This window comes from Salvelinus alpinus, chromosome 13 (assembly GCF_045679555.1).
Source record: "Salvelinus alpinus chromosome 13, SLU_Salpinus.1, whole genome shotgun sequence".
In the NCBI taxonomy this organism is placed as follows: domain Eukaryota; kingdom Metazoa; phylum Chordata; class Actinopteri; order Salmoniformes; family Salmonidae; genus Salvelinus; species Salvelinus alpinus.
The window spans coordinates 15,981,732-16,498,397 of record NC_092098.1 but is presented as its reverse complement, the minus strand read 5'-3'; the positions used below and the strand labels follow the sequence as shown (position 1 = coordinate 16,498,397).

The 516,666-nt window shown below is 42.5% G+C and overlaps 6 protein-coding genes, 4 long non-coding RNA genes and 1 pseudogene across 24 annotated transcripts; 8 read left to right on the top strand and 3 right to left on the bottom strand.

Moving 5' to 3' along the window:
- Nucleotides 1–11,533: 11,533 nt before the first annotated feature.
- LOC139536666 (gap junction delta-2 protein-like) lies at nt 11,534–12,712 on the top strand. Its single transcript, XM_071337290.1, has one exon. The coding sequence runs from the start codon at nt 11,534–11,536 to the stop codon at nt 12,710–12,712; it is 1,179 nt and encodes a 392-aa protein (XP_071193391.1).
- Nucleotides 12,713–21,282: 8,570 nt separating this feature from the next.
- LOC139537199 (unconventional myosin-XVIIIa-like) lies at nt 21,283–131,402 on the top strand. Of its 9 annotated transcripts, none has more exons than XM_071338241.1 (44): nt 67,611–67,779; nt 68,543–69,424; nt 71,400–71,489; nt 71,799–71,870; nt 73,495–73,560; nt 74,465–74,552; nt 74,806–74,912; nt 75,049–75,225; nt 75,392–75,629; nt 75,767–76,010; nt 76,219–76,282; nt 76,420–76,564; nt 78,795–78,965; nt 79,554–79,644; nt 79,789–79,981; nt 82,492–82,578; nt 84,409–84,547; nt 87,018–87,177; nt 87,270–87,456; nt 88,189–88,396; nt 88,608–88,717; nt 89,863–89,928; nt 95,273–95,401; nt 99,982–100,125; nt 100,420–100,509; nt 100,812–100,931; nt 101,075–101,192; nt 104,201–104,328; nt 105,086–105,240; nt 106,042–106,165; nt 106,316–106,516; nt 106,603–106,713; nt 109,696–109,800; nt 110,840–110,986; nt 111,236–111,349; nt 115,393–115,509; nt 117,101–117,184; nt 118,065–118,202; nt 118,959–119,144; nt 119,299–119,441; nt 119,976–120,020; nt 123,637–123,759; nt 124,501–125,983; nt 128,939–131,402. In XM_071338241.1, the coding sequence occupies exons 2-43, from the start codon at nt 68,633–68,635 to the stop codon at nt 125,966–125,968; spliced, it is 7,485 nt and encodes a 2,494-aa protein (XP_071194342.1). In that variant the 5' UTR covers nt 67,611–67,779; nt 68,543–68,632; the 3' UTR covers nt 125,969–125,983; nt 128,939–131,402. The 9 variants fall into 9 exon arrangements, with proteins under 9 accessions (XP_071194340.1, XP_071194339.1, XP_071194345.1 ...); XM_071338247.1 differs by having other exon boundaries at nt 67,612–67,779; nt 75,392–75,602; XM_071338239.1 differs by lacking the exons at nt 67,611–67,779; nt 68,543–69,424; nt 71,400–71,489; nt 71,799–71,870 and adding exons at nt 21,283–21,437; nt 29,902–31,034 and having other exon boundaries at nt 75,392–75,602.
- LOC139537200 (uncharacterized) lies at nt 44,710–51,280 on the top strand. The gene is made up of 2 exons (XR_011667480.1): nt 44,710–45,385; nt 50,610–51,280. It is a non-coding gene; the product is annotated as an uncharacterized lncRNA (long non-coding RNA).
- Nucleotides 131,403–138,884: 7,482 nt separating the features above from the next.
- Nucleotides 138,885–165,891, bottom strand: LOC139536703 (peroxisomal sarcosine oxidase-like). Its single transcript, XM_071337310.1, has 6 exons — nt 165,796–165,891; nt 159,797–159,979; nt 143,644–143,796; nt 143,114–143,263; nt 140,809–140,884; nt 138,885–139,371 (listed from the first exon to the last, which is right to left on the bottom strand). The coding sequence occupies exons 1-6, from the start codon at nt 165,889–165,891 to the stop codon at nt 139,241–139,243; spliced, it is 789 nt and encodes a 262-aa protein (XP_071193411.1). The 3' UTR covers nt 138,885–139,240.
- A 24,685-nt stretch (nt 165,892–190,576) lies between these two features.
- LOC139537196 (seizure protein 6-like) lies at nt 190,577–432,660 on the top strand. Of its 6 annotated transcripts, none has more exons than XM_071338233.1 (18): nt 190,577–190,921; nt 296,265–297,053; nt 301,760–301,899; nt 348,182–348,377; nt 391,146–391,331; nt 400,063–400,231; nt 401,023–401,189; nt 401,309–401,503; nt 402,496–402,634; nt 417,859–418,055; nt 419,003–419,197; nt 424,149–424,340; nt 425,319–425,513; nt 425,632–425,670; nt 425,792–425,900; nt 426,021–426,120; nt 427,813–427,824; nt 428,449–432,660. In XM_071338233.1, the coding sequence occupies exons 1-18, from the start codon at nt 190,837–190,839 to the stop codon at nt 428,476–428,478; spliced, it is 3,135 nt and encodes a 1,044-aa protein (XP_071194334.1). In that variant the 5' UTR covers nt 190,577–190,836; the 3' UTR covers nt 428,479–432,660. The 6 variants fall into 6 exon arrangements, with proteins under 6 accessions (XP_071194334.1, XP_071194337.1, XP_071194332.1 ...); XM_071338236.1 differs by having other exon boundaries at nt 427,749–427,824; XM_071338231.1 differs by lacking the exon at nt 428,449–432,660 and adding an exon at nt 427,918–428,256.
- On the bottom strand, nt 346,786–350,618 carry LOC139537198 (uncharacterized). Its single transcript, XR_011667479.1, has 3 exons — nt 350,228–350,618; nt 348,159–348,364; nt 346,786–347,411 (listed from the first exon to the last, which is right to left on the bottom strand). It is a non-coding gene; the product is annotated as an uncharacterized lncRNA (long non-coding RNA).
- LOC139537197 (uncharacterized) lies at nt 366,656–373,229 on the bottom strand. Its single transcript, XR_011667478.1, has 2 exons — nt 372,359–373,229; nt 366,656–369,794 (listed from the first exon to the last, which is right to left on the bottom strand). It is a non-coding gene; the product is annotated as an uncharacterized lncRNA (long non-coding RNA).
- A 7,087-nt stretch (nt 432,661–439,747) lies between the features above and the next one.
- On the top strand, nt 439,748–455,594 carry LOC139537192 (PHD finger protein 12-like). Of its 2 annotated transcripts, XM_071338229.1 has the most exons (14): nt 439,748–439,919; nt 440,364–440,543; nt 440,902–441,083; nt 442,279–442,351; nt 445,350–445,900; nt 451,017–451,149; nt 451,251–451,415; nt 451,564–451,722; nt 451,836–452,637; nt 452,746–452,892; nt 453,131–453,229; nt 453,355–453,437; nt 453,625–453,763; nt 453,930–455,594. In XM_071338229.1, the coding sequence occupies exons 2-14, from the start codon at nt 440,478–440,480 to the stop codon at nt 454,316–454,318; spliced, it is 2,988 nt and encodes a 995-aa protein (XP_071194330.1). In that variant the 5' UTR covers nt 439,748–439,919; nt 440,364–440,477; the 3' UTR covers nt 454,319–455,594. The 2 variants fall into 2 exon arrangements, with proteins under 2 accessions (XP_071194330.1, XP_071194329.1); XM_071338228.1 differs by having other exon boundaries at nt 439,748–440,543.
- A 14,241-nt stretch (nt 455,595–469,835) lies between these two features.
- On the top strand, nt 469,836–472,218 carry LOC139537193 (dehydrogenase/reductase SDR family member 13-like). The gene is made up of 5 exons (XM_071338230.1): nt 469,836–470,258; nt 470,498–470,616; nt 470,961–471,084; nt 471,174–471,500; nt 471,678–472,218. The coding sequence occupies exons 1-5, from the start codon at nt 470,132–470,134 to the stop codon at nt 471,935–471,937; spliced, it is 957 nt and encodes a 318-aa protein (XP_071194331.1). The 5' UTR covers nt 469,836–470,131; the 3' UTR covers nt 471,938–472,218.
- A 1,811-nt stretch (nt 472,219–474,029) lies between these two features.
- Nucleotides 474,030–482,744, top strand: LOC139537195 (uncharacterized). The gene is made up of 2 exons (XR_011667477.1): nt 474,030–474,130; nt 482,439–482,744. It is a non-coding gene; the product is annotated as an uncharacterized lncRNA (long non-coding RNA).
- On the top strand, nt 474,700–477,685 carry LOC139537990 (rRNA methyltransferase 1, mitochondrial-like; annotated as a pseudogene).
- Nucleotides 482,745–516,666: the final 33,922 nt, after the last annotated feature.

Genomic DNA, 516,666 nt, shown 5'->3' with positions numbered 1-516,666 from the left:
CGGCAAAGCAGCGGAATAATTTAAGCGTGAGTCGTCAGACTACGGGTTGCATTAGTTTTTGAACCGGGCTACCTCCCGGGCATGAGCCAGATGCCCCGTTCAAAGCCCATGGCGAAGTCTGCTCAAAACAAAAGTGACGTAGCCTAGGCCATATTAAGCATGCAATGAGTATGATTCTATGTTCTCACATGCACAAGTAATTGCTTTTGATAAAAACACTTTAAATATTTTAACCAGGCAAGTCAGTTAAGAACAAATTCTTATTTACAATGACGGCCTACCAGGGAACCGTGGGCAGAACGACAGATGTTTGCCTCGTCATCTCCGGGATTCGATCCAGTAACCTGGCCCAACGCTCTAACCACTAAGCTAGCTACCGCTGATCGCATCATGTCGCATGTTGGGATACAGGGAGCTAACGTTAGCTGATCATTAAGTTTGACTGATCATTGAGGAAAATGTTCACCTCCAATTCAATTACACTATAAATAAAAGCACCATGATAATACTTTTTGCTGAAACTCGTTATATCTATGGAAGCACTAGACTATTTATTGAAAGAATACAGTTTCATAATTAGGGAAATCTTATTCTAGTTTGTTGTTTGCAGATAGCATTAATAGAGCATTTTTCTAGTCTTATTGCAACTCACATTTCCATCTCAACCAAAAATCGAAGTAAAATAATACGACTAAATAATTTCAAACTTTAAATGCACTTTAAATTAAGTTTGATTTGATTTAGTCCCATTCTTTAACTTTGATTTATGGTTGAGATGGAGACATAAATCCAATATAAATTATTAATTTGTAGACAAACTGGAATTAAACCCTGAGTGGTAGCAGCTTTTAGCAACGCAGGTGTATTTACAGTGCCTTCAGAAAGTATTCACACCCTGTGACTTTTTCCACTTTTTCGTGGTATTACAAAGTGGGATTAGAATGGAGTAAATAGTCATTTTTTTGGGTCAACGATTTACACAAAATTCTCTGTAATGTCAAAGTGGAAGAAACATTCTAACATTAGTACAACAGTTGTGAAAAATTTAACATTAATATATCTTGATTATATAAGTATTCAACCCTCTGAGTTGACACATGTTAGAATCACCATTTGGCTGTGATTACAGCTGTGAGTCTTTCTGGGCACGTCTGAAGAGCTTTCCACACCTGGATTGTGCAACATTTGCCCATTATTCTTTTCAAAATTCTTCAACCACTGTCAAATTGTTTGTTGATAATTGCTAGACAATAATTTTCAGGTCTTGCCTTAGATTTCCAAGCAGATTTAAGTCAAAACTGTAACTCGGCCACTCAGGAACATTCACTGTCTTCTTGGCAAGCAATTCCAGTGCAGATTTGGCCTTGTGTTTTAGATTATTGTCCTGCTGAAAGTTGAATTCATCTCCCAGTGTCTGGTGGAGAGCAGACTGAAACCGTTTTTTTTCTAGGATTTTGCCTGTGCTTCGCTCCATTTTGTTAATTTTTGTATCCTGAAAATCTTCCCAATCCTGAACAATTACAAGCATACCCATAATATGATGCAGCCACCACTATGCTTGAAAATATGGAGAGTTGTCCTCAGTAATGTGTTGTATTGGATTTGCCCAAAAGATAACACTTTGTATTCAGGACAAAACGTTAATTGCTTTGACACATTTGTTGTAGCATTACTTTAGTGCCTTGTTGCAAACAGGATGCATGTTTTGTACAGGCTTCCTTCTTTTCACTCTGTCAATTAGGCTAGTATTGTGGAGTAACTATGTTGTTGATCCAGCCTCAGTTTTCTCCTATCACAGCCATTAAACTCTGTAACTGTTTTAAAGTCACGTGGGCCTCATGGTGAAATCCCTGAGCGGTTTCCTCCCTCTCCAGCAACTCAGTTAAAATGAAATAAAATAAAATGTAAGAGATGTGATGTGTCACTGGCTGCCTTGTTCCTGACAGAAAGGCTTTGTGACACTGGCTTCTGCATCCATATAACTCACGCTAAACACCTCTCCCTTCTGGAGCCCTCATTCACTCATGGATCCCAATGATGTTGGCAGCAGGGTAGTATGGCAATGAGCTAGAGAATGGCAACAATGACCTTCTCCTATATGACCCAATCTCCCCTAGAGTATTTTAAAAGGCTACCCCAAGTATTCATTTCATATAGGTTAGCCTCAGGAGTTTTTTCTTTCTCCACCTATGCCCTGTAAGTACCAGCTGTGAAATGCCTCTAGTTATAGCCTATACCATAGCATAATTTTGGAGCTGCCCGAGCAGTGACTCTTTCACATTTAGATGGTCTACTAGAATACATCCCTGCCTGGAGGTTATGTTCCAGAAATAATTGTTAATTTCTGTTTTCAGCACAGACTTGTTAACTAATCTGACATTGAACATTGTCAGAGCAATACATTTGTGCTCAATGGATATTCAAATTAAATACAATTTTATTTTGTGCCGAATACAACAAGTGTAGACTTACCGTGAAATGCTTACTTACAAGCCCTTAACCAAACGTGTAGTTTTAAGAAAAATAAGAGTTACGAAAATATGAACTAAATTAACTAAAGTAAAAAAATAAAGGTAACACAATAAAATAACAATAACGAGACTATACACAGGGTTACCGGTATCGAGTCAATGTATGAGGGTACAGGTTAGTCAAGGAAATTGAGGTAATATGTACATGCAGGTAGGGGTAAAGTGACTATGTATAGATAATAAACTGAGTAGCAGCAGCTTAAAAAAAGAGGTGGGGTCAATGGAAAATAGTCCAGGTAGCCATTTGATTAACTGTTCAGCAGTCTTATGGCTTGGGGTATAAGTTGTTAAAGGAGCCTTTTGGACCTTGACATGGCGCTCTGGTACCACTGGCCGTGCGGTAGCAGAGATAAGTCTATGACTAGGGTGACTGGAGTCTTTGACACCGCCTGATATAGAGGTCCTGGATGGCAGGAAGCTTGGCCCCAGTGATGTACTGGGCCGTACGCACTACCCTCTGTAGCGCCTTGCTGTTGAATGCTGAGCAGTTGCCATACCAGGCGATGATGCAACCAGCCAGGATGCTCTCGATGGTGCAGCTGTAGAACTTTGAGGATCTGAGGACCCATGCCAAATCTTTTCAGTCTCCTGAGGGGAAATAGGCCCTCTTGCCCTCTTCATGACTGTGTTGGTGTGTTTGGACCATGATAGTTTGTTGGTGATGTGGACACCAATGAGCTTGAAGCTCTCGACCTGCTCCACTACAGCCCTGTCGATGTGAATGGGGGCGTGCTCGGCCCTCCTTTTCCTGTAGTCCACGATCAGATCATTTGTCTTGATCACGTTGAAGAAGAGGTTGTTGTCCTGGCACCACACCGCCAGGTCTCTGACCTCCTCCCTATAGGCTATCTCATCGTTGTCGGTGATCAGACCTACCACCATTGTGTTGTCAGCAAACTTAATGATGGTGTTGGAGTCGTGGTTGGCTACGTAGTAGTGGGTGAACAGGGAATACAGGAGGGGACTAAGCACACACCCCTGAGGGGCCCCTTTGTTGAGGATCAGCGTGGCAGATGTGTTTTTGCCTACCCTTACCACCTGGGGGCGGCCCATCAGGAAGTCCAGGATCCAGTTGCAGAGGGAGGTGTTTAGTCTCAGGGTCCTTAGCTTAGTGATGAGCTTTGTGGGCACTATGGTGTTGAACGCTGAGCTGTAGTCAATGAATAGCATTCTCACGTAGGTGTTCCTTTTGTTCAGGTGGGATGATGCAATAGAGATTGCGTCATCTGTGGATCTGTTGTTATGCAAATTGGAGTGGGTCTAGGGTTTCTGGGATGATGGTGTTGATGTGAGCCATGACCAGCCTTTCAAAGCACTTAATGGCTACAGATGTGAGTTCTACGGGTCAGGAGTCATTTAGGCAGGTTACCTTAGCGTTCTTGGTCACAGGGACTATGGTGGTCTGCTTGAAACATGTAGGTATTACATACTCGGTCAGGGACAGGTTAAAAATGTCAGTGAAGACTCTTGCCAGTTGGTCAGCGCATGCTCTGAGTACACGTTCTGGTAATCCGTCTGGCCCTACGGCTTTGTGAATGTTGACCTGTTTAAAGGTCTTACTCACATCGGCTACGGAGAGCGTGATCACACAGTTGTCCGGAACAGCTGGTGCTCTCGTGCATGCTTCAGTGTTGCTTGCCTCAAAGCGCGCATAGAAGTCATTTAGCTTGTCTGCAAGGAAGGACACCTGTATCTTTGTAGTGACTGAGTGTATTGATACACTATCCAATGTGTAATTAATAACTTCACCATGCTCAAAGGGATATTGAATGTCAGATTTTTTATTTTACCCATCTACCAATAGGTGCCCTTCTTTGCAAAGCATTGGAAAACTTCCTTGGTCTTTGTGGTTGAATCTGTGTTTGAAATTCACTGCTCGATTGAAGGACCTTACAGATAATTGTATGCGTGGGGTACAGAGATAAGGTAGTCATTCAAAAATCATGTTAAACAGTGGGAGTCCATGCAACTTATTATGTTACTTGATAAGCAAAGTTTTACTCCTGAACTTATTTAGACTTGCCATAAAAGGGGTTGAATACTTATTGATTCAAGACATTTCAGCTTTTCATTTTTAATTAATTTTAATTAACCCACTTCCTCTCTGCTTACCTCATGTCAAAATAAACTTCCCCTACAAGTCTGTTTAATAATACGATTCTTAACAGATTTGGTCTCAAAGTCCCCCTGCAATAACAACCAAATGTCCTGCCCACCAGCACTGTAGGTAGAAATGGAATTGTATTTATCGTCTGCCTTCCCGCGCACTGTTTTTGTGCAACCCAAACAATTGAAAGTAACACTAGAGTATGTAAATACACCCACGTTGCTAAGAGCAGCTATAGTACCTGGATGAAAGACCAAAAGGTAGCTTTACATAGATACATTCTCCAGTAGGAGATGATGCCCAGCCTATTGTTTTTTTTTCTGATAGTGGTTATACAGTAACTTTGAAAATCTGCTGTTGTTTTAAAGGTACAAATTCATATTTTTATACAGGGTTTGTCATGTAGTTACCATGATGACAATCCTGTGGTTGAAATGTCATGCTCAAAACAACAGTTGATTACTTTTTTCAAATCAAATGTATTTTCAATGTAGATTCGAATTCAGAATACATTGGCAAATTACGTCGAGACTTGGTTGATTCAACCAGTTTGTGCACGTTGTGTTATAATGTTTTGAAGCTTCCTGAAATTAAATCCATAGAAAGGTTATTTGGGGAATGACGTTTGGCATACAGTTGAAGTCGGAAGTTTACATACACCTTAGCCAAATACTTTTAAAACGATTTTTTTCACAATTCATGACATTTAATCCTAGTAAACATTCCCTGTTTTAGGTCAGTTAGGATCACCACTTCATTTTAAGAATGTGAAATGTCAGAAAAATTGTAGAGAGAATTATTTATTTCAGCTTTTATTTCTTTCATCGCATTCCCAGTGGGTCAGAGGTTTACATACACTCAATTAGTATTTGGTAGCATTACCTTTCAATTGTTTAACTTGGGTCAAACGTTTCGGGTAGTCCTCCACAAGCTTCCCACAATCAATTGGGTGAATTTTGGCCCATTCCTCCTGACAGAGCCTGTGTAACTGAGTCAGGTTTGTAGGCCTCCTTGCTTGCACACACTTTTACAGTTCTGCCCACATATTTTCTATAGGATTGAGGTCAGGGCTTTGTGATGGCCACTCCAATACCTTGACTTTGTTGTCCTTAAGCCATTTTGCCACAACTTTGGAAGTATGCTTGGGGTGATTGTCCATTTGGAAGACCCATTTGCGACCAAGCTTTAACTTCCTGACGGATGTCTTGAGATGTTGCTTCAATGTATCCACATAATTTTCCATCCTCACGATGCCATCTATTTTGTGAAGGGCACCAGTCCCTCCTGCAGCAAAGCACCCCCACAACATGATGCTGCCACCCCGTGCTTCACAGTTGGGATGGTGTTCTTCGGCTTGCAAGCCTCCCCCTTTTTCCTCCAAACATAACGCTGGACATTATGGTCAAACAGTTCTATTTTTCTTTTATCAGACCAGAGGACATTTCTCCAGAAATTACGATATTTGTCCCCATGTGCAGTTGCAAACCGTAGTCTGGCTTTTTTATGGCGGTTTTGGAGCAGTGGCTTCTTCCATGCTGAGCGGCCTTTCAGGTTATGTCGATATAGGACTGTTTTACGGTGGATATAGATACTTTTGTACCTGTTTCCTCCAGCATCTTCACAAGGTCCTTTGCTGTTGTTCTGGGATTGATTTGCACTTTTTGCACCAAAGTACGTTCATCTCTAGGAGACAGAACGCGTCTCCTTCCTGAGCGGTATGACGGCTGCGTGGTCCCATGGTGTTTATACTTGCATACTATTGTTTGTACAGATGAACGTGGTACCTTCAGGCGTTTGGAAATTGCTCCCAAGGATGAACCAGACTTATGGAGGTCTACTTTGATTTGGAGGTTTATTTCGATTTTCCCATGATGTCAAGCAAAGAGGCACTGAGTTTGAAGGTAGGCCTTGAAATATATCAACAGGTACACCTCCAATTGACTCAAATGATGTCCATTTGCCTATCAGAAGCTTCTAAAGCCATGACATAATTTTCTGGAATTTTCCAAGCTGTTTAAAGGCACAGTCAACTTAGTGTATGTAAACTTCCGACTTCAACTGTACCTTTGAAGTCTGCATCCAAAAGTATTATTAAAAAATTATTTAATAAAGTTGGGGAATTTAAAACATTTTGGTCTTACCCAGGCCTTCTTTAAGACACTACAATGTTGAGTCCAATATACTCTACAAGTACATCACATTTCCAGTGTGGGCTCTCTGCTACTTCTGAAGTTATGATAAATGTTTTGAGCACCACCAACACAGTGAATGGGAAAATGGATTCAAATGGAACTCCCTCTGCTGGTAATTTGCTGAATATGTAATCCAATTTATATGTATAAAATGGCAGTGGAGGAAAAAGTACTCAATTCTCATACTTGAGTTAAAGTAAAGATACCTTAATAAAAAATGACTCATGTAAAAGTGAAAGGCACCCAGTAAAATACTACTTGAGTAAAATTCTAAATGTATTTGGTTTTAAATATACCTAAGTATCAAAAGTAGAAGTATGAATAATTTAAAAATCCTTATATTAAGCAAACCAGATGGTACAATTCTCTTGTTTTTTTTAAATTTACAGATAGCCACGGTCACTCTCCAACACTTTGTGTTTAGTGAGTCTGCCAGATCAGAGGCAGTAGGGATGACGAGGAATGTTCTCTTGATAAGTGTGTGAATTGGACCATTTTCTGTACTGCTAAGCATTCAAAATGTAACGAGCACTTTTGGGTGTCAGGGAGGGGGTTTATTGCATAGAGATATCAACTTGGATATGACCCATTTTTGCATGGATATAGCCATGCAGCACAGTAGTCAACTGGGTGGGGACTACAATGGGTTGGGATTACAGTGGGTTGGGATTACAATGGGTGGGGACTACAATGGGTTGGGATTACAATGGGTTGGGATTACAATGGGTTGAGATTACAATGGGTTGGGATTACAATGGGTTGGGAGGAGGGGAGAACGACTGCCCCCTCTCAAGAGATAAAGACGTTTTTGAAGACAATCATGGTACTAATAATAGTTTCTAATACTCCAGATCTATGTCTTTGAACTGATTAAAAAAAAAATCTCATAAAGAAGAAGTGAGAGGGGGCAGCACTGAGCTAGCCTGCAACGTCACTTTCTGGTGTAGTTCAAACTGTGCATGTTGTCTCTATGAGACGCCATCATAACCGACTTAATTTGGCTTCAATGCGCTATTGAGTCTTCATATAGGAATGAATGGTGTCACGTGATCAATGGCTTTGTCCATTCACATATACAGTAATTAGTTGGGAGCAATCAGACAATGATCAGAGCAATGTCTTGCTATGATTTGTAAATGGCTTTAAGCTATATCACCGCCATCTAGTGGCCACAATAAATGAATGACACGTATGATCTGGTTCAGGACTCCAGCACTGCACCAATATTAGCTTTAAACTTCTTTCAAACACAAAAGAAGAAGAATCGGACTACTTTAAAATGGTTGTCACTCGTTACCAAAGCCACAAAGTCTATATCGTAAAAATGAATCAAGACTAAAATGAGCTTTTTGGTCTTAATTTAAGGTTGGGGTTAGGCATAAGGTTAGTTGTGTGGTTACGGTTAAGGTTAGGGTTTGGTTTAAAATCAGATTTTAAAAAGATACATTTTAGAAAGAGGGTTTAGACATAATTTGTGGCTGTGGTAACTAGTGAAGACCCTGGAGATAGCTCCAATGGCGCTTCCCATGCTGTCACAGTCGCCATGGCACAGATACAAAGTTGAGACCTCTTTCCATCTCTATGTTGGTTATAGGTCATTGGTCACATGTCTACAGGTGACCAGGAAGTGTTATCACAGGTGAGAGGAGAGAGCGTGCTTCTTACCGTCAGACTAAGCCATATGGAATGCACCTCTCTTCAAGAACAAGCAAAATCAGATGTTTAGACATTTTTACAAATGTATACAAACAGAAACAGAAATACCTTATTTAAATAAGTATTCAGACCCTTTGCTATGAGACTCGAAATGAGCTCACATGGATAATGTTTCCATTGATCATTTTTAAATGGTAGAAGTTTGGAACCACCAAGACTCTTCCTAGAGCTGGTCACCCAGCCAAACTAAGCAATCGTGGAAAAGGGCCTTGGTCAGGGATTTGACCAAAAACCTGATGGTCACTCTGACAGAGCTCCAGAGTTCCTCTGTGGAGATGGGAGAACCTTCCAGAAGGACAACCATCTCTGCAGCACTCCACCAATCAGGATTTTATAGTAGAGTGGCCACTCCTCAGTAAAAGGCACATGACAGCTCACTTGAAGTTTGCCACGGCACTTAAAAGGACTCAGACCATGAGAAACAAGATTCTCTGGCCTGATGAAAACAAGATGGAACTGGCCTAAATGCCTAAATGCTATGCGTCACGTCTGGAGGAAACCTGGCACCATCCCTACAGTGCAGCATGGTGGTGGCAGCATCATGCTGTGGGGATGTTTTTCATCGGCATGGACTGGGAGACTAGTCAGGATTGAGGGAAAGATGAACAGAGCAAAGTACAGAGAGATCCTTGATGAAAACCTGCTCCAGAGCACTCCAGAGGACCTGACTGGGGTGAAGGTTCACCTTCCAACAGGACAATGACCCCAAGCACACAGTGACTTCGGGACAAATCTCTGAATGTCCTTGAGTGGCACAGCCAGAGCCCGGACTTGAACACGATCGAACATCTCTGGAGAGACCCGAAAAGAGCTATGCAGCGACGCTCCCCATCCAACCTGACAGAGCTTTATTGGATCTGCAGAGAAGAATGGGAGAAACTCCCCAAATACAGGTGTGTCTAGCTGTTAGCTTCATACCCAAGAAGAATCGAGGCTCTAGTCGCTGCCAAAGGTGCTTCAACAAAGTACTGAGTAAAGGGTCTGAATACTTATGTAAATGTGATATTTAACTTTTTATGAAAACCAGTTTTTGCTTTGTTATTATCTGGTATTGTGTGTAGATTGACGAGGGGAAAAACTATTTAATCCATTTTAGAATAAGGCTATAACGTAGCAAAACGGGTCAAAAATCAAGGGGTATGTATACTTTCCGAATGCACTGTACACCAAATTGGCCCTAACCCAGCCTCATTAATAGCAGGATTGAAAATGAGAACATTATTTCTTTTTAGTTAAAGGATTTCTAATAATTCAGCTGGTATCTAGGTTTCAGGACATTGGGATGAATTAGTAAAAGCAACAGTTATGAGCGGCACTGACAAGTGTATCTGTGGAATAACGATACATCCAATAGTAGACCTACTAGTACTGCCACCTGGAGTTGTCATTGCAAATTTAGCTGGTTATATTGAAATAAAGAGGTTGATATGAAGATGCTTTAAAATGTTATTTTTCCAATTACTTTCAATTACTTTTGTCTTCTGCAATTATCCAGCAAATTCTTAGTTTTATTGGTTAATTTGTGATTATTGCATTTATGATAGATGAGGTAAATATTATACTGTTACAATATTACATAACCTTTTAAAGTAAATAAGAGTAAAAGTAGGTATGGGTGTATAAGCAGTCGCACATGATTTATTTTTATTCCAATTCCTCAGCTCTACCTTTTAAAGGCAAACAAATATCCATTTACGAATTAGTATTGTTGACAATTCTTCCAGCACGTTCTTTGAACTCTGTGCTTGACTGAACGGCTGTTTAGAAAAGGTGCCCCCCATTGTGCATTTAAATCTTTGTCCCACTGTACATTGAAAGCCTTTGTTCACATACAGTACAATGAGTGTTTCAGATGGAGTTAGGGAATATGTGTGGTCAGCCCATTCTCTCCTCATCCAGCTCCATAGACTCCATAATGTCCAACGACCAGCTCCCACTTCAAAGATAGTTATGCAGATTGCTTGCTTTGGCATTTTTCCAGATTTGGATCGGAAAGAAAGACATTTTCCCAAGGTAAGTTCCTCCAGAAATCAATCATTAGGATTTTCTTTTTGGACAATGACAGTCTGCAGTCAGTGTTTTCCTTTTCACTATGGACTGTTGTTGAATAGGTTGAGTGGAGGGGTAGGCTACATTTACAAAGTGTACATTTATACAATTATTGAGGTATTGTTATTATTAGTTCATGATGTACTGTAGTTTGTGTGTCTGTCAGGAATAATGTAGAGCTGTGTCTGTCAGGGATAATGTAGAGTGGTGCCTGTCAGGGATAATGTAGAGCGGTGCCTGTCAGGGATAATGTAGAGCGGTGTCTGTCAGGGATAATGAAGAGCGGTGTCTGTCAGGGATAATGAAGAGATGTGTCTGTCAGGGATAATGAAGAGCGGTGTCTGTCAGGGATAATGAAGAGTTGTGTCTGTCTGTATTATGGAGAGTAACCAATATTTAATTTTCTCTTTCTACATAATCATTTCATGTATCAAATTAAGCATTTTCTCATGTTATTTAGAATATCCCAGATCCCTAATTTAAACAACACATACTGTATATTAAACAAAGTACATCTACATAACACATAGCGACCTGTTCCAACATAGCCTACAGTATACTGTGTCTTAAGTATGTTGTGTGACATTGTGAAAGTATTTTGCTGGCCCTCTTATGGATGTTGGATGACATATTATGTGTTGACCTGTTTTATGGCTTCATGGTTCTGCTGACTTAGCATGTGCCCCTCCCGCAATAGACACTTCATTTTCAGTAGTGAGACTAAACTGTGCTGATGGCTCACTCATTAAAGACCTTGATAGATTACAAGGAAATACATCAGTGCTGCAGATGCGCAGGTTCCATCCATGTTTCACTCCTTCAAAGACTGTAGCACTAATGTTGATTTGTCTGTGGGGCATAATATTGTAGTGTGGTGGGATCAACACACCATAGGCCTCTGCTGTTTGTTTTTCATCTGTGTTCCCCCAGGTTAAGAAATGGGAGACTGGTCCATTCTTGGTCGCTTCTTAACGGAGGTTCAGAACCACTCCACGGTGATCGGCAAGATCTGGCTGACCATGCTCCTCATCTTCCGCATCCTGCTGGTGACCCTGGTGGGGGACGCAGTGTACAGCGATGAGCAGTCCAAGTTCACCTGCAACACCCTGCAGCCTGGTTGCAACAACGTCTGCTACGACACCTTCGCCCCCGTCTCACACCTGCGCTTCTGGGTCTTCCAGATAGTGCTCGTCTCCACACCGTCTATCTTCTACATTGTCTACGTGTTGCACAAGATAGCCAAGGATGAGAAGTTAGAGACTGAGAAGATCCAGGAGGTTGCTAAGCCTCCTCCTGCAAGCGAAAGTCTCAAACATGTAGGGGTGGAGGATGGGGAAGCCCTGGAGGCCAGAAACCGCTCCTTCAACCCCTGCTATGAGAAGGAGTGGAGCGCCCGGGAGGCCAGCAACCGCTCCTTCAACCCCTGCTATGAGAAGGAGTGGGGCGCCCGGGAGGGGGAGTGTGTGGAGCAGAGCCTGCTGGAGGAGGACTTGAAGGAGGTGGGGAAGGATCCCACCGAGCTGTCCAGCCAAGTGCTGCTGACCTACATCATCCACGTGGTGCTGCGCTCCGTCATGGAGATAGCCTTCCTACTGGGCCAGTACTACCTGTTTGGCTTTGAAGTGCCTCAACTGTTCCGCTGTGAGACCTACCCCTGTCCTAACCGGACTGACTGTTTTGTGTCTCGTGCCACGGAGAAGACCATCTTCCTCAACTTCATGTTCAGCATCAGCCTGGGATGCTTCATCCTGAACATTGTGGAGCTGCACTACCTGGGCTGGGTCTATATTTTCCGTGTGCTGTGCTCTGCCTGCTCTACATGCTGCGAGCCAGAGCGGGACCCTGTGGAACTTGTGGACCTGTATCACAACCACAACAACCCTCTGCTGCTGCAGCTCAAACACTCCCTACGAGGCAGGGTGGTCCTGCAGACCTCCCCTCCCATGTCCCAGGAGAAGAGCAGTGGTGTGTTGCCCACCCACACCCCAGCCATCTCCTTCGAGACGGACTCCACAGTAGAGTGCACCTCCAAGAGAAGCCCAGATGAGAAAGAACGCACTAAGGCCAAACTAGCCAACATAACTAAAATAGGCAGAGGCAAGAAATCCTGGCTGTGAACTGTCAAACTGTGTATTTTTTCTTTCCGTTGAATATTCTTCTTTTGCTTCCTCCAATCAACTGAAGATGGATTACAGTTGTTTACAGTAAGACTACAAAAGTAACAGTCCTTTGAGTCTTTTGCAGTGAATCTTTAGAAATTCCATAGGAGTACCCATAGCCCGCAAAAGCATTGAAAACTGTATGTGCGGACATTTCTGTGTGTACATGGGTAGAAATTATCAACTTTAATGTGCAACCACTTTGGTAACTTGGTCGTTCCACCAATTAGGTGCCGTTTGAGTATTGAATTTTTTTTATATCACCTAATTTTAACATTCTATCATAAAGAGCACATATTCAACTTACTGAAAAACATATTTGCCCATTTCAATAGGTTACATAAAACAAACGACTATAGTATGTGCCTAATAAGTGCCAAATAAAGTAACATGGTTGACCGTAACAGGGTTGATAATTTAATCTTGAATCAGCCATAAATCCCCTTGTGACAGGGGGAATGGAAGCTTGTTGTGTGCAACAGGGAGGGGCAATTGAATGCAAGCTTCACCAAAAATGTTTAATTGTTAAATCATTTCTGGCCTATCTATGGGTAATAGGATTGATGTGTTATGCTGGACCTGCTTTGGTTTTCCACCACAAAACACCAGAAAATGGTCATAAAGAGTAGAACTGGCATTTACACAATGATTTGACTATGAGATCATGTTCAATGTCTCTTTTGAATAGTTTAACCATACTCAAACAGTCCAGTTGACATAACAGGGTTGACCTAAAAAAAAGAATCTTAAAATGAATCACTAATAACATAAAATAAATAATACTCTTCAGAAATGACTTTACAACATAACTAGGGCTTTATAATGATGGTGAAAACTTGGAGAAATGTTGTGGTTAAGTGGGTTAAAAATCTTCCTAAAAGTCACAGAGGATGCACAGAGGCACTTTAGCAAGTCTTTAATTCATATAAATTGAGATTGATTGAATTTTCCATGTGGTCTATATTACAGGGCACTTCATTAAATATAACAGGCTTTTATTTGTGCAAAACTTTTACTTAGAATGTCAAAGTGATGCAGAAAGCACTAATATTGTTGAACGACCCAACTATTCATATCACATCTGTAATATAACCAATTAAATGGTTTCAAAAGGAAATAATACTTGCCACAATTTCAACATATATAATATACAAATACATTTGTACAATTTATTAAGTTATTATTACAAAAGAGGTTTGTTGGCAATTTTTGTCATAAAATGTTCTTCTTAGTACAATACCAGTTTTACCTCATGCTAATATCTAGAAAATCTAAGAGAAAACATCCCCTTTCTCTTGATTAGAAGATTACTTTAGTAACTTTAACAAGGTATCTTGAGAGCAGGTGAGTGAGAGAACACCAGGAGTGTGCAAAGCTGTAATCAAGGCAAAGGGTGGCTACTTTGAAGAATGTGTTATTTAATCGTTTTGATATCTTCACTATTATTCTACAATGTAGAAAATAGTAAAAATAAAGAAAAACCCTTGAATGAGTAGGTGTGTCCAAACTTTTGACTGGTACTGTATATAAAAACATTTTAAAGTTAAAGTATATTTTTTAGAGTAGTTACTGTCCCCTTGACAACAACAACATTCTTAAATACATGTAATTTTGTCCTTGAAATATTTAATTGAAATACTGTAAAACTCCATTCATTCTTATGGAGGACTGCTCCAACTGGGGGGTTCTGGGTGGGGAGGGAGGATGTGGGTGGGCAGGTGGATGGGAACTGGGGGGGATGGGTTGGGGAGGGGAGCCTTTTTTGTTTATTTTCTTTGCATACAGAATAATACAAACATGTTGATACTGTTTATCTTTGTCTGCATTTGTCTGTTTTTGTTGTGTTGTTTTTCTTTGAGTGGCAGCCTACAGGTACAAGAAAATATAAAATGCAAATATGATAACTGAATATATATATATATATTTGCATTTTATACACACACTACCGGCCAAAAGTTTTAGAACACCTACTCATTCAAGGGTTTTTCTTTATTTTTACTATTTTCTACATTGTAGAATAATACTGAAGACATCAAAACTATGAAATAACATATATGGAATCATGTAGTAACCAAAAAAAGTGTTAAACAAATCTGAATATATTTTATATTTGAGATTCTTCAAATAGTTGCCTTGATGACAGCTTTGCACACTCTTGGCATTCTCTCAACGAGCTTCATGAGGTAGTCACCTGGAATGCATTTCAATTAACAGATGTGCCTTCTTAAAAGTTAATTTGTGGAATTTCTATCCTTCTTAATGCTGTCGAGTCAATCAGTTTTGTTGTGACAAGGTAGGGGGGATGTATACAGAATATAGCCCTATTTGGTAAAAGACGAAGTCCATATTATGGCAAGAACAGTTCAAATAAGAAAATAAAAACAGTGTATCATTTTTTATTTATTTTACCGTTATTTTACCAGGTAAGTTGACTGAGAACACGTTCTCATTTGCAGCAACGACCTGGGGAATAGTTACAGGGGAGAGGAGGGGGATGAATGAGCCAATCATTACTTTAAGACATGAAGGTCAGTCAAGATGGAACATTTCAAGAACTTTGAAAGTTTCTTCAAATTCAGTCGCATAAACCATCAAGCGCTATGATGAAACTGGCTCTCACGAGGACCGCCACAAGAATGGAAGACCCAGAGTTACCTCTGATGCAGAGGATACGTTTATTAGAGTTAAATGCACCTCAGATTGCATCCCAAATAAATGCTTCACAGAGTTCAAGTAACAGGCACATCTCAACATCAACTGTTCAGAGGAGACTGCGTGAATCAGGCCTTCATGGTCAAATTGTTGCAAATAACAACTACTGAAAGGACACCAATAATAAGAAGAGACTTGTTGGGGCCAAGAAACATGAGCAATGGACATTAGACCGGTGGAAATTTGTCCTTTGGTCTGGAGTCTGTTCTGGAGTCCAAATTGGAGATTTTTGGTTCCAACCGCCGTGTCTTTGTGAGACGTGGTGTGGGTGAACGGATGATCTCTGCATGTGTATTTCCCACCATAAAGCATGGAGGGGGAGGAGGTGTTATGGTGTGGGCTGCTTTGCTGTGGACACTGTCTGTGATTTATTTAGAATTCAAGGCACACTTAACCAGCATGGCTACCACAGCATTCTGCAGCGATACACCATCCCATCTGGTTTGCGCTTAGTGGGACTATCATTTGTTTTTCAACAGGACAATGACCCATCACACCTCCAGGCTGTGTAAGGGCTATTTTACCAAGAAGGAGAGTGATGGAGTGCTGCATCCGATGACCTGGCCTCCACAATCACCCAACCTCAACTAAATTGAGATCGTTTTGGATGAGTTGGACCGCAGAGTGAAGGAAAAGCAGCCAACAAGTGCTCAGCATATCTGGGAACTCCTTCAAGACTGTTGGAAAAGCATTCCAGGTGAAGCTGGTTGAGAGAATGCCAAGTGTGCAAAGTTGTCATCAAGGCAAAGGGTGGCTATTTGAAGAATGTCAAATATAAAATATATTTAGATTTGTTTAACACTTCTTTGGTTACTACATGATTCCATATGTGTTATTTCATAGTTTTGATGTCTTCATTATTATTCTACAATGTAGAAAATAGTAAAAATAAAGAAAAACCCTTGAATGAGTAGGTGTTCAAATTTTTTGGACCGGTAGTCTATATGACTTGTTATACCTGTACTGTACCTGTAACCCCCCCTTCTGAAAAAACGAAATAAAAAGTTGGTCACAAAAAAAAAACAATGCCTTGTAGAACTGGGAGCTCATTTCATAATCAAACACTTTGGTTTGGTAAATTCGATCTACAGGATTTTTTTTGTCATACATTTTTTGGGGGTGTCATGAAGATGTTTTGTTTGGTTTTAATTGATGTGATTGACTTTTAAATACTGTGTATCAGACATCTTTCATCCCTGCCATTAATCAATGCTGTATAAAATTGCTACTGAGCTGATTTGAGCTGTGTTTTCTGCTTATCTAACTGACTTTCACAACAGATTCAGCCCTACTGACTGAGCTGAAACAATGCAATGTTATCATGATTGAGTAGATTATTGAATAAAATAATTCCAGGATAAACAGTAGATACCATTGTGTTTTGTTCCATGTATGAAAATACAAATATAATCAAAACAGGCAAAGAACAAAGAAAGATATAGGCTACACCTACATATGAACATAATAATGGTCATTTGGATATGAGGAACCAAATGCCATTCAACTTCAGTCCAGATGAGGATGCTATTGTGTTAAAAAAGCTGTTTTGTTTTCCAAATGGTCATCATGTGAGATATATAGCTTGCCAAACGTGTGTTAATTGTTAATATGAATCGACATTAAAAAAATTAAATGATAAATTGGCCTATTACATTGAAAAACAAATTGATAAAGTTTGGAAGGATGGCTAAAGTAGCCTAGGCCTATATTAACACATTACATTATCACTTTAGTATACTGCTCATTAAGTCTCCTCAGGTCCCCGTGGTATTGGGATTCTCCTGGCTCCAGCGACACAATCCCCTCATTGACTGGTCTGCTGGTGCCATCATGGGCTGGAGCCAGTTCTGCCACGCCCATTGCCTGAAGTCAGCGCAGACTGCCCCGGGACGTCTTCCTGTTGGCTCGGAAGTTGCCCCAGACCTCTCCCCCATTCCCGCGGAGTACCAGGACCTCCGGGAGGTGTTCAGTAAGGCTCGGGCCACTTCGCTTCCGTAGCACTGACCATATGACTGCGGAATTGACCTTCTCCCAGGCACCACTCCGCCCGTGGACGACTGTACTCTATTGGGTCCGGAGACCAAGGCTACGGAGACCTACATCGAGGACTCCCTAGCTGCAGGGTTCATCCGTCCTTCTGCCTTCCCCGCCGGCGCAGGGTTCTTCTTTGCGGAGAAGAAGGACAAAACTCTGCGCCCGTGCATTGACTACCAGGGTCTAAATGACATCACGGTGAAGAACCGCTACCCGCCATCTCCTCTGCCTTCGAGCCGCTCCAGGGGGCCACCGTGTTCTCCAAGCTGGACCTACGGAACGCCTAACACCTGGTGCGGATACGGGAAGGGGACAAGTGGAAGACTGCCTTCAACACGGCCAGCGGTCACTACGAGTATCTGGTCATGCCATTTGGGCTTACCAACACCCTTGCTGTGTTCCAGGCTCTGGTTAATGATGTTCTCTGTGACATGTTGAACCGGTTTGTCTTTGTCTACCTCGATGACATCCTCATCTTCTCCCACTCCGCCCATGAACACATGCTCCACGTCCGACAGGTTCTCCAACGCCTCCTGGAGAACCAGCTTTTTTTTAAAGCAGAGAAGTGGGAATTCCATCGCTCCACCATCCCCTTTCTGGGTTACATCATCGCTGCAGGGATTGTACAGATGGATCCCGGAAAGGTGAGAGCGGTGGTTTATTTGCCCCAGCCTACGTCCAGGGTGCAGCTGTAACGTTTTCTGGGATTCTCCAACTTTTATCGCCACTTTATCCGAGGTTACAGCACCCTGGCTTCCCCACTGTCTGCACTCACCTCTCCCAAGCCTCTGTTCACGTGGTCCCCAGCTGTTGACCGGGCGTTCCGGGATCTCAAACCCCGCGTCACCACAGCTCCCATCTTGGTTCATCCTGACCTGTCCCGACAGTTCGTGGTGGAGGCCGATGCTTCGGATGTCGGAGTGGGGGCTGTCCTGTCCCAGCGTTCTGCCCTTGACCTCAATTTACATCCCTGCTCCTTCTTCTCCCACCGCCTCAACGCCACGGAGAGGAACTACGATGTGGGGAATCGTGACCTTCTCGCGGTGAAGATGATGCTGGAGGATTGGAGGCACTGGCTGGAGGGGGCAGAACATCCGTTCATTGTGTGGACTGACCACAAGAACCTGGAATATCTCCGCACCGCCAAGCGCCTCAATTCCAGGCAAGCTAGGTGGGGCCTGCTGTTCACCCGGTTCAACTTCTCTCTCTCATACCGGGCAGGATCCAAGAATGTCAAGCCGGATGCGATGTCACGCCGCTATAGCCCCACTGCTTCAACCTCGGAACCCGAGTCCATCCTTCCCACCTCATGCCTGGTGACGGCACTCAGCTGGGGAATAGGGAAGCACGTTCGTGAGGCACAGCGTTCCCAGCCGGGGGGGGCCCAGATAACCGGATGTTCATTCCTGACGCGGTCCGCTCCTCGGTCCTGGAGTGGGCACACTCCTCCAGGCTTGCCTGCCATCCGTGCTCCCAGCGGACCCTGGCCTTTGTGCGACAACACATTTGGTGGCCTACCATGGTTCCTGACATCTCTGCGTTTGTCACCGGATCTGTGCACAGAACAAGACTCCTCTGCAAGCTCCGGCTGGTCTCCTTCAACCTCTGTCTGTCCCTCACCGTCCCTGGGGTCACATATCCCTGATGGCCCAGGTCATGGTGCAGCACGTCTTCTGGATCCATGGACTGCCAGTGTACACTGTCTCCGACCGGGGTCCTCAGTTCTCGTCCCGGTTCTGGAAAACATTCTGCACACTCATTGGGTCATCGGCCAGCCTCCGTGTTCCACCCCCAGTCCAACGGCCAGTCGGAGCGAGCCAACCAAAACCTGCAGACAACTCTGCGCTGCCTGGTCTCCGCCAACCCCACCTCCTGGAGCCAACAACTAGTGTGGGTCGAATACGCCCGTAACACCCTTCCTTGCTCTGCCATTGGTCTATCGCCCTTTGAGTGTTTCCTGGGGTATCAGTCCCCGCTCTTCCCTGAGCAGGAGGAAGAGGTTGGCATACCTTCGGCCCAGATGTTTGTCCGTCACTGTCGTCATACCTGGAAGAGAGCCCGGTCGGACACCTGGACCCAGGCGTCGCAGATGTCCAACGCCGGCACCCCGGTCAACCTGGTATGCGACCAGGTAGGACACCAGGGCTGGAGGGGGGGGGGGGGTATTCTACCTGCCCTGTTCACCGGACGTGCTACCTTGTCCCGGACCTGCTGTTTTCGACTCTCTCTCTCTACCACACCTGCTGTCTCGAACTCTGAATGCTCGGCTATGAAAAGACAACTGACATTTACTCCTGAGGTGCTGACCTGTTGCACCCTCTACAACCACTGTGATTATTATTATTTGACCCTTCTGGTTATCTATGAACGTTTTAACATCTTGAAGAACAATCTGGCCTTAATGGCCGTGTACTCTTTTAATCTCCACCTGGCACAGCCAGAAGAGGACTGGCCACCCCTCAGAGCCTGGTTCCTCTCTGGGTTTCTTCCTAGGTTCCTGCCTTTCTAGGGAGTTTTTCCTAGCCACGTGCTTCTACATCTGCATTGCTTGCTGTTTGGGGTTTTAGGTTGGGTTTCTGTATAGCACTTTGTGACATCGGCTGATGTAAAAAGTGCTTTACAAATACATTTGATTGATTGATTGATCTCGTTAATGTGAGCTAACCAACATGTATTGCTTCTGACATGCCACAATCCTGCTTGCTTTACATCTGACAGATATTTAGGTACCGTAGCTAGCTAGATAATAATGGTTTATGATAATTGCAATTTAGTTAATTATCTAGCTAGCTACCTAAGTGTAAAACTGAGAGTCTGGCTGTAAAAAGCAGCTCGCTAGCCAACTCGACTTTATCAGTTGTAGCCAAAATAGCTAGCTTGATACTCAGTAATGTGACCTTACCATGCTTTTCTGGACAACTGGACATTCCTCTCGCCCATCTCGGTTGACTCCTTCTTGTCTCTTGGTCTTCTTCTAGGTTCAAAACTATATGGCTGTAGTCCGATGCCTTATTGTCAAAAGCAACCCACCCGTAACACAGCCACCTCAGTGCAGGCAGGGAGTCAATGGCTCAGTGTTCCAAAACTGTTCATCTGTTTCTATGTCAAGCATGTTTCTTTGTGTTTTTATGGTGCACGTGCAGCACAGCAGCATATAATAGATTTTACCTCCAATTTCCCCTCAAAAAAGTTACATATCATATTGATACATAGCTATATGCGCTACATATTATTGTTTGGGGAGTGCTATTGTGGAACATGGCCTTTTAACATGTTCTGTCATTTTGAATGCAGCCCAGGCAAATGCAATTGATCAATGTGCCTTGGCATTGATCATCCAAAGTTGTTTCAGATACCAACCACATATGTTTGCTTGACACCCCCTCATTGTCATATTGGAGGAAGAAATACATAAATAAATGAAATAATATAAATGAATAAAATGAAAGAAAATGGGATGAATTATTTAAATATTTATTTATGTGTGCAATCATTCATTCATTCATTCATTTATCTATTTATATGTGCAATCAGTCATTCATTTATCTATTTGTATGTGCAATCATTCATTCATTCATTTATTTATCTATTTATATGTGCAATCATTCATTCATTAATTTATGTATCTATTTATATGTGCAATTATTTATTTATTCATATATTTATCTATTTATGTGTGCATTTATTTATTTATTCATTTAATTCTAATTATGGCAGGTTTGGTCCTCCATATGATCCCTCTGTCCCTATAGTCTATAGTCTAATCCCCAAACAAGCCAGTAGGGATCACTGCAAACCAGCTGACAGTAAGTCATGCCTTAATAGACTGGACTGCCCTGCAACGGCAGACTGCAATAAAACTGCTGAAGCTACTTACAATCTTACTCAACCATTCATCGGACTGCTCACCAACACTAAACCAGCATATCACTGAGCGGTGAGTAACCTAATATTCGTTTTTATTTTTTAATTAGACCACGGTGTGTATGCTACATCTTTCTGCTCTCGATTAAACTGTTGGTCATGTGAAGCCACCAGTGTGGTAAAGAATGAGGGCAAAGCAGCTTAAAGGGAGCGCATTATGACCAAGCTGTGACTACAGCGACAATAACCTCTCCACAGTGTTGGATACGAGTAGGCAATAATTCAGCAACAATGTATACATTCTGTCAGGAATATGTTGTTGCAGGTGTAACCGAACAGCCCAATGGCACAGACGTCCGTTCAACGTCTAAATTTGATTTACATTGGTTGAGTTCTCAATTTAACATGAATTCAACGTGATCTCAACAAAACGTGTCACCATGTCATTGGATGTAGGTTAAAAGTTAGGTAAAAAAAAAACGAAATGCCCTTTCGTTGACTTTTTGCAAATCCAATCAGTTTTTCGCGTTGATTCAACATCACAGATTTTGGGGGGGTTGAAATTACGTGGAAATAACATTGATTCAACCAGTTTTTTTACTCTGGGTGGTTACGTTTATGTTAATTTGTTTGTAATTCCCACCAGATATATGGCTCGCATAGGCTATAGGCAATCATATCGCACATATTATATGCTACTGTTCATATTCAGTTTATAGGCTATCCTTTTGTTTTTAGATAGTGGTCACATTTGTCCATGCATGACTGCTTCTCATAGCAGTGCTGTGCGGCACGAGACGCATGGGGAGGGTCAGTAGCCTAGTTTGTGTAACTTTATTGATATGCCCATGTAAATTGGAGAATGGCTGTGTCTTATTTATTTTTGTCAAGTGTGGTTTATCAATGTGTTGCAATAGTAGAGATAACGCTGTCACCACTGTAATTCACTGACAGCTTTCAGCTGCAGGGCGTGGTTAGGGTGGAGTGAGGTGGTCAGGAAGTGAATGGCTTCTGATTCAGCAACTTGATTGGAAGATGAAGATCCGTACATGATCCAATATATGATGTTTTCAAGACAAATGGGAACTCTGTATAAAGGAAGGTCAAATCATGACATCTGTGATCTTTCAGGTCGGAAAGTCAGAGCTTTAGAAAGATGCCCGAGTTGGATGACCGTTCAAAATTATTTTCACAGACGGAAGTCGGAGATATCTGAGTTCCCAGTTGTTTTGCGACTATAATTGATTAAGATTAGATAAAAGCCAGAACACTCTTTGGCCCCTCAGGACTGGGACTGTACCGGTCGGTGTAAAGGGAGTCTGCTTCGGAAACCTTGGTTCCTTTTTCTTCGGGCACATTAGGTTTCAATGAAGGGTCAACAGGACACACTCTCTTTTGCCCTATCCCTCTCACTTACAACTTGGAAAGAACATTACTTGTGTCACGTCAATGGAAACTTACAAAAGTCATATCAGCATACCAACTTCTTTTGGAAACCCCACAGTAATCTGCCTGAAATTGTGGAACATCACTTGTAAGTGTAGTGGTTTTGAACAGTTTACTGACAGAAAAGAAGCAACATTGTTATTTAATGAAAGGCAGCCTCCAACACATCTGATACCTTCACTACGACAATGGTGTCTGGTTGCTTCTACCTAGCCCTTGGTGATTTAAGTTAATTGACACATTGAAATGCATTGCTGTGTAAAGCTGACCCCTGACAGTTTAAAGGCCAAGTCCAGTCAAAATTCTGTTTTCCTATGTTTGGTATCATATTGTACAACAGCTGACGAACAAAAATTGATTAGTGTTATTTCCTGATAGTTGCTGGTTGAAAATAGAATCTACACAGGACCTTCTAATCAGCAGGTTTGCATGGGCGGGAGTTTCGGCTTTCCATGGTGACATCACCATGCGGTAAATTGGTTAGTAGACCAAAAAGAAAGAGTTTCAACCAACCCCCTCTGCCAATAAACAGCTTGTTTTCAGGTTTCTCCTCCCCACGCAGACCACTCCCAGACTGTCCTAGCAAAATTATTGCCTGAGAAAGAGTTTTTTTGCTAAAAAGCAATTTTTGCCAATTTGAGTGGAAATATATTAGTTAGGCACTAAATTGTTACTGAGAAATGATTTGATATTAGTTTTAAAACAGCTGCATTGGGTCTTTAAAAATGTTACTTGCATGTTCATGAGAGTACTTTTCTATATTCCAGCATAATATACTGTATCTTTAAATTGAAAGTAACTGCAAAAATGATCTGTTATTGGAAAAGAGGTTTGGAACTCTCTTTTATTATTGGCCTATTAAGCCACTTAAATATTAAGTCCCTTGTTTAGGGGACCTGGGTGATTCTGGTACCGGTTCCGACTGACATTTTCGCTTATAAATTGATCTGTGGACACCGTAGATCACATTTGCTTGCATTGAGCGGTAGTTATGGTTCCCACGGATACAGATGTATATCCAAAGATTTTTACCACTAATCCAAGATAGACCACAACCTGTTGTTTCCAATGGGAGCAAATTAATCATATCGGGCAGAACAATCAAGGAGGTGGGCAGAGCCAAGCACGAGCTAACGAGAGCCTATTAGCGTGTTCAAGCATCTATTTCCATTAGGGAACACATAGTCTGTGAAGTGCGTGTGTGCAATAACTCAATTAGCCCTTGCACTTCTAAACAGCACCATTTACATTTTTTGGGGGGGAAAGCGTAAAGTGTACAAAACTTAGTCCATTCTGTTCGTAACAGATAGTAGTTTTGGGAACAGAACTGTATTGAGATCAAATGTTCAATCGATGAGAAAATGAGCAGAAAGTCGACCAAAATCCATCTCGCTCCATCTTCTCCCACTGCCGGTCACTGGGCTTCCTCTCATCACCATAATTGGTGCTGTGTGGAAATGCCAACCGGATGCTTCAGATTTAGACATCCGGTGAAACATCTGGCTCATTGCAACGATTATGGATATACTGATAAGATACTTGTCTCTCCTCCCTAACAATGGGAGTTGTTGTTCTCATAGCAGCACTGTGGGCTGTCAAGCTCCTGCCTATTACTCTATTTGGATTGGTGGATACATCTCATTATTTTAACATTTTAAATTCAATGAGGGCTGTTGACGTCAACTCTCTGTATTCAATGGAGAGGGAGATGCTATACTACTAGCCTCGTGTCATGAATATGCATAGCCCTCTCGAGACAACTCATATATGAAGTGTTTTTTTCACAAAGTTGCCGGGATGTCACGTGTGCTACTTATATCAGTACACTTGTAACAACCTTAGCCTTATTAAACTTCTATTCAGTCAAATAAACCTCACGTAGCAAATAAGACATTTAGATTTTTTGTTGACCAAATTTGACTCTCTCATTGACCTCCATACAAAAACTCCTCACTTGGGTACCGAAAGAAACCTAACAATGCCACCTGCTATAGAAGACCGATTTTTGGGCAGAGTTGGGCCTCTCATGGCTAGAAGGGATCCAGCTTGTATCAAAATAACGTCAAAAGTTAATTTTATTGTTTTCGTTTTAGCTAACCCTGAACCTTTTCCTAACATTAACCTAATTATTCTAACCTGCATTGTTAATTATCCTAACCTGCTACGAAAAGTAAAATCTGATGATAAATTCACAAAAGCTGGATTCATTCTAGCCATGAACCTTTTGGTCCTTTCTTTCACTTAGCCTCTTCCTCTCTGCTCATTGTCTGTCTGTCTGGTAAAAAAAATTCTGACTGAAGTATGACATGTACTCTGACACCACTTGAAGCTGGGTGTCTCTCCTACAATTTCATTCTCTCTTCCGACTGTCCATTAACCTCTTAAATGTAAAGCCCCCATATTTGGGGACCCTATTCAATTTAGTCTAGTATGAGAACGGTAGCCCCTATCTGCAAAAGCAGGGTGTCTGCGGAAAGCTAAGTATCTTGCCTATTGATCTGTACCTTCAAATCTTTGTGACTTACTATCATATATGGGCATACTAATTTCTAAGGGAAGGCCGAGCCGATGACCTCATTTAAAGTGGGCTGCGACCTACATTCCGGTTAGTGTTGTGAGCATAAACAAAATAAACACGGAATACGGTCATACAGCACCAAAACAGCACCATTTAAAGACGGGACTCCACAGATCATGAGGATATCTTATTTGTCTGCCTGTGACCTACCGTTATTGATCACCAGCCCCGAGAGTCAAAATGTTTATTTCACACAACGTTTTCACCAAACAGTAAACATCTTACAAGGTGAGCTTCAATTTGGTCTGTGTTTGAGCTATAGCTACATGGGGGTATGAAATTAATCCTTAGGTTGGTAGAAACAAATATAGCATATTGACAATGTTATCTGATGATGTATGACTTAATGGCAACATCGAATGTCCACCTGTAGGCACATCTGCACATCTGTAGGCATCCATTACACAGGGGATTGGCTACTATGGCACCTCGACAGTCTTGTAGCGAATGAGAAAAGCTTTCCAGGGATATACAGTTGACCTGGGTGGGAAAAAGCAAGGCTTAGAACCTTTTATGCGTAATGCAAACTATTGCTACCTGGCTCAGAGATGAGACGCACCGAGCACACTACATTACATTGTAAACAGATTTCATCGCTTTAATTTCATCACTTTAGCATAAAAGATGGCTTCTCACGGGGGAATAAAAAGGTAAAAACTAAGAATATTGAATAGGAAGATAAAAAGAAGGTAGCTATGAATAAGTACACATGCATAGAAGCTTTGAATAAAATACTGTCTGGACTCGGATCAGGGGAGTGACTTGGACAACAACGAGGTTATGGACTTGCTTTCTAGAAGGATCCACTTTTAGATTTGTAAGCAAATTATTTTCATGACTTTGTATAGCTAATTTACTATATGTATTTCATTTTTTATAAGTTGTCTACTTTTTGTGCTTTGAATTTAGTTTACATAGGCCAATGTAACAAGCAATTTCAATGTTATATAATTCCAAAGTAGTTATTGTCTATGTTTCATATTAGTTCACTGTTTGATGTTCTAAGTTTCATCCTTGTAACTTTGGAGAGACTACTAAACTCTCATGGCCATTGTTTATTTGTGGTTCTCACCTTTGCATTGGTCTCCAAAGTGTTACTGTTTGCATTGTGTGTGTTCTTCAGACCCTCTTTGTGTCACTGTCAGATAACGTTTAGGCCCCCCCTGGGTCAAGGTCTTCACCCCCCACTGCAGTTTCAATCACCCCGTCTGATGGTTCTACATCCGCTACTCCGCGAAGACCCCTTTCCTCTTCAACCATCCCAATGCAGGCCTTGGCACCACTCCCCTCCCTGCAAGTTCATCTGGAGCTGCGGTTGGCTGGGTGGAGATCTAGGCCTCAACAGAGAAGAGGGAGAGGCAGTGGAAGCAGCACAACAGAGGGATTTGATTTGATTTGGATCTCTTTTAGTCCCCATTTGGACTAATCTTCCAAGAGTCCTTAAACATTTAAAATGCAATTTATAATACGAACACATTTCCACATATAACACACTATTACAAACATACATAATGACCCAATAAATACTCAATCTAAAAAAAGATGAAACTAAGGACAGGTGGCATTGAAGATGAGGAGCCAGAACAATTTAGGTTTAAACCCAAATGAACAGAAGGCCCACAGATGGTTAGTGATGAAACATACACCCCTTACAGATGTTTCAGCTCTACTTTACCACCTCTGCACTGGGGATGCTAATTAGTAATAACAACAAGTATGGGGCCATGAAGTAGCAGGGGGAAGGAAGATGTCCTGGAAACCTGTCACCATGGGTGACATGCTCAACTACATTTCCTTGGTGATTTACATGGGACTGGTAAATGTATCAAGACTAGTTGACAACTGGAGTCCCCACTCTATCGGTTCGAGTTCCCCACCTCCATCATAAGTGAAAACCGATTCTTGACCATCAACCGTACTCTTCACATGAGTGACCCACAAAAGGATCAGGGAATGTCCAGAAGAAGGGGGCTGCAGGGTATGATCGTCTTGCAAGAGTCAAGCCCCTTTATCATGACATGGTGGAGGCATGCAAAACTTACTTCCAGGCTGCTCAAAATCTATCTATAGATGAGCGCATGGTTGCCTCAAAGGTTCCAATTGGCTTGAAGCAATATATGACAAATACGTCAACCAAATGGGGCTACAAGCTCTTTGTGCTAGCCGATTCAGCCTCTGCCTACACATGGAACTTTTTCATTTATGAAGGCAAGGCGATCACACCCACAGGGAAGGGCCTTAGTTATGACTCTGTCATGCAGCTGATGGACTTCCCCTTACTTGGCAGTGGGTACAAGCTCTTTGTGGATAATTTGTATACTAGTCCCATGCTTTTCATAGACCTCCTGAACAAGAAAATAAGAGCTTGTGGCACCATTCGTCCGAACAGAATCTTTTCCCCCAAGACCAAGGTAAACGACATGACAAAGACAGTGGAGAGGGGGACCCTACGTCGGATCAGGACTAACAAGCTGCTTTTTGTGAAATGGAAGGACACTAGAAGAGTAACCATGCTCACCACACAGCATAAGGTATTCAATAACAACCATGTCTCAAGGAGGGTGAAAAATGCCAATGGGGCATGGGTGAGGAAGAATGTCCCCATTTCTGTGAAGGACTACAATGCCATCATTGGGTGTGTCGACCTATCTGATGCTCTGATAGGCTACTACCAGGTCCTCCACAAGACCAGGAAGTGGTAAGACTTTTTTTGACCACTTTGTGGACATTGCTACAGTAAATGTTTTCATTCTCTACAAGCAGATGGCCAAAGCAAAAAGTCAAACCCTTCTCTCCCAGTTGGCCTTCTGAGAGCAGCTGGTGTTGGAAATGGCTGAATTTGAGGCCCAAAGCAACCTCACAACCATCACAAGACCCCCCACTCAAGGTGAGCGCCACTATCCAACACACATGCCAAAAGACAAAAGGAAGAACTGCAAGCATTGAACAAAACACAGGGGGGAAAAAGGGGGAAATGCCAGATCTTCTGTGCGAAATGCCAGTTTGCTTTTTGTTTCCTGGCAGAGAGGGACTGCTTCAAAGACTACCAGGACATGCACAAGAATGGTGAAAGTGAAATCTAATAATTTACACCTGTGATGTAAAACAAATGCCATTTTGTAAAACAAATGCCATTTTGTAAATAGTTCAGCTTATTTCTATTTTGCACCTTCTTTAATAAAGGACAATTGTGTAACCAAGTTTGTTTGATAAGACATTTTTATATATGTTTTATGTATACTTGATCTTGTGTATTCTGAACTATGTAACTCCTATCTTCTGATCATTTCCTCATCTCCCAGATGTCTTTCCAAGTTTTGGCATGTCCGAATCATGTAATTACACATGAATAGCAGTTATTTTTGGGTATGTCTATTTAGGTGGAAATCTACATTTTGCCATTACATTTAAGAGGTTAACTCCTGGCTGAACCCTACTTCACAGCGACTGACAAAGCACATGTCTGCAATCCTTACATGGTAGCACAGCAGGTTTCATCACTAGCAGGTCGATTTTATAGCCAACTTGATCAAAGTAATCTAAAATAATTCATAGATTTTAAACCAAAAACACTTTCTGTTTGTCATAGACAGACAAGATTAATATGAGATAGAAGGAGAGTTCCTAACAAGTTCAGGAAGCCAAGCCAGAGCTCGGTGTGATGTTCACAACAGTGGGGGCAGACATTTTGATCAAGAGAGACCTTTAGAAAATGTGCAAATATGTATTTTACAGTTATAAGAAAGGTGAAATCTTATACTTAGCCATTTTATAATTTTATTATATTTAGAAAGCTTAAGTCATTTCAAGCCTTATTCATTACAGTTTTGTTCAATAGGAAATACATTTTTGCATCATATTTGTACTGTGTAGCTAATGTCCTCAAAAGTGACTACACCTCAGCAAATTATACACATTTTTACAAGAAAGATTTTTACCTTGGTGTATGCAGCATTACTAGTTATTGTTTATAGCCCTGTTATGCAAAAAAAAATACTTATGGGGATTACTTAGATTACAATTTAGATTTACATGATGTCATCTTGTAGACCAAAATCGCAATCCTACAAAAACTGGCGGAAATTTAATGTGGTCTTTTCAAACAGCTCTTACACTAAAAGGGCATGATCATCATTTTCACATGTTCACTGTAACATTCCAACCTCATAGTGTGGATATACTGTATATAAAACACATGACAATCGTGATTTTGTCTTCACTAGGCCTTTAACATTCTTAATAAAGAAATTGGAAATAACTATTTCACTCGTATTGTAATTATAGGTCATATTTCATAGAAATCTGGAAACACTGAACAGCTACTTTAAATGAGCCTAGACATTCCCGGGTAACAAACACTCTCTCTGTCATGAGTCATCGTCTCTAGCCATGGGTATGATCTGTAAGGATATCTCATTGCCATTGTATTGGATGATTGTTGGATTATGGCCTGGCCAAATACTTACTTGACTGTCTCTTCTCTCCTCATGGCCCCTCTGATTACATTTCAAAGTGTCACCCAGATGTTCCCATGACCTGGGTCAAAAGCGTGAACTGATACTTCACTTGTGTATGGAACCTCCCCTGGTGTAAACTGACACAAACCAACCTTGAGGGGGTTGCTATTTGGAGCCAAATATGTTCCATCTGATTAAGAAAGACAAGGATGAGAGGAAGAAGGAGAAAAAAGACAGGAAGGACAAAAAGGAGAGGATGTCCCAGGCAGAGCTGACGAGTCTGGACGAGATGAGCCAGAGGCGGGGCTTCTTCAATCTCCACCGAGGAGGCTCTAAGAGGGACTCCAAGGTCAAGCTGGAGATCTCCAGCCCCATCCCTATCAAGGTGGCTAGCAACACAGAGCTCAGCCTTACTGATCTAGATGCTGATCGCTTCAGTAACCGTGGCAGCATGGTCCTGGACCTGGGCCAGGTGAGTGCAGCCAGCTCCAGTGATGACATCAAGGGGGAGGGGGGACAGGATCCCCATCGCATCTCTGTGAAGGAGCGGGCGGCCAAGTTCGGTGGTCTGGCCAAGCAGAACTCCCAGGTGGGCCAGATCATGAAGTCCTTCTCCCAGATGAACAAAGAGGAGAGTGCCTCTGAGGCTTCCACACCAAGCTCAACTCAACCGTCTCCCCAGTTAGAGAACAAGGTGAACACCTACCACAGACAGGCTTCCCAGCAGCATCTCCAGGTCCACAGCAGGGCTGGGAAGAGGGTTCACATCCCAGAAGTGGTGGAGAAGACCTTCCCTGCAGACCTGCGACTGCCTGGCGTCATGGCTCCACCTATGCCTGAGCCCAGGGAACTGGAGCTGCAGCGCCGCAACACAGGAGACTTTGGTTTCTCCTTGCGCCGCACCACCATGTTGGACCGGAGGTCTGACGGTGGGGTCTACCGGAGGGTGGTCCACTTTGCTGAGCCTGGAGCCGGGACCAAGGACCTGGCGCTGGGTCTGGTGCCTGGAGACAGGTTAGTGGAGATCAACGGGCACAACGTGGAGAATAAGAGCCGGGACGAGATCGTGGAGAAGATCCGTCAGTCTGGGGACTCTGTGAGGTTAAAGGTTCAGCCCATCGTGGAGCTGAGTGAGCTGAGCCGCTGCTGGCTGAGGAGCAGTGAGGGGCTGCGCAGGGAGGCCTACGATGTAAGTACTTAATTTATCTTGCCTTTTTAACCTTTTCAACCAAGGTGCTGCCAGTAATAGATTCCACATATCAGTGGACTCTGCTGAATGCTGATGACTGTGAGTCTGTACTTGAGGGAATTTGTGAAGGGCCTGTTGGAAAAGGCCAGTTCCTAATGAGGAAGTGTGGGTATCTTATTATCTTTCACTGCACATGCTCTGTGCTGCTTTTATCATTTTAAGTTTCTAAACACAATTTTTCAGCAATCTATCAAACTCAATCACTACCTTCCATTGAACTGAACTGTGTGTGTCAGGAAGAGTTGACTCTGTTTCTGGACCTGTATATCCAGTTGATGACTAAATACTGTTGAAGTATTTCGTCATCATTAAGAGAAGTAGTGTTTACCTTCCACACTTGTCTCACCTGGGAATGTGAAGCATGGCTGTACTGCCCCATACTGAGTGGGTTTTCTCATGTTTGGCATTCACAGCAGGGATGCCTGCCTCTCAGTTAGGAAACCAGTAAGCACAGTACTGCAGTGCCTTCGGAAATGATTCATCCCTTTGACTTATTCCACATTTTTTGTTCTCATCCATTTACACACACTACCCCATAATGACAAAGTGAAAACATGTTTTTAGAAATTTTGCAAATGTATTGAAATGAAATGCACATGTGTCATTTACATAAGTATTCACACCCCTGAGTCCTACTTTGTAGAAGCACCCTTGGTGGCGATTACAGTCTTTTGGGGTAAGTCTCTAAGAGCTTTGCATACCTGGATTGTACAATATTTTCAGTATTACTTAAGTGCCTTGTTGCAAACAGGATGCATATTTTAGAATATTTTTATTCTGTACAGGCTTCCTTCTATTGACTCTGTCATTTGGGTTAGTATTGTCGAGGAATTACAATGTTGTTGATCCATCCTCATTTTTCGCATATCACAACCATTAAACTCTGTAACTGTTTTAATCTCTGAGCAGTTTCCTTCCTCTCCGGCAACTGAGTTATGAAGGACGGCTGTATCTTTGTAGTAACTGGGTGTTTTGATACACCATCCAAAGTGTAATGAATAATTTCGCCATGCTCAAAGGGATATTCAGCGTCTGTTCACACATCTACCAAACGGTGCCCTTCTTTGCAAGGCATTGAAAAACCTCCCTGGTTTTTGTGGTTGAATTATGCGATTTGTTAAGCACATTTTTACTCCTGAACTTATTTAGGCTTGCCATAACAAAGGGGTTGAATACTTATTGACTCAAGACATTTCAGCTTTACATTTTTTATAAATTAAAACAAAATTCTACAAGCAGAATTCCACTTTGACATGAGGTATTGTGTGTAGATCAGTGTCAATGTGATACATTTTAAATTCAGGCTGTAACACAACAAAATGTGGAAAAAGTCAAGTGGTGTGAATCATTTCTGAAGTCACTGTACGTTGTTCCACAGTCACCTCACAGAGAGGGGGACACGTTTCTCTCTGTATGCCGGGTGTCTATCACAGTGACATCTTTTTTTTTTTTTTTTACCAAAGCCCCATATACTACCCACCACTGCGACCTGTATGCGCTCGTTGGCTGGCCCTCGCTACATATTCGTCGCCAAACCCACTGCCCCCAGGTCATCTATAAGTCTATGCTAGGTAAAGCTCCGCCTTATCTCAGCTCACTGGTCACCATAGCAACACCCACCCGTAGCACGCGCTCCAGCAGGTATATTTCACTGGTCATCCCAAAAGCCAAAACCTCCTTTGGCGCCTTTCCTTCCAGTTCTCTGCTGCCAATGACTGGAACGAATTGCAAAAATCACTGAAGTTGGAGACTTATATCTCCCTCACTAACTTTAAGCATCAGCTGTCAGAGCAGCTTACCGATCGCTGCAGCTGTACACAGCCCATCTGTAAATAGCCCAACCAACTACCTAGCTCATCCCGTTTTAGTTTTTCTGCTCTTTTGCACACCAGTATTTCTACTTGCACATCCTCATCTGCACATCTATCACTCCAGTGTTAATTGCTAAATTGTAATTACTTTGCCACTATGGCCTATTTATTGCCTTACCTCCTTACTTCATTTGCACACACTGTATACATATTTTTCTATTGTGTTATTGACTGTACGTTTGTTTATCCGATGTGTAACTCTGTGTTGTTTTTTGTCGCACTGCTTTGCTTTATCCTGGCCAAGTTGCAGTTGTAAATGAGAACTTGTTCTCAACTGCCTACCTGGTTAAATAAATGTGAATTAAAGTGTGAGGAGCTGCCTTCAGTGGAGAGGCTTGATGACGCTGTCCTGTGTGTGTCTGGTGTATGTAATCCCATACTCCCCTTCCTACCTCCCCCTTTGACTCCAAACAAAGGCGAGCTGGGGGGGGGGGAGAGGGGTTGTAGGACAATAGCACAAAGATTACAACAGCCCCATGGCCATATGTTGTTGCAATAACAAGTGAAGGCCCGGTTTGCAGTTGTCTACAATCTCATGGCATGAGTTTTTGGTTCAAGTTGCACTGCAGTAATTACAAGAGAAGCATATTGTTATGGTTTTTATAAGGATTTGATGGACTTTTGGTCAATACTCTATGCTCTGTTCATATAGGGAGTCAGTGTGTCAGTTGAAAGTGTGGCTAAAAGCTCTGTCCTGCCCCTCCCTCTTCTAACCTTTTAAACCCCACACACTTGTCCCATGTTCCTGTGTAGCAGGTCTTTCTACTGTTATCTCTCTGGTAGGCTACCAGAGTAGGACTCCTGTCATTCCTACTCTTTTCCTCCTCTCCAACAGTTACTGTATATGACAAGATTCCCCAACATTTTACTATCCACTTTTTATTACTCATGATTAGGTCCTAATCAGGTCCGTTTGTTGTGTAGAGATACAGGGACATCATCACTAATTCAAGGATCCTGCTGACTCATAATACATGGTCTAAAATGGAACGGGAGGTTTTTTGCTTCCTCGTGTGAAGAGGAAGTGAAGATCACAGCTCCTTTTTATTTTTTATTAGACTGGTGGTACGTATCCATGTCAGTCACCAGAGGGTTTGTTATTCTGGTGCCCAATGCCTGCTGCACACAGGGCTTCAGCAAGAGTCTGAATACAAGCCTGGGGGAAATCACTCAAATCTACAGACTAAATGTGAGAAGGGTGTCCAGTCCGAGCCTTTGCCCCTCCCTGGACAGAGTATGCATTAGTCTGTATCCTGGTTCACTACTATGGCAATTCTGAGGTTCTACCCAGATGTGTGCCCTATCTTTCACACCCCCTGCTGGGTCAGGGCAGTGGGTATGTTAGCTAAGAAGCTTATTCCCAACCACCCAGCAGGCCCATGCTCTCTACAGACAGATGCCACACTGACTCAGGCTCCAGATAGACCACTGACTGGGGTATTGTTGTCAGGTTTAGTAGACCTAGCAGAGCAGCATCAGACAGGTCTGGACTGGTCTTCTGATTTACATAATGTGCTGTACTTGATCATATCCTCTTTTCATACCCTTGTATTTTGGCCATTGTCCTCTTGGTCCTGTACAGCAAGCTGTGGGTTGGTATTGAGTTGTGCTGGGAATGTGTGACTTTCTGCAGATGGTTAAAGGAGCTGGAGGGGGAATTTACAATCACGTTGTGTTAATCAGAGAGTTTAGAATGGATTGGGGAGATGGATCTCTAGCTAAGTGCTAAAGAGAGGATCTTTTCTCTGGTTGCTGTACCACTAGATGTCATTTTGAGAATATTTATAGTATCAAAGTCCATTTCCTTCTCTTTTGGCAAGGTGTGTGGAATGTTGACTTTCTTCCTGCATTGCCCAGGAATGTGGACATTGCTCTGTACTGCTGTCTACCTAGAGTCTACATTTAAAAATAGAACTGCACAGAATACGGCACTGTCCATTTGATTTCACAATTCCTCAAAAGTATGTGTTCATACATGTATCCATATTGCCAGTGTGACCACGTCACCACCGCTAGTTAAATGGATGGGGTTGGTTGGGAATGTACTTTGTGTGCCTCTGGACTGCACATAAACAAGCAGTGTGAAGGTGTTGTGTTTCTCGTTACTCTCCCATAGCCACCACCAGTACGCAGGCTTGACAGGCAGGATCCACACACCTGGCAACCAGATGCTCAGAGGCTTACACATAAAGGCACTGTGAACATTGTAATATACTTAGCATCATATTTGTTTTTATTTTTGGCCCCTTTTCTATTGTTATATATGTTATATTTTTTATTTTTTACTGAGTGTGAACGTAACTAGAGTTGTTTCATGCCAAAGCTCACCGAACTACCAACAGTCTCTGGGCTTTTCTTCCCAAACTTTAAAAAAACATTTTTTTTAAGTACAGAGGTTCAAACTGATATATCATACACTGTAGTTGGGCGAAGTTATGCTACTTTAAAAGTTGATAAACTTGTAACCCAACTTTTGAGAAAAAGCACCTGAAAGATTTTGTAGAGAATTTCACACTAGCTAGAGAGCTCTTCTTTGTGTACGCCCATTCAGCATTGTTCACACCCTCTTAAGCCTTAGCCCTGCCCATCTCTTTAAGATTTCACATTTATTTTTGTGAATGGGTCTCCTTTGTTTAGCTCCAGCTAAATTCAGGGCAGCAATGTTTAACGCTGTAGCATCACTTTAGCAGTTGTCCATAGCTGTGTCTATAAAAATCTATGGCAGCAAATATCAATACTGACCAGGGAAGGCCACATTCTTTTTAAATGTTTTATAAAAAATAGTGTTATTTCTTATTTTGTAATTTTTTTAGCCCATTTTTCTCCCCAATTTCATGATTTACGATCTCATCTCAACGCTGCAACTCCCCAACGGGCTTGGGAGAGGCGAAGGTCGAGTCATGCGTCCTCTGAAACATGACCCGCCAAACCGTGCTTCTTAATACCCGCTCGCTTAACCCGGAAGCCAGCCGCACCAATGTGTCGGAGGAAACACCGTTCAACTGATGACCGAAGTCAGCCTGCAGGCGCCCGGCCCGCCACAAGGAGTTGCTAGAGCACGACGAGCCCGGCCAAACCCTCCCCTAACCCGGACGACGCTGGGCCAATTGTGCGCCGCCCTATTGGACACCCGGTCACGGCCGGTTGTGATACAGGATCGAACCCCAGGCTGTAGTGATGCTGCAACACTGTGATGCAGTGCCTTATACCGCAGTGCCACTCAGGAGGCAGTCAGATGTATGTTAACAAAAGAAAAGAAAAGAGAATCTTATCGAAAACATTGTGAGCACTGCATTGTGAAATACAATGACTTTATACATATATTGCAATGAGAAACATGTATTTGTAGATGAAACACTGATTTAAGTTTGGTAAAAATGTGACTGATTTTTGTGTTGTACTTAGTCAATTGAAACTGTGCTTAGGGTTTTGAAACTGCCTTTTTGATGATCTGTTTTGAGTTTTGTAGTGAAAATGTAACACATACACTACATGACCAAAGGAAAGTGGACACCTGTTTGTCGAACATCTCATTCCAGAATCATAGGCATGAATATGAAGTTAGTCCTCCTTTTGCTGCTATAATAGCCTCCACTCTTCTGGGAAGGATTGCCACTAGATGTTGGAACATTGCTGTGGGGACTTGCTTCCCTTCAGCCACGAGCATTAGTGAGGTCTGGCACTGATGTTGGGCGATTAGGCCTGGCTTGCAGTCGGCATTCCAATTCATCCCAAAGGTGTTCGATGGGGTTGAGGTCAGGGCTTTGTTCAGGCCAGTCAAGCACAGAATCTTCTAGAATATCATTGTATGCTGTAGCATTAAGAGTTCCATTCACTGGAACTAAGAGGCCTAGCCTGAACTATGAAAAACAGCCCCAGACCATTATTCCTCCTCCACCAAACGTTACAGTTAGCTCTATGCATTTGGGCAGATAGCATTCTCCTGGCATCCCCCAAACCCAGATTCGACTTTCGGACTGCCAGATGGTGAAGCGTGATTCATCAGTCTAGATAATACATTTCCAGAGTCCAATGGCGGTGAGCTTTACACCACTCCAGCCGACGCTTGGCATTGTGCATTGAAACCCATTTCATGAAGCTCCGGACGAACAGTTCTTGTGCTGACGTTGCATCCAGAGGCACTCGGTAGTGAGTGTTGCAACAGAGTACAGACCATTTTTACGTGCTTCAGCACTCGGCGGTCACATTCTGTAAGCTTTTATGGCCTACCACTTCGTGGCTGAGCCGTTGTTGCTCCTAGATTTTTCCACTTCACAATAACAGCACTTGCAGATGACTCGGGGAGCTCTAGCAGGGCAGAAATTTGACTAACTGACTTGTTGGAAAGGTTGCATCAAATCAGAATCAAATTTATTTATAAAGCCCTTCTTACATCAGCTGAACAGAAACCCAGCCTAAAACTCCAAACAGCAAGCAATGCGGGTGTAGAAGCACGGTGGCTAGGAAAAACTCCCTACAAAGGCCAGAACCTAGGAAGAAACCTAGAGGAACCAGGCTATGAGGGGTGGCCAGTCCTCTTCTGGCTGTGCCGGGTGGAGATTATAACAGAACATGGCCAAGATGTTCATAGATGACCAGCAGGGTCAAATAATAATAATCACAGTGGTTGTAGAGGGTGCAACAGGTCAGCACCTTAGGAGTAAATGTCAGTTGGCTTTTCATAGCCGATCATTCAGAGTATCTCTACCGCTCCTGCTGTCTCTAGAGAGTTGAAAACAGCAGGTCTGGGACAGGTAGCACGTCGGGTGAACAGGTCAGGATTCCATAGCCGCAGGCAGAACAGTTGAAACTGGAGCAGCAGCACGGCCAGGTGGACTGGGGACAGCAAGGAGTCATCAGGCCAGGTAGTCCTGAGGCATGGTCCTAGGGCTCAGGTCCTCCGAAAGAAAGAAAGAGAGAGAGTTAGAGAGAGCATACTTAAATTCACACAGGACACAGGATATCTTCAACCACCAACTTACCATCCTGAACCCCTCCCAGGGACGGCATGGAGAGCACCAGTAAGCCAGTGACTCAGCCCCTGTAATAGGGCATTCTATGACGGTGCCACGTTGAAAGTCACTGAGCTCTTCAGTAAGACCATTCTACTGCCAATGTTTGTGTATGGAGATTGCATGGCTGTGTGCTCGATTTCATACAACTCAGCAACAGGTGTTGCTGAAATAACCACTTGTGTATAAACTCAACAAAAGAAACATCCTTTTTTCAGGACCCTGTCTTTCAAAGATAATTCGTAAAAATCCAAATAACTAAACGGATCTTCACTGTAAAAGGTTTAAACACGGTTTCCCATGCTTGTTCAATGAACCATAAACAATTAATAAACATGCATCTGTGTAACGGTCGTTAAGACACTAACAGCTTACAGACGGTAGACAATTAAGGTCACAGTTATGAAAAGTTAGGACACTAAAGAGACCTTTCTACTGACTCTGAAAAACACCAAAAGAAAGATGCCCAGGGTCCCTTCTCATCTGTGTGAACGTGCCTAGGTATGCTGCAAGGAGGCATGAGGACTGCAGATGGGGCCAGGGCAATAAATTGCAATGTCTGTACTGTGAGACGCCTAAGACAGCGCTACAGGGAGACAGGACGGACAGCTGATCGTCCTCGTAGTGGCAGACCACGTGTAACAACACCTGCACAGGATCGGTACATTCGAACATCACACCTGCGGGACAGGTACAGGATGGTAACAACTGCCCGAGTTACACAAGGAACGCACAATCCCTCCATCAGTGCTTAGACTGTCCACAATAGGCTGAGAGAGGCTAGACTGAGGGCTTGTAGGCCTGTTGTAAGGCAGGTCCTCACCACACATCACCGGCAACAACGTCGCCTATGGGAACAAACTCACCGTCGCTGGACCAGACAGGACTGGCAAAAAGTGCTCTTCACTGACGAGTCGCGGTTTTGTCTCACCAGGGGTGATGGTCGGATTCGTGTTAATCGTCGAAGGAATGAGTGTTACACCGAGGCCTGTACTCTGGAGCGGGATTGAGGTGGAGGGTCCGTCATGGTCTGGGGCGTTGTGTCACAGCATCATCGGACTGAGCTTGTTGTCATTGCAGGCAATCTCAACACTGTGCGTTACAGGAAAGACATCCTCCTCCCTCATGTGATACCCTTCCTGCAGGCTCATCCTGACATGACCTTCCAACATGACAATGCCACCAGCCATACTGCTCGTTCTGTGTGTGATTTCCTGCAAGACAGGAATGTCAGTGTTCTGCCATGGCCAGCGAAGAGCCCGGATCTCAATCCCATTGAGCACGTCTGGGACCTGTTGGATCGGAGGGTGAGGGCTAGGGCCATTCCCCCCAGAATTGTCCGGGAACTTGCAGATGCCTTGGGGGAAGAGTGGGGTAACATCTCATAGCAAGAACTGGCAAATCCTGGTGCAGTCCATGAGGAGATGCACTGCAGTACTTAATGCATCTGGTGGCCACACCAGATACTGACTGTTACTCTTGATTTTGACCCTTTCCCCCCTTTGTTCAGGGACACATTATTCCATTTATGTTAGTCACATGTCTCTGGAACTTGTTCAGTTTGTCTCAGCTGTTGAATCTTATGTTCATACAAATATTTACACGCGTTAAGTTTGCTGAAAATGAACGCAGTTGACAGTGAGGACTTTTTTTTGTTGTTGCTGAGTTTATTATATAGTATACTTGTGAAAATTGAACAAAATAAATTACTCAGAATAATGGCAGAAAATCAAGAGAACTTAAGGTACCTCTCCTTGATAACCCCGCACACCAACTTCAGGAAATACTTGACATTTCCTCCCCACAAAGAAAAGAGAGTGGGATAGAATAAATGGCAGATTGAAATCGCAGACATTTCTCCCACTATATCAGAGAGGATATTTCAGAAAAGGAGAAATGTAACCAGTTTCAGGAAGGTGGGCGTTTGACGCTGTTACCTACTTCAGTATTTATTTTTTGTTGCACAAATCCCTTCATGAACATGTGTAGTTTCATTTGCTTTAAAAACAAACTGGAATGTGACCTGGAAATATGAATAAAATGTTATTTTATGAGCCTAGTTTAGTCAAGGAGAAAGCCTACCCGTTGCCTACCATTAAAAAACAATGGAGAAAATTCATCCCATAACATTTTCACTTGGAAATAGCTGTTTTAACATTCAGCCTAAAGTAGCAGCGAATGTGTGGTGTTTGTGAGGGTGTTGGTGAATGGAAAAATGCAGAGTCAGGCACAGGACACAGATGAGTAATAGTCCAAATTTTCTCAAAATAAAAGTAAAGTTCCAAACAAGGAACAAACGCAATATTCCAGAGCACTATACACGAACCCACATGACAAACAATAACGCACAAAACAGAGAGGGAAGTCCGAAGGTTAAATAAGGAACATAATTAATGGAATGGAAACCAGGTGTGTATGATCAAGACAAAATGAAAATGAAACATGGATCGGTGGTGACTAGAAAGCTGGTGACGCCGACCGCCGCCCGAACAAGGAGAGGGACCAACTTCGGCCAAAGTCGTGACAGTGTTCAATGTAGGCCTACATTCCATGAGGCCTACAGGGCTTGACATTAACCTGTTTATCCACTTGTCCTTCATACAAGGAGGGGATTGAAAATGTGATGGTGGTGTTTGATGCAAGAAACCACTTTACAAAATAAAATGCATTATTAGTCACATACCAGTATTATGAGAATCAGACATTATGCTACCCTCTGCCTATTGGCTACTTAGCTTATTCAAGCCTGTCTCAAAATACATTGCCCCTTTTAAGACAAAAAATGCTCCTTACCTGACATGGTTTTCAAAGATGTCTCAATGTATACGTTTTTGTTCTATTGTAGGAAGCTATCACTCCCCTATTGCTGACTACAAATGATCTATAACTGGGCTAATTACTCACTAACTAGCAAAAGATATGAACAAGATGTACACACGTGGCTACATGCAGCTCTCACTTTGATCTCAAAACAAGCGCATCTACGCACGAACTGTCACGTTCGTCGTAGTGAGGAGACCAAGGTGCAGTGTGATGTGAATACATACTTCTTTTAATAAAGAAATAATACTGAACAAACTAAACAAAACAAACGTGACCGCTATATACAACGAGTGCAGACATGCAACTTCACATAGACAGTAACCCACAAACCAAACTGGAAAATGGCAACCTAAATAGGATCCCCAATCAGAAACAACGATACACAGCTGCCTCTGATTGGGAACCAATTCAGGCCACCATAGACCTACATATGCCTAGACTACACACACACACCTAGACATACAAAAAACCTAGACAATACAAAACAATCATACCCACCCTCGTCACACCCTGACCTGACCAAAATAATACAGAAAACATAGAATACTAAAGTCAGGGCGTGACACGAACGCTCATTTGTATTTTATTTGGGATCCCCATTAGCTGCTGTTTTTTAAAATCTGATTCTACTGCTTGCATCAGTTACCTGATGTGGAATAGAGTTCCATGTAGTCATGGCCCTATTTAGAACTGTGCCCTTCCCACAGTCTGTTTTGGACTTATGGATTGTGAAGAGACCTCTGGCATGTCTTGTGGGTATGCATGGGTGTCTGAGCTGTGTGCTAGTGTAGTAGTGTAAACAGACCGCTCTGTACATTTAGCTTGTCAACACCTCTTACAAAAACAAGTGGTGATGAAGTCAATCTCTCCTCCACTTTGAGCCAGGAGAGATTGACATGCATATCATTGTTAGCTCTCCATGTACATTTAAGGGACAGCTGTGCTACCCTGTTCTGAGCCAATTGCAATTTTCCTAAGTCCCTCTTTGTGGCACCTGACCCCATGATTGAACAGTAGTCCAGGTGCGACAAAACTAGGGCCTGTCGGACCTGCCTTGTTGAGTGTTTTCAAGAAGGCAGAGCAATGCTTTATTATGGACAAACTTCTCCCCATCTTGGCTACTGTCGTATCGACATGTTTTGACCATGGTAGTTTGCAATCCAGGTTTACTCCAAGTAGTTTAGTCACCTCAACTTGCCCAATTTCCACATTATTCATTACAAGATGTAGTTGAAGTTTATGGTTTAGTGAATGATTTGTACCAAATACAATGCTTTTCGTTTTGAAATATTTAGGACTAACTTATTCTTTGCCACCCATTCTGAAACTAACTTCAGTCCTTTAAGTGTTGCAGTCATTTCAGTTACTGTAGTAGCTGATGTGTATAGTGTTGAGTCATCCACATACATAGACACATTGGCTTTACTCAAAGCCAGTAGCATGTTGTTAGTAAAGATTGAAAAAAGTAAGGGGCTCATGCTGTAAACACAGTCCAGTTCAAAGTAAATGGCACAGGTCCATATATGGCAATGGTCTATTTGCATATAGGCCTACTACAGCTCTGATTGTTTATGCCGCACCGGTCTATTTAGAGTACGGGCTGAGTAGTGTGTGTCAATGCAATAGAATCCTACTCCGATGCTTTCTGTCTTCAACAGAATCTCTTGCATAGTTAGTTTCGGTATGTTGCATTGAAAGTTGCTAATTTTACGTTGATTCGATCACAATTGCCACAGTAAAGGGAAAGGTTGAAAGTCTCAACAGGGAAGACTCTAGAACAGTGGTCACCAACCTTTTCTGAGTCAAGATCACTGAGTCAAAATGCAAGCCGAGATCTACCGCTCTGATTTTTTTTTAACATAACTTAAGAAAACGTAAGCCTATGTAACATTAACCAATTAAAACAGTACTGTAGCAGTAAGCTATAGGGCCAATACATTATCACCACATATTGGCTTTGCTTGAAGTGCCCTGCCATTGTATTGTTGTTCTGGCCATTAAATATTTTTTTTTGAGGTAGGCTATATGATCACACCGGTAATAGATCCGTTGTTGTATTACTTGTGAAGCACAGCTGAGTGAGCATACATTTTATAAAATTTGCTAATTATTTTTATTTTACTGGGCTGATGGTGCCTGCATCTGATGGTCAGCTCTCCCTTTCCTCCACTGACCAAAAAAGGACACTGTCTTCCAGATGATTGCGGAACTCGAGTCGCACCGTATTATTTCTGTCTCATGCACAAATTCATGTTGTTACTCCTATGAACAGAGAAAGTGAAATATTCCTCGACGTTAAAGACCCAAGCCGCAAATAAAACAACGCAAGCCTATAGATACACTTTCCTACTCATTCATTACCTCTGCAGTGCTTGTTGTAGCGCTGAGTGTAAATAGTAAGAAGGCAAATTTTCTGGCTTATAAAATCTTATTTTATTTGTCACATGCCCCGAATACTACAGGTGTAGACCTTACAGTGAAATGCTTACTTACAAGCCCTTAACCAACAATGCAGTTTTAATAAAGAAAAAAAGTGTTAAAGTATTTACTAAAATAAACTGAAGTAAAAAAATAAATCAAAGGGAAAAAAAAGTTTAAATGACAATTAATTAAGGAGCATCAATAAAATAACAGTAGCGAGGCTACATACAGGGGGTTCTGGTACAGAGTCAATGTGTGGGGGCAGCGGTTAGTCGAGTTATATTTACATGTAGGCGACTATGCATGGATAATAAACAAGAGAGTAGCAGCAGCATAAAAATGTGTGTGGGGGGGGGGGTGTTGGAATGCAAATAGTCCGGGTAGCCATTTGATTAGCTGTTCAGGAGTCTTATGGCTTAGGGGTAGAAGCTGTTAAGAAGCCTTTTGGATCTAGACTTGGCGGTCTGGTACCGCTTGCCGTGTGGTAGCAGAGAGAACAGTCTATGACTAGAGTGGCTGGGGACTTTGGCAATTTTTTAGGGCCTTCCTCTGACACCCCCTGGTATAGAGGTCCTGGATGGCAGGAAGCTTGGCCCCAGTGATGTACTGGGACGTACGCAATACCCTCTGTAGTGCCTTGCGGTCAGAGGCCGAGCAGTTGCCATAAGTGTTGAATACAAAGTGCTGACAGTGCTAAGTAAGAACTTAAACATGAACTCACTCGTAAAAACAGCATCTCTTTTCTGTATTTGTTGACAGTCTCTCTCTAGTCTTGTTTTTTTGAATGGTTTGTTATGGTTTGTTTTTGTTGTTGTACTTTTTACCCCTTCTCCCCAATTTCGTGATATCCAATTGGTAGTTACAGTCTTGTTCCATTGCTGCAACTCCCATTGCTGCAACGGACTAGGGAGAGGCGAAGGTCGAGTGCAAAACCACGCTGATTCTTGATACACTGCTTGCTTAACCCGGAAGCCAGCCGCACCAATGTGTCGGAGGAAACACCGTACACCTGGCGACCGAAGTCAGCGTGCATGCACAAGGATGCACAAGGAGTCACTAGAGCGCGATGGGACAAGGACATCCCAGCTGGGCAACCCTCCCCTAACCCAGACAACGCTGGGCCAATTGTGCACCGCCTCATGGGTCTCCTGGACGTGGCCGGGATCAAACCCGGGTCAGTAGTGACGCCTCTAACACTGCGATGCAGTGCCTTAGACCGCTGCGCCTCTCGGGAGGCCCTCTAGTCATGGTTTAAAATGTTTTGAAATCTCACAGTATCAACTTTTCTGTAGCTTGCTTTTATGTCTGCTACGTTACTGCAGACACGGTCATCTAAGCCATCCGATTGGCCAGCGTAGGCTTATAGTGCACTTGATTTTCTCTCTGGGCCCGCCGGGAAGGCAGAGTTTGTACCTCCAGATCCATTAAATGGTTCAAAATGGCAACAGTTCTCCTACGGCGGTCAGGGCAGCTGAATCAGGTGCTTTCCCAAAAACCTTCCCAATTAAATGTGCCTGTGCAGTTAAATTTAAAAGGCAACTACACAAAAACATAAACATTTCGCAATTTATGTAGCAGACCCTTTCATCCAAAGTGACAGCAGTCCAAACATTTTGGTATGTGACCGCAGTGGGAATCGATGTAAAACTTTTACAAGTGTTACCGGTTGAGTTTTATACTAAGAATTTTGAAAAGTCACCATATACTTGTGAAAATGACTCCAAAGCGATAAAAAAGCAACTGTAATGAGCCATCCCAGACCTGCAAGAGACAGACAGACCAGTCAGATCTGTGAAGATATTTATATCTGTTTTAACCTGACCGACAATGGAGTTGTTAACTTGATTGAGTTCTACTGGCTGCCTTTCAGGTTTCACCACTTCCAGTCAACTCCAAGAGGAGGAAGAGAGCTCTACGTTGACCATACAAACAATGTGTCTCCATTCTAAACCTCTTATCTCCTCCATAGAAGACTTTGGTCTGAACCAACACGTCACATCAGAGCTCCTCCTTCAGGATCTGTAACTCTGCGTCACATTGGCTCTTTGCGATTTCAACCCATAGGGATAAAGTGTAAAAGTGTTTGACTCCTGGAGTGTGGAACTCACTTTGTCACAGGAACAAGACTGTCAGGGACAGTTGTGTGGAATGCACCATGAAACAGGTGTGTATACTCAACATGGTGCAGTCTGTTTGTTCTGAGTGTTCAAACTTCCCATCCCACCACACAACTTAGCAACCAGAGAACTTTAGGAGCCTATTGATGCCGGGGTCTAATTGGTCTATGGAGTGTGTTGGTTGTAACCAGCTGAGGGACCCCCGTCCCTGGTACTATGTCCCAGATACCACTGATCATGACCATGATCGTCAGAGACAGGCCATTTGAAACAGTAAGAAATGATAGCATGAGTGTGACCTAGAACCAACCAGCAGCTCTATTAATAGGATGTTATAATAAGATCTAGATCAAGTCAGTGCTGTGGAAGTAGAACTTTATTTTGTTGAATATGGGCTGGCAACTTCAATTTGTGCAAGGATGATCAGGCTTTAATTGCCGCTTTAAAAAATGTATCTATTGGCATGGATACAATGGATAGGATTTGATTGAAGAGGAAATTAGATCCAGTAGACTATCTAGTACCCACTGGGCACCACGTCCTTTCAACGTGGAAATGTGGGTAACATTTGGTGAAGACATCGATCAATGAAATTATCACAATGCAAAAAGCACAACCAAATTCCAATGGAAAAACAATGTATGATTTTTGGTTTAGTTGTCACCTAAATGTTTTATCACTGCGCTTTCAACCATTTTAAAAGCACATCAAAGTTCAAATGGGAATACGATGTCAGAAATGTTGTTTATTTATATAACAACTTAATGTGTTATCACTGTGCACAACCAAATGACCTGGATTGCAGTTGAGATTACATTTAAAGTACATGGTGCAAGTGAGATTCGTTTGAGATTTTGCACAGATTATTATAGCAATTGTGAATATATCTACAGACCTGCGACATTTGCATGCTATCTTGAACAGGCACGCTTTCTATGAGTACATAAGTTGACATTTATAGTTACTGTAGGCTAACCTCAATGTGACCATGGATGTGTAACTCATTTTAAAGTTGAATAAATGCTGTTACATTTGTTTGTAAGATAGCCTAAAGTTAAGGCTATTTACTATATTACAAAAGTAATATTGTGTTTGGTTGACAACGCAGCCAACATTTGAAGGAGATGTATCTTTTGTGTCACTGACTTAGTCTCAAATCACAGTTTATTTGTCACATGCGCTGAATACAACAGGTGTAGACCTTACAGTGAAATGCTTACTTACAGGCTCTAACCAATAGTGCAAAAAGGTATTAGGTGAACAACAGGTAAGTAAAGAAATAAAACAACAGTAAAAAGACAGGCTATATAGAGTAGCGAGGCTATAAAAGTAGCGAGACTACATTCAGACACCGGTTAGTCAGGCTGATTGAGGTAGTATGTACATGTAGATATGGTTAAAGTGACTATGCATATACAGTGGGGAGAACAAGTATTTGATACACTGCCGATTTTGCAGGTTTTCCTACTTACAAAGCATGTAGAGGTCTGTAATTTTTGTAAAAATCCAGAAAATCACATTGTATGATTTTTAAGTAATTAATTTGCATTTTATTGCATGACATAAGTATTTGATCACCTACCAACCAGTAAGAATTCCGGCTCTCACAGACCTGTTAGTTTTTCTTTAAGAAGCCCTCCTCTTCTCCACTCATTACCTGTATTAACTGCACCTGTTTGAACTCGTTACCTGTATAAAAGACACCTGTCCACACACTCAATCAAACAGACTCCAACCTCTCCACAATGGCCAAGACCAGAGAGCTGTGTAAGGACATCAGGGATAAAATTGTAGACCTGCACAAGGCTGGGATGGGCTACAGGACAATAGGCAAGCAGCTTGGTGAGAAGGCAACAACTGTTGGCGCAATTATTAGAAAATGGAAGAAGTTCAAGATGATGGTCAATCACCCTCGGTCTGGGGCTCCATGCAAGATCTCACCTCGTGGGGCATCAATGATCATGAGGAAGGTGAGGGATCAGCCCAGAACTACATGGCAGGACCTGGTCAATGACCTGAAGAGAGCTGGGACCACAGTCTCAAAGAAAACCATTAGTAACACACTACGCCGTCATGGATTAAAATCCTGCAGCGCACGCAAGGTCCCCCTGCTCAAGCCAGCGCATGTCCAGGCAAGTCTGAAGTTTGCCAATGACCATCTGGATGATCCAGAGGAGGATTGGGAGAAGATCATGTGGTCTGATGAGACAAAAATAGAGCTTTTTGGTCTAAACTGTCTTGTCGTTGTCGGTGATCAGGCCTACCACTGTTGCGTCTTCTGCAAACTTAATGATGATGTTGGAGTCGTGCCTGGCCATGCAGTCGTGAGTGAACAGGGAGCACAGGAGGGGACTGAGCACGCACACCTGGGGAGCTCCAGTGTTGAGGATCAGCGTGGCAGATGTGTTGCTCCCTACCCTCACCACCTGGGGGCGCCCCGTCAGGAAGTCTAGGATCCAGTTGCAGAGGGAGGTGTTTAGTCCCAGGATCCTTAGCTTAGTGATGAGCTTTGAGGGTACTATGGTGTTGAACGCTGAGCTGTGAATAGCATTCTCACATAAGTCTTCCTTTTGTCCAGGTGGGAAAAGGCAGTGTGGAGTGCAATAGAGATTGCATCATCTGTTTGGGCGGTATGCAAATTGGAGTGGGTCTAGGGTTTCTGGGATAAGGGTGTTGATGTGAGCCATTACCAACCTTTCTAAGCACTTCATGGCTACGGATGTGAGTGCTACGGGTCTGTAGTCATTTTGGCAGGTTGCCTTTGTGTTCTTGGGCACAGGGACTATGGTGGTCTGCTTGAAGCATGTTGGTATTACAAACTCAATCAGGGACATGTTGAAAATGTCAGTGAAGACACCTGCTACTTGGTCAGCACATGCCCGGAGCACACGTCCTGGTAATCCGTCTGGCCCTGCAGCCTTGGGTATGTTGACCTGTTTAAAGGTCTTACTCACATCGGCTACAGAGAGCGTTATCACGCTGTCGTCCGGAACAGCTGATGCTCTCATGCATGCCTCAGTGTTGCTTGCCTCGAAGCGAGCATAGACGTGATTTAGCTCATCTGGTAGGCTCGTGTCACTGGGCAGCTCGCGGCTGTGCTTCCCTTTGTAGTCTGTAATAGTTTGCAAGCCCTGCCACATAAGACGAGCGTCGGAGCCGGTGTAGTATGATTCAATCTTAGCCCTGTATTGACGCTTTACCTGTTTGATGGTTCGTCGCAGGGCATTGCAGGATTTCTTGTAAGCCTCCGGGTTAGAGTCCTGCACCTTGAAAGCGGCAGCTCTACCCTTTAGCTCAGTGCGAATGTTGCCTGTAATCCATGGCTTCTGGTTGGGGTATGTACGTACAGTCACTGTGGGGACGACGTCCTCGATGCACTTATTGATAAAGCCAGTGACTGATGTGGTGTACTCCTCAATGCCATCAGAAGAATCCCGGAACATGTTCCAGTCTGTGATTGCAAAATAGTCCTGTAGTTTAGCATCTGCTTCATCTGGCTTAGTCTGTCTTTAATTCCAGTTCGTCTACAAATTGATATGTTGGATTCATGTTTCCATCTCAACCAAGAATCAATGTTAATGAATTAGCTAAATCAAATCAAACGTTATGTAAAGTGCAATTAAAGTTGATTTTAATATAGTCCTATTCTTTAACTTCAGTTTTTGGTTGAAGTGGAGACGTGAATCCAACATACAGTATCAATTATGAGTTTGTAGACAAACTGGAATTAAAGCCAGACTAAATCAGTGGCACAGATGGAACTTTCCAAGCAGAAGATACATCTCCTTCAAATGTTGATATTTGGTTACGTTGACAACCAAACACAATTCAATATCCAGTTTGTCTATAAATGTATATTTGATATGTTGGATTCACGTCTCCATCTCAACCAAAAATCTAAGTTAACGAATAGGACTAAATCTAATCAATGCAATTTAAATAAAGTTTGATTTAACTTTGATTTTGGATTGACAAGGGAATCCAACATATTAATGATTGATTAACGTGACGATTAAATTGGAAATCAACCAAAGATTGAAACGCATGGCCTATATGTATTTTTGGTTTTTAGTTGAACCCTGGGTTGAATTGAAACAATAGCTGATGATTACATTGCAAATGCTATATAGGCCTAAATAGTATCATTGATGATATATGACATAAAGTATGGTTACTTTAAACCTACCCTTTGGAATGACTTCGACAGCAACACTGAATATATATTTAGTTATTAAGAGATTTCTCTAATCATTCTAACGCATTTGTAGTAGTTAGTGACAAATATCAAAGCTGGGCTTGGTTAAAACCCTGGTTGGGAGAGCAAATGAATAGCTGTAAATTGACTCTCCAGTAGGAGGTGCTGCTGAGCCTATTGCTTTTTTCTGTTAGTGGTTGTAACTTTTAAGATCTGAAGTTGTTTCAAAGGTACAAATTCAATTTATTTTATACAAGGTTTGTGTCTATGTTAAAAATTGGTTACAATGATAACATAATCCTGTGGTTGAAATTCCACCCTCAAAACAACAGTGATTTTTTTCAAATCAAAAGTATTTCCCACTTAGATTCCAAGTCACAATACATTTACAAATGATGTTGAAACAATGTTAATTCAATCAGTTTGTGCCCAGTGGGTAGCTACCCCATGTACTTCCACATTATACACCTGCATTGATCTTTGAACAGTAAACCTGCTTATGGCTCTCGCTCACTATCAACAGATTACATTTTATGTGACGTCTGCTTGGGACATGGAAGCCAATATGCAGCGCCATATACTGTACAGTCAGTGATTGAGGACTCAACAAGTGAGCCTGTTTTGTGAAAACCAGCCAGGCAGGTTTCAGAAGGTCACCTCTTTGTGTGTGTGTGTGTGTGTGTGTGTGTGTGTGTGTGTGTGTGTGTGTGTGTGTGTGTGTGTGCAAGCGCATTCACGCCTTACCACTCTCTGATGGTTTGCATTTAGCTTGCATACCAAAACCTTCCTCACAGGCTGTTAGCAAATACTACACAATTCCTCCAACACAGTTGTCATTGCTGGGTTTAAGATATTGAGATGTTTAATGCACACTGATGTCCAGTGCTCACAGCTTGTTGTGTAGCACAAACTGTTTCTGAATGGACTCAACAATGAATGTTTGGACCAAATTAGATTATGTAATGGATAATCAGGGGCCGGGACCAGTTGCTGAATCAATGGAAACAAGGGTCTGTCTGTTGGACCTCAGCCACTGTCTACACTACAGGGTGCTAAATATGTATTCTTCTGCACAGGCCTTTCTGTTTTCCTATCTTCCTCAGAGCTGTCAGTGTGCTTCCTGGCCTGTTTTGGAGCTGTGTATCCATAGCTGTGTCTCTAGCTGTGGCTGTTGAGCGCTGGCCTCTCCTCTCTCCATGGTGTGCAGGAAGACACTCTGTCCCGTGCTACCGGCCTGCTATGCTGCACTCTGACCACTGCCAGGAGTCCTCCATTAAATTCTTTGTGTAAAGATGATGGTTCAAGACGTGCTCCCGACAGACTCTGGAAGTCGATGATGTGCTAAAATAGAGACTATTGTACATTGTTCACTTGAGGCTGTCACTGAATAAAAAATGTACTGAATGTCTGTCATGGCCTAACTCCCCATGTACTTGGCGCCTAGTTAAGCATTTGTATTTATGTAAGAGTGAAGGCAATTCAAATTAGCGTACAGCCTCTTCTTCAGCGGCTTGAGCAAGATGGATCAGTTGTCCACATCAGACTACTGTAACGCTACTCACCGAGAGTCAACTGAAGCATCAAATTACAGTTGAGTGCTAGCTCTTATCCTGTGCAACCTTATAGTTTGATTTAAATTGAAGGAGATGTTGGTGGAAGAGCTGGAACAATGCTCTTAAAGGTCTTATGTAAGAATCAGAGCTCATGAGTGTGTTCGGTGTGGAAGGATTAAAAAAAGAAGATGATAGACATTTGTTTCTTTATGGCAGATAGACCTAGTTTGCGTTAGACAGATTTGTGTATATTCTGGGCATGGCTTTGCAATGGGCTGCTGCTAGGTGTACCTCCTTCACAGTGTACATTGTCTGGGGAGAGGGTAGACCTCTTTACAGTCACTATGTCCCCTGCCGTGGAGATCACCCTCTCACTAGGAACTGAAGTGCCAGGCACAGCCAGGTAGCATCTTGCCTTCATGGCAATGTGAGGGTATTTACACTCATTGCTTTTCCACCATGCCAGTGGATCACCATCCACCGGAATGCCACTTGCTGCCTTGTAGGATGCCACCTCCTCTTCGATGGTGTTGCCTTTGTCCTTGCTCGCAAAGGTCTCCCCAAAAAGCTCCTTCATGACCAAATTATTTTGTGGAGGAGATGCCTCTGAGTCTGCTCCTGTTGGCTCTGTGGCTTGACCCTGCAGAAAAAATGGCTTGACCTATTCAACTAAATATTTATTTTCATATGAAATATGAACTATAATTGTGGCAATAACATTTAATAAAAGCCATTATTACCGTACGGATCACGGATCAACTCCGGTCCGTTACACCACTAATAGATACAGAACAAAAAGACTGAACGACTGGGTCGCGTCTCTGGCAACCGAACCGATAGAACGACCAGCCGGCTTGGATAGAAACCCTAGATTTGTGTCGGGACTATATCTTGTGGAATGATCAAATAGTATGAATAAATTCAACAAAATAAAGTTTTTAATGAGAATATGACAATCAGTATTTGTATGTTGGTAACCAGTTGAATAAAAGTGATAATGCCCTTGAAGCCGGTGTTTGTAGGACATGGTTTGCCGGCCCTCAACTTCTTCTCGGGCCTAACAACACCCGTGCAAATATATCCTACAAACACCGGCTTCTTGGACATTATCACTTAAATGTATATTTGATAATGACCTGGGCCCAGTTTCCCCAAAAGCATCTTAAGGCTAAGTTCATCGTTAGAACCTTCATAGGAGCATTGTTAAATTTCTGAGCGGTTTCCCAAAACCGTTGTTATTAACATTGCACTTGAAAACACTTGTAATCAAACACCTGCCTCAGACCACTTGTAGAACAGCTAAGTGAGTTGTTAGATGCTTTTTTGCACTCCTGCATCACTTTATACACAGGAGATCTCCACTAAACATAGATCTCCACCTTCAAAACAAAAGTTGACTACAAATACAAAGTTGCCAATGTCTTTGCAGGTCATACAAACAAACGACATACAGTGAATTCGGAAAGTATTCAGACCCCTTGACTTTTTCCTCATTTTGTTACGTTACAGCCTTATTCTAAAATTGATTAAATAAAAAATGTTCCCCATAAATCTCCACACAATACCCCATAATGACAAAGCGAAAACAGGTTTTGAAAAATGTTTGCAATTTTATAAAAAATATAAAACAGATGACTTATTTACATAAGTATTCAGACCGTTTGCTATGAGTCTCGAAATTGAGCTCAGGTCTGGGTAAGGTTAACAAAACATTTCTGCAGAATTGAAGGTCCCCAAGAATATAGTGGCCTCCATCATTCTTAAGTGGAAGAAGTTTAGAACCACCAAGACTCTTCCTAGAGCTGGCCGCCCGGCCAAACTGAGAAATCGTGAGAGAATGGCCTAGGTCAGGGAGTTGACCAAGAACCCGATGGTCACTCTGACAGAGTTCTAGAGTTCCTCTGTGGACATGGGAGAACCTTCCAGAAGGACAACCATCTCTGCAGCACTCCACCAATCAGGCCTTTATGGTAGTGGCCAGACAGAAGCCACTCCTTAGTAAAAGGCAAATGACAGCCCGCTAAGAGTTTGCCAAAAGGCAAGCCTACGAGCCTAAAAGGCAAGCCTACGAGTGACTGAGCCTACGAGTGACTAGAGAAGGCCAGCCAACCCTGGTATGTAAAGTGCAGTGGTGCGTAAGGGTTTTGCAGTTTAAAATACATCTCAATGCTCGTTGGTAAAGGGTGTCAATTGATCTCTAACACTGAGCAGAAACATTCATATATAAATGCTGTGGGGATGTTTTTCAGTGGCAGGGACTGGGAGACTAGTCCGGATCGAGGGAAAAATGAACAGAGCAAAGTACAGAGAGATCCTTGATGAAAACCTGCTCCAGAGTGCTCAGGACCTCAGACTGGGGCAAATGTTCACCTATCAACAGGACAACGACCCTAAGCACACAGCCAAGACAACACAGGAGTGGCTTCGGGACAAGTTTCAATGTCATTGAGTGGCCCAGCCGGAACCCGGACTTGAACTAGATTGAACATCTCTGGAGAGACCTGAAAATAGCTGTGCAGCAACACTCGCCATTCAACCTGACAGAGCTTGAGAGGATCTGCAGAGAAGAATGGAAGAAACTCCCCAAATACAGATGTACCAAGCTTGTAGCATCATACCCAAGAAGACTCGAGGCTGTAATCGCTGCCAAAGGTGCTTCAACAAAGTACTGATTAAAGGGTCTGAATACTTATGTAAATGTGATATTTGCAAAAAATGTCATAACCTGTTTTTGCTTCGTCATTATGGGGAATTGTGTGTAGAATAAGACTGTAACTTAACAAAATGTGGAAAAAGTCAAGGGGTCTGAATACTTTCCGAACGCACTGTATAAAAATATTTTTGAAATGGAAACTGAGATGACTGCATTAAAGTATAAATAAAGTAGGCTATAGGCCTATATCAATCATATTGTAATATACTGAGTGTACAAAACATTAGGAACACCTTCCTAATATTCATTTTCATAATCTTTTGCCCTCAGAACAGCCTCAATATAAAAAAAAAAAAAATAGAACATCCAATGTTGTTGTTTTTCTATCTCCACAACCATGCTTAAACCACATTAGGGGACCATTTGTTTAGGTCTGAGAACCATTTTAATTCAGGTGCGCACCAGCCAGGCAGTTTGGCCAGCTGTGTTAATGTAGTGCAAAACAAATGGCCACTCTTTGATGCAAATAATCATGCAGCATTTTACCCACAACTCACAGTAGTAAATGGCTTCTGTTTTCCTTATTATACGTTGGTTAGCATAAATTAGCTAGCTTTGACCAAGTTGGCAGATGTCCGATGATAGTGTCAATTAATCTCTGATTAGTTGTGATGGCTGGCTACCTGTGACCTTGTTTTGTAAACGATTCTCACGCAAATGTTAAAATATATATTTTAGGGGGTAGATCAGCTTTAGTATTTTCATGCAGGAGTTGGCATTTATACAACTGAATTTGATGTGAGTGTGCTTATCCTGCTGCAAACTTTAGACCATGCGTACGCACAGTTTCTAGTGGTTGAACTATTGCATTGCAAGAAAGCAGAAGTAGCCTTGTGCTACTTGGGGAATATATGATGATACTCTTATTCATATCAAAAACACTGGTAGCCTAGATAAATATAATAACAAGATGCAATAATTTGGCATTAGTGAGAAAAAGACAATCTGTTTGCATTTTAAAATAGAAATAGGCATATATTTCCATGATCATTGCAGAATAAATTCCTTACCTTTTCTGACTGTTATGGTTTCATAGGCTAATTGCGAAATAGCCTATAGTGATACAAGAAGTTAGGATAGACTACCAGTTGTCCGATCTCTCATTTAATTGGACCCCCTTCACAATAGTAAATAGATAAGCTATTTCAAGTTGTCTATTTTGCTCTATGCGATCCGAAGCATAGTTTAACGGTGTAGACAATATTTAATTTATCAACATAATACATATCACATAACCATTGCAGAATATATTCCGCACCTTTTCTGGCCGTGAGTTTAGATTCCCGTAGTAGCCATAAAAAAATGGCCATGCACATCTCTCATTTAATTGTAACGTTTTTTTCCGAGTAGACAATGTTTCAGAATTCGCAGGCAGGGCAGCATATTCAGGTTAGGGAAAAAGTGAATGTAAAACATTATTGCATTCAAACGATCTGTTTACAGTTCCACAACAATTTTTTTCAGAAACGGTCAGATACCACAAATGTCACTGCAAAAGAAAACAACATTCTGCCAATACCTCCAAAGACATTTGATCAAGTTCACCATTGCTATTTCCTTTAGATACTGTCTTGGTCTAATTCCAATACTTCCAAACTATACAGCAAATAAGGGTGTTATTGTCACCATAAAAGGTGAATGATGGGCCTTTTCAGGCAGAGTAAATGATCGCTCACACATGCACAGTTTTACGACAGGTCTGATTTACACCGGGAAACGTGTATGTATGGCGTGCGTCAAGTTGATAAATGTCAATTTTTTTGTGCGTTCGCAGTCTTTTCAGAAATGGCGTACGCAGATATTTACTGTTACATTTATGCAACGCTTATAAATGAGTCCCCTGATCCTTCAGATAGTTACTCAGTAGCAGTGGCGGTCGGTGACGTTTAGGATGAGGGAGGACGATAATTTTTTTTAATGAGCATGACCTTATTTCTATTACAGCATATTGGATGACTGTCATTCATATTTCATTCACCCAGCTCAATGTAACATCAATAGGTTTAGGCTACTACATGATACTCAAAATTTAACTATAATGAGGTTGCTACAAACTAGCCTATGAGTGAACGTTTACAATACACGCTAGGTGCGCAGGTCGAGAAATTTGAGTAATCAAGGTGACAGACATTGACATATTCAATACCGTCTTGCACACTCTTGCCTGCATCTAGCTGATCTAGAGTGTAATCATTTGTCCAACAGCTGCAAGCAAGAGTTTCTATTGGACAAATTCTGGTATGTTTATCTCCGTTTTGTTGCCTTTGCTTCCGTTTAAGATTTTTTTTTTCAACAGAATTGGCTGAATGAATCCACCCCTGATGACACGCAAATACAGTTCACTTTCATTGCAGCCCCATAAAAACAGCATGATAATTTTTCCCTTGGCTTGTGGACTTCAGTGCACAGCACATCAACTGTCTGTGACCTGGTGAAAAAACCTTTCCAAGCCAAACCTTCATATTATAACCGCTAACCGCTACACATGGCCTACATCGTTGTCACCATATTATCTAACGTCATAGTCAACATAGCTACTAGAACTAACGCGTTACTAAATACGCTACAATCATGCAGTACAGTGTACAGTCAGCAAGCAGTTTAGCAGTTACACCTACAGGCCCTGGTTGCAATCAATTAATAAAACCAAAAGCTTACTTTGACTTGGAAGAATTCCAGTGTTGGATAGCCATAGCCAGCTAGCTAACATAGCATCCCTTTCTGTTTGAGCTGGGTGTTTTTGTAGGCTAAAATGGCTAGCTGCATTTGCTAGCTAAGTGAAAGTGAAAAAATATAACGAAATATAGCTAGCTCTCTTTCTCTCTCTTGCTTCTTCATTTTTAAAGAAATGAATTTGTTCAAAACTGTTAACTATTGTCTTTCTCTCTCTTTGATTCAACTACCCACTACATTTTCTCTCCCTTTGAGTCCACTAGTCACCTCAGAAATGAGACAGTTCGGCCTCCAACACGGTGTCCTTACCAGGTTCCGACTGGCCCTTTTTTATGGATTAAAATTTAATTTTACAAGCGGAGGCGTATCACGTTATTTACACTACCTACTACAGAGATGAGAAGTGTTTTTCCCCGTAAAAAATAAAGGAAAACCAAAGGAGTCATACCTAACTGCCCAGTGGCTTTCCATAGCCCCCCTACACACCGCGGCGTTCTCTGTCCATTATGCTGACACAGTGCAGCGGAGATAGACTTTTCTCCCGCCAATCTGTCATCCAATCATTTGAACTTTTTTGCTATTTTTATATCGTGACATAAAACTAAAACTGAGGGGGCACAAGTTTGAACTGAGGGGCTAAGCCCCTTTTTCCCCCTCGTGAAGACTGGTATGCCTGTCTATACCACTAGGACCAACATGCTCTTCAGACTGACATTCCTATCTCACTCTGTGGCACAACAAGACACACCTGGTTATTTTGTGTGTGTGTGCGTTTGTGTTTCATTCCGGACAACTCACTCATTCTGACTCACTGATTCGCTGATTACTGACTCAGCCAAACGGAGACATTAAATTACACTCTTTTGCTGTCAACACCTATTTCTGTGTGCACAGGTCAAATTCCAGTTTGCCACACATCCCTCCCCTTATTCTGGCCTCGACATTTTAAATGATGCTCGAGGCACGTACCTCACACAAAAGGAATAACCTCATAAACATTGTCAGGATGTAGCAGTGGTCATTTTCCCTTCAACTGAAGTCGTTACGGTTCACTATTTTTGACCACCCCCCTTAGACACATACACTACCCAAACTAATGGGCATGTGACCGCAAGACAGAACGGCACATTCCAAATGAGTACACGGTACATATTGACAAACATATGTCCATGTAGATTGGTAGAGAAAATAAAGGATCATAGCAGTTGCCTCAAGGTAGATGAACACTTTGCCCAGTCCCTAAACACTATCCAGTAACCTTTTGGCGATGCAGGGGCACAAACTTCCCTGCATGGGCCTTAGCTGATGCAGGTAATGGAGCATTCTCTCCCGAACGATGCACAGTGGACACTGGGGTTGTCTCTAGACCTCCCCAGCATTGACACAACTTCCGTGCCACACCCAGGAACATTTTGCGATGCAGTCATTTTCTCTCCAAGCCTGGGGAAAGGGTCGGAGAACACCCTCTCTTCTTCAGGCTCCGGAGAGAGCTCGGTCATAATTAATTCAGTGTCAGTCAATGTCGGTATGAAATCCTCACACACCCCATCATAGGGCAGACACTTCTGTAGAAGTGAGACAGTTAGGCCTCCCAACACAGTGTCCTCACCAGGGCCCGACTGGTAAATTTAACCCCGCCCTTATAAATCAAATATTACAGGCAGAGGCGTATCATGTTATTTACTTGACCTACTACAGAGATGAGAAGTGTTTTTTTCTCCCCGTTTTTTTTATGGAAACCCGAAGAAGTCATACCTAACTGCCCAGTGGTTTTCCATAGCCCCCCTACACACACCACGGTGTGCTCTGACCATTATGCTGACTGAGGGGCTAAGCCCCTTTAGCCCCCCCGTGGAGACTGGTATGCCTGTCTATACCACTAGGACCAACATGCTCCTCAGACTGACATTCCTATCTCACTCTGTGGCACAGCAAGACACACCTGGTTATTGTGTACATGTGTGTTTGTGTACGTGCGTTTGTAACTCCAGACAACTCACTCATTCTGACTCACCGATTCGCTGTTTACTGACTCAGCCACACAGAAACATGAAATGATCCTGTTTTACTGTCAACCCCTATTTCTGTGTGCACAGGTCAAATTCCAGTTTGCTCAAGAGTTTTCTTGTGAGGTAATTGACTGAAAAGGGAACCAGTCTTAACTTCCTGTACTTCAACTTGGCTCCTGAGATATATATGCATAGTCACTTTAACTTTAACTATACATTCATGTACGTACTACCTCAATTGGACCGACCAACCAGTGCTCCCGCACATTGGCTAACTGGGCTATCTGCATTGTGTCCCGCCACCCACCACCTGCCAACCCCTACTGCTACTCTCTGTTCATCATATATGCATAGTCACTTTAACCATATCTACATGTACATACTACCTCAATCAGCCTGACTAACTGGTGTCTGTATGTAGCCTCGCTGCTGTATATAGCCTGTCTTTTTACAGTTGTCTTATTTCTTTACTTACCTATTGTTCACCTAATACCTTTTTTGCACTATTCGACAAGATGTGCACCTCGATAGGTCTACATTCGATCTACGAAGTGCGTTGATGGTGCACTTTAAAAAGAAACAATGTAGCCTGCCACTGGGACTGGGTCGTGATTCATGCATTTACACCTCCGCCCTACAAGGAGCCCATTGACATGGGATTTGCCAATTCGATATAGGTACGACCGGAAGTTACTTTTCGTAGCAGGTTAGGATGGACAGTGGTATCCAACATTCTTCTGTTACTTTACCCAGCCAGGGATGGATGTGGAGGGGATGACTAAATGCTAAACAAAAATGTATAGAAAATAAACCATAATACTTTTATTACCTAATTTATTTAAATAAAATGCACGTATTTTGTCTTTTAAAAACCTAACTACGTTTGCAAGTGGTCTCCGTAACGGTTACAAACGTGACTGATACAAGTCTGAGGTAGAGCTTCTTAATTTTTTCAACAACATTATTTGGTTGTGAGTTAACGGAATATGAACATTTAAGTGAGATTTTCACTGGACAGGTACTTTAACAGAAGGATACTGAGGGGATTTGATATAATGCCCAGGGTGAACCGGGCTAGTGTTGATTGCATTAGTTTTGGAATCAGTTTGCCTTCTGGATGTGAGCAAAGTGCCCGTTTTTGCCGATGGAAAAGTCTGTTCAAAACGAAAGTGATGTAATTATTAAGCACTTGTAGTAATGAGTTTGATTCTGTGTTTTCACATGCAAAAGTAATTCATTTTGATAAACGCTTTACCTGCCTCCCCAACGAAAACTAGAACATTCTAATATTTATTTTGTGGAAAATAGGTGCACCATGCTGCCTATTTGACAACATCACCGTTACTGTTTGATTTGAGAAGGGCGCTCCTCCTGCCACGCGTTGGCCCGATGACGTGATGGGCCATTGCCCGGTTCAACCTGGGTTAGCGTAATAGAATTCCCTCACAAAAGGCAGCTGTAGGAGCAATGGATTGTGGTCATTGGCGTTAATTGCCATATTTTCTGCGCTTAATCGATATAACGAATGGCCTGTTAACTACACCTTCCTACAATGTTCCACAGTTCATGCTTGTAGAGAAATTATGTGTTGAGCTCACGGGGGAAAAAACTAACTAAATGGAATTACAATAATTGAACTTGTTGGTCAATTAGTTATTTAAAAAAGCAAAAATAAACCCGAAGTTCAGCATATCTACATATCTACATAGATATGCATATCTAGCATATCTATATCATACCTAGGATAGGATAAAGTAATCCTTCTAACCCCCCCCCCCCCTTAAAAGCGTTAGATGCACTATTGTAAAGTGGTTGTTCCACTGGATATCATAAGGTGAATGCACCAATTTGTAAGTCGCTCTGGATAAGAGCGTCTGCTAAATGACTTAAATGTAAATGTAAATGTAAGCATTTCACTGTAAGGTCTACCTACGCCTGTTGTATTCAGCGCACGTGACAAATAAACTGTGATTTGATTTGAGATGCACAGTGTAGTAGTGGAGCCCCCCGTCTAACCTGCCAACAAAATGTACTGTAGACTAAAAATGATATTTGAAAGGCTGCTGTGGCAGCTGTATGTGGCTATGAGCAGCACACAGAAACAGTCTGGTTCTTTTCAAGTGCCAGGTCCTCAAATTATCCCATGATGTTCTCACTACAGAGAGTCAGTTGTTTCAACAGGGGTTGATTAGTTTAGCCAGTGATCCATTACACTGGTCCACCTTGGACATATGCAGGAGCTCTGACATCACCGCCTGGCTTCCCCACTCCTCTCCTCTCAGACCAGCTCCCAGGGTCATTCCATATCATTTCAGCAAGCCATGACACCCACCATCTCAGACCAGCTCCCAGGGTCATTCCATATCATTTCAGCAAGCCATGACACCCACCATCTCAGACCAGCTCCCAGGGTCATTCCATATAATTTCAGCAACCCATGACACCCACCATCTCAGACCAGCTCCCAGGGTCATTCCATATAATTTCAGCAACCCATGACACCCACCATCTCAGACCAGCTCCCAGGGTCATTCCATATAATTTCAGCAACCCATGACACCCACCATCTCAGACCAGCTCCCAGGGTCATTCCATATCATTTCAACAAGCCATGACACCCACCATCTCAGATTGTTCTGAAATAATTTCTGTAGTTAAAGACAGATAAGATTAGGATTCCTGAAACATTATTTTGTTTAAATGTTATTTGATCTCTGAGAATAAAGCTAATTGATTTGCTTGAAATTGGCCCTTTTCATTTACAGCATTCACATTATATTCCACAAATTATTGTACCCAACATCCTGATTTGGACCAAACTTCTTCCTACCACTGAGTAAGCCATGAGGAATCCAATAATATGGTCAAAAGGCAACCATGGACCTCCCACATCACATGCCAATCCCACCTCCACAACCAGTAGAAAGTATCAGTTCTCTGTTTTACAAGTAGTATGGAGCTGCGGCTTCGAGTATGACTTGTTCACCATTTTGTAATGTGTTCCCTGTGAATCTGGTGATGCCCCCCCCCCCTGTTTAGAGAAATTAGCCATTTGAAGTTGCTTGCATTATTTACCATAAATTAGTGTGAAAGTACCAGGTTTTGCCCACTAGATGCCGCGGTTCCTTCTACTTTCACCACACCCTTTTGTCAATTTTGCTGGTTTATTAAATGAATCACATCATTTTCTTTGCAACTTTGGGTAGAAAACCTTGAGCTTTTGCTCATGATGAAAATACATTATGTGTGGGGTCCGGGGCTGGCTTTTGATCATTTTATTGGATTCCTCATGTCTTACTCACTGTTAGGAAGAATTAAGTTCCAAATGGGATGTACTATATTTACTGAATATTATATTAATCATATAAATTAAAATAGCCAATTTGGGTGCAACCAATCAGCTTAATTTCTCAGAGATCAAATACTATTTCAGCAAAAGAATGCTTCAGTAATGCAAATTGGATCTGTTCCTACATCAATCGGAGATTGGTTAGTGTCAAAATCCTCTTGTGCTTTTTTTGAGGTGGAATGACTCCCAAAAGCTTTTTAGCCCCAGTTAGTACCGTTACCCCAGCCCCACTTATAAGTAGTGGAAAATGAGTGGACTTAATAACTTTATCTCAGGCATATGTCCTGCCTAGCTGCAGACAAGCTTTTGTCATTAGGAAATGAGTAAATCGTCTTAATCTCCCGCCCAAGCAGCAGCCCAGTTCAATGACATCCTCCCCAGTCACAGTGAGGCAGTGAGGCAATGCTCTCACAGTAAACACTCAGCATTAGTCCACTACAGACACTGGGATTAGATGGGCTGGGCTACTGTGGCTACTAATAAAGCTGTCAGGTTTACAGGGGGGGGCGAATTGTTTGTTCTCAGGGCGCCTTTGAGAATGAGACCATGGTCTCAATTGGGCTCCCCGGAATAAATAAAAGTTAACAAAATATATATATATATAATCATGACTCCTACCACTGTAGCCAGTCAAGCTCTCACATAGGCAAGCCAGTTTAGACCAGGAAGGGAATGCTTTTTTTGTAGTTTAATATCTCTGATAGGAAATCATTCTGAATGAACATTCTGAATGTGGTTGCATCTGCAAAGTGGGTGTGTTGAGGAATTTCATTGACATAGTCTTCCTCCTCCTGCTGTGTTTGGACATCAGCACTTAAACAGACACACCCTCAGCTTTTCAGGTTTCTAATAGCAGCTGCCATTGCGCTTAATCATCACTGTGTGTTTTATGTCTGGAATGGGCTTAACCTATTGTTATTGCCCCGAAACGCTTTTATCGGTGTAGAGTGATATGTGGTGTTTTGATTGACTTTATCAGCCAGTCACACCCCTAGTGGAGTTCACATTGGAACGAATCTGTTCTGTTTCCTGACTCCCTGTGTGTGGGTCTCTCTGCCCCCTCTCCCTCTCTTCTCTACTCCATGCTCACCCCTCTATTCAACCCAGTGAATGGCTCCATGCTGCTATTTGTGCCCATGCCGTCAGTCTCTCTGTCTGGGGGCTGAATGGTGCCCACAGTGTGGCGGAAATAATAAGCCTGGCCTTGCCCCTCTGCCTGCCTGTGACTTTTCAGAGTTGGTGTGTGTGTTTGTGTTAGTATGCGTGTGGACTGCGGAGTGTGTGTGTTTGTGTTAGTATGCGTGTGGACTGCGGAGTGTGTGTGTGTGTTAGTATGCGTGTGGACTGCGGAGTTTGTTAGTATGCGTGTGGACTGCGGCGTGTGTGTGTTTGTTAGTATGCGTGTGGACTGCGGCGTGTGTGTGTGTGTTTGTTAGTATGCGTGTGGACTGCGGCGTGTGTGTGTTTGTTAGTATGCGTGTGGACTGCGGCGTGTGTGTGTTTGTTAGTATGCGTGTGGACTGCGGCGTGTGTGTGTTTGTTAGTATGCGTGTGGACTGCGGCGTGTGTGTGTTTGTTAGTATGTGTGTGGACTGCGGAGTGTGTGTGTTTGTTAGTATGTGTGTGGACTGCGGAGTGTGTGTGTTTGTTAGTATGCGTGTGGACTGCGGAGTGTGTGTGTGTGTTAGTATGCGTGTGGACTGTGGCGTGTGTGTGTTTGTTAGTATGCGTGTGGACTGCGGAGTGTGTGTGTTTGTTAGTATGCGTGTGGACTGCGGAGTGTGTGTGTGTGTTTGTTAGTATGCGTGTGGACTGCGGCGTGTGTGTGTGTGTTTGTTAGTATGTGTGTGGACTGCGGAGTGTGTGTGTGTGTTAGTATGCGTGTGGACTGCGGAGTGTGTGTGTTTGTTAGTATGTGTGTGGACTGCGGAGTGTGTGTGTTTGTGATGGGTGTTGTGCAGTGCCCTGAGAGGCAGGCTGAAGGGGACACAATGGGGTCATTAGGGACAGTGTGGTGGTGTGCCTCTTGTATCCTCACATGTCTCAGACCATAGCCTGATAGCCTGTTGGCAGTGTTCTTCACTCTCCTCACAGTCTGTGTCATCCTACATAGACCTGCTCTCTGTCTGCTGCCATTTCCCTTCAGCTTCCACACACACTTTTCTCTCCCAAATGATGATGAGGCAGTTTCCACGTGTTGAAGTGTAATTCACCTCCTGTCCACCTTCACCTCCTCCTGTAAATTACTCTATTTTCCCCAGCTGAATACAATAGCAATTTGCCATGTTATTGTCTTACCTCTAAAAGCTCATTTTCACCTCGCTAATTGAGCTTGATAATCACTTCCTCTTAAATCATTTGTCAGCCTTTCTAACAGAGCTGTAGCAGGTTGTTTATAAGCTACTCCCCATCGGTACGTTTTTTGATGCTAACTCTTGGCCTACTTTCTATAAGTGTGCCGTAATCAGGTCTGTATTTAGTGTATTTACTGTGATTCTGGATAATCTAGGTCATGTTCATGACAGAATCACATAAATCCTATAGGTCCAGCCGCAGTTTGAACTGGGTCAGAATCAGAGCTGTGTGTGGAGTTGGAGGCCAGTAATCTTTGATCAGTGTTTAACATGTATAGACAGACACTCAGCCACACATACATATATACATACACACACACACACACACACACACACACACACACACACACACACACACACACACACACACACACACACACACACACACACACACACACACACACACACACACACACACACACACACACACACACACACTGTGGGGAAGGAAGGATTAACCGGCTGGGCTGTGTTAGATGGAGCAGATAAATTGGATTCCACCAGCCTGGTCTAGCACAGGCCGGCTGCACCGCCTGCAGTTTCATGTTGTCCTCCTGCAGCCACTCCCCCTGCTCACCACACCCAATCAGCAGCTGAATGCTGTGCTCTCCCTCCAGGCCAGGCCCAGACCACATGTTATGTCACACCGGTTTTCCCACAATGGATTTTTTTTCTCAGCTACAGGCTAAATACGTACTGTTATCAATGTGTCTTGTTGTATTTTTTCTTCTCCAATTCTGGTAAAAGGACAATTCATATGAATGTTGAATATAGGGCAGTAGAATGATTAATTGATACCTTCCTAGAATTGAAAAGCAGAACTAAATGTTGTAAGGCTTATAGCTCCCTCTTGTGGTGTAGGACACAAAGTGAAACTCGGTGAACAAAGAGAAAAGTAATGTCCCTCTAGTGGTAGTCTGTGCACTCTCTGAGCCTAAAAGATACTGATCAGCATGCCTACTTTTCTGATGCCTTTATATGCTGTAAACATCATTTGGAGAAAATAACCGGTGATTCTAAATCTAGATGCGCTTTACATCTTTTCAGTCATTGGCATTAATGATTTGTGCTTGTACCTGTGTTTATGGCCTTAACGCATGAAGGTCCTGTGTTGTTATGGCCTTAACGCATGAAGGTCCTGTGTTGTTATGGCCTTAACGCATGAAGGTCCTGTGTTGGTTTGACACATCATGAATGTAGTTCAAAGTCTTTAACCTACTTCTGTGTGTGGCTCTAAAGGACGGAGGGATTAGACTTTCCCATGCCCCTCCAGGTTTACTCTGGCATGCCTACACAGGCTTAGCTAAGACTGGACAAGGAGAGGTAGGGAGGGTCAGTGATTTGGGCCTGAGAGGGACAGAGAAGACCTAAACTCTCTGTCCCTTTCATTCTGCTGGGTGGGGCACACACTACAGGAGATGAGAGAGGGGGTTGGCATGGTAGTGGTATGGTGCTTGTTGTGTGCTGCTATTTATAGCCTCCTCTGTATCACAGCAGCTGTCCTCCTTCCGTCTGTCCCCCTCCCCGCCCTCCCAGCGTTCCACCCAGGGTCCTATCGCGTTACGACAGATCCCTAACCCAGCCCTGCCTGCAGTGCTAGCTGTGACGATTTCAACTCCTGTGGTTCTACTCAACCTCCTCCTCTACCAGGGCTAGCAACCGCGTTCTCCTCAAACCCATGTCCAATTCTTCCCTGATCCGGTGAGGGAGACAAAACTGATCGGGCCTCCAGACGACACAAGGTAACAGAAGAGTGGTCCAGACTCTGTATGGGCCTGGTAGTGTGTTCCTTTCGGAGTGTGTCTGTCTGCTGTACCATGAGCAGTAGGGCTCTAGTTGCGTCTCAGAATGGCCTCCTCTGCTGCTGGTAACTATTAATAGGAGTGGAAGCTGTCTGATGAAAGCTAGGTCAGGATAGTGAAACACGTTGCTGCGCCACTCATTTCAGCCCTGCTGCTTATAGAGAATGCCCAGCGTGCCTACCTTCTGTACTGCACAGTCCGTGGCTGTCATGTACCACAGTTTTGAGCTTGTTTTGGGCTGAGATGACAGTTGGCAGTGTTCTTGCCTATAACTGAAAGGTAAATCTGAATGGAACAATATTGGAGATGGAGACACAATATTGGAGACTATGTAATACTCCTAATGTATTTAGCCTTGAGAGGTTGACCTGGTAGCTTGTTTACGAAGGATAGCCAGGACCACAGATCTGTTTAGTGCCTCCTAGGTGCGGTGTCCATGTCAGTTACACTTCTATGTTGTCATTTGTTTGCTTCTTGTGATGTCATCAACATGAGACAAATCCATATGTTTGTGGTTTTGATTAGATGGTATACAGCGACGGACAGAATTTACTTTTGTAGCAGGTTAGGAGAACTTACGAACCTGCGATTTATGCCGCACTTCCATCCGTAGGTATATAAATTCTAGCCACAACTGTTGTTTGTGTGTGTGTATGACTATTTGCTTGGTTCTATTTTGGCCTGTACCCTTTTTTCCCCAATATGGAACCAAGCTTTTTAATGCATGCAAATCCTAAATTATTTACATTAGGGGCAGTTACTACTGACGCAGAAATCTGAGGTCTGGTGACAATTGATTCTCCTGTGATCACCTTTCGCTGACATGTTAACTCTTAACTCTCCTAACAACATAGAGAAACCACAGGATTTCACCTGATAAACTGAGTCTGATATGGCAGTGATAAAGTCAGTGACCCTCTTAGCCTGCAGATTAAACCACCGGTATGTCCGACATTTACACTCTAATAACAGGCAGACCTAATGCAGCATTCACAACATTGCACTACTCCCGTATGTCAAATATATGATATACTGTAGTCAAATAAAAGCGGAGGAGAATATATAATGATGAATGTAGTTGTCATTCTATTGATATTGAAATACTTTTTAGAAGAAATAAGAACATTTGCAAAAGATTGATCTATTTCCATAGAAATAGATCCAGTGTGATTGTGAACTGATGTCCTGTCTCCCTGAGGTAAATTGTCTCTACTGTCTGCACGTAATGTATGTAAACATTTCATCCTGTTCTTCATGTCTTCTGTCCTCAGTGCTGCCTCAGCCTACATGGTCCTACTGCCCTGTTGGTAGTAGCTAGTGTGAAGAAAGACACCAGTCCTCGTCCCCCTACCTACCGTCCACCCCGAAACACACTCACTCACTCTCATCAGCCCATCCTCATATCCTCTCTTTCTACTCTCTGTCTGTCTATCTCTACCTTACACTCTTCATCTCCCTCCCTCCTTCCCCTCACCTCCACTCTCCCGGTTCAGCCCATGACTTCTGGGCTGCTACCATGGCTTACAGTTCACGCTTTTCATTCTGGCGGCAAAAGGGAAGTCTTGTTTTACCTTTATGTGTTTGCACCTTTAGCAGATTCCTGCACATTTACTGTTGTCATCTGAGCTTTAGGCTGGAGAGGAAGATTGTCTTCTCTGTGGACAGAGGAAGGATGTTCGTGGTAGAGATGTGCATGTTGTTCTTGTATGAGTGAGCTTTAGTTCCGGGTTTGATCGGCCTCTCTTGACCCTCCTCTCTTGTAGGTTGAAGTTGAAACCAAGCCAGCCTCAGATGTAAGTGTAACGTCCCTGTGTGCTTTTTAATAGTAGCATCTAACAATCTAGAAGTAGGACCCTTGAAGATCTCTTCTCTCAGCCAAGTGGCAGTCTCTCTTCACCCATGTCATTGACTCTCATGGTTTTCAGGGTGTTAGATGGGTTTTTCACAAGGCTGTCATCTCTTCAGCCGTTAGTTGGTTATTCAATATAGCACCATATTGCCATGCAGTAGAGGTGTCATCTGTAGGCCTTGATGTAGTCACAGAGTAATGAACAGTACAGGAAGATTAATCCTGGGCAATCAGTGAGACAGTCCTCCACAGATTCCATCTGAAAGAGGTCTTTGCAATGGGGGACCTGTATAAGCCAAAGCAAACCACATTTAATCTGATGTTGACAGTCTGTGAGAAAGAAATTCTTCCAGTCATGGTTTGTGATCTGAGGTATTATAGCTCTGTGTAGCGAAAGGAAATATGAAAAAGTAGAAACATTGATGTGTATATTACTCACATCCAACAAGTTGAACATGTAGTTTGTGTGCTGGTGGATGTTTGACACAGCTGTCCTTCCTGTAGACTAGACAGATGCTTGGTAAAGAAGACTACGGGATGGCAAACAGCCACTCTAAATAACATAACAATGGCATGGGCATTGGCCAGTGAAAAATTATGGTGTTTAGTTTATGAAACACAACTCTACAGCTTTGGGTCTTCTATACAGCATCTCTGATATTGGCTCCTCCTTACCTATACCTGTGTGTGTGTGTGTGTGTGTGTAGTCTGATGGTGAGGAAGCTGAAACAGAAACAAGTGGTGACCCACAGCCGTTAACATCATCAACCAGCGACACAACCAGGAGTGACAGTGTCATGGGAGGCCCTGACCCACCAGCTGCCTCCTCCTCCAGGCAGGAGAGCACAGAGGACCAGGGTCCCAATCGGAAGAAGGTGGTGAAGGTTATTAGGAGGGTGGTGAGGAGGGTAGTGCCTGGGGTGGAGGAGCAGCCTCAGGCCCCCAGCACAGAGCCTCCTAAAGCTGCCCCTATAGCCACATCTGTACCCAAGACTGCTCCCCTCTCCGGCAAAAAGGATGAGAAGGATGACATCTCCATGGGTCTGGCCAGCCTGATGGGCCGAGGGAGGACCAAGGATCACCGGCCTCGCACCCGTACTCAAGACCGCAAGGAGGATAAAGAGGAGGAGAAGGAACAGGAGGAAGAGAAGGAGGTAGAGAGCCAGGAGCCTCCAGCAGTTAAAGAAGATGAGGCCCCGTCCACCTCCGTGTCCACTCCTGCTCCCCCCACCCCAGCTCCCCCCACCCCAGCTCCCCCCACCCCAGCTCCCCCCAAATCAAACCCCACCATTCCTCCAACAGGGTTCATACCCACACCCGCACCGAAAGCCAACCCCCTCGCCCCTCCTCCAGGCTTCATCCCTGCACCCAAAACCAAAGCCAACCCCCTTGCCCCCCCTCCAGGTTTCATCCCTGCCCCTGTGCCAAAAAACAACCTTTTTGCCCCTCCTCCAGGCTTCATTCCTGCCCCAAGACAAAATCCCCTTGCCCGGCCCCCAGGTTTTATCCCTGCCCCGAAATCCGACCCTCTTGCCCCTCCTCCAGGGTTCGTCCCTGCCCCTCGCTCATGGGCTTTAAAGAAACCAGAGGTACAGAGTGCGTGCCCTCAAAATGCCTGCCTAAAGAGAGTATTACATAATTCAATGGCGCATGCGGTTCTGATGTGTGCACTGAACACCTATTAACCCATTCTGTGTGTGAAATTAACACAATTAATAATTATGCCTATGGATTTGACTTTTCACAATATGCTGAGTGGATAAGGATCATAGACTATATATAGAAAAGTTTGTGGACACCCCTTCAAATGAGTGGATTCGGCTATTTCAGCCACACCTGTTTTCTGACAGGAGTATAAAATCGAGCACACCGCCATGCAATCTCCATAGACAAACATTGGCTGCCCCTGTCAACTGTGAAGTGGAAACGTCTAGGAGCAACAACGGCTCAGCCGCGAAGTGGTAGGCCATACAAGCTCACAGAACGGGACCGCCGAGTGCTGAAGTGTGTAGCGCGTAAAAACCACCTGTCCTCAATTGCAATACTCACTACCGAGTTCCAAACTGTCTCTGGAAGTAACTTCAGTACAATAATTGTTCGTCTGGAGCTTCAAGAAATGGGGTTCCATGGCCGAGCAGCAGCACACAAGCCTTAGATCACCATGCGTAATGCCAAGCGTTGGCTAGAGTGGTGTAAAGCTCGCGGTCATTGGACTCTGGAGCAGTGGAAACGCGTTCTCTTGAGTGATGCATCACACTTTACCATTTGTCAGCCAGACGGACGAGTCTGGGTTTGGTGGATGCCAGGAGAACGCTACCTGCTCCAATGCCTGGTGCCAACTGTACAGTTTGGTGGAGGAAGATTAATGGTGCGGGGCTGTTTTTCATGGTTCGGGTTAGGCCCTTTAGTTCGAGTGAATGGAAATCTTATGTCTACAGCATACAACGACATTCGAGACAATTCTGTGCTTCCAACTTTGTGGCAACAATTTGGTGAAGGCCCTTTCCTGTTTCAGCATGACAATGCCCCCATGCACAAAGCGAGGTCCATACAGAAATGGTGTGCTGAGATCGGTGTGGAAGAACTTAACTGGCCTGCACAGAGCCCTGACCTTAACCCCATCGAACACCTATGGGATGAATTGGAGCACCGACTGTGAGCCAGGCCTAATCGCCCAACATCAGTGCCTGACCTCACTAATGCTCTTGTGCCTGAATGGAAGCAAGTCCCCACAGCAATGTTCCAACATCTAGTGGAAAACCTTCCCAGAACAGCGGAAAATGTTATAGCAGCAAAGGCGGGACTAACTCCACATTAATGCACATGATTTTGGAATGAGATGTTCGACGAGCAGCTGTCCACAAACTTTTGGTCATGTAGTGTATGTCTCTCCACAGGATCTCTCTTGTCTTGCTGCAATGGTAGAAACTGCTGCTTCATTCATTTGCATCAGCAAAGTGCTAACTGGCTACTAACTGGCTCATTTACTTCAAACCGTAGTCTTCCTGCAGTGAGAAAAGGTAAAAAAATTCAATAAAAGGTAGTATTTCCTACCTCAGCCTCATCAGTAGGTATAAGGGTCTGGTCATGGCTGGTCCACAGAGAGCCAGGCTGGTCTGAGGCACTGAGCCATTACTCATTTTCACCAGGCTCTGGGGAACTCCCTGGGAACACTATCCAGACTGGCCTAACACTAGACCACGGAGGACAACTGATGGCAGCCTTATTAATGAAGAATAACCATTGAACATTGTAGAGAATAATGTACCAAAATGTTGGGAAGATCCTTGTCCAAAATATGAGGATTTTGTTTAAACTGGAATGGGCTTGAGGAACGCTGTGTGTTTTATAGGATTTGAGCATGACGGGATTGAGTGTGTTGTACTTATCAGGAGCATGGTGTGTGGAAGACCTTATGTTAGAGGTCACTGACTCTCCTGTGTGTGTGTGTGTGTGTGTGTGTGTGTGTGTGTGTGTGTGTGTGTGTGTGTGTGTGTGTGTGTGTGTGTGTGTGTGTGTGTGTGTGTGTGTGTGTGTGTGTGTGTGTGTGTGTGTTATATAAAGGTGAAGGCAGCTTCTGGTCCCTCTGCCGCCCCTGCTGGGGAGCCCTCCTCTGTGAGTGCTCAGTCCCAGCCTCAGGGCACCAGAGAACAGGTGTGTGTCCTGCAGCTGGTATGCTTCTGATTGCCTGGGTGTTGTAGATTTTAGAATATGCTGTGCAATGGTAAATTACAGTATTTAAAAAATATTTTTAATGTAGGCTTGGTTGACTTAGCCTACATTATGATTCAAAATTGACATTAGATGGATCACAGTACAGTAAATGACCTAGGATTGGCCAAAGGAAATTACATATACAAGGGGTCCCCAACATGCATAACAAACCTTTAGTACCATGGCAACAATAGACTCTGGAGTGGCTGGGTGAGGATTCACCGGTGTTGGTGGTGTGACCTCCTGTAGGTTCCAGAGCTGGTCCCTACAGACGAGAACCACAGGCGTCTGAGAAAGATCCTCACCGGAGCTGGCTCTACTGTAACTTCACCTCTCTCTTTCAGCCTGTGTGTCTGCCTGCTCTGCTGTGCTATTACCCAATCTTACCCTGCCATGGGTCCATGCCACCCTGCTGTGCTATTACCCAATCTTACCCTGCCATGGGTCCGTGCCACCCTGCTGTACTATTACCAAATTTTACCCTGCCATGGGTCCGTGCCACCCTGCTGTGCTCCCGCATGGGGACAGGTGCACTGTCGCATGTGGACCCAATCTGGTGTTGACCACTAGCAGCAGGGTTTGAATTATGCAGTGCCCTGTGGCGCTGTAATGTGAACCCCGACTAGCAGCATCCATTTTATGTCTCATCAGCTTAGAGATCAGAGTCTGTCAGTTTTAGTCATATGGTCTCCTATCATCATGGCTAAGTCATATGGATAAGGGTTCATGGAATGGAGGTCCCGTGTGGTACTATCTCTCTGTCTGGGAGGAGGCTTTGGTGTGACTTCACAGCTGGGTTTTCACACTCAAACTTAATATAATGTAGTGCTATAACTAACTAATTACAACATGTTTGTACAGTTACAATATAGATTTTAGTCAAGTGAGAAAATTTTCATTATTTTGATATGACATGGCACACACAGCTTTCCAGTGGCTGACTTTTGAACCCTGCTTCACATATGTACAGAGACTATTCCTCTCCTCTCTCTCTCTCTCTCCCTTTCTTTGTCCCTTCTGTTTTCTCAACAGGCAATATCATTACTCAGTCATGTCCTCATTTGCCGGATTCACACATCTATGTCCTTACATTTGTATTCTGTCCTTTTGACATTCACTTTCTGACAAAGGGGTGTTCATTTCCCTTGAAGTCCAAGTCTGTTTTTATCCACTTGGTGAGGATATTGTGTTCTTTGATGTTGGATTGAGACTGAACCGTTGATCCCAGATCACAGCTGTCACATCCACTCTAAAAACCCCTCTGTGATCTGTTTTTAATATCACCCTTTCCTCTCATCTCCTGGCTCCTCCTTCCCATCTTCTGCTGTCTCGTCTCTTCATCCCTCCCCTCTGTGTGTTGCTACGCTGTTTGCTGCGGTCCTCGTGGCCGTGGCTATCCGGTGGTCTCCTCATAGGTACTGTCTGTCCCCTGTCACACCGCTCCCCAGGCTGGCCACTCACCCACCGCCCTCACACAAGGCCTGGCTGGACTGTGTGCTTGTGTCTCGTGTTGGGGTGTAAGCCTGCTCTCCTTAACTGACCCCGCCATCCCTACCTCTGTCTCACCCACCTGGGGTTCTGCCTGCACCCCTTACTCATTCCCCCACCATGTTGTTACAGACTGAATTATTTCCCTATGTCCGTGCAGCAGTGCTGGAAGTCCCAGTAATATGACCTAAGCAGTCCCACACAGACGGGCTCTGCTGGACTTAGTCACTTAGACTGGTAAAGCTAGAAGGATTAGAATTTTTCCCCCCATTTTTTTTTCTCACAGCAAACGTGTGGGTGTCAGTTGTTTTCTTCATCTGCATGTGTTATGCTACACTCTAGCCAAATTCACAGAAGATACTTGTTACATGGCTGTTGGCATGTTTCAGCATGCAGTATGAACTTCGAAGTTGACCTCTGACCTTGATTAAACCCAACTCTTCCTGCCCTCTTCCAGACACAGTTGGATCAGGACCCCGTGGCCCTCCTGCAGGCGGCCCACACGGCCGCCTCTCAACCCAAGGTCTGGCCACTGCTATGCCTGATTGCAATACCCCATGCATCTCCCTCAGTCCCTTCCCTGGAGTGTGCTGTTGTGTGTAAATCACAGAACCAACATCCTCATCTGGGATTTTGTATCTGTGATGATAAACCAGTAGAATAGTGAGAAACTCATGAAATACATGACTTATTAAACCTTTTTTAACTGCCGGTGAAGTGAGTTCCTCAGTATTCTACCCTTTGTAGTAGGTTTGCACTGAGTGTCTATGCTTTACCAGTGATGTGTCTTGCTTTTCACTATGATTTTCAGGTCGTGTTTGAGGAAAACCCGAGTTACTCAAATTGCATGATGTGTCCACATATAAATTGTCATAGGATATGTGTCTTTAGTTTGCTCATATTATACTGCAGATCTACCACAGTCTTCATAAACATTGTGGTGAAGTATGTGGTACTGATGTGCAGCCAGTCAAGTCATGTGTTGTTGTATTGGGTTATGTACCATCTGTCCTGTTATCATTAGTGAGAGTGGGTTCTCAGTAGTTTGTGTTTACCATCAGATCCCTCTCTGTAACCAGAGTGGGGACCAGGGGCCTGCCTAGTGGGCCATGAGTGGATGCTAGGTGTGGAGTTGGGGGTTTGGGGTGGGTGGACTACTGGGCGGTTGGGTCAAATGTTGCGAGGGGGAGAACTAGACCTGGAACCCAAAACTCCTCCCTTAAGGAGATGAAGAAACCAGACCTCAATCCACACCTGTTCCTGTCCTCCTGTTCCACTTTGTCCGGTTACTGTGGTGACAATACCCCCTCCACTGGTGTTATTCATTCATCTAGCTAATTATTCTCTCTGGGTATTCACCTCTGCTCCTGCCTTTGAGCTTTATAGCAGTGAACTAACCCTGTCTGTCTGTCCTGTCTCTCTCCTAGGTGAAGACCGAGGAGCAAATAGCTGCTGAGAAGGCCTGGTACGGCACAGAGAAAGTATGGCTGGTTCACAAGGATGGATTCTCCTTGGGTTAGTAGACCTGAATCACTAGGCCATTCACCACAATAGGGGCCACATTAAAACATATTAAATGTACATCACAGATTCCATTTGTTGATTTATCTGACAGAAATAGTGAACCAAATTTGTATTGAATGTGCACTATTTCACACTTGTATTGAATATAACACATGCAGCCTAGACAAACACAACATATTTAGATGACTAAATATGTGGCTAATGAGTAGCTGTAGATCCTATTGACCCTGTTCTGTCAACACAGCGACCCTGTTGAAGACGGAGCCAGGCAGTCTGCCAGAGGGGAAAGTCAAGATCAGACTGGAGAGCGACGGCTCGTTGCTGGATGTGGATGAAGATGATGTGGAGAAGGTTAGCCTAAACTCACCAAAATGTACATGCTGTTTAGCCCCAGCAGGGCACCAAACATTTTCACCTATTGAATTTTTGTCTCATTATCTGAAGTTTGGGATGTATGATCTCTTTGACCTCTGACCCCTGTGTGTAGGCCAACCCTCCATTGTTTGACCGCGTGGAGGACCTGTCCTCGCTGCAGTACCTCAATGAGTCCAGTGTGATGCACTCTCTGCGCCAGCGCTACGGGGGTAACCTCATACACACCCACGCTGGGCCCAACATGGTGGTCATCAACCCCATCAGCGCCCCCTCCATGTACTCTGAGAAGGTACAGTCCTGGGTGGAGCCTGGGGTTAGTAGGATAGGGGAGGGGATATCTTCTATTAGAGTAGCAAGTAAACCAGGAAGGGCAAGTAGGACTGGATTTGTTTAATTTGTGGGGCTTTATATGGTGAGAATGACATCTCTCTCTCTCTCCCCCTCCCCCCCCCCAGGTGATGCACATGTTTAAGGGGTGCAGGAGGGAGGACACGGCACCTCACATCTATGGTGTTGCCCAGTCAGCCTATAGGAACCTGTTGACCACGCGTCAGGACCAGTCTATTGTGCTGCTGGGCAAGAGCGGCAGCGGCAAGACTATCAACTGTCAACACCTGGTCCAGTACCTGGTCACCATCGCTGGCAGCACTGGCAAGACCTTCTCTGGTAGGTTTCGAGGGGAAAGAACATGCAGTAAGTTAGAACACCGTTTAGAGAACAACTTGTTTTTCTTCCTCATTTCACAGTTCACTGTATGTCTGATATTTACTTGCAACATCTATGTAGCATGTATGTATGTACTATTTGTCTTGTTTCTGTGTGTCTCCCAGCGGAGAAGTGGCAGGCGGTCTACACCATCCTGGAGGCTTTTGGGAACAGCTCCACCTCCATGAACGGGAACGCCAGTCGCTTTTCCCACATCGTGTCCCTGGACTTTGACCAGGCTGGCCAGGTGGCCTCGGCCTCCATTCAGACCATGCTGCTGGAGAAGCTAAGGGTGACCAGGCGGCCAGAGGGAGAGTCCACCTTCAATGTCTTCTACTACATGATGGCTGGAGCTGACAGTTCTCTAAAGTAAGCTGTCATCTTCCTCAGACCTCTGTGTAGAGTGAACCTTTACCTATTCTCTCCTCTCTCTCTGTCTCTCTCCTCTCTATCTTTCTCCTCTCTCTCTGTCCTTTATTTACTTGTGAGTGTCTGTTGGTCAGAAACTCTGAGTAGCTCTGTCAGGGGTAGTCTTTTCATGGTGACTGACTGACAGCTTGTTTGATTGCCATTCCAGGACTGAGTTGCACTTTAACCACTTTGCTGAAAACAGCGCCTTCGGAATCATGCCTCAACCCAAGGTAACTCTTGCCAGGGCCCCAAAGACCTTGTTAGGAATGTTTTATTTGGTTTAGAGTGAATAGATTCACACTATGGTTTTTATAATAAAGACAGTCCATACAGATTCCTGTTGTTTCTCCCCCCCGTGCTCGCCCAGTCTGAAGAGAAGCAGCGGGCCTCCCAGCAGTTCACCAAGCTGCAGGCAGCTATGAAGGTCCTGGGGATCAGTGGGGAGGAGCAGAGGGCCTTCTGGCTGGTCCTGGGGGCCATCTATCATCTAGGAGCTGCAGGGGCCACCAAGGGTAAGAATTACAGTACAGTACACACCAGGAGCCCACTCAGTCACTATGTCAGATGTTAATTCAGAGGCTTATAGTGTTAATGCAGCTGCATTCTGTATTTAAATTACAGATCATGTACTACTAACAATGACAGATTCAACTAAATATTCAGAATTTACATAGTGTAGTTGCAAGAGTAAAGTCAAGCAAAGAGATATTGGGTCTATTCCAAAAGAACAGAATTCATGATGCTGCCATCTATCCAGGGCCTTTGTTTGTTTGTTTCAAGGAGCTTCTCGGGCAGAGAACATTTGTGACGAAGACAGTTGTGAAGTCTAGAGGCCCTGTCAATAATGACAAGTTTTACTGTCTGCAGGGGAGATGTTAATTGCATTCCTTTACCGTTCAGCCGTGCGCAACACAGAACCAAACTGGTTGATGTCAGTTTGACACAGTCGGGCAACAACTGAAGAGTTTTAAGTATTCCAGCTTACGAGGCGACAACGTCCCAGCCCAACATCAGCCTTACGCTGTCTAAATACCTTGCCTTGTTCCCAGTGTCTGCTTGCTGCTGTACCTCAGCAGGGAACAACCCAGTATGTTTGATTGCTATTTGCCTGACAGCCCAGAACAAGACAGATTGTTTACACTGTAGTAATGAAAATGGGTGTGAGTGCAGTTGGAATGTTTATTCACATTGTCTAACGTTGCCTTCTCTGCAGTGTCAGTCATCGAGGAAATTGGTAATGAACCCGAACAAACACCCTTCTGGGTGTTTCTGTGTCTTCTACTGTGTTGATCTCCTTTTCCTCTCTTCCTCTGAAGGGTTCATTCATCAACTACAATCTAAATATACACATTTTGTTGGGTTACAATCTGTCAGATAATTGACACAAAAATGTGTTGTTTGCCACTTGGTGGAAATCAGTTACCACTTGTTGCCCTCTTGTAATATTAAAACATCTTAGTAGTATTATAGAGAGTTTAGAAATGGGTGAGTTCATTGCAGGTTTGAAGAAACACGTCCGAATGATAAGCAGTGCAGTTTGACTAGGTAACACCAGAGGGCACTATAGACCTTTATTCATGAGTTGCAGTGTCGATAGACTAAAGAATTGCATGACTTTATGCACCTCCTTCCAGTAGAGCTGACAATGAATGGGAGGTTGATTGGGTGTGCTGATAAGTGTGGGCTGTTTCATTCCTCAACTCTGAAGAGGTTTTTCAATAAAGCTCCTGAATGCAGTGTGTTAGTCAGAACCTGCATGCTCGTTCTCCCCCCACATCTCAATGTGGTCTTGCTGCTGTTTGAGGGTTAGTGCTGTGCGTGTATGTTGTGTTTGTGTGAGAGAAGGCTTATCAGATCAACTTATCAGATCAAAGTTTGTCTGCTCATCCACTGTATACAGGACTTCTGTACCAACTGTTTTAACTACCTGTTCTTACTTGCATGTTGCATGCCGCTCCCCTTGCATCGCAGACGAAGAGAAAGGTAAAAACACCCCTCTCCATATTGTTATGTTCTGCCTCTGTGCTTTTATCACTGTGAGCAGACATGGTGTCATTAGCATTTTAATTAAGTTCTCAGTGTTTCACTTTGATCGTCTTCACAACTCTCTTGTTTGTCACAACACAGCGGCATGTGACGCTCTCATAGGCCGATGAAACAGGGAGATTACAGCATGCCTCAGTCAGAAGACCAACTGTTCTATGTTCCCTAGTCAGTCACCCTCTTAAGTGTCTGAGGAGGGTTCCTCTCCAATAACGCACTGAAATGAAAACCCACTCCTATCCACTCACATCTCATCACCCATCCACCAGATTAAAGTCAAACTTGGTTTGCAGACCGAGGCTTGTGTTAATGCAAAGTCATTGTACTTTGGAATGATAGTCCCTGTAATAATTTACTGTGGATGAAGGACTTGTAGCTGTGAGAAAAACAACATTTGAAAAAGTAGCAGCAAAAAGGCTTTTAGCTAATGGGACTGTGGACAAATGAGAAAATGTTGGGTTTGTACCATTTGGATGCCCAGTACCGTGCATGTTCTTTGTAGGCTACATTTCACTGTCCTGATGAGGGGATTATTATTAGCTTTTATAGCATCGCAGCGGTGTTAGCCTAGGGCACGGTCGATCAAACCCTTAAATACACCTCCTACTCCAGTAACTGTAGTCTCCTGTCGTGGATAGACGCTGTATGACCCATGGTTGTTGGCAGAGGAGATAATGGTGCTATTTTTGTGCGTCTCAGCCGGTAGGAAACAGTTTGCACGTCATGAGTGGGCGCAGAAGGCTGCCTACCTGCTGGGCTGCACCTTGGAAGAGCTCTCCTCCTCCATCTTCAAGCACCAGGCCAAAGGCACCCTGCCCAGAGCCAGCTCTATACGCCAGGGGACAGACGATGCAGCAGGAGAAGCCTCAGGTACACGTGGGACTATGCACGCACACCAGCTCATCACCTAGGGGAGATGACACACGTCTCTGAACGTTAAAGCTTATCTTAGTAATGACTACCACAGAAACAGAGTGGTTATTGATAGGTAGGTATAACGAAAATATATCAGGACAATTTTAGAAGTCCTCCATGCATTGCCCTTGAAATGATAATTGCATTCCATTGATTTTTTCCCACATGTACAGTACCTCTGGGAGTTTTATCAGAGGTTGACGCGCACAGTTCGAAGGACATATAGGCAGAACCGTATCACAGTAAAAATTGACAGTTAGTCTTTATTTTACCTTGCCCTCCTTCCCACCTTGCCCTCCCTCCCACGTTGTCACACATAAGACATGGTTGTGATTCACCGGTCTTCCTCTCACACCATCTCTGAGATTCAAGGGCAATAGCACTAGGCTTAGCTGGTTCCCTGCAGTTCTCCCATTTTCAAATCAAACACTCACTGGAGTGAGCAGAGTATTCTGTGCCTCTGCTGTGATATATGCTGTCTGATCTGATGACAGGCATATTGTTGTAAATTTGTTTGTCTCTTCTCGCCTGTTTTCCCACCAGGTTCCAAGACCACAGCCATGGAGTGTTTAGAAGCCATGGCATCTGGGCTGTACTCGGAGCTCTTCACCCTCCTCGTCTCCCTCATCAACAGGTTAGTCACTACTTTACCAGAGATGGAGGGAGATGACGCACGGACACCACTACAGCTGGCCTCTCTGTTTAGGGTCTGCTGCCTTGTACTTGTTGTCTTGCTGAGTTTTTTGGGGGGGGTTGTCTTCCTGTGTGTGTGTGTCAGGGCTCTGAAATCCAGCCAGCACTCTCTGTGCTCCCTGCTCATCGTGGACACCCCGGGCTTTCAGAACCCTCGCCTGGCCAAGCGGGAGCGCGGAGCCACCTTTGAAGAGCTCTGCCACAACTACACCCAGGAGCGTCTGCAGACACTGTTCTATCAGCGCACCTTTGTACAGGAGCTAGAGAGATACAAAGAGGTATATTAATATGCACAGTACACACACACACACACACACACACACACACACACACACACACACACACACACACACACACACACACCATCACACATCCACTAACACGCGCACACACACTAATGCACAAAAACACTAACGCACACTAACGCATACACACACACACACACACACACACTAACATACACACACTAACATACACACACTAACATAACATACACACACACACACACACACACGCACACTAACATACACACACACACACACGCACACTCACACACACGCACACACACGCACACTAAAACACATGCACTAACACACACTAACATACACTAACACACACAAACACTAACGCACACGCACACTAACGCACACGCACACGCACACTAACGCATACGCACACTAACGCATACACACACACACACACACACACACACACACACACACACACACACACACACACACACACACACACACACACACACACCAACATACACACACACACACACTAACATACACACACACGCACACTAACATACACACACACGCACACTAACATACACACACACGCACACTAACATTCACACACACACACACACACACACACACACACACACACACACACACACACACACACACACACACACACACACTAACATACACACACACTAGCACACTAAGACACACACTAACACACTAAGACACACATTAACACACGCACACACACACACACACATACACACACACACACACACACACACACACTAAAACACATGCACTAACACACACTAACATACACACACACTAAAACACATGCATTAACGCACACTAACATACACACACACTAAAACACATACACTAACACACACATACTAAAACACATACACTAACACACACACACTAAAACACATACACTAACACACACACACTAAAACACATACACTAACACACACATGCTTTAAAGCGTCAATCAGCAGTTAAAACAATAACAAAGTGTTTTCCCCACCCCTGTTTCGGTAAAAAGCTGAGGGATGGGACTGGAGAAATGTAACCACTCTCAAATTCATAGACAGAGCTATGGATGCAAGGACAGACCATTCATGATGTTTTAACCATGTTTTGAGGCTATATAGTGTTTGTTTACATTTACTTTGTTTACAAACCTTGGAGTATAACAAGCTTATATTTTGGGTTCTGAATGGGTACAACAGTTGAACTAAGCTCATGAGGCATTTATAAGTTATGTGCTACATAAATCATTGGGTGCATATCATAAATAAGTAAGAAAATTGAACTCGGTCCTGGGGACCCTAAGGGGTGCACGTTTTGGTTATTAGCCTAGCCTGACACAACTGATTCAAATAATGAAAGCTTGCCGATTAGTTGATTTATAGGAATCAGCTGTGTAGTGTTAGGTGAAAAAACAAAACGTGTTCCCCTTGGGGTCTCCAGGACTGAGTTTGGGAAACCCTGATGTAGAAACTGCTGATTCAAACTTTAAGGCAGGGATCATCAACTAGATTAAGATGCGGGGCAATTTTTTCTTGAGTGGATGGTCAGGGGGCGGAGCATACTTACAAAACATGTGCATATTGCAAATTGACTACAAGTAGCCCAAACAGATATAGTGTTTGATTAAAACATAATCATTTCAAACCTTGCTTACGTTTGTATATGATCACACATATATCTCTCTATTATGCGTGGGAATACTTTGGGACATATTTTCAAAACGTTAATTATTTGGAGTTGATTTGCTAGTGTTTTTACAGTCCTTTATGTCCAGCAATAAAAAAGATATAATAGTTTTTTTTCTCAGAGAACTTGGGGGGCCAAATAAAATCACCAGCGGGCCAAATTCGGACCGCGGGCCGCTAGTTGTGGTACCCTGCTTTAAGGATTCAAATATATATACTCCCATACAATCCATACATCAGGACAAAAAATCTGCACTATTCCTGCCTGTAAGCCATGGCAAGTTAGAGCTACATAGAGCTCATGGTTTCCTCCCTCTCATCAATAGTGTCACACAGTGAGCCTATATAATGGCCATATGATTGCCATTTCTCCTCCCCTGCCGAGCCCAAAGCGAGGTCACTCATCACTGGCTGTGTGAACTGGGCTGAGCTGCACAGCAGTGGAGCTGCTCGCTCGACGAGGATGAATAACTCTCCACTCTCTAACTCCCTCTCTTCTCATAGCAGAATACTAGACTATACACCCATCATAATAGGGCTGAATTATCCCTGCCAACACTCTGTACTAACCGATGTATGTCTAATCACTCCCATTGTAAAAAACACAATGCTTTGACTTTCATAGCCTGTAGCCGTTTAACAGCAGTTTATGAGCAGTTTACAACATTCTACTACTATTTATTATGTTATTATGTCTATACTGTAGGTGATAATGAACTAATTCCTATAGTAGAAAACTTCAAACTTGGCACCATGTCTTCAGACCTATGTTGTTGTCATTGGTTACTAATCCCCCCCCCCCTGTCAACCCTCTAGGAGAACATAGAGCTTCCATTAGATGACATGGAACCTAACACCTCTCTGTCTGTAGCTGCAGTAGACCAAGCGTCAAGTCAAGCACTGGTAAGGACACTCCTTTAATACCCATATTCACACGAGTTTGCCTGGTTACAGAGTTTATGGCCATGGCAGCATCACGCTGTACAGCAGTACTCCGTCTCTCCACCTTTCTGTGCGATTTCTCTTTAGTAATGGCACATTCCAGAGCATCATTATCTAAACTCCCTTCTGAAGCTCTTGCCACTTTGTTCTGTAGTCCTGACACCCTGCCTCTCTCACTGCCCACACCGTTTTTACCGTGCACTGTTACGCACATATAATTACATTCATGAGTCCTTTGTGACTCACAAATGAGTCAGTTGTATGCATTTTTGCGGATTTTAGAATTTTCGGTTTATTGTAAACGTTTTCAGTGTGCATAATATACGAATGCTTCTGTAGAGGAATCAACAGGGAGGGTTGAAGGAAAAGGCAGACATTTCATCCAGTAAACAAAGACTAGAAAACCCACTCAGCTGGAAGAAAAAAAATCTGTGTTTTGCTTCTCCTCCAGTGTGTGTGCCATGGAAACAAAAATGACAAGGTGTTGAGAGTGTCATGGTCGGCGGTGTAATAAGTTGGTTTGAGTGCTCTGCCTTTTAAGGGGTCCTGGCCCTGCTGGAGCTGTCATCAAAAGCACTGAACCAGGCTATAGCAGATGGCTGCAGAAGGCCAAAGCCTTTGAAGGCTGACAAAAACAAAAGAATGGGACAGCACAGCCCACGCTCTTAGAGATCACTCTCTGTTGATGTCGAGACACTAGGATGAAAGCTGACAGTTGGATTTACACTGACACTTCAAATGTGGTCCCCTGACATAAAAAAACTCAGTGCCCATGGGTTCACTGGGGTCTGTTTGCTTGCCATGAAGGCTTTTAGCGAGGCCCAGGAACAGGTTTTACTGTGTACTTATGTGTCTAACAGAGAGCCTTTATATGGCTTTGCTGAGCTTTTTATAGGTCTAAAAGGCCATTGCACTCAACACTACTACAGTAGTTATCATTCTCTATTGATAATAACAATGTGCTAACACTGATAAAAAAGCATTTTCTTCAGATTCTACCAGTAGGTGTGTATACACTGTTTATTCTGTAATTCAGAAAGAGCCATTTGAAGACAAAAAGGGGTTAGAGTTCAATTATACCAAAAAGCTCAATTGCGGCCAGCATTCTTGTGGTAATTTCTGAAGTGGCCTGTTTAGAGCAGGCTTCCTGAACGCTCCAGTGCTCTCTGAGCTATTACTCTGATATTAGGCCTAATGAGAGTCATGGCTAATGGCCTGTCCCTCTCTGCCATCTGGACCTTAAAAAAACCCGACTGCAATTGCTTTATGAAAAAAAAAGATTGTATTTTTTTGTGGTTGTTATTTAATAAAAAGCATGAATCTGAAAGCAGTGTTTCACTGTGTTGTCAGCGGGGTATTTTGGTGCTAAATATGATCAGCTGACTCCTTTACACTATTTTGTGTCAGTGTTTGTTGTGGAAATAGTCAGGAGAGTTGGGAGGTGTTGTGGTATTCCAGGTGAAAGCCTTACAACAAATGTTGATGAAATTTCCTCAGGCTCCCGGAATGATTCCCACAAAGTAGATGGTTAGATGATCAGAGCTGGCTTCGCTTCAGGCCTTGGGAGTTTGAGTAGGAGTGGGCTGGCTGAGTGTGTTTTCTAAAGTGAGTCAGTATGTATGTGTAGGCTGAAAAGCAAACTGATGCCCAGTTAGTCTGTTTGTGTGTATTTTGGTGAGACTGTTGATTCTACAACCATCCGAAGGACTGAAAATGTGTCAGAGTACAGTAGATGTTATCTATTCAGTGAGGTGAGGGGTTGGAAGCGAGTCTGACCTGTGTGTGTGCCAGGTGCGGACGCTGAGGACTGATGAGGCGCGGGGCCTGTTGTGGCTGATGGAGGAGGAGGCTCTGCAGCCTGGGGGTTCTGAGGACACTCTACTGGGACGTCTCTTCAGCTACTACGGCCCTGCCGAGGGCGAGAGCAAAGGTACAGAGACACACACGCCTCACAAAAAAAAATCCATCACTATTGTTATACTTCAAATATTATTTATTTTTACTGAATATTTATTTTGATTAAAATAGACACTAACCTACACTTATCACACCTACTATGCCTACCAATCTCGTTTTATATTATCCAATCTTATCTTAATACTACTTCTCCAAAATAAATCAATAGTAATTCAACAGAGGGGCAGAGATTCACAGGAAGCCCATCTCTGCAGCCAACTCTAGCACCCCTGGAATGGCTTCCAGTTTCTCTCTTCATCAGAAAATAGCAACTTGTTGCCTGAGGTCACACGCCGATCATAGAACTCCCTCCTCACTTTTCTGTAAAACTCAACCTTGCACCTCACCGCCATGTGCTTGTGGAACAGCCTGTGTTTCTCCTGTTCAGGCCGGTGCTGGTTGTGGAAGCGGAAGCTGGTTATGTTTAGGAACTGGGACTTCCAGTAGCACTCACAATGCCAGATATCTGAGAAATTCACTCATAAAACCAGTTCTATATGTACCTAAGTGCATTCTAAACATACACTGAACAAAAATGTAAACGCAGCATGTAAAGTGTTAGTCCCATGTTTCATGAGCTGAAATAAAAGATCCCAGAAATGTTCCATATTCACAAAAATATGCACAAATTTGCACAAATTTGTTTACATCCCTGTTAGTGAGCATTTCTCCTTCGCCAAGATAATCCATCCACCTGATAGGTGTGGCATATCATGGAGCTGATTAAACAGCATGATCATTACACAGGTGCATCTTGTGCTGGGGACAATAAAAGGCCACTCTAAAATGTGCAGTTTTGTCACACAACACAATGCCACAGATCTCAAGTTTTGAGGGACCGTGCAATTGGCATGCTGACTGCAGGAATGTCCACCAGAGCTGTTGCCAGATAATTAAATGTTAATTTCTCTACCATAAGCCGCCTCCAACGTCGTTTTAGAGAATTTGGCAGTACGTTAAACTGGCCTCACAATCGCAGACCACGTGTAACCCCGCCAGCCCAGGATCTCCACATCCGGCTTCTTCACCTGCAGGATCGTCTGAGACCAGCCACCTGGCCAGCTGATGAAATTCTGAGTATTTCTGTCTGTAATAAAGCCATTTTGTGTCAAAAAACTAATTTTGGTTGGCTGGGCCTGGCTCCCCAGTGGGTGGGCCTATGTCCTCCCAGGCCCACCCATGGCTGCGCCCCTGCTTAGTCGTATGAAATCCATAGATTAGGGCCTAATTTATTAATTTCAATTGACTGATTTCCTTATATGAACTGTAACTCAGTAAAATTGTTGCATGTTTTTTTTTTTTTTGTTCAGTATAGAATGTCGATAATACACAAAAATAAGCAATTAACCAAATACTGATAAGAAAAAACAATTTGATAGGAAGATATCGATGCTCCTGTGCCATCCATGGTACAGACTGGTTAAATTGCTGGGTGTAGAAGCTCATTTTGTAAAATGATATGCCATTTAGCAAATGCTTTTATCCAAAGCGACATACATCATGCGTGCGTACATTTTATGTATGGCTGGTCCCGGAAATGGAACCCACTACCCTGGCATTACAAGTGTCATGCTCTACCGAGTTAACAATTGAAAATCTTGGGTAGCAGAAACAAGTCGCACGTCTAGTTTTGAGGTTGTTGGATTTTCCAAATCAGCATTAGTGCCTATCAACCAACCGTTCTAACGTTCTTAATTCTTCAAACATTTTGATATCATCATTTTCAAATGTAATTGCATTCTAATGAATAGAATCACCATGGCAAAGCAATAAAATGGGTTTCAAATCAACGCTGTCACTCTTATCGACCAGACATTCTACATTCAAACATTCTACCAACTTTCCTTTGGATGATTTTTATGATTCAGAATTGTCATGACAATGCAAAGGAGTGAATGGATGTGCATCATCAGGTAAAGTCAGTTTTACGTTGAACCCACCAATACACTACCCTGGTCCCAGATCAGTTTGTGCTTTTGCCTACTGCGTCGTGATTGTCAAGCCAAACAATTGCATGGCAATTCCATAAGGAGTTGGGAAGAGAGCATAAACAGACTGGCAGTCAGGCTACCAATACAGTGGCAGAGTTGACAGATTACTTTAACAGAACTAATCACCCAGATATGTTGTGGTATGCAATGTGCCACTCTGTTTTACAGTGAAGAATAATAGAAACAATGGGGGAAAAACTATAGCAGCAAACAGTATTTATGTTCAAAGAATTCTCTGTTTTCTAAACTACCATATTCTAAAATAATTTTACTGCAAAAACACCAAAAATACAGGTTTATAGAAAGTATATTGTCTGCTCAAAGGTGACAATGATTTGTTGTTTTTCTTCTTTTTCACATTATGTTCATTACCACACATACTGTAGACATCCATACACGTAAACATTGGCATACATAATTGTTATCAACTCCTTTATCCTCTCTACTGGTCAGGTCACACCTTGCTGTTGAAGAGTGAGAGACTACATCACTTCCTGCTGGGCCACAGCCATGGTACAGACTGGGTGGAGTATGACGCCCGTGGTTGGCTGAGCCATGCTAAACAGAATCCTGTCTCGACCAATGCAGCGAGTCTCCTGCAGGACTCCCAAAAGTAACACCCGTCCCACATAATGTTTTAGCTTGATTGGCAACACTTGCAACAGACATTTCTGACCGTGTCGGATTTTTCGCTCTCCTCTCTAGGAAGAACATCAGTGGTCTGTTTATGAGTCGAGGGGGTGGGGCCACCATCCTGTCAGGCTCCATTGCTGGCCTTGAGGGCGTTTCCCAGCTGACCTTGCGGCGTGCCACCAGCATGAGGAAGACCTTCACCACCGGGGTGGCAGCCGTCAAGAAGAAGTCCTTCTGCATCCAGATCAAACTACAAGTGGTGAGAGGCTAGGGGCCATCTGCAGGGGCCAGGTCTGGTCGAGGGACTATATATAACTTATTATATTTCCACTTCTGTTCATGTTTCATTATGTGTATATCCACGTTGTGTTGGGCCACAAGACCCTCATATAAATCCTATACACGAGCTGATTCAGTAAATGGAGTCTTTTAATTAGCATTGCCTAATGTATGCCCTCCCTCTGAGAGAGGTGTTCACACAGCGTTTGGGGCGGTAGGTAGCCTAGCGGTTAATAACGTTGGGCCAGTAACCTAAAGGTTGCTGGCCCGAATCCCCAAGGCGACTAGGTGAAACATCTGCCTATGTACCCTTGAGTAAGTCACTTAGTCCTAATTGCTCCTGTAAGTCACTCTAGATAAGAGCGTCTGCTAAATGTATAATCTTTCTTACTATGTTTTTGCTGTGTTATAACAGCTTTAAAGGGTAGGAGCTAGAAGCCATCCCAGTGCAGGGTCTAGGCATTAGATTTCCTGGTCCAGAGTACATTTCTTAACTACACCATTTATTTCAACTCAAGCTGATTATTTTATGAGATTGCTTAATGTATGAAATGTGTGAGAGCCACTGTGTGGCGCCTTTGCATACGATTAACGACGTTTGATCTGTGATTAAATTGGGCTACTCTCTCAGTGCACGGTGAGGCCTTGCCCTATCCTCTAGTCCTCTATCACTGTTATCATTTGAGTCCCAGTTAACCCTTCTCTCCTTCAGGACGCTCTGCTGGACACGGTAAGGAGGTCCAGGGTTCACTTTGTCCACTGCTTGCTGCCCAATGCTGATGCCCTGCGGGCGGGCAGAGGGGAATTGGAGGCCCAGGGGGAAAGTGGAGACTCTGGCCTGATGCAGCTGGATGTGGCCCTGCTCCGGTCCCAGCTCCGCGGCTCCAAGCTGCTGGACGCCCTCAGAATCTACAGACAAGGTGAGAAGGCTGACAGAACTAGAGGCTGTGGTTGTTAGATGAAGGTCCTGAAGGGTCTGACCTGCCTAGACTGGAGTCTGGTTTCCTTCACAAACAAACCAAACGACCAACACTGCTCTACTGTATGTCACGTAGACTATGTGGTTAGAATAAATAGTTCTGTAAAACATTGTAGCTCCATAACCTTGCCCCCATGTCGTTGTCTTTACAGGATACCCTGATCACATGGTCTTCTCAGAATTCCGCCGCCGCTTCGATGTGCTGGCACCACACCTGACCAAGAAACTTGGCCGCAACTACATAGTGAAGGATGAGAAGAGGGTCAGTCTATTTTTCTTTGTGTGTGTGTGTGGAGCATAGATGAGGTCTGTAGTGTTACATTAATAAACTGAAGAGGCCATCTCCTTCCTGGCTGTCAGTAGCCCACTGACAGAGGAATAAACCTCTGTTAATCAGAGCCATTGTGATGACCTAATCAACATAGCAGAAGCAGAGACAGAAACGAAAGGCCTTCTAATTGCACTGGGGTTTAGGGCTAAACGTATCAACTTTGTGAAATATATTGTCTACCCTGGAGGCTGTCTGCCTGGTGGTTTTACCCTAATGATTTTCTTAGGATAGGAACTCTCCACTGCAATGGTTTATGTGCGATGTAAATGGTGAGAGGGCCTAAAAGTATTTTAGTGTGACCCAACCTGTGAAGGGAGGATTGCTAATGAGGGTTCCACTCTGAGGTTAACTATCAATGAGGGTCAATTGTGTATTGGTCCCCTGAAAGAGGAGCCAGGCTGAAGTGAAATGGTGGGGAAAAGAACACAAAAGCTACTCTTTACAGAAGAGTGTGAGAGACTGAGCGAAGGTGGTACAGAGAGAGAAAAGCAGTTTTCCCCTGCGTCAGTGTCTCGTAGCGGGGTTTCTGTGGAAACGTCGTCAGACAAAAGGCCCTCAGTGCTCGGTGCTGCAGCTCCTCTCACAGTGTAATCTAGATGGGGCCTTTCAGGCTGGAGGCTCAAGTGGACCTGTCCACACCACCCAGGGAAAGGGACGGCAGAGAGACACACAGAGACAGACCGTAACACAGAGAGGGAGAGCTGCAGGCGGTGCCCCTCTGCAGAGGCTGTATGTGTTCAAGGCTGCTATGGGGCCGAGACCACCACGGGGCCAGGAGGAACAAGCTTGGAGAAGGTGGATTCTGGAGGACGAGCTGTCTGGTCAGTTTTTGCCTCTCTCCCTGCACATGCTCTGTGTCCTTGAGAATAGGAGAGGAGAGGGTGGGGATCGGGCCGGATGTGTGAGGTAGAATGTGAAAGGACTACAGATCAGGGTTCTGTCAATCTGTCTGATTAGAGGAGTGGTTGTTGGGATGCTGGGATTGTGTCAGTTGGCAGCTCGACGGGACTGCTGTAGAGGGATAATCCGGGGTTGGAGGGGCAGGGAATGATCTGTGTGTCTGTGTGTGTTTCCAGGCGGTAGAGGAGCTGCTGGAGTCCCTGGACCTGGAGAAGAGCAGCTATCACATGGGACTGAGTAGGGTGAGTACCACTACTACCACTACTACCACAACATTAAAACACTTCACGCTTTGATTTAGTCACTGGTTAAACTACCTCTGTTCATATTATATTGAATGAAAAGGGGTTATAGAAACCCAGAAAACAGATGCTGTCCCATGCATACAGTAGGTTTCTTCAACTTGTAGCTAAAGATTCCTCCTTCCACGTGTTTTTCCTTGTGGAATCCCAGTAACAATTCTAAGGAGAGAGAACGTTTTCATAATGTTCCCCGTAATTTCCCCCTAATGTTTGGGGGTCTAGTTTTCTGTTAGTTAGGGGAACATTCTATCTTTGTTAGCAAAAATGTTCTGAGAACCTTTTTAGCATGTGTTTGTGTTAGGAGAACATTCCCTTAATGTCAAACAGAACTTATCTAACTAAGAACACGGTTACAATGTTAATGTTTTAGATGTGTTTTATTGAACGTTGCAAGAACATTCAAGTCCAGTTTTCTGAGGGTTATGAGAATATTCCATCAACGTTCTACCAAACATACACTGAACATGGTTGCCATGTTCTTAGAAAAATGTGTTTTTATTACACATTACACCTTGTAACTGTTGCCAAGCCCATCAAGGCCCTGATTGGTGAACCACTGATCCATTCACAGCTCTTTTTTTGTCTGTTGGCAAGGTTAGGGATACACACACAGTGCTTTCAACGTACGTATTTGACACCACATAAATTATTACATTGCATGTTCATTTATACAGTAATTATTATATGTTCTCACCTGGGATTTGAACTCACAACCTTATGGTTCACGACATTCATATATTTCTGCTACGTCACCATGTCTGTGTACATTATCAGTTATTTTTTACTATTCCAGGGGTGAAAGCAAGCTGGAATGGTCCGGTATAAACTACTGGCAAAATAAATAGTGGTGGTACGCCGTACCGGTAAAACATGAGCCTATCACAATAATGAAAAGAGATTCCATGAAAACTGTATGCGATCACAGTATTTATCATTACCTCATGTCAGTCGCATGAACAATTTGTGAATATTCTTGAAAACTTATGGAATACGCTCAAAATGCGGTGTGTTTCAACGATAACACATTTTTGCCAAGGCGAAGATAAGTGGCCGAGACCAAGACGCACATGGACAGCAGTGTATGCATCAATTGGAGTTACAAGACTTGTGCTGGAGGCTTAATGAATGACATTCACTGAATATGAAAGCAAGCATCAAGTAATGACAGAAGAGAAGCTGCATGTATCTAATTATAGACAAGTTGACTAACAAATAGCCTACCAAATGTCGGAAATTCTAAGCAGAAAAATACATATTTTAATGAGGCTTAAAACATGTATTTTGCCCATTTTAAAATGCTTATGGAGGATCAATATGATGTTGTCTGTATGATGTTGTCTGTGATTGTTTCTGTTGAATTGTGTATGTTTTGAAATGTTCTTGTCTGTATGTCTAAAACTGTACATGTCAACATGTTTACACAGGGCACAGCCGTAAAAGAGATCCAGGTCTCAGTCTGTTTTCCCTGTTAAAATAAAGATTTAATAATAAAAAAAATTAAAAAAATCATTAATTTAGAAGTGATGCCAGAATTATTTTAGTCCAGTAGCCTAATAGTTGGAATATAAGTCTGGACACTGACTATAGGCCTCACATTGAGCCTATTACAATATTCACTTCAGCAGAATTAAGTGTTCCTGGCCTACGTGCAATTTCTTTCAGCAGCATAAAAGCTGACAGTATTTTATTTTCAACCACATAAAATATGCGTCCAAGACTAACTAAAATATCAGAAACATGCGGGATTGTTTTCACAGTTTTTAATTTCCTTAAAACCGGTCAAAATTATGTCATTTGGAATTATCCCTGGTTTCTTAACGTCCTCGCTCCGTGACAGAAGCAGAAATTAAAGAGAACTTTACCGATGTCAACTAGATTGTTGATGGTACATTGATCATTCTATCGATTTATGACATTCTGGTGAGCAGGGCTTTATTTAATATTCTAGACGAGCATCAAGTAATGACAGAAGAGAAGCTGCATGTATCTAATTATAGACAAGTTGACTAACAAAAAGCCTACCAAATGTCGGAAATTCTAAGCAGAAAAATACATATTTTAATGAGGCTTAAAACATGTATTTTTTCCGCACCTCCTGTCATTACGCCATCCATGAGTAACGTGCGCAGGTAGCCTACATTAAGTAATAGTTTGACAATCAGTTAACATCATGACTAGTTGTGTTTATGACACATTACAAAGGGAGGCTAATACATTTTAAGTTAAAAGACATCTTTACTGTTAGGTCCATAGAGATCCTATTAAATGAATATGGATACTGTATGTAATTACTGTATATGATCAAATAGATAAGTACATGCACACAAAGCCCTTCATTTGATGAAATAATATTTTTTTGTGTAAAAAAAAGTAATTTCACATCACGTCTTGTTACTTTTGCCAAGCCAATCAAAGCCCTGATTGGTGAACCACTCATCCATTCATCTCTTTGTTTGGCAAGGTAAGGGAAACTCACGCACACAGTGCTTTTAACATAGTGTTTTCAACTTACATATTTGACACACAATTACATTTTTGCATGTTCATTTATACAGCAATTATTATTCAACATGTCCTCTCCTGGGATTTGAACTCACAACCTCTTGGTTCATGGTACATTGCATGGGACGTTGTACTCCGATCTTCCTGCGCTGCCACCATGTCCATGTCAGGTATCAGTTAATCTGACTAGTCTCTCATCATTGATTTGATTTACTTATTTCAGTAAATGAAGGGCTTTCTGTATATGAGACCTCCCATGTGTGCATGCACTTATCTATTTGATCATATACAGTAATTACATACAGTATCCATATTCATTTAATAGGATCTCTATGGACCTAACAGTAAAGATGTCTTTTAACTTAAAATGTATTAGCCTCCCTTTGTAATGTGTCATAAACACAACTAGTCATGATGTTAACTGATTGTCAAACTATTACTTAATGTAGGCTACCTGCGCACGTTACTCATGGATGGCATCATTTTATTTAACCTTTATTTAACTAGGCAAGTCAGTTAAGAACAAATTCTTATTTACAATGACGGCCAAACCCGGACGACGCTGGGCCAATTAGGCGCCGCCCTATGGGACTCCGAATCACAGCCAGATGTGATGCAGCCTGTAATGACAGGAGGTGCGGAATAAATAAATGTTCTTGCAACGTTCCCATAAAAACATCTTTAGAATATTAATATGTTTTGTTCTGAGAACATAGCAACCATGTTCTGTGTTTGTTTGGTGGAACGTTCATGGAATATTCTCCTAACCCTCGGAAACCCTCAGAAAACTGGACACAGGAATGTTCTTGTAACATTCTCATGAAACGTGTCTAGAATATTAATATCTTATGTTCTGAGAACATGGCAACCATGTTCTGTGTATGTTTGGTTGGAGGTTTATGGAATGTTTTGCTAACTCTCAGAAAACTGGACACATGAATGTTCTTGCAACATTCCCATGAAACGTGTCTAGAACATTATCTTAAGTTCTGGGTAAGTTCTATTTGACATTAAGGGAATGGTCATTTGGAAACATTCCTATGAAAACGTTATTTAATGACCTAATGAGACTGTAAAGTTGTAGGATTGTTTGTTGTTAGCTGGGATGTGTTTGTGACCCTGGGTGAACTGTCTTGACAAGTGTTGCCTGCCCTGGAAGTCTCTTGGCTGGGGAGGATGGGTCTGAGAGGCATGCCTGCCTTCCAGCCTCACCGCGAGACGCACAATCATGTCTCCTTTGTATTCATGTCGGTATAGAGTAATTTCTGGCAGGTGATGGTCTTCGATGTTGTCTTTCGCCCTGGCACTTGTAGACTAATCACAGTAAACACTGCTTGGCACACTTCTGTTTAATCCCATCAGCTGAGAAGTGGCCCATAGCCAACAAGAAAGTATTGTAATTAAAAATGGTAATTTCTTGGGAGACAGCTGTTGTTGCCTTCGGGGTTTGGAGATTGAAATGGCCTTTGGAGTAGATTAGCACCAAGATGGTGGTTCACAAAGCATTCCAACGGTGTCCTAGCAACAGCAGTGGCCTCAGCAGAATGCCAATTAACAGCAGCACCAAATCTTCTCATGACACTGGGTCCACCACACAACTCTCACTGTGGTAAACACTGCCACAACAGGAAGTCACGTCTCATGTCCACTTTGATTTACCCATTCTGATCATAATATGACGCCGACACCCAGAGATCTCCTAACTTGTGGTTTTCTGATATAGAGTTACATTATGGACAAAATGCATATGACAAACATGACTTTACTGTTTTATTTTGAAGCCAAAATTCATGACATTCTCCCTCTAACATTGCAGTACAGTGTGTTTTCTGAACCCCTCTTCGTATTGGTAATACAGTATATCCTGCTTAAATGTGTGTCTGTTCCACCTAATGGTTCTTTCATGTATGCCAGGGAGGTTTGATCTTTTATAAAGCACTGGAGCCTGTCAACTCTCCCATCACCATCCATCCTTCGCCTTTAAGCTGACTGACTGGCACCAGTCTTCACACTGTGCCTGACCCTGGCCTGATGATGTCTCTCAGAGTGTATGTGAATGATAGGAGATTGTCATGTGACGGCACTTCTACTGGCCCTTTAACTCTGTTTCATCTTTGACCCGGCCAATATGGACACAATGCTGACACTCTCTGGCAGAGATAACGGGCGCGTTTAAGCGGATCACTTTTGTCAAGTCGGTGACCGTCGTTTTTCACCGCCTTTCAAAGTCTGTTGCATTATGGGGAAGAATGACTGAAACAGGAGCTTTTGCGTGATTCATGTATACGGTGGAGTGATACAAATGAATGTGATATTTGAGGCTCTCTCACTGATTGATTGTACAATGTAGCCTACACGCATATGATGTCAGTTTGTGAGTGTGTGGTATGGGAGTTGGAGACATGTATATTTTGACATTATAAATAAAAACTTTCATAAACAACTTTAGTTTCCGACTTTCAGCTGTCACAGATATACCTCCCCAACTTCCCTCCTCGACTTTCGTCTACAGTCGGTTGCTTTCACCTTACCACTCAAACACGCTCAATTACTTTATACCCAATCTTCTTGGATTAAAGGGCTGTTGTCTTTAGACTACAGTGGATGGATCTACCGCTTTCTTGTTAATGTAATTTATTTGTGTAATAGGTGCTAAAAAGGCATACTTTCTTGAAGTCAATTTCAAGTCAATTTTTATTTAAATCAGCTTCAGACTTGAACAAACCTGACTATATCTATTTTGTTTGATGATGAACTAAAAGGTGTGTACTTTCCTCCCCAGTTGTTCTTCAGAGCAGGGACCTTGGCTAAACTGGAGGAGCAGAGGGATGAGCAGACCAGACACAACATCACCCTGTTCCAAGCAGCCTGCAGTGGGTACCTGGCCAGACAGGCCTTCAAGAAGAGGAAGGTAGGCATGACTCCACCACGGCTTCACGTCATCCAGATAGCTGTCAGAGAAGAAAGGCAGGATTTAAAGATAGAAGCAGGGAAGGAGACAAAGATGTACTGTGTATGTCAAGGCTATGACTGTGACTGTCCAATATGATCAGAATCTGTTTTATAGTTTGAAATCCAGGATTTATTTTCCATGATTTACATTGATAGTTTTTTTGTAGAGAACAGTTCAGTCTTCCTACTGTATATTCCCCCTGTTCCTGAAGTCTTTTTTTAGACTACGGCAAGCTCTACAGTAAACTCTACAGAACAATATTTTACTATTGATTTAGAGACAGAGAATAAAACTTAGAGAGATGTGGTTGCCTAGGAGTCTGGAGTGAAGGAGCCTGTTCCAGGTCCCATTTTAAAGGTTGTTTGCTCCGCCATAGGACTACAGCTAGCTCTGCTGTAAATCTCAAACTAATCACAACAGGACCTAGTAAATCTATTGGCCTAACCCCACCCCATCCCACCTGAATTCACTGATTCACTGTCACTATCTGCACCAGGGACAGGGGGGTGGCATGTCCCCCTTAATCACACTCTTATTGATCAGCTCGTTTTAAAAGCAGCCCTATTATACGTGCCAGCATCTCCTTCTCCTCAGTTCTATCTCTCCATTAATCTCTCTCCACATGATATGGGGCCATCTCTGGCGCTGATAGCATTTTTGCAGTTGATGTATGGAATCCAGCACTCCTCTCCTTCACTGTGTGATTACGCTCTGAGTGAGCAGGCTGCCTTCATCTGGCCTGGCTAGAACTGAGTTCACTGGCTGGTTCACCACCACCCACAGGACATCACTACACTCACTGGCTGGTACACAACCACCCACAGGACATCACTACACTCACTGGCTGGTTCACCACCACCCACAGGACATCACTACACTCACTGGCTGGTACACAACCACCCACAGGACATCACTACACTCACTGGCTGGTTCACCACCACCCACAGGACATCACTACACTCACTGGCTGGTACACAACCACCCACAGGACATCACCACACTCACTGGCTGGTACAGCACCACCCACAGGACATCACTACACTCACTGGCTGGTACACAACCACCCACAGGACATCACTACACTCACTGGCTGGTACAGCACCACCCACAGGACATCACTACACTCACTGGCTGGTACAGCACCACCCACAGGACATCACTACACTCACTGGCTGGAACTTTCCTTCACCTCCACACACGCTCTACACTACCTCCATTTCAGCCATGTCTTTGTACTCTCTTTGTTTCCAGGAAGCATCCATGTGGCTTTAAGCTTTCTGAGAAACGGACATACGCTGCAGTATCTTCCCAAGGTGGCCTATGGGAATCGTTTTTTAGCTAGTTGAGCAAAAAGCTGAAGTTTTTAGCCTTTAGACATTTTTGTTATCTCTGCTTCTATTAAAGATTTGTGCTTCTCTTTTTGCCCTCATGACAAAATAAGCAGCTTTTGAGTAATGGGCATGTGGTGGAAATAGGAACCCGGGAAAGGCCAAGGTTTTCTCTTATTAAGTTCAAAGGCCATCGTTCAGAGACTGAGGGTGAGGAGCGCTTTATAATCCACTGGAAAGGGCAGGAAATCACCACTGAGGAACTGTATGAAGACTGTACCATTACTAAATCCATTATTCGGGTCGCCTATTTTTTTTCTGAATGCTTTCTCCTCTGTTTCTTCCCGTACGTTTATCTTTAATAGAAAGATAAGATTCAATTGATTTTTTTATTGTAAAATCTTTGCCTCTGAACTGAAGTTCAGGTTTTTGTGAGGTAAGATGTAGTACTCAATTATGGGTGACGGCTAAGGTTCTGTGGTTTTTATCTGGTTAGCAGTGGTTGTTTCATATCAGTGTATGGAAACGGTTGTTTCTGTTCCAGTAGAAAAATAGAAGTCTAAGTCTGTTTGTGTATTTCTTGGTTTGGTGGTTCATTGTTCGCTGGAAATAATATCAGGTTTTTGACTTGATTTAACATTATATGAACTTTTTAGATAATGTGTTTGTCTGTAATTTCATATAAAGTCATAAACATATGAAGTCATGACTTGATGACTATGAAATTACAGACAAACACATTATCTAAAAAGTTCATATAATGTTCAATCAGGTCAAGAACCGGATATTATTTCCAGCGAACAATGAACCACCAAACCAAGAAATACACAAACAGACTTAGACTTCTATTTTTCTACTGGAACAGAAACAACCGTTTCCATACACTGATATGAAACAACCACTCCTAACCAGATAAAAGTCACAGAACCTTAGCTGCCCTAGATTGACTATAAAACAATGAGTTTTTCATTGCAAACCTCTTGAGTTTGTCTGGTTTAGTCAGTATAATAATGATGATAGACCAGGCCATGTGCGTTTCTCTGTCTGCCCTGAAAATATATAACATTTCACAGATATATGCAGTAGGTACAAAAGTAGTTATTCCAAATGCACCAGCCCAAGAAATAGAAAAGTGTAATTGGAGGAATGCGGTGAAGTGGTATATTACTGTGCGAATCGAGTTCCCTCCTCCCTCTTTCCTCCCGCCCTCTCTAGCAGGAAGATTAACGGAGTGTGTCTCTATCCAGAGGCCTGTCTTATAATAATGATTGTATAATGAAACCCACTAGGGCTCTCACTCGGTCTTCCCCGTTCATGAAATTTGATTAGGCTTCCATAATGTCACTGTATGATGTATCCGTTCTCAACAGATGTGCCGTGGTTAGATGGAAATACACTCTGAGAGTGTTAGGAATGTGTTCTATGGCAGCGGCAAACATACTAAAAGCCCATGGTGCTTGATAAGCGGCTGGCTGTGTCATAGAATGTCCTGTAACTTTTGATTGATTCATCATGGTTTCCAGAGCTTTTTGAAGTCATCCCAGCATGACTTCATCAGGAATATATATCTCCCTTTCGAGAAGAAACAATTTCCCTTTTGAAAGTGTGCCTGTGTCTCTCTCTCTCTCGTACAGTAGTGGAGGGAGGGCATATGGAAGACAGGATGTTTTCTTTTGAAACACAGCCCAGTGTTCCGCTGTGTGTTTTCTTTCCTCATGTATACCTCTGGGAGCCGGGGGGAATTGAACAGAGCAGCCGATGGGCTTCCTAATTAAGCGCTTGTTTTAAGTCAGGGAGTGCGGTGCTGAGTGGAAGCAGGTGGTGTGGGCGGGTGCTTCTGCTGCACCGTCAAGTAGAGCTCAGTCTTCACAAACACAGCGCACGCACGCACACATGCATGCGGACCACACACACATTCACGCACAGGTAGGAGAGAGACACACCGAACCAAAGCTATTACCCAGGCAATGACATCCACTCCTACCTAGCCCTATACTCTTACAAAAAAGGGTTCCAAAAGGGTTCTTCGGGGTCCCCTAGATAACACCGTTTTGTCTAAGAGTGTAGATGATTATGTCAGAATCTTGGCCCACGATTCACATCCTCTCCACAGACTGACATACAGTAGACAGACAGACACCCTCTCAATATGAATAGCCCTTTGTTTAGATATCTTCTGTTTGCCTCATTCATTAAGGTCTAAACATCACAAATGAGTCCTGTTGAATATGTCTGTCTGAGATTTGCTGAATGTAGCACTGTGTTACGGCTTTCATGGCGTAACAAATCCTAATTGGCCATAGAGGCTGACTTCGGGGCGGAATCTACTTGACGCTGGGAATATTGTGTTGTCTAATTGGGTTTTGCCATAATCTGCCGCCACTACAGATGCTCATGCACAAGCAGCATGGAAATCGTGTAACACTTGGAATCGGCTTCCAAGATGTATTGATGTTTGATATAATACATCAAAAGAGCTTCCAGCCTTGGAAAATAGTCTGCAGCAACCCTCCAGAGAAGGCTGACTGATGAGGCCTGGCTGGTTAGTCGATGCTGCAACACATGATTATTGGATGTGTACATGTCCAGCCATCCTGTACGTCAATAACATGGAGACTAGGGCTAGGGTTTCTCAAGATCAAAAATGGCACGTTATTCAATAGTAAAGAGTAAATCACAGTGAAGTTTAGGCTGATAATACTAATCTGATGAGATATTCATTCTCTGTAGTTAGTGCGTTGAGTGGCTCTCTGTACTCTATTTCTGTAGTAGAGCTCTGCTGCACTGTACCTCCTCTGCACTGTACTGCACTGTGCTTCCACTCTCTCCTCTGCACTGTACTGCAATGTGCTTCCACTCTCTCCTCTGCACTGTACTGCACTGTGCTTCCACTCTCTCCTCTGCACTGTACTGCACTGTGCTTCCACTCTCTCCTCTGCACTGTACTGCAATGTGCTTCCACTCTCTCCTCTGCACTGTACTGCACTGTGCTTCCACTCTCTCCTCTGCACTGTACTGCACTGTGCTTCCACTCTCTCCTCTGCACTGTACTGCACTGTGCTTCCACTCTCTCCTCTGCACTGTACTGCACTGTGCTTCCACTCTCTCCTCTGCATTCACACTCTCTCAGCCCCATACAGTACAGTCCACTACCGTCCCACCCACTCTCTTTCTCTGTGGGCTGTGTTTCTCTCTCTGTGTGCTGAGCAGACCCACGACCTGGCCATCCGCTGCATCCAGAAGAACATCAAGAAGAACAAGGGAGTGAAGGGCTGGCCCTGGTGGAAGCTGTTCACCACCGTACGGCCGCTCATCGAGGTGCAGCTCACAGAGGAACAGATTCGAGGAAAAGATGTGAGTATCTCTGTCTCTCTTTCTGACTGTAATCGCCTGTTTAGCCATCCAACCTCACCCACTGCAAATCTGCTCCACATGACTAAAGTAAGGGTTTGCATACTTGGAAATGTGTGATTGCACACCCACGACCATGAGTCAAGTCTCCAGAGTTGCTATATGATGTCAGGTGGGAGTGGTGAATATCTCCATAGTGTTGGACAGGATTCCAATATGGCTACCTCTGCTGTAGCTATTTTCTACTGTCTCTTTCCCGTTCTTATATTTGTCCTTGTACTGTATGTTCTCTTCCAGGAGGAGATCCAGCATCTGAAGGGCAAGCTGGAGAAGACTGAGAAAGAGAGAAACGAAGTGAGATTGAACAGTGATCGACTGGAGAGCAGGGTGAGTCTCCTGGGGCCTTTCTTCTATGCACTGCATTCTGGGAGACAGCGTTTGCTGCAGGAGTAGTATAAAGTAACTCAGTCATACTGTCTTCATTCACCAGAAGCTGTGTCAGGTTATCAACTCAAACAGTCCACCTTTGTTCAATGTTTGACTCCGTCTGTGATAAGAAAAGTAGGCTGAGGATATGACTCTCGGGCTTCATAGGTAGCCTTTTGATGGTGTGTTTGTAGTGCACTGTGACCGAAGATAGGCCAGGCCATGGGGCATACACATTAAATACTGTGTGTGTGTTCCTCCAGATCACAGAGTTGTCAGCGGAGCTTGCGGATGAGAGGAACACTGGAGAGTCGGCCTCCCAGCTGCTGGAGACAGAGACGTCTGAGAGACTGAGACTGGAGAAAGACATGAAGGACCTACAGGTACAGACAGACTCACTCACTCTCGAGTGTCTGTACTTACACTACTGTTGTGCGCCTAAGTAATAGGACAGGGAAGATGGAGCACGAACGTAACATTTAGTAGGGGGAATATTAAATTTTCTGTCTACCTCTGTCTACCTCAGGCTAAGTTTGACTTGATGAAGAAGCAGATGGAGTGTATGGAGATGGAGGTGATGGAGGCTCGTCTCATCAGAATGGCAGAGATCAACGGGGACATGGACGACGACGATGATGATGCAGGTGAGTTCTTCTGCTGCCTAAAGTCTCTTATCCACACAAACCCACTGAATGCCTGGTGACTATACTGTTGTCATTATGGCTGAGTGAAGGAAAGGCATTAAACATATAATAAATATTTAAAAAACGAATTAAATTCTATTTGTCACGTGCCGAATACAACGGGTGTAGACTTTAAAACCTCTACAGGATCGGTGGGTCCCCCGCGGGACGGTTGAGCTAACATAGGCTAATGTGATTAGCATAAGGTTGTAAGTAACAAGAACATTTCCCAGGACATAGACATATCTGATATTGGCAGAAAACTTACATTCGTGTTAATCTAACTGCACTGTCCAATTTACAGTAGCTATTACAGTGAAATAATACCATGTTATTGTTTGAGGAGAGTGCACAGTTATGAACTTGAAAATGTATTAATAAACCAAGTAGGCACATTTCGGCAGTCTTGTTTCAATTTTTTTTACAGAAATGCAATGGTTCATTTGATCAGTCTAAAACTTTGCACATACACTGCTGCCATCCAGTGGCCAAAATCTAAATTGCCTGGGCTGGAATAATACATTATGGCCTTTCTCTTGCATTTCAAAGATGATGGTCCAAAAAATACAATGGTTTTTTTCTTTGTACTATCTTTTACCAGATCTAATGTGTTATATTATCCTACATTAATTTCACATTTACACAAACTTCAAAGTGTTTCCTTTCAAAAGGTATCAAGAATATGCATATGAATGCTTCAGGTCCTGAGCTACAGGCAGTTAGATTTGGGTATGTCATTTTAGGTGAAAAATTGAAAAAAAGGGGCTTGATACTCATGAAATGCTTGCCTAACATGAGGAATAAAATACACGAGAATGGAGCTACTGTATATACAGGGAATACTAGTACCAGATCAATGTGCAGTGGTATGAGGTACTTAAGGTAGATATGTACATGAAGGCAGGGTAAAGTGACTAGGCATCAGAATAGATAATAATAAGAGGTGTAACCATTTAATTAACTATTTAGCAGTCTTATGGCTATTTAGCAGTCTTATGGCTTGGGGGTAGAAGCTGTCTCAGAGCATGTTGGTCTTAGAGCCGATGCTCCGGTACCGTTAGCCGGACGATAACAGAGTAAACTCCGACATCGCCTGATATAGAGGTCCTGGATGGCAGGGAGTTCGGCCCCAGTGATGTACTGGGCTGTCTGCACCACCCTCCGTAGCACTTTGCGGTCGAGGGCAGTGCATTATCATACCAAGCGGTGATGCAGCCAGCCAAGATCCTCTCGATGGTGCAGCTGTAGAACTTTTTGAGTACCCATGCCAAATCTTTTCAGCCTCCTGAGGGGGAAGAGGCGATGTCTTGCCCTCTTCACGACTGTGTGGGTGTGTGTGGACCATGTTAAGTCCTTAGTGACGTGGACGCCAAAGAACTTGAAGCTCTCAACCCGCTCCATAGCACTGTCTACTGGTATAAGACTACTGGTATAAGAGGATACTCACAAATGACATTGGAAAGAGTGGGTTGTAAGTTGTATTATGATCACCTTTGTTTTTCAGAGGCCAACAGACACAGCTTAGAAAGGGGCCAATGGTATGTAACTTTTTGAGCGACCCGACCAAATTCACTAGAAATGCGCGTTATAGATCTATCATTCTCATTGAAAGCAAGCCTAAGAAGCGGTAGATCTGTTCTATGTGCACTATTTCTATGCTTTTCCTTAAGTTTCGTACAATATTTGTGGTTATGGAAACTATATTTCACAGCGGTTTAGATGGTACAATGAATCTCTACACTATACTTGTTTTGTCAAATAAACTGAAATTAGGCGAACTATTCGAATTTTTGCAACCTGGGGCGATTTCTGCATAGAGTATTGTGTGACTCATCCTTAGTACAATATTTGAGACTCCATACAGTAGGAAATTGGGTCAAAAGTTGCATTATAATATAACTGGACCATGAATTTACCTATCTTCTGTGGAATTAAGATGCCCATTGTCAGGCCTTAGCCCTCTCTCTCCTCTGATCTTCTGCATTGAGGGAGGTGTCATGCTGTGAGTGTATTGTCCTTGAGTCTCTCTGTGCCAGTGAGTCAAGGAGCTCGAATACCCGGCCTCCATAAAGCCAGAGTGGGGAGGTTTCAGATAAATTAGAAAATAATCTTGTGGATCAGAGCCGGTGGCCCCTGGAAGCTGTCATTATACTATATATATGCAAATGTCTGTTCATAATGGAAAGCCCCAGTGTTTCTGTGTGAAGGGGGAATGGACAGCCTCTCAAACGATAAGTCTGAGAAATGAACCTGGACCCGCCTCTACTCTCTGCTGTTTTGGTGTAGATAGTCTCTGACAGCCACAGCTCTGGGCTAAATTAAAGCTCTAGATTAGATTAGATCGATTAGATTAGTTTATTAGTTACATGCACAGGGTCACAGATGTAATCGCAGGGTACAGTGAAATTCGTATTCTCCGAGCTCCAACAGTACAAGTCAAAAAAAGAGAAGTGAATGATATTATAATGTTATTATTTTTATTATTATTATTATTAATAATAATAATACATGCACATTTACAACTGTAGCTACGCTGTTAGGTTCTGCCCTTCCACCATAAACCCTTATAGATTCCATACTCTGTGTTTTCAATGGTGTCAAGTCCATTTTTAAATTAATCTCCTTGCAGTTGATGAACTTTCGATGTCATCTTCCCTCAGTAGAGACGATGTCTTGAGGGACACTCTTGTTCCCTTGAGTTTCTTGAAGGTTTTTCTTTGTATTATCAAGTTATGATGAAAAGTTTACTAGAAGTTTCCGTGTCTGTTGTTGGCAACGCTTGAATGTGAGACACAGAAAATCTTCTCTGACCTAATGATCCTCAGCAGCATCCACTGGCTCAGTCACATTGAGCCTCCATCCTCGTTCAGTCAGCCAATCTAGCATTAAAGGATTGGTCACTCCAAATGTCCCATGGTCTGTCTCCATCACTCCCTGACCATATGTACTGTCCTTGGTCTGTCTCACAGGAGGAGAGTGGCGGTCGAAGTACGACCGAGCCATCCGGGAGACTGAGTTCACCAAGAAGAGACTTCAGCAGGAGTTTGAAGACAAGCTGGAGACCGAGCAGCAGAATAAAAGACACCTGGAGAGAAGGGTACAGCACATCATTTATGTCCAAATACCTCCTTTTTGTTTGCGCGTTTAGCCCAGTAATCCAAATTCATGAGGCGCGAGCAGACGAAAAGTCCAAAAGTTCCGTTACAGTCCGTAGAAACATGTCAAACAATGTATAGAATCAATCTTTAGGATGTTTTAATCATAAATCTTCAATAATGTTTCAACCGGAGAATTCCTTTGTCTTCAGAAATGCAATGGAACGCAAGCTAACTCTCACGTGAACGCGCATGGTCAGCTCATGGCCAGCTCATGGCACTCTGCCAGACCCCTGACTCAAAGAGCCCTCATTCCCCCCTCCTTCACAGTAGAAGCATCAAACAAGGTTATAAAGACTGTTGACATCTAGTGGAAGCCTTAGGAAGTGCAATATGACCAATATCCCACTGTATATTCGATAGGCGATGAGTTGAAAAACTACAAACCTCAGATTTCCAACTTCCTGGTTGGATCTTTTCTCAGGTTTTCGCCTGCCATATGAGTTCTGTTTTACTCACAGACATCATTCAAACAGTTTTAGAAACGTCAGAGTGTTTTCCATCCTAATATACTAATAATATGCATATCTTAGCTTCTGGAACTGAGTAGCAGGCAGTTTACTCTGGGCACCTTATTCATCCAAGCTACTCAATACTGCCCCCAGCCATAAGAAGTTAATTCCATATTGCCCCCTTGTGTACTGTAGTGATATCTCATACTGTATGATAGTAGAGTACTCATACTGTGTGGGTGTGTAGCTGACTGACTTGCAGGCGGACAGTGATGAGGTGCAGCGCTCTGTGCAGCAGCTGAAGAAGAAGTGTAGCAGATTGACAGCTGAGCTGCAGGACACCAAGCTGCACCTGGAGGGCCAGCAGAGCCGCAACCACGACCTGGAGAAGAAACAGAGGAAGTATGTACACGTACGCACACTCGCAGGCACACACACCAATACACAATGGTAAAGTCTTCATTCACCAGCTCTGGTTATTTAACACTGACTATAGATATAAGAAACCTCCGTTCGGTCACATATACTGTAGCACTAGATGACTGACCATCCAAAGAGGGAGAAGTGATGAACCTGTTTCTTTGTCTGCTGAAATGTCCTCACTCTCACTAGCTGACCTACCTAGGATACTACTACACATTTCTTCATTTGAACAGAGAATAGAGACTGGCTGTAATCTGTGGAATTGCATTAGCCAAGGGAATGAGTCAGACTTTTAGAACTTGAGAGGTTTGTGCTGTGACAGAATGTGATCTCTCCCCTGGGGCTAATTGAAGATGCTCTGTGAGAGTAATCATTTTCAGCTGTGCAAAGCCGAGGACGGCTCCTCTTAGAGAAGAAAAAGAGAATTAAGAGACCTGACAGTTCAGAACACTTCACAATTCAGCTGAACACTCCTAAGTATAGCTGGCCCAGACAATTGAATAGAACATTATGCTCATGATGAGAATGTTATTGTAAATTAACAGCCCACTCTTAACATTTAAAGGTGAGTGCTGATAATGAGGTTAAAATTGAGGCTATACTGCTAGCAATAGTCCTCAGTGGGATGAGAGGAAGTGAAATAGTTTTTTATTTCAATAAATTCAGTTGTAAATGATTTAACTCAACAAATGGTTCTGGTTAAATATTTGATCTTAGGAGAGGTCTTGAGGCCTGTATGACGGCCTGTCAGTAGTGTAACATGAGTGTTGTGTGTTGCAGGTTTGACTTGGAGCAGAACCAGGCCCAGGACGAGGTGCTGAGGGAGAAGAACCTGAGAGAGAAGCTGGGCCGGGAGAGAGACATGATGACTGGGGAGCTGTTCAGTCTGCGACAGCAGCTGCAGGTACCAGCTGGACATGGATGATAGATCATAATGTTATCGTTGCCCCTGGGAAGACCATGTTCTCCATGTCCTCTGTATGTCTTCTGGGCTGGTCCAGGAGTCCTCTGAGTATCCCTGTCTCTTTACTGCTCCCTGCCTGCCTGCCTGCAGGACAAAGACATGGAGCTGTGTGCCGTCCAGCTGAAGGTGGAGCAGCTGGATGCGGAGCTACAGGACCTGTCCTCCCAGGAGTCCAAGGACGAGGCGTCGCTGTCCAAGACCAAGAAGACCCTCCGCGACCTGGAGGCCAAGGTCAAAGACCAGGAAGAGGAGCTGGACGAGCAAGCCGGGACCATCCAGATGCTGGAGCAGGTAGAGGAGGTGGTGAAGAGGGGAACGATACAGAGCCCTTATAGGAGTTGCCGGTCTATAACAGTCTATTTGTGTGTGTCCTTCAGGCCAAGCTGCGTCTGGAGATGGAGATGGTGAGTCTGCGGCAGACCCACTCCAAAGACATCGAGAGCAAGGATGAGGAGGTGGAGGAGATCAGGCAGTCCTGCAGTAAGAAGGTATGGAGGCCTGCTCACACTCAGCACACGACTGTATTTTCCACAGCAGTACTATTTGTGATTTTATCAGCTATGCATAACCTCCCTACTTTAGAAAAACAAAATGCCGACCCATGTCAAGTATACAACAGCTCTGACAGGCACTTCAACTAACACACACAATAATGTGTAGGCAATCGTGTCAAATTACGCTGCACTCTGAATTCCTATCTTGACTGCCTTAATTTCCCCAATAGCAACAAGTCATGGCAACCATATCTGGAAATGACTGTTGACGTGATTTGTCGTCATTTGTAATGTTTTGATTACGTACTTGTATAATTTTTTATACATTTTTACCCACAGTAATTTCACATTGACAGTCAGGCATATAGTGCCGCATAGAGTTGATCTGCCCTCAACCTTTATCCCTATGGGGATGACATGTGGCGAGATAGATGATACTGACACTGCAGTGATGGTCATCTGTCAGCCTGTCCCAATGACTGTGTAGTTAATGTTATCAATCAATCAATCACATGTATTTGTAAAGCCCTTTTTACATCAGCTGATGTCACAAAGTGCTATACAGAAACCCAGCCTAAAACCCCAAACAGCAAGCAATGCAGGTGTAGAAGCACGGTGGCTAGGAAAAACTCCCTAGAAAGGCCAAAACCTAGGAAGAAACCTAGAGAGGAACCAGGCTATGAGGGGTGGCCAGTCCTCTTCTGGCTGTGCCAGGTGGAGATTATAACAGAACATGGCCAACATGTTCAAATGTTCATAGATGACCAGCAGAGTCAAATAATAATAATCACAGTGGTTGTACAGGGTGCAACAGGTCAGCACCTCAGGAGTAAATGTCAGTTGGCTTTTCATAGCCGATCATTCAGAGTATCTCTACCACTCCTGCTGTCTCTAGAGAGTTGAAAACAGCGGGTCTGGGACAGGTAGCACGTCCGGTGAATTGGTCAGGGTTCCATAGCCGCAGGCAGAACAGTTGAAACTGGAGCAGCAGCACGACCAGGTGGACTGGGGACAGCAAGGAGTCATCAGGCCAGGTAGTCCTGTGGCATGGTCCTAGGGCTCAGGTCCTCTGAGAGAGAGAAAGAAAGAGAGAAAAAGAGAGAGAATTAGAGAGAGCATACTTAAATTCACACAGGACACCGGATAGACAGGAGAAATACTCCAGATATAACAGACTGACCCTAGCCCCCGACACATAAACTATTGCAGCATAAATACTGGAGGCTGAGACAGGAGGGGTCGGGAGACACTGTGGCCCTGTCCGACGATACACCCGGACAGGGCCAAACAGGCAGGATATAACCCTACCCACTTTGCCAAAGCACAGCCCCCACACCACTAGAGGGATATCTTCAACCACCAACTTACCATCCCGAGACAAGGCAGAGTATAGCTCACAAAGATCTCCCCCACGGCACAACCCAAGGGGGGGCGCCAACCCGGACAGGAAGACCACGTCAGAGACTCCACCCACTCAAGTGACTCACCCATCCTAGGGATTGCATGGAAGAGCACCAGTAAGCCAGTGACTCATCCCCAGTAATAGGGTTTCCCACTGGAGAGAGGGGAACCGGCCAGCCAGAGACAGCAAGGGCGGTTCGTTGCTCCAGTGCCTTTCCATTCACCTTCACACTCCTGGGCCAGACTACACTCAATTGAAGGACCTACTGAAGAGATGAGTCTTCAATAAAGACTTGAAGGTTGAGACCAAGTCTGCGTCTTTCACATGGATAAGCAGACCATTCCATAAAAATCTATCTCTATAGGAAAAAGCCCTGCCTCCAGCTGTTTGCTTAGAAATTCTAGGGACAGTAAGGAGGCCTGCGTCTTGTGACCGTAGCGTACGTGTAGGTATGTATGGCAGGACCAAATCGGAAAGATAGTTAGGAGCAAGCCCATGTAATGCTTTGTTGGTTAGCAGTAAAACCTTGAAATCAGCACTTGCCTTAACAGGAAGCCAGTGTAGAGAGGCTAGCACTGATCAAATTATTTGGTTCTAGTCAAGATTCTAGCAGCTGTGTTTAGCACTAACTGAAGTTTATATAGTGCTTTATCCAGGTAGCCGGAAAGTAGAGCATTGCAGTAGTCTAACCTAGAAGTGACAAAAGCATGGATTCATTTTTCTGCATAATCTTTGGACAGAAAGTTTCAGATTTTTGCAATGTTACGTAGATGGAAAAAGCGGTCCTTGAAACAGTCTCGATATGTTCGTCAAAAGAGTGTCTCCCGGGTGGCGCAGTGGTCTAGGGCACTGCATCGCAGTGCTAGCTGCGCCACCAGAGTCTCTGGGTTCACTCTGGGTTCACGCCAAGGCTCTGTCGCAGCCGGCCGCAACCGGGAGGTCCGTGGGGCGACGCACAATTGGCATAGCGTCGTCCAGGTTAGGGAGGGTTTGGCCGGTAGGGATATCCTTGTCTCAGTATGTAAAATGTAATAAAATGTATGCACTCTACTGTAAGTCGCTCTGGATAAGAGCGTCTGCTAAATGACTAAAATGTAAAATGAAAATGTAAGAGAGATCCGGGTCCAGAGTAACGCCGAGGTCCTTCACAGTTTCATTTGAGACGACTGTACAACCATCAAGATTAATTGTCAGATTCAACAGAAGATCTCTTTGTTTCTTGGGACCTAGAACTAGCATCTCTGTTTTGAGTTTAAATGTAGAAAATTTGCCGCCATACACTTTTTTATGTCTGAAACACAGACTTCCAGGGAGGGCTTTACCATGTTTCATCGAAATGTACAGTTGTGTGTTGTCCGCATAGCAGTGAAAGTTAACATTATGTTTCCGAATGACATCCCCAAGAGGTAAAATATATAGTGAAAACAATAGCGTTCCTAAAACGGAGCCTTGAGGAACACCGAAATTTACAGTTGATTTGTCAGAGGACAAACCATCCACAGAGACAAAGTCTACTGAGTCTACTGATCTTCCTCCTGTATGTCTCTGTCTCTGTCTGTCTGTCCATTCTACAGCTGAAGCAGATGGAGGTACAGCTGGAGGAGGAGTATGATGACAAGCAGAAAGTCCTGCGTGAGAGGAGAGAGCTGGAGACCAAATTGCTGTCTGCCCAGGACCAGGTACTCCATCACACTGTTACTGATGTGTGTGTGTGTGCATGCGTGTGAGCACATCTGGGTGCTCATCACCCCGTCATTGTAAATAAGAATTTGTTCTTAACTGACTTTCCTAGTTAAATAAATAAAAATAAATATTTTTAAATCACTCTGACAGGCTGTCTACACTGCTTGCCTCGCGTGCGCGAGCTTTGCAAAATAAATTTTGAAATCTATATTATTCAATTATTGCACCCACACTGCTTGCACGCGCCAACGAGCGTCTGCGTTGCCAAGGGCTATCACGGAACTCAAACCAGCTGCGCACGTGCACCATCATGCATAAATGTATTTTGTCCCCCCACACCAAACGCGATCACGACACGCAGGTTAAAATATCAAAACAAACTCTGAACCAATTATATTAATTTTGGGACAGGTCGAAAAGCATTAAACATGTATGGCAATTTAGCTAGCTAGCTAGCTTGCACTTGCTAGCTAATTTGTCCTATTTAGCTAGCTTGCTGTTGCTAGCTAATTTGTCCTGGGATATAAACATTGAGTTGTTATTTTACCTGAAATGCACAAGGTCCTCTACTCCGCCAATTAATCGACACATAAAATGGTCAACCGAATCGTTTCTAGTCATCTCTCCTCCTTCCAGGCTTTTTCTTCTCTTGACTTTATATTGCGATTGGCAGCTTTCATAAATTAGGTGCATTACCGCCACCAACCTCGTTCGTCTTTCAGTCACCCACGTGGGTATAACCAATGAGGAGATGGCACGTGGGTATCTGCTTCTATAAACCAATGAGGAGATGGGAGAGGCAGGACTTGTAGCGCGATCTGCGTCACAAATAGAACTGAATTCTATTTAGCCCTTGGCAATGCAGACGCTCGTTGGCGCGCGAGAGCGGTGTGGGTGCAATAATTGAGTAATATAGATTTCAAAATGTATTTTGCAACTCACGCGACGCGAGCGGTGTAGTCAGCCTGTAAAATCGAAGTCAGTTCTACCGAATTGGTGGAATGACCCAGAGACTGTTTGCGTTTTCACTTCTAGGTGGGCTGCAGGGACGTGGAAACAGAGAAGAGGCTGAGGAAGGACCTGAAACGCACCAAAGTGCTGCTGGCTGACGCCCAGATTATGCTGGACCACATGAAGAACAACGCCCCCAGCAAGCGAGAGACCGCCCAGCTCAAAAACCAGGTACACCACCCTACATTACACTACATGGCCCGTCTAATTAACATCAGGTCAATCAGGTGCTTCAGTGACATTCTCAGCTCTTCTACTACAAATAGTCCTGTCAAAATGTATTGTACTTGCTCTTCCGATCAAGGACAGGGTGTTACATTTTGTGATTTCTGAAGATTTCTTATTTTCCCTGACCTTGACCTTCTAATCCTCTCTCCCCCTCTCTTCCTCCACCTCCTCTTCCTCCTCCTCCATTAACAGCTGGAGGAGTCAGAGTTCACGTGTGCTGCGGCGGTGAAGTCTCGTAAGGGCATGGAGATAGAGATCGAGGACCTGCACATCCAGATGGAGGATGTGGTCAAAGTCAAGATGTCGGTGAGTGAGAGCTCCCTCAGCTGTCCCGTCTCAATATGAGAGGATTCCCTACCATTTTAGCTGCCTAGTGTGAACTGCACACAGAGTACGGAGTACGTCCACATCAGTGTGCTGTATTTCAATTTCCTTTTAAAAGGGCTTACAGCCCAGTTAAATCAGTCATGATAGCCATTTATCTAGGTAAAACATGCACTGAGTATGCCAAACATTAGGAACACCTTCCTAATATTGAGTTGCACCCCCCCATTTTTCCCTCAGGACAGCCTCAATTAGTCGGGGCATGGACTCTACAAGGTGTCAAAAGTGTTCCATAGGGATGCTGCCCCATGTTGACTCCAATTCTTCCCACAGTTGTGTCAAGTTGTCAGGATGTCCTTTGGGTGGTGGACCATTCTTGATACACACGGAAAACTGTTGAGCATGAAAAACACAGCAGCGTTGCAGTTTGATACAAACCGGTTTGCCTGGCACCTACTGCTATAACCCGTTCAAAGGCACTTTTATCTTGCCCATTGACCCTCTGAATGGCACACATACACAATCCTTGTATTTGTATTTATTATGGATCCCCATTAGTTCCTGCCAAAGCGTCCACATTGCATATACAACAACAGATACAACAGTGAACTATGTTTGTACTGAATGAGCTAAAGATAACAGTACATCATATAACATCCCTATACTACCACATATCCACAACACAACATGTTCAATATCACAATGTGTACGTATGCATGTGTCTGTACTTTTGTGTGTGTCTCAGTTGTCTCGAGGCTTTAACATCCTTCTTTAACCTGTCTCCTCCCCTTCATCTATACCAGTGGTTCCCAAACTTTTTATAGTCCCGTACCCCTTCAAACATTCAACCTCCAGCTGCGTACCCCCTCCAGGATCAGGGTCAGCGCACTCTCAAATGTTGTTTTTTGCCGTCATTGTGAGCCTGCCTCACACACATACTATACGATACATTTATTAAACATAAGAATGAGTGTCCGTTTTTATCACAACCCGGCTCGTGGGAAGTGACAAAGAGCTGTTACAGGACCAGGACAAAAATTATAATATAATAATAATCAATCATTTTGTTCTTTATTTAGCCATCTTACATATAAAACCTTATTTGTTCATCAAAAATGATGAATAACTCACCACAGGTTAATGAGAAGGGCGTGCTTGAAAGGATGCACATAACTCTGCAATGTTGGGTTGTAATGGAGAGAGTCTTAAATAATTTCCCACGCACAGTCTGTGCCTGTATTTAGTTTTCATGCTAGTGAGGGCCGAGAATCCATTCTCACATAGGTATGTGGTTGCAAAGGGAATCAGTGTCTTAACAGTACGATTTGCCAATGCAGGAAACTCTGAGGGCAGTCCTATCCAGAAATCTGGCAGTGGCTTCGGATTTAATAAAAAATTTCACAGAACCGCTTGTTGCACTTTCGATGAGGCTCTCTTGTTCAGATATCGATAAATGGACTGGAGGCGGGGTATGAAAGGGATAACGAATCCAGTTGTTTGTGTCATCCATTTTTTGGGAAAGTGCCTGTGTAATTGCGCACCCAGCTCACTCAGGTGCTTTGGTATATTGTCCTTAACCTTGAGTTCATTTGCACACAAAAAAATCATACAATGATGGAAAGACCTGTGTGTTGTCCTTGTTAATGTTGACAGAAAAGAGCTCCAACTTCTTAATCATAGCCTCAATGTTGTTCTGCACATTGAATATAGTTGTGGAGAGTCCCTGTAATCCCAGATCATTCAAGAGAGAAAAAACATCACCCAGATAGGCCAGTCGTGTGAGAAATTCGTCATCATGCAAGTGGTCAGACAAGTGAAAATTATGGTCAGTAAAGAAAACTTTAAGCTCGTCTCTCAATTAAGAAAAACGTGTCAATACTTTGCCCCTTGATAACCAGCGCACCTGTGTATGTTGTAAAAGTGTTACATGGTCGCTGCCCATATCATTGCATAGCGGAGAAAATACACGAGAGTTCAGGGGCCTTGCTTTAACAAAGTTAATCATTTTCACTATGGTGTCCAAAACGTCTTTCAAGCTGTCAGGCATTTCCTTGGCAGCAAGAGCGTCTCGGTGGATGCTGAAATGTACCCAAATGGCTTCGGGAGCAACTGCTTGCACGAGCGTTACCACTCCACTATGTCTCCCTGTCATGGCTTTTGCGGCATCAGTACAGATACCAACACATCTTGACCACCAAAGTCCATTTGATGTCACAAAGCTGTCCAGTACTTTAAAAATATCCTCTCATGTTGTCCTGGTTTTCAGTGGTTTGCATAAATGTAACGGACATATACCAGGAACTGTGCCAGGCCCGCCACGTCTGTTGACTCATCCAGCTGTAATGCCAATAATTCCCTGGCTTGTATACGAAGCAGTAATTGTTTCAAAACACCTCCTGCCATGTCACTGATGCGTCGTGAAACAGTGTTGTTTGATGAAGTCATTGTCTGTATTGTTTTTTGGGTCTTTCCCCCAGCATTGTCCCAGCCATATTCACGGCAGCAGGAAGAATTAAGTCCTCCACAATAGTATGGGTCTTGCATGTCCTAGCCACTCGGTAGCTCACCATATAAGACGCTTCTATCCCCTTCTTATTAATGCTATTTTATACATGTCTTACTACTCGAAGTCATCTTTATTCTCGCTCAAAAAACTCCCGTGGCTTATTTTTCTAAATGTCATGTTTCGTTTCTAAATGTCTGCGCACGAGTGAAGGTTTCCCGCGGGAGAGGGACGTTTAATATGATTGGATGTTAATTACTTGACTAGGCTACCTGTATTTGACATTGTGTTGTTATTTCGTTGAACACTAGATGGTTTCATTTTATTTTTGGCAGTGAAATTAGTCTACTCAGGGGAGAAAAAAACCTCACCCAAATGTATAGCTCCGTTGGAAATATAAATGTACTGTTTAAATAAAAAAGGTAAATCACATTTTTATTTGGCGTATCCCCGACGGCATTGCGCGTACCCTTGTACCCCAGTTTGGGAATAACTGATCTACACTGATTGAAGTGGATTTAACAAGTGACATTAATAAGGGATCATAGCTTTCACCTGAATTCACCTGGTCAGTCTATGTCATGGAAAGAGCGGGTGTTCTTAATGTTTTTTATACTCCGTGTAGATGTGACATGAACAATTTCTGTCCATGCAATTTTAATTTAATTGAACAGAAATGCAGATTGGTATATTCTAATGAGATTGCTTGCTTAATGACCATGTTTATTGTTGTGATACACAATCGACACATCTTTTTGTTAAGGAAATAATTCCGTATTTGTGTAATTGCAGCGCTTTACCACATTTTTTACGACACAACAAAACCAAACAGTGTTATTAAAACAGTAGGAGAGCCTGTCGTTTCTTTTACTCTCCCTTTCACACAGGGTAGACTATTTTAGTGTGTGTTAAAACACTGCCACGAATTTGCACAAATCCCCCCCATCATCATTGACATTTTTGTTTTTTCTGTAAATGGCCCATTTCTCGATTATGTGCTAATGGATTAATTAGCATTGTTGATATTTTTTATGTCCTCATTAATGCGTTCCATAATCACTTCCCATGAGAGTGCTTTCTGTGTTTTAGAGGAAATTGCGGGAAGAGAGTGACACTTGTGGTCCTCTGGGGACAGAGAGAGGACAGAGAGTGACCCTGTAGAGCTGCTAATTGCTGTGTTTATGGTTATGAAAGGTATTTTAAATGTCTCCAGTTTGGGTTGGCATACTAAGAGGCTGGGTGTCTTTCCCTCCAGAGTAGATCTGATGATCTGCCTTAGGACACTAGTTCCAAGCTATTACATGGTGCATTGGCCACAAAGGTCTGTCTGCAGGCCTAAATGACCCAATCAGGTGTGATTATAGTAAATCACACTAATCCACCACCAGGATCAGGCCTGGTAGATATCCATTAGATGACTGGCCAGCTGTTGACAATTGATTACTTTCACTGGCTCTGGTTTTAAAACAGCTCAGCTGTTAAAGTTTGTCTTTCTCTTTCTTCCCCTCTTCCTCTCTCTCAGCTTGAGGAGCAGGTGTCCCGTCTGCAAAGGGAGAAGAATGACCTACAGTCTCGTATGGAGGAGGACCAGGAGGACATGAACGAGCTGATGAAGAAACACAAGGCTGCCGTCTCCCAGGTAAACCCTGCCCCTGAACAGCTTCTGGTCTGTAGACCTGCACTATAACTATGACACATACTGTACATTCCTCTCAGCTACACAGCTTCTGGTCTGTAGACCTGCACTGGGAACCAGTATCCGTATGCTTTCAAAATCTGTTAATGTAGGAACATTTGAGACGCTAGAGATAAACAAACCAAATTTTGCATTCAGAGATGTGCAATCTGTTACACAGGAGGTTACATGAATTATAATATATTGTCCTGAATACTTGACTGTTGGATATTAATCCACCTCCTAAGTTAAAATACCTATGTTAAATGGAAGCATCCCACATAAGACTATCCAGAGTTTCATTCCAAAACGCTATACAGTATATCCATTTTCAGAAATGTTGGTAATAGCTTTTATTGTTTAATGAAATTATGAACGAGATTAGCGTGTTTTTCACTATCTAATCATGGCATTGGGTTGTTCAATGACAGACATGTATTTGTGTCACGACTTCCGCCGAAGTCAGCCTTTCTCCTTGTTCGGGTGGTGTTCGGCGGTCGACGTCACCGGCTTTCTAGTCACCACCGATCCATGTTTCAGTTTCGTTTTGTTTTGTCTGTATTACACACACCTGGTTTCAATTCCCATATCATGTTCCTTATTTAATCCTCTGGCATACATTTCTGTTCTGTCCGTGATTGTTGGTGTCTTTAGTGGTTGTTGTATGTGCTAGTGTGTATGTATGTTCCTATTTGGAATTTTGCTTGACTTTTTTGAGTAAACTCCGTTGTGTTGCTCAAAACCTGTGTCCTGCGCCTGACTCCGCTACATCTCTGCACCCAATCGCTGACAATTTGTTTAAAATCTATTGATGGTTATCTTTTCAGAGAGACAAATAATCATGTTTTTTTTTTCAAAATGCTACATATCCGCCTCACTTTCAGAGAAACAAGTAGTGCAGCTAGGTTTTACATAGTCAAATGTAACAAATAACAATTTTTTAAAGAAATGTACAAATTATACGTGACATCAATATTTAATAAAAAAATAACTCAATACATTAATATGAAATCTGTATGTAAAACATTTACATTGGACATTTTTGCTGTTATTCAGAGTGACTTACAGTAAGGGCATTCGTCTTAAGATGGCTAGGTGAAACAACCACATATCACAGTCAAATATACAGGATATGAGCAGCAGGTAGCCTAGCGATTAAGAGCGTTGGGCAAATCCCCAAGCCGAGTAGGTGAAAAATCTGTTTGTGCCCTTGAGCAATTAAGCTCCTGTAAGTCGCTCTGGATAAGAGTGTCTGCTAAATGACAAATAAAATGGTAAAAAATAGGAACATTCCATTTGAGCTAAACGATGTGTGTGTGTGTGTGTGTGTGTGTGTGTGTGTGTATATATATAGCATTTTGCAAAAAATAAATAAAACATCTAAAATGTAGGAATTCAAAATGTGATAACAGTAATATTTTACACACACCTGAAGGTACCCATAACCAATAACTGCTGACGAAAAAACACAAATGTAAAAAATTGGTGGATATAGTGTTTTGGAAGTAAACTCTTCAAAAACTGTAATTATCTCTGTGTGTTTGTGATGTGACAGTCTGCCAGAGACCTGGCCCAGATCAGTGACCTGCAGGCCCAGCTGGAGGAAGCCATGAAGGAGAAGCAGGAGATCCAGGACAAGGTAACTACACACTGCCATGGCTGCCTGCCAATCCCCCTGCCTGCCTGCCCCCCACCCATCCCCACCCATCCCCATCTACTCACACCTTCACCAGCCACTCAGAGGACATCATGCCCTCAGCACAATCATACAGGTTGTCCTAGACCTACACCGTTACCTTCACCTGGAGAGGATCAGAGCTCTGTCTGTCTGCTTACAGCCTGATCTTACCGCTCACTCTGCTTGCTGTAAGGTAGTTTTAAGAGCTGCCACCAAAGGCAGCGATAGATGGCTATCTATCTATCTATTTTATCTATCTAAATCCTGTAGCCCTGCAGTGATTAACAGATCCACAATGAGAGGAACACTGTGTTCTTAATGACATGAAAGGCCAGCTCTAAATCCTCCTTCTCTCAGATGCAAAGCTCCTCATTAGGAGCCCTGGTGCATTTTGGGTACTTTTAGTTAGTGTATGTCTTTCATCCTCTTATCAGATATGAGAAAAGTCTTAAGACGAAACAAGTTTGCAAAGCATTGATCTTCTTCCCCTCCACAAAGCTGTGCAATGGGATCTGTGATTGTTATTTAGGTCTGTAGAGGCTACTGGGGTTATCCTATCCTCGGCTTATTGGCTATTCACATCAGATAATACTAGCATTAGAGGCAACAAAAATGTGGCTAGATTCCCAACATTTCAGCCAGGGGGGATGCTATTCACAATGCAGATGAAGGGAAGAGGTGAATGTATTTATTTTGGGTATAAACACATATCTGTTGAATGCAGACCTAGTATTGATTATAGAAGAAGTAGAGGGAGGGTTGCATAGGGCAGAGTGGAGGTGTTCAGTGTGGTGTAATCAGTACTTCAGTATGTCACTGTGTGTGTGTTGCCCCCCTCCAGTTGCAGTCCCTGCAGAGCCAGCTGGAGTTCCAGGAGCAGTCCATGGTGGAGAAGTCCCTGGTCAGCAGGCAGGAGGCCAAGATCCGTGAGCTCGAGACCAAGCTGGAGTACGAGAGGACCCAGATCAAACGCCTGGAGGTGAGACGGGGGTGGGAGAGGGAGGGAGGGAGGGAGGGGGAGAAGGAGGGGAAGAAGGAGGGAGTGAGGGAGGGGGAGAGAGTGGAAATGAGGGAGGGAGAGGGGGAGAAGGAGGGAGGGGGAGAGGGAGGGATGGAGGTGGAGAGAGTGGGAGGGAGGGAGGGAGAGGGGGAGAAGGAGGGAGGGGGAGAGGGAGGGAGGGAGTGGGAGGGGGGAGGAGGGAGGGGAAGGAGGGAGGGAGTGAAGGAGTGAGTGAGTGGGAGGGAGAGGGAGAGAGGGAGGGAGGGGGGTGGAAGAGGGAGGGAGTGAAGGAGTGAGTGAGTGGGAGGGAGTGGGAGAGAGGGAGGGAGAGGGAGGGAGTGAAGGAGTGAGTGAGTGGGAGAGAGGGAGGGATGAAGGGGGAGAAAGGAAGGAGGGGGAGAGAGTGGGAGGGAGGGAGTGTGTGAGAGCAAGAGAGATGGGCTTGTATGTGGGAGGTAGAGGGCAAGCTGTGAGGCTACATTTTGGGTCATTGAACAAATGCTGTGAGAGAAATATATTTTACGACAGCCATACTATCTTTCTCTGGCCAGCTGTGATTTCTGCACACCTGAGCTCAATTGGAAAGTCTTAGTGACCTCAATTTGACCCTTCTCCAACTACATTAACCACACCACAAACCTCAAAGTGAAATGTGCTCACTGCTCAGGCACCTATGCTGGATGTCTCAGCTGTGTTCTATGCGGTTCTGACCCAGTTCCATCTCCTCGTCCCCAGAGCTTGACAGGTCGTCTGAAGGAGAACCTGGAGAAGATGACGGAGGAGAGAGACCACCGCGGTAATGGAGAGAACAGGGAGAAGGAGCAGAACAAACGCATACAGAGACAGATGAGGGACATCAAAGAGGAGATGGCTGAGCTGTCCAAGAAGGAGGCCGAGGCCAGCCGCAAGAAGCACGAGCTGGTAAGGAAGAGGGCCCGGTCAGCAGAGTATTAAAGTATGGACTGGACTCTCCTTGTTAGGTCGTACAGGGGTAATATCCTCATCTAGGGTGGGGATGTCTTGGTTTACAGGGGTTTGGGGTGACAGTCACTTACTCTGCATCATGATCCTTCAGGAAATGGACATAGAGAGTCTGGAGGCAGCCAATCAGAGTCTGCAGGCAGACCTCAAGCTGGCCTTCAAGAGGATTGGAGACTTGCAGGCTGCCATAGAGGATGAGATGGTCGACAGTGACGGCGATGATGACCTCGTAAACAAGTAGGTGCCCCCCTTCTCTTCTTCAGCCGGAGGACAGATTCTCTTTGTAATGAAGTTGTAATAAAGTTGTCAGAAACATCTGCCCATTATTTAATGTCTGTCCTGCTTTAATCCCCTGTTCCTGATTCTTTGTTGGTTTGTCCTCTTGTTTAGCTGCCTGCTGAGGTCTCTTTTATTGGCATGTTCAGGGTTACACTACCTCTGAGGCCCACTGAAGTAAACACTGTTGCCATACAGGGCCTCTGAGAGTGAGTTTAGACTCCCTTTTAAACAATGAGGTCAGAGAGAGGATGAGTGAGCTGGTATTCTGAATCACTGCCCAAAACCGTGCAGTATGGAGAGATGTTCATCAGATTTTCTGCAGCAATTATTTTGAGCCGCCTTGTCTTCTTTTCACACACAATGAAGCTCTATCTATCCTGAGGCACACTACATCCCCGGTTGGGTTGGTCTCAAACTGTTAACTGTATTTCTCCTTTTCTGTTCCTCTCTTTTTCTCTTTCTCTTTTGTTTCCTCTCCCACTCATCGCCCAGTTTACAAGACATGGTGACAAAGTATCAGAAACGAAAGAACAAAACGTAAGAACAGACAATGCATCCTTTCTTTTCCCATTATTGCTTGGTTTCAAGGTTTTAAAATCATCGTCCCACGAGAGAATGATGCTGTATTAGGGAGACATTGCACTTCTGCTGTTTATGATGACATTTTGAGCAGAAGGAACTTAGTTCAAACTACTTTAAGATTAGCATCTCTACAAACCTACTGTTTGAGACGTGCTCACCGCTGTGGAAAAATTCTATATAATTTCAAAAAATAAAACACGGTCATGGAATACCTGTAGATACTGCATCACTCTCCCATTAAATATCATGAACCATTGTCCCATTTTAGGCAACAACCATGGACCTTCACTCTCTGTTATGTGACATGCCATTCTACATTCATGCTTTTGAGGACCCACTAACTCATTTCATTGTGTTCAAGAGCATTGATAGATTTCTATACAGTATAACCTATTAATCACAAAAGGTTGAGTCTTTGTTTACTTGTTTTTACATCTCTCTGTGATGGAAGGTAGGTTTGCTCTCTGTAGAGTGTGGTTGAGCTGCTTGTTTCGCAGCGCCTAGCTTGCTCTACTCAGGTCACCGTGCTGTCTTAATCACTTTGGACTTAGACATAAAATCATTTATTCTAAAGCCCCATAATTAAAGTTAACATTCCAATTCCAGTGTAGCTCGTCATGTCTTGATGGAAGAATGCAAACGTGCGTCACAATTTTGAATGAAAGAGGGTGCTTTGTATGTGATTTGTAGTTAGTGTCTGCAGTTCATTTTCGCAGCATGTTTTATTTGTGTCAGTATTAACCTCTAATTGCTTGTTCCAAGAGAGAACACTTCGCTGCCCTGTGAGTCAATTTCTCTCATTGTTATTCATTCATTTGCCATCAGACAGGCATCTCATGTGAATCAGCACAGTGCACGGTGTCTGTCTGTACATCAGCATCAAGCTTGTGGGTTCCTCACTTAGCTGTGCTCAAGAGAAAAGAAAGTGAATCACCATGGTTACTTAGGAGCAAATTTGTTCTCCCTTTTGATCTGTATGTAATAGCAGCGAGCTAAACATTAATGGAAGAATTGATTTGCCATCGAATTGTGAAGGGAATGTTCAGCAGGATTAGGACTTATTTTTGATCTGGATTTGAGTAATTGCACCAATAAAAGGTGACAATGGTAGGAATGGTTTTTGTGTGAGTGTGAAGGGGATAACGAATAATGAATCGGTATGAAACCTTTGGACATCTCTTTCCTGGTTTCTGAGATGTACTTTGAAACATTAAGAGGGAAGGAAGGTGTCACCTTTCCAGTGCACTCTTCATTTTCAGGCAGTTCTTTATCCAATGTACCCTTTCATGGTCGTAAGAAGATCACACAAAACATATTCTGAACAGTACAGGTCTTTGAAGACTGTGGAGTATGTGAGTCTGACTGTGTGTACACAGTGTACTGCAAAACACTGCTCAAATAACATGGATTTAATGGACCTGTCTCTGCCGTAATCAGTGAACAGTTTGACCATGATAGGAAATGCTGGGACCAAGAGGATGCAAGTGTAGAATACTGTAAACAGGACCCATCCATATGGAGCTTCATGAGGATGTACTGTAGGTATGTGGGACAGATATACAACCAGTGGAGGCCGATTGTCATAAGCGATTAATGTCGGGCTCTAAATTCTCTGTGCTTGTTTGCGCCCTGGAGCCTCAGCGCTGCTTAGCCAGTGGTGTGAGGCCAAGGACATAAATTGTGTGTGACACGATTTGCAAAGCACTCGATTACAAGGCGCCTCTGTCCCACAGCTGCTCCAGTGCAGGTGTTTGTGTGTTTCGGTCTGTGGGAAAAAGAGAATAGTTTTGCCTTGCATGTGGGAGACAGTTTACGGACTGTCTTTCCCAGAAAGCTGTGTTTGATACATTGAAAATGAGAGAGACCCTAAATGACTGAGTCTAATAAGGTAGCAAATGTCCATGTCCACAGACGGCCACAATTTTTAAGGATTTATCAGGGGGTGCTTCAGCACCCTCAGCACCCCTACTTCCTGCCGCTGTGTACTGTATGCCTCCATCCATTCTGAGAGCACGTCTCTGTCTCTATGCAGGTAAATGGAACTGTGGTTCTGCACATGCAGAGAGGGGAGGCAACACAAACACTTTGTTCATGGAGACTTGATTGAATGTGTGATATACCGTTGTATTGCTCTCTGCAGTGGGAGGCTTTAATGGCAGGCATGTAAATGTGAGCAGGGCGATGCAGCCCAGCGGTCTATACCATTAAAGAAAGCCATCATCAGAGACCTCTTTGAATAAGATGCACAATGTTGGCTCATGATAAGCACTTTGCATCCTGTCCCACAGCCTTGCCAGATAAGCTGGTCAAAGAAGAAAGGAAACCCGTCCTTTGCTTTTGGTGTTTATCACTCGTCACAAAATAGTGCTATTTTGATTGATGTCACGTCACAACAGACACTGGAAATTGTTGTTTGTATTGATGCAGAGACTGAATGTTGTTGGTTATGATCCAAATTGTTTCTCTTTTCTGTCCATGTTCATGTATAGTTCATTCTGGTACTAGAAACTCATGAACACTGCTAGGCTTAATTGTTCCCAGACACGTTTGTCCATTACCTAAGACTTTAGCCCCTGTGGGTGGCCCCCTTCCCCTCTCCCCTCACCTCTCCTACTCCCCTGTCCGTCCCCCCTGTCCATCAAACAACAGATGCATAATACAGTGTCAGAGAAGCTTCACCTCTGCAGGATTGAGGAACAGATGAATCAGGATGGAAATGCTCCCGCTGACCTTTCCCAAGCGTGATCTAATATCATTTCTCCTCGGGTTCCCTCCAGTATCTGTTTACTGCTTGTTATTGTCAAGGCCAGGGCTAGAGGGCCATCTCATCGGCTCAGCCCCAATAACAATCTACATCAACAGGCCACGCTCAGCCACTCGCCACAGACATCCTAAAAGCCTCGCTATGGCCACAGAGTTAATAACGCCTTCATGAGCAACATTCATTTGCATTCCGCTCCGCTCGGAGGCACCACGACTCGTTTCGCTCGACCGCCCCCATCATAAGCGATTATACATTTAACAGGGGAAGAGAAAGCACGCATTCAGATTTATGGATGCACCAATATCGAATATAATTATTTTTTCTCTCTTTCAAACGAGTCTTCTTGGTTTTTCATCGAACTTATTGTGGCCTAACTTTAGCTTTGTGGCTGATATTTTTTTGTATCAATATTCAGAAAGTAGCAGAGTCCAACACTAGATTTTGACTGGTAAACTAGTTTGCGACTGGGTGCAAAATTCTAGGTCTGTCATCGCTCTACGTTAACAGACTGCTGTTGTCTCCCTAAAGCTTGTTGTGATTGCCTGCATTTGCATTGCTCAACCCCAAGTTACTGTCACAATGAATGGAATACAGCTGCTGTCTGACTAACTAAATCAGAAAGCTGTTATCTTATGACATTCAAAACATATGATTTGTCAGTGTTGTACTTCCTGTCCAAACCAACAGTTTTCCTCTATGGTGGATCCTCGCTAACACTCCCAGATGACTCTTTTTAAACAGCTCTGCCTCCTGCCAACACCAACAGCAACATAACAACACTGTTTGCTCTCCTTTTGTCTTCCTCAGTGGTGACGAGTCGGACACGGACTCAGAGGTGGAGGACCGTGTGGACGGGGTCAAGTCCTGGCTGTCCAAGAATAAGGGCTCCACCAAGACTCTGTCAGACGAGGGCAGTCTGAAGAGCTCCAGGTCAGTCTTGTCTTGACTTGTCTGTCTGTCTATCAGCCTCCTCAGTTGACAGCCTCCTCATTATGTTATCATCCCCCTTCCTTCTGGCTGGGCCCTGATAAAGCAGTGATGGCTTCCTCAATCCCATCCCATTCCTATATGAGTTTACCCTGCTGAGAGCTAAAGAGCCCAGGATTAGCTGAGGCAGGGTGGAATGGAAGGGTGAGTATTTCATGAGATTAGGTGTCATCTCTCTCTGCCTCCCTGTCATCCCTCTAATGACAGCAGGCGGCACAGCAGAGGGAAGAGGGATACGGGCGCTGTGCTGCCTGTCAGATTTATTGAAGTGGCCCAAGGCCAGCTGGCATACCTGCTAAATGGCCCCTCTCTCTGCTCTGCCTGAGATTAATGCATTTCCTCCCCACTGGCAGACAGCACAGGATAGCCCCAAATATATACCTGCTCTTTTTGACGAGCTTTAGCAGATCGACTCACAACTTAACTTTCCTTATTACACTCACTTCAGAGGACAAAGTGTCATCAGGAACCTCAGTTAGCTGCTGCTGGAAAAGTTGGGGAATGTTGACAAGCATTCTACACTTCAGGGATTCAATCACATGTATTTCATCCTTCTGAACTTTTAATTTCATAATTTCATTAAGTGTGTAAATTCTCATATTTTCTCTCTCTGTTTCTCTGTGTCTCTGTTGGTTGTTTCCATGGTGTTCTTGTTCCTACACCGTCCTCTTCATGGCATCTCAGATATGCAGTGAATGTAGATGCCAAGGAAGGCAAAGAGGTTAAGGAGATTAAAGAAGGTAGCAAGGAAGGCAAAGAGAGCAAAGAAGTAGACAGCAGATCGGTGTCTGTGATGAGTTCCCTTAGCTACAGGAAGCGTTCCAACCTGAAAGACTCCATCGGAGGCCAGGGGGACGAGAGCTCCCTCTTCAGTACGCTAAAGGAACAGTCCGACACCCCGGACCGCTCCTCCCTACGCAAGGCCAAGTCTAAGTCCACAGACCAGGACGACAGGAAGAAGTCACAAGATGATGATGACCGTGGTTCGGTCATCTCCCAGGCCTACTCTGAGGCCACCAGCAGGGCCAGGAAGGGTCTGGAGCGCCGCTGGGCCCCACACAGCCCTGACTTTGACAAGGACTCCATGGTGTCCTCCCTGGCCCCTAGCAGGTCCAGCCGTAGAGCCATGCCAAACATGGATGATGACAATATGTCCATCATTAGCAGCATCACCAGTGTTAGTCGTACCAGCCCTCGTGGCCTGCGACGTAGCACCTCCTGGAAGGATGATGGGCGTATCGATTCATACGGGACCTCGGTCAGCCCCAGCATGAGCAGGCGCACTGGGGGTCGCAGCCCAGGCAGCGTGAGCAAGGCTGACTCCCGTATATCTGTGGCCCGCAGCAGCCGGCTCAGTGAGTTCGGCCTGCGCATGGACGACGATGATGATGCTCTGAGCATGGCCTTCAGTCAGGGAACCTCTGCCTACAGCCCTCACTCCCTAGGCCGCAGCTACTCCACCCCGGCTCAGCCTCGCTCCTCTGACGACAACCCCCCAGACACCTCTGACATTAAGGCTGTCACCCACCGGAACTACCTTGACCCTGACCTGGAGAAGGCCATCAACGAGGTCCTCAGCTTCAAGCCCATCAAGTTCAAACGCAGCAAACTGGACGAGTCTGACGACGAGGAAGAGAATGAGGAAAAGAAAGATGAGGATGACCGGAACAGTGTGAAGGGGGATGACGAGGGTCTGGGCCGTAGTGCATCCAGCGTGCGTCGTTCAGCGTCTGGCTCAGCAGTGGACTACAGCACCAGGTCCTCCAGCAGCTTCAGCTCCCACAGCACCAGCAGCTCCAGCTCCCGCAGAGGCAAGGCCAAGAAGAAGAGCTCCTCAGACAGCTCCTCAGACTCAGACGACCGCCACAGCAGGAAAAGCTCCAAGAAGAAGGGAAAGAAGTCCAGGAAGGGCTCCAGGAAGAAAGAGAGCAAGTCTGAATCTTCCTCTTCGGAGTCCTCCTCTTCCTCCAGCTCGGCCTCCACCGTCTCCTACCGCAGCTCCAACAGTGTGAAGAGAGGTCCAGCCCGCCCTGCCTCAGATGAGGAAGATGCCGCTGAACAGAGACCCCCAAGTAAGAAGGATGAGAAGAAAAAGAAGAAGAAGATGGACAGCATGGTGATGAAATATCTCTACAAGCCTGATAGTGACTAAAGCCCCTGGCCAGCAGTAGGTGATGCCTGGGAATGGAGTGAAAGCATGGTGTGACTAACCAAACATGTTGACTTTATAGCATTACTAGTATAGAACAAGAAGGCCCACACACTGTTAAAGCTCCCAATTCACCACTTTATTGACAAGGTTTCCATTTGAAATGGATCTTCGTCAGGTCAAACTCACTGAGTGTTCACATCCCAAAACATACACATTTCACCTCACATGACCATTGCGGACATGACACATGGTGGGTGCAAAAAACATTTGTATATCTTTAATAATTAAATAACAATGAGATGGGTACATGTAATGGTTCCAGAACATAATAAATATTTACAAAATGACCAAGTGGGTAACCTGGAAGGCAAGACAAATCAAAGTTAAGTGACATATTCAGGCATAGACAAATGGGCTCATTGTGTTCAGAACAACCCAGGGGTATGATGCCAGGTCATCTTGTAACTGTACATCAAACATAGTGATCAGAAACGTTGACCCTGTATAATGACATGAGTTTTATGATTTGGAAATGTGAAGTGCACATTTGGGCTCACCAGTGTTACGCTTGCTTTTATGACATCAAAGCAGTATTTATTATAATCCACAACTTCTCATCTTTCAAAACACACAGTCATCTTAATTTATAGAATTTCCTGCACTCCGACAACAAAACATGTGCCCCCCAAAAAGTTGCCAAATTAGCAGGAGGGATGGGGGCAACGTCTTTTTACGCGAGGTGCTCAAGTTTCAAACGGCTGTCAGTCACAACCCATACAGCGCTGTGATGCGAAGAGCCAGAGCTTTGACGTCATGTACAGTATAGCATGTTACTGTATGGCCACTGCGTTCCAATTTAGGCGTTTATCTGTGCCTAAATCTTCCATTTTCAACCCGTATTCGGGTACGAGTGCAAAGGGTTAATAGAGATTTCTTACCTGAACATGGTGCTTGGTGATGGTGAGGAAGCTAACTGCATGTTGGTGCACATATTAATAGACAACCATCCATCAAGCACGGCCACTTTAAATGTGCTCCCTCCGGGCCTCAACAAGACATAACTGTAGACCTGATTGAACATGAACACTGATTACTGCATTAGCATATATCCACCATGTATTTAATATGCTGGATTGAGGGGAACCATTTACATACGGTAGGTCAGTTACTTCAACAGCATGACAATAACAATAGAAACAAGTGGGCAGAGTCACTTGGTCTGAAGAGGTGGTGTTACTCAGCTTTCCTGCAGTCTGCATGCTACACTACATGGCCAAAAGTAGATGGACACCCCTTCAAATTTGTGGATTTAGCTATTTCAGCAACCCCCGTTGCTAACCGGTGTATAAAATCGAGCACACAGCCATCCAATCTATATAGACAAACATTGGCAGTAGAATGGCCTGTACAGAAGAGCTCAGTGACTTTCAACATGGCACCGTCATAGGATGCCACCTTTCCAACAACTCAGTTCCTGAAATGTCTGCCCCTGCTAGAGCTGCCCCGGTCAACTGTAAGTGCTGTTATTGTGAAGTGAAATTGTCTAGGAGCAACAACTGCTCAGCCGCGAAGTGGTAGGCCACACAAGCTCACAGAACGGGACTGCCGGGTACTGAAGCGTGTAGTGCGTAAAAGTTGTCTGTCCTCGTTTGCAACACTCACTATCGAGTTCCAAACTGCCCCTGGAAGCAACGTCAGCACAATAACTGTTCGTCGGGAGCTTCATGAAATGGGTTTCCATGGCCGAGCAGCCGCACACAAGCCTAAGATCACCATACACAAAGCGTCGGCTGGAGTAGTGTAAAGCTCGCCGCTATTGGACTCTGGAGCAGTGTAAACGCGTTCTCTGGAGTGATGAATCACACTTCACCTTCTGACTGTCCAACGGACTAAACTGGGTTTGGTGGATGCCAGGAGAACGCTACCTGCCCGAATGCATAGTGCCAACTGTAAAGTTTGGTGGAGGAGGATTTATGGACTGGGGCTGTTTTTCATGGTTCGGGCTAGGCCCCTTACCTTCAAGTGAAGGGAAATCTTAACGCTACAGCATACAATGACATTCTAGAAGATTCTGCGCTTCCAACTTTGTGCTGACAGTTTGGGCAAGGCCCTTTCCTGTTTCAGTATCACTATGCCCCCATGCGCAAAGCAAGGTCCACACAGAAATGGTTTGTCGAGATCATTGTGGAAGAACTTGACTGGCCAGCACAGAGCTCTGACCTGAACCTCATTGAACACCTAATGCTCTTGTGGCTGAATAGAAGCAAGTCCCTGCAGCAATGTTCCAACATCTAGTGGAAAGCCTTCCCAAAAGAGTAGAGGGGGACCAACTCCATATTAATGGCCATGACTTTGGAATGAGATGTTTGATGAGCAGGTGTCCACATACTTTTGGTCATCTAGTGTATATTCACTGTACCACTGCTTTGTCATTGTTTCATCAACTTTGAAGCTCGGCGTTAGCCCCCGAAGGGTAATGAAAGCGTAAACCAGAACGCTAAACTTTCCTACCTTCGACCTTTTCTATTTTCAGTCTGTCCTTCCATCTCACCATATGGCTATTATGAAAGCTTCAAGAGAAATGAATATAACACTGGAAAAAACTGAGTTAGAAAAAACACAGGTCCACATTCTGACTTTGAAAACCTTTACTGTTTTTTGTGCATGAAACTAGTGGTGTGGATCTAGTAATGTTGAAGTGTTTTGGTTTGTTTGGCTATTGGCAGCCATGCATGATCTTTGCTCCAGCATTGATTGTTACTTTGAAAGGGGTAATATGCTGCATTTCTATTCAAGCAGCTTATGCTGCTGACCATGGCCCTGACCCGTGGAGGAAGATGGAGTCAGTAGGCTTGATATGTGACCTGTGACCTCTGCAAATCTCAAGCACCCATAGTTTTCAGGCAGGGTTCAATTCAGCAGTGTTTCTCCTATATAAAAATCTCTCTCTTCTCCTCTCTCCTCCCACAGCCCTCCTCTGTACCGGAGACACCTCAGTGAAGAGGACAAAGAGGAGAGGGGTTCGAGCAGACACTCCCTGAAGGAAAGTGACAGTGATAGCAAGCTGGCAGAGTCCACAGCGTAACAGAGACTAATGTCACATCTCTCACTACCACCACCATCCTAGACGAACACACCAGAGACAGATATAATGCTTTATTTAATCAAAATACACCTCCCCCATGCCATCCTCATTTGAACATCGGTGAGCAATGCTAGCTAGAACCAGATGCAAGAACAGGGGAAGGTCAGAGTGCACATACTGTAGAACTCACCGTGGTTCAATCTAAATGGAATGTGGCATAGCCATTTTCCGTTGCTACTAAGAGCTTTGAAGAATTCTTTACAGGGTGATTTGGAAAAGTGAAATTCCATCATAGAATCTTACAGCATAGTGTCCCCATCAGCTCTGCAGCTTTGAAGCAATATAAGTATAGAGCTTAGCACCAATGGCATATTTTAAGATATATCTGTAGAGTTTATCACCACTGGCTTATTTAAGAGAACTGCTTTTCATAGGCTAATTTATGCTCCCGCTGTCATCTGTTGTTTGAGGACTGGAGAGCTTGTGGTTTATTCAAATGACTGTAGCAGGCTCGGTTTAAGTCTCCCTTACAATGTGACTTCTCACTGCAGGCCCATACGCCTGACAGTCCAGCATATCCTCGTTAGCACTTAGAAATGCCATTGTCTCCTCTACATGTGTTTGGACTGTCTCTGGTCATAAACAATATTTAGCCAATATCAGTAACTAGAAGCAAGACTTATTTATCTTGTTCCGAGACTGTTTTGTTTTTCTATCAATTTTGGAAAGTATGGTTCTTATTGAACGGGAGGGGGAGCTGCTTTGAGGGAAAACGATTGGATCTGCTACATTTGCGTACAGTAGTTCATGCTGGAATGGTTTTGGTCTTGCTCGTTTAAAGCTCAGCCATGCTTTTGTCTCCTCGTGTCATGTCTGTTGGTTTTCAAAGGGAATATATTTACTATCTGTTGTGACGGGGGGCTTTCTAGGGATCTTCATCTTTCAAGATACACATGCGCTGGATATAAAACAAAAATGTCAATCTGTTTTTATATGAGACAAATGGCCTAAGTGCTATAAGCCCCCCTCCCTTATGGGGAAAAACATGTATTGCCTCAAAAGTTCTAATGTGAATGAAAATATAAACGCAACATGTGAAGTGTTGATCTCATAATTTCATGAGCTGAAATAAAAGATCCCAGAATTTTACCAAATCCACAGAAAGCTTATTTCTCTCAAATCTTGAGATTTCTCCCAAAATTTGTTTACATCCCTGTTAGTGAGCATTTCTCCTCTGCCAAGATAATCCATCCACCTGACAGATGTGGCATATCAAGAGGCTGATTAAACAGCATGATCATTACACAGGTGCACCTTGTGCTGCGCATAATAAAAGGCTCTAAAATGTGCACCACACAAAGTTTTGAGGGAGTGTGCAATTGGCATGCTGACTGCAGGAATATCCACCAGAGTTGTTGCCAGAGAATGTTCATTTCTCTACCATAAGCTGCCTCCAATGTTGTTTTAGAGAATTTTGCAGTATGTCCACATCTGGCTTCTTCACATGCTGGATCGTCTGAGACCAGCCACCTGGACAGCTGAGGAGTATTTCTGTCTGTAATAAAACCCTTTTGTGTAGAAAAAATCATTCTAATTGGCAGTGCCTTGCTCCCCAGTGGGTGGGCCAATCTCTCATAGGCCCACCCGCGGCTGCGCCCCTGCCCAGTCATGTGAGGGACAACTTATTTCAATTGACTGATTTCCTTATATGAACTGTAACTCAGTAAAATCGTTGAAATTGTTGCATGTTGCGTTTTATATTTTTGTTCAGTATAAAATCCTCTGAGATCCCTGGAAGAATTGTCTCATGTAGGATACACTGTATCTGTATTTGGCCTTACTGAGTGACAATGATATCCTTTAGATTAACGTGACCTTATTAATTTTCATTAATAAATATGCAAATGTTGTATCTCTATGTAGAATAGTGTGGGGAAGGGTGTGTCTGTGTGTGTTTGCGTATGTACACAAGTGTATATCCGTGTGTGTGTCCATTTCCGTTGCTTCTGTCTGTTCATGTGTGTGGGACAGACTATTTGCATATATTTTCTAGTTTTTTTTAATGCATTAGGTATGAATATAATATGGAACACTGGACACTTTGTCAATGCTTCTGAGTTGGAATTTGTTAAATAAAAATATGTATGTTTGTTTTTGCATCTGAATAGGCATTGTTGGCTTTCCACAATATTAATATATAACATGTTTGAAATTGATTGTATATTCATCATAGCTTTTCAAACAGGTTTGTTTATTTTCATGATATTGAACAATTGACCACTTGTGATAGGAATGCTTTTTTTGGCATACATTTTAATGTAAATAAATGCAGGGGTTTGTTTACAGTAACATTGTGTCTTATTGCGTGGTGTAATGGTAATACGGTTATAGTTTGGAGCTGAATTAATCATCATACGGAAATGTTTGGATGGAAATGAGGAGAGTTATTTATTGAAAACAGCAGGAACATTTTACTGATGTGCTTGACTGAAGTTTTTTCCTCATCTCCTCAAGTGCATCACTTGATCATACCATCCATCTTCCCCCTGTAGAGGAGAGGGAAAACAAACACCATTGAAATTAATCATTAAAACCAGACACAACAGCAGCAAATGTATGAACACTGCTCACACTCACTACTATGCAACTAGATAATCTTACATTTTGTTTTCCGGTATAAGCTATAAGGGCTCTATTCAATCAGATCCGCGTCAGCCGACATCTGCATAGCGGTTGTTTTGGTGCTATCGGAGGTGTCAGAGGTTGAACTGCATTAGAGCTGGCAAATCCACAAGCGGCTTTTGGCATTATACCTAAAGTGGACATTTCCATTGGAAATCTCATGCAGCCTTGTTTACAAATTAAAACACTGGAATGTGAGATGTAACATAATCTAGCCTATACCTCGATTACGCTGATAGAAACCCTCATTATTTTGTTGAATGAATTATTTCTATAAAGACTACACACGTTCTGAACTTCTAATGTTAGTGGGACGGGTGTGGCTGCTCACCAATTTGACAGGTCCAAAGCAGTTACACCTCCGACACCACCAAAACATTAGTGTCGGCTTTCGCCGGTTAACGCTTGATCTGATTGAATCTAGGCCGAAACGTGGTACAGAAACAAACTTGAAAATCAGGCATTGTTTTAGAGAAGTGAGGCTTACATAGATGCTAAGTAACTAATGAGTATAGCTCAGTACATTTGTTGACATTGACTAACTTCGATGTTCAGACGAAAATCCTGTTTAGTATCTAGAATCCCCCATCAACCCAATCTGGAATCCTCTATTCCTCAAACCGTTCTGTGCTGCCCCCTATGAAGGGGAGATTTCCCCATAATCTTACTAGTGTGAGTCTGAGTGGATGCGTGTCTGTCTTTACTTAAATCCTTTCCACTGAGTGGCAGATGAAAATCAGCAGTAACGTTGTTACACAACCCAGTGGAGGGGGGTGGGGGGTCAGCCTAACAAAGGCAGGCAGCGCTTTTAGCTGAGCTCTTTAGTTGTTTACCAAATCATATTTTATTTGTCACATGCGCCAAATACAACAGGTGCACCTTACAGTGAAATGCTTACAAGCCCTTAACCAACAATGCTTTAAGAAGTTAAGAAAAAAAGTGTTAAGTAAATTTTTTAAAATAAAAGTAAATAATTAAACAGCAGCAGTAAAATAACAATAGCGAGGCAATATACAGGGGGTACCGGTACAGAGTCAATGTGCAATATGTACATGTAGGTAGAGTTAAAGTGACTATGCATAGATAATAAACAGAGAGTAGCAGCAGCATAAAAGAAGGTTCTGGGTAGCCCTTTGATTAGCTGTTCAGGTTTCTGACCTCCATATAGGCTGTCTCATCGTTGTTGGTGATTAGGCCTACCACTGTTGTGTCATCTGCAAACTTGATGATGGTGTTGGAGTCGTGCCTGGCCATGCAGTCATGAGTGAACAGGGTGTACAGGAGGGACTGAGCACGCACTCCTGAGGGGCCTCCGTGTTGAGGATCAGCGTGGCGGATGTGTTGTTGAAGTGTCAGTGATGACACTTGCCATATGGTCAGCGCAATCTCGGAGTACACGTCCTGGTAATCCGTCTGGCCCTGCGGCCTTGTGAATGTTGACCTGTTTAAAGGTCTTACATCGGCTACGGAGAGCGTAGTCCCACAGTCGTCTGGAACAGTTGATGCTCTCATGCATGCTTCAGTGTTACTTGCCTTGAAGCGAGCATAGAAGTAATTTAGCTCGTCTGGTAGGCTCGTGTCACTGGGCAGCTCGCAACTGTGCTTCCCTTTGCAGTCTGTAATAGGTTGCAAGACCTGCCACATCCAACGAGCGTCGATGCCGGTGTAGTACGATTCAATCTTAGTCCTGTATTGATCCTTTGCCTGTTTGATGGATCGTCGGAAGGCAAAGTGTGATTTCTTATAAGCTTCCGGGTTAGAGTCCCCCTCCTTGAAAGCAGAATCTCTACCCTTTAGCTCAGTGAGATAGTTGCCTGTAATCCATGGCTTCTGGTTGGGGTATGTACGTATGATCACTGTGGGGACGACGTCATCGAGGCACTTATTGATGAAGCCAGTGATGTGGTGTACACCTCAATGCCTTTGGAAGAATCCCGGAACATATTCCAGTCTGTGCTAGCAAAACAGTCCTGTAACTTAGCATGTGCTTCATCTGACCACTTTCTTATTGACCGAGTCACTGGTGCTTCCTGCTTTAGTTTTTGCTTGTAAGCAGGAATCAGGAGGATATAATTATGGTCAGATTTGCCAAATGCAGGGCGAGGGAGGGCTTTGTCTGCGTCTCTGTGTGTGGAGTAAAGGTGGTCTAGAGTTTTTTTTTCTTCTGGTTGCACATTTAACATGTTGGTAAAAATGAAGTAAAATGGATTTAAATTTCCCTGCATTAATGTCCCCAGCCACTAGGAGAGCTGCTTCTGGATGAGTGTTTTCCTGTTTGCTTATGGCCATATATAGCTCATTGACTGCGGTCTTAGTGCCAGTATCGGTTTGTGGTGGTAAATAGACAGCTACGAAAAATACAGATGAAAACTCTCTTTGTAAATAGTGTGGTCTACAGCTTATCTTGAGATAATCTACCTCAGGCGAGCAAAACCTCGAGACTTCCTTAGATTTCGTGCACCAGCTGTTGTTTACAAAATGCATAGAATGCCACTCCTTGTCTTACCAGAGGCCGCTGTTCGATCCTGCCGAAAAAGTTTAAAACATGCCAGCTGTATGTTATTCATGTCGTCGTTCAGCCACGACTGGGTGAAACATAAGATACTACACTTTTTAATTTCCCGTTGGTAAGAGATACCTGATTGTAGGTCATCTATTTTATTATCGATTGATCGTACGTTGGCTAATAGGAACGACGGTAAAGGTAGATTACCCTCTCGGCGACGGATCCTTACAATGCACCCGGACCTTCGTCCTCCATACCTCCATCTCTTTCTCCTGCGAATGATGGGGATGAGGGCCTTGTCGATCGTCTGAAGTAAGTCCTTCCCATCCAACTCGTTCAAGAAAAATTATTCCTCCAGTATGGTTTGAGTAATCGCTGTCCTGAAGCTCTTTTCGGTCATAAGAAACAGTGGCAGAAACATTATGTACAAAATAAGTTACAAATAACGCGAAAAAACATACACAATAGCACAATTGGTTACGGGATCGTAAAACGGTAGCCATCTCCATCGGCGACATTCTCAACATTCTCAAGGCTACCTGAGAAGGGGGCAGTATCTAGTAGCGGCCCAACGCGCCTACCCACCAGGCTACCTGAGAAGAGGGCAGTATGTGTCCCCCCAGAGATCCTTAGTTCTACAACAACTGTTATTCGAGTTTCACTCGCTGTCGTGGCCCCCCGTAGCTCTCTATTGCAATGAGTCGATATGCTGCCACACCATGTTACTAGGGCCACACTTGAAGTATTCAGTGACCTTGCATTTGACAATGCTGTTGACTCTGCTGTCTAGACTATGCTGTCCAAGTTCACAGAGGAGATTGGGTTCATTCATTCTAAAGTGTGATGCCACTGAATGATAGGGGATTAGTTTCTCCCCTAGCAGGTGTTGACGTGTTGCATTACATTTGATCAGGGGACATTTCCACATTTTGTCCTTGGATGGAGCACCCTCTCTCAGGCAATACGGCCTGTCAGGGTACAGGCAGGCGGAGGAGGGGATGTGTCTGAACTCAGGCCTCATCCTCTGTGATTAGTGCGCACAGTTTTCCACAGGCAGCCTTCTGTCAATAACAGGATGATTGGAGGCGCTGGGATACCGCCTGCAGGGACCAGGTGAGGAAGCTGCATTCATTTGCAACTCTGAGAAGAAAAGAGTCAGCGGAGGAGGGTGCTGCTTTGGGCGCTTTTCTTTATTTGCACATATCATTTCCACTCTAATGAACACTGCACAATAGTGGGCCTTTGTCAGAGGGCTCAGAGGTAAGCTCAAACAATATTTACATTTTGCATAGGTCTTTACAGGGCCCGAGGAACAATACAACCGTTTTCCCTCTGTGTGTGGAACTTAGCATGAAAGGGATTCAACGATGGTGGAGGAGAAATATTTGATTTCATGTTTTCTTACCACACAGCTATATTCAAGCTGACCATGAGCCAGAAACAGAATTACTGAAACATTTTGGAGTGGAAAAAAGCAAAAGCTTTTCTGTCTCCAACCAAATTCAGCACTGGTGGACAAAACACTCCTGCCATGCTCTGTGTCCCTGCCAAAGTGGAAGTGCTGTGCCTCTGTGATGAGGTCCCAGGATGTTTCCCAGAGCAGCATGCTCTGTCTTAGGGATTGGAGAGAGTGAGAGAGAACCCTCCCTCATGGGCCTCTGACAGTGAGAAGCTGTAGAAAAATCGTTTGACACTTTCACAGCTTCCCAAAAGCACCAAGCTCATTACAATTCTAAATATTGCCACTGGTTTCTATGCTCGCCTGCCCTGTTGGTCTCCCTATTCGCAACATTCATAAGGATGAATACTTTGCTTTTAAAACTTTGATTTGGTGTTAGATCCATATTTACAATGCATTCGTAAAATATTCAGACCCCTTCACTTTGTCCACATTGTTACGTTACAGCCATATTCTAAAATTGATAAAAGTTCCCCCCCCTCAATCTACACACAATACCCCATAATGACAAAGCAAAAACAGGTTTTTAGAAATTTCTGCAAATGTATTAAAAATAGAAAACTGAAAAATCACATTTACATACACTGTAAGTATTCAGACCCTTTACTCAGTACTTTGTTGAAGCAGCTTTGGGAGCAATTGCAGCCTCAAATGTTCTTGGGTATAACACTACAAGCATGGCACATCTGTATTTGGGGAGTTTCTCCCATTCTTCTCTGCAGATCCTCTCAAGCTCTGTCAGGTTGGATGGGGAGCGTCACAGCACAGCTATTTTCAGGTCTCTCCAGAGATGTTCGATCAGGTTCAAGTCTGGGCTTTGGCTGGACCACTCAAGGTAATTCAGAGACTTGTCCTGAAGCCACTCCTGCGTTGTCTTGGCTCTGTGCTTAGTGTTGTTGTCCTGTTGGAAGGTGAACCTTCATCCTAGTCTGAGGTCCTGAGTGCTCTGGAGTAGGTTTTCATCAAGGATCTCTGTACTTTTCTCCGTTCATGTTTGCCTCGATCCTGACTAGTCTCCCAGTCGCTGCCACTGAAAAACATCCCCACAGCATGATGCTGCCACCACCATGCTTCACCGTAGGGATGGTGCCAGGTTTCCTCCAGACGTGACGCTTGGCATTCAGGCCAAAGAGTTCAATCTTGGTTTCATCAGACTAGAGAATCTTATTTCTCATTGTCTCAGAGTCCTTTAGGTGCCTTTAGGTAAACTCCAATCGGGCTGTCATTTTCCTTTTACTGAAGAGTGGCTTCCGTCTGGCCCCTCTACTATAAATGCCTGATTGGTGGAGTGCTGCAGAGATGGTTGTCCTTCGGGAAGGTTCTCCCATCTACACAGAGGAACTCTGGAGCTCTCTCAGAGTGACCATTCGGTTCTTGGTCACCTCCCTGACCAAAGACCTGGGTCCTTTGGCTGGGTGCCAGCTCTAGGAAGAGTCTTGGTGGTTCCAAACTTCTTCCATTTAAGAATGATGGTGACCACTGTGTTCTTGGGGACCTTAAATGCTGCAGAAATGTTTTGGTACCCTTCCCGAGATCTGTGCCTCGACACAATCCTTTCTCGGAGCTCTACGGACAATTCCTTCGACCTCATGGCTTGGTTTTTGCTCTGACATGCACTGTCAACTGTGGGTCCTTATATAGACAGGTGTGTGTCTTTCCAAATCATGTCCAATCAATTGAATTCACCACAGGTGGTAGAAACATCTCAACATTTTAGAATAAGGCTGTAACGTAACAAAATGCTTTCCGAATGCGCTGTATCTGACTAAGTACATTCAAGAGCATTGGTGCATCATAGACTTTCCTTTTAAAAGCTATGATGCACAAACTTTCAGATGCAGTAACACATTCAGTGATACAGTATTTTCATTGCATTTTCATTTAACTGATGCTGAAGGGAAATATTGTTTGTCTTTAGACTTTTTAATTTAGCTCATGTATTTTGTCCCCCACTGGCCAGGTCTGTGATCTTGAACTCCATCTAAAAAAAAATGAATCAGAAGCTAAAGAAGTGAATGTCAATACAGTATAATTTTGGCACCAATGTGAGCCCCCATCCCCTTCAAAATTATATACACACTGTTCTTTCTCTCTCAATACTTCCCCTCCATTAGCGTAAGCGCACCCGCCCTCTCTACCTTAAAATAAGGTGTTGTCATAGTTACCTGTTGACACAGTGCATTTACTATGCCTGTGTTTTAATTTCAAACTTCACTGCTGTATAAATCAAAAGTAATCTAGGCCACCACGAAATACGGCGTTGAAAAGCTGGAAAGAAACCATTAAATGTTGCATTTCTGTTTCCCTAAAAGCAGCCATGAATCTCACTTTGTCAAATTCTGTTTGAATGGAGGACAGGAGTGCAGCTAGATAAACAATGGTGGAATTAGAAAAATGAGCAAAACAATTATCTGAATAATTTATGCTAGGAGCATTAGAAGTCCCATCTGATGAGTTTCTAAATGCTTTTCATTTCATGCTGAACGCAGAACCATAGACCACCGTTTGAAATGTGTTGCAGGTGCTATTCTGAATGTGGTGCCTGTTTCAATTGACACACAAAAATGACCCTATATAACCTAAATGTCAACATGCTATTTTAATATAAGGCTAGCTCATTGCAGAGATCCAACTGTTCCAAAATAAAAAATCTAACTGTAAAAATGTAACACAGCAGAAAATATGAGGTGTAAAAATGGCCCAAGTGATGAAGTCACCCCTGACAAATTAATTTGTCTGGAGAATGTCTCATGTAAATGGTGTAATGTAATTCTAGCCTTCTTCTCTCCTCTGACGTGCTGTATTCCCCTGGTTACTCAGCATGAAGCACCACTCCGCCTCTGGCCCAGCCCCAGCTCATGCAGCCTCTGCTGCTGCTTAGGGAGAGGCATGGATTTAGCCCTGTGCTGCTGATGTAATGGCCTTTTAATGTGGCCATTGTCTAGCTCAATCAATACAAATTCATTTCCAGCTCTGTGAATAAATATCCTGGTGATCACTGTATAATTTCCCCATTGAAGCTGATGAACTGTGGTCATTGTGTGACTTGCTGATTAGTGATGAAAATGTTTACAGAGAGAACAGGTACTGTGGAACATTACTGGGTTAGCTGTTAGCTTCCACGGCAGAAAGACTAATGTCTCCACAGCTGATGGCGTTTTAACAATGTGTTTGCTTTATGAGGGGGATTGTCATTACAGGGAGAAACACTGGGGTGAAAATCAAAGTGAGTACCAAGGCAGGGATTGAAAACCTATAGATAAACAACACAGGTTTCAGTCTTCATCATCTACATTCATTATTATCTTGATTTATAATGCAGCTCTGATAGTCAATGAGTAGCTGCCTTGTTTGTAAATCATACAGAAGTCTATGGTATGTGCATCATTCACAAAGAGGTGGTATTGGCATCATACGCACTTGGATACTTCACATTCATAACAATGTTCACATTGGACCTTGTCAATCAGTCTGTACTGAGATGAACCATAGTGGATCAATACTTGCTTCTGATTCCAGTTGCTTACTTTGTGACTAGGTCTATAAAGAGGATTTGGGGTTGGACTGGAACCGCTGGATTTTGAATGGGGAGAGGTCATAGGAGGGCATCTGTCCAAGGCTCAGCTCACACAGCACCTTCCCAACGACTGGACCAAACTTGAAACCATGACCTGGGAAAAGAAAGTGCTCAGTGACCTTAAGTCAGTCTAAAATATGTGCATATAATACAATGTCTAAAGGTTAATCTGGGTAAAACGTAGAGTATGTAATTTACGAACAAAAGGGTCTACAGAATGAGAGCAATATGTGGTAGACCTTGAATTGTTCAATTACTATAATCAGGTAATAGTATTTTTTTGCACTTCATCAATTTCTCACTTTTTTCCATCTCACACTTTTCTCTAAGAATAGCTGTTCAAGCAGATGAGAGGAAGGAGGCTTTTCGAAAGAGAGGGATGAGCGGATCACTCAAAGGGTGATTGTGCTGCCTGCCCAAAATACATTAATCTTATTGAGGTGAGAGGAGGTCAATGGTAGACCTGGGGGAGCAGGTCCTGGCCGTGACAGGCATACAGTGTCACAAAGAGATGGGGAGGGAGGGATGGAGGGGAAGGAGAGAGAATGAGAGAGCAGACACAATAGGGCCAGCAGAATCTCTTTTGTCTGATTCTGTCTGCTTGATTACTATTCTGCCCTGCTATTAGTAATGGTAGACAAAAGGTAGCACAACCCAATAATTATGAGTCTGTGGTACAGAAAATTCCTTCCTGAAATTTGGCGCTACTATATCTTTATGATTTACCATTGCATTCCAGTATAATATATTTCATATTTTCAAATGACAGAGTGGTAGAAAGTCTCAAATCAGATTAATTAGACCTGAACCTAGCATGTAAGCCATTTAGATGAGCGCAATATAAGTGGTTTAAGTGCAATATGAGAGTATTACACTGTGAACACGGTAAACAATATGTGGGTGGTATAAGAGCATCAAACAAATTAATAGTGATACATGGTGACCCCGTCCATTGCTCGTAATGCCTTATTAAAGCAATAGAACACTTGTAATAAACCCTAAACCCCAGGAATATGAGGAGGCTGAAAGAACAATAGAGCACACTAAGCGTAGCAGACTGCCGGTTGTTTTTCCAGTTGTGTCGTTACATGCAAGACAATGCACCGCAAGATGAATAGCTTTGGCACCATGCCAGGGCTGTGGCAGAGCTTGGTGGAGTTCCTAACCCCCCAAGCTGTACGGGTCGTAGATATAAACTGTTTAAGAGCAGAAATTAATTACAAGTTTAATCGCAGAATTCTTTAGCAGAAGCCGCTGAACAGACAGAAATCATTCTGGGAAGTCTCTCCTGGTCTGAGTGAATGGTCTTCCAGTCTGGATTAGTACACTCTGCCAATATGAAAAGGGACGCAGCCAGGCAACAAACCTGGCTTTCAACTGAGGGGCCGGCAGAAACTTACACAAGTTGCCATTTGGCTGTAGGTTTTAGGGATATGGTTCCTCGATGCTGGAATGTGCAGATAGATATTGTACAGAGATTTGAGAACACAGTACCGTGAGAGGTGAATACACAGGGACTCCTGTAAAATACCTGAGAATCCTGCTCCAATGATGATGTTGTTGTGGTGAGGGTGACGATCTAGAACAAAGTGATGGTCTGGTGTGACCTGCAGGCAACAAGAGAGCATGCATACTCCTTGTAAAATGTACACCTGTGTACAGTAAACTTATCCACATTTTATCTACGTGTAAATCAAGAATATTAAGAGTCATTGTTGAAGCACATGGAGGGTTGTTTTGAGTACTGAAAATGTGTCTCCGTGTTCTCTCTTCAATAATGTTGTTTAGAGTCTCTCTGAGAGTTTGCCACATGCTTTCATTCTAATTACATGAATCCAAACTGGATTGCTGAACTTAACCTTGTGTTCCATCCGCACGCTCAATTGAGTCACTCAACAGAACATTGTAATCATAATGTCATGAGTGCTGTTAGAATTAACACATTCTACAGTTATTGTTGATAGCCTCTATCGACGCTCTGAAAATAGCCAATACTAATGATATTGATGGTTTAGTCAGACAGCTAAGTCTCTAGTTAGATTTGTGAGGATTAATCCATCTAGTGAAATGTTCAGCTCTGGGTTACTGTAGTACAGAGACGGCAGCAGTGGCGACCCGTCATTCAGAGCCCCACCTGTTTAGCAAAACATTTATAATTCAAGCCCCTTGGGTGCTGCCATTAAGTTGGCCACAGATAAAATGACATCAAATCAAGTTATATCTACCATAGCTTTGATTGGACTGATCATGTCAACATCATACTTTCCAATCTTAGCTAGCAAGCTAGACAAGCAGTCATCATCATGAATCACGTTGACAATCTACTGGCAAATCCTTTTCAATCCTTGTCATATGAAAATAAATAATAGATAAAACGTATCAATGCTCATCAGCCATTGGACATAAACATTACACAACCAGTTGGAAATCGCAAATGCAACAATGAGTGGTTTGGAAGGAATGAGTGGCTAACTGCAAGCATTGCAAAACAATCACTAGCCTGCTATTCAGTGGAGTGGGTGTGTGGTCAAATTCTGGGTTTAAGGGTCTCTTTTCCTAGCTTAAAAGGATAAACATTCAACACAATGGGCCAGAAAAGGTTGAATACATTGGCCATGCTGTCAATCCAGCATGACTTCTGCCGTGTTCAAAACAGCTGGAAACTTGGAACTGGGAAATCTCCGACTTCAGTGACTTCAAGACAACTGGGAACTCTGAAAAAAATGAGCTCCGATCGGGAAAATACATTTGAATGGCCATCTAACTCGGAATTCCAAGTCGGAACTCGGGCCTCTTTCTAGAGCTCCGATGTGAAGATCACTGACGTCATGATTCAACCTTTTTCCCGAGTTCCCAGTTGTCTTGAAAGCACCATAAATCCAGAGAATGCTAGACTTTGATGACAAAGTTTGATGACAAAATTTGCCCACAAGGACCACCACGCAACCTTCCTGTTCATGTGAGCACAGCACAACAATGGGGAGTCCAAAAACATCTTGTATGCTGCTGCATAAATGATGTAATATGCCAGGGATTTATGTATAATGTAGCTAAGAAAGCAATACTAAGTGTATGTTGTGTAGTAAGCTGGTAGTAGCCCATGTGCCTCACCCTAATAATTTGGTCCCTTTCCCCCTCAGAACTTAGCCTACTGTTCTGATTTAGTGGTGCACATGTACAGTAGCCTATAGTCTGTTTTAGAGAAATGTAATCATTGAATATTGTAAGAGCTTTCAGTGTCTGCTTATAAATGCCCTATTTTTTTATCCTACGGTTCTGACTTGGTGTACAGGGAGAATACTGTAAGAACAGCCCATGTTCTGAATTCCGTCACTGTACATTTCAAAAGTGCTGAAGAAATAGTTATATTGACTACGTCCATTTGAGCTCGCTCATTAATGTCTTCATTTAAATTACGGATTGTCTCTTATCCGCTCGTCGTCCCCTTATGCCATAGTTTGTACATCTCAATTGTCATTAGAAAACACATTTGTTTAAGCAAGTCAGCCATATCAGTTATGTTTTTTGAAGGGAATTAAATGAGGCTGAATGAACTGTTTATCTGCCAGACAAGGCTCCACTGATAGCCAGGTGTAGTAGTGGTAAGGATTCACTCCATGGTGCTGAAAAGAAATCTCTGCTGTTGGGACAGCTTTATGTAGACCGTAACAGTTTGTGGGCACCGTTTGTCACTGTTATAGTGCAATTATTGTATTTTTTTTGTGTTGTGTTGTGTAGTGGCTTTGCTGGCATGGATCACATTTTTGGGGGGGGGAGTTTGCCCCACCAAGATTTCCATGCTAAAATCACCACTGGACGGCAGTAGTCTGACTGACCGTGTACAGGCAGCTCTCCACCACAGCTGGCTCTGGCTCCAGGCCCGGGAGGTAGCGGGACACAAACTGGGACAGGAGATTGACGTCCGTCCTGTCTGTCTGTCGGTCCCTCTCGTCGGGCTCCGTCTCACTGCCCATGTGGTAGCAGATCTGATGAACACAAGGACAATACCACTACTGAAGCATAGAGACATTCTGAATCTCTCACCATGGAGGTGTATGACTTAATTACATGCGTTAGTTGGTTTGATATTCTAAAGTCTTATTAAGGGTAGAAAGTGGGATTTGTCTGATAGCTAAATGCAATGCAATGTATCCTTAGGGATATACACTCAAACCCTACAAACAGCGTCCTCTGTGTATTCATTCCTCACAATAGGGATCTGATTACAGTGTGAAGGAATGCTGCTTTCAGCCTATCCCCTCTACAGGACAGCAGTCATTTTGTCCAAGGAAATGGCACTCTAATAGTTGCTGCATTATTCAGTGTTAGTAGGTGATACTTTCCGTATCCAGGCAGTGTTCCTCACCTTCATCAGGCCTGGGTACTCATTGGAGGGGAGGCCATAGAAGTGGTACTGCGATCCCTCCACTCCCAACTGGACAAAGCAAGGGAAGCGGCTGCTGATGTCATATGTGCCCGGAACCTTCTCCTTCCAGTAGCACACATTGATCTTCACCACCTGGCAACGGCAGCACAGCACATTAGGGCAGACACATTTAACAGACTTTCCTCAAAGGGAACGCACACTCCCTCCCTGTACAGCTTCCTCTGGAGTTACCTGTGCTGTAGTTAGCTGGTGTTTCTATGTTTTGAGGGTGAAATTCGAAACAACATCAGATCTTCTACGTTATATCCACTATCAGAAACTATAGGTTAGGCAGCACCTCCTACTGGAGAATTGATCTTTTTACAGTTATCCATTTGGTCTCCCATGCAGGGTTTTAACCAAGCCCAGCTTTGATATTTGTCCCTGACTGCTACCAATGTGCTATCGTGAGAATGATGATTGAGAAATTATCATTAACTAAAGAGATTCACTGTTGCTATCGAAGTCCTTTGAAAGGGAGAGCAAATGAAATGTAACCATACTTTATAAGTCATGTACAGTATCATCCATATTTAGGTATATGTACAGTACCACTTGCAAAGTCATCAACAGCTATTGTTTTATATTCAACCCAGGGTTCAACTAAAAATAGACAATACATCCTGTACTGTATATGCCGACGGTTTCAAACGTTGGTTGATTTCAAATTTAATCTTCAATTTAATCATTTATATGTAAGATTCACGCCTCCATCTCAAACAAAAATCTAAGTTAAAGAATATGACTAAATCACATCAAACTTGAATAAAAGTGCATTTAAAGTTTGATGTGATTTAGTCCTATTCGTTAACTTAGAATTTTGGTTGAGATGGAGACGTGAATCCAACATATCAAATATGAATTAGACAAACTGGAATTAAATCCAGACTAAATCAGTGGCACAGATGATACATCTCCTTCAAATGTTGATATTTGGTTGCGTTGACAACCAAACAAAATTCAGGATTACTTTTGCAATACAGTAAAAAGCCTAAAGTTAAGTCTATCTTTCAAACTAACGGAACTATTTATTCAACCTTAAAATGAGTAACACATCCATGGCCACATTGTGACTATAAATGTAATCTTATGTAATCATAGGAAGAACGCATGTTCAAGATAGCATGCAAAGGTCACAGGTCTGTGGAGATCTTCCCAATATTGCTGTAATAATTTGCGCAGAATCACAAACAGCATTGACCGCTTTTAATGTAATCTCAACTGCAATCCAGGCTATTTGGTTGTGCTATTAGATGAAGCACAGTGATAACACGTTATATTTAAATACAAAATATCTTACATTGTATTCCCATTTGAACTTTCTTGTGCTTTTAAATGGTTGAAAGCAAAGTGATAACCAAAACTCAGACATTGTTTTTCAATTGGAATTGATCACTGTCTCAACCAAATATTTCCCAAATGTCCATGTTGAAATTACGTGGTGTGCCCAGTGGGTTGTAGTACATAGTTTACTGTAGTTACATTCATGTAGTCAACCTCTCTGTATGGTCAAGCCCTTGTGTCTCGTATTGTCTTGTTTTCCCTAGATGAAGGGTCTGTTCTCCTGCAGTCAGACCTGAGAGATGTGATTATAAATCATCTCAGTTACAGAATTATAGAAAGTGTTTTCAATCATGACCCTGCTGAGAGTAAGGAAGGACAAGTAGAGTTATTTATTCTGGAGACGGACCGTCTGTGTCCCGCAGAGCCTGTTACCGCCCTGTGTCTGACCCTGCAGTGTCTGTCAGAGACACAGACCGCTATAATTCACTGATTATGGCCTCAGGAGGGTGATTATTTATTTATGATAAAAAAACGGAAATATGCTCTCACGGAGTTCCAGGAAAAGTAGAGGTTACAATAGATACAGAATTGTGCTCTTCTTACCTGGCAGAAGTCCTTAGAGTTGTGTGGTCCACACACAGAGGAATGTTTAAATACAGGAACAACATTACGTGGAGTTCAATTGTCCCCATGTCAGCTTGGTGTGTAAGTGAATGGCAAAATGGGTGAATGAAATGTCAGCCGTTATATACACGACATGAACAGAAATATGTGGACACCTGCTCATCGAACATCTCATTCCAAAATCATGGATATTAATATGGATTTGGTCCCCCCTTTGCTGCTCGCAGTCGGCGATCCAATTCATCCCAAAGGTGTTCGATGGGGTTGAAGTCAGGGCTCTGTGCAGGCCAATCAAGTTCTTCCACACCAATCTTGACAAACCATTTCTGTATGGACATCGCTTTGTGCATGTGGGCATTGTCATGCTCAAACAGGAAAGGGCCTTGCCCAAACGGTTGCCACAAAGTTGGAAGCACAGACTCGTCTAGAATGTTTTTGTATGCTGTAGCATTAAGATTTCCCTTCACTGGAACTAAGGGGCCTAGCCCGACCATGAAAAACAGCCCCAGACCATTATTCCTCCTCCACCAAACTTTACAGTTGGCACTATGCATTGGGGCAGGTAGCGTTCTCCTGGCATCCGCCAAACCCCTACCACTCTGCGACTGAGCCGTTGTTGCTTCTAGATGTTGCCACTACACAATATATCGTGTATGTACTGTATGTACTGTATATACAGTGTATGTACTGTTTACACAGTCTATGTACTGTATGTGCTGTATATGTACTGTATGTACTGTATGTGTAGCGTAGGTATTGTATATATAGTGTATGTACTGTATATATAGTGTTTGAACTGTATATATAGTGTATGAACTGTATGTACTGTATGTATACTGTATGTACTGAACATACTGTATATATAGCGTACACACTGTATTTACTGTATAAATAGTGTATGCACTATTTGTCCGGAGAAGACAAGGTGAGCGCTACCATCAGTCCTGTGTCATGCCAACAGTAAAGCATCCTGAGACCATTCAAGTGTGGGGTTGCTTCTCAGCCAAGGGAGTGGGCTCACTCACAATTTTGCCTAAGAACACAGCCATGAATATAGAATGGTACCAACACATCCTCCAAGAGCAACTTCTCCCAACCATCCAGGAACAGTTTGGTGACGAACAATGCCTTTTCCAGCATGATGGAGCACCTTGCCATAAGGCAAAAGTGATAACTAAGTGGCTCGGGGAACAAAACATCGATATTTTGGGTCCGTGGCCAGGAAACTCCCCAGACCTTAATCCCATTGAGAACTTGTGGTCAATCCTCAAGAGGCGGGAGGACAAACAAAACCCCACAAATTCGGACAAACTCCAAGCATTGATTATGCAAGAATGGGCTGCCATCAGTCAGGATGTGGCCCAGAAGTTAATTGACCGCATGCCAGGGCGGATTGCAGAGGTCTTGAAAAAGAAGGGTCAACACTGCAAATATTGAATCTTTTCATCAACTTCATGTAATTGTAAATAAAAGCCTTATGAAATGCTTGTAATTATACTTCAGTATTCCATAGTAACATCTGACAAAAATAACTAAAGACACTGAAGCAGCAAACTTTGTGGAAATTCATATTTGTGTCATTCTCAAAACTTTTGGCCATGACTGTAGTGTATGTACTGTATTTATAGTGTATATACTGTATGTAAGTGGAAGTTAAAGGCCAATCTGTATTTGGTTTTGTTGGAGAGAGATGGGAGCAGATGTCATCACAGGGGGCTCAGCTGCATAGCTGAATGCGTGTTTGTAAGAGAGGTGAAGCTAGCAGGAACAGCTGCAGGAAGTCCTAGGTCTTTGTGTCATATGTATTTATGTTTGTCGTCGTCGTTGTTACATGTTTGTATAACATAATCTGTGTGTCTGCGTGTGTGCGTGTGTGCCTGCATGCGTGTGTGTGCCAGTGGTGATTTTAGCATGTAAATCTTGCTGGGACAAACTCCCCAATATTTTTTTAGAAGCATGCCAGCAAAGTCACTACACAACACAACACTAAACAATACATTAATTGCACTATAACGGTGACAAACAGTGCCCACAAACTGTAAGGGCCTACATAAAGCTGTCCCAACATTCCTTTCAGCACCATGGAGTGAAACCTTACCACCGCTACGCTTGGCTATCACTGTATGTACTGTAAATATTGTGTATGTACTGTATTTACTCTATATATAGTGTATATATTGCATTACTGTATGTATAGTGTATTTACTGTTTATATGGTGTATGTGCTGTATATATAATATATATAATGTATATATAGTGTATGTACTGTATGTACTGTATACATATTGTATGTACTGCATATGTTGTGTATGTACTGTATATATAGTGTAAGTACTGTATGTACTGTAAGTACTGCATATATAGAGTATGTACTGTATATATAGAGTATGTACTGTATATATAGAGTATGTACTGTATATATAGTGTATGAACTGTATGTACTGTATATATACTGTATGTACTGTATTTACTGTATATATAGTGCATGTACAATATTCATAGTGTATGAACTGTTTGTACTGTATATATAGTGTATGTACTGTATATATAGTGTAGGTACTATATGTATTGTATGTACTGTATATATAGTGTAGGTACTATATGTATTGTATGTACTGTATATAGTGTATGTAATATATGTATTGTATGTACTGTATACATATTGCATGTACTGTATATATAGTGTTTGTACAGTACATATAGTGTATGTACCGTATGTACTGTATATACAGTGTATGTACTGTATTTATATTGTATATACTATATATATAGTGTATGTACTGTCTATGAAGTGCATGTACTGTATGTACTGTACATAGTGTATGTTCTGTATATACTGTATATATAGTGTATGTACATGTGTATGTGTCTATGTGTATATAGTGTATGTACTGTATGTACTGTATATTTAGTGTATGTACTGTATATATAGTGCACGTACTCTGTGTTTAGTGTATGTACTGTATGTATAGTGTAAATACTGTATTTACTGTATCTATAGTTTATGCACTGTATATGTACTTTATGTACTGTATATATAGTGTATGTCCTGTATGTATAGAGTTTGTACTGTATGTATAGAGTTTGTACTGTATGTATAGTGTATGTACTGTATGTACTGTATGTATAGTGTATGTACTGTATGTACTGTATGTATTATGTATGTACTGTATGTATAGAGTTTGTACTGTATGTATAGTGTATGTACTGTATGTACTGTATTTATTGTGTATGTACTGTATGCACTGTATGTGTACTGTATGTACTGTATATATTGTGTATGTACTGTATGTACTGTATATATAGTGTACATGCTGTATGTACTATATATAGTGTATATACTGTATTTACTGTATATATAATGTATATACTTCATGTACTGTATATATAGTGTAGGTACTATATGTATTGTATGTACTGTATATAGTGTATGTACTATATGTATTGTATGTACTGTATACATATTGCATGTACTGTATATATAGTGTTTGTACAGTACATATAGTGTTTGTACAGTACATATAGTGTATATAGTGTATGTACTGTATGTACTGTATATACATCGTATGTACTGTATTTATATTGTATATACTATATATATAGTTTATGTACTGTCTATGAAGTGCATGTACTGTATGTACTGTACATAGTGTATGTTCTGTATATACTGTATATATAGTGTATGTACTGTGTATATAGTTTATGTACTCTATGTAATGTATATGTAGTGTATGTACTGTATATATAGTGGATGTACTGTATGTACTGTATATTTAGTGTATGTAATGTATATATAGTGCACGTACTCTGTGTTTAGTGTATGTACTGTATGTATAGTGTAAATACTGTATTTACTGTATATATAGTTTATGCAATGTATATATACTTTATGTACTGTATGTATAGAGTTTGTACTGTATGTATAGAGTTTGTACTGTATGCATAGTGTTTGTACTGTATGTACTGTATGTATTGTGTATGTACTGTATGCACTGTATGTGTACTGTATATACTGTATATATTGTGTATGTACTGTATGTACTGTAGATATAGTGTATATGCTGTATGTACTGCATATATAGTGTATTTACTGTATATATAATGTATATACTTCATGTACTGTATATATAGTATAGGTACTATATGTATTGTATGTACTGTATATAGTGTATGTACTATATGTATTTTATGTACTGTGTATGTACTGTATTTATATTGTATATACTATATATATAGTGTATGTACTGTATATGAAGTGTATGTAGTGTATGTACTGTATGTACTGTATATACAGTGTATGTACTGTATTTATATTGTATATACTATATATATAGTGTATGTACTGTATATGAAGTGTATGTACTGTATGTACTGTACATAGTATATGTTCTGTATGTACTGTACATAGTGTATGTTCTGTATATAGTGTATGTACTGTGTATATAGTGTAATGTATATATAGTGTATGTACTGTGTATATAGTGTAATGTATATGTAGTGTATGTACTGTATATATAGTGTATGTACTGTATTTATATTGTATATACTATATATATAGTTTATGTACTGTCTATGAAGTGCATGTACTGTATGTACTGTACATAGTGTATGTTCTGTATATACTGTATATATAGTGTATGTACTGTGTATATAGTTTATGTACTCTATGTAATGTATATGTAGTGTATGTACTGTATATATAGTGGATGTACTGTATGTACTGTATATTTAGTGTATGTAATGTATATATAGTGCACGTACTCTGTGTTTAGTGTATGTACTGTATGTATAGTGTAAATACTGTATTTACTGTATATATAGTTTATGCAATGTATATATACTTTATGTACTGTATGTATAGAGTTTGTACTGTATGTATAGAGTTTGTACTGTATGCATAGTGTTTGTACTGTATGTACTGTATGTATTGTGTATGTACTGTATGCACTGTATGTGTACTGTATATACTGTATATATTGTGTATGTACTGTATGTACTGTAGATATAGTGTATATGCTGTATGTACTGCATATATAGTGTATTTACTGTATATATAATGTATATACTTCATGTACTGTATATATAGTATAGGTACTATATGTATTGTATGTACTGTATATAGTGTATGTACTATATGTATTTTATGTACTGTGTATGTACTGTATTTATATTGTATATACTATATATATAGTGTATGTACTGTATATGAAGTGTATGTAGTGTATGTACTGTATGTACTGTATATACAGTGTATGTACTGTATTTATATTGTATATACTATATATATAGTGTATGTACTGTATATGAAATGTATGTACTGTATGTACTGTACATAGTATATGTTCTGTATGTACTGTACATAGTGTATGTTCTGTATATAGTGTATGTACTGTGTATATAGTGTAATGTATATATAGTGTATGTACTGTGTATATAGTGTAATGTATATGTAGTGTATGTACTGTATATATAGTGTATGTACTGTATTTATATTGTATATACTATATATATAGTTTATGTACTGTCTATGAAGTGCATGTACTGTATGTACTGTACATAGTGTATGTTCTGTATATACTGTATATATAGTGTATGTACTGTGTATATAGTTTATGTACTCTATGTAATGTATATGTAGTGTATGTACTGTATATATAGTGGATGTACAGTGTATGTACTGTATATTTAGTGTATGTAATGTATATATAGTGCACGTACTCTGTGTTTAGTGTATGTACTGTATGTACTAGTGTACATACTGTATTTACTGTATATATTATGTATGTACTGCATATGTAGTATAAGTACTTTATGTACTGTAAGTACTGCATATATAGAGTTTGTACTGTATGTATAGAGTTTGTACTGTATGCATAGAGTATGTATTGTACATATAGAGTATGTACTGTATGTATTGTGTATGTACTGTATGCACTGTATGTGTACTGTATATACTGTATATATTGTGTATGTACTGTATGTACTGTATATCATAGTGTATGATGCTGTATGTACTGCATATATAGTGTATTTACTGTATATATAGTATAGGTACTATATGCATTGCATGTACTGTATATATAGTATAGGTACTATATGTATTGTATGTACTGTATATAGTGTATGTACTATATGTATTTTATGTACTGTGTATGTACTGTATTTATATTGTATATACTGTATATATAGTGTATGTACTGTATATGAAGTGTATGTAGTGTATGTACTGTATGTACTGTATATACAGTGTATGTACTGTATTTATATTGTATATACTATATATATAGTGTATGTACTGTATATGAAATGTATGTACTGTATGTACTGTACATAGTATATGTTCTGTATGTACTGTATACATAGTGTATGTTCATGTATATAGTGTATGTACTGTGTATATAGTGTATGTACTGTATATATAGTGTATGTACTGTGTATATAGTGTAATGTACTCTATGTTTAGTGTATGTACTGTATATATAGTGTATGTACTGTATTTATATTGTATATACTATATATATAGTTTATGTACTGTCTATGAAGTGCATGTACTGTATGTACTGTACATAGTGTATGTTCTGTATATACTGTATATATAGTGTATGTACTGTGTATATAGATTTATGTACTCTATGTAATGTATATGTAGTGTATGTACTGTATATATAGTGGATGTACTGTATGTACTGTATATTTAGTGTATGTAATGTATATATAGTGCACGTACTCTGTGTTTAGTGTATGTACTGTATGTATAGTGTAAATACTGTATTTACTGTATATATAGTTTATGCAATGTATATATACTTTATGTACTGTATGTATTAGAGTTTGTACTGTATGTATAGAGTTTGTACTGTATGCATAGTGTTTGTACTGTATGTACTGTATGTATTGTGTATGTACTGTATGCACTGTATGTGTACTGTATATACTGTATATATTGTGTATGTACTGTATGTACTGTAGATATAGTGTATATGCTGTATGTACTGCATATAGTGTATATGCTGTATTTACTGTATATATAATGTATATACTTCATGTACTGTATATATAGTATAGGTACTATATGTATTGTATGTACTGTATATAGTGTATGTACTATATGTATTTTATGTACTGTGTATGTATTGCATGTACTGTATATATAGTGTATATACTAGTATATATAGTGTATGTACTGTATATGATAGTGTATGTAGTGTATGTACTGTATGTACTGTATATACAGTCGTATGTACTGTATTTATATTGTATATACTATATATATAGTGTATGTACTGTATATGAAGTGTATGTACTGTATGTACTGTACATAGTATATGTTCTGTATGTACTGTACATAGTGTATGTTCTGTATATAGTGTATGTACTGTGTATATAGTGTAATGTATATATAGTGTATGTACTGTGTATATAGTGTAATGTATATGTAGTGTATGTACTGTATATATAGTGTATGTACTGTATGTACTGTATACATAGTGTATGTACTGTATGTATATGGTATGTACTGTATGTACTGTGCATATAGTGTATGTACTATATTTATAGTGTATGTACTGTATGGATTGTATGTAAGTGGAAGTTAAAGGCCAATCTGTATTTGGTTTTGTTGGAGAGAGATGGGAGCAGATGTCATCACAGGGGGCTCAGCTGCATAGCTGAATGTGTGTTTGTAAGAGAGGTGTATTTATGTTTGTCGTCGTCGTTGTTACATGTTTGTATGACATAAACTGTGTGTCTGCGTGTGTGCCTGCATGCGTGTGTGTGCCAGTGGTGATTTTAGCATGTAAATCTTGCTGGGACAAACTCCCCAATATTTTTTTAGAAGCATGCCAGCAAAGTCACTACAAAACACAACACTAAACAATACATTAATTGCACTATAACGGTGACAAACAGTGCCCACAAACTGTAAGGGCCTACATAAAGCTGTCCCAACATTCCTTTCAGCACCATGGAGTGAAACCTTACCACCGCTACGCTTGGCTATCACTGTATGTACTGTAAATATTGTGTATGTACTGTATTTACTCTATATATAGTGTATATACTGCATATACTGTATGTATAGTGTATTTACTGTTTATATGGTGTATGTGCTGTATATACTACATATATAGTGTATTTACTGTATATATAGTGTATGTACTGTATGTACTGTATACATATTGTATGTACTGCATATGTTGTGTATGTACTGTATATATAGTGTAAGTACTGTATGTACTGTAAGTACTGCATATATAGAGTATGTACTGTATATATAGAGTATGTACTGTATATATAGAGTATGTACTGTATATATAGTGTATGTATAAACTGTATGTACTGTATATATACTGTATGTACAGTGTATTTACTGTATATATAGTGCATGTACAATATTCATAGTGTATGAACTGTTTGTACTGTATATGATAGTGTATGTACTGTATATATAGTGTAGGTACTATATGTATCTGTATGTACTGTATATATAGTGTAGGTACTATATGTATTGTATGTACTGTGTATATAGTGTAATGTAATATATGTATTGTATGTACTGTATACATATTGCATGTACTGTATATATAGTGTTTGTACAGTACATATAGTGTATGTACCGTATGTACTGTATATACAGTGTATGTACTGTATTTATATTGTATATACTATATATATAGTGTATGTACTGTCTATGAAGTGCATGTACTGTATGTACTATATTTATAGTGTATGTTCTGTATATACTGTATATATAGTGTATGTACATGTGTATGTGTCTATGTGTATATAGTGTATGTACTGTATATTTAGTGTATGTACTGTATATATAGTGCACGTACTCTGTGTTTAGTGTATGTACTGTATGTATAGTGTAAATACTGTATTTACTGTATCTATAGTTTATGCACTGTATATGTACTTTATGTACTGTATATATAGTGTATGTCCTGTATGTATAGAGTTTGTACTGTATGTATAGAGTTTGTACTGTATGTATAGTGTATGTACTGTATGTACTGTATATATAGTGTATGTCCTGTATGTATAGAGTTTGTACTGTATGTATAGTGTATGTACTGTATGTACTGTATGTATTATGTATGTACTGTATGTATAGAGTTTGTACTGTATGTATAGTGTATGTACTGTATGTACTGTATTTATTGTGTATGTACTGTATGCACTGTATGTGTACTGTATGTATTGTATATATTGTGTATGTACTGTATGTACTGTATATATAGTGTACATGCTGTATGTACTATATATAGTGTATATACTGTATTTACTGTATATATAATGTATATACTTCATGTACTGTATATATAGTGTAGGTACTATATGTATTGTATGTACTGTATATAGTGTATGTACTATATGTATTGTATGTACTGTATACATATTGCATGTACTGTATATATAGTGTTTGTACAGTACATATAGTGTTTGTACAGTACATATAGTGTATATAAGGTATGTACTGTATGTACTGTATATACATCGTATGTACTGTATTTATATTGTATATACTATATATATAGTTTATGTACTGTCTATGAAGTGCATGTACTGTATGTACTGTACATAGTGTATGTTCTGTATATACTGTATATATAGTGTATGTACTGTGTATATAGTTTATGTACTCTATGTAATGTATATGTAGTGTATGTACTGTATGTACTGTATATTTAGTGTATGTAATGTATATATAGTGCACGTACTCTGTGTTTAGTGTATGTACTGTATGTATAGTGTAAATACTGTATTTACTGTATATATAGTTTATGCAATGTATATATACTTTATGTACTGTATGTATAGAGTTTGTACTGTATGTATAGAGTTTGTACTGTATGCATAGTGTTTGTACTGTATGTACTGTATGTATTGTGTATGTACTGTATGCACTGTATGTGTACTGTATATACTGTATATATTGTGTATGTACTGTATGTACTGTAGATATAGTGTATATGCTGTATGTACTGCATATATAGTGTATTTACTGTATATATAATGTATATACTTCATGTACTGTATATATAGTATAGGTACTATATGTATTGTGTGTACTGTATATAGTGTATGTACTATATGTATTTTATGTACTGTGTATGTACTGTATTTATATTGTATATACTATATATATAGTGTATGTACTGTATATGAAGTGTATGTAGTGTATGTACTGTATGTACTGTATATACAGTGTATGTACTGTATTTATATTGTATATACTATATATATAGTGTATGTACTGTATATGAAGTGTATGTACTGTATGTACTGTACATAGTATATGTTCTGTATGTACTGTACATAGTGTATGTTCTGTATATAGTGTATGTACTGTGTATATAGTGTAATGTATATATAGTGTATGTACTGTGTATATAGTGTAATGTATATGTAGTGTATGTACTGTATATATAGTGTATGTACTGTATGTACTGTATACATAGTGTATGTACTGTATGTATATGGTATGTACTGTATGTACTGTGCATATAGTGTATGTACTATATTTATAGTGTATGTACTGTATGGATTGTATGTAAGTGGAAGTTAAAGGCCAATCTGTATTTGGTTTTGTTGGAGAGACATGGGAGCAGATGTCATCACAGGGGGCTCAGCTGCATAGCTGGATGTGTGTTTGTAAGAGAGGTGTATTTATGTTTGTCGTCGTCGTTGCTACATGTTTGTATAACATAAACTGTGTGTCTGCGTGTGTGCCTGCATGCGTGTGTGTGCCAGTGGTGATTTTAGCATGTAAATCTTGCTGGGGCAAACTCCCCAATTTTTTTTTAGACTCATGCCAGCAAAGCCACTACACAACACAACACTAAACAATACATTAATTGCACTATAAGGGTGACAAACGGTGCCCAGAAACTGTCAGGGCCTACGTAAAGCTGTCCCAACAGCAGAATGTTCCTTTCAGCAACATGGAGTGAATCCTTACCACTGCTACACTTGGCTATCAGCGGAGCCTTGTCTGTCATCGAAAGAGTTAATTCAGCGTCATTTACAGCCTTTTTAAAAGCCATAGCTGATATGGCTGACTTGCTTAAACAAATGTGGTTTTTACTGACTCTTTGTGGATTTGTGTAAGTCAATAAGAACCGCATTCTCCTTCAATGATAACAAACGCCAACATGAGTTTTGACTTTGTAACCATACACAAACATATTACATTCATGTTCAGTAAGTTCATAAAATGTATTCTTATATCATTAACACTTAGCTCTAAGTATAAGCAAGTGCAAGCAAAGGAGCTGCGACGAGGTAGGCCTATTCCTTCAGCACTTTCAAAATGGACACAGACAGAAATTCAGATATTGTAGATGTTAGTTCAGATAAATTCAGCAAGATTTTGAGGCCTTAAATTCACCAAAGAGAGAGAGAGAGAGAGAGAGAGACTCGGTTCGCCTACAGTACCATTTGAAGTATTTTGCTAGGCCTATGTAGTCTAAAAAGAATAAAAATAAATTTGTGAGGATCCAGTTTTAAAAACAATATACCGACGCACAGACAGCACATTGCGCAAACAAAACAACCCTCTCTATATCAAAAGGAATTACATTGGTCTATTACTGAATTTTTTGTTGAAAACAAAAATTTGAATGGGAAGAGACTGTCACTGGCAAACAGACTCAACAACATAATATTGTATCTCCTTCTCGTCAAGAAAAGAACATGAGCTAATTATAATACACAAAGTAAGCAAAACAATGAAATCATTCCAACATTGCCTACAATTATGAATAAGATACAGTATTAATGAGATACAGTGAGGGAAAAAAGTATTTGATCCCCTGCTGATTTTGTACGTTTGCCCACTGACAAAGAAATGATCAGTCTATAATTTTAATGGTAGGTTTATTTGAACAGTGAGAGACAGAATATCAACAAAAAAATCCAGAAAAACGCATGTCAAAAATGTTATGAATTGATTTGCATTTTAATGAGGGAAATAAGTATTTGACCCCTCTGCAAAACATGACTTAGTACTTGGTGGCAAAACCCTTGTTGGCAATCACAGAGGTCAGACGTTTCTTGTAGTTGGCCACCAGGTTTGCACACATCTCAGGAGGGATTTTGTCCCACTCCTCTTTGCAGATCTTCTTCAAGTCATTAAGGTTTTGAGGCTGACGTTTGGCAACTCGAACCTTCAGCTCCCTCCACAGATTTTCTATGGGATTAAGGTCTGGATACTGGCTAGGCCACTCCAGGACCTTAATGTGCTTCTTCTTGAGCCACTCCTTTGTTGCCTTGGCCGTGTGTTTTGGGTCATTGTCATGCTGGAATACCCATCCACGACCCATTTTCAATACCCTGGCTGAGGGAAGGAGGTTTTCACCCAAGATTTGACGGTACATGGCCCCGTCCATCGTCCCTTTGATGCGGTGAAGTTGTCCTGTCCCTTTAGCAGAAAAACACTCCCAAAGCATATTGTTTCCACCTCCATGTTTGACGGTGGGGATGGTTTCTTGGGGTCATAGGCAGCATTCCTCCTCCTCCAAACACGGCAAGTTGGGTTGATGCCAAAGAACTCCATTTTGGTCTCATCTGACCACAACACGTTCACCCAGTTGTCCTCTGAATCATTCAGATGTTCATTGGCAAACTTCAGACGGGCATGTATATGTGCTTTCTTGAGCAGGGGGACCTTGCGGGCGCTGCAGGATTTCAGTCCTTCACGGCATAGTGTGTTACCAATTGTTTTCTTGATGACTATGGTCCCAGCTGCCTTGAGATCATTGACAAGATCCTCCTGTGTAGTTCTGGGCTGATTCCTCACCGTTCTCATGATCATTGCAACTTCACGAGGTGAGATCTTGCATGGAGCCCCAGGCTGAGGGAGATTGACAGGTCTTTTGTGTTTCTTCCATTTGCGAATAATCACAGAAACTGTTGTCACCTTCTCACCAAGCTGCTTGGCGATGGTCTTGTAGCCCATTCCAGCCTTGTGTAGGTCTACAATCTTGTCCCTGAATTCCTTGGAGAGCTCTTTGGTCTTGGCCATGGTGGAGAGTTTGGAATCTGATTGATTGATTGCTTCTGTGGACAGGTATCTTTTATACAGGTAAGAAACTGAGATTAGTAGCACTCCCTTTAAGAGTGTGCTCCTAATCTCCGTTCGTTACCTGTATGAAAGACACCTGGGAGCCAGAAATCTTTTTGATTGAGAAGGGGTCAAATACTTATTTCCCTCATTAAAATGCAAATCAATTTATAACATTTTTGACATGCATTTTTCTGGATATTTTTGTTGTTATTCTGTCTCTCACTGTTCAAATAAACCTACCATTAAAATTATAGACTGATAATTTCTTTGTCAGTGGGCAAACGTACAAAATCAGCAGGGGATCAAATACTTTTTTCCCTCACTGTATAAGCAATAGGCCTATAACAATGAGATGTATAAACAATGGCATAAGGGAACGATGAGCAGACATGAGGCAATCCGTAATTTCGATTAAGACTAATGAGCGAGCTAAAATGGACGTAGTCAATAGAACTATTTGTTCAGCACCTAAATGTACAGCAACAGAATTCAGAACATGGGCCGTTCTTACAGTATTCTCCCTGTACACCTAGTCAGAATCATAGGATAAATAAAGGGGGCATATAAGCAGACAAAGAAAGTTCTTACAATATTTGATGGTGACATTTCTCTAAAACAGGCTATAGGCACCAAGTCAGAACAGAAGGCTAAGTGCTGAGGGGGAAATTATTTAGGGTGAGGCACATGGGCAATTTTGTCATCAAAGTCTGGTATTCTCCGGATTTATGGTGCTTTCAAGACAAATGGGAACTCTGGGGTAGACAAAACAAGGTTGTATCATGACGTCAGTGATCTTCAGGTCGTAGCTCTAGAAAGAGGCCAGAGTTCCCGACTTGGAATTCCGAGTTGGGTGACCGCTCAAGACGTATTTTCCCAGTTGGAGCTAGTTTTTTTCAGAGTTCCCATTTGTCTTGAACTCACTGAAGTCTGAGATTTCCCAGTTCTGAGTTTCAAATTGTTTTGAATGCGGCAGAAGTCATGCTGGATTACATTGTTTGTAAACTTATATATGACAAGAATTGAAGACAAAATTACATGCAAAACAGTTTTTGCTCAGAATCTTCACTCGTGTGTATGCATACGTGTGTGTGCGCATGTGTGTTTGTGTGACTGCACCTGTAGTGGTATTTGTAGTCCAGTATAGGCCATCAGTGTGTTGGCCCAGGACCCAGCTGTAATAACCAGGCTCTCTGCCCTGTAGACCTCAGTTGCTGTCGTCACGGTGACTGTAGAGCCAGGCTGGATGTCTGTAACCTGATCTCCATCCTTTATCACTCCTCCTTCACTCTGGAACACTCTCTGGGAATGCATGCGAGAGATGCAAAAATTAATGGAAAAGCTTTTCTTACTTCGCTTAATTTGTATAATATAGTAAGAAACACGACTGTAAAAGGGTGGTATGACTTTTGACCTCTATCATGGCTTTCCTTTGTGGTCTGATCAGCCTCATGGGAGGGCCATTTGGATAATGAAGTTAAGGTCATCTGTGATACTGATTTTAAGGTAAATTGAGTAATTGATAATTATGAACGAGTTTATAGTTCTTTGACATATTTGTAATTTGAACCAATGAGAAGAAAGAAATGGCATAGCCTTGGACTAATTGGTGTTTGGGAAAGTGTGGCGTTAAGTGAGTGAGAAAGGAAAAGGTTGCATATCCCAGAACCAATGTATGTTTGTGAGCAGGGGTTGTGAGAGAGCTTTCAATTTTGTGCAGATGAGGGATATACATTTTATAATGAATTATACATCTTATTTATTTATTTATTGTCCTATCATGGTGGAATAGCATTTTAAAATAAATTATACATCTAATTTATTTATTGTCCTATCATGGGAAACTAAATTTAAAAAATAAATTATACATCTAATTAATAAATTTATGGTCCTATATTGATGGAATGGTCCACAACCCTATACCCTAGATACCCACCTGAACGACCCAGATACTAATGAGAAGTCCCTATCTGTTTTATGGGCCTGCTGTAAGCAGCCTGTATGCAGCCAAAATGCGGTCAGAGACCTTCTAGAGCAGCACCGCCCCCTCAAGATTCTGAGCCTGCCTGGCAGGGTTGGTTCTGCAAAGCCAGAGCCCCCTGATGGGAGAGCATAATTTACAAGGAAATTCTCAAAGCTGCTAATGAGAACCTTGACGACCTTGTACCTAGCCGGTGGGGATTCCGGTGGGGTGCCCCCACCCAGGCAGTGGCAGGGGGTCACACTCGGACATTCAGAGAGGGGGCATATTATTGTGGCCCTGGTGGCACAAAATCTGACTGCACGGACTTGCTTGGGAATATAGTCACAATGGGGGACCATGTGTGGGTGTATCAGGGGAAGGGGGTATATCTGACCTCCATCACCTAGTACGTGACAATGGTTAATCAAATCTCCCCATTTCTGCCCATTTTTTGCTCAGTTTTGCAGGCCTCATACAGATGCAACTGTTTATACATTCGTAAATCAAGACCTTTCTTGAGTTGGACTCTAGGATGGTGCAACTGTTGAGAATCTGAGTCCATGGTTGTTGTGGGGGAAAGGGGTTGTGTGTGTGTGTGTGTGTGTGTGTGTGTGTGTATCCCACAACTGTTGCGAGGGAGTAAAAGATGTCAGGTACAATATAGGATGATTCACAATAGTTGTTTGCTAAAATAATATTTAATCCTAATAATCCTTTGCTTAAACTGCCTACATTACTACAAATATTAATGGCTAATTATGGAAAATACGTTTTTTAAAATATATTTTTAATGGCTATATATAATACAAATCGAGGTGAGGGCGATGGAATGCATTTGGCGGTTGATCTGCTTCTGTTCTGTGGGCGGCACTGTGTGCTCTTTTCGAAGGGTGGGTCCCGGTCTCTCCGGGGCCATGTGACCGGGGGGTCAGGGGTGGTTGGGGTTTTAGCGGTTGGAATAGTGGGACCAATTGGAGGTTTACTTAGTAGCAATGCAAATATCATGGTACAGCTATATAGACACTCAATCATCATGTCACTTTTTAATGGTACGTTTACAAACATATATTATGATAAATAGAATTGAAACTTGTGTCTCATTATGGTCATTGATGGAATAAGTATAGCCAGTTATATTAATGGCTTAGCAGATAATAAAAAAAGACGATCAGTATTTAAGAGAAGGAATATAATATCTATTGTTTACAGGAAACTCTTTCAACAATTTTAGATGAAGTTTTGTGGAAAAATGACTGGGGGGCTAAATATATTTCTCCCATGGGCAAAGAAATTGATGATATTAATTAACAGTAATTTTGATCCAAACTCGCAAATTGTCCAAACAGATCCTCAAGGTAGATGATTTTAAATATGTTATTGGACCATAAACAGATATGGCTTATTAACCTATACGGTCCAAATAATGATGATCCACGCTTCTTTGAAAATGTATATAAGAATTTATCAACTCTAAAAGCAACACTAGACTCTATTATTATGGTGGGAGATTTTAATACGGTTTTAAATACCTCTATGGACCGTAAAGGAGATCACACTACAAACTATCACCCTCAGGCACTTAAGGAAATCATGAATGTCATGGATATATTGGAATTATCAGATATATGGAGACTTAAATACCCTGACCTAGTGAGATATACATAACGGGGGCTTAATCAAGCTAGTCGTCTTGATTACTTTCTTATGTCATTCTCTCTGGCACCAAAAGTTTAAAAAGTGTTGATAGGGGACAGAATGCGGTTGGATCATCACATAATAGGCATATATATTATTCTTACATAATTTTCACGTGGGTGAGGATATTGGAAATTTAATCAAAGCCTACTGGATATAAACGTGTTTTTAACGAGGACAGAATCATTTATAACTTGCTTTTTCCGACATAACATAGGTACAGCAGATCCCATTATTGTTTGGGACACTTTTAAATGTGCCTTTAGAGGCCATGCAATTCAGTACTCATCTATAAAAGAAAAGCAATTTAGGTCAAACGAGTCCATATTAACAAAGGAAATTGAAGGACTAACAGTACAGACAGATACTGTAGCAATAAAAACGGTACCATAAAGGCTCAGAGTAAGTTAGAGGAAAAACTAAAAGAAATGGAGGAACTTAATTCAAGAAAGATCCATTGTAATATACTGTATTATAAAAATAATAAAAACTTTTTTTGATATACTCAGATGACCATTATTAGCATGTTTTAACCACTTCTATATAAACGGTAGATTATCAGACACGCAATAAGAAGGTCTGATTTCATTATTACTGAAACAGGATCAAAGTGGTACATATAAAGATCCCATCCATTTAAAAAATTGGAGGCCTCTTACACTTCAGTGTTGTGATGCAAAAATCCTAGTTAAATGCTTGGCACATAGAATTAAAAAGGTTTTGTCAGATATTATTTATCCTAATCGGACAGTTTTTTTACATGGACGATACATTTGAGATCATAAAAGACAAATACTGGAAACAATAGAATACTATGAAATATCGGGAAATCCAGGCCTGGTTTTCATAGCTGACTTTGAAAAGGCTTTTGATAAAGTATGACTGGAGTTTATATATAAATGCCTGGACTATTTCAATTTTGGAGAATCTCTTTTAAAATGGGTTAAAGTTATGTATAGTAGCCATAGGTGTACAATAGTAAATAATGGCTATATCTTAGAAAGGTTTAAACTGTCAAGAGGAGTTAAACAAGGTTGTCCACTATCGGCACATCTATTTATTATTGCCATCTAAATGTTAACTGTTAAAATTAGATCCAACAATAATATTAAGGGATTAGAAATCCAGGGCTGAAAAACAAAGGTGTCATTGTACGCAGATGATTCTTGTTTTCTTTTAAAACCTCAATTGGAATCCCTCCACAACATAGAGGATCTAGATACTTTTTCTAACCTCTCTGGATTTAAACCAAATGATGAGAAGTGTATCATAACATGCTTTGTAAGTAGGAAAACCTGCAAAATCGGCAGTGTATCAAATACCTGTTCTTCCCACTTCCCACTTTTTTGCTAAAGATATGTTTTTGTTTCTTTTTGACCATTTTAATGGAAAATTATTACAGTAAGGTACTTAATTGTTACCCCAAAATGATTTGATATTGATATAAAAACGTCAGCATTGGGACTTTAACCACAGTGTGGATCAATCCACCAGAGTGGAGGGGCCTAATGAGAGGAATATATAACCTGAAAAGTAGTTATTGGCAGAGAGGTTTGGAAATCTCTTTGTTTGATCTGTTTATGCCACGTTAAAAACACCTGGGAACTCGGAAATCTCAGACTTCAGTGCGTTCAAGACAACTGGGAACTCAGAAAAAGATCTTCTCAGAATGGGAAAAATCGATTTGAACGATCATCCGACTCTAAATTCCAAGTTGGGAACTCGGGCCTCTTTCTAGAGCTCCCACTTTCCGACCTGAAGATCACTTAGTTTGACTTCTTATTTTTCAGAGTTCCCAGTTATCTTGAAAGCACCATTACTACCTGCTGATGTCACCGGGCAAAACTCCTCCCATATAAAACATGCTGATTTAAAGGGCATGTGTGGATTTTCACACATTTACATTGTTAGTTTCATCAGCTGTTGTACAGTATGATACAAAATACAGGGAAAAATTTACATTTTGACTGCACTGGGCCTTACTCAAAGCCTTACTCAGAGACATAGAAAGAGAGGAAAGATACGTTTGAGTGGGAAGACAATGGGTGTGAAAATGTTTAACCTATTACATTTCAGACTCAAAGCCATAAAAACTAACCAAGATAGTTTTTTGTAAAAAATGTAAGAGCCCTAACTGAACATTTTGAAAATGTGTCAGGTTGCTGTCATGCCAAATAGTGTCCACTGCCAGATAGTGTCCACCCTCTGCATCACAATGAGCTAAAACAGGGTCACAAAGGGTGTTTTTTGGTAGTCTTACAAATCTTCATGGTATCAAAAGAATACACCTCACACACACATGGCTATTGGCTCAAATTGAAGAAGACACTTGTACTATGTCAGATAATGAGTTTAAATGTATTTAAGTTTGAGTGTATATCCCAATATTACATATTATATTCAAAACAGAAGATTAAACATAAAAAAATAGTTTTTTTTTAGGTGTACATAAAGAGGAGTATTCAAAAATGGTCTGTTGGTTGATATTCCCCTTGGGGGACTCCCCATCATCTTGTCAAAATGTGCAAAACAATTCATTGAGAGTCTTAGCTTTCACAATAGCTGACAACTCCAACCGTTCAAAAGTTAGAGACACATTTGTGGGAAAAAGACAACTGCTAATTAGCAGATATTGGAGGTTACTCATGTTCTATGAACGAAGCAGTGCATTCCGTGGATAGAAAATCATTGGGGAGAGGATGACGTAATAGACCCCTGGAATATTGGGGGGGACATGTCCCACTCACTCTGAGCAAGGGAACACGACCTTCGTTTGCTGTTTGCTAAGATGGATTTCAGGCCTCTTTTCTCCCATATGCCACTGTTTTGGTGGAAAAATAGACATGGAAAAAAATGTAATAATAGACACCTTCCATTGGTCCTTTACATTTTCTGTTGGATTAATTACTTTATGGTAGGGATTCCGTTGGGATTGCTTTTTTGTATTTTTTGCCCCCCCGCATTGGATTATAAGTATTTATTTGATTTAGACTTGGACTCAAACAGTCAAACTGTGGTTTTGGTAGGAAGGTTTTCAGTTACATTGTGAATTTTCTCATTGCACTTTTGGCTCCTACAGAACTATTAATTTGTTGTTGATGTTTGAATCCTTATTCTGTTGTTTATGCTGAACCCCTATGATTTTTCTATTAATACCATTATTATTGCAGTGGCCAAGTTCCTTAATATCAAAGTTTGTGGTTTATGGAGAGGGCCGTGTTGTATGCTAGGGCCACCCAGGGCTGGCCTGAGCTGTAGGTATCTGAGTGGCTGCCTCTAATTGAATGGTCTGGGTGAGGGATGGTCTCCGGGGCGATGTATGACTGCTGTTTTCTCTGGTGCAGGCGGCCTGCTGTGATACATGTGCAGCACCACAGCCAGGAGACTGCTCCATTCATCAGCACTCCTCCCCCAACCCTCTAAGCCTGCTCCGCTGGGTGGGTGTAAATATGATCTGCACCCCAGTGCGGCCCGCCCGTCCTTGAGTGATGGGCACAGTGTCCGGAGGCTGCCCACAGGCATAGCTCTCATCTATCCTCCTCACTGAAGGATCCATTTGGCCGGTGAAATACATTCCAGGAACCTGGTATCGCTCACCAAGATTTACACAGCTTCCCCTCCTCTATCTTTCATTGTCTCAATGGTTTTTAAAGGTATAGGCCAAGGACATCCCTGCAGTAAGCCCCACGCCTCAGCCCTTATGTCATCCTGTATATGACTTATACTGCACTGAGGGGATTCATGCTGGGGTTCAAATGCAGTTTGGAAGTCATTATTTTTCTTGCTGGTTTTGTAGTATGTCATTTCACTCCCACACTAACATAGCTTCTCCAGATCCCAGATAGGTCAGTGAGCTTGAAAGGTGTCCTATCAGCTTTGGTTTGTCTAAGCCAATGAGAACCGGCTCACAGTGGCATAATTTAATGCTTTCCTGTCATATCTATTAATGTAAATACACATAGTGAGTGAAACTAGTCCAGGCTCAGTTCAGGGCACACTAGGCATAACAGTATAATGAGGAACAGGCTTCCCTTCTACATCATTTTTGATTAAGATAAAGTAGCAGCATACCTGAACAGTGTGACATTAGCCTCAGCCTCCAGTTTAGCCCAGAGCAGGTAGCATTCCTCCATCATGTGGGTGTAAAATTCATGTTCATAAGCCTTCCTGATGATCCTGGTCTGGCCATGGGAACTCCCCCGGGAGTGGGCCAGGAGGAACTGAAGAATGACACAGCATAATGTCCTTATGGCTCTATATTGCAGTGTATGATTCTTATTGTAGTCTGTGGTGCTCAATGGCCAGTAATGAGGAAAAGGTATCACTGATAAACTGATATTGTTTTGTAGCTTTGTGCTTATCCTGCAATGATAAGTGTTTTATTCTTACTGTATGTTACTGTCAGTTGAGCTATGTTAGATGTGTACACACTACATTGAGTTTAAATATTAGGCCACAGACATGATGAATATAACTCAATAAACAATTTTAATTGAAATGAATTAAACTAGTGCAAAAAACATATTCAGTGTGTTATTTTCTTGCAAATGATCAATTCCTTTTATTTAACACATGTGCACACCTTCTGCAGTGAAGGTTGGCTGTTATTGCAGGTGAATGTGGCCTCCATTGAACATAACCTTCCTCTTTCATTTTTTGGCTATCCAATTAAATGGCAACATCGACCAATGTTAAAAAAAAAAAAATCAGCAGCAGAAAATATTGATATCTGCTGCCTTACAAACATCTTGTGTTGTACGTGGGTTCATTCTCTGCGGATGTCTCCCTTTTAGCTCCATCAAACTTCTTGTCTTGTTTGGTCTGACTTCAAAGATGCACTCCGATTGAAGGATCAATACACTAGTTCACTTGCAGAAACAACTACAAAACTGTAGTCACTGTGTGGATATGGATAATGGGTTAGTTACACACCTGCTCCAGTACAAGAGTTCTCTTGTTGTTTTTAGCCAGGTGATAGGCGGTGAAGGAGCCTTGTATCCCTGCTCCTATAACGATACAGTCGTAATCCTGCTGGTCGGACATTGTCTCTGAGACCTGGTAGTGTAGTACAACACACAGCACTGCTCTGTAATGAGTGCACACCTCTCTATTCACCTAATGTACCTCTCCAACTCCATGGACCTTTGGCTAAAGTTCTTTGAGTATTTACAAGTTAGCCTGTCAGACTGGCTACTGCTGAACCTTTGCACCACAGCACACTTTGGATGATAGAGGGTCATTTGCACAACTGAGCCTTATAGACAAACAACCATATATCTCAATTGTTTATTATTTTGAACAGCTGATGTAGTTGCATTTTGTATAATCAATCAAAATAAGTTGTAGTTTGAATGTTATACATCACCTGAAAGGACACAACCTCTACTGCAGGGTTCCCCAACTGGCGGCCCGAGGGCTGAATTAGGCCCGAGGGTGATTTTATTTGGCCCCCCAAGTTTTCTGAGCAATTAATTTTTAATTAGGGAAATCTGTTCCTAAGTATTCCCACTTATAATAGAGAGACACATGATCATAAACAAATGTAAGCAAGGTTTGAAATTATTATGATCAAATATGATATCTGTTAGGGCTAAATTCCATAAATTTGCAGTCTACAAATTATTTTTAATTATGTTCCGGCCCCCCGACCATCCGCTCAAGATAAAAATCGACCCACAGCTCAATCTAGTTGATGATACCTGCTCTACTGTCTACTTCGATGTCTGTACACAACTCTTGACGTTACAGTCAGCAGATAATGACATTTGAAAACATGACTAATCTGAAAATGTAAAATGCACATACAGTATATGGTTCTTGGTCTGTAGGGCTCAACTGTTAGGGATGATATGATAGTGATACTGTATGTAGAAGATCATAGAACAGATGGATTTGTCTGGATTCATCTGAAGAAGGAGAATCTGTCAGAACATAAGGAATAGTTTTAGAATATGTTATGACACCGTGAACATTGATGTTGTCTTTGTGAATAACTAATTTGAGCTATTATGTAGTGATGGCTCCTTTTTGAGGCCGTCTCTGATTTATCAAGAGACAAGATGATGACGACTGTGATTCTCTTCAATCTTCAAAACAGTGAGATGTTATTTCCCACCCAGTGCTAGAACGTCACAATGATTTTAAGTCAAAAGGGCAGATTTCTTTCGATATAAGTAGACCTACATACATCGCTCTCTTTGCTTCACACACTTGCAATCACCACTCTCACAGCATTAAAGACACAACAGACCAGGTCAGCACGTTTATGATCATCAACACGTTGAGATTTGCACCCAACACATCTGCAGTCATCAAACAAATGAAGAAATACATAGTGCATCGTCCACCAGAACAAAAGAGATGAATTCCAAATGCTCCAGTCTAATTAGAACTCAAACAGGTGATACAGCAGTGTCGGGCATTCAGATGCATTTAGTTTTATTCATGGGACATTACTAGACGCTTTGGTTGTAGTGCTGTTGTTGTTCCCCTGTGCAAATTGCAAGGTTGGCACACATTGGCTCAATCATCAATCACACACTGCTGACTGCACACACACACACACACACACACACACACACACACACACACACACACACACACACACACACACACACACACACACACACACACACACACACACACACACACACACACACACACACACACACACACACACACACACACACACACACACACACACACACACAGATATGACACCTAGGGATTCAAATTAGTTCCACAACTAAGTATTCATCATAGAAGGGAGTAACAAGTAGAGCGTTGACTGTACTCTGACATCAAACTTCCAAGTTGCGAACTCTAAAATGTTTCCCCCACTGTTTGCTTGATTGCTCCTTCATTGTAATGTGAGAGTGAGTGGGTGACGAAAACAATAACAAGCTCTCGTTTGATATATCTAATTTGGATTCAGGTACAGGAAAAGAGGCAAAAACTAAAGGCCACAGCTTTCTGATTATGACATGGGAGGAGAGAAACAACACACACTCATGCATGCACGCACACACATACGCTCACAAGCACGCTTGTTTATGCACACACACATGCGTACTCGCACACACACTCCAGGCTTAAAGGCCCAGTGCTTTCAAAAACGTGATTGTCCTGTGTTTTATATATATTTCCACACTATGAGGTTGGAATAATACTGTGAAATTGTGAAAATGATAACGCTCTTTTATTGTAAGAGCTGTTTTGAAAAGACCTCCTGAAGTGTCAGCCTGTTTTGGTGGGATGGAGTTTTGGCCTGCCTGGTGACATCACCAGGTAGTAAATTAGTTAATAGACCAATTAGAAAGAGAGTTCCAAACTGCCAATAACAGCTAGTTTTCAGAGTTCTCCTCCCCACTCAGACCACTCCTAGAGAGTCCTAGCAAATTTCTCCCTTGAGAAATTGCTCTTTGCTAAGAAGCTATATTTGTTTCTTTTTGACAATTTTAACTGGAAAAAAAATCACACGAAGGTATTCAATTGTTACCCAGAAATGATTTGATATTAAGATACAAACAGTTGCATTGGACCTTTAAAGAGCTGAGGCACCCTGCTGCTCCTCCAAAATCACCATCTGCTCGCTGAAATTTGACTCTCTGAGAGCATTTTATCCAGGCTGGTAGTACGCCTGCTAACCCTCCCACTCTGTGGGTTTTACCTCATCTTCTGAAACAATGCAGTTTGAAGGGTAGCTCTTTGAAATATACTGAGTCAGGGTTTTGTCCCAGAGAACCGCTCAACACTGTATGCATTTGAGGGGCTATAAACATTGTCTTCAATCTATTTTCCTGTGTGCTGAATGTCAACCTCAATGCGTTCTACATGCTCAGCTAAACCTATTTCTACGATATATAATATATAAACCAATAACCATGTTTCCATTCCAAGATTATTTATTCAGTGGTATAGCTCCAGATTAGTTTTGTCCCTGCACATAACCTATGTCCCTGGGAACTCCTATACTAGCCTGTAATCAAATAGAAATCATTATTCAGTCATTTGATTTGTTGTTGGGGCTCATACAGTTGATTCTGAGTAATAATTGACCCAGCTCACTTTAGACTGAAGAAAAACAAATCACAGTTATAAAATATACCTAGTAGTCAGGTGGAATAAACATACATATATTATATATAACAGCTCCTATAGATACTGTAGTGGAAATCCAAACCAGGGCGTATACATACGAGGGAAATGTAATTGTTAATCCATGTCCCCATGTGTTATTAAACATGATGCTGAGAGCTCCAGCTCAACCAACCAAAAGTGACTTAATTACCTTATATTTACATGTCACACTATTTATTTCTGGTCATGTCTAAATATAAGCCCTGCCTGTTGAATATTCATGTCCCCCCTTGCTTGCACACAGGTTAATATTTGTCTGTGTCTGATGAATAACTGAAGGCTGATGAATAATGGATGTGCCTGGGCCTGCCTGTTTTTTTTTTATTACCAGCATTGGGTCTGCCTGGCTGAATCTGGCTCTACCTGATGTGTCAGGTGTCCATTCTGTCAGCTAGTGCAAGTGACTCCAGGGATCAGGTGTCTCTCTATGTCTGACACTGTTGCTGTACAGAGATCACGATTCGCTATCTACTCTGTTTTTTTGCACTTTTACGCAGTCAGCATTGCATAGCATGAGGACATGGTTTGGTTACAGGAGTTGAGCTTATTGAGACAGGGACATACTGTACTGGAGGAAGTCTTAAAATGCCTCTTCTAAATGTTGTTTTAAAACCTCTACAGGATTGGTGTCCCCCCCTACAGGACGGTTAAGCTAACATAGGCTAATGTGATTAGCATGAGGTTGTAAGTAACATGAACATTTCCCAGGACATAGACATATATGATATGGGCAGAAAGCTTAAATTCTTGTTAATCTAACTGCACTGTCCAATTTACAGTAGCTATTACAGTGAAATAATACCATGCTATTGTTTGAGGAGAGTGCACAATTACGAACTTGAAAATGCAATAATAAACCAATTAGGCACATTTGGGCAGTCTTGATACAATATTTTTAACAGAATGCAATGGTTCATTGGATCAGTCTAAAACGTTGCACATACACTGCTGCCATCTAGTGGTCAATATCTAAATTGTGCCTGCACTGGAATAATACATTATGGAATTTCTCTTGCATTTCAAAGACGATGGTACAAACAAAATACAAAATAATGGTTGTTTTTATCTTTGTATTATCTTTTACCAGATCTAATGTCTTATATTCTCTTGTATTCATTTCACATTTCCACAAACTGCAATGTGTTTCCTTTCAAATGGTATCAAGAATATGCATATCCTTGCTTCAGGTCCTGAGCTATAGGCAGTTGGATGTGGGTATGTCATTTTAGGCGAAAATTGGAACAAAAGGGGTGGATCCTTAAATGAAACAAAAATCAGTCTATTATTACTGTATTTAATACAAGGCACCATGAATCTACCTGATGTGTTTTAAAGTTCAGTCTCCTCTTTCCTTCCATGAGCAGCCTGTGTGTGTTTGGCTCCTGTGTCTGCTCCATCTGTGTTGTAGTCCTTTGACAGAGTGATTATGGATGTTGGTGTCCAGGCATGAAGAAGTGTTTGGCATGGCATGTGTTGCTCTAGAATCATTATGTGGAAATGATGAGACCGCAATTGGCAAACAAATATCTCTTGTGATTTGATGACTATAATTGGAGTTATGGAATAGATCACACTAGTATTAAAACTAACTGCATATTAAGACCTATTCAGTACTGTCACGCCCTGACCGTAGAGAGCTTTTTATGTCTCTATTTTGGTTTGGTCAGGGTGTGATTTGGGTGGGCATTCTATGTTCATTTTCTATGTTTTGTATTTCTTTGTGTTTGGCCGGGTATGGTTCTCAATCAGAGGCAGCTGTCTATCGTTGTCTCTGATTGGGAACCATATTTAGGTAGCTTTTTCCCACATGGTTTTTGTGGGTAGTTATTTTCTGTCTAGTGTTTTGCACCTTACAGGACTGTTTCGGTTTCGGTTGTTCTCTTTGTTATTTTGTATTAGTGTTCAGTTTTCAATAAAAAGCATGAACACTTACCACGCTGCGCTTTGGTCCAATTCCTCTTCTTCAGACGACGAAAACCGTTACAAGTACAGTATGTTGGCAAATGTACTAATGCAAATCACATACATTCCAAAGCACACAAAAATGCATTTTCTTTACACAATCTAAATCCAAAGAATTGAAATCCAATACATTGAAATGTACAGCATCCAACAATATCAATTAGCTCCAATTAATTGAAGTGTACACTGATATACATCTCTGCATCTTGCCTACCTATGTGAAGGCATGTGCTCCCAGCAGGGTAGGGCTGACTGGCCCAGCCTATACTCACTCTAATTGGTAAAGGAGATAATGACTGAGGATGCTGCACCTCTGGAAGAGTTAGTGTGTCAGGAGAGAGAGCAGGATGAAGGGTTAGAGGTTTATCTTGGCGATGTAAAAATGTAAATCTTGGTGTGGCAAACTCCCCGCCCAAATTGTTTTTATTCATGCCAGCAAAGGCACTACACAACACAACACTAAACAATACATTAATTGCATTATAACGGTGACAAATGGTGCCTGCAAACTGTTAGGGCCTACATAAAGCTGTCCCAACAGCAGAGTCCCAACAGCAGATCTTTCTTTGTGTGAATCGTTATCACCGCAACACCTAGCTATCAGTGGAGCCTTGTCTGGCAGCGAAACAGTTCATTCAGCCTCATTTACTGCCTTTAAAAAAAACATGGCTGATATGGCTGACTTGCTTAAACAAATGTGTTTTCTACTGACAATTGAGATGTACAAACTATGGCATAAGGGGATGATGAGCGGATAAGAGGCAATCCATAATTTCGATTAAGACATTAATGAGCAAGCTAGAACGAACATGGTCAATGTAACTATTTGTTCAGCACTTTTGAAATGTACAGTGACACATGGGACGTTCTTGTAGTATTTTTCCTGTACTGTACACCAAGTCAGAACCGTAGGATAAATAAAGGGTATATAATAGATAAATATTCGATGATGACATTTCTCTAAAACAGGCTACATGTGGCCACCAAATCAGAACAGTAGGCTAAGTTATGAGGGGGAAAGGGACCAAATTATTAGGGTGAGGTATATGGGCTACTAACAGCTTGCTACACAACATACACTTAGTATTATTTAGCTACAGAATACATATCTCCCTGGCATTTTACATCATTTCTGCTGCAGCATACAATGCATGTTTTGACTCACCTTGCTGTGCTGTGCTCACTTGAACAGGAAGGTGAAGTGGCAGTCCTTCTTGTGTGCAAATTTCGTCATCACATTCTGCCATTCTCTGGATTAATGGTGCTTTCAAGACAACTGGGAACTCAGAAAAAAACAAGGTAGAATCATGACGTCCGTGATCTTCAGGTCGGAGTTCTAGAAAGAGGCCTGAGTTCCCGACTTGGAATTCCGAGTTGAAGCTCGTTTTTTTCCCGAGTTGTCTTGAACTCAATAAATTCTGAGGATTCCCAGTTCCGAGTTTCCAGTTGATTAGAATGCGGGAGAACTCATGCTGGATTGACAGCATGGCCAATGTATTGAACCTTTTCTGGCCCATGGTGTGTTGCGAGTGTATATATATCCTTTTAAGCTTGGAAAAGAGACCCTTAAACCCAGACTTTGACCACACACCCTCCACTGAATAGCAGGCTAGTGATTGCGTTGCAAAGCTTGCAGTTAGCCACTGATTCCTTCCAAACCACTCATTGTTGAATGAGCTTTTTCCAACTTGTTGTGTAATGTTTATGTCCAATGGCCGATGAGCAGGTTTTTAATCTAACATTTCTCTTCACATGACAAGGATTGAAAAGGATTTGCCAGTAGATTGTCGACTCGATTCATGATGATGATTGCTTGTCTAACTTGCTAGCTAAGATTTTCAAAGTATGATGTTGACATGATCAGTCCAATCAAAGCTATGGTAGATATAACGTGATTTGACAATTTTATCTGTGGCCAATGACTTTGAGCCTTCTTAAAGGGGACTTTTAAATTAAATCTATGGCAGCACCCAGGGGGCTTGAATTTTCGAGCTCTCCCTGTAGATTGTGCAGTGACATAGTGTCCATATGACAGAACACTGAGCCAATCACGGCGCTACTAGAGACTTACACTCTGTATTTTCTGCTGGCTGCCCCACCACCACAGAAAGCACAGAGCTAGGCTGAAACAGCTTCATTTTGGAGCTGCCTTACTCAAGAAAGCAAAAAAGAGACCATGTTTGTATGCAGCTTTATTAACTGAAGGATTTTTTTTTATTTTTTTTTACATTGTTTGCAAACTGACATGTGACACATATTAAAGCCAAAATAACATGCAAAACAGGAAAAAATAAATAAATCTATGTATATGTGTATATACAGTTTAAGTCGGAAGTTTACATTCACTTAGGTTGCAGTCATTAAAACTTGTTTGTCAACCACTCCACAAATGTCTTGTTAACAAACTATAGTTTTGGCAAGTCGGTTAGGACATCTACTTTGTGCATGACACAAGTCATTTTTCCAACAATTGTATACAGACAGATTATTTCACTTATAATTGTATCACACTGTATCACAATTCTAGTGGGTCAGAAGTTTAATGACTCCAACCTAAGTGTATGTAAACTTCCGACTTCAACTGTGTATATATCTATATATACTGTATATATATATTTAGTTATGACGGGTTGCTTATCAGTCAGTTCAGTTTAGCAGCTTTGCTTTACTGAAGAAATTCTGAGAGCCCTTGGTTGTAGAAGTATGAACACTGAATATCTAGTGTTAGGGGAAGTACCCATTCCAACCACGTTTACTTTCTTAAGTTGATATTACACTGAGTGTACAAAACATTAGGAACACCTCCTAATATTGAGTTGCACCCCTTTTTGTCCTCAGAACAGCCTCAATTCGTCAGGGCAAGGTGTCAAGCGTTCCACAGGGATGCTGGCCCATGTTGACTCTGATGCTTCCCGAAGTTATGTCAAGTTGGCTGGATGTAATTTTGGTGGTGTACCATTCTTGATACACACAGGAAACTGTTGAGTGTGAAAAACACTAACACCGTTGCAGTTCTTCACACTCTCAAACCGGTGCATCTGGTACCTACTACCACACCCCGTTCAAAGGCACTTAAATATTTTGTCTTGCCCATTCACCCTCTGAATGGCAAATACAGTATACAATCCATGTCTCACTTGTCTCAAGGCTTAAAAATCCTTCTTTAACCTGTCTCCCCTTCATCCACACTGGTTGAAGTGCATTTAACAAGTAACATCAATAATGGATCAAAGCTTTCCTGGAAAGAGCAAGTGTTCCTAATGTTTTGTACAGTCAGTGTATATTTCTCAGCGTAATCATTTTGTACGTTATTGACCCGGCCCATGCCAGTGAATTTGACACATAATCCATATTTGAATTGTTGCATTGATTATGTAGACATGACTGTGCAGTCAGTGATTAACCACTCTGAATGAACATAAGCAACACATGAGCCAGAATCAAGAACAGCTTTATTGTGACCTTTAAAAAATAACACAACACATAGAAGGGTAAAACGTGTTTCATGAAAACATCTCCAATGATTGATTTATTACAGTTCCCTGAATGGTAGTCCTCAAGCTACTTCTGTGATTTGGTGGTGCCCGGAACGGACAAGGTTGGAGAAAGTGGTATACAGAATTCCCTGTGAAGGCAATGCAGGTTGGAGTTGTAATAACATATTCATAGGCAGATACAGATAAGCCTCCCTCTCAGAGCTGGTCACATGCATCTGCTATCATTACCTCCCTCTCTGTGCACTCACTACCTGGTCACCTATTATCACTACAATAACAGTGGATGGATGCAGCGTTCTCAGCCAGTTTGTGCATGGTGTAGTACAGGGCAGCTGGTAGTGCTGCTGCTGTACCCTGTGTTAGGGCCAGTGAGGGCCAAGTGGGGTCATTGGAAATGTCATTGCCTCTATGTATGCAAAACAGCGAGGCACTGTGAATGTTCACAGAATGGTGTGTTAAAGCATTCCTGTAAAGGGACGTAGGGACTCAGACATGGGTGAGATGTTATGGAGGTTTTTATGTGGCTGAGGTTGGATGGATGCATGGATACTCTGAAGGACGTGTAGAGCACTGAGCAGCAGGCACTCCAGCAGCGATGGGGCTGACTTTAACTGCATTGTGGAATCAATATGTGGAACCTCCATGCAGAGTGTTGGGGCTACACATAATACACTGTAACGACAGTCAAGCTAATAGTCAATAACAAAGTCATTGGGAAGTTTTGAGGGTCTCTCACTCTATTTGGCAAATAACAGAAACCATCAGGAATACATGTCATGGTCAGTGTGTGGGTGTGCATAGGTACACTACCGTTCAAAAGTTTGGGGTAACTTAGAAATGTCCTAGTTTTAGAAAGAAAAGCCTTTTTTTTGTCCATTAAAATAACATAAAATTAATCAGAAATACAGTGTAGACATTGTTAATGTCGTAAATGACCATTGTAGCTGGAAACGGCTTATTGTAAGGGTTGCGGAACTGGTGGCAGTGAAGTCAGACGCAGGAGAGCAGAAATAGGTAATAGCCGGAGCAGTTTAATTTCAAAACCAACTGCAATAAAAAAATAACCTACATGGATACAAAACCCGACGCGCACCAGTAACATAGTGCACAAGCACTTACAAACAAACAATTCCACACAATGACATGGGGGGAACAGAGGGTTAAATACACAACACTTAATGAGGGAAATGGAAACCAGGTGTGTAGGAAAACAAGACAAAACAAATGGAAAATGAAAAGTGTATCGACGATGGCTAGAAGACCGGCGACACCGACCGCTGAACACCGCCTGAACAAGGAGAGGAAACGACTTAATAAGTCGTGACACTTATTTTTAACGGAATATCTACAGTCGTGGCCAAAAGTTTTGAGAATGACACAAATATGAATTTCCACAAAGTTTGCTGCTTCAATGTCTTTAGATATTTCTGTCAGATATTACTATGGAATACTGAAGTATAATTATAAGCATTTCATACGTGTCAAAGGCTTTTATTGACAATTACATGAAGTTGATGAAAATATTCAATATTTGCAGTGTTGACCCTTCTTTTTCAAGACCTTTGCAATCCGCCCTGGCCTGCTGTCAATTAACTTCTGGGCCACATCCTGACTGATGGCAGCCCATTCTTGCATAATCAATGCTTGGAGTTTGTCAGAATTTGTGCGGTTTTGTTTGTCCACCCCCCTCTTGAGGATTGACCACAAGTTCTCAATGGGATTAAGGTCTGGGGAGTTTCCTGGCCATGGACCCAAAATATTGATGTTCTGTTCCCCGAGCCACTTAGTTATCACTTTTGCCTTACGGCAAGGTGCTCCATCATGCTGGAAAAGGCATTGTTCATCACCAAACTGTTCCTGGATGGTTGGGAGAAGTTGCTCTCGGAGGATGTGTTGGTACCATTCTTTATTCATGGCTGTGTTCTTCTGTAAAATTGTGAGTGAGCCCACTCCCTTGGCTGAGAAGCAACACCACACATGAATGGTCTCAGGATGCTTTACTGTTGGCATGACACAGGACTGATGGTGGCGCTCACCTTGTCTTCTCCGGACAAGCTTTTTTCCGGATGCCCCAAACAACTGGAAAGGGAATTCATCAGAGAAAATGACTTTACCCCAGTCCTCAGCAGTCCAATCCCTGTACCTTTCGTAGAATATCAGTTCTGTCCCTGATGTTTTTCCTGGAGAGAAGTGGCTTCTTTGCTGCCCTTCTTGACACCAGGCCATCCTCCAAAAGTCTTCGCCTCACTGTGCGTGCAGATGCACTCACACCTGCCTGCTGCCATTCCTGAGAAAGCTCTGTACTGGTGGTCCCCCGATCCCGCAGCTGAATCAACTTTAGGAGACGGTCCTGGCGCTTGCTGGACTTTCTTGGGCGCCCTGAAGCCTTCGTCACAACAATTGAACTGCTCTAATTGAAGTTCTTGATTATCCGATAAATGGTTGATTTAGGTGCAATCTTACTGGCAGCAATATCCTTGCCTGTGAAGCTCTTTTTGTGCAAAGCAATGATGACGGCATGTGTTTCCTTGCAGGTAACCATGATTGACAGAGGAAGAACAATGACTCCAAGCACCACCCTCCTTTTGAAGCTTCCAGTCTATTATTCGAACTCAATCAGCATGACAGTGATCTCCAGCCTTGTCCTCGTCAACACTCAAACCTGTGTTAACGAGAGAATCACTGACATGATGTCAGCTGGTACTTTTGTGGCAGGGCTGAAATGCAGTGGACATTTTTTGGGGGGGCGATTCAGTTCATTTGCATGGCAAAGAGGGACTTTGCAATTAATTGCAATCCATCTGATCCCTCTTCATAACATTCTGGAGTATATGCAAATTGCCATCATACAAACTGAGGCAGCAGAATTTGTGAAAATTAATATTTGTGTCATTTTCAAAACTTTTGGCCATGACTGTACATAACTGTACAAAGGCCAATTATCAGCAACCATCACTCCTGTGTTCCAATGGCACGTTGTGTTAGCTAATCCAAGTTTATCATTTTAAAAAGCTAATTGATCATTAGAAAACCATTTTGCAATTATGTTAGCACAGCTGAAAACTGTTGTGCTGATTAAAGTAGCAATAAAACTGGCGTTCTTTCGACGAGTTGAGTAGTGTTACCAAAAAAGGTCTGTCTGAGAGTAGACCAGTGATTCAGACTAGAGCTCTGCTGCTCAAAAGGCAGTCAGCCCCTCTGTGACTGTGAGTGGAAAACAGCCGTTGAATTGAGCAAAGTGAGGAGAGCAATGGGCAGAGGTGAGAGGTGAGCAGGGGAAACAAAAAGTGACGTGAGCTGCATTTGACTGAGTGAGTCAGAGCCTTCTCTTCATGGTCAGAGTGAGAGTGTGAGCTCTGATAGCCCATTCATATGAGTGGTCCTGATGACCTTCAGACGTACTGTGGTCAGTGTGTGTCTGCCTCTCTCTACTCCAGGCTGCTGCAACTTAGCATCTAATTAGGAGCTGTGGATATCAGGGGCGTCATGCACCACAAAAAATCGGAGGGGGCACAAAGTACGTGAGGATGGCTGGTCGGTGGACTAGGGCCCCCATCTGGAAGTTTGCAAAATTCAAAATTCTCCAACACCTGAAACAGCTTTTCCCTGCGATCTAGAGCCTTAATCATTATGTTAATTTTTCTGCAAATCTAAGCATACCTTTTTTTAAAGAAACAAAATATGCTTCTCTGCTAAAATCTGGGTAAGATATTGAAAGGGATGAGAGTCTAGTTCAGTACACTTAGTTATTGTTTGCTTTTCTAAAGTCTACCAACCTTGCCAGCAGGCATGCCAGCTAAGATAGTTAGACAAGCTAGCTACTCTAACTTGATTGATACCCTGAAATGGCTTCTTGGTAGCTAATTATGAGGTTGGGAGAAGCCAACTTGATAAAATAGATAGGTGGCTAGTAGAATTACAGAGAAACAACCACAAAACATTTAACCAAAAATGTATATATTTTAAAACAATATGGGCATGCCACTCTGGTGGATATGTTTTGGTTGATCCTCTGATACAGAAAGACATGAGGAAACACATTGGGACCCACCAGATACGCTGTATATTCGACTATGATAAGATGATGGTGGGTGGGATGCGGTGTAGCTGTAAGGCTGTCATCACCTGTCAGGTACAATGGCCGCTGGCCTTGCCCGGCTGATGTCTGAGAGCGATCAAATTGATAAAACGCTGCAGCCTTGGAGCCGTGTTCTGTCTCAGTGTTCTTAAAGCCATGAGACACAGTCTGACTAATACAAAGAGAAGGAGGAAGAGGAGGAGGAAGTTGAAGAGGATGAGGAAGAGGAGGAGGAAGGGTGCACCATGTGAGTAAAAGGGACATTTTCAATATGAGAATAAGGTAGAAATAATGGTAAAGGACAATATGTCAGGGTACTGACTATCCCAATGGCTGTGTGTTTGTGTGTGTGTGCACGCGTGTACGAGTGGGCACATGTATGCGTGCGTGTGCACATGAGGGCGTGTGTACAGATGTACGATCTTAATTTGATCACCATATTGCAGAACCTTCCTGCAATGCATGAGGTTTAAAAAGGCTCCTTTACGGAAAATGTATCAGCCCCTACAAAAATGTCTATGAATTATAATCCACATAATAATTCACATTTCCTGTTGCTGCAGATTATTTAAATGAAGATCCTACACCTGTATGTGGTGCTATGTAATCAGCCTGTCAAAGGCACAAAGGCTGTGTGAAGGGCATGTCTGTGTGGGTGGGTATTTTATCATCGAGGCCCCTAATATACCATGGCTTGTTATTGCCATGGACAGCTGACTGCCCTGCTTCAAAGACCTCTTTGTAAATACAAACAAGTTCTGTCAGTATTTCATACAATATGTGGCATGGAGTTCTAAACAACAATGTCATTTTATACTGTACATTTCTGTAAATGCAATGTGTCATGTTTTACTTGCTACATTATAATAATTACTTCTGGCAAGAGAGGTTAGATTTACTTACAAGTAAATGCCTTAAAAAAAGAAACGTGAATTAAGGCTGTGGCTGTCATGAAATGTTGTCAGCTGGTTATTGTCACGCAAAAGACTGCTGGTCCCACGGCAATTGACCGTTAATTAACATCAAAACCTTTAGCATCTCCAGGCCTCCAGGCATACTGTACAAGCCGCATACAAGCCGCTGATGCGTGCCCATTTAAAAATGTTTATAATAAATGTATTTGATATACACCATGACAATAAATACATTATTTATTTTAATCAGGTCTAAAGAAACATTATGATGTGAAGAAAATGTATTTCAGAAGAACAGACTATGAGTTGGCCTACTGTATGCTATCTGGCTATGTGCCATGCAATAGGATGTAGGCTTGTTCATTTAGCAGACAAGATATGCTTATAAGTCCCGTGACATTCTTTTATATTATATGATTTTATTGTAAGAAGAATATAATTGAACTTAGCTGAATAAAATGCAAGGCATATTTTTCCCAACATACTGTATATGCTAGATGTAGTTATTTGTCAACTTTAGTTTTGAATGATACAAACCTTAGTTTGTCTTAGAAATCAACGCATACAGTGTATTCGGAAAGTATTCAGACCCCTTGACTTTTTCCACATTTTGTTACATTACAGCCTTATTCTAAAATGTATTAAATTGTTCTTTTTGCCCTCATCAATCTACACACAATACCCCGTAATGACAAAGCAAAAACTGTTTTTTATGAAAAACTTAAATATCACAGTTACATAAGTATTAAGACCCTTTACTCAATACTTTATGCCTCTACAAGCTTGGCACACCTGTATTTGGGGAGTTTTTCTAATTCTTCTCTGCAGATCCTCTCAAGCTCTGTCAGGTTGGATGGGGAGTGTCGCTGCACAGATATTTTCAGGTCACTCCAGAGACGTTCGATTGGGTTCAAGTCCGGGCTCTGGCTGGGCCACTCAAGGACATTCAGAGACTTGTCCCAAAGCCACTCCTGCGCTGTCTTGACTGTGTGCCTAGTGTCATTGTCCTGTTGGAAGGTGAACCTTCGCCCCAGTCTTAGGTCCTGAGAGCTCTGGAGTCAGGTTTTCATCAAGGATCTCTATCTACTTTGCTCCGTTCATCTTTCCCTTGATCCTAACTAATCTCCCTGCCACAGAAAAATATCCCCAAAGCATAATAATGCCACTGCCATGCTTCACCGTAGGGATGGTGCCAGGTTTCATCAGACCAGAGAATCTTGTTTCTCATGGTCTGACTCATTTAGGTGCTTATTGGCAAACTCCAAGCAGACTGTCATGTGCCTTGTACTGAGGAGTGGCTTCTGTCTGGCCACTGTACCATAAAGGCCTGATTGGTGGAGTGCTGCAGAGATGGTTGTCCTTCTGGAAGGTTCTCCCATCTCCACAGAGGACCTCTGGATCTCTGTCAGAGTGACCATCAGGTTCTTGGTCACCTCCCTGACCAAAGCCCTTCTCCCCCGATTGCTCAGTTTGGCCGGTCGGCCAGCTCTAGGAAGAGTATTGGTGGTTCCAAACTTCTTCCATTTAAGAATGATGGAGGCCTCTGTGTTCTTGGGGACCTTCAATGATACAGACATTTTTTGATACTCATACCCAGATCTGTGCCCCGACACAATCCTCTCTCAGAGCGCTACGGACAATTCCTTCGACCTCAAGGCTTGGTTTTGCTCTGACATGCACTGCCGACTGTGGGACCTTACATAGACAGGTGTGTGTTTTTCCGTATCATGTCCAATCAATTGAATTCACCGCAGGTGGACTCCAATCAAGTTGTCGAAACATCTCAAGGATGATCAATGGAAACAAGATATTTCTGAGCTCAATTTCTCATAGCAAAGAGTCTCAATACTTATTTAATAAGGTATTTCTTTTTTAAATTTTTAATAAATGTGCAAACATTTCTAAAAACCTGTTTTTGCTTTGTCATTATGTTGTATTGTGTGTAGTGTGGTGTACCGCAGGTTAGCCACCAAGGGGAGACTCGTTGAGTTCTGGTGACAGACGGAGTCTACATCACTCTGCTGGACGTGCCAGGTCTCGACGGGCCAGGACTAATTGGGGTTGATTGTGATTAGTTATTAATCAGGGCATTGATTGTTCACCAGCTGGACAAGTCCCACAACGCTGCCAGAAGGGCGGTTCACAGGGGTAGGTACTGAGGAAGAGAGGTTACAGGCCAACATCGTGACACCACAAGGGAGCTGCTAGATGGGGGGTGGGTGCCGTACCCGAGTTTCCAGTACCCCACCTTGTGGGCAGAGATTGTCCGCTGTTCACGGCACGAGCTGAGGAAAAATGTACGAGCCAGCAGAGGACGAGATCGAGGATGACCCGTCGCCTGAGCTGCCCAGAAGCAAGGGGTTGACAAACCCGTATCTACTGTTCTCGAGTCCAAGTCCGAGGGGGCGCCGGAACCCGATCCCCCCTGGTGAACAACTGGAGGAGGAGCCCATCTTCCCCTCATAGATTTCGAGGGACCAGCCGAGACACCCACCATGGGCCTACTGAGGGGACAGTTCGGGACTGCCCAAGTGATAGCGGTGGATGGCCAGTTACTTCCGGGGGGTGAGTGACTGGCGAAAACCCCCATTTTCAAATCAAGAATAACCTTCTGTATCAGGTGTCATGCCAACAGAGAGAACTTCGAGAGGTACTGTTGCTGCCCCGTGGGACGTGGGAATCGTTCTTCAGCTGGTCCACACCCATCTGTTGGGGGCGCACCTGGGAATGGAGAACACCCGGGAAGGGATCGCCGCCCGGTTCCACTGGCCTGGGAAGAGGAGGGCCGTGGAAAACTATTGTCACAGCTGCCTAGAGTGTCAAATCACTGCCCCAAAAGAGAGGAAGATCCAGGAGAGGAAGGTCCACGAAGTACGTAACTGGCCCGTTCCACACACCAAGACACAGGCCAAGTCCTTCCTGGGACTGGCAGGATACTACAGCCGGTTTAACCCCAACTTTGCAGCTATAGCCTCCCCCTTACCGATCTAAACAGGGCCCGCCTCCCAAAAACAGTGAAATGGACGGGCGAGACTGAAGTGGCGTTCAGGCATCTGTAGGAAGCGCTTTGGTCCCATCAGATTCTCGTAACGCCTGATTTCCAGGTACCGATGTTGGTCCAGATGGACGCATGCAACACGGGACTAGGGGCCGTTCTGTCTCAGGTACACGATGGGGAGGGGCACCCCATCATGTACATAAGCCGAAAGCTGATACCTAGAGAAAAAAAGTCCTTGATTGTCGAGAAAGAGTATCTAGCAGTGAAGTGGGCGCTAGACATTCTCAAGTATTACCTGTTGGGCACCCATTTCACCCTGGTCACAGACGATGGACACAAACGATCGGGTCACAAGGTGGTTCTTGTCCCTTCAACGCTTCTCTTTTTCTGTTGTGCACAGGTCAGGGGCGAAGCATGGGAAACGCGGATGCCCTATCGAGAAGGGAGACATACATCACACTGACGACAGCCCACTCCCCGACCGCAGGTTAGCCACCAGGGGGAGACTCGTTGAGGCCTGGTGACAGACGGAGTCTACATCACACGGTGATGGCTCCCTCTGCTGGGCTTGCCAGGTCTCAACGGGCTCTCTGGCCAGGACTGATTGCTCACCAGCTGGACGAGTCCCATAAAGCTGCCAGAAGGGCAGCACACAGGGGTAGGGACTTAGGAAGAGAGGTTACTCCTGTATAGTCGTGCGCAGTACCAAAGATAACGGAGGGAGCTCGGTTTTGTTCCCCACAGGATACAGCAAGAGCCCAGTTGACGGTTTCCAGGGGGAGGTCTCCTGGAGGAGACCTATTCTTTTCTCTTTGTTTATTATTTAAATAAACACCCTTGCAACCGAGCTAATACAATTCTGTCCATGTCTGATCTGTGTAAACATCTTGACCAAACCCCCTGGTCTGCCACAGTAGATTGAGGAGGAAAAAATGTAATTTAATACATTTTAGAATAAGGCTGTAAAGTAACAAAATGTGGAAAAAATCTATGGGTCTGAATACTTTCCGAATGCACTGTGTATGGGCTGTATAATGCAACTATAGGCTATTGATCATTTGAGAAAGTTGTAAAAAAAGCTTGCGCTCTGTTCCTTGCCTCGAACTTGCACACTATTCTTTCATCAAGTGATCATATTTTCACCCATCAGACTATTCTCAATTTAACCTTGTCTTTACTAATATGTAAAATGCATTTTGATTTATAATGGCCCATTATTAATTGTGCAGGAACGGAACAGGGGCAGGAACAGGAACAGGAACAGGAATAGGGGCAGGGGCAGGGAAAAAGACATGTCATCTGTATGCACTCTAATAGCGAATGGAGGCTGCATTCCTGCTGGTTGCTTTTTCAATGATACCTGGTAGGCTACTCCAGTTATTTCACTCCATGCATTAACCACTGTTTGAGGAGTATGCAGCCTCTTTCTGCACGACAGGTGAGATTCTGCCCAAACTCTGTATGCCATGGGTTCCTCAAACCTGTTCCTGCAGCTATCCAGTGCTTTATTTCTGAAAATAAGTGAAATCTGTTCGGGAACATCGAGAGTAACATGTTTTCACAACAAAGCATATTTCATTAAACTGTTGACAGCCCCTCTCTCTGCGAGCTCGAGAAAGAGATGAAGGAGAGAGAGGAGGAGTTGGAAAAGCACGGTGCTGAGATATTCTGCAGCTAAAGGTAATGTGTCAGCCTCATAATGCCCTAGGCTACTAGGCTACTAGGCTATTCGAAATCAAATACAAATTCACTGTAATTGTAGGCTAAGCTGCCCTGCACAATCAATTAATCAACAGCGTCACCTAGGCCTATACGTTCTCTCTCAAACTCATGGATAGAAAGTTTGGAGCATAGCATAAGGTAGGCCTAACCAGTCCATCCAGTTTGCATAATACTACAGTCCACACTCAAAGGCAATTACTGGAATTTATTTAATTTTTGAGTATAGGTTAGACCAACTATGTACCAAAGACACCTTAAATCAGTAAAGAAATATATTGATTTTTTTCTGACATGCATAATATGCTGTAGGCTATTTATTGTATAATAGTACAATCATTGATTAAATTCAGGTAATTTTTTGGGGGGCTTGCATAAGCTCTAATATGCATGTGAGTGTTTTGAATTAATTATCACCTTAGAAATTGCTGTAAATTTCTTTGTGTCAGGCATTGAAACAATACCCACAATGACCATGTTTTCCACTCATTTTCAACCTGTTGTTGAACTACTTTCTTCAAATTGATCAATCACAGTGAGGTGAGTTTTAAAAGAACGATACTGTGTTTGAGTGTTTGATGTAATTTTGGATTACATTGACGTCAGAGTGGTTAGAAGGACCACAGGGCCCTGAGTACCAGGCCATCAGATCATTAGTTAGTTGGCTACTACCAATGCATGTCCAGAGTGCATAAGAGGAGATTACCTTGACGGTCACTTGGAATTTTACTGCGGTCATGACTCATGACTGCCGGTGTGGTGGTGATATGGTCAATGCAACATCCCTAACGTCAATACATTATGGAATTCATATACATTCTATTTGGAATGTTATTAACAAGGTGCTTGATGTTCATTTTGGACTTGTCAAGCTGACACTGCTGAGCTTGGGGATACAGTGGCTCTCATTAGCACAGTCTGCTGAATCTATTGACAGAATCCCACATGACCGGGAAGATGCTACTCACCATATATATATGTCAGATAGAAGCAATGATCAGGGGCCTAACAGATGCAGCTCCCAGATGCATAGTCCATGGGGTCACAACCACTATAGTTCAGTGTTGGGACTGACTGAGCAGGCTGGGCAGGATGCCATACAGACATCTCACAGCCTGCTGCCATGGAAATACATGGGAGCAGTTTTTGGGAGCAGCAGCACTTCCTACAGATGTAGGACCTTAATTTGAGCCAGTTTTCTACAGCAGGAAAATAATCCTGCGGCAACAGGAAATGTGAATTATTATGTGGATTATTATGAATGGACATTTTTGGAGGGGTTGATACATTTTTTGTTAGGTCAAATGAAGTCTGAATTTTCAAAGTGGAAATTACAAACTTTAGAAGCCTTTTTAAAACTAAAACACACTACAAGTTTCCATTTCCTGCTGTGTAGGAAAATTGTCAGCAACAAAAGAGTGATCAAATTAACATCCTACATCTGTAAGTGCAGAATGCAACGTCTATATATATATTTACTTCCCCTATGCCAGACGAGAGTGCTCAGTTTGATTAGGATGTGTTTCATCAGTGCATCAGCAGGACCAAGTTACGAGTCAGTCTTAGGCTAACTGGGAGCCATTAACACATTGTGCAACCTGCTAGAGCCATACTGTGCATAGGCTTGGGTTAAAGGGCTTCCCACCCCTCAATTCACACAGCCCTCCTAGGCATGGCCACCATATACAGCTACATGATGATTTATGCCATTAAACCCATAGTGCGAGCTCTATAAACATATTCTCTAAATACATCCCTGTTCAGCAGGGCTGTAAGGCAGGAAAAGGCCCAGGAACCGAATCACACAAAGCCCATATAGAGGGCACAAACACTAGCCAAGGCATGGAGGAATCAATCGGCGATGGTGTTCACCGAAAAGCATCGCAAATAGATTGCATTTTCTGGGGAAATATTATTCAATTCCCTTGTTCTGCCAGATGGTCCGTGCAGCTAGAACGACTTCATCAGGAAGCGACTGGTGATCTATCCTGCGTGGAGAATGGGAATGTATTCAGGGGGAAAAGGAGCTTTATTAGAGCTCTGTGAGGGCACTCCAGCTTATTGAGACAAATACGGCTGGCAGCTGAGGAAGGGAACAGAGCCTGCAGCCGGGGGCCTGGAGCCCTAGACCCTGCAGACTGGAGCAGGCCTCATTTGGGGCAAATAGGAGGGGAGGGCAGAACCACTTCCTTCCTGCTTCCTGCGTGTTCTCATCCCAGCTTAGTCAGGTGGGTAACCCTGTTGTTTTAAACTAGCCTTATTCAGGGTGACTCAGCTCCCATTTATACTGCTAAGCTGGAGAACGTCCATGCATTTAATGCAACTCGATGATGCACAGCAGTTTTTAACACTGGGCTGGGCGAGAATGACTCCTCTACGCTGCTGATGTAAGGAACACAGAATAATACTGCTAATTAGTTAGAAGCTAATGATAACCAAAGTCAGGATAGAGAACATCTGTGTGCATGGTTGTTCATTCAGAGCTAATATATTTTTATACAATGGCCTAATGGCTGACAATTGTTCAGTGAAAGTATAACTTAAAGGGGTTGCAGTAGTCAGCTCTATGGTATGATTGTGATGGGAGCTGATTACCCCAGCATGCTTTTAAGAAATCCCCTGGAGGGTTAATTCTAGTCTGTGTGGGTGGTAGGAGGCCCTCTGATACCATGTGACATCCTGTTGTCTGCTTTGGCTGAAACACAATAACAGTACAGATAAACATCTAGAACCTTGCCTCCAGTTTGCATCTGTTGTGTGTCAGTTGCACGTGAGATGAAACACAGTAAACCTCAATTACAGAAAACCTGGATTGCTGATGCTGTATAATGGCAAATGAGAAGCTTTGAAGTCACTGGCCACCATAGGAATGAATGGAATTCTACAGTATTTCAATAAAATGTTTCAAGGAATGTTTCAAAATTACATATATTTATTTGTTGTAGTGGGGACAGTATTTGTTTTTTAACATCTTCATGTTCAGTTCTTAATATAAAGTGTGCATTAAGGTTTATGTAATAGAATAAACTTGTCAAATATTAATGTCGACATTAATAAATGCATTTCTATAGCTTCCAAAATATATATATTTTTTACAATGGTGGAGTACCAATATGGCTGCTTGGTGGCTTCAAAACAGCACCACCCTGTCAGTTATCTAGGGTTAATACATATCATTGGTAAGCCCTTACTACCAATGCAAGAAGTGAGCTCAAGATGCTTTTAAAACATCATGCCATCGAATATTACCTTAATGCTTGTAGCAGCATGCCACTGATGTGCGGCTCATTACCTCTAGACATTGGCCATCTCATTTCACGCGCTCGGTTTTCATTAGCTGTCCGGGCCTCCTGCCCATTAACTAAATTAAGGCTTGGATGCAAACTTCTGGCTCCAAGCAAGACCTCTGGGCTGCTTAACTGGGCCAGTGAGCTTCACTGACAGAGGGACACATTTATTCCAAACCAAGGCCTGACTCAGCCATGAGAAAGGGGGTGGGTGAGAGAGAGAGTGAGAGAGAGACAGGGAGAGAGAGAGAGACAGAAAAAGAAACGCAGAGAGTGAAAAAAGAGCTAGAGAAAGCAACGGAGGGGTGTCTCTGAGATGACCATAACATCCAATTTACATACATTACCGTCACACAGCCACAGGAAATGAAATAAACATAAGTCCCAGCAGAGAGTCCTAGCCAGTGAGTTCTTAGTGAGTGGAGACATCCCTTCTAGAGGAGTGACAGTGTAGGCAGGCGCTGCCTAGTCATCATGACACACCACACTGTCACTTATCGAGAGGATGACTGGAATGTCTAAGACAAATGGCTGTGGAACAGCTACCAGAAAGAGGAAAAACATGTAGCTCCATGTACATTATGGCTTAAATTGGTTTAATATGTCTCCAGTTAGGCATGATGCTGAAATAACAATAACTTGCGTTCCTGGTACATTAAATACGATGGGTCCTGTTTGCGCCCTGTTATCCTGTAGTTCCTGCTTCCCAGTCTTGTCTTCCTCTCCGTTTCTTTGTTCTTGTGAATGGTTTTTCTCCTGCGCTATCTTGCATGATGGACCGACTACCTGTAACGGTATGCACACCATTTCCGTCCCTGCACTACTTTATGTGCAGGCACATGGTTACTAATACATTAGGTGGGAGCACTGAGGCTGAGTGAGTACATCATATGCATTGTAATGATGCAATCCATGTGGTGTCATAGCTCAATACCATCAAGGTGAGATTCACACTCGGATGTGTTAATCCACGATTCAGCTTGTGAACCAGAGTCAGGCTAGAGGTGCTTTAAACAGACACACATGGAAATATACCCATCTCACCATAGGAGCATGAAAATAAGTACCTAGTGAACTATTGTACAAAGGCGATACGACTACTTCAATACCACAGTGTGCATGAGGCTCAGGCAAGTTGATTTATAATGCAGAATTTCGTCACTATTTCATTATTGCTACTGTCCATCAAGACGAGGCTACAGGGGTTTAACCACCAACAATGCTTTATAATTCATGATTGTTCTACACAATTGATGAACTTTCCCTATACTGTTGGTTGCCCTTTTTAGTATTCAGTGAATGCATGATGACAGAAAATACGTTGTTATGTGAGTTATATAAAACACTATTCCCTTATTGTTAACAGTAACTGATTTAAATTATAACAAACACTGAAATGTAGCTATTGCTCACTTTTTAGTTTTGATATATGCTGATCATCGAGTTCTCAAAATTCTAGCAATAACATGCATGCATACATGCCAGAGTCATTGAAAAAGTTGAAATATCTATGTGAAATGTGATTTGTTGCGCATTTGAAATGCCCAGTCCTATACGGAGTAGTAACTTTTCCTCGGGGCGGAAGTTGTACCGTTTGCTGACGCTAGGAGCTGTCCATGGTGCTGAAGCGTCAGCAGCGTATTAGCTGTCTTGACGGTGCTGACAGCACAGAGAGCCAGGAATCTGTTTACTGAGCGTTACAATTAAACGGGCTCTGCGTTTCAGTTGATTCTTGTCAGATCTGCTTATTGCGCGACTTGCTAAATAAGTGCAAAAGCAGCACGGCTTTCTCTGTGTTTCACAGACCTCACGGACATTTTATTTATACGTTTGCTTATTTTGCTCTGGAAAGTATTTAATACAAGGACGTATTCTGTGAGCAGAGAGCGACTTCGACTTCAGTAGACATGTGTATAAGAAGAGACGACCAATTACACGTCATCTTTACGGTGTTGGTTCTCGCTGCTGCGGTGACAAGCATACATGGGCAAGGTAAGAAATAGATTCAGTCCTACGTGGAGTTCTGGAGAAAATGACTACGTTTTAATGTCAGTCTGCTACGATAGTAGACTATTTGCGATATCAGCCCCTACGGCTCCGCGTACGGTATCAACTGTTCCTGGCACCAGATCTACAAGTGTGTTTGTGCTCTTAGTATAATTCTATATTTATATGCATAAGTCCATTAAGGACAAGGATCTGTATTCTGTCCCTGATATCCTCGCATGCATTCCGGTCTGTCTACAATAAAGTAAAATCCCCCAAAAGCCCTTAGTACTTGGAAGCAGAAAGAAAACGTCACAGGGACTTACGTTACTTAATTCCTTTAAAACATGATGTAATATTTAAAAATGTTTCACTGGCTGTGTTTGCATCATTATATACATTTAATCAAGCTTAGAGCTCTACTTAGTCATAACAAACACATGGAACAAAAGTTAAGCATGCCCTTAGTTAATAAATAAATATATGCTGTAAATATATGGAATACAAATGTAAATATTGCACCAAACATAACATACACTCTCAATTAACATAGTTACTGATCATATTGCTTGATTCATTAAAATGGGCAAGGGGTTTGTAAAAAACATTTTAGGAGTCTACTTTGTACTCTATCACAACACGTTTGTTTTGGTTTTTGACAACCGGATTCCAAGAACAACTGTAATGGTATATAATAATTATGGCATACAATACTGCCTTTCTGGTTAAGAAACATCAATGAAAAGTCATATTCAATAATGTAGCATACAATTAGGAGTAGCCTAGAACAACATTTTACGCAACACCGGGGTGCGCAGACCTTTACTATTTGTGTGAGATGGTCCATGTGGCAGACGGTGAATAAGATTCTAATCCTCAGGAAGATGGAGATTACTGACCGAGCTGTTTGACACAGTTGAGTGCTACAGCGGGAAGCGCCTCTACCCATTGCACAGTGCAACGGTCTTTAAAACAAATATATATATTTTTTTAGGTGCAATGGTCTCAGTTATTTATGTTCTGTCCACACAATTTTATAAAGCCATGTCACTCGAACTTTGTAGTCTGTAAACAATATCCCAATCTTTATTCAATTATGTGACTTTTAAATGTCCTAAACCAATTTAGGCTAGTCTACTATTTTCTCTCCACAATAGTCATCCCTATGATTATGAGAAACCACATCATTTTTTCCTTTTGCCTCTGAGCAAGTGAATATTTAACCTCTTTGCTTTCACCTGCAGATCTATGAGTTTAGTTTTTCAGTCATCGTTTATTTTTCATAGAAACTGGATCGATACTGTAGACTGACATGAACTTCATCTGAGCCAGTCTATGCATCATGAGACATGCAATTTATTCTGTATCCATAATGTCATGTAAATAACTCATGCCATGCACTGTTCAGGCTCTCTACACAGAGATCCCATCAAATACTTTATGAATAAGACCCTATGAATTGCAAATTCCCCTTTGTGTGAAACCATTAGCTATTTGTCTAAGGAGCTTAGAGGATTGCGTATAGAGTACTAACTGTGAGAGTGTATAAACAGGCCGACAGTCTGCGTCAACAGCTTTCCCACTCTCTATTGCAGTCATCCGGTACAGTAGACCAATATGTTCAAGGGGTATTTCAATGTCATACACTGATTTCTCATCGGCATAATGTGTTGTGTACGTTCCCTTTATTCACAGATGATGACAGACCAATAAATACTTATATAACTAGATTTAATAAAAAAGTCTTCACTCCTGGTGTCAAATTATGACAACTGACTACACTGTCATGATACAAGCCATTGATTTGGTTGACCGATTCAGCTGACCAATTACATAAAAAAAATAACAGTTAAAGACATGATATGAAGTTACAGTAGCTGTCAGCTGACACCAGGCATAACTGTTTATGTCATATGTTGAGTCATTATTATGACTGCATTATTTAGGCCTAACGACGAAGCATCAAGTAAACAACAACTTCTCTGTGTCGTGACAGCCCATAGTGCTTAGTATGAGATCAATTCATTGCTGACTGCTTAAAGAATTACAACAGCCTCCCCGTAAACACACCAGCTGACCAGCATCCCTCGCTCACCGCTGAACACTCCTGGAAGAAGGAACAAAATGCACACAGTATTTTTGTTAGAGCAAAGTACCTTTGATAGTTTCCATTAGTGCATTCAAGGCTGAAGATATTTAATAATAACAATCAGCGATGTAAATGTGCCCTTGTGGTGTTTTTTTCTGTGTAAACTTGAGCAATGTTTTTAATGCATCAGACTTTCACGGAGCAGAAAACCAAGCCTTGCTTCACTTTTCTTTGTATGGCTGATGTCAGCCTGGATTCAAAGCTTTGGCTAGAGACAAATTGCTTAACACCTTGAAATACAATGGAATGGTATTCATCTTGACAGGGTAATTACTGCTCAGTGATCACTATCTATCTTAAGCTATTTTAAGGTCTGACCTTTCACCTTTCTCCTTTGTCTTTAAAGAGCGGCTATCATGCATGCTATTCATGCTCTCTACAATACGCACGCACGCACGCACGCACACACACACACACACACACACACACACACAAACGATTTCCCATTATTTCTTTGGATATCTTGGTTTGTAGTAGTAGTTTGTGTTTCCAACATTTTCACAGTAATTCGGAGCCCATTATCTCTGTACAGTGTCCCACATTATCTGAATGTGCTAACATGTGCAGGGTGGGATCTAGGAGATTGAGTTTGGGGATGTTTTATGTATCCTGCAGCTCATTAAATCAATTACGAGCCCCTCCTGGTTGATGGAGCTCTCCTTGACACGCCACTGTTGGTTTGAATATTGTACTAAAGATGAAAGTCTATGATTAGAATAATGAGCCATTCAACAGAGCTGTGTTGTGGAAGAATGAAGGATTATTACCCATGGTTTGTGCTAGATGGGGGTTCAGGGGCTGGAATATGCTTGGAAACAGGTACTTATTACTCTAAGAATTGCAAATTAATTTAAATTGCACGACAGAGTTTTCACTAAAAGTCCATATTTTATTTTTGCTCTTGGGGACACAGTTATCCTCCCCAAGTTTTGTGGGAGCTTGATATTGAGACAGGGTGGGGGTAGCTAGTTCCACTTTCAGATAGATGTACTGTAGACAACATAGAAAATCAAATATTGACCATTTCTCAATAGAATTACAAGCTTATGTAAGTTGATGTACTCTTAATCGATAGCATGCAGTCATTCAGTCTATAGCCTAAAAAAAATTCATAAAGCCACCATCAACTTAGTCACGGATGGAGCATTTGAGATAAATGAGTGACACCCCCACCTCATTTTAGAGCGAGGAGAGAAAGCCTGTCATTCTTTGTGATCCGGAGTAATCGTTTCCTCACAGCGTTTTTAGGAAGGTGGTGGGAGTGTGTGGCACACAGGCAGGCAGCAGACGTCCCATTCAATTATACTGCACGTTCTTGAATTCTGATCATCCTGTAATTTCAGAGGAGGGGATAGAAAATGTTCAACACCTGTTTTCTGGATTACTGGTGATTAACTTCATCAAGGGCCATTCAGCATCTGCACGCTGTCATAATTAGTTTCGCTTTCCTTCAGCTTGTCAATTGTAAATGAGAGTCATTATGCCAGAATGACCCCTTTTCCGGGCTTGGCGCCTGACAGTGCCGTTCCCTGCTTCTCTGCCTTTCTGCCTCTCTCGGCCTACCAGGTGGAGCATATAACCTGGCTTTATGCTGCCATTTGTCAGCTCTCCATCTGATAAGGCTTTCTGCTCTTACAGTATGTCACATGCATTGTAATGTCAGTCATCATCTTTTTTAAATGTGTTTTAAAAGGTTTATATTTTTGTGGAAACTATTCTGTAAATATCTTGTTAAAATAATCTCTGAATTCATTTACATTTTACCCTGCAATGATTTTCTCTATTTGACATTTTGTTGCTGTATGTACTCAATGTAGAATTAATTCCGTTGTTCTTGTATAAATAAGGGGTTGCTTTAGTCGTCAAAACCTTAGCTTAGAGAAAAGCATGGAACCTTTCATGGCTGTTTACCATTGCTTCACTCTAAGTGGCCCTGGGTATGGCTCTTTGGTGATAGATAAGGATTTGATGAGCAGGTTCTTCAGGAGGACTTATCATCCGTTTTCAGATCGTGATGGTTCCTCTCGTCACTCTCCTGGTAATCTCCAGTGGGGTGAAGCACATTTAGAGGGTTCACACCGACCGCAGCCCATTTCACCCGGGCCATGCGTGCAGCGATGGAAATAAGAAATCTCTTCAGAGGCGGATCCCATCACTCACAGCCAATCCTTTTATGATATATCACCCTCAACAGAGAGGGTCGAGGCAAGAAGCGGTTAAGAGAGGGTCAGGGATTGAAAAAACGTGACTCGCCAACATCAGTGGCAATGTAGATTAAGTGGATTCTCCCTCCCTCTCTGCCTCTCGTGTCCACCTCCATTTGACCTCTGACCTCCATCTCTCAGCTGAATAGAGTGCTGCCTGCTGCTACCTCGTCAAGGCAGAGCAGAGTGGGCTGAGCTTTTAGCTGCCGTCCCTTGGGCCTTTTGCCTTATCAATCCTACAATCACTGTCCCACAAAAAAAAACAGTCAGTGTGGTGAGCCCCTCCCCCAGTCCCCCACCCCAGTGTTCACGCTCTGCCAGGCTGCGTACACACCTCTCTAATCAGGAGTGGCGTGTGCTTGGGCTGCAGAGGAGCTGGCTCTCTGAAACAATTAGGCCCAGGGATAGCTCCAGCTCTCTTCCCCCTGTTCTGAATGCCAGATCCCATCTAGAAAGCACTTCATCTGGGCTGGCACAGAGGCCCTAGCTCGGCTGGGTAGCACCGTGTGGAAGGCAACAGGTAATAGCCTGTGTAATGTGTTTGGAGGAGTAGCTTTAGTATTCACAGCCAGCGTTGACCTCAGCCAGGCAGGGCCACCCCCACAGTAATTTCCTCTGAAAAGATGTAATTGAATTCATCAGGAAGGGTAAACATATTGTAAGTAGCAGAGTGAGATAATGATGTTGTGGATAGATCAAGGAAGGGGATAGCAGCTTCACAAGTAATTGAAAATGGGCAAAGCCAAACACAATGGTATTGGTAGTGTGTCTGACTTACGCACTTTGCTTTTTCAGACAAGCTAGCTAAATACTACCACACTTTGTGGTGTCCTACATTGACTCAGATGGCAGATTTCTTTTTTTTTACCACACCAGCCATGGGAGCTGACTACGAAATTCAGCCTGACTACTAAAAAAGCTCACTCCAATCACTCCCCCTCACAAAACTAATTCCATTTTAGGAGAACCTTTCTGTGATTTGTTTAAAGGAGGCAGTTTAAAGGACACACACATAAGCAAACACACACAACCGAAGCTGCACACACTTGCACAGGTACGCATTCAGACAACGATTGCAATCGGATAAAGCAGAATATTAGATTTTGGTGATGTGTTTTCTGTAGATATTGCTGTGCAAGTACAAAACAATTCAGGCTGTTATCTCAAACTGATTGACCATTGCAGAAGAGCTTTCTTCCCTGAATAGCAGGCAGTCCAGTGGAGGCTTATCCATCCAATCCTAATCTTAGGAAAATAAAACCTTTTAGTTTATTTCCAACTTCATACTACTTCTTGCTACATATCTATATATTGATTGTGTTGTTGTCCCCTGTGTAGGTTTGCTGGGCTTTTCTGTTATAGAAGAGTGCCACTCGGTTCCTGCCATTTACCTCCTAGCACTCTTCCTACCAACAGGGCTATGATGTGGTTGTGGTCGTGGTTGTGAGCATCTCATCCCTGTGTTGAGAGGTATTTAACCATGATCCCAGAGGATCCTGCCGCATGTATAATTGAGAGGTTTTCACATCTGCTGCCATGTCAGAAATATTGAACATTGTCGCTCAGGGGAACCACGGGGCAGACTGTTCTGTTCTGTTCTGTTCTGTTCTGTCAGTGCAGACTGTTCTGTTCTGTTCTGTTCTGTTCTGTCAGTGCAGACTGTTCTGTTCTGTTCTGTTCTGTTCTGTCAGTGCAGACTGTTCTGTTCTGTTCTGTTCTGTTCTGTCAGTGCAGACTGTTCTGTTCTGTTCTGTTCTGTTCTGTCAGTGCAGACTGTTCTGTTCTGTTCTGTTCTGTTCTGTCAGTGCAGACTGTTCTGTTCTGTTCTGTTCTGTTCTGTTCTGTTCTGTTCTGTTCTGTTCTGTTCTGTCAGTGCAGACTGTTCTGTTCTGTTCTGTTCTGTTCTGTCAGTGCAGACTGTTCTGTTCTGTTCTGTCAGTGCAGACTGTTCTGTTCTGTTCTGTCAGTGCAGACTGTTCTGTTCTGTTCTGTCAGTGCAGACTGTTCTGTTCTGTTCTGTCAGTGCAGACTGTTCTGTTCTGTTCTGTTCTGTTCTGTTCTGTCAGTGCAGACTGTTCTGTTCTGTTCTGTTCTGTTCTGTTCTGTCAGTGCAGACTGTTCTGTTCTGTTCTGTCAGTGCAGACTGTTCTGTTCTGTTCTGTCAGTGCAGACTGTTCTGTTCTGTTCTGTCAGTGCAGCCTGTTCTGTTCTGTTCTGTCAGTGCAGACTGTTCTGTTCTGTTCTGTCAGTGCAGACTGTTCTGTTCTGTTCTGTCAGTGCAGCCTGTTCTGTTCTGTTCTGTCAGTGCAGACTGTTCTGTTCTGTTCTGTCAGTGCAGCCTGTTCTGTTCTGTTCTGTCAGTGCAGACTGTTCTGTTCTGTTCTGTCAGTGCAGCCTGTTCTGTTCTGTTCTGTCAGTGCAGACTGTTCTGTTCTGTCAGTGCAGACTGTTCTGTTCTGTTCTGTCAGTGCAGCCTGTTCTGTTCTGTTCTGTCAGTGCAGACTGTTCTGTTCTGTTCTGTCAGTGCAGACTGTTCTGTTCTGTTCTGTCAGTGCAGCCTGTTCTGTTCTGTTCTGTCAGTGCAGCCTGTTCTGTTCTGTTCTGTCAGTGCAGACTGTTCTGTTCTGTTCTGTCAGTGCAGACTGTTCTGTTCTGTTCTGTCAGTGCAGCCTGTTCTGTTCTGTTCTGTCAGTGCAGACTGTTCTGTTCTGTTCTGTCAGTGCAGCCTGTTCTGTTCTGTTCTGTCAGTGCAGACTGTTCTGTTCTGTTCTGTCAGTGCAGACTGTTCTGTTCTGTTCTGTCAGTGCAGACTGTTCTGTTCTGTTCTGTCAGTGCAGACTGTTCTGTTCTGTTCTGTCAGTGCAGACTGTTCTGTTCTGTTCTGTCAGTGCAGACTGTTCTGTTCTGTTCTGTCAGTGCAGACTGTTCTGTTCTGTTCTGTCAGTGCAGACTGTTCTGTTCTGTTCTGTCAGTGCAGACTGTTCTGTTCTGTTCTGTCAGTGCAGACTGTTCTGTTCTGTTCTGTCAGTGCAGACTGTTCTGTTCTGTTCTGTCAGTGCAGACTGTTCTGTTCTGTTCTGTCAGTGCAGACTGTTCTGTTCTGTTCTGTTCTGTCAGTGCAGACTGTTCTGTTCTGTTCTGTCAGTGCAGACTGTTCTGTTCTGTTCTGTCAGTGCAGCCTGTTCTGTTCTGTTCTGTCAGTGCAGCCTGTTCTGTTCTGTTCTGTCAGTGCAGACTGTTCTGTTCTGTTCTGTCAGTGCAGCCTGTTCTGTTCTGTTCTGTCAGTGCAGACTGTTCTGTTCTGTTCTGTCAGTGCAGACTGTTCTGTTCTGTTCTGTCAGTGCAGACTGTTCTGTTCTGTTCTGTCAGTGCAGACTGTTCTGTTCTGTTCTGTCAGTGCAGACTGTTCTGTTCTGTTCTGTCAGTGCAGACTGTTCTGTTCTGTTCTGTCAGTGCAGACTGTTCTGTTCTGTTCTGTCAGTGCAGACTGGTCTGTTCTGTTCTGTCAGTGCAGACTGTTCTGTTCTGTTCTGTCAGTGCAGACTGTTCTGTTCTGTTCTGTCAGTGCAGACTGTTCTGTTCTGTTCTGTCAGTGCAGACTGTTCTGTTCTGTTCTGTCAGTGCAGACTGTTCTGTTCTGTTCTGTCAGTGCAGACTGTTCTGTTCTGTTCTGTCAGTGCAGACTGTTCTGTTCTGTTCTGTCAGTGCAGACTGTTCTGTTCTGTTCTGTCAGTGCAGACTGTTCTGTTCTGTTCTGTCAGGGCAGACTGTTCTGTTCTGTTCTGTCAGTGCAGACTGTTCTGTTCTGTTCTGTCAGGGCAGACTGTTCTGTTCTGTTCTGTCAGTGCAGACTGTTCTGTTCTGTTCTGTCAGTGCAGACTGTTCTGTTCTGTTCTGTCAGTGCAGACTGTTCTGTTCTGTTCTGTCAGTGCAGACTGTTCTGTTCTGTTCTGTCAGTGCAGACTGTTCTGTTCTGTTCTGTCAGTGCAGACTGTTCTGTTCTGTTCTGTCAGTGCAGACTGTTCTGTTCTGTTCTGTCAGTGCAGACTGTTCTGTTCTGTTCTGTCAGTGCAGACTGTTCTGTTCTGTTCTGTCAGTGCAGACTGTTCTGTTCTGTTCTGTCAGTGCAGACTGTTCTGTTCTGTTCTGTCAGTGCAGACTGTTCTGTTCTGTTCTGTCAGGGCAGACTGTTCTGTTCTGTTCTGTCAGTGCAGACTGTTCTGTTCTGTTCTGTCAGGGCAGACTGTTCTGTTCTGTTCTGTCAGTGCAGACTGTTCTGTTCTGTTCTGTCAGGGCAGACTGTTCTGTTCTGTTCTGTCAGTGCAGACTGTTCTGTTCTGTTCTGTCAGTGCAGACTGTTCTGTTCTGTTCTGTCAGTGCAGACTGTTCTGTTCTGTTCTGTCAGTGCAGACTGTTCTGTTCTGTTCTGTCAGTGCAGACTGTTCTGTTCTGTTCTGTCAGTGCAGACTGTTCTGTTCTGTTCTGTCAGTGCAGACTGTTCTGTTCTGTTCTGTCAGTGCAGACTGTTCTGTTCTGTTCTGTCAGTGCAGACTGTTCTGTTCTGTTCTGTCAGTGCAGACTGTTCTGTTCTGTTCTGTCAGTGCAGACTGTGCAGTGAGTGGCCTGTAATTAGGACGCTCCTCTTTCGATTAGTTAGCAGAGGAGCCGGATCTCTGTTAGGCCCTCACATTGATTGGTCTGTTGGGCTTTTTCCAGGTTAAATCCGTCCTGTGGTAACCTAACGTAGCAGGCGTAAAAGAAATGCCTGAAACTACATGCTCCATATTCTGGTCATGACGAGAAAGGAAAAAACTGTCGGGGGAGGTTCTCTTCTGCACTTTCTTGTAAATGTGGAGGAGGAGTTAAGATGGAGTATCACAATTCCAGTTGGAAACAACTTCAGAGAGCCAGCTAGCAAACGTGCCATAGCTAGCTGCTATACAATATGTTTCACTGGGACTGTAAACAGCGAGGCGCGCGTCCAAAAGCAGAAGCCGTGTCCTAGGCTGTCTACCTTTTCCCCTGAAAAGTGGATGTTGCCTACTCAGCTGAAGGTGGTCATGTGGTGCCAGACGAGCCCAAGGCTTTCTGTCTTTATGAGGCTATAATGAGGCCAAAGCCCAGCTGAGGACTCCTGTGTCCCTCGTTGTTGTTGATCAAATAAAAACGTAAAGAGCTGTATTGTGTGCATTCAGTCATTATATCATCTCTTTCATTCATTTATGAAGGTTTTCATCACTGAGTTTACCTATTGTTTTACCTTTCTTTTGGTTAACTGATTCAATATATTATGTAATATGGCCGCATTGGCTAAAAGTCCATTTTGTTGTACTTGTAAATAACAAACCAATCATAAACAAACCAATCAATTTTCCTTGGACTACCCACCCTTCTCACATCATTCACACTGAAACAAAACCACACACTCCCAGGACAGCCACAGCCTATATTTCTGTAGAGCGGCCACTGTAGCTGAGAGGATTGTATGTGTGTGGTGAGATGAAAGCCTGGTGTATATAGCCATTCTGCTCAGCCAGCGCCAGCAGCTCTGACGAACAGCGAGACAGACAGACAGTGCTAAATGTCTGTGTGCTGAAGCTCCCTCTCCCTGCACATTGCCAATGCATTGGAAGACAGAGAAAAAGCTGCCTTGAAGGCTGGTGTGATTATAGCGTATGTGAAATACTACTCTTCTCTCCAGCCATGTTTAAAATGTATTATCTATCTGCAGTTCCTTGTGGAGCACTTGCATGTGAATGTGATCAGCCTACTTCACTTCAGGGACCTGGCTTTGAGTGGATGGCTCTCCAAGTAAATGTATGTGTGTTTTTATTTTCTCAAGCTAGATGATTCACAGGTAGAAGACAGAGGGAAGGGAGAACGGCTTGGAGACATTGGTTTGTTTTATAATTTTTCACTCGCCACTGCTTTTGGTATTCAATGATACATGTATGTGAGTGTGTTATTTTTCCAATCCCGCCCAACACCCAAATAACATAGAGAAGTTAGGCTATCTGGTTGGTGTGTGTAGATCAGACCACCACTCAGGCTACACCTCTACATGTATATTGTAATTGTAATATCTGTACAGTTCATAGATCATTGGTTTTAATGTGCTTGTTGGAGCCATAATTATTAGCTGTAGACCTTGTCAATAATTCACTCAATACAATTTAGTCAGCAATTTACCTTCTGACGTATTACTGCAGTGTGATTTCCTAAAGTCGAGACAAGAACATCACTCTATCGAACAAGCCTGACCTTGATGGTAAATCCTGTACTCTTGCATATTTATTTTTTCATCTGTTATGATTTATTCACTGTTCAGAAAATATTGCAATTTACAAAGCAACATATGGATGGATAAAGTGTGTGTAGGTCAGTGTGTATCTATGCACAGGTGTGTATGTAGGCTAGTATGCATGCATGCGTGTATGAATGCTTGAGTTTTCAGCTAAATTGAATAATTGTTATTATTATTATTTTTATTTAGCCTTTATTTCACTAGGTAAGTCAGTTAAGAACAAATTCTTATTTACAATGACGGCCTAGCCAAGCCCGGACGACGCTGAGCCAATTGTGCGCCGCCCTATGGTACTCCCAATCACGGCCGGATGTGATGCATGTAACGATCGTCCTGGGAAGAAGGTGACCAAAACGCAGCGTGGTAAGTATTCATGTTATAAATTTTATCAAAACTGAACACTAAACAAAATAACAACGAGGAAGAACGAAAACGAAACAGTTCTGTCAGGTAATACACACAAAACAGAAAACAACTACCCACAAACCACAGGTGGGAAAAGGCTACCTAAGTATGGTTCTCAATCAGAGACAACGATAGACAGCTGCCTCTGATTGGGAACCATACCAGGCCAAACACATATAAATAGAAAACATAGAAAAAACACATAGAATGCCCACCCTAACTCACGCCCTGACCAACCAAAATAGAGACATAAAATCTCTAATGTCAGGGCGTGACAGTACCCCCCCCCCCCCCAAAGGTGCGGACTCCGGCCGCAAAACCTAAACCTATAGGGGAGGGTCTGGGTTGGCATCTATCCGCGGTGGCGGCTCTGGTGCGGGACGGGGACCCTTGCCGCCGACCCCGGACTGGGGACCCTCGCAGCGTGCTCCGGACAGGAGGGCAACTCTGGCTGCTCCGGACAGGAGGGCGACTCTGGCTGCTCTGGACTGAAGCCCGTCACTGGAGGCTTCGGACAGGAGGGCGACGCTGGCTGCTCCGGACAGGAGGGAGACTCTGGCTGCTCCGGACTAAAGCCCGTCGCTGGAGGCTCCGGACTAGAGGGTGTCGCTGGAGGCTCCGGACTAGAGGGCGTCGCTGGAGGCTCCGGACTAGAGGGCGACGCTGGAGGCTCCGGACTGAAGGCCGTCGCTGGAGGCTCCGGACTGAAGGGCATCGCTGGAGGCTCTGGACTGACGGCCTTCGTTGGAGGCCTCGTGTCATAACTCCTCACTGGAGGCTTCATGCCATGGATCATCACTGGAGGCTTCGTGCCATGGATTATCACTGGAGGCTTCGTGCCCTGGATCATCACTGGAGGCTTCGTGCCATGGATCATCACTGGAGGCTTCGTGCCATGGATTATCACTGGAGGCTTCGTGCCATGGATCATCACTGGAGGCTTCTTGCCATGGATCATCACTGGAGTGGAGAGACACACAGGAGGCCTGGCTCCTGGAGAAGGCACAGGACTCACCAGGCTGGGGAGACATGCAGGAGGCCTTGTCCTTGGCCGAGGCACCGGATACACTGGGCCGTGGAGATGCGCTGGAGGTCTCGAGCAAAGAGCCTGCACAACCCGTCCTGGCTGGATGGTGACTTTGGCCCTGCACGTGCGGGGCGCAGGCACAGGACGCACTGGGCTGTGCAGACGCACTGGAGACACAGTGCGCAGAGCCGGCGCAGGATATCCTGGGCCGTAGACATGTACTGGAGGTCTGGAGAGCAAGGCTGGCACACTCCGTCCTGGCTCGATGCCCACTCTAGCCCGGCCGATGCGAGAAGTTGGGATATAGCGCACCGGGCTAAGAACACGTACTGGAGACACCGTGCGCTCCACCGCATAACACGGTGCCTGACCAGTACGACGCTCGCCACGGTAAGCACGGGGAGTTGGCTCAGGTCTGGGGCTGCCTCTCGTGCACGTTTCCTCGAGCCAACTCCTCGTAGTGTCGCCGCTCCGCTCTAGCTGCCTCCAGCTCCTCTTTCGGACGGCGATACTCTCCCGGCTGTGCCCAGGGTCCCTTGCCGTCCAAGATTTCCTCCCATGTCCAGGAGTCCCCTTCCACCACGCTGCTTGGTCCTTTGGTGGTGGGTAGTTCTGTAACGATCGTCCTGGGAGGAAAGTGACCAAAACGCAGCGTGGTAAGTGTTCATGTTATAAATTTTATCAAAACTGAACACTAAACAAAATAACAACGAGGAAGAACGAAAACGAAACAGTTCTGTCAGGTAATACACACAAAACAGAAAACAACTACCCACAAACCACAGGTGGGAAAAGGCTACCTAAGTATGGTTCTCAATCAGAGACAACGATAGACAGCTGCCTCTGATTGGGAACCATACCAGGCCAAACACATATAAATAGAAAACATAGAAAAAACACATAGAATGCCCACCCCAACTCACGCCCTGACCAACCAAAATAGAGACATAAAATCTCTAACGTCAGGGCGTGACAGTACCCCCCCCCCAAAGGTGCGGACTCCGGCCGCAAAACCTAAACCTATAGGGGAGGGTCTGGGTGGGCATCTATCCGCGGTGGCGGCTCTGGTGCGGGACGTGGACCCCGCTCCACCTTAGTCTTGGCCCACTTAGGTGGCGCCTCTGGAGCGGGACAATGCAGCCTGGAATTCAACGTAAAATCAACACCATGTCATTGGATTTAGGTTAAAAGTAGGGTGAAAAAATACAAAATGTCCTTACGTTAATGACTTTTTACAAATCCAATCAGTTTTCCACGTTGGTTCAACATCATCATGTTTTTTGGGAGTTGAAATGACGTGGAAACAATGTTGCTTCTGCCAGTTTTTGCCCAGGGGGCAGTGTGCGTGTGTGCCCTCAGGGTCTTTCTGTCTGACTCTCCATGCATCTAGCCCTATGTCGGCAACGTGTTATCAGCCCTATGTCGGCAGCGTGTTATCGGAGAAATCCAATCTTGTCATATCAAGCGAGGCCCCTGTCCTCTGCCACAATGGAACAGACTGACGTCTCCTGGCCGACGAGATATTCTGCTGTTCTGAGCTGTCATTTGAATGGCAGATGACACCCCGTCAGTCAGTCACAGGAGAGATGCGGCGAGAATAGGGATGGCCAATCATCACACAGATGGCCTCACCCCATCGCCTCTGGAGACACACTACGCCTCAGCAAGGGCAGGCTCAGATTCACACTCACAGCAGACACAGATTCTATTATAGTTTCTAGTCTGGAGAGAAACGCACATGCACAATGTTTCGTTGATGGAGCATTTTGCATGTTATTTATTTATTTGAACTTTTCCAAGATCCGATACACAGACTGTTATTTTACTTGGCGATGACATATTCAGCTCTTGTTTGTCTTGTTGTGAAAGAGACAAAACAAGTATCAGTGAGTTTGTTATTTTCAATCAACTCCTCCCTGAATTGTGTGCAGGTGAAATGGTTCAGTGCCAATCAGAGAGAGGATGGTAATCAGAGGAGCTGAGGGTTAGACCCTGTCATGCTCAGTGAGATGTGGGGTCTGGATGGTTGAGCTCACTGGAACATTATCCAGATGTACCATGGTAGCATCTAGCTAACCCGGTCTTATAGTCTGCTCCATTAGACTACAGGCCTGTTATTGTAACACACGGTAGTCAGAAAGCAGAGGCAAACAGACAACATCCTGAAGACTGCAATCTACTGGTCCAACCCAACACTGCAAAGTTTGTTAGATCAGTTTTAGTCTTGTGTTTGGGAGTTGGAGTTACTCAAAGGATATTGTCTCAGATGTACTCTACTCTATGAGGAAACACAACAATGGGCAATTTATTCAATCCACTTTTTGTGTCAGTTTACGTATCACAATAAAAGTTATATTATAGTAGTGTGAGGGAAACACACGTTGCAACACAGAGCTGTTCTCTCTCCAATATCATTTTAAGAGGATATTGAGATGAGAAATGAGAATAGTGGGGACTGGGGTGTATTGAGAGTTACCGGGCGAGTGTGTCTACCAGGCGAGTGTGGGGGAGTCTCTGCACATGAGCCTTTGCTGTGTGTACATCCCAGGATTAAATCTGGATTATGGAGGCAAACAGAGAAAGGGAACTATGACAGTAGGGGATGATCCTAGCCAGGGCTGGAGAGTGGGCTGCCCACAGTTCACACACAACACACACTGTCTGTATGCGGGGCTGGGGTAAACATGCTTATTCTCTTGTCTGGCTGTTAGAGAAAATAACATTGTTTGTTTTTAAGCTTTGCTGTTACAATTGGGAGTCAGGTAAACACCAAAAACTGCCTACCATTGAGACATGCATCAATTCAAACCCTAATATTCTCACATTGTGAGTCATCTTCTGAGAACGGTGGGGAAAGTAGGGAGGAACATAAGAGAAATCATTTTAATGGACTACGCGAGGCCCCAAAAGGCATGTAATGTCATCCCAAAAAGACAGTATGTACTATAATTGCTCTGGGTTGTTCTAACAAGCTCTTAGCCAAAGAAGAAGCTTGCAAAAATATGCCTCTAGCAGATGGTACCATTGTTGCCCTCTTGTTGCTTTTCACCACTAACATCAGTAGCATCATAGACGTAACTCCTGTGCCTGGTAGCAGGCACTTCTTTGAAATGACTGCTATAATGGGGAGCCCAGATGTTTATCGCAGACTGGCTGAGGAGCGGGACGTGGGAACGAATACTGTGCCAAAGATCATCTGAAGGCATCCTTTGAGAAGACGTCCTTGATGTCGCTATCAACTCATCTCACATGCTTTTCCTGAATTTGCACAATTTGCTGTATTTCCCTGTAAAACGTCCCTCTCCTCCTCGCTGTCTTATTAACAGAACAAAAGGCTGCTATCACAGTTGTCTGTCAGTGTGTAGAGAGGCCCAGAGATGGTCCAGGTACAGAGACTCAGATAAACAAGGCATGTCTCTTATCATTCCCCCCAAAAGACAGGGCCGGCAAAGGGCGGATTCTGTCTATCGATATTTGTTTTGTAATATTTTTCTGTTGCTATTTATTTACCACAGTAGCACCAGATGTATCATAGCACACCACACACACACACACGCCACATAGAAGCAGCAGATTTCACACCAACGGAAGTATAATAGCATCTGTAATAAGATTACAGTAGTGGAGGCATGTGTTGTATTTTCATGGCAGGAATCGCACGATGGTTCATCTGAGGTGGAAGTTTGTAAACAATTTGACAGAGAAAGATAGTGAAAGGGACGAAGAGAGAGAGAGAGGGAAGCAAGAGATAAAGAGGGAGAGAGAGAGAGAGAGAGAGAGAGAGAGAGAGAGAGAGAGAGAGAGAGAGAGAGAGAGAGAGAGAGAGAGAGGGAAGCAAGAGATAAAGAGGGAGAGAGAGAGAGGAGGAGAGAGAGAGAGAGAGAGAGAGAGAGAGAGAGAGAGAGAGAGAGGAGGAGAGAGAGAGAGAGAGAGAGACAACGTGGTACATGCCCTTTGGGTAGGATGCCGACTCATTCTCTCTTGGGGAGGTGGAGGTTGTGAACGTGCTGTCTGAGGTGGCACCCCCATAGGCACGCCTGTCATACAGTTGACTGCCCGTGCTCTGAGTCACTTCACAGCTAGGCATGCACAACCATAGCTGCACTCAGCACAGAGTCTGGCGACCCCTTTGACCTCTCCAACGTGGGGATGACTTGTTTCCTTTTTGTTTACTGCTATTAGCAAAACACAACTCCTTTATAGTCGCCTTCATTTTGAGAGTAAGTAACAACCCTAGAGGGTTTTGAGAAGATCTTACCAAGACGTGCCTGCCTGCCTGCCTGCCTCACAGCTTCAATGCAATTACCTTCCGTTAATAAAGCTGCCCAGTCCTGAGGCTGGGTCGCCCTCCCCTGCTCCCCCCGGCCCTCCTCGGCCCCTAGACACTCACTGTGTAATCAAACTAACGAAGACCTCTGCTCGTGAGGCGCCAGGCTGTTTACCTTTGCTGCTGTGTGGATTGACGGCCGGGCCGTCTGAACTGAGGCATGGATTGATGTGAAAAGCACCTCGGTTGCTGCGGGATGGAGGGAAAGGCAGGCAGAGGCAGCCCTCCTCTGAGGGGGTAGGCTAACTGAGTTTGACAGAGCTGTTTCTGCTGAGAGGCTGCAGGGATGCTGCTTCCTGGGCCAACTCCAGGACCCTCAGCTTTGTGTCTGGATGTGGAGTTGAGGAAGTGGTGAATGGTAATGCAGAGAGAGGAGGCCCAGTAACCCCTCTGTGGACTGTCAGCGTGCTGAGAACAGCAGCACACCACTCACTCCTCTCTGTGAATCTGCAGCCTTTCTGAATTTTCCCCTCTATTTATATTACACTAAAATGTTCTTGCTTCCCAAGAGCTTAAGTAAAGCTTTCATTTAGAAATCCAGGGCTTAAAAACAAAGGTGTCATTGTACGCTGATGATTCATGTTTTCTTTTAAATCCACAATTTGGATCCCTCCACAGCCTCATAGAGGATCTAGATACTTTTTCTAACCTCTCTGGAGTGTACTATATTACGTGTTGGATCACATTTTTTTTTTACTTTTACACTATCGTGTAGTTTACCAATAAAATGGTCTGATGGTGATGTGGATATACTCGGTATACATATCCCGAAAGAAACAAATGATCTCACTCTAATACATTTAATAGAACGTTAACAGAAATAGATAAGATCTTGCTGCCATGGAAAGGTAAATATCTGTCTATTTGTCGAAAAATCACCCTGATTAACTCTTTGGTCATATCCCAGTTTACCCTGATTAACTCTTTGGTCATATCCCAGTTTACCCTGATTAACTCTTTGGTCATATCCCAGTTTACCCTGATTAACTCTTTGGTCATATCCCAGTTTACCCTGATTAACTCTTTGGTCATATCCCAGTTTACCCTGATTAACTCTTTGGTCATATCCCAGTTTACCCTGATTAACTCTTTGGTCATATCCCAGTTTACCCTGATTAACTCTTTGGTCATATCCCAGTTTACCCTGATTAACTCTTTGGTCATATCCCAGTTTACCCTGATTAACTCTTTGGTCATATCCCAGTTTACCCTGATTAACTCTTTGGTCATATCCCAGTTTACCCTGATTAACTCTTTGGTCATATCCCAGTTTACCCTGATTAACTCTTTGGTCATATCCCAGTTTACCCTGATTAACTCTTTGGTCATATCCCAGTTTACCCTGATTAACTCTTTGGTCATATCCCAGTTTACCCTGATTAACTCTTTGGTCATATCCCAGTTTACCCTGATTAACTCTTTGGTCATATCCCAGTTTACCCTGATTAACTCTTTGGTCATATCCCAGTTTACCCTGATTAACTCTTTGGTCATATCCCAGTTTACCCTGATTAACTCTTTGGTCATATCCCAGTTTACCCTGATTAACTCTTTGGTCATATCCCAGTTTACATATTTTGTTATGGTCTTGCCTACACCTAGCGCACAGTATTTTAAATTATTAGATTTTTTTTTTTCAGTTTTATTGAGAACGGCAAGTTAGACAAAATTAAACAGGCTAATTTATATAATGAATATGAATTTGGACGAAAGAAATTCTTAAATATTAAAGCATTAGACCTCGCAATAAAGGCTTCAGTCATGCAAAAGTTATACTTAAATCCGAACTGGTTCTCTAGCAAATTAGTAAGAATGTCTCACCATGTGTTCAAGAAAGGCCTTTTTCCCTTTATTCAGATTACAACCTCTCACTTTATTCAGATTACAACCTCTCACTTTCAGTCATTTGAAAAGAAAATCATCTCCCAAATATTGCTATTTTAAAACAAGACAAAAAATTGGTTGCAATTTCAATTTAATCCACCAGAAAAGGACAGAACAAATTACACAACAAATATTGTGGTAAAACTCAAATATACGACAGAAAAAGGTATAATCTTCATGAATTATATCATAGGACTGGTGGAGTTGTCATACATACAGCTAACAAAAACATATGGAAATGTCTGCTTTACCCAAAATTACAACCAACTACAACATTACAGCAAAAATGGAAGAGGAAGGAAGAAAAAGTAAAGAAATGGTCTGCCGGCATTAAAGACCTTCATTGGTTAAAGAAAGTATGCCAGTTTCATTTAAGGACCAAAAAATGGACAGCCGTGCCATATAGATTGCAAAAGAGATTTTTGACATACCGATTCTATGGCAAATGGTCTATGAACTGATACGCAAAACGACGCCGGATTCAACATTTTTCAATTTAAATTATTATACAGAATTCTTGCAACCAACATAATGTTATTTATATGGCGGATACAACCTTCCCAGCTCTGCAGATTTTGCTGCGAAGAGGCAAAATCATTAGATAATTTGTTTTGGTACTGTCCATACTGTTGGTAACTTGTTTTTGGTCACAGATCCAGAAATGGCTGAAGAATTGCAATATTTACCTGGAGGTAACCCTGCAGATAGCTCTACTGGGCGATCTGAAAAGTCATAGTCAATTGATCAATAAAATAATATTTTTTGCCAAAAGGTTTATTTTCAATTTACAATCTGTAGAAACAATGAGAATAGAATGGTTCAGAACTTTTCTGAAACATCACAGGACAGTTGAAAAATATATGGCAAATAGAAACCCAATATGGATGGTGTTAAGAGATAGATGGAAGGGGTTGAATGGAGTTGAAGGTTGGGACGAATAACAACAAACAATAACAAGATAACTAATGTAAAACATACTGTGTCCATAAAACATTTATGGGTTAGGAACTTTTGTTAAAGAGCACAGTTTGAAAGATATGGCAAATAGAAATCAAACCAGAATGACATCAGAAATAGATGGGAGATGTTGAGGATAGAGGAAGAACAGGAGTAGAAATAAACAAAATATACAATTGAAGTCGGAAGTTTACGTACACCTTAGCCAAATACATTTAAACTCCGTTTTTCACAATTCCTGACATTTAATCCTAGTAAAAATTCCCTGTCTTAGGTCAGTTAGTATCACCACTTTATTTTAAGAATGTGAAATGTCAAAATAATAGTAGAGATTATTATTATTTATTTAAGATTTTATTTCTTTCCTCACATTCCCAGTGGGTCAGAAGTTTACATACACTCAATTAGTATTTGGTAGCAATGCCTTTAAATTATTTAACTTGGGTCAAACGTTTCAGGTAGCCTTCCACAAGCTTCCCACAGTAAGTTGGGTGAATTTTGGCCCATTGCTCCGGACAGACCTGGTGTAACTGAGTCAGGTTTGTAGGCCTCCTTGCTCGCACACACTTTTTCAGTTCTGCCCACAAATTTTCTATGGGATTGAGGTCAGGGCTTTGTGATGGCCACTCCAATACCTTGACTTTGTTGTCCTTAAGCCATTTTGCCACAACTTTGGATGTATGCTTGGGGTCATTGTCCACTTGGAAGACCCATTTGCGACCAAGCTTTAACTTCCTGACTGATGTCTTGAGATGTTGCAGATGTTGAAGTGCACCAGTCCCTCCTGCAGCAAAGCACCCCCACAACATGATGCTGCCACCCCCGTGCTTCACGGTTGGGATGGTGGTCTTCGGATTGCAAGCCTCCCCCTTTTTCCTCAAAACATAACGATGATCATTATGGCTAAACAGTTCTATTTTTGTTTCATCAGACCAGATAATTTCTCCCAAAAGTACGATCTTTGTCCCCATGTGCAGTTGCAAACCGTAGTCTGTTTTTATAGTGGTTTTGGAGCAGTGACTTCTTCCTTGCTGAGCGGCCTTTCAGGTTATGTCGATATGGGACTCATTTTACTGTGGATATAGATACTTTTGTACCTGTTTCCTCCAGCATCTTCACAAGGTCCTTTGCTGTTGTTCTGGGATTTATTTGCACTTTTCGCACCAAAGAAAGTTCATCTCTAGGAGATAGAACGCGTCTCCTTCCTGAGCGGTATGACGGCTGCGTGATCCCATGGTGTTCATACTTGCATACTATTGTTTGTACAGATGAACATGGTACCTTCAGGTGTTTGGAAATTGCTCCCAAGGATGAACCGGACTTGTGGAGGTCGGCAATTTTTTTCTGAGGTCTTGACTGATTTCTTTTGATTTTCCCATGATGTCAAGCAGAGGAGCGCTGAGTTTGAAGGTAGTCCTTGAAATACATACACAGGTACACCTGCAATTGACTCAAATGAGGTCAATTAGCCTATCAGAAGCTTCTAAAGCCATGACATCATTTTCTGGAATTTTCCAAGCTGTTTAAAGGCACAGTCAACTTAGTGTATGTAAACTTCTGACCAACTGGAATTGTGATATAATTGTGGAAAAATTGCTTGTGTCATGCACAGAGTAGATGCCCTAACCGACTTGCCAAAACTATAGTTTGTTAACAAGACATTTGTGGAGTGGTTGAAAAACGAGTTTTAATGACTCCAACCTAAATGTATGTAAACTTCTGACTTCAACTGTAACCATTGCAAAATAGACTGTGTCCATAAAATATATATAGTATGTATAAGCTGGTAGTAGAGGCCTACGTGTTGTTGTTCACTCGTTTGCTCCAATTGGGGGAGGGGTGGCAGTGTTAGAAAGTAATAAAGGAAACTATATTGAAAAAAAATTGTATATACAGTACCAGTCAAAGGTTTGGACACACCTACTCATTAAAGGTTTTTCTCTATTTTTACTACTTTCTACATTGTAGAATAATAGTGAAGATATCAACACTATGAAATAACACATATGGAATCATGTAGTAACCAAAAAAGTGTTAAACAAATCATAATATATTTTATATTTGAGATTCTTCAAATTGACACCGTTTTCCTTGATGACAGCTTTGCACACTCTTGGCATTCTGTCAACCAGCTTCTCCTGGAATGCTTTTCCAACCGTCTTGAAGGAGTTCCCACATATGCTGAGTACTTGTTGGCTGCTTTTCCTTCACTCTGCGGTCCAACTCATCCCTAACCATCTCAATTTAGATGAGGTTGGGTGATTGTGGAGGCCAGGTCATCTGATGCAGCACTCCATCACTTTCCTTCTTGGTCAAATAGCCATTACACAGCCTGGATGTGTGTTATGGGTCATTGTCCTGTTGAAAAACAAATGATAGTCCCACTAAGTGCAAACCAGATGGGATGGCATATAGCTGCAGAATGCTGTGGTAGCCATGCTGGTTAAGTGTGCCTTGAATTCTAAATAAATCACAGAGAGTGTTACCAGAAACGCACCCCCAAACCTTCACACCTCCCCCTACGTTTTTCACGGTGGGAACCACACATGCAGAGATCATCCATTCACCTACTCGGCATCTCACAAATACACGGCGGTTGGAACCAAAAATCTCAAATTTGACCAAAGGACAAACCCTACCTTGTCACAACACAACTGATTAGCTCAAATGCATTAAGAAGGAAAGAAATTCCACAAATTAACTTTTATGAAGTCACACCTGTTAATTGAAATGCATTCCAGGTGACTACCTCGTGAAGCTGGTTGAGAGAAGGTGAAGAGAGTGCAAAGCTGTCATCAAGGCAAAGGGTGGCTACTTTTAAGAATCTCAAATATAAAATGTATTTTGATTTGTTAAACACTTTTTTGCTTACTATATGATTCCATATGTGTTATTTCATAGTTTTGATGTCTTCACTATTATTCTACAATGTAGAAAATAGTAAAAAATTATGAAAAACCCTTGAATGAGTAGATGTGTCCACAATTTTTACTGGTACTGTATGTGAATATGTATGTGTCACGTCCTGACCATAGAAAGCCTGTATTTTCTATGGTAGAGTAGGTCAGGGCGTGACTAGGGGTGCTTAGTCTAGTTTATTATTTCTATGTGGGGTTCTAGGTTTTATTTTCTATGTTGGTGTTTGTGTATGATTCCCAATTAGAGGCAGCTGGTAATCGTTGTCTCTAATTGGGGATCATACTTAAGTTGCATTTTTTCCACCTGTTTAATTGCCTGTTCGCACTGCATTGTCATCACGGTTAGTTTATTCTTTATTTTGTTTTAGCTTTCATTAAAATATGTGGAACTCGAAGTACGCTGCGCCTTGGTCCGATCATTATTATAACGATCGTGACAGTATGTATATATATATTAGCAAAAAAATATATGGGCGATTGGAAGTGATTTTCAATAGGTCAACTTATCCATTCCTTAACAAACAAGTCCATTAAATATACAGCCAGACACACATTCTAGTGATTACCCTGTTTTGCTTTTTGTAGTGATGATAGAAGTATATACAAATGCTAACGAAGCTTGCAGTATTAGTTGGCAAGAGGCCATCCCTCCCTGACTTAACCATCTGTCCCTGGGTATGGTCTTTCTCATCATTTCATAGACCTCTACCCATAAGATTAAGGCTACAAAGTAATGCTTTAGCCATCTCCATTTCATTTTCCAATGTCTGGGCTATAGGCATCACCATTCAACTGTTGAATGTTTTGTTCTCTGCGTTCGTCTGTTCTCCGTCACAGAGTTGGATATGGATAATGCTTCCTGTGTTTTGGGACAGGGGATTGGGCAGGTGACGAGGCACACCAGACTTTTTAGGATCAACCAGCTTGTGACTTTTACAGACTCCCAACTGCCAAGGAGAGTGGATTAGCCGCCCGCTGTTATTTTGGGCTCAATTTATTCCCCTTTAGAAAACGGTCGAGTCGTCTTTCCGGCCTCTTGCTCTTGTCAGGCACTCTCCCTCTCTTTGTTCATAACCATTTGTGTTGCCCCGCTGTACTATACAAGAGAAACAAGGGTAGACACTGCTGAAGTTACTGCAAAAAGGCAATATTTTGCTACTTGCCAAAATGTGGAAGTCACCAGCTACTTAAAGCATATTTTGAGCTGTTCTTGCCATAGTATGGACTTGGTCTTTTACCAAAATAGGGCTATCTTCTGTATACCACCCCTACCTTGTCACAACACAACTGATTGGCTGAAACGCATTAAGAGGGAAAGAAATTCCACAAATTTGTTACATCTGCTCCTGCCACGCCCTCTACTGCTCATCCTGTGTCTCCTTGACCTACCGCCACTCCCACAGTACTCTCTCCCTCTCTCTCTGTGTGTGATTGTGTGGGCGGAGACAGGTGTGCTGGAGTCAGAGCAGATCCCCATCAGCTGCAACCTGTTCCATAATCAAGACCTCTACAAATACTCAGTCCTGCCACTTCCACACTGCCAGATCGTAATCTCTGCTCATTCTGCCTGCTCTGACTCTGGTCCCTGTCTCCAGTCCCACGTCTCGTCGTCCTGCTACTCTGCCCTGGATTCCCCACTCTACGGCTCCCTTGGATTCCCCTACGGACCTGCTTACCCTGTCCCAATCCCTCTCGCTCCAGCCTCAGCACCTGGTTTCCTGCAACCCACCCAAGCTTCCCCTGGCCTTCACTCCATCTTCCCCCTGTGTTTAAATAAATACCTTGGTTACTTCATCCCAGTCTCCTCGTTCGAGTCTGCTCTTGGGTTTCCTTGTTCCACTTCACGTAACAAAATGTACTTTTAAGAAGGCACACCTGTTAATTGAAATGCATTCCAGGTGACTACCTCATGAAGCTGGTTGAGAGAATGCCAAGAGTGTGCAAAGCTGTCATCAAGGCAAAGGGTGGCTACTTTTAAGAATCTCAAATATAAAATGTGTTTGATTTGTTTAACACTTTTTGGGTTACTACATGATTCCATATGTGTTATTTCATAGTTTTGATGTCTTCGCTATTATTCTTCAATGTATGAAATGGTCAAAATAAAGAAAAACCCTTGCATGATAGGTGCATGAAACTTTTTACCAGTTGTGTATATTTAAATTACAAAATGTGTATAATTTCAGCAAGATGTTCTGCTTCTGATCTCCATGACCTTAGCTTTCCCTCTAGTGTGAAAACAATATCAGCTTAGGGAGTGTGTGAGAGATGGATATAGTGAGTGAATGGCTATGTCAGACCCAGATTAAGTTGAAGAATAGATGAGTAAGCGTCACCTCTTCCTGGAACCCCTGTCTGTTTGTCTGTCTGTCTGTCTGTTTGTACCAGACAGACAGGAGGACTAATCCCTCCAAACAACCTCCCATGGAGCAGCAGCTTGTGTAACATTCACAATGAGATGGTAATCCTCCCAAATAAGAAATTCAGAAGGTCTGGCACTGTAAATATACAGTATGGCATCCCAGACAGGTAGATTATGCTAATGATGTTCTCCATGTTATTGTTTCATGTCAATGCTAGATTAATGTTTAATACCTGAAAAAGGGGTGAAATTATAAGGCCCCTTTTGAGGTCATGAGGTTATTTCTGATGTAGATTAATCAGATAGATTAGAATTAGCCCAATAATGTAGACCACAAATTTCATTTTCAACACTACTGTTCATTTCATTTCCAGAAACAGCAGCCCTGAGTGCCAAAAACAAATAAAATACCATACACAATGAGAGACTCACCCAGAACCACAGTCTTGCTCAAGGCGATGTTTTATGTTTGGGAAATTTTACGAAAACAGAATGGCACGGAGACTTTTCACTTTAATAGTATACCATACAAAAACCATTCATTTCAAAGTTAAACAAACCATACAACTCTATGCACAAGGACTACTTTTAACAATGTTCATTGAATACTTTTCAAAAACACATTTACTCGAAGAACAGTGCAAATATAAAGTTTGGTAACAGAATGACGTTAGAATTACCCACCGTTTTATATGTGACCATGTTTTCCAAAAACTCTGTTAAATATCTTCTCGGAATTAGGATTCAAAGATGTCTGCAGACACAATGGGGTGTCAGCTACACTACATGACCAAAAGTATGTAGACACCCCTTCAAATTAGTGGATTCGGCTATTTCAGCCACACACATTGCTGACAGGTGTATAAAATTGAGCTACAGTATGCAATCTCCATAGACAAACATTGGCAGTAGAATGGCATTACTGAAGAGCTTAGTGACTTTCACTGTGGCACCGTCATAGGATGCTACCTTTCCAACAAGTCAGTTCGTCAAATTTTGGCCCTGCTACAGCTGCCCCTGTCAACCGTAAGTGCTGTTACAGTGAAGTGGAAATGTCTAGGAGCAACAATGGCTCTGCCGCAAAGTGGTAGGCCACACAAGCTCACAGAACGGGACCGCTGAGTGCTGAATCGCGTAGCTGGTAAAAATCGTCTGTCCTCGGTTGCAACACTCACTATCGAGTTCCAAACTGCATCTGGAAACAACGTCAGCACAATAACTGTTCGTCGGGAGCTTCATGAAATGGGTTTACATCATGGGTCCCTTACATGTAATATACAGAAATGCATAATTTTGAATGTCATTATCTTCATGATGATGTATCCTGAATAGGTACACAAAGGTAGACACATGTAATATCCTTCTTTGCATGTTTAGGTATTATTCTATACTCTGACTGGCTATAGACGGGTTGGTTGTTTAGCAACAAAACCGGCGCGTGCACAACAATGGGGCAAAACAGACAGGGTTGGCTTGGACTGTTGACAACATGTCAACTATATTTCGTCTCCATTGTTTATTGAAAACAAATACATTTGCACAATGTCTTTCATATACATCGTTACCGTTGTGGGTTAGCTAGCGAATTTGAACAATTTCAGTATAGACGTGATATCAGTCAAAACGCCTAAAAACAAGACATGGTATCAAAACAAGATAAATGTAGCTGAAACGAGCCAGCTAGGATTCCCCACATGGCAGCTTCTTGTCATTGTTTCTAGTTATCTGGCCATCCAGAATCACAACAACATGCGGCCTTCTGCCCCATTGAAGCGTGCGCATCGTTTTCATGACGTTGTCAGCTACCTGTCTATGATTCTAATGAGCTCCGGCCCCAAACAATATCAGATTTGTACCAATCATAGATGTCTATGTTTCACAAGTTTGGACATCACAGTACATCACAATAGAGCACAGTAGAGTAGAGTACAGCACAGTACACTACAGTAGAGTATAGTTCAGTACAGTAAAGTAGAATAGATTTCAGTACAGTAGAGTTCAGTACAGTATAGTTAATAAATGATATTGTACTCTACTCTAGTGTGCATGTAACCCGATTACAAACATAATGTAACTGTAATCTGTTACATTACAAACAAAAATATTCAAATCAGATTACAGATACTTTTGAAAAACAAGATGATTACTTCAATTCAGAAAGGATGTTTGCGAAAAATACATTACGACAACTCTCTGTTTTCTGAATGACATTCAATTAAGCATTGAAAAAGGTGCACGTTTGTTCCACCTGAGCAAGTCTGACCACAAGTCAGAGACCGCTATGATATCAGAGACCACTATGATGTCAGAGACCACTATGATGACACACCAAATGTAATTGGTGGATCCTTTTGTTTTCTTATAATGCCTCTAAAGGGGAAAGTATTCCAAAAGTAACTGAAAGTATCTAGATTACTTTACTGAGTTATGAGTAATCCAAGAGTTACGTTACTGATTACAATTTTTAGAAATTTAGAAAGTAACCTACTCAACCTTAAAGGGTTTTTCGACTGTCCCCATATGAGAACCATTTGAAAAAACCTTTTTGGTTCAAGATAGAACCTTTAGGTTCCAGGTAGAACCTTTTTGGGTTCCATGTAGGGTTCTACATGGAGGTAATCAGATTACTTTACTCTGAACCAGTTATAGAAAAAAAGGTTTCTAAAGGGTTCTTTGGCTGTCCCCATAGGAAAACCCTATTTGGTTCCAGGTAGAACCCTTTTGGGTTCCAAATTTCATCTACTTTTCAACATCCATGGACGTCTGGTGTTGATCGGTGCTCAGTAGGTGAGAGAGCTGGTTAGAGTAAATGGAAGGAGAGGGGCTCATGGGTAGGTGTCAGTTAGAGCCGGAAAAAGTTGACATTAACTGGAGAGAGAGAGAGAAAGAGAGGGCGACTGTTCAGACTGTTTTCACACTCTTGCTTTGACCACCATGCGACAAAAATAAAACATTGAGCTGAACATAACAGTAGGCCAGTGGAAGGGAGGACAGTAGAAGGTCACCCAACTGTGGTTTGTGACTACTATGAATTCCCATTGTATCCAATTCAGTTGCAGCCATTCTGTTACTGATTTTTCTGTCATTCTGTTACCGATTTGGTAACCTAATGTACCATGTGTAAAACAAACGCCTGAAACTAGATTCCTTACATACTGGTCTTGACGAGAAGAAAAACAACTGTTGGGGGATGTTCTCTTCTACACTGTTGAACCAATCCAGTAAATGTGGAGGAGAAGTTAAGAAGAAGTATTGCCTTGTTAACCTCCAAAACGGGAAGTTGCATCACAGGCTCTCTTTCCATTTCCCCTAAAAACATTCGGTTGTTGGGGACTCAGCAGAGGCTACCGATTTAGTAACAGAATCACACGTTTTAATCGTTTAATAAATCATAAACCAAATTGTTATCACTAAAAACACTATAACTAATTGGTATGTCTACCTTTATTTCTTACTTCAGTGAACTTTCATTAGGAGGGAGAGAAGTTAGAAAATATGTAAAAGATATGTGGGTTTTTAGAAACAGAATGACATTACACTTGGCAATATTTCTTAAACTTATAGAAGGCAAACAATTTCTGCATAACTAATTATAAATGTTGATATTAGTTGGCAGGCTTCTTTACTTCAACATTATTGTGTTTTGATGTATTTTTAATACCTTTTAAGACCTTTTCTGGTCAACGTTTTCTAAGACCCCTTTTCCATCTGTTTGACCAGAAATCAACAGTGAATTGACTGTTAATAGTATCATAAGTCCATTTGCTGTGATCCGGTCATGGGACTTGTTCCAGGGATGCATCTGCTCCACGTCAGTGCCCACCCCCGGTCAGCCCTGGTTGATTGCATTGGCATAGGCATAAAGGAACTGTGGAGAGGAGACAGACAATAGGTACAGCAGACGTGCCAGTTTGGCTGCAGGGACACAAAGGAAATGACTTGTATTACAAATTGCATTTGCTGGAGGTTTAGCAGCTTTTCCTCTGTCATGAGGGGTAGGAAGGAAGGAAGGAGAGAAGAGAATACTGTCCATTTGGACTGGAAGGGAGAGAGCAGTTATATAAATTGTATTTAGAGACTAAAGAGTTGGCAAAGGTCTATTTATCTGTAGGAGGCCTCATCTACAATAGCCTGAATAGAAGGTTACTCTGGAATTGGACAGAGAGTGTATTTGTACAGTATCTTTAAATTTACTCACTCACTCACTCACTCACTCACTCACTCACTCACTCACTCACTCACTCACTCACTCACTCACTCACTCACTCACTCACTCACTCACTCACTCACTCACTCACTCACTCACTCACTCACTCACTCACTCACTCACTCACTCACTCACGCACGCACGCACGCACGCACGCACGCACGCACGCACGCACTCACTCACTCACTCACTCACTCACTCACTCACTCACTCACTCACTCACTCACTCACTCACTCACTCACTCACTCACTCACTCACTCACTCACTCACTCACTCACTCACTCACTCACTCATTCACTCACTCACTCACTCACTCACTCACGCACGCACGCACGCACTCACTCACTCACTCACTCACTCACTCACTCACTCACTCACTCACTCACTCACTCACTCACTCACTCACTCACTCACTCACTCACTCACTCACTCACCCTCATAAAGATAAAACAGCTTTGACAGTGTTGCCAGTTAATGTAGACTGTGGTACATCAGCAGACCTTTCTTCTGTGTAGGGACCACAGACTAGATACTCTGCTTCTCATCTATCAATTGTATTTCTTTCTCTATGTGTCTCTTTTTGTCCTCTATATTCTCTATCTGTATATGTCCTCTATATTCCTCATTCAAGAAAATTCCAGTTTATCACAATACAGTCGCCTTCACCTATATTTTTCCTGATTCATTTGTATAATTTATATTATACTGTAAATTGTTAGTTCTACTCATGAGAATACACAAGCCTCCTTCTCCCTCCCTAGTTGATATTCATTTGTTTAAACTAAGTTTGTTTCTTCCTTGTTTACCTAGCCAGACAGACAGACAGACAGTGACACAGTGAAGATTCAAATTCACATATTCATTATTCATTGCATAAATTGAATGGATCCACTGGGACAAAACTTAAAGTTGTTTCCATGGTAACTAAAGGGAGAATTCTCAACAAAGCAGGACCCTGAGGGGAGGTATAAATAAACTGGCAGAGAAACTTGAGAAAGTTAACAAGACACATAGGGAATACAGACACTACCATTAGCAGCAGAGCAGTCTCATCATTTCATGATGTCTGATGTTGGATGACAGTACAAATGACTGTTGAACTTCAAGTCTCCAACTGATAAAACCAACATAAACAAACCTCTCTCCATTCTTTGATTAACTGCACAACTCTGAACAATTATTTGTCATTGTTTTGAGAGAACCAGCGCAGCACGATAGCTCATCTGTTTTGTGTTCAATTTGATTTCATTGAGCTGACAGCACTTTTGCACTGTTTCGCTATGGCTGTATTCATCAATCTAAAAAGATAGCAATATGTGACCGACCGGCTCGTTTCGGTCTAATGTAGCAACATTTTAAATTGTTTTTTTTTACATCGTTTAAAAGTAGAGCTAGAAAATGGTATATCATACATTACAGTTAAGAAACAATGGGAAAGGATTTCTGCTTTGAAAGTTGATAAACTTGTAATCTCACCTTTAAGAAAATGGCCCTTGAATTTTTTGGTACACCTATTGGAGAGCTATTCTTTGTCTACCCCCATTCAGCACAGTTCACATCCTCTTAAGGATTTAAGGATTCACATGTGAGGTCATGTGCTAAACAGTGAGTACGGAAGTGTACTAAACAACCAAAGATTTCAAGACTAAAGGCTGGTTTATACTATGTCTATCCACATGTCTGTAGACAGTTGTCACAGTGACATCATGAACATTCGATTGTCATCCGACAAACCTGTCGTTGTCGTTATGAAAAAGTATAAACACAAAAACTACAGTCTATATGACATCAGCAGCCTGGTGGTCCAAAATAGCATAACTGGTGTATCTTAACATCAGTTCAGATAAAGACCATATCATATTGCTGATAAGGTCTTAACTTTAGCTAATTTGTATTCATTATTACAGGAAAATAAACTCACAACAAGATCATTATTTACAAGTTAATGGCGAGCTTATTACAGAAAACAGCTTACTATGGTAACTCTCCCTTGCGTTACCAAAGTGAGTTCTGAAGAAGGCTATTGAAGGCTGAAACATCCATCTTTTACACTTGTCTAATAAAACTATTCATTTTTAATGGTAAGCGAGCGTTGTGCCTTTTCCTGTCCAAGGTTGTGAGTGTGACGAAATAAAAGCAGGGCATTTTACCGGAGAATTTTAGAACATGGACACTGTGTCGTTGGCCTAAAGTTATATCCTAATTTGACTTTGGTGCAGGTCATGTTGTTCTTCACATTACCGTCTCTGGTAAACACACACTATATCAAATACAATCTATGTTTATTTGTCACATGTACAGAACACAGAAGGTGTAAACGGTATAGTGAAATGGTTACTTGCATAGTAATGAACCATAATCCCAATTTACTACCCTGCATGAATCTGCATGTAGCTAACAAACTAGGTTCAATGTTAGCTAACTAGCTAAAATTAGGCTATAACTAGTAATGCAAATGGATCTCAAATACGAATAATATTACTACACAGGTCATAGACATAATGTTATCTAGCGAGCCAGCCAGCTAATGTTAGCTAACTAGCTAACAGTACACTTTAACTTGTAATGATACCACATTTCTGGCAAAATTAGAAATGTAAAATATCTGAACATGTAGCTAGCTAGACTGCCTGACCCATATACATGGATGAATGATTCACCCTCTCTGTCATGGATGCCTTGGTTGCCCTTAGTTTGAAGATGTAATATGGAGACATGTGTTTTATACAACAGCCTATGTTCTCTTTCGACTCCCGCATATTTGCAATCAATCACCAGAATTTTCTAAATTTCCTTTAGAAATTTCCTTTAGAAAGCTATATTTCCTTCCTTTAGAAAGCTATCATACTCTGCTTCCACCGGGCATTCCACTGATTTCAAAACTCGGTGCTTCAGAAAGTGGAGAGCACCACTGTTGCAGTTCTTTGTGATATCTTTCAAAAAAGCCACCTTAGAAAGGATTAGCTACACATACTGAGCAGCTCATGTTATAAAACAGACGAGTGCTACAGGGCAGACCAATCCGAACACATCTCTCGGCTTGTCCAGCCCATCCATTATCTCAGCCTGTCATGGCTAGCAGAAACGTTCCTGTCTTTTTCCGCCGCAAAAATTACTACGCTTGTAATTTAACAATTTTATTTGTATCTACAGATGGCATACACCTTTGTTATTAAGCCACATGAAAGTTCACATGTTTCAGAAGGCATTTCTGCCCTAAAACGCTGCAAAGTAGTGACATGCGATATGCGCCTAGTTTCCTGTAACGAGTAACAAATTGTGAATAATGTAGTTGTTTCCCCAACCCATATGATCTAGTACAGTGGTTCCCGAACTTTGTATAGTCCCGTACCCCTTCAAACATTCAACCTCCAGCTGCGTACCCCGTCTAGCACCAGGGTCAGCGCACTCTCAAATGTTGTTTTTTGCCATCATTGTAAGCCTCCCACACACAAACTATACGATACATTTATTAAACAGAAGATGAGTGTGAGTTTTTATCACAACCCGGCTCGTGGGAAGTGACAAAGAGCTGTTACAGGACCAGGACAAATTATAATATAATAATAATCAATAATTGTGCTCTTTATTAAGCCATCTTACATATAAAACCTTATTTGTTCACCACAGGTTAACGAGTAGGGTGTGCTTGAAAGGATGCACATAACTCTGCAATGTTGGGTTGTATTGGAGAGAGTCTCAGTCTTAAATCATTTTCCATACACAGTCTGTACCTGTATTTAGTTTTCATGTTGGTGAGGGCTGAGAATCCACTCTCACATTGGTACGTGGTTGCAAAGGGCATCAGTGTCTTAACAGCGTGATTTGCCAAGGCAAGAAACTCTGAGCCCAGCTCTATCCAGAAATCTGGCAGTGGCTTCTGATTAATTTCAATTTTCACAGAACCGCTTGTTGCAATTTCGATGAGGCTCTCTTGTTCAGATATTGGTAAATGGACTGGAGGCAGGGCATGAAAGAGATAACAAATCCAGTTGTTTGTGTCGTTCGTTTCGGGAAAGTACCTGCATAATTGCACACCCAGCTCTCTCAGGTGCTTCGCTATATCACATTTGACATTGTCCGTAAGCTTGCGTTAATTTGCACACAAAAATCATGCAATGATGGAAAGACGTGTGTTGTCCTAGTTAATGCAGGCAGAAAAAAGCTCCAACTTCTTAATCATAGCCTCAATTTTGTCCCACACATTGAATATAGTTGCAGAGAGTCCCTGTAATTCAGATAATTTAGGTGAGAAAAAATATCACCCAGATAGGCCAGTCGTGTGAGAAACTCGTCATTATGCAAGCGGTCAGATAAGTGAAAAATATGGTCAGTAAAGAAAACTTTAAGCTTGTCTCTCAATTCAAAAAAACGTGTCAATACTTTGCCCCTTGATAACCAATACACTTCTGTATGTCGTAAAAGCGTTACATGGTCGCTGCCCATATCATTGCATAGTGCAGAAAATACACGAGAGTTCAGGGGCCTTTCTTTAACAAAGTTAATAATTTTTTTCACTGTAGTGTCCAAAACGTCTTTCAAGCTGTCAGGCATTTCCTTGGCAGCAAGAGCCTCTCGGTGGATGCTGAAATGTACCCAAGTGGCTTCGGGAGCAACTGCTTGCACGTGCGTTACCATTCCACTATGTCTCCCTGTCATGGCTTTTGCGGCATCAGTACAGATACCAACACATCTTGACCACCAAAGTCCATTTGATGTCACAAAGCTGTCCAGTACTTTAAAAATATCCTCTCATGTTGTCTTGGTTTCCAGTGGTTTGCAGAAGAGGATGTCTTCCTTAATTGACCCCCCATAAACGTAACGGACATATAGCAGGAGCTGTGTCAGGCACGCCACGTCTGTTGACTCATCCAGCTGTAACGCATATAATTCACTGGCTTGTATGCAAAGCAGTAATTGTTTCTAAACATCTCCTGCCATGTCACTGATGCGTCGTGAAACAGTGTTGTTTGATGGAGGTATTGTCTGTATAGTTGTTTTGTGGATCTTTCCCCCAGCCATATTCACGGCAGCAGGAAGAATTAAGTCCACCACAATAGGACAGGGTGTTGCCTGTCCTAGCCACTTGGTAGCTCACCATATAAGACGCTTCTATCCCCTTCTTATTAATGGTATCTGTTGCTTTTATACATGTCTTACTACTCAAAGGTCTATTTTATCCTCGCTCAAAAAACTCCCTTTGCTTATTTTTCAAATTGTAATGTTTAGTTTCTAAATGTCTGCGCAAGAGTAACGGTTAATGTGATTGGATGTTAATTATTTGACTAGGCTACCTGTATTTGACAGTGTGTTGGTTTAATTGTATTTTTGGCAGTGAAACAAGGCTACCCAGAAGAGAAATTAAGCTCAATCAAATGTATAGGCCTTTTAGAAAATATAAATGTACTTTTTGAAAATGTGATTGAATTTTTTATATATAATCACATTTTTATTTGGCGTAACCCCGACGGCATTGCGCGTACCCCATTTTGGGAGTACCTGAAACTAGTACATAATAAAAGTATAATAAACCATATACAAATATGATATCATGATGAATTCATGACTATATAAGCCTTTTCATACTTTATAATATGTCCATATATAGTTACAATCAGTTATAGGAACATCTACACAAAATATTTATTAACCTTCTTTATTACTTTACCTAAAATATCATGACATTAGCAATAAAAAATCTGTAAAAATCTAAATCAACATTTTGGCCATTTAAACAGCATGCTTTCACCCTATTGACAAGGGGAGATGCGCTGTGAAAAGGGTTCTTTTTCACTTTTTTTTGTTCATTGTAAGGATATGCAATGTGTCTGCCTCATACCTAAAAATATTTTTGAGTTCTGCAGAAAATACATTCTTTACTTATTTAAGGTTTCATTAAAAAAAAATTCATACAGCTATGAAGGTTATATATTTCGATGATCGAGAGGAATCTGAAGAGTCCTCAGTCATGTCTGTGAGTGACTCGATCTGTATAACTGGTTTTCTAAGGACCCCTCTCTCTCTCTGAGACGCAGTTGGAGCCAGAGTGATGGAGGGAAACATACTGTAGATAGAGGGTGAGAAAGAAAAGGAATGGTGTGTGTGTGTGTGTGTGTGTGTGTGTGTGTGTGTGTGTGTGTGTGTGTGTGTGTGTGTGTGTGTGTGTGTGTGTGTGTGTGTGTGTGTGTGTGTGTGTGTGTGTGTGTGTGTGTGTGTGTGTGTGTGTGTGTGTGTGTGTGTGTGTGTGTGTGTGTGTGCGCGTGCGTGTACTGTTCTTTCCCGGAGGAGAGCCAGTGAGTGGGGTGGCAGATGGACAGGCTGAAGGGAGAGTGGGCTCCATTGGAGTGCCCTCCTGCCTTCTCCCTCTGCCTCAGACCCCCCACTATCAGACGGCAGGCTCCTGATATCATACAGCCTCACTGGCTCTCGCTGGCCCTCATGGACACACTGACCAATGAGACGTGGGCTAGGAGAGGGCTCTCTGATGTTGGCAATTACTGGTTCGAATAAGACAGACATTTATTTTGATATTTTAGCACACAGTTCTACCAAAAGTAGTAAAAGTACTGCTTATACGTGTTCCATGGAAATGTCTATATATTGTATCCTTGACATTATAGCAACATTTTCATTATGAATAACATGACATATTATACCTTCAATAATATGTTGCAGGTCTTTGCAGGTGCTCATCCTTGCTGTAATGTTAATATGGGATTAATAAGTGTCCCAGGCTGACTTCAGTGCTTTATACCAAACAGTTCCTATGAGAAAGGATATCGAAATTAATTATGTTTGCCTTATGAATAATTGAACTGTGGAGAATATAATTTTGTGTTCCACAGTGTATGAGTCAGGCCATTGTGGGTGTTTAAGCAATGTGCTGTGCTGCTTGTCTGCCTGATTTCACATTAAGAGTGTGACATGAGCATTAGCAGACAAACGTGCCTCCTGTTCCAGCCCTCCCCATGACTAAATTATTACCACTGATTGTCTCCTTACATGTGTCATTATAACAAGTCCATGCTATTCCTGTAGCAGACCACATTTTTTCCCCCTTGCATCATTCTACTGGGTTTAAATTGCATTATAATAACATCTGAATATGGAAATAAAAGTAGTCATCGTAAGTTAAAGTAAAACATGATTTAAGACACTCTGGGGTCAACATGCCTACTTCATTTGCAATAGAAGAAGCACAAAAGGGTAATGAAGGATCACGATGGAACACAGAGAGATTTAATTAGCTAAAGAGAACCATGCTGTTTGCAGCAGTATTGACTACTTTGGTACTGTTGCTATGGAGATTGAACAATCATTCAAATGGACCCAGCTGTCTTGGAGTAGACCATGATCAAAGTAAAATCTCTCAACTCCTGTATTCCTCTGCAGGGTATACAGACAGATATCCATGTCACTGGTTAGGGTGCAGTGTCCAGTCCAAAGAGTGCCATGTAGTTCTAACTTGGCTTGGATCAGTAAAGATCCACTCATAGAAAGGGTTGTTGTATGATGCTCTGAATCTAATGGGATAAAAATATTTGACTAGATATGAAAAACATCTCAGTATCACTCTGAGCCTCTTGATAAAGCTTGTGATGCAAAAAATAACACAACCCATTTGCCATCACAAGAGACTGTCATCTAAGTTTAAACTGCTGTTGATGTTTCTGTTCTCGGAGATAAAAATAGACTGTTCATCCGTGCTTCAAACTTGTAGTGGATTCAGTATAGCAGGAACAGAAACAGAGCTGACAGTTTCAATCTTTGCTCCCCTCAAAAGTACATGAACATAATTATGTGTACATGTACGCATGCTAATTAATAGATGTTATGAATAAAAACACTTTGATTATAAAGAAAATGGTAGCCCTCCACCTCCTTGTGGGGTTGTCATTTATTTGAGGACACGTGTGGTGAATGACTAAAGCATCAGACCATCAGCACCGCCAGGAGCCTGCAGAGAGAGACTACTCCAGATGCCCTCCCTTGATTAAATCTCCCCCAATGTTTTATTCAGATCCTGCTGCATGCCCCATGCCCCCGCTGCCTGCCCCCTCGCCTCGCCCTCTGATTAGCATGGGTCGTGCCATCATGCAGGGCAGGGACAAGTGGAATTACGCGGGGGGTTCAGGGGTCAGGCCCAGTGGATAGTAACACTGACACCCTCATTGACAGTGCTCGCACCCTGTACCCCTTCACCAGGACCCTCCTGCCCTGTCATTTACTTTGACTGGCTCCTGTAGCACCATGTCTTCTCTTTTTCACATTGTCTCCCTTACCTCTACTGTAGTGTCTTGTGGTTAAGTTAAAGGTCTAAGAATTTATGTGGAAAGTGCTGATTCTTTCCCCATATTGTGCACAGTCAACATCGTCATTGCCAATCTCGTCATCATGTCCCTCACATGAGACAGATTGCACAGCAGACACATGATTGTTGACGCTGTTGGGTTTCCTCATGCTTTATCGATCACGTGCCTACTGCCTGCCCGATAGCAGACCGTCATCACACAGTGTTGTATCTATTGTCCCTAAGCTGCCACTGATCGCACTGTGTCAACATCTGGTTTCCAGCCCAGATGAGTCCTCCTCCCAGAGGGACCGGGCCCCCCTGAAGGAACCATCTGTATGTTGGACAAGGCCATTCATCAAGCTCCCTGCAGCGCTCTATATGGGCCTTTTCTGCAGACAACCTGTGGCAGCAGGGAACAGCTACATGTGTGCTTATGGCGTATTGAGAACCCTTAAAGCCTCTGGCGTCTGAACTATGGGAAATCAATGAGACCCACCATCCCCTGGGTTGAGCCGAGCTGTACCCCTGCTAGTTCACCCATCCTCCTCCGCGCTAGCTCAGAGGAACTTGGCTAGATGTCTAATGGTCCAGACAGTCGGAGAAAACAAAAAGCAATTAGCATGTGACGGAGAGGGCAGTTGAGTCCTCCGGGTAACCCATGGTCTTGATGTCTGTCTGAGGGAAATAGTCAGTTCACTCCCCCTTCAGACTTCAATGTGCTTAGTACTGCACATCACTGTCTGACCTGATCATCTGTTTTTATTCCAAAGTGTTTATGTTACAGTTCTACGGAGTGTGATCCAACAGAGAAACACTTCATTATGTTGTGTTGGAGAAGAAGATACATTCAGGAAACAAACAGCTTCAAGCAGGCAGGAATATACAACCAATGGCTAACTGTTAACACCTCCCTTGCTTTAAAGCAGAAACAGGAGACCTCTCGCCTTCAAGAGCCCTCACTGAGTTTACTGAGCTTACTGTCTTCATGCTTTACAATAAGTCCTGTGATATTTGATTTAGCTGAACGAGTGTGTTTATCCTGTCATTGGTGTGAGTTATCAGGCTGCAGCATCCTGGTCAAATCCTGTCTCAGACAAGTGTCTGCACGGCCGGGGCTCAAACCCTGTCAATAATGCATTTATGTGTTTACGAGAGAGAGCACTGAGAATCCACTTGTGTGGCGCTTAATTCAATCAGCTTTAGCTGAATGGAGCGTGTTGACCGCGCCCCTGGGGGGCAGCGGGGTTTGGAGATGGGAGAAAACACTGCAGGAGAGATAGCAGGTTGGCAGGTGAAAAATGTCATATCCCACTGCTCTGGCCAGAGGAAGCTGCTTGCATTACTCCGCTGACTTGGCCACACACACTAGCTATAGCATCACATCTAAGCTGGAGGAGTGAAGCCAGGCATTCACACACAAGATGTATTCTTTTACCGTGTCCATATTTGTCCACATGAAATCACATTCTTTATGGGATTGTGCTCAACCCCTCTCACAACAGCCCAATATAATACCCAGGCAGGCAGCTGCGTTTCGGCCTCTCAAAACGCCACACAACAACAACACCTCTAAATTGTTCTCCTCCCTCCTGTTGATGATGTGATTTGTGGTGATGGCCTTGCACTGCAACTGCATAAGTGTTGCATCATGCACACACATGGTCTCTGAGAAGCATAGAGCTCCAAGGTTTATACGCTGGGATGGGGCAAGGAAATCCACGCATAGCCTCAGGACATCACATATAGAAAGGTATAATACCAAATTCAATTTTTCGGATCAATGCGCAACAGTAGAATATTTCAGTCTGTATTGGAAATCACCCTAAATAGCACTTGCAGTCGCATCCCTGTTGATACATATTAGCATGGCATGGCTCTGGAAGGAGAGGCGGGTAAGACTCAGTATGAGGCTCCCGGACAGTCCCCTGTATTGACCTGAGAGGGTGGGCACTGAACACCTGCCAAATCACCTTTTTAAAAATGTCTCCTGACTGAGTTGCATGTAATTAGTGTGAAGAGAGTTATCCACCCTCTATGGCTGTAGATGGACTGACTCAGAGGAGACGCAGACTCAAGGTCAACATTGACTTTCTCAGTCAGTCTGTTACTTGCTCTGTGTGTCTAAGACTGCACCAGTGTTCTTGCCCGCCAGACTGATTTTATCTCATTTTCTCCTTTTCTATCTTGATCTTGTGTGATGTTCAAAATTAGATGTAGCCTAGCTAGGTAGACAATTTAGTGAGTTGGAGTGAGTGATACCTTGAAATACACTATATATACAAAAGTATGTAGACACCCCTTCAAATTAGTGGATTCGGCTATTTCAGCCACACCCGTTGCTGACGTGTATAAAATTGAGCACACAGCCATGCAATCTTCATAGACAAACATTGGCAGTAGAATGGCCTTACTTACTCAGTGGCTTTCAATGTGCCACCGTCATAGGATGCCACCTTTCTAACAAGTCAGTTCGTAAATTTTTTGCCCTGCTAGAGCTGAAATCTTAATGCTACAGCATACAAAAACATTCTAGACAATTATGTGCTTCCAACTTTGTGGATACAGTTTTGGAAAGGCCCTTTCCTGTTTCAGCATAACAACGCCCCCGTGCACAAAGTGAGGTCCATACAAAAATGGTTTGTTGAGATTGGTGTGGCAGAACTTGACTGGCCTGCACAGAGCCCTGACCTCAATCCCATCGAACACCTTTGGGATGAATTGGAACACCGCCTGCAAGCCAGGCCTAATCACCCAACATCAGTACCCGACCTCACTAATGCTCTTGTGGCTGAATGGAAGGAAGTCCCCACAGCAATGTTCCAACATCTAGTGGAAAGCCTTCCTAGAAGAGTGGAGGCTATTATAGCAGAAAAGAGGTGACCAACTCCATGTTAATGCCCATGATTTTGGAACGAGATGTTCGACCAGCAGTGTAGTGTAAGTTTATTTGGATTTGCAGCACCTCGCTCAGTTTTCAAGATCTTTCAGTTGTTGTTTCATTCAGAAGACAGAATCTGTCTCTCTCTCTCTCTCTCTCTCTCTCTCTCTCTCTCTCTCTCTCTCTCTCTCTCTCTCTCTCTCTCTCTCTCTCTCTCTCAGTGAATGGCAGCTGGACGCACAGTGATTTGGAAGGCTTAACTTAATTCATTGATCATAGCTTGATGGCTTATTTTCATGTCATCAGCAATGCTTTAACATGCAGAGAGTAGCAGAGAGGAGTGTGGTTCTTGGATGGGGAGAAGGGTGGGTGAAGCGGTGAAGGGTAGGGGATTGTCTATAATGGCGGAAATTCAATTTCTGTAGATAAACAAGAGTGCAGAGGCAACCACTGCAACAGATTGACCACACGTAGCGTTGGGTTTTAATCTATTCCTTCTCCCACATCAAACACAGGCTGTGAAATTAAACGCAGCACCCGCTGAGGTGATTGCTCTGGTTGATGGAGGGATGCACAAGTGCGTACACACACAGCAATTCAATTAGTGCATTTAATCATCTTCTCTACTTCCCTACTCTGATGTGGTGTGAGATCACCATAGAGGGACAAAGGCTGCACTTCACAAAGAGATGTTATGTGTTCATTAGGAGCTTTCGCTTCAATCCCTGCTCAATCAGGAACTTCATGACCTTCTACATACTGTAGGAAAGTATGACTCCGATTTTTTCACTTTAAAATATATGCCAAACAGAAAACATACAGTGTATTTCAAAGTTTAACAAACCATACAACTCTATGCACAAAGACTACTTTTAACAATTTACACTGAACATTTTACAACATTTTACAAAAACACATTTACTTTTACTTAGTTTTTTAACAGAATATCTGTAAAATCGCCCTCAGTTTTTCTGTGACTACATTTTCCAAAAACTCAAAGATTGAAAGATGTCTGCAGAAGGAATTGGGTGTCAGCTATGACATGACACCTTAACTTAAAAGAAATTGAACAGGAAGTGAAGTGGATTTACACCCAGTAGCAGAAAGACATCAGGGGTCCCTGATCTGTACTATATAGAAATGCATAATTATGGATCTGAATTTCATTCTGTTCATGGCAAAATACTGTAGCCTGAACAGGTACACAAAGATAGAAATATGCACTATCCTCCTTTGCATATTTGGGTATTATTCTACACACTGGCTATTATTTTAATGAGCTCTGCCCCCAAACAAGAACAAATTTGGTTGGTCGAGACCGGAACAAATTTGAACCAAGCATAGACTTCTATCTTTCACAAGTTTGGACATCAAAGTAAAGCACAGTCTAGTGTACTTTATAAACTGGGTGGTTCGAGCCCTGAATACTTATTGGCTGACAGCCGTGGTATATCAGACCATATACAATTATTTTTACTGCTCTAATTAGGCTGGTAACCAGTTTATAATAGCAATAAGGCACCTCTGGGCTTTGTGGTATATGGCGTTGCGTCGTGCCAAGAACAGCCCTTAGCCGTGGTATATTGGCCATATACCAAACCCTCTCGGGCGTTATTGCTTAAGTACAATACAGTACAGCACAGTACAACACAAAAGAGTAGAGTAGAGTTCAGTACAGTACAGTAGAATTCAGTACAGTACAATAAAATACAATACATTATACTGTACTCAACTCTAGTGTGCTCTACTCTACTGTACATTACATTACAGCAGGAGATCCCAAACTTTTTCATTTAGACCCCCTTTCAGTATTGGGGAACATGCCCCGACTACCCTAAGCGTGTGCACATGCTACTTCTATTTCTATGGGCACAAGCACTGTTCATGACACAAACGGTTCACACCGCTCTCGTTGGTGGAGAGAACATTTTGCAGGTTTAAAGCAAATGTTCTTGCAATTCTATACATTTTGCCTTGTCTGATGTGTATTCATGTGACATTTGAGTGACTCAAACATTACAACACAATCTATGGGCTAAAAATCCTAGCTACAAAATGTTAGTTGACATGGGCTAGTTGATCTGGACATTTCTGACAAGTTATAAATAGCTCTCTAAGGTATGCAATGACTGACATGACAAGAGGTAAACTGATGATGCACTTCCCAATTCTGAAATTACACCTTGTACATTCTACTATTGCAAATTTCAGGAGTAAGTTGAAAGTCAACTCAGGTTGAGTTCAGTACAGTAAATTTTAGTACAGTACTTTACTCTACTGTACTGTACTCTACTACTGTACTCTACTGTGATCAACTGTACTGTGCTGTGCTGTCCAAACTTGTAAAACATCAACGTCTATGATTGGTTCAGATATGATCTGGTCCGGACTGGACCAAATCTGAGCCAATCATGGACGTCTATGTTTGAGCCAAATCAAGAACGATCCAGAACTAAAATCCAAAAACGATGTCTGTGGACGTTAAAATCAAGGCCAGGGCAGACTGACCAAATTTCAACTACTTTTCAACGTTCATGGACGTAGGGTGTTGGTCAGTGCTCATTGGTAAGGATGCCAGCAACCTGGTTATAGTAAATGGAAAGAGAGGGCGCTCATGGGTAGGTGTCAGTAAGAGCTGGGAGAGGTGACATTAACTGAAGAGAAAGAAGAGAGTAAGAGGTAGAGAGAGAGAGAGAGAGAGAGCGACAGAGAGAGAGAGAGAGAGAGAGAGAGAGAGGGAGGGGATGTCCAGACTGTTTTTACTCTTGCCTGGACCAACAGACGACAGATAGAGAAAGAAAACAGTTATGAGCTGAACATAACAGTATGAGAGTGGAAGGGAGGACATAGCAGGTGACCAAACTGTTTGTTTTTAGTAAAACATTTCTGTCATTAGTCCACAGTTTATACAGTCCCAAATTGCTTTGCATGTCAGCAAACAAGTTTTCAAGATATAGGACTTTCAAAAAGCTTGTCACTTGCCACTAGTGCTGAGCAATTAGTGCTTTTTGAGGTCGGTTCGGTTTCAGTTATTAAAAAAGAATCACGCTTTTTGATTTTCGTTCCGCTAATTATTTTTAAACATTAAATGCATGAAATAAGTACATTACAATTATTTTAGAGCTTTTAATGAAAATTCCAAAGCCAAAAATAATGAACATTCAATTGCCAAAACATTGAAAACATTCCATTGTCTCTGTCCGGTTCACATTGGGTAGACATCAATAGAAAAAGAGGAAATTACTATGAAATAATAAAATATTTCAGTTGTGTATATTGCTTAGTTTTTATTTGATGACTTTATTATTTTTAATTCCTTAAAGTCGTCATCTCATCTCAGCTCAGGTAGTAGCAGCCAGCCAGACAACCATCTAACGCTATCTCTGTGCTCCCCCTACTGTAGTCTTTAAGTCACCCTATTTAGCTAGGCTAGTAACTTGCTCGTACTTGCCTATGTATGCTGCAGAGCTGTCTGACAAAATAATTGTACACGTTTTTCAAAGTACATAAGGCATATTGTACTTTCAAGACTGCTTATTACAAACTACTACAACTATCAATCCGGTAGGGCTATCCGGTAGTCTCTATCCCTGTTGTCTTTGGATTGTGTACATTTCTCTCTCATGGGTCTATCCATCTCTCTCTGAGCCGGGAAGAATAGGCTCAATTGATTATGGTCAACTAGTTCAGCACAGAAATGACCACATTTCTGCACTGAACTAGTTGAATATTTGCCTAATGCAAACTACAACTGGCTTCAGCCCAGCGTCCCACTTAGTTCTTGACCTAGTGAGCTCATTGAAGTGGTAAGGCTTAAGCAACTGACTGCAGATGAAAGTCGGTGGAGGTGCATCTGCTACAGGCAAAAGTTGGACGCTGATGTGGTTTTCCAACAGCAAGGCTCAGTGCAACATGGTAGTTTTGCCATTGTTTATAAAAGTTTTTCTTTGTAATGTCGAACATTACAACCCCATATCTCACATTCACAAACTGTAAATAGATGTGTACATTGTACTATCAATTGGGGAGGGAGAGCCTCAAATATCACATGAATTTGTAGATATCCACTGTATACTGTACATATGAATCGTGGCAAAGGTGCTTCTTATTGCAGTGACATCTTTGGTCCCGTTTGCGGGAGTCAAACAAAAACATTCTAATGATTGGTTGACAAATAGTGCCTCCCACAATGCAGGCGATGGCTGCAAGTTGCAGCTGGTGAGGAGCAACTGAAGAAAATGTAAGTCGACTGCAGTCGAAACCTCATGACCTTTGATCACATGGTCGTTGTAAAGTTCATGCAGTCGACATATAGGTGCAAGTCTGACAATTTTTATGTCCATAATGCAACACTCTTTGAAAGGTGGTGACCAACGATGGTCACCGACTTCACAAAAGTGATCCGCTCGAACATGTCCAATTTCTCTCATGAATGATTTGATTTCTCTCTCGAGAAATGGCATGTTGAGCTCACAAAAAAAACTGAACTAAATGGAATTCAAATAATTGAACCCCTCCAAAAAATGGTTCATCGCTCAGCACTACTTGATACATCATCATATGATGCAAAATATATTATGCAAAACAATTTGCTTTATGAAAGTCCTATATCTTGAAAACTTGATTGCTGACATTTATAACATTTTGTGAATATATCAATAGTGGACTAATCAAATCAAATGTATTTATATAGCCCTTCTTACATCAGCTGACATATCAAAGTGCTGTACAGAAACCCAGCCTAAAACCCCAAACAGCAAGCAATGCAGGTGTAGAAGCACGATGAAACAAATACCAAAAGATAGTTGTTTTAGAGTGGATCTTTCCTTTAATAAAAAAATACAATACATACTCTTAGCTGACTTGCTCCTATGAACTTCACATGTTGGTGCTCATGGGTCCTTTTACATGGAAATGACTTGGTGCTCATGGGTCCTTTTACATGGAAATGACTTGGTGCTCATGGGTCCTTTTACATGGAAATGACTTGGTGCTCATGGGTCCTTTTACATGGAAATGACTTGGTGCTTATGGGTCGTTTACATGGAAATGACTTGGTGCTCATGGGTCGCTTACATGGAAATGACTTGGTGCTCATGGGTCGCTTACATGGAAATGACTTGGTGCTTATGGGTCGTTTACATGGAAATGACTTGGTGCTCATGGGCCCTTACATGGAATTGACTTGGTGCTCATGGGTCCTTTACATGGAAATGCCCGATAAGACAATTTGAAGAAAATGCATGAAAAATTGAACTTTAAAAACAGGACTCTCTTGTCCCCAAATCCACAACAAACCCTCCATAATGGTACCCCCCCATCTTGAACTGGATTCAATATTAAATATTATGTCAGTGTTTCTGAGGAAGGCAAGTGGGCTATTGAAATGTCAGAAGGATTAAGTTAGAGCAGGTAGGAGCGGGTAGTGCCAGGCGGCAGCAGCCTGCTTTACTGGAGTAGCTGCTCCTCTATAATAGAAATGTCAAAATGTGAGGGAGGAGGGGAGGAAATAAGAGAGGAGGGGAAGCTGGGAGGAAGAGAAGATTAAGGATGGGAGGAGAGGATGGGGGGAGGAAGGGAAGACCGGAGGAAAGGAGGAGGAGGCAGGGGGTTGCCTTTCTCTTCCTCATTGCTGGGTTTAAAATCACTTCTGGCATGCAATTCATCATCATCTCTGCTCTCCCAAAATTGCCCATAAGACTGCATTAGCCTCTGGACCTTTCCATCTGAATATTTATACAAGTTGAGCATGACAGTGAATTGGAGAGGCCAAAACCCTTGTTATTTCAGCCGAGTTTCACAAATACACAGATCCGTGGAGAGAGGCGGTGAGATTGTGCCTCGATGCTTTTTAAAAACATAAGGAGCTTTTAAGCCACTGCTTGGTATGTTGCTGGAGGTATTCAGACTAGACTCAATGTGATGTCCAACATAGGAGCTTGTCAAATATGAAAAAAAATTATACATGTATCGTATGAGAGTGAAGATTAAGCGTTTATGAGGCAAAGGACGCACACATTTTTCAAAATACTGCTGCTGCTACAATAGAACAGTTTATAATTCTGACTTGGCATGTTTTATATTACTCATTTAGTAATACAGGTTATAAGTGGGTTACCTATGTCTACATTAAAAGTATGTAAATCAAAGACTCTTGCTGTCTGGTGTCCACGTCACAAGATCCATGTCAATTAGCTGACATAATGTAGTATATTACTCGCTTAACTAACAGCCACGTTGACACAAGCCATTAGAATGAGTGCTTTACTCGTTTTCAGACCAGAGGAGTGGGTGTTGTTTCAAAGCCCTTTTCTTTTTGCTCCTTTTATATTGTTTTATCTCTCCCTGAGCGATCATTTTGTCAGTATCAGTAATGCCAGTAAATCCTACAGTGGCAGGGATTAGTTTGGGAGAAGTGGAGCCACAGTAATTAAAACTGTTTTCTCTCTCTCTCTCTCCCTCTCTCTCTCTCTCTCTCTCTCTCTCTCTCTCTCTCTCTCTCTCTCTCTCTCTCTCTCTCTCTCTCTCTCTCTCTCTCTCTCTCTCTCTCTCTCTCTCTCTCTCTCTCTCTCTCTCTCTCTCTCTCTCTCTCTCTCGCTCTCTCTCTCTCTCTCTCTCTCTCTCTCTCTCTCTCTCTCTCTCTCTCTCTCTCTCTCTCTCTCTCTCTCTCTCTCTCTCTCTCTCTCTCTCTGATTGTAGTTTTAAACCACTTACAACAATTTTATGATCTGATGTAGAATGGAGAACTGTGTGCTATCTGAAAGGATGATAGGCTGGGGGAGAAAATTAATAATGGGGATAGTTTGGAAAAAATAAAACTATCTTATCACTATGGAGCTGTGGGGATAATGGGGATTATGGCAATGAGTACTGTTACCCTTGAACTATAAAATTAAGCTCCTGAAATCTGAATTCTATCACTGAACATTTTTCTCCAGAATGTTGATTTAAAGTGTATTATTTATCTTTATGTTATGTTCTGACTTCTGAGGGAATACCAGTTTATAATGTTAAAATAATTACCATGTTCAACTTGTTTATTTTCGACAACTTCATTCTGTTCTCAGACATCTGCCTGGTTTACAAGATAACTCCAAGTTTTCTCGACTGAGACAAACCAATGATAAAGTCCAATCAGTCATGCACTCATTGATTTCAACTTAAAAGGCTAAGCTGACTTTCAATGCAACAGAAGACACACTAGTACATACACAGGTGTCATTGCAATACGTGAAATAACTGGGCTATGTACAATATACAGTATATATATATATTTTTATAGGTATATTACATGCTCTGTCTAATAGCAATGTGTTTCTATGGGCAATGTTTTCTATTTTATGAATGACATACAGTATTTATGTGTTTCTGTTTTGTGTATAATGTTTCCATGTCTAGATGTTCACCTATGTCTAGATGTTTATAGTGTTTCCATGTCTAGATGTTCACCTATGTCTAGATGTTTATAGTGTTTCCATGTCTAGATGTTCACCTATGTCTAGATGTATATAATGTTTCCATGTCTAGATGTTCACCTATGTCTAGATGTTTATAGTGTTTCCATGTCTAGATGTTCACCTATGTCTAGATGTGTATAATGTCTTCATGTCTAGATGTTCACCTATGTCTAGATGTGTATAATGTCTTCATGTCTAGATGTTTATAGTGTTTCCATGTCTAGATGTTCACCTATGTCTAGATGTTTATAGTGTTTCCATGTATAGATGTTCATCTATGTCTAGATGTATATAGTGTTTCCATGTCTAGATGTTCACCTATGTCTAGATGTTTATAGTGTTTCCATGTATAGATGTTCACCTATGTCTAGATGTTTATAGTGTTTCCATGTCTAGATGTTCACCTATGTCTAGATGTGTATAATGTCTTCATGTCTAGATGTATGTTTATGTTTCCATGTCTACATGTTCACCTATGTCTAGATGTTTATAATGTTTCCATGTCTAGATGTTCACCTATGTCTATGTAACGCCCTGGGTGTCGGGGGGTGTGAAGTCAGATGCAGGAACAGCAGAGCTTCAATACGTACTTCTTTAATGCCCAACTGGCAAACAAAATGTCCAACACGGACTTACTGGGTGTCATAAACAACTGTCCAAAAAACACGGGAGACAAACCCAGTCCACAATACATATATCCACTCCCGAAATCCAAAGCTACAAAATGAACAATCCCGCACAAAGAAGCGTACGGGCTGGCTGACTAATAAAGCCACACTAATTAACAACTACCTGAACACAGGTGATACAAATTAACACATAAGGAGGGGGAGGAAAAAGAGTCAGTGGCAGCTAGTAGGCCGGTGACGACGACCGCCGAGCGCCACCCGAACGGGAAGGAGAGCCTGCCTCGGTTGAAGTCGTGACAGTACCCCCCCTCTGACGCGTGGCTCCCGCAGCGCGCCGACACCGGCCTCGAGGTCGACCCGGAGGACGAGGCGCAGGGCGATCCGGATGGAGGCGATGGAAATCCCTTAACATAGATGGATCCAAAATGTCCTCCACCGGTACCCAGCACCTCTCCTCCGGACCGTACCCCTCCCAGTCCACGAGGTACTGCAGGCCCCTCACCCGGCGTCTCGAGTCCAGAATGGCCCGTATCGTGTACGCCGGGGACCCCTCGATGTCCAGAGGGGGGGGAGGGACCTCCGGCACCTCACCGTCCTGCAGGGGACCAGCTACCACCGGCCTGAGGAGAGACACATGAAACGAGGGGTTAATACGATAATAGGAAGGGAGTTTTAATCGATAACACACCTTGTTTATTCTCCTCAGGACTTTGAAGGGCCCTACACACTGCGGCCCCAGCTTCCGGCAGGGCAAGCGGAGGGGTAGGTTTCGGGTCGAGAGCCAGACCCTTTCCCCCGGTACAAACACGGGGGCCTCACTGCGGTGGCGGTCAGCGCTCCTCTTCTGCCTACTAGTAGCTTGTTGGAGGGACTCCTGGACGGCCCTCCAGGTCTCCTTGGAGCGCTGTACCCACTCCTCCACCGCAGGAGCCTCGGTCTGGCTCGGATGCCATGGTGCCAGGACCGGCTGGTACCCCAACACACACTGAAAGGGGGACACATTAGTAGAGGAGTGGCGTAGTGAGTTCTGGGCCATCTCGGCCCAGGGAATGTATCTCGCCCACTCCCCTGGCCGGTCCTGGCAATACGACCGCAGAAACCTACCCACCTCCTGGTTCACTCTCTCGATGTCCTCCGGCACCCCGTAGTGCCGGAACGACGATGTCCTCCGGCACCCCGTAGTGCCGGAAGACGTGGGTGAATAAGGCCTCCGCAGTCTGTAGGGCAGTAGGGATACCGGGCAACGGGAGGAGACGGCAGGACTTAGAAAACCGATCCACAATTACCAGAACCGTAGTGTTTCCCTGAGAAGGGGGAGATCGGTCAGGAAGTCCACGGACAGATGAGACCATGGCCGTTGTGGAACGGGGAGGGGTTGCAACTTCCCTCTAGGAAGGTGCCTAGGAGCCTTACTCTGAGCGCATACCGAACAGGAGGAGACATAAACCCTAATGTCCCGAGCTAAGGTAGGCCACCAATATCTCCCCCGAAGGCTCCCCACTGTCCTCGTCACCCCAGGGTGACCCGAGGAGGGTAGGACATGAGCCCACCGAATCAGTCGGTCCCGAACACCAAGCGGTACGTACTTACGGCCCGCCGGACACTGAGGAGGCGCGGGTTCCGCCCGTAGCGCCCGCTCGATGTCCGAGTCCACCTCCCATACCACTGGCGCTATCAGCCTCGAGGCGGGGATGATGGGAGTGGGTTCGGTGGTCCTATCCTCCGTGTCGTAAAGGCGGGACAGTGCGTCAGCCTTAACGTTTTGGGAGCCGGGTCTATAGGACAACGTGAACCGAAACCGGGTGAAAAACATGGCCCACCTTGCCTGACGTGGGTTCAGTCTCCGAGCTGCCCGAATATACTCCAGATTCTGGTGGTCGGTCCAGATGAGAAAGGGGTGCTTAGCCCCCTCAAGCCAGTGTCTCCACACCTTCAGAGCCCTGACCACCGCTAACAACTCCCGATCCCCCACATCATAGTTACGCTCCGCTGCACTGAGCTTACTAGAGAAGAAAGCGCAGGAGCGGAGTTTTGGTGGCGTACCCGAGCGCTGTGATAGCACGGCACCCACCCCAGCCTCGGACGCGTCCACCTCCACTATGAATGCTAAAGAGGGATCCGGATGCGCCAACACGGGAGCATCCGTGAACAGAGCCTTCAACTTGTTGAAAGCTCCGTCCGCCGCCGCTGACCACCGCAACCGCACCGGGCCCCCCTTTAGCAGTGAGGTAATGGGAGCCGCTACCTGGCCAAAACCCCGGATAAATCTCCGGTAGTAGTTGGCAAAACCCAAAAACCGCTGCACCTCTTTTACCGTGGTCGGAGTCGGCCAATTACGCACGGCCTTTATGCGGTCACTCTCCACCACCACCCCCGAGGTGGAAATGCGATAACCCAGGAAGGAGACGGCTTGTTTGGAGAACACACACTTCTCAGCCTTGACGTATAGGTCATGCTCCAGCAGTCTGCCAAGCACTTTGCGTACCAGAGATACATGCGCGGCGTGAGTAGTTGAGTAGATCAGAATGTCATCGATATACACAACTACCCCCTGCCCGTGCAGGTCCCTGAGAATGTCGTCTACAAAGGATTGGAAAACGGCTGGAGCATTCTTTAACCCATACGGCATGACGCAGTACTCATAGTGGCCCGATGTGGTACTAAATGCGGTTTTCCACTCGTCTCCTTTCCGAATACGCACCAGACTGTACGCGCTCCTGAGGTCCAGTTTTGTAAAGAACTGCGCTCCGTGAAATGATTCCACCGCCGAAGCGATGAGAGGTAGTGGGTAACTAAACCCCACTGTGATGGCATTTAGACCTCTATAATCAATACACGGACGCAAACCTCCCTCCTTTTTCTTCACAAAAAAGAAACTCGAGGAGACGGGTGAGATGGAGGGCCGAATGTACCCCTGTCCCAGAGACTCCGCGACATATGTCTCCATAGCCAACGTCTCCTCTTGGGACAAAGGGTACACGTGACAGTTAGTAGGCCGGTGACGACGACCGCCGAGCGCCACCCGAACAGGAAGGAGAGCCTGCCTCGGTTGAAGTCGTGACAGTCTAGATGTATATACAGTAATGTTTCCATGTCTACATGTTCACCTATGTCTAGATGTTTATATTGTTTCCATGTCTAGATGTTCACCTATGTCTAGATGTTTATAGTGTTTCCATGTCTAGATGTTCACCTATGTCTAGATGTGTATAATGTCTTCATGTCTAGATGTTTATAATGTTTCCATGTCTACATGTTCACCTATGTCTAGATGTTTATAATGTTTCCATGTCTACATGTTCACCTATGTCTAGATGTTTATATTGTTTCCATGTCTAGATGTTCACCTATGTCTAGATGTTTATAGTGTTTCCATGTCTACATGTTCACCTATGTCTAGATGTTTATAGTGTTTCCATGTCTACATGTTCACCTATGTCTAGATGTTTATAGTGTTTCCATGTCTAGATGTTCACCTATGTCTAGATGTTTATAGTGTTTCCATGTCTAGATGTTCACCTATGTCTAGATGTGTATAATGTCTTCATGTCTAGATGTTTATAGTGTTTCCATGTCTAGATGTTCACCTATGTCTAGATGTTTATATTGTTTCCATGTCTAGATGTTCACCTATGTCTAGATGTATATAATGTTTCCATGTCTAGATGTTCACCTATGTCTAGATGTTTATACAGTAATGTTTCCATGTCTCCATGTTCACCTATGTCTAGATGTTTATAGTGTTTCCATGTCTAGATGTTCACCTATGTCTAGATGTTTATACAGTAATGTTTCCATGTCTCCATGTTCACCTATGTCTAGATGTTTATAGTGTTTCCATGTCTAGATGTTCACCTATGTCTAGATGTTTATACAGTAATGTTTCCATGTCTCCATGTTCACCTATGTCTAGATGTTTATAGTGTTTCCATGTCTAGATGTTCACCTATGTCTAGATGTTTATAATGTTTCCATGTCTAGATGTTCACCTATGTCTAGATGTTTATAATGTTTCCAAGTCTACATGTTCACCTATGTCTAGATGTATGTTTATGTTTCCATGTCTACATGTTCACCTATGTCTAGATGTTTATAATGTTTCCATGTCTAGATGTTCACCTATGTCTAGATGTTTATAATGTTTCCATGTCTAGATGTTCACCTATGTCTAGATGTTTATAGTGTTTCCATGTCTAGATGTTCACCTATGTCTAGATGTTTATAGTGTTTCCATGTCTAGATGTTCACCTATGTCTAGATGTTTATAGTGTTTCCATGTCTAGATGTTCACCTATGTCTAGATGTTTATAGTGTTTCCATGTCTAAATGTTCACCTATGTCTAGATGTTTATAGTGTTTCCATGTCTAAATGTTCACCTATGTCTAGATGTTTATAGTGTTTCCATGTCTAGATGTTCACCTATGTCTAGATGTTTATAGTGTTTCCATGTCTAGATGTTCACCTATGTCTAGATGTTTATAGTGTTTCCATGTCTAGATGTTCACCTATGTCTAGATGTTTATAGTGTTTCCATGTCTAAATGTTCACCTATGTCTAGATGTTTATAGTGTTTCCATGTCTAAATGTTCACCTATGTCTAGATGTTTATAGTGTTTCCATGTCTAGATGTTCACCTATGTCTAGATGTATATAATGTTTCCATGTCTAGATGTTCACCTATGTCTAGATGTTTATAATGTTTCCAAGTCTACATGTTCACCTATGTCTAGATGTATGTTTATGTTTCCATGTCTAGATGTTCACCTATGTCTAGATGTTTATAATGTTTTCATGTGTCGTGACGTTGTATTGATTAATGTGTCGACTGCTGTTCTTTGAATGATTAACTGTTTATAATTACGTGATTAAATTAATCAGGTAATCATTAACTCAGTGACCTGGGGCACCATGGGAGAAGTTTATTTTTAATGAGTTTCCGTTTCCCATATTAACTCAAAGATATCAGAATATCGATTCTACAGCAGTCGCTAATTAATTAATTTCCTCTACAGTCTCATCCCGAACATCGCATAATTCGTGAATCTGCACAAACCCGACTCCCACTAAATAAGTCTGTACCGTACCAATTGAGTTGATAATTTATTTACTAACGAGCTAAATGATGATATAAGATACAGATACACAAACACATAGCCTAGGCTATTGATTAGAACTTAGTACAATGAAACAGGTCCCTAGCGGGCCAACACAATATGACATGTGTTACACTAAATGGGCATTTATAAAGAGAGAGTAAGAGAGAGTGCACGGGAGAAAAGCACACTTGGATGCATTTGTAAACTATGCTTAGTTTAGCCCTAACACCTTGCCCCGAATTGCCATTCTGATGGGACTGAATATAATGATGTAATTACTTGTCGAAAGTCTCCGTTGGGGTATCTCTTCGTGGACCGAGTTCTGCCTTCTCATCTGATGGCAGCACCTTCTTCGTGACCGGGTGTGTCTCTGATTGTCCACACGATGTCAGTGTCCTTTGTCTTAGTGGTCTGTTTCCTTGCCCTCATTCTGTGAGAGGGGTCTTCTAGGGACGGCTAATCAACCGTGTAGAGAGTTCCAGCGAGGGAATGAAAGCAGCGTAGCCACACGATTCCTTGGAGAGGATAACCCTGCTTGAATTCACCTTCCTGCTTGAATTCACCTTCTTATACACAGATGCTCAACTGTAGCATTGATTGTTAAGAGTTTCTTTTGTCTTCTTAAACGTCGTGTTGCGTTTTGGGGTTGCGACCAATCCACGACCTTGGCTGCAGCGTGCGGTCATCTAGTCTGATATGTAAATTCTTAACTCACATGTTTTATGCCCCAGGGTAGAAATGGGCGTTTCCGCCTTTATGGCAAATTCTCTGGGCGTATGTAGTTACGAGGCAAGGTATGGATTTTACTCAGATCCAATTTAGACAACTAACTTCACATTTTACCTTTACAATAACATTCTACTTGATCTGGGCATTTTCCACACAAAGTACAGTATGCAAACATCAGGTACATATTATGAAAACTCTTCAAGTCATAATGTTTTCATTATAACGTCGTCATTTAACTTTTAGTAACATAACAAAAATAACATTCAGTTTCATATTCCATCTATCATTGTTACCACCATTTTGGCTGATGAAATATTTGTACCAAAGTCCATTTATTGCATGTTACCGTTCTGAGTTAGATTCTCAATAGGTTCCACTCACACATCCCAATCCTTCACACTGAGAGGACAAAGATTTACAATGGGCGTGAGGTGTCATAAAACCCCCCACCCCCCTGTGACTCGACTATTACTACAGACAGTTTGCTTTAGAGTGCCAGACTGTGGTCCACGGTAACCTGACCCGGACAGGCCAGTCATGACAGTCCCCCTGGTGGGTTCAACTTGGAAGGATTCTGCATGTTGCAACCCACCATAAGAATGACCATCGGATGTCCTGGTTTGTGGATCACCGTAGCAGTCCCCCCCTGGTGGTTTACCCTGGTAGGCTTTCTGCAAGCTGCAGATCACCACCGAAATGGACATGGGAGGTCCGGTAGTGGCTCTGAGTTCCAGTCCCTTGTCCGGTTGTCCCGGCTAGTGGATCTAGGCAGTAACTTAGGCAGACATTAATAACGCACAACACTCACACGCACAATACATCATTACATTTCTTCCCCAAATGAGCGGCGTTGTGGCACTCACTGGTGATTGTATGGGGAACTTGTTTATTATTCAATCACTTCCTAAGTGTCAAAGGAAATAAAACAACAATGAATAAAAACATAAACAAAAGATATACAAAATATAGCTACCACGCCTTAATCATCTAACTTGGAATATGTTCTATATATGTCTAAGGTCTTGGCTAAATGACTCTATCATGGCATTGTCTCTAATGTCATTTCTAGGGCGATCCGACTTGAAGGTGGGTAGTTAAGGCACTTTAGTTAAGGCAGTTTATTTGTCACATGCGCCGAATACAACAGGTGTAGACCTTACAGTGAAATGCTTTCAGGATCTATTGCCAACTTTCTGAAAATCGCTTCCGTCCCACGGGTGATCCTAGTATAAGACCTCATTAGGTCTTCCATTGCACGTGTGCGCCTGTGTACGTAGTAGGTGAACACGCCAAGGGAAATAAGACCAAGGATCATGGTAACAGTCAGGATACTGTCGGGCACTGTCCAAGAGCGGGTGACAGACCAATCTCTTGGCTTGTAGTCAGTTGGGTCAACTAAAAGTGCCTCATCCAGTACGCTAAGATCAACAGTCATTGGTCCCTCGTATTGGATTTGGTATTTAATGGCTTGTGGTAACTCAAGGAAACGCTTAGCAAAAGTGTCAGGGATTTCAATCTCTGTGTTTATCCTGTCATCGAGAAATTGGTGTAGAGCAAGGTTTTCTATGTGGATAATTGCCTCCTCTGGTACCTTAACAAAAACAGTCTGGTTCGGGAAGTTCAGTTGTGTTAACCAGGGGTGTTAACCAACTATCGATTCCCTACAACCTCCACTTGTGTGGTGGTGGCTCCATCCCTTGCTCTTAGTTTGGCTCTACAGCGTTCTTCGCTGGTGATAGGCTTAAGACCACAAAGATGCTCAGTGTTATCTCTGACGAATGGTTTGCTAGGACAGAGGTAGTGGACGTTTTTGGTTAGAGTACACATTAACAGGTTAGGGGTGAGGTATAAATCTGGATTGTTTTTCTGATAAGCTACGACTGGGGGTGTGGCAATTTTCACGTACTGTCGCGCCAAAATCCTACATTTAGAACTGTTTTCAGTCTATAGATATTCTCCAGTACAACAACCGGCAGCATCAGTAAAAATCCCACTTCATTACGATCAACATCAACTTGTATTGGGATTGCCGACCCCAGTCTATACACCAAATGTGACTGTAATGGTTTTATTGTGGTTGTAGTAGCTGAGGTCAATATGTCGTGCACCATTGAGAGGGGCACTAGATATGAGGGGATTCTATTAATGGCCAAGTGGCCCAAAGAAGAGCTAACTTCACGGAGAAAATCCTCCAATAACAATCGAACCAATTGGACATGGGCATTGTCATGGTTCATGACCTCTTCTAGCTTTCCTACAGACAGGAGGGTTTTGTTCAGGAGAGTAGCATGTGTGTTTACCATCAGAATAGTGTCTTGGAGAGACTTTCCTACATATTGCAACCTCAGTGCCTGTGCTTTCATCTATTGCTGGATAAGTGGCATCTCTTCAGTAATCTCCCTAACATCTCTCTTGACTATGGCTAGACTGACTGCGTTGACGGCAGTGGTACCTAGGGCAAATAGTGACCCTACGGCTGCACCTATTGAGAGTAGCGCCCCGACTAATTGTTATTCTCGCCTGGGCTCTGCTAGTTCTGACTGTGTGACTGTGAACTTTTGGAGTTGGACCAACATATGGGCAGTGTCTAGCTGGGCGTGCTTAACTGCCTGGGTGGTCCAGTTAGCCCCGGCCCAACTCAAATGCGCCGCAGGTGGAATGTGTTGGCGGTACACGTTCTCTGCATCTAGGCGGACGTACACCCTCTGCGTGTGTACTCCGTAGTTAGTTATAAGGAGTCCTGGATTATCGCGGAGAACGACTCCCGTAGGGGGTCCGCTCTGATTACATCTGCTGGGTTGGTTTTGACTAGGGCGCAGAGGGTCAGGATCAGCTAAATGAGCTCCATCCTACAGAAACGCATAATCAAAGACATTGTTTGATTATTTCAGTTATTTGCTTTTGTAAAAAACAAAATCTCCCTATTTTGAACAGCACAGCGCAGGACAATATCAACAGTGACAACTAACGTATATCTTGTAGCTGGGAAGAGAAGAAAAGATGTTAGTCGCATGTACTGATCTGCTGGAAGGGATCAGCTGAGGATACTTAAGAATTGTCTTAGTACCTCTGACTTGCTAGGTTTCTGTCTATTCAGTGCTCGCTTGCATCCTTTCTATTCCCATGGGGGGAGTGTACAACTTGATTTGGTTCCTGTGGACCCACTTTAACATGGCGTTTTGTCAACCTTTGCTGATTTTGATTTGATAAGCTACACGTGACAGTTTCACCACAATCTCGTGTGGCCTTGTCCAGTAGGGCAGGAACTTTGTCGCAACGGCCACGGGTTTGGTGTATATGTAGTACCACACCTTATCCCCGACCTTGAACACCTGGTGTGAAGTCTTTTAGTCATAATAAGTCTTGTCACCTTCTGCACTTCGTTCCAACTTTCCTTGAGCGTACGCAAAGGTAGTCTGGAGGTGGGTTTGCATGTTTCCATGTCTAGATGTTCACCTATGTTTAGATGTATGTAATGTTTCTATGTCTAAATGTTCACCTATGTATAGATGTATATAATATCTTCATGTCTAGATGTTCACCTATGTATAGATATATAATATCTTCATGTCCAGATGTTCACCTATGTCTAGATGTATATAATGTCTTCATGTCTAGATGTTCACCTATGTCTAGATGTTTTATGGACTACAGATGGAAATTATGTATAAGCTAAATCTGGTGTGACATGTTTTCTCAGTCTCTGAGACTTATGGTTTTCTTGTGCATCGTCCCTACCAAATAAACATAATAAATACAAATGATATATAAAACTTTAACTTTAATTTAAAATGAGTGTCTTGGGTTTAGTTCTGATTTGAAGGTGAATGGTAATGGTCTGAAATCTCATGCTGTTGCCCAACCCTGAGCTTTCGTGAAAATAGTGGTTATTACTCTGCTTAAGGCTGAAGTATTTTAATAGAATGCAAATGAAGTAAAGAGGGACACTTGGAGCTGTGTGGTATGCCTACACTTCAAAGCAGAATATTATACAATGCAGTAGCTATTGACCTTTACATACTGTACAATCCACATTCAAAGTCATTTGACCCGTTAAAGGTCAACAATTGAATGAATAAGCATGGCAAATTACTTTACACCCCACTCCTCATTTAACCTATTGGTTCAGGCCACACCACACAAAGTAAATACCACACATGACATCTGTGGTTATTCTTTCTGGCCAGCATCTCAAACAACCAGGCCTCAGAATGAAAGTCCCTCTGTTGGAGACAGAAACCTCCAGGTAGACTGGCAACCAGTTTACTTAATGATCTGTTTATCATGTATCAAGCCTTTGCCTCAAGTCAATGTCAGACTTTCAAAGCACAAAACATGCTTTTCATTGGTTCAAATGACTTGACCTGTTCTGCTGCTTCCAACTGAACCCACCAACCAACCATTCTTTTTATACTTTGCGTTGGAATCATTGGTGAACAGCAGTAGACATTCGCATATGTTTGACATTTTTTATCGACATTGGGATGAACAAAGGTTTTCTGAAAACTGACAGTGTAGAATTGACATGTGCTGTCTTTTTGGTAGAGGTGATTTCTAATTTCACTAGTTACAGAGCTTTGATCTGTAGTTGACATTTAACCCTATCAGTTCCGAGGCCCCAGCAAAAATCGTCTTTTCATTTATCTGACTTTAATTTATCTGCATGTCTACCCCTTATATTTAGCCTCACGCTGAAATGTTTAACCTTTTTCTTTTCAGGACAACCAGAGTTACAAGTAGAACACAAAACAAGTTGAAAAACAGTTGCATTCATGAATTTTTATGACAAATGTCAACAACAAAAAAATAACGTCCGTGGAAGCAAAAACCTTTATATGAATGCTGTCAGTACAGAATTGTTTTGCTCAGTGGTTGATAAATATCCTACTTGTCAGTGACAACTGTGTGGAGTTTGGAGTCTCTGAGAGCAACTATGTAAGCCTACTACAGTATTATATTCCTATGATGTTCTATGTAGAAGAACCCATTACCTTCTGATGACTCTTGTGTAGCTTGTGAGCGCCATAGAGCAAAACACGTACATGTTCGTGAGAGTCTCAGCTTTTCATAAATAGCTTTTAATAGTTTGTACCTCAAAACATTCTGACGTTTTTGTAAAAATTTGCCGGTCCCGGGCCCTTGTCTCACAAATACTGCTCTAGCTCAGCCCCCGTTAATCACACAGAATAATGGTACCAACGAATGCAGAATAAATAGACTAATCCAATGGTACAACCCAGAAGTCTGTAGCTTAAACACACACTGTTTAGAAAGGGTTAGCAGTTCCTACAGTAAACCATGCCGGCGTGACTGTGGGACTCATTGGGCTAATACAAAGTAACATTGCCTCAGTGAGAATGAAGTTGCTGCTTTGTTTAAAATCAAGTCAAATTATTCAAACATCACAATGTGTCAAATGTCTTTCTCAAAGCCAGCTGTAGATGGCAGTTTAAGCTGATAGTGTTTTGAGTGGAAGACCCACCGCTTTTGTGGTAATTAGTAATGAAAGGAGGCAGACGTACTCACATTCAGTACTGCAATTTCTGACCGTTTTTGTCAAGAAAAGAGTAAAGATAATTGTTGGTAAACAGTTGCGAATGAATTATTGATCACACCGACATTCTAAGGGACTATCTGAGAATGTTTATTTGAAGACAAGTGTGTTTTTTGTTTGTATTATCTGACTCATTCTGTCTGTCTGTTGACATTGAACACTCCTCTGTCTCTACAGACTGGTGTAATACCAGGCAAGCTGCACCTCAGACAAGGGAAAGCACACCTTAAAGTTAGCGCAATATATTCTACTCATATAACTCATATATATATATATATATATATATATATCCCAAATGTGCTTTAAATTTGCCTTCTGTTTTCTCCACTGACTCAAGCTCTTTCATCTCACTGGCTGCCTATGAAGGCTTACCAATGACAGCTCAAGTTTAGATCCTCCCTGAGAAACAAACATAGCCTACCCGTGATTCCCACAGACTTCACATGGGAGCCAGACCAGCAAGAGGGCAGCCATGCTCAGCTGCACATAACGGTCTGCCCCTGCTACCACCACCCCACCCACATTAACAAATACTTCAATTTAGGGTACTATGGGGTAACTAGCCCCTCCTAAGAACAATGTCTAATTGCTGACACAAAAAAAGCAATATTTTGGATTTTTTTTAATGTGGATAAAGGTCATGCTTAGGCGAATATACTATAAAGGAAAACAGTCTACAGTTTACACTTTTTTTGTTATTTCATTAAATGTTGTTTTTAGAAAAAGGGCATAGGCTGTTCAAATCCATTTAATCAGTTTTATTTATACATTCTTTAGTAAGTAATACTTAAAAGCTAATTCTAGGTGTCTTATTTTAATTATTTAAATAAATATGGTGGGGTGGGAGTGTTGCACATGTCACCATTAATATCTGCACTATGAGGAGGTTTGATGTAAAGTCTCTCTTTTTAACTCACCTGCACATTTCCTTTGTTCTCTCTTTGTTGATCCTTTTCCATACAATCCATTATGTACAATTGCACTAAATATTATTTGAATAATGCAATGATGCAATCCCATCAGTCTTTAAAATGACATTCAGGAACCAAAGGTTTTCAATAGTTGTTTTTCTTTCATAAAATCGGAATATAATATTGGAATGGAATATAACTAATAACATTAAATACCATTGGAATATAACATTTAATAACAATAACGTGACTAATTAATTCAGTTTAACATTAATGTGGCAACTCTCTTATGCTCTGCCGTTGCACGATTCTAGTTTGTACATAGGTCACAAATAAAGTGATGCCCCCAACACACTCATCCAACATAGTACTACTTTACTCAAAAACATTTTCTCTCTAAACAACTGTATTTTTTATTTTAAGGTTTTTCTACTTATATATATAAACTTATGATAAACTTTCCACAAAATCGTTTTGTTGAAATATCTCCAAAAGTTGTGAAGACACAGAGGAATTTTTGTTGTTGAGCAAGAGCAGTGGAAGACAGGGAAAAGGGTTGGGAAAATGACCCCCTAGTACCCTACTACAGAAGCAAACTGTTGATTCCTATAGTAAATACTACAGTTTTATCAACAACAACAAAAAACATTGTAGTAAATAGTACAGTAATGTCTGCAAAAAACACTACAGTCCGCAAAAACACTAGACTTTTTTAACTGTAGTAAATACGGTGACACTTTACTTGACACCTAGCATCATAACACGTTATGACACGTTCATAACCATGTCATAATATGTCATAACAGCTGACATAACTTGTCCTAACATGAAACATGAAAAACATAATTATGTAGGTGTCATAACCAGCCATAAAATAACGCAATATATGTCACAACAGGTGTAAATATATGGGTCATGACAGTGTTATGGCCATATTCTGACAGGTTATGATAAGTTATGCCAGCTGTTATGACATATTACATAGTTATGGCTGTGTTATGACACTTGGTGTCAGGTAAAGTGCTACTGTAAATACTTTGCATAAACCCTGCCTATTCCCCTCCCCCATATACCAATTTATGCCACCCATAAGTGATTAACCTACATGCCAAGTATAGACCATATGTTGGGTTTCCTACAGGTTATAGAAAAGAGCAGAAGCTCTGAACGATCTGTTCAGACCCCAGTCCTCCCTATCTACAGGTTATGAAACATTTGCTCTTTTAGTATACTCCAGTAGATTTCCTAAAGGAGAAAGCCTCCACTTCTATGTTAAAGATAATGAAACAAAAACAAAAACACTATAGTAAATACTACAGTTGTATCTGCAAAAACACTACAGTAGATACTACAGTATACTACAATCCTCAAAACACTACATTAATTAATTACTTTAGTAAAATAAAACTGTAGTATATATTAGAGTAGTAATACTATAGTTAACTGTAAATACTACTAAAGTCTGCAAAAACACTAGTATTTTTACCATAGTATACTATAGTATCTTTTCATGTGGGCAGCCACAACACACATTCTCTCTTCAAAAAACACATCTCATCTATTGATGTTGCTGTTTCTAACCAGTCATGGTCTTACATCAGCTCTGCAGCTGAAAACAACCTGCATGCATTATTTCATTTTTTTTGCATTGATATTTGAAGTGAGGTGTTTCATAGTTTGAGGCTTATGGAGTGCTTTACATGACTGTAGAGCCAAAAGTACAGTAAATAGAAAAGTGACTTAAAATCAAACTGCCCTAGAGTAACTGCTTTGTAATTGCCTTTCTCTCAGAGAAATGTCCATCCTTGTCCACCATGGCCTTCCAGCTTGCTTTCCTCCACAATTTGTATTTAAAATCATCTCTTACATTTCTTATATTTTTCCATATCAGGAGATCAGCTGATGGGAAGAGGTACTGTAGAGGCATAGGACAGGATGTTGTGTGTTTCTTTGCTGAGTTCTTGGATGAGTTATGATCTGACCACAGTTCTAATCAGCAGTCCTTTTCCAGGGACTCTGCATCTGAGTTGCTTTATGGCAACAGTGACCTTTTTCTGAGCAATAAAACTTGTCTGCCAATGCCAAACTCTGTAATGTCTCAGGGTCATCACTTTGTCCCTTATCTCCCCACTAAAAACATGAGCACTCCCTAAACTCTCTCTCTCCAACCAGATGGATTGTTTTATCTGTAAACGTACGGTAGCTCCTGCGCTGTGTACAACCAGACATAAATTCTCTGCTGATAAGAAGACGCTTTTACAGACCAATCGATAGGTCAGGGCTGTTTCTGTGGCCCGCTGCGCTGCATGTAAAATAGGACATCAGAACGCTGTGCTCTGGAGCATCAGAAATAACCATTAAAAACACACAATACCTATCAAAGAGCTGAGACGAGACATATTTTTGTCAGCAGTTGCTACGTCGCATACATTCCATATATCCAATTATGATTCTATGTTAATCCCCGATGCTAATTATATTTCAATGGGGGATTTCAATATAATACAGTATGTTGAGGAGAGGATCCTCAGCAGTGCTTCCTATACAAAGCCAGTGTTTCACTGCATGGGTCTCCCACTGAGTTTCTGTTCAGAAGATGAATGAGGAGCTCTATGAACCAGCTGATTATCTGCACACATGCAGCCTTGTGCAACAACCTTGTCCACAGAGACATCGTGTAGTCAGCAAGGGTTATTATTGATGTTTTGATGTCATGGACGTAGATACTGTATCAGGTTCATGATCACAATCATTGTCAGATTCCCTAACATCCCCTCTTTGCCTTAACAATTGAAAATGGCTATGCAGACTGGAAAGCATACATTGCAATTGCTACAGTTTAGATTTATTCAGAAATGATTATGTTTGTTTGACAGAATCAAACTATCTTTTTGGGGTGATTCAGATGTGTTCCATTCCTAAGAGATACAGAGCACTAGATTGTGTGTGGCAGATCAGCGCCTATCCAAGTCCCCTCTAAATCTCTGCTCCCATTTGGGTGTAATTGTTCTCCTGGAGGTGCATATGAGACTATTGATCTGATGGCCTACTGCCAGATGAAAAACAACAAATAAAATCAAATTGTATTCATCACATGCTTCGTAAACAACAGATGCAGACTTACAGTGAAATGCCCTTCCAACAATGCAGAGAGAAAGAAAATAGATGCAAAATAGAAAAGTAAAATGTCTAATAATAAAATTATAAATACACAATGAGTAACAATAACTTGGCTATATACATGGGGTACCAGTACTGAGTCGATGTGCAGGGGTACGAGGTAATTTATTTAGATATATACACTGGGTACCAGTACTGAGTTTTTTAAATGTATTATTGTATTTCTTTTTCACTGAATCTCTTGCACTGGGCTCTATGTACACTCGCTGGACTGTACCCACACACTCACACATACTACACAGACACTTCAACACTCCAACACACACACACACACAGATTACACATGCTCACACATACACACACACACACACACACACACACACACACACACACACACACACACACACACACACACACACACACACACACACACACACACACACACACACACACACACACACACACACACACACACACACACACACACACACACACACACACACACACACAAGCATATTGACCCCACACACGCGCACACGCACGTGCACACGCGCACACGCACGCACATACACACACACACGCACACACATACACTTTCACATAGACACACTTTCACCCTCTTTCACACTCTTCACATACTCTGCTGCTACTCTGTTTATTATCCAGCCTGATTACCTAGACATTTTTACCCCTTACCTCAATTACCTCAATTATTGACTTGGCACCGGTAGTTCTTCTATATAACTGTCACGCCCTGACCTTAGTTATCTTTGTTTTCTTTATTATTTTGGTTAGGTCAGGGTGTGTCGAGGGTGGTATGGGTGTTTTTGTCTTGTCTAGGGGTTTTTGTATATCTATGGCGTTTTGGCATTGTCTAGGTAAATGTAGGTCTATGGTGGCCTGAATTGGTTCCCAATCAGAGACAGCTGTTTATCGTTGTCTCTGATTGGGGATCCTATTTAGGTTGCCATTTGCCATTTTGGTTTTGTGAAGTTGCTTGTCTGCACTCGTTGTATATAGTGTTCGCTTTGTTTTGTGTTTATTCTTCATTAAAAGAAGAATGTATTCTAATCACACTGCGCCTTGGTCTCCTCCTTACGACGAACGTGACCATAACCTTGTTATTGTTATTTTATTGTGTTACTATTTCCCTTTTTTATTTTGCTATTTTGTTTTGCTTTTTAACTCTGCATTGGTGATAAAGGGCTTGTAAGTAAGCATTTCGCTGTAAAGTCTACACCTGTTGTATTCGGCGCATTTACAGTTTTTTTTACAATCGCTAGAACCCATTTCTCAATACTTACAGTAGGTCACTTTTTCAAAACTCTTCACACAGTTCTTCTAACCAACTTTCAGCTTGGCACAGCAGTTAATTTCACATCCAAAATGCACTAAAACTACCAAAACACATACATTCCTCAAATCAACTCATTCTTCCATAACAGTAGCAAAGGTTGTCACTCAGCAAGCACACTTTGTCACTCATAAAACAATGACCTAAAAAACACCAACAACAGGTAGTATTACACAATGTTTTCTTTTGTAAAATGTCTTTACAAAATAAGAATGACACCTCTCTACTGTTTAGAATTCACTGCAGTATATGTTACAGGAATGAATCAGGCATGATGCAATATGCTTCAATGTGTTTTATGTCATTTTTTGGCATTGAGTGATTCCAAAATACAAGAATTTGTGTATACACCATCTACCGATACAGATACAGTAGCAATGCTAGTCAACCCTGTCTTCTGCATTTGGCCACAGGTTCTCATCCACATAACATCTTATGTCATCTTGGGCAATACACCTAGGAAAGAATCTTTTGGCATGCCTGGTCCATCCCTGGCAATCTTCTGCAGATATGTCCAGGCATCCAATATTCATTGTGTCCAGGAGGGACATTTGATCATGTGGATGGTGGTCATAAACCTTCCACCTCCATGAGGAACATAATTCCTCTATGGCGATGAGGAATGGAGAGTAAGGTGGGAGGAAAAGTTACACCAACCTATGATGGGCTGCAAACCACTCTGTGACTGCATGGGAGTGGTGAAATGCCACATTGTCCCATACAATTACAAACGTTGGCCGATTTCACCTCACTGGAACCCTTTCCTCACCTGGCACAACCCTTCCATAGAGGTCATCCAGGAATGAAATGAGACGCTCTGTGTTGTATGGCCCAATTAGCGGTTTGTGTAACAGCAATCCATTAGAGGATATTGCTGCACATATTGTGATGTTGGCACCCCTCTGGCCCGGAACATCCGCTGTGGCTCTTTTCCCAATCACATTCCTTCCTCACCACCGTGTTTTGGCCACGTTGAAACCAGCCTCATCCACAAAGATGAATATGTCCGATGTTTGCCTGGCTTCAATCTCCATGACTCTCTAAAATAAATCCACAAGGCAACATAAGAGTTAGGCTATTACGGTAATTTACATTATACCTAAAAACATGCCATTGTGTGCTTCTGCCCTGTTTGGTTTTGTTGAAAACCAGTTCTGTATTTTATAGTCCTCTTACCTGGACATATTGATTCCTGAGTTGCTTGACTCGTTCAGAGTTCCTCTCAAAGGTAACAGTGTACAACTGCTTCATCCTGACTTGATGTTGTTTCAGGACTCTAGAAATAGTTGTTATGCTTACATTGTGAATATTTCCAAATGTAATGTTGTCTGCCAACACTGTCCCGAATCTCTGTGAATTTTATGCCATTGTTTCTGATGACCATATCAACGATTGCAGTTTCTTGCACAGCAGTGAAAATCCTGCCTCTCCCGCCTGTGGGAGGTAACCGTTGGGTCCGAAGCAGAAATACAAAAACAATTACACACAAGTGGGTTTTGAGGCTTTGCTCAATTTACTTCTGTAATGTGCAGCTCAGTCAGATGCCCTTGCAGAATGCACATCTTACCTGTTGTTTTGCTGGAAATTTCTCACAATAGATGCTGCATTTTCAGACCAGCCTCTCTCATTGATAGACCATGATTTATTGCATGATCAATTATAGTAGTGTAAGGGGTGCGTACTGGCGGCAGAGAAGACACAGGAGAGAAAAAAACTGCGCAGTTTAATAATAAAAACCACAGGAAAACAGAACAATCAATAAATGGGTACAAAACCCGACGCACACCAGACATAACGTGCACAAGCACTTACAATAAACAATACCGGACAAGGACATGGGGGGAACAGAGGGTTAAATACACAACATGTAATTGATGGAATTTTAACCAGGTGTGTGGGAAGACAAGACAAAACAAATGGAAAATGAAAGGTGGATCGGCGATGGCTAGAAGACCGATGACGTCGACCGCCGAACGTCGCCCGAACAAGGAGAGGGACTGACTTCGGAGGAAGTCGTGACAAGTAGCCCTAATCTCATCTGAGACAGCTCTTGATCTTCCTCTCAGTCTTCTTCCACCATGCATACGTACTCCTCTACCTCTCCCTCTCCCAGCCACTCTTCTTCCTCTGTCAGCCACTTCTCTATCTCTGGCTGGGTACATGTTTACATTACAGTACAGTATTATTCCTAAAATGTCCCCTTTTGTATAGATGGTAATGAAATTGAAAGAATAACACCTGGGTAGGTGTTCATTTACAATGGTATCAGCTGTGGTTGGTCTAATTGTGTTGATAGTATTTCATTTTTTAGATTTAGAATACATTTCAATACGGTATTACTGTAGAAATGTAGCTGTAAGGACTGGGTGTCGGAGTGCGAAGTCAGGCGCAGGAAGACAGAGGATTCAATGATAACGTTCATTTAATGAACCACGGATAAACAACGGCCACCCCACTTGACAGCGCCTTCAACCTGTTGAAAGCTCCGTCCGCTTTTGCTGACCACTGCAACCGCACCGGACCCCCCTTCAGCAGTGAGGTAATGGGAGCTGCTACCTGGCCAAAACCCCGGATAAACCTCCGGTAGTAGTTGGCAAAGCCCAAAAACCGCTGCACCTCTTTTACCGTGGTCGGAGTCGGCCAATTACTCACGGCCTTAATGCGGTCACCCTCCATCACCACCCCCGAGGTGGAAATGCGATAACCCAGAAAGGATACGGCTCATTTGGAGAACACACACTTCTCAGCCTTGACATATAGGTCATGCTCCAGCAGTCTACCAAGCACCTTGCGTACCAGAGACACATGCGCGGCGTGAGTGGCTGAGTAGATCAAAATGTCATCGATATAAACAACCACTCCCTGCCCGTGCAGGTCCCTGAGAATGTCGTCTACAAAGGATTGGAAAACGGCTGGAGCAGTCTTTAACCCATACGGCATGACGCAGTACTCATAATGGCCCGATGTGGTACTAAATGCGGTTTTCCACTCGTCTCCCTTCCGAATACGCACCAGACTATACGCGCTCCTGAGATCCAGTTTTGTGAAGAACTGCGCTCCGTGAAATGATTCCATAGCTGCCGTAGCAATGAGAGGTAGTGGGTAACTAAACCCCACTGTGATGGCATTTAGACCTCTATAATCAATACACGGACGCAAACCTCCCTCCTTTTTCTTCACAAAAAAGAAACTCGAGGAGACGGGTGAGATGGAGGACCGAATGTACCTCTGTCCCAGAGACTCAGTGACATATGTCTCCATAGCCACCGTCTCCTCTTGGGACAGTGGGTACACGTGACTCTTGGGAAGCGCAGCGTTTACCTGGAGATCTATCGCACAATCCCTTCCCGGTCGATGAGGTGGTAATTTAGTCGCTTTCTTTTTACTGAAAGTGATTGCCAAATCGGCATACTCGGGGGGAATGCACACCGTGGGACCCTGGTCTGGACTTTCCACCGACGTGGCACCGATGGAAACTCCCAAACACCTTCCAGAACACTCCTCTGACCACCCCTGGAGAACCCCCTGTCTCCACGAAATTTTAGGATTGTGCCGGGCCAGCCAGGGAATCCCTAGCACCACTGGAAATGCAGGCGAATCAATAATATAAAGACTGATACGCTCCTTATGATTCCCCTGCGTCACCATGTCCAGGGGAACCGTGGTCTCCCTGACCACCCCTGACCCTAATGGCCGGCTATCTAGGGAGTGCACGGGAAAGGGAGAATCTATCGGCGCAAGCGGAACACCTAACTTAAGAGCAAGTCCGCGATCCATAAAGTTCCCAGCTGCGCCTGAATCGACTAGCGCCCTATGCTGGGAAGAGGGAAAAAATGTAAGGAAGAAAATTAAGACAAACATGTGACCAACAGGGGTTCTGGGTGAGTTTGGTGCTGACTCACCTGGGGTGATCGAGAAGCGTTCCGCCTGCCATCTCGACTCCCAGACGGACCACCCCAGCACCGATCGGCCGTGTGTCCTCTCCGACCGCAGCTGGTGCAGGGGGAGCCCCCTCCTCCGATACCCCTCGGCACGGCCCCTCCCAACTCCATCGGAATGAGAGCGGAGGTGCTGGGTGGTGGAACGCACAGGACCCTCTCCGAACGCCCGCGGGCAGCCAGCAGATTGTCCAGTCGGATGGACATATCAATCAACTCATCCAGGGAAAGAGCGGTGTCCCGACATGCTAGCTCCCTGCGGACGTCCTCCCGGAGACTACACCGGTAGTGGTCAATAAGGGCCCTGTCGTTCCACCCAGATCCTGCTGCCAGGGTCCGGAACTCCAGCGTGTAATCCTGGGCGCTCCTCTTCTCCTGCCTGAGATGGAATAGTCGTTCTCCCGCCGCTCGGCCTTATGGAGGGTGGTCAAACACGGCACAAAAACGGCGGGTAAACTCTGGGTAGTGCTCCTTCGTTGAGTCTGGGCCATTCCAGACTGTGTTCGCCCACTCCAGAGCACGACCCGTGAGGCAGGAGATGAGGACACTCACCCTCTCCGCTCCCGAGGGAGTGGGTCTTACGGTGGCCAGGTACAGTTCCAGTTGGAGTAAGAACCCCTGGCACCCCGCCGCCGATCCATCATAATCCCTCGGGAGTGAAAGACGGAGAGCGCTGGAGCCGGGGGATGGAGAGTCCTGAGCTGGGGGAGCCGAAGGTGGAGAGAGGAGACCACTCCTCTCCCATCGGTCCATTCTTTCCATCATAGAATCCATAGCTAATCCGATACGGTGTAGAACGGTGGTATGGTGAAGCACTCGTTCTTCCATCGATGGGAGAGGATTGGCCGCTGCTCCTGCTGACTCCATTTGGGTGGTGCGGGATTCTGTAAGGACTGGGTGTCGGAGTGCGAAGTCAGGCGCAGGAAGAGGGTTCCCCCCATGTCCTTGAGGATTCAATGATAACGTTCATTTAATGAACCACGGATAAACAACGGCCACCCCACTTGACACTGGGTGTTCACAAATAAACTGCCCCAGACACGGGGAACGAAAACAGTTCAGAATTGTACTCCAACACAAACACGTAACGTCAGACTAACAAACACCAAGCTTACAATAAACAATCCCGCACAAAGAAATGGGCGGGCCGGCTGACTGATAAAGCCCAACTAATTAAGAACAAACACAAAACAGGTGTAACCAATGAACACATAAGGAGGGGGAGAAAAGGATCAGTGCAGCTAATAGGCCGGTGACGACGACCGCCGAGCGCCACCCGAACGGGAAGGAGAGCCTGCCTCGGTCGGAGTCGTGACAGTAGCATATTGCTGTCGTATTCAATTTTGTGTTATGTTAGGTTTTGAACTTAAGGTTAACAGTTTTGAAAAGAGTATATAAACATGTGCAAATTGGCCTGTAAGTACATACAGTTTTGGTGAGGGTTGTGTCTGAGTGAGAAAATAATTAATGAAATTTGAAAGATGTTGTCATTGAATGCATTTTGTGCCAAAGCAATGAAAAATGATCCACAGTTTAGCCCACATAGAATACTGTTGTGCTCACTGTGTGAAGAGTTTTGAAAAGGTGACCTAACTATTGAGAAATAGATCCTAGCGATTGTAAAAAAAAACTGTAACAAATAACATTTGATTTGAGTCTATGCGCAGGAGTATGAGGTAATTGAGGTAGATACAGTGCCTTCAGAAAGTATTCCTACCCCTTGACTTCAGTGGCAGGCGGCGTTTAAGATGAGGGAGGACAGTTTTTTTGTTTTATTTCTAGCAGATTGGATGGCTGTCATTCATATTCTATTCACCGAGCTCAATTTAACATCGATAGATTTAGGCTATCGTTAGTCATTAGTCCAACAGTTGCAACTGAGAGTTTCTATTGGACAAATTCAGATATGTTTATCCCCGTTTTGTTTGCTTCCGTTTAAGAAACGTTTCTCAACAGAATCAGCGGACTGAATACACCTCTGATCACACGCCAACACAGTTCACTTTCATAGCGGCCACATACAAACCGCATGATCACTTTGCTCATTGTATAGCTAATTCCTTCTCACATCTATGCGCTCTCCTCCTCTAACCTTTTCCCTTTGCTTGTGGACTTCAGTGCACAACACATCAGCTTCTACACCTGCTTTGCTTGCTGTTTGGGGTTGTAGGCTGGGTTTCTGTACAGCACTTTGTGACATCAGCTGATGTAAGAAGGGCTTTATAAATACATTTGATTGATTGATCAGCTCTCGGTGACCAGGGAAAAAAAACTTTCGAAGCCAAACCTTCATATCATAACCTCTAACCACAACACACAACCTACATCGTTGTCCCCATTTTAGCTAACGTCATAGTCAACATAGCTACTAGAGCTAATGGGTTAGTAAACCCGCTGCAATCATGCAGTACAGTTTACAGTTAGCAAGCAGTTTAGCAGTTACAACTGTGGGCCCCGATGGCAATAAATTATTTAAGCCAAAAGCTTACATTGACATGGAAGAGTTCCAGTGTTGGATAGCCATAGCCAGCTAGCTAACATAGCATCCCTCTCTGTTTAAGGTAGTTGTTTGAGTAGGCTAAACTAGCTAGCTTCATTTGCTAGCTAAGTAGGTGAAAGTAAAAAATAAACTACGAAATATAGCTCTCTCTCTCTCTCAATCTCCCTCTCTCCCTCATTTTTAAAGAAATGAATTTGTTCAAAACTGTTCAACTATTGTCCTTCTCTCTCTTTGAGTCAACTACTCACCACATTTCTTTGCACTGCAGTCCTAGCTAGCTGTAGCTTATGCTTTCAGTACTAGATTCATTCTCGGATCCTTTGATTGGGTGGACAACATGTCAGTTCATGCTGCAAGAGTTCGAATAGGTTGGAGGATGTCCTCCGGAAGTTGTCATAACTTTTTTAATGTTTCACAAATGTTATTTTTATGGAACTGAGGAGGATAGTCCCCCCCTCCTCTAAGGAGCCTCCACTGCTCAACATATTCCACATTTTGTTGTCTTACAGCATGAACTCATAGTGAAAGCATGTTTTTAGACATATTTCATGAAAATGAATTACAGAGCGATGTAATTCACAAACAGTACCAGTCAAAAGTTTGGACACACCTACAGTACTGAGTCGATGTCGTTGGCAAACTTGATGGTGTTGGAGTCGTGCGTGGCCCCGCAGTCATGGCTGAACAGGGACTACAGGAAGGGACTAAGCATGCACCCGTTTTGAGAGTTAGCGTGGCAGATGTGTTGTTGCCTTCCCTCACCAGCTGGGGGCGGTTCGTCAGGAAGTCCAGTATCCAGTTGCAGAAGGAGGTGTTCAGTTCCAGGGTCCTTAGCTTAATGATGAGCTTGGGGGGCATTATTGTGTTGAACGTTGAGCTGTAGTCAATGAACAGCATTCTCAAATACACTACATGACCAAAGGTATGTGGACAGCTGCTCGTCGAACATCTCATTCCAAAATCATGGGTTTGCTGCTATAACAGCCTCCACTCCTCTGGGAAGGTTTTCCACTAGATGTTGGAACATTGCTCCGGGGACTTGCTTCCATTCAGCCACTGATATTGGGCGATTAGGCCTGTCTCGTAGTCCAATTCATCCCAAAGGTGTTTGATGGGGTTGAGGTCAGGACTCTGTGCAGGCCAGTGAAGTTCTTCCTCACCGATCTTGACAAACCATTTCTGTATGGACCTCGCTTTGTGCACGGGGGCAGTGTCATGCTGAAACAGGAACGGCCTTCCTCAAACTGTTGCCACAAAGTTGGAAGCACAGAATCGTCTAGAATGTCATTGTATGCTGTAGCGTTAAGAATTCCCTTCACTTGAACTAAGAGTCCTAGCCCAAACCACGAAAAACAAACCCAGAGGCAGCTTCCAGAGGCAGTGTGTCACTCAGTAGTGAGTGTTGCAACCGAGGACACAAGCTATAGCACTTGGTCCCGTTCTGTGAGCTTATGTGGCCTACCACTTTGTGTCTGAGCTGTTGTTGCTCCTAGACATTTCCACTTCACAATAACAGCACTTACAATTGATCGGGCAGCTCTAGCAGGGCATACATTTGACGAACTGATTTGTTCATGGCTGTGTGCTCGATTTTATACACCTGTCAGCAACTGGTGCGGCTGAAATAGCCGAATCCACTAATTTGAAGGCGTGTCTACATACTTTTATATATATATATAGTGCAGGTGTTCCTCTTGTGCAGGTGGGAAAGGGTAGTGTGGAGTGCAATAGAGATTGCCTCGTCTGTGGATCTGCTGGAGCGGTATGCAAATTGGAGTGTGTCCAGGGTGTCTGTGATGATGGTGTTCACATGAGCCATGACCAGCCTTTCAAACCATTTCATGGCACAAGATGTGAGTGCTATGGGGCGATAGTCATTTAGACAGGTTACTTTTGTGTTTTGGGGCACAGGGACTATGGTGGTCTGCTTCAAACATGTAGGTATTACAGAGTGGGTCAGGGAGAGGTTGAACATATAATTGAAGACACTTGCCAGCTGGTTAGCGCATGCTCTGAGTACATGTCTTGGTAATCCAAGACTGCCCTGCAGCCTTGTGAATGCTAACCTGTTTAAAGGTCTTACTCACATCAGCTACTGAAAGCGAAATCACACAGTCGTCCGGAACAGCTGGTGTTTTCATGCATGGTTCAGTTTTGCTTGCCTCGAAGCGAGCATAGAAGCCTTTTAGCTTATCTGGTAGGCTCGCATCACTGGGCAGCCTGTGGCTGCGTTTCCCTTTGTAATCCGTGATAGTTTGCAAGCCCTGGCACATCTGACGAGTGTCAAAACCGGTGTAGTAGGATTCGATCTTAGTCCTGTATTGACGCTTTGCCTGTTTGATGGTTCATCAGAAGGGCGTAGCAGAATTTCTTATAAGTGTCTAGATTAGAAAGCAGCAGCTCTAGCCTTTAGCTCTGTGCGGATGTTGCCTGTAGTCCATGGCTTCTGGTTGGGATACAGTATTTTCCAGTCTGAGCTAGCAAAATAGTCCTGGAGCTTAGCATCAGCTTTATCGGACCACTTCCATATTGAGTGCATCAATGGCACTTCCTGTTTGAGTTTTTGCTTGAAAGCAGGATTCAAGAGGATAGAGTTATGGTCAGATTTTCGCCTCGAGTTGCACACATGACATGCTGGTAGAAATTGGGTAAAAATGGATTTCAGTTTCCCTGCATTAAAATCACCGGCCACTAGGACTGATGAGCATTTTCTTGTTTGCTTATGGCCCTATACAACTCATTGAGTGCGATCTTAGTGCCAGCATCGGTTTGTGGTGCTAAATAGACAGCTACAAAAAATATAGATGAAAACTCTCTTGGTAAATAGCATGGTCTACAGCAGGTATTCTGGGATAGGCAAGCAGAACCTCAGGATTGACTTAATATTAGAGATCACTCACCAGCTGTTGTTAACAAAGAGTCACACACCTCCTCCCTTGAGCTTACCCGACGCTGCCGTTCTGTCCTTTCGATGCATAGAAAAAACAGCTAGATGTACACTGCTCAAAAAAATTAAGGGAACACTAAAATAACACATTCTAAATCTGAATGAATGAAATATTCTTATTAAATACTTTTTTCTTTACATAGTTGAATGTGCTCACAACAAAATCACACAAAAATTATCAATGGAAATCAAATTTATCAACCCATGGAGGTCTGGATTTGGAGTCACACTCAAAATTAAAGTGGAAAACCACACTACAGGCTGATCCAACTTTGATGTAATGTCCTTAAAACAAGTCAAAATGAGGCTCAGTAGTGTGTGTGTTCTCCACGTGCCTGTATGACCTCCCTACAACGCCTGGGCATGCTCCTGATGAGGTGGCGGATGGTCTCCTGAGGGATCTCCTCCCAGACCTGGACTAAAGCATCCGCCAACTCCTGGACAGTCTGTGGTGCAACGTGGCGTTGGTGGATGGAGCGAGACATGATGTCCCAGATGTGCTCAATTGGATTCAGGTCTGGGGAACGGGCGGGCCAGTCCATAGCATCAATGCCTTCCTCTTGCAGGAACTGCTGACACACTCCAGCCACATGAGGTCTAGCATTGTCTTGCATTAGGAGGAACCCAGGGCCAACCGCACCAGCATATGGTCTCACAAGGGGTCTGAGGATCTCATCTCGGTACCTAATGGCAGTCAGGCTACCTCTGGCGAGCACATGGAGGGCTGTGCGGCCCCCCCAAAGAAATGCCACCCCACACCATTACTGACCCACCGCCAAACCGGTCATGCTGGAGGATGTTGCAGGCAGCAGAACATTCTCCACGGCGTCTCCAGACTCTGTCACGTCTGTCACATGTGCTCAGTGTGAACCTGCTTTCATCTGTGAAGAGCACAGGGCGCCAGTGGTGAATTTGCCAATCTTGGTGTTCTCTGGCAAATGCCAAACGTCCTGCACGGTGTTGGGCTGTAAGCACAACCCCCACCTGTGGATGTCGGGCCCTCATACCACCCTCATGGAGTCTGTTTCTGACCGTTTGAGCAGACACATGCACATTTGTGGCCTGCTGGAGGTCATTTTGCAGGGCTCTGGCAGTGCTCCTCCTGCTCCTCCTTGCACAAAGGCAGAGGTAGCGGTCCTGCTGCTGGGTTGTTGCCCTCCTACGGCCTCCTCCACGTCTCCTGATGTACTGGCCTGTCTCCTGGTAGCGCCTCCATGCTCTGGACACTACGCTGACAGACACAGCAAACCTTCTTGCCACAGCTCACATTGATGTGCCATCCTGGATGAGCTGCACTACCTGAGCCACTACCTGAGCCACCGCCAGCATTAAAAAATGACCAAAACATCAGCCAGGAAGCATAGGAACTGAGAAGTGGTCTGTGGTCACCACCTGCAGAACCACTCCTTTATTGGGGGTGTCTTGCTAATTGCCTATAATTTCCACCTGTTGTCTATTCCATTTGCACAACAGCATATGCAATTTATTGTCAATCAGTGTTGCTTCCTAAGTGGACAGTTTGATTTCACAGAAGTGTGATTGACTTGGAGTTACATTGTGTTGTTTAAGTGTTCCCTTTATTTTTTTGAGCAGTGTATATTATCCATGTTCTTGTTCAGCCACGACTACGTAAAACAGGATATTCCAGTTCTTCAGGTCCTGTTGATAGGATAGTTTCGAACAGAGCTCATCCAGTTAGTTCTCCAGTGATTGTAGAACGGAGGCAGTTTATGTACTGGTCAGGTTGCCCGCACATCGGCCTCTCTTATGCTGCCTTTTTCTTTTCCGTGCCTCTGGGATTAGGGCCTGGTCCGGGGTGAGCAGTATGTCCTGCGCCTCCGACTCGCTGAAGTAGAAATCTTCACCTAAATCCAGGTTAGTGATAGTTGTTCTGATGTCCAGAAGCTCTTTTCGGGTCATTGGAAATAATGCCGGAAACATGTACATCAAAAGTTGGTCGGGAGCCCGTAAAACGGCTGCTATCCAATGCAGCGCCATTCGGAACACATCTCTCAGGTGTGCTAGTGAGGTTGTGTGACTGGCCCCTATCAAGTGGATGAGTGACCTTGCAGTATGCTCTGCTCCCAGGCAGAACTCACACACAGATGACGTCTGCCTCCCCTATAAGATGTAGTCTGGTGCTCTCTGGCTCTGTGCTGTCTGGCTCTGTCTGTTTGGGGGCTGCAGTAACCACACCAGGGTAGTGAGTCCTCATCGTTTAACCCACAGGCTCCCTTTAAAACCGATAGAACAGGCCCAGCTTTAGAACTTTAACCCTCCCTCAGGCTAACACCACTCTCTCCTCCCCTCAGGGTGGGAGCCATGCCTGTCATACGGAGGTTACTATACACCTGTGTATTCTGTCTCAGTGCTATACTCACACACAAATGACATTGAGTCAGTTCAAATCATGCAACATGCCTTATATTGACATCCTTCGCCAATGTCATTAGACTTGCTAGGTACTGTAGGAAAGGTCAGGACATTGTACAACACTTCCAAAATTATGTAAATTGCATAAAGAATTCTCTTGTGCCTTAAACCAACAAACAAAGATGGTATTTAAACTAGCCTCTCTGGTAGTGGAAAAAGATTTACACATTAAACAAAATAGTATTGAAGGGAGGGTGAAGAACAAGCCTGACATTTAACAATACATGCCAATGCAGATTCCTCCCGGCTCTCGCCTGTCAGTCTGTTTCACGCCATGTTGTGCTCTTTGTGTTTAATTTTACTCTATTTCACACAATTTTCACCTCCTCTTACCCCACAGTGTATTTTATTCTCTACATTTTTTATGAATCTTCTGGGATAGGAGTGTAATGTTAAGCTATCGTCTTTTCCCCATAGGGTACTGTAGCCTGAGGCTATTAGCTAATATAAGCGATAGCGGTGCATATGGAAATGTTGCACATGCAAATGGGATTTACTTTTGGAAAAAGAAGTGCTAATTCTAAGATAATTATCAGTACTTCAAATTGAATATTGGATGAAAAAGATTTTTAACATTTCTATGTGGAATTTTCAACTCAACTTTCAAAGTATACTGTACATAGTTCTGTTGATTATGTTGAAATTAGATTGATGTAACAACCTGTCAGGCAGGTTAAGTCAATGTATTTAAGTTGAAGTTTTACCGTAATTGAATTTCAACGTTTACAATGCTGGTTGCAATCAGATGAAAACAGATGCTGACTTTTTTCAAATCCAATGTATTTTCCATGTTGATTCCACGTTACAATACATTGACAAATTAAGTTGGAACAACTTTGATTCAACCAGTGTGTGCCCAGTGGGCTCTGATGGACAGCTCTTAATCATTCACAGGAAGCCATGAGGAAACATTGTATATTAAATCAGTAAAGTTAAAAAGATATACACATAAAACATCCCCAACTGCAGTGCGGAGGAAGCGATCCTCCTAAGGATCAGCCCCTTTTTTTCAATTTTTCGCCTAAAATGTGAAAGGAATGTAGAAGAATGTAACACATTAGATCTCGTAAAAGATAATACAAAGATTTTTTTTTTTTGTACCTTCATCCATAATGTATTATTCCAGCCCACGTGCAAATTCGATTTTGGCCACTAGATGGCAGCTATGTATGTGCAAAGTTTTAGACTGATCCAATGAACCATTGCATGTCTGTTCAAAATGTTGTATCAAGACTGCCCAAATGTGCCTAATTTGTTTATTAATAACTTTTCATGTTCAAAACTGTGCACTCTCCTCATGAATACCTGGTTATTATTTAAAAGTGCCAATATCAGATATGTCTATGTCCTGGGAAATGTTCTTGTTACAACCTCATGCTAATCACATTAGCCTACGTTAGCTCAACCGTCCCGCAGGGGACCCACCAATCCTGAAGAAGATATATATATATATATGTATATATACAGTATATATATTTAACCAAGTCTGTTGGAATGCTGTCTTTAATTTCTTTTTGCTGCTCTTTCGTTCATTGTGGTGCTTTATCTCCCTTTAATAAGTTGTCACTTCCCCCAGCCAATTGTCCTTTTAAAAAATACCATGAATTATGCAGCTTTCTCTTGCCTTTGATGGTGCCGCTATCAGTCCAAATCACTTTGGAAAACAGATTGGAGAGAAGTCTTGGGGTTTTGGGGTTCTTTGTTTATGAAACCTGCTAGAGGGTGTACTGTACTGCACAGTAGCGGTGTGTGGGTATAATCACTGGGGAAGCCTATGTGTTGTGATACTTGCGTTGTTTGCTCTATAACCTGTTAATTCATATGCCTTGCGACTGTGATACACATATGGGCTAAAAGGCTGAAACCATAACCGGATAGCAACCTCTGTCCAGTGAAGTCCACAAAGCATATTGCATGTACAGTAACAGACAGTTACATTACCTACAGCATGGTCAAGCAAGTTAATGTTTCCGCCACTAAACAACTATTGATTTAGAACCACAGAGAGTTACCGCAAGTTACAAAGCTGCCTCTACTATTCCAGCACCATTCAACTTCAACCTTTCAACATCATCAAATCTCATCTGCTTAGTCTAATACAGTGACAACTAAAAGATACCAAAAACCATTTAGTCCAATCAATGTAAACTAAATATGATGTGGCTGTCCATGGTTCTGATTTCTGTGTGTGTGTGTGTGCGTGTGTGTGTGTGTGTGCATGTGTGTGCACGTTCGTGCAAGTAGAAAACATATTGACTCACACTACCTGTAGAGAAACGCCAATGCCATTCTCCTCTCTTCCATGTTGACAAAACGATCTATTACTCTGTCATAGTGCACGCTTAATTGTTTTTGCTGTCCTAGGCCACCTGGCTAAAATGCTTGCTCGCTAACCTAACTTCCATTTATGGGCAGTGTTAGCTAGTTAACATTAGCCTTCTACATCTAGCTACATATTGAACTTCCATCCGCTCAGGCCATGGGCACAACAATGTAATGGTTGGATCAGAATCGCTGTTATTATAATTTGCCAGTACAGAGAATTATGTAAAACCACAAGTTCAGATCCCTATCCCCATCCATTTCTAATTTAGGAAAGGGCCAATTTTAGCTAGATAGCCATTGAAGGACAACAACACAACGAGATGCAACAATTAAAGTTTTTCTGTCAACGACGTATGCTCTCAATGGGATTTGATAGGAGTGATGCCAAAATTCAAGCTGGCTTACACTTTTTTTGGTGCGCCAGGACCATTCACAGTTGAGCTTGCTCAGTTTACCTCAACACTGATTGCCATTTTTTTAAATATTTTTTTTATCAACGGAGGCCAAATGCTCGCCGGCTTCCCTTGCCTTCAATGCTACAGACGGCAACAATGTCATACTCGTTTGGACGAGACAGCATCAGATAGATGGCCTACACGTAGAGACAGAGGGGGGCTGTTTCACTCGGATGCTTTCTCCTGTGAGATACATTCAGCCTCTTGCGAATTGAAGGAAAACTATGAAACTATTGTGTACACTTTGGGGTTTTTCTATTCTGATGTTGACTCTAAAGAAAGTCCCATCTAGTTTCATCAGATGAAGTTTCATCAGAGGAAGTTTCATCAGCTGAATTCACCTCTGTAAGCACAGATGATTAGTGCTGACAGTAGAGGACAATAAGGCAATCATGTCAGTCTGTTTAGTGTAACTTTAAATGGTACATAATGCTTACTTTTTGAGTGGGTGGACACATGTGGGATGTAGTGAGATTATTGGTTGGTATTGAAATGCCAAACATTACATGTCCTAGTTCTACACATATATAATAATGTACAGTACCGTTACCTATGCTCCCTCCACAGGTGGTTGGTGGCACCTTAATTGGGGAAGATTGGCACGTGGTAACGGCTATCATTAATGGAAAGGTATTAACCAGCCTATGCACTATGCAAGGTTATGATTGCCAAGATACTGCACAGTCTTTGGTGGACCACACTAAGGTAAAGGAGAGCATAATATGGAGGATTGCAGGTGTATTGAAACAAATTGCACCTGGCAAGTCTCATTATAAAATGACTGGCTGTTGTGGGGAAATTGAGTGTGAACTGCTCTCCTGAATGTTGTGGTGTGTTATGGCATCTGAAGCACTGTAATTATACATCAAGGCTAATCAGAGTGCTGTAACTGATTGTATAACACTGTTTGTTTATCCTACAGTGATGTCAGATCCCAGCGGGGAGACATTACAGGAAGGTGGCTGTTGTGACTGGAACGTGTCTGTGTGGTCTCAATTAGGATTACAAACACAAACAAACAGGTTCAGGTGTTGAATGTAATTTCCCCTGCATGTTTATTAGCTACATGATGATATGGGGTGAGGGTGGGTCAGAGCTGGTCTTTCATGAGTATACCTGCTGAGTTTATAGGGTTTTGAAGAACTCCCCAGAGTCTCAGTGCAGTTTGGCAGGAGGGAACAGGAGGGGAACCGAAGAGAACGGTGGAGATCTGAGGGTTGGTAAATAAAAAGAGAGGCTTGCCCTTTCAACAGAGCTCTGTGTGTTGTGTGTGTGTGTGTAGTACTTGACCTTGCAATAACGTTCCTCTAGATGTCTTGACATTTCTATCGTGAAGCAGGAAAAAGGGCAGCAGATCATCTTTATTATTTCTCAGAAAGTGATCTCTGCTCCCTGCTGTGTGGCGAGAGACCAAACCACATATCATTTACTGGATGCAGCCAGCTTGCCTCGCCGCTTCCCTGCCCGACACTCGCCTGCTGCCTCGCTTTGTTGATTTGCTGATTTTTCTCTGTGTGTGTGTGTGTGTGTGTGTGTGTGTGTGTGTGTGTGTGTGTGTGTGTGTGTGTGTGTGTGTGTGTGTGTGTGTGTGTGTGTGTGTGTGTGTGTGTGTGTGTGTGTGTGTGTGTGTGTGTGTGTGTGTGTGTGTGTGTGTGTGTGTAAAACATTCAGGGGATAGTTTCCTGCCTCAGTCAGTCTGGGGTGGGCGCAAGGAAATGTCCTTCTAGTAACCTCTACATTATCCCCCCAGAGGCCTTCATACATATTGATTGTAACATAACCAATGCAGGTTTAGACCCCAGGGGCTCTAGTGGTCAGACTTGGATGAATGCCGCCTAATCTTTCGCAGCTGTCATTAGTGTCTGTCTGTCTGTCTGTCTGTCTGTCTGTCTGTCTGTCTGTCTGTCTGTCTGTCTGTCTGTCTGTCTGTCTGTCTGTCTGTCTGTCTGTCTGTCTGTCTGTCTGTCTGTCTGTCTGTCTGTCTGTCTGTCTGTCTGTCTGTCTGTAAAATCTGTTTTGTACAATGTTAAAGCTGTATGCTCTCTAAACGCAGAGGAGTTGAAAATGTCTCTGATTCTACAGAGGTAAAGACCCATTGTATCACCGACATTGTATTCAATCATTGTGTCTTACCATTCAGATTACTTCCAGCAAATTTGCTGCAAAAGAGCCACACAAAATGTCAATGGTGGGATTGCCTCTGTGCTTTACAACAAGGATAGATTGGCCCTGAAATTGTATTTGTTTGGAAAATTGAAGGACTGTTCAGGGAACATCTATAAGCCCCGCTGATGATCAGCATGCAATTTTGAAGACAGAATTCAGTCTAGGCCAGAGTGAAACAGATAGTTTTGCAAAGTTTAACTAATGCAGTTTTCTTGCTCTTGAATCTCTGTTGGAGACACTCATCTACCTGTCTCCATTTGACCTTTCAATCACAATGCCAGCTGTAGCTATATTGTGTGGCAGGCATTGCTCATATCAATGACTGGCATGCATTCAAAAGCTAGATAAAGTGGTGTTATTCTACAATTTATACCATGATTTTATACCCAACGTTAATACCTGACTGCAACAAACTGTTCACCTAAGCTTTCTATTTGCTCTATTACCCTTTACATTATTGTCTGCAGAGACATTTGATTAACCTGATTGGATGAATCGCGTGTTTGTTTAATGTCGCCCACACAAGTAGCAAACCCTCTGTGTGATAGGGTCAGTCGGCAACAGCCCACTGCTGATGGTTTCCTCAGGCATTCTACTGGATTCTGTATCTGTATCTGTATCTGCCTCTGCATATAATGTCTCATTTGTTATAGTTGCCATTAATAACTACAGTATGTAGGGGCAGACTGGGACCAGAAATCAGCTCTGGCATTTCTAACACACTGGCCCATTTCTGGCCCATAAGATCCCCACAACGGCCCATTTTATTCCTTGAGGCCCCCATTATTAGCCAAATCATTTTCATTTTGAGCAAAAAAACAACAACAAGTTAGACAGGCCCACTATGCAAAAAATTGACCAGACCATCTGGCATTTGCCCGAAATGCCAGATGTCCAGTCTGCCCCTGACAGTATGTCAGCAATATCAGCAGAATGAACAGCATTCCACTAAAACCTTACTTCTCTTGTTTCAAAACCTTCCATGCTGAACCACTTGAATCTTCACTTTATTTTTCATTTACTTGTTCTCCCTCTGACTCTCTCCCTCTTGCTCCACTTCTCCTTCTCCAGATCTTCCCGAGCTAGCCAGGCTTGAAATCCAATTTTGTTACAGTTCTATAGTGAAAAATCCTAATAAGCTAACATGATTATTTTCATTACACAGAAGCCAATAGAAAATAACACTGTATTGTTGTATGTCTGTGATGCTAACAGATGTAGTTAGTGCAGTGGTAGGAGTCTGGGTGACCGTCTAAATGGATCTTCACAGCCAAAGCTTGTTTAGGGTACAGAACACTATCTTTCTGAGAGTCTGTTCATTATCCAGACTCTGTTCTTACCATCTGCAGGTGCTTCAAATGAATTGGTTTGTTGATTTTCTCTAGCTTGCAGTACATGTAATATACAGCCCTTAGTAAGTTTATATTAAGTACCTCTCACACCATCAGGCAGCTCTCTGCTTTTTGCAGTTAGTAGAAGTCCAACACAAAGATACAGTATCTACCATATTCACAGATAGTGAACAACAACATCAATAGTGCACATTCCACCAACAAAACCAGCGGATGTTTTTGCACTGGGCGACTGGGGTTCTACATGCATTCTATATGTGTAAGCTCTTACTTATGCCGGGCGTACACTACACGACTTTAAAACTCCTAACATTGACGAGCGTCTTATATTTAAAAATGCTTTGTCTTTCCAGCGTATTGGTGCGCACACTCAACAATGTGGCACAGACGAGGGTCACACACTACAAGACTCTTCACTTGGTCGCGAGGATTCTTGAAACGACTCTATCTCGCGAAAAACAAAAACGGAACGTGACTTGGTTTATCACAAGACGAGACAGACAGTGACAAACAAAGATTCAGCTTGACAGTGAACAACAGTTGGTTGCACTTGTATCAGACTGATTTGTCTGCCAGCTCTTCTCTTGGAAGCCATTTTGTTTCCCTTTTTTTGGGCTACGCTAGCTAGGTTACTTCACATGCTATTGCTGATCACTGTTCCCGAACATTGATCACTGTTCCCGAACATTGTCGTCACACATCTCACACTACAAGAGCATTGCAGATTTTGTGCCGATAAAATTAAATGTTTGAAAATACCGGGACGTCCGGGACGGCTCAAAGACGGGATCGGGAGCCCTCAGATTGCGTCTCTGACCCGCTCATACTAAACAGGTGTCGTGATGGCCACACGCTCCCGAGTAGACAAATCTTAAAAGCGTAACCTCTAAAAATAGAGTAGTGTACGCCCATCTTTGTTCTACCACACTACATGGTATTGGGTAGACGTAGAAATAGAGCGGTCTAGAGCAGAGCTCCTGCAGTGCTATCTCGGCATGGAGAGGCCGAGGATAAAGCACTTCAATCCTATTATTTGGATTATTACATTTACTGAAGACAGCTGTTTGTAAATGTACGTAAGCTGCACTTCTACAGGCACAGCAATTCCAACATAATTTAATATGCTGGTCTCACTCTGACTTATGAAATGCAGTGCTATCGTCAGAATATATTTATATAGTGGCTATGTGGTAGTTTCATTTATTTTCTCATTGCTTTCACTTTGAGAGATTGATATCTGCTTTCTCTGGGTTCATGTGACAGTTTGTTATGACAGGCGAAAATATTTGATATCCAAGCATTGAGAGAAGAGTTCTATTCTGATGATGATCAGAGAAATCTGAAACTTGCCTTTGAACAATACTTAATTGGCAGGTAACTACATTTCTGTCAGCGCCACAACCTCTACTAAACACGACAATGACAGTGGAAATACAGTTGGATACACAGGAATCATTCCAGACTCATAACAAGATCCTGCCTGACACGTAAATATTGGAATTGTATGAATTTTCAGCGGGCAGGGCAAACATTTATTTGAGCTATAGTGAGTAGCAGCAGCAGGCAATCTATTGGCTGTGGACAGGAGGCAGCGGGAGGGAAGGATGGGCTCTTGATCTCTCATAAATATGCCAGCCACTCTCTCTTCCCACAGGCCTCCATATTTCTTCATTAAACTGGACTGGACTCTGTCAGGACCCAATTTGTGCCCAAGACCCAAGCTCTGGATGCTAACTGTAGCATTGTCACCAGCAAAGGGAGTCATGCTATACTGTACACATCCACAGACACAGACACAGACACAGACACAGACACAGACACACACACACACACACACACACACACACACACACACACACACACACACACACACACACACACACACACACACACACACACACACACACACACACACACACACACACACACACACACACACACACACACACACACACACACACACACACACACACCAAAGCACACATACACTATAAACATACACGCAAACATGCACACAATTGTGGTCAGTTGCTATTTCGTTTTCATCAACAGCAACTTCTTCTCTGGCAGTAAATGAACCCCTCCATAGCACTATGGTATTAAGCTCTGGTCACCCCCTAATTGGCCCAATTCCCATTAAACACTATGTACATTAACTGGAAATACATGGAATGCCTTGTGATAGGCCAGACACCTGCCACAGAGTTATCCCTATGGTATTCTACTTCCCGGTGGAGCTCAGCTGTTTTATCTAGACCTGTGCATCCATCAGTGTCAACTCTAATATTGGGTTTCCCCCGGCTCCCAATAGGCACCTAATGTTTTTGTTTACGCCGTTTATGTTTTCAGACTTGTGTACTCACAGGCCCTCGCCTGGTGTTGCTCTCTGACATCCTCCTGCCAAACTGCATGAAAGCAATTTCAGTGTTACATGCACCCAGCCTATTAAAATGCCTCAGCATGATGACATGCGTCTGCAGCTTTGCTCTCTCACTCCCCCCGGTGGACTGGGATCCGACTTCAGACCAGCAGACAAGGAAAAGTGTCTCAAAATCCAGTTTTCCACCAAATTCTGCTCTGTCCCCAAGTCTAATCCCCCACACTATACGTCACACTCAAACAGACCTCCCGGTGTTCTGTGTTAAAATATTAATCCATGATGCACCATAGAAACAGAAAGTGGTGAATTCCTCTTCAGTATTTCAGAGGGATGAGGATTGTACACAAGGGGAGGTATTGTCTGAGGACTGGCCATGTTGACTGCTAACTGAGAGGCCTCATGCTGTCTGTCTGTTCCTCTCTGTCTGCCAACTCTGCCAGATCCCCTATGAAGACTCGCTGCCAAACACACACCTCCATGTCCTGCAGGTAGCAGACTGGAATGGGTGGGGCGGGCTGGAGGGATGGATGGACCATTCTCTCAGTGTGGAAAGTTAATCATTTTTACGCTGCTGCTACTCTCTGTTTATTATCCATGCATGGTCACTTTACCTCTACTTACATGTACATTTACCTCAATTACCTCGACTAACCGGTGCCCCTGCACATTGACTCTGTACCAGAACCCCCTGTATGTAGCCTCGCTACTGTTATTTTATTGTTGCTCCTTAATTATTTGTTATATTTCTCTTTTTTTTCTTCTTAAAACTGCATTGTTGGTTAAGGGCTTGTAAGTAAGCATTTCACTGTAAGGTCTACTGACAAATAACATTTGATTTGATCTGATTTGAAAAGCTGGGCATGGCTGGCCTGGTATTGCTGTATATGCGTGAACAGCCCAACCAGACAGGTCTGGTCACAGTGAGTTTAATGAGCTTTATGAGGCAGTCTGTCCTCTCCTCTCACTGGGCAACGTTGCTTCCATGTCATTTCAACCCCCAAAATTGATGTGATGACATTGAGTCAACGTGGAAAACTACTTGATTTTGCAGAAAAGTCATCAACGTAAGGGCATTGTATTTTTTTCACCCAACTTTTAACCTAAATGACGTGGTGAAATCTTTTGTTGATTTCACGTTGAATTCACGCTAGATGACATCTCAACCAAATGTAAATCAAAACTAGATGTTGAACTGACGTCTGTGCCCAGTGGGCTGTCTGTCTGTCTACTGTAGGAGAACTCTACTGGGCAGCTGGCGCTACACTGTGCTACATCTGATCCAGCTGGGAGATGGAGAGATAAGCAAACCAGGAGAGAGGGGGTGCTGTGAGTGAGGGGGAGATAGGGCGATAGAGGGAGGTAGTTGGATGGTGTGATTCAGGCCCTGGTGTCAGAGTGCTGATGAGAGATGTGCGGGAAGTGCGACACATGAAGCATATCTGATCTGCTCCAGTAGCCCATCTGGGGGCCTCCGGCAAAGAGCTGCCCTCCAGACAAGGCCATTTATCCCCCAGCCAGAGCAGCCCAGCCTGGCTCTGTTGCTGACATGCACACACACACATACACACACACACGCATACACGCATACACACACACACACACACACACACAGACACACACACACGGCGAGAGATTGGACTTTGTCTGTCGTTTTTTCCCATTTACCTAGATTATTACAGAGTGTGGCTGACATGTTCAATGGGACGAAATAAACGAATCCTGTTTATTTTCAGTTTATTTCCGTCCTTAGTGTGATTGTCACCTCCTTCGTGTCACTTTTTTCTAAGAATAATGTTTATGGCAAATGTACAGTTAATGTTGTGGGAATAGCAACAATCCCGAGCTGTCTCTCTCATTCTCTCTCTCTCCACCTCTTATCCTACTTTCTCCCCTCTCCTTATCTGGTTCATTGGCCACACTTATGACAGGCATAAAGAGTATAGGGAGAGTGCTTGTAGCGTTCATATTGCCCTCATTTTGGTGGATGAGAGAGCATAAATTTGATCTGGATAACTCTTCCCTCAGTGAAGCGGGGGGGAGCGGGAGCCATTGAAGCTAATGACAGTACTTTATTCCCCATCACTCTGTTGGCTCCCCCCTGGCTGTCCTGCTCTGCCTTAGGCCCTGGGCTGATTACACAGGCAGATTGATGCCTGTCATCAGTTCCCTGGGAATTGGAAAAGGATTCTACTCTTGACGCTCTCTGTGACAAGTCAACGATTGAACTAGTAGTCTGGTCCCGTGTGGCTCAGTTGGTAGAGCATGGTGCTTCTACACCTGCATTGCTTGCTGTTTGGGGTTTTAGGCTGGGTTTCTGTACAGCACTTTTAGATATCAGCTGATGTACGAAGGGCTATATAAATGCATTTGATTTGATTTGATTTGATTTGTTTGCAATGCCACAGACGTGGGTTCAATTCTCACAGGGGACCAGTGAGAAGAAAAGAAAGTATGCATATGTATGCACTCCATAAGAGTGTCTGCTAAATTATTAAAATGTAAATGTTTTATTGTCTCTAAACCCATAGAACCTGCAGTCAGCTACACTAACCTTCATCTTGGAGTGTTTCAAACACCATAAGGGCAATGGTAGGTTTGGTCAGTTGGTTTGAGGAGTAGATTTATTCTTAGCAGGGATTGGTTCTTGCCGTTGCTTTTCATCTGTCCTGATTGAATGGTCATAGCCATTGAGATCAGTGGAGGAGAGGGAGAGAGAGAGGAGAGAGAGGAGACAGTGAAATTAGTCAGGGAGCTAGAGGAGGTCTTTCTGTCAGATGAGAGGGCAATGCTCCATCTGTATTCACACAGTACTCTCCATCCTCTCTTCTCCCCATTCCTCGCTTTGTGTGTGTGTGCGTGCGTGCACGTACTACTGTATGTGTCATTAGAATGTACAGTACATGCTTTCATCACAGAGAATAAGACACAGACCCCAGAGGTGAACCCAGCAGAATAAGCTTACTGGAGTGTATTATGTACTGTATTTTACATACTCTATCATATGTAGGGTTGCAATAAATTCCCTGGGTTTCCAGAAATCCCAGTGTGCAGATCCAGGAATCAGCAGAGAATAAGAAAGATATCAGGAAACCTCCAACCAGGATTTCTGGCAACCCTAATCATATGGCATATGGGTTACATTTATGATAGATCAAAGTTTTCACCGTACACAGTTTTCACCGTACACAGAACCAGGTGTGCACATACTTTTTATTTTATTTTCTATATTAGATTAATTGGAATTTATTGAGCTATTTGATACTGACAGAAAGCGTCACCTGTGCATTTTCTATTTTATAACAGGGTTGGGGTGAATTCCATTTAAATTCCAGTCAATTCAGGAAGTACACTGAAATTCCAATCCCAATTCCAATTCTCTTCATTGGTTTTCAATTATGAATTGACTGCATTTGAAAGGGAATTGACCCCAACCCCGTTATAAACTGGAAAATGCACAGCTGATGCTTTCTGTCAGTTCTTATTATTATTCAGTACCTCAGACAAATAATAAAGGTTAGCGGAGCATAAAACTATTAAAAGTATATATTATTGATCAAACGCCCTTTCTGTTTCCTGACAGGAAACTTCCAAGATGAGCTACCCATAGCCCATTCATTTGCATGCTTTGCTCTCAGGACACTACATATTTTTGCAATGAATTATTGTTTAGTCAGTGGAGGTACACCAGTCATCTCCTAGGATTCCTAGGGGTTCCACTTTTGACTCCCTCTTCTTGGGTTCATGTCTGTTTAGGGTTAGTCCATCTCCATCACAGTAGCTACATTACTCTAACACACTGTACAGCTGTCATGCTAATGGCGGTGCTCTGTGCCTCTGCCTTGGTTCCGCTCCAGCTAAAGGTTGTGTCTGATGAGCTTATTGGAGCCATTGAGCAACAGTTTGTTCAAAGCCTGTCTGAAGGACGGCGGCTCGATGAGCTGGAACACGGATAGAAGCCATAATAAATTAAAATAAAAGTTTTGGTTCCACTTAATGAAGCCAAAGGGCAGATGGAGGGTCTCTGGATGAAAGGGGAGGGCAGGTGTTTCAACTCAATGAACTGTTATCCTTTCCACTCTAATGCTGTTACCTGCCGGAACTTTTGAAGGGCATTCTTGCTTTTCACATAAGGGTATGTCAAAGCCACGGATCCACAACCAACACATGTTTACTTTTATAAAGGCAATTACTGTCTGAGGGAAGAGAATGTGAGATTTTCTTTGTGAAAGATTCCACTTTTCTTTCCGCGTGTGCTTTTCATTCTTTTGTTTTCTATTATTTTATAGAATCCGACATGCCAAACAAATGTTTCTACTTGCAGAACTACGCTTATTTTTCACTTCTCCATGCTTTCATTCTTCTTCATTCTTTCCGTATCACCCTGTCCCACCTGCACCATATCCTCACCAACAGTAGGCAGGCATCTCCTCAGAACAGAGCCATATATACAGTGGGGTCCAAAATGTATTGACACCATTGATAAAGATGAGCAATAATGATTGTATAAAATATATCATTCAAATAATGAAATTATATGATTTTATACTAACCTCTCAACCTCTCACCTTTACCAATAACAGTGGAGGTTAGCATGTCTTGGGGGTATGATCTTTGACCCTCTAACTTTCTCAGTCTTCGTTATTCACGATTCATTCTTGATTATCCACAATCATGGTAGCATCCACATTAAAATACAAGTGTTTAGAAACATATTCTATTCTTCTTTACAATAAAAGTAACTCCAAAATGACACAATACATTATTTACCATTAATTTCAATTGCGCACAAAATAATCTGAAACACAAGCAAAACAAACTGCAAATGCCTCCAACAAGTCTGTAGAGTCAGAAGCTTGATGTTGTCACTGTATGCTAGGAATATGGGACCAAATACTACACTTTTGACTACTTTAAGTATTACTTGTTCAACAACATCTCTTTCTCTGAGCAATTGTATTAGTATAAAACAATTTAATACAGTTTTGAGCATACAATATAGCTCAGTATTTGAATGATTTATTATATACAGTCATTATTGCTCATCTTTATGAAGGGTGTCAATCATTTTGGACCCCACGGTATAGAGCCCACTTGGCAGACGTCAGTGTAATGAACACGAGGAAGACAGAGAGCTGCTTTCAAGCGCAGAGTGCAGCAGGTGTTTAACGAAAGGGACCATAGGAGGAGACAGGTATTTGGGTCCAGGGGCAGGCAGATGGTCATACACGGTAGGTCCAAAAATGGCAAAAGTACAGGCAGGGAATAGGCAAAAACGATCATACACAGGAGGAGAGAAGGACGGGAAAAACCAGCTCTCCGCAAAAGTGTCTCAAAACAAACAATACCTCACAGTGATGGGGTGCAAGGAACTGAACTAAATAGTGTGGGATGATGACATGCAGGTGTGTGAACAGGTGATTAGAATTCCGGTGATTGGGATCTGGAGAGTGAGCTGGAAAGTGGGCTGCAGACGTTACAGTCAGTTCAATGTCTATTTTTCTTATTTACATTTTGGTAGAGTTGTCAACTAACATCAATTCAATGTGAAATAAAAACAAATGCCACCATGTCGTTGGATTTAGGTTAAAAGTTGGGTGAAAAAACTTTTTGCAAATCCAATCAGTTTTCCACATTGATTCACCATCATCACATTTCATTTTGGGTAAAAGTTACATGGAAACAACATTGATTCAGACAGTTTTTCTCCCAGTGGGAGAGTTGGGCCAGGTTTTAGAATGGCTGCCATGTTAGCACCTTTATTCTCAAAATGTTGGTGATGTAACAATACTAGAGCACCTCCAACAATTCCCTATGAAGTGACCCGCTGTAAAGAAGTTAAACAGAGCACCGAAATGAACAGAGGTGTTTATGGTTTAGCATTGTGGATAATGTTAATACAAGTCTGTACAGTGTTTTAGTGCCAAGAAAGTGCATATCTGCTTTCACTGGACATCTTCATAGGCTTTGAAAACCATCAGAAACAAATATCACAACGCGTAAGCGTCAATTATCACTTAGCAAACGACTATGAAGGAGAAAGTGGCACTCTCGAAATGTTGAGAAAGAAACCGCATTGGCACAACTCTCTCGATAAAGAGCAATCTGAAAGTATTCAGACTCCTTCACTTTTTCCACATTTTGTTACGTTACAGCCTTATTCTAAAATGTTTCTAATAGTTTTTTTCACCCTCATCAATCTACACACAATACTCCATAATGACAACGCAAAAACGGTTTTATTTTTATTTTTGCAAATGTATTAAAGATTAAAAACTTAAATATCACATTTACAAAGTATTCAAATCAAATGAAATTGTATTAGTCACATGCGCTGAATACAACCGGTGTAGACCTTACAGTGAAATGCTTACTTATGAGCCCCCTAACTAAAATACGAATAAGAAAGAAAAAGTAACAAGTAATTAAAGATCCGCAGTAAAATAACAATAGCGAGACTATACACAGGCGGGTACCGGTACAGAGGCAATGTGCGGGGGCACCGGTTAGTCGAGGTAATTGAGATAATATGTACATGTAGGTAGAGTTATTAAAGTGACTATACATAGATGATAACAACAGAGAGTAGCAACGGTGTAAAAGAGTGTGGGGAGGGGGCAATGCAAATAGTCTGGGTAGCCATTTCATTAGATGTTCAGGAGTCTTATGGCTTGGGGTTAGAAGCTGTTTAGAAGCCTCTTGGACCTAGACCTGGTGCTCCGGTACCGGTTTCCGTGTGGTAGCAGAGAGAACAGTCTATGATTAGGGTGGCTGGAGTCTTTGACAATATTTAGGGCCTTCCTCAGACACTGCCTGGTCCTGAATGGCAGGAAGCTTGGCCCCAGCGATGTACTGGGCCCTATGCACTACCCTCTGTAGTGCCTTGCAGTCTGAGGCCTAGCAGTTGCCATACCAGTCAGGATGCTCTCGATGGTGCAGCTGTAGAACCTTTGATCTGAGCACCCATGCCAAATCTTTTCAGTCTCCTGAGGGGGAATAGGTTTTGTCATGCCCTCTTCACGACTGTCTTGGTGTGCTTGGACCATGTTGGTTGGTTGATGATGTGGACCCCAAGGAACTTGAAGCTCTCAACCTGCTCCAGTACAGCCCCGTCGATGAGAATGGGGGTGTGCTCGGTCCTCTTTTTCCTGTAGTCCACAATCATCTCCTTTGTCAAGGATGATTCAGACCCTTTACTCAGTACTTCGTTGAAGCACCTTTGGCAGCGATTACAGCCTTGAGTCTTCTTGGGTATGACACTACAAGCTTGGCACACATGTATTTGGGGAGTTTCTCCCATTCTTCTCTGCAGATCCTCTCAAGCTCTCTCAGGTTGGTTGGGGAGCGTAACTGCACAGTTATTTTCAGGTCTATCCAGAGATGTTCGATCGGGTTCAAGTCCGGGCTCTGGGTGGGCCACTCAAGGACATTCAGAGACTTGTCCTGAAGCCACTCCTGCATTTTCTTGGCTGTGTGCTTATGGTCGTTGTCCTGTCTGAGGTCCTGAGCACTCTGGAGCAGGTTTTAATAAAGGATCTCTCTGTACTTTGCTCTGTTCATCCTTCCCTCAATCCTGATTAGTCTCAAAGTCCGTGCAGCTGACAAACATTGCCACACCATGATGCTGCCACCACCATGCTTCACCGTAGGGATGGTGCCAGGTTTCCTCCAGACGTGACGTCTTGGCATTCAGGCCAAAGAGTTCAATCTTGGTTTCATCAGACCAGAGAATCTTGTTTCTCATGGTCTGAAAATCTTTAGGTGCCTTTTGGCATAAAGGCCTGATTGGTGGAGGACTGCAGAGATGGTTTTCCTTCTGGAAGGTTCTCCTATCTCCACAGAGGAACTCTGGAGCTCTGTCAGAGTGACCATCGGGTTCTTGGTCGGGTTCTTGGTCCCCTCCCTGACCAAGGCCCTTCTCCCACGTTTGACTCTTGGTGGTTTCAAACTTCTTCCAATTAAGAATGATGGAGGCCACTGTGTTCTTAGAGACTTTCAATGCTGCAGAAATGTTTTTGTACCTTCCCCAGATCTGTGCGTTGGCACAATCCTGTCTCAGAGCTTATATCTTATATAGACAGGTGTGTGCCTTTCCAAATCATGTCCAATGAATTGAATGTGCCACAGGCGGACTCCAATCAAGTTGTAGAAACATCTCAAGGATGATCATTGGAAACAGGATGCATCTGAGTTCAATTTTGAGTCTCATAGCAAATGGTCTGAATACTTATGTAAATAAGGTATTTCTGTTTTTTGTATTTAATACATTTGTAAATAATTCTAAAAACCTGTTTTCACTTTGTCATTATGGGGTGTTGTGTGTAGATTGATGAGGAAAAACATGTATTTAATCCATTTTAGAATGAGGCTGTAACGTAACAAAATGTGGTTAATGTGAAGGGGACTGAATACTTTCCGAATGCACTTTATATTACTCTGCCTCAGCCCATTGCTCATTCTGACTCATAATGATCCAGGTCCCTAGCTACAACAGCCTGGCCAGCCCAGTCATTTAAATGAGTTCACTATGCATTCAATCCATCAGCAAGACCTCCTAAGGAGGGGATGAGAAAAGCCTGTCGCGTAGAGCCGTCTTGTGATGGCAACAATGTAACTTTAGACAAGAGGAAGGCCACTATAGATTTTTTTTGTCTAGTGCCTCTCTAGAATAATAAGGAAATTAAGGCCTGGATATTAGAGGATTGGTGCCAATCAGCAGCTTCCCTGGAGCCTGTCCCGTTCTGCCTGATTAGTTCCCCTTCTCTCTCTCTCTCTCTCTGCTCTGATGCCGTACGGGGGAGAAATCCCTGTGATTTTTCACTCTTTGTCTTGACGTAAAAAAAAGAAAGACATGGAACGTACACAATGTACTGTACAGGATTTCAGTGCTAAGCAGAGGTTTCTTCCAATCAGAATGTCCCCCAACATAACATTTCCTTTGGCTGAGAGGGTTGAAAGGAATTGTTAAGAGATTCCCTCTGTAGGATCAGATAGAGTGAGACATAAATTCAGGTATTACGCTGCAGAGCTGCTCTACAATTTCTCTGATTGCCTCAATCGATTTTTTGTTCTGACCTTAACCACCTCTCTTTAACAATCTCTCTGTCTGTGGCTGAAGAAGAGTTCTTCTAGTGAAGCATTGTATTTTTCTTTGCCTCATTCTATCCTACACTGTCTATGTGGTGTTTAGCACCCAATCCAACGTTCTTGCAACCAGTCTATGGTGAGACAATCAGTGATTTTCTCTCTGCCAGTCAAATGCAGTCAGTGCCAGAAAGACTCTAAGCAGAGCACAGCCAAGAAGAATCCAATAAAACAAAATACTGCCTGGATTAGAGTTTTTTAAGAGGAACAAAAACAATCCTTAATTGCTTTGCTATTCTGCAGTCTTATTCAGGTCAGGATTTCAAATCTGCTGTCGTCAGGTTGACTGTCTGCCGCATCCTAACAAATAGATCCAGGCTATTGCTGTGGAATAGCAATCCAAGATATTTTAAATGAGGTCTCCGAGGCTTGACATTTCCTTCATCGCTTAGCTCTCTCAGATCTCCACTGGCCCTGTGTAGCCCTTTCCCACACCACACTATTACTTTGTTGAGGATACAGATGTGGAACCCTCATAAGTTGTTTAGTTGAAACAGTCATTTTGAGTTTGTTTACTTAGCTCTAGTTTAGCTTTCACATTATGTCTAGCTTGATGATACACTGGAGAAACAGACTTCTGTCTCCACTCTCTGTACAGAGTCATGTACTTTAAGCAATCCATTCTGCTCTTTTCACACCCTCTCTAGTCTCATCACTCATTGTCCTGTAGACCTTGGTGTATTGTTCTTGACTGATCACTGTATCTATGGGTAAAGCCAGTCATTCCCCCATCACACAGTCCCAGAATGGGCATGTCTGTCAGGATCACATCTATCTGACAGTGAAGCAGCACTCTGTCAGCCTCCCACTCCTGTCTCCCTTCTCTCTTAGGGACACTTAGATTAGTCGGCATATTACATTTACGCCTGATTGGTAAAGTCCTTCAACCACTCAAAGTCCTTGAATACTCCATTCCTCAAAAATAACAATCCCTGAACTTTTAATAGGTTTGTTCAACAGAATGTGTAAATCTGGGAAAAATGGTCACTGCAAGTTCACAGTTTAGGTTCACTGTACCATATGCGTATGTGTGTTTCTGCATGTTCCTCCACCTGCTCAGCCAACGACTAGGCCGAAGGATGGAAGGTGCTTCAGAAGGGGAAAGCATCCCATCTCCTCTGAGCAATAGCTTCAGCATATACAGTATGGACCCTTTACATTGGTCATTATGCAGATGATAGGAGGTGACCTTCACTATCACCACAGGAGGACACAGCTAAACAGGACATAGAGAATGGAAGTATTGGGCCATGCTCTCTTAAACTAGACCCTCCACCATGGACCACTACTCTCATGCACCAATTGCAAAGAGAGAAGCCACCGAGAGGTTCCTTAGTATGTGTGTCATTTTAATGTTTGTTTCATACTGTTGTATGTCTGCTCTGATACTGGTTTGAGAGTGGATTGAGATCATTGAAAGCTAAGTATGGTATGAAACTAGTGGAGGCTGCAGAGGGGAAAACGGCTCATAATAATGGCTGGAATGGAGTAAATGGAATGGTATCAAAAACATGATTTTCATGTGTTTGATATCATTCCATTCACTCCACTCCATCCATTACACCATTACACCCATTATTATTAGCCGTCCTCCCCTCAGCAGCCTCCACTGCATGAAACAACTATTTTAAACATCCCATTAAGTTATATTTCCTAACACTCTTGAATAGCATCAATTAGCCTAGCAACTCTGACTCTGAGTGTAAAATCACCATGGTGATGTTTCCTGCCTGTCCTCACTGGGTAATGTTTCCCTGAACATTGATCCGCTATTGATCTGAGCATGAGAAACCCTAGTTTAACCTGAGGCTCAACTCCCACTCTCCACTCTCACTAAATATTCCCACTGAAGGGCAGGAGCTGTACGGTCACTGACCAACCTCCATGTTCCTTCTGTTCATACAGAGAGGGAGAAATTGAGAGAGAGAGAGAGAGAGAGAGAGAGAGAGAGAGAGAGAGAGAGAGAGAGAGAGAGAGAGAGAGAGAGAGAGAGAGAGAGAGAGAGAGAGAGAGAGAGAGAGAGAGAGAGAGAGAGAGGAGGAGAAAGAGAGCGAGATGAATAGTTGAAGAGATTTGAAGAAGTATATAGTCTTTCACGGCTATGCTCTGATCATTAGCTACATGACAATCCAGTTCGGAAAGGGAGATGATTATGGAAAAACAAAATAATGAATGCCTCTCACATAGTTTTCAGAAGTCTGCTTGCGATCGTATATATATTCCTTTGGTGACTTCCTTTACATTTCTCAAGGCTTCCGTCAATACATTTTTGGGGGGCAATCATGTGTCTTGGTTTGGAGGAGGCAGGCTCATGTGTACAGTCAGACTTTATGAAGATCTCCCTTTACATCTTTCATTCTCTCTAGTTTGTGCGAGATGTCAAATGTGTTTAGTTTGCTTTTAAGAGCAGCTTGGGTTGCTCCTGTTGTGACAGAATAAGGCTACAAGGAAATGTTTCCCACTCCTAACCCAGAACATCAAAATACCTTTGAATTGCTTCTGTCACCCAGGAAGATTAATGGCTGGTGTTGAGTCTGTCAGTAAAATGTAACGCTATGTGTCAGCTCTCTGTCAGCTAGAGAGAGGCTTTGTAAAGAAATTGTTTACTCTGCCTCTTGAATGGTGCGATCAAACTTTTTTATTATGGCACACACCATGGCAGCAGTAAAAGCACTCTGTATCTCTGCTTTAGCAAATGCTACATTGACTTATACGCCTTCTGTCTGGGACTGATGGGGGACGCAGTGCTGCTGCAAATGCTGAGACCATTCAGATTTTTAGAGCTAATGTTGATTCCATTTCCCATTTGGAATGTATGAATGTGTGTTTCTTGGTATGGGAGTCAATTCAGGATCAATAGAAACAAAGGGAGATTGCAAGTGAGAACATCTGGCCTCGGGGCAGAAATAATTAAGCATCTATTCGTTATGCATTGAAATCAACCAACCTCATGATCAATACTGCTAAAATGACTTTGCAATTTGTGGAAAACACGAGCATAACAATTGAATGGCGCATTAATAATGAATCTGTAACTCAAGACATTTTGGGACAGACAGAGAGTTAGCAAAGAGACAGAGATGAAAAGAGAATTGATGGTTGTTTACTCGAAACTGTCACCACATCATTCCGATGATACTAGACTCCATTTGGACATATTTGTAGACATAAGTGTCACGTCTGCTCCCGCTCTTCCCCCCCCCCTGGCGCTTGAGGGCGCCAGAATGCCTTGCATCACTCACTCCTGCCATCCATCACGTACACCTGCCTTTCCTCGTCACGCGCATCAGCGTTATTGGACTCACCTGGACTCTCTTATCACCTGTTCATTTCCTCCCCTATATGTGTCAGTTCCCCAGCTCTGTTCCCCGCTTCTGCATTGATTGTTTTCTGTTTGCTAACGCTGTTTATGTCTCGTTCCATGTCCGTTATTTATTAAATGTTACTCCCCGTACCTGCTTCGTCTCTCCAGCGTCATCCTTGTGACAATAAGTGCTATATTCCAGCTCATTGCCTTGAGCCCATCCAAACTAGTTTATAAATGTAATATTGTTGCCCAATTTGACCAGCTATGTCAAATGTATTGAATTTTTGGAAAAATGTAGTCTTCAATACAGGAGTACCTGCTGTATTTCACTTGCACAGTAAGTATTATATACAGTTAAAGTCGGAAGTTTACATACACCTTAGCCAAATACATTTAAACTCAGTTTTTCACAATTCCTGACATTTAATCAGAGTAAAAATTCCCTGTCTTAGGTCAGGTAGGATCACCACTTTATTTTAAGAATGTGAAATGTCAGAATAATAGTAGAGAGAATGATTGATTTCAACTTTTATTTATTTCATCGCATTCCCAGTGGGTCAGAAGTTTACATACACTCAATTCGTATTTGGTAGCATTGCCTTTAAATTGTTTACCTTGGGTCAAACGTTTCGGGTAGCCTTCCACAAGCTTCCCACAATAAGTTGGGTGAATTTTGGCCCATTCCTCCTGACAGAGCTGGTGTAACTGAGTCAGGTTTGTAGGCCTCCTTGCTCGCACACGCTTTTTCAGTTCTGCCCACAAATGTTATATAGGATTGAGGTCAGGGCTTTGTGATGGCCACTCCAATACCTTGACTTTGTTGTCCTTAAGCCATTTTGCCACGACTTTGGAAGTATGCTTGGGGTCATTGTCCATTTGGAAGACCCATTCGTGACCAAGCTTTAACTTCCTGACTGATGTCTTGAGATGTTGCTTCAATATATCGACATCATTTTCCTACCTCATGATGCTATCTATTTTGTGAAGTTTACCAGTCCCTCCTGCAGCAAAGCACCCCCACAACATGATGCTGCCACCCCTGTGATTCATGGTTGGGATGGTGTTCTTTGGCTTGCAAGCCTCCCCATTTTCCCTTCAAAAATAATGATGGTCATTATGGCCAAACAGTTCTATTTTTGTTTCATCAGACCAGAGGACATTTCTCCAAAAGGTACGAGCTTTGTCCCCATGTGCAGTTGCAAACCGTAGTCTGGCTTTTTTATGGCAGTTTTGGAGCAGTGGCTTCTTCCTTGCTGAGCGGCCTTTCAGGTTATGTCGATATAGTCCTCGTTTTACTGTGGGTATAGATACTTTTGTACCTGTTTCCTTCAGCATCTTTACAAGATCCTTTGCTGTTGTTCTGGAATTGATTTGCACTTTTCGCACCAAAGTACGTTCATCTCTAGGAGACAGAACGCGTCTCCTTCCTGAGCGGTATGACGGCTGCGTGGTCCCATGGTGTTTATACTTGTGTACTATTGTTTGTACAGATGAACATGGTACCTTCAGGCGTTTGGTAATTGCTCCCAAGGATGAACCAGACTTGTAGAGGTCTACAATTTTCTTCTGAGGTCTTGGCGGATTTCTTTTGATTTTCCCATGATGTCAAGCATAGAGGCACTGAGTTTGAAGGTAGGCCTTGAAATACATCCACAGGTACACCTCCAATTTACTAAAATTATGTCAATTAGCCTATCAGAAGCTTCTAAAGCCATGACATCATTTTCTGGAATTTTCCAAGCTGTTTAAAGGCACAGTCAACTTAGTGTATGTAAACTTCTGACCCACTGGAATTGTGATACAGTGAATTATAAGTGAAATAATCTGTCTGTAAACAATCGTTGGAAAAATGGCTTGTGTCATGCTCAAAGTAGATGTCCTAACCGACTTGCCAAAACAATAGTTTGTTAATAAGACATTTGTAGAGTGGTTGAAAAACGAGTTGTAATGACTCCAACCTAAGTGTATGTTAACTTCCGACTTCAACTGTATATCCTTGCATCACAGATTCATGCTTTTCAGCTTTCAGGTTGTGTGGCTAAAATACACTCCACTAGAGAGGAACAGGGAAAGGGGGATACCTAGTCATCTGTACAACTGAATGCATTCAACTGAAACGTGTCTTCCGCATGCCTTAATTGACATCCACATCTTCGGCGCACGGGGAACAGTGGATTAACTGCCTTGCTCGGTGGCAGAATGACCGATTATTACCTTGTAGCCTGGCGGATAGGAGCGTTGGGCGGTAACCGAAAGGTTGCTGGATCGAATCCTAGAGATTTGCTTTTCTTTCAGTATTTTCAGCTCTGTGGCTTACACTGTCTCTTTGGGGTCCGTAGCTTCAAGAACCCCCCACTCTGGGATATCTCACTCATTTTCTGTTTGTGTCAACGACACCCTTTCTCCCCATGTGAAGTGTGCTAGGCAGCTCTCCCACCTCGTTAAAACAAACTGTCACCCACAGAGCGCAAGCTAATTAAGGTGTCAAAACAGTCTCCAGATCCATGTGTGTTTGCACACGGACACACATAGTAATTCAGGCCATCATTCAGCATCGGGGGATGGCTAAATGATACAGTTCAATATGTACCATAGAATTCCTTTTTGGAATTTTTTGGGGAAGGCAATGATGTCCATAGAGCATCAGTGGTTTTGTTCAGTGTGTCTTAATTGCCTTGGTGAAACGATTCATTCTCACCATTTCGCTTGCTCGTACTCTAAGTCACAGTTCTTGATAGAGAGATCCATTCCAAGAAATGGGAAAAGAAAGGAGAATAAAAAGGTGAAGATAGAGATGATTGGAGAGATGTACCAGGGAAAGAGAGAAAAGATGAGATGGTATGAGGGAGAGGGTGTCAACCTGTGAAAGAGCATGAGGTGGAAAATAGATCGAAATCGACTGTGGTAACTGTCTCTGTGCAGCCATGCAGGCCCTGGGCTTGTTGGCTGTTGTACATTGTCCTGTGGTTGGTCTGCTTGCCACAGAGCCATCTCTGCCTGTATTTACTCTGATTCATAGACCAGGCTTCCCTCCAGCACTAAACACAGCCAGTTCAGAGGGGAGTTGTGCCCAGATGTCACCAAGCAGCTAGATAATGCAGCATGTGTTTGTGACATGAAGTAGAGATGGTGTGTCCTGGACAGCTGAGAACAGTCAGAGCAGAGCTGGGAGATGAAGGGTGAATGGCTTTGTTTGATGTCTTTTTAGTCTACTGTAGCCCAATATAAACAGTAGTTACTGTAACTACAGGATAATGCATACAATATGAATGAATGATGTCTTCTCTATTTCTGTAACAACTAATTCATGCAGGCAGCAAACCAAAACACAGCCAACAGTTCAACCTGGGTTCAGTTTTCTCTGCTATAAGTTACAGTTGTGTTCAACTGGCAAGCTGGAGTCTGCTTGAGGGCACACAGCTCAAGTAGAGCATTGTGTTTCTTATGACTGAACTATTTTGTGAGAAGTATTGTTTTTGATCGTTTGATCGGTTTTGCTGGTCTGTAGAAGTAAAAAAAAATACATTTCACCCCGTTGGAATTGTAAAGGGTTTGTTTATCCTAGTGCTACTGACGTGGAGTAAACATGTTTGTGGATAATTTCTTCCTTACCTCACCTGGTGTCAGTCTCATTGCTGGTAACTCCAACTGACTTTAAAAAGGTGGTACAGATGTTGTCTCTCACCAGGATGATTGGATCCCCTGGATCTCTGTATTTCTCCCTCTGAAAAATATCAAAGAAAAGTCATTTCTAAAAGATCTAAAACTGTGAGTCAACATCTCCATTTGAAAGGCTTCAGACAGTCCTGCTCACAAAAAGGTGTGCAAACATCTTCATTTGACTCCTCACTGTCAACCCTAAAACTACCATTCAGCCACAGGGAGAGTTAGTATAATCCATACTACTTAGCGTCTAAAGAGTATGTAGTAACCCCTAGCATCAGTGCACAGTGTCAAGAGGCAAATTCGATTACAATGGCAGATAGGTCTCTGGAGGGAAGCTCAGGTCTGTGTAGGAATTGAATTGCACTCTGTGAAATTGTGATCATTATTATCGACCGACATCGGATTCTCCTTAGTCATGGCGTGATTATTTCTAACAACAGCGTGAATTCACTATTACTAATCAAATCTTGGAGGGCGCATAAAGCATCCTCTTACATGGCTTTGCCTCAAACTATTTTATTTAGGAAAGCATCTAAAGGTGAGAGCTGTGAAGAGTGTCTCTTTTATTTTCTGAGAGGAAAGTGACATTGAGAAGTTTGAGATAAATGTCAGACTTACAGTACATGTGAACCATCACTTGTCATTAATCTTGGGATAAATTTAGACATTAGACATTTCATAATCACAAACTTACTCACTATACATTCATCCTACTGAATAGTTGTATCTCTCTATTTGTGACCGACCGGCTCGATTCAGTCTTATGTAGCAACATTTGAAATCGTTTAAAAAAAAATGTATTTTACATTGGATAAAAGCAGACTCAGAGCTAGTAATCATACACTACAGTTGATCAACAATGGTAAAGTAATTCTGCTTCGAAAGTTGATAAAGTTGTTAATACACTTTTGAGAAAATTGCCCTTGAATGTTTGGGTACACCTACTGGAGCGTTTTTCTTTGTCTACGCCCATTCAGCATCATTCACACCCTCTTAAGCCTTAGCCCCAACCATCTCTTTAAGGATTCACATGTGATGCCATGTGCTAAACAGATTGAGTACGGGAGTGTACTAAACAACCAACGATTTCATCCGTTTAAAAATGAATTTAGTATAGGTCAATCTAGCAAACCAGGCAACTTTCTAAACAATGTTTTGGTTAGTTTCTAGCTTGTTAGCTAGCCAGTTCAAATAATGATCATATCATAAAACTGACATCATCTTAACTTTAGCTAATTTGTATTCATTATTACAGAAAAATAAACTCACAACAAGATCATTATTTTCAAGTTAATGGTGAGCTAATTACAGAAAACAGCTTACGGCTGTGAGTGTGATGAAATAAAAGCAGGGCATTCTACTGGAGAAATGTAGAACTTGGACACGGTCTCGTTGGCCTAGCTTCATATCCTAATTTGACTTTGGTGCAGGTCATATTGATCTTCACATTCCTGTCTCTGGTAAACACACACTACTGTATATCAAATCAAATGTATTGTTTAGACAAGTAGGTAGCTAGCTAAACAATAAACCATAATCCCAACTCATAACGCTAAAGCTAACCAACTAGGTTCAATGTTAAGTAGCTAGCTAACATTAGGCTATAACTAGCAAGCAAATGGATCTGAGATATGAATAATATTACTACACAAATCAAACACGTAACGTTAGCTAGTGAGCCATCCAGCAAGCTAACATTAGCTAGCTAGCTAACAGTACGCTTTAACTTGCAATGAAAATGATTTTCTGCCAAAATTAGAAACGTATAATATCTGAAAATGTAGCTAGCTAGACTCTCTTACCTGTATACATGTATGAACAATTCTCCCTCTGTTACGGATGCCATGGTTGCGCTTAGTTTGAAGATGTAATTCAGAGACAGGTGTTTTATATAACAGCCTGTGTGTGTTCTTTTTTTGACTTCATCTGCATATTTGCAATCAAATGCCTGAATTTTCTAAATTTCCTTAGCTATCCTACTCCATCGGGAATTCCACTGATTTCAAAACTCGAAGTGGAGAGTGGAGAGCATTTGCAACATTATCACAGTTCTTCGTGATATCTTTCAAAAAAGCCACGTTAGAAAGGATTACCTACACATACTGAGCAGCTTATATTATAGACAGAAGCGGGCTACATGGCAGACCAATCCGAACTCATCTCTCGGCATGTCCAGTCCATCCATTATCTCAGCCAATCATGGCTAACAGGAAGGTTCCTGCCTTTTTCCGTCGCTAAACCAGGCTCGTAATTAAACAATTGATTCATATTTACAGATGGCATACAAGTTTGTTATTAAGGCAAAAAACTTTTACATGTTCCAGATGGCATTTCTGCCAAAAAAACGCATTTTGATAAAAAAACGATGTTTTTGTTCAAATGCCTCTCCTGTGAAGTAGTGACGCACCTAGTGATGCACCTAGTTTCCTGAAACTAGTCACATTTGTCCACGCAGCACAACCATAAGTGTTGAAACTGTCAAGGACAATTAGTATATAAAATCCCAGCAGCATATCCTACTCTTTACGACAGATAAGGCAGTATTACATCAGAGAGCTTTTGTAAGTCCTTTATTTCCATTTCACTGAGGTCCTGCTCTAATAAAGGACAAGAGAAGTAGCCGTTATCACTGCTGTACCATATCAATCTCTTCACACTGCCTGTTGTTTTGGCAGTTGTGTCTGGGGTTTTGGAGACAATTACAGTAGCAAGATAACATACTTTTCTCCATTTTCAAAGTGGTTTTCCACTACAAGGATTGTGTGTTTTCTGTGCTTTATCATGGTTTACTTCTTTCTCTGGCATGTGGTTAAGGAGTGTGGGTCAAGGGATTGTGTGTGTGTGTGTGTGTGTGTGTGCCAGTGTGCATGCATATGCACACTAGGGGTAATCTACATTCTGAAAGTCATGCCATCCTTCAGCTAGAGTCTGTCTTTTAGAAAACTTGTGTCTTTTAATCTTTTATCTCAGAAGTCAGACGAATATTTACATTTTCTTGATGAAATTCTCCTTTCAGTTCTTTCCCTCGCTCTGGCTGTGATTGCAGAGCTTGTCTGCGATAATGAACACTCATGCTGACTTACTGCAGGCTTCACAGTGAGGACTGTCATTATTAATCTGTCACAGAACTTTTTAAAGGCATTCCCTATACTAATGGAGATAAATGTAGAAGAGATGAAAGACGATCGTGTTGTTGCTCTTTATTAACCCTGAGAGACGTCCTCTGGTGTATCTTTTGACACTTAAGCCGTCATTCCGGCAAAAAAGACCCACTTTCAAAAGCACTGTTCATTTCCGACCTTACTTCTTGAGAGCAAATACATTTAACACTGTGGTTTTGGATACTTATAGTAATACTGTATGAGAGCAATTTGGAGCTATCATTATCATCCCTCCCACTTTTTGAATTTAGCACCTATACCCTGGGGCTTCCTGATTGCATCTTAACCGCTGCAGGTGGGAATAATTACTCTACGGCTCAGCCATTATTATATTTGGTAATCATGAGACATTCAGAGCAAAACCTTCACTTTGGCTAATTGGAAGAAGGAGGAATAAAGGTATTCAAATGAATCATCAAAGGGTTATCATGAGGATTTTTTCCTGAAGGGCCTTTTCTAAGGGCCTCTTGTGGCAATTTGGCTACAGTAGTAGTTAGTTAATCAGGGTGGTTATTGTTCCACTTTACTCACTAGCCACTGCACTTAACCTTCTATGTGACAAGATATCCACTCATAATGCTCCTTACAGCCTGGTAAATGGGGGTCCCTAACCCTAGACTAAACCCTAGACTAACAGATTTTGCAATTACAACAGAGCCATATATGTATCCAATGTATATATATTTTTTTGACTTTAAAGAAAAAATATGTTTTCTATGCAATGTAATATTTAGGAATCATGTTCTCTGGTATTATATTTATCTTCTAGTATGCTCTAATACCTCCATGTTGTTGGTGTGTTTCTCTCCAGTGTCTTCTCTAGAGAATGGAAATGTTGGGGGCCAGAGGAGAGTCGAAGCAGACAGCGGAGCCTTCACACACTCGTCCACACAGGACACAGAGAGTGAGATCCACCATTTTACCACAGCATCCTCCATGAACGTCCCCAACCACCGACCTGTCTTCAGAGGCATCGCCCTACATGAACTCCTGCTCACTAAAGATTTCCAGGGGGACCAGCGGTTTTTCACAGACCATGGAGACGTGGCAGGACATCCCACAATGCCTGGCTCTGTTACTGCCTTTGAGGCGGGGGACGCCTCAACTCGCCTGGTGCCACACGAGGACGCCCCTGCCTTCTCTGACATCGCCACTACTGCCACGGTGGCTGCCACAACCCCCCTCACCATCTCTGCTTCCACAGACCCTGGGCTACTGGTGAGCATGGCTCAGAATAACAAGTTCGCCAAAGACAAGGCCAGGGAGGCAGAGAAGGTGGCAGTGACCACAGACTCCCTGACCACCCCTGTAGTGGCAACCACTCCCCCTACAGTCAGTGGCCGCAGCCCCAATGCCCCCCCCTTCCTGAATGGAAGCGCCAATGGTCAGGGGGAAGTTATCATGGAAACCACCTTGCCCCCCCCTGTCCTGACCACCTCAGTGAGGGTGGAGAAAGGTGAGTCAGAGGAACCAGGGGTAAAGAACAAAACAGGCATCCAGCTCACCAAACTGACTGCCGTATCCACAGGAGAGGTGGATGAGGGAATGACCACCACAACCATCATCACAACCACCACCATCACCACCATGCAGACACCAGGTAATTTCTGTTTCTATTGGTCTCATACACATACAGTATAGAGTGAAGTAGAAGTATATAAATCCAATTACATCCAATTGGCAACTGCTGCTTTTCTGTAATGGCCTAATGCAATGGCTTTAGAGTAGCAGCTTTAATGCAGGCAGCGTCAAATCACTTAAACTATCAACAGTTAAAAATGTACTCGGGGGCTGTCCATTTCGAGGTGTCGTAGAAAAATGCACCCCCTTCCCCAATGTTACAAATATTTTCACATGACCTTGAAGCGTTAGGTTCTCGGCACGCGAGGAAAAGCCACTAGGATCGGAGAGGAGGCAGAGCGTGTGTTAAGCTTTCCTGAATAACTGGGCCTGCTGGGAGCGTACAATATGTGGCCACATTATTATTGAATGACTTGGGAGAATGATGATTTGCAACAGACAGCACATCTCAGTATCAAAACTTAAAATATATCCAGACTGGCCTACAACTTTGCCTTTCTAGACCTAATAAACCGCCAAGAGTATACCCACAACTAATCCAAATTGAATTAAATGATCAAATCACAGGGCTTTTGCACCGTTGTTGAAATGACATTTTCACTGCAGTTTACAGCCTAGAGTAGAACTTTCATTACACTGTGGTGTTGTAGAATAGTCTAGGTAGGAGAATTGTATTGTCCCCCTCTCTTGCGTGTTTCATGTCTTCACTGTTCTTTTATGTGCAATGACGTACCTGGCCTCTCCACTTACATAGAAAATTGGTGCAGCTTTGAATAATTTTATGTGTGGTATGATGCTAGCTAGCCTATTGCAGATCTGGAAAAACAATCCATCTACCACTATTGTCACTATGAATGTTGGATAGAGGGCAGGATAGACAGTTAGACTAGTTTACTATATTGACTTGTGGTACAGTAAAAGTTAACGCCCAGAAAAGTCTAGTGCAGAAGTACCAAAACACCTTGATATAGGGGAGGCACATGGAAGCAGATTAAAACATTTGGCTAGGATGGAAGACATTATATAGTAAAACCTGCAAAAGGGTGAATGTAAACCAGGGGGAAATGTACTTCTGTAAGACCCGATGCTGGAGATGAGAAGCAGGTATAGGGAGTGAACATTTAATTAATTATCAACAGACATGGAACAGGACAGGAACAGCGTCAGAACAGGGAGAATAAAATGACATGAAGACAATAAATGCTGAAGCGGGGAACAGACAGATATAGGGGAGGTAATGAGAGCAGGTGATTGAGTCCAGGTGAGTCCAATGAATCGCTGAAGCGCGTGACGAGGGAAACAGGTGTGCGTAATGATGGTGGCAGGAGTGCGTAGTGCGGGGTAGCCTGGCGCCCTCGAGCGCCAGGGAGGGAGAGCAGGAGCAGGCGTGACAGTACCCCCCCTCTAGGGGTGCCACCCGACGTCCCACCTGGGCGAGCCTGACGGGCCGGCCGAGGCATGGCGCTGGACAAGCCGGCTGAGGGTGTAGAAGCCCGACGAACCGGCAGAGGCGTGGGAGCCTGGCAAACCAGATGAGGCGTGGGAGCCTGGCGATCCAGTTGAGGCGTGAAGCCTGAGGATCCCGCTGGGATGTGGTAGCCTGGCGAGCCAGCTGAGACATGGGAGCCTGATGATCTGGCTGAGGCGTAAAAGCGCGTGACGAGAGAAACAAGTGTGCATAATGATGGTGGCAGGAGTGTGTAGTGATTGGCAGCCTGGCGCCCTCGAGCGCCAGGGAGGGAGAGAGGGAGCAGGCGTGACAACTTCCTTCTCCAGTGCCCAATAAAAAAAACACACAACCTTCCCCAAATCCAAAGAAAAGAGTATGACAACCAGGGGTTGGAACCAAAACTATTTCACAATCGTTTCATTTTGAACAGAACCATTTTTTTTTGTTCCATTCCACTGTTACAAACAAAAAAAGAACGTTTTATATGGGTCCTTTCTGTTACTTTTTATACCTCTGAAATAATTTTTTAAAAACATTTACATTAACATTAAATTACCCTACCAATCAGTGTGGATAGAGCAGCCTGCTTTTGAGCGTGCAAGCTATTTACATCCATTCGACAGACGAGTGTAAGGTGCGAGATGCGACTGAAATTTTGCTGGTGGGGAGAGTGCGAGAGAGGGTGGTGGAGAAGGCTTGGCTTGACACGCTGGGCATCTTGTTATGACATGCATTATCTGAATTAGGCCCACAGAATTATACCTACGGAGGAGTGGCTTCTATGATGGAACTCTGAATATCTTTGAACGTTATTTTCCACACATAACGCAACAAAGTGCATATGCAATTTCAGCAGGCAGGCTAGCAGACACTAGAATAGGTTTCTGAGTGAAAGAGTAGGGCTTTCCATAGGCACTTTGTTGCGTTTTGTGAGGAAAATAATGTTATTAACTTCTACTTGGTACTCATCCCGGATCCGGGAGCACCCTCATCAGTAAAAAAGCTGACTAGCATAGCGCCACAAGCATCCATACTAGCATCTAAATATCATGAAATCACAAGTCCAAGACACCAGATGAAAGATACACATCTTGTGAATCCAGCCATCATTTCCGATTTTTAAAATGTTTTACAGGGAAAACACAATATGTATTTCTATTAGCTAACCACGATAGGAAAAGACCCAACCGCATATTTCCACCATTTTTTTTACTGCATAGGTAGCTATCACAAATTCGACCAAATAAAGATATAAATAGTCACTAACCAAGAAACAACTTCATCAGATGACAGTCTGATAACATATTTATTGTATAGCATATGTTTTGTTCGAAAAATGTCACCAAAGCAGCTAGAATAACTACAGAGACCAACGTGAATGACCTAAATACTCATCATAAAACATTTATGAAAAATACACAGTGTACAGCAAATGAAAGACAAACATCTTGTGAATCCAGCCAATATTTCAGATTATTTAAGTGTTTTACAGCGAAAACACAATATAGCATTATATTAGCTTACTACAATAGCCTACCACACAGCCCCATTCATTCAACATAACGTTAGCGATAGCAAATAAACCAGCAAAAGATATAAATTTTTTCACTAACCTTCTCAAACTCCATCAGAAGACAGTCCTATAACATCATATTACACAATACATATATGGTTTGTTCGAAAATGTGCATATTTAGCGGCACAAATCGTGGTTATACAATGAGAATAGTAGCCAAACTGCAACCAAAATGTCGGGAGAAATCTTGGGAGAGGCACCTAATCTAATCAATAACTAATCATAAACTTGACTAAAAAATAGAGGTTGGACAGCAAATTAAAGATACATTAGTTCTTAATGCAACCGCTGTGTTAAATTTTTTAAATTAACGTTACTACGACATACAGCGTGCGTTAAAGCGAGACCGCGCCGAAATTAATGGCGGAATAATAGTTTAACATTTTCGACACATATACTAATTAACATCATAAATAGTTCTTACTATTTGATGAGCTTCCATCAGAATCTTGTACAAGTTGTCCTTTGTCCAGAATAATCGTTGCTCGGTTGTAGATTGTCGTCTTCAACTTTGGAATTAGCAGCAAACATTAGCCATGTGGCGCAGACGTGTCCAAATCCCCAGGACGCAGCACAAAGAAAATACCGAAAATCGCAATATACTGATATAAACTGATATAACTCGGTTTAAAATAACTACATTATGATGTTTTTAACACGTATATCGAATAAAATCAGAGCCGGATATATCTAACGCCTATAACAACAGCTTTTCAGAACGCAATCCTGAGGTCTGTCTCGCGCCATGACGAACGTTGAAAAGACTGCACCCCCGGTTCCAAGAGCTCTTGTTCGGCCTCAGATCTACCTAGACACCCCATTCCAATTCTCACTGCTTACTGACATCTAGGGGAAGGCGTATGCAGTGCATGTAGACCCATAGATTACATGCAAATTAATAAACTGACCCTGGAACAGAGCCCCCGATTTCAGATTTCTCACTTCCTGACAGGAAGTTTGCTGCAAAATGAGTTCTGTTTTACTCACAGATATAATTCAAACGGTTTTAGAAACTAGAGAGTGTTTTCTATCCAATAGTAATAATAATATGCATATTGTACGAGCAAGAATTGAGTACGAGGCAGTTTAATTTGGGAACTATTTTTTACAAAGTCGAAATGGCGAAATGGCGAAATGGCGAAAGGTTTTAACTGGTTCCATGCATTTAAAATAATGGTTCTGTTCCGGAACAGTATATTTCACTTTCGTTCGCGGTTCTGATTTTGTTCCTAAAATTTTTTTTTGATTCTGTTCCATGACCGGTTCCAAACCCTGATGACAACCCTTAGCAGTAACCTAAAGTGTCCTGCATGACTGCCTCTCGTTTACAGTGTTTACTCAGATTTTAGTCAGAGTCTTGTACAGCGTGGCAGGAACAGCGTTGGAGAGGGCCAGTCAGTGTTTCTCATCCTTCCATGCTGACAGCTCCTATTCATCTGGCACCCAGGATCACAAAGCAGATCATGCGGCAAACCAATCTGCAGAGGCCGGCTCCACCTGATCTGTGCTGCCTGGCTGTCCTCTCCAGTGGGTCTAGATGGCTGAGGGGCGGCGTGATCTCCAAGGCCCGGCTGAGAGGCAGGGAATCTGGGGAGTTAATGAGGGGGTTAGAGGGCCACTGAGACACAGATGGGCTGTCAGAGATGGATCAGTAGTCTGGGAAGAGGGATCACTTGTCTTTTCATTTCTCCTGTGCCAGGTCCCTGCACTGTGAATTTCACTGACCCTGAGGGCCACATCAAGATTCCACAGCAGCATTCTGCAGCGTTGTCGTCTGACCCTGCAGTGGATTGCATCTATGTGGTGACGGTCTACCTGGGATACGGGATTGAAGTACAGGTCAGTGAAAACGGGATACTGTCTAAGTTGTCCCTTTTATGGGGTTCACATCCATACACTTTCCCACATCTCAAGGTTTTAATGGAAACCTGCTCAGTGTGTTAATGTTAATGGAAATGAGAGGAGGGCTGTTAGGTCCAGGTTTGCCAATAGGCCTTGGGTTAGTGTTGCTGGACACACTGTTTTAGCACCGCAATCCGCTCTCTCTAGCACTCTCTCTCTCTCTTCCCTACCTTCATTTAACCTAATTATCATGGCTGTCGTTAGAGCCTGCGGCTCTGATGAAGTGTGTTACACCTTTATGCTATTTTCAGCTGCCCAAACGCTAATGAGCTACGCATCTATTGGAATCTCAAACTAACATAACACTTCAGCTTGCTCATGAAACAAATGGCTCATGTCAACATTTATGAGTGCAGCTTATTTATGCCATTACAAAGTCGTGAGCTTCACATGACTTCAAGGAAAAAATACAATAAAAAAAATCAACTGCACTTCATGTTTAGCAAGTGTCTTTCTTGTAACTAGAGCAGTTTCAAAATAAAACCATTATAGTTATTCCTGAAAATGTTCTCTTGGAGTGGTAAGGGGAAATCTGAATTCAGCCAGGGCTGTTTGCTTGTTGTGTTTCTATTCATTCATGTGGAACTTGTTATCTCTGGGCTGTCACATCAACAGTCCCACCACAATCAATACAGACCCAGCAGCAGAGACACCACAGCATAGCGAAATGTTTAGTCAGCCGTCATTTCATAATGATCTAATGAGACAAAATGGCCTACTAAAATTGCTTGCGAAAGCGTAGGTAAAAGACAAACCCCGAGTTCAATTTGCTAGCATGCATTCAGAGGGCTCTCACTTTGAATGCATCTCTTTCACTGGTCCCGTCTTGGCTGCATCCAATGTTTATCTATGGAAGCAGGCATCAGTCATTATTTTCTCCACGGAAGGAAGGGATGGTGCGTCTATTTCCCCTAGCAAAAATAATAATAAGTTACTTAAATTCATCTATGTGGAGTCTACATTAAATAGGTCAAAATGCATTTAGATTCATTTACATTTCCAGACAAAATGTATAATTCTGTATCGCATCAACAGTACCTTGGCAATAAGATTATCTCATAATTCATTGATTGAGTGTAAAATATATTTCACAATGTATTTATCATACATTGCATGATGCAATACAAACTGTGCATTTCATATCATTCATATAATTTTGTCTCATGGAAATGAACCAATTCTACTGCATAGTGAATTTCTTTAGCAATAGTTGCATACTACTGTAGTTTACAGTAAATACTTTAATCTTGGGTTGTGTTCCTAGTTCCTAGTTCAGTGGCCATGACTGTAGTACTGTGTTTTGATTAAATCGGAACAACAATTAATTGAATATACTCTAAATTGGTCACTGAGCAATCTTCCCTTCTTGATTACACACACAATCAAAACAATCTCTCATTGAGCAAAATATATATTTGAGAACATGCTTTTTGTAAAGGGAAAGTATGTGTGGCATTGGCTAAGTAGGAGAATGAATTGCCTCTTGCAATGGACGGAGTAATTATGTTTTTCCCCATTGGCTGAAAGAGCCATTCACAGACCACCAATTACTTAGCTAGAAGTATGCTGACCATAGGGACTTACTATAAAGTAACAATTTAAGTTAGACTTTTGTGCTTCAGATCATGACTAAACCACTACTTATCTCCATGGCCACATTGCATGTTGTTGGTATTTGTCTATCTTTCAGTTATGTGGATTGAAAGCCACCTTGCTTGTTTCTCTTAGTGAAAACTTTCCCTTAAATTAAAAGTAACTTTATACAAATCCTTCAGGACCTTTGACTACCAGGACTGATAGGGCCATTGTTCACTCAAGGTCATCTCCAGTTTATGCACGATAAGGAGGCATGCAGTATAATTTAGTGTTTGCCTAAGCAAATGACAATGATACACCCCCACTCATGTCCCAATACCCTTTCAGCTATGCAGTGGACTCAGAGATAACCTACATTAAACCCAGCCACGATTAAAAGGGTCATTGTTAAAGTCTCATGGCATGTTGCCTGAGCACAGTGAGATGATCTGGTAAGTAAATCCATATGCACTCTCATTTCAGCACATTGTCTCTAAACATTAGGAACACCCTCCCCCTTTTGCCCTCAGAACAGCCTCAGTTCATCGGGGCATGGACTCTACAAGGTGTCGAAAGTGTTCCACAGGGACACTAGCCCAAGTGGACTCCAATGCTTCCCACTGTTGTGTCAAAATGGCTGGATGTTCTTTGAGTGGTGGACCATTATTGATATAGAAAGGAAACTGTTGAGCATGAAAAACACAGCAGCTTAACAGTTACACTTAACCCTCCTACTGTGTTCCGGTCGAATTGGACCGGTTTTACTAGTTTTCTCTCTGAAAAATGTAGTTCATTTAATCAGATTGTCATAAGGTTCCATGACTTTGTCCACACAGGGCATCTGAACACACAAAACACATTTTGATGATTTTCATTACATTTTTGGTGTTTTATTTAACTTTTGTACTCCTGTGGTGTTCCCGGTCAAAAAGAACCGTTCATTAGAAATGAATGGGTGAGACTACAATTAAAGAATAAAATTAAGTTCAGGCACATGCCCATTCATCAGATCGACACACTTCCTCTCACAGACCCCACATGCATGTGTGTTTGAACACACACACACACACACACACACACACACACACACACACACACACACACACACACACACACACACACACACACACACACACACACACACACACACACACACACACACACACACACACACACACACACACACACACACACACACACACACACACACACCTCACTCCCCTTCTTGGCTTCCATGGCAACCTGCACAGGAACCTTTCCCCAATATAATCTTTCCCCCACGGGAACCACACCTGTTGGCATTCTCACAAACAATCGCCAAATTGTTTCAATAATATATAGAACTTTTCTCACAGCTCTGGTATAAAAACATTTTTTGAGGCCTTGCTCACAATTCATTCTGTGGCAGCTAAATGACCAAACGATATACTACTGTACGGTATGTGAGGCTCTTGATCATATTTTTGATCATGACACTGGTGGGGAGGAGAGAGTCCTTGTTAAACTTTGACACAAAGTAGTTTGTGATAAATGGCACATTACGTTTCATCTGAGTATTTGCTATAGTCAATATAATCCATACATTATGCTTCTTTTTTTTTAAACTCAAAAACAAGTTGTATGAGGTCAGGTCAATGAGGCCTACAGGCCATAAATAGCAAATAGAATTTCAAAACTTGTAATGTTCACAAGAACTTAAGTTGATAAAAAGATCTAACACAACATTAGGTGATAATATATGTATTATTATGGATTCATAATCAGCTCTAATGGGGCGGTCATTTTGGACCAGGAACACAGAATTAATTAACATGAAACGAACACAACAGGAGGGTTAAACCGGTGTTCCTGGCACCTACTAACATACCTCGTTTAAAGGCACTTAAATCTTTTGTCTTGCCTATTCACACAAACAGAATCCATGTCTCAATTGTCTCAAGGCTTAAAAAACCTTATTTAACCTGTCTCTTCCCCTTCATCTACACTGATTGAAGTTTAACAAGTGACATCAATAAGGGATCATATCTTTCACCTGGATTCACCTGGTCAGTCTATGTCATGGAAAGAGCAGGTGTTCCTAATGTTTTGTCCACTCAGTGTAAATATTTAGGCATATCATATGAAGTACGCCTCATGTGAAATCATTGTCAAAAGTGCAAGAGATACGGTTGCATGTAGGTCTAGATTATTTATGGATTCATCATACAGAAATATTTGAACAACTCCAAAGCAGTTGCATGTGGCGAAGGAACCACTGACTCGCTGCATTTTTCTATTATCAAGACCCAGGCAGGTAACGCTTAACTGGTAAGGATAGCTCATGAGGTGTCCTAAATATTTGTTGACTTGGTGTGACTCTTATGACTAAAAGAGGCTTCATGCATAGCTTTTTTCAGCACCTATGGCCATTTTTCTACTATGACGCTTGGTGGATACGGGCCCAGATGAACCCATCCATTTCCTCAAGATGGAAGCAGATTTCTAATGCACTTAATTCCCGGCAACTAGCTGGAGACTCTAATAATAGCTTCATATTTTAAAGGCTCTGTGAAATTCTTTTGTAAGAGGAAAACAGTCTGAGATGTCATCTGTGTGATTGTGAGTGTGATGCTGGGCCTTGCGAGAGGAGGAGGACGCCTCCGGGGCATGAAAGATCCTTCTTGATATCTTTCACCAGGGACACTGATGATGAAAAGAGCCGCAGAGATGTATTGATGCCTTCACTCCAGGCCAATTTTCCAAATGTACATAATTGAATGAGAAACCTTCTTCAAGTGGAGACGAGGGGTGTTTCTGAGAGAGAGGACGCCCACTCCAGTCTGTGCCCCCTTGCTAAAAAGGAAATAGAGCCATGAAGAGGAAAATGTAAACTTCTCCATGTTTCATCTTAACTCTCCATTCTGTCTCCATTGAGAACACATGCATAGGCCAACATGTAAGTGGTTTATAATGAACATGAGACTGAGGGTAGGAGTGTTGTTATGAGTGTTGTTATCACCAGGGACAGTCCACGGAAGGGCTGCCTTCACTTTTAGGATTGGTACGCCACCAGTACTGTTGTCCTGAAGTGACACAGCTCAGTTGAATCTGCAACCATCACAAAGCATCTGACATTTACATGATGAAATACACTGAGCGTACAAAACATTAGGAACTTGTTTTTTCATACTTGGTTTTTCACGCTCAACAGTTTCCCGTGTGTTTCAAGAAGGCTCCACCACCCAAAGGACATCCAGCCATCTTGACACAACTAGAGTCAACATGGACCAGCAACCTTGTGGAACGCTTTCGAGGAACATCCGGCGCCGAAACGAGATGGCCGCCTCGCTTCGCGTTCCTTGGAAAATATGCAGTATTTTGTTTTTTTATGTGTTATTTCTTACATCGGTACCCCAGGTAATCTTAGGTTTCATTACATACAGTCGGGAGGAACTACTGAATATACGATTAACGTCAACTCATCATCGTTCCTACCAGGAATATGACTTTCCCGAAACGGATCCAGTGTTTTGCCTTCCACCCAATACAATGGATCTGATCCCAGCCGGCGACCCTGTGCGACGCCGTAAAAGGGGCAAACGAGGCGGTCTCCTGGTCAGGCTTCGGAGACGGGCACATCGCGCTCCACTCCCTAGCATACTACTCGCCAATGTCCAGTCTCTTGACAATAAGGTTGATGAAATCCGAGCACGGGTAGCATTCCAGAGAGACATCAGGGATTGCAACGTGCTCTGCTTCACGGAAACATGGCTAACTCAAGAGACGCTAACGGAGTCGGTGCAGCCAGCTGGTTTCTTCATGCATCGCGCCGACAGAAACAAACATCTTTCTGGTAAGAAGAGGGGCGGGGGGGTATGCCTTATGATTAACGAGACGTGGTGTGATCATCATAACAACACACAGGAACTCAAGTCATTCTGTTCACCTGATCTAGAACTCCTCACAATCAAATGTCGACCGCATTATCTACCAAGGGAATTCTCCTCAATCATAATCACAGCCGTATATATTCCCCCCCAAGCAGACACATCGATGGCCCTGAACGAACTTTATCTGACTCTTTGTAAACTGGAAACCACACACCCTGAGGCTGCATTCATCGTAGCTGGGGATTTTAACAAGGCTAATCTAAAAACAAAACTCCCTAAATTCTATCAGCATATCGATTGTGCTACCAGGGCTGGAAAAACCCTAGATCATTGTTATACTAATTTCCGCGACGCATATAAGGCCCTCCCCCGCCCCCCTTTCGGAAAAGCTGACCACGACTCCATTTTGTTGATTCCAGCCTACAAACAGAAACTAAAACAACAAGCTCCCGCGCTCAGGTCTGTTCAACGCTGGTCCGACCAATCTGATTCCACGCTTCAAGACTGCTTCGATCACGCGGATTGGAATATGTTCCGCATTGCGTCCAACAACAATATTGACGAATATGCTGATTCGGTGAGCGAGTTCATTAGGAAGTGCATTGACGATGTCGTACCCACAGCAACGATTAAAACATTCCCAAACCAGAAACCGTGGATTGACGGCAGCATTCGCGTGAAACTGAAAGCGCGAACCACTGCTTTTAACCAGGGCAAGGTGACCGGAAGCATGACCGAATACAAACAGTGTAGCTATTCTCTCCGCAAGGCAATCAAACAGGCTAAGTCCCAGTACAGAGACAAAATCGAGTCGCAATTCAACAGCTCAGACACAAGAGGTATGTGGCAGGGTCTACAGTCAATCACGGATTACAAAAAGAAAACCAGCCCCGTCGCGGACCAGGATGTCTTGCTCCCAGACAGGCTAAACAACTTTTTTGCCCGCTTTGAGGACAATACAGTGCCACTGACACGGCCCCCTACCAAAACCTGCGGGCTCTCCTTCACTGCAGCCGAGGTGAGTAAAACATTTAAACGTGTTAACCCTCGCAAGGCTGCAGGCCCAGACGGCATTCCCAGCCGCGTCCTCAGAGCATGCGCAGACCAGCTGGCTGGTGTGTTTACGGACATATTCAATCAATCCTTATCCCAGTCTGCTGTTCCCACATGCTTCAAGAGGGCCACCATTGTTCCTGTTCCCAAGAAAGCTAAGGTAACTGAGCTAAACGACTACCGCCCCGTAGCACTCACTTCCGTCATCATGAAGTGCTTTGAGAGACTAGTCAAGGACCATATCACCTCCACCCTACCGGACACCCTAGACCCACTCCAATTTGCTTACCGACCCAATAGGTCCACAGACGACGCAATCGCAACCACACTGCACACTGCCCTAACCCATCTGGACAAGAGGAATACCCATGTGAGAATGCTGTTCATCGATTACAGCTCAGCATTTAACACCATAGTACCCTCCAAACTCGTCATCAAGCTCGAGACCCTGGGTCTCGACCCCGCCCTGTGCAACTGGGTCCTGGACTTCCTGACGGGCCGCCCCCAGGTGGTGAGGGTAGGTAACAACATCTCCACCCCGCTGATCCTCAACACTGGGGCCCCACAAGGGTGCGTTCTGAGCCCTCTCCTGTACTCCCTGTTCACCCACGACTGCGTGGCCATGCACGCCTCCAACTCAATCATCAAGTTTGCGGATGACACTACAGTGGTAGGCTTGATTACCAACAACGACGAGACGGCCTACAGGGAGGAGGTGAGGGCCCTCGGAGTGTGGTGTCAGGAAAATAACCTCACACTCAACGTCAACAAAACAAAGGAGATGATTGTGGACTTCAGGAAACAGCAGAGGGAGCACCCCCCTATCCACATCGACGGGTCAGTAGTGGAGAAGGTGGAAAGTTTTAAGTTCCTCGGTGTACACATCACGGACAAACTGAATTGGTCCACCCACACAGACAGCGTCGTGAAGAAGGCGCAGCAGCGCCTCTTCAACCTCAGGAGGCTGAAGAAATTCGGCTTGTCACCAAAAGCACTCACAAACTTCTACAGATGCACAATCGAGAGCATCCTGTCGGGCTGTATCACCGCCTGGTACGGCAACTGCTCCGCCCACAACCGTAAGGCTCTCCAGAGGGTAGTGAGGTCTGCAGAACGCATCACCGGGGGCACACTACCTGCCCTCCAGGACACCTACACCACCCGATGTCACAGGAAGGCCATAAAGATCATCAAGGACAACAACCACCCAAGCCACTGCCTGTTCACCCCGCTATCATCCAGAAGGCGAGGTCAGTACAGGTGCATCAAAGCAGGGACCGAGAGACTGAAAAACAGCTTCTATCTCAAGGCCATCAGACTGTTAAACAGCCACCACTAACATTTAGCGGCCGCTGCCAACATACTGACTCAACTCCAGCCACTTTAAAAATGGGAATTGATGGAAATTATGTAAAAATGTACCACTAGCCACTTTAAACAATGCCACTTAATATAATGTTTACATACCCTACATTACCCATCTCATATGTATATACTGTACTCTATATCATCTACTGCATCTTGCCATCTTTATGTAATACATGTACCACTAGCCACTTTAAACTATGCCACTTTATGTTTACATACCCTACAGTACTCATCTCATATGTATATACCGTACTCTATACCATCTACTGCATCTTGCCTATGCCGTTCTGTACCACCACTCATTCATATATCTTTATGTACATATTCTTTATCCCTTTACACTTGTGTGTGTGTATAAGGTAGTAGTTGTGGAATTGTTAGGTTAGATTACTTGTTGGTTATTACTGCATTGTCGGAACTAGAAGCACAAGCATTTCGCTACACTCGCATTAACATCTGCTAACCATGTGTATGTGACTAATAACATTTGATTTGATTTGATTTGATTTGACACCTAGTCGAGTCCATACCCAACGAATTGGGGCTGTTCTGAGGGCAAAGGGGGCTGCAACTCAATATTAGGAAGATGTTCCTAATGTTTTGTACACTCAGTGTATAACCACAAGGATAATAATTAAACATGTTTTTTATTCGATTATTGAATTACCTACATCATGGTATTTCAAGGTATCCATCTGGAGCGCAATATCACATTGTTAAAAAAAATGTCTAAATTGTTTATGCCTATAAGTTGGGCAATTGAAGACATCTAGGGACTATGTTAACTTTGATTGTGTTTGATGAAAATTATAAACCTTTCAGCATTATCGGCAAGTGACTTGATTCTACTGTGCCAAAGCGATTTAGAGTTGTTAAACATAGTGACGAGTGTGTTTATATAATGATAACCATCAGAATTGGTTAAAAAAAGGTTATGCATGCAAACATATGAGGCAATAATTAAGTGTTGGCAAACTGATCTTGTCAGAAAAAATGATATCAAATGTTTTATCATTGCAACATTTGATGTACAGTCACATTCATCATGGTTGTCTGAGCGACCCGTGATATAAAGTTCACAGCTGGCAATGCCTTATCGCCATTGTTTATTCCCCAATTTGCAACAATGTCAATGAGCGTCATCACTATCTTTCCTTTGCTGTACCTCAAACTGTTGTGATTACCAGCTGAGAAAAAACTTTTATGAGTTGATTTTACTCCTGGCTCAGACTTTGTCTGGGCAGTGTCTTAACATCATCCCAAAACCTACTCTGAGCTGGAAGTTTTTTGTTGTTGTCTTCAAACAGGTTTTAACAGGATTCCTAAGACCTTTTCTGAGATGCTTTGTGTACACGGCCCAGATCTGATCAAGGATTTAAACTTCTGTGTAACGTATGCCTAGTTTGAGGGAAACCTGTTAGCCTGTGTGTCTATGCACAAACACAAGCTAGGATTCAGGACGTGAGACCTGCTTAGAACTAAGGTTTAATGGTAGTCAACGGTGGGTGGTTGATTAATCCACATGGTCCCATTGAGTGAAGTGCCAAGACCGTGGCTCACAGTTTTATAAGTAAATGGAGAGCAGAAAGGGCTTCAGGATGTAGAGTTGGAAATTCAGAATTTCAGATGTTGCATTTACATGGGAGTTGCTGCTTTATGTCTAGGCAAATCAGGTGTATATTCCATTATGTGTTTTACATTTTTTACATAGATACACTACCGTTCAAAAGTTTGGGTCACTTAGAAAATTCCTTGTTTTTGAAAGAAAAGCACATTTATTGTCTATTAAAATAACATCAAATTGATCCGAAATACAGTGTAGACATTGTTAATGTTGTAAATGGCTATTGTAGCTGGAAACAGATGATTTTTTATGGAATATCTACATAGACGTACAGAGGCCCATTATCAGCAACCATCACTCCTGTGTTCCAATGGCACGTTGTGTTACCTAATCCAAGTTTATCAGTTTAAAAGGCTAATTTATCATTAGAAAACCCTTTTTCAATTATGTTTGCACAGCTGAAAACTGTTGTCCTGATTAAAGAAGCAATTAAACAGGCCTTATTTAGACTAGTTGAGCATCTGGAGCATCAGCATTTGTGGGTTCGATTACAGGCTCAAAATGGCCAGAAACAAAGACCCTTCTTCTGAAATTCATCAGTCTATTCTTGTTCTGAGAAATGAAGGCTATTCCATGCGAGAAATTGCCAAGAAACTGAAGATCTCGTACAATGCTGAGTACTACTCCCTTCACAGAACAGCGCAAACAGGCTCTAACCAGAATAGATATAGGAGTGGCTGGCCCCGGTGCACAACTGAGCAAGAGGACAAGTACATTAGAGTGTCTAGTTTGAGAAACAGACGGCTCACAAGTCCTCACCTGGCAGCTTCATTAAATAGTACCCGCAAAACACCAGTCTCAGCGTCAACCGTGAAGAGGTGACTCCGGGATGCTGGCCTTCTAGGCAGAGCTGATGCTCCAGATACTCAACTAGTCTAAATAAGTCCAGTTTAATTGCTTCTTTAATCAGCACTACAGTTTTCAACTGTGCTAACATAATTGCAAAACGTTTTTCTAATGATCATTTAGCCTTTTAAAATTATAAACTTGGGTTAGCTAACACAACATGCCATTGGAACACAGGAGTGATGGTTGCTGATAATGGGCCTCTGTACGCCTATGTAGATATTCCATTAAAAATCATCTGTTTCCAGCTATAATAGTCATTTACAACATTAACAATGTCTACACTGTATTTCCGATCAATTTGATGTTATTTTAATGGACAAACAATGTGCTTTTCTTTCAAAAACAAGGAATTTTCTAAGTGACCCAAACTTTTGAACGGTAGTGGGCTTTTTTGGGCTTATGCAAATCATCAGCCTGGGAAATTGGGCCATGATTAGTTTTAGGCTTCCCACAGACACACATGGTAATGGCTATTGAATGTTTACTTCCTTATTTTTCTGTCCTTCCTGCAAAACGATATCCACATTACCCCTTCCCTGGCATTTCTAATACTCCAAACACCTCATTTACTACGAAAGACCTTGAATGGTTGAGCTTTTTCATCCCGCCCGGCTCTGGAGGGCTAAGATAAGTTTAGGTGGAGGGTGTTTGTTTGTATGTATGTATGTTTTTCTCCTGCTTGGAGTTTTGGATCTATGCTAAGGTTAATGGCACACACACACACACACACACACACACACACACACACACACACACACACACACACACACACACACACACACACACACACACACACACACACACACACAACCGCGCTCTCAGTCAAACTTTTGATATAGTAGCTCTTGTTCTCTCTAGCCCCTCCAGTGGACTCCTATCTCAGCAGGCAGTCTCTGTGTAGTGGAATATGATGAAATGCTGGTTCTGGAAAGCATGCAGAGCCCTGTTTATCAGCCCACATCACTGAGGCAGGTAGCCTGATGGGATGAGTATGTCCATGTGAGGACCAACTGGACCCAACACACAGATTGAAACAGGGACTATAAGGCTCAGACCAGTGGATGAATGGGCAGAGGCCCTTGGACAAATGTGATAAAGGGCTGTACAGTCACATGCTAGGCCTAGTGTTCAGTTAGAGAGATAGAACAACTCAATAGACAGTCTCGCACCTCCCTCTCTGGTGACGGCAGCTATTGATTGAAGCCAGGGCATGTGTTACCACTCCAAATCATCTGCCACTCAAGGAGGCTGTACTGTCTGCAGGATGTCACAGGATCAATCTGCCCAGGCTCTTAGGACTGTAATGAAATGGACATGTAAACCTGTGTCATGACTGTCCACGAGCATCCAAATAGGTCAGATCAGGTTTGCAATGAATAACTTCAATCAGACCCCCTTTTAACTGGAGAGGGGGGTAGGAAATAGCTAATGGGGATTGACACTCACGTCCTTTTGTAAATCAAAGCAGAAGATCCAGGCCTGTGCTCTCCAAATTCACCAAAGGAATGTTTCTATTAAAAAAAAATGTTTTAAACTTTATTTAATGGTAACCAGGCAAGTCAGTTAAGGACACATTCTTATTTACAATGACGGCCTACCAAAAGGCAAAGGCCTCCTGTGGGGACAGGGGTTGGGATTAAAAATGTAAAATAAATCAAATATAAATATAGGACAAAACACTCATCACGACAAGAGAGACAACACAACACTACATAAAGAGAGACCTAAGACAACAGCATAGCATGGCAGCAACACATGACAACACAGCATGGTAGCAACACAACAAAACAACAACATGGTAGCAACACAACATGGTAGCAGCACAAAACATGGTACAAACATTATTGGGCACAGATAACAGCACATAGGGCAAGAAGGTAGAGACAACAATACATCACACAAAGCAGCCACAACTGTCAGTAAGAGTGTCCATGATTGAGTCTTTGAATGAAGAGATTGAGATAAAACTGTCCAGTTTGAGTTTGTTGCAGCTCGTTCCAGTCGCTAGCTGCAGCGAACTGAAAAGAAGAGCGACCCAGGGATGTGTGTGCTTTGGGGACCTTTATCAGAATGTGACTGGCAGAATGAGTGTTGTATGTGGAGGATGAGTGCTGCAGTAGATATCTCAGAGAGGGGGGAGTGAGGCCTAAGAGGGTTTTATAAATAAGCATCAACCAGTGGGTCTTGCGACGAGTATACAGAGATGACCAGTCTACAGAGGAGTATAGAGTGCAGTGATGTGTCCTATAAGGAGCACTGGTGGCAAATCTGATGGCCGAATGGTAAAGAACATCTAGCCGCTCGAGAGCACCCTTACCTGTCGATCTATAAATTACATCTCCGTAATCTAGCATAGGTAGGATGGTCATCTGAATCCGGGTTAGTTTGGCAGCTGGTGTAAAAGAGGAACAATTACAATAGAGGAAATCAAGTCTAGATTTAACTTTAGCCTGCAGCTTTGATATGTGCTGAGAGAAGGACAGTGTACCATCTAGCCATACTCCCAAGTACTTGTATGAGGTGACTACCTCAAGCTCTAAACCCTCAGAGGTAGTAATCATACCTGTGGGGAGAGGGGCATTCTTTTATACCAAACCACATGACCTTTGTTTTGGAGGTGTTCAGAACAAGGTTAAGGGTAGAGAAAGCTTGTTGGACACTAAGAAAGCTTTGTTGTAGAGCATTTAACACAAAATCCGGGGAGGGGCCAGCTGAGTATAAGACTGTATCATCTGCATATAAATGGATGAGAGAGATTCCTACTGCCTGAGCTATGTTGTTGATGTAAATTGAGAAGAGCGTGGGGCCTATGATCGAGCCTTGGGGTACTCCCTTGGTGACAGGCAGTGGCTGAGACAGCAGATTTTCTCACTTTATACACTGCACTCGTTGAGAGAGGTACATGTAGTTAGCAAACCAGGCCAAAGACCCCTCAGAGACACCCCTCTGAGACCCTAATACTTCCATATCAAAAGCTTTGGCCAACTCAATAAACATTGCAGCACAACATTGCTTAGAATCAAGGGCAATGGTGACATCATTGAGGACCTATAAGTTTGCAGTGACACATCCATAACCTGAGCGGAAACCAGATTGCATACCCAAGAGAATACTATAGACATCAAGAAAGCCAGTCAGTGTGCTTTTTTCCCACTGAAACTCGAACACGTTCAAAAGCAAATACTGGAATAATATTTCTAACGTATAACGTGGGGAATGGTCAGAGGCGATCCATAGAACACTACTGTCATTTTGTTTGTTATTTTGTGATGTCATTAAAAATGTTATAAAGGAAATACGGTAACTTAGAAAGTATTCCCACTACATAGATTAAGTTCCCATACTATGGGTTGTGCATTAAATATAAAAAATGATTAAAGTGTTTTTGTTAATTGAGGGATGGGATTTGAGAAGTTATGAGCTAATTGCTTTCCGTAACTTTGCACATTGAGTAATCACCGCCCCGAAGTGAACCGGAACCACCCCTGTCGGTGCCGGAACCGCCCCTGTCGAGCAAAAGGTGTAAATGATGGGTTATGAATTAACTAATTGATCCAGAGAAAGCGTGAAGTGGCAGCTGTGCATTTAAAATGGTTTGAACTTTGAATCTCAACACAAGGTGGAGACGATAAACTCACCTCCCGGACAATCAGGTACGGCTGACTAACTATCCTAAGTAAGGTATTTTCGAAAGCTAATTTAAGTAGGACCATCCTGTTACTCTGCTCAAACCATCATATCATGCTACTCTCATCACTCCACTGGGGAACCTTCGATACGGCTGACTAGCCTAGCTTCAAAGAAGCATCTTCAAGAGCGAATGGAAGGGTAGTGCTACAGAGGGTAGTACGTACGACTCAGGACATCACTGGGGCCAAGCTTCCTGCCATCCAGGACCTATATACTAGGTGTCAGAGGAAAGGCCAAAAAATGGTCACAGACTCCAGTCCCCAAGTCATATACTGTTTTCTCTGCTACCACACGGCAAGCGGTACCGGAGCGCCAAGTCTAGGACCAGAAGGCTCCTTAACAGCTTCAACACCCAAGACATAAGACTGCTGAACAATTAACCAAATGGCCACCGGATTATTTACATTGACCCCCCCTCCATTGTTTTTTTACACTGCTGCTACTTGCTGTTTATTATCTATGCATAGTCATTTTACCCCTACCTACATGTACAAATTACCTCGACTAACCTGTCCCCTCGCACATTGACTCGGTACCGGTACCCCTTGTATATAGCCTCATTATTGTTATTTTATTGTATTACATTTTATGTTTTACTTTCGTTTTTTTGGTAAATATTTTCTTAACTCTTTCTTGAACTGCACTGTTGGTTAAGGGCTTGTAAGTAAGCATTTCATGGTCAGGTCTACACGTTGTATTCGACACATGGGACAAATAAAGTTTGATTTGAAAATCAACTCTGTAGTTCTGTTCAGTACTACACAACAAGTCACCGGATACCGGACAACTACGAAGAAGGACAACAGTAGAAGAGTTGTTGGAACCATTTCGGACAATCAGAGCCTTACAAGCATGCCGCGAAAGGCTCAACCCCTTTCCAAGGCTGCCCTATTCACCGAGAGAACCCCGGCGAACCCAGGCATTTCACGTAAATACATTAAGGATTTCTTGCTCAAAGCGCGCAGCAGTTTGTGTGCAAAGTATATGGTTATTGTAGGTGAGAGTAGTTTCTGAATGTGGCTTTGTTAAGTGTCTCTGTCCTTCTCTCTCCCTCTCCATCTCTTCTTTAACAAGCATCCATGTTGTTGTCATTCCACTAGGGAACTGTTTTCAGCGTAATAAGTCTCCAGTCAATAAATAGTGTGTGTGTTTATCCTGTGTTTTCATTTAATTAGCTAGTAAATACATAATTAAACCAATTTCTGTAGTACTGATTCATAAGTAAGGCTCTGGCTTTTGCAGATGCAAGGAGGATACGACTGTTCAGAATGGTGATATGATAAGAGGTTATGATTTATAAATTGACTGTTTAGACCTTTTAGAGTTTAATTCGGGAGATGGTAACTCTTTAAAGAACCGCTCTCGTGGTGCCCCAAATCCTAATTAGTTCATTGTTACATGATTAATTTAATCGGGTAACAATTAAACATAGTTAGTTAATTAGATACATAACAGTCTTTAGATGAATGTTAAAGTCTAGTCATGACACCTGAGAGTGCCCTGCAGAGTGGCATGTTGTCCAGAATGTCAATGTAAGCTCTAGTGGATAAGGTGCCGGATTCTGTAGACAAGGACATATATCCAAGCCTGACCCACTGCACATGCATTGCATATCCTTGAATAGTAACAGGTGTGAGATTATGTTAAGGATTCAGTATCTCTGTTTATCTCTAATCCTTAACATAATCTCACACCTGTCACTTTAATTTCTACTTACTTCTCATTTATTAAGTGAATTGACTAATAAAAAGGAGTGAATATGCATTGTATATTGGTGCTGCCACCAGGGGCAAGACAGGGTTGAAGCATCTCTTATGGATCACTTCTTCAGAATTACAGTTATTATGAGTTTGTATTCATCTCTCTCACAGCAGCTCAATTATTAAGGGTTCTGTTCTGAGGTGCCTCCCATGTGCATATTTCTCTCTCTCTGTATAGATTCTACTCGAGGAGGGATGTAATTACTATCTTCACTGTTGGATGAATCAATAAAACGCATGCATAAGCGCACACACATTAATTATATCTCATAGTAAACTGTATGAAAACACAAGCGCACACCACACACTCACTAAAATACATTTTGACCATGAAAAGTGAAAGGGAAGTGCAAACATTATTCTTTTTTTATAGGATACATCAATGATAATGCCCTACAGTATGTGAAATAGAGAATGTTGTTCAGTAGAGCCTCAGGAGTTTCCTCATAAATCAATTTTTTTCCCCTCATAAATCTAATTTTCTTTTTTATAATCCAAGGAGAAATAATATTTTTCAATGTTATGTGCTCTCAACATGTTACCCTTTGATACTCGTAGCTCCCCTTGTTACCAATCATTAACAGTCAGACAGTACATTAGATAATTTTCTTGACCAGAAATGTGGATTCTCCTCAGTTAACTACTGAAGGGCATTCTCGTAATGCATCATCTGTGTCTTTCAGCTTAATCACCAACTATTATAACCCCAAACTCAATAAAGACTTGGCTTGGACACCCTGCCACTGATTGAGTAAATTGCTGTTGTTGTAATGTACTCTTGAAGATGTTTGTGAGAAGTGATGTCACCCCTCCACTTTACTTTGATTAGTTTAGTTCCCCGAAAGCTCATATATACTGTACATACTCTGACTGTGAACTTGAGGTCCAGACCTGACCAAGTAAGCTGACTTCATACAGTATATCAGTGGCCATCAGAGTGTATTAGAGGGCGAGATGGAGGGAGCGTGAAAGTCTCTAGCGGCCATGATCTAGCCAGACAGACAGGATGAACGGACGGCCGCTCCAAGCACCCTCTACTCACACTAATAATAACCTCAGCCTTGATTGGATGGGAAACATTGACAAGACTATGAAGGGCAAAGTAGCATCGTACATCTCCTTTTACTATCTTACCCTATTCTGTCATGCTGTGATCACAATCTCTTTGACTCTCCACACATATTCTCCTGTTCCACAGCTACGCGAAATTTGAGGAGACATAGACCTAATATGTGACCGACCGGCTCAATTCGGTCTTATGTAGCAAAATTTGAAATGTTGTTTTTTACATTGGATAAAAGTAGAGAGCTAGAAAATGGTATATCATACACTGCAGTTGAGGAACGATGGGAAAGTAATTCTGCTTTGAAAGTTGATAAACTTGTAACCTCACTTTTGAGAAAATGGCCCTTGAGTAGTGTTGCTACCTACTGGAGAGCTTTTCTTTGTCTCCACCCATTCAGCATCGTTCAACCCCTTTTAAGCTTTAGCCCCACCCATCTCTTTAAGGATTCACATTTGAGGCTATTTGAGCTGGTCAGTGTGTGTAGGTAATCCTGTCTAACGCAGCTTTTTTTAAATGTATTGCGTAGTTAAACTACATAAGTGTTGCTCTCCACTTTCTGGAGGACTGAGTTTTGAAATCAGTGGAATTTGAGTAAGATAGCTAAGGAGATGGAGAAAACAGCTGTCTCCGGATTACATCTTCAAACTAAGGGCAACCATGTCATCGGTGACAGGAGACGCATCCATCCATGATGCATACGGGTAAAATAGTCTAGCTAGCTACATTTTCAGATATTACACATTTCTAATTTGACAGAAACTGGTTTAATTTCAAGTTAAAGTGTACTGTTAGCTAGCTATCTTTAGCTGGCTGGCTCGCTAGCTAACGTTATGTGTTTGATCTTATTATTTGAATCTCAGAGCCATTTTCTTGGTTATTTAAAGCTTCATTTTAGCTAGCTAACAGTGAACCTGGTTGGTTAGCTACCTGCAGATTCATGCAGGTTAGTAACTTAATGAGTTGGGATTATAGTTCATTGTTTAGCTAGCTACATATATTTACAATAGACTCCACTATGCAAGTATCCATTTCAATAGAATGTCACTGCAACAACGGTTGCTGGTAAATTTTCTCTGGCTATCTACTCCAATTTTAGACCACAGGTAAGATAGTCTAGCTAGCTACATTTTCAGATATTACACATTTGTAATTTTGACATAAAGCATTTCAAGTTAGTGTACTGTTAGCTAGCTAGTTGTCCGTTAGTTGTCTGTCAAAATGTTGGATATTAGGTAAAAAAATTATTGCATCTGAGCTCCTAGAGTGTGCGGCTCTCCTTTTTCTAATGTTAGCTAGCTAACATTGAACCTGGTTGGAGCTACCTGCATATTCATGCAGGGTAGTAACGTTATGAGTTGCAATTATGGTTCATTGTTTAGCTAGCTAGCTAGCTACATGTCTTAACAAAAGACTCCACTATGCATGTAACCATTTTGGGTGCATTCATAAATTCAGTATGTCCATCTACTCCGATTTCAGAGCACTCTCGTCTGAGTGTGCCAGAGCGCAGAATAACTGCTGAATTTCCAAACCCTCAACACCCGTTGAATATGGCCGGTGTCAGTAATGTTAGCAAAAAAACGTAATTAAATTGTTGCCAGCAGCACAGTTGCAATCACCTACACTCTGGATAACATAAAAACAGCCTAACCAGCTCTGCTAGGGCGAGTAATTATGTTGAATGGCAAACAGTATGGCAAGTAGGAGTAAAGATGTGTTAAGCAACAGGACTTTGGGCAGTGGTTTAAGCCCACACGTTGGTTCTCCCCTCTTTCCTTGCATATCCCTGTAAGTAGCAGTGTTGAGCAGGAGGCTGACAGGCCTGTCAGGAGGAATGGTGTGTGCAGCATGCAGGCTTCCTGCTGATAGTCACTCATCATTGAGGGTCACTGTGTACTGCTCTTATTGCTGTTTCCCATAGATAAGTGGGCCGAGAGGCTATCTGCAGCACAGAGTGCAATAGTATCATAATCTCAGTGACTCCTATTTCCCCAGTCAGTCTCTGCTATCACAACTGTTACAGTCCAGTTCATTCAGATACCAGCTATTTACCTGTATTTCCCCTGGTGATGATTCTATAGATTACAGGGCTTTTTGAAACCTTTCCTTCATTGTTATCCTGCCTGGTTGTGATATGAATGGTTCTCAGAAGAGCTGACCATCTTCTCCACACAGACACTCCAGCTGGTTGTCAATCAGTGCACTGTCGGTCTAATGTAATTTCACCAATAATGAGCATTGATATTGCCAGGGGCGCCACTTTGGTTTTAGAAGTGATGGGGGAAATAACCTGGCGGGGGGTCTGCGGGTCTTCCCCTGAATTTTTTGGGACATCTAAAGCTCATTTCCTGCATTTTCACACAATCGAATATGCTGTCTCTATTTAGAATAAAAAGTAAGCAAAAATGCCCACAGTCATAAAGCCACGTAAGATATCATTATTCAATATGTTTAAGTGATTAATAGACTGAACTAGATTCAAAGTAATTAAATTACAAATATTGTGTTGCACCTTTAACCAATAGCCTAACAAATGAACAACTCTTGAAAAAATACAGACTTTTGATTTTCTTTATTAAGACATCCTCTATATCAAATTTCAGACCGACCAGGAAGCCCAAGCCGCCTGCACGACCGACCCCCACCAGTCTAGTCAATAGATCAATTCTCTCTCAACGCAATTTCCTTCCCAGTTCACACCTTACATTTTTTTTATTCCCAAGTTAAAGGTTTAGAAACAAAAGAACTAAACAAAAAACAACAACATAAACATCAAATATACAGTAATGCACAGAAACAGCAAATCCTCTATATAATTCATCTCATAGGACTAATAGTACTGTAGAGCTATTTTTGCTTGCACACAATATAGCTGGGTCACGCCATTCCTGTCCCTAGGGGTCCACCACCCTGCAGCGCCCCAACCCAAGACACCCCACTCAGCTTTAGGATCTTAGTGAAACATTGTTAGGCCAATACCAGAGTGACGGCAGACCCCCAGGGCCAAGACTAATCAGCCCAGCAGCTAGGGATTACCTAAATAAGTATCTCCCCTGATGTGGGCATGTTTTCAATACAAACACCCTTTGTCATACTGTATTCTATATAAGGCATCCAGACCTCATGAAAGTTGCCCAATCTTGTAATAAATCATATCTAGTGATACATAACTTGACATTGTGGGATGATAACCAACCTTCCAATTAACGACAATGCATTTTTTAGCCGCTATAAATGCATGCCTACACAGTTTCTTCACATAACAGTCTCCAGTATCAACATTTCCAAGCAAACTTAAACAGGTAGAAGGGAGAATCTGTAGACATGCTGAGATAAAAGAACATACTCTTTGCCTTCACAAGACCATAACATATGCAAATATGTCTCCTTTTGTGTTTTACACCTCCAGCAGAGGAAGTGCATGATATTCAGTTTCACTGACATATAGTACATTCTATGGATTGTGTGAAGGTCTTCCTCACATTTTTGTTTTACATGTTTTATGTCATTGGGAAAAGCATCTATCAACCCTTGATACAGTTTGGAAATCATCTTTGGAGGATTGTCAGACTGCCTTAAAATAGCATCTGTCTTGTCCAGTGTTTGCTGTACAGAGAGAATAAAGTGTTGTACCTGAAAAAATTCACCTCACCTCCACCACAGGCTGGTCTACCCTGGCTGCCTGTCCCTGCTGAGACCCCTGTCACCATCTGATCCTCTTAAAATGAGGCATGACAAAGAATGACCTTGTTGTACATTTATACATTGTATTATCCAAGACTAGAAACAATGGTTCAATCATTGAAATGAGCATTATTTCCAGATCTCAGACTGCAGCTTTAAGCTTAAACTGCTGTCTTGTAGCTACTGTAGGTATACCCATCAGATCAAGATGGAACTATGTGTCATTCACTGATATTGTTAATATAAGAATATTTTGAAGATAAATGCACAATGCAGAGGATGAGAGGACTAGAGTTAATGATCAATAGGAGTTGGTTTTCAGTTCAACATCTGTCTAGAATCTGTTGAATGTCACTCCTAAACTCAGAGCTACGTGTAACATAAATTGCTAACATTAATATACCGCAAAATTCACCTGAGCTCCGTAAACTGGTCTTCCCTTGCTGTTTGACCCTGCAGGGACACCTGTCAACATCTGATCCTGCTAAGACATGATCAGCATAGTGTTGTGTACTGACTGCACAAGAGTGTTGCATTCCCGAGGGATGCCTGCGGGACCTGCAGGTCCCGACAGAGATCATTGCGCCGCGGACTGCATTTTTCATGCTACGAGCAGGAGCGGGAGATCAGCCAGTCGACAGTGGGATGAAAATATTTTTGTTGTCCCACAGATCATTTGTAAACGGTCCTCTTTCTGCTTTCTATGCGTTAGCCTACCTATTGTATTAAAACCCACATATTTTTCACATTATTCACACACTCGTGAATTCGTGAGAGTTCAAATCCGCCTAGTATTTGAAATAGAGTAGGCTGCCTACATGGACGAAGAATCACTTGGCAGTTAACTTGAATATGAAATGAAATTCAATGTGATTAGACTATAGTTCACTAGTGTCTGTAAATAAATATGAATAATGGAAAGAAGTGGAGGGCGCTCAACCAACGTGAATCGAAATACAATCAAAAATGTAACCATCGTTGAAAAGGAAAAAGCACAATGGGCACATAGGTTAGGCTACTATGGTGAGCGAGTGTTGCGCCTTTTCATTTTCAATAAGTATTGATTACCTATTTATTTTTCTCTGCCTGACAAATCGTCTTCCTAAAAGGTAGGCTATATCCTATAGGCCTATGCAAAACGTAGCCAGTGTTGCTGTCATCATTCTTGCTGCTTCCAGTTCAGTAGCCATACCTGCGAGATAAGGTGTGCATGTGGTCTCAATTAAATAGAGTAGGCTATTGTCACGTAGCTAGGAGTGATGGGTATGGAATCAGGCGCAGAGAGCAGAGGTTTCGGGGAAAACCGTATTTATACGCCAAAACAATAGGCGCAAAATAAAGACCGACCCAAAACAGGACACCAAACAGTCCGGAAAAATGCACAAAACATAACCTTCCACGACAAAACAGAAAACAAGCCCGCACAAAAGCAGGCGGGCATAAAAGGCTTAAATAGCCCTGCAATAACCCCCAAACAAGAAATAGGTGAAACCAATAAAGACATAACCAACAGAAAAAAGAAAAGGGAATCGGTGGCAGCTAGTAGACCGCTGACGACGACCGCCAAGCGCCGCCCGAACAGGAAGAGGAGCCACCTTCGGTAGAAGTCGTGACAGCTATAGCCTATGCATGGGCAGAGAAGCACGGGGAAGTTATCTTTCCAAAGAAATGTACTTCCTAAATAGGCCTACGATTAGGCTATAGTTTACTACATTGCCTAGAAATAGGCCTAAATGTTGATCACCCATATTTCTCCATCAAAAAATGTTCCCACTCCTAAAAGGTAGGCTATAAAAATAGCTCAAGAGAAAGTGCAAGTCTCTCCAACTTTGCTCTCTTCAAACTATATCTAGCATATTGGCTGATATAGCCCAGTAATGCAATATAATAGCCATGTGAATCTCTGGTAATTTAATTAAATGTATTTTTGGACATTTTATATTGCCTATAGGGTGAAAAATTGCTGGGACCATGGCTGGCAAGTGAACTGTATCACATACACCTAAAATAACATTGCGGGACTGCAGTTGGGTTTGGGACCAGTTCCTGCGGTAGCGGGTGAGAGTCGGACAGAAAGCCAACAGATGTGGGCTGGACCGGGATGAAGAAATCAGTCCCGCGCAGACCTCTACTGTGCACCATGACAGTGACGCCTGTAACGTTAGAGCTGTTTATTGCTGTGTCAATGTGAAAAGTAGGGAATTAGCAAGGGAAACTGACAGATCAATAACGTTACATTGCCATACTGACTAATACAACTCACATTGCACCGAAAAAACGGCAGAATATCAATCTTCAATCGTTTGACCGATGGTTTCATCATTTTATTCAGGTCTAGTGTGAATGAGGCAAAAATAATAGCTACTGTTGGCAAACTTTTTGCCAGCTCTCTCTCGAATGGTACATCAACTGGTGAAAGCTAGTCAAGTTCATTTACTTCTGAATGGACAAAACATTTCCATATAAACAACAGCTGTTAGTAATAATAGCCAAGCTCATATCGCTATCTGACAGATGACAAGAGGCTAAAGCTGACCTGGCTATGGTAGCTACTAGCTAGTCTAGCTTATTAATTCCCCTCAGTCGAGAGGGGATGAAACATTAGCTAACGTTACATGCCAGTTACAATACTAGCTCAGCACTCCAAATAAACACATGTTTTTTTTCTGTTAAGTTAAACAGCAGTTACCTTGCCATCTACGTCAATCAACTAATTAGTAGCCAGTTTCTGCTCTGCTTGCTTTTACAACTCGGTGAAAGAGCGCAACACATACGCATTGAACTGTGCTCAACTCTCCTGTGCTGGTCCAGCCAGCCTTCCAGAAGCTTTGCCTTCAAACAGGTTGCTCTATGGTGTCCGTGCAGTCCTAAATCCAGCTGGCTTTATACTCCAAACAGCCTACCGGACCGCTCGGAGGCGTCTGCATGGTCCTAAAGCACACTTTTTTGTATCACATTGCAATTGGGGGAGGGACAACATTTTTATTTCAGAATGTGGGGGGGACATGACCCCTCCGTCTCCCATCCCCAGTGAAAGTTGCGCCCCTTGATATACCCTACCATGTCCTTACAAATTGCTACTGAGCTTTTTGGAATCCATAGTGCTTCAATTGCACCAGACAGCACTGTTTAAAACTTTTGAAAATAGTTATCCCACCCTGGAGTTATTGGTATGGACAGGCAGGGCAGAGAGATCAAGATCAGAGCTGATGGTGAATGTATATAGTCATTCTGCTAAATGTTTGGTTGATGTTCTTGAATATAGCCGAGGTATGAATCTTTGATCTTGTAGCAGCTGTGCCTACAGTAGTTAGACTGTAGCTTTAAAAAAAAAAAAATCTTTAACTAGGCAAGTCAGTTAAGAACACATTCTTATTTACAATGACAGCCTACTGGGGAACAGTGGGTTAACTGCCTTGTTCAGGGGTAGAACAACAGATTTTTACCAGCTCGGGGATTCGATCCAGCAACCTTTCGGTTACTGGCCCACAGCTCTAATCACTAATCTACCTGCCGCTCCTAAGCTTTGCTTAGTGGGTATAGTTTAGATGTACTTCTGAGGCTGATGGCGATGATATAACCTTACATGCTAGACTAACTTACTCTCCCTTTAAAATCCATGAGGCGACACGGGCCATTTCTTCTCAATAAAAGTAGACATACACTGAGTGTAAAAATATTAGGATCCATTATTGATGTCACCTGTTAAATCCACTTCAATCAGTGTAGATGAAGGGGAGGAGAGTGGTTAAAGAATAATTTTGAAGTCTTGAGAAAATTGTAAGACAAAAGATTTAAGTGCCTTTGAATGGGGTATGGTCAAGAACTGCAACACTGCTGGGTTTTTTAAGCTCAACAGTTTCCCGTGTGTATCAAGAATGGTCCACCACCCAAAGGACATCCAGCCAACTTGACACAACTGTGGGAAGCATTGGAGTCAACATGGTCAGCATCCCGATGAAAAGCTTTTGACACCTTGTATGCCCGACTAATTGAGGCTGTTCTGAGGGCAAAAGGGGTGCAACTCAATATTAAGAACTGTTCTTCAGTGTATATCCTTCTCTGTGCATACACAGACACAGTATGTTACGTAGACCTAGCTCCTTTAAAATGCATTACATAAACCGCAAAACAAATCTCTTTATTTACACCCACAAAACAGAAGTGCACATATTCAGATCATATCAATTATTAACACCATTTTTTAAAATCTGCGTTCGCTCTGCCCGTTCAATTTAAGAGCAGATTTGTGTCAGTCATTTATGTAATCTTTTCAGACACTAATCTCCTTTTCATCATGATTGGAGATAAAGGAGGACAGTATAATAGATTTTTGCTGGAGCCAGTGTAAATGGATTGCTTCTGCCTTTCTGATCAGCCCAGTGTGTCTCAGGGTGTCCTCCTGGAGTTTAGAGTTAAGCTCTGCATCCACTGGGGCAGAGACATTCGCTCATGTTATCTATGAGTTTTCTACTTGATTATAGAGATTGGGTTTTGTGATAACCAAGTAGTATACAATTAGATTAGAACGGCAATGGTAACAACGACAGTGTTTTTTAAATGAATCCACCGCTGTCTAATTTGTAATCAGTAATCCAATTTAATGTGCCACTGTTGTGATGTAATTGAATAATGTGGTAATCATACAATTTCTCAAGCATGGATGTTGCAGTGCATATTCATCACCTTCGAAACACTCTTAGAAACAACTTGCTATCTAGAACCTAAAAGGGTTCTTTGGCTTTCCCCATAGGAGAACCCTTTGAAGAATCATTTTTGGTTTCAGGTAAAACACTATTGGTTTCCATGTAGATCCTTTTCCCCAGAGAGTTTTTCATGGAACCCAAAATAGTTCTACCTGTAACCAAAAAAAAAGGATTCTACTATGGGGACAGCTGAAGAACTGTTTTGGAACCTTTTTTTTGAGGAGGGTACAAACCAAGATAACAGAACTGGATCAGTGTGAGACTTTATATAAATCCTCAAGATGCTTCCCATAGACCATCAAGTTCTTTCTTCAGACCTTTTATGTCTCATACATTATATTGTCTTGTTTATTCATCAAACGTTTCAGCTGCAGTAGATTTACCAGGTCTGATTTTTAGAAGTGTTAATGATTGGATTGTTGCTCTATATTCAGGGTGTTAGCCACTAGCCAGACGTAAGAATGTAAATAGCTGTTCAGTATTTTATTCAGTATTTACCACAGCGATAAAGTTTCATGAATGACCCCTCTAGAAGTTGATTTCCTGGACTCTCTCTGCCTTCTCTCCTCTAACAGACAGTAAACAAAGAGGAAACGCCTACACTGTGGGAAACAGTAGGGACACTAGCAAGCTGGCTGGCCGTTCCTCAGTACATACTGTTGAAGTTGTAGGAGGGAGGGGGCCTCCTGTTGAAGTGTAATTGCAGAAAAACCTTGTGGAGCGTGCTTCTCTCCGGGGCTCTGCTCTCATCCATGCGCCAGCTGCCTTGCAGGGACTCACTATCCCTGCAGACAGACAGGACAGTAGAGGTGAGGGAGGAGCGGAATGGAGGGATGGAGAAGATGGAGAGGCAAAGGCCACAGAGTAGAGATGCGCTGAAAAATATTTGTTATCATTAGGATTCCTTATGTTGCTCCACCGTAATTACACCGAAGCCCTATCGAGCGACACAGCTGGTATAGTTTCTAAACACGTACAAAGCTGCACCCTGAGACCTCTCGGCCCCCCAGTAGCCCCCCTGATATACCAACACACCAACGAGTCTGGGGGAGGGAGGCAACACATAATCAAGACGGGTCTTCTCTCAACACTCTCAGAGTCGTGCAAAGGAGGGCAAGTGAGGAAGAAATATGTATCAGGGACATTGACTGCAATTAGCTTGGTCGCTCAACCTCACTGCTGCAGCTAACAACAGTGAATACATTATACGTTTTTGTGAATCTGTCTATTAGGTTAGGGTTTCCCAACCCCCCACCCGGGTGCACGTTTTGGTTTTTGCCCTAACACTACACAGCTGATTCAAATAATCAAAGCTTGACGATGAGTTGGTTATTTGAATCAGCTGTGTAGTGCTAGGGAAAAACATAACCTGCACCCAGGTGGGTGGGCCCCAGGACTGAGTTTGGGTAACACTGTCTTAGGTTAGTTAATGTTCACCATACCGATCACTCATTAGTAACCAGTTCTCAATAAGTGAGTACATTTTGTTACTGTGTTGGATGCAGCAGCATCCAAATAGAAAACGGCAGATAGGTTGAGTTTGGAAAACAGAAACTCATTACTTTGTTTCTATTCTTGTTCTTCTCCACCTTTCCACATCGCCTCAGATGAATTGTTTTTTTAGGGGACAGGTGAAGAGTTTCCAGAGTTGGCCAGAGCATGTGAACTATTTCAAGTCCCGAAAGGAGTGTTTCTGATCAAATAATGCCTGTCAGTTAGCTATCACCTCTCTCCAGGCCACCTGGATCTCTCTGATACATTTTGTTCCCCTGCCCACTCGTCTACCTGGCCTCTTCTTTAGGGGTTACCATCTGGAACACTCCTGTTACACACTCCTCTCGACTCTCCAATCTCTCTTCAGACGGGCCACCTCCTGTTCCCCCTTCTGATTATACAGGGTCCGAATGAACAGAATGGAGAGAGAGGATCAGTGAGGAGAGAGAGAGGAGAAAGATAGCATAAGGGGTTTGAGGGGAATGAACCTGAGAATCTTTGAAGCTTTTCAGAGTCATGGAAACTGGATGTGGTCAATTTCACAAAGCATGGTTTGGAAAAGATTCCAGTCAGCATCATTCAAAGCAGAAAGTAGAGGGGGATTTGTCACACAGGCTGCTTCTGAGGTCAAGGTACACTGATATCATCTCACTATCACACTGCGATTAGTCCTACTCTCCAGCACCGCACAGCTATCTTTCCACCCGTCCCTCCCTCTCTCTTTCTCCTTCTCTCTCTCCTCTTCACTCTCTTACTTCTTCTCTCTCTTTCTATCTCTCTTTCCCTAATTCCCCCCTCTCTCGCTCTGCTATTTTTCTCTCTCCTCTCTTTCTCTCTCCTCTATTTCTCTCTCCTCCTGGCCTGATTTGACAAACACCCAGGGATATATTATTGGGAAACAGGGACCAATTAAAATTAAGGTATATCAGGCTCTCCTTCAGCTATGCTAGATACATCTGTGAGAAACTTGGGTTGAGCTGTTAATAAAAGCTGAGTAAGTGGTCTGAATGGCATATTTCTGTGGATATATACAGTGCCTTCGGAAAATATTCAGACCCCTTGACTTTCAAAATGCTGTTACGTTACAGGCTTATTCTAAAATGGATTAAATAAAACATTTTCCTCAGCAATATACACACAATACTCAATAATGACGAAGCAAAAACACGTTTTAGAAGATTTTGCAATTATTTTAATTTTTTATTTAACAGAAATACCTTATTTACATAAGTATTCAGACCCTTTGCTATGAGACTCGAAATTGAGCTAAGGTGCATCCTGTTTCCATTGATCATCATTGAGATGTTTCTACAATTTCACCTGTGGTAAATTCAATAGCTTGGACAGGATTTGGAAAGGCACACACCTATCTATGTAAGGTCCCACTGTTAGTTCATGTCAGAGCAAAAACCAAGCCATGAGGTCGAAGGAATTGTCTGTAGAGCTCTGAGACAGGATTGTGTCAAGGCAAAAGATCTGGGGAAGGGTACCAAAAAATATCTGCAGCATTGAAGGTCCAGAAGAACACAGTGGCCTCCATCATTCTTAAATGGAAGAAGTTTGGAACCACAAAGACTCTTTCTAGAGCTGGCTGCCCGGCCAAACTGAGCAATCGGGGGAGAAGGGCCTTGGTCAGGGAGGGGACCAAGAACCCGATGGTCACTCTGACAGAGTTCTAGAGTTCCTCTGTGGAGATGGGAGAACCTTGCAGAAGGTCAACCATCTCTGCAGCACTCCACCAATCAGGCCTTTATGGTAGAGTGGCCAGACGGAAGCCACTCCTCCGCTTGGAGTTTGCCAAAAGGCACCTAAAGACTCCCAGACCTTGAGAAACAAGATTCTCTGGTCTGATGAAACCAAGATTGAACTCTTTGGCCTGAATGTCAAGCGTCACGTCGAGGAAACCTGGCACCATCCCTACGGTGGTGTCAGCATCATGCTGAGTGGATGTTTTTCAGCGGCAGGGACTGGGAGACTAGTCAGGATCGAGGCAAAGACAAACGGAGCAAAGTACAGAGAGATCCTTGATGAAAACCTTCTCCAGAGCCCTCAGGACCTAAGACTGGGCCGAAGGTTCACCTTCCAACAGGACAATGACCCTAATCACACAGCCAAGACAACACAGGAGTGGCTTTGGGACAAGTCTTTGAATGTCCTTGAGTGGCCCAGCCAGAGCCCAGACTTGAACCCGATCAAACATCTCTGGAGAGACCTGAAAATAGCTTTGCGGCAACGCTCCCCATCCAACCTTACAGAGCTTGAGAGGATCTGCAGTGGAGAATGGGAGAAACTCCCCAAATACAAGTGTGCCACAAGTGTCACACCTAAGAAGGCTCGATGCTGTCATCGCTGCCAAAGGTGCCACAACAAAGTGCTGAGTAACAAAGTGCTGAGTAAAGGTTCTGAATACTTATGTAAATGTTATATTTCCATTTTTTTATTTTGAATAAATTAGCAAGCATTTCTGAAAACGTGTTTTTGCCTTCTCATTATGGGGTATTGTGTGTAGATTGATGTTGGAATTAAAAAAAAAATATGTTTTGAATAAGGCTGTAACGTAACTAAATGTGTAGAAAGTCAAGTGGTCTGAATACTTTTCGAATGCACTGTATGTTCATGTATTCCTGTTATGTGAATAACATATTGATACTGACCTCAGAATTTGTCTTCTGGTGGAGATTAATTAAGCATTCATAGAATAATAAAACAATGCTATCTATATTTTCGGTCCTGCTTTAAGTGACGTGCAGTTTATAAAGGCTCCCTAAAGCCTTCATAAACTCTACATAAATGTGTTTCAAATCATCTATAAATCATTTATTTCATGCTTTATAGGGTTTATAAATGTGGCATAACTGTGTGACATAACCACCAATGTCAAATATGACATAAACCTGTGCTTTATAAAGGGTGGGATAAGCACAGCTTAATAAATTAATGCTTTATAAATCATATTAAATTGACGCTTCATAAAGCATTTATAACCGTGTTATGCATCTTGGTAGAGCATTGCAATGCCAGGAAAGTGGGTTCGATTCCCAAGACCACCCATACATAACAAATGTATTAATGCATGACTGTAAGTCGCTTTGGATAAAAGTGTCTGGTAAATTGTATATATTATATTACTTTAAAACATTTCTAGGATGGGCCAACATCTTTCCCTCTTGGGTACATAGTCAATATTGGACCTGACCTCAATCTTCCCTAAAATGCTATGCTGCAGGATGACACACACTCTAATGTGTGTCTGGTATTATTACAATTTTTATTGTGTATGTGCCCTTTAATTCAGTGGGTATACCCTGCAATGTTGTTTGGTTAGTGGGTTTTCTGTAGTGCAGTAAGCACACATGTGATAATTATGTATTCCATATACAGTGATTCACATTGTGGCCACCAATGTAAATGGTGGAGTAAAATATCAGCATTATTCAGAGCCCCATGAAATGACACCATACAGATTCTACTGAGTATTCCCTATAATACGTTTAATGCGGCACGTAGAAATGTTCTCTCTCAGCCAATATGTATTCCATATACAGTGATTTGCATTGGGGGCATTTATTTGACCTTGGAACATGTTTTAAAACACAAATATAATGCAAATGTCACTTAAATAGGAACACATATGAATAATTGTTCTTGTTTAGTCAATTATTTTTCATATATCATGAATAACTACAGGTTATTGACACATTTCTACTATTACATGGGGCACTTTTATTTAGAAACTTCCAGAAATTTCGTGACCCGGAGGTACTAGCAGGCTCAGCGAAAAAAAAAATCCCCTCGATACAGCCACTTCTCATAGTCACATCATGAGATTTGTAAATGAAAGAGGAATATAATCATTTGAATCGAATGGAGTTTCCCATCTCCCCATTAAGAGTTTCTGGCGCAGCACAGAAATGCCCTTATCCAGATGGTGTGACAAAGGTACTTCTTAACAGACCTGCAAACGTTCTTTGCTGCTTTTCAGGTTAGAACCAACATGCAGTACCTCCTTCAGCAGGCAGAGAGGCAATAACCATTCGTTCGCCAGCTCAGGGTCAAGCTACACTATTCACAGCCCTGTTTAATGTTCAATGTAATTGCATTACTGGACTTTGTGAAACTTAATGTATTGTTTTGTTTAAAAAATTTACAGATAAAAGGAAATATATGGTTTAAACATGTCTTTAATGTTTATTTGTTTTAGCTGTTAGTGATAAGTGTTACTACATTTGTGTTTACATCATTAAGCCTTGATGTATGTGTTATGAATGACCAAAGGTGTCTGAATAAATTAAGTACAGCATCATGCGATATAGTCTTATGAATGACCTAAAGTGTCTCACTTCAAAACAAAGTATTACAGGACACTACATAACGTGTAAATAAATAGGTTATTAACATTCTGATTACTGTAGGGTGTGAGAGATATTTAAATGGTTTGATGGACCTGCAAAGCTTGTGTATGTCAAAACCAAGATGATTTGGAGTAGTCCAACCTGAGACGACCGCACAACACTTTGTGGCTAATCTTTTGAATGTGTCAAAGACCTGACTGGGCCCAGCACCGCACAGTATTGCTCGTTGTAGTTGTGTGCGTGTTTGTGTACTGAGGAATATGTAACTTGGTTCCAGAAGAAAGCCACTTTCAATTTCTTTAGGTTGGGGGCTTTCATCAATCCCCCCCTTCAGCCCCCTCCCCCCCCAAAAATGCTAACTGTAATTTTTATTCAGACTTTTGGAACAACACAAATAAATAATCATAACGTTTAAAACTATATAAATATAAAAAATATATACAAATTTGAAACAAATGTGTGTTGATTAGGCACTTGTGTGTTGATTTGGCCAATCTCGGTTGCCCCGGCCGAGCATCAATACATTACCCATCCCCCAATACTGTCAAACAAGAGTCAAGACTAAACCAATTCACCTTGGTGGTGTGCACAAACCAGAAAAAAATGCAACAATATGTCTGTGAAACTATATATTCACAGTATTATGAATGAATTGTTGTTTATTTGGTAGCATTTGGTAGTGTGACTGATTTTACTAATTGCATTAGTACTGTACAAAGTTAGAGGTGCGCTATTTGATAGATTCCCCCGCTCCCCCTACCTCGGGCTTCCAGTGGGGAGACCTGAGGTCAACCTACCCCCACCCCCTCCCCATCTCGTACTTCTGAGTGGGAGACCTTCCCAGGCAGTAGCCTGCCTAGCTCACAAACTAAAATCAGTGCGCCCACTCCGACAAGGTTATTTGACCCACAGTCCCACACGGTGACATGATATCATTGACGTGACGTGCAAATGAGCGATAGAAACCGATCACGCGAATGTCACGTTCCGATTTATTTTTGTGCGGCGCCCTGTGCCGCCCCGTGTTGCCCCCGGCAAGATGCCGCCTATACCTATATCCACCACTGGGTGTGACCATTAAATGATTTAGGAGTGACCTGTGTAAAGTATTGGTCATTGTCACTAGTTAACACAGTCATAAAGTCATAAGTATGGCTAAACCCTGCTCATTTCCACAATTTCTCTTTAAAGTTGTATTTTAAACCAACCCTAACTACTGGAGATTAAGATTGACGTGTTGGTCCACCAGACCATTTGGGCAGAAGTGTCTGGGAAGGAGATTAGGTGTAATGGGACTAACATTACTTCACTTTAGAGTGTGTGCCATCCTTCAGCACAGCAGGTCACCCTTTATAAAGCACATGTTTATCATATTCAACATAGTGGGTTATGTCACATGTGACATTGGTGATTATATCACACAGTTATGGCACATTTATAAATCATGAAATACGGTTGTAGATGCTTTGTATCACATTTATGTTGTGCTTATGAAGGCATTATGAAGGATTTATAACGCCTTTATAAGCTGAACGTTATTTAAAGCGGGACCATATTTTGTAAGACTGAACTGTCAAGTCCACTCTCTTGATTTTGTTTGTAAAATGTGATGGTTGCCACCAATCGGTTGATTTATTGGATGTGATGCGGCATGGAGAAGTGTTTACAGCTCAGACTGAGTCAAGGGTTAACGATTGCTGTTTGACGGTGCCTCTGGGGCCCTGCTCCTCTGACGCTGATCAATAGTCATGTTAATAAACATTGCCAATAGCTGACACGTAGCTTCTTTCCCATGCAGAGAGAATTTCTCTATTGATTCCAGCACTTTCATTTTAATTCCACTGTTTCTGACAAAGGAAGCTAAATGCATCTGGCATTGACCCTGACAAACCATGGCAAGATGAAGAGGGAAATGTCAGTGTGTTTGTCAGTGATGTACGCCTCCCCATTCAGCTAACAAATTAATAGTGGAGACAGGCAATACGTTACGCCAAGACTCCAGCTGGAGGAACTTTTAAGCCTTTTCTCTAACAAACAGTCCAGGAACTCCTGCGTTTGCAAATACACACCATCAATACCTCTTTAGTAAAACAAGATCACATGCAGAGTCCCATAAGGAGCCACAGTAACAGCCTACCGACTACGTTTGACCGCACTGACCACTTCTGAGGGAGACCTTGTAGTATTGAATAATGTATGGACAAATTTCACCACGATGGGGAAAAGGGTTTCAGTCAGTCAGTTGTTCTCCCTCCAGTCCTGGTCCAGTTGTACCTCCACCCACCCACCCCCTACCCACAGCAGAGCAGGCCACCTTGACTGGGGACTGAGGAAGGAAGCCAGCTCCTGTACTGTAGGCTCTGAGAGCAATGGGGACTTTAATGAACTTGAGATGAGATGAGGAGAACCTTTCATCCTGTGCCTTGGGCCTGGGGGAAGGGTGGCAGGACCAGGGCCGGATTTAGCTTTTTGGGGGGCTTATCGAGATTTGGTGGGTAAAACATTTTAGAACTATTAAAGTTAATTTCCTGCAATTTTACACATTATGCCATGTGGGTTGAGGGCCCCCTAGCGGCCGGGGGCCCTAAGTGCCTGTTTGTGTCGCTTATAACCCAAGGCCGACCCTGGGTAGGACATAAAGGAGGGTTGTCTGGTCCTGATGAGCTTTTTAGGGTGTCAGGCCTGGGCTGAGATGAGTTTTCATCAGTCTGTCCCCTCCCCAGAGGAATGCTTTCAGGTGACACTAATTGCTCCTCCAACCTAGCTAGCTGTCATAAAAAAAGAGAAAAGTGTCTGTGAGAATACTCTGCCCTCCATCTCTGTCAGCTCTGCAGGAACATCATGAGGCGTGATGAAGAGGGGCGAGGAGAAGCAAATGCAGGGAAATAAGCAGAGAAATCACAAATGCATGTATTAAAGTCATGCAAAACTGCACCCTAATGCAAATATTCTAATGAAATGTTTGGGCATGAGCGGCATCTCGGGAAGCAGAAGTCCATTACTCATAGCGGAAATCTATGTCCCACAACCCTATTTTTTTAAATATGCAGATGGTCTGTCTTTAACCTCTGTCCCAGCTGTAAAAGACTGCCACAGTGAGACAACATAGACTTTAATTTAACTAGGCAAGTCAGTTAAGAACAAATTCTTACAATGACGGCCAAATCCAGACGACGCTGGGCCAATTGTGCGCTGCCCTATGGGACTCCCAATCACGGTCGGATGTGATACAGCCTGGATACGATCCAGGGACTGTAGTGACACCTCTTGCACTGAGATACAGTGCCTTCGACCACTTCTCCACCCGGGAGCCCCTTAAGAGTGTACTTAATGTTGGGGATGTCCTTCTAAGTGTAAATTCAGTTCATTTATTAATGTGTGCCCTGTCAACCACTCACCAATCCTGGGTTTCATTAGTTAGTCCATTTCAAACTCCACCATTTCAAATTTGCCACCTGTAAGCTCTGAGCTACAATAACAATGGGCAAGGTTGCTATTGTCCATGGTCTCTGCTATTGACTGCAATGTAGACTAGTGTTTAATAGAAACAACACTGGCTCTGGTCTTTACAGTCTACTTCTCTACCTTGTGTTATTTTGCTAATTATTCAGCCATTGTTGTTTGAGATAGACCTGTTTTTCTGAATGAGGGAAATGAATGTGTTGTTAATGAAGAGGTGACTATTCAACCCAGATAACCAAGCAGACAATGAGCACGGTTATATGCACACAATAATACGATTATTGTGGATAGTCAGGTTAATATAATAGTTTGTTTATAACTTTTACATGTTTTGCAGAAGAACGATTTCACTAATAATCCTGTTTACATGGATACATCTGAAATCAGGCTACTGATGGGACTTCTGATAAAATGTTTGCTGAAAATTGTCAATCAAACAAAACATTCTACCACAGCGAAGACTATTTGATTCTGAGTTCGGACATATAACGTTTGAATGTGAATACAATTTATAAAATGTATACTTTCAGTTTTTACGAACTCACTTCACTTGCGCTACCCGGTCCTGGCACAGATCAAATACATCACTGGAATTAAGCTGTTTACATGTCCTAATCATTTGAAATATTGCTCAGAAAACCAGATGTTTGTGACCTTACACAGATTAAGATAAGCAGAGTAAGGTGTTTACATGAATCAAATCAAATCAGCCTAAAACCCCAAACAGCAAGCAATGCAGGTGTAGAAGCACGGTGGCCAGGAAAAACTCCCATGAAAGGCCAAAACCTAGGAAGAAACCTAATGCCATGCTCGGCCTTCTGCCATAATCAGTTTAATATCGAATTATTAGTGTGCATGTAAATGTACTCAGTGATAATGGCAATGAATGTATGGTCTGTGGGGTGTTAGTGTGAATATACAGTGTGCAAAACATGAAATAGACTGGCCAGGTGAAAGCTATGATCCCTTATTGATGTCACCTGTTAAATCTACTTCAATCAGTGTACATAAAGGGGAGGAAACTGGTTAAAGAAGGATTTTTAAGCCTTGAGACTATTAAGACATGGATTGTGTGTGTGTACCATTCAGAGGGTGAATGGGCAAGACAAAAGATTTAAGTGCCTTTGAACCGGGTATGGCAGTAGGTACCACGCGCACCGGTTTGAGTGTGTCAAGAACTGCAACGCTGCTGAGGTTTTCATACTCAACAGTTTCCCATGTGTATCAAGAATGGTCCACCTCTTAAAGGATATCCAGCCAACTTGACAGAATTGTGGGAAGCATTGAAGTCAACCTGGTCCAGCATTCCTGTGGAACGCTTTCGGCACCTTGTAGAGTCCATACCCCGAAGAATTGAGGCTGTTCTGAGGGCAAAAGGGGTGCAACTCAATATTAGGAAGGTGTCCTTAATGTTTTGTACATTCAATGTAGTTTCCATTTCATGCTTATGCCTCTCTTTTTGTAAATGTCTGGAGATGCTCACAAATAATAATAATAGTGAGTGAGTGAGTGAGTGAGTGAGTGAGTGAGTGAGTGAGTGAGTGAGTGATATTGAGTGAGTGAGTGAGTGAGTGAGTGATATTGAGTGAGTGAGTGAGTGAGTGAATGAGTGAGTGAGTGAGTGAGTGAGTGAGTGAATGAGTGAGTGAGTGAGTGAGTGAGTGAGTGAGTGAGTGAGTGAGTGAGTGAGTGAGTGAGTGTGGGTGAGTCAGTGAGAATGGGTAAGTAAGTGAGAATGGGTGTGTGGGTAAGTGGGTGAGTGAGCGAGAATTGGTACGTGGGTAAGTGGGTGAGTGAGTGAGAATGGGTGAGTGGGTAAGTGAGAATGGGTGAGTGGGTAAGTGAGAATGGGTGAGTGGGTAAGTGAAAATGGGTGAGTGGGTAAGTGAGAATGGGTGAGTGAGTGAGAATGGGTGAATGGGTAAGTGGGTGAGTGAGTGAGAATGGGTGAGTGGGTAAGTGAGAATGGGTAAGTGGGTGAGTGGGTGAGTGAGTGAGAATGGGTGAGTGAGAATGGGTGAGTGGGTAAGTGGGTGAGTGAGAATGGGTGAGTGAGAATGAGTGAGTGAGTGAGTGAGTGAGTGAGTGAGTGAGTGAGTGAGTGAGTGAGTGAGTGAGTGAGTGAGTGAGTGAGTGAGAATGGGTGAGTGAGTGAGAATGGGTGAGTGAGAATGGGTGAGTGGGTAAGTGAGAATGGGTAAGTGGGTGAGTGGGTGAGTGAGTGAGTGAGAATGGGTGAGTGAGAATGGGTGAGTGGGTAAGTGGATGAGTGAGTGACACCTTGCAATTTGGACACTGTTGGATGAGCAGACCACCCAGACTGTCAGAATGCATTCAATTATGACTATACAGTATTCTCCTCACCAGTCATGTTCAGGAAGAAACACAGTATCTGCAGGTGGTAAGCAGTTTCAGCATTTTGATGACAACCCTGCTGTTAGAGAATGTCCTGTCCTCTGGGTAGGTGCTATTTCAGTTCCATTTATTTTCAGTATTCCGTTAAAATACTTCCAAAGCTCACATCACAATTATGAGTGAACATGGCTTTGTGAAGGGTCATCTCTCTCCTCCAGCCATTGCCTCCTCAATCAAAATATTTTAATGAACAGACCATTTTGCAAGGATAAAGTGCCTACAATAGACCTCGGACAAATCATAGAGTACAGAAACAGCAAATACAATGTGAATGCAGACAACCAGTTGTGACCTAATGTTCATGTTAATATATAATGGATGTAAAGTACGTACAGTATGTTATATTAGAGTACGCAAATCTGACTTTACAGTTTTCACGTATAGCATACATGCTCGTATTGCAATTGTATATGGGTTGATCTGAGGATAAGTATATTTGCATTAGTAAACCACATATTGTTGTGTTCATGGTCTGTGTTAACCACAGATCTAAATATTATAAGGACCAGGACCACCCCAATGAAGGTCCAAAGTGTGACAGAATGGAGAGTGTTTCTTTTCACTACACGTAGCCAAATAGGGAGTTGGCATGCTGTTGTAACTACGACCAGGACAACCCACTGATCTGTGCCAAGGGTCAGTTCGGCTATCTGACCTCTGCTTCAATACAGCAAATAAACCTTTTCTTTGATGAAGTTAACAGACATCGGATATCAAATACAAAGAGGAGTTTACATCTAGCGCTTATCAGTCCACATATAAATGGTGATCTTATGTTAGAAATGCAGTGCAATGCTTTTGACAGGAAAGGCTTAAAGATAGCAGAGCACCATTTGCCATATGTCTGTAGATAAATCAGGCCAAAATGTGACTGCATAAACATCAGGGTGTAAAAGCTATAGCACTATCACTCATGGTGTATAAATAATTTTACAACCAAGCGAATGCATTATGGCTAAGATAACATTCACTGGAGGCTCTCTGCCTGCTAATTTCACTGTGGAAAATATTTTATGGTATGCTGCTATGAAAATACAAAATGTCTCTGAGGAGCCATTGGCTGGTGCAGGATAGGTCCCTGTGCAAACTAAATGGGTGAGGCCTGATAAATGTAGGTCTTAAGCTACAGAAATAAACGTCATTATATTCACTAACTGAAAGAGGCTGGGCAATCATTGAGGGGAGATCTCCCTACTGCACCTGGCGTTATTGAAATGGCTACCTTGGTTTCAGAGATTTCAGATTCTGGAATCACACTTATTCCCTTCGACTATTCTATGCTATGTTTTTTCTTGTTTCTCTGTCTGTCTCTATCTCTCTGTCTGTCTCTATCTCTCTGTCTGTCTCTATCTCTCTGTCTGTCTCTATCTCTCTGTCTGTCTCTATCTCTCTGTCTGTCTCTATCTCTCTGCCTATCTCTGTCTGTCTGTCTGTCTGTCTGTCTGTCTGTCTGTCTGTCTGTCTGTCTGTCTGTCTGTCTGTCTGTCTGTCTGTCTGTCTGTCTGTCTGTCTGTCTGTCTGTCTGTCTGTCTGTCTGTCTGTCTGTCTGTCTGTCTCTCTCTCTCTCTCTCTCTCTCTGTCTGTCTCTATCTCTCTGTCTGTCTCTATCTCTCTGTCTGTCTCTATCTCTCTGTCTGTCTCTATCTCTCTGCCTATCTCTGTCTGTCTGTCTGTCTGTCTGTCTGTCTGTCTGTCTGTCTGTCTGTCTGTCTGTCTGTCTGTCTGTCTGTCTGTCTGTCTGTCTGTCTGTCTGTCTGTCTGTCTGTCTGTCTGTCTGTCTGTCTGTCTGTCTGTCTGTCTCTCTCTCTCTCTCTCTCTCTCTCTCTCTCTCTCTCTCTCTCTCTCTCTCTCTCTCTCTCTCTCTCTCTCTCTCTCTCTCTCTCTCTCTCTCTCTCTCTCTCTCTCTCTCTCTCTCTCTCTCTCTCTCTCTCTCTCTCTCTCTCTCTCTCTCTCTCTCTCTCTCTCTCTCTCTCTCTCTCTCTCTCTCTCTCTCTCTCTCTCTCTCATCTGGAAACCATCCAAGCCAATTTCCACACCACCACCCAATCATTACTTATTTTCATTGAAGTCTATTTGACTCCAGTTATAGTTATTTCCTCTCAATTATAAGCCAGATGCACATTTTCAGCATTTCTGAAGAAGTATTTTGACATTGTATTTTCCGGCCTAGCGCCTGTAAGCCCATCACAGATGCATATACCGCGGGCTGCCATCACTAAGTACACACAACCCCCCAAAAATAACAACTTCAAGTCTCAACAGGACCCAAAAATGGAACAATACCTCTTGGTGCAAAACTACAGAAACCCAGAAGCTTGCCACTGTTTTTGTTTACTTGGACCCAGCTACCCTGGGCTATTGTCCCAATGGGATCCATTTTGTTGAAAGCTTAAGGGGTATAAGCCAGGTCTCATTATGATCCTGTAGTAGCAGTACACTGTACTGTGTGTGTATAATCTGAGTTCTGCTCCCTGTGGTCCCCTGGCTGCAGTGCTGCTAGAGATAACAGGGCCTGATGTCTCCAGACATGGACAATGCTTCATTATTGAGCCAGGACAGCTTTTCCTGGCTGTAGTGACAGGTCTCAGGATGGATGATGGATGACAGGACCCCAAGGACCCATACTATTTTCCAGTACAAATTCCTGCTGCCTGCCCGCCTGTCCCTCAGGTGGCTGTCGTATACATGTACACGGAGTGATGGCACAGGTCAGAAGACTATGCTCTAGTTTATCCATTGTTTCCATGTGAACAGCCAAATGGACACTGTAAATGCATCCAGCAGTTTGTAGAGTGCCAAGTCTGACGTAGTCAATGTGTGCTAGGAATACGGGACCTAATACTACACTTTTGACTACTTTAGTCATGAGAATCTTTAGTGGTCTCAATAATTTTGACCCCTACCTTTAAAAAAATCTATATATATTACTTGTTAAACTAAATCTCTTTCCCTGAACAACTCTATTAGTATAAAATAATATAATTTCCCCCACAAAAATTGCATAAGATATAGCTCAGTGTTTGAATTATGTCTTTTATACAGTCATTATTGCTAATCTTTATCAAGGGTGTCAATAATTTCAGACACCTCTGTATGTGCAAATGCTCACATAACCTACCCCTCAGTGCATGAATATTGTTATCACATATTGCACACAACTCTTACACTGCCATAGCACTGTTTTCCCCCTGTCTGAAGACCTGGCTCTGAATAAATGGACACTGGGCCGCTTAGAAAAATAGAGAGCTTTAAACTTCAATGTAATTTCTTTGTTCCCCTCCCTTTGTCTCTCAAGGTTCCTGCATATCTCAGTGGTTCCACATCCTTGTGGAGATAAAGTGAAATGTCAGCCACAGCAAGAACATTCTCAAATCACTGAATGAATGAGGAAGAGATGAGAGACACTCGTTCCAGTCTTCAGTCCTTCAAGGACGTAGTCATTAGGATGAGCAGAGCTGGATTTCCTGGGCAGATCTGCTTGCACACACATCGAGTACCCTTACGGAGGAATTGCTGCTCTGTGTTGTGTAATACTTCTCCTCCATGGGTAATCCAGCTGTGTGTTGTGTAACACTTCTCCTCCATGGGTAATCCAGCTGTGTGTTGTGTAACACTTCTCCTCCATGGGTAATCCAGCTGTGTGTTGTGTAACACTTCTCCTCCATGGGTAATCCAGCTCTGTGCTCCTTTGACCTTTCATATGGGATTGAGAAGCCATGTCAACCCTCAAGTGCCCTGCAACTAGAATGAGGATTATCAATACGATCCGCAATTTTAATTTAATTTTTTTTAAGCCACCCATTTCCATGTGTGTCCTGTCTCGGATAACAAACAGCTTACTTTGGCCTCCAGATAAAAGGGATTATCCCTGAAATAAAATTGGACTTTTCCTCATATTATTTCAGGTTCTTATGGAGTGGCTTAGTTGGTAGTGGGCAGGATGTCAACTAAATCGTATCATGTTTTTATGCACTCATCTTTAAATACAAAATTTCCCCCTGAATCTCCAACATTTCTTGTCACGTTTAGAAATCCACACTCACAGACCTCAACAAGTGTAAGCATTTCCTTTTTTTGTAAGTATTATATTTATGAATTGTGAAATAAGACACTGGACATTGCACGACTGTAACATGAATAAATGTGTCTGTATCTGTACAGACCACTAGAGTTTACTTGATTACCTCCAAAAATGTTCCAGTTTTATTCCACCATGACACCCAGCATCATGCCTTACCTGTCATTGGAGAGGCCGCAGAGGTTCCAACAGTGAAGCAATCCTGTCTTCTCACCGGGTCCTATTGCAGAATCATTTTAGAATGAAGGCATTGACTTTGAGTAGTGGTCTGATGTTTGTGGAGCTAATGCTGACTGAAATATGTATGAATTTTGCATGGCAGAGGCATGGTGGAATGTCAACCTCCCATCGATTTAACAAATATGCATAATAATGATATATATATATATATATATATATATATATATATATATATATATATACACTGCTCAAAAAAATAAAGGGAACACTAAAATAACTCATCCTAGATCTGAATGAATGAAATATTCTTATTAAATACTTTTTTCTTTACATAGTTGAATGTGCTGACAACAAAATCACACAAAAATTATCAATGGAAATCAAATTTATCAACCCATGGAGGTCTGGATTTGGAGTCACACTCAAAATTAAAGTGGAAAATCACACTACAGGCTGATCCAACTTTGATGTAATGTCCTTAAAATAAGTCAAAATGAGGCTCAGTAGTGTGTGTGGCCTCCACGTGCCTGTATGACCTCCCTACAACGCCTGGGCATGCTCCTGATGAGGTGGCGGATGGTCTCCTGAGGGATCTCCTCCCAGACCTGGACTGAAGCATCCGCCAACTCCTGGACAGTCTGTGGTGCAACGTGGCGTTGGTGGATGGAGCGAGACATGATGTCCCAGATGTGCTCAATTGGATTCAGGTCTGGGGAACGGGCGGGCCAGTCCATAGCATCAATGCCTTCCTCTTGCAGGAACTGCTGACACACTCCAGCCACATGAGGTCTAGCATTGTCTTGCATTAGGAGGAACCCAGGGCCAACCGCACCAGCATATGGTCTCACAAGGGGTCTGATATGGTCTCATCTCGGTACCTAATGGCAGTCAGGCTACCTCTGGCGAGCACATGGAGGGCTGTGCGGCCCCCCAAAGAAATGCCACCCCACACCATGACTGACCCACCGCCAAACCGGTCATGCTGGAGGATGTTGCAGGCAGCAGAACGTTCTCCACGGCGTCTCCAGACTCTGTCACGTCTGTCACGTGCTCAGTGTGAACCTGCTTTCATCTGTGAAGAGCACAGGGCGCCAGTGGCGAATTTGCCAATCTTGGTGTTCTCTGGCAAATGCCAAACGTCCTGCACGGTGTTGGGCTGTAAGCACAACCCCCACCTGTGGACGTCGGGCCCTCATACCACCCTCATGGAGTCTGTTTCTCACCGTTTGAGCAGACACATGCACCTTTGTGGCCTGCTGGAGGTCATTTTGCAGGGCTCTGGCAGTGGTCCTCCTGCTCCTCCTTGCACAAAGGCGGAGGTAGCGGTCCTGCTGCTGGGTTGTTGCCCTCCTACGGCCTCCTCCACGTCTCCTGATGTACTGGTCTGTCTCCTGGTAGCGCCTCCATGCTCTGGACACTACGCTGACAGACACAGCAAACCTTCTTGCCACTGCTCGTATTGATGTGCCATCCTGGATGATCTGCACTACCTGAGCCACTTGTGTGGGTTGTAGACTCCGTCTCATGCTACCACTAGAGTGAAAGCACCGCCAGCATTCAAAAGTGACCAAAACATCAGCCAGGAAGCATAGGAACTGAGAAGTGGTCTGTGGTCACCACCTGCAGAACCACTCCTTTATTGGGGGTGTCTTGCTAATTGCCTATAATTTCCACCTGTTGTCTATTCCATTTGCACAACAGCATGTGAAATTTATTGTCAATCTGTGTTGCTTCCTAAGTGGACAGTTTGATTTCACAGAAGTGTGATTGACTTGGAGTTACATTGTGTTGTTTAAGTGTTCCCTTTATTTTTTTGAGCAGTGTATATATATATATATATATATATATATATATATATATATATGAAGGAAGGAAGTGAATGAGTTCAAGGCTTAAATACTTTGTATTCTTCCTCGCTTCCCAGATAGATTGTTGGTATTTAGACTTACCATATGCAGGTGCGTAACGGGCTTTGCAGGTGTGACTCCCTGGCGTGCACTGAATAATTTTAATTCAACCACGGAAAACCCTCACACTTGCTGGCCAACACATTTTCTCGTGGAGATTTCATTCATTATTGTTTTTTGTACATTTATCTTAAAAAATCCCTTTAAACATGGTGTACTTTTTAGTTTGATGTATGTCGACAGACTCACTGAATATACAGATAGAACGGGTTCATAATAGGGATCAATTATATACACTCATACTCGTCTCCTTTTCAGCACCAATTAGTATATGAAAAGGATGCTGTCACATGCAATAGGGGAATATAGGGTCAACCAGTAGTCCTATAAATCTACCCTAATAATCCTCACTAATTATGTAACTGTGATGACCACGGTGCAGTCGTCGTGAAGGTTTAACCTGCTACATATGGTCTGTGTTCCATAATGTTTCAAATAGGCTACCTGTTCCAAATGATTGTACAACTTGTAATATGCATAATATGATTCAGTATTGCTAGCGATCCTCAGGAACAACCACACAAACATGTGTCACGCCCTGACCTGAGAGCCTTTTTTATTCTCTATTTGGTTAGGTCAGTGTGTGACTTGGGTGGGAAAATCTATGTGTTCTATTTCTTTGTATGGTTCCCAATCAGAGGCAGCTGTCTATCGGCAAATAACAACATGACAGAGGAAAGTGTAAGGAAACTACTAAAGTGACAGTTATACATGTATGTTGGTATAACAGACAGTGGCTACCGATATTGGCTAATATTTAACACGATACCTATTGTAAAAAATACAGTGAAAAGTCATATTATATAATTAAAACATTTTAGAAATCATAAATCAACTCGTAGGTTTGGCCCTATATTGTAATTTGCGCTTGGCTAAAGAAGCCTATAGCTTGTGTCTCCACACTTCATGTTTGCAAGTTGTAAAGCCAGTTTTTCATAAGCTTCACTGTGGAAAAGATGATGTGTTGATATGCTTCAGTTTGCAGCCATGTGACTGGTTTCACATTTGTCTCCAGTGATCATAAGGTAAAATATATCTAAAACAATTGTCATTTATATTTATAATCCCCCTATACAAGTGTCTAACTCGTTTACCCAGCTCTTATCAATAGTTCTTATCAACTTGTAACTTACAATGCATAGAGAATGATGTTATTTCTATCTCAAAAATAAAGTTGTCAGTTGTTCCACTTAGAACCGACAGGTTACTCAACTTTATCTGTGATGTCATCACGCGTAAAGGTGATGGAAATAAGTCAAGGTCAGAGTATCTGTAGAAACACCACCACACCTTCATTTCGTTAAATTCCATCCAAAATTAATAGAGAGAGAAAGGTGCATAAAAGGGGAATTAAGTTCCATTTACACACGCTTAACTTGGGCCAGAATTGGCCCCATGGAGATCACATGCCAGTTTTGGGGGTAAATGCATAGAATAGTGATGGCTTGATCAAGTTTGGTGTTATTTTCAATCTCCACATTATTCACGAGAGGCGTGATTGTCAACACAATGTTACATTCATTTGGTTATGGAAAGACTAAATAGTTTCAATGTACACCTGTTTTCTGTACAGTATTTGATTGTGGGCATCAACTAGATGAGGCTTACAATTATAATTTAAAAAAAATAGCTTGATGACCTGGGAAAGCTTTATTTTTGTGTAGCATTCTGGGTAAGAACAAAAGGAGTTTGACCTCAGTCTTGGCTGATGTCTGAGGGAGACAGAGTAACAGACAGTCGCATTTCAGCTCTGTCTGTGATAGCGGGAGTAAACCCCCTCACACCCATCGTTGGCATCCCCTCAACCGAGTGACAGGTTGTCAGTGAGACCAAATTCATTCTGGTGCCAGTGACTCGCCTGGTGATCCTCCGCATCGCACTCTGAGCTCCCTCAGTCTGCCTCAGTGACACTCTCATTCCCCCTGGGAGAGCAGCCTATCCGGAGGCCACAGCACGCTCCCACACCACACGCCAGGCCTGAAGTCTGGATCAGGGGACAGGCTACAAGATATCACTGGGACAGTAGATGCACTGTAGTCTGGTGCATTTGTTCAAGATGATTATCAGATCCCTGGTTGTCTTTCATATCTGATTCCCACTGCTATACTCTAGATAATACATAGAGTTCGGAGGAAACTGCAGATGTTCCCCTCCCCTAAATGTGGCTTATGCCAATGCTACATTATTCAACCAGTAAAACTACAGCACATTCTCTGGAGTGGCCTTCAGTACATTCAGCTGCAGCTGCTGTTTCAGCCTGTTGAAGAGATAAAACACAGCTGTCACAGAGGCTGACAGAAAATGGGAGAAAGAAACACACCGGATTTAATTACAGTTACAGGGCCTGAATAATACTGAATGGGTAAGCCTTTACCAGCCATACTGTGTAACGAACCATGCAGATCCAGACAAGCTCTTGCAGTCTTTCCAAATCATATTCTCTGATAAAATACATCCTGCTGCCAGTTTGTTAATGGAAATTGAACAGAAGGAGGCATATCTCGAGTGGCCCATTTTTCAAAGCAAACATTAAGAGACTGGCTCTGAGACAGGAATGATGGGGATGTCAATTGAATTAAAATCCCGTCTGATGTGAGCCGTGACCACACAAATGGCCAGTCAGGGTCGAGTGATGGTTTCTGGGGCACATTCGCCTGCAGTGATGTACAAAGTGGGAGGGAGGCAGGCTAGGTGGGAAGAGGGACCGGATTATGGGGTGGAATATGGGCCAGACCCTCAGTCCTAATGCAGCAGTTGTGAGGAATGATGAGGATTTAGGTGGCAGTGTTTCTGATGATATCTTGTATTAAACCTCATCTACATCTCAAGCTGGACATTAACCATTCATGCAGTGTCCCATTCTGCTGTGTGGTAATGAGCGTTAACTAGTTTGTCTCCTGGACTGCCGACAACTGTAGCTTGAGAAGCAAAGAAACAAATAACACATTTTACCAGACTGTTTGGACACATCACGCAATGGAAACAAATGCGACATTGGACTGACCTGTGTGGTGTGTGCGTTTGCAGGTGCTGAACGTGAGCCTGTCGGAGGGGGAGGTGATGACGGTGGAGGACATGGGGGGACGGGAGTCCTCCATCCTTGCCAATGAGACCGTCCTGATGAGGGGTCTGGTGGTGCGCAGCTGGAGCAATCAGATCTCCATCCGTTACCGTAGTGACCAGCAGCCTCGCTCCGGCTCCCTGCTGCTGCTGCGTTACCAAGGTGAGGTCACAACACAGAACCACACGACCACACACCACAGCACACCCTTACACAGGTCTCCTCCCTATCAATTACCCAATGTGCAATGAAAATGTGTCTGAAACAATGTGGTCCGGTGTAGTAAGGTTTGAGGTATAGAGGTGGAAATCCTCCAGTAGCAATTGGTTCAGCCGCAGAGCTCTTTATGCCTATAGTTCTCATCACTAGTCAACGTGGCTTGCTCATGTCAGGCTGAAAAATCACAACGGCTGTCATTTCAGCGATGTAATTACATAGAAGTATTGTGTTAATAGACATTTACAGAGCTGTCAGATAGCAGAGGGCTGTCGGGCCCATTGTTTCTCATCCCACCGCGGTCTTTCATGTGACAACACCAGGAGAAAGGGAAAAAACAACACAGCATTAAGCCAAAATCTTTTGTCTCTGCAAATGAATGAACTATGACAGGCTTGCAGAAGAATAATGCATTCTAACATGCCACTGATGTGCCTGGCAAATAGAGTGCCACCCCCTTGCCCCTCAAACTCCCCCTCTCTCTCCCCCTTCTCTCTAATACAGTAGATGGCAATGATCGGTTACAGTACATGTCCAACACAACAGTAATGAAACCCTTCCAACAAATTGGCAACCCAATTCATGCCTGAAAGACTTTAGGATTGTAACTGACATTGCTCCTGACAGAAAATCTGCCATTTTCATATCAAGACAAGAGTATGATTCATATATCATACATATGACATAACAGCTAAGTGTTACTACTTGCCTGAGCCCAAGGCCCAGTTTGTCCAATCACATCCAGTCCACTTAGGAAATAGTTCATCAGTGTTTCTAAATGGCCCTGTGTGTCTTTGTTTGGCCTGTCTGAGAGCTGGCACTGCCAAGGTAATAACCCCCACATTACACTGTGTTAGAGCAGGGAGAGGGGGGGGCAGACGGGGACCACAGTGGGGGGAGTGATGAAAGCTTTTACCAGGCCTCTAATGGACCAATTATACATGTGACCTGTGTCCAGTGCATCGCCAATCACAATGAGCCATGGCCTTTATGTATCCCAAACAACCATGGAAAGGGGAGCTAATGCAGTAATGTTGCTGCTCACCATGTGTGATTAGACTATGTCCCTGTAGGGTTGAAATGTATTGTTGGATATATGAATAGGTTTTAAAGTACAGCCTTTAATGCGCTGATTTCACATTGTCCCATTGATTATACAGTACTGTGTGGAAAAAAAGCCCTCTTCAGAATAGTAACCAATAATGAAGCAGTGGGTGATGTGGAATTCTATTCAACTCTCCCACACACATTCACACTTCACTGTTAGTGCCTATACAGACCATGTGATCTCCATTAGACTGGCAGCACAGAACACTGGTTATTGAGGAAGCGGGTGAACTTTAAAGATTCAAGCCGCTCAATCATTCCCAAAGAAATAGGAGAATAGCAGCCATGCTCCGGAGACTCAGAGCAAACAGACCACGAGAAAAGTGAATGTAGATCCAACAGTAAAGAGGTGTAGAAATATTATATTTATTTTGGGTCAGATACGAGTGAGACCACCTCATAAGCAATTAGTCTGAGTACAGTACACGCTACTGAGTGGCGATCCATTGAAATAGCAAAACAACCATCACTTACTGGATATTTGAAAATATCACAGGTATGTATTAACAATAGCATTGTATTAACACCTACTCACTGAATAATAGACAATACATCCAATTTGAATAATAAAACCTTGCTCAAAATACAAGTATTTCCTAATATTCCGTTGAGGGTGTAACAGATTGGTTTTGTAAAGCATCACCCAACAATAAACAAAATCTGTGCTCATAAAATTACTTGTCTCTCACCCATACGCATCCTGCATGAGAGCAGACACTGCAAGGGTCTCCTGTTGAGCAGCTCTCTCTGGCTCCAGCAGCACATTATAATTCCCCCTCGTACTCAGACAAGTGAGCCCAACAATCAGGGCTTTATCCTCACGCACTAAGCAAAGAACACCCTCAACAAATCTTCAAAGCATGGCTTTTCAGACTCTGTTGAAGCATGGGGGGTGCATCTGTGGGGGTGCAGAAGGCAACCACATGTTTAAGTCATTCAGTGCTGTAGGTATTGTGTCAAATATTTATGTCAGGATATTACATTCTCTCTCATTGATATCAAACATTATGGCAGTATGATATGCTTTCACATTGTGCCTGTGAAATTGTTATGCTCATCAAAGCAACAATAGGGGCCTATAAAGTCATCATAACGTATGGTGTCCCATTAGTTATACAGAGCTGATGATGGTGTGGAACAGCAGGTCTGAATGGGAATGATAAATCCCTTTCACAGTAACGTTAAGCCGATTTGAAAAGGCTATTTGAAATCATTAGTCTATGGAAAAAAGGTATTTTTCAGAAAATATTTTGCTTTCCACATTAAACAAATTCCAATATGTGAATGCAGCTATACTCTTTTATAACCGTTACTGCACAAGTATGACCGAAACGTTTACCTTTTTTCCAGCAAATTTCAACAGCTGTCGCAATATAGATATTTCAGATATTTCCATTTGCGCTCATCTCCATGGTATGCGCAATCACTTTGTCCTCTTATAATGGGGTGTGAAAAATGTGATGGGATAAGCGTTGAGAAGGAGACAGATCTGTAGAGAGATAGATCTCAGCTCTAGGTAATTAATATCTGCAGAAGGCGTTGGTGCTAGCTGAGATGACAGGCTGATGAATGCTGCAGTAGTAATAGTAGCAGACCAGTTACCACTGGGGAGTGATGATATGTCTGTGTCACAGCCTGCAGACCTGTTTGTGTGTCTAGAATACCAGCCTAGTCTCATAGACTAGACGTAACATAGTAAATGTAAATCCAGGACACTCAAATTAGTTTGATATGTTACGCTTGGTATGGTTACATAAGACAGATGGTTACTTAAGGCGAAAATGAAAGTAGGGTGGCTGGTCATGGTGGATGGGTGGGCGTATAATGTGAACGTCTAGCAACCAAAAGGTTGCGAGTTCAAATTTCATCACGGACAACTTTAGTATTTTATCTAATTAGCAGCTTTTCAACTACTTACTACTTTTTAGCTACTTTGAAACTACTTAGAATGTTAGCTAACCCTTCCCCAAACCCTAACCTTAACCCTAACCCCTATAATGTAATGTGAATTGTAATTTGTAACATATCATACAAAATGGGTGATGGACATCCACAAATTAATATACAATAAGAAACGTAATATATCATACTAAAGGTTTGTCTCGGATTCACGTACAGAATAATACGAAATGCTCTGAGACCAGGTTGAGAATACCCCTTTCTTATTCAACTCTCCTGAGGGTTGAGCATGTTGTGTGTGTGGTACATACAGGAAAGAGTGGTCACCCAGGCTGATATTGGTGAAAGCAAAAATAGACTAAGCCCTGTTTCAATTCCTTTATGACATCCCTGATCCCTCACACTGAGGTCGACATTTAATGAGTGTCTAGACAAGTAGAGACATAGTTCTTTCATATGTCTCATGAGAAAAACTGTCTATTCATCACTGAAATAGATCATGTTGTTCTGGTTCATGTCATGTAATGCTTTTTACCACTCAACTATCTCCTGCCACCCACGTATGAGTCTTATGAATACTACAGCTGACTCCTAGAGGTTTCAGTCATGTGTCTCTCAGTGTGGCTTCTCTGTAATGGGGACATCTGTTGGTGTGACACCAGAGGGGAGGGAGAGGAAGACAGGGCCGTTTCCTACTCTAACTCCCTCATCACTAAACAAAGTATCTCTGCATGTCTTAATTGATACTCAGTCCCACGTGTAGAAATGCATTTTTCATCTGGTCATGTAAAATACAGGAGTCTGTAGATTGGCCTTGACTGTGGTTAGGAGATGGCTGGAGAGGTCTGCAGAGCAGAGGGATACATACCCCAGCCCAATCAAGTTATCACCACTAAGTCACTATGCAATGAGTGGCCAATGAGATTACAATATTTCACATGGCAAAGAAAGCTATCCACTCAAATGTCAAGTGACATTATGATTTGATCCACAGCCTCAAGGTCCATTCGATTCAGTTTGATTGCCTGCCCATGGACAACATGTGGTTTTGTGGTTCAGCATCATCAGCATCGTTTGAAAGCTAAGTGAAAGGTCTGGTGAATTACTCTGATTTTAAGGACATGTGGGCCTTGCTACATACGAGCTCACTGGTGAAACACTACCCTTAAACAAAGATCAATAGTGTTGTCCCTGGGAAGAGAGGTTCAATCTGAGAGGACCCTGACCACAGTCCTGCTGTGATGTATTGATATTTATGTGGTTGGGTTAAACACTCAATTCCAATGGTCAACTACTCAATAAATGCTATTAAAGATAAATAACCTTAGACTGCAGCCGGCACGGTCCCATCAATGAGGGCTGGTCTACTCTGGACTGATGAGTAGTGTGGTAGTAATTCTATAGGAAGAGAGAGACTGTAGATTCCTCTTACAACAACTTTATTATAAGATTTGCAAAAATGAAGCAATCAACCATTACCAAGAATGGTTCAGAGTTGAAAGCTTAACAAACATAGCCGGGTCTCTGCTTTTATAGAGAAAGCACTTCTTTTGTCTAGGTGGCAGTTTAGCAGATGTGTGGAAACAGGGGCAGAACATAGTGTAAAAAGCAATTGGTTTGTCTGTGCAGATTAAGATAGACCGAGGTTGATATCATGATGGCTCAACCGTATAACTGTGTTTCGTTACAGTTCACACTATAATGTGCTCCTTCCTGCAAGGTTCCACACAGCTGGCTTTCTGCAGATAGTAAACTCACGGGATATCTCACATGCTGCGGTCACACCTAACAAATCTTAGCTATACACCCAGTCTTGTGACGAAGTCACACAAAGACAAGTTTGTATCAGATTTTTAAAAAACACTAGCATATAACAAGAGACTATTCTTTAAGCAGTAAAACACGGGATAGCATGACTAATTATGTAATGTTCCATGACATTTCCTCCCTTTTGAGACTAAGTTTCAACCTAATAGAAAATGATTTACAAGCATTTTCATTAAACACACATTAAAATGAGGTAAAAAGAAAGACTTTCTCACACTTCGTATATTACCATTGTAAATGCCCACCATTGTTATTGAGTTCCATCACTTCACATAGTGCACCCATTCTCAGAAGGAATATATGAATTTAAGCATCAGTACCTACTTTATCACCACAGACAAGGCAATCGCTTCGTTGAGACTGTCCATATTGCCACAGGTTCACCATGACAGTAGGCCAATAACTCTACCTTGGGAGCACCATTCACAAATTCCCCGTCGTGATCATGGCCTATGGACATGCTGCACCATTAACTGAATGTTTTTACCTTGGTATTATGGATTATCATAGTCTTCATCAGACATGTAATCAGACTTAGGAAATAAATCAGGTAAATAGGTGTCTCCTTCAGGGGTCAGTAATGGCATGGCAAGAATAGTCTCAACGGTTTTGCTGCACAATTTCTTAACACAAGTTATAATAAGCATTATTGTAAATAAAATAACTAAGCCATAAATCAACCAATGAAATATTGTAGCTCCCATAACTCCAAATAATGACTGAACACATCCAAACGGATTCCAATTGTTGTCTGGTTGGTGTTCGTTTGCGAGATCACCACTGAGCTCTTTCAGATGTTCCACTGCAATATTCAAGTTACCCTCACCCCAGGATATGAATGTACAGCAATGGTCACCTATAATTTGGCATACTCCCCCCTCCCATGCTAACAACATGTCAAGTTCTACCCTATTCTGTATAGCCGTGAGGCGAGCTGCTAGGAATTCCAGTCTTATTATTGAAAATCCTGAAGTGGTTAACCATTAAATTTACCAAAGATTCTAAATGATATCCTTATTGATCTAAATCATGAATTAACCCGCGGCAAAAACTTTTCAAGTTTCGAGGATCGTCTTGACTAAATTGGAACGTCATTCAATTGTGAAATGCTACTTCATACCCGTCTTAATCTGCTAGGAATGGAGGAGTTGGTTTTATGCATTACAACAATTGACAGTTGACCAAAAACACAGCACCCTGTCCAATTTGTTGGTAAATAAAGATATGCCTTCACCACAGATCGAATAATGATCAGTAAACGTGGCTGAGACATATTGATGTGGAGGCCTGAAGTCTGGATCAGGGGACAGGCTACAAGATATCACTGGGACAGTAGATGCACTGTAGTCTGGTGCATTTGTTCAAGATGATTATCAGATCCCAGGTTGTCTTTCATATCTGATTCCCACTGCTATACTTTAGATAATACATAGAGTTCTGAGGAAACTGCAGATTTTCCCCTCCCCTAAATGAGGCTTATGCCAATGCTACATTATTCAACCAGTAAAACTACAGCACATTCTCTGGAGTGGCCTTCAGTACATTCAGCTGCAGCTGCTGTTTCAGCCTGTTGAAGAGATAAAACACAGCTGTCACAGAGGCTGACAGAAAACTGGAGAAAGAAACACACCGGTTTTAATTACAGTTACAGGGACTGAATAATACTGAATGGGTAAGCCTTTACCAGCCATACTGTGTAACGAACCAGGCATGGAATGATCCAGACAAGCTCTTGCAGTCTTTCCAAATCATATTCTCTGATAAAATACATCCTGCTGCCAGTTTGTTAATGGAAATTGAACAGAAGGAGGTATATCTCGAGTGGCCCATTTTTCAAGACAAACATTAAGAGACTGGCTCTGGTTGGAAATGAGACAGGAATGATGGCTGAGCCATATTCATGTGGAGAGTGAATGTCTGCTTCTGTCTGAATAGTGGTGTACTCCACATTCAGTTTAACGGGAATGCTAGAAGCGCATGTTCCATTTATCCAGCTACATCCTATTTGAGAAGACACTGAAATTAACACGTTTGCATTCTCAGATAGGATTAATTGAATTGTGTTATGGAGATATTACTTGGGTTGTGACAATGGCAGGTTCGGAATGGGGTTTGCCGGGGTTGGATTATAATAGGCTCTGGTACACGATGTCTGGGTTCTAACATAATTATGATGCACCAATGTGCACAATCAAATCCACCTCTCATATTTTTTGCTGATGGCAAATCACCATTAATGCATTTTCCCCTAAAAGCTTTACCCTGTGAAGGTTTACTCCAAGAAGTTTCATTTGATCAAACCATCGTCTTGCAAGAGAAAATGCAAGAGAAATGCCATAATGTATTATTCCAGCCCAGGTGCAATTTAGATATTGGCCACTAGATGGCAGTAGGGCATGTGAAAAGTTTTAGACTGATTCAATGAACCATTGAATTTATTTTCAAAATGTTGTATCAAGACTGCCAAAATGTGCCTTATTTGTTTATTAATAACTCTTCATGTTCAAAACTGTGCACTCTCCTCAAACAATAGCGTGGTATTATTTCACTGTAATAGCTACTGTAAATTGGACAGTGCAGTTAGATTAATTTAACAAGAATTTAAGCTTTTGCCAATATCAAATATGTCTATGTGCTGGGAAATGTTCTTGTTACTTACAACCTCATGCTAATCGCATTAGCTTACATTAGCTGAACCGTCCTGCAGGGGACCCACCAATCCTGAAGAAGTTAACTTCTTATGGATCAGTGGGACGCTAGCACCTCGACAACTTCCGGATGTAAAGTGTGCCCAAGTAAGCTGCCTACAATTCAAACCTTGAAATTAGGATATGTATATAATTGCTAGACTTTCGATAGAAAACCTTCTACAAGTGTCCAATACAGTCAAAATAAAGCTTAACTTGCTGTTAATCCAGCCGCCGTGTCAGATTTCAAAAAGGCTTTACGGCAAAAGCAAACCATGAAGCGCTATTATCATGAGGACAGGCGCTCAGCACATCGAAAACCATTACAAACAGTTAGCAGCCAGGTTCAGATCCCTATGTCATCGAATAGTCAGTAAATAGTCAATAAATATTGTATCAGGCTTACCTTCTGAAAAATGATCTTCTTATGGTTGCACTCACAATGAGCTCCCAGTGTACAGTCAATAACATGTTTGGTGTTCAGTTCCGATAAAGTCGCCTCTCTTATATCCAAAAACCTCAATTTTGTTAGCGCGTTATTGTTCAGTAATCCAATGGCTCATAAGCGGTCACAAGAGGCAGAAAAACAAATTCCATAATAGTATCCGTAAACGTTCGTATGAAACATGTTTCAAACGGTGTTTATAGATACAATCATCAGATTTGTTTTTCAGCCTCTAATAATCGCTTATGAGCTATTGGATCAACTGGACAATAACGCGCTATCAAAATAAAAGATTTTAGATACAAGAAAGGCGCGCTCTATCGGGATTGCACACCAAACAGGTTGGGGACTTTCCACTGGCCTCTCATTGAAACTGCTCATTCTCCCTCATTTTTCAGAACAAAAGCCTGAAACAATATCTAAAGACTGTTCACAGCTAGTGGAAGCCATAGGGAACGGAATCTGGGTCCTATCCCTTTAAATGGCTTTCAATGGAAAAACACCCATTTCATAATAATAGCACTTCATGGATGGATTTTCCTCAGGTGTTTGCCTGCCATTTCAGTTCTGTTATACTCACAGACATTATTTTAACCGTTTTGGAAACTTTAGAGGGTTTTCTATCCAAATCTAGCAATTATATGCATATCCTAGCTTCGGGGCCTGAGTAGCAGGCAGTTTACTTTGGGCACGCTTTTCATCCAAAATTCCGAATGCTGCCGCCTATCCCAAAAAAGTTAAAAGCATAGAGCAATATTATTTTTATTAAGGCTTGTCTCTTTGTATTTGGTTCTGACTTTTTAACAGGATATTGAAGGCCAACTAACTAAGTTTTCCCTGCAGCTTTTGAAAGGTTTTGAACTATTATTAACCAAATACCAATCAAATGTCAATACATCAAACTTAAATTACAAACCACATCCTGAAGAAAGTCCTCAGGGCTCAGTGTGCTAACATAGGTTCTAATCAAATGAACACGCGGATTTCTCCCACACCAATATGTCCGCCATAATGAAGCAGGAAGCTCTCTACAGCAAATCAATGAGGCGCAGAGTGAGAGTCCAGCCGCCCTAGGTCATCCATTCAATTCCTAGTTTATCGCTGGCTCCACTGAGCCCAGTTATTGCCATTATCATACCACCATTTCCATCTCTGTTGAGCCTGTACAGTGTGTATGCTGCAGGCAAAGACTTAATGTGTGGAGCCAATCCCTTAAGAATTAAATTACATGCGGCCTCCATTCCATTGTACGTCGTCGTATAGAGCCATAAAGCCTGATTGTTTTGCTATTACAAGTAATGGCTCCACAGTGAATGCAGTCAGGCAGATTAGCTGATGGTAGGGCCTCAGGCAACAGATGTTGAGGTAATGTCCTTGATTATTCTGCCCTGGAAGAGAGGAAAAATAGGATGCATATATGAAAAGTGGAGGGAACGACTGGAAGTGGGGTCCTAATCTCTGCCCTTAGTGACAGCTGTCCTGGGAGTTCGAATGACATCCTATCTCATCAATCACAATTGCTGCTTCATCAGTCAAGGGTCAATAGACATTGATGCACAGAGCCAAAGCGGATAAAGGATTATTACTAGTGGCAATGGTGGCTAGTCGTAGGTTTGACCACCACTTTGGCATTAGGCTACAATAATCACATGCCTTTGGAATGGCATGTCACTGAGTAAAATAGTCTAATAAACTCAATATTGACTTGACCTCTAACCTATTATGGCAGGTTAAATTTGTAATCTGTCATGTATTGCGAATTGAATGACTTATTAAGTACAGCAAATCAATGGTATGGATGATGACGACAATGATTACAAATCATCACTGATTCATGGCAACTAATCAGCAGTATCAAAATAAAGAAAGTTGCACACTCCATGTATAATCTCCCAGAAAGTTAATGGGTATTTACCAATGTTTCGGTATCAATGTGCCTTCCTCAAGGTGCCTTCATCAACTAATTAGCAGTAATCACAGGTGCAGGGCAGCCTACAGCATCAGTGGTAATGTAATTGGGTGCTCAGGAAAGTCACTCTACTACTGCCGTGGAAAATTACATAATTAGTTATGCTATCCCGTGTTTCACTGCTTAAAGAATAGTCTCCTGTGATATGCTAGTGTTTTTTCTAACCTGATACAAACTTGTCTTTATGTGACTTAGTCATAATACTGGGCGTAGAGCTAAGATCCGTTAGGTGCGACCGCAGCATGTGAGATATCCCGTGAGTTTACTATCTTCAGAAAGTAAGCTGTGTGGACCCTTGCAGGAAGGAGCACATTATAGTGTGAACTGTGCCAAAACGCAGCTATACGGTTCAGCCCTCGTACTATCAGCCTTGGGCTATCTTAATCTGCACAGACCAATCGCCTTTACACTATGTTCCGCCCTTGTTTCTACCCGTCTGCTAAACTGCCACATATACAAAAGAGGTTGTGCTTTTTCTATAAAAGCTTTTTCTATGTTTGTAACCTGTTTGGGATAGGGGGCAGCATTTTCACGTTTGGATGAAAAGCGTGCCCAGAGTAAACTGCCTGCTACTCAGTCCCAGTTGCTAATATATGCATATTATTTGGATAGAAAACACTCAAAATCCAACCATGAAGTGTGAAATCTGAGGTTTGTAGTTTTCAACTCTTTGCCTATCGAATATACAGTGTGGGGTCAAATTGCACTTCCTAAGGCTTCCACTAGATGTCAACAGTCTTTAGAACCTTGTTTGATGCTCCTACTGTAAAGGAGGGGGGAATGAGAGGGGATTGAGTCAGTGGTCTGGCAGAGTGCCATGAGCTGACCATGCGCGTTCATGTGAGAGTTAGCTTGAGTTCCATTGCATTTCTGAAGACAAAGGAATTCTCCGGTTGGAACATTATTGAAGATTTATGATAAAAACATCCTAAAGATTGATTCTATACTTCGTTTGACATGTTTCTACGAACTGTAATATGACTTTTTTGACTTTTCGTCTGAACTAAGCGATCGCGCATTGAGCATTTGGATTACTGGGCTAAACGCGCAAACAAAAAGGAGGTATTTGGACATAAACTATGGACGTTATCGAACAAATCAAACATGTATTGTGGAACTGGGATTCCTGGGAGTGCATTCTGATGAAGATCATCAAAGGTAAGTGAATATTTATAATGCTATTTCTGACTTCTGTTGACTCCGCAACATGGCGGGTATATGTTTGGCTTGTTTTGGTCTCTGAGTGCCGTACTCAGATTATTGCATGGTTTGATTTTTCCGTAAAGCTTTTGTGAAATCTGAAAAAGCGGTTGCATTAACCTCTCTGGGATAGGCGGGACGCTTGCGTCCCACTTGGCCAATAGCCAGGGAAAATGCAGAGCGCCAATTTTTTTTTTTAAATGATATAAAATCAAACTTTCATTAAATCACACATGTAAGATACCAAATTAAAGCTACACTCGTTGTGAATCCAGCCAACATGTCAGATTTCAAAAAGGCTTTTCGGCGAAAGCATAAGATGCTATTATCTGATGATAGCACAACAGTAAACAAAGAGAGTGTAGCATATTTCAACCCTGCAGGCGCAACACAAAACGCAGAAATAAAATATAAATCATGCCTTACCTTTGACGAGCTTCTTTTGTTGGCACTCCAATATGTCCCAGAAACATCACAAATGGTCCTTTTGTTCGATTAATTCCGTTCATATATATCCAAAATGTCCATTTATTTGGCGCGTTTGATCCAGAAAAAAACAGCTTCCAATTTGCGCAACATGACTACAAAAAATCTAAAAAATTACCTCTAAACTTTGCCAAAACATTTCAAACTACTTTTGTAATACAACTTTAGGTATTTTTAAACGTTAATAATCGATCAAATTGAAGACTGGTCTATCTGTTTTCAATACAGGATTAAAACCAACTGTAGCTATCTTTCTGGTCATGCGCTTCTAACAAACAGGACACTTCGAGTGACCCTCCTTCAAGATGGCCGTACTTCTTCATTACACAAAGGAATAACCTCAACCAATTTCTAAAGACTGTTGACATCCAGTGGAAGCGGTAGAAACTGCAAGAAGGTCCCTTAGAAATGGTCTCCCAATGAAAACTCATTGAAAAGAGAGTGACCTCAAAAAAAATAATATCTGAATGGTTTGTCCTCGGGGTTTCGCCTGCTAAATAAGTTCTGTTATACTCACAGACATGATTTTAACAGTTTTAGAAACTTCAGAGTGTTTTCTATCCAAATCAACTAATATCATGCATATCTTATCTTTTGGGGATGAGTAGCTGGCAGTTTAATTTGGACATGCTTTTCATCCAAAATTCCGAATGCTGCCCCCTACCCAAGAGAAGTTAAAGAAGTATTTTTTACTATATTAGACAAATGACAAAAATAGTCAAACCTATCCTTCATGTTGTAACCCAGGTTCCCATAACATTCCTTTATCAAAATAATTCACGTGTTTAATTAAAACTCAGAAAATAAAAACTCCACGTGCGTGCGTGCCCCTTTAAGATACCTTAGCACTAACACAAATGAACCACTCACTAAACCCAAAGGACATTTTTAAAACAAATCAAACATAGTATTTTAAAAACACCAACAAATAGTCATAACAAATGTTTTGTGTGTGTGTATTTGCAAACCTTAAGGTAACAACACACAAAAACTTAAGTTAACTGTAAACAAAACCTAATAATAATGATAATAATTCCATTGTACTTCCTCCAATCATTAGTCATACATTTTAATCTACACCAATGTATATGTATGCTTAAGTGAACATGCTACCCTTAGATACAATTATCCTGATATCATTACTATCTAAATGTAATTATTTTTCCTCTGTCGCAAATGTAGTACATTTCTCAGCGTAAGGAATCAGTGATATTTAATCCCAGGCATTTAATAAAAATGTAGACGTGTTCTCCCATGTCTCCTTTAACTTCTCTGGGATATGTGGGACGGTAGCGTCCCACTTGGCCAAAAGCCAGAAAAAATGTAGCGCGCCAAATTCAAATATATTACTATAAAAATCAATCTTTCATGAAATCACACATGAAAGACACCAAATTAAAGCTACACATGTTGTGAATCCAGCCAACATGTCTGATTTCAAAAAGGATTTACGGCGAAAGCACACCAAACGATTATGTTAGCTCAGTACATAGCCACAGATAAACACAGTCATTTTCCCAGCAAAAGATAGTAGTCACAAAAAGCAGAAATAGAGATAAAACTAATCACTAACCTTTGATGATCTTCATCAGATGACACTCATAGGACATCATGTTACACAATACATGTATTTTTTGTTGGATAATGTGCATATTTATATCCACAAATCTCGGTTTACATTGGCGCCATGTTCAGAAATGCCTCCAAAATATCCGGAGAAATTGCAGAGAGCCACGTCAAATAACAGAAATACTCATCATAAACTTTGATGAAAGATACATGTTTTACATAGAATTAAAGATACACTTGTTCTTAATGCAACCGCTGTGTCAGATTTAAAAAAGACTTTACGTAAAAAGCACACCATGCAATAATCTGAGACGGCGCTCAAAAATAACAACATTTCTCCGCCATGTTGGAGTCAACAGAAATACGAAATTACATCATAAATATTCCCTTACCTTTGATAATCTTCATCAGAATGCACTCCCAGGAATCCTAGTTCCACAATAAATCATTGTTTTGTTCGATAATGTCCATTACTTATGTCTAAGTAGCTACTTTTGATAGCATGTTTAGTGCACATGTCCAAACGCTCACGCAGATGCAGGCGAACTCGGACGAAAACTTCAAAAGTTATATAACACGTCGAATAAACTGGTCAAACCTAGTAGAGAATCGATCTTCAGGATGTTGTTATCATATATATCCAATAACGTTCCAACCGGAGCATTCCTTCGTGTCTGTATAAGTTATGGAACGCAAGGCGATATCATGAGGAAAGCGCGTGACCAGGAACTGGCAATCTGCCAGACCACTGACTCATTCCCCCCGGCCCCACAACACAGCATAAGCTTCATTCCACGTTCTACAGACTGTTGACATCTAGTGGAAGGCGTAGGAAGTGCAAACAGATCCATATCTTACAGGGAATTGAATAGGCGATGAGTTGAACGTTGACCAGTCTCAGAATTCTCACTTCCTGTTTGGATTTTTTCTCAGGTTTTTGCCTGCCATATGAGTTCTGTTATACTCACAGACATCATTCAAACAGTTTTAGAAACTTCAGAGTGTTTTATATCCAATAGTAATAATAATATGCATATATTAGCATCTGGGACAGAGTAGGAGGCAGTTCACTATGGGCACGCAATTCATCCAAAAGTGAAAATGCTGCCCCCTATATCAAAGAAGTTAACTTACATACTTTAGATAACTTTCATCCGTCCCGGAAGAAAGAATCCTACTCAAACACATCAGATAATACAATGTTTAATTAAGTAAAATCAACACCTAAAATAAACAATAAACAGTAAACAAATAAACAAACCCATAACCCCTTTAATCAGCCATCTAATCATTTCAACCTGCTGATATGTTTAGTAAAAACAATCCCGATTTTTAACAAATCTAAAATCTTTCAAAAGTTGGCGCTGTCTCATCAGCGTAAAAATCAAACAAACTTTTTTCCACTCATATCCACAAGGTTTTCATTCCCCAAAGGTCAATACTGTTCAGCTCCTACATTAATGATCTTCCTTCTGTCTGTACAGGGTCTGAAGTTCCAAAGTATGCAGATGATACAGTGATAAATGCATGCAAATAACAAACAACAAACTACACAAGAACTCACTACTATAATGGTTCAGATGACAAACTTGCTCAGAGACTCATGTTTGCATCTCAATAAAATAAAACACAGTCTGCATGTTCCTCACAAAGAAAACAACTGATTCCCCTGAGACAGATGTCTATGTATCAGGGGAAAAGCTCAAATAACCAAATTCAACCTAGCTAATTTCCCAAAACATCTGAAATTGTTTTGAATATAGAGGTAACCAAACTATAATAAAATCTAAATCTTATGGCAACAGATCTACAAGATCCGCCATGAGAAATGACTGTATAGTTCCCTTAAAGAAAAGTATGTTTAGTCAATCTGCTTTCAGTGTGAGAGCTTCCCATGTCTGGAATACCCTGCCATTAGACACACACAACTGTGATTAATGATGCACTGTCCCTGTAAAAATAAAAACTACTCAAACTGCAATCAACTTTAATGACGTGACATTGTTTCACGTAATGGAAACAGATTACAATGTTAGACTACATGAACTTTCTGCTCAAATTCACTGGTGTTAACTAAACAATCAAACCAAGAATCAATAACCATCAGAATACATTATCACAATGTTTCCTTACTCACACCTAAATCACTTTTAGCTTAACATATCCTATTTTTCTTTCTTTCCAGTGGGCAAAAATATAACCCCTCTCCAACAACGTTTTGTCTTACCTCTTATCGTAAGATTAAAACCAAACTTTACAACTTTCTCTTCTCTTTCCTCTTCCCACTTATGAAATGTCCAAGACTTTAAAAATAACACGTACCGCTAAATTTATAACATATGTCAGTCAATCCATAAGAATGAAAAACATTTCGGTGGGCACCACTCTATCGCCATTATCTCTCCGCTATTATTTAGAATTTCTTTAATTTAGGTAACTGTCTCCTCTATGATACAGTAATTTAAATACGACTCCATTAACTCAATACATTATTCCAGCAGATCATTTAGGCAACAGACACCGTCTTGCATCGAAATTCGCTTCGCTATTATTTTGAATGAATTAGTCTATCAATTTAACCTAAACAATCTATTAAAAAGTTACATTTATCCCTTCTTTCAATTTTAACCAAACAAGCTATTAAAACGTTCAGTTTATATCTTATACTAACACTAGCAACCATATCTTTCCAGGCAAAACATACAAATATCAATATCAAATCAAAAACTCAGATTTTAGTCAGAGCATTTGCAGGGAACCAAACTCAGGTCTCAAGCTTAGAAGGCAGCTATTTAAACCACTTAACCACCAATGCTATTTGAATGATTAAGACTCTCCGCAAATAAACCCACTTTACAATTGTCTGTAATCGTACTATCAAGACACGTCACTATCGAGACAATTCCCAGAAAAATAGCCCTAATTTAATGGTCCAATCGTTACTCCGGCTATGATTCTCACATGCCAAATGAATAGATTAACAGTCAAATAATAAAATTGACATTTATAGACTAGGAAACAGATCTTGCGCATTTTAATATAAAAGTAGATTGTGTTTACTCATGCAATGTTACTTTACTACATCACATTAATCACGCAATGATAATTAGTTTGATGGAAACCTTAGGCTTTGTACGACATTATAAATTACGTCGAGATTCCCTCTTAATTTGCTCTAATTTATGGAAAACGGTTTATTCAATAAATCCCGCAACTCCTCTCATACTGGGAAGAAAAAACAAAACATTTTCACACCTTAAGGGCAGTTTTATTTAAAATGTTGTACCCAGACGGAGATAATCCAATAAGCGTTTTATAGTTCCATCGTTAGGGTAAGATAACCAAAAGTGGACACTCTCTACTCAGTTTCTAGAGCTCAATTGCCCAGATGTTGTAGACTAGTTTAATAGTGCTTAAACCCTCATCTTTATTATTATTTATTTTTTAAATTTTATCCCCTTTTCTCCCCAATTTTCGTGGTATCCAATCGCTAGTAATTACTATCTTGTCTCATCGCTACAACTCCCGTACGGGCTCGGGAGAGACGAAGGTCGAAAGTCATGCGTCCTCCGAAGCACAACCCAACCAAGCCGCACTGCTTCTTAACACAGCGCGCCTCCAACCCGGAAGCCAGCCGCACCAATGTGTCGGAGGAAACACCGTGCACCCGCCCACCCGGGAGGCCCCTTAAACCCTCATCTTTATCAAATTATCGATTAATGAAACCAACTCAAAACCTACGTACGTCTACGAATGGGTGGTTTAAATTGTATCTAATTATATTCTCAGCATTACTTTATCAAATCTCTAGTAATCGATTATACACACATACAATTTATCATATTTTCAAATATTCACAGAATCCATATAAAATGTAAGAAATGCTTAGGTACTCACACAGAACTTTAAGGATCCCCCACACAGGATTGGTCAGATGTTCACACAGAACTGGTCCGATGTTCACACAGCACATCAGAACATAATTTAAAGGTTACCCACACAGTCAACCTACCCCGGTCACACAGAACGCTCCTACAAATATTACCTAGTGATCCCATAACAAAATACTCATACAGAGTAACCCAGGGCATACCTGGCTAGGACATTTAAAATAATTGGAATTCACCACCTCTGAGGGTCACTTAGACAGTCACACAGACACTTTCAGAATGAGGTCCTTCTTCCAATAGAGCTTCACCAAGTACCGTGTTTCACACAGAACACACAGTCACCCTGGCTCCTCACCCCCACAGACCGCACCAATCCCCACTGTGATCAATTCAGTGTCGGGACGGCTCTAAGTCGCCCGCAACCGACCAATAGCAGAGTATTCTTTGAGTCCGCAAACTTTCAGATTACTCTCCTCTGACTCGGGCCTGTTTACGCCTCCAAGGTGCCCTCTCTTTCAACGGAATACACTCAGAGCCCACGTAACAGAGGATTTTCTAAAAACTCGACTTCAAGTGTGTGTGGTTCGCTCACCTCTTTCTTTAAAAAAAACTCAGTTCGAGATGTGGTATCCACTCGGCTCGCTGCCTCTCAGATCAAAGGTTGGTCCATCTGCTTCGTTCCCGAAGTGTGGTTTCCCTGAGATCCCATGTTTTGAGGGATCCCTCGTGCACGATTTACCTAAGTCGTCAGGAGCGGTCACCGAGTGAAGATTTACATTCCATCCCCGTCGCCAAATGTCGTGGTAATTTCCTGTATTACTAAATGATGAGAGTTTACAAACCACACACAAGTCAGAGTTATATTTTACATTCCATCTTTAATTATATGAGCTTCACCATAGCCCTTTTGACTCTCAGATCAATTCAGTGTCTATAAATGAATTCTCTGAGAGTGCTTACAAAACAATTCTTAGTATCTTTTATAGCCAAGATACACCCCTCTCAACACATGACGAACCACAGATCTTAGGAACATTACAAAGGACCTTTTACTTGAAAAAGGAGTATCCCATAGCCAGATAGTGTTGATAAAAGGTGAGGTGTTCAGGTGAGCGAGTCGGTCAAGGATCGGTTCAGACGAGGAGTTGAAGTTTAACAATCAGCAGTTTATTCAGAGTAAAAGTATTTGGTACAGCGTATACGGGCTCTGTTCTTAGAACTCTGAGGGAGTCAGAAAAGAGAGCCCCTAAAACAGGTAGTATACATGTTTTATACAATACAAAAAGTAGGTTGATTCTAGGAGTCCTGGTCTTGGGATTGGTCCTGGTCCGGGCGTAGTCCCCGCTTATTGGCCCAAGGTTGTTGTTGCCATGTTCCTGAATATCCCTTGCTTAATGTCTGTTTTGATTTGCGAAACAGCTTGCATGTACACAATGTTGATAAGCTTAGGATCCCTAGAAGCTCTATTAGGTATTAATGCGGTGTGTGTGGTTCTCTGTGTTTGAGTGTGAATGTGCGTGGGTGGGGTGTGTGTGTCTGTGTGTCTTCCAGGCATCAGCAGATATGTCATCACAAGATGAAGTCCCTTAGACCTCTGCGGTTGACCCAGTTCCTGTTTTCTTGGCTGTATGTGGAAACATTAGTATGGCATGCCAGAAGCAGGTTGTGCAACATACTGCAAACACACTTGTAATATAATGTTCATTTGCTTTGCCTTTTGTTACTAAAGGCTAATGCATAGATATAAAGGCTTATCTTGGCTTCAAGCATATATGAGCATCAAAGTTTTTCTTACAAATCCCTCTCTTCACGTCTTCCTAGACGTGACCAACTGTCTGGAAAGAAACTTTTTAGAGAAAAGTTTTGATTAGTCCCTCTCTTCACGTCTCTTCAGAGACGTGACCAATCAGTCAACAGCACAGTCCATACCTATGAACTCTGCTTCCATCCCTAGGTCGTCACAAACATCCTCTGGGCCCAATAATGGGAACATCTGCGCCGTGCTATTGGGGTCAATGGCTTTGGTAATGAGCCTATTAATTAAGGATCGTATGCATGGTATGCAGCAGCAACCACACAGAACAAGAACTGCTGCAAAGACGGAGATAGAAACTAGGATTGAGGAAATCAAGGTTTTATATTTGCCAAACACATTCATCCAAGAATCCCACATAGAGGAGTCGATGCCGGAGTGGGACTTCATTTTACCATTCAAAATCCTCAGTCCCTCTAGTGCTACTGTCAGACTACCATCAGAGGCCGTATTGTTAGGAATGAACGTGCAACAGTGTTCCCCAAACATGGAGCAAACACCTCCCTTTTCTGCCAACAACATGTCTACAGCGATACGATTCTGGAAAGCCATAAGGCTGGTAGCTGATAGTTGACCATGGACTGCCTCAAACCCTTGCTGAGTCCAGTTGCCTAAACGTTGTACATTAAAATGGATATAATTTATCCGATCAACATTTTTATTAACGGTGCACCACCAGCATATGGACGATTCAAGTCCTGCATTGACTTGATTCACTAACTTATACTTATCCGGCACCCCTCTGGGTACCCCAATAGCATCAATGTAGGTCGGGTTCTCAGCAGTGGGGTGCACCTCTCGCTTGGGTCGGCTCAACTTCGCCTCTTCCACTTGGGACATGAGTTCAGACACACTCATGGGATGGACTGTAATGGGAAGGAGCAAAGACACTAGGGCACATAAACCAGATGAGGTAGGAGGGAATCGTGACAACAGCCTATTACCTCCACACCACCACCACACATCAGCTCTAGACACTGGTTTAAAATTTGCCGTAAGCATGTGAGTGTACCAGCACCAACTATCAGGGAGCTTACCCAACCATGTCCCTCCACCTATCATGTTTATGCATGTAAAGTTAGCTCTTGCCACACTGGAGGAGAATATCGGTTTCTTGACCATCGTGGTGACTACCGGATAAACAGTGTCCCACTGTGAACATTTCTCAGGTGGGTTGTCTTTGTCCATAAGGGGCAATAGACAGTCTCCGCTAATAGCAGCTGGGACAATGCGGAGCAATGGCCTAGCTCCCATGCAAACTACACAGCTTTGCAGGGTCATGTTAGCTGCTTGTTCGGTCAATAGTAGCCAATTGTTATTGAAACCTGAGATTCCGGTGGCAGTAAGAATGGTATCATCAGGGGTGGTAGGAGTGGTGACCATATTAATAGGACCCCAATCGCCCTTTCCCTTAGATGTTAAAACAGTAAACCGGTCAGTAATAGCAGAGGGCTGAGCCTGCTGAGTAATGCAGATTGTTACTGGCCAGTAGAGTAGATCCTTGCTAGATTCTACATATGGTGCTAGTATAAAATCCTGACAACCCGTCCCAGTACCTGGTCGGATAATTAGTGATAAACCCCAATTACGCAATTTAGTCCTAGTCAGTGACAATCTTTTCCGCCAGATAAGAACTGCTTGTCCTGATGAATAACTGGACCAGTCAGGACCAGTCTCAGCGACCAGGCTCTTCCATGACCACTCCTGAAACCCCCCTTTTGTCATATACCAGTTAAATCTGGTGTATTCCAGAGCATGCCCTCCCAGGCCATTCCTAGCTTTTCCCAATAACCCCCAAGACAGTGTAATGGTGGTGGTTACATTAGCGGGTACACATAAGGTGGTGCTTCTAACCTGGTTTGTGGTGCAATTTTGGTTGATAGGTTCAATGTGTCTTTTGCGTACTATGTGTCGGGGCACACTAAAGTTAAAACTCGGCTTAGTATCGTCGGATGTAGAGTTGGCACCATCAGGTATTTTGTCATTAGCCATGTGTTCAAAAGCCCAAAGCATTATTCCCACTATGCAACCTGAAGTTATCATAAACAGTACAAACATGGGAAGAGAACATCCTAATCTGCCCCATGGCGTTCTCTGTCGCCTAGACCATGGGTGGCCCTCCCTGGCACCTGAGGAGTGGAGTCGTCTCCACATTCTTCAGTTGTCAGGGCGTACAGAATTTGTAGCCGAATTAGATGCGATCAAGTCGCTTCTGACTTCAGTCAGTGTTCTGTCAGGTGCTGGTGCTGGTGTACAGTGTGTCAGGTGGTGCCAAGGTGCGCCCGATTTACCTTTGACCTGGACTGAGTGTGAAGTAACTTCCTTCACTTCGTACGGTCCAGTCCACCTGGGATCTGCCCACTTTCTTTTGTGGACCTTGATCCTTACCCAGTCTCCAACCTTTACCCTTGGTTGTCCCTGGTCATCCGTCAGCTCCCCCTCTGCGACACGGTGTATCTGTATGGAGAGAGCTGCAGATAATTCGGTCAGTTTTTTTTTACATAGTCAGACATTCCTATCTGGTGGACATCAAGAGGGGGCATATGACCTCCCTCTCTTGGCGGCCCAGGCATCACTCGGCCTGTCATTATTTCATGGGGTGAAAGATGTGTCCCTGCACCTGGTGAGGACCTCATGGCCATCAGTGCCAGGGGCAGGGCTTCCACCCACGTCAATTTTGTCCCTGCACAAACCTTAGCTATCTTAGCTTTCAAAGTTTGGTTACAGCGTTCCACAAGTCCCTGCGATTGCGGCTTATACACCGAACCGAATTTGTGTGTTATACCAAACCTCTCCTCAACCTGTCTCAGGTGTTGATTGGAGAAGTGGGATCCATTGTCGGATCTGATTTGTCGCGGGACCCCATACCTAGGTATGAGTTCCGTTTGTAGCCACTTAATGACAGACTTCGCATCCTCTTTGGCTGTTGGGATTGCTTCTACCCACTTGGAGAATCTGTCTACCATTACTAGCAAATACCTCTTTCCCCCTTTCACTTGCTCTGCTCCCATGTCTGTGTAGTCTATGCTGATATCTTGAAAACAGGCATTGGGTACCGGGTAATGACCCATTGGTGTTTGGTACGGTTTCTTTGGGTTGTAGTTTCCACAGATAGTACAACTGTCGCAAAACAATTCAGTCATTTCCTTCATGTATGGATGCCACCATACATAGGACATTTTTTGTAGGGTCTTCAGTTTTCCTTCATGTGTCAGGCCGTGCGCTTCTCTGATGAGTTCGGGGCACAGATTCGCTGGTGCCACCAGTCTTCCATCATGGGAACGCCAGAGGTCATCCATCCCTTTTGTGGCTCCCCTCTGTCCCCAAACTGAGTGTTCATATGATCCTGCTGAGAGCTGTAGTTCTTTGATGTGAAAAAGATCCCGATATCTGAAAGTCATTGTTCCCCAGTGGTTCTTCCTGTGTCCTGGGGTTCGGAGTGAGCCGTGACAGCAGTCTTGGCTCCTCAGAAAAAATAAATGGGTTGCTTGTTGATCGTCCTCCAGGGGAACCCAAATTCCCAGTGTCCATGGAGTAGAGAACGCCAGGGGGCTCCAGATCCACAACATCGATTGTTCCCTCCGTCAGGCGCACTGCCACTTCCCCCTTCACCACACCCCCTCTCACAGTTAATACAGGGGCCTGTACAGTAGCTGGTGGTAAGGCTGAGGGAGGCGAGTAGGGTGGGGGTCTGTATTCTTCTGGCAGGTTTGGATAGAGGCGCTGGTTGGGTGATTGTCCTTTGTCTGGGTTGGCTGGTGGGGTGGTAAGGTCCCCTCCCTCTTTTATGTCAGTGACTACTGCCATTACTTCCGCTTTTTTAGTCATTTGGTATCTTCGGATCTCCTCGATAGCCCAAGTGCCTATTTTCAACTCAGCCTCTGCTCTCTCTCTCTGCTTAGTTCCTTCCTTTCTGAATACATACTGTTTATTCAACTCCACTTCACTGTTTCTTGCACTTTGCTTTCCCTCTCTTAGCTCTCCTTCCATGGTATTTAACTGGCACCCTGTGGGTGTTGCTCCTGCTCCAGTCAAATATCCTCCTTGTACCCATTTCAATTTTAACCCTTCCCACACTTTCTTACATTCTTTCCATTGTATTTTTCCCCCTGCTCTTTCCTGCAACCGCTGATCTAAATACTCGTTAAATTTCAGTTTTGGAGTTTGTGAAGCTGCCATGGCTTTTTATTTTGACTATCTGAATATACTTAGCCCGTCACTGCCTTGAGGCAGCGATGTATTCTTGGAGAAACAATTACTCTTACTCTGTCTTATCTCAGAGCTCCTCCGTCGTATATCCAGAGTTAGATGAGACATGCAACCCAATTAAACCCTTGTGAAACGCTGTGTACAGTTAAAACCTCACCGGTCACAGCCGGTCTGTTGGTTTACTATTCAATCAACAATATGCCTCATTCGTATACCACGCGTACTCAGGTAGCAACTCTACAACACATTTAACCAGTCATGAGCAAAGTTATGGTATGTAAATCACCTGGTACTAGTATCAACCGAACTATTGGTCATATTTAAACACTAGATCTATTCCTCATTCGGACACTACCGACATCTCTGAATAGTATCTCTGCACTTTAAAACTAGATCTATTCCTCATTCGGACACTACCGACATCTATGAATAGTATCTCTGCACTTTAAAACTAGATCTATTCCTCATTCGGACACTACCGACATCTATGAATAGTATCTCTGCACTTTAAAACTAGATCTATTCCTCATTCGGACACTACCGACATCTATGAATAGTATCTCTGCACTTTAAAACTAGATCTATTCCTCATTCGGACACTACCGACATCTATGAATAGTATCTCAAACAAACATTCAATCAAGTCTGTTACATTACACTTTTCAACATTCAATAGAATTCCCACAATTCCTTTACTTCACTGCTTGGTAGAAATTTAGTAATAAATTTACACAAAATTCATACTCACACTCGGTACTACTGATCTTAAATTTGGTATTGAACTATTCGACAATATGCAAAGTTCGTTTTAACAGGTTTTGCTTACCTTTTTAGTGGTCGACCTGAGATCAGTTCCCCGAGTTGAGCAGAGTTTTGTCCTCCCCCGAATTGGCTCGTCTGTCTCCTTGAGCCGTCCTTTCACCAATTCGCTCCCGCACTCTCACGTTTTATGGGTTTTAAGTAACCATCCTCTGCTACCAAAGTTCTGTTGATAAAAGGTGAGGTGTTCAGGTGAGCGAGTCGGTCAAGGATCGGTTCAGACGAGGAGTTGAAGTTTAACAATCAGCAGTTTATTCAGAGTAAAAGTATTTGGTACAGCGTATACGGGCTCTGTTCTTAGAACTCTGAGGGAGTCAGAAAAGAGAGCCCCTAAAACAGGTAGTATACATGTTTTATACAATACAAAAAGTAGGTTGATTCTAGGAGTCCTGGTCTTGGGATTGGTCCTGGTCCGGGCGTAGTCCCCGCTTATTGGCCCAAGGTTGTTGTTGCCATGTTCCTGAATATCCCTTGCTTAATGTCTGTTTTGATTTGCGAAACAGCTTGCATGTACACAATGTTGATAAGCTTAGGATCCCTAGAAGCTCTATTAGGTATTAATGCGGTGTGTGTGGTTCTCTGTGTTTGAGTGTGAATGTGCGTGGGTGGGGTGTGTGTGTCTGTGTGTCTTCCAGGCATCAGCAGATATGTCATCACAAGATGAAGTCCCTTAGACCTCTGCGGTTGACCCAGTTCCTGTTTTCTTGGCTGTATGTGGAAACATTAGTATGGCATGCCAGAAGCAGGTTGTGCAACATACTGCAAACACACTTGTAATATAATGTTCATTTGCTTTGCCTTTTGTTACTAAAGGCTAATGCATAGATATAAAGGCTTATCTTGGCTTCAAGCATATATGAGCATCAAAGTTTTTCTTACAATAGCATTAGGTATAAATTATCGTTCAGTTTTGTCTCTTTAACCGAGGTTCTAATCTCGTTCTTGGTACCACTTAGGACCAAAACATTACCTCATCCAATGGCATATATCAATTGTCAAATCTAGATACTCCCATCTCAAATTCCACCCCCTCTTCTCCCCACTCCTGGAGAAGCTCACTAAGGGGAGTGAACCTCTAGGTCATATACTATGAAAGATAAGATCAACATCAGCGTTGGTGGTATAATGGTTCATACTCCTCCCCCCAATGGGAAAAGAAGGGAGTGACTGGATTACAGACATAGTGGAGCCCTTCACATGGTTTCACAGATGATTCACATATTACCAGACATGTAAAAGACAAGCCTGACCTCTTCCCTCTCTGGGCCCCAAGTGACCTTTCCCTAGAGAGAAAGGAAAATGCAACTGCCAACAGTATGGTCCAAAAGAAGACATTCTAATGACAAGCATAAAGTAAATAAAACATCTTGTTTATATATGTTACCTAACTAATTCTGACTCAGCTACGACAAGGCCTGGGTAAGACCAAAATGTTTTAAATTCCCCAACTTTATTCAATTACTTTTCAACAATACTTTTGGATACAGACTTCAAAGGTACAGTTGAAGTCAGATGTTTACATACACTTATGTTGGAGTCATTAAAACTTGTTTTTCAAGCACTCCACAAATGTCTTGTTAACAAACTATAGTTTTGGCAAGTCGGTTAGGACATCTACTTTGTGCATGACACAAGTCATTTTTCCAACAATTGTTTACAGACAGATTATTTCACTTATAATTCACTGCAACACAATTCCAGTGGGTCAGAAGTTTACATACAGTAAGTTAACTGTGCCTTTAAACAGCTAGTAAAATTCCAGGAAATTATGTCATGGCTTTGGAAGCTTCTGATGGCCTAATTGACATAATTTGAGTTAATTGGAGGTGTACCTGTGGATGTATTTCAAGGCCTACCTTCAAACTCAGTGCCTCTTTGCTTGACATCATGGGAAAAACAAAAGAAATCAGCCAAGACAAGTCTGGTTCATCCTTGGGAGCAATTTCCAAACGCCTGACGAAACCAAGTTCATCTGTACAAACAATAGTACGCAAGTATAAACACCATGGGACCACGCAGCCGCCATAACGCTCTGGAAGGAGATGCGTTCTGTCTCCTAGAGATGAACGTACTTTTTTGCAAATAGTGCAAATCAATCCCAGAACAACAGCAAAGGACCTTGTGAAGATAATGAAGGAAACAGGTACAAAAGTATCTATATCCACAGTAAAATGAGTCCTATATCGACCTAACCTGAAAGGCCGCTCAGCAAGAAAGAAGCCACTGCTCCAAAACCACCATAAAAAAAGCCAGACTACGGTTTGCAACTGCACATGGGGACAAAGATTGTAGTTTTTGGAGAAATGTCCTCTGGTCTGATGAAACAAAAATAGAACTGCTTGGCCATAATGACCATCGTTATGCTTGGAGGAAAAAGGGGGAGGCTTGCAAGCCGAAGAACACCATCCCAACCTTGAAGCATGGGGGTGGTAGCATCATGTAGGGGTGCTTTGCTGCAGGAGGGACTGGTGCACTTCAAAAAATAGATGGCATCATGAGGTAGGACAATTATGTGGATATATTGAAGCAACATCTCAAGACATCAGTCAGAAAGTTAAAGCTTGGTCACGAATGGGTCTTCCAAATGGACAATGACCCCAAGCATACTTCCAAAGTCGTGGCAAAATGGCTTAAGGACAACAAAGTCAAGTTATTGGAGTGGCCATTACAAAGCCCTGACCTCAATCCCATAGAAAATTTGGGGGCAGAACTGAAAAAGCGTGTGCGAGCAAGGAGGCCTACAAACCTGACTCAGTTACACCCGCTCTGTCAGGAGGAATGGGCCAAAATTCACCCAACTTATTGTGGGAAGCTTGTGGAAGGCTACCTAAAACTTTTCTCCCAAGTTAAACAATTTAAAGGCAATGCTACCGAATACTAATTGAGTGTATGTAAACTTCTGACCCACTGGGAATGTGATGAAAGAAATAAAAGCTGAAATAAATCATTCTCTCTATTATTACTCTGACATTTCACATTCTTAAATTAAAGTGGTGATCCTAACTGACCTAAGACAGGGAATTTCTTACTAGAATTAAATGTCAGGATTTTTGAAAAACTGAGTTTAAATGTATTTGGCTAAGGTGTATGTAAACTTCCGACTTCAACTGTATATATAAAAACAATATTTTGAACTATAAGAAAGGAAGAAGTTCCTAATTAAACACTGATGTTTTGTGTGTTTGTGTTTGATTGTGTGTGTTTGTGTAGTGGAGTTTCACAATGGGAGCCAAGAGCAGCAAGGGAGAACCTTGCCTGCCCGATCAGCTAATGAAAAATAATGGCAGATAAATGTGGCAGGGACATTCTGGAACAGGTACCGCTCCAAACAGTAGCAGTTCCCTTAAAAGGCACATTGAGCTACGTTTTATTATCAGGGTAAGTTTAGAAAGTGGGAGAGGGAAGCCTTAAGACAGTCAGTTAGGAAAGTTAAAGGAATAATTGTGAAAGAAAGTTAGAAGAAGAAACAGATGGAGGAAAATAAGAAAAGAGGGAGAAACAGGGATGATGATGATGATAATGACTTCCCACCTCTCCCTATTATACCCCTGTATTCACTGCACGAGCACCAACCCTGGTTGTGCGACAGCAGCTCGCTCAGCCGTTGCCTCCACCGCAGCTCTACCAGCAGACCCATCGGAGGCTCATGAGCTGCAGAAATCCGTTCCGTACACCGCCCACATTGAGTCCCGTCAATGGTGTTGATGGACTCTGGGAACTTAGTCCACCATTGACGTTGACCCCTACCATGCAGCTAAGTCCCTCACCCCCAACGATCACGACCAGAACAGGTAAAAAAGGGAACCCAAACACAACCTTTCTTCAGGCACCTCTGGTAACATTCCCTAATCCACAACCGCAACCTGCGGATGGTGAAGAGGGCCGTGACGAATGGCACCCGCTCGTCGACATCCAGAAAACTTGGAGACGGGATAAAATGAAGCACATTGCTAAATAGCTTCCAGATCCTACAAAGGAAGCTGGTGATTTTTCCACACAGCTACTGAAGATGGCCCGGCTGTTCAAGCCATCTGAAGCTAAGATCGCACACATTTGCCGTATCAAGATGAGGCTGCGATAGGCGGACGTGGAAGGAGGCTTTGATGAAAACTACCAATGGGAAGAGGGTGGAGCCTATCAGACCCAACTGGCTACACTGTGTGATCGCATAAAATAACATTACCCACCCATGACTGATTGGGTAGATATCCATAGTTGGACGGAGAAAGCTAAAGAGTCATTGGAAGATTACAAACATAGGCTGGAGACCTGCTACGGTAAACATAGCGGGCTCAAACCAATGACTAATGGCCGCCGCAATGATGACTACGACAGCCTCTTGAAGGCTGCCCTAATGAATGTACTTTAGCTATTTAAGATAACCTCTTGAAGCTAGGGGGCAGAAGTTTTATGTTTGGAAAAAAACTTTCCCAATGTAAGCTGCCTATTTCTCAGGCCCAGATGCTAGAATATGCATATAATTGACGGATGAGGATAGAAAACACTCTAAAGTTTCCAAAACTATATAACAGAACGGATTTTGCAGGTGAAAACCTGAGGAAATCCAACCCGGAAGTGCCTCTTATTTGAAAAATCCCTGTTCCATTGCCTGCCTTTCGTCCATTTAAAGGGATATCAACCAGATTCCTTTTCCTATGGCTTCCTCAGGGTGTGAACAGTCTTTAGACATAGTTTCAAGCTTTTATTCTGAAAAATTAGCGAGATTTATCAAAACGCGTCAGTGGATAGCTGGATGTCCTTCGATTAGTTCATGTACGTGAAAGTTGTAGCTCGACATTTTCTTTATCTCTTTTATTGAATAGTTTACCGTCCGGTTGAAATATTATCGATTATTTATGTTAAAAACAACCTGAGGATTGAATTTAAAAAACATTTGACATGTTTCAAAGTGAAACAAGATTCTCTGGTCTGATGAAACCAAAGTTGAACTCTTTGGCCTGAATGCCAAGCATCACGTCTGGAGGAAACCTGGCACATCCCTACGGTGAAGCATGGTGGTGATATATCATGCTGTGGGGATGTTTTTAAGCGGCAGGGACTGGGAGACAGGTCAGGATCGTGGGAAAGATGAACGGAGCAAAGTACAAAGACGTCCTTGATGAAAACCTGCTCCAGAGCACTCAGGACCTCAGACTTTACAAATGCACTGTATCTACAGTATGGGCTCTTGAATGCAGTGTGTAACAAATCACTCTTTATTGGTTCTGTGCTGTTCCTATAGCAGTAATGCAAACAATACATGATAGTCTCTGGATGACAAATGTTTCTGTGTACTCTTGGTCCCCTAAGCGGTTGTTGATCCACTGAGGCAGCCAGGTAAGATGATAATTTAACACCCTATTACTGCCCGGAGCGTTATGTACAGGTTTATGAGGGCATTTGTGATAAATCATGGCTGCTGCACACTACAACCACATGTAGTACATCAAGAAGAAACATAACAACTTCCTGCAAAGTATACCATAGCACAACAGTGTTAAAAAGTACAATGATGTATAAAAGTGGATCCTTAGTAAATCGACAGACACTAAAACCCCATGCCCTTGTCAGTCTTATTGAGTTAGACTGCTGTGGGAGAGCGTCCTTTACTCTCAGCACTAATATCCAAATATCTTCTGGTAGGGAGGGAGAGGGCTTGAAATTAAATTGTGGGCTGTAAAACTGTTAGCTTTAATGTTGATTTTCATATGCATCCATGATGAGAGAGGTATTTAAAAGGCAGTGATTATACCGTTTGAATGGTTTCTGGAATGCTTAACCGTTTATCGTCAGCCTAATGCTCTGGTGCTCAGTCTCTCAGCCTGGTCTCATAGACTAGATGTAACATAGTAAATGTATGATATACACTGCTCAAAAAAATAAAGGGAACACTTAAACAACACAATGTAACTCCAAGTCAATCACACTTCTGTGAAATCAAACTGTCCACTTAGGAAGCAACACTGATTGACAATAGATTTCACATGCTGTTGTGCAAATGGAATAGACAAAAGGTGGAAATTATAGGCAATTAGCAAGACACCCCCAATAAAGGAGTGGTTCTGCAGGTGGTGACCACAGACCACTTCTCAGTTCCTATGCTTCCTGGCTGATGTTTTGGTCACTTTTGAATGCTGGCGGTGCTTTCACTCTAGTGGTAGCATGAGACAGAGTCTACAACCCACACAAGTGGCTCAGATAGTGCAGCTCATCCAGGATGGCACATCAATGCGAGCTGTGGCAAGAAGGTTTGCTGTGTCTGTCAGCGTAGTGTCCAGAGCATGGAGGCGCTACCAGGAGACAGGCCAGTACATCAGGAGACGTGGAGGAGGCCGTAGGAGGGCAACAACCCAGCAGCAGGACCGCTACATCCGCCTTTGTGCAAGGAGGAGCAGGAGGAGCACTGCCAGAGCCCTGCAAAATGACCTCCAGCAGGCCACAAATGTGCATGTGTCTGATCAAACGGTCAGAAACAGACTCCATGAGGGTGGTATGAGGGCCCGACGTCCACAGGTGGGGGTTGTGCTTACAGCCCAACACCGTGCAGGACGTTTGGCATTTGCCAGAGAACACCAAGATTGGAAAATTCGCCACTGGCGCCCTGTGCTCTTCACAGATGAAAGCAGGTTCACACTGAGCACATGTGACAGACGTGACAGAGTCTGGAGACGCCGTGGAGAACGTTCTGCTGCCTGAAACATCCTCCAGCATGACCGGTTTGGCGGTGGGTCAGTCATGGTGTGGGGTGGCATTTCTTTGGGGGGCCGCACAGCCCTCCATGTGCTCGCCAGAGGTAGCCTGACTGCCATTAGGTACCGAGATGAGATCCTCAGACCCCTTGTGAGACCATATGCTGGTGCGGTTGGCCCTGGGTTCCTCCTAATGCAAGACAATGCTAGACCTCATGTGGCTGGAGTGTGTCAGCAGTACCTGCAAGAGAGAGGCATTGATGCTATGGACTGGCCCGCCCGTTCCCCAGACCTGAATCCAATTGAGCACATCTGGGACATCATGTCTCGCTCCATCCACCAACGCCACGTTGCACCACAGACTGTCCAGGAGTTGGCGGATGCTTCAGTCCAGGTCTGGGAGGAGATCCCTCAGGAGACCATCCGCCACCTCATCAGGAGCATGCCCAGGCGTTGTAGGGAGGTCATACAGGCACGTGGAGGCCACACACACTACTGAGCCTCATTTTGACTTGTTTTAAGGACATTACATAAAAGTTGGATCAGCCTGTAGTGTGGTTTTCCACTTTAATTTTGAGTGTGACTCCAAATCCAGACCTCCATGGGTTGATAAATTTGATTTCCATTGATAATTTTTGTGTGATTTTGTTGTCAGCACATTCAACTATGTAAAGAAAAAAGTATTTAATAAGAATATTTCATTCATTCAGATCTAGGATGTGTTATTTTAGTGTTCCCTTTATTTTTTTGAGCAGTGTATAATGTTTGGTATGATTACATTAGACAGAAGGTTACTTAAAGCTATTTTAGATAATTAGAAACTTTGCAACTACTTACTACTTTTTAGCTACTTTGCAACTACTTAGCGTATTAACTAACCCTTCCCCTAACCCTAACATAGGACTGTTACTGTGACCGTATTACCGCCACACTGGTGGTGACGAGTAATGATCGCAGTCAAATTCCATGTGACAGTTTAGACACGGAAGCTCTGATGCTGCTGACGGTCATTAGTAGTCTACCAAACTTGCTAACTGCCTGGTACTCAGCAATCTATTGTCCCTCTAATCACTCTGACATCAATGCAAATGTGATCAAAAATCGAATCAAACATTTCATGAGAGCCCATGAGCTGATGTTGCACAACATTTCTAAAGGCTATGGAATTGCAAGAGAAAACAGAGTTTTGGTGTCCTCTATTTAAAAGAGGAGGATCCCATCAGCTTTCAATAGGCTAGGCCTACTATATTTATTTCTCCACTTTTGATGGGTGACACTAATAGCCTGTCACTTGTGAATGACATATTATCACATATGAATGGCACATATCATACGAATTGTAATTCAAAACATCCACAAATTAATACATACCATACGAAATGTAACATATCATAGTATATAGAGCATCTTGGACGTACGTACAGAATAATACGAAATGCTCTGAGACCAGGTTGAGTGTCTGCACACTCAGCACCAAAAGTGGTTGTCTCAGGAGCAGCACGCTACACTGTGCCTTTTAGGATAACGGCTGTCCCCATAGGATAACCCTTTTTATTCCAGGTAGAACCTTTTTTGGTTCCATGTAGAACTCTTTTGGGTTCCACGTAAAACCCTCTGTGTAAAGGGTTCTACCTGGAACAAAAAATAGTTATTCAAAGGGTTCTCCTATGGGGACAGCCGAAGAACCCTTTACGGTTCTAGATAGCACCTTTTTTTTCTAAGAGTGTAGTGACTGGTTTGAAGCAGGAGAGCAGTAGTCTAAGCTGAAATGAGAGCTTTGTTTGAAATGTTTCCACCTGCGTGTTGACACAACCTAACAGCTCATTTCCACTCCGACTGTTCCTCCAAATCATATTAATGAGTAAAGGATTGAGTCAGACATACTAAACAGTAGGGATCCTCCACGGGGTCCTTGTCTTTGCTTTCTGTTTTTAACGATGGCTGTCACCCTCTGGCTGTCACGCTCTGCAGACACTGAGTCTATTTCTCAGCTTTGTTATGCTTGATATACAGACTACTTGTCACGCCCTGACCTTAGAGATCCTTTTTATGTCTCTATTTTGGTTTGGTCAGGGCGTGAGTTGGGGTGGGCACTCTATGTTTTGTTCTATGTTGTCCTTTTCTATGTGTTTGGCCGGGTGTGGTTCTCAATCAGAGGCAGCTGTCAATCGTTGTCTCTGATTGAGAACCATACTTAGGTAGCCTGTTCCCACTTGTGTTGGTGGGTAGTTGTTTTCTGTTTTGTGTTTTTTCACCTTACAGGACTGTTTCATGTCGTTCAGTCTCTTTGTTGTTGTTTTTTTGTCATTCAGTGTTCAGTTTATTTGATTAAATTTACTATGAGCACTTACCACGCTGCGTGTTGGTCCGATGATTCCTATTCCTCATCATCAGACGAAGAGGAGGAGCGTTACACTACTGTTGTAATTTATAGTAACAGCAATCAGATTCAACAATCAAAGATGCCACACATTATTGGTATTAACACACCTACAGTAGATCTCTAGGAGTGAGGCAGGAGTTTTGACTAACTATCTTATTTTTATAGGCTTTACATTAGACCACCTCTGTCTGTCACTATTGCTTTATTGTTGGTCCGGTGTTGTTAAAAGTATATTTTTGCTGTCATAGTGTTTTTTCAACAGACTGCAGGTTTTGGTGTTATCTGTACTGGACCTCAGGAATATAATCTCAGAGAGGCTGCTGGACCAGTGAGGCAGAGCAGAGTGGGCCTGCGCTCCGACAGGCAGAGGCCTGTTTTATAGCTCCCATTACGGACATGGTTAGCTCAATCCATCATCCACGCCAACTAATGATTGCTACCATACATCCTATGTAGCACAATTCTTTTAAGGACAGGGAAGTTGAAGCCCATTCATCTTGCTGCTCTGGACTAATAGCGGTTTGACAACTGGTACAGAGGCAATTCTTCTCCCCACTATAACATTAACGGACCAGCTCTGAAATGGAACTGGGCCTCGTTTCCCAGTTGCAATGTAACTTAAGCATTACAATGATTGTACCAGATGCATCGTTATTTACGAGCCAACTTTTTAAGAGTGTTTCCCAAACAAGCATGTAGAGAGAACATTCACTAAGTGCATCGTTAGACCATGTGTCGATACTGACAGGATCAAAAGAAAAGCAGCGCTGCTCTCGGATCAGCTTTCTCCATTCAAATCTTACCTTAACATTAGAATTATTACCACCTATTGCTGCAAATAGTCTATTGAGGCGGCTTATTATACTTACCCAATAGTAATGCAGTAAATCACAGATTGGGCACATCATTGCGCACATGTTGTCACACATCATGAAACACATTGAGGCACTAATTACAGACAGTACCCTAGTCTCAAAGTAGAACTCAATTGGTTGAACATGAAATTTATTTAAATATGATTTAAATAGCCTATAGTATATAGATCCATGTAGACTATGTATCTTTTAATACAGTAATTTCAGTTTTCTTTTGAAACATAATTTTATTCTTCACTTGTTTGTAATAATTGCAAACATTTTTGCAACTTTGTATTTGTAGCAGTAGTGTAAAGTACTTAAATAAAAATTACTTTAAAGTACAACTTAAAGGAAAACGCCACCCAAAGACTATCTTTTTGTATTTGTTTCATTAGTCCATTGTTGATATAGTCCCAAATGGTTTTGCTTGTCAGTGTTGTGAAGTTGTATTAGTTAATGTGACGACTGTTGCTCATTGAATGATTAAAGGTTTCTAATTGCGTGATTAAATGAATCAAGCAATTATTAACTCATTAACCTGGGGCACCATGGGAAAATTAGTTTTATTGAGTTTCTATTTCCCAAATTAACTCAAAGAATATCAGAATATAGATTTTACAACAGTCGCTAATTAATCCGTTTCCTCTACAATCTCATTATGAACGTCGCATAATCCGGGAATCTGCACGGACCAATGAGTTTGTACCACACCAATCTTAGTGGATTATTTATTTACTAGAAATCTAAAATTATGATAAAAGATACACATACACAAAACACAGTCTAGGCTATTGATTAGAACTTAGTATAACGGCCCAACACACTATGGCGCGTGTTACCCAAAATGGGGATTTAAAAGAGAGAGAAAAGGAGAAAGTACACGAGAGAAATATACATTTGGGTGCATTTGTCAGCTATGCTTATTTTAACCCTAGCCTTGCCCCGAACTGCCGCTCTTATGGGTCAGAATATAATGATGTAATTACGTGTGGGAGGTCTCAGATGGGAAGCTCCACGTGGGTCGTTTAGGCTTCTCAATGACGCACTTCCCCGGCTCAACTCTCTGGTTGTCCTCACGATGTCAGTGTCCTTTTGGTCTGATTCCTCGCCCTTGCTCTGGGAGGGGTCTTCTGAGGAAAGACAACTCTGTAGCTCAGGGCTCACAGCGTAGGAATGAAACAGTGTAGATACCACGATTAGATGGAGAGTGGAGGTTAGGTGGTCTGGCTTGAATTCACCCGCTTAGACACAGCTACTCATCAGTAGCATGGGTAGAAAAAGATTTCTTTGTCTTCAACCTTGGGTTGAGTTTTGGGTTCGTTGACTTTTTAGACCTTGGCTGCAGCTCGGGTCACTTAGTCTGTTCTGTTCATTCTTAACTCACAGGTCTTATACCCTCGGGTCAGAGGTGGGTGTTACCGCCTTTAGGGCAATTCTCTGGGCGTACCAAGTTAAGAGGCAAGGTCTAGATTTTGCTCAAATCCAATTTTAGACAACTAACTTCACATTTCATCTTTACCAAAACATTCTCTTTGATTTGGACATTTTCCACACAACGTACAATGTATAAACATCAAGCATATCCTAGGAAAACTCTTACAGTTACAATGTTTTTGTAATAACGTCATCTATTAACCTTTAATAACAAAACAAAAATGACATACATTTTCATATTCCATCTATCGTCATGACCACCATTGTGGCTGACGGAAACCATTGTTCCAAAGACTCTTTATTGCATGTTTAATGTTCTGAGGCTGGTTCTCCATAGTGAGAGGACAAAGGAATGTGGTCTGTGGCCTAAGATTTACCATGGGCGTGAGGGGTCATAAAACCCCCACATTTTCAGACCCCTAGATCTCTCCTCTGTTGGGGGTGAGAGATAATCTGTAGGATTGTGGTCTCCTGTAACCTGACCTGATCAGGACAGTCATGACATCAAGTTTTCAAGATATGTGACTTTCAAAATACAGAATTCATCCCTGTATGATGCATTTCCATCATATGATGCCCCGTTTTGCATCATGTGATACTAAATGCATCATACGGGATGATTTCTGTATTTTGAACGTTACATATCTTGAAACTTGATTGCTGACAAGCAAAACATTTGGGTGGAGTTTTCCTTTAAGTTGTTTTTTAGGGTATCTGTACCTTACTATTTATATTTTTTACAACTTTTACTTCACTTCATTCCTAAAGAAAATAGTGTAACTTTTATTCCATACATTTTCCCTGACACCCAAAAGTACTTGTTACATGTTGAATACATAGCAGGACAGGAAAAATTGTCAAATTCACACACTTATCAAGAGAACATCCCTGGTCATCCTACTGTCTCACATCAGGCAGACTCACTAAACATACATGCTTTGTTTGTAAATTAAATTACCTTTTGTCTGAGTGTTGGAGTGTGCCCCTGGCTATCTATACATTTAAAAAACAAAAAAATGGTGCCATCTGATTTGCTTAATATAAGGAATTTGAAATCATGTATACTTTTACTTTTGATACTTAAGTATATTTAAAACCAAATGCTTTTGGACTTTTATTTTAATGGGTGTCTTTCAATCTTACTTGAGTAATTTTCTATGAAGGTATTTTTACTTTAACTCAAGTATGACAATTGGATACATTTTCCAACACTGATTTGTAGTCAACTTTGTTCTGAAGTTATCTGGGAAACAAGGCCCTGATCTGCAACTCTACTTCTACCCTCTAAACCAAACCTAAAGTTCCCTGCCACAGCTGTGTGTGTAGACTTACACACTGAGAGTCATTAGTCATTGCAAACATGTCACAATCTATTTGCAAATATACTTTTACACTGCAATTAATTGTAGCAGCTGGAGTGGAGTATTTATAACCCAAGTAGAATACTAATGAAAACAGCTCTGCTTGACCAATTATACCACATTTTTCATACACAACATTTACTCTGTGTGTGTGTGCAGTGTCAAATCAAAGTTTATTTGTCACATGCACAGGATACAGTAGGTGTAAACAGTAGGGTGAAATGCTAACTTGTTATCTCTTGCGAGCTCTAATGCAGTATTAGATATCAAAGGTAAGAAAATAAGATAAAATACAAACACACGACAAATAAAAACACACAAAAATGTACTCTATATACAGGGTCAGTACCAATACCTTATCAATGTGCAAGGATACTGGTGGTAGTTTAGGTAGATATGTACATGTTGTAACGGCTGTCAATGTCGTTCTCCTCCTCAGACGAGGACGAGCATGGATCGGACCAAGATGCGGAGTAGGAGGTATTCATGATTTTAATGACAAACCAACAAACACTAACAAATTAACAAAACAACAAACGTGACTAACCTGCAACAGTCCTGTGTGGCCCAAACGCTAACACAGGAAACAAACACCCACAAAACACCAGTGAAACCCTGGCTGCCTTAGTATGACTCTCAATCAGAGACAAACGATACACACCTGTCTCTAATTGAGAATCATACCAGGCCGAACACAAAACCCAACATAGAAATAGAAAACATAGACTGCCCACCCAACACTCACGCCCTGACCAATAAAGACATACAAAACAAGAGAAAACAGGTCAGGAACGTGACATAACCCCCCCCTTAAGGTGCGAACTCCGGGCGCACCAGCACAAAGTCTAGGGGAGGGTCTGGGTGGGCATCTGACCACGGTGGTGGCTCAGGCTCTGGGCGAGGTCCCCACCCCACCATAGTCACTCCCCGCTTCCGTATCCCCCTCCCAATGACCACCCTCCAACTCAACCCACCTAAATGAAGGGGCAGCATCGGGATAAGGGCCAGCAGCTCCGGGATAAGGGCCAGCAGCTCCGGGATAAGGGGCAGCAGCTCCGGGATAAGGGGCAGCAGCTCCGGGATAAGGGGCAGCAGCTCCGGGATAAGGGGCAGCAGCTCCGGGATAAGGGGCAGCTCCGGACTGAGTGGCAGCTCCGGACTGAGTGGCAGCTCCGGACTGAGTGGCAGCTCATGACTGGGTGGCAGCTCATGACTGGGTGGCAGCTCATGACTGGGTGGCAGCTCATGACTGGGTGGCAGCTCATGACTGTAGGGCAGCTCCTGACTGGCTGGCGTCTCTGGCAGCTCCTGACTGGCTGGCGTCTCTGGCAGCTCCTGACTGGCTGGCGTCTCTGGCAGCTCCTGACTGGCTGGCGTCTCTGGCGGCTCCTGACTGGCTGGCGTCTCTGGCGGCTCCTGACTGGCTGGCGTCTCTGGCGGCTCCTGACTGGCTGGCGTCTCTGGCGGCTCCTGACTGGCTGGCGGCTCTGGCGGCTCCTGACTGACGGACGGCTCTAGCGGCTCCTGACTGACGGACGGCTCTAACGGCTCGGGACAGACGGGCGGCTCTAACGGCTCGTGGCAGACGGGCGGCTCAGACGGCATTGGGCAGACAGATGGCTCAGACGGCGTTGGGCAGACAGATGGCTCAGACGGCGTTGGGCAGACAGATGGCTCAGACGGCGTTGGGCAGACAGATGGCTCAGACGGCGTTGGGCAGACAGATGGCTCAGACGGCGTTGGGCAGACAGATGGCTCAGACGGCGTTGGGCAGACAGATGGCTCAGACGGCGTTGGGCAGACAGATGGCTCAGACGGCGTTGGGCAGACGGATGGCTCAGACGGCGTTGGGCAGACGGATGGCTCAGACGGCGTTGGGCAGACGGATGGCTCAGACGGCGTTGGGCAGACGGATGGCTCAGACGGCGTTGGGCAGACGGATGGCTCAGACGGCGTTGGGCAGACGGATGGCTCAGACGGCGTTGGGCAGACGGATGGCTCAGACGGCGCTGGGCAGACGGATGGCTCAGACGGCGTTGGGCAGCCGGGCAGTTCAGGCACCGCTGGGCAGACGGGCAGTTCAGGCACCGCTGGGCAGACGGCAGACTCTGGCCGGCTGAGACGCACAATAGGCCTGATGCGTGGTGCCGGAACTGGAGGTACCGGGCTGAGGGCACGCACCTCAGGGCGAGTGCGGGGAGGAGGAACAGGGCTCTGGAGATGCACTGGAAGCCTGGTGCGTGGTGTAGGCACTGGTGGTACTGGGCTGGGGCGGGAAGGTGGCGCCGGATATGCCGGACCGTGAAGGAGGACACGCGCTCTTGAGCACCGAGCCTCTCCAACCTTACCAGGTTGAATGGTCCCCGTAGCCCTGCCAGTGCGGCGAGGTGGAATAGCCCGCACTGGGCTATGCAGGCGAACCGGGGACACCACCTGTAAGGCTGGTGCCATGTACGCCGGCCCGAGGAGACGTACTGGAGGCCAGATACGTTGGGCCGGCTTCATGACATCCGGCTCGATGCCCAACCTAGCCCTCCCAGTGCGGCAAGGTGGAATAGCCCGCACTGGGCTAAGCACGCGTACTGGGGACACCGTGCGCTTTACCGCATAACACGGTGTCTGACCAGTACGACGCCCTCTCACTCCACGGTAAGCCCGGGGAGTTGGCTCAGGTATCCAACCCGGCTTCGTCACACTCCCCTTTAGCCCCCCCCCAAGAAATTTTTGGGTGAGCCTCTCGGGTTTCCAGCCACTCTGCCTTGCAAGCGCCTCATAATGCCGCCTCTCCGCTTTCGCTGCCTCCAGCTCCGCTTTGGGGCGGCGACACTCCACTGGCTGTGCCCAGGGTCCTTTACCGTCTAGGATCTCCTCCCAAGTCCATTCCTCTTCTCTCCATTGCTTTGGGTCTTGCCGTCCTTCTCCAATCCGCTTGGTCCTGGTTTGGTGGGTGTTTCTGTAACGGCTGTCAATGTCGTTCTCCTCCTCAGACGAGGAGGAGCATGGATCGGACCAAGATGCGGAGTAGGAGGTATTCATGATTTTAATGACAAACCAACAAACACTAACAAATTAACAAAACAACAAACGTGACTAACCTGCAACAGTCCTGTGTGGCCCAAACGCTAACACAGGAAACAAACACCCACAAAACACCAGTGAAACCCTGGCTGCCTTAGTATGACTCTCAATCAGAGACAAACGATACACACCTGTCTCTAATTGAGAATCATACCAGGCCGAACACAAAACCCAACATAGAAATAGAAAACATAGACTGCCCACCCAACACTCACGCCCTGACCAATAAAGACATACAAAACAAGAGAAAACAGGTCAGGAACGTAACACAAGTAACAAAGTGTAAAACTGTCTGTCAGCAGGAAAAATAAAATTGATAATACCGTTTTTTTTTATTGCTTTGGTGTAATTTTGTGGTACATTTTCACAACTATTAGTACACAATTCAAAACAGATCATCAAAAAGGCAGTTGTTTCAGAGCTCTAAGCACATTTTTAATTGACTAGGTACAACACACAAAATCATACAGTCACTTTTTCACCAAACTTAATCAGTGTTTAATCTAGAAATACATGTTCCACATTCCAATGCATTTTCATATAAAGTCATTGCTTTTCACAATGCAATGCTTACTTTACTTTTGATATGATTCTCTTCTCTATAGTTAAAAAACATTTTACGATTACTTAATCCAACTGATCTTTTAAAAAATTGTCTTCATTCTACACACGATACCCCATAATGAAAAAGTGAAAACAGGTTTTTATAAAGAGAAATACCTTATTTACAAAAGTATTGTTATGCGACTCGAAATTGGGCTGAGGTGCATCCTGTTTCCAATGACCATCTTTGATATGTTTCTACAACTTGATTGGAGATCACCTGTGGTAAATTCAATTGATTGGACATGATTTGTAAAGGCACACACCTGTATGATCCTGACAAGTCTCCCAGTCCCTGCTGCCACCACCATGCTTCGCTGTAGGGATGGTGCTAGGCTTCCTCCAGACGTGACGCTTGGCATTTAGGCCAGAGTTCAATCTTGGTTTCATCAGGCCTGGTCTGAGAGTCCTTTAGGTGCATTTTGCCAAACTCCAAGTGGGCTGTCATGTGCCTTTTACTGAGGTGTGGCTTCCGTCTGGCCACTCTACGATAAAGGCCTGATTGGTGGAGGACTGCAGAGATGGTTGTCCTTCTGGAAGTTTCTCCCATCTCCACAGAGGAACTCTGGAGCTCTGTTAGAGTGACCATCGGGTTCTTGGTCACCTCCCTGACCAAGGCCCTTCTCCCCCGATTTGCAGGGCGGCCAGCTCTAGGAAGAGTATTGGTTGTTCCAAACTTCTTCTATTTAAGAATGATGGAGGCCACTGTTCTTTTGGGACCTTCACTATTGCAGAAATGTTTTGGTTCCCTTCCCCAGATCTGTGCCTCGACACAATCCTGTCTCGGAGCTCTACGGACATTTCCTTCGACCTCATTGCTTGGTTTTTGCTCAGACATGCACTGTCAAATGTGGGACCTTATATAGACAGGTGTGTGCCTTTCCCAATCACTCGAATTTACCACAGGTGGACTCCAATCAAGTTGTAGAAACATCTCAAGGATGATTAATGGAAACAGGATGCATCTGAGCTCAATTTTGAGTCTCATAGCAAAGGGTCTGAGTAGTTATGTAAATAAGGTATTTTTGTTTTTTATTTTTTTATAAATTAGCAAAAATGTTTAAAAACCTGTTTTCACTTTGTCATTATGGGGTATTGTGTGTAGATTGATGAGGAAAACATTGAATGTAATGATATTTTGGAATAAGGCTGTAACGGAACAAAATGTGGAAAAAATCAAGGGGTCTGAATATTTTCCGAATGCACTGTATGTCAGGCTTGGATTCGCCATGTCAAAATGTTTTTCCCCAGGTGCATGAACAATGAGAATTTTTACTGTGATTTGGCTGAGAACCGATGGCCAAATGCTCAAGACAGGCTTGATGCAAACTAGTGCCTGCTAAACATTGTTTCTTTCATTTGTTTCATTGGTTACATTGTAAAATATGTCTTCAATGATCACACCTTTGATCACACATGGGATAGAAATTATGTAACATTTGATGTTAAGTCAATTTTAATGGGTAGTGTAAGTGTATTGCCTAATGTGAAAACAGTGTAATGTACAGTACTGTACAGTATTGTAACATACTACATTCAAATGGTCATTTATAGACAAGTATCTTGAATGCTATTGGATTAACTGGTTGTTAAAATAACTAAATTGAGAAGATATCATTATGTTGTGTTTTGGTGATTAAACCAATGTACTCATTAAATTTCACAGTGAACTTATATTTTGGATCAATGTTTGTATGGTAAAATGAATGCACAATGAAAGGTTTTGAATGTACTGTAAGACTGGCTGTGTGACAAGTGTTACCAGTTTGGAGTTTTGTACTAAGAGTTTTGAAAATTAGTACCAAAACAACAAAAACTGTTATAAGAAATAGTAGCAGCAGCGTATGTGGTGAAAGTGTGTGTGCATGTGTGATTGTGTATGGGCGTCAACATGTGTGATAATGTCAGTGTCAGTTTAAACATGTGTGAATTTGTGGGTAGAGACCTGTGAGTGTGCATGGAGTCAGTGCAGATAGAGTCAGTGCAGACAGTCCGTGGGTGATGGTGGGCAGCCATTGATTAGCTGTTCAACAGTCTTATTGCTTGGGGATGGAAGATGTCTGTGAGCCTGTTGGTCCGAGACCTGATGCTCTGGTACCGCCTGCCGGATGGTAGTGGAGAGAACAGTACATGGCTGGGGTGGCTGAAGTATTTGGCAATTTTCCGGGCTTCCTCAAACACCACCTGGTATAAATGTCCTGGATGGCTGGGAGCTTGCATCAGTATGCATATAATTCAAGTAAAATGGTGCCGCTAAGATAACAACTGATTCCACTTCGAAAGACCATTTCGATGAATTTTATAATATGAAATCATATCAATCCAGTCATGACTGATTCAATCTTAATTATCCCTCCCTCCCTCCCACTCTCTCACTCTCTCCATCTAGCCTTCGTTCTAAGCTGTGCCTTCCCTAAGGAGCCAGCCAATGGGGAAGTATCAGTGACTCACCTCCATGCTGGGGGAGAGGCCTACTTCCAGTGTCTGACCGGTTACCAGCTGCAAGGCCCCACCATGCTCACCTGTCGCAACGCCACTACACCTTACTGGAGTGGCAAGGAGCCCAAATGCCTGGGTAAGAGCCAACAACACTGCTTCCTTCCTGCCAAACACACACACACACACACACACACACACACACACACACACACACACACACACACACACACACACACACACACACACACACACACACACACACATACTATACCGACAGAGATGGCCGCCTCGCTTCGCGTTCCTAGGAAACTATGCAGTATTTTGTTTCTCTATGTGTTATTTCTTACATTGCTACTGCAGGAAAACTTAGGTTTTATTACATACAGTCGGGAGGAACTATTGGATATAAGAGCAACGTCAACTCACCAACATTACGACCAGGAATATGACTTTCCCGAAGCGGATCCTCTGTTTGGCCCACCACCCAGGACAATGGATCGGATCCCAGCCGGCGACCCAAAACAACGGCGCCTCAGAAGGGGCAGACGGAGCAGTCTTCTGGTCAGGCTCCGTAGACGGGCACATCGCGCACCGCTCCCGAGCATACTACTCGCCAATGTCCAGTGTCTTGACATCAAGGTAGACGAAATCCGAACAAGGGTTGCCTTCCAAAGAGACATCAGAGACTGTAACGTTCTTTGTTTCACGGAAACATGGCTCACTCGAGACACGCTATCGGAGTCGGGACAGCCACCTGGTTTCTTCACGCATCGCGTCGACAGAAACAAGCATCTCTCTGGTAAGAAGAAGGGCGGGAGTGTATGCCTTATGATTAACGAGACGTGGTGTGATCATAACAACATACAGGAACTCAAGTCCTTTTGTTCACCTGACTTAGAATTCCTCACAATCAAATGCCGACCGCATTATCTACCAAGAGAATTCTCTTCGATCATAATCACAGTTGTGTATATTCCCCCCCAAGCAGACACATTGACGGCCCTGAAAGAACTTCATTCGACTCTATGTAAACTGGAAACCACATATCCTGAGGCTGCATTTATTGTAGCTGGGGATTTTAACAAGGCTAATCTGAAAACAAGGCTCCCTAAATTCTATCAGCATATCGATTGTGCGACCCGGGCTGGCAAAACCCTGGATCATTGTTATTCTAACTTCAGCGACGCATATAAGGCCCTCCTCCGCCCTCCTTTCGGAAAAGCTGACCACGCTTCAAGATTGCTTCGATCACGTGGACTGGGATATCTTCCGCATAGCGGTGAACAACAACATTGATGAATACGCTGATTCAGTGAGCGAGTTTATGAGCAAGTGCATCGGTGATGTTATACCCACAGCATCTATTAAAACATTCCCCTAAAACATTCCCCAACCAGAAACCGTGGATTGATGGCAGCATTCGCACAAAACTGAAAGCTCGAACCATTGCTTTTAATCAGGGCAAGGTGAACGGAAACATGACCGAATACAAACAGTGTAGCTATTCCCTCCGCCAGGCAATCAAACAAGCTAAGCGTCAGTATAGAGAGAAAGTAGAGTCGCAATTCAACGGCTCAGACACGAGAGGTATGTGGCAGGGTCTACAGTCAATCATGGACTACAAAAGGAAAGCCAGCCCCATCGCGGACCACGATGTCTTGCTTCCAGACAGACTAAACAACTTCTTTGCTCGCTTTGAGGACAATTCAGTGCCACTGACACGGCCCGCTACCAAAACCTGTGGGCTCTCCTTCACTGCTGCCAACGTGAGTAAAACATTTAAACGTGTTAACCCTCGCAAGGCTGCAGGCCCAGACGGCATCCCCAGCCGCGTCCTCAGAGCATGCGCAGACCAGCTGGCTGGGGTGTTTACGGACATATTCAATCAATCCTTATCCCAGTCTGCTGTTCCCACATGCTTCAAGATGGCCACCCTGGGTCTCGACCCCGCCCTGTGCAACTGGGTCCTGGACTTCCTGATGGGCCGCGCCCAGGTGGTGAGGGTAGGTAACAACATCTCCACCCCGCTGATCCTCAACACTGACGCCCCACAAGAGTGCGTTCTCAGCCCTCTCCTGTACTCCCTGTTCACCCACGACTGTGTAGCAATGTACGCCTCCAACTCAATCATCAAGTTTGCAGACGGCACTACAGTGGTAGGCTTGATTACCAACAACGACGAGACGGCCTACAGGGAGGAGGTGAGGGCCCTCGGAGTGTGGTGTCAGGAAAATAACCTCAAACTCAATGTCAACAAAATAAAGGAGATGATCGTGGACTTCAGGAAACAGCAGAGGGAGCAGCCGCCTATCCACATCGATGGGACAGTAGTGGAGAAGGTGGAAAGTTTTAAGTTCCTCGGTGTACACATCACGGACAAACTGAATTGGTCCACCCACACAGACAGCGTTGTGAAGAAGGCGCAGCAGCGCCTCTTCAACCTCAGGAGGCGGAAGAAATTCGGCTTGTCACCAAAAACACTCACAAACTTTTACAGATGCACAATCGAGAGCATCCTGTTGGGCTGTATCACCGCCTGGTACGGCAACTGCTCCGCCCATAACTGTAAGGCTCTTCAGAGGGTAGTGAGGTCTGCACAACGCATCACCAGGGGCAAACTACCTGCCCTCCAGGACACCTACACCACCCGATGTCACAGGAAGGCCAAAAAGATCATCAAGGACAACAACCACCCGAGCCACTGCCTGTTCATTCCACTATCATCCAGAAAGCGAGGTCAGTACAGTGCATCAAAGCGGGGACCGAGAGACTGAAAAACAGCTTCTATCTCAAGGCCATCAGACTGTTAAACAGTCATCACTAACATTGAGTGGCTGCTGCGAACATACTGACTCAACTCCAGCCACTTTAATAATGGGAAAATGTATGTAATAAATGTTTCACTAGCCACTTTAAACAATGCCACTTTATATAATGTTTACATACCCTACATTACTCATCTCATATGTATATACTGTACTCTATACCATCTACTGCATCTTGCCTATGCCGTTCGGCCATCACTCATTCATATGTTTTTATGTACATTTTCTTATTCATTCCTTTACACTTGTGTGTATAAGGTAGTTGTTGTGAAATTGTTAGGTTAGATTACTTGTTAGATATTACTACATGGTCGGAACTAGAAGCACAAGCATTTCGCTACACTCGCATTAACATCTGCTAACCATGTGTATGTGACAAATAAAATTCGATTTGATTTGACACCCACACACACACATACAGAAAGACACACTTTAGCTCTTCAACCCCAGGATCCATCCAGCCGCTCACTGAGAACCAATGGGAATATATAATACCCCCCCAGAGAACGCCACAGAGGCTGACAACTGAGGAGAATAACATGTCAGCTGAATGATTAAAGTAATTAAACTCAGTTTAAATGGACTGGGTGTTATTTGTCTCCCACTGCCCAGAGGTTAATTGAGGTTTATTGCGTGCTTTTTATGGTAGGCCATCCAGACTGTTCTCATAGACTAGATTTAACATAGTAAATGTAGATCAGGGAGACTCGTCAGATACAACTTTAGCATTTTAGTTAATTGGTAACTTTGCAACTACTTACTACTTTTTAGCTACTTTGCAACTACTTAACATGTTAGCTAATCCTAACCCTAACCCAAACCTTAACCCTTTAACCTAACTCCTAACCTTAACCCCTAACCCCTAGCCTTGCTAATGTTAGCCAGATGGCTAACGTTAGCAATAGCATTAGCCACCTAGCCAACGTTAGCCACAGCAAATTGGAATTCGTAACATATCATGTGTTTCTACAAAATGTTTACAAATTGTCAATTTTTGCTAATTCGTAACATATTGTTCGAATTGCAATTCGTAACATATCATATGAAATGGATGATGGACATCCACAAATTAATACATACCATACGAAATGGGGTATCTGATTTAAGAACAGAATAATACGAAATGCTCTGAGAACAGGTTGGCCAATCAGGTGTCTGGCTTACCACTGTGCAACTTGAATTCTCTCACTGTAACCTCCATCCCGTTTTCCAGACTTTTTTAAATAGAAATCCAGAGTTAGGAGCAATAGTGCAGTGTTATGGCAGTGTTACTTGAGCAACTAACTCATCAAGCCTACTTTTTTTCATAAATAGTTTATGTATTTCGATCACTAACAATATTTGTCAAAAGTCGTCATAATAAAAGATGTGGAAGAGACTTTATGGTCGCACGACGATTCATTTGGTTTTTCGCCAAAATTACTCTGTTCCATTCATGGATTTGTTCATTACAACCTCTTCAATATAAAGTCCCCTGTTTGGTGGACCTACGTGGTTCTGGTACCGATTCCGATCACCATTTTTGCTTATAAAGCCATCTGTGGACACTGTCGATTTCAAATGGTCTACATTGAGCGGGAGTCCTGATTCTCACGGACACAGGAGTATGCCTCTTCTGCCTGTGTGAAGCAGGATGTAAAATCTGACACCACTTGAACCTGGGAATTCCCTCCTACCATTTAATTTGCTCTTCCGAATGTAGGCAAGCTAGAGCTGTGTGAGATATTCACAGAGGGGGCAGACATTTTGTTCAAGAGAGACCTTTAGAAAATACGCACATTTTCTCTAACACTAAATATACAAATATGTATTTTATAGTTATGAGGAAGGTGGAATCTTATAGTTAGTCGTTGTATACATTTATTATACTATATTCAGAACAAATATAAGTAATTACAAGCCTTATTCATACAGTTTTGTTGAACAGGAAATACATAAATAAAAAAATCTTATTTTATCATATTTGTACTGTGTACTTGAGCTTGTTTATTTTATTGTACCTCAGCAATTTATTTTTTTAAATCACCAGAAAGTTGAGATTTGAACCTTTCTTGGAGTATGCAGCATTACTAGTTATTGTTTATGGCCCTCTCATGATAAACAATTACTTTAGGGGATTACATAGTAACATTTTAGATTACATTTAATTACATTTAAGAGTTTTTTAAATGTTACTCCAAAAATAGTTCACGGTAAGCAATTAAATCAATGTGGTTAAAGGCAGTCTCCACGATATGACATAGATGCAGAAAGTAAACAGCATAGTGGGTTAATTTCTGCTTCAACTAAGAGCATTGAAGTGGGAGGTTCAACTTCGCCGCTGTTTTGGGCCTATGGCTAACACGCTGTACACCAGGGGTGAGCAAACTTTTTGCCTCGAGGGCCAGATCAGGATTTGAAATTCAACGGAGGGCCGCATTTTTTGGGTGACCAATTGTTTGTTAAAATCCATTTGCGGCGGCCTCCCGAGTGGCGCAGCGGTGCTTGAGGCTTCACTACAGACCCGGGTTCAATCCCAGGCTGTGTCACAGCTGGCCGTGACTGGGAGACCCATGAAGCAGCGCACAATTGGCCCAATGTCGTCCGGGTTAGGAGAGGGTTGTGCGCATGCACCCTGACACGGTCGCCAGGTGTACGGTGTTTCCTCCGACACATTGGTGTGGCTGGCTTCCGGGTTAAGCGGGCATTGTGTCAAGAAGCAGTGCGTCGTGGCTGGGTTGTGTTTCGAAGGACGCACGGCTCTCGACCTTCGCCTCTCCCGAGTCCGTACGGGATTTGCAGCGATGGGACAGTCAAGACTGTAACTACCAATTGGATACCATGAAATTGGGGAGAAAAAAGGGGTAAGATAAATAGATGTAAAAAATATATATATATATTTTTTAATGTCTTGCGGGCCAGTGCTGCTGGTGGAAACGTAATTTAGCTGAGTCTACCTTTAAGCTGAAATAAATGTAAACGCTTACCTTGTTTTCCTCGTATTTATTTGATGCAACAGAGTTATGGATGCAAGGACTAACCATCCAAGATATAACAATTATATACCTTTATCCATGTTTTGAGGCTATACAGTGTTTGTTCACATTTACTTTGTTTACAAACGTTGGAGTATAACAAGCTTAAATTTTGGGTTCCAATGTGGTACGATAGTTGAACTAAGCTCATGAGGCATTTATAAGCTCTTCAAGAATCAATGGATACATATCATTCATTTAATAAGGGCTCCCGAGTGGCGGAGCAGTCTTAGGCACTGCATCGCAGTGCTAGAGGCGTCACTACAGACCCTGGTTCACTTCCAGGCTGTATGACAACCGGCCGTGATTGGGAGTCCCATAGGGTGGCGCACAATTGTTCCAGTGTCGTCCAGGTTAGGGTTTGGCCGGGGTAGGCCGTCATTGTAAATAAGAATTTCTTCTTAAAAAACTCTTGAAGCTAGAGGGCAGAATTTTTATGTTTGGAAAAATAACGTTCCCATTGTAAGCTGCCTATTTCTCAGGTCCAGATGCTAGAATATGCATATAATTGACAGAGTAGGATAGAAAACACTCTAAATTTTCCAAAACTATCAAAATATTGTCTGTGAGTATCACAGAACTGATTTTGCAGGCGAAAACCTGAGGAAATCCAACCCGGAAGTGACTTTTATTTTGAAAAATCCCTGTTCCATTGCCTGCCTTTCGTCCATTTAAAGGGATATCAACCAGATTCCTTTTCCTGTGGCTTCCTCAGGGTGTGAACAGTCTTTAGATATAGTTTCAAGCTTTAATTCTGAATAATGAGCGAGATTTATCAAATCGCGTCAGTGGATCGACGATGTCCTTCCATTAGTTAATGCGCGCAACATGCAAAGCTTTCTCTTTCGTATTGAACAATTTACAGTCCGGTTGAAATATTATCGATTACTTATGTTAAAAATATCCTGAGGTTTGATTATTAAAAACGTTTGACATGTTTCTACGAACTTTACGGATACTATTTAGAATTTTCGTCAAGCCTTGATGACCTGCCTAAGGCTGTGGAATACTGAACATAACGCGCCAAACAAATGTCGTTTTTTTATATAAAAATAATCTTTATCGAACAAAAGGAACATTTATTGTGTAACTGGGAGTCTCGTGAGTGCAAACATCCGAAGATCATAAAAGGTAAGCGATTCATTTTATTGCTTTTCTGACTTTCGTGACCAATCTAGATTGCTGCTAGGTGTTCTTAATGTTTTGTCTAGTGATCGATAAACTTACACAAACGCTTGGATTGCTTTCGCTGTAAAGCATATTTTCAAAATCTGACATGTCAGGTGGATTAACAACAAGCTAAGCTGTGTTTTGCTATATTGCACTTGTGATTTCATGAATCAATTTTTTTTTTGCAATTTACTTTTAATTTGGCGCTCTGCAATTTAGCGGTTGTTGATGAAAATGATCACGCTAAAGGGATCCGTGCGTCAATAAGTTTTAACTGACTTGCCTAGTTAAATAAAGGTTCAATAAAAATAAATAAAAATGTATACATCAAAAAATGGATGTGGCATCAGCAGATGGCCCCTTTAAACCAACCCTGAGACAGATGCTGAATTGCGATTGGCCGATATCCAACGCATGAGAAATCATGACGTTCTAAACCTTACAGTTTTCAGGGGAAAAGCAGAGAAGACGCAAAGCCTGAAAATCGGGTTTCTTTAAAACCCGCTCAGACGGTTCTTTTACACGTGCTACGTTAGGTTATTCGAAGCAGAGACATTTCACTGGCTAATTCTTTCTGGTGTGGTGGGTAGGGAGAGCGGGGAGGGAACAATAAGTAGACCAGAGCTATCTGTTATTATTTAGTTTCACACTTTAAAAAATCCTGTCTGTGTAAGTGGGCTTTCCCTTTCTCAAGTGAGCATAGTAAACTGAATTTATCCACTTTGGTTGATTTCCTGCTGTGGCCAGACATGGAAAGGTTTGGCTATACTTGCAGCTGTATAGCCAAATTGCTATCAGACATTGAGGTCTGGGTTAGGTCAGTAGTGCTTTGACTTATGTTGTTCTTCGTCCTGTTAATTATTTTGTAAATATTGTAGGAAGGCCTACTTGACTATTGTTTATATCCACTGTGAAAATAATAGCCCTCACTGCGACGGCTAACTTCACATTGTGTAAAGCCCACGCCTCCCTGTATACCAGTAATAGATTGTACTTAGGCCTTAAGTGAGCTTTTACACCATGTCAGTTGACCATCATCATTAAGGTCCAAAGTTGATTGGTTGTGCTGTGAGGCCTGGTTTCGTAGTGTCTGATTACCAGTATGGCAAGAGGGAGCAGTGCTACGGAGACGAGACCTAGCTATAGTACTATAGTAATTAGGAGTGGGCTACATGACTAACGTTCACCTGCTCTGGGATAGGGAAGATACCTAGTCAATTGTACAATTGAACGCATTCAACTGAAATGTGTCTTCCGCATTTAACCCAACCTCTCTGAATCAGAGAGGTGCGGAGGGCTGCCTTAATCGACATCCACATCTTCTGTGCCCGGGGAATAGTGGGTTAACTGCCTTGCTCAGAGACAGAACGGCAGATTTTTACCTTGTCACCTCGGGGATTCGATACAGCAACCTTTCGGTTACTGCCCCATTGCTCTAACCACTAAGCTACCTGCTGCTCTATATAGCACCATCTCTTCTGCCAGCCCCACTCTCACTCCTTACAGCTGTTCTGCACTGATACTATTCTGCTGCTATGCTCTCCTCACTAGTCCATCATCACACACAGTCAGAAAGTCAGTCAGTCCCTGGTGAGTTGGCTATTCGCCAGACCACCACACAGCTCCCAGACTCCAAAACATTCTCCTTCTCTTTCAGTACAGGAATGGAAACTTTCTTACTCCTGACCTCAGGTTCTATGTACTGGGGTATTACTCAGCAAAGAGAGAGCAGAAAACCAACATTGTTATAGAAAATAAGCCTTTCTACAAAGGGACATTTAAGTTATTTTTATATCTAACCTCCCCTTCCTCTCTCTCCGTCTCCTTATCTCTCTTATCAAATCCATCCTCAATACAGCTTCCTGTGGTGGTATGATTAAAAATGCCACGTTGGGCCGTATTGTCTCTCCTGGATTCCCTGGCAACTACAGTAACAACTTGACGTGCCATTGGGTACTGGAGGCTCCTGAAGGCCACCGGCTTCATGTTCACTTTGAGAAAATGGCTTTGGCTGAGGATGATGACAGGTAGAGTACACAGAAAGATGGATGGAAGCTGTGTGTGTGTGTGTGTGTGTGTGTGTGTGTGTGTGTGTGTGTGTGTGTGTGTGTGTGTGTGTGTGTGTGTGTGTGTGTGTGTGTGTGTGTGTGTGTGTGTGTGTGTGTGTGTGTGTGTGTGTGTGTGTGTGTGTGTGTGTGTGTGTGTGTGTGTGTGTGTTTGTGAAGGGGGGTGTTGGTGCGTGCTGAAGTGGTAGAACTTGGAGGCGTCTCTTTATTTGTTGCTAATTAGTTTCCAGTTGGGCTAGATATGGCAGGTTTTACCTCAGGCTGTCAGAATGCGATGCAACACTGGGCAACAACACCTAGCCTAATTGTATGCCTTAAATAGGCATATGCTTGCTAAGGCTAGGCAACTATATCCCCTATGTGAGTGACTATGAGTCAAATTTGAACGGATTGGAGGATGAAATTGAAACGGCTTTATGTAATTTTAAATAATTAACTGTATTTCCTCATGCAAATTAATTGAGGGACTATAGAGGCCACTCAGACGCAGGGAGACAGTAATTAATTACATTTTTGTACCATAACTACTATGTCTCAAGGCTATGGTAACAAACTGACATTTAATGAAGCTGCTTGCTGCCGAGTTGTGTAGAATCTTATCACAGGGTTATTACAGCCACAGATGAAACAATGAGTGCCACTTCAGAACCACTCACCACTCCCTTTGGATTTTTCTCTTAGTCCTCAATGGCAAGTGTGTCTCATTCCCCCTTCCCCCATTTTATTAAGCACTATTTTTGATTGTGTTTCAGACTCCTTATAAAGAATGGGAACAACATTGACTCCCCTCCGGTGTATGACTCCTACGAGGTGGAGTACCTGCCCAATGAGGGCGTGGTGAGCACAGGCCGTCACCTCTTTGTGGAGTTCACCACAGATGGGACGGTCACCTCTACGGGAGCAGCAATCAGATATGAAGGTACTTCAAAGAATCAACAGAATACTAGCATTTATTCAACCTATGCTAACTAATGTCAAATTGAGGATTGATGGTGACTTATTGTAACAAAAAATCCACGTGTGATTTGTGTCCTGCAGCTTTTGCAAAGGGCACATGCTATGGGCCCTTTGTGAAGTATGGCAACTTCACCAGCAGTGACACGGCCTACGGTGTGGGTGCGGTGGTGGAGTTTGCCTGTGACCCTGGCTACACTCTGGAGCAGGGCTCAGTCATCATTGAGTGTCTGGACGCAGAGAACCCCCAGTGGAATGAGACAGAGCCAGCCTGCAGGGGTGAGTCCTCATCCCATTTACAAAGCCAGGCCACAGAATTTCCCCTGCTCATGTTTGGCTAATTCTCTATCAGCATCTGGGTACAATCTAGGAACCCCAGCCACAATAAACCCAGCTACCCCAGTCTCCCAGGATCTGATCCTCAATGACTTTTCAATATGTCATGCATCCTAGCCCATGTGTTTCCAGGGCAGGTTTCAGTAGTGCTACAGACTGAAGGTATTCCCCTGTGCAGTCTAGGCTACACACTGAGCCATATGGCCAATGGCCATCAAAGCCTTGGTGTATTCTCTCTTTCTCTTTCGCCATCCTTTTCTTTCTTTCTTTCTTTCTTTCTTTCTTTCTTTCTTTCTTTCTTTCTTTCTTTCTTTCTTTCTCTCTCTCTCTCTTGCTCCCTTTCCCCCCTTTACTTTAGCTTTTTCTTTCTCACTCTCTCTCTTTCCCACAGACACACACACACTGACCTCACAACCTCTTACACTTTATCTACTTCCTCCGCACTGCCCCACACCACACTGCCCTTGATCTTACAGCTCTTCAGCAAAGGTAGACATTAAAGGATTCAATTTCTGCTGAGCTACACTACTGTATTTTACAGCGTTAGCCATTTGTAATGGTTCTATACCACCCCTCTTGCTCTTGAGTTTTCAAGGAGCATAGAAAGTCATTATGAATGGTATTCTGTTCAGCAGTGATGCTCTTTCATCGCCGTCGCTTATTTACCCATGTGAATTCACACGGCATTTGAAAGATGTCCCACAGTCCCCAGACCAACAGCAAAACCCCATATTATTTCATATCATTAGCTCAGCTGGCACTGACATTTTAGATGTTCAATCACTTGACTGTGAGTAGGCCTACATGTTGTTAGTTTGATCTTGGTGTTTATTTTTATCTTTGTGTGAACTATTTTGGATTATCACAGTGTTGGCCATGAATGTATGTGTTTCTCAGTATTTGGATTCGACTCTGTGTTTGTGTGTGTGTCCCAGCTGTGTGTAGTGGGGAGATCACAGATTCAGCCGGGGTGGTTCTCTCTCCAAACTGGCCCGAGACCTACGACAAGGGCCAGGACTGCATCTGGGGTATCCACGTGGAAGAGGACAAGAGGATTATGCTGGACATCCAAGTGTAAGTGACAGCTCTCCGCTCCAACAGCAGCCATAGTGGTCACTGCCCAGCTAGCACATAATGTTCTGAGAACCATATGTTTCTTAGAGCTTGGTGAGAGTGTGGTTGTCCTTTGGTTATTTAGCGTACAGCTTTCTGTGAATGGTGCAGGATAGTTGCTTGGCTTTGGAACATTGTTAGTGCATTTAACCCTCTGACACGTACTAACACACAGGTGTGATCATTCTACGGTGGTCCATGCAACATACACTCAAACCGGTGTGATTAGAACAGTTATTTAGAACGTCCAGTTACGATAGACACAGCAGTCAGCGTTTGAGCTGGCCACACTGTTTTTACACAGAAACATTTTGCATAAACAGTCTTCACAACGTTATGCCCTCAATGTGAGCAGTTTAGTTTTGGATGCAATGTTCCGACATTCATAGAAGTAGCAACAGCATAACATAACTCTCATCCAGACCGGAAAATGTATGCGGTATTAGTTGTAGCGCTAACTGAGGAAAGAGTGACCTAACACAAACGGTCCTTTTTAGCTCTCGACTGACAGAAACCATAATATGAATTAGCTAATAGCCATTACTATTTACAATTCATCACGTGTGCGCTCACCAGTGATCGACATAATTGAGTAAAACACTTTCAAAAAATGTACAAGTAATCCGACGATGGGTAGTTTGTGCGCGCTGCCATGTTTGTTTTTCACGTCAACCAAATTTAAGAATTTGATGATGAGTTTGGTCTGTTTGCAGTATGTATGTTGAAGGGAGTTGTGTTGTCTACCATCATTCACTTCCATCATTCACTTACGGAAGTTAACTTGAAAGACTAATGAACCATCCCTTCACATCTTTGGTCTGACGTTTACGTGACAACAGAATGCATTGTATGATGTCAACAAGCATGGCCCCACACATTGCTGGCAATTAGCTTAGCATTACCTCATCATAATCAGAACAACCTTCAAAAAAGTACATCACCACCTTTAAAAATGCACATAATTTGTGTCCATCACAATCTATGCAAGAATCAGAATGCATGATTTGTCACCAGTACTTGAAAACGTGAATAAAACAGTAAATACAGTATGCTCCAAACGTACAAAGGGTGTGCTGCAGTGGAAAAGACACCACGATATACAGAAACAAGCTATAACGATAACACAATAAGGCACTTACTTTGCACACATGTCCAAAGTTATTAGTAGTAAAGAAAACAACAATGAAGGCAATGCAAGCGTCAGCCAGAAAATGTGCCAGGGGGGAAATGTTTGCGCAAGTTCTTTTCTGACAATAGATGCACAAATGTCTGCATACTTGATCTGGGGAAACACTGGGGAAGTGCTTGGGCTCTGTCGAAGAGAAACATTTGTCCGGCTCAGTAATGCCTCAAATGTAAATTGTCCGCAATAGTGAAATGTGCTACTTCTATGTGAATTAATAAGGAGGCAGAACACAACTTAATTCAAACAGTTGCTAGAAAATAAAACTTGTTAGAATTTTTTTATTTATTGACAAATCACATTTTGGAACAGTGAGTGCATTCTGACATCACACGCATAAATAAACTCACTCTGGTGCGACAGTTAGAGATATTTGGAACTCCCACATGAAAAGGTTAAGGAACTTGAAACAAAATATAACATTATTTTCATTGTATTTCATTACTTTAACACAGTGGTCATCAATGTTTTCTGAGTCTCTGATCACTTTCTGAGTCAAAATACAAACATGACATAAACTTAAGCCTAAGCAACATTATCCTGTTAAAAAAAGTACTGTTGCCATGAGGTTTGTGCAATAGGCTATAGGCTATTGCCAATGCATTGTTGTTCACAACATTTAAAAATATATACACTACCGGTCAAAAGTTTGGGGTCACTTAGAAATGTCCTTGTTTTTTAAAGAAAACCACATTCTTTGTCCTTTAAAATAACATAAAATTTATCAGAAATACAGTGTAGACATTGTTAATGTTGTAAATGACTATTGTAGCTGGAAACGGCGGATTTTTAATGGAATATCTACATAGGCATACAGAGGCCCATTATCAACAACCATCACTCCTGTGTTCCAATGGCACGTTGTGTTAGCTAATCCAAGTTTATAATTTTAAAAGGCTAATTGATCATTAGAAAACCCTTTTGCAATTATGTTAGCACAGTTGAAAACTGTAGTGCTGATTAAAGAAGTAATAAAACGGGCCATCTTTAGACTAGTTGAATATATAGAGCATCAGCATTTGTGGGTTCGATTACAGGCTCAAAATGGCCAGATGCAAAGACCTTTCTTCTGAAACTCGTCAGTCTATTCTTCTGAGAAATGAAGGTTAGAAATCGCCAAGAAACTGAAGATCTCGTACAACGCTGTGTACTACTCCCTTCACAGAACAGCGCAAACTGGCTCTAGCCAGAATAGAAAGAGGAGTGGCCCCGGGAGAGGCCCCGGTGCACAACTGAGCAAGAGGACAAGTACATTAGAGTGTCTAGTTTGAGAAACAGACGCCTCACAAGTCCTCAACTGGCAGCTTCATTAAATAGTACCGGCAAAGCACCAGTCTCAATGTCAACAGTGAAGAGGCGATTCCGGGATGCTGGCTTTCTCACAGTAAGAACTTTCTTTTTTGCCTGCTACATTACAGGAGACACGGTAATCTGAGCCATTCGATTAGCCAAAGGTAGACCTAAGTTTACATACACCTTAGCCAAATACATTTCAACTCAGTTTTTCATAATTCCTGACATTTAATCCTAGTAAAAATTCCCTGTTTTAGGTGAGTTAAGACTTTATTTTAAGAATGTGAAATGTCAGAATAATAGTAGAGAGAATTATTTACTTAAGCTTTTACTTCTTTCATCACATTCCCAGTGGGTCAGAAGTTTACATACACTCAATTAGTATTTGGTAGCATTGCCTTTAAATTGTTTAACTTGGGTCAAACGTTTCGGGTAGCCTTCCACAAGCTTCCCACAATAAGTTGGGTGAATTTTGGCCCATTCCTCCTGACAGAGCTGGTGTAACTGAGTCAGGTTTGTAGGCCTCCTTGCTCGCACACGCTTTTTCAGTTCTCCCCACACATTTTCTATAAGATCGAGGTCAGGGCTTTATGATGGCCACTCCAATACTCCAATACTTTGTTGTCCTTAAGCCATTTTGCCACGACTTTGGAAGTATGCTTGGGGTCATTGTCCATTTGGAAGACCCATTTGAGACCAAGCTTTAACTTCCTGACTGATGTCTTGAGATGTTGCTTCAATATATCCACATAATTGTCCTACCTCATGATGCCATCTATTTTGTGAAGTGCACCAGTCCCTCCTGCAGCAAAGCACCCCCACAACATGATGCTGCCACCCCCATGCTTCACGGTTGGGATGGTGTTCTTCGGCTTGCAAGCCTCCCCCTTTTTCCTCCAAACATAACGATGGTCAGTATGGCCAAACAGTTCTATTTTTGTTTCATCAGACCAGAGAACATTTCTCCAAAAAGTACAATCTTTGTCCTCATGTGCAGTTGCAAACCGTAGTCTGGCTTTTTTTATGGCAGTTTTGGAGCAGTGGCTTCTTCCTTGTTGAGTGGCCTTTCAGGTTATGTCGATATAGGACTCGTTTTACTGTGGATATAGATACTTTTGTACCTGTTTCCTCCAGCATCTTCACAAGGTCCTTTGCTGTTGTCTGGGATTGATTTGCACTATTCACACCAAAGTACGTTCATCTCTAGGAGACAGAACGTGTCTCCTCCCTGAGCAGTATGACAGCTGAGTGATCCCATGATGTTTATACCTGCGTACTATTGTTTGTACAGATGAATGTGGTACCTTCAGGTGTTTGGAAATTGCTCCCAAGGATGATCCAGACTTGTGGAGATCTACAATTTTTTTCTGAGGTCTTGGCTGATTTCTTTTGATTTTCTCATGATGTGAAGCATCAAGAGTTTGAAGGTAGGCCTTAAAATACATCCACAGGTACACCTCCAATTGACTCAAATGATGTCAGAAGCTTCTAAAGCCATGACATAATTTTCTGGAATTTTCCAAGCTGTTTAAAGGCACAGTCAACTTAGTGAATGTAAACATCTGACCTACTGGAATTGTGATAGAGTGAATTATAAGTTAAATAATCTGTCTGTAAACAATTGTTGGAAAAATGACTTGTCATGCACAAAGTAGATGTCCTAACCAACTTGCCAAAACTATAGTTTGTTGACAAGAAGTTTGTGGAGTGTTTGAAAACCTAGTTTTAATACTCCAACCTAAGTGTATGTAAACTTCCGACTTCAACTGTATATAGTTTGTACCTTCAGACACATGAATTGGATCAAAATGGGAACACTTCGCCTACCCGGCATGCAGGGCAGCTAAATCGGGTGCAACTACTACCAACAGTGCGAGACAAATTTTAAAAAATAAAAAAATAAAGAGGACCACAATGCTTTATCATAGTTTTTTTTACAGAAATGTTTGGCGATCAACTAGGAATGCCTTGGAGATCGACCAGTTGATTGCGATCCACCTGTTGGTGACCACTACCTTAACAGAACGTTTCCTAAAAGTTCAGACATGGTTACATTTAATTTAAATGTTTTAGGAACATTCTCCAACTGGTTTGAAATTGGGAATGTTCTCAAATACTTCAGAGAACGTTAAGAAACATGATCTTTTGTGGGAATTTCAGTACTTCAGCACAACGTTTCCTACAGGTTTCCTCTTGGTTCTATTTAAAGTAATGTTCTCAAATTGTTCCGAAAACATTAAGAAAACTTTCCATAAACACCACAAGAAAACTTTAGTAATGTTCAGAAATACATTCCACAAATACATTCCATTCTCAGCGTCAACAAAACTCTATCGTCTGTTTGTTCAGGTGTGTTGGCCTCATCCACTAATTGGCCACAGCTGATCTTAATGAGTGTTTGTTTCCTTAGAAATGGGGTCTGTTTGAATAGACTAAAATAATCAGGTTTGTATGTGTAAAAAAACACTAGCTCCATTCTGGTGGCGCAGTGGAGTAATACCATGGATAGAGAACAGAAGATTATTGGTTTGAATCTCAGTGATGTCGTGTTACAAAAAAAAAAATGGTGTGTTCTATCAGTTCTTGGAGTTCAAAAAAGTTAACCCAAAATAAGCTAGTAGTCTTCCTAAAAGTATTTTTGAACATTTTTGTGAAAGTTTTAAGGAAGTAATTTTTTTTTTTTACTCAAAATGACCTAAAATGTTGGTTTTCAGAGCGTTAATAAAACCATCCAGGAAGCCTGGAGTAAAATGTTTTCAGAATCTCCCTGCAACATAAAATGAAACGTTCACAGAACAGGTGAAATTTCCACTTCCGTTTTCAGAACGTTTAAAAACGTTTCTGTTTTACCGGTCAGGAAGCTAATGGCTTCGTTCCCAGAACCAATGTGAAACCAAACACTGCTGGATGCAGTTCAAGCCAAACTTATGTCATTTAAGGTCACAACTTGCTTTTCTTCTTTTATGAAAAACATAAAGAGTAGATGTCAAGTCCTGCTACTGAGTCTTTTTTACTCGCACACAAAAACGTGCACACTCATGGACACACACTCAAACACAGGCAAAAGGATGCTGCAAGTACACAAGGTAAAATCTCAGATTGTAGAACTATCCTAAAGGGAGAGCATTGCTACTGATGTTGAAATCTATGTTTTCGTCCAGTGTATTGAATATTCAGCACAGCTTCCAGCACACTCTCTGACCAGATTAGCCACTAAGCCTCCATGCTCTCCCTTTCCCTAGTGTGTGTCTCAGTGTGGCTTTGAAATGAATATGCTCTGGCAGTGAGACCACTCTGAGCCACTTACCCAGCCCTCTCAACAATGTTAATTCACCACTTAAACACACACACACACACACACACACACACACACACACACACACACACACACACACACACACACACACACACACCACACACACACACACACACACACACACACACACACTTGCAGCACTTTCAATAGGCCTGGGCCCCTCCAATAGTCTCTGGTGCTCTGTACATCTTCCTCTGCTGTCTCTTCAGAGCTTTCTGCCAAGGGGATGGACCAGTTTAGTTGGACCTGATCAGAGAGCCTGCCTCACTCATCTTCCAGAAGGGAGTCTCAGATGGCCCCAATGTTTATACTGTATACACTGTGTGTGTGCACGTGCATGTGTAATGTTTAGTATGGGTTTCATACGCTAGCGTCACACTCTAGTTGTTTCAACTAAATATAATTAAATAACTGGTTCCACAGACTTTTTTTATTTACTCTTATTACTTTTTTTATTTACTTTATTTACTTTTATTTACTCTTTTTATTTTAGTTACATGAACTTAACATTTTTTGTTGGACACAACGTGAGAAAACAGATAAAATGCAGTCAACTTAAAATTATGTTTTTGCTCAATTTGTCTCATATGTTCATTCAACTACAAATTATTATTTTGGCATCTTACCTAAAACGAAAGGCTGTGGAACTAGTTACACACACAGTGCTTTTAACATACATTGTTTTCAACTTACATATTTGGCACACATACATACCCCCAAGCCATAAGACTGCTGAACAGTTAGTCAAATGGCTACCCTACTATTTACATTGACCCCATTTATTATGTATTTATCTTAATTGATTTGCACTGACTCCCTTACACTGGCTCTATGCACACTCACTAGACTCCACTCACACATACTACACTAACTCTGCAACACACACACATTTACACAGACACACTACATACGCTCACACACACATTGACACCACACAAACACACTCACACTTTACACATGCTGCTGCAACTCTGTTTAGTATATATCCTGATTGCCAAGTCTCTTTACCCCTACCCACATACTGTACTACCTCGTACCCCTGCACATTGACTCGGTACTGGTACTCCTTGTATATAGCCTAGTTATTGTTTTTATTGTGTTACTATTTCCTTCAGCAAATATTTGTCTTACTTTTTAGCTGTTGAGAATGGGCTCGTAAGTAAGCATTTCACTGTAAAGTCCACACCTGTTGTATTTGACTCATGTGACCACTAAATATTTATTTGATTGTACATTTTCATTCATACATTAATTACTAATCAACATTTCCTCACCTGGGATTTGAACACATAACCTCTTGCGTCACAGTATTCCAATCATCCTGCTACACCACCATGTCCAGGTCAATGACTCATTTCACCTGTATTGCTACACTTTGCACATCAAAGTAAATCTGAGCTCTGTTAAACGTACACTCAAGGAAAACTATTTTATTTATCATAGTGATTAAGGAGTAACATGAAAATATAGTTATATTCCCCACCAACATTAGACAACTATACAGAAAAACCTAAAATTGCTGAAATAAGTAAATCAAATCAATTAGATTGACTGATAATTGGCACAGACATGGTGGCATAGCAGGACGATCGACATGGCATGAACCAAGAGGTTGTGAGTTCAAATCCCAGGTCAGGACCTGTTGAGTAATAACTGCTGTATAAATTAACATGCACATTCAATGAGTGTTAAATAGTAGTTCCGCAGCTTGTTTTTAGGTAAGATGGCAAAATAATAATTTGTAGTTGAATTAACATATAAGACAAATTGCGAAAACACATCATTTTTGCATACGCTTTCTCATGTTGGAGCGAGGTTTGGGCCAACAAAAAATGTTAAGTACCGGTAACACTGACTGGAAAGTTAAGTTAACCAAAAAAAGGCTGTGGAACCAGTTACTTAATAATAATTTGTTGAAACAACTAGATTTGTGTATTTTATTTATATTTTTTACAGTGCATGCAGTACACGGAGTATATAGCAGTTTAACTCCCATGAGATTGTATACTGTACATATTTCTTCTCATCAGATGTGAAGCATGTTTTTGCCTGAAGCAGTAGCAGAGGCAAAAGCTTTGAAAGGTTAACGTTAAGCATGGAGGAATACTTCATGTTCTTCACAGGGTTGAGTCACTGCAAACACGGAGGACATGAAGTCAAGTCCCTACTCAAACACATGAATGGGCTGCTGCAGTGCCTGCCTGTCGTCAGCCGATTACACAGGCAGATATACAGTCATTTCCTTTCCTGATTGATATCTGCTCGGTTGTTATCGTCTGCCTATCCATTGTTCCATCATTATGTTATATCATTAGGGTAATAGATGACATGTCACTCCCAATGTTGGAACAAGTACAAGACGTCCCGCTATGACCTCCGCCAACAAAGTCAACAAACGAGCAAAAGGAAAATATAGGACTAAGGTGGAATCATAATACACAGACTCCGACGCCCTCCGCATGTGGCAGAGGCTACGGTCCATTATGGATTACAAAGGCAGATCTAGCCGTGACATTCCCAACGATGCCTCTCTACCAGACAAACTCAATGCATTTTATGCACACTTTGACAATAGCAACACCCTGCTGTGCGTGAGGGCCCCTCGGACCCAGAGGACTGGCTGATCTGTTCCCCGAGGCCGACGTGAGTAAGGTCTATAATCAGGTCAACATCTGCAAGGCCGTGGGGCCGGACAGTATTCCAGGGCGCGTTCTCAGAGCACGCACAGATCAGCTGGCAGGCAAATTCACTGTAATTTTCAACCTCTCATTGTCTCAGTCTGTACTACCACCATTTCTGTTCTTAAGAACTCTAAGGCTTCATGCCACAATGACTACTGCCCAACTCCATCATCCCAGACACCCTAGACCCACTCCAATTCGCATACCACACCAACAGATCCATAGACAACGCAATCTCAATTGCACTCCACACTGCCCTCACCCACCTAGATAAGAGGAATACCTATATGAGAATGCTGTTAATTGACTACAGCTCAGTGTTCAACACCATTGTGTTGAACACCTCCCTTTGCAACTGGATCCAGGACTTCCTGATGGCCGACCCCAGATGGTGGGGCTAGGCAACATCACCGCTCCCACAGGGGTGTGTGCTTGTTCCCCCCTGCACTCTCTGTTCACCCAGACTGTACATCCATGTACGACTCCAACACCATCATCAAGTTTGCTGATGACACTACAGTGGCAGGCCTGATCACCGGTGACAATGAGACAGTCTACAGGGAGGAGGTCAGAGACCTGGCAGTGTGGTGCTGGGACAACAACCACTAACCTCAACGTCAGTAAGACCAATGAGCTAATCATGGACAACAGGAAATGGGGGGGCGAGCACGTCCCCACCCACATCGGCGGGGCTCCTATACATACGCTATGCATGTGGACACCTGCTCGTCGAATATCTCATTCCAAAATCATGGGCATTAATATGGAGTTGCCCCACCCCCCCCGTTGCTGCTATAACAGCCTCCACTCTTCTGGGAAGGCTTTCTACTAGATGTTGGAACATTGCTGCAGGGACTTGCTTACATTCAGCAGCAAGAGCATTAGTGAGGTCGGGCGCTGATGTTGGGCGATTAGGCCTGGCTTGCGGTCGGCGTTCCAATTCATTCCAAAGGTGTTCGATGGGGTTGAGGTCAGGGCCCTGTGCAGGCCAGTCAAGTTCTTCCATACCAATCTCAAAAGGCCATTTCTGTATGGATCTCGCTTTGGGCACGGGGGTATTGTCATGCTGAAACAGGAAATGGCCTTCCCCAAACAAAATGGAAATCCATTTCATGAAGCTCCCGATGAACAGTTCTTGTGCTGACGTTGTTTCCAGAGGCAGTTTGGAACTCGGTAGTGAGTGTTGCAACCAACGTTTTTTACACGCTATGTGCTTCAGCACTCGGTAGTCCTGTTCTGTGAGCTTGATTGTGTTTTACCTTTCAAATTGATGTTGATTGCTGCATTGTTGGGTTTAGAGCTTGCAAGAAAGGCATTTCACTGTACTTGTGCATGTGACATTGAAACTTGATTCAACTACATATTCTTATTTAGTGAGTGAAAATTTTATTGAAAGATGTTGAAAACTGGTTAAAAAACAGAACGCTGGTCCCTGAGGTTTCCTCAAAGAGAGACAGAGAGAGAGAGAGAGAGAGAGAGAGAGAGCTGATAGAGAGGTGAAACAGATGGAAGGACCGTGGCCTCCTCCTCTCAGGATCAGTCTTACCCAGCATCCTCCCTGTTGGGCAGAGTGAACCTCACGCCCCTCACAGCCCTTCACAGAACCAAAACTCTCCAATTTGTCAACTGGCATATGGAACATTATCAGTGAGGCACATCAAATGAGAGCCACAGATGGAGGGGAATGATAGCGGCAGGGTGTGCCAATGACACACAGGGGTTTAATTGAGGGGCTTGGGGGTTTAAATCACATTTCAGATAGTTTAGTTAGGGGTCAATGCAACTCGTGAGCACCTCAAACAGTAGAAAAGCAACTGATGCATCTGAAAACATTTGATGGCGTCTGGCTAAGGTACTGTTTTAGAGCATTGAAAAAATTCACTAATTATTTTGTTTGAATAAGGATGTGAGAATCTTTACAGAGAGTTTACTGACTGATGAAGTTCCCTGGGTCTTGAATATCAGTATCATTCTTTGCCACATAACCTTCCATTAAATTGATCCTGCCCTACGCAACTCCAGCTAAGCTCCAACTTAGTCAGGCATAGCCTACATGGCAAAAACCCACTGCTTTCCTGACCCTGCAAGACCCCACCACCACGCTGTTGGCCATTTATCTGAAATGAGTCCGCTGCTCTTGTCTCGTTCAGGGAGTCCCAGTGCGCTCACTGTTTTAGAGATTCAGAGGAAGAGAGAGAGAGAAATAGAGAGAAACGCTCACTGTTTTAGAGATTCAGAGGAAGAGAGAGAGAAAAATAGAGCGAAAGAGGGGGTTGGGAGAAAGGAGGGGAGAGAGAGAGAGAAAGTGGGGGTGGGGAGAGATGAGGGTAGAGAGAGAGAAAGTGGGGGTTTGGAGAGAGGAGGAGGAGAGAGAGCGTATGTAAGTGAGTGTGGGCACCTGTGTGTGTAGCAGGAAGGGAGAGGCCTCATTATAAGGGTGGTCAAACACTTTTCCCCCGTTAATGAGAATGCTTTCACTCTTCTACTATCATTCATCACTGTGCCTGTACTCGCAATTACTGAGGAACAGTGTGCATAATGAGGACTGATTAATTAATTTAGGCCAAACTAGGAGGGCTGGCTCACTTCTCATTAAGACAGCACACTTGGGGCACGGGCAGGCGGCAGCACAGGTGACAGTCATGCACACCTGCCTGTGACTCACACCGCTGGGTACAGAATGGCATGTCTAGGCATGTCTAGGTTAGAGGCCAGGTGAAGATGTAAGTGTTGTAACAACCTCCATCCATACTGCAGCTAGCTACCTACTGTCACTCCGACAAACACTTGGTTTATCTCTTCCAATTAGATCTTCTGTGTTGGCTCTGCTATGCAGGAACAGTATTTCAATTTGTAAGACCCAGAGTGGCTCTCTCTCTGGTAACAGTAACAGAAGCAGAACTCTGGCTCTCAGGGCACCTTGGGTCCAGAAGGTGGAAGCTCTGGGAATTACATGTTTAATACTGACGACAATAACTGGCTTATACATCCATTTTCCAACTGTCAGTGCAATACGTTATAGTCATCATAGAGAGATGTATCTAGGCTGATGGTGGGAAAAAGAAGAAGAGAGGAAGAATGTCTCTTCACCTCTTCTCCCTTCACCTCTTCCCTCCCCTCTTCCCTCCCCTCTTCCTCTCCAGGCTGGCAGGGTGCCTGTGCGCAGGGCAGTGTGGTGTGAGCGATGAACCCAGGGGCACAGGGATTTGGCAGGATTGTCATTAATAAGACATTTTTCAAAAGCTCCCTAACCCGGGCACCAAGCCAAAGCCCTGGCCTTTAAAAACAAATACTTAACTTTCTAATTAAAAAGAGAAAGCTAAACAAACGGGAAAACCTCATTCTGCTTAATTGTTTTGAAAGAACTAAAGTCCTGGTAAAGCCGGGGTGGGAGTGAAGAGATTGAATTGTGCTGTGTCTACCTACCATCTCAGAAGTGTTAACCGTGTCCGGAACAGCCAAGCAGGCTCTGCCAGCCATGACCGGTTTCTCCATTAAGTCTGAGACAGGAACTAACAATGGAAAGGGTGCGTGCTAGCTCTCTGCTCAGAAAGTGTCCCAGTCTCTCAGCGCAGCACACAGCCTTCCTTAGTCTCACAAGACTAGACACTTCCACTGAGAGAGCTACTCCATGGATCCACAGATACTTCTAGAGACAATTTCAACACTCTTTACTGGACGCTGCTGGCTGGGTAGCATGCCAGCATTCAATCCCTGAGAGCAATCACAATTACCTGTACACGTGTTTGAAATTAGCGAAAGTGTGTGTGTGCATGTGTGTGTGCGCGTGTGTGTGTGTGTGTGTGCGTGCGTGCGTGCGTGCGTGTGTGTGTGTGTGCGTGTGTGTGTGTGGGCGTGTGTGTGTGGGTGGGCATGTGTGTGTGTGTGTGTGGGCATGTGTGGGCATGTGTGTGTGTGTGTGTGTGTGTGTGTGTGTGTGTGTGTGTGTGTGTGTGTGTGTGTGTGTGTGTGGGCATGTGTGTGTGTGTGTGTGGGCATGTGTGTGTGTGGGCATGTGTGTGTGTGTGTGTGTGTGTGTGTGTGTGTGTGTGTGTGTGTGTGTGTGTGTGTGTGTGTGTGTGTGTGTGTGTGTGTGTGTGTGTGTGTGTGTGTGTGTGTGTGTGTGTGTGTGGGCATGTGTGTGTGTGTGGGGCATGTGTGTGTGCTTGTAAGTGTCCGACATTTCAGGGGAGCTACAGCAACAGCTGCACACAGGCTTACTCCATAATTGCCCGTGGCGCAACCTCAACAATGTGTTGTTGACAGCATAGCATCACATCCCATCACTCTCTGGCTGTCCATCTTCATGCATCTACTTCTGCTTGTGGAGCTGACAGTGCAACATGGGGTCTGTCAGCTTCGGGACCAACACCATTCAAGGTGCATGTGTAATTGTCTCCATGTTGGTTGGTGCATGATGTTGTTTCCCCATGAGGATTTGGATCAGTGGACTTAAACACTGGCTAATCAGGCAGTTGATCCATGTCAAACCTGTCTATTGCACAGCCTGTCATTCCTATCCATCCTACAGGCGTTTGTGTTGGAGTGTCTCGCTCCAGGGTTTTAGTGGGAAAATGGAGGTCTAATTTGATTTCTTGCCCGTCCTGCAGACTAGAGGGAGTATTTGTCAGGCTTCACCTCGTTTGGCTCTCATCGCCGTCTTTGCCAACCCTGATTTGTATTCTGGAGTTGTAGCCCCGAGTTAGTTAAGCCCAAATCTGTCCACAGGCACATTGGGTAGACACGTGGTGGCATGGGCTGCCTTTCTGCTAATGTCTGCCTACCACCTCGCTAACATCAGGGCCTGTTAAATAAGAGCTGCTTAAGTTTAAGCAGCGGATTGAAATGGTCTGCCACAATCCATCAACACGCACACACAGACACACAGTAAAGTGCTGGTCTTCACCTTCAAGGATGTATGAAGGATAGCAGAGGCAGAGCGAAAGAAAGGGGGGGGGGGCAGAGCAGAAGTGAGGCAAGCTGGGCGGGCCGCGCCCACCCATGGCTTCTGAGAAACAGATTTGCAGGCAGAGCAATCAGGCAGGATTAATCTGCGTGAAGGGAGGGGGGGTCCTAATGACCATTTAAAAGTCAGTCCTGTGGGTGCCCATCCTTAAAAAAGTCATGTGCACTCAATCATGTAAATGCAATCTGGATGCAGAATAAATATGGTAGCGGATGCAGGAGACAGGTGATTGATAGGTACAAGAGGATTGCTCTTACCCATGGCTGTCTGGAGAACGGAGCCCCCTCCTTTATTGTTCTTAAGTGCTCTCCTACACACAGGCTGTGAATATTAACATGCCCCATCCGTGGGCACAGACATCTGCAAAGCTATTCTGACACATGCTCCAAGGTGCACACTGAACAGAGGAGCTATCTCTGCTGAAATCATCTTTGGGGGGACTAGAGTTTTTCGCTGCTTATCATCTATGGGGGACTAGAGTTTTTCGCTGCTTATCATCTATGGGGGACTAGAGTTTTTCGCTGCTTATCATCTATGGGGGACTAGAGTTTTTCGCTGCTTATCATCTATGGGGGACTAGAGTTTTCCACTGCTTATTTTTCCATTATTTATTCTATGAATAAAGGTCAAGCTTTGCTCTTGCTCCGGAAAGAGAGAGGGCAATGAGTCTAAGTTCTCTGTTTGGAAAGGTTAATGCATTCAGAAGTTAGGCAGAGGCAGCTGAGCTCCCAAGTCAAGATGTGACTGGCTTTATGTGGTATTATGTTGATACATTGCAGCAATGACCATGGGAAACAGGGCTGATTCCTGCCACTGATATAATTACAGTATTTATGTATTCAATGACCTGATTAGTTGGCTTCCATCCTCCTTCAGCGTCTGGCCTGCTTTTCTATTGTTCAATTTATTTTCTTGTTATGATGCAGTTTTCTTTTTGTTAGTATGAATAATAGTCTAACTGTTTATCTTATTCTCTCAAACATGTGGCCCTTTTTACTGTCTTGCACCTGTCCAGTTTGAGGCTCTTTCCCTCTACCAACCATCTATCAATACCACACAACAGTTAACCAGCAGCCATTATTCAGTCATCTCATTTACCCATGAGGCTAAAATAGATGAATAGCGATGAGGTATTGAGAGTTCTCATTATACTTTCACTTCAGCAAATACATCTTCCAGTACAGAGAGAGAGAGAGAGAGAGAGAGAGAGAGAGAGAGAGAGAGAGAGAGAGAGAGAGAGAGAGAGAGAGAGAGAGAGAGAGAGAGAGAGACACAGAGACACACAGAGACACACAGAGACACACAGAGATACACAGACACACAGACAGACAGACAGACAGACAGACAGACAGACAGACAGACAGACAGACAGACAGACAGACAGACAGACAGACAGACAGACAGACAGACAGACAGACAGACAGCTCTATGGAAAGTCAAAGGGAGCAGAGGCAAATTAATGCTGAATTATTTAGTGTTTATTTCGCATCAGATCCATCCAACTTAAACATAATTTAGATTCCTGCAAAGGTCTGACATTTCCCTGCAAGAAATCTCTCACCCTCCCTCCGCAGTCTAATTTTAACAGAAAAACTCAATTTGTGGTCAGACCACACTTTTTTTTTAGAAATTAAGCATTCCTCTCCTCTGCTCTGCATGATCTGTCAATCTGTTGTTCTTATATACAGATATACTCTCCGTTTGTCAGATGTGTTGACTGACTGCTGCTTCTCCCTCTCCTTGCAGGCTCAATGTGGGTAAGAATGACCTGTTGACCTTCTACGACGGCGATGACCTAACAGCTAACATCCTGGGTCAGTACAGTGGCACCAGGTCTCGCTTCAAGCTCTACACCTCCATGGCTGATGTCACCATCCAGTTCCAGTCAGACCCTGCTACCAACATCTACGGCTACGGCAACGGCTTCGTGGTCCACTTCTTTGGTGAGGCATTACTCAGATACTGTTTTTTTGTACCTGCACACTGTTTTATGAGAAATTCTTTCATGGAAGGATTCTTGGAAGATGGCTTTTATAAATGTATTACAATAAAACCTCTATTCTCCCATGGCTGTGACAAAATGGTCCATACAGTACATGGAATACAGTGCTCTCTTTTTGTAGACTATCACAGGAAAACAATGATAATAACTTGTCCTTGACTGAAAATAGATCCTCTAACAAGAGGCTGCTGGTAGCAACTAGTGAGAGAGGGAGATTAATATTACATAGAAGGAATTATCGTGCAGAAGATGGCAGGATACAAGAGAAAAAGTGTTTTACAGTATCTGCTGTCCTCTCCCTCTGAACAGCCACCGGTGCATATGATTATGGGACATCAAACACAAAAACACAATTATGTGGCCTGCTTTGTCCACATCCGCTGTATTTGCCGGGTGCTGCACCCCCGGCCGTGAGTGCCATAGTGAAAGAAGAAAAGGGCAGAACGGGCAGTGCCAAACCACCCACTGTCCTCCCCTTAGCTGGCTCACAGTGCAGTGTGCAATCACTGCAAATTGATGACATTCTCTTCACACACCAGAGCCTAATTCACATGCAGAACGCACCAAAGCATGCCCTGTGCCTGTCACTGCTGTGCTGCTGAACTCAATTGTCATTTATCTGTTTTTATCAACCACACACATCAGTACAGTCATAGATTTTGGGCTTTACTTGCTGTATATAAATCAACCTGTTTTTAGATTTGATGAGTCTATATTATTAGAGCAATCTCTTGTTCAGATTAATGGATAACCCATTTGCAGTTGAGGGACATTTTTGACAAGGATAACATCTCGACATACCCTGCTCATTCTATCTCTGTCTCTTAATATCCCTCCTTTCTCTCCATCTCTAAATCCCTCCATCCTGCCCTGGCTCTTCGCTCACAGAGGTCCCCAGGAACGATACATGCTCTGAGCTGCCAGAGATCACCAACGGCTGGAAGAGTACCTCCCACCCGGACCTGATCCACGGGACAGTGGTCACCTACCAGTGTTACCCAGGTTACGAGGTGCAAGGCTCGGAGATCCTAATGTGCCAGTGGGACCTGACGTGGAGTGGAGATGTGCCTAGCTGTGAGAAAGGTGAGCTGGGAAATAACAAGCTCCCACAGTGGAACTAACCATGATTCTCTGCCTGCTTACAAACAATGTCTCCCATAGCGTTTAGGAGATAAGAGACAGGATTGTACCAGTACGTCTACTTATTTTCTGTTTAGTATTTTGTATCTTATTTGGATAGACAACAGACCAGAGACAATTTGGTTAAACATATATAGTGAAAGCCTGGATTCAACGAGTTCCTAGAATAACTGTTCATGCAAGTCAGAGTCACTTTTACACCCTGCTGGTCACTGGTGCTTTGATTGACATTCCATGTAATGTGTGCTGACTTCTGAGCAAAATGGTGTAACGAGTGTCATGTTGTATCAGTCTGCTGTGTTAAAGCAGCATACCTGCAGCCATCTTCTAGAAACACAGTAATACAGACATAACCCCATTTCTGCATTAAATAGCTGCCTCATTGCCTAGATAATCTCCATCAACACTTCCTACAGATGATAAACTGTGTTATCAAACCCAGAGCAAAATGCAATGTCAGGCTACACATGTTTTTGTATCACATGGCATTACAGCCACTGCTACACCAAAGCAATAGTCATGCCACATTTAACCAGACATTTTAAGTGAGAACATTATTTTATGAATGTCATTCTTTAAAGCACTAGGGTGAATTTAATTGCTGTCTGAAATCTGATGCTGAAGGGTGGGTCTACTGAGCAACATAAAACTAAAATGGTTTAACTGCCACCTACAGGTGAGAGAACATGCTGCATACAGCTCATCAAGACTTGAATAATCTGACAATTACATCATACTAGAGTTCATAGCCACTGGAAGTAGTTTGGGGTGGGGTGGAAATACGTTTTTGGCTGCGCTGACAGCTATATCGGTCCGCTAATACAGGACTATTAAAGGCCCAAAATACTTTTGTGATTTGTATTTTATTACATTTTTTATTCTTATGATTTTTCAGGGGGTGCTGCAGCACACACCACACCTACTTCCCGCAGCTATGCTAGGGTTGAATATTTTCCCAGTATTTTACAAATCTCGAGAATAAATCCCTTTTCTCCCGTGTAACCCGGTATTTCCCTCCAAATCCGAAAGTGTCATTCAAAAGCATTATAAAGCATAAATATGTCGGGATTTGACTAGAGCTTTGATCAGCATGACAATTCTAACCTGATGCTACCTGAGTCTGATGAGTCATATATTAACGACGTTTAATGAGCCCAAGCCCAAAAATTCCCAAACGATTGTGCCATTGTCCAATACATATCTGATATAGGCTACTCCACATTATGCACAACAGAAAAACATAAAAGCCCATAGATGTAGCTAGCTATATGCTCTCTTGGGTAAATAAATGAAACTAGCTCCAGTAGGCTAATATTTTTGAGTGTGTACTGTATTACTGTACTGTATTGTATTATACTGTTTTATATGGACTGGAATTATGCATCTTCAAACCATGATAAAGCAGAAGAAAACATGTGATTCTGGTGCAGCACATGCGGCCTACAAAGCTACAAGTATAGGCTAGCGGATTAGATTATATTTTTTAAATATAATAAAGCAATTTGTATAATTAGTAGGCTAACGCATAAGTACAGTTAAAGTCGGACGTTTACATACACCTTAGCCAAATACATTTAAACTCAGTTTTTCACAATTCCTGACATTTAATGCCAGTAAAAATTCCCTGGCTTAGGTCAGTTAGGATCACCACTTTATTTTAAGAATATGAAATGTCAGAATAATAGTAGAGAGAACAATTTATTTCAGCTTTTATTTGTTTCCTCACATTCCCAGTGGGTCAGAAGTTTACATACACTCAATTAGTATTCGGTAGCATTGCCTTTAAATTGTTTAACTTGGGTCAAGCGTTTCGGGTAGCCTTCCACAAGCTTCCCACAATAAGTTGGGTGAATTTTGGCCCATTCCTCCTGACAGAGCTGGTGTAACTGAGTCAGGTTTGTAGTCCTCCTTGCTCACACAAGCTTTTTCAGTTCTGCCAACAAATTGTCTATAGGATTGAGGTCAGGGCTTCGTGATGGCCACTCCAATACCTTGACTTTGTTGTCCTTAAGCCATTTTGCCACAACTTTGGATGTATGCTTGGGGTCATTGTCCATTTGGAAGACCCATTTGCGACCAAGCTTTAACTTCCTGACTGATGTCTTGAGATGTTGCTTCAATATATCCACATAATTGTCCTACCTCATGATGCCATCTATTTTGTGAAGTGCACCAGTCCCTCCTGCAGCAAAGCACCCCCACAACATGATGCTGCCACCCTCGTGCTTCACAGTTGGGATGGTGTTCTTCGGCTTGCAAGCATCCCCCTTTTTCCTCCAAACATAACAATGGTCATTATGGCCAAACAGTTCTATTTCTGTTTCATCAGTCCAGAGGACATTTCTCCAAAAACTACAATCTTTGTCCCCATGTGCAGTTGCAAACCGTAGTCTGGCTTTTTTATGGCGGTTTTGGAGCAGTGGTTTCTTCCTTGCTGAGCGGCCTTTCAGGTTAGGTCGATATAGGACTCGTTTTACTGTGGATATAGATACTTTTGTACCTGTTTCCTCCATCATCTTCACAAGGTCCTTTGCTGTTGTTCTGGGATTGATTTGCACTTTTTCGCACCAAAGTACGTTCATCTCTAGGAGACAGAACGCATCTCCTTCCTGAGCGGTATGACAGCTGCGTGGTTCCATGGTGTTTATACTTGCATATTATTGTTTGTACAGCTGAACGTGGTACCTTCAGGCATTTGGAAATTGTTCCCAAGGATGAACCAGACTTGTGGAGGTCTACAATTTTTTTCTGAGGTCTTGGCTGATTTCTTTTGATTTTCCCATGATGTCAAGCAAAGAGGCACTGAGTTTGAAGGTAGGTTTTGAAATACATCCACAGGTACACCTCCAATTGACTCAAATGATGTCAATTAGCCTATCAGAAGCTTCTAAAGCCATGACATAATTTTCTGGAATTTTCCAAGCTGTTTAAAGGCACAGTCAACTTAGTGCATGTAAACTTCTGACCCACTGGAATTGTGATGCAGTGAATTATAAGTGAAATAATCTGTCTGTAAACAATTGTTGGAAAAATTATTTGTGTCATGCACAAAGTAGATGCCCTAACCGACTTGACAAAACTATAATTTTTTTTAAAGAAATTTGTGGAGTGATTGAAAACCGAGTTTTAATGACTCCAACCTAAGTGTATGTAAACTTCTGACTTCAACTGTACCTTTCATAATATTTCGCCTAATGTTATTAGCCTACCTCCTCTTTCTCTCTCTATTGTTGCTTCATTCCTTCCTCGCTTTCAACAGTTAAATGAAATAAGTTTTGTTGTCCTTATCGTCATCATTCTAATAACAGATGCAGAAGCCTTTCACTTCTCTTCACAATGATTGAATGGTTGTGGGTCTGAATAAATAACTGCTATAGCCTACAGCCATTGCATGTTTATTGGGCTGCTGTATTTCACATTCACCAAATAAGGCTTTAAGTCCCTCTTCAAATACTCTATTGCTATAAGAAATAAAATAAAATAAAATAAAAATGTCCAGCATCTATTCTAGTCTAGCTTTCCCTGCATGGGACTCCAAGAGCTAAGAAGCTTTTTTTAAGGAGAGGCCAGCGGAGCATAGGTGCATGCAGCGGCGCAGTTTTGGTTTTATAAGTGGGGGGGACATAAAAATGATTGTTATTATTTTAATTTTTTATCCAGTCGGATAAACACTCCAAACAGCCTACCAGACCGTGTTGCCTTGCTTTGTATCACATTCCAATTATTAAACTGGGGGGGGAGGGGTTACAAAAATGAAATTTCATTATGTGGTTGAATGGTTGAGCCCCTGAGATATTGTGCAAGAGACAGAGGCTATATGTTAGAAACTTATTATGCATAACCCATCATTAATTAGCTAAATATAAGGCTAATACTGCATTGAATGTATTGCCTGAAAGAGGTAGGCTCGGACATTATATAAAGGGCTATATAGTATCAATCTAGAACAGGATTATCTATTTTGGATGCAATTTGAATGGAGTTGAAGGAGAGCGAGAAAGACTGCGCGAGTGCTCAGCATGCACTGATTTAAAGCAACGATATTCGAATGATAGGCTGTTTTAAAACTCTACAGCTGCAATTTAAAATAAGATATCTTTACAATTAAAAAATAAGGTGACCCCGAAAGATAGATGGAGATGGGTAAATTAGATAGGCATTCTGTCTTTATATTACTGTAGCATAGTCTATCTGTCACATACCTGTCACAAGAAAAACAGTTACCATGATGAGATGATACAGTAGGTCTACATGCACCCTGAGCGTTGATGAGTCATCATACAGAGGCCATAGAGTAGCCAGATTTAGACATCGCAAATCATTTAATAGTTCCATTTCACACCATGCTGTTCCTATAAATAATTTATTATCATTTAACGGTTTCTCGTAGTTATTTATCCCGGGAAAAGAGAGTCGTTTTGGGCGGTAAATCTCGGTAACCGGGTTCCCGCCATTCAACCCTACATCATACTAAGCAATATTCAAATCTTACTTTACTTTACATTTAAATACAGTCAATTACAGATGAAAACCACAGTTATAAGAACCTCCATTTTGTATGGGTTCCTTGTTGTTTTGTGGCACATTTCAAACCCATCCTCCAGTGTGTAACATTACTGGAAGTAGTCTCTGTGTGTTTAGTGACATCGATCCATCTGCACATCTCTGATACATATGTTACAGGCAGACCCAGTGCTTTTCTTTGTGTGTGGAGGTCCCCTGGGCTGTGGGCTGTTATGCCTGGATGGCTTCAATATCCAGCCCTGTGGTGTGACTTGACTAATAATGATGATCGTGAACATACTGTACTGTAGTGGTTATGCATTGGAGTGGTTATACATTTGCCTGTGTTTTCCGCATGTGTGTGTGTGTGTGTGTGTCTGTGTATGATCAGTAATGACATGTCCGGACCCGGGGACTGTGGAGCACAGTCGGAGAGTGCTGACGGGATCCCGCTTCATGGTGGGATCAACGGTGCAGTATGTGTGCAATAAGGGCTACTCCCTGTCTGGAAGCACACTGCTCACCTGCTACAACAGAGACACAGCTAACCCCAAGTGGAGTGAGAGGCTTCCCAAGTGTAACCGTAAGTCAGGAAACTGTATCTGAGCAAATACACACGTACGAGCACACACACACACACACACAGTGTCGTTCATTTTATTCAACCAGGTTCGTCATGGTCCTCCTCTCTAACAATCAGCACTGTTTTTCAAGAGTCCGCAGTATTCCTTGAGATAACTCAGAGAACTCTGTGCCAGGGGATCTTGTGGATGGTCTCAGTACGTTCTGCAAAGTTGTAGCCTGAGATGACATGCTGATTTCTTCCACCTAACCTCCAGAAGCCCTCCAAAAGCATTGATGACCTGTCCTTCCGTCCTCCTTACTCCCTGCCTCAGATAAAAAGCCTTGTTGGAGAATGATCTATTGAGAGGAAGATGATGCGTGACACAGCAAGTATAGCCAATTAGCAGGGGAGAAACTTGAGGAGAGAACTAGAGAGAACAGGTGCAGAATCAATATGGCCTATGTAATAAGAGCTGGACCTGCTGTTCAAACAGAGTGGTGATAAGACAGTCTCTTCATTGTTTCAAAGTAATTAGACAGGCTGGAAACTGTCCCAGGTAAATTACAATGGGGAAATGAGCTGAGGGACTGACACTGGTTGTCAGGTCAGGAACTATCTGCACAATGAGATCGTGCCTATTGATAGCCACATCTGCCTGTGTCAAACATCATTACTTTTGCATAGAGGGAAAACACAAAGTGAGGTAGCTGCCTGATGTAAGTGGTGGCAGTATGTGTATCTATGTTGGAAATTATGCATTTGATAATGGCACTCTGCTGTCTAAGAGACATTGACACACCCATAGTGACAGCCATGGTGTGTGTGTGTGTGTGTGTGTGTGTGTGTGTGTGTGTGTGTGTGTGTGTGTGTGTGTGTGTGTGTGTGTGTGTGTGTGTGTGTGTGTGTGTGTGTGTGTGTGTGTGTGTGTGTGTGTGTGTGTGTGTGTGTGTGTGTGTGTGTGTGTGTGTGTGTGTGTGTGTGTGTGTGTCCTGGCAGCGGAGAGGTACGAGCCCTGCAGGAACCCTGGCGCCCCGTCCACCAGCGTGCAGAGCTTAGAAAAGGCCTTCTACCAGGCCGGGGAGACCCTGAGCTTCACCTGTCGTACCGGCTATGAGATGCAGGGGGAGCCCACCATCCGCTGTGTCCCTGGACACCCGTCACAGTGGAGCGGCACACCACCTGCCTGTAGCGGTACACTGTCTGCTTCCATAGCACACATATGCCTCAACTTCGAATAACTTATGACGCCCAGTTCCATGACGTGTACAATTATCAGGGTACACATGAAAATGATCTTTCTTTTTTCCAGCATCCTCCTCGCAGTATTTGAACGAGCGCAAGTTGGATGGTAAGTATATCAGCTAGTTGTAACCACAGTGTGAAGTATGGTGATGCCAATAGAAGATGTGCTTATGCTATACTTGTTTTTAGGTCATTTCTAGTTATGCATATTCTATGTTTTTATTCAGTTGCTAGTCCTGACTACGGTATGCAAGGAAGCAACATTGTCATTGCTGTTCTGATTCCTGCTGCGGTTGTACTGCTAGTCATCTTGGGGATTTACCTCTACTTTGCAAAGTGAGTATGAGAATGAAAGAAGGGGAAGTAACTGCATAACACCCATCAATTGATAATATGTGTAATTCAGTTGAAGGCCTCAGAGCAGTTTCGAGACTCTTTGCGTTTCTCTGCCCTCAGACTTCAGGGGAAGACCATCAGAATGCCAACATCATCCTTGCCGCCATATGACAACATGACAGAGGAGTCTGCCTTTAATAACCCAATCTATGAGACAGGAGTAAGTATGGATGTCATGCACATGAATCTCCGAGACGTGGACTCCCAGAACACCATAGTCCTGTCCTGATCCATCTCATCGTCATCTGTCTGCCTGTCATCTCATGTTTAACCAGCTGAGGGCACTCTTCACACCATCTCCCACCGCAGCCACGGGGGTCTGAGCTGTGCCTCTCAATTTGGTGTCTTGTGTTGAATGCAGACAAGCACCTACAAATTATCTCTCTCAACTTTGAAGCGTGGAAGCCCTACAGTTTACTTAGCTTTAAAGCTTTATAAAAAGATGTGTTTTTGCATGAGTATCAAATGCATTTTCAGTGGATCAATAGGACTGTACAAGCACTCAATCAGTGGATTGGATAAGGGACAGATGTAGTACACTACACATATGCGTTTCCATTTATGATGACCTCTGTAGGATCCATTTTGAGCTTTGCACAGTGCTTCTGTTCGGACTATGCTTCTGGATAGATGAATGTAATATTTTACTGCATGAAGGTGAAAAAGCTTGAACAAAAATGCTTTATGTCAACTTCAAAGACACTTTAAAGCTCCTCCATCTTTGTGTCATCATTATGTCATTCACATGGGATTGAGTTGTGCATTCATTGAGTCTTATCCATTAATTAGTTTGAATTGCTTTTGAAAAGTGTGCATTTATGGGCCCTATCAGGGGCGCAACTTTGGTTTTAGAAGTGGGGGGGACATATTTATTATTATTTTGTGTTATAAGTTTTTTTAATCCAGTCGGATAAACACTCCAAACAAAACACTCCAAACAGCCTACCCGACTGCTCGGAGATGTCCGCGTGGTCCTGAAACACATCTTTACATTGTTTTGTATCACATTCCAATGATAAAACTGGGGGGGGCAAAAATTATATTTCAGAATGTGGGGGGGAGGGATATGCCCCCCCCCTGTTCCCAACCGTCCCCACCCCCCTATCCCCCATCCCCAGTCCCCGTCCCCAGTGAAAGTTGCACCCCTGGACCCTATTATAAATGATTGTTATTGAATCACATAGGCTATAACAAATGTTAATGTACAATAATAGACCGTATTTACATCTACACTTAGTATTGACATTACTTTTATGTGCTGCACACAACATTTCAGAGCACTTAAAATAACAACCAAAATCCTTAGATTTGACATTTAGCTTGTCAGGAATTCTTGTACTTGTCTTACATATTCCTTTGTCCATAAGTCCTTCATATCTATATAGCTTTGTGTACAAATATATTAGTTACATGTATTTGTCAGGTCATTTAAATGTATTCGTTTTATTTAATGTGAGTGTTGGATTTGTTGTGCGATGTCACAGGCACATTGTTCAAGCAACATAATGCTGCCATGTCTATTATTGTGTTGTGTTAAACTATTCATCATCTCTGTTACAAATGTTAGTGATGCATATCATTCTCCTAAACTACAGCAACTTTGTGCTTGATAAACCATCTGACTTGAATCATGCCCTTGATTCAAAATATTTTGTGGGGGAATGTCCTATTAGTCACTGTGCTGTGTGACTTGAGCGGATGCTGTGTCTCTCTCATTCTTTACTTTCATGTTCTGGACTCCATTTTGACTGGACCACACTCTCCTCCTCCACCTCTTCTTCCCATCAGCCCCGGCAGGCGTTCTGTGATTACTAATGACTGTGTCTGTCTGTCCCTCCTTGGCTGCCTGCAGAAGAACAACGAGGTAAGGCCTTCTTCTGATGCCGACTGTCCATCTTAAAGGGCACACCTAAACTACACCTCAACCACTGTCATCTGTCACTGCATCCACTTCCAGCCAGCTGTCCACTGTACCGAACTGGTGTCAACACTTCAGTCACTTCAGTCAACACCTTGTGGGGTTCCTCACAACACAGCTCCCTGACCCTCACTTCATCGCTCCTTCTCTCTATTTCTCTCTCGTTCTCTCTCTAACATGTACTATTAACTTCAATTGGAAAATAAAATACCTTTACATAACATCTCACTGTTAATGAAAGTAAAGTATGGGGTGTCAGTGAAATGTGAAGCTTAAATTTACTACATTATTGTTGTTGCACTGATGTCCTGTCTTTTTCATGTTCTCGCACTCTCTTGTCAATCAGTTTGAAACAATATTAAATAATTTCTGTTCTGATCATGTTGTTTCTACTTTTTATTTCTACACGATTTGCATGATTCAGTTCTGGCCATTGACCATATTCTGTCACATTTTCATAATTCACCTTTTAACTTCAATGACTGAGAAACTGCTGTGTTATTATGACACAGAGTTAAAGCTTTTGGCTAGTAAGAACCTTTGATGAGTGTATTTGTCTGGTCTTTACAGGGCAAAGGAGATTATGAGGTGACCATTTAAAGACCTTACAGCTAGGGGAATTCAGGGGTTTCTTTTTGGGACCCTCTCTGCACCTCTCATCTTTCCTGCAATGACTTCAGCTCCTATTCCTTCCTCTTTCTCTTAATTCACTCCTTTTTGTGGGCTTTTGTAAATATGTCTTTCCAGAGGACTTCTACCCAAACTGCAAAGATGGTGGATCAACATGGTGTTATTTTTGTAGACCTTTGACGCAGATGGCCTTTCTTTAGTGTTTGTACATTTTCATTTCATAACTGAGCCCAGGACTGGTAACATTATGGGGGGATACATTTAGTTCAGTTTTAAGATTTACATAAGAAATGTGAAGAACGAATGTACGGTTTATGCGTTGGCAAGGGTCTTGAAATATACAGTATACATAAAAAATACAAAATGACCCAAAGTTGTTTGAACATTGTCCAAATATCAATTTCACATTTACCTTGAGTGAACATTTGTATTTTTCAATTTTGCTACTATAATTCAACCATCCAGTCTATATATGGGTTTTCAATATCACTTTGTAAATAACCTGCCTGTCTAATATGAGGGTGTCTGCGACTTGAGGAAACAAATTAGTGTTTTATTCAATTTGACTCACAGTTTTGTTGAGAGACATTTCCTGTGCTAAAACAACTATAAATATACACTTCCGGTCAAAAGTTTTTCTTTATTTTTACTATTTTCTACATTGTGCAATAATAGTGAAGACATCAAAACTATGAAATAACACATATGGAATCATGTAGTAACCAAAAAAGTGGTAAACAAATCCAAATCTATTTTATATTTGAGATTCTTCAAATAGCCACCTTTTGCCTTGATGACGGCTTTTGCACACTCTTGGCATTCTCTCAACCAGCTTCATGAGGAATGCACCTGGAATGCATTTCAATAAACAGGTGTGCCTTCATAAAAGTTAATTTGTGGATTTTCTTTCCTTCTTCATGCATTTGAGTCAATCAGTTGTGTTGTGACAAGGTAGGGGGGTATACAGAAGACAGCCCTATTTGGTAAAAGACCAAGTCCATATTATGGCAAGAACAGCTCAAATAAGCAAAAAGAAACGACACTTTAAGACATGAAGGTCAGTCAAGCTGGAACATTTCAAGAACTTTGAAAGTTTCTTCAAGCGCAGTGGCAAAAACCATCAAGCACTATGATGAAACTGTCTCTCACGAGGACCGCCACAGGAAAGGAAGACCCAGAGTTACCTCTGCTGCAGAGGATAAGTTCATTGGAGTTACCAGCCTCAGAAATGGCACCCCAAATAAATGCTTCAGAGTAACAGACACATCTCAACATCAACAATTCAGAGGAGACTGTGTGAATCAGGTCTTCATGGTCGAATTGCATTAAGAAACCACTACTAAAGGACACCAATAAGAAGAAGAGACTTGCTTGGGCCAAGAAACACGAGCAAAAGACATTAGACCGGTGGAAAATTGTCCTTTAGTCTGGAGCCCAAATTTAAGATTTTTTGTTCCAACCCCTGTCTTTGTGAGATGCGGTGTGGGTGAACGGATGATCTCTGTATGTGTATTTCCCACCATAAAGCATGGAGGATGAGGTGTTATGGTTTGGGGGTGCTTTGCTGGTGACACTGTCTGTGATTGATTTAGAATTCATGGCACACTTAACCAGCATGGCTACCACAGCATTCTGCTGCGATATGTCATCCCATCTGGTTTGGGCTTAGTGGTACTATCATTTGTTTTATACAAGACAATGACCCAACAGACCTCCAGGCTGTGTAAGGCTATTTTTACCAAGAAGGAGAGTGATGGAGTGATGCATCAGATGACCTGGCCTCCACAATCCCCCGACCTCAAGCAAATTGAGATAGTTTGGAATGAGTGAAGGAAAAGCAGCCAACAAGTGCTCAGCATATGTGGGAACTCCTTCAAGACTGTTGGAAAAGCATTCCAGATGAAGCTGGTTGAGAGAATGCCAAGAGTGTGCAAAGCTGTCATCAGGGCAAAGGATGGCTACTTTGAAGAATCTAAAATCTAAAATAGATTTTGATTTGTTTAACACTTTTTTGGTATCTACATGGTTCCATGTGTGTTATTTCATAGTTTTGATGTATTCACTATTATTCTACAATGTAGAAAATAGTCAAAATGAAGAAAAACCCTTGAATGAGTAGGTGCTCTAAAACTTTTGACCGGTAGTGTACATGTAATGTATAGCCCACAGTGTTATGCTCCTCCTCATGGCTGGTATAGAGTTGGTGAATACTCCACTATTTCCTTGATTAAACTAATGTCAAATCCCAACAGCTTTCTCTTGTCAAGCCATCTGCATTGAGAGTATGCATTAATTCAATGAAGGGAGGCCATGAAGATAATATGCCATCTTCTACAAAGTGCTATTCCGTAAAGTACACCATCTTCATGTACATAGGAATGCTCATGGGCCACCCCTTGTTCATTGCTGTCATTAGTTTTTGTCTTTCCACACAAGAAAATGCACTGCATAAAAGTGCAATATGCAGAAATCGCTCTGCCATTTCCTGGTTGTTCTAATTCTAATAGTTTGCTTAATTTCAGTTCATGTGACAAAACAAGTGATCTAATGTGTAGAGAAACATTGTACCATCTAAACCGCTGCGAAATATTTTTCAATTGTGTTTTCAGCTGTTTGAAGCTGGTGTACAAAACCGAAAGTAAAAGAATCGAAAACGAAACGGGAAGCATAAAAATAGCGCACATCTACAGCTTCTTAGACTTGCTTTCAACGATAATGACAGATCTATCACTCACATTTCTATGTCAATTTGGTCAACCAAAAAGTTATATACTGCAGCTTTAAAGTCTTGAACTCCAACCACAACACTTGCTGACATCAAACAGCATGTCAGATATTCAAACCTTGTGTACTTTTCTTCTCTTTGTAAAATAAACAATCCAATCCAGTCCAATTTGAGTTTGCAAAGTCACAACAGGTTTTATTTTGATTGTTTATCTTTGTTGTATAAATGTTAAATGTACTCACTTCTTTGGTATCATTATGTACAGTCTCTTTGGTCATTAAGTGGGGTCCGAAATTATTGACACCCTTGATAAAGATTAGCAAAAATGACTGTATAAAATATCTCATTCAAATATTGAGCTGCTGTATGCAACAAAAAAGTGGGAAATTATATTAGTTTATACCAATACAATTGCTCAGAAAAATAGACTTTGTTTTTTTTGTTTAATTCCTCAAAAAGGTAGGGGTCAAAAGGATTGACTCCCCTGTTTTCAATACCTTTCAATAGCTAATGGCACTGAGCCTTTTTCTAAAATGTTTTATGAGTTGGAGAACACATTGGGAGGGATCATTCCTCCTTACAGAATCCTTACAGATCCTAGATATCTATTGCACAGATGCTCATGGACTGCCCTTTTCAAATTTAAACCACAGCTTGTAGTACTAAAAATCTGAAATTAGTTAACATTTTCCAATGAACACTTCGCAATGGCCATCCCAGTCTACACTATGGACTTAAAACCCATTGAAAACCTGTGGTTTGTATTGAAGGGATATGTCCATAAACACAGACAAAGGATATCAAGGATTTGGAACAATTATGTATGGAGGAATGGTCTAAGATCCCACCCAATGTGTTTTCCAACTCGTAAAATATTTGTTTTAAAGGCTGTCGTTATTCTTGCAAGGTGAGGTATTGAAAACAGGTGTCTTAATCATTTTGACTATTATTACATTTTGACTATTATTATTATTACTAAATATTACATTACTTGTTAATTTTGTTTGTATACAATTTAGCTTAGTATTTTAATAATTTATTTTATGCAGTCATTTTTGCTCACCTTTATCAAGGGTATCAATAATTCCGGACCCCACTGTTTAGTACAAAACGATGATTGCCCAGCAATTGTAAATTCAGAGTAAGTTGTATGGTGGGTGTATATTTTATTACTCAAAATCTGAATAAAAAGAACTGCATTACTGTGAAACATTCCCAGAGAGTCAGATCGTTTAAAAATTATTTAGAGAATTGCAAGAAATTAAGAACCTTTTTCTGACACAGAACTGTCATATCCTGCTGATTGATTGCATTGATGGTCCAAAATAAATGTGAAATGCACCTTTACATGAGTGAGTCAGTCAATTGACTTTGGGTATGTTAAAAGAGAAGAATAATACAAATAAAGTTGGCAAGATATCTATTTACCTATGTGTTTGTCTTTAATTTCTTGTGAATTAGATGTGATAAACACCATGATATTAAATACTAATAAATGTTATAAATAAGTTATGCACCGTTTTTCACTCTGACACAGACATTTGTAAATAAAGCTGAAGATTATTGTGGGTGCCACAAGTTTGCCTTTGGGGGGGTTGTCATAAGGAATTTAATCTCAGTTTCCAGTTTTCACAACTTTATTTATGCACTCACACACTGCCTAATTCCTCTCCAGGATATCCATATTTTTGCATGCATTTCCATAGGGAGTGATTTGGATGGATTTATATACCAGGTAAGCAGTGGGGACCTGTGATTCTGTGCTGCCCCACCTGTTTTGAGCCCTACATTTTTAGAATTTTTTTTGTTTTGTTTTTACAAATAACACAAAATATATGCCTGTTTTGCATGTTATTTTGGCATTAATACTTGTCACATATCAGTTTGCAAACAATGTAAAAAATAATATATATCATTGAGTTAATAAAGGCGCATACAAACATTGTCTCTTTTTTGTTTTCTTGAGTAAAGCGGCTCTAAAACGCAGGTGTTTCAGCCTAGCTCAGTGCTTTCTGTGGTGGTGGGGCAAGCCAGCACTCATGGGGACACTACTTCACCACAAAGTCTAAGAGGAGACCTCAAAAATTCTAGCCCTTCGGGTGCTGCCATAGAGTTAGAAGTGCCCATCCAAGAAGGCTCAAGGTCATTGGCCACAGATAACATGATATCAAATCACGTTATATGTACAGCAGCTTTGATTGGACTGATCATGTCAACATCATACTTTCAAAATCTTAGCTAGCAGTCATCATCATGAATAAAGTTGACATTCTACTGACAAATCATTTTGAATCCTTGTCATATGAAGAGAAATAATGAAGAGAAATTATAGATAAAACGAACCGGTGCTCTTCGGCCATTGGACATAAACATTACACAACAAGTTGGAAATCGCAAATTCAATGAGTGGTTTGAAAGGAATCAGTGACAGTGTCTGTGTGGTGTCAAATCTGGGATCAAGGGGCTCTTTTCCAAGTTTAAATTGATAAACAGTCAACATCGGCCATGCTTTCAATGAAGCATGATTTGTGCCGCGCTCAAAACAACTGTTAACTCGGAACTGCGAAAACTTGACTTCAGTGAGTTCAAGACAACTGGGAAGTCGGGAATAAACAAGTGTAGCGCACATCGTCGGGAGAAGGAGAAAAGGACCAAGGTGCAGCGTGGTAAGTGTTCATACTATTTAATAAAATACGCAACACTTGACAAAACAACAAACACGACAAACGAACAGTCCTGAAAGGTGAAACAAACACTAAACAGGAAACAACCACCCACAAACACAGGTGGGAACAGGCTACCTAAGTATGATTCTCAATCAGAGACAACGATAGACAGCTGCCTCTGATTGAGAACCATACCAGGCCTGTCACGACTTCAACCGAGGCAGGCTCTCCTTCCCGTTCGGGTGGCGCTCGGCGGTCGTCGTCACCGGCCTACTAGCTGCTACTGACTCTTTTTCCTCCCCCTCCTTATGTGTTTATGTGTATCACCTGGTTTGAGGGAATTGGCAATCAGGGTGGCTTTATTAGTCAGCCAGCCTGTCTGCTTCTTTGTGCGGGATTGTTCGTCTGTTTCTTTGGATTTCGGGAGTGGTTCGTGTTTGTGTAATGGTTTTGTCTTCATGTTTGAAGACAGGTGTTTATTTGACACCCAGTAGTCCGGTTTGGACATTGTTGGTTTACGGGTTGGGAATTAAACTCAACGTATTGAAGCTCTGCTGTTCCTGCGTCTGATTCCACACACACCCCGACACCTAGAGCGTTACAAGGCCAAACACACAGAAATACAAAACAAGGACAACATAGAACACCAGACATAGAATGCCCACCCAAACTAACGGCCTGAACAACCAAAATAGAGACATAAAAAGGATCTCTACGGTCAGGGCGCGACAACAAGCTCCGACTGGGAAAATATGTTTTGAATGGTCATCCAACTCGGAATTGTAAATCCGGCCTCCAGATGTTTTGAAAGCACCATAAATCCAGAGAATGCCAGACTTTGATGACAAAATTTGCTCACGAAGGACCGCCGCACCACCTACTTTTTCAAGTGAGCACAGCACAACAAGGTGAGTCCAAAAATGTATTGTATGTTGCTGCATAAATGATGTAGTATGCCAGGGATATATGTATACTGTAGGTAAGAAAGTAATGCTAAGTGTATGATGTGTAGTAAGATGTTAGTGGCCTGTGGGCCTCACCCTAATAGTTTGATCTATTTACCCCTCTTAATTTCACCTACTGTTCTGACTTGGTGGTGCACATCTACCCTATAACCTGTTTAAGAGAAATGTAACCATAGAATATTGTAAGAGCTTTCATTGTTTGCTTATATGCTCCCTTTATTTATCCTACGGTTCTGACTTGGTGTACAGGGAGAACACTTTAAGAACGGCCCATGTTCTATATTCTGTCGTTGTACATTTCAATATCTAAACAAATATTTATATTGACTAACATTACTTCCATCCTAGCTCACTCATTAATGTCTTAATTGAAATTACAGATTGCCTCTTATCCGCTCGTCATCCCATTATGCCATAGTTTGTACATCTCAATTGTCATTAGAAACCACATTTGTTTAAACAAGTCAGCCATATCAGCTATGTTTTTTAAAAAGGCAGTAAATGAGGCTAAATTAAATGTTTCGCTGCCAGACAAGACTCCGCTGTTAGCCAGGTGTAGCAGTGGTAAGATGTTGGGACAGCTTTATGTAGGCCCTAACAGTTTGTGGGCACCGTTTGTTTCCGTTATAGTGCAATTAATGTCTTGCTTAGTGTTGTGTTGTGTAATGTCTTTTCTGGCATGCATCCCACCTTTTGTATTTTTTGCCCCACCAAGATTTTTTTGCCCCACCTACTCTTCCGGCGCCGAAAAGAGATGGCTGCCTCGCTTCGCGTTCCTTGGAAAATATGCAGTATTTTGTTTTTTTACGTGTTATTTCTTACATCGGTACCCCGGGTAATCTTAGGTTTCATTACATACAGTCGGGAGGAACTACTGAATATACGATTAACGTCAACTCATCATCGTTCCTACCAGGAATATGACTTTCCCGAAACGGATCCAGTGTTCTGCCTTCCACACAATACAATGGATCTGATCCCAGCCGGCGACCCTGTGCGACGCCGAAAAAGGGGAAAACGTGGCGGTCTCGTGGTCAGGCTTCGGAGACGGGCACATCGCGCTCCACTCCCTAGCATAGGGAAATCCGAGCACGGGTAGCATTCCAGAGAGACATCAGGGATTGCAACGTGCTCTGCTTCACGGAAACATGGCTAACTCAAGGGACGCTAACGGAGTCGGTGCAGCCAGCTGGTTTCTTCATGCATCGCGCCGACAGAAACAAACATCTTTCCGGTAAGAAGAGGGGCGGGGGGGTATGCCTTATGATTAACGAGAAGTGGTGTGATCATCATAACAACACACAAGAACTCAAGTCGTTCTGTTCACCTGATCTAGAACTCCTCACAATCAAATGTCGACCGCATTATCTACCAAGGGAATTCTCGTCAATCATAATCACAGCCGTATACATTCCCCCCCAAGCAGACACATCGATGGCCCTGAACGAACTTTATCTGACTCTTTGTAAACTGGAAACCACACACCCTGAGGCTGCATTCATCGTAGCTGGGGATTTTAACAAGGCTAATCTAAAAACAAAACTCCCTAAATTCTATCAGCATATCGATTGTGCTACCAGGGCTGGAAAAACACTAGACCATTGTTATACTAATTTCCGCGACGCTTATAAGGCCCTCCCCCGCCCCCCTTTCGGAAAAGCTGACCACGACTCCATTTTGTTGATTCCAGCCTACAAACAAAAACTCAAACAACAAGCTCCCGCGCTCAGGTCTGTTCAACGCTGGTCCGACCAATCTGAATCCACGCTTCAAGACTGCTTCGATCACGCAGATTGGAATATGTTCCGCATCGCGTCCAACAACAATATTGACGAATATGCTGATTCGGTGAGCGAGTTCATTAGGAAGTGCATTGACGATGTCGTACCCACAGCAACGATAAAAACATTCCCAAACCAGAAACCGTGGATTGACGGCAGCATTCGCGTGAAACTGAAAGCGCGAACCACTGCTTTTAACCAGGGCAAGGTGACCGGAAGCATGACCGAATACAAACAGTGTAGCTATTCTCTCCGCAAGGCAATCAAACAGGCCAAGTCTCAGTACAGAGACAAAATCGAGTCGAAATTCAACAGCTCAGACACAAGAGGTATGTGGCAGGGTCTACAGTCAATCACGGATTACAAAAAGGAAATCCGCCCCGTCGAGGACCAGGATGTCTTGCTCCCAGACAGGCTAAACAACTTTTTTGCCCGCTTTGAGGACAATACAGTGCCACTGACACGGCCCCCTACCAAAACCTGCGGGCTCTCCTTCACTGCAGCCGAGGTGAGTAAAACATTTAAACGTGTTAACCCTCGCAAGGCTGCAGGCCCAGACGGCATTCCCAGCCGCGTCCTCAGAGCATGCGCAGACCAGCTGGCTGGTGTGTTTACGGACATATTCAATCAATCCTTATCCCAGTCTGCTGTTCCCACATGCTTCAAGAGGGCCACCATTGTTCCTGTTCCCAAGAAAGCTAAGGTAACTGAGCTAAACGACTACCGCCCCGTAGCACTCACTTCCGTCATCATGAAGTGCTTTGAGAGACTAGTCAAGGACCATATCACCTCCACCCTACCGGACACCCTAGACCCACTCCAATTTGCTTACCGACCCAATAGGTCCACAGACGACGCAATCGCAACCACACTGCACACTGCCCTAACCCATCTGGACAAGAGGAATACCCATGTGAGAATGCTGTTCATCGATTACAGCTCAGCATTTAACACCATAGTACCCTCCAAACTCGTCATCAAGCTCGAGACCCTGGGTCTCGACCCCGCCCTGTGCAACTGGGTCCTGGACTTCCTGACGGGCCGCACCCAGGTGGTGAGGGTAGGTAACAACATCTCCACCCCGCTGATCCTCAACACTGGGGCCCCACAAGGGTGCGTTCTGAGCCCTCTCCTGTACTCCCTGTTCACCCACGACTGCGTGGCCATGCACGCCTCCAACTCAATCATCAAGTTTGCGGATGACACTACAGTGGTAGGCTTGATCACCAACAACGACGAGACGGCCTACAGGGAGGAGGTGAGGGCCCTCGGAGTGTGGTGTCAGGAAAATAACCTCATACTCAACGTCAACAAAACAAAGGAGATGATTGTGGACTTCAGGAAACAGCAGAGGGAGCACCCCCCTATCCACATCGACGGGTCAGTAGTGGAGAAGGTGGAAAGTTTTAAGTTCCTCGGTGTACACATCACGGACAAACTGAACTGGTCCACCCACACAGACAGCGTTGTGAAGAAGGCGCAGCAGCGCCTCTTCAACCTCAGGAGGCTGAAGAAATTCGGCTTGTCACCAAAAGCACTCACAAACTTCTACAGATGCACAATCGAGAGCATCCTGTCGGGCTGTATCACCGCCTGGTACGGCAACTGCTCCGCCCACAACCGTAAGGCTCTCCAGAGGGTAGTGAGGTCTGCAGAACGCATCACCAGGGGCAAACTACCTGCCCTCCAGGACACCTACACCACCCGATGTCACAGGAAGGCCATAAAGATCATCAAGGACAACAACCACCCAAGCCACTGCCTGTTCACCCCGCTATCATCCAGAAGGCGAGGTCAGTACAGGTGCATCAAAGCAGGGACCGAGAGACTGAAAAACAGCTTCTATCTCAAGGCCATCAGACTGTTAAACAGCCACCACTAACATTTAGCGGCCGCTGCCAACATACTGACTCAACTCCAGCCACTTTAAAAATGGGAATTGATGGAAATTATGTAAAAATGTACCACTAGCCACTTTAAGCAATGCCACTTAATACAATGTTTACATACCCTACATTACCCATCTCATATGTATATATACTGTACTCTATATCATCTACTGCATCTTGCCATCTTTATGCAATACATGTACCACTAGCCACTTTAAACTATGCCACTTTATGTTTACATACCCTACAGTACTCATCTCATATGTATATACCGTACTCTATACCATCTACTGCATCTGCCATGCCGTTCTGTACCACCACTCATCCATATATCTTTATGTACATATTCTTTATCCCTTTACACTTGTGTGTGTGTGTAAGGTAGTAGTGTGGAATTGTTAGGTTAGATTACTGTTGGTTATTACTGCATTGTCGGAACTAGAAGCACAAGCATTTCGCTACACTCGCATTAACATCTGCTAACCATGTGTATGTGACTAATAAAATTTGATTTGATTTGATTTACGTGCTAAAATCGCCACTGCAGGTAAGGTGAGTAAACTAACGCTATTAGGGCTGCCCATTTTCAGATTTCTCTCTGTAACTGTGAGTGAATAGAGGTAGGGAAAATACATTTTAGAAGATTGTTGGGACAGATTACTGAATGTAGGCCCACTTAAATCAAGAGCTCCAGGACTTTTTGGAAATGATCATTTTCACCAATTTAAATAAATCCTCATGAATATAATTGGTCCATTTCTAATTTATTCCATGATTTACCTTAATTAAAATTGAAAAGGGCAACACCTTCATGAGGATTTCTGGGAATAGTCAATAGGAAGATTGACTGGAATTTATACTGGGCCTAGACTCGCGCCTCCCTCGTCAGAAGGACGCGCCTCCCTCGTCAGAAGGACAAATAGAAGGATGCAGATTTACTATTGGAACAAGGGAATTAGGAGTCGTTTGTTTTCTGGCCAGTTACAGTTGCCAAAGTCAATAAGCTTGCAATCATTGTTCACACTAACAGAACAACCACATTCCTGATATGATTTATGACGATTATTTTCCACGGATGACAATATTTGTTATTATGTTCTAGGTTATCGTGTTATTTGTACCCAAAGCTCAAGCTGCTACCCGAAACGCCCATTTTTGCCTCTACCAAGATGAGAGCGCGGTTATAGAGCGCATGCTCAAAACGTTCTACGTAAATTTGCGCCAACTCCATGGTGAGGCTGAAGGAAGCAGTATCAGGGATGATGCTTAGCAAGCTAGCTAGTGTTTCTTCACAACAACAATAACCATTTAGCTTTCTACAGTTTCGGCACTGTTTTTACCCGTATACAAGGACAGTACTTCATCTATTTGCAAGTATATGTCAGGTATGTGAGATACTGTGTTATTTTATAGCCGTATTTAATATGGAAGGGAACAGATATGCCTCTGCCTCTATAAACAGCATCATAGCTAACGTTAGCTTCAACCACCGGCGTAGGGACAAGCACCATCATGTACAAAGCTAGGCCTCAGTAGTAAGTCCAAAAGCCAAATATCTGTGGTATTGTACCTTATCTTTTCTCCAATTTGGCAACAAGAGAAGTACTGTTTTATATTTTTGCATTACACAGTTGGGACAACGAAGCAGAAGGGAAACTATTAAGGACAACCATGCTAACGTTAGTTAGCTAAGCCAAGGATTTCATGAAGAAAGGACTTCGTATTTGAACTGAAGGGAGGCGTTGGATCTTCATGGGAACAACCGTGTGTTCTCCATTTAACTAACAATTAGCACACTAACCAGTAGGAACTTGTTTATTTTTTTCAAGACAGCGTTGTTTGGGAAATAATCTGCTGACAGTGAGGATATCGCCTCTTGTCAGACATTGCTTGAAGTATTCGTCAAACAGAGCTGCTTGCTTGCTCACTTCGGCTGTGTTTGAATGTGGGATAAAATGGAGACCCCAACGATTGTCTACGATCTTGACACTTCTGGTGGTCTTATGCAGGTAAAGCCTTTACTATTACTATCATGATGAGAAAATAACTAACGTTATACGTTTTTTGTTCTCTTTTTTTGTTTCTAGTAGAAGCTTGCTAGGTAGTTGGTTAGGGCCCAGTGGCAGTGCAACGTTTGTAGCTAGCTCTCTAGCTAACTCTACAGGACGCCATTGCTCTCTCTAGCTAACCTCTGCCAGAAGGCATGTCATCAAAAAGTATCAAGTCAAACCATTGACTGAAGGTGTTACTTTGTAGCTAGCTCATTAAATTGGTTTGTTGTGTGGCAGACTTGACACTACAGTAGATACTGTGCAACAATGCAGATAATCAGATGTATCCCTGTACTCGTTTGCTGATACTTTGTAGCAAATACAAGCATTGCTCGCGCCTCCCAAGTCTGAAGATGGAGAAAAAAGAGGTCGGAAACCAGATAAAAACGCACGGAGAGCGGGGAGAGCGACGAATCACGACACCTGTGACAGTTGCAGAGAGGGAGGCGACCTCCTCTGTTGTGATCATTGTCCCGCAGCCTTTCATCTACAGTGCTGGTATGTTTATGATTGATATCTTTCCATTTACAGTAATGACTTCCCAGTGTTCCTACCAATGTGCAAGGCAGTATTTGTGGTTGACTTAACTTTGTGGGAAGCAGTTGACTACTGACAGACAAACTCCTGCTATTGTCAGCTAATCTAATGCACAATAGTTGCCACATTGTGGCGCTGTAGCTCAGTTTTTCAACACGGTGAGACATGTGTATTCTGCCACCCTATTGGTTAGGTCTACATGGTGTTTATTCTGCCACCCTATTGGTTGGGTCTACATGTTAAAACTCTGTAGCTTTGTTCTTGTATATAACTACTGTAGCGTGTGTTGACCATTTTCTGTGCAGAAGACATGTCTGCACTAAAATCTGCACTTAGCTACTGCCATGTTTCAGCTACTTAGCCATGCTTCTCTTCAGTCAATGAAGACATATTTCTGGCATACATTTAGCTCATTCTCTAGTCCACACACCACTTACTCCTCTCCTAACAGCCATTTCCAGTATTTAATGAGCTTGCAGATGTTGGCGAGGTTTAGTTGAGCTTTCTGCTGAGGCAATGAGGAGCTCAGGGAACCTGACTGTGCAGTGTGCTGCCTCATTGACGGTATAAATAATCATTAACCATGGCATGTGCTGCTGGGACAGTGGGCTGAGCAGACCAGGGCTGCTGTTTGGTGTCATGAAGCACCTACCAGGGCCTTTCTACTCTTAGCCTGGACTACAGTTCGACAGAGTTAATTTTTTAAATTATTTTGCTTCTAGGATAGTGTTATCAATGCCCTTGGATTGTTGCCTCAACGGTTTCATAGAGCATGAAAGGTTTTTGCTGAGGAAAGTGAATTGTTTATTTATTATGGTAGTGCTCCTCTTTTTACATCACTGCAGTCGGTCTTTCTTGGAAAGCTTGAATGAATCCATGTTGGTTTTGGACCAACAGCATTTTCAATAGATTCAACACATACCTTTGCCACGGAACTGTGAGACTGTGCCCAGGGACCTTGGCACTCTGCCCAAAAAGAGCCCTTTGAATTAATTCCCTCTCCACTGGCTTTCATCAGCTACAGGTCTCTAGCATTTCCACAGTTATTTCAATGTAGGAAAATAGCCTCAACGCCATACCTCTGGAACTTGTAAACCAGGTTACATTGAGGGCATTGGACGTTATGAATTGCTGATTTGCGTTGAACTCCCTGCAGCAACCCACCCCTGAGTAAGGAGATGCTGCCCCCTGGAGACTGGATGTGTCATCGCTGCATGGTGCGTAGGAAGGTGAGTCAAATCTGTGTTAAAACATGGGAAGGAATAACCTTTTGTTTGTGAGGTGTTGACTGCTTCCGTCATTTGGATATGTGACCTACTTTTTGTGTGTATGTACTGTCATGTACACTACATGACCAAAAGTATGTGGACAGCTGCTCGTCGACATCTCATTCCAATATCATGGACATAATACGGAGTTGGTCCCCCCCCTTTGCTGCTATAAGAGCCTCTACTATTCTGGGAAGGCTTTCCACAAGATGTTGGAACTAGAGGTCGACCGATTATGATTTTTCAACGCCGATACCGATTATTGGAGGACAAAAAAAGCCGATGCCGACTTGTTTAAATAAATTAAAAAAATTATATATATATATATATCATACACACACATTTTTGTAATAATGACAATTGCAACAATACTGAATGAACAATGAACACTTTTATTTTAACTTAATATAATACATAAATACACACACACACAGCTCTGAAGTGACAATGATACTGAAGAGTCTGCTTAGGAGACAAATACTCTCAACTGTTTGAATAAAAATAGAGTTTAAGTTACCTGTGATGAATGTTGAAAACGAAAACTGTAATTTCTATATGCAGGAAATCCTATTTTAATAATGGGCATGGTAAGAATTGACGACCAAAGTGCGAGTCATAATTCCCATGACACCTTCTAGCAAAATCTGAAAAGCGGTTCCTTCATTTATTCCATAGGATATTTTTAGATTCACTTAAAATAAGGTCTGTGTTTCGTGTAGGCTAACACCACCGTGCCAATTTTATAACTGTGTAGATATCCATAGGACAAGGTAACTCTGATCAATATTGGCTAAATATAAGCGAAGATCATTTTTTTTGTAGAGTGGATTTATGAAAATATGTTGACAAACGTTACCTTATCCTAGTGAGATTTACAAGGGTATCAAAACGTCGAGGCGGTTTAAGCCTGCACGAAACACAGACCTTATTTGAAGTAGATCAAGACATTCTCTATGGAAGACATGAACGGTAAAATAACGAAGGAACCCCTTTCAAGTTCAGACGCAAGTTATTACAGGAATTATAACGAGTCGACTATTTCTTTCTAAACCATATACCTTTGACTAATCCGGAAACTATCACCTCGAAAACAAAATGATTTTTCCGTTCCGTATTTTATCTAACGGGTGGCATCCATGAGTCTAAATATTCCTGTTACATTGCACAACCTTCAATATTATGTCATAATTACGTACAATTCTGGCAAATTAGTTCGCAAAGAGCCAGGCGGCCCAAACTGTTGCATATACCCTGACTCTGTGTGCAATGAACGCAAGAGAAATGACACAATTTCACCTGGTTAATATTGCCTGCTAACCTGGATTTCTTTTAGCTAAATATGCAGGTTTAAAAAGATATACTTGTGTATTGATTTTAAGAAAGGCATTGATGTTTATGGTTAAGTACACATTGGAGCAATGACAGTGATTGATTGATTGTTTTTTATAAGATAAGTTTAATACTAGCTAGCAATTTACCTTAGCTTACTGCATTCGTGTAACAGGCAGGCTCCTCGTGGAGTGCAATGTAATCAGGTGTTAGAGCATTGGACTAGTTAACTGTAAGGTTGCAAGATTGGATCCCCCGAGCTGACAAGGTTAAAAATCTGTCGTTCTGCCCCTGAACGAGGCAGAGCGTTCCTAGGCCGTCATTGAAAATAAGAATGTGTTCTTAACTGACTTGCCAAGTTAAATAAGGATTAAATAAAGGTCTAAAAAAAGAATCTGCGCCCAAAAATACCAATTTCCGATTGTTATGAAAACTTGAAATCGGCCCCGATTAATCGGCCATTCTGATTAATCGGTCGACCTCTAGTTGGAACACAGCTGCAGGGACTTGTTTACATTCAGCCACATGCATAAGTGAGGTCAGGCACTGATGTTGGGCGATTAGGCCTAGCTCGGAGTCGGCGTTCCAATTCATACCAAAGGTGTTCGATGGGGTTGAGGTCAGGGCTCTGTGCAGGCCAGTCATGTTTTTCCACACCAATCTCGAAGAAGAGAAAAAATCTGTATGGACCTCGTTTTGTGCACAGGAGCATTGTCATGCTGAAACAGGAAAAGTCCTTCCCCAAACTGTTTCCAAGAAGCTGGAAACACATAATCGTCTAGAATGTCATATGCTGTAGCGTTAAGATTTCCCTTCACTGGAACTAACAGGTCCAGCCCAAAAAATTAAACAGCCCCAGACTATAATTCCTCCTCCACCAAACTTTACAGTTGGCAGTATGCATTCAGGCAGGTAGCGTTCTCCTGGCATCTGCCAAACCCAGATTAGTCCAGACTACCAGATTGTGAAGCGTGATTCATCACTCCAGAGAATGTTTCCACTGCTCCAAAGACCAATAGTGGCGAACTTTACACCACTCCAGCCGGCGATTGGCATTGTGCATGGTGAGCTTAGGCTTGTGTGCGGCTGCTCGGCCATAGAAACCCATTCAATGACTCTCCCGATGAATAGATCTTGTGCTGCCGTTGCTTCCAGAGGCAGTTTGGATCTCTTTAGTGAGTGTTGCAACCGAGGACAGGTTATTTTTTTACGCGCTTCAGCACCCGGCTGGCCTGTTCTGTGTGCTTGTGTGGCCTACCACTTCGCAGCTGAGCTGTTGTTGCTCCTAGATGTTTCCACTTCACAATAACAGCACATACAGTTGACCGGGGCAGAAATTTGACAAACTGACTTTTTGGAAAGTTGGCATCCTATGACGGTGCCACGTTAAAAAGTTACTGAGCTCTTCAGTAAGGCCATTCTACTACCAATGTTTGTCTATAGAGATTGCATGGCTGTGTTAAGTCTTTGGTATGTAATGTAATTTTCGTTATACGTTGGACACTAGTAAGACTAGCTGCCGCCATTGGCGTCGGCTGATGGGGATCCTAATAAAATTCTAAAATAGTTTGGTGAGACTGGTTTAATCAGGGCTGTTCAGACTGTTAACACGTTGTTTCTTGTGTCATAGAAGCGGGAGCTAAAGAAGGAGCAGATAAATGGTCTGCTGGACCGCCAGCTGTCTAAGCAGTCTCCCTCTCCTGCAGCAGAGTTAGAGCTGGCCCCAGGCACCCTGAGGCTGGACCCCACGGCTGCAGTAGGAGGCACCACAGGCCTGAGAGCTGCAGCTGTGGCCCAGGTCCGTCTCCTGGAGAGGAGGCCCAGTAGTAGACCCAACACCCCAACCTCCACCGCCTCCACAGACACCGCCACGCCCTCGGAGCAGAACGACATGGATGATGACATGCTAGACGTGGAGGACGACTCGCAGGGCTCAGAGCCCGAGAGCTCCACCCCACACCTCAAGAGGCCCTTTGATCTTCTGATAGCAGCAGCCATGGAGAGGAACCCCACGCAGTTCCAGCTTCCCAATGAGCTCACCTGCACAACTGCACTTCCAGGAACCAGTAAAAAAAGGAGGAGAGATGAGATGACTGGGAAGAATGTGAAGCGACTGCAGCATGAGCTGGACCACAATGGGCTGGTCCCACTACCGGTGAAGGTCTGCTATCCCTGTGGCAGGTACGGACAACAGCAAGGCAAATGTTTTAATAACCAAATATCAGTGCCTTTTAATAATCTAAATGTTTTTGTGTAGGCTAACTGGGATTTTTTGGCACCAGATGTTACATACATTACTAGGCTTTGAGAACAAATCCGGAAAGGAGATACGTTATCCAGTTATATGCAGATCACACATTATTTCACAGCTGTTTTGACGCTCATTTAAAAGGCATAAATTATTGCATAGTTTACTATGAAAATATACAGTATACTACTGTTGGGTGATATTAACATTTTCAAATATCATACTGTTTCTGTACGGTACATGTGTATACCGTAAGTGCACAGAAGGGGCGCTATATACATGTATATACAGTGCATTCAGAAGTTCTGACCTTTTGCCCCAAAAAATTACATTATAACCTTATTCTAAAATTGATTAAATCGTTTTTCCCCCTCATCAATTTACACACAATACCCCATAATGACAAAGCAAAAACAGGTTAAGACATTTTTGCAAATGTATAAATAATAAACTGAAATATCACATTTTAAATAAGTATTCAGACCCTTTACTCAGTACTTTGTTGAAGCACCATTGGCAGTGGTTACAGCCTCGAGTCTAATTGGGTATGATGCTACAAGCTTGGCACACCTGTATTTGGGGAGTTTCTCCCATTCTTCTCTGCAGATCCTCTCAAGCTCTGTCAGGTTGGATGGGGAGTGTCGCTGTACAGCTATTTTCATGTCTCTCCAGAGATGTTTGATCGGGTTCAAGTCTGGGCTCTGGCTGGGGCCACTCGAGGACATTCATAGACTTGTCCCGAAGCCACTCCTGCTTTGTCTTGGCTGTGTGCTTAGGGTTGTTGTCCTGTTGGAAGGTGAACCTTTGCCCCAGTCTGAAGTCCAGAGCACTCTTCATCAATGATCTCTCTATACTTTGCTCCGTTCATCTTTCCCTCGATCCTGACTAGTTTCCCAGCCCCTGCTGCTGAAAAACATCCCTACAGCATGGTGCCAGGTTTCTTCCAGATGTGACACTTGGCCTTCAGGCCAAAAAGTTCAGTCTTGGTTTCATCAGACCAGAGAATCTTGTTTCTCATGGTCTGAGAGTCCTTTAGGTGCCCTTTGGCAAATTTCAAGCGGGCTGTCATGTGCCTTTTACTGAAGAGTGGCTTCTGTCTGGCCACTACCATAAAGGTCCGATTGGTGAAGTGTTGCAGAGCTGGTTGTCCTTCTCAAAGGTTCTCCCATCTCCACAGAGAAACTCTGGAGCTCTGTCAGTGTCCATCGGGTTCTTGTTCACCTCCCTGACCTGATTCTCCCCCGATTGCTCAGTTTAGCTCTAGGAAGAGTCTTGGTTGTTCCAAACTTCATTCATTTAAGAATGATGGAGGCCACTGTGTTCTTGGGGACCTTCAATGCTGCAGAAATATTTTGGTACCCTTCCCCAGATCTGTGCCTCGACACAATCCTGTCTCGGAGCTCTACGGACAATTCCTTTGACCTCATGGCTTGGTTTTTGCTCTGACATGCACTATCAACTGTGGGACCTTATATAGACCGGTGTGTGCCTTTCCCAGTCATTTGAATTTACCACAGGTGGACTCCAATCAAGTTGGAGAAACATCTCAAGGATGATTAACCTCTAATTCCTCCCAAACCCGGATCCGGGAGCACCCCCATCAGTAAAAAAGCTGACTAGCATAGCGTCACAAGTAAATACTAGCATCTAAATATCATTAAATCACAAGTCCAAGACACCAGATGAAAGATACACATCTTGTGAATCCAGCCATCATTTCTGATTTTTAAAATGTTTTACAGTGAAGACACAATATATAAATCTATTAGCTAACCACGTTAGCAAAAGACACCACTTTTTTTACTCCACCATTTTTTTCCAGCATGGGTAGCTATCACAATTTCGACCAAATAAAGATATATATAGCCACTAACCTAGAAACAACTTCATAAGATGACAGTCTGATAACATATTTATTGTATAGCATATGTTTTTTTAGAAAAATTTGCATATTTCAGGTATAAATCACAGTTCTACATTGCAGCTGCAATCTGAAATAGTGCCGAAGCTGCCAGAATAATTACAGAGACCAACGTCAAATACCTAATTACTCATCTTAAAACATTTCTGAAAAATACACAGCGTACAGCAAATGAAAGCCCAACATCTTGTGAATCCAGCCAATATGTCAGATTTTAAGTGTTTTACAGCGAAAACACAATATAGCATTATATTAGCTTAGCACAATAGCCAGAAACACAAGCAATTTACCAGCAGCACAGGTTAGCGATCGTAACAATCCAGCAAAAGATATATAATTTTTGACTAACCTTGATATACTTCATCAGATGACAGTCCTGTAACATCATATTACACAATGCATATAGGTTTTGTTCGAAAATGTGCATATTTAGCAGCACATCGTGGTTATACAATGTGATCAGTAGCAACAGTTCATGCATTCTGGCCGGCGCCATCTTGGAAAGGCACCTAATCTAATCAATAAATAATCGTAAACTTGACTAAAAAATACAGGTTGGACAGCAAATGAAAGATGCATTAGTTATTAATGCAACCGCTGAGTTAGATTTTTAAAATTAACGTTACTAGACATACAGTGTGCGTTACAGCCAGACTAGTGCCGCAATAATGGCGGACAAATCCGTTTACATTTTTCCACATAAATACGGAATAACATCATAAATAGCTCTTACTTTTGGACGAGCTTCCATCAGAATCTTGGGCAAGTTGTCCTTTGTCCAAAAGAATCGTTGCTTGGTTGTAAAACGTCGTCTTCAACTTCGGAATTAGCAGCTAACAATAGCTATGTGGCCACAACATGCCCAAATGTTCAAAACGCAATACTAAGGAAATTCCAAAAATAGCAATATACTCGCATAAACTGATATAACTCGGTTTAAAATAACTTCGTTATGATGTTTCTAACACCTATATCGAATTAAATTACAGACGGATATATCTAAGGCCGATAACTGAGCGTTTCAAAATGCCATCCTGAGGTCTTGCTTTGCGTAATGACGAACGTCGAAAAGAGAGCTCCCTTCGTTCCTTGGCCTTTTATAAGGTCTGAGATCTACGTAGAAACTCCATTCCAATTCTCATTGGTTACTGACATCCAGGGGAAGGCGGGTGCAGTTCATGTCGACCCATAGGATACATACAGAGCTTTAAACTGATCTGAGAACAGAGCCTCGTTTTCAGACCTTCGCAGTTCCTGTCATGAATTTCGCTGCAGAAAGAGTTCTGGTTCACCCACAGACATAATTCAAACTGTTTTAGAAACTAGAGATTGTTTTCTATCCAATAGTAATAATAATATGCATATTGTACGAGCAAGAATTGAGTATGAGGCAGTTTAATTTGGAGACGATATTTTCCAAAGTGGAAACAGCACCCCCTATAGTGACAAGAGGTAATGGAAACAGGATGCACCTGAGCTCAATTTTTAGTCTCATAGCAAAGGGTCTGAATACTTATTTACATAAGGTATTACTGTTTTTTTCTATTTTTAATCAAATGGCAAACATTTCTGAACACCTGTTTTCTCTTTGTCATTATGGGGTATTGTGTGTAGATTGAGAAGTTTTATTTAATCAATTTTTGAATAATGCTATAACATAACAAAATGTGGAAACGGTCAAGTGGTCTTAATACTTTCTGAATGCACTGTACATGTGTTTTTGAGGTGGTTTTTTTCTTTCTTTTTTCTGGGGAGATATATAAAAAAAAAAATGCTTGACTGACAGACCATCTTATTTTTTTATATTCTTTAGAGGGGTTGTAGAGTTTGTCCTGATGTTTATTTCAGCGAGGCACCAAAATGTTCTGTAGTTTTGTTTTTATGTGTTATTTTACCACACTCTAGAGTGCCTCTATGAGCTGGCATCAGAGCCTTGGCTATGTCAGGAATACCACAGAATGCACAACCACAGGGCTGGCCAGAGAGAAAGGGGAATTCAAACTATCTCACTGAGAATTTTATATATTCTGGAATGATGGGGCTTGGCTTAGGGTCTCTGCCACAGACAGTGACTCTGCCAGGATTCCAGACAGTAACCACATTTCCATCCACAGTTTTCATGCAAGTAAAGTCACTCCGTATAAAATAAAAATCACGGCAGCTGTGATGGAAACAGGAAGTTTTGGTATAATTTTATAAATGCCAAGAGAATTTGTTAATTTGACATAGTGGGCCATTTTTTTGTTGTCTGTAAATGTATTATGTGAGAAATGGCGGTGGAAATGCCTTCATGCGAAAATGCTGATATCATATCGAAGAAAACTAGGAGTCGCAATGATGTGTGTGTGTGATCCTTCCACTACGACTCAGGAAACCATGCAGTTTATTAGGCTACATATGAATGAAGTTGTGATGAACTTCACAGGGTGTTGAAAGTGCATGTTATGAGCTTGATGCTCCTTTCCAATAAATATCAAGGTGACATGATCATCGATGCTTGACTGCCAATTGACAAGTCCACATTTTCTCGCTCTTATCCATAATGATGTCGTCATGTTGACTAGCTACACACACTATCTGCCAGCTGTCGGCTAGAGCACATGTACCAAGACCAGAATAGGCACATTTTGCTATTTTAACGCAACAGTTTCTGTGACCCAACTATCAGTAGAGTTGAAAATGCGATGGAAACACATTGACCTTTTTGTAGATTTTTATTCGGTACATGAAAACTTAACGCACGCAATTTAATTTTCCGTTTCTATCAAGTGCTGTTTTTTATCTGCAACAAGTCGGTTTGGTGGAAACCCCACTGCAGGGAAAATGTACATATTTTCTTTATGCATATTTTAGAATATTCGCATGAACGACATGGATGATGACATGCTAGACGTGGAGGACGACTCCCAGGGCTCGGAGCCCGAGAGCTCCACCTCACACTCCACGCCATTTGGATGGAAACCTAGCTAGTGTGGGTTGGAAATCCATTCGTCTCTGGCCTTCAAGTTATCCCCTCTTTCCACTAAACCATTAGAGCAGACTACCCCTAGCTCTATTTTGAGGATATTTAGCAGTTTATTTGTTTCAGTCATAAATCTAACCTGTGTTTTTGTGATTCTGTGTTGTAGGAGCTGCAGGTTGGCACCATTAATCCAGTGTGACTATTGCCCCCTCCTGTTCCACATGGACTGTCTGGACCCCCCTCTTACTGCCATGCCTGTGGGCAAGTGGATGTGTCCCAATCACATAGAACACATGGTGGTAAGTAAGCTAAAGCTTTTTTTTTATGGTCACACACATCTACGTATTGAAAACGTGTTGATGTTGTTTTAATGGTATTGACCTGATTGGGCCCCTTCCAGCTGAAGCAGAGGAGCCTGCCGTTGAGCGGTCGCTGCCAACTGTTTGACCAGTTTCAGGACAGGATGTCCCAGCATGCCGTCAAGGTGGACTTCCTGCAGCGGGTGCATCGTCTCAACACCCCCGTCCGCCGAGGAGCCCACACACAGCTGAAGAAAACCCTCAAGGTCAGCCTGCTAGTCCCTGTACTACTACTGTGGGTTACAACAGTGCTTCCTCTGTCAGATGAGGTGACATGTAACACACCACTGTGCTCACTGTTGTCACATCTTGTAACTAGACACATCTTGTGTGTGTGTGTGTGTCTCTCGACAGGTCCCTGATTCTATAAAGTCCCAGTACAAGTGTCCCCCGGCCATGATTGCCCCGGCAGGGATCCGCAACGGGGAGCTGGTCTGTAACAGCAGTTCAGAACCCCCTCAGCAGCACTTTACACCCTCTCAGCACTTAACCAGTGAAGATGAGCAACAGGAGGTTGGTAACTGGCGTGTTACCCAGCAGTGATATACAATGTCTCATGAGAGTAAACAAATCCCACATCTTTAATACTGATTGAATGTGTTCTGTTTTCCTGTGTTGTCTCCTAGTGGCTCAGAGACGTCATCACACTCCAGTGCAGCATAGTGAGACATCTGTCAGCCAAGCAGAAGCTGTCGTCCGAATGGGACTCTGGGAAAATGGACATGGCTGACATCAAACCCTGTGTCACAGCAGAGGAGGGCAGTGCTGTGTGCACTTCTAACCGGACAGAGTCGCCAGCCTCCAAGCCTAAAGTTGACAGTGCAGCAGTTTGCCCCCAGGGGGTGCCTGCACTCAAGGAAGGGAAGTGTAGCATGTGTACAGAGAAGCCTTGTCACAACTGTGGGCCCAGTAATGTTAACGGTCCCCTGGAGGAGCAGCTGTCTTGGACCAATGGGAGTCCAGAGGCCTGCAGACAGGACAACCTCCACAAGCTGAGAGAGCCCTCAGGTCCTGATAGGCCTGGTCCTCAGACACCAGCAACTTCCAGCCCGGAGTTAACCAACCACACTGGTAAAGCTGTGGTCAAGACCGAGAACACCCTCTTAAGACCCTGTGAAGGGACGGCCTCCTCATCCACCTGTCCCTTCAAACCAGACCTCAGAGGCCCCTCTCCACCTCACAGACCCTCCCCAGGCACACAGGGCCCTGCTCTAACCAGTAGCAGCAGCACCGTGGGGTCCTGTGCCCTCACTCCACCCAGAGCACCATACCAGATCAAGGGGATGACCAACCTGGGCTCCACCCCACCAGCAGATGGGAAAGTCAGTCGTGATGCTGTGACCACCAGGAGTGGTTCTCTGCTCCCCTGCTCTTTCTCTATGGGAGACCTGTCCAGCCGTCTGAAGGCTGTGGCAGACTGCCATGGTGGTAAGTCTCACCTGATTTTAGTAAGACACATTTTAGATTGGTGAGGAAAAGTTGGATCCACACTAACTGAATTGATTCTCTTTTTGCTAACAACATGATTATTTTCAGAGATTCAGATGAGTAGTCTGGATGAGAAGTTCATTGAACTCCTGGCCTGGCAGAGGATCCAGCAGCTGTTTGGGCCTAAAGCCCCTTCCCCTCCACAGAGCAGCTGTATCAGCCTACCTCCTGTTCCACAACCCCAGCCTACAGAAGGTAAGATTTCATTATCATCACCATTTTGTATTCCCTATATTTCTGACTCACTGTCCATTCCCTCACTAACCTTACCATCTTCACTCTTATTATTCTGTCCATTTATATTGATGTCCATTACTTCTATCCCCCTTTCATGTTTGTAAAATCATCCCTTAGTTTAACCTGTATTGTTACATTTGACTGCTCTGTATATTGCAGCATTGTGAGGAAGAGAATGTGTTATTTTCTTTCTCAGCACAAAACAAGGATATCCAGGCCAGGGCTGTGTTTTATCCTTTGACTGGGAAAGGAGGAGCTGTCCGTATGTGCTACAGAAGCCTGTACATAGGAACTGGTACGATTCACTCCCAATCCCAAATAACACAACATGACCCAATCACAGGACCTTCTATTCATGTAAAGGTGTCTTCCACCCCTGGCAGATTTTGCTGACTTGAGGTTATGTCTTGTTATTTGCAGGTGCTGACATGGATGTGTGCCTTACAAACTATGGTCATTGTAATTACGTTTCAGGAAAACATGCCTGCATCTTCTATGATGAGGTGAGTGGGTCATTTCACATTTAAACATGTACTTGGTTTTGGAATACATTTTACAATAAGTTGTGAACTGTGAAGAAATACAGTATAAATACATTTGATATCTATTTTTTCTTGCTTCAGGGATTTGTTTTAGAAGCTGCTCTGTGAATTAAATATTTCATTCTGTAACTGCTCTTGCCTTGATCAGAACACCAAGCAATATGAGCTCCTCAACTACAGTGAACATGGGACAACGGTGGACAATGTGCTGTACTCCTGTGACTTCTCTGAGAAGACTGGGCCCAGCCCCTCCAGCAGCCTGGTCTCCAAAGTGCAGAACATTATCAGTGAGTGGAGCTCCTCTCATGGCCTTCTATAGAAACAGGAAGGAATTAACATTTACCTCTGATAAAGGACCATGCTCTGACATGCCATGTTTCCTAATGTTGTTAAAGCAGAGGCAGGTGATGGTATTCAAAGGTCTGAGTGTTTTGTAATGCTTGTAACCCGCAGAGCGCTGCAAGAGGAGGAAGCAGGAAGAGGAAGGGGCAGGGGAGCCCATGGTGCTAGAGGAGGGGGTGATGAGTCAGTGTCAGGTGACTCCTTCTAGCCCCTGCTGCGACTGCAAGGCCAGCAGCTCCAGTCTGATCGGGGGCAGTGGGGCAGGCTGGGAGGGCACTGCCCTGCTCCACCACGGCAGCTTCGTCAAGCTGGGCTGCATGCAGTTTGTCTTCAGTATTACAGAGTTTGCCTGCAAGCAGCCCAAAAAGGAAACCCTTAACAACCCAACTACCACCACTGCCACCCCCCAGTGCCAGGAGGGAACAGAACCCTCTGACAAGCACACGTCCACCTCCCAGCTCCACCAAGTGCCAGTGCTGCACCCTAACCCTGTCCCCTAGCCCAATCATGTCCCCTCAGCAAGAAGAACCAGCCTCAGCAGCTATACTTGTATACTGCATCAAAAAGAGAGAGCTTTTTTGATGTTCATACATTTGCATGAAATGAAGTATTTTTCAGTCTCAGATTTTGTGGGCAAGTTGCACATACAATTTGTATTGTTATTTTTTGTAACTGGACAATTTTCTGAAAGATTTTGAATTGGCTTTGAAAAAGGGGATGGTTTATTGTTGACATTATGTGAAGAAATGAAAACATCACCAGGTTTCCAGCATACTTGTAAAGAACTCCAATCATTCTATTTTTGCCAGTAATGATGGCATAAACTTTTTTTTTTCTCTGAAAATGCAACTTTATTTACTTTTTATAAGTTTAGTTTGTGTACTGTATCTGAAAATGTAGTTGTGTTCAGATGTTTGTTTTGCTACTATTGCACTACAGTAGCACTATATTCAAACATATGTGTACACATCCATGCTTATACATACATGTTGTATACATTGTTGTGTGTGTTGAAATACACACACACACACAAAATATACATGATTAAGAATCATTTTAACATAGAACAAGGGAAGCATAGGATTCTGTATGCAATCTTCAATTATGGCCATTTTGGCTTTTAAATCTTTCCAGTGCTTCATGTGAATTTTGTGCCGTACTTTTCAAAAGTTTTAGTCCAGTTTCTTTTCAATAGTGTCTGTTTTTAGAAATAATTTATCTGAACTTTGTCATGTACTCTGTAAATACAAAGCAACTTTGACTTGGTTTCTTGTCTGTCACTGTAAATACCTAAAGACTTTTAAGCGTCAGTGAACACCGTGGCTTCTGTCATTTCATTCGTTGCTAACAACCAATTGGGCGATTCCATGCCAGCATAGCCCGAAAATATTTTTGGTATCCGATTGTTCTGGCAATTCTCACATTGGGAGGAAGGATGTTTGACATGTTTTTTACATTTTTGTATCACCTTTTTTTATTTTCTATCATGAAAGTGGCCATTTTAGGCACTTTTTAGACCTATACATTCCTTCTGTAAGACCTGATGCCTGAACTGTACATAATAGACACCTTGTTGTCATTATACTCCTCATAGTGTAACTCTATTATATGGAATACAGTGGGTATCATACGTGTTCATCCCTTTTGGAATTTTTTTCAGATTTTTGTTGCGTTACAAAGTAGGATTGAAATTGATTTAATTCTATTTTTTTGGTCATTGATCTACACAAGATGCTTCATGTCAGTGAAAAATAAAATTCTACAAATAAATGAAATAACTAAAATATAGTTGTTGCATAACTATTCACCCCCTTTTGTTTTGGCAAGCATAAATTAGTTCAGGAGTACATTTTGGCTTAACAAGTTACATGGGCTCACTGTGTGAAATAATAGGAGTTGACATGATTTTGAATGACTACCCCTTCCTCTGTCCCCCATGCAAGGTCCTTCAGTCAAGTATTGAATTTCAACTACACAGACAAGGGAGCTTTTCAAAAGCCTCAAAGAAGTGCAGTGATTGATAGATGGCTAGCTATAACAAATCAAACATTGAATATCTCTTTAAAGAGATACTTTTGTATACAAAAAGTACTGTAGCACTCACAAGCCAAAAGTGGTCCCTGAACTAGTCACATGCAGATATGTGCACCATGTCATTGCACTCTTTCCCGCTCTGCTGGGTGCATCTTGCTAGCTGCCATTCAAATGGTAAGGGGCTGAAACTAGAATTGCTAGGGGGCTGGTCCAGGTGGGGGAAAATGTTGCAGCACAGCTTCCAGGAAACAGTCACTTTCAAACTAGGGATTTCATGGCTAATTGTGGTAAGATTCCTTCTGGTCATCAATTATGCATGTATGACCTACACATTGACACCAGCCCAAAGTGGGAGGTTTAAAAAATACTAGTTGCCAAAGTTCTGGAGCATGTCTGTAAGCATGGTGAAGATGTATTAAACCACCCAGACACATCAAAGATACAGTTGTCCTTCTGAGCTGCAGGACAGGAAGGAAACTGCTCAGGGATGTCAACATGAGGCCATTGGTGATTTTAAAACAGCTACAGAGTCCAATGGCTGTGATGGGAGAAAACTGAGATGGATCCACAACATTGTAGTGACTACAGTGATGACCTAAATGACAGAGTGAAAAGAAATATAAAAATATTCCAAAACATGCATCCTGTATGCAACAAGGCACTAAAGTAATACTGCATTGTATGGGTATGCTTGACATTGGCAAAGACTGGGGAGTTTTTCAGGATGAAAAGAAACAAGATGACGTTAAGCACAGGCTAAGTCCTAGAGGAAAACCCTCTTCAGTCTGGGACACAGGGAGGGGAATTCACATTTCAGCAGAACAACAACAACACAAGGCCAAATCTTAACTGGAGTTGCTTATCAACTTAGAAGACAATGCTTGGAGTGGTTAAGTTACAGTTTTTACTTAAATCTGCTTGAAAATCTATGGCAAAACTTGAAAATGGCTGTCTAGCTATGAACTCCAACACCTGGACAGAGCTTGAATTTTGAAAAGAATAATGGGTAAATTCTGCACAATCCAGGGGTGCAAAGCTCTTAGAGACTTACAGCTGTAATCACTGCCAAAGGTGATTCTAACATGTATTGACTAAGGGGGGTGAATACTAATCTAATCAAGGTATATTAGTGTTTTATTTTTAAAATGTTTGATCTTTTATTCCACTTTGACATTACAGACTATTATGTGTAGACCATTGATTAAGATAATGACAATTAAATCCATTTTAATCCCACTTTGTAACAATAAAATGTGAAGAAATCCTAGGGGGGGGTGAATACTTAAGATATTGATACCCACTGTATATCTACCTTCTGAAATACACATTTCCACAATTTATTCAACATAAAAAATATTACTATGAAGATCATAAAAGTACCCTTTTTGATTTAGTTAATTTCAAGACATTGGTTGGAACAATATACTAGTCTACAAGCACATCAAATTTCTAGAGTGGGCTCTCTACTAATTCTGATGAAATGATACATTTTATGAGCGCCACCAGCTCAATGAATGGCAAAATGGATCTGTGATTGGTTAATGACCTATAATGTCAATTTCTATGTTTAAAATGGGTCATATATCTTAAAAGTACCAGAGAGCCACTCTGGGAATGTTATGTGTTTGAAGAGTATATTGTTACAATCAATGTCAAGAAAAAATAAGCCAAATCAACAAAGGTCATTTTTAGATATTCAGATTAATATTTTTTATGTTGAATAAAAGAATGTGTAAACTATCGAAATAAAGAAAGTCGCACACTTCATATATAAACTCCCAGTAATTTATTTGTTATTTGCCAACGTTTCGGCATCACAGCCTTCTTCAGGGTCATAAATGAATGTGGAAAAATGTATTTCAGAATCTTGACATACTACATTTTCGAGAGCACACTTTAGGAGTATGACACCAAGATGTTGTCTGTATCATGGATCATAAGGTCTTACAGGAGGCATGTATAGGTCTAAAAAGGGCCTAAAATTGCCCCTTTAATCATGACTTTCTCAAAAATGGGTGGTGATACAAATGTAAAAAGCATGTAAAAAAAAATCCGTTCTCCCAATTAAGTTTCTATGTGAGAAGTTTACAATCTCCTCTAATTGGGTTAACCCTATTGGAGCAGTGGTTAGCAAACTTGCCTAAGGGATGGGAGACCTGCAAGGGACATTGCACGTCGCTGTACACCGGTGTCAGCAGTGGGATGGGATGTTGCCTGTTAAGCCATCACAGAGGCATGTACAGTACATGTGAGGGACTTGGTAAAGTTATTAGTGGGGACATGCTCTAACAAATAGAGGGTGATAGTGTTGCAAACTTTTTTTAAGGCTTGGGGGACCGGGGTTCAAGACCCAAAAGGGGCGTTGCACTGTCCCTTTCTCGGCACAATACAGTTACAGTGTACCTTTGAGCTCAACTATGAGTCAACTTATATGTGTGATGAAGTCAGTATTTAACCACTAGGCTACCATGTGCTGGCAGGTAGCCTAGTGGTTAGAGCGTTGGACTTGTAACCGAAAGGTTGCAAGATCGAATCCCTGAGCCGACAAGGTAAAAAAACTGTCGTTCTACCCCTGAACAAGGCAGTTAACCCACTGTTCCTAGGCCGTCATTGAAAATAAGAATTTGTTCTTAACTGATTTGCCTACTTAAGTAATGATAAAATAAGCACTAAGTGATGTGAATTTTTGTCAAATTCTTAATCTATAACGTGCTTTTTGCATAACTTCCTTAGGAGTCTCACTGTCAAGACAAAACACAGCACATGTTGTCAAAGGGCGGGTTCATTGCGCAATAGATAAATATATTTTAATTCCACTGTTGTTCATTCTTATGTATAGAGAAAGATAATACATACAGTACGAATATGTTCACACTGCTTTTTGTCAGCACTAGACTCATCGCAGGTTATGTACTTCTAAATTGGCATCTCAATCTACCAAGATGCAAAAGCTCTACCAAATTGCATGAAAAAACTGTAATCGTGACTGGTGAGTTGGTTCGTTATAAAACAATTTGTGACACTTGAGGTGGGCAATTATTCTGCATCATCATGTACAGTCAGTTAGTGACCGATCTAGTGTTATGTACTGTTATTATTGGTGGTAACATGAGACTGATTCTACATTACTTTGCGCAATACATTTTTTGGAATGCCATTTATTGTACATTGCAAAATATATACTAATGGACATGAACTCGAGATCTGTGTGGGTGTGTCCTCTCCAGGATCTAGCACTGGCATTGGGAAAACAACAGCATTAGATCTGTCCAGGAGAGGTGCGAGGGTTATAATGGCCTGTCGAGATAAGCAGAGGGCAGAAGCTGCCATCAGTGACATAAGAGAGGTGTCAGAATCAATATTCATTGATATGTCTCACATGACACTGTCTGGTAAACAGTGGAAATACTGCAGATACATATCCTTGAATGAGGATGACGCAAGTGGATCATACATGGATGATATTACTGTAATTCCATAACACTCAGTCATGTTCACATTTCCTCACACATTGTTTGTCCGTCTCATTCACATTTGACAGATAGTTAGTTGTGCTCTGGTCACTTTAGCTGATCCATTTCCATCTTTGAGCTTCACCTTGTCAGAAATTATATTTGTATTTTTTAAACTATTTTTCTCCCCAATTGGTAGTTACAGTTGTTAGCAACTCCCCTACAGACTCGGGAGAGGCGAAGGTCAAGAGCCATGCATCCTCCAAAACACAACCCTGCCAAGCCGCACTGCTTCTTGACACACTGCTCGGTCAAGCCAGAAGCTAGCCGCAGCAATGTGTCAGAGGAAACACCATCCAGCTGGCAACCGTTGTCAGCTTGCTGGCAACCGTTGTCAGCTTGCAGGCACCCGGTCCGCCACAAGGAGTCGCTAGAGCGCGATGGGACAAGGAAATCCCGTCCGGCCAAACCCTCCCCTAACCCGGACGACACTGGGCCAATTGTGCGCCGCATCATGTGTCTCCTGGTCATGGCCGGCTCTGACACAGCCTGGTATCGAACCCAGGTCTGTAGTGACACCTCAAGCACTGCGATGCAGTGCCTTACACCGCTGCGCCACTCGGGAGGCCATGTCAGAAAGTCATTGACGGTTTATTAGACTCTATTAAGTAAGAGACACACAGAGCATCTGACTGGTCATTCTTTTCTCTCAGGAGACTGGGAACAATGAGGTTGTGTTCATGGAGCTGGACCTTCGAATCCTCCAGTCTGTGTGATCCTTTTCTGAGAGCTTCCTGAAGTCTAAATCTAGACTAGATATTGTTATCAACAACACTGGTGAGTCATGTATTGCTCTGGGTCCGGTTTTGAGTGTGATATTTGTTTCACATAGCATTATATTGAACAATTGATATTGTTGCATGTTGCATCCTCCCTCGAGCAGAGCAAATGTCAATGGATAATATGGCTGGTTGGTTTCTTAATTAATATACACGGAGTATACAAAACATTAAGAACACCTCTTGCCTTGACACTGACCAGGTGAATCCAGGGGTAAACATTGATCTCTTATTGATGTCAATTGTTAAATCCACTTCAATCAGTGTAGATCAGTGGTTCCCAAACTTTTTATTGTCCCGTACCCCTTCAAACATTCAACCTCCAGCTGTGTACCCCCCTGTAAGCCTGCCACACACACACTATATGATACATTTATTAGATATAAGAATTTGTTTTTGTCACAACCCGGCTCGTGGGAAGTGGACCAGAGCACAAATAATAATATAGTAATCAATAATTGCGCTCTTTATTTAACCATCTTACATATAAAACGTATTTGTTAATGTGGAATAACTCACCACAGGTTGATGAGAAGGGTGTGCTTGAAAGGATGCACATAACTCTGCAATGTTGGGTTGTATTGGAGAGAGTCTCAGTCTTAAATCATTTCCCACACACAGTCTGTGCCTGTATTTAGTTTTCATGCTAGTGAGGGCAGAGAATCCACTATCAAATAGGTATGTGGCTGCAAAGGGCATGTGTCCTAATAGCGCGATTTGCCAAGGCATAATACTCTGAGCGCAGCCCAATCCAGAAATCTGGCAGTGGCTTCTGATTAAACTCAATTTTCACAGAACCGCTTGTTGCAATTTCGATGAGGCTCTCTTGTTCAGATATGGGTAAGTGGACTGGAGGCAGGGCATGAAAGAGGTAACGAATCCAGTTGTTTGTGTCATCCGTTTTGGGAAAATACCTGCGTAATTGTGCACCCAACTCACTCAGGTGCTTCGCTATATCATATTTGACATTGTCCGTAAGCTTGAGTTCATTTGCACACAAAAATCATACAATGATGGAAAGACAGGTGTGTTGTCCTTGTTAATGCAGACAGAGAAGAGCTCCAACTTCTTAATCATAGCTTAAATTTTGTCCCGCACATTGAATATAGTTGTGGAGAGTCCCTGTAATACTAGATTCAGATCATTCAAGAGAGAAAAACATCACTCAGATAGGCCAGTCATATGAAAAACTCGTCATCATGCAAGCTGTCAGACAAGTGAAAATTATTGTCAGTAAAGAAAACTTTAAGCTCGTCTCTCAATTCAAAAAAACTTGTCAGTTCTTTGCCCCTTGATAACCAATACACTTCTTTATGTTGTAAAAGCGTTACATGGTCGTTGCCCATATCATTGCAGAAAATGTGCAGAAAATACATGAGAGTTCAGGGGCCTTGCTTTAACGAAGTTAAAAATGTTCACTGTAGTGTCCAAAACGTCTTTCAAGCTGTCAGGCATTCTCTTGGCAGCAAGAGCCTCTCGGTGGATGCTGCAGTGTACCCAAGTGGCGTCAGGATCAACTGCTTGCAAACGTGCTACCACTCCACTATGTCTCCCTGTCATGGCTTTTGCGCCATCAGCACAGATGACATAAGTAGCAGCTACGTTTGGCTACATACGGGCCGTTAGTGGAATTCCCGCGAGAGAGTAACAGTTAATGTGATTAGATGTTAATTATTTGACTAGGCTTCCTGTATTTGACATTGTGCTGTTTTTTCACTGAACACTAGATGTTTTAATGAAATTTATTTGCAGTGAAACGAGGCCACTCAGGCGAGAAAAAAACCTCACCCAAATATATAGCCCTGTTGGAAAATCTAAATGGACTGTTTGAAAATGTGAAGAATAAAAATATATATATATGAAAAATGTGAATCACATTTTTATTTGGTGTCCCCCCGATGGCATTGCACGTACCCTTGGGGGAATGACTGGATCGCACAAACGTCACCTGTTACAGCCTGCACCCAGGTCAGTGCTTCAACACTTTTTAGCATCTAAGCAATGCCGCATGATGTGTCAGGGCTCTACAGTGCTACCAAACAGTACATATTTGGCTTTTGTAGAATTGCTCAGAAAGTGACTTTTTGGATCTGAATGCCAAATCATTCAAGAGATTAAAGGTTCTCAAGATGTACCTATTTGGCATACCCCACCATACCATGAGACATCGGTCTTCATCATTGTTAAAAAAAAAATGCAATTGAGATTGATATAATTTAAAAGCTTACAAACAGGTTTGTCAAAATATTTGTCAATTTCTTGAAAAAAACGGTTTAATAAAGATGTAATTTTTTTAAATGTCAACTATCTAAAAATGCATTGTAGCTTGGACCCTATTTTACGTTGTCTGAGGTTTGTGTGTTGTGCCCGCCATCGGTTGAGACACAACACCCACTGGGCACACAGCTGTCAGAGTGGGGAGTCCACCTGGAGGGGGTGGAGACAATAACGAGGACAGGTGAAACAGATCAGGGCATGACACACACTGGTTAAATCAACATTGTTTCCACGTTATTTCAATTAAATGACATTGAACCAACGTGGAAAAGACGTTGAATTGACGTCTGTGCCCAGTGGACATGCTCTTAAATAGAGAAGGGGTGTCATGTTTTGGCTGATACATGTGCTAAAATGGGAATAAAATGGAAATGTCAACTTTCAAATGGTCCCACAAAGATGGTCGGAGATCCACAAATCAGGGAATGTTTCTTGAATTAGAATATCTGTTGTTTGAATGAATTATATTGAAATTATTGAAATGACACCGACCCTGTATTCACGAGCATGTTGTGTCTCAACCAATGGCAGGCACAGTACAAACACATTAGATGATGTAAAGTAGGGTCTAAACTACAACATATGCAAAAATGAAAAAAACGTTTTGAGTTTACAGGTTTTTAGATCATTTGTAAAATGTCAATGTTTCAAGAAATTATAAAATAGTTTGACAACCCTGTTTGTAAGCTTTAAAAACATATCGAACTCAACCTTTTATATTTTCCAGTGATGAAGACATAGATGTCTCATCATATGGTGGGGTATGCAAAATGTGTCAACTTTGAGCACCTTCATCTTCTAAAGGATTTGGCATTCAGGTCCAAAAAGTCACTTTCTAACCACTTCTTCCATGGTCAAACATGTATGGAAAGTTTTGTTTAAATGGAGTAAATAGAACTGAGGCTAACATGTGGATCCTATAGCTCCTCCCACCAGCCTCTGGTGAAAAGTTCAATAAAGGAAATTAAAAAACACACCATACCATCTTTAAAAAATATAAATATATATTTCACCTTTATTTAGCCAGGTAGGCTAGTTGAGAACAAGTTCTCATTTGCAACTGCGACCTGGCCAAGATAAAGCATAGCAATTTGACACATACAACAACACAGTTACACATGGAATAAACAAAACATACAGTCAATAATACGGTAGAAAAAAGAAAACAAAAGTCTACATACAGTGAGTGCAAATGAGGTAAGATAAGGGAGTTAAGGCAATAAATAGGCCATGGTGGCGAAGTAATTACAATATAGCAATTAAACACTGGAATGGTAGATGTGCAGAAGATGAATGTGCAAGTAGAGATACTGGGGTGCAAAGGAGCAAGATAAATAAATAAATACAGTATGGGGATGAGGTAGATAGATGGGCTGTTTACAGATGGGCTATGTACAGGTGCAGTGATCTGTAAGCTGGTGCTTAAAGCTAGTGAGGGAGATGTGAGTCTCCAGCTTCAGTGATTTTTGCAGTTCGTTCCAGTCATTACCAGCAGAGAACTGGAAGGAAAGGCGACCAAAGGAGGAATTGGCTTTGGGGGTGACCAGTGAGATATACCTGCTGGAGCGCGTGCTACGAGTGGGTGCTGCTATGGTGACCAGTGAGCTGAGATAAGGCGGGGCTTTACCTAGCAGAGACTTGTAGATGACCTGTAGCCAGTGGGTTTGGCGACGAGTATGAAGCGAGGTCCAACCAACAAGAGCGTACAGGTCGCAGTGGTGGGTAGTGTATGGGGCTTTGGTGACAAAACGGATGGCACTGTGATAGACTGCATCCAATTTGTTGAGTAGGGTGTTGGAGGCTATTTTATATATGACATCGCCGAAGTCGAGGATCGGTAGGATGGTCAGTTTTACGAGGGTATGTTTGGCAGCATGAGTGAAGGATGCTTTGTTGCGATATAGGAAGCCGATTCTAGATTTAATTTTGGATTGGAGATGCTTAATGTGAGTCTGGAAGGAGAGTTTACAATCTAACCAGACACCTAGGTATATGTAGTTGTCCACGTATTCTAAGTCAGAGCCATCCAGAGTAGTGATGCTGGACGGGCGGGCAGGTGCGGGCAGTGATCGATTGAATAGCATGCATTTAGTTTTACTTGCATTTAAGAGCAGTTGGAGGCCACGGAAGGAGAGTTGTATGGCATTGAAGCTTGTTTGGTTAGTTAACACAGTGTCCAAAGAGGGGCCAGAAGTATACAGAATGGTGTCGTCTGCGTAGAGGTGGATCAGAGAATCACCAGCAGCAAGAGTGACATCATTGATGTATACAGAGAAAAGAGTCGGCCCGAGGATTGAACCCTGTGGCACCCCCATAGAGACTGCCAGAGGTCCGGACAACAGGCCCTCCGATTTGACACACTGAACTCTATCAGAGAAGTAGTTGGTAAACCAGGCGAGGCAATCATTTGAGAAACCAAGGCTGTCGAGTCTGCCAATAAGAATGTGGTGATTGACAGAGTCGAAAGCCTTGGCCAGGTCGATGAATACGGCTGCGCAGTAATGTCTCTTATCGATGGCGGTTATGATGTCGTTTAGGACCTTGAGCGTGGCTGAGGTGCACCCATGACCAACTCTGAAACCAGATTGCATAGCGGAGAAGGTACGGTGGGATTCGAAATGGTCGGTGATCTGTTTGTTAACTTGGCTTTCAAAGACCTTAGAAAGACAGGGTAGGATAGATATAGGTCTGTAGCAGTTTGGGTCTAGAGTGTCACCCCGTTTGAAGAGGGGGATGACCGCAGCAGCTTTCCAATCTTTGGGAATCTCAGACGATACGAAAGAGAGGTTGAACAGGCTAGTAATAGGGGTTGCAACAATTTCGGCAGATCATTTTAGAAAGAGAGGGTCCAGATTGTCTAGCAAAGCTGATTTGTAGGGGTCCAGATTTTGCAGCTCTTTCAGAACATCAGGTATCTGGATTTGGGTGAAGGAGAAATGGTGGGGGCTTTAGCGGGTTGCTGTGGAGGGTGCCGGGCAGTTGACCGGGGTAGGGGTAGCCAGGTGGAAAGCATGGCCAGCCGTAGAGAAATGCTTATTGAAATTCTCAATTATAGTGGGTTTATTGGTGGTAACTGTGTTTCCTAGCCTCAGAGCAGTGGGCAGCTGGGAGGAGGTGCTCTTATTCTCCATGGACTTTACAGTGTCCCAGAACCTTTTTGAGTTAGAGCTACAGGATGCAAATTTCTGTTTGTAAAAGCTGGCCTTAGCTTTCCTAACTGCCTGTGTATATTTGTTCCTAACTTCCCTGAAAGTTGCATATCACAGGGGCTATTCGATGCTAATAGCGGAACGCCACAGGATGTTTTTGTGCTTTGCCTCTGTTATTGTATTGTCTACACAACATTCAGAGATAGCTATTACTAAAATAAACCTGTTGGTTTACCTTGAAAGTGACAGTTTAGAGATGCTTTGGTAGGTATGCTGAGTCTGTCTAAGGCTATGTTTACACAGGCAGCCCAATTAGAATCTTTTGCCCAATTGACCCTTCGCTAAGCCCCTCTTGGTTACTGTTGCAACCTCGGACAACATGTTCCCAGGAAGCCCAATTCCCCCTCAGGAAACAGATTTTTCACTTCTCTCATTGACTTCTCAAACTCCAAATCCCCGGGCCTGGTCTGCTTGATCTGTTTTGCAAGCACTCCCGGAAGTCTCGCGATGTTGCGCCTCTGGGTTTAAAATAAAAATATATATGATGTTTTATTGTCACATACCACATAGGTGCGGTGAAATGTGTTGCTTTACAGGGTCAGTCATAGTAGAACGGCACCCCTAGAGAAAATGAGGGTTAAGTGCCTTGCTCAAGGACATATTTTTCAGCTTTATTCAAACCAGTGATCTTTCGGTTACTGGCCCGATGCTCTAACAGCTAGGCTATCTGCCGCCCGTTTAAAAATGCTGTGCTTTCAAATGTTTCAAAAGTGAGTTTGTCCGAGGTGATTAGACTCGACGATAGTTCTAGCCGCGATTGGTTGCCCAAAATTTTGGGCGTGGCTTAGCGAAAGGTCAAGAGCAGATCTGATTGGTCAAAAGACCAATTTTTGGGAAAAGATAAGAATTTCATGTTCCAGAGTTCACTGAGTGCCCTGTCAGGGTGAACCAGGTCAATGTAGCGAGGATCAGGGCTGTCGATCAGGTCTCCTATGTGGAGGCAGTGAAAATTGTTGAAGGAGAGAGTAGATATGACGAAGCTATGGCAGTGGATGACCAGCAGCCTGTTGATGTCATTCATCAGATAAAAGATCCTGAAATACTAATGCTGAAGAGGATGGATTTTGTTGCGTTCATTGCTCAGGTGATTAATTGTAAGGACAAACTAATAAAAATCGAAGAAATTGGATATCATCGTGAAAGCAGCAAAAAGGTTCTTGGATCTGAAACATTGCAGGGAATACTGTCAGAAGATACTCCCCCCTCTCAGGTCCCAAAACCTGTGTAGGGATCTGAGTAGACATTTGAAACTGACTGAAGGAGTACATTGATTTTAGTTTTTATTGTTATTTTGGGGGGCTTGGACAATATGAGTTTAAGCATATTATGAGTATGTTTTCCCCTATTCCCTTTTTTTACTGTGTTAAAGTTTCTCCATTTTTACCCCACCCAGTAGGTGGCTGGAATACACCTCTTTGGATTTAGACTGCCAATAGAAATTAAAAGAAGAAGAAGAAGATCAGAATTGGGCTGCCTGTGTAAATGCAGCCTATGTGTAGCCTGTAGGCAAAACATTACATTAGATGAGATTAGATTTTATGATGTGAGATTTTGTGGTTGATGGGAACATCCTGAAAATGTGTTGATTTTCCTAATAATTTTTAACAGATAAGTATTAAAGTCCAACTCAATGTTAGCAATGTTTAAGCCTTTGGCAGTAGGTGAAAAGTCAAAGTTGTAGTGCAGAGATTCAATACAGTTCAAATTTTGGCAGGTATGCCGAGTCTTTAAGTGCACCCTGTAGGCTACTAGTGAAATGTACGTTTGATGAAAAGTCTACAAGGCTTTACACAGCAGACTAGATAGGCCTATTCATTATTGTTCTCAACACCAAGTGAGATACGTAATACCCTGCTGAGTTTGAGAAGTCTAGATTACAAAACCAAGGCCTACTTTTTGCTTCATTCATGTAGACTCGCCTGGGTCCAGATTTAGGAGACATCCGCACACAATATGTCCCTGACCACCTCCCGGTCAGCCAGATTTGAACACAATCAGACCTCAGACTACAATGCGAATGTTGTGCGTCTAGATCTTTTCAATGTGATGATAAGTCGCAGAAGTGTAGACACGGTCAGGCAGGTTGTGTCAGTGTGGTGTTGCCGAAAACGAGGAGAGACAAACGAGGAGGAAATGGTGGAAGCGGAGGTGGAATTTGAGTCTGATGGTGCTAGCAAAAATGGGAGTGACAAAACTGATAAAAAATACTGGATGGAGTACTGTCGCTAAAGCTCAGATAAAGAGAGCTAAAATTACAGTGGAAAATGAGTCAGTATGTAGTTGGAGTGCAGTTTATTGATAAGAAGATGTACCTGGGGGATCCGTTTGATGTTTCGTGGATGGTAAAGAAAGCATTGGGTCTGGGGAGTCCGTGAGGGTAACCAGAGGTGGAATTGTTTTGACGTTCTGTGTATTGGAACATCAAAAGGAGCACACGTTGGGCCACACCAGAATGATGGAGAAAGGGGTGACTTGCTTCAATTTTCAGAGCAGGGCACCAATTAAGGTAGTGATTTCTGGGGTCAGTGGGGAAGTTGAGGTTGAGACGATGAAGAGAAATTCCTGGAGTAGTAGGTGTTCGTCGGTTGTCTCATATGGTCAGTGGAAGAAAGGAGGATAGTATGTCTGTGCTACTGTTTTTAGATGAGGTGTCTCTTAAGATGGGCTATATGAATTATTGTGTGAGAGTATTTGTTCCCAGGGTATTGCAATGTACAAACTGTAAAGCGTTTGGACATGTATCAAGTGTTTTTAGGAAACTGGATATGACTGATCATTTTGCTAAGATAGAAGAGGACAACGAATTTTGGAATTATGGTGGGGAACATGCACGAGTCCCCTGAGTGCCCTCTTAGGGTAAAAAAGGAAGAGATCGCCAGGCTAAGCACTGTCCAGCGTGTCTCCTAGGCGGCGAAAAGAGTGAAAGAAAGTGGGAGTGTGTTGGTCGTCATGGTTGAAGCTCCGCAGTCTAGTGCTGTGGGTGCCGTTCGCCATGTGCAGGATCCAGAAACACTCAGAGTCCTAGTGAAAAAACACTTACTGTGTAGGGCTCTGAGTGAATTTGAATTACTGAGGTTTATTTTTTTGTGTGATGTTCTTCTTCCCCCTCTTTTTATTTTCCTGAAAATCCTGAAAATCTTTAAAAAAAAAGAAGAACATAAGAAGAACAGGTTGTGTCAGGTACACTAAGACCATGGATATACTGACAAGATACATGTCTCTCCTCCCTAAATATGGGAGACGTTGTCCACAAAGCGGCACAGCGGTCTTTCCAGCTCCCGCTTATCCTTTCTTTGAATTGGTGGATACATCTCATTATTGTAATCCCATTTTTAAATATTCGAGGAGGGTTGTTGACGTCAACCACCTGTATTAAATGGAGAGAGATGCTATGCTACTAGCCCTAATGCCATGAGCCATCTGGAAACATTTCCGATTAAGTGTTTTTTCTCAAACAGTTCTTTGAGGAACCTTAGGGTTCTTGGCACTGAAAATGGCCCCCAAAAGGTTCTACCTCTTCAATGAATATCCCATAGGCCTCTACATTATGGACAAGGTATGTGTATGAAAACCATGATCAAAACAGTTTTTTTCATTCACATTCACCACAAAAAACAAGGTATGAATTCTGTCATGTGCATGTTTTGTTAATCATCTGTACAATTACTATTCTTTGGATTCACGGACTTCACCCTCCCTACACCTCTGATGAATATAACAGAAAACCTGTTAGATCACCATGCACTGCAAAATCATTCTGTCGATGGATACGGAGAACATCAACACATTAATATCACCACACCAGAGGATATATCCATTGGATTTTTTTATTCTGCTTTGCCACTAAAATCATAATAAACACTGAGAACTAAAATATTGTGTTATTGTTGTTATGCGTATTATTATTATTATTATTATTAATAAAACTAATAACTGGGGAGGGGAAGTAGTTAAAAAATGAACCCGAAAGGGTTCTTCAAAAGGTTCGTTGAGGATCCATTAAAAGGTGTTTAAATTTGAAGAACCTGTAAAAGATACTCCAGGAACCTTTTCTTTTTAGAGTGTAACAATTTAAGGATTATTAAGTAACTTATATTAGATAAACCTCACGTAGAAAATAAACCATTCGTTTTTTTGTCGACCAAATTCAACACTCTCATTGACCTTAATTCAAAAACTCATTGCTTGGTGGGCAAACAACGAAAGAAATGCCCCCTGCTGGAGAACGACAGATTTTCCGCCGATTTGGGCCTCACTTCCTCTTCCTTTCTGCTACGACGCAATTGTATAGATCTCTAGAAGTAAATGGGGAAACACATCAACACCGGTTTGGTCAGAATATTTGACGGTGATCAATTGGAAGCAGGGAACCGGTGGGACAGGTAGGTCTGGCAGGTAACCTAACAAAAAGCCTGCTCCGCAACTAACTATGTTATATTCACTGGTTGCACTTCCACGAGCAGAGTTTGAGTCGGGACACCAACGACCGGGCAAAAAACATAATGTTACCTTTACTAGTTGCAACTGGTGTTGTGGTTGCAGTGTATATTCTCCTTGTTAAAACTATTTTCAAAAGCTCCAAATTTAAAGGAAATTCAGCGATGGCAGGGAAGACTGTAATAGTAACAGGTAAGTCTGTTAGCCTTTAAACATGTTTGACTGCTTTGTAAACATGTTGGACTGCTTTGTAAGTCTGATAACATTTAGGATAGTTACCTAAATAATACATTCATTGGTGTTGTCTGTCTCATGCAGCCTATGATGTTTATCTAATTTGGGTTTTTAATCAGGTTTGTTTTGCCTCTGAAACTCCGAATTGTATTTTCATATTTTATGTGCCTTGAGTCAATGTCTTGTTCTACCTATAGGTGGCAACACTGGCATTGGGAAAGCCACTGCTCTGGAGCTTGCCAGGAGGGGTGCAAGAGTAATCATGGCATGCCGCAACCAAGTGAAAGCCGAACTTGCTATAAGTGATATAAAAAGGGTACACGAATCTTATAAAAATCAGTAATTCCACATTTGTATTCGAATATTCATTAGTGAGACGTAACGTTATCATTTGAAAATATTGTATGCCTGTAAATATCAGACCTGGATTCAAATACTATTTAGGGTATTTCAATTACTTTCAAAGGCACTGAGAAAGTTTTTTTTAAATACACAAATACACTGATTCAAATACACTCCCATTCATTTAACCCAGGACTTTGAAATAACTATTTATAGGAAATTATTGAAAATATTTGATTTGGGACACAATATTTTAAGATATTTAAATACAATAAAATAAAGTGTGGCAAATATAGGCCTAACAAATTGTGATTTCAGGAGACAGGCAGCACTGATGTGGTGTACATGCAGTTGGACCTGGGGAGCCTTCAGGCAGTGCGTTCTTTCACCGAGACCTTCCTGAAGACCGAGGCTAGACTGGATCTTCTCATTAACAATGCTGGTATGTGGTCATATTTTTTTCTCTTAATTGTATTCATAAGAAAACATGAGTAGAAAAGGCTATTGAACCATCTGTGGTCTCTCCTTCAGGTCTGGTGGCGGATGGGCGCACTGCTGATGGCTTTGGTATTGAGTTTGGGGTCAACCACCTTGGCCACTTCCTGCTGACCTGTCTGTTGCTGAACCGCCTGAAGGAGGGCACTGGGGGACGTGTAGTCACACTGGGCTCCATGGCCTATCGCTGGGGCAACATCGACTTTGATGCCCTTATCACTAATAAACACCTGGGCACTGGGAGGTACAGCTGGCAGTTCTTCCACGCGTACTGCAACAGCAAACTGTGCAATGTTCTCTTCAACCACGAGCTGGCCAAGAGACTGAAGGGTACCAATGTCACTTGCTACAGTGTTCACCCAGGTTGGTCATTTCCTTCAAGATTATTAAATGGTATATCTGTCACTATGAACCACAATGAGTCCTGATACACTCTACACATCCTAGGATACATGCTAAGGGTATTTGTTTTCCTGTGTTGGATCATTGAAAGTTCACCTGTATTCTTTTTCTTAACCTATTATGTTTTGCCCCCTGTAGGAGTAGTGAAAACAGAGCTGTCCCGAAACTGCAGCCTGTGGCAGAGATTCCTCATCGAGCCAATAGCTAGACTGTTGTTCCTGGATACAGAATCCGGTGCCCAGACCACTCTCCACTGTGCCCTCCAGGAGGGTATCGAGCCCCTGAGTGGACGCTACTTCTTCTGCTGTGCGCCGCAGGACGTGGTTGCCAAAGGCAAAGACGACGCTGTGGCCAAGAAGTTGTGGGAAGTTAGTGAACGGCTGAGCGGCCTGTTCTAGGAAAAAGGGGCACTTACACTGCTTTTGATTTGGTGGTTTACAGATCTGGGGAAAAACGCTCATTGAACACTCATCAAAATGGATCAATGTGACAAGAAACTGCTCATACATTAGCTGATCTCCTCTTTCACTACACCATTGATGTTGGTGACATCCTGTTTGTGGTGTGTCTTGTATTGACGATGATCAGTATGTAGTAAGTGTGCCAGTTCAAAGTCTAAAGACTTAGGAAGCTCTTGTAGAAACTGTTTGAGTTATTATAATAAAAAGATTCCAAGTGATTGGTTTCCTTAGGCTTTGACTTATTGTTGCCATCACTGTATTTTCAAATAGAATAGAGCTTTCTATCGGATATGAAACGGTGACCAATTCCAGCATGTAACCAAACTAGTGATTGTATTGGGCCTATGCATGTAGTGTAATTAGACTGCATACTCTAGCTTGTATAACTTTTATTGGAGCTTCTGTAGTGGGCTCATGGTCTCATGAGGCCTTGCCTGAGACTTCAAAATCAGTTGCCCTCGGCCCCAGAGGGGATCTAATAGTCTATGTTTTTTTTTTTCCTGTGGGACCCTGCCGTGACATTGTATTCCTCGACACCAGAGGCATTTGTTTGGGTGTGACGAAGTGACTGGCGCACTGAAAGAACATCCTTCACACACCCGTCACCTTAATCTTTGCATGAGACTGTATATCAGCAGTCAGACAGGTCACACCAGTTTCTCAGAACAGCTCTGAACCTTGGCCTCATTGTCTCCAAGTGCTCTCATCACTTAACTACTCAACAATGTGGTTTAAGCACCTGCTGCAACAGGGCCTGCCTTTGTCTGCTAGGATGGGTGAGATGGTAGGGCCTTGTCAAATGTTTTCACTGTCAATCATTCTATCAACTATTGCCTACACGACTGTATTTTGTTGACTTTGCCCAAGGCACATACAGAGTGGGTTAAAAAGGAGTTCCAGTTCTCTTTCCCCTCCATTTTGAACTAGCTACAAAAGGACATGAAATTACAGGAGCTCTTCTCTCTGAATGAGTTTAAAGCTAGGGTAAAAACTGGTTGACAATGAAGCAGTGGTGGAAAAAGTACTTTGTTGTCATACTTGAGTAAAAGTAAAGATACTTTCATAAAAAAATTACTCAAGTGAAAGTCACCCAGTAAAATACTACTTGAGTAAAAGTCTAAAAGTATTTGGTTTTAAATCTGCTTAAGTATCAAAAGTAAATATAATTGCTCAAATATACTTAAGTATCAAAAGTAAAAGTATAAATCATTTAACATTCCTTATATTAAGCAAACCAGATGAAGCAAAGCAAACCAGCAAGATTTTTATTTATTTACAGATAGCCAGGAGCACATTCAAACACTCACAGATAATTTACAAACTAAGCATTTGTCTTTAGTGAATGTGCTAGATCAGAGGCAGTAAGGATGACCAGGCATGTTCTCTTGATAAGTGCATGAATTGGACAATTTTTCTGTCCTGCTAAGCATTCAAAATCTGCTAAGCATTCAAAATGTAACAAGTAATTTTGGGTGTCAATGAAAATGTAAGGAGTAAAACGTACATACATTTATTTAGGAATGTAGCAGAGTAAAAGTTGTCAAAAATATGAATAGTAAAGTAAAGTACAGATACCCAAAAAAACTACTTAAGTAGTACTTTAAAGTATGTTTACTTAAGTACTTTACACCACTGCAATGAAGTGGGGGGCTATCAATGTTTTGATGCACCACACCTCCCCAAATAACTTTTGTCTGTTCAACGTGTACATTTATGTTTTTAAACTGTAGTGTTTTATGTTGTAAAAATGTGTTTTAAACTTTGCTGCTATTTTGACCAAGTCTATCTTGAAACATTTATGTTTATCTCAATGAGACTAACCTGGAAAAATAAAGGTAAAATAAATAACATTGAACGGTAAAATAAGATTATCTTCTGTGAGGCATGCTTACCCCAAAGTATAATAATACAACCGAAAAACACTAGATTGATTTAATTTGAACCAAAATTACAATTTAAAAAAACTATTTGTGACGACTGAACGTATGGACATGCAATATCATAAATGGACACTAGAGGATAGTGTTGAATCTCGTAGTCACCATAAAGGATGAAGGAAAATATTGTTTACTTCCTGGAGGAGGCAGAGTCTTGAAAGCGTACAGACATGCTGGTTGGATAACAGTTCGTGTAAGTGATGACTGGTACTGTTCTGGATCTTCAGAAAAGTAAAACATCAAACGAATTAGCGTAATATGTTTAAATTCAGATCAAGTTTAGTTTTCACGACGTTGTGTCCAGTGTGCATACCTTTTAGTAGCTTTGGGACACCAAAGCTAAACTTTTAGCAAGCTGGTTGGCAAGCATTCCTTGCTGGATGCTTGATGCTGTAGGAAATATGCCTACCTGATGGTAGAGGTAAACGTTTATTTATTTTATAGCTATCATTCCAGCGTCCTATAAGTTGACCGTCCAATCACAGTTGCTAGAGCCATTCATGTCTTCTCAATTTATTAACATGGCAACTTGGAATTTGGCTTGTAAGTGCTCCAGGATGTTTGTCCACAGTAGACTGTGGACTTTCGTGTCAGTCAGACATGAAAGTGGGCTCTCACTCTGCATTCTACCATTCCACTAGTTCTATCCTCTGGCCTGAAGGACTGCTGTGAGGTAGCAGAGAAGTGGCGATGCAGTGTCTTAACCAGCTCTGGTCTGTGACACTGGCCTGCTGTACCCGGACACTGGCCTGCAGTGCCTGAAGTACGACAGAACAAAAATGTGGAGAAAAGATACCCAAGCACCAGGTTTTCTGCCTGCATGCCAGTCCTCTGGGTTATCTGCCAGAGGAAAATACCTCCAAGCCACCCAGGGACAGCAGTCGCATCCCCCTCTGGCTACTCTTAGATGGAGTGCAAGACCCAATGAACGTTCTGCATATTTTCTTGGGGTGGACCGTGTTGGCGGAAGTCTTTGTAACAGGTAGCCAAACCTAATATTGAAGATCTGACTTAGTTTTTTAAGAGGTCTCATCTGATCAACTGAAAATAAATTGTAATGGTGTTTATGGCTGTGTTAAATGTATGATGTTTCTTTGCTTTTAGCTGGCCATTGACACCAGTCTTGAGTAAGGCCAGCACAGGTGTGGATGGAGGACATGGGAGTGTATGGCTATGACAGCCTCATACTTATGCTGGTATTGTCCCCATGTATTTTAGCCTGGTCATGCACTGGTCAGCTTACTTTCAGAATCTCATTGTTTGGCTTCAGTATTTTATGAGAGCTTTTTAACACGTTTTTACTTTTGTCTTTACTGTTAGCACTTTTGACCTACAGTACCAGTCAAAAGTTTGGACACACCTACTCATTCAAGAGTTTTTATTTATTTGTGCTATTTTCTACATTGTAGAATAATAGTGAAGACATCACAACTATGAAGCAACACATATGGAATCATGTAGTAACCAAAAAGGTGTTAAACAAATTAAAATATTATATTTTAGATTCTTCAAAGTAGCCACCCTTTGCCTTGATGACCGCTTTGCACGCTCTTGGCATTCTCTCAACCAGCTTCACGTGGAATGCTTTTCCAACAGTCTTGAAGGAGTTCCCACATATGCTGAGCACTTGTTGGCTGCTTTTCCTTCACTCTGTGGGCCAACTTATCCCAAACCATCTCAATTGGGTTGAGGTCGGGTGATTGTGGAGGCCAAGTTATCTGATGCAGCACTCCATCACTCTCCTTGGTCAAATAGCCCTTCCACAGCCTGGAGGTCTGTTGGGTCATTGTCCTGTTGAATGATAAATCATAGTCCCACTAAGCGCAAACCAGATTGGATGCTGTATCGATGCAGAATGCTGTGGTAGCCATGCTGGTTAAGTGTGCCTTGAATTCTAAATAAATCACTGACAGTGTCACCAGCAAAGCACCCCCACACTTCCCACCTCCTCCTCCATGCTTCACGGTGGGAACCACATATGCAGAGATCATCCGTTCACCTACTCTGCTTTTCACAAAGACACGGCGGTAGTAACCAAAAATCTAAAATTTGGACTTATCAGACCAAAGGACAGATTTCAACCAGTCTAATGTCCATTGCTCGTGTTTCTTGGCCCAAACAAGTATTTTCTTCTTATTGGTGTCCTTTAGTAGTGGTTTCTTTGCAGCAATTCGACCATGAAGGCCTGATTCATGCAGTCTCATCTGAACAGTTGATGTTGAGATGTGTCTGTTACTTGAACTCTGTGAAGCATTTATTTGGGCTGCAATTTATGAGGCTGGTAACTCTAATGAACTTATCCTCTGCAGCAGAAGGTACTCTGGGTCTTCCTTTCCTGTGGTGGTCCTCATGAGAGCCAGTTTCATCATAGTGCTTGATGGTTTTTGCCACTGCACTTGAAGAAACTTTCAACGTTTTTGAAATTTTCCGGATTGACTGACTTTCATGTCTTAAAGTAATGATGGACTGTTTTTCTTTGCTTCTTTGAGCTGTTCTTGCCATAATGTGAACTTGGTCTCTTACCAAATAGGGCTATATTCTGTATACCACCCCTACCTTCTCACAACACAACTGATTGGCTCAAACGCATTAAGAAGGAAAGAAATTCCACAAATGAACATTTAACAAGGCACATCTATTAATTGAAATGTATTCCAGGAGTCTACCACATAAAGCTGGTTGAGAGAATGCCAAGAGTTTGCAAAGCTGTCATGAAGGCAAAGGGTGGCTACTTTGAAGAATCTCAAATATAAAATATATTTTGATTTGTTTAAGACTTTTTTGGTTACTATATGTGTTACATCATAGTTTTGATGTCTTCACTATTATTCTACAATGTAGAAAATAGTAAAAATAAAGAAAAACCCTTGAATGAGTAGGTGTGTCCGAACTTTTGACTGGTACTGTATATAGAGACAACTTTAAACATCAACTCTTAGGGGTTATTTATTTTTCATAGTCCTCACTAGTTGATGACCAGAGTCTGTTCTGTGCAGGTAAAGGTGGCACAAGGCTAGCAGCTCATTGGCACAGTGGGAGCTAAAGTAGAGAACTCTCATGTTCCTGTCATGAAATGTTCCAATTTCCAGATGACCAAACCTACACTTTTGCTGATGGTTAAGTGTTTCCTGTCCTTCTCTCTGTGTGTGTGTTCATGGACCGTGCATGTGTTTTAATTGCTTTGCACTTTCCTAAGTCCACCCTGCTGTGTCCACTCAGGTGGTGAAAGGGAAGACTTGTCCCGGGAACCGCGTCTGCATTGAGGCACTGCTAACCATCCTACCTCGCAGAGACCTGCACCCTGGCCTGGTGTCGAATCCCTTAATGTCTCTGTGGTACAGTATACCACTAGTCCCTCAGCATTCATCGTCTCTGAAAAATAAGAGAGATGTAATACTTAATATACTGAACAAAACTATAAACGCAACAATTTGAGATTTTACTGAGTTACAGTTCATATAAGCAAATTAGTCAATTGAAATGAATTCCTTAGGCCCTAATCTATGGATTTCACATGACTGGGCAGGGGTGAAGCCATGAGTGGGCCTGGGAGGGCAAAGGCCCACCCACTAGGCAGCTAGGCCCACCCACTGGGGAGCCAGGCCCAGCCAATCAGAATATTTTTTGCCCCACAAAAGGGCTTTATTACAGACCAAAATACTCCTCAGCAACCCCCCCACCCCCTCAGATGATCCCGCAGGTGAAGAAGCCGGATGTGGAGATCCTGGGCTGGCATGTTAACACATGATATGCGGTTGTAAGGCCTGTTAGACTTACTGCCAAATTCTCTAAAACGACATTGGAAGCAGCTTATGATAGAGAAATTAGCATTCAGTTCTCTGGCAACAGCTCTGGTGGACATTCCTGCAGTCAGCATGTCAATTGTACGCTCCCACAACTTGAGACATCTGTGGCATTGTGTTGTTTGACAAAACTGCACATTTTAAAGTGGCCTTTTATTGTACCCAGCACAAGGTGCACCTGTGTAATGATCATGTTGTTTAATCAGCTTCTTGATATGTCACACCTGTCAGGTGGATGGATTATCTTGGCAAAGGAGAAATGCTCACGGATGTAAACAAATTTGTTCACCAAATTTGTTAGAATAAGCTTTTTGTGCGTTATTTCAGGTCATGAAACATGGGACCAACACTTTTCATGTTGTGTTTATATTTTTGTTCAGTATTTACGCTACCGTTCAAAAGATTGGGGTCACTTAGAAATGTCCTTGTTTTTGAAAGAAAAGCCATCAAAAAAATGTCCTTTTAAAATAACATCAAATTGATCAGAAATACAGTGTAGACATTGTTAATGTTGTAAATGACTATTGTAGCTGGAAACGGCAGATTTTCTTTATGGAATATCTACATGGGCGTACAGAGGCCCATTATCAGCAACCGTCCCTACTGTGTTCCAATGGCACGTTGTGTTAGCTAATCCAAGTTTATCATTCTAAAAGGCTAATTGATCAATAGAAAACCCTTTTGCAATTATGTTAGCATTAGAGGTCGACCGATTATGATTTTTCAACGCCGATACCGATTATTGGAGGACCAAAAAAAGCCGGTACCGATTAATCGGCCGATTTTTATATATATATATACAGTGGGGCAAAAAAGTATTTAGTCACCCACCAATTGTGCAAGTTCTCCCACTTAAAAATATGAGAGAGGCCTGTAATTTTCATCATAGGTACACTTCAACTATGACAGACAAAATTAGAAAAAAAAATCCAGAAAATCACATTTTAGGATTTTTTATGAATTTATTTGCAAATTATGGTGGAAAATAAGTATTTGGTCAATAACAAAAGTTTATCTCAATACTTTGTTATATACCCTTTGTTGGCAATGACAGAGGTCAAACGTTTTCTGTAAGTCTTCACAAGGTTTTCACACACTGTTGCTGTTATTTTGGCCCATTCCTCCATGCAGAGATCCTCTAGAGCAGTGATGTTTTGGGACTGTTCCTGGGCAACACGGACTTTCAACTCCCTCCAAAGATTTTCTATGGGGTTGAGATCTGGAGACTGGCTAGGCCACTCCAGGACCTTGAAATGCTTCTTACGAAGCCACTCCTCCGTTGCCCGGGCGGTGTGTTTGGGATTATTGTCATGCTGAAAGACCCAGCCACGTTTCATCTTCAATGCCCTTGCTGATGGAAGGAGGTTTTCACTCAAAATCTCACGATACATGGCCCCATTCATTCTTTCCTTTACACGGATCAGTCGTCCTGGTCCCTTTGCAGAAAAACAGCCCCAAAGCATGATGTTTCCACCCCCATGCTTCACAGTAGGTATGGTGTTCTTTGGATGCAACTCAGCATTCTTTGTCCTCCAAACACGACGAGTTGAGTTTTTACCAAAAAGTTCTATTTTGGTTTCATCTGACCATATGACATTCTCCCAATCTTCTTCTGGATCATCCAAATGCTCTCTAGCAAACTTCAGACGGACCTGGACATGTACTGGCTTATGCAGGGGGACACGTCTGGCACTGCAGGATTTGAGTCCCTGGCGGCGTAGTGTGTTACTGATGGTAGGCTTTGTTACTTTGGTCCCAGCTCTCTGCAGGTCATTCACTAGGTCCCCCCGTGTGGTTCTGGGATTTTTGCTCACCGTTATTGTGATCATTTTGACCCCACGGGGTGAGATCTTGCGTGGAACCCCAGATCGAGGGAGATTATCAGTGGTCTTGTATGTCTTCCATTTCCTAATAATTGCTCCCACAGTTGATTTCTTCAAACCAAGCTGCTTACCTATTGCAGATTCAGTCTTCCCAGCCTGGTGCAGGTCTACAATTTTGTTTCTGGTGTCCTTTGACAGCTCTTTGGTCTTGGCCATAGTGGAGTTTGGAGTGTGACTGTTTGAGGTTGTGGACAGGTGTCTTTTATACTGATAACAAGTTCAAACAGGTGCCGTTAATACAGGTAACGAGTGGAGGACAGAGGAGCCTCTTAAAGAAGAAGTTACAGGTCTGTGAGAGCCAGAAATCTTGCTTGTTTGTAGGTGACCAAATACTTATTTTCCACCATAATTTGCAAATAAATTCATAAAAAATCCTACAATGTGATTTTCTGGAAAGAAAATTCTCATTTTGTCTGTCATAGTTGAAGTGCACCTATGATGAAAATTACAGGCCTCTCTCATCTTTTTAAGTGGGAGAACTTGCACAATTGGTGGCTGACTAAATACTTTTTTGCCCCACTGTATATATATATATATATATATATATATATATATTTGTAATAATGACAATTACAACAATACTGAATGAACACTTTTATTTAACTTAATATAATACATCAATAAAATCAATTTAGTCTCAAATAAATTATGAAAGATGTTCAATTTGGTTTAAATAATGCAAAAACAAAGTGTTGGAGATGAAAGTAAAAGTGCAATATGTGCCATGTAAAAGAGCTAACGTTTAAGTTCCTTGCTCAGAACATGAGAACATATGAAAGCTGGTGGTTCCTTTTAACATGAGTCTTCAATATTCCCAGGTAAGAAGTTTTAGGTTGTAGTTATTATAGGACTATTTATCTCTATACCATTGTATTTCATATACCTTTGACTATTGGATGTTCTAATAGGTACTTTAGTATTGCCAGCCTAATCTCGGGAGTTGATAGGCTTGAAGTCATAAACAGCGCAATGCTTGAAGCATTGCTAAGAGCTGCTGGCAAACGCAGGAAAGTGCTGTTTGAATGAATGCTTACGAGCCTGCTGCTGCCTACCACCGCTCAGTCAAGACTGCTCTATCAAATCATAGATTTAATTATAATATAGTAACACACAGAAATACGAGCCTTAGGTCATTAATATGGTCAAATCTGGAAACTATCATTTCGAAAACAAAACGTTTATTCTTTCAGTGAAATACGGAACCGTTACGTATTTTATCTAACGGGTGGCATCCCTAAGTCTAAATATTCCTGTTACATTGCACAACCTTCAATATTATGTCATAATTACGTCAAATTCGGGCAAATTAGTTCGCAACGAGCCAGGCGGCCCAAACTGTTGCATATACCCTGACTCTGCGTGCAATGAACGCAAGAGAAGTGACACAATTTCCCTAGTTTAATTTTGCCTGCTAACATGAATTTCTTTTAACTTAATATGCAGTTTTAAAAATATATACTTCTGTGTATTGATGTTTATGGTTAGGTACATTCGTGCAATGATTATGCTTTTTTCGCAAATGCGCTTTTGTTAAATCATCCCCCGTTTGGTGAAGTTGGCTGTCTTTTTTAGGAAGAAATAGTCTTCACACAGTTTGCAACGAGCCAGGCGGCCCAAACTGCTGCATATACCCTGACCCTGTTGCACAGAACGCAAGAGAAGTGACACAATTTCCCTAGTTAAAAGAAATTCATGTTAGCAGGCAATATTAACTAAATATGCAGGTTTAAAAATATATACTTGTGTATTGATTTTAAGAAAGGCGTTGATGTTTATGGTTAGGTACACTGGTGCAACGACAGTGCTTTTTTCACGAATGCACTTGTTAAATCACCCATTTGGCGAAGTAGGCTGTGATTCAATGATAAATTAACAGGCACCGGATTGATTATATGCAACGCAGGACAAGCTAGATAAACTAGTAATATCATCAACTATGTGTAGTTAATTAGTGATTATTTTAATATTGATCGTTTTTTATAAGATACGTTTAATGCTAGATTGCCCCTTACCTTGGCTCCTTGCTGCACTTGCATACAGGTAGTCAGCCTGCCACGCAGTCTCCTCGTGGAGTGCAATGTAATCGGCCATGACCGGTGTCCAAAAATACTGATTACCGATTGTTATGAAAACTTGAAATCGGCCCTAATTAATTGGCCATTCCGATTAATCGGTCGACCTCTAGTTAGATCAGATGAAAACTGTTATACTTATTTAAAGAAGCAATAAAACTGGCCTTCTTTAGACTAGTTGAGTATCTGTACCATCAGCATTTGTGAGTTCGATTACAGGCTCAAAATGACCAGAGTTTCAGCAGAAAGTTCTTTGTTTCTGGACATTTTGAGCCTGTAATCAAACCCACAAATGCTGACGCTCCACATACTCAACTAGTCTAAAGAAGGCCAGTTTTATTGCTTCTTAATCCGCACAACAGTTTTCAACTGTGCTAACCTAATTGCAAAAGGGTTTTCTAATGAACAATTAGCCTTTTAAAATGATAAACTTGGATTAACTAACACAATGTGCCATTGGAACACAGGAGTGATGGTTGCTGATAATGGGCCTCTGTACGCCTTTGTAGATATTCTATAAAAAAATCTGTCGTTTCCAGCTACAATAGTCATTTACAACATTAACAATGTCTACACTGTATTTCTGATCAATTTGATGTTGTTTTAATGGACAAAGGAAGTGGTTTTCTTTCAAAAACAAGGACATTTCTAAGTGACCCCAAACTTTTGAACGGTAGTGTATGATCTCACTCGGTGTGATTTATCCATACCCTTTCTTCCTCTCCTCCCTCTGTGTTCTCCAGGCATCCTGCTACACTTACTCCTGTCGTCCTGTAGAGATGGCCATCGATGACCGACTAGACTACACAACTCAAGGTGTTTACTTTGGATGCCCTCCCAGGCACTCCTCCCAGGGCTTAATGACTGGATTTACTGCATCAATTAGCCATCAGGGTCTCTGAGAGGCCTGGCTGGTTGATCGATTGTTCTCTAGCAGCTGATGTCCCCTCGCCGTGCTGTTCTGCACTGCTCTGGACCATGCTAACTGCATGTCTGAATGTAAACCTAGTACAATGTAATTAAATCAAATAAAACATTTTCTACTCAAAGTTATTATTGGATTCTTTCTAATGTTTATTCACTTGAGATGTTAAGATTTTTGCATATGTGCGTATTGAATCCATAAAAAGACAAGGGTTTATGAGAATGTAGTGCCTGGCGAAAGAGCTACTGTTGTGCTATTATCAGAATGGGTTAGGGGATTAGGTTCAGCTAAATTGATTGCCAATGCTGGTTTTGAGTAGGAAAGGAGGGGGTAATGGCCACAGTCTCTGGGCTATTGTTTCTGGTCAGTGACTGTTTAAAATTGATCATGGGAACAAGCGGCTGCTATTGATAGGCAACATTTGCCCTTTGATGACTGTCGCTCCATGTTTAACCCGGGGACTAATTTATCATTCATGTGCACACAATAATATATATGTGTGTTTGTATACTGTGTATAGTTTGTGAACCTTGTCACATCTTCAGCATTTACCACAAGTTTCATTGCTGGGGTTTGTTCTTTGCTGACCAAACATTTAGCTTTTGCCTCAGACCATTTATATGCGTGTGTGTTTTAATAGATTGACAAATATTTATCAATTCGTGTTACAAGGATTGCATAGTTACATCCATTGGAAAAAAAAATCAAGTTTCCACTACAAAGTAAATACTCTCCTACAACATTGAACAGTGCAGTAGTAGTGGCTTTATAATCAGGCCTGTTTGTTCTTTCCCAGTGTGCTGCAGTGCTTGACCATGAATTGGCCTGATGTACTTGATTACTAATTATGGAAAACAGGAGGCATTGTCTCTCTTAGCCCTACAGTTTTGATAAGCTCTGCATACTCATCAACATGCACACAATTAATTGGTGTTGATTGCTTTTGGCATGTTCAATAGTTATTGATCGAGGGGAAGAGGAGTCCTTCAGCTGACTGCTTGCCTGGAGCTGACTCTATTGTTGGCTTGAGTCAAATGTCTAGTTGACATCTGGCAGTGCATTTCACAGGGTCACTGCTCTCCTAGGGTTTGCTTTTAGGACATTGGGATATTATGAAGTAGTAACTAATCCACAAGCATTAGAAAGTAAACTGTTAACAACATATTTTGTTTGGGTGTAAAGGGAAATGTACTGCATTGGTTGCTGCTATTGCCTCAACTGTGAGTTCTATAGTTGCAGTTTGACGTTTATTGTCATGTCTTTCCCTGGAGGCAGAACTGAGCACTTAAGCTGCAAAGTCAAAATTGTCTGTATCATAAAAATTCATGAAAACAAAAAGTAGCTTTTTTGGTGTTCATTTATGGTGGTTTTGGCATTAGGCATAGCAGTGTGGTTAGGTTTAGGTTTAAAATCGGATTTTATGACTTAATGGCTGTGCCAGCTATTGACCACTCTGCAGAGCTGCCTCCAGTACATGAGTCATCTCAATAAATGTCAACCTGCTCTATAGTTGCTGTCTCAAGGCAAGAATGGTTTCCCATTCCGTATCCTTAGATGGGATCCCTACCACTCTGGCCTTTGTGTTTTTGTGGGATGTCGGTAAGGTGTTCTGAGCATAGTATAAGCTTAGAATCTGGCACTGATGCTGTATGTGTTGTATGACACACATTTGATCAGGTCATTAACAAAGACACTAATTAATAAGGAGAGGATCCTAAAGTGTTTGAACACTGTCTTATGTCTTAGCAGGCTTTGTGCCTGTCTGCAGGTCCTGTTCTGATATGAGATGTGCATTGTCTCAGGGGGTCGCTCTGAACACTCGGGGAGCGGTCACCTGCTGTTTCGGCTGAGCTTGCACTCTGATGCAGAGGCACCAAGCAGCTCTACCTATTAAAATGTAAATTCCCTGTGCACTCAGTGGGGCCAGACTGGAGGAGGAGGAGGGAGAGGGGATCTGCTCAAGGGTTTGGGGATGTGTCAGCTTGTCCCCTTCACTTCACATGTTAATCACAGAGAGACAGGCCCATATGTCGGCTGCCACCGACCTGGAGGAGATGTGTGGAGCAGAAAAAAGCAATTAGAAAAAATGTAGCCGCTTATGATTTGTCATTTTAAATGATCAGAGATATTATGCATTGTAACTGCAATTTCTTAGAATTGCCCAGAGGGGTATATTACAAAGCAGGATCAAGTTATCCAGCTGACTTTGATAAACAACCAGAAATACATTAATTTTCAGGTTCATCAAGAAAGCTAAACTTATGTATTTTGTTTTTTGGTTGTTGAGTTAAGTAGACCACGCCCATTTCAAACATATCTTTAAAAATAAAAATAAAAATATTTCAGAATATTTAGGCAAGTTAGCAGGCTAACTCCAGGATCCTGCTTTGTAGTATACCCCTCTTTAAAGATATTACAGTATTATTCAGGTTTTGACTTGGATTTTTATGAAGGAATTTGAATTGGAATCCCATTTCCTCTGTGGCTGTAGGCCCATGTAGTGGCCCATGTAGTTGTTATTAACAGTGATCAATGTCTCCAAAAGTTATTCTGTAAATGATTGTGCTAACCACATATCTGCTGTGCACTCTGAAATACACATACACATCATGTTCTGAAGAATAATGGGTGATCAAATGGGGGAGTTTGTTGTGGGGTAGTGGAGGGGATTTTATAGCTTTTTGAACCCCAGGGTTCAAATATCATCATTACAGCTTCTCTCTTTGCACTTGTCAACAAATACTGTTATTATTTCTGATTGGAAATACCACAAGGAAGATTTTAAAAGCGCTGAAGCTCTCTGAACTGCAATTGTGCAAAACAACATTTGGAAAAGTGCGGCAATGGAGTACATCATATATTTTTTTCCCAAAGCTTGGCACACAATTATTTTATTCTCAATAACATAGACATCTGAGCCACAGCAATTTGAGGTGGAATGAAATGGTCAGCGGTTCACAAAATGAGGTTGCTCTCTAAATGCCCTGCATTTATAGTCATCTTACACTGAAATGACTCTTCTAGAAAATGAGCTCTGTGGATTGCAAGGAGCACTTCACCAAGGCAGTAGTATTGGTCAGACGTTTGATTCCTTCATCGGTTGTTCTTGCAAAGTTGATGACATTTAAGTATTAACGCAAAAATCATTTGATTTAGCACACAACAAAAACAGGAGTTTGCAGGACAAAGCCCTCTAAAATGAACTGGTGTGTTGTGTTCTACTGAGTGTATGTGGTGATGATAGCAGGATGGGACTGTAGTGACCAATTACTGTATGGTCCTCCAGTTCCCTATAAGAGCATGGGCTGCTCTACACTACAGTCAGTCTCACTGCTAACTCCCCTCTCATCATGATGGAACCCTAAGTGGCCCTGCTTGCTTGCTGTTGTTTGATTGCATTCACAGGGTTGGTTGACTACGCTACGTTCTCCAGTTGAGAGACAGACATCTATTGTGCTCCTCTGGAGTTCAACTTTTTGTCAATGTGCCCTTGTTTTGCTCAATCAACCAGTGGTGTAAAGTACAGTACTTAAGTCAGAAATAGTTTAAAGTACTACTTAAGTAGTTTTTGGGGGTATCTGTGCTTTACTTTACTATTTATATTTTTGGCAACTTTTACTTTTACTACAATCCTAAATTAGATAATGTACTTTTTACTCCATACATTTTCCCTGACACCCAAAAGTAGTTCAATTCATACGCTTATCAAGAGAACATCCCTGGTCGTCCCTACTGCCTCTGACCTGGAGGACTAACTAAACACAAATGTTTTGTTTGTAAATTATGTCTGAGTGTTGTAGTGAGCCCTTGGCTATCAGTCAATAAAAAAAACAAGACATTTGTGCAGTCTGGTTTGTTTAATATAAGGAATTCGATATGATTTATACTTTTACTTTTGATACTTAAGTACATTTTAGCAATTCCATTTACTTTTGATACTTAAGTATATTTAAAACCAAATACTTTTAGACTTTTACTCAAGTAGTATTTTACTGGGGGACTTTCACTTTAATTTTCTATTAAGCTATCTTTACTTTTACTCAAGTAATATTTTACTGGGGGACTTTCATTTTCTATTAAGGTATCTTTACTTTTACTCAAGTACGACAATTGAGTACTTTTCCCACCACTGTTAAATTCCTTAAGAGTCTATTGACTCACCCGTGCGTCACTCTAAGTAGCATAATAAAAAAATACCCGCGAAAATCTGTCAGTTTAAGCTAGAGATGTCTGTTTTTTTGCATGGGCTCCGTCTCAAATCGCAGCATCCTCCTAGGTTGGACTTCCACATCTGCGGTGGAAGGTGGCCGAGCTACAGCGGTGTTTGTCAGACCACGAGACATCCTGAAAATGTATCTTCTCACAAAAACATATCTGAACGGTTTGGCCTACAAACTAATGTGACCCCTCTATTGAAAGATGAGACTTTCACAAACAAGGTGGTGTTCTCTGTGTCATGGGACTCGTCTGAATGTAACCCATACAAATGAATGGATGTATGGAGGTAGTTTTGTGTAAAAAAAAGTTTTGTGTTTCCTGAGCTTTCTTATATCTCCTAGATATAGAATAGAGACTTCAATACCTTATTCTTTATGATTTATTTTTTGACTGTATTTTTGGCCATTTATGAACCCCCCCCCCCACACACACACACACACACACACACCTTTAGAGGTATAATGCCACGTTTACGTGCTAGTCGGAACTAGGAAACTCAGACATTTCCGTCTCGCTAACTGTTTGTAATTATACACGTGCCTCGTTCAACCATTTAGCAACATGGACATTTCTGGGTTTCTGGGTTTCCTAGTTCTGACTAGGATTTGAACACTTCATAAATGCCAAAAACCCACAACCCACATGAATTATGGATTTGTCTAGCACCCACTGACCCCTGCTGGTCTGTCCCAGCCATGAGGTTGCCCAGGCTTGCCTGTCTGGTGTTGGTGTTAGAACATGTAGATGTAGCCGGAGGGCAGTGCAGGCCCATGGAGGATTATGGTGATATGAAAATGACAATGTAAATGCCGGTTTAAGTGTTCTTTCCGCTGCTTGTTTCAATACTAGGTGGGGCTCTTGTGGTCATGGCAGTCAAGAGCAGCGCACCAGGCTCCATTCATGCTGTCTGGCTCTGCATTTCAATTGATGGCCCCAGAATAGGAAGTGCATGGACACACATGGAGCCCTGGCCTGTGTGACACAGCTCTGTCTCACTAGGGCCAGCAGTGGTAGAAAGGTCAGTGTCACATCAGAGAATTCATTTTCAGCACTGGGGAGAACATAGACTTACTGTGTCTATGATCACTCTCTTAACATTATGGAGGCTTTTGAATTCATAACTATAGTGGTTATTTGTTGCAACAGGATCATAGCTATATATGTTTTATATGGGCATAGTTATTTTTCTTTCTTAACCATGTTACATATTTCTATGCTCCATGTGATTTAGTAAACATGTGGTCTTTACTGTGTTTTGGTGTGTCTGCTAAAAGTCTAGTGTGTTACCTGTTAGGCTACCTATCCCCACCAGGCTCACCCTAACAGATGGCGACAGCCTCTGCAATTCTGAGTCCAGCCCCACCATTCTCACATAAGGGTGTCACTTCCACCTAGGCTGATTGCCACTTTCTCTCTGAGTCGACGAGGAGTTCGATATAAGGTAGAAAAGGTCATAAGCCAGTTTTTATCCCTGCTTCTCCCTCTCCCAAATGACTTGTCTGCCTCTGAGGAGAATGAGAAGGGACAGGGCCGGCCGGGAGGGGATGGAGGAGTGGGGGAGATAATCCTCTGGACGGTGGAGAGGAATGCCAAAGAGGGAGTGACACGTGGGAGAGGAGCAGGGGGAGTGGTTGAGTTCTGAAATAGATGAGTCTTGAACAAGTGATAATGAATGAGTGGGAGCACAGCAGAGAGGATGTGAGAGGAACAGAGGTAGAGGAGACTGCTGAAGGACTGGACACAGAGGGGAATGGGGGAGGGGGGGGGGGGGTGAAGGACAGCATCAAGAGTCTTGTCGGAATTGGTGTCTGTGTCCAAAGCACCCGAGGCCAATAGGAAGACATCCCCTGAACATATCTGATATTACAGGGGCAAGACTGATCACTTTTAGACTGTCTATGAATAGTATGTTTCTGTGCGTCAATGAAAACAGGTGTGTAGAGTGAGAGCCAGCAGGTGGTGCTCTAAGTCAGTACTCCAGGGTGTCTGTCTGTCTGTCTGTCTGTCTGTCTGTCTGTCTGTCTGTCTGTCTGTCTGTCTGTCTGTCTGTCTGTCTGTCTGTCTGTCTGTCTGTCTGTCTGTCTGTCTGTCTGTCTGTCTGTCTGTCTGTCTGTCTGTCTGTCTGTCTGTCTGTCTGTCTGTCTCCACGCATCATGAAGGACACCTCTGACACGTAATCCAGCTCCATGCACCAGTGACTGGCTGCTTAGTGGGGTTATGGAACGGAACGGTTCACAATTAAACTAAAACGGGCTCCACTCGCAATCCAACGGAGACCACGACAGGGCAATTAACCCGCTAATACAGTAGGCCATTAGACCTCCTTCTCTGTGCCGGGAGCCCCAGGGCACGGGCCTGGCATGGGACTGGGGGATATTAGAAGAGATGGTTTAATGTAATGACCCATTCTATGATTTTTAGTGCAGAGAATGATTTGTAGTGCTGTGTAAGGTTCTACAGTATGTAGGTCTATCTCATGATCCAGCTTCACTCCTCAGTGCAGTCTTGTTTCCTTGCAAAGCTTGGATCATTTCTTTGTTGTGTACAGTGGGGATCCCTATTTGAAGTGTAGACCTTTGTTGCAAAAATGATAGTTGAATCAATGTCAAAAAGCCAAGACTTGAGGACTGGTCTGGGTGCTTGTCAGCATGCGCAGTAGTTACTGTGAGAGAGTATGAGAGAATTTTCTTAATTAATTTTCTTCAGCCATTCCCCTCCATTGATCCCACTGTATGGTGGCTTAGGTAGGCTATGATGTGGCCTCCTTTTTCCTCACTCAACTAGTAGAGAGAATAAATATTTACTATCTGTCTGTTTTCCCCCTGCGCTGCATGTGAGATTTAACTCTGTTTTATCAGCTCTGACGGTTCAGCCAGGGGCTTCTTTCATTTTCTGCTTTTGTGTTTTTAGCTGAGATTGACAGGCCGCTCTCTCTCCCGCCCCGGAGCGGAGTGCAGCCCTGTTCTATTAATCTGTTTAATATGCCAGGGAAACAGTGGAGCGGGAGAACTGGCAGCTCGCTAATGGAATCTGGGCAGGTTAGAGCGGCCTTGCATATCAGACAACGCAGCAGCACAAGGTGGAGGCCAAATGAATGGCTTGCTGTGCAACGGTGTCGCATCGCCCTGGGAGACGGAGGGGGACACATCTCGCTCCTCACCCTGCATTCTGACCCTCACATTGGTGACCTTCCCTCATAAAGACTCCATTCTGTTAGGGAGTTACCTCCATTCTGTTGGGGAGTTACCTCCATTCTGTTGGGGAGTTACCTCCATTCTGTAGGAGAGTTACCTCCATGCTGTAGGAGAGTTACCTCGATTCTGTAGGAGAGTTACCTCCATTCTGTTGGGGAGTTACCTCCATTCTGTAGGAGAGTTACCTCCATTCTGTTGGGGAGTTACCTCCATTCTGTTGGGGAGTTACCTCCATTCTGTTGGGGAGTTACCTCCATTCTGTTGGGGAGTTACCTCCATTCTGTAGGAGAGTTACCTTCATTCTGTAGGAGAGTTACCTCCATTCTTTAGGAGAGTTACCTTCATGCTGTAGGAGAGTTACCTCCATTCTGTAAGAGAGTTACCTCCATTCTGTAGGAGAGTTTCTCCATTCTGTAGGAGAGTTATCTCCATTCTGTTAGGGAGTTACCTCCATTCTGTAGGAGAGTTACCTCCATTCAGTAGGAAAGTTACCTCCATTCTGTAGGAGAGTTACCTTCATTCTGTAGGAGAGTTAGCTCCATTCTGTTAGGGAGTTACCTCCATTCTGTAGGAGAGTTATCTTCATTCTGTAGGAGAGTTACCTCCATTCTGTAGGAGAGTTACCTTCATTCTGTAGGAGAGTTACCTCCATTCTGTAGGAGAGTTACCTCCATTCTGTAGGAGAGTTACCTCCATTCTGTAGGAGAGTTACCTCCATTCTGTAGGAGAGTTACCTCCATTCTGTAGGAGAGTTACCTCCATTCTGTAGGAGAGTTATCTTCATTCTGTAGGAGAGTTACCTCCATTCTGTACGAGAGTTAGCTCCATTCTGTAGGAGAGTTATCTCCATTCTGTAGGAGAGTTACCTTCATTCTGTAGGAGAGTTACCTTCATTCTGTAGGAGAGTTATCTCCATTCTGTAGGAGAGTTACCTCCATTCTGTAGGAGAGTTACCTTCATTCTGTAGGAGAGTTACCTTCATGCTGTAGGAGAGTTATCTCCATTCTGTTAGGGAGTTATCTCCATTCTGTAGGAGAGTTACCTCCATTCTGTAGGAGAGTTACCTCCATTCTGTAGGAGAGTCACCTTCATGCTGTAGGAGAGTTATCTCCATTCTGTAAGAGAGTTACCTCCATTCTGTAGGAGAGTTACCTTCATTCTGTAGGAGAGTTACCTCCATTCTGTAGGAGAGTTTCTCCATTCTGTTAGGGAGTTACCTCCATTCTGTAAGAGAGTTTCTCCATTCTGTTAGGGAGTTAGCTCCATTCTGTTAGGGAGTTACCTCCATTCTGTAGGAGAGTTATCTTCATTCTGTAGGAGAGTTACCTCCATTCTGTAGGAGAGTTATCTTCATTCTGTAGGAGAGTTACCTCCATTCTGTACGAGAGTTAGCTCCATTCTGTAGGAGAGTTATCTCCATTCTGTAGGAGAGTTACCTTCATTCTGTAGGAGAGTTACCTTCATTCTGTAGGAGAGTTACCTCCATTCTGTAGGAGAGTTACCTCCATTCTGTAGGAGAGTTACCTTCATTCTGTAGGAGAGTTACCTTCATGCTGTAGGAGAGTTAGCTCCATTCTGTTAGGGAGTTACCTCCATTCTGTAGGAGAGTTACCTCCATTCTGTAGGAGAGTTACCTCCATTCTGTAGGAGAGTTACCTTCATTCTGTAGGAGAGTTACCTCCATTCTGTAGGAGAGTTAGCTCCATTCTGTAGGAGAGTTACCTCCATTCTGTACGAGAGTTACCTCCATTCTGTAGGAGAGTTACCTTCATTCTGTAGGAGAGTTACCTCCATTCTGTAGGAGAGTTTCTCCATTCTGTAGGAGAGTTACCTCCATTCTGTTAGGGAGTTATCTCCATTCTGTAGGAGAGTTACCTCCATTCTGTAGGAGAGTTACCTCCATTCTGTAGGAGAGTCACCTTCATGCTGTAGGAGAGTTATCTCCATTCTGTAAGAGAGTTACCTCCATTCTGTAGGAGAGTTACCTTCATTCTGTAGGAGAGTTACCTCCATTCTGTAGGAGAGTTTCTCCATTCTGTTAGGGAGTTACCTCCATTCTGTAAGAGAGTTTCTCCATTCTGTTAGGGAGTTAGCTCCATTCTGTTAGGGAGTTACCTCCATTCTGTAGGAGAGTTATCTTCATTCTGTAGGAGAGTTACCTCCATTCTGTAGGAGAGTTATCTTCATTCTGTAGGAGAGTTACCTCCATTCTGTAGGAGAGTTACTTCCATTCTGTAGGAGAGTTACCTTCATTCTGTAGGAGAGTTACCTTCATTCTGTAGGAGAGTTACCTCCATTCTGTAGGAGAGTTAGCTCCATTCTGTAGGAGAGTTACCTCCATTCTGTACGAGAGTTACCTCCATTCTGTAGGAGAGTTACCTTCATTCTGTAGGAGAGTTACCTCCATTCTGTAGGAGAGTTTCTCCATTCTGTAGGAGAGTTACCTCCATTCTGTTAGGGAGTTACCTCCATTCTGTAAGAGAGTTTCTCCATTCTGTTAGGGAGTTAGCTCCATTCTGTTAGGGAGTTACCTCCATTCTGTAGGAGAGTTATCTTCATTCTGTAGGAGAGTTACCTCCATTCTGTAGGAGAGTTACCTTCATTCTGTAGGAGAGTTACCTCCATTCTGTAGGAGAGTTACCTCCATTCTGTAGGAGAGTTACCTCCATTCTGTAGGAGAGTTACCTTCATTCTGTAGGAGAGTTACCTCCATTCTGTAGGAGAGTTTCTCCATTCTGTAGGAGAGTTACCTCCATTCTGTAAGAGAGTTTCTCCATTCTGTTAGGGAGTTAGCTCCATTCTGTTAGGGAGTTACCTCCATTCTGTAGGAGAGTTATCTTCATTCTGTAGGAGAGTTACCTCCATTCTGTAGGAGAGTTACCTTCATTCTGTAGGAGAGTTACCTCCATTCTGTAGGAGAGTTACCTCCATTCTGTAGGAGAGTTACCTCCATTCTGTAGGAGAGTTACCTTCATTCTGTAGGAGAGTTACCTTCATTCTGTAGGAGAGTTACCTCCATTCTGTAGGAGAGTTAGCTCCATTCTGTAGGAGAGTTACCTCCATTCTGTACGAGAGTTACCTCCATTCTGTAGGAGAGTTAGCTCCATTCTGTAGGAGAGTTAACTCCATTCTGTAGGAGAGTTACCTCCATTCTGTAGGAGAGTTACCTCCATTCTGTAGGAGAGTTACCTTCATTCTGTAAGAGAGTTACCTCCATTCTGTAGGAGACTTACCTCCATTCTGTAGGAGAGTTACCCCCATTCTGTTAGGGAGTTACCTCCATTCTGTAGGAGAGTTACCTTCATTCTGTAAGAGAGTTACCTCCATTCTGTTAGGGAGTTACTTCCATTCTGTAGGAGAGTTACCTCCATTCTGTAGGAGAGTTACCTTCATTCTGTAAGAGAGTTACCTCCATTCTGTAAGAGAGTTACCTCCATTCTGTAGGAGAGTTACCTCCATTCTGTAAGAGAGTTACCTCCATTCTGTTAGGGAGTTACTTCCATTCTGTAGGAGAGTTACCTCCATTCTGTAGGAGAGTTACCTTCATTCTGTAAGAGAGTTACCTCCATTCTGTAAGAGAGTTTCTCCATTCTGTTAGGGAGTTACTTCCATTCTGTAGGAGAGTTACCTCCATTCTATAGGATACTTGCATCCATTCTGTCAGAAATTTACCTCCACTGTCTACTTGTATGGATTGGCTGTGTACGGAAACTATACTGAACAAAAATATAAACCCAACAATTTCAAAGATTTTACTGAGTTACAGTCCCCAAAAAATGTATTGTTATACCCTGATCTATGGATTTCACATGACTGGGAATACAGATATGCATCTGTTGGTCACAGATATCTTTTTAAAAAGTAGGGGAGTGGATGAGAAGACCAGTCAGTATCTGGTGTGACCATCATTTGCCTCATCCAGCGCGACACATTTCCTTCGCATAGAGTTGATCAGGCTGTTGATTGTGGCCTGTGGAATGTTGTCCCACTCTTCAATGGCTGTGCAAAGTTGCTGGATTTTGGCGGTACTGGAACACACAGCTGTACACCTTGATCCAGAGCATCCCAAACATGCTCAATGGGTGACATGTCTGGTGAGTATGCAGGCCATGGAAGAACTGGGTGATGTTCAGCTTCCAGAAATTGTGTACAGATCCTTGCGACATGGGGCAGTGCATTATCATGCTGAAACATGATAATGGCGGCAGATGAACGGTATGACAATGGGCCTCAGGATCTTGTCATGGTATCTGTGTGCATTCAAATTGCCATCGATAAAATGCAATTGTGTTTGTTGTCCATAGTTTATGCCTGCCCATACCATAACCCCACAGCCACGATGAGGCACTCTATTCACAACGATGACATCAGCTCGCCCACGCAACACCATACACGTCTGCGGTTCTGAGGCTGGTTGGGCATACTGCCAAATTCTCTAAAACAACGTTGGAGGCGGATTATGGTCAAGAAATTAACATTCAATTATCTGGCAACCTCTCTGGTGAATATTCATGCAGTCAGCATGCCAATTGCATGCTCCCTCAAAACTTGAGACATATGTGGCATTGTGTTGTTTGACAAAACTGCACATTTTAGGGTGGCTTTTTATTGTCCCCAGCACAAGGTGCACCTGTGTAATGATCATGCTGTTTAATCAGCTTCTTGATATGTCACACCTGTCAGGTGGATGGATTATCTTGGCAATGGAGAAAAGCTCACTAACAGGGATGTGAACAAATTTGTGCACAACATTTGAGAGAAATAAGCTTTTTGTGCATATGGAACATTTCTGGGATCTTTTATTTCAGCTCATGAAACATAGGACCAACACTTTATTTTTGTTCAGTGTAGTTTCTATGAAAACATGGAAATAAATATTATATTACCCCCAGTGTCCTTACCTTGAGAGTGATGTATAAGGTAGTGGAGTAATGCAACAACACACTATCCAAATGCAATACACCTGTGTCTATTATGAATGTCAATCCTCTTGTCTATACATGAGCTTACTTATAAGCCCAGAAATATGTATCTCTTTACTATATGTGCTTTCATCTCCATATCCCTGTTGCAGTGATGGGAGCGTCTCCACTGTTTGGTTTTCAAGACCGTTGAAAGCGCTGCCATTTGCAGTGACATCTAAATAGGACTTCATAAATGTCACACATCATCCAAATGTTGAACAGAGGATGCCTGGCCGTCTAAGTTGGAGTAGGCTGTAGGATGCTCTCACTCCATAGGTTCTAGCTATATAATTAGTAGTCACTGGTCAGTACCAGGCTCATATCGAGTTGTTTGAAGAAGAGGGTGCAGACCGGCCCCCTCCTACCTACTACTTCTAAATGACCAGACTCATTTACACAAATGAAAATGAGAAATCCCTCATACATTTTACATTACAATGTTTTAGTTCATTATGGGTGGTGAGTTATTAGCTAATTTGCTCTGTGAAATTCACAGTCACTTTGACTGAGCTGGTATGTCATAACGGAGCTAAATGCAGCGTGTGTTATAGATGGTAACCAGGAGGAGGGGAGAGGTAGAAGATACAGTTAAACCCAGGTGTTGGAGCCGTGCACACTAAGAGGCATTGTCCCCAATACATCAATTTCACACTAGTGTAATACCAATTAAAAGTGTTAAATATTGTTATAAAGGTATCTCGTTTTTTTAAAACCTACCTTTACTGAAGAGGGTACGACAAAACCTATTCCCCCTCAAGAGACTGAAAAGATTTGGCATGGGTCCTCAGATCCTCAAAAGTTCTACAGCTGCACCATCGAGAGCATCCTGACTGGTTGTGTCATTGCCTGGTATGGCAACTGCTCGGCCTCCGACCGCAAGGCACTACAGAGGGTAGTGCGTACGTCCCAGTACATCACTGGGGTCAAGCTTCCTGCCATCCAGGACCTCTATACCAGGCGGTGTCAGAGGAAAGCCCTGAAAATTGTCAAAGACTCCAGCCACCCTAGTCATAGACTGTTCTCTCTGCTACCACACGGCAAGCGGTACCGGAGCGCCAAGTCTAGGTCCAAGAGGCTTCTAAACAGCTTCTACCCCCAAGCCATAAGAATCCTGAACATCTAGTCAAATAGCTTCCCAGACTATTTGCAGTGCACCCCCTCTCACCCCCTCTTTACACCACTGCTACTCTCTGTTGTCATCTATGCATAGTCACTTTAATAACTCTATCTACATGTACATACTACCTCAAATAACCTGTGCCACCGCATATTGACTCTGTATCGGTACCCCCCTGTATATAGTCTCGCTATTGTTATTTCACTGCTGCTCTTTAAGTACTTGTTACTTTTATCTCTTACTCTTATCTGTATTTTTTTTAACTGCATTGTTGGTTAGGGGCTCGTCAGTAAGCATTTCACTGCAAGGTCTCCCCTGTTGTATTCGGCGCATGAGACTAATACAATTTGATTTGATTTGATTTACTGAGAGTTTATAGTCTTAAGGCCCAGTGTGTAGCTTCCATTGAATTTAGAGCAATTTCCAGCCTCCCTGTTCTATGATAATTGTGCATTGAAGTCTACTGTACAGTACATTTGTTGTCATCAGATAAGTATCAAGAAACCAAAAAAGTTCATAATTTATCATCATATTTTCCCCATGTCAGATGAGTTTTTGCTCTGAAATGAGGGATTTCAGGGTTTGTCTGTCTCCTCCTTTCCTCTCCACTCCTCCTCTCTTTCCTCCTCCTTCACTGTCTACCGCCGTGCCAGGGACATCCATCCTACAATTTGCATATGTGCAGCTCACCCGGGGGCGGCGGGCGGGCAGACGATTGTGCTGTCGAGGCTGGCAGCCATGTCATACCACACCACAATGGAGGGGCTCACCGTGTTTGTTAGTGAAAATTGCAGCCTCAGGAATCCATTTGGCACAAAACAAAGAGTGAACCCAGGCATCTCGCTACCTCCTCTGGCACGGAGGTGTGTGTGCCCAGACGCTGTCGTCTCTCACTCTCTGTGGTCCGCAGGGGGCCGGGGATTCCCTAATGCCTCAAATTGCTGAGACATGTAAACAAATGGCCTCCTGAATTAGTCCCTGGTCTACAAGCCAAGCGTACTACTGGCATTGGTAATCCCACCCCTTTTATCATCACCTCTCCTCATCTGCATGGCACACAGAAATAGATGAAGCGAGGCATACAGACCAGAGAGGACATAACGCATAGCTTTTTCTGACCATATCCATGGAGCAGGTTTTTGTCTGGAAGTAGGAGGGGCTGCATTAGAGAAACCACACTCTTTCAGGAATGAACACTTCTTCATTACAGCAATATTGTTCTAAAAGTGTCTAAACAGTCTTTATTAAGTGTAACGTTACAACAGGTCTCTCAGTGTTTAATGCTCGTTGTAGCTAGGTTGCCAGCCTTCATAAAATGAGCACGGTCCAGCATGTTAACGGTAGTCTGTTAACACTTACGCAAATTGTCTCAAGCAAGAAGCAAGTCCAGGAAACTATTATTTAGAACATTTTCAAAGTCTTAAAAATGGTTTAAAAGGGAATAGTGAGAGGATCAAGGTTGTTTGTATTTGACAAGAGAGAGAGGGAGAGACGGTGTCTTTCTCACAGGGTGCTGGGAGTGGGGTATGAGGGGTTTGGGGGGGGGGGGGGAGTGGATGAGCCGGTGAGATGATAATGCAGCATGACACCTCTGAAATGAGACCCTGGTTGCCATGGCAAAGAGGCTGGAGGGGACAGTCTCTCAAGAGGCTGAAATAAAACAAGCTGTAAATGATGTTTGATCAGTATTTAGATCATGTAGCCGCTCAGGACAGACCTTTTGTCAGCTGCTTGCACGCCCATGCCTCTGCAATTGTTTTCCACTAGACTGACTGACTCTCTTCTCATCTTTATTTATCATCTTCTCTGCCCCCCCATATTTTATTCTCCATCCACTCTCTTAGTTTACCCACTTCATTTTCAAACGGACATAATATTAGCATGTTGCTAGACTTAAATCCCCATAGCCAGAGCTTTGTCAATATTCACATTTCTCTAAGTTGTTAGGTTTTGTCTTTTATCATTTGTATTGTTTTTGTTTAGTTTTGTCTTTGACTCTCTGTTTTTTTCCATTCTGGTTTGCCCCCATTGAAACATACACACGAGTAGGTATTGTAACATGTTTTATGTAACTGTCTATGACATACAATGTCAAACAAATAAATAATTGTTCACAAAAAACATTCACTCCTGAATACACATTTGCCTTCTCTCTCTTTCCCTCACTCATGGATCATGACCACCGCTTTAAGAGAAAAATACAAACCAGTAACCAGTTTCTTCAGCTCCGATTTTCTTTGTAACTTCCCTATACCATCAAGGTCCGTGATTATGCACACAGCTGTATTCCATCCAGACTACCTAATGTTCAGCCATCCCTACTCCACGGTCCTGGCCCTGGGGTGTGTGGGGGTGAATGGGGTGCAGGTCCACCATGCATCATGCCTATGCCATTCTATATTCTATATGCACATGGCTGTTCTGTTGTGTGACGTTCTGTTTGCTCAGGGCTTAGCAGCAGGGAAGGATATGATCTGTGTGGTACATTTGTAAATACTGGGGAAAGTGCCTGCTCTCTCTTCCACAGTTGTATTTGCTCATGCACCCGAGCATGCTAAGTAGGATTTATTCTAGTTATTTGTCCATGGACACCCACCTACATACACAAAACATACGGAGCCCTTTTAGGATGTGAAATCTCTGAATGTATTTCATTGTATTATACACTGTATTTGCCTGCAGACAAACATTTTCATGCTTTACTTGTTCTTTTCTGATGTTGTCTGGAGTGGTGGTGCTGTGTTCACAACATCTCTACATCCAGTCAATCCCACTGCTCTCTGAGTGACAATCCCTTTGTCCAACTTCATAGTTGATGAGTTTTCCTTCGAAATGGGAATAGAAATTGGGGTCAGGTGTAAGAATAGTGAGAGGTTTATTAGCTGAATCATGTGTGGGGAGTACTACATTGTTGTCCTATTTTTGCTGGGGAAAAGCAGCATGCTGGAAACACCTGCTGTTCATCATGAGTGAATGCAGTATGTATCCTCATTGCTTGACACAGAATGGAAAATAAATTAGAATATGATGATGGATATATATTTTTTTCTGAACCAACAGCTTCCCCAGTCCATTTCTGATGCTGCTTTACCACTTCTGTTTTCTTCTGTCAGCTTTGCCATTGATGGACTGCTTACCAAGCCAGAACTAATCACCTCTGACTGCTATCTGTCTCTGTCAATTACACAGTAGCTGCCTCATGCCCTTCTGCCACCTCAAAGGGGTAAAATACATATATCCCACACATACAGTACCCCACAACCATCATCTTCTGAGGGTTCGCTCCATTTTAAGTTTAGACACATGGCTACATATTACAAAACTCTTATTTTGCCAAATAAGTTGCCATATAGAAATAGCAGACTGGCAGACACATTATGGGTTAATTCATTAGAACATATCAGGTTATGGAGATATACACTGAGTGGACAAAACATTAAGAACACCGGCTGTTTCCATGACATAGACTGACCAGGTGAATCCAGGTGAAAGCTATGTTCCCTTACTGATGTCACTTGTTAAATCCACTTCAATTAGTGTAGATGAAGGGGAGGAGACAGGTTGAAGAAGGATTTTTAAGCCTTGAGACAATTGAGACATGGATTGTGTATGTGTGTCATTTAGAGGTTGAAAAGATTGAAGTGCCTTTGAACAGGGTATTGCAGTAGGTTCCAGGTGCACCGTTTTGAGTGTGTCAAGAACTGCAACGCTGCTGGGTTTTTCACTCTCAACAGTTTCCAATGTTTTTCAAGAATGGTCCACCACCCAAAGGACATCCAGCCAACTTGACAAAACTGTGGGAAGCATTGGAGTCAACATGGGCCAGCATCCCTGTGGAACGCTTTCGACACCTTATAGAGTCCATGCCCTGACAAATTGAGACTGTTCTGAAGGCAAAACAGGGATGTGCAACTCAATATTAGGAAGATGTTCCTAATGTTTTGTCCACTCAGTGTATAACATATTAGGCATAGTAGGTTCAGAACATGTGACAGATGGATGTGATGGTACATGTCACACAGCAGGTATTGGACAAGGCACTGTTAGAGGTAGGTGTGGATGGCAATAGGGTGTTACTGCATCTAAAAGTGAAGGTGTTCACATTTCTTTCCAGGAGCCCTGCTACAACAACTACCCCTAAAGGCAACTCAATATTTAAAACAGTCAATATGATAGATCAGATAGATGCATGTCCAGTCAAGTTTGCTCAGAAAGATGACAGATGTGTGTATGAATGTGACATCAGTGTGTCTGGTAGAGTTTGGCTAATCAATGGCAGACATCTGTAATCACAACAGTATTGTCCAGAGAGATGTCCAGCAGACGGCTACCCGACATGGCTACTGTTACTGTTTACTGATCCTGGGTCTGAGTGACATCGAGTCTGAATAAATGCGAGGAATGTATGGTGATAGGAGACAGTCATTTAAACGTTTGTCGTCTCTTTTCTGTTGGATTCTCATCTGTCAAATGTAGGCTACATTATAGATAATTTTGCAAATTTGCATATTTAAGAAATGTTATATGGATCTTCTTTTTTCTTTTTTTCCCTCCTTTTTTTCTTCCATTCAAGGTATTAATTGAGAACATTCCTGTTAAGCTGAGTTGAGCTGCTGTTATCTGGAATCAATCGGGCCCTGCCTCTAATGATGGTCTACATTAAATCAAAACCCATCAGCCCCACTCCATTGTGAAACCATCTTTTAATTGGCAGTTACATTCTGGTTAATAGTATGATGATTGGAAACATCTAATAGAGGCTCCATTGGGAGCTGCTGGTCTATTATTCTGTGGACGGACAGTTACGGCTGTTTTGTGATTCCCGGCTATTAGAATTACATCGCTGCAACGTTGCGAAGAGGTTGTGTACTGGTTGTAGCAGATAAAAACGGAAGTGCTCTTTCCTCCTCAATGCTTCGTTTTGATCTCTACCTCATGTATTTGATCTTCTCCCTTCTCCTCTCTCCTCCATTTCTCTCCTTCATCCCCCTCTCTCTGTTTCTCACTGTCTGCTTGGTGTTACGTGGACGTAGATGGCTGGCAGAGACAGATTGCTCAGCCCCAGCTTAAAGGTGACTGCCTCGTTCCTTCTGCCCAACAACGCTGGATCATGGGATTCCATCATGGACACCGCACTCCACTCAGACACATCACATAGGATGGAGAACAACAGAACGGGAGGCAGATATGAGAGTATTAGATGAGGAAAGGAGGGATGAGAATAGAGAACCAGAAGAGACTGGGGATAGTCTAGATATAGAGGTATAGAGGATAGTCTAGATATACACTGAGTTTTAGAATGGAATGAGAGACACAAAGGAGAGGTGTGGGGGAGAGAGCAGTAGAGAGAGAACGGTGTTTAGGGGGCTTGTCTCTCCTGGGCGGAGCGGAGGAGATGGAGGTGGGGGCCGGGTGGGCTTATATGAGTGGGGGGCATTCATCATTATTGGCGCACACCTCCATCCCTTGCTCACCCTGATGTCCCCTCCACTGCTGACATAAATCATGATTTCCCCATAATAGATCCCCTCACTGCCATACAGGGCGAAGAGTGCCGCTCATATCGATTTCACCCTCTCCTCCCTCTGCCTTTCCCTTCGGCTCTGTGGGCTCTGACGCAAAATCATTATGAAACATCACTGATTTGAAATTCATGGGATACTAAATAAAGTTAATTTTTTTCTCCAGCTAAATTTTGATGCATGAGAAGCAAAGGGAGAGTAAATGAGAAGTAACGATATTGAGATTACAGAGTGTGTACAATGCCATTATCCTCCTATTGATTTGTGTTTGAAGCACATGTAATGAGAGCGAGTGTAGGGAATCATAAACAGCCAAGGACAGAGAGGGAGAGAGAGGACTGGATTTACCGCAGGACAGGAGAGGGGCTGGTTGACATACTGAGCACACCCATGAACAGATTGACCCTGTGAGGCCTTCATGACTCAGTCACACCAGTATCTTTGGTTCAACTTGACTGTGAGGTTATGACAACCTTTCCCCTCACATCCTGTACTGTAGATCGATGTAGACTATGTGTTGTTCAAAATCACTGTGACGTATATATCACACAGGCTGATGTCATTGGGTTTTTATTCCTAATTTCAGTTTAAATTGGCTGAATCAATTGGTGAGGAAAGGTATATTATATGATGTGTTTTGTGTGCGCGCTGGACTGTACATGTCTGTGTCTGTGTCTGTGTGTTGCTGTTTGAGCCAATTCGCATTTTTCCACCTGTACTATTTACCTTCCCCCCCAAACGTAAACCTTCAGAAGATATTCCATGGTTCTCTCAGTAAATAAGCGTGGGGATGGCTGATGTGGCCACTTGATACATGACCAGGGGAAGCTGGCCGTGGCCTGGACAGGATTATACGTGGAGGATTGGAGGGATATTAATGTAAAGAGGGGGGACAAGGGTGCTCAGGTCCAATTACTATGCACCCTGTTATCTTCAAGCAGGCCAAACTGTGCTGAGGTGGAAGGGATTAATGGCCTTGGACGCTGGCCACAGTCCGCCACACCACCGGGCCAATTATGGAGCCATATTGGCTCCCTGCGTGTCCACAGCCACTGCAGCAGTCTGGTGGGTGAGAATACTGTGTGAAAACTCTAATGGGGGTCAGAGGTCAGGGTGAGGCAGGGAGGGGATAGGGCTTGACGATATAAGGATATTGGGGTGGGATGGGGGTTTACATTTGGAGTAATGTGTAAAAGTTTCACTTTTATCTGTTGAGTAGACAACAAATAGTATACTTTTTTGCCAGATTGGAGAATGTTTTGGTGCATGTTCATCTGGGCTTTTAGCCTGGAGCCTGCACTGTTTAGTCTGCTATCTTTGCTAAACAAGTTTTAATAAACAATGCCCTTTTAGGGTGAAATGAACAACAACGTGTGACACTTTATTACGCACATGAATATTATGAAGTACTAATCAAATGTGACCTTTGTTTTTCAAAGTCAGCTGTGGAAACAACATTAGCACTACAAATGAGTCTGCCAAATTAGTACCTGAATGATTAAAAGTTGTAAATATTTAATTTCACACCTTTCTATAATTAGATATGAAAATTTAATGTGTTAACCAGAAGGCAAAGCTAGACTGTGTTTTACTCATGTCTTGATTAATTACTCACCGGCAAATGCATATATTTTCAATTTACATTGTAATGTGTTTCCTCGTCTTGCCATCGTGGCTGAACATACATTACTAACGATTACTAAGGAAGTTGCTCTTGGATCGCAATTCATTTTCATTGCCCATGTTGTATGGTTGCTAGTTTGGATTTCAGTCAGTGGTTGTCTTAAGTGGGCTGGTGGTAAAATCACCTGACCACTGACAGGAGTGTTCCTTTTTAATATTGTTTTATTGCAGTTGGCCAAATCACAGGCACACAGAGTGTTTCTTGGTAGTCTTAAACAAATCTACTTTGAAACAAAAGTATACACATCACACACATGGTTATGGGACTAAAAAAAGAAAGCACCTGCACCATTTATTTCTTTTTATTTAGGTTAGCAAGTCAGTTAAGAACAAATTCTTATTTACAATGACGGCCTACCCCGGCCAAACCCTAACGACGCTGAGCCAATTGTGCGCCGCCCTATGGGACTCCCAATCACGGCCAGTTGTGGTACAGCCTGGAATCAAACCAGGGTCTGTAGTGACGCCTCTAGCACTGAGATGCAGTGCCTTAGATCACTGCGCCCAATGTCAAATACAGCGTTCCAATATTAAGTTTTATATACATAACAGAAGACTGAATTATAGCAAACCATTTGACATAGAAACACTGGATTTTTGGCATTTTCTTTATTTAATAATCTTTATTAATAATACAATTCTGAAAACGATGAATAACATTCCACCTCTGAGGCCACTAGGTCATTTGACTGCAGGAAAGGGACCTGCATGGACCTAGACCTATGTTGACATTAGGGAACTATTCCTTGTGCAATAAAAACATTATTTTCTAGAGAAGCAGTTTCTCCTTCTTTCTTCTGAGAAACAAAACAAAGCCAACGCTTTAGTCCAGGTCAAAGAGCAGTAGAGCAGGTTAGACCCAGCCGGCTCCCAGAGCACCTTGCAGTGTGTGATTCAGACATTTTCTCCTCTGGTCTGGTGCCACACTGCATACTCTAATGTGACTGATGTTTCCCCTCAAAGTCCTCAGTAATAAATGGAGTGCCATTTTGCGGCCGTGGCAAAGCCAGGCCTCCGTATTGATTAACTCTCATCATCGACTCTCTCCCACTTCCCTGATTTATGAGCCTCTGTTATTTTTACATTAGCCATCAGATTCATCTCCTGGCCTGGCTGTGGTTGGTCGCGGCTGGGCAGCATATGAGGCTAATTCCCCCTGAATGTGGTGCAGCTGACAGGCTCTCCTTCTCTGTTTGCATGTGGTGTTTATTGGTCTGGGCCACGTGGAGGAACATTATGTTGCTACCTTTCATATCATACTGCAGATATAGTACAGGACAGTCTCCAGCTGTGCACTAACTGTATATTCAAATGTACACTGAAGTGTATAATATATAGTGGTAATTGGTAAACAGTTAATATTCTTGCGTTGCCTGTACATTAATTGAAACATGGTGGTTACTTTAGATCTTCCACTCTCGTGTGTCTCTGTTTGGTTTCCTCTGGCGTGATGAGCAGGTCACGGTGTATGGGTCTTCCAATGCTAACCTAACCGAACTGCAAGCTAGATTGGTTTAAGTGGAAACAGTGGTGAGAGGAACAAAAGACGGCAGGCGCTGTGCTGTGGTATAGTAGAGGATCAGTGATCCAGAGGATGAACCAATCTGGTTCCCCCCTGCACCCTGATCCACATCAGTTACATTTATTAGGCATCAGGCTGCTGGAGAGACACTCCCCTCCCTCCCATCCCCACTGACTGGGTTACTTAATGATGCCCGTGTTGAGCTGTGGGTTGAGCTGAGCTGTGCTGTGCTGTTTGGGCCCTAACGGATGGTGGCCACCCCTGATAAGCACAACCTAAATAAATGATTGGAGGGGTAATTGCACTGTGCCATGCAGGCTTTGTTAATAGAGACGACTGTACTAATGAGAGAGGGTGAGCAGAGCGTCTCTCTCTATCTCTGAAGGACTTCTCTCTGTTTCTCTGTCTCTGTCTCTCTCTGTTGCTCTCTCTCTCTCTATTTGTCTTTCTGTCTCTCTCTGTCTCTCTGTCTCTGTCTCTGTCTCTGAATGACTTCTCTCTGTATCCCTGTCTCTCTCTGTTGCTCTCTCTCTCTCTCTCTCTGAAGGACCTCTCTGTCTCTGTCTTTCTCTGTTGCTTTCTCTCTGTCGTTCTCTCTCTCTCTGTCTCCTCTGTCTCTCTGACTCTGTCTCTCTGTCTCTCCCTGTCTCTGTCTCTGTCTCTGTCTGTCTCTCTCTCTCTCTCTCTCTGTGTCTCTCTGTCTCTGTCTAGGTTGCTGTCTCTCTCTCTGTCTCTCTCTCTCTCTCGCTGCCTCATTGGTCTCCTTTAATTTTGTGTGGAAATCTTCTTCACACTTCCTTGGTTATCTCTGCTCTCTCCAAGATAACCTAATTAGACCAAACAGGCACTAACGAGCTCTTTAGCGGGAATTATTAGATAACTATAATAACACTCTCTTACTAGGAGATAGGTGGAACAAGGTGAGAGGATGATGTCCTTTTGGTAACAGAGTTTACACTCTGGTACTGTATTTATGGTTGGGATGATATCTTGATTGTATTGACTTGTGCAAAAGAGACTTGAAGAAGAAGGAAAGCTAAGCTGTGACTTTAAACCCATACTGGCAACATAGTATCATGGTGCTCTACAGTGTCACTTTTACTTGCCTGTTCCCGGTAGTTTAATTGGCTGACATTTACATGGTAGCCATTTACAAGATCAGAGTGGCCAAGCGGTCTGCAGAGGAGAATGGTTGGGATGGCGTGATGATTTAACAGAGGATAACAGAGGGAGAAGAGCATGGTTATAGGCCTCCTGAGGATACCTGTTCCTACATCTATGTCAGTTCATCCTTTAATGGCCAATGAGTGTCTTTGAGGGGGACATGGGGTGGTGTTTCACTACTTAGCCTGCTGGAAGTGCAATGGAGCTTATTAAACCCACTATTAGTCAATCATTTCAATGTAATGTGGTCTCAGAGCTCTGATCCAATAGAAAAGCTGTTCTCACTTCCTACTTCCTTATTTCTGTCTTTCTCACTCAATCATCATTTATCTCAATCACACTCTTTACCTCATCAGACAGTTGGTCTAATATAACAGTGTTTTATTTTGAATGTTTGAATTGCCACTGCCACGTATGGATACTTTCTTTGTACTCTGTTGTATTCTACGTCGTAGATTCTTCCTGTTAATTTACTTCACTACCCAAGAGCACTTGCTACAGTATTTGGGTTGTAAATTGTGTCTGCTGACATTTGTGTCACATTTAAATGCCAACAGTACAGAACGTAATTTACTGAATATAGGGTCACTTGCTGGAGAAAATTAAATCAGCTTACTCATTGCTTTTGTCTCCAGGCCAGACTTCAGTTATTTCTCTGACAGGGGTAATATGTAATGAAGAGGTCTATTGATTAAAGAAAAACCAGGCTACCTCAGGTCACTATTCCTGGGTAAGCAGTTGGGGAAGTCAATATTATGTGATGTGTGAATGAATGTATATTGTATAGATGTCAGATTCAGTGTCTTTTTGTGTGATTAGTACTGTACAAAAATGTGAGTGTTTACTTCATAGAGCTAATTAAAACTTCTTATGGCTGCAATCCCGTTAACGGGATGATATGACAACAGCCAGTGAAAGTGCAGGGCGCCAAATTCAAACAACAGAAATCTCATAATTAAAATTCCTCTAACAAACATCTTATACCATTTTAAAGGTAATCTTGTTGTTAATCCCACCAAAGTGTCCGATTTCAAATAGGCTTTAAAGCGAAAGCACCACAAACGATTATGTTAGGTCACCGCAAAATCCCAGAAAAACACAGCCATTTTTCCAGCCAAAGACAGGAGTCACAAAAAGCAGAAATAGAGATAGAATTAATCACTAACCTTTGATGATCTTCATCAGATGACACTCATAGGACTTCATGTTACACAATACATATATGTTTTGTTCGATAAAGTTCATATTTATATCCAAAAACCTCAGTTTACATTGGCGCCATGTTCAGAAATGCCTCCAAAATATCCGGAGAAATTGCAGAGCCACGTCAAATAACATAAATACTCATCATAAACTTTGATGAAAGATGCATGTTTTACATAGAATTAAAGATACACTTGTTCTTAATGCAACCGCTGTGTCAGATTTCAAAAAGCTTTACGGCAAAAGCACAATATTCAATAATCTGAGAACAGCGTTCAGCCACAAAAGGAAGCCATACAGTTACCCGCCAAATTGTGCAGTCAACAAAACTCATAAAAAGCATTCGAAATCTTCACTTACCTTTGCTGATCTTCGTCGGAATGCACTCCCAGGACTCCCACTTCCACAAGAAATGTTAGTTTTGTTCGGTAATGTCCATAATTTATGTCCAAATAGCTATTTTTGTTAGCGTGTTTGGTAAACAAATCCAAAGTCTGGAAGCGCGTTCACTAAAAGCAGACGAAATGTCAAAAAGTTCCATAACAGTCAGTAGAAACATGTCAAATGATGTATTGAATCAATCTTTAGAATGTTTTTAACATAAATCTTCAGTAACGTTCCAACCGGAGAATTACATTGACTTCAGATGTGCGATGGAACAGAGCTCCCTCTCATGTGAACACGCATGGTCAGAGTATGGTCAGGTCATGATAGACCTGACTAATTCCTGTCTCCTTCGGCCCCACTTCACAGTAGAGGCATCAGACAAGGTTCTACAGACTGTTGACATCTAGTGGAAGCCATAGGAAGTGCAAACTCATCCATATCCCAATGTGTATTCAATAGGGGCTTGGTTGAAAATCGACCAACCTCAGAATTCCCACTTCCTGTTTGGATTTTTTCTCAGGTTTTTGCCTGCCATATGAGTTCTGTTATACTCACAGACATCATTCAAACAGTTTTAGAAACTTCAGAGTGTTTTCTATCCAATACTAATAATAATATGCATATATTAACAACTGGGACTGAGGAGCAGGCAGTTTACTATGGGCACCTCTGTGCACCTTTCATCCAAGCTACTCAATACTGCCCCTGCAGCCATAAGAAGTTATTAATATAGTCTGTCATTTTCAATGAATTGAGAAAACATCTGCACGAAACAGTATGGCATTTCAAATACTGTCTACAATTATAATCCACCTCACTTTATATAATTACAATGTAGTATACCCTTCCTAAATGTTGTTAGTATGTAATGGTGATATATCCTATATGCAGTGGAGCCTAGAAGCCTCCTGTTCCTGAGCCCTGCATGTCCTTCACATAAAGCCAGGAGAGGGCCGTAGTCATCAGCCTGGCAGTTGGTGCTTTTATATCCCTTGAATTCACCAGGAAATATGGCCACCGTCTGTGGCAAAGGCCACAGAGGAAGCAGCAGAATTATGAGCGCTTTTATATGACAGGCCAGAAAAGGGGGATGCAGAAATATTGATGCTCAGCTGGCAGGCAGGCTGTGTCCCTCTTACCGCTGCACTGGGGAGTGAGGATGAGAAGAGGTCTCTGTCTAACTATTTTTCATGTGTCTAATATATTAACTAGCCAGTAAACACACTCCAGGGAACGCAACAGACTGACAGCTCCTGAATGAAGCTCCCCTGCTGGCCCCATCAAACAGCAATGTATTCCGTAGGTAAAGTCGGCCCGGGATTAATTTAACTCTTTATACACTGATTTCTCATCAGATGCAGGGCAGCTGAGGAAGGCTTGTATGAAAACAAGGGGAACTCTCTTCATCAGATTTTCTTGACATCATTCCCATTTGAGACTACTATCTAATATTGTTTTGACATATGAATTGCTCGTGAAGGACAAAGAGTTAGGATTAGGATGTTTTTGATGTACCCAGCTGTCTGTAGTTTTTTGCTCTTCGTTGATCAACATCTTTGTCTCTGAGATTAGTTGCATTTGTTTTTAGTATTTTTGCTTTTCATGTCCTACAATTGTCTGGACGAACTGTAAACACTGATACACCAGAAAAGGATTATTGTTAGCTGTGTCCATCATGGCAGGCAGGCGCAAGCAATCCATCCTGTTGAATTTAATTATATTCATCCACTGTCACTATTATTATTCCAGGCGAAAACCAAAGTCTAACATTCCCACTTTCCCACATGAAATATTGTCTTTATGTGTCTCAGACTCACATGAACAGCCTTTGTGGGGAACCCCACCCAATGATTTACTGTGGTGGAGGTGCTGTCGTGGCCTACCCTGCACCGCTACCCATGAACCTCATTCCCCCATCCTCTGTCTGTGTGTGTAAGCACCATTAGCCTGACGACACCTCTCCTCGGTCAAGCACGGGCACTGTCATAAAGGTGCTTGAGTTTGGAATGAGCGTTTCCCAGTAATAGAGGTCCATAGGTCCACATCAACCCCGTGGCACCTTCATCCATATGTGGTTTGGTGCAGCTGGTGCTGCAGCGTGGTTCTGTGAAGGTGGTGTTCTGTAGCTTCCTACCACTACGTTAGTGATATTTGTTAGCGGCCCTGTTGTCGTCGAGCTCTACTGTCTATTCATTTTATTTTACTAACAACGTTTTCTACCGTGTCCTCCACCACGTCTTCTTCCTCACTATGAGATGTCAATGCGGAGTAGATTATGGCTATTTAAATCAATTGGGTAATGGATAGTGTGACAGTTGTCCTTCTGCCGCTCCTGACCTGCATAAAAAGCCATTCCACTACAGTCTCATCATGATGGCTGTGATGTGAAGTGAGGCCAGCCATCAGTTGGAGAGTCAGTATTACAGCTACTTAGTGCTGAGTACCAGTGCCTAGGCCTCCTATGTGTAATTGTTCTAATTGTAGTAAGTTAGAGAGCCGTCCCATCGCTGTGTCAATGAGACGCTCTTTACAGAAGGGCCCTTATTGTTAATTAGGCAGAATTGAATTCAATAGCCACTACACGTTTCCCATTGATACTGTATGTGTCCTTTAATCACAGGTGTTGTAAAGGAGGAAGCCCCCCACACACACACACACACACACACACACACACACACACACACACACACACACACACACACACACACACACACACACACACACACACACACACACACACACACACACACACACTAGACTTCTCACATGTTGTTCTCTTGACCAAAAATGGAGACATCACTGACATGGAAATGCTGGGACTGAAAAACATGTACCGGTAGCAGTAAAGTAGGTCATGCCTACAAAAAAAAATGAATTTTTCGAGCAGGCCTTACTTTATTGCAAAATGCATGAATCAAAACAATCATGTGAAATTGTGTTTTACAATGTAGACCAACAGGTAAATAGGTCTCGAAGCCCAGTACAACTCCTAGTCATAAAAATGTATTTAACAATACAACAGTAGTCAGAAAGAAGAAACGTGTATCCAGATTAAATACAAGTAGGCTAGCAAACTGCCCGGAAATGACTTGGTGCTCCTAACCTGGAGTAAAATGGGATGTGAGCATTTAGGTGTTGCTAAATGGAGAGGTGATTATGGCAGATTGCAGTGGCTAAAGCACAGCATAGTGCACAGTTCTCTTCCGCCTGCTCTCTCTCTCTCTCCATGCTACGCCGCAGAGCACAGAAAGCCTCTTCGGCTGTAATGACAGTTTACAGAGCAATGAGGCACCACAAACATGTCATAATGTGCTCTAACAACCACAATTATGCCTCTTATTGATTCAGCCACATATTAAATGGGAGCAGCAACACGTATCGTGAGTGGTTCAAGTTGTTGAACGAAGGAAATGGTTGAATTGCCCTCTCTTCATTGGCACTGGATGTGTTTCTTATAGCATAATGTGTCTCCAATGTTGTGCAGTGTGAACAATGAGGGGTGAAAAGTGCCACAACAAAAGCAACACAGACAGCTGGACAAAGGCAACCAACATAGAAGGAAAGAAGTGAGTTTTGTCAACAAATCCAAAGTGGGTAAATTATTTTCTTCCTCTTTTCATGGTTGAAGCATTGGTTGTTTCTGAGAAACAGTCAGACCTTGCTGTCCTTTTCACCTCTCTCCTCAAGCAGAACCATTGTGCTGTAGTACATTTGTAGGACAGAATTAACACTACATTTCACTGAGCGTAAACCATTACATTGCTAAGGCAAACATTTAGTAGACAGAAATTCAGAGAGCATCATGGTGCTCTCAACTACTATCCGCATATTTGTAGGCATAATTGTGTCAGCTGTCTTGACTAATGATGAATGCTTTATGAATCAATGTGCATGCTCTGAGAATGCTAGCTATACAAATCATTGACATTCTGTTCGTGGCATCATTCTGATGTTGATAGAATTATTGTATGCACTTCCATTTGTTGGAACTCTGTGTGGATCATTGGCATGAACTTCATTGACTTATTGTGTATGCTTCCAGGTGTGCTCCTGTCACAGGTGTTAAGATTGGTTTATTGATTCATGGATTTTTGGGATAAGTCATCGGTGCACCAGAGGATGAGGAATAATGTGTGTACAATATATATTTTCACACCTTAAACTACAGCTGTCTCCCTCAGTGAAGTAAGACCTGCTGCAGTGAAGGGGTTAAAACTGCCCCAGTCTCCTTGTGCTTTAACATGGTCCCTCTCAGGAGGAGTTGGTCACAGTGGAACAGCAGTCTGCTCCAGTACAGTAGCGTGGTGGAGTCACTGGAGGTAGACCTGTTTCTCATTCACAGCATGAAACCGCTCGCTCTCTAATAATGGATAAACAAACAAGCGTGACGACTCTGATGTGTATCAGTTTATAATTTAATTACATTTTGATAGTTAGCACTGTGGGCGTTTGAATAACCGTGGGGGGTAGGTCTCTGTAGACCCCACGCTCTGCTGGATACTATGTTTAGCATACTGCACAAATAGCAATGGCTTTCCATGAAATAAATCATGTTTAATAATCGCACTGTGGCTGTTTCAAGCACCTGTACAGTATTTTTGTGTTTGAGGTGGTTGTGTTTGAGGTGGTTGTGTTTGAGGTGGTTGTGTTTGAGGTGGTTGTGTTTGAGGTGGTTGTATTTGAGGTGGTTGTGTTTGAAGTGGTTGTGTTTGAGGTGGTTGTGTTTGAGGTTTTTGTGTTTAAGGTGGTTGTATTTGAGGTGGTTGTTTTTGAGGTGGTTGTGTTTGAGGTGGTTGTGTTTGAAGTGGTTGTATTTGAGGTGGTTGTGTTGGAGGTGGTTGTGTTTGAGGTGGTTGTGTTTGAAGTGGTTGTATTTGAGGTGGTTGTGTTTGAGGTGGTTGTATTTGAGGTGGTTGTGTTTGAGGTGGTTGTGTTTGAAGTGGTTGTATTTGAGGTGGTTGTGTTTGAAGTGGTTGTATTTGAGGTGGTTGTGTTTGAGGTGGTTGTATTTGAGGTGGTTGTGTTTGAGGTGGTTGTGTTTGAAGTGGTTGTATTTGAGGTGGTTGTGTTTGAGGTGGTTGTGTTTGAGGTTATTGTTTTTAAGGTGGTTGTGTTTGAGGTGGATGTGTTTGAGGTTATTGTGTTTAAGGTGGTTGTGTTTGAGGTTATTGTGTTTAAGGCGGTTGTGTTTGAGGCGGTTGTGTTTGACGTGGTTGTGTTTGAAGTGGTTGTGTGTGAAGTGGTTGTATTTGAGGTGGTTGTGTTTGAGGTGGTTGGTTTGAAGTGGTTGTGTTTGAGGTGGTTGTGTTTGAGGTGGTTGTGTTGGAGGTGGTTGTGTTTGAGGTGGTTGTGTTTGAAGTGGTTGTGTTTGAGGTGGTTGTGTTTGAAGTGGTTGTATTTGAGGTGGTTGTGTTTGAGGTGGTTGTATTTGAGGTGGTTGTGTTTGAGGTGGTTGTGTTTGAAGTGGTTGTATTTGAGGTGGTTGTGTTTGAGGTGGTTGTGTTTGAAGTGATTGTATTTGAGGTGGTTGTATTTGAGGTGGTTGTATTTGAGGTGGTTGTGTTTGAAGTGGTTGTGTTTGAGGTGGTTGTATTTGAGGTGGTTGTGTTTGAGGTTTTTGTGTTTAAGGTGGTTGTATTTGAGGTGGTTGTTTTTGAGGTGGTTGTGTTTGAGGTGGTTGTGTTTGAAGTGGTTGTATTTGAGGTGGTTGTGTTTGAAGTGGTTGTATTTGAGGTGGTTGTATTTGAGGTGGTTGTATTTGAGGTGGTTGTGTTTGAAGTGGTTGTGTTTGAGGTGGTTGTTTTTGAGGTGGTTGTTTTTGAGGTGGTTGTGTTTCTGTTGGTTGTGTTTCAGGTTGGTGTATTTGAGGTGGTTGTGTTTGAGGTGGTTGTGTTTGAGGTGGTTGTGTTTGAGGTGGTTGGGTTTGAGGTGGTTGTGTTTGAGGTGGTTGTGTTTGAGGTGGTTGTATAACAGTTCCAAATGACTTTTGTGTCTTGATTCTTCATTTGGCCAGAGGTGGTTTGTTACATATAAAGCATCCTACCACAAAAGGATTAGTTTATCAAAAGTCAATAAGATTAATCATTGACAATTATGAAACAGAGAAACTGCGTATGACAAATAGCAGTAGCCTTCCTTCCTGCCCTTTTTTGTATGCATTTTATGTCTGTGTTGTGTGTTGGGTGACCTTCGAGCTGTGAATAGGACTGCGGGTTGCTCCCTGTGCGCTCCCCAGTATGAATGAACAATCCTCATGCGCTCTGGCAGACATGTTCCTGATAAACCACTGATCTCCCAGGGCACTTCAAATGAGCCTGACTTCATTTGCATGATACGATTTGGCACAATGTGTGTGAGCATGTTGGGGCTAGACAAGCTAGCTAGATCACTGTGGCATTAGATGGAAGCAAGTTACCATGGGGAGGGTGAGTGCAGACACCGAGGGATGCAGATAGTATGGATTGGGTTCATGTTTCTTAGTCCTCTTATCTGAGAGAAGAAGATCAACATGCTGAGGGCTCAACCAGGGCGTCTTAAAGAGACAGAGTTCTGTCAGAGGTACAGTGCTGGGAGATGAACAGTAGATATGAGGGAATGCATGGTATTAACACGAAACAAATCTCTCGTGGAAAGATTTTGTGTGTAAACCGAGAGAATCTGTAGGGACTGAATGGGATGCATAGGATAACGAGCAGCAGTACTTCTGGTGTTTGTTCTTTTGTCACTGGTTATTTGGTCAAATCACAATTTTGCAGGTGTTAGCATCTTTTGCATTTTGCAAGGGGAGGGATATTCGGCCCGTATGTTACGGCTCTCCTTTGTTGAATGAAGAGTGGACCAAGATGCAGCGTGGAAAGTGTTCACGATTTTAAAATTCCAAAAACACTCAAACAAAATAACAAACGTGAAAACGAAAGCACACAGTTCTGTCAAGCAGAAACACTAAACAGAAAACAAGATCCCACAAAACCCAAAAGGAAAATGACAACTTATGTATGATCTCCAATCAGAGACAACGATAGACAGCTGCCTCTGATTGGGCAACACACACGGCAAAAAACAAAGAAATAGAAAACATAGACTTTCCCACCCGAGTCACACCCTGACCTAACCAAACATAGAAACTAATAAGGAAGTCTAAGGTCAGGGCGTGACACCGTAACTTGCAAAGAGAGAGGGTGGAGCTCATTGTTCCGGTTCCGCTCCTCGTTTTAGTATTTCTTCATCTCTTCTCTTAATATGTATGGACCCAGAACTTCATCGAGCAGCTGACCAACTACGCGAGACATTGGTCCTGGGTTAATCGAGATTAACATGAAACTAGACTCAATAAAATATGTATGGTGAGGATTTTTAGAAAAAGTGTATATTATGCATATACCTAAATGGCACATACAGTACCAGTCAAATGTTTGGACACACCTACTCATTCAAGGGTTTTTCTTTATTTTGACTATGTTCTACATTGTAGAATAATAGTGAAGATATCAAAACTATGAAAAAACCCATATGGAGTAACCAAAAAAGTGTTAAGAAAATCAAAATATTTTTTATATTTGAGATTCTTCAAAGTAGCCACCCTTTGCCTTGATGACAGCTATGCACACACTTGGCATTCTCTCAACCAGCTTCATGAGGTAGCCACCTGGAACGCTTTTCAATTGACATGTGTGCCTTGTTAAAAGTTCATTTGTGGAATTTCTTTCCTTCTTAATGCGTTTGAGCCAATCAGTTGTGTTGTGACAAGGTAGGAGAGGTATACAGAAGATAGTCCTATTTGGTAAAAGACCAAGTCCATATTATGGCAAGAACAGCTCAAATAAGCAAAAAGAAACGACAGTTCATCATTACTTTAAGACATGAAGGTCAGTCAAGCTGGAACATTTCAAGAACTTTGAAAGTTTCTTCAAGTGCAGTGGCAAAAACCATCAAGCACTATGATGAAACTGTCTCTCATGAGGACCGCCACAGGAAAGGAAGACCCAGAGTTACCTCTGCTGCAGAGAATAAGTTCATTGGAGTTACCAGCCTCAGAAATGGCACCCCAAATAAATGCTTCAGAGTAACAGACACATCTCAACATCAACAATTCAGAGGAGACTGTGTGAATCAGGTCTTCATGGTCGAATTGCATTAAAGAAACCACTACTAAAGGACACCAATAAGAAGAAGAGACTTGCTTGGGCCAAGAAACACGAGCAATGGACATTAGACTGGTGGAAATCTGTCCTTTGGTCTGGAGTCCAAATTGGAGATTTTTGGTTCCAACCGCCGTGTCTTTGTGAGACGCAGAGTAGGTGAACGGATGATCTTTGCATATGTGGTTCCCACCGTGACGCATGGAGAAGGAGGTGTGATGGTGTGGGGCTGCTTTGCTGGTGACACTGTCTGTGATTTATTTAGAGGTCAAGACACACTTAACCAGCATGGCTACCACAGCATTCTGCAGTGATACGCCATCCCATCTGGTTTGCGCTTAGAGGGACTATCATTTGTTTTTCAACGGGACAATAACCCAGCACACCTCCAGGCTGTGTAAGGGCTATTTTACCAATAAGGAGAGTGATGGAGTGCTGCATCAGATGACATGGCCTCCACAATCACCTGACCTGGGATGAGTTGGACTGTAAAGTGGAGGAAAAGCAGCTAACGAGTGCTCAGCATATGTGGGAACTCCTTCAAGACTGTTGGAAAAACCTTTCAGGTGAAGCTAGTTGACAGAATGCCAAGAGTGTGCAAAGCTGTCATCAAGGCAAAGGGTGGCTACTTTGAAGAATCTCAAATATAAAATATATTTTGATTTTTTTAACACCTTTTTGGTTACTACATTATTCCATATGTGTTATTTCATAGTTTTGATGTCTTCACTATTATTCTATTATTCTTTCTGTCGTAGAAAATAGTACAAATAAAGAAAAACCCTTAATTAAATGAGTAACTGTGTCCAAACTTTTGACTGATACTGTACATGATTCAATTCACACATTTATGTACCACATAGAACCTGTACGGCATATAAAGTGATGAATTGATTGACCTACTACTGGTAGGTAATGTGTGGTTGGTTGCTTT

Coding starts and splice junctions, on each gene's coding strand:
- LOC139536666 (XM_071337290.1), top strand. CDS start 11,534: ATGGGAGACTGGTCCATTCTTGGTCGCTTCTTAACGGAGGTTCAGAAC.
- LOC139537199 (XM_071338238.1), top strand. CDS start 30,027: ATGTTCCATCTGATTAAGAAAGACAAGGATGAGAGGAAGAAGGAGAAA. Junction 74,913..75,048: donor ATGAAGATGATGTGGAGAAG/GTTAGCCTAAAC, acceptor CCCTGTGTGTAG/GCCAACCCTCCATTGTTTGA. Junction 88,718..89,862: donor TAGTGAAGGATGAGAAGAGG/GTCAGTCTATTT, acceptor GTGTGTTTCCAG/GCGGTAGAGGAGCTGCTGGA.
- LOC139536703 (XM_071337310.1), bottom strand. CDS start 165,891: ATGGATCCTTCAGTGAGGAGGATAGATGAGAGCTATGCCTGTGGGCAG. Junction 143,797..159,796: donor GACTACAAATACCACTACAG/GTGCAGTCACAC, acceptor TGCCGTTGCCAG/GTGGTGAAGATCAATGTGTG. Junction 139,372..140,808: donor CATTGGAGCAGGATTCTCAG/GTATTTTACAGG, acceptor TTCTTTTCCCAG/GTCATGGTTTCAAGTTTGGT.
- LOC139537196 (XM_071338231.1), top strand. CDS start 190,837: ATGTGTATAAGAAGAGACGACCAATTACACGTCATCTTTACGGTGTTG. Junction 401,190..401,308: donor AGCAGCAATCAGATATGAAG/GTACTTCAAAGA, acceptor TGTGTCCTGCAG/CTTTTGCAAAGGGCACATGC. Junction 425,671..425,791: donor GAACGAGCGCAAGTTGGATG/GTAAGTATATCA, acceptor GTTTTTATTCAG/TTGCTAGTCCTGACTACGGT.
- LOC139537192 (XM_071338229.1), top strand. CDS start 440,478: ATGTGGGATAAAATGGAGACCCCAACGATTGTCTACGATCTTGACACT. Junction 451,150..451,250: donor ATCACATAGAACACATGGTG/GTAAGTAAGCTA, acceptor GGCCCCTTCCAG/CTGAAGCAGAGGAGCCTGCC. Junction 451,416..451,563: donor AGCTGAAGAAAACCCTCAAG/GTCAGCCTGCTA, acceptor GTCTCTCGACAG/GTCCCTGATTCTATAAAGTC.
- LOC139537193 (XM_071338230.1), top strand. CDS start 470,132: ATGTTACCTTTACTAGTTGCAACTGGTGTTGTGGTTGCAGTGTATATT. Junction 470,617..470,960: donor CTATAAGTGATATAAAAAGG/GTACACGAATCT, acceptor TTGTGATTTCAG/GAGACAGGCAGCACTGATGT. Junction 471,501..471,677: donor TTGCTACAGTGTTCACCCAG/GTTGGTCATTTC, acceptor TGCCCCCTGTAG/GAGTAGTGAAAACAGAGCTG.